Raw genomic sequence first — 518481 nt, 5'->3', positions numbered from 1 at the left:
TCATATCGATCTTTAGAACACGATGATTCTTCGATCCAATGTTAGAGTCTATGAAATCATGCTTAACATTTATTTTGTTCTCATCATGAGTTCCCTTTCCTACCCTTTCACCATTAGTAAGCATTTCTTGTAGAAACTTTGTCAAATCTGTCTTCAAATTTGTCTGCAAATCTTCCATGGCTTTCTTTAAATCATCCATCTTAGCTTCCACGCCATCCATCTCAGCTTCCACACCATCCATCGAAGCTTCCATGCCATCCATCTTAGCTTCCACGTTATTCATCTTAGCTTCTACGCCTTTCTTTAAACCATCCATCTTAGCTTCTATGTCTTTCTTTGAACCATCCATCCTATTTTCTGTTACTTTTTGTGCGAGTGAAATTTGTTGCACTTGGTCTCGTAATTTTGATATATCATGTTGCATTTCTTCCTCTTCTTCATGAGTCATGTTAGAGCTTTCATGTTGCTTACTAGGTGTTTCCATTTTCTTTCTTTGGGGCATCAATTACTAATAATAATGCTTCACTATGCCCTTTGAATTCCTTAAAACTAATTTTTCAAACCAAGCTTATGCAAAAATTAAAAAAAAAAAAAACTACACACCTTTTTTCACTTTGTAGGAGCTCGATATTGAATTTGATGTATCTCTGTAATTTTGGATCTACTAGGTCTGAAATTGCTTCCTGTGGTAACCATCTGAGTAATCTTTCTAACCCCGCAAGTCTGATGAATATTGAATTCTCTAATGAAGAGTTATGCCAAATCTCCCACGATGACCTGAGTATATACTAGTTCAGTAGAGCGAAATTTTATGACGTGCCGTGGGTCACTGTTTCAACCTTAGGTTCTAAAAATGAGACCCAGAAAAACTACAGTCTATCCTCTTTCTATAACTTCTTACGAAAATTCAATCTGATGTTCAGAGCGAAATTTATGACGATTTTCCCAAGGTGACCTGTTTGGAATGTAATTTGGGGGTCTACAAAAACCCTAACTTCCTCAGATTATATCTTCGAACATATAGCAAGACAGGATCTGAAATTCAGACCAGAGGTTCAGCACGATTGCGTCTCAAATGGTTTTTTTTTAGCTTATGAAACATCGCAGAAAAAAGTTATAGCAAAAATTCCACGATGACCTATTTGGAGTAGCGAAACCCTAGAATCCAAAGCTCTAATACCAAATGTTATGAAACTAGCTCACAAAAAGATAGAAAAGATAGATGAATGCCTTAGAAATAAGCCTCTTCGAGGGGGCAACCTCCTTTACATTACACAAATGAACAATTCTTGGATGATACAAATGACAAAACCTCCTTTCTATATATAGGAGTTTAAGGGGTCACAATATAACCAAGCCGACCTAAAAATAATAATATAAAGGAACAAAAATAACAATAGAGGGATGCTCCCCGGATGCGGGTGGCACCATTACTCTTAATGCACATCATGCAGCAAATTAAAGCCTGGTACTGCCAGCTGCAGAGCAGCGTGGCTTCCCAAGACTTCACCTTGTGCGAGCGGGAGGAAGGTTTTAAGGCTGGATCGGGTAGAAGATTTGCATTAATGGCTCGCGCTGTTCGACGCAACATTCCCTCTGTTATAATCATGTCGATCCTCAGTGTTTTCATCACGCCTTATGCTCAGTCTCACGGCAACGGAACCTGGTTAGCGGAGGTAGATGGTGACGGGCTGATTCTTGCTCACCGCCGCGAGCTCCAGGCCAACATTTCCAAGGGTAAGCTCTCCCCTGTTCTGGACTTACGCATTGGTTGTATTGTGCCTTCGTCTGGGGTGTGTTCTGTGCATTCTGTTTGGCATCTCTATCGTTTCAACCAACCCTGTTCTGTAGTCTCTGGTGTCTATAATCTCTCTGCGCCCTACCACCTGTCTGTCATTATGGTTCGTTCGGGCAAAAGACATCGTTCTGGGGGGCGTCGTGACAGTGGCTTGCATTCCTCGGCCGGTCATTCTGTGGAACCTGAGCCGGCGCCCATCAATCCTCCCCCCATCCACGAGGTTGTGCCACCTTTGAGCTCTGGGCGCAAGCCAATTCCGAACAGTGCCTTCCAAACCACGCACTTTAAATTTCAAAGTAATTTGAACATGCCTCTTATTACTGCTCACATCACCATTATTCTTTCGGAAGAGGAAAATCAGGTCTCCCCTCTGGCTTGCATTGCTCCTGATCCTTCCCAAAGCAGTGAGCACTCCATGGACAAAGATAGCCCGGAGAATTGGAAAAGTGAGAAGTCTGGTCAGGAGGAATTTCTTAAAAATATTCCTCCCCTTGAAGATACAGGACCTGTTGTTGAGGAAGGGACTCATGGTGAAGCAAGCCATTCCATGGCAATCCCTGTCAGCGATTTGGACGGCAATGAGAGTCTGAGGACCGGCGGTGCATGTCTGGCTGAGGAGAAGAATCATGGCAAGGCTAAGGAAGGGTAGCGCCACCTGGGACTGCCTCTTTCTTTTTTGTTTCGGCTACTGTTCAGATAATCACCTACAGGCATTCTAGCTCACAGTCAGGTTTCAGCACTCATGACCTGTTGTTTTTGGCTTCCCGCTGGGGAATTGGTGATACACTTAATGCTGGTTTGCACTGATTTTGTGTTTCTGTGGCTCAAGTCTCCTTCTCAGCTAAACATGTCACTCTCTGTGTTTTTCATCTGGTTTCTTGCTCTATGTAACTGGTCTCCCCAGCTTCTGTTTGTAAGGGGGCAGTTCTGTTGTGTTGAGTGCCCTCAAACTATGTTTTCTGAGGCCTCGACTCTATGTAAAAATATTTTTCCTTACAGTTAATAGAATTTAGTATTTGCAGAGAAAAAAAACAATAGAGGGCTTCTACGAGGCACAATAATAACAATATGGGGACAATAGGGGAACAACAATAACAATAAGGGATACAACGACAATAGTAATGTGGGAATCACCAGTATTATAGGGACGTAACACACAATGTGGGTCACCTATCATCATAATGTGCAAGAAGGATAGAAGCTAGAGGATGTCCATTAATGACAAAGATTTGAACAAGGTGACCATCAACAACAAACATTCTTTATCGTGGATTAAAGACTTGGTGGATCATTGACAACAAGCTAAGTTCTTCACAGAGTTGGACCTTAAATTAGGTTACCTCCAAGCTAGAGTAAAGGATGAGGACACTTGGAAGACAACATTTTAAGGCAATATTTGTATGAGTGGTTAGTAATACCTTTTGGTTAGTGTAATGCACTTGTAATTTTTTGGTATTTTATGAATGATGTGCTACATCCATTTACATATTCTTTTGTAATTATATATTTATATGACATATTGATCTTCAGTGCTTCTTGGCAAGAGCATGTCTTTTGAAACAAGTATAGAACATGATTAAGAAAGAGTCATCAATTGTTAATATCAAGAATTTTGAAATTGGAAAATATTCCTTGGTGTACCTTGGACATGTAATTGGTTGAGGAGAACTAAAGGTTGATCTAGCCAATATTGTAGCAAATGTCCTATCCCTACCAAGGTGTATAGATAAGAAGTTTCATCGGAGCAACTCAATATCTGAGGAAGTCCATTTCAATTTTTAGTAGTCGTTGCACCACTACTTTCCATAACAAGAAAATGGAAGGGTTTTCTTTATGGAAAATAATAACAAAAGTATTTTGAAGTGCTAAATAGAAAAATCAATCGAGCCCAATGTTAGCCACACCTAATTTACAAAGCCCTTATGAGATTAGAACAAATGAAAGTGGGTATGTCACGGGGTAGGCCTTACACAAAGAGGAAGAAAATTTTACTATCATTTAGATTTGTTCCATGTAGTAATGTTCAACAACCCTACATATGACAAGGAGCTCTTTGCCTCAATGCAAATAGTGAAGAAATGGAAACACTGTCTTTAAAAAAAAAACATAATCCACACTTACCACCAACCATTGCAGTGCTTGAAGAGGTAAATAAATATGCATTAGGAAAGGAATTATATATGGATGGGACCTTTGCAACAATTCCACATTCTTATCAAATATAATAAATGTTTGACACACAAATTGGTCGATATGATGCTAGGGCCATCCATGCCAATTAATGTAGCTATGGGAGTTATTATGTAGCTTGATCCCTTCATACATGAATTAGTGATTGAATATTGTAGAGAGGATTTTGATTTTGGGGATATATTTTTAGCAACTAAAGGAGAAAACAATTAATGATTTAGAAGGAAATAAACATCATCTTCATGATAATATTCATAAGCAAGTTTTGCATACCACAAAGGAGGGGAATTCAGATGGAAACTCATACTCCTTGAGTCATCAAACATTTGGGTGATGGGAATACCATTGCAAATCTACAAAGTATGCTTACTAGCCTAAGATTCAAGAACAAGTTTCAAAAAATTTCAAAGGTTGTGTTTTTATAGCACCAATAAATTAGCTAAATTATTGGAAACTTGTTTTGTACATGCCATTACCATTACTAACAAGACCTTGGAAAAGTATCCATATTGGAGGTTTTCCCATGTAAATAAGAGTCCATGAATACCTATTTTTGGTTGTGGACTAGTTCAACAAGATATATGCTCTTATTCCTCGTAAGGAAACAGTTATAGGGCGTGAAGCGACTGAATTGTTCTTTGCAAATGTATGGGTACGTTTTTGGTTTTTCAAGTTCAATAGTGGTCGATTAGGACTATATATTTTTGGGTAAGTTTTGGAAAAAATTGTATGGAATAATGAATACAAAGCTAAAGTGTTCTACCACTTTTCATCATTTGACTAAAGGGTAGACTAAAATTGTGAATATAAAACTGGTCGAATCATTGAGAGGATATAATGGCAAGCACCTGAATACATGGGGTGAATAAATAGTTTATATTCAACACTCTTACAATAGATGAATTCCTTCTTATACCCAAAAATATATCTTTAATACGTGTATTGGTTATTTTCCACCCTCAAATTTCGATGCCATTTATGGATTGAGGAAGGAAGACATACTAGAAATGTAATAGGAGACAAAGGAAGAAAACAATTTCATAGAGAAGATCATGGCGATTCATTTTAAAGAGTAGGAGCAATATTAAAAAAATCAATAGAAGTACAAGTTAAACATGGCTAGCATAAGATAGATTACAAATTCTATGTTGGGGACAAAGTGTGGTTTTATCTCAATAAATAAAGCCCCCAAGGGGAAACTAAGTGATTGAAATCTCTAGGATATGGACCTTTTGAGATCACTAATCAAGTCAACAAAAATACTTTTAACCTAAACCTTCCCCATTATATATGTTTTTAACAATCAATGTGGAGAACTTGATATTTTTCAACCCTACATGTTAGATGGGGAAGTGTGATTACAAACTTTGCATACAATGGAAAATTTTGCACCAAATACGCTTGAGGAATTGGAGGAGGATATAATTTTATATAAGGTCTATATGACCTAATAGAGAACAATGAGAAATTTGGCAAATTGGCCTCAAGGAATAAAGTTTGAGGAAAACTAAGGGTGTAAGAGAATCGAGGTTGCAAATTGGTGTGTTCATATTTCCTTGGAAGCTTTTGGAGCCAAAAGCCTCCCATTCAGGGGGTGTGATTTGAATGGTTTTATAAAGGATGGAAATGACTAAGTAATTCGTTTTATAGTTTATTTTTTGCTTAAGAATCCTTCCATTATTTTTTCCTATACCTTATTTTATAAGCCTTAGTTCTTTTGAAAAGACCCTAGAATTCATAAAAAAATGGCTAAGAAAAAAACTATGTGGAGGCATGGAAAAAATGAGGGGAGCTTGATGCTTCGTGCACTGCACACTTCACAAATAAAAGTCTAAGGAAAAAGGCATTCGACACAAAGGCTATGTGGAAATGGGCATGGAAAACTTTTGCACGTAGAGGATGTAATGAAGTTGGAGGAGAGCTTGTTTCTCTACCCTTCACACTATGTACAATTCCAAGCATGGCAAACCTATTCCATGCAACAAAAGGATCTTTGATGTTTTCTCACTGTGCTCCACATTCTACAACAAGAGAAAGAGCTTAGAGAAAAGGCATGTGGAATACACATGTAGAGTGAGGCATGCTTACTTCAATGTACACATTCTCACATAACAAAAGAAGCAAATGAGTAGGACAATGCCTAGACGACAAGTGACTTAGCATACCATAGTGTCAACACATGGAATCATTAACCAATTAGGATATGCCACTTGGTAGTGTGAAAAAGGCATAATATTGCCTGAATTGTCGAAAATATGAAGTATCGTGAAAGACTAGAGGGCTATTATAATTGATTTTTTGTCACGGTTTTGGAAATGGTTGTGAAGTCTATTGGCCATCCACATACACATAAATGCGAGATTATAAAGATAAGTTTGGAATGGAAGGGGGGGTGTTTAATAAATTATAGGCTTAAGAGGTTATATTGGTTCAACTAGAAGACTAAAAGCAAGAGAGGACTAGTCAACTTGTGGAGGTTGGCATTGAATTATAGAGTTTGAAGAGATTAGAAAATGAGACTGAGTTAAGGTTGATGGACACTTCTATGGAATAAATCTACATAGAATGAATATGATATTGGCACTCAAAATTTTGTATTTCCGTATTTCTTCATCCGAAGAACCTCATAACTATAAAATCACATATTAATAGAATAACGACTGCAAGACAGTCATTTCAAAGATAGATTTTTTCCTATATTGGTTTCTACAAGTTACCTATATGTATTATATGTATGAGTGATCGAGTATTTATTTTTGTTAAACATTAGACCTATTAAAATAATGACAAATATATTTAATACACATTAAATAGTTAGAGGTAGCAATTTACAATCCTCATACATTTTACATTAAATATTTATTTTGGTGAATTATTGATTCATAAGCCTTTGATTATAAATAACCTTTTGTATAATGTTGCATATTCACAAGTTTCTCAAAGGTGTCAAAATATAGTAAATTGTTTTAATTGCATGACAAAGTGATTGAAGGATTTCACAATGGTCACGCAAATTCACATTGCCTTCCTTGTCCATTCATACTATAAAGGAATTAGGACTCTATTGAGGCCCCATCAATTCCCCGTAATTTTTATAAAACTTTTTTTTAAATGGGAGGGGCTAGTTCCCAGAAGAAGCGTAATTGGCCCTCTTTTTCTTTTTACAAATTTACATATCAGTCAGCTGAAACAGCTGACAACCGTCAAATCGGTCACATCCATCAACATTTAACCAATATACAAACACTGCACTATCCGCGCAGCGCCACAGGATTCGATTGCGACCGGGGTGTGTGCAAACCAACTACCCCGACCACTACATCATGCACTCATGTGCAAGTAATTTTTATAAAAGTTATGGGGCCCTCTATATGAATTTTGTTAATGTCACTTCTTGCATGCTTTGATTTGTTTTGTTTTGCAAGATTTTCACTTTGTTTAGTTTTCATTTTGGATGTCTTCATTGCTTTCATTTTGTTGCCAAATTTCTAACTGTTCAAATTTCACTTCATTCCGACTTACGATTAAAAATATATCCTTAGCCAAAGTTTGGTCAATTCCATCACCTAAACATTACAAATGTGTAAATATTTATTTTACTTTTATTATATAAATTTAATAAATTTAAAATATGTAAATTATATTTATCTAATTTATTTAATTTTACTTAATTAAATTAAGTATAATTTAGTTAATTAAAATTAATTAATTTATTTAATATAGCTAATTAAACTAATTTTTAATTTATTTAATTTTTAATTATTTAATTAATTATTACTTTATTTTTTACTAATTTAATTTTTTTTTGCAAAACGCCAAGATTCAACCAATCAAAATATATATATATATATATATAATTCCCTGGTTCCCTAGCTCCTTGACTCCACATTTTGTGTGGTGCTCCCCTTGGTTTCTTCAAGATAAAATAAAACGTAAGCATATCTAAGGAGCCTTCATATAATATATTATAAAGTGGAGGCTTTCATAGGAAGGGCTGAGCATATAACATATTAAGATAGGTGCAAAGAGCTTTATTCAAAGTTTTAACTAATGGAGAGGGGGGCCACTCTCCACCCATGTGGGGTCGCCCCTCTCCTTACCTCATATAGGCACACTATTAACCTTCAACTACGCCTCCATTAAATTAAACCAACATTGACTTTAAATGCCAACTTTTTCTTTAATATTTTATTTAATTGTTTTTATTATTGTATTAAAAAATTTTATTTTATTTTTAATAATTATTTTTAGATATTTTTAAATTTATTTAAACATAACATTAATAAAAGTGGCCCAACTATGTAATTACTGGAACTTAACCAATTTTAATTCCTAGATTTTGAAAGGCATTATATTAAGTTTTACTTCACGAAATGAGGCAAATGAGAGTCTGTTGGAAAATTATTTCCATGGAAAACAATCTAGTAGCATTAATTCAAGTATATCTAATCATTTAATACTCTAAAAAATCAGCAAAAGTCACAACTATAAATTTGCAATCAAAATTAGTTTTCTGAGTTTGTTTTGGGGGAAATTCATTGGCCATGAAGATTTGTTGTCACTAATTCATTCACAAATTATTCAATTGATAATATTTTCTCCATAGGAAGCCAAGGGAAAAAATGAGTTTGATTCTATTCATTTTTCAAGTTATATTTGAATTCATTAATTTGTCTTTCTTAGTTTCAAAAATATGAGTTTTTTCTCATTTTTAATTGGGTTTTAATTTTAATTTTTATTTGTTTTGGCAAAGTTTTCTTCAAGAGATTAGGCCCAATGGATTTGGAAAGATGGGATTGGAGTAGTAGAGAAGGAAAATATATTTTTACAGCTCCAAAGTCAGAGATCTAAATTGCATAGGAACATACTTCCTTTTGGGGATTCCATTTGTAATTTTACAAATAGAAGCTCTGTAAGAGTGTAGAGGGTTCCTCATTTTTGGAAATAGTGTAATTATTGCACCATTGCAAGAGGATTTTTTGTTGTAGGATTAGTGGGAATGCTCAGATTTCAACTTGGCGGTTTTCCTTTTAAGATTAGATCTATGTCACAGAGGCAGATCATGCACTATTGCAACTCTATTCTTTACTGGCATATTTGAATGTCTTGGGAGGACTGTTGGAGTAACTCATTGTAAAAATCTAGGTTTAAGATTGTACTTCAAATAATTTTATTTGTTAATAAAATCTTATTCTTTTATGGTAGATTTGTGCCAATGGTTCCATGTTTTAACACTATTGTTTAATACGTGAATTTATGTTTGTTAGATCAACTATCTAATCTAGTAATCACATAGATCAACCATAAATATTTCCATTTCCCTTACATTTAAATGAACTTTTGAGTAACTATGTTCTCATAAATTTGTCATTTTAAAACGATTTAACAATCATTAAAATTATGTGAATTAATTCCCTATTTTAGTGGCTCATCTTTTAATATTTTTATCTTTAAAAAAAGCATGTCATGCATTAAATATATCAACTATTAGAACTATTTCAACAACATGATATTTATCATAGAATACATGTTAAATCTCAATTATATTTAATCTTTTCACTTGGTATTTAGGAGTTATCTCCTAGGTATTGAGATAGAGTAGTGTTCTTTGTATTTTTCGCATTGCATTTTTAAAAGTATCCATTTGTAGGAGCACCCCATTGGTGGCTTGGTTGAGCTCGCAAGTCAACTTAAGGATTGCTTTCTTGCAAGTGCACTGCAAGAGAGTAAGTATGATTGCCTCTTCTTGTTGATAAGTATTTAGAGACATCACAAGTCAACAGGGAGAGTGAGGGGTAACCAGGCCCATTTTAACCAGTTAGAATCACCATCCCAAATGGATAAGGGCTTAGTTAGGGCCGTGATCGAGTGAACTCCCAATTGTTTCTTACGATCATTTTGGGTCATCAACAGACTCATAATCATAATAGTTCCCTATGCATTCTTATTTAGCAATCATGTTGATATGAGATGTGGTAACAATATTTGAATCTTTACTTTAATTATTAGATAACAATACGCCTAGAAAGAAGAGAAATTGTATTGGGATGAAGGAGATATATGAGAAATTGGAAACATTTAATTGCTAGAGGTTAAGACTTAGAGAGAAAAACGAATATGAGCTAAGGTGGGGTGCAAGATGAGATGATCCTATAACTAAGTCTCCTTGTTATATATATATATATATATATATATATATATATATATATATATAGGAGACAAATGTTACAATTATAATGAAAGGTTTTGGTTGACCTTATAATATAACATTAGAAACGTAATAACACAATATCTAGGGCTTAATAAGAGTTTTCATGTGCTTGAAATTCCCCTCCACTTTAAAAAAAATGTTATTCTCAACAGTTAACTAATCACAATTGTTCCCACATGAATAACTTATGTTCTATGTCACCTCTTCCACTAGTAGTTTCTTTTATTTAATGAAGTACTTAATAGTTACTCAATTTCATGGTTGCTTAATCCTTGTTTTAAGAATTGTTTTTGGTTCTAATATTATCTTCTCTTCTTCATTAATTTCAAATAAAATAGTTTGGATTGAGATATTGTCATAAAATACCTTCTTTAAGGAAGAAACATGGAAGATTGGATGTACACATGATGATGGAGGAAAATCCATTTTGTAAGCTAAACTTCCAATCCTCTACAACACCTTATAGGGGAGATAATACCCAAGTGATAATTTATTATCCTTCTGTTGACAGTGCTAGATTTTGTCAACATTGAAAGGGATCTCCCCGATGCAAAGTCCCAATTAGACCTCACACTGTTTGGTGTAGGAGTCCCATTCGGTCAAACGGTTCATCCATTGTTAGAAAAGTTTAAAGGTATGCATTGTTTACAATCTAACACAAGAGAACACAACGCTACTTTTGGGTAGCAATAATGTGAGCTTTGTAAGACACCCGATGTAAGGTGTACGATGGAGACTTTCGCGAATGGTGAGGGAAACGAGCCACCGTTAGAAAATTAATGGTACTATCCTAAAGGTGGACTTAGGAAGAAACATAAATGCTTGTTGAATACCTATAGATTAGTCCACATAATAAACAATAATCGTTAAAGCATGCCCAATCATTCAATATTAACCATATTTAAGCAATGAATTAGTTCATTAAATTAGTATGTAATTAAAACAAAATATACCATAAACATAACCATAATAGTCCAACTACATCTACGATACATGTATGAAGAAGTGTCAACTCATTGAGCTTTTGATTAAAAGTGCAATATGCCAAGTACAATGTTACATAGCTGAAACATTGTATCCAATAGTGGAACACGAAGCCACAACTTGATTCTCAAAAGAATGATCTATATCCTATGTATTGCAAGAGAAGCCAAGGCAAGACTTATAGAATATAAAAAGTCCCCCTTGCTTAAGTTATAAGGAGCTTTTATAACAAGTAACAACGACCTTTAAGCTTCCTCGTGACTCTTTGACTTTTATGACTATTCATATTCTATACATGACTCATTACATTCCAATGTGGCTATTCACATTCCACATGTGTCCCTTGGACTTCATTACATATCATTTATTACATAAGACAAATTACAAATGAGATAATGGCTATATAAGACAAAATAATAATAGGACAAAGACTCATCAAATTGATAAGTCATTTGCTTCTACATGGAGCTCATTTGTGATGTAAGTGTGCCATGCCCTGAACTCCATTGAGATGTCTTTAACTTGGACTGGAAAGTCTCCATTGTAGCGCATTTGTTCCTCTAGTGCCCCAGTCAATATGTTCTTGGAGGCTAACTGTACATTATTCCAAAGCCATGATAGTTTCATGTGTGCTTTGACTGGTGCAAAAACGTATTGTTGAATAATGTCTTTGGTTACCTCCAAGCCTTCCTATTCCATTGCCTGTTTGATCTACTCGATTTATTGATTGATCTCCAGGAAGATGATCTCCATGCCTCTAATTTCTTCAAGTGTACCTATCAAAGGAATCCCATGCTTCTGTGTAAGAGACTCAAAACCATTATGCAGTCAATTATATGCAGCAATGGTACTAATTAATTGTTTTCCAAGACACATGTATTTTTAGTGGTGGAGTCTCAACTGAACTCTATCCATCTCCGCGAAAATCTTGTCTTTCTTATCTAAATGTTACAGAGCATTCAGATACTTGACAACCCACTCCTGAAGATGATTGAATGCCCTATTTTCTACCTTCGGGAGTTTCACCACTTCTTGTGCATTCTTCTGTATGCCAACAAGAGGAGACAACACTTGTTGTAGAAGAATCATCTCATCGTATAATTGCACCATGGTGTCCTCCATTGGACCCAATCCTTCCTGCATGGTTGACTTCCATTCGGTAGTGCTAAAGCTTTTTGATGACAATCGTTGATTCTCTGCCACAAGTTGTTCTTCCTGTTGCTTCACCACAATAAGTTCTATTCTTAGCCTAACATTCGCATTCAACAAGTAATCTGAATTATCCTATGCCGTTGTAGCGAATGCAACATTTTCCACCATAATAGCTATGGTATTCCTTCTATTGTTGGAGGTTATCACCTTCTTTGTAGTAATTGAGACTGGATTTTGAGGATCATTGTGAAAGTATCTATGCCTCTACTGCATGATTCTCTTCTTAAGCTGATCAAACGTTACACTACATACATCCATGACTTAGTATGCCAGTGGAGGTGTGATCCCCATCTCTCCAAAAGGAAGACAACCACCCGTGAGAGGATTTTCTTATGGAGTCTTTGGTTCTTCCTCCATTGGCTGGATGGTATCTTCTTCCTCCAATTGTTCTTCTTCAAGCTCCTGAGTCAATTTCTCTTCTTCAAGTCTTTGCGCTTCTTCCTCCTCCTGGGGCAACCTTTATTGTTCTTCTTCCATCATTCTCCTTTCTTCTTCTTCTTCTTGTTGATTATGGAGCAACTCATCATGCTTCCTCTTCTTCTTCTTGATTATGGAGCAACTCATCCTGCTTCCTCTTCTTCTTCTTCTTCTCCCCTCTTGTTATGCTTGGATAAATCCTTTGTTTAGAGGATCAAATTTCCAATTTCTGTTTCTCTTGCTTGCCAAATCATATCTGATCCTTTTCTTAGGAGCTAGTTTCCTTACTTGAGGAGGTATTTGTTCCTCCTCCTATACCTTCAAGTCTTGAGCTGGTGGATCATGGGGTGAACTGGTCTACATCCATAGATGTAACTTAATTTTCACATTGTAACGATTCTTTATATTGTCATCTTCTGTTGTGGACATTGATGAGTACCTCGTATTGTGACCAATCCTTTCATAGTGTTGCCTGACCACTCACCTGGGATCATATCCGTGAAAATATTTAATGGTGAAGTGAAAGCGGTCCAACTCTTGTATATCTTTTGTTTTCACTTTGTGGCTCTTTAACTCATATAATATGATCCTTAATGGAAATATGGGCCAAGGGGCATTCTTCCTCCTTTGCAGAATTCCTCATAATCATTTTCCAACTGATTTTCTACTCCTTTCATGACCACCTTTTTGGTCACATATTGTGGCACAATATGAGGGGATATCTGACAACCAAAACATCTGATGTATGTACCCTTGGGAGCTGCAAACTAGTCTGCGATATCTCAGAGTGGCTCCTTCACCTAATCAGTCATGCAAGGAGGATCGATCTTGAATATCATCTGAAAAATAACTGCAAAAAAGTCCTCAACCAATTTGTCATACACGCCTCTAAAGCTTAGTTCTGATAACACTTTGCAATGGAAGTAAACAAATAACTTCTACTTAGGGGCCAATTTCCATTTCATTCCCAGGAACATATACTGTGCATAGGTTTCATCTAAGAGAAATGCAGACATGCAGAATTATGGTTCCCGGTTCGCCCTCAAAGAAGCTTTTGCCTACCCCATGTGATGCTGCAAATCATATGATAATATATCTGCCCAATTGAAAACTCAGTCGCGTCTCACCACTATATTGAGTGCATATATCCAATTCTCCTTGAATTGCGCCCAAACAACCGACAGTACATGGCTATCGTATACTGATATACATCTCTGAGAATATTTGTTAGATAGACTGCATATGGGCGATGGCGAATTGACAGGCTCTCGACACTATGATTTGATAAGGTCACTTGTGTCGTGGTTAACCCATCTTGTGTAAAAACTATCATTTGCATATCTTTAGGATTGAGCATATTATAATATGTCTAGATATCTTCACCATAATAGGTGGCAAACTGACCACCACTCTCACTGCGAAGCACAAAGTGAGATCCATCCATATGTGTAATGATCCATTCAATCACCTCTCCACATGGAATTACCGGGAATCTACATGTGATCCTATTCATCCCGAACTTCTTGACGTTGATGTACGCATACACATATTCTAGGTTATCAACAAACTTTTCCTGCATGAATGTGTTGTATATATTTCCCCATGTGACCGTTGTAGTCTTATCAATAAATCATTAAGTGTTTGCATATATGGGAATGTTTGGCTTTGTAACCTAAACAATTTCATCAATTCTTGATTTTCAAAGTTCTTTGGAGTTTACTTTTCGAGGCGACCTGTTTCCAACAGATGATGACATGGTGATGGTACTTGTAGCACGAACACTTGTTTGTGGCAACACACTCATAATGACAATATTAGCTTAAAGCAACCTACTTATGCAACAATACTTTTAAATCATGTACAAAGAGCCATCACATGTAATTGGACATGAAAATCTATTAAATCCAACACAAAATAACTTGCATGCACGAGAAAATGGGTATGTAGACTAGTGTCTAGGTTCATTCAGGGCTTTGGAGTGTGCTCATGCATTCAAGCAAGTGAAATGAAACCTCAAGGGTGCACTGTCACACTCTTAAGGGTCAAAAGGGTGAGTTGTTAGGTCTTCAGGCCTTCACAATGCACTTAAGGAGAGAGAGGGTGTGCATTATCGCACTCCGAAGGGACAAAGGATGATGCAATAAGGTCTTCAGGCCTTCTAGGTGCACTCATGTGCTTAAGAGAAAGGAGGGTGCACTACCGCATGTTAAAGGGTCAAAGGAAGATGCTTCATGTCTTCGTGATGTGCTCATGCGCTCAAGGGAGGGTGCAATTCTTCGTGCTAAAGAAGTGCACTCAAGAGGAAAAATCGAATATTTAGGGCACATTTTTTAGACTGATTAGGCTTCGAGCTCAAGAAGTGCACTCTACCTATTGGAAGCTCATAAACAAGTTTAAACAACAATATTTGATGATTAAGATTAGTAGAAGAAGGATCCACAAGGTTATATAGTTGTTGTTGCATTCACGATGGAATATGAAAGGGTCAAAGAATGTGAAGAGTTTTTGCATGCAACAATGGATTAACACTTGCAGTATGAATATTGAGCAAAACGCTAGAATTGAACTGAAAAACCAAGAAACTACAACAAGAAAAGCAAGAAAGACAGTGAAATCATGAAAGGAAATGAGAATATTTGGCATGCAAAACTTACTTGCAGTTTTGGTTGATGAAGAGTCTCTGGATTCCCAATTGTGCACCCAACTCAGATGAAATGATTGTGAAAAAGAATGATTAATTGATTTGATTTAAAGAAGTTAAAATGAAAAATTGATTCATGCATGAGTGTCATTTTTCAATGAGTGAAGGAATAGTTAAGAGAATTTAAGTGGGCTTATATTTTCTAGGAGTGTGGCCACATTCAACAAGTTGGTCATGCATGAAACCTAGGAAGAGCACATGTCTTTGACACAAAGGTGTGCGCTTAAGCAAGGCTCACTTGCTTAGTATAAAGGAGTGCACTCAAGGAGAGCACACTTCTTCAGCATGAAGGAGTGCACTCAAGTTGGGAACACGTATTCACCAACTTGGAGTGCGCTTTTTTTCTTTTTTGAGTGATTTTCTCACTTTTATCTTCTTTCTCTATGCTTTTGAGTGTTTTTCAAGTGTGTGCATGGTGAGAAGGCAAGTTTCCAAGTCAAGATAAGTGATGAGTTCACCCAACCATGGACTAACTAACTTAAGTGCTTCTAATGGTTAAGTGATGACGCTTAGGAAACATTGACTTAGGAGGGTGTGACAGTTGGAAAAAACAAAAGAATAGCAAATCAAACAACATGACAACACAAAATAGCTTGTAACGACAATTTATGTAAGCTCCAAAATTGACATACGAAAAATTTTTAGAGGGTCCTTGTCACATGAACAACACTTTCTTTTATTGCTTGAGGGACATCTATTTATATGTTGTTTTCTTCAAACGTACACAATGCCCCACTTCAAATTCCCTTCCAGTATGATTTTGTTGCTTGTTGCTTCATCCTATTTTGTGATATAACAAAGTTTCCCTTCAATAGTTTGAGAAACTCTTGTTGGTTCCATGTGGGGTCCTCTATTGCTTGAACCTTTGTAGTCCCTTTCAAGGTTGATATGATGGATGGAAGATGATATCCATACATGCCATAAATGGGGACATTTTTTTATGTTGTAGGGAAGGATGTGATATACGATCATTTTACCAAGGGAAGCCACTTAACCCATTGTGTTTATTTATCAAGCAAAATTATAAAAATATCCTTCAAAACATTTATTCACAATCTCATTTTACCCATCAAATTGAGGATGATGAGATGATTTGTGACTCAATAAAGTACCCAAACGAGAAATAATTAAGTTCGGAAATTTCTAGTGAAAATTATATCTCTGTGACATACAATAATCTTTGGGATTCCATGTATATTTTGGATTATTTCCATGAATTTTATTGCCAATATACTTGCTTTAAAAGGATGAGAAAGAGAGAAAAAACATATATACTTTGTCAATGGATATACCACTACCACAATGACATTCTTTACTTTAGATTTGATTAAATCTACAATAAAATCCATTTTCTTCCTAACATTGAATTTATATAGCTAATGGTTGTAGGAGACTTGGGGTCTTGATTGTTAATCCCTATATAAGTGTTATGTTAATCCTAAAAAACCTTCTTAAGCCATAAATATTGGGTGATTACATTTCTATTGCTATATTTTTCATGTAGGCTAGAACCCCTCATGGTCCCATTTTATTATAATTTTACCCCTTATCTTTTATATATGTTGAAAAATAACTAGGTTCTATCTTCATAAGTATGAAATGTACTCTTGCAAATAATAAAATGAAAATAAATTATTATTATTGGAGCATGGGTTTCATGCTCAAGTTCTTTTATTTTATAGGTCAAGCAGTCGTTGAGTGCTTCTAGGGTTTGTCTTAGGTTTGAAAGTCATTGTCATATATTGAAGACCCTTATGTGCACATTGTATCCTGTAAAGAAAAAAAAGTTGTCTTTAAGTGTCGAAATACCTCCAAGATCAGGTCAGCCTAAAAGTCATCAAGTTGGCCTACATGAAGAGCCACGTCTACTCTTGAAAGGAGCCTATATTAATAGAGAGGAACTCGTCCTCCATTAGAAAAACTCACTCATCTCATTATATACGAAGAAGAGGAAGAAGAAAGGGTCTAAGAAGAAGGAGTGAAGAGGAAGTCGAAGTGCTTGGGTTAGTTCTCTCTCTCTTGTGAAAGTTGAAGTTAGGGTTTCTGCGTTGGGACTATCTCTGGTTCGATCTTGGAAGAAAGAGAGAAGGGAATGCAAATGAAAGTCACTTAAGGTGTTTCATGATACCTAGGTCTCAAGAAAATGCAACTGAAGGGAAGATAAGGCTATAAGAATGAGATCAAAGTCTCTAAGAGGAGTAGCAACAGTTGCAACAGTTTCTAGGAGACAATTTCAAATCTACAATAGGAGGTCAAAGTCTTTGCACTGGGAGGTCGAGTTTATCTTTATCTTGGAGGGTGTTTGTTTGAGTCACTAGGTCATGGTATTCTTCAATTGAAATATCTATAAGAAGAGAAGAGATTTAAGGGTTTTCCCCTCAAGAGGAGGGGTTTTGGCCTTAGCTTGTAGCCTATGTATTGTTTCATTGTTCTTATTGTTTTGGTATTTGTTTGATGTATCTCACACTGTAATAATAAGGAACAAATCTAATAAGGAAAAAGGTAACACAAACAATTATCAAGTTAAAGAGAATTAACATACTTACTGCCTCATTGAATTCTCAACATGGTATCAGATCTAAGGTTATCTAAAGGCATCATGAAGATATCCTCTACAGTGAAGAAGCTCATCAAGAAGATCACGAGTTATCTCAAGAAAGATATCAAGGAAGCAAAGTTTCTTATTTACTTCAAAGAAGGTATTAGTTAAATAAACAAATGAAGGTCTCTTCTCGCCTCTCTCTAGCACATTCCAAGATGAATACATTTGGGTAATTAACAGTGGTGCATCAAGGCACATGACTGGTCATTCCAATCGATTCAAGACCTTATCAAAAGGAAAATTTTCTTATTCAGTGGAACTTGGAGATAACAAGAGCTATCTCGTGAAAGGAATTGGATCAACCTCTATAAATCTGGAAGACAGAAGCAACATCCATCTCAACAACATTCTATTTGTTCCAGGTTTGCACAAGAACTTACCTTCTATTTCAAGTATAGAAAATAAGGGTGATAGAATAGCCTTCATTGATGGAAAGGTCATTGTTTGGGGAAAATACTCAAGTATAGATCAAGCCAAAGATATTGTCATTCAATAAGGAATACTCTACTGAATAATATCTCTTGTGGCCCAAGCCCTAGTTCACATTTTAATTTACCCATGTGAACTTTGGCATCAAAGATTTGGTCATCTACATTTCAAAATCATTTCAACTCTAAGTTCCATAGTAGATGGAATTCCTAATCTAAAGGAAGATCATGTAGGTGTTTGTAAGGGATGTGCATTGGGTAAGAATACCAAGAAATCATTTGGAAGAAGTGCTTCACAGTCAAAATAAACCTTGGATCTCATTCACTCCAATGTATGTGGCCTTACGAATCCTAAATCACTTGGAGGTCAACTATATTATGTCACATTTATAGATGGTCATTCAAGAAAGACTAGGGTTTACTTAATGAAAACCAAGGACGACGTATTTACAAAACTTCAAGAATTCAAAGCTGAAGTGAAGAACATTACAGAAAGAAGAATCAAGATACTAAGATCTGGTAATGGAGGAGAATACATATCCAAATAAATTATAATTTTTTTTAAGGAGTCTCGGATTAAGAGGGAGTTGATAGTCCCATATAATCTTGAAAAAAATGGAGTTGCAGAAAGAAAGAATAGATCCATTGAAGAAAGTGTAAAATAAATGTTACAAGATCAAGATCTACGTAAGTTTCTATGGGAAGAAGCCATGAAGACAACGGTCTACATTCAGAATCGACGTCCCCCCAGATCTCTAGACAACAAAACTCTGGAAGAAGTCATTAGGGGACTTTTGAGGTCTAAAATGGCCCCCCAAGAAAAATGTACAACCAAAATAAACTTTATATGAACCAATAGGATTCAAAATGATGATGTCAACCATGGGGGTTGATTCACCATTTTTGGAGTAAAAAAGTAAAAAGATTAAAAAATAATAAAATAATAAAACTACTTTTTTCAACTCATATTTTCAACTTATCTCCCTAAGGTTTTACCCAAATTTTGAGTGGAAGTACTCATTGGATGAAAAATTTAATCCCTCATCCAAAGAGTACACATGTTGCATACCTTCAATGGACCCTACTACATGAAAAATGAGAAATACATTGAAAAACGTGATTGCAATCGTGTTTTTCATGTATTTCTCAGTTTTGATGTAGCAGGGTTGATTGAAAGTATGCAAAATGGGTACTCCTTGGATGAGGAATCAAATTATGCATCCAACAAGTCTTTTCACTCAAAATTTAAGTAAACCCATACGAAGATAAGTTGAAAATACAAGTTGAAAAAATAGATTTTTCTTTTTTACCTCTAAAATTTGATGATGTCATCTAATCTTATTTTATTATTTCCACTATTATTTTATAATTTCCTTAGGAGGCCTATTTTAGACCTCAAAAGTCCCCTAATGGTTCACTAGAAAGAATTCATTTGTAGAACATCTCCAGATCTTTGGGTGTCCTGTATATATCCATATACCAAAGGACAAAAGAAAGAATTTGGATCCTTCCGGCATGAAGGGAACATTTGTTGGGTATAGAAACTCATCAAAAGATTATAGGATCTACATGAAAGATGGACATCACATATAAGTTAGTCTTGATGTCATATTTGATAAGAGCATAGCATTCAAGAAATCAAAGGAAATTTCCATAGACTCTGATGATGAAGAACTTCCGATATTTGAGGAGGAACTTGACCAATGGAAAGAAGAATCACACCATGAAGAAGAAGGTCCCTATGAACCTGTTGAACATGTGGTCTTCCCTGAAACAACGAAAATACCTAATTGGTTGAAATATGCACTAGTTGATGCAGAAGGTCATGGAGCAGTGACAGACTCATTTAGAGAAATCAAGAAACCCAAGAGATATTTTGGATATGCTGCATACATGACAAAAATGATAGAAGTAGAACCATCCACCTTTGAAGAGGTTGTAAATAATCAAGAATGGAAGGATGCCATGAATTAAGAATATCAATCTATAATGAAGAATGTAGTCTAGGCGATCGTACCTAGGCCTGAAGACAAATATGCAGTTACTTCCAAGTGGATCTATAAGATTAAACATGAAGTTGATGGAAGTATAGATAAGTATAAAGCAATATTTGTGGCTAGAGGCTTCTCTCAACTTGAAGGCATCAACTATGAAGAGACATTTTCTCCAACAACAAGATATACAATGATTTGATCATTAGTCTCTCGGCAACATTAACGGGATGGAACATCCACGAAATGGATGTCAAGGCTATGTTTCTAAATGACACAATAGATGAAGAAGTCTATATAGAGAAACCCTTGGGATTCAAAGTTAAAGATAAGAAGGCATATGTTTCAGATTGAAGAAAGCATTATATGGCCTCAAGCAAGCACCAAGGTCATGATCTGCTAGAATGTATGCATACCTAAAAAGAATAGGCTTCACAAAAAGCTTTGTTGATTCAAACCTTTATATTAAGGTTGTAGATGGTGAACCTATAATGGTTCTTTTGTATGTAGATTATCCCCTCTTGGCAAGTGTAGAAGGTCGAATTGAAGACTGTAAGAAGCAACTAGCAACAGAATTTGACATGGGGGATCTTGGGGGCTGATGAAATACTATTTGGGACTAGAAGTCTAGCAAGGACCTGATGAAATCTATTTGGGTCAAGGAAAGTACGTGATCGAGATACCTGAAAAGGTTTGACATGATGGATTGCAAACCTATGACCACTCTGATGATCACAAACTTGAAGAGACTAAGGAGTTATGAATCTAGCCTTGTGGATCCCTCCAAGTATAGGCAACTTATTGGCTCATTGATGTACTTGGTGTATACTCAACTAGGCATATTCTTTGTAATAAACATTCGTACTCAATTCCAAGTGGAGTCGAAGCATGATCATTGGGTAGCATGAAAACATATTCTAAGATATCTGCGAGGAACCATCCACTATTGTCTGAAGTATGATAGAAGGAATGATGTATAATTGATTGGATATACAAATTTTGATTGGGGAGGTTGTCAGCAAGATGGAAGGAGCACTATAGGAGGATGTTTTAGTTTTGGATCCTCAATGGTCTCATGGATGAGCATAAAGAAAGACATAGTTTCTTTGAGTAGTTCTGAGGATGAATATGTTGCATCCTTTGAAGTAATCAGAGAAGAAGTATGGTTGAGGAAGCTACTATCCGACCTGTTTGAAGGATGGATGAACCCTAAAGTGATACTTTGTGATAACGCCAGTTGTATACATTTGTCTAAAGATCCAGTGTTTCATGGAAAGAAAAATCATATAAACAACAAGTATCACTATATTCGAGAGATAGTACAAAATAGTGTGTTGCAACTACAATATATCTCCACTGATGAGAAGCTAGCTGACATATTGACAAAGTCACTTCCAAACAAGAAGCTTGTATATTTTAGAGACAAGCTTGGTTGGTTGATGTATCCTCCCTAATTGAGAGGGAGAGATAGACACTACATTCTTGTCTTCATTTGGGAAGAAAGAATGGAGGATTGGGTAGCCTTCTGGCACCTGATACTCTTTGAGAATGCGGTAGGGCATTCAAGACAAGAGTAGTCGTAACCTGATATTATTTGAGGACTAGCTGTCCAAGATAAGAATAGTCCAAAGGAAGGCCATACTCGGTGAACACCCGAGTGGAGTATGTAACTTGAGAGACAATGATTATGGTGTCTATGAATAATTGGTCTCACCATCATTGTGCTCTGATCATGTGGATAGATTTGTTAGTCAAGGCCTTTCTATCTAATAATGTTGGTTGATATGATGCTAGACAGATGGGTTACCAATCTGACTCTTTTTATGAGATCTCTTCAGATTGAGAATGACCATGTACCTCTTATGAATACCTCCCTAGTTAAGAGGAGTGTTGAAAAATGTGTAAATAGGTTTGGTCTTCATGAGTATGAAATGTACTCTTGTACAAAATAAAATGAAAAGAAATTATTATTATTGGAGCATGGGTTCCATGCTCAAGTTATTTTATTTTATAGGTTAAGCACCCATTGAGTGCTTCTAGGGTTTGTCCTAGGTTTGAGAGTCGTTGTTATATATTGAATACCCTATGGGCACATTGTATCTTGTAAAGAAAAAATTATTTTGTATTTAAAGTGTCTAAATACCTCTAAGATCAAGCTGGCCTAGAAGTTGCCATTTCGACCTACATGAAGAACCACGCCTAACCTTGAAAGGAGCCTATGTATAGAGAGGAACTCGTCCTCCATTAGACACGCTCACTCATCTCATTCTATACGAAGAAGAGGAAGAAAAAGGGTCGAAGAGGAAGTCAAAGAAATCAATGTGCTTGCGTTAGTCCTCTCTCTCTTATGAAAGTCGAAGTTAGGGTTTCTGCGCTAGGACTATCTCTAGTTCGATCTTGGAAGAAAGAAAGAAGGGAAGGCAAGCGAAGGTCACTTAGGGTGTCTCATTAGCCCTAAGTCTTAAGACAAGGCAAGCGAAGGGAAGAGAAGTGCTATATGAAGGATATCGAAGTTTCTAAGAGGAGAAACAATAGTTGTCGAGAGATAGAGTTCGAAGTATTTGCAGTGGTAGGCCGATTTGATATTGATCTTGGAGGGTATTTGTCTATGTCACTAGGTCATGGTATTCGTCAATTGAAAGATCTATAAGAAGAGAAGAAATTTAAGGGTTTTCCCCTCAAGAGGAGGGGTTTTGGCCCTGGCTTTCACCCTATATATTGTGTCATTGTTCTTATTGTTTTGGTAGTTGCTTGATGAGATTTCTTTTACTGGCAGGCATTGTTAAGTTCGTCTCACACTGTAATAATAAGGAACAATGCTAATAAGGAAAAAGGTAACACAAATACCTATCAAGTTAAAGATAATTAACATACTTACTGCCCTATTGCATTCTCAACAATATATATACTAAGGATGTTGAAAATGCAACAAGAAAGTCCTAATTTAATTTTGTCCTTGAATTAAATGGGGAATAAAATTGTAATTCTACATCTCATGACAACTTGTATTAGTTCAATAAGTTAATTTGACTTAGTTGGCTCAGTTTATTCGAGTTGAGGGTCTAACAAGAGTCATGTAGAGTGTCTCCTACAATTAGGAGGACTAATTGAGTTTATTTTGAGTTGTAATTAATTAATTCAATCTAACTGAGTTAAAGTTAGTTAAACTAGTTCCAAATGATGGAGGAACTCGTGGGAGGTCTAGTAGTGTGGTGTTTCTTGTAGTCTAGTGGGGTGTTGCCTGTAGTCGAGTGTGGTTCCTCCTAAAATACAGTGGGTGTTGCCTAAAGTACAGTGTGGTGCTTCCTGAAGTGTAGTGTGGTGCTGCCTAAAGTGCAGTGTGGTGTTGCCTGCAGTGATCAACCAATAAACTAAATATTCACTCATAATTAACTCATGCATGTCAGACCAAAGAAAGACCCAGTTGAGATTAGTGCTCAGGGACATTATACTATCATTCATTTAATCATCTGAATTGTACGGATGGTGCATGCAGTCAAAGGAATGCATATGAGTATTGTGCAATTCATAATTGAGGAATTTCCCAATTCAATAGGGGCTAATTCGTTGAGGAACTGTGCAAGAAAATAGGGACTTGGGCAAGCACAAAATTGGCTAAGTATTGGCCTAGGATTTTCTAGGAACTAGTGAGACATATAGAGATAGTGCAGAGGTTGCTCGGGCTTGAGAAAAGCATTGTAATCTTCTCATGGTTTCAGACTAACGCAATATATAGATAACATGGGTTTTTAGCTGTGGATTTCCCCAGGAAATGATTATGTTATGTGTTTATTGAATTCTTTCTCTTGTAGGCTTCGTGGTTTTGCGATCGTTTAATTATTTCTGCTGATGAGTAGAGTGGATTCAAGTCTATTGTTTTAGCATATTACAATTAGCAGTTTGAATCTACAAGGAATTTCTACAAAGGAGACCCAATTTTAGAATAATAAAATATTGTATTGTATATTGTATTCATTTTAAAAAGAAGTTCCCCCCTCGAAGAGGATTATAATTATTGGTTTCTAATCATTGTTAAGGCACAAGGTTCATAACATTTGGTATAAGAGCTCATGATCCTAAGGTTTTGCTACTTCAAACAAGTCATCGTCGAATTCGGGCTATAATTTTTCTCTAGAAGGTTTTAGATGGTGAAACTTGAAGAATATTTAGAATACATCTTGGGAAACATCTAGTTCAAATTTCATATCTCAAAATTTAGAATATAGGGTTTTTGAATGCTCTTGAAATCAATCTCAAACAATTTAGTTCTTAATTTTCGCTATAACATTTTTTTATTTTTTTTTTATTTTTTTTTTTTATTTTTTTTTTTCTGAGGTTTCAGATCATGAAACTTGGACCACATTGAGTCCAGATCATGATGAAAATCTGGTTCAAATTTTAGACCTTAGTTCACTATAATTTTGGATATATGATTAAAGGAATTTAGGGTTCCTGAATACTCTTAAAATTAGTTCAAATGGGAATTTTTTTCTATAATTTTTTTTTTGTGAGGTTTTAAATTGTGAAACATGGACCACAGTGAGGTGAAATCCTATTTAACATATTATTCAAGTTTATATCTTTGTTTGCTATTAATTATGACATATGCTCTGAGGAATTCCAGCTCCTGAAATCTCCTGAAATCAGTTTCAAACAGGTCAGTTTGGCATTTTCACAATTAATTTTGTTCTAGAAGGTTTCAAATAGTGAAACTTGGATCATATTAAGAATAAGTATTGGGAGACATTTGGTTCAAATTTTATAATTTGATTCACTATAATTTCATCTTTATACTTTTTGGAAATTAGGGTTTGTGAACAATCCTAAAATAAATTTTAAACATGTCATCTTGGTATTTTTGCTATATTTTCTTTTATGGGACTTTTCACATTGTAAATATTTAGGAATTTCAGGGGACATAAGTAAGTATCTCAAGTAAAAATTTTATAATTATATTTGAAGAATTGGAAATATGGCATGGTATGTAAGTTTTTCTCATGGGAAGAAGCCAAAAATCGACGAGTTTTTGGAAAGTTACCATAAGTTTCACTTGGCACATCAAATTCAATTCACATGTGGAATTGCAAAAAATGCATATCAAAGTATTTTAGAACAAATTTTTAGATCTAAAAGGGCTCAAATATCAGCGGTACATTAATAAAACTTCAACCATCCTAATAGTATCCAAATTAAAGTATCTAACTTACTAGTTATCTAATTGTTGATTAGAAGATCCTTTTTTCTGGTGACTGAAAGTTGTGATAAAGAGGAGTACTATTATTATTTTTCAACATGCCTCCAATGAAAGCTACTACACAATTGAATTACACTGAAGGCTCGTCCTTGATTCATTAAGAAAGTAAAGACTTATAATTTAGGTTACCTCAATTAGAGAAGAAAGTTAATGAAATAGATAGTATGTTGAAAAAGGTGGATTTATCAGGTTCTCAAGAAAGGCTTAAAAAAGAAATGGAAAAGAAGATGAATGAAAATAAGAAATGAATATAAAATAATATGTATGAAAATAAGGAATAAATTTAAAATAAGACGCGTGAAAATAAGGAAGAAATGCAAAATGTTAATAAAGATATACACAAACCCACTAGAGCAGAAATAAAAGAATTACAAAACATTTTATTAAAATATCTCCCTAAAAGGGATGTGGAGATATAAGGAAATCATGAACATAAGGAGAAACATGATGTTGAGACCCAATCTCATATGGGGATTATGTTATCACAATTAGAGAGAACAAATAGCGAATAATAGAACCATAATCATGAATGTTCAATCCAAGATCCACATCATTAGGGCTTCAAGTCAACAACAAGGAACTACTATATTCTAAAATTTTATAAGAGGAAGTTTGATGGTAATGATCATGTAACATGGATATTTCAAATGGAGCAATAATTTGATCTACACCAAGTGTCATTCCTACAAAAGGTAATTATGGGATCCCTTTTTCAGAACAAGACCAACATGTATGGTATCAATGGATTTGTGAAAGGAAAATGTATTTTATTATATCTTGATCCATTTTACCAAAGGAATTGATAACACATTATGGGGATATTAAGAGAAACACATTCTTTAGTCCATTGGTAAATCTTCAACCAAAAGGTCTAGTTAAAGATCACATTCAACAATTCCAAAAGTTGAGTCTCAAAGTAAAGAATATTTCAGAGAATAATTTGTTAGACCTTTTCATGGGAATTTTAAAGGAAAGCATCCAACATGAGGTGCCTTCTTTGGACCTAAATTTCTAGAGCATGCTTTCTCTGGCAAGAAAAGTTGAAAGTTAAAATATGACCACTAGAAAATCTATTAGTAATAACTATAGTGAATATCATGCTCCTCTCCTAAACTAACAAGCATGAATCCTTAGCAAATGGATGAAAGAAGAGAAAAGGGACTATGTTTCAATTGTGATAGAAAGTACAATCAGGGGCATAAATGTAGTGAGAATAAATTATTCTACATAGTCTCTAAAGAGGAAGAAGATAAAGAATCAGAATAGTCACAAGATATAGAGCTAGAAGAGACTACTCCAACAATACCCTTTCATGCATTGGAAAACATCAACACTCCATAAACCGTCAAGATAGAAGGATATGTCAAAAAGAAAAAGGTAACAATGTTGATTTATTTTGGTAGTACCCATAACTTATTCAATTACAAATTATCAAAACTTTTCATTTGTTTCATATATCTAGCACTGAAATTTCAAGTAATGATTGCAAATGGAGGCACCATAAATTTTTCAGGAAAGTGCCATAGTATTAAGCTCAATATGGGTGAGTATTTGTTGGATAGTCCCATGATCTCAATACAAATAGGTGGTGTTGATGTTGTATTAGGGGTCCAAAATCTCTGGGAACAATGACCTTTAATTTCAAGATATCTTCATAAGATTTACCTCTGAAGGAAAGGAAATTGAGCTTAGAGGTATCGAAAAGAAATAATATAAAGTGATAAGTTCTAATGGAATGACAAAAAAAATGAAAAATGGGCACCAAGTTGTAATGGCACAATTATGTTCACTAAATGTTCAAATTTTGTTATCATATTTGTTAGGGGATATCCATAAAGCTGTCAACAATCATCCCAAGCTATTTGGATTGCCTAAGGGTATTAGACCTAATTGAGATAATGACCATGCTCTTCATTTGCATTAAGAAGTCTACTAGAGAAAACTGAGGAAGGGAAAATCATATTATAAGTAGAAACAATCCTTAAAAAAGGATTAAATAGTCAAGTAACCCAAAAATTGTGGAGTACATCATCAAATAGAAGAACTTACTAGTGGAAGAGATGACATGGGAAATGACTTATTCTTGCAGAATCACTTGCAATTAGTCAAGTGTTGGAGGAAACACTTGTTTTAAGTATATGGGCATGTTAATCCCTAAATAACCCCCATGTTAACCCTAAAACGCCCTATAAATTGAGTGATTAGATTTCTTTTGTTATATTTCTATGTAGGCTAGAACCCCTTATGGTCCCATTTTATTATAATTGTACCACTTGTCTCCTACACACACACACACACACACTAAGGAGACTTAGCCTTAGAATCGTCAAATATTGTCTTTTATATTGTATTTATTGTAAAAGGCGGTTTCCCCCTCGAAGAGAATTGTAATTATTGGTTTCTTATCATTTTTAAGGCGCAAGGTTCATTTCATTGATTTCCTCTCCCTAACTCTATTACCAGGCTACACATTCTACCACAAAATTTTGAACATCAGTTTTAAGATCTTCCCAGAAAAATCCTTCTTGATCCTATGGTAAGTTTTCAAAAACCTTGACTTTCATCCTATAGGAGAAGTGTACAACCCCAAAAGGACCATTAATTTGAGTTGGAAATTCTTACATAATTATAGGCAATCTCGATACCACAATAGATCATTCTTCCACACAAAATTTATCTAATGCTCTTGGGTCATCTTCTTTTTGTTGAATGATATTGCATACCTTTTGATCTTCCTTCCATTATGCCCTTGCTTCTTCCACCCATTCAAATTGTGAAATCGAAATAGAACATAGTAAATCCTCTATTTCTTGTTTTTTCCTTGAAAGCATATTTGCATATGTTTTCCTTTTTTTGTAGATAATTTAAAAATATAAACTTAGCATCTTGTAACCCATTTTTTTTTATATTTTAAATATAATCAATTCTCCAAGAAGTAATTTAAACTATTATAATATTTTTTTACATAGATGTGTTTTCCTTTTAAGCAAGGGCACCATTTTTTAATTACATGTAGTATGGTCAACATTTCTTTTTGATAAATGGGTTTAAGCAAGTTATATCCTTAAATTTGGCTTCTTTCAAAGGAAATGAACTTTCATTCTTGCATTAAAATTGCACCAATGTCATGGCTTAAGAAATCACGCTCCACAACAAAGGTTTTTGTGAAGTCATGTGTGGCCAAGATAAGAGTTTTACACATAGCCTCCTTAAGTATTTAAAAGGATTTGGTTGCTTTTTGAGTTTAAGAAAATGCTTCATTATTTAATAATGTTGTTAGAGGTGCTACTATGTGGCCACAATTCTTGACAAACTTGCGGTAATAGCTTGTTAATCCTACGAGTCTTCTCAGTTTCTTAATGAACTTGGGGATCGATCATTTCATCATAGCTTTAATTTTGTTAAAGTCCACTTTAACACCCTCATGAGATAAAATATGACCCAATTATTCAAACTTATTTAATCCCAAAGACACACTTGGAAGGTTTTATATATAGATGTTGCTCTTATAATAGTTTTAATACTTTGTCAACATGATTATTTTTGCTTGCTAGTTTGTCCATGATTTGCGAGACTATCCTTTGGCTAAGAAATCGTGACCTAAGCGAATATAAGCCATCAAAATCACTTGGGGTTCATGCTCAACCTATGCCACACTAACCCTTAACATGGTTGACTTTTTTGTACTTGTGGGGTTTGGATTCAATGACCTTCACGCAAGGAGTCCTTAACATAATATATTATCATTTTCTATTCTACATCGCATGGGTAAGATGTTATCAACTTGATATAGATCTTCCCAAGATTTTATATAGATCAGTATGCCATCAAAAAAAGTAAGATAAATTTTCTAAGGGTGGGTTTGAAAATGTAATTAATCAAGCTTTGAAATGTTGAAGGTGCATTAGTAAGTTCAAATGGCATAACCAAAAACTCATCATGATCTCCGTGTGTTCTAAAGGATATTTTGGGAATGTATTATTTCTTCATTATGATTTGATGATTTCCCAAATGGCGAGCCAAACTAGCAAAGAAAACATCTCCATGTGATTCATCTATTAATTCATCCACGAAGGGAATAAAAAAATTAATGTTTATGCTCATTTTGTTGGGTTGTCTATAATATATACACATATACCATGAACCATATTTTTTTGTGACCATCGCCACTGGTGAAGAGAAAGAACTTTGGCTAGGTTGAATGATGACAAATTCTAACATTTCTTCACTTAGATACTTAATCTCACACTTCTATGCATATAAATACTTGTAAGTACAAATGTTAGGTGATGGACTTCTAGGTTGCAAATGAATAACATGGTCAAGATCTCAAGCAGGTTGAAGAACCTTATGCATCTCTCTAAATACCTTGGAATGATTTTTGATAACTTTTTTGAGATCCAATGGAGTAGAGGATATAGATGTTTAAACATCTAATGAGCAAAATAGTGCAATTACACCATTGCATTCCTTTCTTGAGAAATTTTTCCAGGCTATTAGAGCTCATCATTTTAAAGGGTTCCCCCTGGATACCTCTAAGATCAATTTCCTTGCATTCTAAGGAAATATTATGGAAATATCATGAAAATAAAGGGCCATTATTCTGAATGATTATAACCATTGGATCCCTAATACAACATTCACACCATCCATTTAGATTTCAATCATTGGGATACCCAATAAATACTCCCCCATATTCAACTTAATATTATGGAACTTCTTGAATAATGAATGGTACCTCCATATAGAATCATTACTTGAAATTCTTTTGTTGGAAATACAAATCAATTGAGAAGTTTTTCCAATTTGTAATTGATGATTTAAGGGTACTACCTAAATCAATCAACACTATTACCTTTTTGCCTTTTGATGTATCCTTCTATATTGAGGCTTTATGGAGTATTGATGCTGGCAAATTCAATACAAGACAATGTTGGAGTAGTATCTTCTAGATCTATATCTTGTGATGATACCAATTCTTGATCTTCTTCCTCTTTCAAGTCTACGTAGAATAATTTCTGCATTTATGGCCCTTATTTTACTTGTTGTAACAATTGAAACACAGTCGCTTAGCTCTTCTTTCATCCATGCGTTAAGGTGTCAATCTTGTCAGTGGAGTGAGGATAGGAGAGGGGGCATTATGTTATCTATAGTTATTAGTGGCCATCTTCTACTAATATTTTTACTTTAAACTTTCCTTTCCATATTGAAAGAATGCTTTAGGGATTTCGGTTCAAAGAGACACGCCTCATGTTAGATGCTTTCTGTAAAAGTTATCATAAAGAGGTATAATGTAAAATATAATGATCCAAGTTCCTTAAAAATGATAAAAAGTTAATTAATACAATCTAGTTCGAGGGGGAACCTCCCTTTACAATGAATTCAATACAAAAGAAAATGTTGGCATTATGATACAAGTGTTGTCCTTGATGGCAACTCACTCACATGTCATTTCAGTTTTGATAAAAGGAAACTCTCAGGGTAACAGGTCTATTCAGAGGTAACAAGGCATTGGTACAAAAGAATGGGAAGATGGAACTGAGGGCTACTGATCAGAATAAAGAATTTGAAGGAAAAGGACAGTGTAAAGCAATTTAAGATGTATACGTAGGTCCACTTAGTCAAAACAACGTATACACGCTGGTTCACAGAACAAAAAGAGCGTATACATATACACACACTTTCACGAGAAGAAAAGCGTGTATATGTTGGAAAATCAAGGAAATTCAAGAGTAAACAATACTAGGGGTCAATACCATGGTATTAGCCCACAATATTAAGCAGAGTAATGACTATTTGATCTCGTCCAAGAATACCATGGGTCCTAAGTGGTTTTGGTCCAAGGTATTGAGAAAGGCTAAAAATTATATAAGGAGGAGAAGATCAAAAGGCCACGGTGTGCAAGTGGAAGGGTTTCTCAGGAATACTTCTATTTGAAGTATATTTTATGTTGTAGGGGCTATGTTTGTGATTTGATCTAAAATATTTTGTGCACCTTGAATTCAATGTTGGATCAAGATCATGAGACCTTAAATGACTTATCATTGAATGATCTGATATTGGTTGGGCTAGATCTAATTGTGTACACCTATTTTATTATTTAAATGTCATGATCTAGGTTTGCCTAAAGTATGAAATAGCAGCAAAGTTGTGAGTTAATATTTTCCAATCTATACGCTGGTTTGCCTCGGTAAAAGTTCATATACACACAAGTTCTACTCTTCCAAGTAGCGTATACAAAGGCATATTCTTCATAAATGACTGATCTATCTGATTAGTTCTACTATTTTACGGTTGTCTATCAATGAAGTATTATTAGATATGAATGTAAAATTGAATGCATAAGGAGTTTGGTATCTGATTGATTGATTGTCTAATTGAGAAGGGTTATCCCTACTACTTCCTGTGTAAAGCTCTGTAAATTGACAATAGATGTTTAGTATATTGCTGGTTGGTTCGGACTTGATTAAGAAGTTTTATGTTTCAGTAGTTTTGAAGGTATACACAGGTTTGGTTAAAGGAAGTAGCGTATATACGCAGGTTGGGTTCAGTAAAGTAGCGTATACATTCTGATGCATGATTTTTTAGGTTATAGCTTGTTCTACATGATGATGCAGGTTTCTGGGTTCAGCACAGTGTTCTGGTAATAGTGATCTGACTGTTCAGATTAACCAATTACTGGTTGATGCAGTTTGAAAGTTCTGATGGGTCTAGTAAGAAAATTTGATGAAGCAAGGCCTTCATTTGTATTGTTGTGTACCAGGAGCATCCAGTCTGAAAATTTATGAAACGTGGTCCCTGGTGGAAGAGAGAAGGTCATAGCCTTCTATAGGTTGGCACCTATGTACTAGTAAACACATTGGCTAGTACAAGAGCTAGGGGGTTGTAGCTCCCTTCCAGTAGAAGCTAGAAAATGAGAGAAGGTTGTAGCCTTCTGTGGGTGGGTGCCTACATATTGGTATGATTCTACACTAGTACAAGATTGTAAACAGAGACAACAGCAGCAGGTGGTTTTTCTCCCACATTGGGTTTCCACCTTAAATCTTGGTGTTCATGTGTGTTGCTTATGTGCGATGGTTTATTATGTTTTTACTGCATCGTTTAACAAGTTATTGATGCACTGATTAAGGTTCAACACGTGATAAATTGAATAAATCATAAGTTCTTTGGGTATACGCTGGTTTCTCTAATCATAGTAGCATGTACACGCAAGTTCACTTCATAGAAGTAGTGTATATAAATCTGTTTGGGAAATGAAAAAATATTGAACTGTAAATACCGATTCACCCCCCCCTCAGTATTATTTCTAACATAAAATATGAGATGATCCTAAGACTAAGTCTCCTTGGTATGCATATAGGAGACAAAGGGTGCGATCATAATGAAAGGATAAACCTAATAATATAAAAAAAAATATAAATGTAATAACTCAATATTTGGGCCTCAATAAGGGGTTTTATGTGCTTAACAATCAATCCAATAGTGGAGGTTTACATTGAATTGTAGAGTTTGTATAGATTAGAAAGTGAAACCAATGTCAGGTTATGCTGATGGGAAAATTTGACCACAATCAACATTTGAGAAATTACCTGGTCAGAGGCCCAATCAGACTCTTTTTTGTTTTCAATGGTAATTTTAGATGGCTCAGTGGGTCTAGTTACCCTTTGTGATTTTCTCCTACATCTGGAATCTTATAATATAACTAAGCTAATAATAATGAATGAGAGATTCAAAAAGATAAATCTATAATTTGATGGCAATAAATAAAGTAACTAATTATATATAAAGTATATATATTACTAATGTAACCTAGATAGCATTTGATATGTGAAAAAAATAATAACCAAATGACAAGGAATGTATATTTCTTGCTATTTTTTTAAATAAAATCAAACTGGAAATGAAATGATTAATTCATTTAAATAGTTAAAAGAATTAATTCATTTGTAGCATTCACATACAATTCTCGTATTTTTATGCTTTACGATGAATAAGATAACAAATCAATAATAATCTACCAAATTACTTAATCTTTAAAACATAAAAATATACTATCAATTTCAATGAAAGAAAGAGAAGAAAAAATTACAAAAATAGTACCGAAATTGTTTTGCTTTGTTGAAACATGAAATAGCGAATGGTTCAGTTTTATATTAAGGAAACAAAGGTATAGTAGTGTATCCAGTGCTTTCTTTTCAAAAATTCAAAATATCGATCACAGGGCCAAGTCTTGGTCTAATTAGGTTGTAGATTTGAAACTGCTCGTGAAGTTTTAATCAAAATCACAAGACACAAACCTACTCTACTTCTTTGCGGACATTAATTCACAACTTAGGACAAAAATATCAAGCATGCAAGAAGAAATAACACACATGCAACATGTATTTTTATATGGGGAAATAAATCTGATAAAAACCCCAATGCATGCTTGCATTAATCCAATGAATAGAGATGTATTACGATTTTTTTCTCAAGTGAGCATACCCTGCAAGTGCAGAACCTATCTCTCTGCTCATTGAGGGACTCTAACCCAGACTTAGTCAAATTTTGCCTCAGCTTGAGCTCCTATTTCCTTGCATTGTTCCTTGAGGAATTAGCCCCTATTATTTAGGAATTTCCTCTAATTTAATTGTCCAATTCCTTAGGTTGGTCATCTGACTGCATGCAACACCTATACACTCAAGACTAGTCTACAACTGATGTTACACTACCTTGGAATCTCCACCTCAATTAGGTAACTCAAATTCTATACATGCACTAGATATTTAGGGTTGATTTATTAGTTAGCTAGATGAGCACTAAGTTTGACTAAAGTCCCACTGCTTAATTGACGTCCATTAGTTCCTCCAACAGTTGGAACTACTTTAATTGAAAACCACCTAAGATAATTGACCTTGATTGCTACAAATTAGTAATCGCACATGCAGAACTAAAATCTAACTCCTCCAACTCAAATTTACTGAATAAACTAGGTGACACAAGCTATGTTACACAACTTAACATCATCCAAGTTTTATGTTGATGTGGAATTCAAATTTTCTCAATTTAATCAAGGTAAAATCAAATTGAGAATTTCTTGCTGCATATTTCAACACTCCCTCTTTGAAATAAAGGGATTATAAACCACCCCTATCTTGCACATGTGGAACTCACACTTACCTCTTGATAAGGCCTTTATGAAAATGTCAGCATCTTGTTCCTCTGTCGGAATGTATTATAACAACATTATCTGCCTCTACACAGTCCCATAAATGGTGATACTAGATATCTATATGCTAGGATCGATCGCGAAAAACAAGATTTTTAGAGAGCTTCATGCAACTCTAATTATCACAGTAAATCAAAGTTGTATCCATTATCTAACCAAATAATCCAACAAGTATCTTTCTCATCCAGATTGCCTCACACTTTGCTTGATTGGCAGCTATGTATTATTCTTCTTCCGAAATGAGTGCCACAGATCTTTGCTTCCAGATACACCAAGAAACCGTTACGGGCCCAACATTGAAAATTCTACTTGATTCTTTCTTTCTGTCTGATGGAATCCCTACCCAATATGCATCTTTGAAGCCACATAGCTTCGCTCCTTATGTCCATTTTTACCATAGTCCAAACTAGGTAGTGCCTCTTAGGTACCATAGAACATGCCTAGTTGCCCTCCAAAATAATTTGGTTGGCCTAACCATAGCTTGGCTTAGCTGGTTGACTTCATATCACATATTTGGTCATGTGTTCACAAGATACATTAGTGAACCCCCCAACTACCAGTAAACAATAGAATCCACTTCCTCACCTGAAGTGGCATCCTCTTTCCGCTAGTTGGTCACTAGAGGTGTCTCCATGGGTTTGCAATTGTCCATGCAAAACCTATGAAGTATCTCATTGGCATACTTGCGCTGAGAGACAAACAATTCCACATCACCTTTGCCATACTTCCAATTCGAGTAAGTAGACGCATGTCCTTCACTTCAAACTCTCTTGCAAGGTTCTGCTTGCAATATTTGATCAAATTCTTATCACCAGTTAAAATCAAATCATCAACATATAAGAAAATAATAAAAAAATTACCTTCTACCAAGATATGATAGAGGTTTGCATCCACTTCACTTTTGGTGAAGCCCAAACCGATGAGAAAACTATAGATCCTGGTGTGCCATGCACGAGATGCTTGCTTGAGACCATACAACGCTTAATTGAGTCTACACACATGAGATTGTCGATCAAAAGTATCGAAGCCTTCTGGTTGCTCGATGTACACCTCCTCCTAAATAAATCCACCCCATTTGTGCAAGCAAAGCAAGAATTGATCCAATGGATGAGTACCTTGCTACAGGAGTTAAGGTCTCCTCATAGTCAATCCCATCAACTTGAGAGTACCCCTTGGCTAAAAATATGACCTTCTACTTTTCTATGCTTCTGTATGTTGCAAGCTTTACCTTGAAGATCCATCTCGAACCCACAATTGAAATGTTTACTGGTATTGGGACCACTTCCCAAACATTGTTCTTTATAATGGATTCATATTCCTCCACCATCACATCAACCCATATAGGTTTCTCTAGTACTTGCTCGAAAGAGGATGGTTGAATCTCTGCAATCTCAATCATTAGATCCATGTAGCTTGTGTACCGATCTAGTGACCTTCTCTGCCTACATTGATTTGAAGGAGCACCTGCATTCTCCCTCTCATCCTAAACAAAATTCTCAGCTTCCCCAGTCCTTTTCCTTCCTTTTATGGATGGTTCTGCTTGAGTGGTTGTCTCCACTCTATACTCCTAAATTTGTGGTTACTCCACAACTTCCTGAGGCTCCTCCTTTGGAGCTAAAATCTCCTTTTCTAGTGGGATCTGAATCTCCCTCTCAAGAGAGCACCACATCACTTTTTTTTCATCAAATTGTACATCCCTTCACACAACAGTCATTCTGAGGGACGGAAAGTAACACATGGTAGTTGTGGGGAGTTTTTGTGTAACCCATAAATACCCCCAATTTTGTTGTTGGATCTAGCTTCTTCCTTGACTCTTTGGAAACATAGTAGTAAACAGAGGCTCCAAAAATCCTAAATTGCAACACAATCATATTTCTCCCTGAGAAATCCTCCTTCGGTGTAATCATGCCAAAAATCCGATGAGGACTCCGGTTCTACAAATAAAATGTTGTGTTTCATGCTTCATCCCACAAATTCAGAGGTAGGCCTTGATCATGTAACATCACCCTCATTTCTCCCACAATGCTTCAGTTCTTTCTCTTAGCCACTCCATTCTATTGTGGGTTGTGGGGTGTTGTCAACTTTCATCGAGTGCCTTCTTTTTTCAGAGAAATTTTTAAATTCATTCAACATGTACTCACCTCCATTATCGCTCCTGAGAGCCTTCACCTTCTTTCTCATTTCTTTCTCAATTAGTGCATTGAATTCTACAAACTTGGAGAATGTCTCATATTTCTTCCGCGTTAAGAAGATCCAACACTTCCGTGGGAAGTCATCAATAAAAATGACAAAATATTTGTGTCTAGCAGTGGAGGTTGTCGTGAAAGGTCCACAAACATCAAAGTGGATCCTTTCAAGGATTGTATGTGCTTTTTTGTCCCAATCATGGAATGTGGATTTTATGTACTTCCCTAAGGTACATCCTTTGCATACATCCTGTTTCTCAAGTGCTCCTTTAGGGAGGCTTGTGGTTATCCGTTGCGTGATCTTCAGAGTGCCATGATGTAAATGACCAAGTATTCTATGTCAAAGTTCACTAACACAGTGCCTTTCATTTTCTCTACCTTTGTGCTCAATGCAACACAATCATCCACATCTAGCTTGTATAAGCTATCCACACAAACCTAATTCTACTTCACCTGTCCCATGACTATGTGTCTCAGGAATGTCTTTCCTTTGCTAAAGATCGCATCATAACCATGATCTTCCAAAAATGCAATAGAGATGAGATTTTTCTTTAGGCCCCAAACAAACATGACATCCTTGAGCCTGACGGGGGATCCTGATTCCTTATGAAAGGTAACTGTACCAATCTCGGTCCCGCTATACCTTCTCTCATCCCCCATCTAGATATGCATCTCCAAATATTTTTCCTTTAGGTCATTGAAAAAGTCTCTACACCCTGTCATGTGGAACGATGCACCTGAGTCCAAGTGCCACACACTCCACATCACTATGATGGCTATGCATGCAATGAGGGTAAAGTCAAGCTCCAACTGTGAAGCCAAACCTTTACTTGTTGCTCCTCTTGAGTTCTTCTTGCTTGTCTTCTTATGTGGACACTTCGTGGCCTATTTCCTAAATTCATGATAATGGAAGCATTTAATTTTTGACAAATATTTATTCTTGCCCACTTGACTGGATTCTAGTTTGGATTGGGATTTATACCCTTTTCCCTTCTTTTCCTTTCTAGCTAATGTAATTTTTTCTTCATCCTCACCCTTGGATGAAGAGTTGTCTATGGTATTTCGCCTTATTTCCTCCTATACCAAATCAGACCATAAGCGCTCCCAATTTGGTAGTTTCTCCCTCACATTCATTGAACCCTGATAGCTATGCCAACTCTTGGGAAGGCTTAGAAGGGCTAGGATTACCAAGTCATCTTCAAGGACGATAACATCGACCCCACCCAGTTCATCACAATATTATGTTAACCTACTCAAATATTGTAGTATAATGCCATTCTTCTGCATCTTGATACTTCGAAGTTTATCCTTGAGCACCAGCTTCTTGTGGTCACTACTATTCTCAAACAATTCTATCAGTTCTTTCCACATCATGAGCGAAGTTTATTTTCCATGGAGATTTGAGATAATACGATCTTGTACTCCCTCCAAGATTATTCTCCTCACCTTGGCTACATATTTCTTCCACTGTCAAGGTCCTGGACATTAGCAGTTGGTGGTCTTGGAATATTTGTCTTGACATATTCAAACAATCCATTTTCATCCAATACTTCCTCCATGTGGTCCTTCCATGCAACAAAATTTGAGGTTCCTTCCAAGGCATACTCTAGCCTTAGCCCATTGAAGGTCATCTTCTCAGATCTGAAGAAATCCTACTACGCTGATCTTCAAATTTGAGCCTCTGAGAAACAACTTCAAATTTCTTGCTTTAACGTGAATCCAGCTCTGATACCATGTAGAAATTAGGTTGTAGATATGCATCTTCTCATGAAGTTTTAATCAAAATCACAAGACACAAACCTACTTTACTGCTCTGCAGACATTAATTCAGAATTTAGGACAAAAATATCAGACATGCAAGAAGAAATAACACACATGCAACATGTACTTTTATCTAGGGAAAACAATCTACTAAAAACTCCAATGCATGCTTGCATTAATCAAATGAATAGTTATGTATTACAACTACTTTGCTCAACTAAGCACACCCTGCAAGTGCATAACCTATCTCTCTGCTCAATGAAGGCCTCTGACCCAGACTTAGACAAACTTTGTCTTGGCTTGAGATCCTATTTCCTTGCATTGTTCCTTGAGGAATTAGCCCCTATTATTTAGGAAATTCCTCTAATTGAATTGCAAAATTCCTTAGGTTGGTCATCTAACTATATGCAACACTTGTGCACTCAAGACTATTCTACAACTGATGTTACACTACCTTGGAATCTCCACCTCAATTGGGTAACTCGATTTCTCTGCATGCATTATTTATTTAGGTATGATTGATCAGTTAACTGGATCATCACTGAGTTTCACTGAAGTCCCACTGCTTAACTGACCTTCCACTAGTTCCTCCAACAGTTGGAACTAGTTTAATTGAAAGCAACCTGAGATAACTAACCTCAATTTCTACAAATTAGAAATAACACGTGCAAAACTAAACTATAACTCCTCCAACTTGAATTTACTGACTAAATTGGGTGACACAAGCCATGTAACACAAGTTAACATCATACAATTTCTATGTTGATGTGGAAATTCAATTTTTCTCAATTTAATCAAGGCAAAATCAAATTGAAAATTTATTGCTTCATTTTGCAACACTCCCTCTCAATCAGGCTTGGGATTATCAACCACCCCTATCCTGCACATGTGGAATTGTAACTTCCCTCTTGACAAGTCCTTTGTCAAAATGTTAGCATTTTGTTCCTCTGTCAAAATGTACTACAACAACATTATCTGCTTTTGCACACAGTCCCGTAAATGGTGATACCATATATCTATATGCTTGGATCGATCGTGAAAAACATGATTTTTAGAGATATTGATACAAATATGATTATCATAGTAGATCACAGTTGGATCCATCATATGAACAAACATTCCAACAAGTATCTTTCTCATCCATATCACCTCACATGTTGCTTCACTGGCAGCCATGTATTTTGCTTCTGTCGAGCTAAGTGCCACAAATATTTGCTTCATGGTGTACCAAGAAATAGTTATGGACCCAACACTGATGTACTATTTTGGTCTGATGGAATCCATGCCCAATCTTCATCTATGAAGCCACATATATTAAGTCCCTTTGTCTGTCTGTACCATAGTCCAAATTAGGTAGTACCTCTGAGGTATGGTAGAACATGCTTAGTTTCCCTCCAAAATAATTTAGTTGGCATAACCATAGCTTGGCTTAGTTGGTTGACTGCATAGCACATATATGGGCGTGTGTTCACAAGATATGTTAGTGAATCCACCAACTATCGGTAAACAATAACATCCACTTTTTCACCTGAAGTGGCATCCTCTTTCCTCTAGTTGGTCACTAGAGGTGTCTACATGGGTTTACAATTGTCCATGCGGAACTTCTGACGTATCTCGTTCGCATACTTTCCCTGAGGGGCAAACAAATCCCCATCACCTTTCCATAATTCCAATATGAGGAAGTAGTGCATGAGACCCATGTCCTTGATTTAAAATTCTCTTGCAAGGTCCTCCTTGCAAGATCTGATAAGATGTTGATCACTAGTTAAAATAAAATAATCAACATATAAGACAATAATAAAAAATTACCTTCTACCAAGATATGGTATAGGTTTGCATCCGCTTCACTTTTGGTGAAACCAAACCGGAGAGATAGCTATCGATCCCTGTGTACCATGCACGGGGTGCTTGCTTGAGACCGTACAATGCTCGCTTGAGTTTGCACACATGAGACTCTCGATCAAAAGTACCAAAGCCTTTTGGTTTCTCAATGTACACCTCCTCCTCAATAACTCCATTGAGGAATGTTGTTTTTACATCCATTTGGTGGATCTTCCACCCCATCTGTGTAGCCAGAGCAAGAATTGATCTAATGGATGAGTACCTTTCTATAGGAGCAAAAGTATCCTCATATTCAATCCCCTCAACTTGAGAGTACCCCTTGGTCACAAATTTGGCCTTGTAATTTTCTATGCTTTTTTTAATTGCATGCTTTACCTTGAAGATCCATCTCAAACCCCCAACTGATTTGTCTGTTGGTCTTGGGACCACTTCCCAAACACTGTTCTTTATAATGGATTCGTATTCCTCCGCCATCGCATCAACCCATACAGGTTTCTCTACTGCTTCCTCGAAATAGGATGGATTGGTCTCTACAAGCTCAGCGATCAGAGCCATGTAGAAAGTGTATTGATCTAGTGACCTTCTTTGCCTATGCTAGTTTGAAGGAGAACCCGCATTCTCCCTCGCATCCTGCACAAGTCCCTCAGCTTCCCTAGTCTGTTTCCTACCTTCTCTAGATGGTTTTTCTTGAGTGGTTGTGTCCACTCTCTTCTCCTCAATTTTTGGTTGCTCCACAACTTCCTGAGGTTCCTCCTTTGGAGCTAAAAGCTCCTCTTCCGATGGGATCTTAAGCTCCCTCTCAAGAGAGCACCACATATCTTTATCTTCATCAAATTTTACATACCTTCGCACAACTGTCATTCTGAGGGGTGACAAGTCCACACAGTAGTTGTGGGGAGTTTCTGTGTAACCCATAAATATCCCCAATTTTTTTGTCGACTCTATTACACAGTAATTTGTCACTGTCCTTGTTACCCCTTCTCCCGCACCTTGGAGGACTTATTCTGGGACCTGTGGGAAGTGACATAACCTGAAAACATTTTCTTTGTATCCCCTTGAGTATGTACTTCATATGCCCTGAAGACACCTTCTGCAAAATACCCATAAAAATAGCCCTTTTTCCATTGGCGCGGGTTCACTGTGTATTACTCGCGCCAATGGGGGAAATCCTCCAAAGAGGGCGCGCCAGCTGGCGCTCTTTCTCAGAGTCGCACTCGCGCCAGCCCAGTTGGGTAGATTTTTTAACAAACAAACTTACGAAGGTTCTTCCTAACCTATTCATGAACTGATTCCATCTTGAGTTAGTTCAGTTGGGCTTCGAATCTCCATAGAAGGGAAGTAGTTCTCCACCTCTCATGGAAGCTTCTTAGTGATAAAGCCAATCCCATGAATCTTGTGGATGGCCCTAACTCCTTCTCCTCTATCTATAAAAGCTTGTCCTTTTGCCTTTGACAAGTTAGTCTCCAAGTTCCAAATTCTAAGTCTCAAAGTCTAAGAATTGCCAAGTTCATGCTACAAGGAGCCTTATTCATTCCCATGAGGCTAAATCTTAAGTGAGGAGATTCTTATCCAAGTTACCAAGGAGAGAGAGGCTTGTTCCCCATTCCCAACAAGCTTTGCAAGGCATGTGTTGCTGATCACCCAGCCAAAGAAGGATTTGACGTCAGAACTATGGTTGTATTCTTCTTTGTTTATCAATAATAGACGAATATCATTATGGTTCCACTCTTATTGTCTTTTGCAATGATGATTGAGTTATATCCTTTCTGACTGATATATAGTTGCATCTATTGGATTTTATGCTTGTATTTGTGTCGTTCTTTGCATGTGCAGGTGTCCATTCACGAGGGTCATGGGGATTGTGACCGGCCGGAGCAAAGGAACGGGAGCGACGACTCTGCTACAAATATTAGCGTTGGAATCCAGGTAGGCCCTCATCATCGGTCTTTGATTTGCAATTAGGAACCTGCGTGTTAACGTTGTTTGATTGTTGCTAGACCCCATTTGGGCTAGTAGGGATCGCATCCGTCCGTAGAGGGGATTTACCTTCACAAATATCCCCAATTTTTTTGTCGACTCTAACATTGATTCTTTGGAAACAAGGCAGTAAATAAAGCTCCAAAAATCCTGAAGTCTAACATATCCGGCTTTCTCCCTTAGAAAGCCTCCTCTGGTGTAATCATGCTCAAATCTAATGAGGACTTTGTTTCTGCAAATATATTGTTGTGTTGCATACCTCGGCCCATAATTGCAGTGGTAGGCCTTGATCATGGAACATTGCCCTTGATGCTCCCACGATGCTTCGGTTCTTTCTCTAAGCCACCCCATTTTTCTATGGGTTGTGGGGTGTTTTCAACTCTCGTTGAATGCCTTCTTTTGAAAAAAAAAAACATTCAACATGTACTCACCTCCATTATCGCTCCTAAGAACCTTCACCTTCTTTCTCGTTTCTTTCTCAACCAATGCCTTGAATTCTACAAACTTGAAGAATGTCTCATATTTATTTTGCATGAAGAATATCCAACACTTTTGTGAGAAGTCATCAATAAAAATGACAAAATATTTGTGTCTGGCAGTGGAGGTTGCCGAGAAAGGTCCACAGACATCAGAGTGGATCCTTTCATGGAATGTGGATTTTCTGTACTTTAACCAAGGTACATCCTTTGCATCTTGCTTCTCAAGTGCTCCTTGGGGAGGCTTGTGGTTATCTATTACATGATCTTCAGAGTTCCATGATTCAAGTTGCCAATTCTTCTAAGCCAAAGTTCACTGACATCGCAACTTTTCATCTTCTCCGCCTTTGTGATCAATGTAGCATAATCCTCTACATCCAAATTGTACATGTTAGTCACATGAACCTCGATCTGCTTCACCTCTCCCATGGCTATGTGTCTTAGGAATTCATTTCTTATTCTGAAAATCACATCATAACCACCGTCTTCCAAAACTGCAACAGAGACGAGATATTTCTTTAGTCCCGGAATGAACATGACATCCTTGAGCCTAAGGGGGGTTCTCGACTCCATCTAAAAGGTGATTGTACCAATCCTAGTCACGTTATACCTTTCATCATCCCCCATATCGATGTGAATCTGCAAATATTTTTCTTCCAGGTCACTAAAATGTTTCTATACCCTGTCATGTGGAACGATGCACCTGAGTCCAAGTACCACACACTCCCCATCACTGTGTTATCCATGCATTCAATGATGGTAAAGTCAATCTCGAACTATGAATCCAAAGCTTCACCTACTGCTCCTCCTAAGGTATTCTTGCTTGTTTTCTTTTGTGGACACTTCGTGGCATAGTGCCCTAATTCATGATAATGGAAGCGTTTAATTTTTGACAAATATTTCTTCTTGCCCCCTTGACTAGAATCTAGTTTGGATTAGGATTTATTCCCTTTTCCCTTATTTTCCTTTCCAACAAATGCAAATTTTTCTTCATCCTTGCCCTTGGATGAAGTCACATCTTTGGTATTCTGCCTTATTTCCTCCTATACCAAATCATACCATAAGCACTACCAATTTGGCAGTTTCTCCCTCTCGTTCACCAAATCTTGATAGTTATGCCAGCTATTGGGAAGGACCAGAAGGGCTAGGCTTACCAATTCATCTTCAGGGATAGTAACACTGACCCCACATAGTTCATCATGACATTGTGCAAACCTACTCAGATATTGTGGTATAGTGTCATTCTTATGAATCTTGATACTTCGAAGTTTATCCTTGAGTGCCAGCTTCCTATGGTCACTACTATTCTCAAACAATTATGTCAGTGCTTTCCACATCATGGATGAAGTTTCTTTTCTGTGGATATTCAAGACAATATGATCCTGTACTCCCTCCAAGATTATTCTCCTCGCCTTCGCTACATCTTTATTCCACTGTCCAAGGTCCTAAACATCAGCTGCTAGTGGTCTTGGAATATTTGTCTTGACATATTCAAGCAATCCATTATCATCTAATACTTCCTTCATGAGGTCCTTCCATGCAACACAATTTGATGTGCCTTCCATGGCATACTCTAGCCTTAGTCCATTGAAGGCCATCTTCTCAGCTCTGGAGAAATACTACTACACTGATATTCAAATTCAAACCTCTGAGAAACAACTTTGAATTTCCTACTCTAATGTGAATCCAACTCTGATACCATATAGAAATTTGGTTGTATATTTGCAACTTCTCGTGGAGTTTTAATCAATAGCACAAGACACAAACCTACACTATTGCTTTGTGGACATTAATTCAAAATTTAGGACAAAAATATTAGATATTCAAGAAGAAATAGCACACATGCAACATGTATTTTTATCTGAGGAAAGAAATCTGCTAAAAACCCTAATGCCTTCTTGCATTAATCAAATGAATAGAGATGTATTACAATTGATTTTCTCAATTGAGCACACCCTGCAAGTGCATAACCTATCTCTCTACTCACTGAAGGTCTCTGACCCAGAATTAGTCAAATTTTGCCTCGGCTTGAGCTCATATTTCCTTGTGTTATCACTGAAAATTCTGTTTCCAAAAATTGCTCAGACTAGCTTAAGGACAAAGTGTTTTCGCAGCGCATAAATCCTTTAGCAGTTTCGCAGCGCTACATGTTTAGGTGGTTTCGTAGCGTGCTACGAAATTGGGGATTTGTTCGAGTTTTCAGTGGAGGCCAAAATCCTAGCATGCCTATTGTACAGAGTTCTGCAGATGAGAGCAGCGACAGTGATTTCAAGGAAGCGGTGGTTTCTGCAATGTCTAAACTTTTGCACTCAAATCTTTTGCAGGCATTAAGCTCGTTTGTAGATAAAGACAGGAGTAGTGCTGTCTGGTGACAGAATTGATGCATAAGGATCTTCATAGCTTCATCAACGAATGGATGCAAAGTTAAACATTGCGGGATGGGATGGTTAGAAATTATATACTGCTGAAACAACTGCTGAGGTGTATCTCATCTATAGGCGCTCGACACTATGTATGGAGGTGATGAAGTCACAGCTATAGTTCTTGATCTGGGGTCTCATACGTGTAAAGCTGGTTATGCAGGCGAAGATGCCCCAAAGGCAGTTTTTCCTTCTGTTGTGGGATCTATTGAGCAAACAGGGATGGCTGATGCAGTCAAAGTTGAAGGAGATTTAGAATCTTCAGATGCCAAAATGAATGTCAAGCTAGACTCTGAGAAGTCCAAATCCAAGCGGAAATTGTATGTTGGTTCTCAAGCTGTGGGCTACCGACGTGATTTTATGGAGGTGATTCCAGCTTTGAAGGATGGTGTTGTTGCTGATTGGGATGTTGTGGATAGCATATGGGACCATGCTTTTCGGGAGCGCTTGCTTATTGACCCAAAGGAGCATCCTATATTGTTATTTGAACCATCCTCTAATTCACAACAACAAAGGGAGAGAGCAGCAGAGCTTATGTTTGAAAGTCACAAGGTGCCAGCCCTATTTTTAGCAAAGAATGCGGTATTAACTTCCTTTGCTTCAGGACGTCCCACTTCTTTAGTTGTTGACTGTGGTGGTGGATCGACAACTGTTGCTGCAGTCCATGATGGTTATGTTCTTCAAAAGGCTGTGGTGTCTTCTCCCATTGGCGGGGAGGTTTTAACTGACTGCCTTATGAGGTTTTTGGAGAGTAAAGGGATTTTGGTCAAGCCTCGATATTCATTCAAGAGAAAGGAGGCTCGACCGGGAGAATTTCAAATTGTAGATCTTGATTTTCCTAATACAACTGCAAGTTATAAAAGATACTCACAGATATTAGAATTTGGAGCTGATAGATTCAAATTTCCTGATCTTATATTCAACCCGCCCCTACTTCAAACACTGCCTCATATGGAAAAGCTTGATAATTTAGGGCATTCACTTCGCGGGCTTCCCCAGATGGTTATTGAGAGTATAAATAAGTGTGACGTGGATATACGTCGAGAATTGTTTAGCAGTATTCTGTTTGTTGGTGGCACGGCATCAATGTAAATCGCAGATGAAGAGAACCGACTTCGATTTTAAAAAAGGAAAAGGATAAGAATGAGGTTGAGGGTAAGGATAGATTTAGTTTTCGAAATTCCTTTAGTTATGGGACATTGGCGGCAGCTAATCGTGTTGAAGAAGAGCAAGCGAAGAAGGAAAGCTGGGAAAAATGTTTTGGAGGATGACTGGTTTCTCGCCCCCTTCAGCGGTGGATTCAATTTTGGACAAAGAAACATGTACAGTTGAAGACATCTTGGCCGAGGAGGAAATTATTCAAGAGAGCAAGACTATCAACAATCGCTTTATTAATTTTCTTCGAGGCAAGGAACAAATGCAACGAGAACACTACCTAATTTGAATCTACCGGAAAAGAATATAGACATGGATTCTGGTACTACTACAAATTTCCATTATTCACCTACAAAAGAACCACGGTGCACAATACTGCATCAGAGTAATTTGGGTATATCAGCCATCTCAGATAATAGCTTGGTGACTGGGCATGCTGTTCCACCAAATCAAGGTGATGATAAGATTTTGCATCTCTCGAAATTTCCTTACAATGAGAAAGACAGAAATTTGTGTCCAGAAGATTCTTATTTACGAGCTATTAGTACTTCTGGTCCTTCCGACTGTGGTATTGGTGCTAATTGCAATGCCCCTCAAGGTGTTCAATTTGAGAGCACGAAAGAATTATCTGGGTCACTCATCATAATTGTCGACTCTGAAGATGAATTCTTTGAAGAGAGTTCTCTTCATGGCTTGCATGGAAAAAATAATCTATCTGGAAGCAGTGTTAATATCACAGTGCAAGAGGAGATATCTCATGATAAAGGCAATAAATTACAAAATTGTGTTACTTCAAGAGGACCTAACTATATAACTTTATCTGAGGAGGAATCCTTTAGCCATAAGGACAATGAGAAGAGTCAAGTAGTTGATATTGATAACGCTGATAAAGGATCTCTAAGAGATGTAAGAAAACACAAAAAGATAAATTTGTGCCCTGTGAATGCGAGTGGAAATGTTGAAGCAGCTTGTAGTAGTGAAGGAATTTCAAGCACTCTAGATTGCAAGCATTTTGACCGATCACGTTTTGAAGCTTTAATTGAGCTAGCAAATTCCAAACCTCGGCTGTGGGATTCTGGTATAGTGTGTGATCTATGTGGACAAGGTCGATCCTTGATATATGGGGACTGGTATGCTTGGTGCTGTGGTTATCGCTTGTTCTACTGCAAATGCACAGAGGACCATAACAGAAAACTGAAGCTGTCAATGAATTAAAAGAACAAAAAAAAAAGTATCAAAAAGGTGGGATGGGCATCAGTGGAGTGGCAAAGTCCACAGAATGTGTGGTCTTTGGTCCTCTGAGGTTTTTGAAAAGGATGATGGAAGAGATCAACTTGAAAGTTTAGTAAATGTTGTAAGAAGAGGGAGAAATGTGTTCTGCAAGGATCCAGTTTGTCGAAGATTTGGGGCTACTTTGGGTTGCCGAGTTAAGAAATGTCAGTGTAGTTTTCACTATCCATGTGCAGTTAAATTTGCTAGCCAGCTTAGTTGCCGGATGTGGGAAAGATGCAGAAGGCCCATTGCTTGTCGTTCACACAGGCATGTTGATCATGATTGCATTGATGCTAAAGATTTCCAGTCCCATATCAAGGGGAACTATGGAAACAAAGTTGTCAGTCAGGCAAAGGTGAAACTGAAGAATGGCAACAACAGCTATTCAATTTTGTGAGGAGTTTAGAGGAAGACTGTGTTTTTTTTTAAATCACACAGCAGTTTCGTAGCGCGCTACGAAACTGCTGTAGGTGGTGATTTTAAATGCAGAGCAGCTATTTTGATAATATGAACGGAGATTTTGGTTTATACACCTGTTCAATCAACAAGGCTTCCAGCACATTGGGGAATATGGTGATGCTCGTAGTTTTTGAGGAATTAGAGGGCTGGGAACATGTTACTTAATTTGTGAAGAATGATGGGAGACAAGGACCGACAAACAGGGGCCTATGTTTCAGGGTAACCGAGAAGATGTGTCATTAAAGTCAAACATGGAGCATTAAAGGTTCATCACAGCTATCTCAGCCAGATTCCAGATGTCAGAGAATGAAGGGGATTGAAGATCAAGGCTGTTATGGAGTTTAAGTCCTATTTAATTTAGAAGTCTAGAAGATTTAGTGGAATTAGAATTTTAATTGTTTTATGATTCCAACGCTGTCAATTATTAATCAGCTGTAATTATTAGTTAGTTAAAAGTTAGTAGGTGTCATCATAGGCAGTCATCGAGCTCCCCTCATGCTGGAGGAGGAAGCTCGAATGAGAGAGAATAAGCACTTTATAAATAGCTGAAACAAAGATAGACAAATGGTTGGATGTTTTTTGGAGAAGACTGTTTGGTTTATGTATAGCAGATTTCAGTAATGCAAATGATGGTTGTTTCTTTTCAGGATTCACAATAGATCTTATTGTTCAAATGTATGATGGTTTATTCTCTTTAATGTTCTTTTACAGTTTGGTTTATGCATAATCACTCAGAACTCATGAATCATGCTCTGACTTCCTGTATGCCTAGGCAAACTGTGTTTCATGTGAGTTATGTTTGAACATTAGATGTAAAGTGCCCTGATTTCTATGAAAGGATTATGTTATTGTTTAACTGAGATATTAGTGACTCCATAAACCCAATGGGAAGCAATTCTGTCCAGCCAGTATATTTTTATGTGTCTTATAAGAGTTAGTCACCTTTTCTTGTCAATAGTCAATATTTATAATCTGTGAGAGAGCCCTCTCAGACTAGGGAGGCTAAGCCTTAGTCTAAAGCCTGGTTTGAAACAGTTACACAGAGTCTTGCTGATTGGCAGCCTTCAGTATCTGATTTTGTGATAACACCTTGCATTGTTCCTTGAGGAATTAGCCCCTATTATTTAGGAAATTTATCTAATTTACTTGCGCAATTCCTTAGGATGATCATTTGAGTGCATGCAACACTTGTACGCTCAAGACTAGTCTACAACTGATGTTACACTACCTTGGAATATCCACCTCAACTGGGTAACTCAAATTCTCTGCATGCACTAGCTATTTAGGGCTTATTTATCAGTTAACAGAATGATCACTGAGTTTCACTTAAGTCTCACTTCTTAACTAACCTTCCACTAGTTCCTCCAACAATTGGAACTAGTTTAGCTTAAAACAACCTGGGATAAATGGCCTTGATTGCTACAAATTAGCAATCACACACATGCATAACTAAACTCTAACTCCTCTAACTCGAATTTACTGAGTAAACGGGGTGACACAAGTCATGTCACACAAGTTAACATCATCCAAGTTGTCTGTTGATGTGGAAATTCATTTTTTCTCAATTTAATCAAGGAAAAAACAAATTGAGATTTTCCTGCTACATTTTTCAACAGGAAACAAAGGTACAATAGTGTATCTAGTGCTTTTTTTCCAAAAATTCAAAATCCCGATCATAGCGCCAAGTCTTGGTTTAAATAATACTACAAAGAGTAGAAAGATAAGCTCTTTCTCCAAAATTTTCTCAACTGTAAAAGTTAAAATAACAAAAACAAAGGGTTTTTTTAGATGTGTTGATAAAAATAACAGTAAGGTAGATGAGGATGTTTCTATTGGAGATTCATTGGCAGTATTCCAATGGGAATGTACTTCTATAAGATCATAGGGTTATGAATGAGAGGTAAGTCGAATGTTGACTCTGTAGTTGTAGACCCATGCTTCTATAACTGAAAATTATCCTTGCAACCTATCGTTTAGTATAGTCATGTTAACATGACTTTGAAGTTTGACCCTATATTCAAAATTTAAGTCTAAATGGAGCATGACTATATGTTCGACTTTTTTTTGAAATCCCTTCATGTTTTCATGAACTTTTTTCTTTAAGGCATTTGGCTTTAACGATATCCCCTCTCAAATTTTTGTGTTCAAACTTGTCTCTTTTAGTAATTGATGAACAAACTACATAATGGGAGTGCACATCTGTTGTGCTAACTGGATTGATTCTTTTGAAATAAATAAATTTGACTTTGAGGCTTTTAGTATTGTATTCTTCTGCATAATATTGATTCTAGGTAGGCCATGGTAATTTATCTTCACATCTTCCTATCATGATAAGAATTCAACTAACTTATCCTTGGATTCAACATATTTAGTCTTTACACATGCTAAATCATCAAGAAAGGAGTTAATCAAATTTTCATGAACCTGCATATGACTTAACATGATTCGAATTCTATGAAAAATCGTTGATTAATTTCAATGAATTTCTATTTGAATTGAGATAAATCAACAATTGTCCTTTCCATCTCTTGCACTTTATTTTGCAGATGATTTATCTTAATAATTTGTTGTTCATTTTATACCTGAATTTCAGATTTCACTTTACTCAGTTTCTCCTCTTGCTCCTTCCATTGTATTAGCAATTGATCCCTGTGTTGTGATAAATGGTGTTCAGTTTTTTTAATTTTATCATCCTTTTGTCTAATTAAATCCTTCAATTTGTTAGAAAAGTCTACATTTTCACTTACATATGTAATAATAGATGCAATTAAATTTCCAATAGATTCTCTCTAGACAATTGAGATCCATCCCAAACATTTTGTAAAGGAACGAGTCAGTTGTTAAACTTGGATCACTTCTTCTTTTTGTAGTGCCTCGTATAATAAATAATAATAATAATAATAACAACAATAATTATAAATAATAATAATAAACCAATAAATGATAATAATAATAAATGAAATAATACTAATATATAAATAAATAAAATAAAAAATAATGAATAAAAGATAATAATAAATTAAAATTCTGAAAAAATATATATAAATACACAATAAATAGTAAGAATAAGTAAAGTTATGTGTGTGTGTGTGTGTGTCCATTTCAAATCCCCTTTCCATATTTGGAATACTTAGTTCTATTTAATGGTTGAAAAGGAAATGTTGAGAGACAAAGGAGTCACATGTAGTAGTAGTTGATTAAGGGTCAAGGGTGGCCAACTATAGAAAGATTCTATGCAGTTGAGCTTATGGTTGGGTGGTGAGTCATCCCTAAAAGAACATTGCATACAACAAGAGAAGAATAACACAACCACTCTGAATTATCTATTAATAAATATCATCGCTTACAGGTATGTCTTTCATCTCATGATCTCGTAAATTATGTGCTAGCTAGATGCATATTTTTGTGTTTATGTTTTTTTATAGCTTGGATTGACGTAGAATTGTATTTTATGATTTCGACTCATTGTGACTTTTCCCTTTTCTAGTTTTCTTAACCATAGCTTTTTTGTTGAATTGAGGCTTCTGTGATCCATATCAAGTTTATGAGAGATGTTTCGGCGTAAATCACAAGATATTACATTTGTCGATGCGTTCGAACCAACCAGTGTGGTTCATCGTCAGGACAAGTTAAAGAATCAGATCAATCTTTGCATGTTAAATAGTCAGAACATAACCTCCAACGGCTATAACTCTTGACCATGCAATGGCTATATTGACTAACGGCTAAATATGACTAGGGAACAGTGAGTTGGACTAGACCAGGGGCATAAAAATAAGTTAATTGATTATTAAATTGATAGTTAGTTATATTATTATTAAATTAAAATGTCAAAGGGACGTATGAATTTACTTAGGGGTTTTAACTATTTTATAAATATATATATATATATATATATATATATATATATATATCTTAAAATAAATTAATTTTAAATGATTATTAAGTTAATAGTTAGTTATAAAAGGTATTAACTATTTAATAAAAATATAAATAAAAGTATTGAATAAGTCAAGTGTTAGAAAGAATAAGATATTCAGATTTAATTAATTGTTTATATGAATTTACCTAAAGGTATTAACTACTTTATAAAATTTTATTTATATATATATATAATAAAATAAATTAATTGTATTAAGATAATAGTTAGCTATAAAAGGTATTAATTGTTAATAAAAATATATTATTAGAATAAGTCAAGTGTTGGAAAGAATAAAAATATTTTAAATATTCAAATATAATTAATCGTTTATCTAATTGTTAAATTAACATATTATTCTATAACAATCAAAGTGATTAGCATGCAAAAAAAAAATCCACATATACCAATTAATAAGGAACACAGGCCAAAGGATACGGGATAACAAGAACAAGCCAAAAAACGAGGGAGGGGAGGAAGGGAAGAAAATGACTAGGAAGAGAGTGTTGGGACCCAACAACTACTAATCTTCCAGCGATCCTCTCTATTGAGATTGCTTGGCCTTTTTTCAATCTCAAGGGCTTCCCTAAATTTCCGATGATGGAACTACGAAACTCTAGCAATAACACTAGCCTCCTCAATACAAACATGATGCTTGGTTTTTTCCGCATGTTCTGCTAAAGCGGAAGACTTGGTTCTCCTATGTTTAAGGTCAGCTGCGTGATCACTAATCCTTTGATTAATGGAATGACCAGTCTCACCAATATAGGGGGTCCCACAAGAACAAGGGATAATATATACCCCTTTCATATCCTTAGGGTCGATAGGATCCTTCACTGATCCGAGGGACTTATGAATGGTGTTAGGGGCCTAAAGGTCACGGGGACATTATGTTTTTTAAGAATCCTTGCAATCTTATCAGTGGTCCCCTGAACATACGGAAGATGGACACCTGGAATCTGCTCCTTCAGTTCTCTTTTCGTTAGTGAGTTCTTGGCAGCTTTGAGGAAAGCTTTCTAACCCATGTATCTACTATAACCATTCTCAACAAAGACATCAAGGAGATGGGATTTCTCCCTCTCGAAGCTCTTTTCATCATAGATCCTTAGGGCACGAGATGAAAAGAGCTTCGAGAGGGAGAAATCCCATCTCCTTGATGTCTTTTTTGAGAATGGTTATAGTAGATACATGGGTCAGAAAGTTTTCCTCAAAGCTGCCAAGAACTCACTAACTAAAAGAGAACCAAAGGAGTGAATTCTAAGTGTCCATCTTCCATATGTTCAAGGGACCACTGATAAGATTGCAAGGATTCTTAAAAAACATAATGTCCCTGCGACCTTTAGGCCCCTTAACACCATTCGTAAGTCCCTCAGATCAGTGAAGGATCCTATCGACCCTAAGGATATGAAAGGGGTATATATTATCCCTTGTTCCTGTGGGACCCCCTATATTGGTGAGACTGGTCGCTCGATTAATCAAAGGATTAGCGAGCACGCAGTTGACCTTAAACATGGGAGAACCAAGTCTTCCACTTTATCAGAACATGCGGAAAAAACCAAGCATCATGTGTGTATTGAGGGGGCTAGTGTTATTGCTAGAGTTTCGCAGTTCCATCATCGGAAATTTAGGGAAGCCCTTGAGATTGAAAAAAGGCCGAGCAATCTCAATAGAGAGGATGGCTGGAAGATTAGTAGTTGCTGGGTCCCAACACTCTCTCCCTAGTCGTTTTCTTCCCTTCCTCCCCTCCCTCGTTTTTTGGCTTGTTCTTGTTATCCTGTACCCTTTGGCCTGTGTTCTTTATTGATTGATATATGTGGTATTTTTTTCTTTTTTTCTTTTTTTATGCTAATCACTTTAATCGTTATAGAATAATATGTTAATTTAACAATTAGATAAACAATTAATTATATTTGAATATTTAAAATATTTTTATTCTTTCCAACACTTGACTTATTCTAATAATATATTTTTATTAACAATTAATACCTTTTATAACTAACTATTATCTTAATAAAGTATATATATATATATATATATATATATATAGTAGTTAATACCTTTAGGTAAATTCATATAAACAATTAATTAAATCTGAATATCTTATTCTTTCTAACACTTCACTTATTCTAATATTTTTATTTTTATTTTTATTAAATAGTTAATACCTTTTATAACTAACTATTAACTTAATAATCATTTAAAATTAATTTATTTTATATATATATATATATATATATATATATATTAAAACCCCTAAGTAAATTCATATGTCCCTTTGACTTTTAATTCAATAATAATATAACTAACTATTTAATAATCAATTAACTTATTTTTATGCCCCTAGTCCAGTCCAACTAACTGTTCCCCAGTGATATTTAGTCGTTAGTCAATATAGCCGTTGTTTGGTCAAGAATTATAGCCGTTGGAGGTTCTGCTCTGACTATTTAACATGCAAAGCTTGATCTGATTCTTCAACTTGTCCTGACAATGAACCACACTAGTTGGTTCAAAACGTGTCCACAAATGTAATATCATGTGATTTATGCCAAAAAATCTCTCATAGCTTTTTAATCTGGATAGTAAAAAATATCCATAGATGGAATGTATTCCATATGAACTGGGGGAAGTGAACTTGCTAATACTTTAGGATGAGAACCACTTGGCCTAGAACTAAGTGGAGTATTCTTTAAAGTATCAATAAGAACCAAAGTTGTCTCATTGTTACCAAAGGTTAGTTGACCAATTGATCCTAAACTTTGTTCTTTATCCTGTTTATAATTATTTTGGATATGAATTATTGTGCCTGGAGTAACTTCAGGATTTTTTCAGGAATATTATGAATAACAGTGGAAATAGTATCTAAAACAAGAGTAGAAAAAAATATAACTATTGCAGTAGGAATATTGTCATGATTATCCTCAAGGCTTGCATCAAGAAATGTGTTTGAAATGGAAATAGATGTATCAACAAGAATAATTTTATGGGAATATTCTGCAATAATCTTTTCAAATTGTTTCTATTGTTTTTGCATAGTGGGATCTTTGAACAGTTCATCTATAACTTCATCAACAACCTTTTCTTTCAGCAAGGTTTCTTTCTTCATTGGAACCTCTGCCACATTTGATGTGGAAGCTTTGGTTGAAATTGCTTTCCTTGAAGTCTTTTGCAATATTAAGGGTAGGGAAGACCTTTTTAACCAAAAGTTGTTGATATTTATCTAGAGGGAGTGTTTATGCTCTACGTTGGATAATATGATATGAATTTTCTCTATATAATAAACAATCAAGAAAATACTTTTGATGGGAATACTTCTTTTCAATTGCAAAGGTACAATTTCTAGAGACAACACCAACACGATCATGCAGTTTAAGAGGAATTGTAGCTAAATTTAGTGCAAAGAAATTGAGAAATTATTTCTTAGCTGAAAATTTTAGAGCATATTTGTGCCAATCTGTACTGGAAAAATAGACCAGAGATTTTCAGAATTCATTTGAAGTTCAACTACAATTCCAGTTTCAACAGTATGATAGGCAAGTTCCTTACAAGCTAACTAGCCAGGGACGAATAAAGGCAAAGCATGTGGAGGAGCATAGCAACCATAAATCATAATATAAGATACTTATGCCTCTGAGTACTAGTTGCCAATATTATCAGTGCAACTTTTGGTTTCTTTTGACAATGTTGGGGGTTTGTATTAAACAAAGCTTCATAGATAAGGATGATGACATAATGACATACCTAGTAAAAATGATCATAATATGGTACAAATGGATAGGGAGGGTTTCAATAGTTGTCCATTTCCATCCCATAACTGGAAATGGGGTTATGGAACAGACAACATCCATAATGTAAGCCAACATATACAAAGGAGGAGTAAAAGAGGGAGTCTTTTCTTGAAGAAAGGAATTAATTTGTTGGGTCAAACTATCTAGGAGTATATTTTCCAAATTAAAATCATATCCATGAGAAGCTCTTTGTATAAAAGGAACCCACTCAAGATAAAAATGGAAACATATTTTCTACCAAAAATCCTACATAACATGGCAATATGATAAATAAAAGGTGGTTTGAGTGAGGAAGTAGAATACCCTTTAGAATTTTCTACTTTAAACTTATGTTCCTTGTTCTTCCATTGCTTAATAAGGTCACACATTTTCCTATCAAACTTAACACATTCTTGATGGGTGAAATTCTCTAATAATGCAACATTATAAGTTAATTCAATATCAGGAAGTTTGTACATAACCTGAATGTCCTCAAGGTGGAAAGAATCGATAACAGTACCTTGGGAAGTGTATATTACACTCTTGTTGGTATTTTCATGTTCCAATGCCCATCTTATCACATGTAACTCTAACGTTGTGCAAAGAAAAATTCTTGATAAGCGACAATCAGGAAAGAAAAGAAACAAAGAAAATTATTTTAACGTCCACGACACTAAAGATAGCCTATGGGACAAATTGCTTCTTCAATTGGTTGATGTATTTGGCATGTTTCCTATGAAGCCTCACAATAAACGCTCCCAGCTTCTCGACAAACCCCTCGCTAAATAGATTATCCAAAGAGCTAGCTGCCAGAATATCTGCATAACTTTCCTTGTTGTCTTCGAGGGCCTCGCATTCAAAAATGAAATGATTTTTTGTTTCCACTTTTTCGAAGAAAAAAAAATACAAAAAAACATTCTCTTTCCTCCCACACTTCTTTTGTCCTTTTCCAGCGCCATGTTTCACAACGGAGTTGATGAGAATTAGTCCTTAACTAAGCAATAATAATTTTGTCTCTCCAAGAAATATTGACCTCTATGTATGCTTTTTGTTGATGATTATGAGTGGGATTAAACACTTCAATATAGTACTTTTTCTTTCTCCCTAGCTCCTTATCCCAAGTACGATTGTGGAACTTATCTATAACAAAATATTTTATCTCGTTACTATTTATGGGACACGTGTTCAAGAAAATACCCCATTTACTAAACCATTTGTTATTTTGTTTCATCCAAGTCTTCTTTATTTTGCACAATATGTCATTAAAGACAACCTTAGGCCATCTTCCCTCTTCCATTTTCTCAATTTATTTTAAAGACCTTATGACTCGCACCATAGAAATTGCTTCAATAGGAGCAACCCTTGTTTCAAATAGAAAAATAACACAAGGAAAAACACTTTTAATTTTGAATTTGTTTGTAATCAAACGCTTCTGAAATTTCTCAATTTGTTTCCACTACATGTCTAATGTATTGTTGGCCCATAGTTCACAACCATAGAGAATCATCGGAATTACTAGACGCGCAAAAAGAGTTTGAGTGGTTTTCCAGTCCCATAGCTCTACCTCTCTACACCTATTTTGAAAAGCATAAAATGATTTCCAAACCCCCAAAGTTATTTTCTTTCTGCATACATCTAGCTTAGATTTTTGTGGAAGTCAATTCTGAGATATTTGTAATCTGTAACTTCTTCCAAAATCTTGCCTTCAAAGTAGAACTTATGTTGGTTATGTTTTAGTTTTTTAGAGAAAACCACTAATTTCATTTTTCTAACATTGACTTGCATCCCCACCCTTCCACAAAAATTCTCAAGGGATAGTAAGTTCTCTTACAAACCAAGAGCAGATTTAGTAATCAAAATAAGGTCATTTGCATACAAAAGAAGCCTTATAACAAACTTGCCCAAATGGATACCATCTCCCCCTTGCGAATTTAACCACTCCTCAAGCTTATAGATATATAAAAGAAAAAGGGTAGGAGACAATGGGAAACCTTGATTGACCTTGTTATCGCTTCTAAAACTTTCAGAAATGCCTATTGACATCTAATTTTGACTTTCACCTCTTCATACAGCCTATGCACAACTGCTCTTAAATGTTTAGGAACCCTAAGTTCCTCCATTTTGTGTCAAAGCATATCCCTAGGAACTATGTCAAACGCTTTTCTGAAATCAACGAAGCAACAAAAGACTTCTTCCTTTTTCTCCCAAACTATTTCGATGATGTGCCTTAAAGTTATACAATGATCAGTTGTGGAATGTTTAGGTCTAAAACCTGCATTCCCTTTAGCACGCTTATCTCTTTCCTCTGCCCACTTGGTGATTTTATTTTCTAGCATGCTTCCAAATAACTTTGAAAACAAGGGGTTTATCATTATGGTCCTATAATTGGAGGGATTATAGACGTCACCACTCTTGAAAAGAGGTATTTCCATACTAGTTGTCCAATCTGTGGGAGATCAGGTGCTCAAAAAATAGCTCAAATTTCAAAGTTTACAGATCAATGTTGAAATTGAATGACCACGTAGTGCTCATCATCCTAAGTCCAACACAACTTGTTTCACGCAAAACAGGCACTGTACGCTCCTAGAATCATGTTATGTTCGCTTTCCCAAATAGACGATTTTTTACAAAATGTGATAGCCTGGTCAGCAGTCTGTATTGCTGATGTGGCACTTATTGTGTATGATGACGTGGCATGGTTGACTGGTCAAGAGCTCCTTAGGAAAATCATGTGATTCCAAGTGGAAGTTTGTCATTGGGTGCATTTGGTAGAATTTAATTGATTGGAAGGTGGCCAACCACAGGCTGACACGTGGCCCAGCTAGAGGTCATCACGTGGCAATCTGGGGGCCACCAAAAATTCGGTTAAGGTCCAGGCAGTAGTGGCGGGGGTCAAACTCACGACCTTCAAGAAACAAGTCCAAGCCTCCTACCGATATGCCATCCGAATAGTGCTTAACAATTATGGTTGCAGCATTTATTTAAAGTTTAACTATGCGTCATTCCCGGGAAAGGGCCATCCATGGGGGCCAGCCCTTGGGAGCGTGCCACCCCATGGGACCACCAGCGAAGCGTGGTGAGGGTTCGGCTGGTAGGGGCGGGTCGTTGGCCTTAGCCCTGGGCACGTGGCCCCCATATGGCCCAAAAATTGTGGATTTAAGGCCTTTGGGGCCGAATTAAGGCGGTAAACCCCCACCCTCTCTACCATCATCTTCGTCTTCAACTTCACGGGCATCTTCACCCTCTTCCACTAATACAACACTTACTCATACCTCAAAAGGAATTGGTAAAACACCCTTTTTAAAACTTGATGTTAAATTTGAACTCCCCATGTATAATGGTGAAGTGAGTGCAGAGAAGCTTGACAATTGGGTTTGTCAGGTGGAGGTATATTGCAGAATCCAAAACATTTAATATGATGACAAAGATTCACCTAGATTCCTTGAGGTTGGAGGCTGCAACACTAGTATGGTGGGAATCCAAGACACAAGAAGAGATAAAAAAAACATGGTAAGATCTCAATTTCTTGGTTTGATTTCATTGCTACAATTAAAAGGTAGTTTTACCCTCTAGCATAAATTCATAAATCCATCATGAATTAGCAGAACTTTAGACAACTTAAAGGTCAAAATGTGCAAGAATACACCCAAGAATTTAGAATAAGGTCTCTAATATTAGGTGTAGATTTAAAATCACAAGACACATTGTTGAAGTATATAAGGGGTTTACACAACTCCCTTAGGCATACTATCCTTATGTTTAATCCCAATAATCTAGATGAGGTGTGCGTTCAAGCCACTCATCTTGAGGCAAGAGGGAAAAATACTCTAGAATAGGGCAGTAAAAATCCATTTAAAGGTAAAGGAAAAGAAAAGGGTTTCAAAGGGAAAGCAAAGAAAAATGCATCCATTAAGAAGGAAGCAAAGAAAATAACATGCAAACAGTGTTCCAAAGAGGGTCACCATGAAGCTCATTGTTGGAAGCTTCATCCTAAGATGAAACTAAATAAATTCAACAACGAGGGAAAACAAAAGACAACTGCAACCACTCAACAGGATTTGGGATCTGATTCGGGTGATGAAACTAAATTACAGCCATGGGTATGAAAGGAAAAGAATCCATTGCTAGCACTAGTACTTCAAATTTACACAATGAAACTCCAAATGAAAAGAAGAGGATAGAACTTTTCACATAAGGGTAATCTCAAAACATAGCAAAATTGATACTCTTTTTGATAGTGGCTCTCAAGCCAATCTCATCTCTGAAAACATTGTCAAAAGTTTAAACTTGGAAACCATTCCATATCATAAACCATATCCATTAGGATGGGTGTGTGACAATGCACAATTGCAAGTAACTAGAAAGTGTAGACTGAAATTCGCCATTACTGCAAATTTCATAAATGAAGTGGAACTTGATGTTGTGTCATTAGACATATGTGGTATATTTTTGGGATGAAGTGGAACGTGATGTTGTTCCATTAGACATATGTGGTATATTTTTGGGAAGCACGTATCTCTATGGCCTATCTCCCATAGACATGAAAACAAATACCATTTGTTCAAAGATGGAGTAGAATATATTGTAAGAGCCCATAGCAAGAAACTAAATCTTTCAGTTGTAAATGCGGGGCAGATGAAAAGGCTGGTAAATTCTAGCAAGAATTTTGTGCTTCTAATGATCAAACCCAAAAATTATATTGATAATGAAGCTTTTCAAGGTTGTGACTCAAGATTGAAATCCGAATTGGTTGATGTTGTTAACCAATATGATGAGATGTTTCAGGAACCAAAAGGATTGCCTCCCAAGAGAGGAATCCAACATGAGATATAGTTGCAGCAAGATAGTCCTCTTCCTAACATTGGCATGTATAGGATGTCAGTGATGGAAAGTGCAGAAATTAAAAAGAAAATTCAAGAGTTGTTAGATAAAGAGATCATCAGGCTAAGTTCTTCACCACGTGGGTCACCTATTCTTTTCTATCTTTTGTGAGCTAGTTTCATAACATTTGGTATCAGAGGTTTGGATTCTAGGGTTTCGCTGCTCCAAATAGGTCATCGTGGAATTTTTGCTATAACTTTTTTTTTGCGATGTTTCAAAAGCAAACAAAAAAACCCATTTGAGACGAAATCGCGTTGAACCTCGAGTCTGAATTTCAGAGCTTTTCGTGCTATATTTGCAGAGATATGATTTGAGGAAGTTGGTCTTTTTGCAAATTGTGCATAACTCTTTCTTGGAGAATCTAAATTCGATCAGACTGGTGGCATTGAAAAGAGGACACAGAGGGCTACTGCAAGTCGCAATTTCAAAACTGGAAGATCCGAAATTACAGAGATACATCAGATTCAATATCGAGTGCCTACAAAGTAAAAAAAAAAGTGTGTATTTTTTAAATATTTGCATAAGCTTGGTTTGAAAATTAGTTTGAAGAAATTCAAAGGGAATAGTGAAGCATTATTATAGGTAATTGATGCCCCAAAGAAAGAAAATTGAAACACCTAGTAAACAACCTGAAAGCTCTAGCATGACTCATGAAGAAGAGGAAGAAATGTTACATGATATATCAAAATTATGAGACCAAGTGTAACAAATGTCACTCTCACAAAAGCTAACATAAGGTAAGATAAATGGCATGGAAGCTAAGATGAATGGCGTGGAAACTAAGATCAATGGCATGGAAACTAAGATGAATGGCATGGATGCTAAGATGGATGGCATGGATGATAAGATGGAAGAATTGAAGATAAATTTGAATAAGTTGCTACAAGAAATGGTCACTAATGGTGAAAGGGTAGTAAAGGAAACTCATGATGAGAACAAAAGAAATGTTAATCATGATCTCATAGACTCTAATGTTGGATTGAAGACCCACCATATTCCAAAAATCGATATGAGGAATTTTGATGGCAAGGATCCCGCAACATGGATACTACAGATGGAGCAATTTTTCGATCTAAATAATGTGCAAAACACACAAAAGGTACTTATTGCAACTTTATATTTGGAACCAAATCAGTTTGTATGGTATTAATGGCTTTTCTCTCGTAAACAAATTGTCACTCGGGAAATTTTTACGGAAGAAATGACAGCACATTATGAGGATACAAAAAGCAACACCTCTTTTAGCCAATTGATAAGTCTCAAACAAAAGGGTTCAATCATGGAGCACATTGAGGAGTTCCAAAAATTGAAAATAAGGGTAAAAAATATTCCAAAGGAGCATATGATTGATGTGTTCATAGGGACTTTAAAGGAGAATATCCAACATGATGTTCACCTTTGGGAACCTAATTCATTGGAGGAGGCATTTAGGTTATCAAGAAAAATGGAAAGCAAAATTATGGCAACCAAGAAGCCTACCACTCACAACTATAAAGATGGAAGTGTTGTTGGCCCTAGCCTTCCACATCCTATAAGGTTGACACCATAACAATTGGAACAAAAAAGAGCAAAAGGGCTTTGTTATAGTTGTGATAGCAAATACACTAAAGGTCATAAGTGTGCTGAGAAGAAATTATTCTACATAGATTGTGAAGAGGAAGAAGAAAAGGAACAAAAAATGCCAAAAGAAGAGGATATACTCCAGGAACAAAGCCTAGATAAAGAAGAAATGAATCTGACCATATCTTGTAATGCATTGGCTGGAATTACCACTCCTCAAACCATCAAGATAGAAGGACATATCAAGAAGAAAAAGGTAACAGTGTTGATTGATTTAGGAAGTACCCACAATTTTATTCATTGTAAGATAGCAAAAGAATTGAATTGCTTCCTATATCCAGCACCAGAGTGTCAAGTGATGGTTGCAAGTGAGAAACGATAAATTGCTCTGGAAAGTGCCATAATATCAAGCTATCCATGGGAGAATATGTATTGAATAGCCCAATGCTTTCCATTCCAATGGGAGGTGTTGATGTTGTACTAGGAGTTCAATGGCTACAATCCTTGGGTACAATAGCTTTTAACTTTCAAGAACTTTTCATGAAATTTTATGCGAAAGGAAAGGAAGTTGAATTAGGGGGTATTGCAGGGAAACCGGGAAAGATAATCAACTCTAACAGTATGACAAAGCTTCTAAAAAAGGAACAACGAGGTGTAATTGCACAATTATGTTTGCTATATGTTTCCACATCGAAATCATCTATTCCTCTAGATCTCCAAAAAGTCTTGGACAATCATTCCAAGGTATTTAAGAATCTCAAAGGTCCCCCACCTATTCATGATCATGATCATGCTATTCATTTGATTCCAGGAAGTGTTCCTCCAAACATCAAGTCGTACAGATATCCCTATTCCCAAAAGAGTGAAATTGAACGTATGGTTGCAGAAATGCTAGAGGCTGGTATAATTCAACCTAGCCAAAGTTCTTTCTCTGCTCCAGTAGTATTGGTGCACAAGAAGGATGGATCATGGCGCATGTGTCTGGATTATAGGGAGATCAACAAGCTCACTATTAAAGATAAGTTTCCCATTCCTGTCATTGACGAATTATTGGATGAATTGCATGGATCAATTTACTTCACCAAGTTGGATCTTCGTTCAGGATATCATCAAATCAAAATGAAGACTGAAGACATTCTGAAAACAACATTTAGAACTCATGAGGGTCACTATGAATTTTTGGTCATGCCTTTTGGCCTTACCAATGCACCTTCTATATTTCAAGGTTTGATGAATTCCATTTCAAACCCTTCCTTAGAAAATTTGTGTTAGTATTTTTTGATGATATACTAATCTACAGCAAGTCTTGGAAGGATCATGTTGAACATGTTGACAGGGTGCTACAACTATTGGAGGAGAAACAATTATATGCAAAAGATCCAGATGTTTCTTTGGAGTATAAGAGGTGGAATATCTGGGTCATATTGTATCTCATGAAGGAGTTAAGGTAGACCCTAGCAAAATTAAAGCCATTAAGGAATGGAAAATCCCTACATCCATAAAGCATTTGCGAGGATTTCTCGAGTTGACAGGGTATTATCGCAAGTTCGTTAAGAATTATGGGAAAATAGTAGCACCTCTAACAACATTATTGAAGAAAGATGCATTTTCATAGACTCCAGAAGCAACAAAGGCCTTTGAACATCTTAAAGAGGCAATGTACCAAGCACAGTCTTAGCTACACCAGACTTCACAAAAACCTTTATTGTGGAATGTGATGCTTCAGGAAATGGAATTGGTGTTGTTTTAATGCAAGATGAAAGACCCATTGCTTTCGAAAGTCGTCCAATCAAGGGAAAGTATTTACACAAAGCTATTTATGAGAAGGAAATGTTGGCAATACTACATGCACTTAAGAAATGGCGACCCTACCTAATGGGAAGACACTTCAAGGTAAAAACGGATCATGATAGCCTTAAATACTTTTTAGAACAAAGATTATCCTATGAAGAACAACAAAAATGGGTCACAAAGATATTGGGTTATGACTTTGAAATCATCTACAAAAAAGGGAAGCAAAATGTTGTGGCTGATGCACTCTCAAGAAAGGATAAGGATGTGGAAGCATTGTTGTGTGCCATTTCTATTATCCAACCAGATTGGATAAATGAAGCAAGGGGGAATGGAAGAATGACGAAGAAGTGTGGGAACTCATTCGAAAGTTACAACAAGATCCCAGTACATCTGATACATTTATCTGGAAAAATGATTCGTTATGGTACAAAGATCACTTATACCTGTGTAAGAATTCCCAACTCAAACAAAAGATTCTTCTGGAATTGCACGCTTCTCCCTTAGGAGGGCACTCAGGATTTTTAAAAACTTACCACATGGTTAAGAAGGAATTTTTTGGGATGGCCTTAAATCAGATATTCAAAAGTTTGTGGCAGAATGTTTGGTTTGCCAACAAAATAAAGTTGAAACAATTAAGACACCAGGTCTATTACAACCTTTATCCATTCCAAGCCAACATTGGGAGGAGGTTTCAATGGATTTTATCACAGGTTTACCCAAGTATGAGGGAAAGAGTGTCATCATGGTGGTAGTTGACAAACTTACCAAGTATGCACACTTTTGTGCGTTATCACATCCATTTAAAGCCAATACAGTTTCTACTACATTTATGGAAACAATTCAAAAGCTACATGGAAACCCAAAGAATATTGTAAGTGACAGAGATCCCATTTTTACTGGAAATTTTTGGACATAATTATTTTCTTGTCTTGGTACTCAATTAACTCATATCTCATCTTATCATCCTCAATCTGATGGACAAACTGAGATAGTAAACAAATGTTTGGAAGGATATATTTGTTGCTTTGTATCTGATAAACAGACACAATGGGTCAAATGGTTGCCTCTGGCTGAATGGTGGTATAACACTTCCTTCCATATTGCAACAAAAATGACCCCATTTATGGCACTTTATGGATATCAGCCACCATCCATCACATCATATTTAAGAGAAAATTCTAAGGTTCAAGCAGTGGAACATCACATCGAGCATCAACAACAAGTTCTCCAACTCTTAAAGGATAACCTCATGTTGGCACAGAATATAATGAAACAACAAGCAGATCAACATCGCAGTGAAAGAAGTTTTGATGTAGGTGACTGGGTATTCCTACAGCTACAACCATATAAACAAATGTCCCTCAACCAAGGTAAGAAGGATAATAAATTATCACCAAAGTATTATGGTCCGTACAAGGTGTTGCAAAAGATTGGTACTATGGCATACAAATTGGAGCTTCCTATAGCTTCTCGAGTGCACCTAGTTTTCCATGTTTCATGTTTAAAGAAGGTTATAGGCGACAAGCTCCCAGTTCAAACAATATTGCCAGAACTTGACGAGGAAGGAAAAATTATATTGGAACCGGAAGCAGTCATAGAAACAAGAACTCGACAACTACGAAATCAATCCATTTCGAAGTATCTCATCGAGTGGAAGAACTTATCCGCTGAAGATTCCACATGGGAGGATGAGAATTTTATACATAAGCATCCAGAACTACTCAAGCATTGAGGACAACACTTTTTTGAAGGAGAGGGGCATGTTAGGTCCCTATAATACTAATGATGCCCCCATTACTATTGTATTTGTATCCCTTATTAATATTGTTGTGCCCCTATTGTCCCCATGTTGTTATTACTATGCCCCATAGAATCCCTCTATTGTTATTTTTGTGCCTTTATATTATTATTGTTAGGTCAGCTTGGTTATATTGTGACCCCTTAGACTCTTATATAGAAAGGAGTTTTTGTCATTTGAATCATCCAAGAATTGTTCATTTATGTAATGTAAAGGAGGTTGCCCCCTCTAAGAGGCTGAATTCTAAGGCGTTGATCTATCTTTTCTATCTTTTGTGAACTGGTTTCATAACAGCATGTGTGTGGACTTCCGTGCATTGAACAAGATTATGATAAAGAACCATTACCCACTTCCTAGAATAGATGATTTACTTGATCAATTGAAAGATGCAAAGTATTTTACTGAGTTGGACTTAAGGAGTGGCTACCATCAAATTAGAAATGTTGAAGGAGACATTTGGAAGACAACATTCAAGGCAAAACAAGGTTTGTTTGAATGGTTAGTTATGCCTTTTGGTTTATGTAATGCACCTGTTGTCTTCATGTGTGTGATGAATGATGTGTTGAGGCCATTTCTTGATGAATTTGTTATAGTCTAATTAGATGACATCTTAATTTTCGGTAAATCTTGTGATGAACATGTCATGCATGTGAGAAAAGTACTTGATGTCTTAAAGAAAGAACAATTGTATTTAAAGATGTCAAAGTGTGAGTTTGGAAAAACTTCTTTAGTTTACTTGGGTCATATTGTTGGAGTAGGTGAGTTGAAAATAGATCCCTCCAAGGTTAATGTCATTTTTAATTGGCCAAGGCCCAAGATAGTTACTGAGGTAAGAAGATTTTTGAGAGCATCCCAATATTGGATTAAATTCATTGCTAACTTTTCTTCTATAGTAGCTCCTTTGCATGCATTGACTAGTGTGAAAAGGGTTTTCAGTGGGGAGGCAAACAACAAAAGGCCTTTGATGCATTGAAGTAAAAGATCATTTCAGCCCCAATACTTACACTTCCAGACTTGAGACAGTCACTTGAGATCCATATTGATGCTAGTGACTACGCCATGGGTGCATTCCACATGCAACATGGTAAGCTTATATGTTTTCATTTGGAAACTTTCAATGGTGCAGTGATTAATTATCCTAGATATGACAAGGAATTTTATGCATTGGTGAAAAGTGTGAAAAAGTGGAAACACTACTTGATGGGTAAAAAAACAATCGTTCAGATTTATCATCAGCCAGTGCAATACTTGCAATCTTAATCTAATATGCAACAATCAAGGCACTTCTGATGGATGGTTTTTCTTCAACAATTCCACTTGGAAATAGGTATAAGAAAGGCATGTACAATAAAGTTGTTGATATGCTTTCTAGGCCTATTATTAGTGCAGCTATTTTACTCAAGCATAATTTTGTTTTTCATTAAAGTTATATTGAGCAGTATGCATTACACAATGACTTTCAGGATGTTTATGCAAGCTTGAGTCAAGGTAACCAAGTAGATGAATTAGATTATCATTTGCATGATAACTTGTTGTACCATCTTGGTAATCTTTGCATTCCACGGGGAGAAAGAGTCAACATCATAAGAGAAGCACATACTTCTCTTATTGTTGGTCATTTTGGTAAGTAAGATGGTGGCACATCTATAGAGGTATTGTTATTTGTTGCGTATGATTGAAGGTCTGTCACGTTTTATTAAAGGATGTTAATTATGTGCAGTTAGTAATCCTAGCAATAGGAAGTTAGGATTGTACACACCGCTTTTGGTACCTTCACGACTATGGGAGAGTGTTTCTATTGATTTTGTAGGAGGTATTCCATTGTCAAAAAGAGGTCATGATTATTTGTATGTAGTTGTGGATAGGTTAAGCAAAATGTGTATTTTGATGCCATGTAAAAATAAAATTACAGCTGAACAAACTACTCAGTTATTCTTTCAGAATGTATGGGTGCATTTTGGATTGCCCACATCCATTATTAGTGATCGAGATTCTCGCTTTGTTGGGAATTTTTTGTCAAGCTTGTGGGGATTCATGGACACCAAATTGAAAAAGAGTACAACATTTCATCCGCAAACAGATGGTCAAACCGAGGTGGTGAACAAGACAGTGATACATATTCTTCATGGGTATTATAGCAAGCATCATAAGTTGTGGGATGAACATTTGCACTACATTTAGCATGCTTACAACCGGGCCACGCACTCTTCAACTCAAACATCGTCATTTGAAGCATGTTTGGGATACTTGCCTAAGTCTCCTTTGGATTTCATTTTTGGAAAGGATGTTTCTATTGATAGTCATCGTGACATAGACAAAGAAAGAAGGTTCATTGAAAAATTCCAATTTGTACACCAAAGAGTTCAAGAACGGTTCGAAAAGAGCCAAGGCAAGTACAAAGCAAGGCATGACAAGCATCGAGTAGATCACAAGTTCCAAGTCGGTGATGAATTTTGGCTTCACATTAGCAAAGAGAGGCTCCAAGGAGAAGGTAAAAATTTGAAACCAATTAGATATGGTCCATTTAGAATTCTAGAAAAGATTGGTGACAATGCCTTCAGGTTGGATTTGCCTTCATATATGCAAATTTATATTGTTGTTAATGTTGATAACTTAAGGTTGTATGAGCCTCCTTTGATTGAATATCAAGGAGGAAATGTCTATATTCATTCCATTGAGGATTTTTCTCCTGAATACCTTGATGAACTACAACAAGAAACCATTCTTGATAGAAGAACAAGGTCTTCAAAAAGAAGGAGTGTGGGCTACCTTCGAGTGGGGCTCAAAGGAAAAAATCTTTCAAAATCCAAATGGGTCGAGATTGGAAAGGTGAGGGAAATGTACCCTCACCTGATGAACAATTGAAAGTGATATTTTGGGGTTCAAAAGGCTTCCAGTGGGGAGGAATGATTAGGTGCTAAAAAATAGCTTAAAATTAAAAGTTGTCAGATTGGTGTGGAACCTAAACGACCACATAGTGGTCGTCATCTTGAATCTGGTGCAACATGTTTCGCGCCAAACAGATACCGTATACTCCCATAATCATGTTCTGTTCACATTCCCAAATAAGCAATTTTTTGCAAAATGTGACAGCCCAGTCAGTTGTTCGTACTGCTGACATGGCATGGTTGACTGGTCAACAGTCTCCTTAGGTAAATCATGTGATGCCAAGTGGAATTTTTTCATTGGGTTCATTTGGTGCAATTTAATTGGTTGGAAGGTAGCCAACCATAGGCTAACACGTGGCCCAACCAAAGGCCACCATGTGGCAGCCCAAGTGCCACCAAAATTTTGGTTAAGGTTTGGGCAGCAACGATGGGAGTCGAACCCCGACCTCCAAGCAACAAGTCCAAGCCTCCTACCAACACACCATCCAAATAGTTCTTAACATATTATGGTTTCGGCATGTATTTAAAGTTTAACTATGCACATTTCAGGGAAAGGGTGAGCCCTTGGGCATGTGCCAACCCATAGGACCACCAGCGGAGCAAATTGGGGGCCCAGTTAGTAGGGGCGAGCTGTTGGCCTTAGCCTCGGGCATGTGGCCCCCATGTGGCCCAAAAATTGGAACAAGTTTCAGAGCTACATGAGCATTGTAAACTGATGTATTCACACTTTTGAGCATAATAAAGATGGTCAAGCCATTGGAAGCTGGACCAAGGAGACGTAGCCCAGGCGAGGTGAACTCGTTCATCATGTGTTGTTGTGATACTGTTTTGGTGATGTTCATGTCTGTTATGTGTTGTTGTTCATTCATTTGTTTATGTTAATTTGTACATGAAATTTACATAAAAACACTCAAAAACTCATGTTTAAACTTGAAATTAACCTCATGAATCCTTAGGCACTTTTACATATTCTAAAAAGGAATTTAGCATAGCAAAACTAATTTTCCCATTCATATCAGTGGGGAACCCTTGTTGTATGATGTTGCTGAAAATTTTTGTAATGTGAGGTGCAAGAATCTTTGAGCCCCACTTTAGATACTCTGCTTGGATTTCAGCTAAGTCTTTTTCTTTTACAACACCCAACATCTCAATACCCATATCTACCTCTTGCACCGTGAAGATGTCACACCCTCCTCTCACATCCACTCAAGAAACCATGTCAACTGGGGTAAACATGAGACGAGAGGCTACTATGATCAGATTCGACCTCCTATGTGACATCAAGGAAGTGGAATTGATGGAACATCACACAGAGTCATCCAACATCATCAACATAACCCTCAGGAGACAAGTCAGCCACTTAGACAGCTTGCCCCTGGGCCCCACTGTTGTTTTGGACCTCTTAAGCCATAGTCGCTCTCATTTTATGGGAAAGGGAGTGACCAGAACCCAAATTCTCTCTCATAGGCCTGCATGCCAGCAGCTGTGGACCATAATTTCCAGTTCTATGTTGGCGCTCCGGGATTTAAGCCACTTTTTCAGGCCCAGATCCCATGCCACTGCCTAGAATGGAATGATAGCTTAGAATCAGGAGATCTATAGGGAAAGAATGATGCAAAAGAAATAATTTGATCAAGACCTTAACCAGACCCCTACTATCCATAACAGGCATTTCATCAAACATATCGCGAGCATGTAACCTACAGGTGTAAACAACATAATTAAGTGTAGGGATCTCATACTTATCTGAGAATCATTATGAACCATTGTTCCCTCATTCCATTTGATGCATTATCATCTATCAGGTCATAGACACATTATCCATTCATATAAAAGTAAAAACATGTTGAGATCCATACATAGTTGTTGTCACAAAATGTACGTATAACCAACATAATAGGAACAAAAATACCATAAACATATCATCCATCAAAATCCATATATACATCGGTACTTTTTCACATGAAAATCAAGGGAATAAATTTCTCATTAATGAATGCAATAAACCAACTAGTGATGGGACTACCACATTCCACTTGACCATAGAATGGCTTAGCGAAATCTCTCTTCAGCCATTCACCCATGTGCCATATTCCAAGCATGAATGCGGGATCTCATAGAACACATAAATCAAAACTCATACGGGGCTTCCAGAGGCCATCCACATCAACACATCAAATAGTGATTCCACCTCATAGTCGGACATCACAAAACCATCATCAGATTGGTCTCCTTCCAAGCCTTCTAGGGCTTCCAGAGCTTTTGTCCAACCAAGGCTTCTAGAACTCGTAACTCAACCCACAACTTATATAGGCCTTCTAGATCATTTGTCTAACCAAGGCTTCTAGGACTAGTAACTCAACCGACCAAGGGCTTCTAGAGCGTTTTTCCAACAAAGGTTTCTAGGACTAGTAACTCAACCCAAGTTGTACAGGGCTTTCAGAGCGTTTGTTCAACCAGGACTTCCAGGACTAAAAACTCAACCCAAGCTAAGGAAACATGAGAACCAATCAAGAAAAAATAATGAAAGTAAACCCACAATCACCATGGTTATCTAGGAAATGGAAAGGCTAGGCAATCTTCTATGCCAATGACATATCATAACCAATAAACCACATGCATATGTCATGCATGCCAAAACTAGTGAAGAAATCATACATGCAACTCGATACCTGCAAGAAAATATGATGTAGTTGTTGATGTTTATGCCTTCTTGCACTTTCCTGCTCTTCCTTTGCCTTCTTTCTCCAAGAATCCAAGTATTCCAGACCCTCCAAGAGTGCTCCAAGAGAACTCTAAGTATCCAAGAGTATGAGAGAGAGAGAGAGAGAGAAAATAATGGGAGAGCTCCAACACTGAACTGACAAAAGGTTACCAATTGATCCTCAAAAGCCTTTTTATGGATGAGGCCTCTATTTTCTTCATTTTCCATTATTTTCCTTCATTTTTTTCCTCACATGCAACTTGTGACCTTTCACCTCCTTTTTCTCCTAATTTCCATTATTTTCATATATAAATGTGCCAAAAATTCATTTTTTCCTTTTAATGCCTTAGCCATTGCCTTTGCTATAAACAACCAAACGAACACCCCCCTAGGATGTATTTCCCAACATTCAACTTGGAATAAGTGTCCCATCGACCGTGGTTATTTTTTGTAACTTTTATTACATGGAATTTTCACCAGGGCTGTTACAGAAGAGTTCAATATCAATGTTGACTAGGGGGGAGGGTCAACCTTGGGATCCTACTCATAGAGTTTTCTTGCATTTAGAAGCTGTAATATTATTTTCTTTTTGCATCTTTCTTGGTTGGAGCTCCTTCCAAAATAATTTGGGATTATTTTTCCCAAAGAAGAATAGTTCTTCCCTCCTTGATGTTGAGAAATGGAAACAAGAAATTCCAGTTTAATTTGTCCTTAAATTAAACTGTGAATTAAAATCGAATTCTATTCTCATAGAAACTTGTAAATAGTTAATTAAGTTTAATTAACTTAATTATATTAGGAAGTTCGAGTTAGAAGTCTTTCTGTAGTCATGTATATGTTCTCCCTAAATTTTAGGTGTCTAGGATGAGTTTATTTGAGTTGTAATTATATAACTCAGTTTGACTGAGTTATAGACAATTAAACTAGTTCTAATTGTTTGTGGAACTAGTAGAGGTCTAGTAGTGAGTTGGTGCACTTCCTTAGTGCTACTCTCGCTAACTAAATATTCCCTCATGAGAAACTCATGCATGTCAGTTCAAAGAAAGACCTAGTTGAGACTAGAGTGCAGGGACAATGTATTATCATTTCTAGAATGATTCGAGTTGTACAGATCATGCATGCAATTAGAAGAGGACCTAGATTTGGATTGTGTAGTTATGGAAGAAGTAATTCCCAATTAAATATGGGTTATTCCTCACAGGAATTACACAAGGAAATAGGGGCTCAACAAGAAGGAAAAATTGGCTAAGTGTTGGTTAGTGCGGGCTTGTGAGGCAAAGAGTTTATCATACTTGTGTGGAATTGTTCTTGTGAGAACAAGCTTTGTATTATCACTCAAATTTCTGATTAATGCAATAGATAGTCAGGGTTTTCAGAAGTTGCTTTCCTTAGAGAAACAATTGTGTTATGTGTCTTTGATTATCTTCCTCTTGTCGATTATTGTTTTCATCAATTCTTGGTTTATGTTGTTTAAAGAGTAGAGTAGATTCTTGTCTTGTGTTTTAGTACATTGCATGAGCTATGAATCTACAAGAAAATCTACATGGTATCAGAGCTTAAGGCAATATACTAGAGGATATTTTGAAGTTTTAAGTTTTGGGTTATTGGTGAAATTCTAATTTGCAATACATACTTCAGGATTGGTAGATGGCATTCTACAATTTTCGGCTCGAGTATGCCTTGGAAGGTAGCTCGAATTATATAGCCTAGAAGGACATAATGGAGGTTGTTCTATAGGATAATGGCTTGAAGGAATTCATTGATTAAGACATTCCTAAGCTAGCAACATCAGATGCACAGAATCTGGCCAAATGGAAGAAGTGTGTGGCGAAGGCGAGGCATATAATCCTTGAGGGAGTTCGAGACCACATTGTCTTGAGTTTCCATGGGAATGAAACTCCGTATGATATGTGGAAAGCATTGATGGACCTATTCTAGAACAACAGTGACCATAGGAAGTTGGAATTGAAAGAAAAACTTCAAAAAATAAAGATGGAGAAAGGTGAGACCATTCCAAAAGACATGAAAAAGTTCACTCACTGTCATGATGAGCTTGGAAGTGTTGGAATAATCGTTTTCGAGGATGATGTGGTGAGCCTAGCTCTCCTAGGCCTTCCCAAGAGTTGGAATAGCTATCAGGTCTCTATCAATGGGAGGGAGAATCTACCATATTGGGAATGACTGTGGTTGGATTTGATGCAGCACAAGATCAGAAGGAACACTAGAGATGGTTCCTCATCAAAGACTGAAGATGAGGAAAATTGTGCCTTAAAGAGTAAGGCAAGGAAAGGGAAAGGGAAGGCATCCCATTCCAAATCGAATTCTTACCATGGAGGAAAGAAGAAAGACATGATGAAAGTTGAGTCCTTTCTTTGTCATGAGCTGGGCCATTTTGCTACAAATTTTCTGCTCAAGAAGTCCAAGAAGAATTTCTCAGGAGGAGTGGCGGGTGAGGCTTTGGCCTCTCAATTCGAATTGGACTTTACTCTTATTGCATGCATGTTGTCATCAATGATGGGTAGTGTATGGCACCTTGATAGTGGAGCTTCATTCCACATCATTGGTGAGAAGGAGTTGTTCAGTGATCTTGAGGAGAAAGATCTCCATATGCATATCGAGATGGGTGATGACGAGAGGTATAGTGCTACTGGATTAGGCACAGTTACTTTTCAAAGGGAGCAGGGTGCTCCTCTCACCTTGAGGGATGTTATGTATGTGCCCGGGTTGAAGAATAACTTAGTATCGATCACCATGCTTGAGGATAGAGGCTATGATGTGATCTTCTCGAAAGGAAAGGCGTTCCTTCAACACATAGCCATGGGTAAAGTAAAGAAGATAGGGATTCGAGTTAAGAATATCTATAAGTTGGAGGTAGAATATTGTGCTGCTTTGAGCACGAAATCATAGAAGGTGCAGAGCTGAGACGTTGGTGAGTTGTGGCACAGGCGATTGGGCCACTTGCATCATGGGGCTTTGAAAATCATGCAGCAGATCTCTACTGGTCTTCCCAAAGGTACACTAGAGAAAGTTGATACATGCAAGGGGTGTACTTTGGGAAAATACACCAAGGCTTCCTTTCACGACAAAGATAGTCGATCAGAGCGATTCTAGAGCGAGTCCATTCAGATGTGTGTGGACCATTCTCGACAGCATCCACAGCCAAACACAAGTATTATGTTATATTTCTTGACAACTTTTCTCGTAAATGCTAGATATTTTTCATGCAGAAGAAGTATCAAACTTTCAAAAAAAAAATTGTGAATTTAAAGCATTGCTCGAGAAAGAGTCTGGCAAGAATTTTAAATCTCTAAGGAGTGATAACGGTGGTGAGTATGTCTCAAATGAGTTTAAGAACTTCTATGCAGCATAAGGGATTAAAAGGGAGTTGACAACACCCCATAACCCATAGCAGAATGGGGTTTGCCAAGAGGAATAGCATAGGCATTGTAGGGACAACATAGGTGATGTTGCATGATTAGGGCCTACCACTACATTTGTGGCCTGAGACATGCAATGCAACAGTTTATTTGCAGAATTGTAGCCCACATCAGATACTTGGGATGAAGAAACCAGAGGAGGCTTATTCCGGTAAAAGACCAGATGTTGGTCACTTCAGGATTTTTGCGTCATCAGTATATTTCCATGTGACCAAAGATGCATGGAAGAAGCTTGAGCCAACAACATAGTTGGGGATATTTTTGGGGTACACTGATACACCTCACAATTATCAAGTGTACTTGCCTACCAGCAAGATGATAATTGTTTGCAAGGATGTCAGATTCGAAGAGGAGAAGGCCAGGCGGGTTTACCTTGAGAGGGAACTTGAGCTACATGCGATTGAGGAGATTCTAGATCCTAAGGTTGAGGAACCTCATATTGATGTGGAGCAGCCACATGTAGAGGATCACAGAGTGGAGGCAACCACTTAGGCACAGTCGTCCAGAGATGGGATAAAGTGCACCAGAGAAGCTGACAGGCTATTGCATGATTCACGAGAGAATGTGGGAACACCCACATCTCAGCGCAGGCAGAGGAGGTCACCTGAGAGGTACACTGGATGCATGGCTCTTATGAGCGGATGTGTTGAGACAGAGGCATATTCCTTTGAGGAGGCAGTGCAGCAACTGGTTTGGGTTGATGCCATGGTGGAGGAGTATGACTCCATAGTTTGTAACAGTGTTTGGGATGTGGTCTCGAGACCAAAGGACAAGTCATTGGTGAGCTCCCAATGGGTTTACAAGGTGAATCAAGTTGCATATGGTAGTGTGGAGAAGCATAAGGCCAAGTTTGTGGCCCATAGCTTTTCACAAGTAGAGGGGATTGACTGTGATGATACCTTTGCTCATGTTGCAAGGTACTCATCAGTCGGATCTATATTGGAACTATCAATGCAAATGAGTTGGAAGATACATAAGATGGATGTAAAGACAACCTTACTTAATGGCAAGATTGAGGAAGAGGTGTACATAGAGCAACCTGAAGGTTTTGACACCTTCGATAGTGAGTTGCATGTGTGCCAGCTCAAGAAGGCATTGTATGGGATGAAGCAAGCACCCTATGCTTGGTACATCAGGATAGATAGCTACTTCATTGGGTTGGATTCACCAAGAGTGAAGCGGATGAGAACCTATTCCACATACTGATGGAAGTTAAATTGTTGATCATTGTGTTATATGTCGACGATTTGATTTTGACAGGGGATGATCAGTTGATCAAGTCTTGCAAGGAGGACCTTTTAATAGAGTTTGAGATGAAGGACATGGGGCTCATGCATTACTTTCTGGGCATGGAAGTACGACAGGGTGATGGGGAATTTTTTATGTCTCAAGGAAAGTATGCCAACGAGATACTCAGGAGGTTTTGCATGGAGAGAATCAAACACATGGAGACTCCTCTAACATGTAACTGAGGAAAGAGGGTTCTACTTCAAGGGATGTAGTGAAGCTATTGTTTACAGGTAGCTTATGGGTTCGCTCATGTATTTAGTGAACAAACAACCGGATATGTGCTATGCAGTTAACCAGCTTAGTCAAGTGATGGTTAAGCCTACCAAGTTGTATTGGAAGGCGGCAAAGCATGTGTTGAGATGCCTCAAGGGCACTACTCAGTATGGATTGTGCTACAGACGAACATAGGAAGTGAAGCTTCAAGGCTTCACTGATGCAAATTGGGCAGGGATTCCATCCGATAGGAAGAGCACATCAGGAGGGGTCTTCAGTATTGGGTCAGTGGTAGTTTCTTGGTACAACAGGAAACAAAGATCGGTTGCACTCAGTTCGGCAAAGGCAGAGTACATGGCTACAAGTCAGGCAACATGTGAGGCCATTTGGATGAGGAATATCCTGGTTGGTTTGTTTGGTCAGCAGATGGATCCAACTATTATTTACTGCGATAATTATAGTTGTATCAAACTCTCTGAAAGTCTAGTTTTTCATGATCAGTCCAAGCATATTGATATCTGATATCATCATCTCATAGATTGTGTATTGAGGCGGATTATGTTGTTGGAGTACGTTCCCATGGAGGAGAAAGATGCTGACATTTTAACGAAGGCATTGTCAAGATGTAAATTCGAGTTTGATAGAGACAGGATCGAGGTAGCTAATAATCCATTTCTTGTTGAGAGGGAGTGTTTACAAATGGCAACAATAAATTCTAGTTTAATTTGTCCTTGAATTAAAATCGAATTATATTCTTATAGCAATTTGTAAATAGTTAATGAAGCTTAATTAGATTAGGAATTTCGAGTTGGAAGTCTTTATCTAGTCATGTATATGTTCTCCCTAAATTTTAGGGGTCCAGGATGAGTTTATTTGAGTTGTAATTAGATAACTCAGTTTGACCAAGTTATAGATAGTTAAACTAGTTCTAACTATTTGTGGAACTAGTAGAGTTCCAATAGTGAGTTGGTACACTGGTGCATCCTCAGTGCTACTCCAGCTAATTGAAGATTCCCTCATGAGAAACTCATGCATGTCAATTCAGAGAAAGACCCAGTTGAGACTAGAGTGCAGGGACAATGCACTATCAGTTGTAGAATGATCTAAGTTGTACATATCATGCATGCAATTAGAAGTGGACCTAGATTTTGATTGCACAGTTATGGAAGAAGGAATTCCCAGTTAAATATGGGCTATTCCTCACAAGAATTTCTCAAGGAAATAGGGGCTTAGCAGGGAACAAAAATTAGCTAAGTGTTGGTCAGTGCGGGCTTGTGAGGCAAAGACTTGATCATACTTGTGCGGAATTGTTCTTGGGAGAACAAGCTTTGTATTATCACTCAAATTTCTGATTAATGCAATAGATAGACAGAGTTTTGAGCAGTGGCTTTCCCCAGAGAAACAATTGTGTTATGTGTCTTTGATTATCTTCCTCTTGTCGATTATTGTTTTCATCAATTCTCGATTTCTGTTGTTTAAAGAGTATAGTACATTCTTGTCTTGCGTTTTAGTACATTACATGAGTTGTGAATCTACAGGAAAATCTACACTTGAATCCATGAAATCATCCTTTTTCTTTCTTAATATCTACTCGTAAGTTTTGATCTTTATGTTATCCTTGTTTGACTCTTTCCACATTCTCCTTTCCTTTTTTCATTCCTCGTCAAACCAAGCATTAATTGGAAAGAAATTTGTTTCAAACTTCTTAATTTTTTCTCTTTTGCACTCTGCAAGTGCGCTTTGAATTAAATGTGTTAATTCATGACTATGAAGGCCATGAATTGGGATTTTCTCCTTCTCGAAAAGCCTCTCTAGCATCATTTTGATGGTATTACAATTTTTTGGAGTCAAAATAATTCTACCATTTGGGAGATTTTGTTGAAAACATTGAGTTTTTTACTCTAATTGCTTCTTTCCAGTCCAAGAGAAACTTAAATAAATTGGCTTGTGATCTGAGTTTAAGTCCCATAATTGATCTCCAATCAAAACTTCCTCCATTTTCTCACATGAACCATGCGAGAAAATTACATAATCTACTACACTTGCTCCATTGTAAGTATTGCAAGTGAAATTACCAGACTTTTCCCATCTAGTCCAGCTATTACAAACGACTAAATTGAATGCCCCACATAGAGTAATCAATTGTTCACCAAAGATATTGCGACCCTTGTCCTCTGAAATTCTTTCCCGCTTATGATTACTCTCTTTTGTAAGCCAAATAGGGTCGCAATATTCTTTACAACAAAGAATCCTAGATTTCTCACTTGTGGTCATAGCATTGAAATCACCCACTATAAGCACTTCACCTAGTTGAGAATAATAACAAAAAATTTAACCATTGAGTAACGTAAAAGAAGTTTGTATTGTTGCCGAGAGTTGAGGTGTAACACGTTTTAATACTCTAATGAAAATGTTGATAGAAAGGAGGCGTGACGTGAACATAAATCCATTACAAAAAACGTTAAAGGTTTTGTTTTATGTCCAGACTTGGGCGCATATCATAGTTAATACTGGTATATTTCATTAGGAAATGGAAGAAATGGATATGCGCCCGATGTATGAAATAATAATTTTATGTCTTTTTATAGGACTGAGACATATGCAAGACTTGGAATTATTTACCTAAGTAAATAATGAATATATAATAGAAAATAAAAAGGCACCTCATTTATTATTTATAAGTACAATTGGGTGTTTTTGTTTATGCCACAATAGGTTGGTTGAAAAATATATAGAAGAAATCTACATGCAATAATTATGATATTGGCACTCAAAATTATGTACTAAAATCACTTTTAATAGAATAACCAATGCAAGATACTCATTTCGAAGTTAGATTTTTTCCTGTATGGGTTTCTCTGAGTTACTTTTATGTCTTTTATGTATTATTGATTGAGTGTTTATTTTGATTAAGCATTATAGTTTTAAAGTAATGACAAATATATATAATACACATTAACTTTTTCTAGGTAGCAATTTACAGGCCTCATACATTTCACATTAAATACTTATTTTGGTGATCCATTTGCTCATTAGCCCTCGATTATGAATTATCTTTTGTATGATGTCGCATATTCACAAAGTTTCTCAAAGGTGTCAAAGTATGGTAAATATTTTTATTTGTATGACAAAGGTAATTAAAGGGTTTTACAATGGTCCAACAAATTCATAATGTTTTCGTTTGTTATTCATGCTATAAAGGACTCAAGATCATAAACTTCTCTATATGAATTCTCTATTTAGCAACGTCAATATGAGATGTGGGTAGAAATATAATAAACTTCACTTCAATTATTGCATAACAAGACTTTCCTAAAAGAATAGAAATGATATTGGGACGAGGGAGGTAGATGAGCAATTGGAAACATTTAATCACTAGAGATTAACTTAGAGAGAGAAAAACTAATATGAGTTGAGGTGGGGTGCAATAGGAGAATAAGAATGGATTCTTTTAGATACAAAATGGGAGAATGCAAAACTTCCTTAATAAACATAGAATTGTAATAACTTTGAGAAACTCAATTTACAAGTATGAAAATCTCATTTTTACATAAGGAGTGGTGGCCTTTAAATAGAGGGAAAGGCCCTTACATGCAATTCCCACCTTACATAATTCAATATTTTCTAAATATAATAAGTGGGACTTGGATTACAATTACTTGGGTAATAATGTCACTAGGACATAATATTAATTAACAACGTGTGCTACAATAGGAAACCATCCATTAAATCTTATTATTTACAACATATGATGATCATACTATTCCAAGTCGAGGTGTTGAAGTTGACAGAGAGAACCACATAAAATGTGTATTTGAAAGGCCAGTAATGCCATTGTATTTCATCTTCCAAAATATGACTCGTGTAGTTTGAGAGTTCAAGTTTACAAATTTTGTGTAGTATTCTAAACATTATAATTTCCTCGGAAAGAGAAAGCATGATGGTTGTATTCACATATTGTATGAATATAATGTCGATTGAGGAAATTCACATGTTATCTTAGCTTTGAGTGAATATTTTTCATTTAGTGGCAATATCGAATCTTAAATTATAAATACAAGGATTGTAAATGTTAGTGATTTGTATCTTGGATAGTTCTCTTTCTAGGAAGAGGGTATCTCCATTGTTGAAGTTCTTTATTTTTTCTTGAAGAGAACATTATTTGATGGCCTCCCCACTTTAGAGTGACTAAAATTTTAAACTTAAATCAATCACTCTAATTTGTAAGAGATTGTTATATATAAAGGATGAATATGTGTGTTGAACATAAAGAACCTATTTTTGGAATAAGAAGAGTTGGTGATCCATAAGAACTTGCATTGTGTCATTAGATATTGCCTAGATTTCTAGATTTTACAAAATTTAAATGCAAATCCCCACTTTAGATAGCTTGATTGGACTGAGATGCCATGTAAGATGGTTCTAAATAAGTCTATGCCCTTCATTACTTACATAGGTTTACTTGTGGGAAGGACCCAAATGGTCCTTTCTTTGTTTGAAATGGAAAAGCCTTTGGAGCTTGGATTTGATATTGGTACTATTTAAATGTATTTAAACTAAAATTATGACAACTATATATTTTAAATATTCCTATTATATCTTATTTTAAAGATTTTAAGCTAAGAATTAATAAGAATTAACAAATATAGAACCAAATGAAATGAGCACGAGAGATAAATAAAAAATAGTTTATTTTATTATTAATTGTAGAAATTCTAAATATAAAACTATAACATTAACTAAGCCTACTATTGAACAAAAATCTATAGTTTCACATATATTGGTTAGCACCATTCAAAAGTGAAATATGAAAAGATAAAGTAAACATATGAATTAGTCTATAGCTATAATAGCTAATCTACAATGATTAGAAAATATATGAACAACAAACAATAATCTCGGTTAAGAAGATACTAAAGGATAAAATTGTCACTTGGCCCAAAACATGAAAGCTTACATTTATTTTGTATTTTCACTACTCACCGTAGTTTCTCACAATTCTCAAGCTCTTATTGAATTCCCTTCCATGCTTTCTAACAAGATCCTTATAGCATATATCATTGTTTAGGATTTTATTTTCATTCATTCTATGCATTTCAAGAGGATTCTTTCCCAAATTGGATTGCCACTTCTTTAAATAATCAAATTGAAATAAGAGTATCCCTTGTTGTTTCTATCACTCTTATATTAGGGTTTCAATTTCATTTAGATAGCTAAGGAGTTTAATTCCCTTTCTAACTAAAATTACTACAGTAAAGGCAAAAAAATGTTCGAAGGAAAGATGGTTTGTTTACCATATATTAGGAAGTATGGAGAGGTTCCTAATGCAACATTAGAGGTGACTCTATCTACCCACAAGTGATTATGAAATTCATTATGCTAGTTTTGTTGGTGATAAATCTTTGTTTTTGTAAGGATCTAGATGAGATCATTATTGGTTCATTCAGTTACCCCATTTCCATGAGGATAATAGTTTGCTACATAACACAAAATAAAACCTTTCACCGAAAAAAATTTAGCCAATTTTAATGAAGAGAAATATGAAGCATTATGAAAAAACTAACACAGTTGGGACACTAAACCTAGTGATTAAAATTTGTTCTAAAAATTGAACTATGATATTTTTGGTGACATGGGTCAAAGGAACATATTGTGTTCGCCTTCGGAAGTAATCTATGTTAGTCATAATGTACTTGTATGCAAACTTCACTACTTGAAAGGTTTATTAATTGTGATTAGTGAATAGTTGTAGGGGTATGGCTAGTTTATTTTCTTTCCCAGCACACACTTGAAATATTTTGTATTTTATACCATATGCATATGCATCCTTGAAGAGTTCATGATAATAATAATAACCAATGCTCAAACTCTTATGAGTAGTAGTCTCCCCAAATAAATGTCCACCTACTAGTTCATCATCCATATCCTTTAAACATTTTCAACCATCTTTTTTTCCAAATGTTTGAGTAGTACATCATCATAAATATATTTGATGAGGACACCCTTAATGTGTTGATATTGATTTGATTTGAGGCTCAATTTTCATCTTTCTAGTATCCAAGTAACTAGGAGTGGACCCATGATGCAAACAATATTTCAAATCATAGTACCATGTGTCAATATCAACTAGGATATATAAACATTATTGAAGTGTATAGAAATTTACTTCTCCTAACTTGTTTCATCATTCCAATCTTGGTCTTTAACCTCAGCTACTAGCTTACAAAGTCCTGGCCTTAGATAATAGTAGTAGTTTTAATGTGAAGGTCATACTCATGAATAAAAATCATCAGTTTCCTCTCTAAGTTCATTATGAATGAACGATCTAATAATTGAATGTGGAACTAAGCCATTTGTGTGTCTTTTGAGGATATAAGACATTAACTATTTAACAAGCTTCACCGTAACATATGCTTGCTTTTCAATTTTTGGTATATAGTGTGAAAAATCCAAAATGGAGTCTAATTGTAGCAAATCGTATTATTTCTACTAATTGTTAATTAATTTAACAGTTTACCTCCTACGACAAATATCTAAATAAACACACTAAAACCTTCACAAATAAAATATTGCGAAAAATAAAACAATAGAAGCTGAGAAATGCTAGCACACATACACATAAAATTAACACAATTGTTTTTGGAAAAAAGTCCGCAGAAAAAACCCAACTTGGGAAAACCAGTGCAGTAGCTGAGGGTTTTATTATTATGTAGCAGTGATAAATTCTGAGTACAAATGGATGTTGGAATCTGGAAATCCTACATAAGAAAATACTACCAAAAATCTAGCGAGGAATTTCCTCACCCCACAGGCAAACCCTGACACAACTTGCCTTCATAAACTCAACCCTCTAACCCTCTACGTCAACCTCTGCATTTCTCTACACGGTCTTCTTGATGTCAAGCCTCTGAATAGTCTCTAGTGAAGTCATTCTAACCTATGTTGGGTGGAAAAATGCTTCTTTGGCACTTCTGGACTCCTTCTTGGCCTCTGGAACTGAAGATGTATTTCCCTCGCAGCAAATCGAACTTACCTCTAGATGCTACTGCGTAGCCGCATCATCTTCTTTGTGGCTCTTTTGCCTCGCTACAAATGCACTCACTAGATCTTGAATACTTCCTCCAGCCTCACTGTGTATGCCCCTCACGCACTACTTCGATCTCTAGCTCTCTTCGTCAACTGATTGTTTCTACTCTGAAAATCGATCTGCCAAGAAATCAAACTACTCAAGTGTCTTCTCCATCACTATATCGACCTCCTCTTATAATCCTCTTTTGGAGCACCAATGGCCAAGATTAAAACTTAATCAATGGCTAAGATCATCCTTGGATCGATCTATGTGAGTTTCTAGACGATTCTCGCCTTGACTTAGTTAATATTGATTAATTAACCATATTCCCTATGTGTAGACTTAGGAAATATTTAAAAAATGGTTAATAATCTAATTAAGACATTTCTAGGTGGAATTTCCATAAACAAATTATGGGTTTTGGAAATCTCATGTATTCTAGCCTCTCCACCAAATTTCGTGGCTATAACACATCTGATGCTACAAAACCTAACTCTCCCTCTTAGCAAGGAACATGTTTAATGCTACACTCCCTCCCACAATACCTTGTCCTTGCATCATATCTTGTTACGTTGTTGATGTCTGGCCATACTTCCCACCAACCATTGTGCAACTCTGATATACATTGCATCTGTGTTGTTGTTAACACTGCCATACTACTGCCAACACTGCATTTGTGTTGCTCTGACACTGCCATACTGCTACCAACACTGCAACTCCCTCTCATCTGTTGTTGCTACAACTGCAACATATGCAATTGAAAAGCATCCAAAATACTGAATCAACTATTATCAGTATGATTCATATGTCTCCCTAGTATCTGACTCCTACTAGCATCTACATTGCCACTGAAGAATGTTCACTGTTGCTGACTCGGCACTGCATTCCCCAACATCTAAATGCTACTAGTCTCTATAACCGTCACTCGGGCATATGGTTGCATCAACTGTCACTTATCCATCCTACTATTGAATATTGTGGGACATGTAGCCAGGTAATGATCCATGAGGTGGACTCCTCAATAATCATGCCAATTGTAGAACTATGGGTCTACAACACCAAGTCACCCCACCTCACTCTTGGAGGTATATCAGCAAACATAACGAAGTCCTCCTCTAGCCTAGAGGAAATCCTATTGATCTCTGCTGAAGTTGCATGTTGGTCCTGCTTCTCCTCCTTGTCCTTCTTCCTGAGAGGACATTGGGTATTGTAGTGACTAAGCTCACCACACCTAAAGCACTTGACCTTTGATGGTTCCTCCTTCTTCTTTCTATGCCCCCCCTGTCCCTAACTGAGACCCTTTGATGTGAGGGCCACATTCTCCTCCTCCTTCACCGTCTTTGATCTACTACTCTACTTGTTAATTTTTGCAACTAGGTTAAAATTCCACCTTGGGCAGCTCATATGACCGAGATTATTCTTGCATTAAATTTCTCTTTTTGAGAGGAACAAATAGACCTAAATATCACCCTAGTTGGTCAAGCGAAAGTTGATTTTTGAATTATTTTATTCATACATGTATTATGGAATGGGTTGGCCCTAGGCATATGTGAAATTGGTTAGGTCGGTCTCAACCCCAAGTGGACACTCAGGAAATCCTATAAATAGAAGCAACCGCAAGCTCATTTCATCATATTGATCGAGTCATCTTCTATTCTTCTCTTTTGCCTTGGTTCACACAGGTTTGACTAAAGGAGTTCACGCAAGTGTCTGAAATCACAAGGGGTGAAGCTCGCACTAATCTAGGGTTTTCTGATTCCTGGACGCTAGCACAAAACTGGGAATTTTAGTCCTTGTGCGCTAGCACACAGTGGTCAAGACAACTTCCAAATGCCCCTAGACACTGGCACGGAAGCTTAAGGGAGCGCCCATGGTTTCAGAAGCAGATTTGAAGGTGTTGGTCCTAGGACGCTCGCACAGAGTGGGCCCTAGAGCGTCCAGGAAGTCCTGGATGCACACACAGTAACTAGAAGAGAGTGTCTGAAGTTTTGGATAATATTTGGGTGATTTTGACCCCGGACGCACACACAGAGTCTTCCTAAGAGCGTCGAAGCAGTCACTGACGCCCTCTCATAGTGTCTGAGAGAGCGTCCAGAGAGTTTCAAACGCATCCAGTCAGTTTTGTTGAGAGCATCCAAGGTTTTGATCTATAGATTTGGGTTTCTCTCTGCTGGTATATAGATATGTATATATGTTTTTTTTAATCTCAATTGCAAATATATGTATTGGGCTCATTGTACTCTCTGTTGAAAAAATAAATAGATAAAATTTAAATTTAAAAAAATAAAAATTAAAAATTAAAAATAAAAAATAAATAATAATAATAATAAATAAATAAATAATTAAATATATATATATATGACAATCTATTAAAGAATAATATTTGAAAGAGTTTCCCCTTGTGTGGTTTTTCCCTGGTCTTGGACCAATATGTTGTCTCTTATGGTTGTGTTGTTGTCTTCTTTGTCATTGCATATATTGTTCTATCTTCAGTTACAGTTTATGATCGGTTACATTGTTATTAATTGGATGCATTGGTAATGAATAAGTAAATTGGGCTAAAGTAACTGATACAACATAGAGCAATCAAAAAAATTAACATGGTATCAAAGCTGAGGTGAAGGACAAACCCAAAATAAGACAAGAATTGAAGCCCTCATTGTCAGATAGAATATTGCTTAGTCAAGGTCAATATGTCTTCCTCTACCTTTAATGAGCATGAAAAGTTTGGTGATGCATCAAACTTTGTTGCACGGAAAGCCAGATTGGAGATCATAGTTGACAATAATGATGTGTTGGAATACATCCAGGGAAGGATGCCCAGGCCTCTAGAAAATGCTTTTTCTTCCCTCAAGAATAGGTACAAGAAAGGTGAGTCCAAAGAAAAAAAAATTATAGTTGATGGTTTACAAGATCATTTACTTTCATATATTGGGAATTTAATAAAGTCTAAAGATATGTATGACAAGATAGCTACCATGTATGAAATCAACAACTTGAATGAGATCATCTCCTTGAAATATAAACTAAAGGAAACTAAGATGAAAAAAAGGAGAAGTTGTTCAATCCTACATTATGAGGATCTCTCACCTTAGAGATCAATTGCAGAGAGTTGGAGAAAATGTGCCTGACAGGGAACTAGTAGTTGTGACTCTTAGAGGTCTCCCTCCTATTTGGGAAACCTTCATTACTACAATAAACAACAACAATGTCCTTCCGTCATTTGATGAAATTTTTGGGAAGCTTACTTAAGAAGAATCAAGGATGATAGCAAGAGGAAGGATTCAAGAGCTTGTTGCATATATCACTCATGACAAAAGGAAGAAGGCAAAAGGAGGTCCATCAAGGAAGCCTCCTTCTCAAAATACAAAAGGAAGGAATGACATATTGTTATCTCATATTGAATGCTTCAATTGCCACAAGAAAGGTCATTATGCTCGAGACTATCCCAAGAAGAGAAAGAGGCCACGTTACAACACCAGAAGCAACAACAATAACAAAATAAGAAAAGACAATCAAAGGAATAATTGTGATAGAAGATATGAAAGAAGAAGAAGAGACTCCTAAAGCAACCGCGAAGAAGATCATCCTCCTCAAAAGAAGTCAAGGTCTCCCAGATATGAAAGTAGTGATGTAAATAAATCTAAATACATTCTTATTTCTGCCCTTACTAGTTCTTCTCCACCGGATTCATGGGATAGTTGGTTGGTTGATAGTGGGCCACTTATCATTTCTCTAGATACAAGGAAGTCCTCCCTAATATGGTAGAGAGGAAGACTAAGTTGAAGATCATTCTTCGACACAACTCCACTCATCCCGTGAAAGGATTTGGGTCTGTCAAATTTCAGTTGAATTCCTGGGAATCAGTTCTACTGCATGATGTTATGTATGTACTGGGATTAATGAAGAATCTGGTATCTATATATGCATTGGAAGATAAAGGGATGAGGGTTGCCTTCATCAAAGGAAACATTTTGACTTAGCCTGTTGATTCACCTATGAGATGTGCATTTACAATAGGATCGAGATTTGAAGGACTCTATAAAGTCATTGGAAGGCCACTTCTAACATTGGTTCATAATACCAATCATCTGAGCAAGTTATGGCACCGCAGGATGTCTCATTTACACTATGATGCTCTTCCGAAATTGAAAAAATCGGTCTCAAGTATTCCTCATGTTCAAGCTCATCATGATGAAGTTTTTCCATGTTGTGCAAGTGTAAAGAAAACAAGGGGAACATTTCCTTCTAGTAAGAACAAGACAAATGACATCCTCCATCTCATTCATTTCGATATATGTGGTCGGATGCCTGTACATTCTATTGGTGGTAATCTATACTACATCACCTTTATTGGCAACTTCTCAAGAACGACATGGATATAATACCTTAAGCACAAGGATGAAGCCTTTGAAATGTTCAAGGAATTCAAAGCCTTGATCGAAAATCAAACAAGAAAGAGAATAAAATTCTTCAAGTCTGACAATGGAGGGGAATACATGTCAAATGAATTCATAGCATTTTTCAAGAAAGAAGGGATCAAAAAGGAAACAGTTGTGCCATATACTCCTAAACATAATGGTTTATCTGAAAGGAATAACATGTATATATTAGAAGTTTCTCATGCCATGCTACATGATCAAAAGGTGCCAAAATTGCTTTGGGGAGAAGCCACATCTACTATTGTGTATGTTCAAGACAGGGTGCCTCATCAAGCATTAGAAAACAAGACTCCCGAAGAAATATTCATATGAGTCAAGTCTGATATTAGCCATCTTTGTGTATTTGGATGCCTCGTATATTTTCATGTGCCGAAGGATAAAAGGAACAAATTGGAAGCTATAGGAAGAAAAGGTATGTTTTTGGGTTATTGTGAAAATTCTAAAGCATATAGAATATATATTCCTGGTCAGAGGAAGGTCGAAATTAGCATGGACATAACTTTTGATGAAGATGAAACTCTTGGAAAAACAAGAGATCTTCCTCCGCCTCCTCCTCCCAAGGAAGAGAATGATGACTGGGATATTCTAGATGGTCTTTTCATTCCCAAGTCCGATATGGCCGATGATCCCATGGAGCCTATGCATCTGTTAGATCATCCTCCAAGTGATCCTCCTACTAGGAAGAGACCACTTTGGCTCTACGATACTCTATAGAATACTAAAATAAATGTTCCCATTCGTAGATCATTCAAAGTAAGGAAGCAACCATGCAGGTATCAGGGATATGTTGCAGCCGTGAGCACTATGATTCAAGTCGAACCATCCCCATTCGAAGAAGCAGTAAAAGAAAAAGTTTGGAAGAATTTTATGGCTGAGGAATATGAATCGATTGTGAAAAATGATGTATGGGATGTTGTGCCAAGACTGAATGGGAAATTTGTTGTGACTTCAAAGTGGTTATTCAAGATCAAACATGGAATTGATGGCATCATTGAGAAATACAAAGCAAGGTTCATAGCTCGAGGATTATCTCGGAAAGAGGGAGAAGATTATGATGACATATTTTCTATCGTGACTCGATATAAAACCATGCATTCGATAGTTTCCCTTGCTTCCATTCAAGGATGGACTCTTCATAATATGGATGTAAAGACCTCTTTCCTACATTGCATGTTATAAGAATAATTATATGTTGAACAACCACAGGGATTTGAAGTGGAAGATCGAAGAACACATGTTTTTAGGTTGAAGAAGGCAATATATGGCTTGAAACAAGCTCCCTGAGCTTGGTATGCATGCATTGATAGTTACTTAATGAAGTTGGGATTCACAAGAAGCAATGTCGATCCCAACCTCCACTTCAAGTTAGTCCAAGGTATGCCATTGATTTTGGTTTTATATGTTGACGATCTATTCTTGATGGGTAATGAGCCATTGATGATTAAGTGTAAGAGGGAGCTAGCCTCTGAATTCGAAATGAAGGATCTTGGTCTCATGAACTACTTTCTAGGCCTTGAGGTGTGGCAAAGGCCTAGTGAGATTTTCCTTTCATAAGGAAAATACGTTGTGAAGTTGTTGGAAAGATTTGGGATGACTGAATGCAAATCCATGGCTACACCGATGGAAATGAACTTCAAGAAATTATGTGGAGAGGTTGCAAGACCCAATTTGGAAAATCCATCTGAGTATAGACAACTGATTGGGGCTTTGATGTTCCTTGTGAACACCCATCCAGATATATGCTATGCAGTAAACACATTGATTCAATTCATGACCGAGCCCCTCCATGCACATTGGATAGCTACCAAACACGTATTGAGATATTTGCATGGGTCGATCACACTTGGCCTAAGATATTCTGCTAGAGATGTTCAACTTCATGGATACACTGATGTTGACTGGGTCAGAAATGTTATTGATAGAAAGAGTACATTTGGATGTTGTTTTAGCCTTGGATCTGCCATGATATCCTAGATGAGAAGGAAACAAAATTCTGTAGCATTGAGCACCGCCGAAGCAGAATACATTGCCGCTAGCATGGCTAGCTACGAAGTAGTTTGGTTGAGGAAGCTCTTTAGAGAGCTATTTGAGTAGGTCCTTGACACTACAAGGATATACTACAACAACAATAGTGGGATCCATTTGGCAGAAAATATTGTGTTTCATGACAATTTCAAGCACATTGATATTCGATATCACTTTATTCAAGATATGGTGCAAAGAGGAGTTGTTAGACTCCATCACATATCGATAGATGAACAAATTGCAGATATTCTCACCAAGGCATTACCGAAAGGAAAGTTCTTGGTCTTCAGAGAGTAGCTTGGATTTATGGATGTGTCCCCACCAGATAAGGAATGACGCTGATCGAGGACACCGAGCCAACTCTTCCTACCCTGTCTAAGCTCCCAGGGTGAGGAATTGAGATAGAGGGCTCCTGGGTTTGAGGGATCTCTAGAAAACATGGTAATCCCCTATATTATACCCATAGGGTTGAATATGTTGGTCCCCTATCTTCATAGGGTCAGATAATGTTTCTCCCTTGTTTGGTATTTGCAGAGTATACCCCAATTGGCATTATACCCACAAGTAGGGCTTGTCGGGAATACTGCTCCTCGTTTGGCCAATGAGTTGTGAGTGTACTTGGGGTGTACAACCCAATTCAATTATGATGTAGGTGTTCTACCACATGACTACTGAGAGTCATTGATGGAACATTGGTATGCAATAGGATTGGGTTGAGAGTTACCCCCATTTTGATGTTTCAGGTTGAGAATGAGCTCCCCGATGGGATTTCAGGGTCGAAGATGTGCTCCCCTGTATGATTATTTATCTTATTTCTTAATGCGGGCAGAATTTATTGCTCCCCAATTATTCTTCTTTTAGATCTGAGAATTTTTCAGCAGATACAGTCAAAGCATGACAACAACATGAAGGATGATGTGAAGATCAACTGACAGATATTGGTAGGTGGAATTCTTCCTAGTTGAGAGGGAGTGTTAATTTTTGCAACTAGGGTCAAATTTCACCTTGGATAGCTCATATGACCAATATTATGCTTGCATTAAATTTTTCTTTTCGAGAGGACCAAAATCGACCTAAAGATCACCCTATTTGGTCAAGTGAAAGTTGATATTTGAATTATTTTATTCATACATGTATTATGGAATGGGTCGGCCCTAAGCACATGTGAAATTTGTTAGGTTGACCTCAACCCCAAGTGGACCCTAACAAAAGACTATAAATAGAAGCGAACTCAATCTCATTTCATCAAATTTATCAAGCCATCTTCTATTCTTCTCTTTTGTCTTGGTTCACACAGGTTTGGCGGAAGGAGTTCGCACAAGGGTCCAAAATCACAGGGGATGAAGCTCGCACTGATCTAGAATTTTCTGATTCCTGGACATTGGAACAGAACTAGGAATTTTAGTCCCTATACATTGGCACACATTGTTCAAGACAACGCGTATAGACCCCTAGATGTTGGCACAAAAGCTTAAGGGAGTGTCCAGGATTTTAGAAGTAGATCTAAAGACGTCGGTCCCCGAATGTTCGAAAAAAGTGGTCATGAGATCATCCAAGAGGTCCTAGACGCACGCACAGTAATTGCAAGAGAGTGTCCAAGGGTTTGGAGAATATCTTGGTGATTTTGACCCTGAACGCATGCACAAAGTCTTCTTGCGAGCGTCTCAGCAGTCACAGGCACCCTCACACAGTGTCCGAGAGAGCATCCAGAGAGTTTCATATGCACGTAGTCATTTTTGTTGAGAGTGTCCAGGGTTTTGACTTTGGGTTTGACAGTTGGATTCAATTAGCTTCAGTGATCTGGTAGATCTGGGTTTCTCTCTGCTGGTATATAGATCTGTAGATCTGTTTTGTAAATCTCCACTGCAAATATATGTATTAGGCTCATTGTACTCTCTACTGAAAACTTTTTATGACGATCGATTAAAGAAGAATATTTGAAAGGGTTTCCCTCTTGTGGGGTCTTTCCCTAGTCTTGCACCAATCTATTGTCTCTTATGGTTATGTTTTTGTCTTCGTTGTCATTCCATATATTGTTCTATCTTTAGTTACAATTTATGAATGGTTATATTGTTATTAATTGGATGCATTGCTAATGAATTAGTAAATTGGGATAAAGTAACTGATACAACATAGAACAATTAGAAAAATCAACACTACCACTGATGGATCTCTTTAACAAAGCTTCTCTCAACTCCTCCTACTGAAAATCAACCCACATTTTATCTTAGTCTGGTAGCCTATCTCTGCCTAATATGCTTTGGACAAAAACATGCCAATCCTCTGAGATGCTATTGAGTTTCAATCGCACTAGCCCCGTGAATTGAGGCACTTCCCAACAAATGACAACTGGTCTCAGGCCTCCCAAATCCTTGTAAGGAATGGATATATGCCTCCCCCCCTGCATCCGAATGCATCTCAACTTCTCCTCAAGAAACATCTTCCGCTGCTCAGAACTTCTCTGGTATAACGTGGAGAGAGAATCCCACATCTGTTTGGGAGTATCTTTGCCAACTATATGTGATACAATATGATCCCAGACTCCATCCAAGATCAAGTGCTTCGCCCACGCCATCTCTTTTTTGTATTATTTATGTTGATTTGCATCCAGAGGAACCACCACTACAACATCAATGTAGGCTTTCATGCCATATTTGTCTAGAAGGAAGGATATCCTTGCCTTCAGATGACGTAGTTGGAAGCCCCATCCAACCTGTCCTGATCACGAATCCCAACAGTGTCCATATCAACGAACTGTCAAAAACTTCCTCTTTCCTTTTGCTGAATTGCTACTCGCACTCCCTTCTGGAGTGAGAAGATCTGCTTAAAGCCACTATTGATCTGCAAGGAAAATCGAATTGCTTGAGACTAGAAGTTCCCTGAGGAAAATTTTCCCTCTGTGTGCTCTTCTCTCTTCCACCCTAATGCTAGTCCTACTTTAGTGTACTACTACAAAACCACTACATCCAACTAGATATCTGCCCAACAAAAGTACTAAGTTGCTCCCTTTGCCTTTGGAATCACTTGATCTGGAAGGATCAAATTTTTCTGCCCCTCACTCAGAAAAAATGAACCTCCTCAACCAAATCGGCCTCCTACCAAAAAATATTGTGCTGCCCTTGGGAGTTCCAAACTGGAATCATATTGCAACAACTGGTATTATTTCTCCTAATTGTTAATTAATTTAACAATTTATTTGCTACGACAAATATTGAAATAAAGACACTGCAACCTTTACAAATAAAATATTGCGGAAAAATGAAACGTTGGAAGAAAAGAAATTTTAGCACACGCACACATAAAATTAACACAATTGTTTTTAGACAAAAGTTCCCGGAAAAACCCAACTTGGGAAAACCAGTGCAGCAGCTGAGGGTTTTATTATTATGCAGCAATGAGAAATTGTGAGTACAACTAGATGCCGAAGTATAGCAATCCTACAAAGAAAAATATTGGCAAAAATCTAGTGAGGAATTTCCTCACCCCATGGGAAAACCCCGACACAACTTGCCTTTAGAAACTTGGCCATATGACCATTTGCATCAGCCTCCGCGTTGCTATGCGCAGTTTGTTTTACATCAAGCATCTAAATAGTCTCTTATGAAGTCGTTTCTCCCTCTTCTGGCTAGAAAAATGCTTCTCTAACACTTTGGGACTCGTTCCCGACCTCTGGAATTGAAGATGTCTTTCCCTCACAACAAATCAAACTTGTCTCTAAAAGCTACTGCATAGTCCCTATGTTAGCTTCTTTGTGGATCTTTTGCCTCTTTGCAAATGCATTCACTCAATCTGGAATACTTCCTCCAGCCTCACTGTCTCTTCCCCTCACACATTGATTTGATCTCTAGCTTTCTCCAGCAACTGACTGTTACCATTCTAAAAATCGATCTGCCAAGAAATTAAACTTCTCAAGTGTCTTCTCCATCACCACATCGACCTCCTCTTATAATCCTCTGTTGGAGCACGAATGACCAATATTAAAACTTAATCGATGTGTAGGATCATCTTTGTATCGATCTGTGTAAGTTTCTAGATGATTCTCACCTTGACTTAATTAATACTGATGAACTAACCATATTCCCCAAGTCTAGACTTAAGAAATATTTAAAAATTGGTTAATAATCTAATTAAGTCATTTCTAGGAAGCATTTCTAGAAACGATTTTTGGGTTTTGGACATCTCATGTATTCTAGCCTCTCCACAAAATTTCGTGGCTAGAACACATCTGATGCTACAAAAACTAACATATAGTTCAATGTTTGCAAACATGTGCTCATAAATGATAATGGAAACTCACTCTCCTTATTTATCCTTTTGGCTGAGTACGTCAACAAGGGAGTGATTAAATACAAATGTATAAAGGAATGAATCCTTATTAAAATGGGGGCTACTTAGTGCTAATGCAATAACAATAACGAACTTAATATTTTCAAATACATCAATTTTGGTTTTAGTCATTTAAAAACTACATTTTTAATCATTTTTTTGGTATAGGTTTAATAATTTATATAAAATTTGAAATAGTCATTACAAATTTTATTTTTTCAAAGAAATATTGTATGGGTTTTTTGTTGGGAGGTAAGGGAATTTGATTGATATCCTTAGTTTTTTTTTAATATTCTAGGATGCCATCCTTAGAAATTATGTGTCTAAGCAACTTATATTTAGTAAAACAAAAATGCTTTTCTTGGAAATTAGCAATATCCTATATTTTTGGCATCTTTCAAGGATTTATTTCAAATGCTAAACATGATTGAAGTGTTTCTATGAGTACATGGTGACATCATATATAAAAACAACTACACTTTGATTAGTAAGCTCTCTCAAAGTAATATCCATTGCTCACTTAAAAATGGCACCAACATTTATTAGACCAAAAGGCATCCTTTTATATGCACAACTTCCCAGTTAGTTCAAAAATCAGTTTTTAATTTGTCCTGGTTAGTGACCATCACTTGATTATAACCAAAAAATCCATATGTTTATGAAAACATTTCAAAGCATGTTAGTAGTTGTAGTATCTACTCCATCAAAGCAACAAGATAGTTGTCTATCTCAAAAACTTGCTTTAACTTTATGAAATTGACACAAAATTTGATTTCTCCATTTTTCTTACTAATTGGTACTAACTTAGCCACCCAATCATATATCTTTTTAAATTATTTATGTACCAATGGATTCAATGTTGGATTAATTTTCTATATCTTTTGTTTGAATGGTCTAGAATCTTTTTTTAGTGGTATTATGTGATATATTATCTTTGAGTTATCATCCTCAAATCATCACATGTCTAAGAAAATACATATATGTATTGTTTGAACAATTTTATATATGATTATCTATCTAATTCTATGCAATAAAAACCAAGGTTTATGGTTTTTGAATCTTTTCAATTCAAAGGATTATAGACTCATACTTCTTTAGAGTTGTTTGTTTTAATAATCATGGATTCTTGAATCTATCTTGCAAATTAAGCAAATTTTCAAAAGTGACAACATTCTTGGGGATTTCATTTGATTTTAGGTTTCTCCCCCTTCTTGAAAATTCTTTAAATCATTTAACTACTTTTCATCGTTGATTACATCCTAAAATATACCCTCACTAGTCAGGAACTCAATTATATTGATCATCATTGCAAACTCCCCATTTGGTGACATTGTTTAATACATAGGGCATGAAAATCAGTTCAAAAGAAAATCAATAAATTGCAAAATCTTCTAATGGGGTTAAATGGGAAGTAGCATTGGCTAACAAATTAACATATGCATTCTCACTTCAAGGAATGGATTCAATATTTAATGCTTTAAATTTATTAATCAAATTCCATACCTCATGTTAGTAGTTCTTGTCAGACCAGGAGTAACTCCTCAAAATGAAATCTGTTTATTTACTTAGATTGGTCATAGTTATATACATGAGGGACTGACTCTTGGGTTTCCTCTCTTGCTGACTCTTCATTTTCCATTATTTATTATTTACACTATTTAAAACTGTTCACCCAATCCCCATGATTAGGTATCAACATTCCCCCCGTTAATCTGAAGGGATGTTGGTGAGTCCAAGCATCGTTGTGAATCTTTCAAGCTTTTCTCTTTCAAGTGCTTTGGTGAAGATGTTTGTAATCTGCTCATTAGTGGAACAATGGCATAGATGGATTGTCTTGGCCTCAACATGATTCGAATCAGATGGTATTTTGTATTGATGTGCTTCGTTTGATCATGGAAATTTGGGTTCTTAGCAAAATTTATTGCAGAGGTGTTTTCAATCATGAGTGGAGTCGAATGTACTTGTTTTACCTGCAAATCTTCAAAGATTTTCCTAAGCTACACAATTTCTTTTGTTGCCTCAGCTTTTGCCACATATTATGCCTCTGTTGTGGAATCTGTTGGAACTTATTGTTTGTGTGATCTTCAGGAGACAACTCCTGATCCAAGACTCATAGCATAACCAGAAGTAGATACCCCAGTTTCTTTGTCTCCATCGAAGTCTAAATCAAAGTATCCAATGAAGTTGAAGTAGCCCACTTATGTATACTTGAGTCCAAAGTCTTGATTTCCCTTCAAGTACTTTAGAACTCTTTTTGCAGCATACTAATGTCCCTCACAAGGCTTTTGCATAAACCTAGTGAGGATTCCAACAGCAAACGAAATGTCTGGTCTGGTAGTAGTCAGGTAGATGAGACTTCCTACAAGCTGTCTATACTTTGTTGCATCCTCAAATATTTTTCTGTCAATGGATGTGAGCTTTAAGTTTTGTTACATTGGAGTAGTTAGGATTGCATCCAGTCATGCTAAACCTGTTCAACAGATCTCCAATTTGCTTATTTTGAGAAAGTAATATAGACTTCAGATGTTGAGTTACTTCAATACCAAGATAGTAATGAACATAGCCCAAATCATTCATTTCAAAATATTTCCTCAATTCCTTCTTTATGGATGCAATGTAGCTCTCATTTTCCCTATCATCAAAAGATCATCTACATATACCACAAGATATACAATTGTTTTGCCAACTTTCTTGACAAACAAAGTTGGATCATCAAGATAATAATGTTTGAAATTTAGTTTCAGAAGATGCTCAGTTAATTTTTCATACCAGGCTCGCGGTGCTTGCTTGAGGCCATACAAAGATTTCACAAGTTTGCATACTTTATGTTCATGTCCTTTCACAGCAAATCCTTCAGGCTGGGACATAAAAACATTATCTTTTAGATCTCCATTCAAGAAAGCGGTGTTTTCATCCATTTGATGGAATTTCCAACCGTTTTGAGCTATTAGCGCAAAGAGTTTTCGGATGGTAGCCCATTTTGTTGTGGGGACAAAAGTCTCCTCATAATCAACCCCTTCCTTCTGTGAAAAACATTTTTCCACAAGCCTGTGTTAGGTCCCTATACTACTAGTGTAACGCCTTATTGTTATTAGTACAACCCCCTTATTATATTTTTGTGCCCATATAGTCCCCATATTGTTATTATTTTACCCCATAAAAGCCCACTATTGTTAATATTGTGCCCTTACATTATTATTGTTATGTCGGCTCTAATCATATTATGATCCCTTAGACTCCTATATATAGAAAGGAGGTCTTGTCATTTGTATCATCTAAGAATTATTCATTTGTGTAATGTAAAGGAGGTTTCCCCCTTGAAGATGCTTATTTCTAAGGCGTTGATCTATCTTTTCTATCTTTTTGTAAGCTGGTTTCATAACATTTGGTATCAGAGCTTTGGATTATAGGGTTTCGTTGCTCCAAACAGGTCATCGTGGAATTTTTTCTATAACTTTTTGTTTGCGATGTTTCAGAAGTGAAAAACAAAAATGACGCTGAACCTCGTGTCTAAATTTCAGATCTTGTCTCGCTATATTTTAGGAGATATGATATGAGGAAGTTAAGGTTTTTGCAAGCTCTAGAATTTCATCTAAAATAGGTCATCGTGGCATTTTCACTATAACATTTTCTCTACAAAGTTTCAGAAGCTAAAAAACAAACCCATTTGAGAAGAAATCGATCTAAAACTCGAATCCAAATTTCAGACCTTGGCTCGCTATATTTTCGGACATAGTATCTGAGGAAGTTAGGGTTTGTGTAGACCCCCGAATTACATCCTAAACAGGTGACCTTGGGAAAATTTTCATAACTTTCTCTCTGAGCATCAGATTGAAATTTCGTAAGAAGTTACAGAAAGAGGACAGCCTGTAGTTTTCAATCTATTAGTTTCAGGTACTAAGGTTGAAACAGTGACACATGGAACGTCGTACAAGTTCTCTCTATTAAATTAGTCTATAATTAGGTCATCGCGGAAGATTGGGAATAAATATTTCTTCGGGAATCCGATTGCAACCAAAATTGAGGAGTTAGAAAGAGGACTCACAGGCATATTACAGGCAGAAATTTTAGAACTTAAAGATCCAAAATTACATAGTTACAATCGTTTCAATATCGAGCTCCTAAAATCAAGAAAAAACGAGATGAGGAAGTTTGATGGCAAGGATCCGGTAAATTGGATACTACAAATGGAGAAATATTTTGATCTACATGGTGTACCACTATTACAAAAGGTATGTATTGCATCTAATTATTTAGAACCGAGTCAATTTTTATGGTATAAAGGGCTTTGTTCTCGTAAACCACTTGTTACGTGGTCAATTTTCACGGAGGAAATGATAGCACATTATGAGGATACGAAGAGAAACACCTTCTTTAGCCAATTGATAAATCTCAAACAAAAGTGTTCAATGGTAGAGCACATTGAGGACTTTCAGAAATTGAATATAAGGGAAAATGATATTCCAGAGAAGCAGCAGGTTGATGTCTCCATAAGGACTTTAAAGGATAACATTCAACATGAGGTTCGTCTTTGGGAACCTGATTCATTAGAGAGGGCATTCAAGTTGGAAAGAAAAGTGGAAAGCAAAATTATGGAAACAAGGAAGTCTACCCCTCACAACTATAAATATGGAAGTGTGGTTTCTCCTAGCCTTCCACAACCTACAAGGTTGACACCACAACATTTGGAAGAAAAAAGAGCAAAAGGGCTTTGTTACAATTGTGATAACAAATACATTAAATGTAATAAGTTTGCTGAGAAGAAATTATTTTACATTGATTGTGAAGAGGAGGAAGAAATGAATCAAGAAACATCAAAAGAAGAGGATATACACCAGGAAACGACCCCAGAGAAAGAAGAAATGAATCTGACCATATCTTGTAAAGCATTGGCAAGAATTACTACTCCTCAAACTCTCAAGATAGAAGGACATATTAAGAAGAAAAAGGTTCAAGAAGTGAAAGATCACATCGAGAAAGAAGAAATGAATCTGAAAATATCTTGTAATGCATTGGTCGGAATTACCACTCAACAAAATATCAAGACAGAAGGACATATGAAGAAGAAAAATGTTCCAGAAATGAAATATCACATCGAGCCTCAAGAAATGAATCTGACCATATCTTGTAATGCATTGGAAGAAATTACCACTCCTCAAACTCTGAAGATAGAAGGACATATAAAGAAGAAAAAGATTCAATCAGTGAAAAATCACATTGAGCGTCAACAACAAGTTCTCCAACTTTTAAAGGATAACACCACTTTGGTGCAGAATCGAATGAAACAACAGGCAGATCAACATCGCAGTGAAAGAAGTTTTGATGTAGGTGATTGGGTATTTTTACGGCTACATCTCAAGCAAGCTATTTATGAGAAGGAAATGTTGTAAATACTACATGCACTTAAGAAATGGCGACCTTACCTAATGGCAAGACACTTCAAGGTAAAAATGGATCATGATAGTCCTAAAAGCTTTTTAGAACAAAGATTATCTTTAGAAGAACAAAAAAAATGGGTCACAAATATGTTGGGTTATGACTTTGAAATCATCTACAAAAAAGAGAAGCAAAATGTTGTTGCAGATGCACTCTCAGGAAAGGATGAGGACGTGGAAGCATTGTTTTGTGTTATTTCTATTATCCAACCAAATTTGATAAACAAATCAAGGGATGAATGGAAGAATGGAGAAGTAGGGAGGGAACTCATTCAAAAGTTGTCGAAGGTCCCAGTTCCAACAATATTGCCAGAACTTGACAAGGAAGGAAAAATCATATTGGAACCTGAAGCATTCACAAAACTAAAAAGTCGACAGCTACGAAATCGAACAATTTCAGAGTATTTCATCAAGTGGAAGAACTTACTCACTGAAGAACTACTCAAGCGTTCAGGACAACACTTTTTGAAGGAGAGGGGCATGTTAGGTCCCTAAACTACTAGTGTAACCCCTTATTATTATTAGTACAACCCCCTTATTATATTGTTGTGCCCATGTAGTCCCCATATTGTTATTATTGTGCCCCATAGAAGCCCACTATTATTATTATTGTGCCTTTACATTGTTATTGTTATGTCGACTCTGTATATTATGATCCCTTAGACTCCTATATATAGAAAGGAGGTCTTGCCATTTGTATCATCTAAGAATTGTTCATTTGTGTAATGTAAAGGAGGTTGCCCCCTCAAAGAGGCTTATTTCTAAGGTATTGATCTATCTTTTCTATCTTTTTGTGAGCTGGTTTCATAACAGCTTGGCTTTGTGCTTGTCAAGTGAGCCATCAGCTTTACACTTTTTCTTGTAGACCCACTTGCAGCCAATTGGTTTGGTTCCCAATGGAAGATCAACTAGCTTCCAAATGCCATTCTTTATCAAGGCATCATAATTCTTTTGCATTGCTTCTTCCCATTCATCATGAGAAGCGACTTCTTTGAAGGAAGTTGGTTCAAAATCTATAGACAAATTCAATTCACAATCATAAGAAACATCCATATCAACAGGTGAACCAGAGTCATCTACATCACCTCCATTTTGTCGGGTTGAATTTCTTGTTCTTGTCTTTCTAACCTCATCAGGATGAACACTTTCAAGCATCTTTGTCAACCACTTTGGGGGACCTTTCCGAGATGGTCCAAGCTGCTCAGTTGATTGAGTTGGGACTGAATCAAGATTTAGTCTCCCAATTCTGTCAATCTCATCACTCAAATTATCATCAGTGGTTGGAGTTTCATGCGGGGGAGAGAGTGCTTCAGAAGAAGATTCCACAGGCTGATCCAGTATAGGAATCCACCCTTCAAGATGTGGAATCTGATTATCAAATTCTTGAAATGATTTTTCATTTGTGAATCTATCCAAGCGATCAAGTTGCCGCTCAACAACACTGTCAGCTTTGGAAGATTCAAGAAATATTACATATCTAGATACAACAAACTTGTTATTAACTTCATCATAGAGGCAGTATGCTTTGGAGGTGTTTGAATACCCCAAGAAGATACACTTACAACTCCTTGCACCAAGTTTGTTTCTATGTACCTTTGGTATCAAGGCATAACAGGTGGAACCAAAGACCCTGAGTTGCTTTACCGAAGGAATGTGTCCATGCGACATTTCATAAGGAGTCTTGTTTCTAATACCATTAGATGGACATCTATTCTTTACATATACAACACATAGAACTGCATCAGCCCAAAACATCAATTTTACATTATTGAAAAACATCATGGAGCGCACCATATTTAAGATTGTCCTATTCATTATTTCAGTTACCACGTTCTGTTGGGGATTATAAGGCACAGTGGTTTGATGTTTGATCCCATGTTGGCAAAGATAGTTTTCAAATTCATTTGAAGTGTATTCTTTTCCATTATTAGTACGAATAGAGCCAATATGAGATTTTGCATCATTTTCAATCCATGTATGAAAGTTCTTGAATGTTTGAAAAGCATTAGATTTGTTCTTCAATAAATAAACCCAACAGATTCTAGTGTAGTCATCAATAAATGTCATCATATATTTATTTCCATTTGCAGAAGGAACATGCATTGGACCACATAAATCTAAATGAATGAGTTCAAGTTTTCTATGTGCTCTAGAATGTGAATCATGAAAAGACTGTTTGCTATGCTTTCCTAGAATGCAAGCATCACATTGCTTAAGTTTCCTAGGAATTGTAGGAAAACCAGTAACGCCATTTTTCTTCAACAAGCGGAGGTTGTCATAGTTCAAGTGTCCAAATCTATCATGCCATAATAAACTTGATGGAAATGTACCTTCATCATAATGAGAATTGTATGAGAAATTTTGTGCACGAGCAGAGGTACCTTGCAGCTTGAGAAGCCTTTATTCTTCTATCCCCGTCATGAAAAGTGAGTGATTTGATGCTTTTCTCACCTCAACCATGCCATCAAAAATATGAATGGAGTGTCCTTGTTGGTGGATGTGGACCAAGGACAGCAAGTTTCTCCTCAGTTGTGGGAGATATAAAACATCATGCAGAAGAAAGTCTAGAAGACCAAGAAATTTAAGTCTGATTATGCCAAGCCCTAATGGCTTGATTTTTGATCTGTCTACAAATTATACTGCTCCATCAACATTGTCAGTAAATTCTTCAAAAAATAACTCTTCTAAAAGTCATGTGGAAAGTTTCTCCTGAATCAAGCAACCAATCATTTTTCAAAGAAGCAAGTGAAGCATTAAATAAGTCTTCATTTACTCCAATATTACAATGTGCCACAACATAGTGAGCAGATTCAGATGCTTTACCTTTCTCTTTGTCATTAGTTTTACCTTTGGGTTGATTTCTTTCCTGCTCAATTTTGTCCCAAGGCAACTTGCATGTGGATGCATCATGTGATCCATCTCTATTGCAAAGTATGCAATGCAGGTCTGACTTTGCTCCTTGAGAGTGTATGCCCCCCCTGCCTCTGAAATTTCTTCTTCCTCTTCCTCTTCAACCACCTCTTCCTCTAGAATAATCTTGAGCAAGATTCTTCTCTCTATGTGCAACACATGCAGCCTCTTCAGAAGACTAAGGAGTTGTCTTCTTCCCAAAGCTTTCTCTCTTTCAGCAAATGTATTCACAAGGGAGTCAAAGGTAATTAATTTGAGTAAGTGGGATAAAGTGCTTTGACAAAATCTATTAGAGGATTGTCCAATTCAACATTAGTGACTTTGATATCATGCATAATAGATTTTAATTCTGATGCAAGAGCAAGAGGATCATCATTTTGTAATTCAAGGCTAAACAATTTAATCATGAGTTGAACAACTTCAAGTGCAGAGTGTGAGTCAAAGAGTTCCTTCAGTTTTTGTAAGGCTTCGAAAGCATTTGAAAATGGCGAAATATGGCGACTCACCTCTTCATTTACTGATGCTGCAATCAAGGCATAAGCATCACTGTTCTTATTTTCCCAAATGGAAAATTCCTTGTCTAAGCTAGGCTTTTCTGGTTCTTTGGCTCCTTCTCCAACACACACTCCTTTCCACAGCTCATTAAAATGAGAGTGCGTTTGATTTTCCGCGACCATTCTGGATAGTTCTCCTTGCTAGTGAGAACCACTCCCACAATAGATATCAATGAATGCATTTTAAAATCTGTGTACAGTGTAAAATATACTCTGCTGCCAATATATAAAAAAAAATCACTTCTGGTGTTAGAAAATACAATTTTGATATATATCGCAGAGGTATATTTGGGGGAGGGTATATTTGGGGGAAGGGTTATATAGGGGGAGGTATTAGCTAGAATGGCGCAGTGAATGCATTCAATGTAATAGCGAGGAGGGAGAGGAGTTGTGTGAGGTGAATATGTTATAAAGTGGAGGTAATGAATGTAAACCAAATAGCGGTGATTATAATACCAAACAGTGGTGGTATTAAATGTTATATATTTAAAAAAATGGTGGTATATAGTGGCGGTGTTATATATGGAGGCCAGTGGAGGGCGGAGTATTAAAAAAACACAGTATTGAACAAATGCATATGTCAATCGGGCCACGATTCCGCTGCACTGAAACTAGAATACCAAACAGTGTCTAATGTAAAAATCAGATTTAGCGTTATATATGTATATATATAAATCGTGGTATGAGTGCTAGGCTACGGAAACCATTGTGCAAGGGGCCGTGTGAGCTGATTGTGCATGAGTTAATGCAAAGAAAATGTATTCTTCAAAAATATTTAACACAACATATTGTCACCTTTCCCATGCCACTCCAATGCTCTATCCGTTGCGCCACTCCAGTGCTCTATCCGATGTGCCACTCCACGCACAGTGCTCTATCAGTTGTGCCACTCCACGCACAGTGTTGTATTCGCTGCGCCACTCCACGCATAGTGTTCAGCCTTTTGGATGTCGTAGGACACCCTTCGGGACTATTTCAAGCATTACGGCGAGGTCGTGGACAATGCGATAATGCGAGATCAAAAAAACTGGGCATAGACTGTGAGGAGGGACCAAGGTTGAACGCAGTCGAAGGTTGAACATCTGATACCAAGTGGAGTGTTGTGGATTGCGTAACACGGAGGACTATGTCCAAGCACTACCACAGCGCGTAGGAGGAAGGAAGTTGAGACTCGAGCGAACTTGGTGTGGCTCTTGCCACAAGCAGTAACAGTAACTGCAAGGCGGTGCTGGCCTGGGAAGCAGCGTTGAGAATGAAATAGGGATGGAGAGTATTGCAAACATAACATGTTAGGAAAACGGAGTGGAATAATACTAATGCAGGATAAAGAATATGACAGACTGTAGAAATGGCAGAAGGGAGTTACAAGAGCAGGAAGAAACTAAAAAAGGGTTGGCTCTAATACCATGTAAGGCTAGGAGTAACTCCTCAAAAGGAAATATGTTTATTCACTTAGATTTCTCATAGTTATATACATGAGGGAGCGAATCTTGGGTTTCATCTCTCGATGACTCTTCCTTTTGCATATTTATTATTTACACTATTTACAATTGTTCACCCAATCCCCATGATTAGGTGTCAATAGTTCTTTAAGTAAGGAAAGTGTGAATGTGCTTATTACCTACCTCATGATAATTTCATAATCAATAAAAAAATTAATACATCTAACATTCAAATCAATGGCTTTCTTGAGATTTTGGACCAAATCCTCATATTCCACTATGTTATTGGTGCATTCAAATTCAATTCTACATGTAATGAGTGTGTGCTTTCCATTTGGATCAATCACCATGCATCCAACTCCAACAACTTCCTAAGACCTAAAGCTATCAAAATGCAATTACCAAATGCCATTTCCCAAATCTAGGTTATCATTTCCCAAATATATTATAGAATAGTGACAAGCATCAATCTAAGTGAAGTGAAGGAATTCATATAGTTTATCAGATTCATATGGTGAAATTCCAGCACTATAATTTCCAAAATTAGCTTCCAAAAAATAATTTCCATGAAAAGAGTGTGAACATTGTATGGATTTGATCTTACCCTCAAGTTCTCTAAATGTATATTTCATGTTTTTTTCTTGATTAATCTTAATCTTATTTGGATTATGTTGTCATTGATGTGTGTTGCAGTGTTGCAGATTTGTGGTTGATTGTCATTGATGTCAACCTGGTTGCTCGAGCTATAGGTTTGTTGGAAATGCATGTGTATAAGTAGTTACAGGTGGCTTGTGTATGGTTGAGGTGTAGATAGTCCCTGACATGTCTACTAGCTTGGACTAGCTTGGATATGGTCCTTGGTTGGATCTCGGTATGTTGCACTAGCTTGGAGGCCTTCTCATGATGGTGATGGTATGTTAGTATGTTGCACTAGCTTGGAGGAATTCCCATGGCGATGATCTTCATGATCATGTTGTTGGATACAGTTGATGATGGGAGTTCAGGAGCGTTGTTGGTTAGGCCTCCATGGTATCCATGTCCCATATTAGGTTTCCCATGTTGACATGTTATACATTAGGCTTGGAGAGGATCTACATGTGAATGTGGATCCTTCAGATGGTTGTGCAAGTCTTGGAGGATGTTTGACAGGTATTGGAGTTGCATATTGATGGCAGGGATGTTGCAAAGAAGTTTGATGGCTCAGTTGCTTACTATGGTTGATGGTTGGCATCCTAGTTAACCTAGTTTGACTTGGGATGATGATGGAGTTGTTGCAGTGACTTGATGAAGTGTTCCAAAGGTGTGAGAGACTTCCAGAGGTCTTATAGAGGTTGGTCTAGCTTTGAAAGACATTTGGGAAAGTTCTAAGCTGAGGAAACATGTTTTGAGCCTCCTATGCCATAGTCGCATGCATGATGGGTCGAGGGAGTGATTTTAGGCTCCATTCGCTACCAGGACAGGCTCAAGGGAGTGGTTATAGCCCTAATCGCATGGATTACATTGATAAGGGAGCGACTGAGGGATTTGACGAGAATTTCTCAGCATTCCTCGCACTTATCAGCTAATTTTGGTGTTGTGTTGATGTTATTGATAGTAAAAAAATGCGGCATATGGTCAAAAAAGTTCGTGGGGCCTCTAGAAGATGATCAAGGTTGAACATATCAAAGGGATAGTGGAGTTAGTGATTGATTTGGTCAAGAAGACTATCTCAACCAAATATGAAGAGTGTGAAAAGGATTATTGAGTGATCCATAACCTGTAGCATGTACTCAGTATCTCAACACATAAAATGATAAATAGAAGAAGACATTGAGTCTATTTGATTGGTTCTTGTGAGAGTGTGAGAGTATGCCATTGTGGGGGCTTTGTGAGTGAGTAGAGATTGTTGCAACTACTCACATTGTATTGCAGATATATTTCAGAGGTGTGTATGCAGAATTCAGAGGTGAATTGGGCTGCAAAATGGAGGAGAATTGAGAGTATTGTGTTGAGATTGTGGTGAGTAGTAGAGAAGAAAAATCCTTCACTAGGTAGAGTTTTTGATTCAGAATTGATGAGCATAATGCTAGAGCTGTTGGGTTGCTCATGTTGAGCGAATTGGGAACCCAGTCTAAAAATATATGAAACATGGTTCGCATGGAGGAAGTGAAGTCATGGAGGCTTTAGTATAGACAGTCATTTAGTCAATTCATAGTAGGAAGAGTTTTCTCCATCCAACAGGAGTTGGACAGTCCAATGGTGGTTGGGCGAGGATCGTTGGTTGTGGGAGCTTCTAGCGGATGGTAGTTCATAGATCCACGAGAGAAACATAGTTTTGAATTAATAGATGCCATCATACTGTAGAGGAAGCCAAGTCTTTTGGCTTATGGTTATAAGATAATCCATTTAAATGTGTTCAACAACTTAATAGAAGATTTGAGAAGCACAACGGTAGCAGGGTGGTTTTCTCTCGAAAGGGTTTCCACCATAAATACATGTGTTCTTGTGTGTGCATGCTTGTGTTTTTCATGGTGATTTCTCATGTTGTTATGATTTCAGTTTATTGTTGCTTACATGTTTTGATGAACTAATGTTGTGCATGTGCATGGATAATGAACATTGAGGCAAAAGTTTAAATTGGTGAAAATTGATACAAAGGTCATCACTATTGATTCACACCCCCCCCCCTTTCTTAGTAGTGAATATATTTCCAACAGATTACTCTTTAGTGGGAGTCATAAGTGAGATCAATCTATTGTAAAATAACCTTGCAACTACTATGACTGATCTTTACTCAACAATGAACCACAATCCTTTGGAATATGAATGACAATGACAACAATAATTGAATAAAATTTTGGATTAAAATAAACTCAAATTAACACATCTTTGAGTTTACCAATTACTTTAACTTATATCTTAACAAGTTGAATTATATGTGTGGTGCATTTAGTTGGTTTAACATTCATTTTGTGACACACAAAGTATGGCACAACATTAGATAATTCACCTAAATCAACAAGATTGTTATGTACATTGTAATTCAAAATTTCAAAGGTTAACAAGAAAGGAGTTTGAGAATTTGATTTTTTCTAATAATAATTGCATTAAGTATTGATTTGTCAACATTTGTTGATGATTTCTAATTTGTGTCAACATTTTTTTATGATTTCTACTTTGATCTGGCAAAGTAATTGTTGGTCCTTAGTTTGGTCACCAAAAATCCACCTAAATAAACGTCATTTCGGCCACATTTACCCTATTTTTCTTCACCTTTGCTTCACTTTACTTACGTTTGGTCCAATAAAACCTAATAAAACCATAAAAAGGCATTTAAATTATTTTATTTTAATTATGTCGATAGGTGTTTCTATTTTGGAATAAGGCTTTAAGAATTTTAAATCAACTATCAATAATTAATAAATGGATGGTAGGGATTTAACCTTCATCAAATATCCATGGAATACTTTTAATAGTAGTCAGGATAGAGGTTTGATTTTTATATCAATGGTAGTTATGTCCTTTTTGCTTTCAATTTAATATATATATAACGAGTTATGGTTTTTTCGACATGTAGTATTGATAAGCCATGATATTGGCTTGTGGTATTGTAAAAAAACCTATTTACAAGTTAAGTATCTCCATGGCAAAGTGGGGGTGAATCTCCATGGTTAAGAATCTTGTTACATATTCTTTTAAATGTATATATGTTTAGCTTGTATATTAATTATTTTTATAATTGACAATAATAATAATAATAATCTAAAAAGTTAAACTTTAGTTAATTTTAATGAATTTTTTTAATCTTGGCAATTTGAGATGTATCATGAGTAAGCCTTTTGAAGTCTATCAATGTTTACTAGCCATTTAATTTATATGGTTGTGCTAATTTTTATTATTTGACAATTTTGAAGTGTTCAAAATTTGTTTTAACTAGTTTTTATAAGAAGTAATTTGATCTAGTAATTGCTCATTTTTTAAGATATTTGTAGGAAGTTTGAAGAAAATTAGGAAAATGGGTTTTGTTTCCAAATTCACAAGATGGACAAATTCCTCTTAGATCCATGAAAACCCACATGCATATGCTTAGTCAATGCATGATCAACAATAGCACACAGAGGAAAATCATGTCGTTTTCGCAAGCAAATCTACCCTTATTTCAACAATCCATGATCTGAAACAATTTTGACTACCATAGAGGTTTAATTTGATGGAGATGAATGCTAAATCAATCATTTAGCTAGCTTCATGGAGGATTATTATCATTTTAGTTTCATTTTTTCTTTTATAAATACTCATACAAGTGAGGGCATGGGGATTAAGTTCTATCATGCAATCAATCTTTCAATTAATTGTTATACCTATCTTTTTCATTGTATACAATAGCTTTGAGGTTCTATAATCCATATTTTTTTTAGTATGTGCAAGTCAAAGTTTAGAAGCCCCCAATCTCTTGGCATGTGCACCTTATGTGCACCTTTATTTCTTATGTACGTAGTCTAATTTCCTATTTAATGGTGTTGCTAATAAATATCTATTTATTTTTTCTACAACTTACTAATACATATATGTAAATCAACTTCTATTTATGTGATGTAAACAATTTCCTTTGATTTAGTGTATAATATGCATTTAAAACAAATCTAAAAAATTACTATTTAGGTATTGATTGGAATGGTCTACAGAGTATTATTGGAAGCTTTTGTCACCTATGGGAGTAGAATAGAAACACTACAACTTGATCTTCCACCAATTGAGACCCCAATGTACTTGAGTTTGTTGTTTTTTTATTTGATGTAGATTATACTTTCAATTCAATTCATGAGTGATTATAATTTCTTTCCCAATCAATAATCCCCACAAGTGAAGAGAGTATTATTGTGTGAGCCTTTTGAGATGTGATATCGCACAACCTTGATTTCTACCTATGCAAGCTTTAGTATCCTAGATTGGAAAATTTTAGTTCCATTTTTATTGAAAGTTACACTCGCAGGTGATTGGGCTCTTCCATTTTGTTCCAGATTCAAAAATTTTAAAGGCAAGTTCACTACCCTTTGGTTAGTATCTTATGAGATCACATATTTTTTTGACCATGGGTTAACTAGAAACAAAACTATTGATGAAAGAAACACTTTTTAGGTAAATGGTCATAGGCTAAAGTTATATCATAAGCCTTTAACCAAAGAGCAATAATTTGTTAAGAGTATTTGAATTGCAAATATTCAATAAGGAGAATTTTTCTCCTACCTTTATTTCAAACTGATTTGCTTTCCAAAATAAAGAATTTCTTAAAATAAAATAATAAAGTTAAATTATGAAAACCAGATTTCTGGCACAATTGAACAAGAACTTTATTTGAAAACTAGAAATACTAGCAAGTAAAGACCAAAAGTAGCCACATATAGTTCCAACTACAGAGTTATTTTAGCATTTTTGCAGATTTATTAGTATCTTGTTTTTTATTATGAGATCAAAATATTTGAACTTGCCTATTATTTCATGAAAACCTCTGTTTATAAAGTCTATTTTAGTATTCAAGGTTCAAAATATTGAATATTCAATATTATTGAGTGATACATCAAATGTGCAATTTTTCAAATAAACAATTTTGCAGCTACCAAAATCTCATCCTAAGAAGAAAAAAAGAAAGAAAAAACTAAAAACAAAACAAACCAAAAACAAAAACAAACAAACAAAACAAAAAACTATTTCCAAAACTTTGATGCCATTCTTTTCATGAAATTTTCCCATACTAAATTCACATTCTAATCATATCTTCTTCAGCAATTCAACAACAAATGGCATTCAAAGGCAACATTAATATTAATACATGCTCCAACAAAAATTTTTAGGTCAAACATGCTATAGTTTCAAGGAAACATTTGAAGTAATAGATTTTTAATTTTATTGCTATTTTAAAGCATAAAACTTATATAAAATGAAAAAGAAATCCTTTTAATTGTCTTTGAATGCATATCCTAAATAGCCTTCGAAAAGCACTAAAATGAAATCCTTCGTTTAATTGTACTTTGAATGCATATCCTAAATAGCCTTCGAAAAGCACTAAATCGTTTTCCTATGATTCTAATCATATATTTCACTTCGTTTCATTATTTCGTTTGAACTCCATAATTACTTAATATGATCCTAAGATTCACCTTAAATATTGGTAATTAAAGTGATGGAAATTTAAATCACGTGGAAGAGCTGGAGATGATATACCACTGTCTCATGATTTAATGCATAGTTTTGTTATTTTGGTACCCAATTCAAAATGTAAATGTCATCTCTACATTTTGTTATTTTTGTCGACTAAAGGAATACAAAGCAAGGGTTAAATATATCAAAGCTTCTCTTTTTACGATGGGAAGCAAGAATGAACCTGATGGGTTTGAAATTTTGGAAGCCTATCTAAAAAGTAGGCACAAGTTTCAAAAGGTGGGATGGCTACCATTTTTGTAGAAGATCAATGGAGCTAGGATGGCTACCATTTTTATAGAAGTTTAATGCAGGAAATGAGATGATGATAAGGCAGTTGGTTGAAATATTTAATGGAGTTCAAGTTTAAATAGGATATTTATATTTATGAGTTTCAAACGTTTTAGTAGTGAAGGTTATCAAATTATTTTTGATAGAGAAAATTAGTTTAAAAACTACACATTAAAAGACAATGGTTGGAAATGATTACTAAAAGACTCCAAGAAAGTTGTACATTTTACAAAGGAATTCCATGGAAGTTGTTGAAGAAAAAATGGCAAGAAACTATATACATCATTCCAAATTTTATGACCTGTGAAGGGTGATATGGGTCAGGCTTTTTCTATCACTTTTTTTTTTCTCGTTAAGACTATGCTATTCTATTATATACATTAACAGGAAAACATTTACAGTCATTGAGTCATACTGCCAAAGGCCATGGATGGCACTTTGGACTGAAAGTTAACAGAAAAAGCAGCCCACGCAGGGGCACCGCAGCTGAGACAAACCACCCGCGCAGGGGCGTTAAACCACCAAGGTACTATCAGTGCAAAAATTGACAGCCCGCGCAGAGGCTCAAAAAAGAAAAAGAGACTTTCAGTAGAATCCCTCGCAGGGGCATCGGAAGCATTGAACAGGATTTCTTTCGAATCATACATAAACATCAAAAACATACAGTAAGCCATTGTAACAGACATAGTAAATCATGGGTGGACCTGAGCAGCGTTTGAGCAGGTGATGCTGAGCGAACGAACTACTAATCATCCGGCTCCTCCTCGATGATCCTACGCCAGCCGCATCCTTCCGGGAACTGGTCCCATTCTGTCTTGTCCCTCGCTGGAGAAGGCTCTGCCTGAGTCGGAGGTGGGTTGACAGCATGCTCTGGACCAGCCTCTGGCGATCCCTCGACACCCCTTGAGCTTCCTGCCTGGTGCATCTTCGAGCTGGGTTGTTCCTCGCCCTCATCCTGCGGTTCTTCAAGGAAAAGGACCGAGACATGGGCGTTGATGCGGGATGTTCCCTGGGAGCTGCTGAAAGAGAAGACGGCAGTGCCAAACGCAGGAAGAGGTGCCGAGTCCGAATCTGGACTGCTAGAGTCCAAGAATTGGCTCGATTGGATGGGATGGGCTTCTGCAACTTGATGGCAGAGGCATCGACAGCAGCGGGATTGGGGAGTTGCAACTGAGGGCCGAGAAGACCCACCTCTGCTAGAGCCTCGACGGCTGAGAAGGCGCTGTCGAGGCCTGACCATTTTGCCACAGATAGCAGGGGGAAAAACAGAGCAGAATAGGAGGAATTGGGGAAATTGAGACGCCCTTCACCCACTCTTTCAGACCTGATGCAACAGACAATTGGCAGAGGAGTGGCGTGAGCAGAAGCTCTGTGAACCATCGACCAAGCAGATGCACACCCCCAGACACATAGACCCAATTCCAGATTCTGAGCTCGACCCAGCATATTGCAATCCACCCCCTCACCATACTTAAGCTCCTCCTCTGTTCCTCGAACTCTGCATGCCATAACTGCAGATTGAAATCGCACCTGAACCCCGGACAGTGCAATGAATTGCCGTCCATGATCGCACTTGAACCCACGCTTAAATTCTTTGACGACGGATCGAATTGAATGCTTGTCTTAGTCTTGGGGCCGCACATGGCTTCCATGTGGCACCTCGCACTCAACCGTAGTGTCACCCGCATCCAGGGAGGCTTTTTCTATCACTTAAGGTTACTCATGCATTTCTAATATAAGAAGAAATTAGCCTTCCTTTTTATTTAATCAACAACCTTAAAAAGATGGAAAAGGTGATTCAGAAGAATCCCCACAATCCAAGCATAGCTTTTACCATTTAAGACTAGTTAAAATATTAGTATTGGATGAATTGCAAAGCTCAAATGAGACTTGGGGTGAATTGTTGGTTTGAAATAAATTTATGAAGGCATCAAAAGAGACAATGGAATAAAAAAACCTTGATGTTGCTGAGGCCAAGAGTTTAGGAAGTTGTACATTTTAGAAAGGGGATTCCATGGAAGTTGTTGAAGAAAATATGGCAAGGTAATACATACATCATTCAAAAGTTTGTGACATATGAAGGGTGATATGGATTGGTCTTCTTCTATCATCTGAGGTTACCGATGCATTTCCAAGATAGGAAGAAAATTAACCTTCCTTTTATTTGATCAATAGTTATAAAAAGATGGGAAAGGTGATTTAGAAAAATCCGTGAAATCTAAAGCATAGCTTTTCCCATTTTGGACTAGTTAAAATATTAGTACTCTATGAAGTGCAAAGCCGAAAGGAGACTTGGGGTGAAATGTTGGTTTGAATTAGATTTATACAGGCCTCAAAAGAGACATGGAAACTAAAAAATTCCTAACGTTAAGCCCTATATAAGGCCTGTATTAACCATAAAACCCTTATTAGTCCTTAGATATGAATTAATTACATTTCTATTGTTATATTGTTATGTAGGCTAGAACTTTTTAGGGTCCCATTTTATTAGAATTACACCTTTTACCTCCTATATATATACTAAGGAGATATGTATTAATATCATCAAATATTGTCTTGTACATTGTATTCATTGTAAAAATAGGTTCCCCCTCCAAAAGGACTATAATTATTGGTTTCTTATCATCTTTAAGGTGCAAGTTTCATAACATTTGGTATCATAGCACATGATCCTATGGTTTTGCTGCTTCAAACACGTCAATGTGGAATTTTCACTATAATTTTTCTTGGAGATTTCAGATGGTGAAATTTCGAGAATATTGAGGCAAAATATCGAGTAACATCTATGTCAAATTTTAGATATTGCTCCACTATATTTTCGAAGATATGCTCCAAGGAAGTTAGAGTTCCTAAATGATCCTGAAACCAATCTCAAACAGGTTAGTTTGGAATTTTTGCAATAACTTTTTTCTGTGAGGTTTCAAACCGTGAAAATTGAACACACTAAGTTGAAATATCAATGAACATCTCATTTAAATTTAAGCTATTGGTTCACTATATTTTTGGAGATATTCTCCAAGGAAGTTAGGGTTCTTGAATGCTCCTAAAATCAATATCGAACATGTCAATTTGACATTTTTTCTATAATAAATAAATAAATTGTGAGGTTTCAAATTGTGAAAATTAGATTAATTGAGTCAAAATCTTGGTGAAAATTTGGTTCAAATTTTAGATCTCAATTCACTATAATTTTGGATATATGATCTAAGGAATTTTGAGTTCCTAAATGCACCTAAAATCAATTTCAAATGCATTTTGGCATTTTCCAATAAATTTTTCTTTCTAGGTGGTTTCAAACATTGAAACTTGGACCATTTTAAGTAGAAACCTTGGGGAACATTTGGTTCAATTTTCAAAATTTGGTTTGTTATACTTTCAGATTTATAATTTGTGGAAGTTGGGGTTTTAGAATAATCTTGAAATAAATTTTAAACAAGTCATCTTGGTATTTTTGTTATATCTTATTTTCTAGGATTTTTCAGGATATGAAATATTCAGGAATTTCAAGAGACATACATAAGGACCTCAAGTACAAATTTCAAAATTATATTTGAATATTTAGACACATGGCACACTATACAAGTTTTGCTCATGGGAAGAGGTAAAAAATCAACAAGTTTTGGGAAAGTTACCATAACTTTCACTTGGCACATCAAATTATGCTCACGAATATTGAATTTAAAAAATAAAGACATATTAGAGTATTACAAACCAAACATTCAGATCCAAAAGGACTCAAATCTCATAGATGCATCTAGAAAAACTTCATCCATTCAGATATTTTCCAAATTAAGGTACATAACTTACAAAGGACCTAATTGTTTATTAGAGGACCCATTTTTTTGTGATTGAAGTGCTATTATTATTTTCAAACATGCCTCCAAATAAAGATACTACACCAATTAAACCTATTGAAGTCTCATCCTTGACTCATGAAGAGACTCGGGACTTATAATTTAGGTTATCTAGAGAAGAAAGATAATGGAATGCATGGTAGTATCTTAGAAAAGGTGGATTTCTCGAGTTCTCAAGAAAAACTTAAAAAGAGAAATGGAGAAGAAGATGAATGAAAATAATGAAGGAATAAAAAAAAATATGAATTAAAATAAGGAAGAAATGCAAAAACTCATTAGGGAATAAATAAAATAATTACAAAACATTCTATTAAAATATCTCCCTAAAATGGATGTGGAGATACAAAGAAATCATGAACATGAGAAGAATCATGGTGTTGAGAATTAATCTCATATAGGGAGTATGCTATCATAATTGGAGAGAACATATATTGAATCTCATAACGATAATCATGATTTTTTCAATCCAAGATCCACATCAGCAAGGCTTCAAGTCAGCACCAAATAACTACTATATTCTGAAGATCGATATGAGGATGCGTGATGGTAATCATATTGTAACATTGATATTTTAGAAAGAGCAATGGTTTGATCTACACCAAGTGGCATCCTCAGAAAAGGTAAATATTGCATCCATGTTTTTAGAACAATACCAACATCTACGATATCAATGAATTTGTGAAAGGAAGAAGTATTTTGTTATATCTTGGTCCATTTTTATAGAGGAATTGACAGCACATTATGGGGATATTGAGAGCAATACACTCTCTAGTTAATTGGAAAATATTCAATAAAAAGGTCTAGTTATAGAGCACATTCAACAATTCCAAAAGTTGAGTCTTCGAGTAAAGAATATTTTATAGGATAATTTGTTAGACCTATTTATGGGAACTTTAAAGGAAAGCATCCAACATGAGGTGTGTCTCTTTGAACCTAAGTTTCTAGAGCATGATTTTAGTCTAGCAAGGACAATTGAAAGTAAAATTAGGGCCATTAGAAAATAAATCATTGATAACCATAGTGAAGATCATGCTCCCTCTCCTAAACCAATAAGGTTGACTCCTCAGCAAATGGAAGAAAGAAGAGCAAAGGGACTATGTTTCAACTATGACAGTAAGTACACCAAGGGGAATGAATACCGTGAGAAGAAATTATTCTACATACGCTCTGAAGAGGAAGAATACCAATAATTGAAATTGTCACAAGATATAGAGCTATAAGAGACTAATCCAACAATATCCTATCATGCATTGGCCGAAATCAATACTCCACAAAACCTCAATATATAAAGATATATCAAAAAGAAAAAGGTAACAATGTTTATTGATTTTTGCAATACCCATAACTCTATCCATTACAAATTAGCAAAACTTTTCAATCGTTTCATACATCTATCACCAACGTTTCCAGAGCATAGCTTTTACCATTTTTTTACTAGTTAAAATATTAGTATTGGATGAATTTCGAAGCTGAAATGACACTTTGGATGAACTTTTTGTTTGAAATAGATTTATACAAGCATCAAAACAGCCAAGGGAACCCAAAAAAAAAACTATTGTTGCTCAGGTTGAGAGGGTGTGTAGTAAAAAGAAAACTAGAGGAATGAAAAGGAAGCATATAGAAATTGAAACTAATCTTCAGGAGAAAGAAGCCAAGCCTACAAAGGAGTAGGGGGTTCCAAAGGCCCCATGGACCAAGTACTCATAGAAGAAAAACAAACAAGAAGAGAAGACTAATGGTTTAAAACCCCAAGGTAAGGACAATCAACCAACTATAATGTGAGGAGAATCTTCTCAAATAAGCATTTTAATAGGGAGAAATACTACACAGAGTATGAGTAGGGGACAAGAGAAATAGAAATTTTTTGAAAAACCCCATGGAAAATAGGTTATATATTTTCAAGAAGAATCAGTTGAGGAACATAGCACCAAGGCTAGGGATATTTTCCTAAAAAGCTTAGTCAAACCTTTCAAGAAGCCTCCTCTTCAAAATCTCCATCAAAATCGGAGCTTTGCAAAATAGTAAGTGAAGGGAAACATTGCAAAATCATTAAATTTTGTAGCATCAAAACATAAGGATGATTACATGTTTAAAGAATTTATGGAAGATATGCCAATAAAAGAACTTTCGAAAGATTTTGAAAAATTGCAAATAAAAATCCAACAATTAAAGTATCAGACAAACATCTCAAGGAAGAAATGTGAAATTAAAGGCTACAGTAGAAATAATAGAAGGATAAAAGAGCATCTTGAGGGGGGGAGAGAGAGAGAAGTTGTTGGAAAAATAAGGAAGAAAATGGTATGGAAAAAGCCTTCAGACTAAAATGGGGAATACGAGGCTCAAAATGAAACTCATATAGAAAAAAGAACAAGGAGCTAACACTTCTGGTTTAGATGTTTTACTTGATGCGAATGAACATGTTGAAGGAGAATCATCATAGTAGGACAGTCTTTAATTTTTGGAAAGGAACATCAATTTTAAAAGGTATATTTGTTGCATGATGGCATGCAACACTTTCAGTGTGGGGGAAATGTTGAGCTCTGGAATTCCATTATTTTGATTACCAATATTCCCAAATTTTGCTTCATAAAGTCTTATTTTACATATTTTTGACCTCATTTCCATTCAATATTTTGCCAATAAAACCACCATCCCAAGAAAATAAGACAAAGTGAATTTTAAGATAATTTTCTTGTTTTTAAATATTTTTGTCTTTATGAATAAGTGATAGAGTTAAAGCATGAGTTAAAGAAGGTAGTAGGTTTCCTGGAGAAGTATATGTTTAGTGATGTGGATATTCAAGTAGGACTCTTGGCACAATTGGTCACAATGAGGAAAATCCACGTGTATCAATCCCAATTCAATAAACATATACAAATTAGGGTATGTGTTATGAATAAAATCTAAAGCCAAATCAATTGAGAAATTGATAAATACCGGATCCCTACCCGAAGATCTTGATTCCTCTATTTTGAATGTGGATACTCTACGTTGATCTCCATATTTGTAGTCATAGTAGTTAATATTTATCAATGTTAAATTTTCCTTATAAAATCAAACTAAAACATGCATTTAAAAAAAAAAACAATTCTAAAGCTTTGATATTATAATTTTGAATTCGTTGTAATTCCCAATATGTTCGTTTGGTTAATATAATATTAGTTTAAAGTAGTTCTATAATTCCTTAAGAGAAATGGAGTCCTGAGAAACAAGGGCCCAGTGCACATGATACTTATTGCCATTCTTTTAGATTTATATTTTATTTCATATATGAAATTTATAGTTTGAATGTAGTTTCATATTTCTAGTTTTATTTTCTAGAGGCTGATTATTGAATTTTGTATTTGATTTAATTGGTAGAGTATTGGTTTCTTTTTATTTTTTATGCTACATTTTAAATGATTGTTGAATTTTGTATTTGATTTAATAGGTAATATTGATTTCTTTTTATTGTTTATGCCACATTTTAAATTTACAGAAATTAAGATTTTGTTCATGCTTTAAAATATTACTTCACAGGAATTGCAGAAACTAGCATTTCAATGTTTAGGATAAACTGTAATTGGTAAAAATGAAAGTAAATTCCAAATCGTAGAATTAGACAGGTTTTTTAGCAAGTTTGGAATAATTTTGAGTTATTTCGTTATAATAATTTTTACACAAATGTGTCTATGCTTCACAATATTACAAACTCTGATTGACAATTTAAAGCAAGGAATTTAAGTACATTTAAATTACTTTTCATGCTTCAGACAACTATCAAAATTCAATACACAAACTAAGTTCTTATCCTTTTTTTTCACAAAGAGAATTGGTGCTTCCTAAGATGAGACACTTGAGCATATGTACCCCTTCTTTAGTAATTCTTCTAGATACATTTGTAACTCTTTTAACTCTAGTGTACTCATTATGTATTGAATAATTGATATAGGGGTAGCTTTGGGCTTTAGATTAATTGAGAAATGTATATCTCTCTATGGTGCCAAACCTCATATCTCCCCACATATATCCTCAAACTCTTGAAATATTGAAAATTCCACAAGAGTTGCAAATAGCTAACCTCCTTAATTGAGACACCTTTTCAACTATAAAGCTGACATTCCCCTTATGGAAATAAATCTTGGATCCTTTTCACCATGCTTTGCTCCCCTTCTTCATTAAGATAAGTGGAATTATTTCTATGCAATCTAGCATAGCATGATGCATGTCTAGCTGATTCATTCCAATTAGGACACCATGATAGTATCATGTTTAGATTTGTAATGGTGTTCTATGTTGGACAACCTTTAACAATATCATTAATCTCCTTTTCAATCCCAATCTCCAGATGAACCAATCGCAACCTCTCATGGTTAATTTTCTTCAAATCAAATCTATCCACTAAATTAGGGGTTATGTAACTATGACTTTCTCTTGAATCGTTAAAATGGCAATAGGAATATTTGCTATCTTACCCTCTACCTCAATCATGTTGGACTAATAATCTACCTATTGATTCTATAGAATTTCCTATATCCTCGAAATATTTTTTACCACATATTCCACTATAGTATCTTCTTGTGTATTGTGTGCAGTCCTCATCCTATCTCCTTTGTGGGGGGAATCTACATATCTAATGACTCTCGTACATCCCTAACATTTAATTGGTTGTCTTTCTCTTTTCTTGGGGACTTTGACATCTTCGGTTCACTCTAAGCTAGCTACCCTTGATGATAAGTGAGGATTGTTCATGAATAAATGTGGTTCAAATCCTTTCTTCCATTGATCCATCTAGTCATTATTCTTATCTCTCCATGAATTCTAAAAAATTGATTTGCCTTTGTTCCACTTAAATAAATATTTGTCCTTCTTAATGGTCTATTATAGAGTCTTAGTTTCATTGAATTGGATTTTTCTCTATAAAATTATGGTATTCCACTCAAAAAAAAAACACCTTCCCCTCTTTGATAAAACCCACATACCTCAACGATTCCAAGAGCTTCTTCTCATACTTCTCCATGGCTATATTTCTGAACTTGAGCTCAAATCATTCTTGCATCTTTTTGTCATAGTAGTACTTATAAGATATTAGTACTAGAAACACTTCTTAAATTACTTCTAAGTGGTCCTCTTTTCATTGATGTGCTTCACTTGCTTCAGATGGTCCCACCACATAGAAGCATTTCCTTTTAGATTGTATATAGCAATCTTGGATTCTAGATTACATGAGTAGTTATGCAATTGAAAGTATTTCCTAATTCCAAGCAACCAAGTTTCAATATCTTCTCTCTTTTTATTTTCTTCATCAAAGTTGGTGGCTTAAGCTTCCTAAGCTAACCTTGCAAACTATCCAATTCATGTCTTCTTATGGGATGCTCTGTGATTCTTTAGATGAAGGTGAATTATTGGCTAAATAATTAGGTCATTAATGTTGTCAATGAGTTCTAATATCAATTCTTAAGTGCCTAGATATTTTGTAGTTATCACTCCTTACTTGAAGTATACCTTCCTCCTTGTATCTTGAACCTAATCCATTCTTGATTTTCGTTGTAGTCGGCTTGGATTCTATCACAATTAGAAGTTGATTTCGTTAATCCTGACATCCTATTAACCTCCCATTTTCATCCCTATAACTCTAAACTTCCATCCTCAAACTTTTGTCATAATGTCTATCAACTCTATTGGCTCCACCCTACTTCCATGTTTGTTGGACTTTATCTCTTTATTTCCTAAGCTAATATTGAAGCCTTTCACTCCTTCATGGTTATAGATTCTCTATGCATATCCCACGTCAACTCTTCAATCCTAAGTTTGATTTGCTTTTAAAGTAACACTAACTCTGCAAGTAATGTGCATCCAAGTAATTCTATTAGAAAACATCATATTTTGCAAATTTGTAGTACCTTTTGAATTCTTGGAATTTTATTGTAAAGGTTCCATTAATTAGGCTACAATTCCTTATTCATCTTAATTTATGAAGAACACTAATGTATTCATAAAAATTATAAGCCTAAAGACATAATCACCTCTAAGTGAGCTTTCCAATGATTGTTCTAATACTTCATTATGAGTTCTAAGCCGAAAATTATGGCTCTCTAAATTTTTCATTCCTAACAAATTGGTGCACTTTTCCTAGTGGTGCATGTGAAATTTCCTAATTGCAACAACTAGATATTATTCTTCTATATAGTGCAGATTATTTGTCTTTAGAAATTAATTATGGAAATAACGAATAAATAATTACTGCAATTTTCACCAATAATAATAGGAATTGAGAAAATAAAGCGCACACACAAATATAAACACCAATATTTTGGAAAATGGTCCCTGGAAAAGCCCCAGCGTGGGGAAAACCAGTTTTGCATATGAGGGTTTATATTATTAACAAACCTTCAACAAATTGAGAATTACAACAACTATTACCTTTCACTTAAAAAGATCGGGCAAATATTTTTCTCCACTTCTATTGGAAAAATTGAACTAGAAACACAAGTTTCCTTCTACAATCAATTCAACCTCTCCTAAGTAATTTGCACTTCCTCCTGCAATTCGCACTAGCTACTGGAAATTCAAATTCTCCTACCCGACAATTCGTACTGCCTCTAGGAAATCAATATTGTGAGTGAAACAGCCTCCAATAACTCAATTGACTAACTTGCATTACCTTCGAGTAGTAGTTTTGACAACTAGAAATTGAAACGAGTCTCCGATAAATTGCACTAGATACTGATTACACACACTAGCTAAATCAACCTCCCTCTTGCAAAATAATTTGGCCTCCTTCCTTCTCTTGGAATGTTGGAATCTTTGTGGAGAATTTCTCTAGAAATCATTTCCTCAATTTCCCTGCTAAAACCCCATTCTTGTTTTCCTCCACTACAGCCTTGCTATCACTACAATTCATTGTTTATGAGTGATCTCCAAAGCCCCATCGACTTGCTCTTTTTAATCTCTTGTTGACTAATCAAAGGCCACAATATAACTCCAATCGATGGATAATATCATCTTGACCCCTTCTCATGACTTTTCTAGAAATCATTAGAGAAAATCGATTTTGTCTCAATTAATATAACTTAATTAACTACTTTTCCTAAGTTATAATTAAGAAATTATTTTCAAAATTGACTAATTAATATAATTAAGACATTTCCCTTAGAAATTTTGTTTGGTTCTTGGAGATAATTATCCTCTTGTGTTCCTTAGCCTCATAGACACCAATAGATACTAAAACATCAGTCTTATCTATCAAAAAATAATACTCCCTCTTTACGTGGAAGGTGTTCTCCACTACGTCCAACTTATCCCTAAAGAAGACAAACTTTTCATTTCCCAAGGCCTTCGTCTGAATATTTGCAACTAACTAATCTGTGGAAACATATTGTAGTCGAATTGATCCATGTTGTACACAACCTCTGATGAAGTGGTATCTGATGTCAATATGTTTCGACCTATCATGGAACACTAGATTCTCATAGAGCTTAATGCAACTCTGATTATCACAGTAGATACTAGTCAAATCCATCATCTGACCAAATAGTGACACTAGTAGCTTCTGAAGCCAAATAGCTTCACATGTGGCCATGCTTGATGCCATGTACTTTGCCTCTGCAAAACTCAGTTCCACAGACTTCTGCTTCTGGCTACACCAAGAGACAACCCCTGATCCAATACTGAAGCAACACCTGAGGTGTTTTTCCGATCCACTGTACTACCTACCTAGTATGCATTTGTATATCCAATTAATTTGATACCAATACCTCATGTATATCTTAAACCATACCAGATTTCACCTCATAGATATATTAACACATGTCTCGTTGTTATACAATGTTCTCTCTTTGGTTCCATCGTGAACTGACTGAGAGTGTTCACCACAAAAAAATGTCTAGTTGTATATTGGCTAAACACATAAGAGAGCCAATAAGGTTCATATACAAGATTGGCTCCATTGTTGCATCCTTTGATGCAACTCTTCCTCTAATTGATAATCATAGGTGTACATATAGCTCTATAGTCCTGCATCATGAATCTCTTCAAGATCTCCATAATGTATCCCCCTTGCCTAAGGAACATCTGCCCATCTTTCTACCATGCCTCCAATCCTAGGAAATAATGCATCAACCTGAAATCCTTCATCTCAAACTCGGTTGCTAAGTCCCTCTTGCAGTCCTCTATGAGCCCTTATGACCCTGTTAGAAATATATCATCCACATATAATATGAGAATGAGTGGCTCACCTCCTACCATCAAATAGTAGAGGTTAGAATCTCCCTGGCTCTTCACAAAGCCTATCTGCTACAAGTAACTGACGATCTGGTCATACCATGCTCTAGGAGATTTTTTGAGTTTGTATAGTACCCTCTTTAACCCGCAAACATGGGTATTCCTCACATGTGTCTCAAATCCTTTTTTTTTCTCGATGTACACATCATATTCTATCACCCTATTCACAAAAGTTGTATTGACGTGCATTTGGTGAATCTGCCATCCCATCTCCACTACTAGAGATATCATAGCACTGATGGAAGTGTATCTAGCCACCGAAGCAAATGTCTCCTCGTAGTATTTTCCTTCTTTTTGAGCAACACCCTTGTCCATGAACCTAACCTTATACTTGTCCACACTACCATCTGCAGCATATTTGATCTTATAGATCCAGCGAGAGCCAACTACTGCCTTATCCATTGGTCTAGGCATAACCTCCCACACATCATTCAGCATGATTGGGTTGTACTCCTCGACCATTTCATTCTACCACACCTGATGCTGCATGGCCTCTTGATAACTAAAAGGCTCTTTGTCAATGACCTATGTCACCAATACCTTATACCTATTTGGCTATCTATGCTCTCTAGTGCTCGCCCTAGGAGATCCTATGAACTCCTATGCACCCTTAAATGTTTGAAGCACCCCTCTGTTTCTTCTTCCATTGGTGATGGGAGGAGCTTCATGTTCCTCATCCTACCCTTGCTACTCCATCTGCTGCGAATTCTACTTTGCACTTGTACCTGTTTTTGTACTCATCATTTTACTTATTAATTCCCTAAGACTAAGAGCCTTGTTCAACTCTTGGAGATTTTATCATCCCACTCTGATCATCTGCTAGCAACTCACTAGATATTTTAAATGCTTTCCCCTCTTGGAATTTCACATCCCATCTCACGATAATCTTCCTGGTACTAGGAATGTAGATCATGTATGCCTTGGATGTTTCATTGTATCCAACAGAATTTTCCTTCTCTATAGTCTGATCCAACTTGGTGCATTTTTCATTTAGCACATGACAAAAAGTTATAATGCTAAATATTTTGAAGTGTCCAACATCTGCCTTATTTCATGTAAAAACCTTCTTGGGTGTCATCTTCCCAACATATTATGAGGAAATCTATTTTGAATATACATTGTTGTACTACATGCCTTTTCCCAGAGAAATATAGGCATGGCCTGGTCATATAGCATTTCCCTGGTTGCTCCAACTATCGACATGTTCTTCTACTCTACGCTCCCATTCTATTGTGGGTTATACTGAGTTGTCCATTCTCTCTTGATTCTCTCCTTCACACAAAACCCCGTGACAACTTTATCTATGTACTCGCCCCCATTATATATACGAAGAACTTGATTTTTCTACCTTTCATTTTCTCCACAAGAGCCTTATACTCTTGGAAGTTACTAAAGGACTTGTCCTTTTTCTTCAAGGAATAGATCCAGGTTTTCCTAGAGAAGTCATCAATGAAAGTGTTCTAGCGGCTACAACTACCCTCCAAGTTTTTCCCATGCTTTGTTTTGGAGCCTCCCTTCTAAATTACAGCACGTCATCTTGCAGTGACCCAGGTACTTGTGCTTCGATTGAACCTCATCTTTGCATCGTGGAATTTTTTTGCTTACTTAATCTTCGGTCTAACCCACAAGTCGATCCCTTGACTTGGTTTGCACCCAAATTTGGGCTTGCCTTATAGAACTGCAGAGTCCTTGAGGGAAACCATCTTTGCTCTCCGGAATTTCACAGTCCAAGCTGACAGTGAGCCTTCAACTTCAAAATTGCACAGAGCTAGTTGATAACCAGCCTTCAGTTGGGAAATTATGTAGACCCTGAGAGGCAGCCCAGGGCCACTCAGCCCAGAAATCACGCAGAAGCCTCTTTCTCATAAGTTGCTCAATGCATGAGCCAGTAAGTTGCTCAGTCCTTCCCAGAAATGCGCAATCTCTCTAGGAAATGCATGGTAGCTTTTCCCGAAAAAGAAAAAAGTGAAAAAACATCCGTAGAAAATAGGGATCTATTTTTAGCATCCTAGACGAGTCACTTGAGTTATTTTGAAAATTATCTCAAAGTGTCACATTTTCCTTGATTTTTTGCATTTGCATCATAAATGCTAAATTGACCAAATCTATTTAATCGCCGCAGCTAGAGCTCATTTTCACATTCAATATTGGAGCTCTGGAATTCCTGAGGAGATCCAAAAACTTTCGACGCGATCAACGTCACTTTTCTAGGTAAATCTTGCTTTTATAGTCTTTTATTGCTTTTTCTGTCACTTTTGCTTGTTTAGCTTGTGCGTGTGTTGTTTCACTTGTTTTATTGAACAATTGTTGGTGTTTTAACTTGTTTTAGCTTGTAGAAGTGTTGTTTTAAGTGTTTTTCATTGCCTTTTCCGAGTGTTGCATGCATTACCTAGTTTTTGCACTAACAGTCGTCGTTACGGCGAATCTCTCCACATGTGTTATGGAACTAGCTCACAAAAAGATAGAAAAGAATGATCAACGCCTTAGAATTCAGCCTCTTCGAGGGGGAAACCTCCTTTACATTACACAAATGAACAATTCTTGAATGATACAAATGACAAAACCTCATTTCTATATATAGGAGTCTAAGGGGTCACAATATAACCAAAGCCGACCTAACAATAGTAATATAAGGACACAAAAATAACAATAGTGGGCTTCTATGGGGCACAATAATAAAAATATGGGGACAATAGGGGCACAACAATAACAATAAGGATACAATAATAATAGTAATGGGGGAATCACTAGTATTATAGGGACCTAACATGCCCCTCTCCTTCAAAAAAGTGTTGTCCTCAATGCTTGAGTAGTTTTGGATGCTTCTGTATCAAATTCTCATCCTTCCATGTGGAATCTTCAACGAGTAAGTTCTTCCATCCTAACATGCCCCTCTCCTTCAAAAAAGTGTTGTCCTCAATGCTTGAGTAGTTCTGGATGCTTCTGTATCAAATTGTCATCCTTCCATAATACTTTGGTGATAATTTATTATCCTTCTTAGCTTGCTTGAGGGACATTTGTTTATATGGTTGTAGCTGTAGGAATACCCAATCACCTACATCAAAACTTCTTTTGTTGTGATGTTGCTGTGCCTATTGTTTCATTCTATTCTGCACCAAGGTGAGGTGTTGGGCGCGGATCCCCCAAGGGAAGTTTTGGGGCTTAAAGCCCAGATTTTGACTAAATCTGATGTAAAGACTCTGCGTCTTGTGGGAACAGAGAGTGAGCTTGTAAATAAGTCATAGGGTTGTCCGCCCTCATTTTTGTAATGTAATGTCGGCTTTAGAGATCTAAACATGGTCCACAAACCATGGGATTGTGACAATAGAGCGAGGCTCTAAGTTGTAAGAAAATAGGATAGGATGATGAAATAGAAGAAGAAGAATTGAGTCTTATCTAAGTGTAGAGTTGAGTCGTTGGGTCGTCGATTAGGAGAAGGCTCTGGAGCTGAGTGCTTAGAGGCCTAGTAGTCTGCAGCTAAGTGCGTAGACCCCTGCAGCTGAGTGAGCAAAGCAAGTTGAGTCTGTAACCGATTGAAGCATTAATAAAGAGAAGTTTTATACCATTCATGTGTAATTATTTATTGTTTTCTGCATTGAATGTATTAGGTATAGATTACATTTTTGTTGTTTATATGATGTACGAACATATATGATTGTGTTGATTAAGTGAACATAAGATAAAGTATCTATTTACACGAAGTTAACTAACAGTTATAAGGAGATAAGTAAGATCCACGGGTAACTTGGGGAAATAGTGCAGATCGGTGCCTTAGCAGCGAGAAAGCACCTCAGCCCCTAGTTAGGGTTGCGCGAAGGTGATTATAACAAATCGCAAAGGCCTCGCAAGTCAGGGCAGTGCACGAAGTAACCTACGCCAAGGTATTCACAGTTGGACTAAATCAACCCCTCAAACATCTCAAGGGTGCAGAAACTTGGTTTCAACATCCCCCCATACTGCTTATGGTGAGACCTTAGTCCCCGCTCCACGAGTTGTTGCTGAAAGGGCCAGTAGTGTCGGGATTTGTTTGGCTAATTAACTCTGAACCTAGGTTAGGCCCCGTCAAGCCATCATGAGGTTATCCTTTAAGAGTTGGATCACTTGTTGTTGATGCTTGATGTGATCTTCCACTGCTTGAACCTTAGAATTTTGTCTTAAATATGATGTGATGGATGGTGGATGATATCCATAAAGTGCCATAAATGGGGTCATTTTTGTTGTTGTATGGAAGGAAGTGTTATACCACCATTCAGCCAGAGGCAACCATTTGACCCATTATGTGTATTTATCATATACAAAGCAATGAAGATATCCTTCCAAACATTTTTTTAATATCTTAGTTTGCCCATCAGATTGAGGATGATACGATAATAAGATTGAGGATGATAAGATAAGGGTTTTAATTTTGCTAGGGTATACCTTAACCCTTATGAGATACAATATGACCCAGATATTCCACCTCTTGTACTCCAAAGAAACATTTGGAGCTTTTTGCATATAATTGTTTCTCCTCCAATAGTTTGAGCGCCTCGGATACCTCTTTGCAATGCCACTAGTCTAATCGAAATTGGATTCTCCAAGAAAGAGTTATGCCCCACCTCCCAAGATGACATGCTTATATACTTTTTCAGTAGAGAAAACTTGTACAAAGTGCCATGTGTTACTGTTTCGACCTTCAGACCTAAAAATAATAAACAGAAAAGTACAGTTCGTCCTCTTTCTGTATTTTCTTACGAAATTTCAATCTGATGCTCAAAGAGAAGGTTATGACGATTTTCCCAAGGTCACATGTTGAGAATGTAATTCGGTATTGTGCAAAAACCCTAACTTCCTCATATTATATCTCCGAACATATAGCTAGACAAGATCTGAAATTCGGAACCTAGCTTCAACAAGATTTCGGCTCAAATGGGTTTTAATTTCCGATCCTAAACCTTCGAAGAAAAAAAATTATAGCGAAACTTCCATGATGACCTATTTGAGATGAAAATATGGAGGTTTAAAAAATCCTAACTTCATCAAATCATAGCTCCAAAAAATATAGCGAGACAAGACCTAAAACTTGGACCAGAGGTTCAGACCGATTTCTTCTCAAATGGGTTTTGTTTTTAGTGTCTGAAACTTTGTAGCGGAAAAGTTATAGTGAAAATTTCACGATGACCTGTTTGGAGCAGCGAAACCCTAGAATCCAAAGCTCTCATACCAAATGTTATGGAACCAGCTCACAAAAAGATAGAAAAGAAAGATCAATGCCTTATAATTCAGCCTCTTCGAGGGGGAGACCTCCTTTACATTACACAAATGAATAATTCTCGGATGATACAAATGACAAAACCTCCTTTCTATATATAGGAGTCTAAGGGGTCACAATATAACCAAAGCCAACCTAACAATAGTAATATAAGGGCACAAAAATAACAATAGTGAGCTTCTATGGGGCACAATAATAACAATATGGGGACAATAGGGGCACAACAATAACAATAATGGATACAATGAAAATAGTAATGGGGGAATCACTAGTATTATATGGACCTAACATGCCCCTCTCCTTAAAAAACGTGTTGTCTTCAACGCTTGAGTAGTTTTGGATGCTTCTGTATAAAATTCTCATCTCTCCATGTGGAATCTTCAACGAGTACGGTAAGTTCTTCCACTTGATGAGATACTCTGAAATTGATCGATTTCGTAGCTGTCGAATTCTTGTTTCTTTGACTGCTTCAGGTTCCAATATGATTTTTCCTTCCTCATCAAGTTCTGGCAATATTGTTTGAACTGGTAGCTTGTCACCTATAAGCTTCTTTAAGCATGACACATGGAAAACTGGGTGCACTCGGGAAGTTGCAGGAAGCTCCAATTTGTATGCCATAGTACTTATCTTTTGCAACACCTTGTATGAACCATAATACTTTGGTGATAATTTATTATCCTTCTTAGCTCGCTTGAGGGACATTTGTTTATATGGTTGTAGCCGTAGGAATACCCAATCACCTACATCAAAACTTCTTCCGTTGTGATGTTGATCTACCTGTTGTTTCATTCTATTCTGCGCCAAGGTGATGTGTTGGGTGTGGGATCTCCCAAGGGAAGTTTTGGGGCTTAAAGCCCAGATTTTGACTAAATCCGATGTAAAGACTCTGCATTTTGTGGGCGTGGAGCGCGAGATTGTAAATAAGTCAGAGGATTGTCCGTCCTCATTTTTGTAATGTAATGTCGGCTTTGGAGATCTACCCATGGTCCACGAACAACGAGATTGTATAAATAGAGCAAGGCTCTAAGTTGTAAGAAAATAGGATAGGATGATGGAATAGAAGAAGTAGAATTGAGTCTTATTTAAGTGTAGAGTCGAGTCGTTGGGTCGTCGAGTAGGAGAAGGTTCTGCAGCTGAGTGTGCAAAGGCCTAGTAGTCTGTAACTGAGTGTGCAGACCCTTGCATCTGAGTGCGCAGGGCAGGTTGAGTCTATAACCGATTGAAGCATTAATAAAGAGAAGTTTTATACCATTCATGTATATTTATTTATTGTTTTCTGCATTGAATGTATTGGGTATAAATTACATTTTTGTTGTTTATATGATGTGTGAACATATATGATTGTGTTGATTAAGTGAACATAAGATAAAGTAACTGTTTACGCAAAGTTAACTAACAGTTATAAGGAGATAAGTAAGATCCGTGGGGTAACTTGGGGAAATAGCACAGATCGGTGCAGTAGCGGCGCGAAAGCACCTCAGCCCCTGGTTAGGGCTGCGTGAAGGCGATTATAACAGATCGTGAAGGCCTCACAGGTCAGGGCAGTGTGCGAAGTAACCTACGCGAAGGTATTCACAGTTGGACTAAATCGACCCCTCAGACATCTCAAGGGTGCGGAAACTTGGTTCCAACATCCCCCCATAATGCTTCCCGTGAGACCTCAGTCCGCACTCCGTGGGCTGTTGCCGAAAGGGCCAGTAGTGTAGGGATTTGTTTGGTTAATTAACTTTGAACGTGGGTCAGGCCCCGTCAAGCCAACATGAGGTTATTTTTTAAGAATTGGAGAACTTGTTGTTGATGCTTGATGTGATCTTCCACTGCTTGAACCATAGAATTTTCTCTTAAATATGATGTGATGGATGGTGGATGATATCCATCAAGTGCCATAAATGGTATCATTTTTGTTTCCGTATGGAAGGAAGTGTTATACCACCATTCAGCTAGAGGAAACCATTTGACCCATTGTGTTTGTTTATCAGATACAAAGCAACGAAGATATCCTTCCAGACATTTGTTTACTATTTCAGTTTGCCCATCAGATTGAGGATGATAAGATGAGCTATGAGCTAACTGAGTACCAAGACATGAAAATAATTTTGTCCAAAAATTTTGCAATGAAAATGGGATCCCTATCGCATACAATAATCTTTGGGTTTCCATGTAGCTTTTGAATTGTTTCCATAAATGCAGTAGAAACTATACTCGCTTTAAATGGATGAGATAATGCACAAAAGAGTGCATACTTGGTAAGTTTGTCAACTAGCACCATGATAACACTCTTTCCTTCGGACTTGGGTAAACCTGTGATAAAATCCATTGAAAATTCCTCCCAATGATGGCTTGGAATGGATAAAGGTTGTAATAGACCTAGGGTCTTAATTGTTTCAACTTTATTTAGTTGGAAAACCAAACATTCCACCACAAACTTTTGAATATCTGATTTAAGGCCATCCCAAAAAAAATCCTTCTTAAGCTTGTAGTAAGTTTTTAGAAATCTTGAGTTCCCTCCTAAGGGAGAGGTGTGCAATTCCCTAAGAATCTTTTGTTTGAGTTGGGAATTCTTACATAGGTATAACCAATCTTTGTACCATAACGAATCATTTTTCCAGCTAAATGTATCATATGTATTGGGATCTTGTTGTAATTTTTGAATGAGTGCCCACACTTCTTCGTCATTCTTCCATTCATCCCTTGCTTTGTTTATCCAATCTGGTTGGATAATTGAAATGGCACAAAGAAATGCTTCCACATCCTCTTCCTTTCTTGAGAGTGCATCTGCCACAACATTTTGCTTCCCTTTTTTGTAGATGATTTCAAAGTCATAACCCAACATCTTTGTGACCCATTTTTGCTGCTCTTTTGAAGATAATCTTTGTTCTAAAAAGTATTTAAGATTATCATGATCTGCTTTTACCTTGAAGTGTCTTCCCATTAGGTAGGGTTGCCATTTCTTAAGTGCATGTAGTATTGCCAACATTTCCTTCTCATAAATAGCTTTGTGTAAATACTTTCCTTTGATTGGATGACTTTCGAAAGCAATGGGCCTTTCTTCTTGCATTAAAACAGCACCATTTCCATTTCCTGAGGCATCACATTCCACAATAAAGGTTTTTGTGAAGTCTGGTGTAGCTAAGACCGGTGCTTGGCACATTACCTTTTTAAGATGTTCAAAGGCCTTCGTTGCTTCTGGAGTCCATGAAAATGCATCTTTCTTCAATAATGTTGTTAAAGGTGTTGTTGTTCTCCCATCATTCTTAACAAACTTGCGATAATACCCTGTCAACAAAAGAAATCCTCGTAGATGCTTTATGGACGTGGGGATTTTCCATTCCTTAATGGTTCTAATTTTGCTAGGGTCTACCTTAACACCTTCATGAGATATAATATGACCCAGATATTCCACCTCTTGTACTCCAAAGAAACATTTGGAGCTTTTTGCAATAATTGTTTCTCCTCCAATAGTTTGAGCATCTCTGATACCTCTTTGCAATGCCACCAGTCTGATCGAAATTGGATTCTCTAAGAAAGAGCTATGCCCCACCTCCCAAGATGACCTTCTTATATACTTTTTTAGTAGAGTGAACTTGTACGAAGTGCCATGTGTTACTGTTTTGACCTTCATACCTAAAAATAATACACAAAAAAGTACAGTCTGTCCTCTTTCTGTATTTTCTTATGAAATTTCAATATGATGCTTAGAGAGAAGGTTATGATGATTTTCCCAACGTCACATGTTTAGAATGTAATTCAATATTCTGCAAAAACCCTAACTTCCTCAGATTATATCTCTGAACATGTAGTGAGACAAGATCTGAAATTCGGACCCTAGCTTCACCAAGATTTCGGCTCCAATGGGTTTTAATTTCCGATCCTGAACCTTCGTAGAAAAAAAATTATAGCGAAACTTCCACGATGACCTGTTTGAGATGAAATTCTGGAGCTTTCAAAAACACTAACTTCATCAAATCATAGCTCCGAAAATATAGCAAGACAAGATCTGAAATTCAGACCAGAGGTTCAGACCGATTTCTTCTCAAATGGATTTTTTTAGCTTCTGAAACTTCGTAGCGAAAAAAGTTATAACGAAAATTCCACGATGACCTATTTGGAGTAGCGAAACCCTAGAATCCAAAGCTCTCATATGAAATGTTATGGAACCAGCTCACAAAAAGATAGAAAAGAAAGATCAACGCCTTAGAATTCAGCCTCTTCGAGGGGGAAACCTCCTTTACATTACACAAATGAACAATTCTTGGATGATACAAATGTCAAAACCTCCTTTCTATATATAGGAGTCTAAGGGGTCACAATATAACCAAATCCGACCTAACAATAGTAATATAAGGGCACAAAAATAACAACAGTGGGCTTCTATGGGGCACAATAATAACAATATGGGGACAATAGGGGCACAACAATAACAATAAGGGATACAATGACAATACTAATGGGTGAATCACTAGTATTATAGGTACCTAACATGCCCCTCTCCTTCAAAAAAGTGTTGTCCTCAATGCTTGAGTAGTTTTGGATGCTTCTATATAAAATTCTCATCCTTCCATGTGGAATCTTCAACGGGTAAGTTCTTCCACTTCATGAGATACTCTGGAATTGATCGATTTCATAGCTGTCGAGTTCTTGTTTCTTTGACTGCTTCAGGTTCCAATATGATTTTTCCTTCCTCATCAAGTTCTAGCAATATTGTTTGAATTGGGAGCTTGTCACCTATAACCTTGTTTAAGCACAACACATGGAAAACTGGGTGCACTCAGGAAGTTGCAGGAAGCTCCAATTTGTATGCCATAGTACTTATCTTTTGCAACACCTTGTACGGACCATAATACTTTGGTGATAATTTATTATCCTTCTTAGCTTGCTTGAGGGACATTTGTTTATATGGTTGTAGCCGTAGGAATACCCAATCACCTACATCAAAACTTCTTTTGTTGTGATGTTGATCTGCCTGTTGTTTCATTCTATTATGCGCCAAGGTGAGGTGTTGGGCGCAGGATCCCCCAAGGGAATTTTTGGGGCTTAAAGCCAAGATTTTGACTAAATTCGATGTAAAGACTCCGTGTTTTGTGGGTGCGGAGCGCGATCTTGTAAATAATTCCTAGGGTTGTCCGCCCTCACTTTTGTAATCTAATGTCGGATTTAGAGATCTACCCATGGTCCACAGACCATGGGATTGTATAAATAGAGCGAGGCTCTAAGTTGTATGAAAATAGGATAGGATGATGGAATAGAAGAAGAAGAATTAAGTCTTATCTAAGTGTAGAGTCGAGTCGTTGGGTCGTCGAGTAGGAGAAGGCTCTGTAGCTGAGTGCATAGAGGCCTAGTAGTTCGCAGCTGAATGCAGCTGAGTGCACAGGGCAGGTTGAGTCTATAACCGATTGAAGCATTAATAAAGAGAAGTTTTATGCCATTCATGTGTATTTATTTACTGTTTTCTGCATTGAATGTATTGGGTATAAATTACATTTTTGTTGTTTATATGATGCACGAACATGTATGATTGTGTTGATTAAGTGAACATAAGATAAAGTATCTGTTTACACAAATTTAACTAACAGTTATAAGGAGATAAGTAAGATCCGTGGGGTAACTTGGGAAAAAAGCACAGATCGCGGCCTTAGTAGTGCAAAAGCACCTTAGCCCCTAGTTAGGGCTGCGTGAAGGTGATTATAACAAATCGCGAAGGCCTCGCAGGTCAAGGCAGTGCGTGAGGTAACCTGCGCCAAGGTATTCACAGTTGGACTAAATCGATCCCTCAGACATCTCAAAGGTGCGCAAACTTGGTTCCAGCATCCCCCCATACTGCTTCGAGTGAGATCTCAGTCTACGCTCCACAGGCTGTTGCTGAAAGGGCTAGTAGTGTAGGGATTTGTTTGGCTAATTAACTCTGAACCTGGGTTAGGCCCCGTCAAGCCAACATGAGGTTATCCTTTAAGAGTTGGAGAACTTGTTGTTGATGCTTGATGTGATCTTCCACTGCTTAAACCTTATAATTTTCTCTTAAATATGATGTGATGGATGGTGGATGATATCCATAAAGTGCCATAAATGGGGTCATTTTTGTTGTCGTATGGAAGGAAGTGTTATACCACCATTCAGCCAAAGGCAACCATTTGACCCATTGTGTCTGTTTATCAGATACAAAGCAACGAAGATATCCTTCCAAACATTTGTTTACTATCTTAGTTTGCCCATCAGATTGAGGATGATAAGATGATCTATGAGGTAACTGAGTACCAAGACAAGAAAATAATTTGGTCCAAAAATTTCCATTGAAAATTGGATCTCTGTCGCTTACAATAATCTTTGGGTTTCCATGTAGCTTTTGAATTGTTTCCATAAATGCAGTTGAAACTGTACTCCCTTTAAATGGATGAGATAAAGCACAAAAGTGCGCAGACTTGGTAAGTTTTTCAACTACCACCATGATAACACTCTTTCGGTCGGACTTGGGTAAACCTGTGATAAAATCCATTGAAAATTCCTCCCAATGTTGGCTTGGAAAGGATAAAGGTTGTAATAGACCTGGGGCCTTAATTGTTTCAACTTTATTTTGTTGGCAAACCAAACATTCCGCCACAAACTTTTGAATATCCGATTTAAGGCCATCCCAAAAAAATTCCTTCTTATGCCTGTAGTAAGTTTTTAGAAATCCTGAGTGCCCTCCTAAGGGAGAGGTGTGCAATTCCCTAAGAATCTTTTGTTTGAGTTGGGAATTCTTACATAGGTATAACCGATTTTTGTACCATAAAAAATCATTTTTCCAACTAAATGTATCAGATGTACTGGGATCTTGTTGTAAATTTTGAATGAGTGCCCACACTTCTTCATCATTCTTCCATTCATCCCTTGCTTCGTTTATCCAATTTGGTTGGGTAATTGAAATGGCGCAAAGAAATGCTTCCACATCCTCATCCTTTCTTGAGAGTGCATCTGCCATAACATTTTGCTTCCCTTTTTTGTAGATGATTTCAAAGTATAACCCAACATCTTTGTGGCCCATTTTTGTTGCTCTTCTGAAGATAATATTTGTTCTAAAAAGTATTTAAGACTATCATGATCTGTTTTTACCTTGAAGTGTCTTCCCATTAGGTAGAGTCGTCATTTCTTAAGTGCATGTAGTATTGCCAACATTTCCTTCTCATAAATAGCTTTGTGTAAATACTTTCCTTTGATTGGATGACTTTCGAAAGCAATGGGTCTTTCTTCTTGCATTAAAACAACACCAATTCCATTTCCTGAGGTATCACATTCCACAATAAAGGTTTTTGTGAAGTCTGGTGTATCTAAGATCGGTGCTTGGCACATTGCCTCTTTAAGATGTTCAAAGGCCTTTGTTGCTTCTGGAGTCCATGAAAATGCATCTTTCTTCAATAATGTTGTTAGAGGTGCTTCTATTCTCCCATAATTCTTAACAAACTTGCGATAATACCCTGTCAACCAAATAAATCCTTGTAGATGCTTTATGGATGTGGGGATTTTCCATTCCTTAATGGTTTTAATTTTTCTAGGGTCTACCTTAACACCTTCATGAGATACAATATGACCCAGATATTCCACCTCTTGTACTCCAAAGAAACATTTGGATCTTTTTGCATATAATTGTTTCTCCTCCAATAGTTTGAGCACCTCTGATACCTCTTTGCAATGCCACCAGTCTGAGCGAAATTGGATTCTCCAAGAAAGAGGTATGCCCCACCTCCCAAGATGACCTGCTTATATACTTTTTCAGTAGAGCAAACTTGTATGAAGTGCCATGTGTTATTGTTTCGACCTTCGGACCTAAAAATAATGCACAGAAAAGTACAACCCGTCCTCTTTTTGTAGTTTCTTACGAAATTCCAGTCTGATGCTGAGAGAGAAGATTATGATGATTTTCCCAAGGTCACATGTTTAGAATGTAATTCGGTATTCTCCAAAAACCCTAACTTCCTCAGATTATATCTCCTAACATATAGTGAGATAAGATATGAAATTTAGACCCTAGCTTCACTAAGATTTCAACTCAAATGGGTTTTAATTTCCGATCCTGAACCTTCGTAGAAAAAAATTTATAGCAAAACTTCCACAATGACCTGTTTGAGATGAAATTCTAGAGCTTTCAAAAACCCTAACTTCATTAGATCATAGCTTCGAAAACATAGCGAGACAAGATCTGAAATTCGGACCAGAGGTTCAGACCGATTTCTTATCAAATTGGTTTTTTTTTTAGATTCTAAAACTTTGTAGCGAAAAAGTTATAGCGAAAATGCCACGATGACATGTTTGGAGCAGCGAAACCCTAGAATCCAAAGCTCTCATACCAAATGTTATGGAACCAACTCACAAAAAGATAGAAAAGAAAGATCAACGCCTTAGAATTCAGCCTCTTCTAGGGGGAAACCTCCTTTACATTACACAAATGAACAATTCTTGTATGATACAAATGACAAAACGTCATTTCTATATATAGGAGTCTAAGGGGTGACAATATAACCAAAGCCGACCTAACGATAGTAATATAAGGTCACAAAAATAACAATAGTGGGCTTCTATGGGGCACAATAATAACAATATGGGCACAACAATAACAATAAGGGATACAATGACAATAATAATGGGGGAATCAATAGTATTATAGGGACCTAACATGCCCCTCTCCTTCAAAAAAGTGTTGTCCTCAACGCTTGAGTAGTTCTAGATGCTTCTGTATAAAATTCTCATCCTTCCATGTGGAATCTTCAACGGGTAAGTTCTTCCACCTGATGAGATGCTCTGAAATTGATCGATTTCGTAGCTAACGAGTTCTTGTTTCTTTGACTGCTTCAAGTTCCAATATGATTTTTCCTTCCTCGTCAAGTTCTAGCAATATTGTTTGAACTGGGAGCTTGTCACCTATAACCTTCTTTAAGGACGACACATGGAAAACTAGGTGCACTTAGGAAGCTGCAGGAAGCTCCAATTTGTATGCCATAGTACTTATCTTTTGCAACACATTGTATGGACCATAATACTTTGGTGATAATTTATTATCCTTCTTAGCTTGCTTGAGGGAGAATTGTTTATATGGTTGTAGCCGTAGGAATACCCAATCAGCTACATCAAAACTTCTTTTGTTGTGATATTGATCTGCCTGCTGTTTCATTCTATTTTGTGTCGGGGTGAGGTTATCCTTTAAGAGTTGGAGAACTTGTTGTTCATGCTTGATGTGATCTTCCACTACTTGAACCTTAGAATTTTCTCTTAAATATGATGTGATGGATGGCGGATGATACCCATAAAGTGCCATAAATGGGGTCATTTTTGTTTTCTGTATGGAAGGAAGTGTTATACCACCATTCAGCTAGAGGCAACCATTTGACCCATTGTGTCTGTCTATTAGATACAAAGCAACGAAGATATCCTTCCAGACATTTGTTTACTATTTCAGTTTTCCCATCAGATTGAGGATGATAAAATGAGCTATGAGCTAACTGAGTACGAAGGCATGAAAATAATTTTGTCCAAAAATTTCCAATGAAAATGGGATCTTTGTCGCTTACAATAATATTTGGGTTTCCATGTAGCTTTTGAATTGTTTCCATAAATGTAGTAGAAACTGTACTCACTTTAAATGGATGAGATAATACACAAAAGTGTGCATACTTGGTAAGTTTGTCAACTACCACCATGATAACACTCTTTCCTTCGGACTTGGGTAAACCTGTGATAAAATCCATTGAAACTTCCTCCCAACGTTGGCTTGGAATGGATAAAAGTTGTGATAGACCTGGGGTCTTAATTGTTTCAACTTTATTTTGTTGGCAAACCAAACATTTCACCACAAACTTTTGAATATCCTATTTAAGGCCATCCCAAAAAAATTCCTTTTGAAGCCTGTAGTAAGTTTATAGAAATTCTGAGTGCCCTCCTAAGGGAGAGGTGTGCAATTCCCTAAGAATCTTTTGTTTGAGTTGGGATTTCTTACATAGGTATAACTGATTTTTGTGCCATAACAAATAATTTTTCCAGCTAAATGTATCAGATGTACTGGGATCTTGTTGTAACTTTTGAATGAGTGCCCACAATTCTTCATCATTCTTCCATTCATCCCTTGCTTCATTTATCCAATCTGGTTGGATAGTTGAAATGGCACAAAGAAATGCTTCCACATCCTCATCCTTTATTGAGAGTGCATCTGCCACAACATTTTGCTTCCCTTTTTTGTAGATGATTTCAAAGTCATAACCCAACATCTTTGCGACCCATTTTTGCTGCTCTTTTGAAGATAATATTTTTTCTAAAAAGTATTTAAGACTATCATGATCTGTTTTTACCTTGATTTTAGGTAGGGTCATCATTTCTTAAGTGCATGTAGTATTGCCAACATTTCCTTCTCATAAATAGCTTTGTGTAAATACTTTCCTTTGATTTGAGGACTTTCGAAAGGAATGGGTCTTTCTTCTTGCATTAAAACAGCACCAATTCCATTTCCTGAGGCATCACATTCCACAATACAAGTTTTTGTGAAGTCTAGTGTAGCGAAGACCGGTGCTTGGCACATTGTCGCTTTAAGATGTTCAAAGGCATTTGTTGCTTCTGGAATCCATGAAAATGCATCTTTCTTCAATAATGTTGTTAGAGGTGCTGCTATTCTCCCATAATTCTTAACAAACTTGTGATAATACCCTGTCACCCCGAGAAATCCTCGTATATGCTTTATGGATGTGGGGTCTTTCCATTCCTTAATGGTTTTAATTTTACTAGGGTCTACCTTAACACCTTCATGAGATACAATATGACCTAGATATTCCACCTCTTGTACTCCAAAGAAACATTTGGAGCTTTTTGCATATAATTGTTTCTCCTCCAATAGTTTGAGCACCTTTGATACCACTTTGCAATGCCACCAATCTGATTGAAATTGGATTCTCCAAGAAAGAGTTATGCCCCACCTCCCAAGATGACCTGCTTATATACTTTTTCAATAGAGTGAACTTGTACGAAGTGCCACGGGTTATTGTTTCGACCTTCGTACCTAAAAATAATACACTTAAAAGTAGAGTCTGTCCTCTTTCTGTAGTTTCTTATGAAATTTCAATCTAATGCTCAGAGAGAAGGTTATGACAATTTTCCCAAGGTCACATGTTTAGAATGTAATTCGGTATTCTGCAAAAACCCTAACTTCCTCAAATTATATCTCAGAACATATAACGAGACAAGATCTGAAATTCGGACCCTAGCTTCACCAAGATTTTGTCTCAAATGGGTTTTAATTTCCTATCCTAAACCTTCGTAGAAAAAAATTATAGCGAAACTTCCACGATGACCTCTTTGAGATGAAATTCTGGAGCTTTCAAAAACCTTAACTTCATCAAATCATAGATCCGAAAATATACGACAAGATCTGAAATTCAGACCGATTTCTTCGCAAATGGGTTTTTTTTTTAGCTTCTGAAACTTTGTAGCGAAAAAGTTATAGCGAAAATTACAAGATGACCTATTTGGAGCAGCGAAACCCTAGAATCCAAAGCTCTGATACGAAATGTTATGGAACTAGCTCACAAAAATATAGAAAAGAAAAATCAACGCCTTAGAATTCAACCTCTTCAAGGGGGAAACATCCTTTACATTACACGAATGAACAATTCTTGGATGATACAAATGAAAAAACCTCCTTTCTATATATAGGAGTCTAAGGGGTCACAATATAACCAAATCCGACCTAATAATAGTAATATAAGGGCACAAAAATAACAATAGTGGGCTTCTATGGGGCACAATAATAACAATATGGGGACAATAGGGGCACAACAATAACAATAAGGGATATAATGACAATAGTAATGGGGAATCACTAGTATTATAGGGACATAACAATATGCATCATTTTCCTTCAGTTTGATTGATTCCTACACTTGGTTTACTTGCACGCATCATCACTCAGTCAGATCTGCACTCAACATCACACCATTCTTCATATCTTCTCATTTTTCCACTCCTCTTGGGTAGATTTGGGCTTCCCTTGCTCGGATCTCTCCTTCCCTTGCATGCATTGTGTATTCTGGGACATCAAAGCATGACCTTGGCTTCTGGTATTATATAGAGGTTTCCTTGGTTTGGCTCCATCTGCACACTATGTAATTCTAGGAGCCAGTCTCCTAGCCCTGGCCACTAAGACTGTGCAATGTGCAGTCTCTCCTAGCCTGTGCCCAGAATGAATTGTGCATTACGCAGTTTAGTCAGCAAGCCTCCCTCACTAACTGTTGGGATTGTGCAATGCGTAGTTCCAACAGGCATCCAATCACCTTTGTGAACCAGGATTGCGCAATCCCTCCTAGTGTGTGCCCAGTTTTTCGCTTTGGTCTAATCTTGAAGTGCTTTTGGTTTTAAGCTAACATTTTCATGCCATGAGTGTCCTCTCTGTCTCCAGGTACATCAGTTGTTGAGCATCTCTCTAGCAGTTACAGTTAACATGGCTTCCAAGAGAGTTGCATCAAAGGAAATTGTCGAGAGTAGTACTAGGGAAGCAGTTGAGCAGGTGTCAGTTAACTTGCCAGTTTATGTAGACACTGAGTTGTTCATTGAGAAGGGCATGAAGTTGACATGGCAACAGATCAAGGATACTTTTGCAGAGGACTTCAAGGGAGACTTCGAGGACTGCCAAGTTTATATCAGTATCCAATGGTCAGACTTTTACAAGGTTGCATGAAGGTACCCTGCCTTCCCATGTGTGTACATTATCAGTTGGATTGTCTCACGTACAAATCAAAAAACTATCACACTGAGCAGTGCTAACGGGATAGAGCTTGCCACTTTCAGGGTAGAGAACTATCATCAGATGTATCATTTACCTCAACGGCAAGGCACATGGACACACTTTTCTATGTCACCCATAGCCAAGTGAACACGAGAAATATAGTCAAGTGTTGGGTGAAAGAGACATAAAAGTTCAGGAAGACACCCAATCATGTTTATAAGACAAAGTCTCTTGGGAAGGCCTACCAGTTTTTGATCATCTTTGCATGCCAAATATACGGTCAAGAGAGCACTGAGACCTTTCCTGAAGGCTGCGTAGTTGTATTGGACTAGTTGTTGAATGATATAAGGTTATTCAACTGGTCGGACTTGTTGGATTATCAGTTGAAAGTCCATGTCACCAATGCCCAGAATCTTCCCAAGGATGAGCAAGCGAGATTCTACATGTTCACATACTTACTGGATGCAATTTGTGCCCAACAACAATTTCCTGGCATGAGCTGGACGTGGACACTGAAAGAGACTAACGTCAATATTTATTGCAAGTTTCTTTCCTACTGCAACTATTGAGGGGTAATGGTAAGGTTGACTGATAATTTCATCATCTTGTTGTACAAGTTGATCTTTGAGAAGGATCCACCTTACATGTCCTAAGAAGAAATGGAGGTAATACTTAACATTGCAAATTGGTATGCCTCACCCGGTGACACCTTCATCAGAGTGTTTGGCAGAGAGAAGCCTTTGCATGTTCTGTCAAGGTATGCCACGGACAATCTGGTCATGCAAGAGGTCTCATATCACCTCTCAATAGGGTTATCATCAAGATTGCACAGGAAGAAGAAGGCGCCATGGCCTGCCCTTCCTTTGCGGATCCGATTGTATGAGATTAAGAGCTTGAAAGATTTGATGTCGAAGCTAAGGAGATATTGAAGTTCAAACTCAACACCAAAGGCTTCAATCTGTATGATGCCCATGGTATTTTTAAGCACCACTATGTGAAGGTGTATTGTCCATGGATCCACGGGACATTCCATTAGCACGAGGAGGATCCTTAGAGATATTGTTACAATGACTCCAAGCTCCATGAGCCAGTCAATATAGCCACAGCTTGGAAGGTTGCTCTACAAGCAGCAGTAGTGTAAGAAGCAACAACAACAACAACAATAAGAAGCAATCTAGCGCAGGAAAAAGGTAAGAGGAAGATTGTCGAGAACCCAGAGGCTAAGCAAAGATACAAGATGAGAGCAGATCCTATCACTGAGAAAGTGGGTTTGACAGCGAAGGCAAAGAGGCAACAACAGATAAAGAGGGTAGAGCAAAGGAAGAAAGAAAAGAAAAGGTTGGAGGAAGTAGAACTAAATTTGTAGGAAACAAAGAAGAAGTTGAAGGAAGAGCAGGAGCGTAGAAGGAGAGAAAGGGAAGAGAATCATAAACATGAGGAGGAAGAAAGGCAAGGTGCAATGACAGAGAAAACAATGCTCATACAGGTTGAGGAGTTAGAATAACCGACAGTTGATGAAGAGGGTGAACAAATGAAATATCAGGAGCTTGCTCAATAGATTGATCAATTTATTGAAGTGGCAGACATGGAGTTGGGGGATGATCCATAGAATGAAGACAACAACCTCATGCCAAGAGCAACTTAGGTAACCTCTCAGTCTCCCCCACCTATAGTGTCATAACTAGTCTTGAGCGAGCAAGGAGAGGTTGTTCTCTTGATGACGATCCAGTGATGGATGTCCAGAATTTTTCATTCGATGAGTTACAGAAGAAGATTGTATAGGCACGGAGGAAACACTTTCTGGATGATCACGCATCACATGCATTCAGGAAGGAAAGGGTGATAGTGTCAGATGTCAAATAACATCCAGCTGCCATTGTTGATGCCATCTTGGCTTATGCAGGAGCCACGAACTCAAATGTTAAGTTCCTATTGGTCGAGAATGAACAAATAGAAAAGAACTTGCAAGTGACCAGGCAAAAGGCAGAACAACTCAGAGACCAGAGCACAGTTTCCACAATGGCAAAAATGAGGAAAGTGATACTTGATGAAGTATCAACACTTGATACTACCATGTGGAAGCTCTATGACATATTCTTCACCATGCATAAAGCAGTTGTCCATGTGCATGGCTTACAACAATGGAGCAAGAAGTTTGTTCAAACTCTCAGGGACATACATGCTGCCATCGCCCATGTGCAAGAGTGGACAATGCGGTACAAACATGCCCTGCTTCACTCGCAAAAGATGATGAGGCCTTAGGTAGAGTTGGAGAAAGCAAAGGTCAGGATGTTGATCCAAAACTATGAGCAGCTTGCCCCATTCATCACTGGCATATAGGCCTCATATGCACGGTTGTACAAGAATTTTGATTTCATGGTGAGAACGCACACAATCCCTTCAATCGGTTCCCTCACCGAGGCTAAACACAAGAACCCAGTCATGGTAGAGATCAACAGGTACATGGAGCAACTAAGGCGAGAGTCCACCAAGGATGACTTGGATCTCAGCATACATAACATCAAGAAGTACATTGGTGGTCCCGTCATGGTCAACACTGTGTTGCACATGCTTTAGGATGATTTGGAAACAGGTTCCAAGACCATATATCCATATGTTATGGAGGTAAGAGTCCGCTATCAAAAATACATCATCAAGTATTTTGGGGACATCATCTCACAATACCAAGCTTGGCATGAGTACGTCACCGAGAAGCATCAAGTGGAGGTTGACAAGTTGGTCTTTCCCCAAACTTCGGAGTCATAGTGTTTTTTCTTATTAGGTTGTCTCTAACCTATTTTGTCTCACATGGGTACATGTGGAAATTGTAATATTACTTGTAAATGTGTTATAAGTGAAATTCCAAGTGTCATTAGTGGAATATGAAAGGTCATCATATTATGTAATGAGTTATTTGTAAAGAATTTGAAGAGTCATGAGGGTAGTCAAAGAGTCACAAAGGGGAACGTCAAGGGTCACCCCACCTTTTGTTATAAATAGAACCTCATAACTCCTAGAACAGACTTTTCAGAGCCAATGTTTTGGTTAGGCTTGGGCTTATAGAAGGCTTGGGATTATTGTGACGAGCCTTGGCTTCTCCACAACATAGAGTGAGTATACTTCTTTGGAGGAGCAGGTGTTATTGACTGTAAGGTTCCACTATTGGGGCTAGTGGTTGTCAACGGTGAATGCATGGATGGAACTTTCACTTATAATAATAATAACAAAGCCAACATGCTTCCATGAATATGTTGTTATTGTAGTTGGACTATTATAGTTGCTTTAGCAATGTATGTTTTTTAACTTACGCATTTGATTATGAACTACTTTGTATGCAATTGTATGAGTCTTGTTGGATACGTCACTTTAATTTGTGGACTATTCCGCATTTTAGCTTATGATGTTATTCCACTCGTGTGTTCCTTTCAGGCTACGTACTATTACATGCTTCTAAGGGGCACACTTCCTTCTCCCTTATGTGTGTTAGAACACCAATGCATCTCACTTGATTCGCTACAAGTTCATACACTTGCTTCATCCCAAAGTTATCATACTTACCTCTGCGCGCTATCATGGTCAAGGCATTACATTACCACCCATTGCTGGGACTCCTACTCCAAACGGTCTGAGGTCTAGCTGGGACTTCTTACTGGGGAGATCCCCTGAATGTTGGTAGGTCTAGCACCGTCAACAAATGGTTACAAAATATTGATAACCCCTGAGATATTTTGTATACAACAAGCCACATATATCAAAATGTATCTGCTCAAGTACTCCCTTTGATCTATTGTCACTTCTTGGGTATGTTGCTTTCATAAATTCCCAAGCACGCACCCTCTACACACATCATCATGTTCCGTGCTGATTTTTGGAACTCTTGTTACGATCTCCCTAAACAACCCAAGTGTTCCATGGTGTATGTGTCCCATCCTCCTATGCCATAATTCTTCCACGTCCTCATTATTGTTATTGTTAATCGTTGCCTTTAGAGTGTCAAACCATAACTTGTATATCTTTTTTATCCTTACCCCAATTTTTTTCACCTTTTTCCAACTCTAGTGTTTAATATACACCTTCTTCCCAACAAAATAGACATCATATCACTTGTCTCGGAGTGTAGAAATTAAAATTAGGTTCATTCCAAAACCTAGCACATGTAGCACATCTATAACGCTAGTGTTCTTGCCTCACTCCCTATAAATGTTGACAATCCCTCTCCTAATTGGAGTACTCTTGGACTTATTTCCCATCTGAATTTGGAAGCCCATACCCTCTACTTGATAACTAGAAAAGAATGCGCTAACTCCCGTCACATGTGTTGATGCTCCATTGTTTATATGCTAGACATTGTAGATGTAGAGCTAGAGAGGCAAGCTATGAGAGGGAAACAGTCCACTAGTCTTGAAGACGAGTTCTCAATGTACACTAAAGTTGTTGTTTATTGCTTCCCCTTCTTCTTTTCTCCCCTATTCCAATTAGGACATTAGCTGACGTAGTAAACTTGCTAAATGCAACCAAAGCACTTGATTTTACTTAAGTCCTTTTTATTTTCTCTCCCTTGGACCCTTTATTCGATCCCTTCTTGGCCTTGTCCTTTCCTACCATGGCCATTTTATCGTCATCTTCATGCTTCTAATTTTTACCATTATGACTGCCACTGATGAGGCTTAATCTAAGATCCTCCTGAGTGAAATCCCTCTATAGGTGATCTCAACTAGGTAATTAGTCTCGTCCATTGATCACTTGGATGAATACATCCCACTTCTTTGAGAATCCATTCAATGTGATCCTCACGAGATCATCATCAAATGGTTTATCACTGACAACTACTAACTCGTCTCTCGTTGCTCTAACTTTGGTGAGATAAATCACAACACTTTCCCATTTGTTCATATTTGTGTTTCTCCGCTTTTCCCTAAGGATCAACTTCTTGTTTGTGGTAACATTATGGTACAGGTTCATAACTTTGTCCCAGCTCTTATTCGTTGTGTCTAACGTTGCAATATGAGAAACTATGTGGTCCTTGACTCTGTCAAGGATAATCCTCTTAGATTTGGCATCCTCCTTCTTGTACGTTGAAATCTATTTTGGATATGTATGACTATCACACTAGTTGCATATTCCCTAATTCCATTCTCCTCTAACAATGCTTGGTTATATGTCTATTACCTCTCTTTACGTGAATCTTGCATTTCTTTTAATCGATGATATTTTTTTGATGGAAAATACGTTCCTGTCGAAGAGAGTCAAAGTGAAATCACGATGCTTGCACTTTTAACTAGAATCGCCTACTCTAATTAGTTTCTATTTTCGGTTAACCCTTGTCAACTAAGTCAAGTAGAGTAAGGAGGGGAGGAAACCCTTAACAAGTATGTCAGAGGTGTATATAAACATCCTTCTCTAAAGGGACCACCTTTTCTCCTCTCAATAAGTTGGGATCCCTCTTCTGCCCCATGAAATAAATAAGTGCCTATGTAGAGCTCTTTCAACAAATAAAAAATGAAAATGAAAATAAAATAAAGGGTGAAAGAAGAGAAAGGCTTTCGATGCAGAGAGGTGAAGCAAGCAACTCTGTCGGGGTACTGTCCAGGCTCGCTAGCAACGAAGCAATGATTGTATTCCTGAAGTGACTCTGTCGGGGTACTGTTCAGGCCTGCTGGTAGTAGAGCAACACCATAGATGAAAACTAAGGCTCTGACAATCTCTTTTAATTGTGCAATTATATAATATTCATCCCCAATCGAAACAACTCAGTCTGACTTGGCTTGTTATGTGTGTTGTTGATGAAGAGAATGGTAGGGACTATATATTTAACTCAAGCTAAGTGAAGAAGTTGTGATAACCAATAAACTGAACAATACCTCCAGAAGAGTTACACCTATTTTGCATGAGACAAGATCCATATATCTAAAATGAATCTTGTCACAATAAAATGATAATTTTAACGTCCACGAGACTAAAAATAGTCTATGGGACTATTAGTTCCCCGTTTTTCATCTTTTGTAATTCAATCCTTTTCTTGTTCAAATTGACGATGAGCTGACCCAAATTTCCAACAATTCCCTCACTGAAAAGGCAATGCCAAGAAACTGATGCTGGCATATTCCCATAACTTTCTCTGATGTGTTTGAATGCATCACATTCCAAAATGAAATGTTTTTCTGATTCCACTGCCCCAGACTTGCAAAATGATCACACCCGTTCTTCCCAAGCTTCTTTAGGCCTTTTCCACTGTCCTATTTCACATCGAAGTTGATGCGAGTTGGTTCTTAATTGAGTAATAAGAACCTTTTACCTCCATGGGATGTTAGCTCCAATGAACTCTTTTTGTTGTAGATCATATGTAGGGTTGAATTCCTCAATGTAGTACATGTTCTTTCTACCCAACTCTTTTCCCCATACCCATTTACGAAACTTCTCCATAACAAAATCCTTTAGCTCCTTGCTATTTGTGGGACATGCATTGAGGTGGATATTCCATTTTTGCATCCATATGTAGTTTTGTTTCATCCATGTTTTCTTTCTTTCATTCATGCCTTCGTTGAAGATAACATTAGGCCATCTACCTACTCCCACTTACTCAATTCTTTTTAGATATCTTATGAGTCACACCATAACAATTGCTTCGATGGGAGTTACTCTTGTTTTACTCAACATTATCTCATAAGATGCCGAATTTTTTATTTTGAACTTGCTCATGATCAAGAGTTTTTGGATTTTCTCAATTTGTTTCCATTTTGAGACAAAGGCGCTGCTAGCCCACAATTCACACCCATATAGCATCGCTGGACAAACTAGGAGTCCAAAAAGTGTTTTAGTTGTTTTCCAATCCCATAACTCTGCCTCTCTACATCTGTTTTGAAGAGCATATAATGCTTTCCAACCTCCTAAAATTCTCTTATTTATGTTGTCCTCCCAATTAAGTTTGTTGTTGAAATCAACCTCGAGGTACTTGTACTCATTTACTTCTTCAAGAATGTTGCCTTCAAAGAAGAACGTATGTTGGCTCTGCTTCCTTTTATTAGAGAAAATCATTATTTTGGTCTTGCTAGTATTGACTTGCATCCCCACTTCTCTATAAAAATGCTCAAGGGCATATAGGTGCATTTGCCTACCTCCATCCACTTTTTACCGGATTATATTGGGTAAAATATAATATTATAATATTACATTTACCAAATATTTCCCTCAACTAGTCCACTTCTTATTGTAATTTTTTTTTTTATTTGAAGTTTGAAAGTAAACAAAATCAACTATAAAATTAGTAGGGGTGAGGGGAAATATTGAGTAAAATGTAAAAAGTTAGCATGAGGTGTGATGATAAAAATTAGGTAAAATGTAATAATATTACATTTTAATTAGTATTTCCCTCCAAACATTGTTACTTTTTATTGGGTGGGGGCCGTAATAAATATTGGGTAACATATAACATTGTAATATAATATTTTAACCATGATTTCCCTTCACCCAATTCATATTTTACTAAAAAAATTGTTTATATTTGAAGTTCATAAGTAAACTTAACTCCTATGTAAACATTTGATCCCATATGGTAGAGATGTTGTAACCTTTAACATTTTGACGTGGTAAAAACAAAAAAAACATAAAATTAATAATTATATTTAAAAAAAAAAAATTGTAAGTCGAAGATTTTTCATTACTCCAAAAACATATACAAAGATGTCAAAACGCATGTGGTCTCACCTCGACAAGGTTTGTTGACCAATGCTATTGCCATGCTACATACAAAAATCAAAATGCCTAAAGGAGAGATCCACAACCTTATAGGCCTTACATACCAGAAAATAAAAAGAACTAGAAATACACCGATTACCATAATCAATCGTCATAAGTGATTGAAGTAGGATTATTTGGCCCCGTTCCTGGAGGATGAGGAGGACGGTACAAGTAGTTGACATGTTGCTCAAAGTAAGCAAGTCAAGCTTCCAACTTTTTTACTTTCTTAGTCAATAGATTTTGCCCACGCCAGACAACCATAACTCTTTCTCAAACATGGCATTGACAATAATGGATTTGCTCCAGCTTTGCCATAATTACCTATTGCTCCTCCTTCTGGACCCTATTGCGATATTCCATCATGTTGACGACATATCAAAACATCACCTGCAACTCTCACCACGCCTAGCAAATGCATGTCCGGCTGACCCCGCACCACTCGGATTGCTGCTTCACCCCCGTGAGCTCAAGACTCGGCCACGTCTCGTCCCCTACGCCCACTGCATGCTCCATGACCGCTGTGAACTACAACCCTTCTGCCCTTGCCAAATGTAGAATTGACCGAAGACCTTCGCCCATCACATGCTCCATGACCCCCACACCTTACACCGCGTACAATTCCAACATCTCGGCTACTGCTAACAACACATGCGTTCACACCGCCACCCCGAATCCATCCTGCACAATTGACTCTTCCCCAAGGCGAGACGCTTCCGCCTTCGCCTGAATAGGGGCATGCGAGGAACACGAACTTGGATTCATGTTGATGGCCGAGATGAAGCTTAGACCCTCGAGGTTATCCGCAATACACACCAAAGGCCACTAAAACAAGCCCAACACCGCACACCTGGAAACGACACGCACTACCAATCAACCACCCTCCATCAAGAAACCAACATTCCACACAACAGACAGAGAAGGAAAGGTAACCCAACACTGCAGGTCACCTCGTACTAAATTCGCTACTAAAAAAATCAATCCAGGCTAGTACATGCAAACAATCCCACGCCTGGAAAGGCCAGAAGGAGACCTCCCAACTACGCATAAGAATAATCAGAAATCCAGGCTTCTAGAAGCCTTACTGATGCCAGAGCCACTAGGATTCGCCGAAGGGAATTCTTTATCAATGATTCTTGGAATGAAAATCCAGCCAATGCTTACTCTAGAAAGCCAACACAACATCAGTGCCAAAACTGCCACCCGAACAAAATCGCCACCACTAGAAGTTTGGGCACCACTTATAAAAGCAACAAACCCCTTGCACATACAAACAAAGAGCCACCACCTGGAATGAAAAGGCAAGAAACCACGCAGGCCCAAAACATTAACACCTAGAATTAACCAAATCCTCAAAAAACACACCCTCTGGTTAGGGAGTATGTTAGGCCCCTATACTACTAGCGTAACCCCTTATTATTATTAGTACAACCCCCTTATTATATTGATGTACCCATGTAGTGCCCATATTGTTACTATTGTGCCCCATAGAAGCCCACTATTGTTATTATTGTGCCCTTACATTATTATTTTTATGTCGGCTATGATTATATTATGACCCCTTAGACTCCTATATATAGAAAGGAGGTCTTTTCATTTGTATCATCCAAGAATTGTTCATTTGTGTAATGTAAAGGAGGTTGCCCCCTCAAAGAGGCTGAATTCTAAGGCATTGATCTATCTTTTCTATTTTTTTGTGAGCTGGTTTCATAACATTTGGAATCAGAGCTTTGGATTCTAAGGTTTCGCTGCTCCAAATAGGTCATCATGGCATTTTCGCTATAACTTTTGTTCTGCGACGTTTCAGAAGTGAAAATAAAAACCCATTTGAGATGAAATCACGCTGAAGCTCGAGTTCGAATTTCAAATATTTTCGCACTATATTTACGAAGATATGATCTAAGGAAGTTGGCCTTTTTACAGATTCCCGAATTTCATTCCAAACAGGCGACCTGGGGAAAATCATCATAACTTTTGTTTTGAGCATCAGATTGGAATTTCGTAAGAAGTTACAGAAAGAGGACAGACTGTAGTTTCCTGTGTATATTTTTCAGATCCTAAGGTTAACACAGTGACACATGGCACTTCATACAAGTTCGATCTTCTGAAAAGGTATATAATCAGGTCATCTTGGGAGATTGTTCATAACTCTTTCTTGGAGAATCTAAATTTGATCAGACTAGTGGCATTGGAAAGAGGACACAGAGGGCTACTGCAGGTCGCAATTTCAAAACTGGAAGAACCGAAATTACAGAGTTATAGTCATTTCAAGATCGAGCTCCTAAAATCAAGAAAAGGCGATATGAGGAAGTTTGATGGCAAGGATCCGATAAATTAGATACTTCAGATGGAGCAATATTTTGATCTACATGGTGTACCATTGGTACAAAAGGTATTTATTGCAACTTCATATTTAGAACCGAATCAATTTTTATGGTATAAAGGGCTTTGTTATCGTAAACAACTTGTTACATGGTCAATTTTCACGGAGGAAATGATAGCACATTATGAGGATACAAAGAGCAACACCTTCTTTAGAGCAACACCACAACAATTAGAAAGAGTAAAAGGGCTTTGTTACATAGTGGAAAGTAAAATTATGGCAACAAGGAAGTCTACCCCTCACAACTATAAAGATGAAAGTGTTGTTTCTCCTAGCCTTCCACAACCTACAAGGGTTACACCACAACTATTGGAAGAAAAAATAGAAAAAGGGCTTTGTTACAATTGTGATAACAAATGCACTAAAGGTCATAAGTGTGCTAGGAAGAAATTGTTTTACATAGAGTATGAAGAGGAGGAAGAAAAGGATCAAGAAACATCAAAAAAAGAGGATATATGCCAGGACCCAACCCCAGAGAAAGAAGAAATGAATCAGACCATATCTTGTAAGAATTGGCAAGAATTACCACTCCTCAAACTCTCAATATAGGAGGACATATCAAGAAGAAAAAGGTGCAAGAAGTGAAAGATCACATCGAGAAAGAAGAAATGAATCTGCCCATATCTTGTAATTCATTGGTCGGAATTACCACTCCTCAAACTATCAAGATAGAAGGACATATCAAGAAGAAAAATGTTCAAGAAGTGAAAGATCACATTGAGCATCAAGAAATGAATCCGACCATATCTTGTAAGGGATTGGAAGAAATTACCACTCCTCAACCTCTAAAAATAGAAGGACATATCAAGAAGAAAAAGGTTCAAGCAGTGAAAGATCACATCGAGCATCAACAACAAGTTCTCCAACTTTTAAAGGATAACGCCACTTTGGTGCAAAATCAAATGAAACAACAGGTAGATCAACATCGTAGTGAAAAATGTTTTGATGTAGGTGATTGGGTATTTTTACTGCTACATCTCAAGCAAGCTATTTATGAGAAGGAAATGTTGGCAATACTACATGCACTTAAGAAATGGCGACCTTACCGAATGGGAAGACACTTCAAGGTAAAAATAGATCATTATAGTCTTAAATACTTTTTAGAATAACTATTATCTTTAGAAGAACAGAAAAAATATGTCACAAATATGTTGGGTTATGACTTTGACATCATCTATAGAAAATGGAAGCAAAATTTTGTTGCAGATGCACTCTCAAGAAAGGATGAGGATGTGGAAGCATTGTTTTGTGCTATTTCTATTATCCAACCATATTGGATAAACAAAGCAAGGGATGAATGGAAGAAGGATGAAGAAGTATGGCCACTTATTCAAAAGTTGCAAAAGATCCCAATTCAAACAATATTGCCAAAAATTGAAGAGGAAGGAAAAATCATATTGGAACTTGGAGCAGTCACAGAAACAAGAACCCGACAGCTACGAAATCAATCAATTTTAGAGTATCTCATCAAGCGGAAGAACTTACACACTGAAGATTCCACATGGGAGGACAAGAATTTTATACAGAAGCATCAAGAACTACTCAAGCATTGAGGACAACACTTTTGAAGGAGAGGGGCATGTTAGGCCCCTATACTACTAGTGTAACCCCTTATTGTTATTAGTACAACCCCTTATTATATTGATGTACCCATGTAGTGCCCATATTGTTACTATTGTGCCCCATAGAAGCCCACTATTGTTATTATTGTGCCCTTACATTATTATTGTTATGCCGGCTCTGATTATATTATGACCCCTTAGACTCCTATATATAGAAAGGAGGTCTTTTCATTTGTATCATCCAAGAATTGTTCATTTGTGTAATGTAAAGGAGGTTGCCCCCTCGAAGAGGCTGAATTATAAGGTGTTGATCCATCTTTTCTATCTTTTTGTGAGCCGGTTTCATAGCAGAGTGAGAGGGAAAGTTTCACCCATAACAATAGGGAAAGAGTTGTTACCTTATTGAGCCCGCAGGAGGAGTGATAAATGGACGACCACCACCATACCCATACGACCCTTAGAGATGAGAGCACAGGTAAATTTACAACCCTCGATGAGCCAAAAAACAACTAGACAACTCTGTGCACCAAACTACTTAACCAGTGTAGCATCGACGTCATTGATCCTCGAGACAATACAAACCTGTTGCACACAAATGAAGGAGGATGTTTCACACATTCAAATGCAGAGCAAGTAACTGCAGCATGATGGACATGCTATATTCCTGCCCTCCGCTTAAACCTTACGCCAAGTGTCATTCATCATGTGACACATGGTTCCCATTGTTTGACACCCCCATTGGGGAATAATTATAATTGATAATTAAACCAGTCCAGATCCATCTTAACTCCAGATCTACCAAGCGCCGCGAGGGATCAAATTTCTTGAGATGCAAACCCCTTCTAAAGGGAAAAGATATTTGATCCCTCTCGGCGCTTGGTAGATTCAGAGTCAAGATGGATCTAGATTGGTATAAGCAATTGCTTTTATATTGTAGATATTTCTTATGCACGAGGGACTTATTTTTTTTTTTTTATCTCACAAATTATTTTTTCTGTAACCTTAAGCATAGTACCATAGTCAACTACTCGTTTCGATTTTTCTTCAAGGAAACTAGTTATTTCAATTACTACTTTTATTTTCTTAAGTAACTTTCTTTTTTCCATGTAACTAAGCACCTCACCCTCTAGCCTGAAGGCAAATGTAAAATATTATTTAGAGCTCAAGGTTGTTCAAAAATAACATTTAAGGCCATTACAATAATATACTCAATATGACCTCAACATGTCACTTGCAAGAATTGAACGTGGGCGGCAAGGATAACAATTATTCCTCCCAATAACCCAAGGTAAACACTATTGACTTCTTAAGTAACTTTAACTAGAGGTTGGAAGTATTAATGTATTTGGTGCGATGTTTACCTCATCAGTTTTGTTAGTTTAGCTTAGAAATGTCACCATGGACTTTATGTATTAGATTAGATGCATCTCATTTATTATGCCTATATGACAGATTGGGTTGCAACTGATTAAACCAAATGAAAACATCTAAATGTTTTAGAGCCATAAATTAAACAAATTTCCTATTCCAAATAGTGTAAAGTCTATGTTGAATTTTAAACTTTTGTGGTTATTTCTTGGAAAATTATGACTCGGATTGTCCACAGTACTTTGTTCATTAGATCGACGTTTGGATCCCCTTTGGGGTTCGAAACATCGATCTAATGAACAAAGTACTGTGGATAATCCAGGTCATAATTTTCCAAGAAATAACCACAGAAGTTTAAAATTCAACATAACTTCCCTGTACGGAGGGGATACATGGAATGAGATCTGTTCTCTCGAAATTTCAAGGATAAAGATTGAAAGAAGAGCAGCTGACCTACAGTTTCTGAAACAATGTAGAGACAATAAGATCATACCACCATTTGCTCAGGTAAAACATAGACTTCTTAATCAATTTAACAACAATTCATTTTTAAAATTAAGTTTGGCTCTCATTCGTAATGAAATTAAAAAGACTCGGGTTGCATTGGATAGACTCAATTGTTCTACCCTTTCCTCTCACCTGAGGCTAGCCAGGATGATCAGCTTTGATCTATGGAGGACAATTGATGCAAAAGCTGCCATCAAAGCCCAGAAAGAAGGTAAAATTGCCCATGAGAGGCATTCCAGAAAATTATCCAGATTAAAAAGAAATCCAGCGGTTACGACTTATGAAGAAACTAAGAATCTTGTTAAACAGAAGGCAGCTAGGGTTGAGGACGCAGCTAGATCTAATAGCGCGATAGTAATTAATGTGGAAGATAATATGATGGATGGCGCAGTAAGGATTAATGAAAGCATAATGGATGCAGAAGTTGAGAAAGAAGCTGACAACTCCCACACGGCTTCCAACATCACGGTTTATGAAGACAGGATGAATGACGCAGTAAAGCCAAGTGTAGTTGAAGCAGAAGTTAATAACGCAGAGGTTGAACACGCAGATAAATGTGCAAACTCCCACTCGGCCTCCAGGAACGCGATTTATGTAATTAGCCAGAAAGAAAAGGGCCAGCGTGAGTTTCCAGAACATGGAAATCTGGAAGGTGAACGAATTATTGGAGAAGGTGAACGGATTATTGGAGACGGGAGTGACCAACATATTACAGCAAACATAGACTATGAACCTGCAATCAGTGATAACGGCTGCCGAAACAATAAAGGGAGCACAATAAGGGAACGCAGTTTTACCCCTAATAACACTAATAACACAGATAAAGACAATGCAGAAGGGATTCCTAAAGATGTAGGGGTTTCAAAACTAGTGTCTAGTAGAAAGGTTATTAATCTTTCCTCCTCAACTCTCACTCCTGAAGAAATTAATATTCTTAGCAAGGGCTTGGGATTCACAATTTCCCCCAGAAACATTCCATTTGAAAGCATCATCTGCAATATTGAGAATGGGACTCAAGGCCTTTCATTAGAGGACAAAGAAGTACTAAAACAAGAGTGTGCCCTTATAATGATGAAAGCGAAGCCACCAAAGGGTAATTTAAATAAAGAAGGTAAGATTGCTCTTAGGTCTCTTCATAATAATGAGAAGATAGTGGTGCTTAAGGCAGATAAAGGAGGAGCGACTGTTATTTTAGATAAGGAGGATTACATTCATAAAATGAATGAACATCTGAACTACGGTAGTTACAGAAAACTAGACTCTAACCCCACTTCCAAGGTTATAAAGCAAGTTAAGAAGGCCGTCATGGGATCAAACCTTGATGATAAAACAAAAAAGAGGTTAATTCCATCAAGTGAGGTCATTCCCAGAATTTATGGATTACCAAAAATTCATAAGGAGGGGGTACCTCTTAGACCAATAGTCAACACCATTGGTTCACCCACCTATGAACTAGCTAAATATGTTGCCAAGATCCTGAAACCTCTGGTTGGAAACACATATTCCTTTATTAAAGACTCCAATGATTTTGAGGAACTCATCAAGAACGAAAAGGTTGATAAGGATGATATTTTGGTTAGTTTTGATGTTGTTTCTTTATTTACAAAGATTCCCCTTGATGAAGCTGTTCATGTTATAAAAGAAGTCACTGATCTAGAAACGGCTAAACTTGCGGAAATCTGTTTGCGTTCCACTTTCTTCAGTTTTCAAGACAATTATTATGAGTAAATATCAGGAGTCACCATGGGATCCCCGCTGTCACCCATTGTCGCCAACTTATACATAGAACACTTTGAAAGAAGAGCCCTTGACGCATACCCTCTGAAACCAGCATGGTGGAAAAGATTTGTTGACGACACAAACCTAAAATGGACTCATGGCAGGGCTGAACTCGAAAAGTTTTTTAATCATCTTAACTTGATATCATCCGACATCAAGTTTGCTATGGAGCTTGAAGAAAATGGTCAACTTCCTTTTCTAGATGTCTTAGTCAGTAGAAAGGACGATGGTACTCTGGGACACCAAATTTTTAGAAAGAAAACCCATACATAAAGCTATCTCCATGCTGATTCATACCATCATCCAGCCCAAAAATTTGGCGTGTTAAACACTCTTCCCATTAGGGCTCTTAGAATTTCCGACTCTGAACATCTTAATGAAGAAATTAAGCACTTAACCTCTGTTTTTAAAAATATAGGATATAAAGAGTTTAATATCAAGAAAGCCATAAAAAGAGCTCAATAGAAGGTTCTCTCCAAAGTTCCTCGAGATAATAATGGAAAAGATAGTTGCAAAAAGGTGTACCTTCCATTCATTAAAGGGATCAGAGATAAAATCTCTAAGATTTTAAGAAAGAAGGACATTCTCACTCAGTTTACAACATGTGAAATAATTAGGCAGAAAATGAAGTCTATTAAAGATAACATTGATCATCATCAGTTCAAGGGTGTGTATAAGATTGATTGTTCATGCGGGAAGAGCTATATTGGCGAGATAGGGCGGTCTTTGAAAACAAGACTTAAAGACCACATAGCAGATATTAGGAATGGGAGATCTCGTACATCAGCTCTTGCAGAGCACTCCTCCAAAACCAAGCATCATGTATGTTTGGAGAATGCCAGGATTATTGCAAGGGAAGATCATTATCAAATGAGAAAAATCAGAGAGGCTATTGAAATTATGAAGGTTCCACATAACCTCAATAGGGACAATGGAAATGAGATTAGTGGAAACTGGCTTCCCCTGATTAGACATATCAATCCCTCCAGACCAAGGAGTAGTACATCAGGTTGTCCCTTTCCCCCTCAATTTCTAAAACTCTCCCTCCATTAGTTAATTAGTTGATTAATTAATCAAAATTAATTAATTAACTAATTAATCAAAATTAATTAATTAACTAATTAAAATTGGTTATAAATTAAAACTTCCGAGTTTATTAACATTAAAATATTAAACAAATAAACTACATAATTTATTAACATTAAGATATTAAACAATTAATTTCTAAAACTCTCTCTCCATTAGCTAATTAGTTAATTAATTAATTAACTAATTAAAATAAAAACTACCTAATTTATTAACATTAAAATATTAAACAATTAAAAAACTACATAATTGATTAAACATTAGGATATTAAACAATTAATTAATGAGTTTAAATTTAATTCAAATTAGTTAATTAATTAAAATTAAAATTAATAAATAAGTAGTAATACAATTCACATTAGATTATACTATAAACTAAATAAGTAAAATAAATTTATTAATGAGGCAATTAAATGATTATTTGTAAATAATATGAATTATTAACATAAACCATTTATTTAATTAAGTGACTAATTATTTAACATAATACAATAGGATCTCATATTAAAATGATATGATATTATAACAAAATAAAAAGGGAAGAAATAAAATTTATGAATAATTCATATTAAATAGTAATAAATTAAATAGGTTATATATTTTAAAATTAGTCGGCTTCTACTTTAACCTATCAAACCATTAGGTTTCTATTTATCTGTCTTGGTCGGCAAAATCTTCTCTTAGTCTATTACTCATTTTCTATCCTGATGATGGATCCCGTTTGGGGTTCGAAACGTCAATCTAATGAACAAAGTACTGTGGATAATCCGGGTCATAATTTTCCAAGTGTAAAGTCTAATTAGGACCTTTCATTAGGGAGAATGCTTATTGATTGCGCATGGCCATTCAACCCTATAAACACAACGTTGAATATCAAAGTAGTTATTTACATGTGTGATAAAATTCAACTCCATAAAAATGCTTACATCTGTATGCTCTAACATGTGATGTTGTGAAATATCAATATGTTTCATTGTTATCATTTATCATACTCCAAATACAATCACAAACCAAACACTTCCCAACCAAGTACCTATATTACTGCTCGAGCAAAGGATGCAAGAAGCATCTACTTGCTCCTTTACTTGCCCCTCTCTATTTTCCAAATATAGTGAACCAAATGTAACACTCAATAATTATGGGCATCCAAGTGGTAATCTATCAATAAACCCACAAATCCATGCTTCCTCTTGAATGTTCTATGGTAGAGCCACATTCTTCAAGCTCACTCTCCATGCTAGGTCTTATTATGATTTCCATGTTTGTATAATAGTGTTTCCATCTATGTAAGATCCCACTCGAACCAAGAATAGATTAAAAAACCTTGTCCCTAACATCTTGGAATCGAAGTTACTAGGATTTGATACGAAATGAGAGGAAGTAGAGGTGTAAAATACATTCCTACACCAATCCACAAGAGAAGAATATGCAAAACATAGAACATAATAATTGAAATCAATGACATAGACAACATGATTTATGGGGGGGGGGACACTGAATGTATTATTCAACACGCTCAATGTATTATTCAACAATTAAACGGTTACAATACGTTATAGAGTCTCAATGCTCTCAACAAGAGTGTTGAACAATGAGCTTTAGGCCTGCGCTATGCCCTTTAGGACTACATAGGCCACATAAAGCTACAAAGGCCGATAGAAAAACACTTGAGGCTTGTACTTTGAGGCATCTTACAATGGAGTATCAAAAGCCATGAAACATGCTTCATCATATGAAATAACATTAGCAAATACCATGGGTCAATAGACCATGAATTGTAAAGCCACCATTAATTATATCCATGTTATCATAACTACTTTCTAGTTGAGTCAAGAATAACCCAACATGTGTAATTTTGCAAAAGTAACTTTTTGCTCATCCAAATAATATTGCAATTCATAACATGAATCAATCACCCCTTCTCAATGATCAAGCTTCAAGGCATCCATTTGACCTTCTTCTAGAGAAGTCACCATGTTAGTATCCATCGTCAACACATATCCTGGAGCTAATAATGATGAATTGCTATAATAATAATCAACTTAATTTCCATTGTTTATTGAAGAAGAATTTAGACTCTAGTTAGCAAGTAGATCTACAATTTTCTTTTGAAATAATCGAGTGACTTGATTCATGTAACCATCTAAGTTTGAAAATTGTCCATTAAGATGAGTAAATCCTTACCCAAGTGCCTCAAGTATGTTTTGAGTCTTGTCTTCCATCTCCTTTGTTCTAAATGAAGTTCTCTCCATAAACTATGCACCATATTTGAGCAATAACATGCTATTTTGATGTTTTTACATCAATTTGACTCATGAAGCCATTATTAGAATTATGCCACATAAATCACATTTAATACCAACAATTGCAAACTTTAGTTAATGATGTACAACTAAGCTATAATATATGACACAAGTTCTATTGCTTATGTGTCTTTAAAATTTTACTACAAGAGCTCAAGTATGAAGATCATTTCATGTTTAGATGCCCTTTTTCTCATGAGATTCACAAATGATACAATTCCATGGTTAAATATTCATATAATTCCCATATTTTTTTATACAATACAAGGATGATAAGTGTTTTGATTATCTTTTATCACAAAGACATCCAATTTTGATAGAAATTTCCTTATATTTAAACCATCTCACATGGCTAGTTTCACATTAATCACTCCATGATTTTAGATTTCATAACACCATGTCACAAATATGTGGAAATAAAATTGCATTTCAAATAAATATTTTATACTTTAAAATTGTTTATAGGAGAATTCAAACCTTGTCTCCAATTTCTTCTAACCCCCCATTGTGAGAAAAATAATCAATGAACTAACATTAACAAATTAGATTGGAAAAAAATTGAAAGATGGTGCACATTTCCAATTCACCACTGATAGATAGGAAGTTAAAAATCCAGTGCAGTGACACTCTATGTCTGACCACATTGAGGATGGGGAAGGTCGATTCAAATTTAGAATTCCTCCTAAGTAAGGTAATTATGCCAATCTTTCCACTTGGTGAAGTTTGCGTGGTCAAGAGTCTATAAATTGTCATTGTTTAAAGCCTGTCCTCCCAAAGTTTTTTGTTTTCCTCGTGCCAACATGGATTGGGCTCAGGGGTAATTTGTATGTCCTTTCTTCATGTTGGGAAGTTTTCCACCCTGATTGGGAAGTCGAGTGGAAGGACATGATTGCAAAATGATTTGGACTTGGTGCTTTAAATGGCCATTCTGAAAATGTACAAATCATGCGTCTTTTGGAAAAAGTAAAACATCTATCGGAGGAAATTCACACTTTGCAATCAAATCATAACTAATATGTTTCAAACATAATAACAATCATAGATATCTTAGTTGAACATTGGAGTATCATGCAAAGAAACGAGAATGAGATGATATATATATATATATATCAACAAATTGAAAACCTCCAACTAGTATTAGATCGAAGACCAACAAAACCAACCCTATCTTGTAGCATAGAACCAACAATAACACAACTAATCCTAGATTTAAATACCATAAAATCATCTAACTAAAAAAAATAATCTCTTTCATTAGATTTCTTATCTATTTGTAAATACTCTTTAATTATACAAGATTTTTAACTTATATGTGTACAGTAAAATATCTATGAAAAATTTCAAAATTCCGAAGGGAAGGATCTAGTAAAAAATCAATGTTTCAAAAGTTATATTTAATTAAGATCCCAAATTTTGGCCATCCTCACGATGCAGCAACTACCTTTTCTATAAATAGTGAGATAATAGAAATATTATTTAAAAAAATAACAAAAATTAATTTTAACAAAAATAAAAAATAATATAAAAAAACAGCCCACTAGTTGAGCCTACATTAATATATAAACCAAAATAAATTAATGGTACACGAATAATTAAATAAGGAATAAAGAGGACTCAATGTCGGTCATTGTGAAAATACTTAAATTTCGTTTTTGATCAAACAACCTAATACCTGGGACTCCAAAAAAAGGAAAAGGAAGTTAGAGGCTATTAAACTTGGCCAAGGAATTCGAAGTGAAGATCCGTGCAACCTCTTTCGGCTTCATTAGTTGTTCATTTACAGGCGGGAAGTCCAAGTTTCGATTCGTCACTCCTCGAACCTTTATTATATCTGTTTCTCTTCTGTCCATGGCAGCGTTGATGAGGCGGACGGAACCAATTGCCTAGGGTTGGAAGAAAGCAAATAACTAAATAAGGGTTTCTCCGCGAGATTTGAGAAAAGCAGGGTGGTTCAAAATGCCGCTCTTCGTCTCAGACGCGGAGCTGCAAGAGGCGGCCAATAGCTGCAATATCTCTGTTATTGTTCAGAAAGCGGACGCGTACATCCGCGAGTTACAGGAACAGCTGGAAACATCAAAGGCCCAAGGTGACGCTACCGCCATTACCGCAGAACAGAACTGTGCTCTTCTCGAGCAGAAATATTTTTCACTTTCTGGTCAATTTTCGCAGATAGAGAATGAGAAGTCGCAGCTCACCGCGGCTCTGGACAAGCAGGCCACTGAACTTGCTCAAGTTCAGGCGCAGACACACAAGCTTGAGCTTGGAGCGGTGAGTTATTTGAAACCCTACAATATGCGGTTATATGACATTTTGAAGCGGTTGGACCTTTGCAATTTTTAAAATAAAAATTAAATAATGTATGCGGTGCTGTAATTCCTCAAAATAAATTGAAGTAATGCACACGGAGCTGTAATTTTTTAAAAGGGATTGAAATAATGCATACGATGCTTTTAAAATATCCATGTTCCAATCAGGAATGCGACGAATTCAGGGGCGGTTGTGTTTTTCTGCAGTTGTGATCGTTCTTGCTAAAGCACGTTTTTAGATTACTTTATGAGAATTTAACCTTCAAACGGTGACTTCATTTACTGTCATTTGAAACCTTCCATACTTCGATGCACTGGAGCAGGAACCCGGTAGTAAGTATGCATTGCTGTGCAGATTTCCGATAGAGATTCTCGCTTATGATATATAACAATATACGCAGAAACATATTCTGTCAAAAGTCACCTAAAACCTGAACAAAGTGACTTAGGTAGAGGTAGTAAGTATACAGTTCGTAGATATTTGTGACAGAGGTTCACGATTATGATATTTAGCAACATAAGCATAAACATATTCTGCCAAATGTCACCTAGAACTTGAACAGAGTGACTTACGTGGAGGTAGTGAGTGTACATCCTTGTGGAGATTTGGGATAGAGATTCACTTTTATGATATACAACAACGTTAGCATGAACCTATTCCGTCAAAAGTCACCCATAACTTGCACCTCGCCTCAGCCCCCACAACCCCTTACAAGGGGAGTGTGTTTGACAGGCTTTGGATCTAATCTGGTACCCACCATGGCCCGATGGACATTTCTTCAAAGTTCAAACAATTCGGTGCAAAAAGAAACTATGACTTAGGTCTCCAGCTACTGGTTGCATCTATCGAATCAAGCTTCATTTGTTTAGAAAGTGATTCATTTAAATTCCATTTACAATTGGCCTGATTACATCAGGTACCACCAGTTAACCATCTTACTCGGTGAGACAGCCATTGAAGAACAAACCAGTGTTGTAAAAATCTCCAGTTTCTCCTGATTTATCTGAGATTTTCAGGTTGCTGAGTTGTCAAAGTTTTTCAGGTCCAAATTTATGTTGTAAAAATCTCCAGTTTCTCCTGATTTATCTGAAATTTTCAGGTTGCTGAGTTGTCAGAGTTTTTCAGGTCCAAATTTATGTTTGTTGTAGAGGGGCTACTCTTTCCTTTAATTCACCTCACCCTTGCACCTGGCTGTCCTGACCACTTATACGTGTATCCAGAGGAATTGAAGCTTCGTGGGTAGCTAAACACCCCATTGTCTCCTCAACCACTAAATTACTACCCCATGGAAATCGAATCAAGCTTCATTTGTTTAAAAAGTGATTCATTTAAATTCCATTTACAATTGGCCTGATTACATCAGGTACCACCAGTTAACCATCTTACTCGGTGAGACAGCCATTGAAGAACAAACCAGTGTTGTAAAAATCTCCAGTTTCTCCTGATTTATCTGAGATTTTCAGGTTGCTGAGTTGTCAAAGTTTTTCAGGTCCAAATTTATGTTTGTTGCAGAGGGGCTACTCCTTCCTTGAATTCACCTCACCCTTGCACTTGGCTGTCCTTACCACGTATACGTGTATCCAGAGGAATTGAACCTTTGTGGGTGGCTTAACACCCCACTGTCTCCTCAACCACTAAATTACTACCCCATGGAAAGGCTTCAAACTTTATATACCCTGAGCAGATTTTCTGAATGAATTAAGCTTTTCGCACATAAAGTAAAATTTATTTACAGAACCCCATATCATGATTATAGTATATATATCTGTAGATTTTAGAAAATGAAACATTCTAGAGGAAGTTCTTGAAAGAATATACTTTTCTTTTGCAATTCATCTTTGTAGATCTTACCCACAAAGGTGTTTGAACCTCTAAGTTCAACACCATACCATTGTTTTCTTGTGCATGCTATTATTGAAAATCTGAAATGAATCCTTTGGGCCAAATTATACTCGTTGATGATAGATGTGACTTTGACAAGGTATGTGTTGTTTGAATCGATTGCAAATTTTACATATCAGTTTGATACTCTTGTAGGTTAAAAAAGATAGTGAAGTTGAGCCTTATATCTCGAACAACAAATTATAAATCCATAACATTATTTTCTTGTGCAGTTTACTATTGAAAACCTGAATTGAATCCTTTGAGCAAAATTATAATGGTTGATAATAGATGTGTCTTTTAGCTTTTGATTTTAACTTTGGACATTTATTTTAATGAGTATGTATTGCTTGAATCATTTGCAATTTTTACACATCTGTTTGGTATTCTTGTAGATTAAAAAGGATGGTGAAGTTGAGCGCTTATCTCTTGAAGTCAACGAGCTACACAAATCAAAGAGGGAGTTATTGGAAGTTCTGGAGCATAAAAGCACTGAGCTTAATGAGAAAAATAACTTGATCAAAAACTATTTGGACAAGATTGTAAGTTCAACTTCTCACCTTGGCATAGGATTTCCAATTTTGAAAAGTTTTTTGTTTCTGATTTTATGCTTTTGATCTAGCCATGTACTTTGGTATCACATTGGTTTCTTTTGTCCTTAAGCCTATTGTTTTCATTGTTATGGAATTTTTGTGAAGATACATGTTTATAGTGATGTCCTTGTTTGCTCCACATGTGAATTTCATTTGTCTTCATATAAGATTGAATGTTGATTTCTAGTTAAAAGATATGGATGACATACCAAAAAGATGATAATTGAAGAATCTGATGACAATAGGTGGAAGAAAATGTGAAAAACCCAAAATGTTCATTTATTGGAACATTAATGTGCATTTTGAATGAATGCTCAAGGCCATTGTGTGGTCTTTTAGGTCCAATGTTTAAAGACTCAATATTAAAGTGTATTTGTGCATGGAGTTAGGGGAGGTGTTTGGGAAGAATATTAGCAAGCCTTAAATATAGAAATCATTGGTGAGTTTTTAAGAACTGCCAACTTGTATTATCAATGTAATGAGTTTAGTGTAGCAAGTCTCGTATATTGAAATACCCTATTTATGTTATGTTCACGTGTCTATGGTTTTAAAAGTTTCAAAACCTATGAGGCGTATGCTTTTTCATCCCTTCTCATCCTTGTGAGCAACACACACCTTGTCCTCTAGTTGTTAGAATTTCTTGAACCTAGGTTCACAAGAATTATTAACTAAACTAATACACGACCAGATTCCTAACACAAAAATATAGCAGAAGTAAAAAAACTCGCTTTGAATCACATGCACATATACATATTTCTTCCCAATCAATAATTCATTAATAAATTAATCACAAAACTTAGTTGGGCTCCTGAGAAAATACGAATTACAAAATTGATCGCCAGCCTCTCAGACCCAACACACACTCATTGAGAAGCCTCTTTCAATCTTGTGTTGTTGTGTCTTCTCCTCACCTTAGCCATACCTCTATAACTTTACATTGAGCCAAAACCCTAATCTTAACCTTAACCCTAATCTCAAAGTGATGGATAGAGGAGATTGTAATATTTTTGGGTAATTTCTACCCTAGGGTTTTTTGTATTTGTTAATTTTCTTTCTCTAATATAGTTACAAATTCCATGAATGATCTATTGAATCAATACCATGCCACTTAATAACTCAATAACTCAATTCTTTTACCAACAATAGTGCCATAACTTGATAAAACAAAATCTCATAATTTAATTCCAATAATATCCCAATGATATATATTATACCAAATAATGATTCCGCACAAAATAGTTCATGCCAAGTAATATCATGGTCCCATGCACTAATGTGACGCTATGTCCAAATATAATTTGAACTCAATTAGGAATGTTAAATTATTCTAACCCGATTTATGTTCTATGCACTAGCTGGTGATAAAAACCCGCACGTAATTGTGGATCTGTCACTTCAAAAATTCTTAAACCCTCTACTCGCCACCCATGAAGCTTCGACTTGGCATGGTTTGAGCGCGGCACCGCAATTGCTTACAGCGACACGTACTTCACTTTCTCAGTTTCAAAAGAATGTGATAACTTCAAATTTTGTTAAATACTTTTGCTTAACCATAGTTTATGATTTGCTTCGGGTGATAATTGTGTGTATTTGTTATGCGTTGAACGGATCCTGTTCCGAAATCCACAGTTTGCTCAAGTAACATTATGGCTTATCACTGGAATTCTCTTTGCACTAGAGTATTTTGATAATTCACCCGTTCACCTCACACGTCTCAGTGTTCTTGCATCAATTAGTTACATGTGCCACATACTTGGAGTCGGTTGGCCACAATAGAGCTTCCACCATCATAGAAGTATAAAGCGACTTGCTACAAATGGAACTCACATGAACGTGGCCCTCCTTCAAGAATTTTCGCTAAATTAAGAGCCAATCACAGTTTTCGCTGCCTTCCCAATAATCGTTCTGTGAATGGTTAGATAAGTTTGCTGCCCTTCCAATATGAGATTCTTGTACAAGAACACAACACTAAGCTAACGGAATTGTACCATCCCCAACTGTATTTTATGTGCCAGAACAATATCATAAAATAGAGCCTTTGATGCCTTCCAAAGGGCATTCCTGTGCCCAAAACCAAAATTGATTTCCACAGAAAATTCGCTTACCTTCATTGATTTCCTTGTGCCTAGAACAAAACAAACAATAGAAACTTGCTTCCTCAATAGAATTCCTATGCCAAGATAGAGAGAAAATGGAAGAAGTGTCAACTAGGGTGGAACCTTTCACCACTGAAATTGACAAGAGAAGTGGGGTCTTAAAACCCTTAGAGCTAATGCTCAAATAACCAATAAGATGATCCACAATGATGCTCAAAATGAATTCAATCCTCCTCTATTTATAGATTTTCTTGAGGGGTTTCATCTTCTTGAATTATTGAGTAAATCTTACTCAAAACCCCAATTTAGGGTTTTTTGCCCCAATTCCCCCAAAACTTGCCCATCAATGGGAATTTTGGGGTTCTACCCCTTTTTGGAAGACTATAGCCTATAGGAACGGATAGGCTACTTCTTCTCCTAGATAATTAATTTACCGGGGACATTACAAAGATTAGATCCCGCCTCACTTGAGATTGATGGCTAAAATTAAAGCTTAATTGCTAAAGTAAATACTTTACTTTATCTAAGTTTTATTTTAGCTCAATAACCTAACATATAATTATGTGCTTTTTCCTAAGATAAACTTAGGCTTAGTCACATTAGCAAATATTTTAAGTTGATATGTGGGTGACTTCTACACCACTAGACACAAGGCCTATGCAAAAGTACTTGCTCAAGCTACAAATTTCAACACTCCTTCCTAGCGAAGGTACTTCTGGAAGGACCTCCTCCACCTAGTTTTGTTTCCAACACTACCATGTTATTTGCTACTGTAACTGCTCCCTTTGAACTAGAAGACTTCCTTGCTACCTACTGCAAAATCTTATCTGAAGACATGTTCCTTCCAACCATGCTTCTAGGATCCTGTTCCTGAGCATTTAACAATGTCATGTGATATTAGCTGAGGCTCTTGGTAGTACTTGAAGAATCACTCTTCCTCGCCACCTTCCTCTCAACAACGAACATTGATCCTATATCCAAGATCCCTTTGGATATACCCACAGATTGTCCCAACGACCTGTATGATTGCCCTTGTTTGATGCCAAGCTCTACAGTTGCATCCAAGGTCGCTCCCTTTGAATCAATACTATGCCACTTAATAGCTCAATAACTCAATTCTTTTACAAACAATAGTGCCATAAATTGATAAAACAAAATCTCATAATTTAATTCCAATAATATCCCAATGATATAAATTATACCAAATAATAATTCCACACAAAATAGTTCATGCCAAGTAATATCATGGTCCCATGCACTAATGTGACACTATGTCCAAATATAATCTGAACTCAATTAGGAATGTTAAATTATTCTAACTTGATTTATGTTCTATGCACTAGCTGGTGATAAAAACCCGCATGTAATTGTGGATCTGTCACTTCAAAAATTCTTAAACCCTCTACTCGTCACCCCTGAAGCTTTGACTTGGCATGGTTTGAGCGCGGCACCGCAATTGCTTACAAGGACACATACTTCACTTTCTCAGATTCAAAAGAATGTGATAACTTCAAATTTTGTTAAATACTTTTGCTTAACCATAGTTTATGATTTGCTTTGGGTGATAATTGTGTGTAGTTGTTATGCGCTGAACGGATCCTGTTCCGAAATCCACAGTTTGCTCAAGTAATGTTATGGCTTATCACTGGAATTCTCTTTGCACTAGAGTATTCTGACAATTCACACGTTCGCCTCACACGTCTCAGTGTTCTTGCGTCAATTAGTTACATGTGCCACATACTTGGAGTCGGTTGGCCACAATAGAGCTTCCACCATCATAGAAGTATAAAGCGACTTGCTACAAATGGAACTCACACGAACGTGGCCCTCCTTCAAGAATTTTCACTAAATTAAGAGCCAATCACAAAATTTTCGTTGCCTTCCCAATAATCGTTCTGTGAATGGTCAGATAAGTTTGTTGCCCTTCCAATATGAGATTCTTGTACAAGAACACAACACCAAGCTAACGGAATTGTACTATCCCTCAACTGTATTTTATGTGCCAGAACAATATCATAAAATAGAGCCTTTTATGCCTTCCAAAGGGCATTCCTGTGCCCAAAACCAAAATTGTTTTCCACAAAAAATTCGCTTACCTTCATTGATTTCCTTGTGCCTAGAACAAAACAAACAATAGAAACTTGCTTCCTCAATAGAATTCCTATGCCAAGATAGAGAGAAAATGGAAGAAGTGTCAACTAGGGTGGAACCTTTCACCACCGAAATTGACAAGAAAAGTGGGGTCTTAAAACCCTTAGAGCTAATGCTCAAATAACCAATAAGATGATCCACAATGATGCTCAAAATGAATTCAATCCTCCTCTATTTATAGATTTTCTTGAGGGGTTTCATCTTCTTGAATTATTGAGTAAATCTTACTCAAAACCCCAATTTAGGGTTTTTTGCCCCAATTCCCCCAAAACTTGCCCATCAATGGGAATTTTGGGGTTCTACCCCCTTTTTGGAAGACTATAGCCTACAGGAACGGATAGGCTACTTCTTCTCCTAGATAATTAATTTGCTGGGGACATTACAAAGATTAGATCCTGCCTCACTTGAGATTGATGGCTAAAATTAAAACTTAATTACTAAAGTAAATACTTTACTTTATCTAAGTTTTATTTTAGCTCAATAACCCAACATATAATTATGTGCTTTTTCCTAAGATAAACTTAGGCTTAGTCACGTTAGCAAATATTTTAAGTTGATATGTGGGTGACTTCTACACCACTAGACACAAGGCCTATGCAGAAGTACTTGCTCAAGCTACAAATTTCAACACTCCTTCCTAGCGAGGGAGGTAGTTCTGGAAGGACCTCCTCCACCTGGTTTTGTTTCCAACACTACCATGTTATTTGCTGCTGTAACTGCTCCCTTTGAACTAGAAGACTTCCTTGCTACCTACTGCAAAATCTTATCTGAAGACATGTTCCTTCCAACCATGCTTCTAGGATCCTGTTCCTGAGCATTTAACAATGTCATGTGATACTAGCTGAGGCTCTTGGTAGTACTTGAAGAATCACTCTTCCTCGCCACCTTCCTCTTAACAATGAACATTGATCCTATATCCAAGATCCCTTCGGATATACCCACAGACTGTCCCAACGACTTGTATGATTGCCCTTGTTTGATGCCAAGCTCTACAGTTGCATCCAAGGTCGCTCCCTTTGAATATAGAAGCACCTGTCCATTTGGGAACAAAACTCTATATCTGTTAATTTTAGATAACAATGGTATATTCTATGCTTTAACACAATTTACTTCAAGGTTTCTTCTCAACCTAATGTCAATTTCCAATTATCTTCAGTAGCAATCACACTAACTTATACACATTGATAGTAAATGCAGATAGCACATAAAAGCATATGCAAAAGACAAGCCAAGACAAGAGGACACAAGATGTGGTGGATGCCAGGGACAAACTCCAATGTGGGGAGACCCTTTGATGAAATCTTCTTATTATTCTTCAATAGTTCAATAGAGAGAGAGTACAAATATCAGAAATACATGTGCAAAACAAATATGCCAAATCAACAGTGAATGCAACTCTAACAAAAAAGTCAACGATGGTCAAAGCTGCCCTAAAACATCGTTCAATCAGCTCGATCAACAACAGAAGAATGCGACCTCCAAAGAGGGTCAAAGTCAACCTAAAACAAGCTTGGTCAACCCAATAAAAGTCTTGTAATTCTGTGGTCAAATCAGAAAGTCAACGTTGCAGTCAACTCGGTCAAGCAATTCTCAATAACCTCGAATTTCGTGCCAAAGAATGTGGCTTGCAAAGATTGAAATTTTGCCCCCAAAATAGAAGTCAACACTGGGTCAAACTGCCCAGTCAACATTGGTCTACGCATGCCTTAATCTTGAAATTTTTGGCCTCTAGAAATTTGCGTTCCTTCCACACGTGTGAAGAATAGAGCTTCCAAGTTATACGAACCAATCAAGAAAAGAGAGAGAAGATGATGTGATGAGATGAGTGATGTCCGAATGAGAGAAGGGTTACTCCTATTTATACAATTCGTTGAGGGTGAGGAGACACATCCATTAGGCTTCACGAGCCTACATTTGACTAAGGCCGACCTTGATAATTTGACGATGAGAGAATAAATTCAAAATTCCATTGTTGTTTGTCAAAATGAGATGATCTTTATATCAAAATTGTACCTCTCGAAAAGAGGAATCCAATGCAATAATCATCTCCATCATATGAGCTATCTTAAGGTGGAATTTGGCTCTAGTTGCCAATTTTAACACTCCCTCTCAACTAGGCAGAATTGCACTTGCCAATCCATCATCATGCCAACTTGTCATCTTGTACCATCCCTACCACAACTATCATGTACTTCTGCTGAACCATGAAGAGATAATGAAGAAGAAGTGATCGAGAGTGAGACATAAGTTCATATCACTCTCCATTTACAAAATTAAGTCCTTGATCCTAGATCAAGTTGTTGGACACCATGCATCCTAGTCATAGGGAGTATGACAATACACGATGTGTCCATCAGTAGTACTATGGTCCGTAACCATCTTTTCCTAACTCATTGGCCAAATGAGAGGTACTTCCCATGAGTCCTAGATTCTATGGGTAGGATGTGTGCCGGGGCATCAGCGGGAGAAGGTGAACCACTCATCCTGCGCATATGTCATAGGAGAAGGTGAACCACTTATCCTATGCATATGTAAATCGTAGGGGAAGGTGAACCACTCACTGTACATGCATGTGTCCGAGTAGGGGAAGGTGAACCACTCACCCTACACACATGTCAACCATAATGAGGTATCACAGGGGAAGGTGAACCACTCACCTTGTATCAAACGCACCATTAGGGGAAGTTGAACCACTCACCCTATGGTCGATCAGCTCCAAGAAGTACCCCAAGCCCCTAGGAGCTCCCAGAGCTTTATGTCCAACTCATATGGGACCCTCATAGGAGGGTCGTTCCATGACTCCAAGTCTCTCTTGGAAGGTTAAGAACTTGACCTTCCCCAAAGGCTTTGTGAGAATGTTTGCAACCTGCTCATCTGTCTTGATGTGTTGGAGTCTAACTACTCCCCGTTGTACCATATATTGAATTAAGTGGTACCTGATATCAATGTGCTTGGAGCGGTCGTGGAACACGAGATTCTCTGATAGATGAATCCCACTCTGGTTGTCACAGAAGATCACTGTGGTATCTAGCACATGCTCAAATAGGTCACTGAAGAGCTTCCTCAACCAAATTGCTTCACAACAGGCCATACTCACAGCAATGCACTCGACCTCAACGGTGCTTAGTGCAACCGATTTTTGCTTCCTGCTCATCCAAGAAATAGAAACAGGTCCCAAAGAGAAGCAACACCCAGACGTGCTCTTACGTTCCGCCACACTGCCAACCCAGTCAACATCTGTATATCCATGTAGCCTCAAATTCCTGACAGTGTATCTTAGTGCATGGTGGATTATGCCCCAGAGGTATCTCAAGAGATTCTTGGCAGCAATCCAATGAATGTGATGAGGCTTGACCATATATTGACTCAATGTGTTCACAATGAAGCATATGTCAGGATGGGAGTTGACCAAAAACATCAAGGCCACCACAAGTTGACGATACTTGGTAGGGTTCACCAATCTGGGCCCAACAACACTTCCACATAGCTTCCTAAAGTTGAGTTCCATCGGAGTAGTCACAGACTTGAAGTCCAACATCCCACATCTCTCAAGTAGCTTCACAATATATTTTCCTTGAGAAAGGAAATTCTCACCTGGCTTTTGCCAAACCTCCAACCCTAGGAAGTAATGCATCAGTCTTAGGTCCTTCATCACGAACTTGGAAGCCAACTCCCTCTTGCATTGATGAATGAGATGGTCATCACCTGTCAGAAAGAGATCATCCACATAAAGGACCAAAATGAGAGGTCTGTCCTTTTCAACCTTGAAGTATAGGTTTGGGTTAACATAGCTTCGTGTAAATCCCAATTACATAAGATAGCTATCGATCCTCTATTACCAAGCTCTAGGGGCTTGCTTCAACCCATAAAGGAATTTCTTCAACCTACATACATGTGTCTTACAATCTTGAACCTCGAACCCCTCGAGTTGTTCCACATATACTTCCTCCTTTAGTGAACCATGCAAGAAGGCAGTTTTGACGTCCATCTGATGAAGGTTCCATCCTTGCGAGGCAACAAGGGCTATAATCGAACAGATGGTGGTATATCGGGCAACCAATGCAAATATCGCATCATAGTTTACTCCTTCCTTTTGAGAGAAGCCTCGAGCTACAAATTTGGCCTTGAATTTCTTAGCACTTCCATCAACTCCATGTTTGATCTTGTAGAGCCATTTCGAAGTGACCACTAACTTGTCCTTGGGTCTAGGAACCACATCCTAGACATCATTCTTCATGATCGACTCATATTCCTCGTTCGTCACATCCTTCCAAATCTGTTGCTTCACGACTTCTTCAAATGTACAAGGCTCAAATTGCACAATGGTACTCATGGCAGCTAAGTACCCTTGGTACTTATTCGGCTTCTTGCTTTCACGAAATGCCCCCCTTGGTGCAATATGTTTCTTAGCATCTTCAGGGGTATCTTTGAGCCACAAAGGCCTTTTTCTTGAAGTAGAGGGCTCATTAGGAGGTGGATCAATGGGATCCATCAAACCTTCAACATCGGGCGTCGATTCATCAGATGGAGGTTCATCTTGCTTTTCTGCATCAACATCATTATTGTCCTTCCTTGGAATAGGAAGATATCAGATCTTTCTAAGAGCAAAATCTTCATCGAAAGTGACATCATGACTTAATTCCACTTTCCTTTGACTAGGCACATAGATTCTATATACTTTTGAGGTTTCACTGTAGCCCACAAACGTTCATTTCTTCCCAAATGCATCTAGTTTGTTTCTTTTCTCTTTCGGTACATGAAAATATACGAGACAACCAAAAATTCTAAAATGGAAAACAACAGGTTTCTTACTGGTGAAAACTTCCTTGGGTGTCTTGAAGTCCAAAGCTTGATGTGGACATTGATTTTGGACATGCACAACGGTGTTGGCAGCTTCTCCCCATAAGAACTTAGGGAAGACCTTGATAATGAAGCATAGCAAGGGTAGTGCGATTCTTCCTTTCAGCGACACCATTTTGTTCAGGAGTATATGCGGTAGTGGTCTCCCTCTTAATGCCAACTTTTCTACAATAGTCTTTGAATTCATTTGACTCATATTCGGTCCCATTATCGGTCCTTAATATGTTGATCTTCTTCCCTGTTGATTCTCGATCAAGGCTTTGAAAGAGAGGAACCACTTGAATACTTGATCCTTCTTCTTTAAGAAATAGTTTCATATTTTGCGAGAGAAGTCATCCACAAAAATAGCATAATACAAATATCCACCCAAAGATGTCACGGGCAACATACCTGATAGATCAGAATGGACCAATTGAAGGATATCAATGGTTTAAGTCTCATTTGAGGGGAATGGTCCCCCCCTTGTATGTTTTCTAGCATCACATCCTTGACAAATACTTTCATGATTTAAGTTGAATTCAGGCATCCCTGTGACCATCTTCCTTACATCAGGTAAGGCTTTGAAATGAAGGTGAGCAAATTTTCGATGCCATAATTTAGATTGAAGAGAAGTATCACAAGTCATTGCTCCCAACGGACTTCCTCCAACCTGATAGAGATCTTCAACCTTGAATCCAAGAGTGAATGCATCTTTTGGGTTCCTTTGCCAAACACGAACCTTCCCATCAATGAATGTCACCTTAAAACCTTTGTCTTGCATCTCAGAAATAGAAACTAAGTTCTTTTTCAGATCAGGTACATATATCACTTCTTTCAAATGAAGAGTTTGACCTTGACTTAAGTGAAGAGTAACAATCCCAATTCTTTTCATGGGATAAGTGGCATTATCTGCAAGTATAATCTCCATATTTGTCTTCTTTTCATCCAAGTTGGAGAGAGCTTCTTTGTACCCAGTGAAGTGCCTTAAGGCACCACTATCAATCAACCAATTGTCTAATGTATCCGAAGGAGAGGCGATGGAGAGGGCAGAAATAAGATAAAATTATTTTTGCTTTACAACGTTAACTTCTTCATACCTAGAGTTGCTCGACTTCTTGGGAGGAGGACCATTTCCATGTCGAGGAGCGGGAGCATTCCTCTTTCCTTTGTTATTGAACTTGTTGTTCCTTTGATTGCCATTGCCCTTGAAGTTGTTGTTATTATTGCCATCATCTCTTTGAGTATCTTTCTTGTGAGGACACTTTCTAGTGAAGTGGCCAAACCTGTTACAATTGAAGCACCTTCCTTTTCTTCCTTTTTTGAATCTTAGCTTGAACCCTTGTCCTTGATTCCTTGGACCAACATTGTTCCTTCTCTTACAATTAGCGGAGAAGGCAGTAGGATTGTTTCCATTTGAGGGCTTGTCTCTTTCCATCATCCTTATTTCTTCTTATGTGCATCTGGCCAATAGTTCACCAAATCCTGGAATCTTGTCATTGTTGAGAATGGTAGTGTTGAACACATCCCAATCTCTTGTAAAGCCCCCAAGAGCAAGAAGAGAGAGCTCTCTGTCACTAGTGACTTCACCAATAGATAGGAGATCATTCTTGATTTTGGTAATCCTCATGAAGTAGGATTGGATGGATTCTCCTCTATCCATCTTGATATCTTTCAACTTGTTCTCGAGAAAAAGAATTTGATTTGCATTGTTTACTTTGAAAATCTCTAATAGCTTTTCATACATCTCCTTAAATGTTTCCAAATCAGAAATATAGGCAACCAAAGGCTTATGAATGGAATCAACAATACTTCTTAGCTTTAACTTCACCTTTCTTGTACTTGGTTTGTGCAGTAGCAGATGCATTTGAAGGAGGCTTTGCTATTCTTTCTTTGACATAGTCTATGGCATCATTTTCTTCTAATGTCAAATCCAAAGTCATCTTCCATGCATGATAGTCGGATTTGTCCTTAACCTTGTCTTCGGATTTGAAGAAAGATGTAGTCGACATTGGGACTAGTTCCAAGTCCTTGTTCAACAACTTCCCTTAGTGATTGCTTTGCTTCACTCTTGCTTGGGCTTGGTCTTCATTTGAGCTCTGGTTCCATATTAATTTTAGATAACAATGGTATGTTCTATGCTTTAGCACAATTTACTTCAATGTTTCTTATTAACCCAGTGACAATTTCCAATCATTTTTAGTAGCAACCACATTAACCTATACACATTGACTGTAAATGCAGATAGAACATAAAAAAATATGCAGAAGACAAGCCAAGACAAACAAGGTGTGGCGAATGCCAATGACAAACTCCAATGTGGGGAAACCCTTTGATCAAATCTTCTTATTATTGTTCAATAGTTCAACAAAGGGAGAGAGTAGAAATATCAGAAATACATGCCCAAAACAAATCAGCAGTCAATTCAGCCCTAACCAAAAAGTCAATGGTCGTTAAAGCTGCCCTAAAACATCCTCCAATCAGCTCGGTCAACAATAGAGGAATGCGGCCTCCAAAGAGGGTCAAAGTCAAACCAAAACAAGCTTGGTCAACCCAATAAAAGTTTGCTGTAGTTTTGCGGTCAAATCAGAAAGTCAACGCTGTAGTCAACACGGTAAAACAATCCTCAATCACCTCGAATATCGTGCCAAAGAATGCGGTATGTAAAGATCGAAATTCTGCCCCAAAACAGAAGTAACACTAGGTCAATCTGCCCAAGTCAACGTTGGTCAAAGCATGCCATAATCCTAAAATTTTCGGCCTCCAGAAATATGCCTTCCTTCCACACGTGTGAAGAAGAGAGCTTCCAAGTTGTACTAACCAATCAAGAGAGGAGAGAGAAGATGATGTGATGAGATGAGTGATGTCCAAATGAGAGAAGGGTCACTCCTATTTATACAATTTGTTGAGGGTGAGAGACACATCCATTGGGCTTCATGAGCCTACATTTGATTAAGGCCGACCTTGATAATTTGACCATGAGAGAATAAATTCAAAATTCCATTTTTGCTTGTCATAATAAGATGATCTTTGTATCAAAATTGTACCTCTCGAAAAGAGGAATCCAATGTAATAATCATCTCCATCATATGAGCTGTCTTAAGGTGGAAAGTGGTTGTAGTTGTCGATTTTAATAATATTCAACATCATCCAAGGCTAACACTGAGAGCATGTGTACCATCAACCTTGGAACAAATAACATCTCTGTCACCTCCAGAAATCTTGCTAACTCTAGTTGGAATCTGACACATCCAACTCCCTTCACCGCATGCTTGGTACTAGTCGCACTAAACACACTGCAATCTCAACCTATCTCTGAAATACTGTGTAACATTGGCCTCATCCCTGGCATGTGACTAGATGCTCTACAATCCACTAGCCATGATCTTGTGCTAAGTCCTTCTAGGACTGCTGTGGGTTTGTCTCGATCCTTTGGGATACCCATGAATTTTGTTGCCAATCCCCTGACTAGTACAGTCTCCCTCTCTCCCTCTGAGAGTTGACCTCGGCCAATCCTACTAGTTGCTGGTACTGTCCTTTTACTTGTTGTTGGCTACTACTAGCTTTGCTAGCAACTGTTGGCCCATGTTTGTATCAGTAGATCCCTTTCCCAACGACTCTTGTTGGCCACTAAATCCCACAGTTTCTTTGAGCATGTCCAAGGGGGCACCCTGCTCGACGCATGATCCGTTGCAACCATCTGTCGCTGTTGTTTGAAAACAATCCTGTCGCCTCTTATCAACCTATGACATGCCTTGTTGAAAATATTTGCGAGAAAGGTTCCATGATTTGTGCCTTAATTCAAGGAGCCAGAATGAGTTTCTCCTTGGCATGCTCAAGTTTCCTATAAGTTAGGCAAATTCCTATACTTTAGGATTCATTCCTAAAATTTAGGAGTTATGAAGCAGTTAACTGATGTGTTAAAGTGGAAGGTCGAGTTATTAGTCTTCTAGTGCAAGTTAATTGAGGAAAAGAATGCGTGTTTAGAGTCTCATGTCTTTGATTTGAGATAGGACGAGCTGCATGAGTAGTTAACTCATGCTAACTCAATCAATCACAAAAGCAAACTCCTTCGTTAGAAACTCATTGAACGTAGCCATTCGAATTGCTTTAAAAGGAGGAATAGAGGCACGTTTTGATCATTGTCTTGTGAGCACAAGTTGGTGAGACAAGACAATAGAGCTAACGGGTTTGTGAAAAGGTTGCACAGGTTGATGTGTGGAGCTTGTGAGAGAAAGGTGTGCCAAGAGTAGCTTGTGGGCATTATTGGAGAGGAATTTCCTTGGAATTGCGCAAGAATTTAGGAGCAACATATGTGCAAGGAATTAGGAGGAAATCAAGGAGCAATTCAGAGGTCTTGCAAGGAGTGTTTCAGCTTAGTACAAGAAGAGGGAATTAGATCAGATTCTCTATTGAAACAAGTTGTATTTGTAACAGATCTATTGCCTAAATTTATTCAATAAAGTTCTCAAACAAATAGAGGGTTTTACCAACTGGGTTCCCTAGAAAATTTTGTGCCTTGATTATTGTGATGGTGCGTTTGTTTCTGTTCCTATTCCGCTGCAAAATTTAGTAGAGAAATTCTATGTCTATATGAAAAGGAACTAGTGTTCAGATTGTTCATATTAGTAGTTGCAAAATTTTGTGGATCTTCTAAAAGTCATAAGTACCATGTGTCCTGTGTACCTCTGTGGTTGGTTCTTGATGTTGGGAGACTCAACTCTCCTCTAGTCTCCTATGCGCGCTTGGCTCGAACTCTCCCTATATTGGAAGTCCATGACTGAGTGGCTGCCTCCACTCGTCCTAGGCTATGCTCCTGAGCATCCTGTTGGTTAGCCCAACTACCAACTAGCTTAGACTGAAATTGAGATACTAGTTGAGGCTCCATCTTGAGAGCTCTATCTTGCTCTCGCTCAACCATTCCTTCTATACTCTGTGCACTACCTACCTTGCTGCTCAAGGCTGCACCTGTCTCAACCTACAACTTGTAGAGATTCTTCACCCTCAAACCTATCTGCTTCTTACATCCATAAGCTAGGTATTGGAGGTACGCCTTACCTCTCCTGAAGATGATATTATATCTTTTGTCCTTAAGGGTAGCTATCGAAACAAGATTTTGCCTCAATCCTGGAACATAAAGAACATCTATGAGATGAAGAGGATTCCCTGACTCCCTCTGAAAACTGACAGTACTGACTACTCTCGCTGCATATTGACCATCATCTCCACTACATCTCACAGTTTCTTTGAGCATGCCCAGTGGGTCACCTTGCTCGCCGCATGATCCCCTGCAACCATCTCTAACTGTCGTTTGAAAACAATCTTGTCACCTCTTATCAGCCTACGACACGCCTCACGTTGTCTACACAACTACTTAAACCCCATAGCGTTTCCTCTTGTAGTGTCAACTTCTTGGCTCTTGGCACTTGCAATTCCAAGATCGATTTAAATGTTGGCGCTCTGATACCATATTAAAATTTCTCGAACTCAACACCCAGTATTCGAATGACAACAATTATTCACTGAATGAATACACAGCCAGATTTCTAACACCAGAAATATAGTGGAAGAAAAAAAACTCAATCTGAATCACATATAAATATATAGGTTTTTTCCCAATCAACAATTCTTCATTAATGGATTAATTACATAACTTACTTAGGCTCTCGCCATTCTTTTTTTGTCGTTCAAAAGTTCATTCATTAGATTTTCAAAATAACATAGCTTACACAAAAGATGTCAACAGTCTTCGCTTTCTTGGGACATACAAACATTGTGAGATTGGGGACTAGAGCATACTAGTGAGGACAAATTAAATACATTATTTACGATAAGTGCTAAGGCCTTAAGCTACAAACATAGACACAAAAAGAAGCCTGAGTTGACAGTAGCATGTTAGGGAGGGGGGTGGGGAGGCATTACAGGGAATACCCAACACGACCATGAATGTGGAAGTCGATGTGCTCCACTCGAGCTTCCAAGCTGCAAAGATGGTCATTGGTACGTCGCTGATTACGCCGGAGGTTGTCTAGTTGCTCCAGGATTTCACTCTGATTGTATTGAATATCTGTCAGATACGCCACAATCTCATTGTGGTCCTCATACCTGTGGTCCTTGAGGATATCGATATCAAGTTGAAGGTGGCGTAGCTGCTCTACTATAGTGTCCAATGAGGTTGGGGCTACAAGGTTGCCTAGAGAATTGGCTGGAGAAATAGCCTCAGCATCCTCGGTTTCTCAACTGGCCGAATTGGCGAAAGATGAAGAGTGCCCAGGCTCGGGACGACCAGCCTAAGCTGGTTGACCCCTCCCTCGGCGAGGACGGCCCCGTTGGCGGGGCATGTTAAAATCAACAGTAGATGACCAAAAAAACAGGGGGAAGCCGCGGAGGATGCTATATCCCACCTGCAAAAGACGCAGCCAAACCCAAAACCACAGGGCCACTGCCCTACTACAATATAAACTTCCAAATTGCCACCAGAACCCAAAGAGGCAAATGAATCTAAGACCTCCCAGACTGGAGCACAAGGTGGAGAAGCCTTCGCAAGCAAATTCAAGGCATACCATTGGCCGCGAGTGCGAACTCGATTGAGGGAGAGCAGAGTGCAAATTCCTGCATGCAAAGGAGTAATGCCAAAACCATGAAGCCAAATTCCCGAAATTAAAACACCATTTGCACACCTGAGAGGAGCTTGCGCGGACGAGGGAGGAGCCAACAATGACCACTGATGCAGTAGAAACCTTTGAAGGCGAACCACGACTGTCCAGATTCCAGGGTCCCAAGGGCAGACCAAGAGGCAATATACAACTCGCGCTCGGAGGCAAACCACAGCTTCCTTGCTCCTTAGCCGAGAACAATGCCCCAACGGGATGCCATGACCCTATACCCAAGCACCTTCACAAACCTTCACTCCCATATTCATCTCCCGAATTGCCGAATTGAGATGCATAGGATGCTTACTGGCGAATTTAAAGACTGGTTGCGGGGAGGGACTCATCGTGCTGCGACAATGAATGTCGGTGTAGAGTGTCCAAGCTCTATCAATGACCGCGTGGAGGAGCTGGCCCGGGAGGCCTCACACGAGACAAATGGGCGTTGGGAAGAGCACCCCATCGAGGGACTTCGGCTATCGCCTTAGGATAATGGCTGAACTGAGAAAATACAAATTACAAAATTGATCAATAGCCTCTTTGCATTCTCGTAACTAAGAAACCTCTCTCAATCTTGTCGAGATTCAAATCATACTCGACCTTGCCCAGTGGCCTCCTTCAACCTTATTTTGTCAAAATTAGAATACCATTAATCCATTGAAAGAAGTCCAAACACATTGATAGCTAGATGCATTGTATTCATCATCTCCATGCTCAAAGGAAACTAGTGCCAATATTTTGCTTTCAACATATTAGCGTGCCGATACCTTCACCAAATCTCTTCCATATCCCACCTTTAACAAATAGATGTGTATCAATATAAGAAAGTTACTAGTAAGGGAGGAAACATATTGTATTGCAATGTCTTCACTCCACAACTCCCCATTCAATTTCAAATCAAGGGGGGATGTTGACATCATATGATTGCTCATTACTTGAGATCATCTATTGAACCATTTTATTGATTATAGCTATTTGGAGCCAACATATGTGTACCTAATTAACCCATTTATTGTACTCTGTTTGACTAAGTCAACCTAATCACCCTGCTGGAAGTTGGGGCTATCACCCCAAACCTAACAGACAAGTATCAATACAAAATTACACCCCTTAGAATTCATCCATTCTTTACTTAAGGGCACCACCTCTAAAGAATTCACTCTACTTATGGTAATTGCTAAATTTCTATTGAACCTAGCATGTGACACTATTAACCTAGAAAATTACAGATCTACTAAATAAATGCGCTAAGTTCTTAACACAATTAGCAAAAGCAAAATTACACCACTCTCAATCACAAGTGACACAGATACTTCCCAATCATCAATTCTTCATTAATAAGTCAGAATCTTATGCCATCGTTTTGGGATAAATTTGCTGGAAGGATATTGTTTGATCCATAATTTTCCCAACAGAAAAAATATTACTTTTGCACTCCTTAATGCCACCCTCCATGTCAAAGACTGGTGGGAAACTTACTGTGAGAAAAGGGCCGCGAAGGAATCCCCACTATTTTCAGTCGCACCCTATTGCGATTCTTTTTGAGACACTGTTAAGGAACAATATTACCATGTTTGAAGCTATGAATACAAATATATAAAACGGACCACACTACGACAGGAAAGGGACCAATAAGTGCCAGTGTTCACGAATATATTTCATACCCTACACACGAAGCTGGGTATCAAGGACTCTGAGTGACATCTGGTGCCCAAGTATCGTGGCTACTTGCACAAATACATCTACGCAAAAATGGAGTTCCTATACTTCTCCTTGCTTGGTGCAACGTATTGATATGCTGTCAAAATTGAGCAAAATTTAAACAGATGAAACGAGATGTTGCATCTACGAATCCAAAGCAAGGCAAGGTTGCCCCCAAACTGCAGAACAAAGGACAAAGCCAAGTTGGAACAACCCAGGATAACCAATTGAAGCCGCAAGTGAATAATAGCAATGGGAAGACAAAAAAAGACACGAGAAAATGGTGTGAGTTGGATCCATAAGGGCCCCACTCATAACACAAACAAATGTTGTACAAGGCAGTCACTGATAGTGAAGAAGAATGCTTTAGAGTCAGATGCAGGCTCCGACTTTGAACCAGACCCTGACAAGGGTAAACAGATCATCGACGTAGAACCTAGTGCCGTCATTGCTACCACCAAGGTCCAACACAGTGAGCCTGAAGATCCAAAGGAAGGTGAGTGTCTCTTCCACTCACAAATGTGGGTGAAGGGGACTTTGTTGTGTTTCATTATCGATAGTAGTAGTCAGAAGAACGTCATCTTAGCAGAGGTTGCTAAGCAATTGGGTCTGCCAACAACACTACACCCGCAACCAATACACCATTGGGTGGCTCCACGAAGGGCGAGAGCTCCGCTTCATCCAATAGTGGTGCTTGCCCTACAACATCAAGCCCTTCAGGGAGGAGGTATTGTACGATGTCGCTCCCTTTGAAGTTTGTGATGCTTTGTTGGACTAGCTGTACTTGTGGAAGCGTCCTGCTGTGTTTGAGTCTAGACCCCGTATTGTTATTATTACTTTGGGAAAAAACTTGTATAGGATACCAGAGGTAGCCTTGCCTACGACTATTTCTCTGTAATTTGCTAAGCAATATAGTAAGATCATCTCCCACACTGGGAAATTTGTCCTTCTCTTGAATCGCTCTTAAATTAAGGGGAAGATTCCAGTCACATCCATGGCTGCAACATAGGGCTTCTCTGCGTGGCAAAGGCTAATGGATAAGGTCGTGGAAGTGTACAGAGACATCTACTCCTCACCCACATGGATATCTTTGCACTGTCAAGTCAAGCATTCAATCAACATGACCCTCAGGGCACCTTTACCCAATGAGCCAATTTATCACCGCTCTCTTCTGGAAAACGAGGAAATCAAGTGGCAGATTCAGGCCCTACTACAAAAGGGGCACATCTGACCAAGTTCCTCACCTTGTGGGAGACCAATTGTACTCGTGTAGAAGAAGGATGGGACCTGGAGACTTTGCATTGATTATCAAGCCTTAAAAAGAATCACAGTCAGGAATATGTACTCTATCCCATGAATTGATGACCTTCTTGACCAGCTCAAGAGGGCAAATACTTTAGCAAGATTGATTTGATGTTCTGCTACCACTAAGCTCCAGTAGAAGAACCCGTGGATGTGTGGAAGACTTCTTTCAAGTCCAAGTAGGGTCTTTTCGAGTGGTTGGTCATGCCCCCACAACTTTCATGAGGCTAATGGATGACACCTTGCGTCCTTCAACCAACTTGTTTGTGGTTGTATATGTCGATGATATCCTCATATCCAGTGAGAGTTGCGAAGAGCACTTGCAACATATTTGGCAGGTCCTGGATACACTGCGACAACACAAACTATGTGCGAGTTTGTTAAAAAGCTCCTTTGGCATGGACAAGGTCCAGTATTTGGGTTACATTATTGATGAGCATGGTGTGCATGTGGATCCAGCTAAGATCCAAGTAATTCGAGATTGGCCGGCCTCGACGAGTCTCACAGAGCTTCGCAACTTCTTGGGCCTTGCTAATTTCTACCTAACATTTGTGTTGGGATTCTCTCATATCACTTGGTCCTTAGGTCAAGTTACCAAGGGCGGAGCAAAAACAACGTTTTTTTGGTTGGAGTCACAAGAAAAGGCATTCATTGAACTGAAACACCCCCTTTGCTCTGCACCAGTCCTCTTATTGCTAGACTTGCAACAACCTTTTGAGATTGAGACAAATGCCTCCGACTATGCTAATGGTGCAGTCCTTATTCAACAAGGGCATCCAATGGCCTATCACAGTGAGACTCTGTATGATACTATTCAGAGATACCCCGCCTATGATAAGGAGATGTACTTTATTGTGTAGGCCTGTTGGTAATAGAAACATTACATTCTGGACAAGGAGATGATCATCTACACGTATCACTGACCTCTTCAATTTATGTAGACACAAGGGAAATTACAGAATGATTGCCATAAAAAATGGTACACATATTTGCAACAATTCCATTTGAACATTAAATACAAGAAGGTTAGCATCAATCATGTTGTAGATTGCCTCAATCGACCCCTATTGTGGCACTGACCACTGTTCTCAACTCTTGTGGGCAGGAGACCTCCGAGTGGCTACAGTTATACAAAAATGATCCAAAATTCACCACCACATACCAGATGATGATGGAAGGCAAGCAAATTGAAGACTTCCACCTCTAGGATGCACTATTGTGCTACTTGGGACACCTTTGTGTTCTTTCAAGCAAGCATGTCAAATTGCTCTGGAAGGTGCATTATAGTCGTGTAGCGGAGCACATTGGCGTGGAGAAGACAATGATAATACTGCAAAAGTGTTTTTAATGGCTAAAACTCCGACAGGATGTTTGCAAATATATCAAATCCTGCACTGCTCATGCCATTGCCAAGCCAACCATTAAGAAGCAAGGCCTCTACAACCCTTAGGAGACTCCTAGTCGGCCTTAGGAATCATCTCCATGGACTATCTATCTTGCCTTCCTTCTACCAATAATGGTAATGATTGTGTTTGTGGTCGTCAATAGATTTTCTAAGATGGCCATATTCACTGCCTACAAGAAGCGTATCCTAGTAGAAGCCACTGCCAAGCTCTTCTTCGAATGAGTGTGGGTACATTTTGGGTTCTTGTAGACCATCATATCAGATCGGTATAACAGGTTTTTAACGGCACAAAGCTCACCATGTCGATTGCCTTCCACCACGAGATCGATGGCCAACCAGAGGTTGTCAACAAGATGATCGTGCACATATTATGCATGTACAACTCTAAGCATCCACGAACATGGGATGAGAGTCTCCCCTATCTTCAACACAACCACAACAAAGTTCTCCATAGCTCAACTCGCCACAAAACCTTTCAGGTGGGCTTGGTATTTCAACCATTGTGTCACATTGATGTTGGAATGCCCCTTGCAACTACACATGAAGAATCTGCATATGTTCAATCTTAAGCTGATAAAGCAACAATTTATTGAATGCATTTAACACATGTGCCATCAGGTTCATGATATCTCGCATAAAGCCAATACTAAGTACAAACAACGTCATGATCAATATCAGGCGCCGCACAAGATTCAAGTGGGAGACGAGCTTTGGTTGCATTTTCAAAAAGAACGCCTTGCAGGAGCCCAATGGAAGCTTCAACCAGTTTGATATAGGCATTACACCATCACCAAGGTTGTGAGTGACAACGCTTTTGAGCTTAATATTGCCCTGTTCCTTGGCTTGCACCCAATATTCAATGTGGACTACCTTCGGCCATACTTTCCACCATTGTCGGACACATCAGACATTGCTGAATGGTTGACACCAATAGATCTCAACCCATATTGCATTGAACAAGCCACAACTAATCGGATCATGGACACACAAATTAGGAACACTCACCAACAGAGGATCCAACTGTATCGAGCTGTTAAAAGAGGCCAGCTCTTGCACTAAGGTAAGGGGCTCACTAGGGACGAAGTTCAACACAAGTTGGCACTCAATACAATGGGGAACATTGCTTCCTAAGGGGGGAGGATTGATCCAGGTGGATTTTGGTGGCCACCCACCTATTCCACTTGGTTCCTAGCACAGTTTGCTATGAGTTTCTTATTTTTCAGCACAATTTCCTATTTTGGTAGTTTTTAGGTCATGAAATTTTGCAACTATTTTGAGGTCCTTAATTGCATTTTTTGGGGAATCGAGGAAACATTCATCGAAGATTGACATTTGCAGACAAAAGTAGTTGTCCTCGGATAACCCTTTCTAACTAGCTATCGTGCACGCCAAACGAAGATCATATGCCAAAGTTACGACCTTGGGAAGTTGACATTCTAACTTACATCATCGACGCCCATAAGCCTTTATTGTTTCATCTCCTAGGGTTTTAGATGATTAGGGTTTGGGTTTTGGATTTTAGGGTTTTTCATTTTTCTTCATGATAAAAGGCCTTAGAGCCTCATTGTAACATAATTTAGAAGGTGCGTAGTTGTCACATCTCTTCTCAGAGATAAGCTACCACTGCTTGAGCTAGTTTGCTTTCATTCTGCGTATAAACAATTTTCAGCATTTGTTATTTATTAGTTGAAGTTCATTTTCGCTGTATCTCTATGTTTTTGTTTAAATTTGTATTTCATTTCATTCCTTCATAAATCCGGATCAAGCGTCAAGAGCCTTGGCTCTCCAAGTGACAATAGTACATCATATATGACCTTGGACACCACTTGCTTCTAGGTTGTGTTGCCACTTTGCACTACATTTGATGATTCTTTAGGATGATACACGTAGACCCAACATGTCCCTAAGCTGGTCTTAGCACCATATGAGGGATGGTAGTTGATCCAGGGCCCAAATGAGGATGGTCTCACCTATTCCACTTGGTTCCTAGCACAGTTTGCTATCAGTTACTTGTTTTTCAGCACAATTTCCTATTTTGGTAGTTTTCAGGTCCTGAACTTTTGCCGCTGTTCTGAGGCCCTTAATTGCATTTTTTGGGGAATCGGGCAAACATTCGTCGAAGATGGACATTTGCAGATAAAAGTAGTTGTCCTCAGATAACCCTCTCTAATGAGCTATTGTTTACGCAAACGTAGATCGTATGCCAAAGTAATGACCCTGGGAAGTTGACATTCTAACTTACACCATCGAGGCCCATAAGCCTTTATTGTTTCATCTCCTAGGGTTTTGGATGATTAGGGTTTGGGTTTTGGATGTTTAGGGTTTTTCATTTTTTCTTCATGATAAAAGGCCCTAGAGCCTCATTGTAACATAATTTAGAAGGTGCATAGCCGTCACATCTCTTCTTAGAGATAAGCTACCACTGCTTGAGCTAGTTTGCTTTCATTCTTCATGTAAACAATTTTCGGCATTTTCTATTTATTAATTGAAGTTTATTTTCGCTATATCTCTATGTTTTTGTTTAAATTTGTATTTCATTTCATTCCTTCATAAATTTGGATCAAGCGTCGAGAGCCTTGGATCTCCAAGCAACAATAGTACATCATATATGACCTTGGACACCACCTGCATCTAGATTCTGTTGCCACTTTGCACTACATTTGATGATTCTTCAGGATGATACACCTAAACCCAACATGCCCCTAAGCTGATCTTAGCACCATATGAGGGATGGTAGCTAATCCAGGGTCCAAATGAGGATGGTCTCACCTTTAGAGACTTGGGATGGCTAGTACCACCTGGAAATCCCTCAATGTTGGAGTAGAGTCTAGCAATTTTAAATAATAATTAGTTAAACAAAGAGACATGTCTCTACAGACATGCCTATTCGTGAAAGGGTACTTACCTGGCTATCTATACAGGGCCCTCATTCTCATTGTATCATTCTTCATACATTTTATATAATAATATTTGTATCCTCAATGAATATTTTCATATTCCAAGTCTTCTGGAGTATTTGACGGGAAACACGAACTTTGTTCGTTCCATTGGTATCAGAGCTACGTCTGATCTGACATTTGGCCATCAAACTTCGTCAACTTTATTGCCATCAAGATTCAAGCGTTTCAATACGTAGTGGAGGTTCTCCATCCTTCCATTTTCGCTACTAGGCTTTGGCCATTAATTAAAAAATAAATAATTTTGAAACCAAAAAAAAAGAAAAAAAGGTAAAAGTTATATATATATATATATGTATATATATATAAATAAAAACAGAAAAAAATAAAATAAACGGCAGCTGTGGCCACCTGACAATAGCTGGTTCCACCCCTGAGAACTGTTTGGTCTATTCATGCTGTTTGCATAAATTTGTCGGTCTTGGATATTAAGAGCATTCGAGGTTGCATACAATTTGTTTCTCACTAACCCCCACATGACAATCGCCGCCGCTCCTCATTAATCCTGTCAACAACAATTGCCATCCACCATGCCACAACCACGACAGAACCGCCGCCGATGAGGTTGTTGATCCTGTCAGCCGCCACTATTGCCACTGCTGAAATCTCAGCCATCTTGACCGTTTTTCACCAGACCGCTCATTAACGTCAAGCAATGCCCGTCCACATTGTCGCCCTCTATTTCTGCGTATAATACATCTGCCTATGTCCTCTAACCATTGACACCTCACAGCAGAAAAAAATTGACGTTTCTAGAAGCTGCATCCCATTGCTATCACCATCGTTCCAGTGTACAACTCTCATTGTTGTTCTAGCCGTTGTTAAGATTTGCCCAACAAGCCCTGCCATCGTCGTTCACTCTTCCCTGACCATGTTGCCGCCACGCTGAGTTCACTGTCATCACCATTGTTGCTTGCGCCTTCCACCCTTGTCACTGCACTGTTACTTCGTGTCCATTAAAATCAACCCTATAGTAGTCAACCATTGTAACTTTGACTTTGTTCTGATTCGACATCTACATCACAACTGTCCACTTCAATTTTATTTTGAAAGAAAAAGTTGTGTAATTTTGGAAGTTTAAGTGCATAAGGTGGAATACATTAAAGGCATCAAGCGACATACATTAAAAATTGTGACGTTTGACCATTCACGTTAGTTATCCTTGACTTGGTAACACTTAATGAAGAGAGGATTAATTTAAGATAAGAAATTTTGGTAATAAAAGGAAGGTTTAATAATTAAAACAAAATATACAATTAAAATCATAAAAAATTACACTGCATAAAGTGTGAGAGACCAAGGAAAGTATCAAGGGATTAAAAATAATATATATATATATATATATTTTAGAAGTACAAATTAAAAATATAAAAAAACAGAAAAAAGAAAAAAAAGAAAATGTATTATAAAATAATACCTATATAATTAAATATTGCAGTATTTGAACCCATCTTTGAAGAGAGGAAATTGAGTCAAGTTCAAAAACGAAGAAATGGAAATTTTCCTACAATGGTCTTTTAGTTATCGATCACAATTTGATTTCATTAAAATGAAGCATCCAAGGAAGAAAAATTAATATCGCTATCAACACAAGCAACCAGGAAAATTATATCAACATTAATTTGGCCAATCAGTTATTAATTCTAGAGCCAAACATTGGTGAAAGGAAAAATATTTTTGGCCAAAAATAGTATAAAATTAGTTATTTACAAATGACAATAGATCATTATGAGTACATATCTCAATTTCGTGTTGTAACTATGGATAATAGAGAGTTTGACATAATTCTTGGTCAACCTTGGTTTAAGGAATTGGGTGTGTTCATGTTAAACATAGAGAAAAAAGTTTTGATGTTTTCTTATAAGGGGAAGATGATCACATTGCGAGACATGGCAATGAAGTCAAAATCGGTAATGTCATCATTAGAAGATTTTAGAGATGTTATGAAATTAATACCTCAAAGGAATCAAAGCTTAATATTGGAGAAGCAAGAAGAGCTTGAGGAGGCTATATCTAATAAAAACGACGAAAATTCTCGTTTAAAAGATCATATTCAAAAACTACTGGCACAAATAAAGTTTTGATGAGAAGTTCAATGAAAGTTTATCAGAGAAGGAAGAAGAAAATTTACTGTTCAAGAACCTTAATAAAAAATTATTAGAACAAATCAAGTGTTTAAAAGACGAGAAGCTTGAATACCAAAATAAAATTGACTCAAAAAATAAGGAACTCTTACGTCTCAAAAATCATAATCAGAGTCTACTCACTCAAATTAAGAAACTTTAAAATGATAAGAAATCATTAAACAACAAATTAGAAGAATTTCTCACAAAGGAAGTAGTATCGACGTCTTTAGTCTTGTCAGTCCAAGTAGAAGAAAATGGAATGAATATCGATCCAGTGAATACCACAACTCAAGAAGAAGACACATCGGTTAAAGAAAAACACACTCAGATGTTGAGACGAAGGAAATTCCAAGTGAAGTTATTGTAACCAACTCGACGACATCAGAACCTGAAGTTTACCAGAATCTAGCCACACACATGATAAGGGAAATCAATAGAGATCTTTATCTACATCCAAATTACAAGAACAAACATCTCAATCAATTGACGAGTCCGTATCACTCAGAACATAAACAACACGCATATGTTCTGAAGAATACTGAAATGCGCACAACTCAGTCCAGTGGTAACAATTCATCACAAATTTCCAGTAATCAACTTGTATTGACAAGGATGACTGTCCTGAGACAAAAAGGCATTTGTAGCAGAAAAAGAGATCAAGTCCATTCATCAACGAGCTTTGAGGTCAAAGCTTTTTGAAGGGGAAGGCAATGCTATGAACATAATTTATGTAAAAATAATAAAAATAGATAATAAATAATAATCATAATAACATGTAATTAAATAATAATTAGTTAAACAAAGAGGCATGTCTGTAGAGATATGCCTGTTCGTGAAAGGGTACTTACCTGGCTATATATATAGGACCTTCATTCTCATTGTATCATTTTTCATACTCATATTCCAAGTCTTCTGGAGTATTTAACGGGAAATACAAACTTTGTTCGTTCCACGTTCCCTCTTCCATGCCATTGCTCAAACCCTAGGTCTAGCGTGCCTTATTTTTGGCTTGTCTAAGAGAAGCACATTGCTTCTTCTTCATCGCTTGAGCCTTGTCCTTAAGTTGAGTCCTCCCTTAGAAGCCTTGTAGTCACCTTATACCTTTAAGCATAGAACACTTGTTAGATGACCTATCTACCGGGATTCCTCCCATCGGTGAAAATCCATAAAAAGCAGGGGTTAGTAGCTGTTGTGATGACAGTTGACTGCTACCTTATTGCTGTCACTTGGTCTAGTTTTTTCCTTTAGGGTGCCCCTCCACAAGGCCTGCTAGATATTTTGGCAATAATCCCCATTGACACATTGGACAGGAACCTATTTTTAATAGATTTCTGGCATTATTCTTTATCACTCTGTCTTGAAGTTTCAATAATGATTTCCACTCTCTTCTCCTTCATTTTATAATAAAGGTTTTCATTTACTTGAATCACCTAAAATACAAACTTTATCCCTTGAAAAAAAGATAGATCCTTCTCAAGAAAACTATTTCATTTGAATTAACTTTAGTTTAGGCAAAATACAATTTAAACTATTTAACTCCTACACAAACAAAACCCAATTGTCAAACTTGGCTGCTACTACATTGATGAATTGCAACATAGTAGATCATCATTTCAAAGATGAAATCAAGTGCACTTCTCACTAAATCATTGCTGTAGATGTCTCATGATTAGTTTTTTCACTGTTGGAGTAATAAACAATGAGGAAATGGCATGGATTATGACAATTGACAAACAACATGAATCTCACATAGATCATGACAACCAATAAACAACTTGTATTTCACAAACCTTAAAATGAACTCACCTTCATGAATGAGGTAGATGGAATAGAACTGGTAGACAAAGTGCCCCCAGAATTGCCCAAAATGTTTCCAGCCTGTTTTTATATGCAAAAATGTGTTTGGGTCGTTTCTTGGAGAAAAATGCCAAAAATGACTACTTTCCTATGGTTAAAATAAAAACAATAGACTTTTTCCCAAAACCTTAATAATGTTGTCCTCCAAAACAAGTATTCATTTTCAAAAGTAAAATTGTTTCCCAATTTCACATGATTTTGCTAGCAACACATATAGTCCATCATGAATCCACAGTATGGACCTATAAGGAGGCTGTCATCACACGCTAGTGGAAATGTAACATCATAGCTCAGTCAGTTTTTATGAGAACTGTACATTTTAGGTGGAACAAAACTGAAGTGACATACTATCTCATGGACCAAAAAGTGTTGAACATGGCCCTTTCACAATTGAACTAGTGACAATATTGCCTTCACAACTCATTCCCTAACACCATGGTTCTGAAATCCTCATGTCGTCAAATCTAATGAAGGCATTCATCTTCTTTAGATCTGTCTCAAGAAAGTGGAAGACCAAATCCAAAAATTGAGAGAACTCAAATGGAAAGAAATGTCATAGATAGTCTTTCCAGACAGTATTTTTAATGGTATCCAGATAGTGTCCTTCTTTATTCACAAATGGTTTAGCCAAGACGTAGTATCTCAATGCCAACCCCTGCTAAGCTTTAGGTGGTTTTTGACTGGAGTTGGAAGCAATTTTAAGTAGCCTCTTGTCTTTCATGTTTGTTTTTATTGTGCTTGTACTTTGTGTAACTAGTCATAGCCATATCCCCAATGGGGGACATACATGCTTGGATGACGATAGATAGGGTGTATTGCTTTTATTTTTAGAATATTAAATTATAAAATGTTCTTGGATTTTTTTGATTTTCTTCCATGATTATCTAGAGATGTTGTAGCCCCAAACTTGACATCCATATAAGATAATAGGACTGAATAGAGTCTCTGAAAGAGGAGTTTCTTGTTTTTCACAACCAGAAGCCCATGGATTTACAGTTGTTTTTAGGGCCAAAATAGGTTTTCCACTGTCCATTAATCCTTTTCTCAATACATTAGCCTTCTTATGACTGTTGAGTTCGAGATATCTGTATGAAGTAATTTACTAGTTCGTATTGTCTTACAGAAAATTAACACGAGTGATCATTTTGGATTTTATTATCATGATTCATAACCCTTTGTTTTGTCAGAGTTCATTGAGATACTGGTGCTAGTGCAGACATCCTTGAGAATTCTTAGTTTCTTGTTGAGATTAGAGAGGCACCTTGCTATCAGAACTATATCATCAGCATAAAGAAGGATGTTGATTATTCCAGCTAAAGTAGTGCCAGCGCAACCAGCTTCTTCAAGTCAGAACTTGTCAATGTAAATGCAAAAATGGATAGGGAACAGGGGACATCCTTGTTTAACTCCTATATGACAACTGTTTTTTTCAAATGAAGCGTCTATGCCCTTCAACATAGCAATAACATTCTCATACAACCTTAATGCAGTGGCTTTCAGGTTTTTAACTGAAAGGAACCTTAAACTCTTTTAACATACTCCAAAGGCTCTTTCCAGTTACTGTGTCAAAACTTAAAAGCTTTCCTTAGGTCAACAAATCAACACAGAAGACTAGTTTTATTATTACGACACCCCTCTTCAATGATCCTAAGCGTAATTAGGTGGTCCATGGTTGAGGATAGCTTCTAAAACTAGCCTGGCCTTCAACCCTTTTATCATGACTTTCTAAGTACATGCTATTCTTCCTTTTTAGATTATGATATCATTTTATATGCCTAATGATATCAATTCTTGTTGTCAACCATGGATGGTGGCATGAGGAAAAATCGTAGCAGTATATTGACTCAGGTCTCTTGAATGAAGAGTCAGGAGTGATTACTCAAAATCTTAAGATACTGCTGGACTGCTGCTACAACTGTGTATGTCAAAAACTTGTCATTTGGATACCAGAGTGTTTTTTGGCTGTAAACCGTAGATGTGTATGTTGAGAACACTTTGTTTTCTCGTTGGACTCTGGAGCACGGCTTGGTTGAAAATTCTGAAAATATATGTTCCTATTTGGTAAATGTAATGTGTAGATTGAGCTCTTCATTGGGCTTGTGAGTCAAACTCACTGAGCTGTGAAACCTAGGCAACTACTTACTGGTCAGAGTTGTACTGGTAAGGAATCATGAATCAAACTCACTGTGGGCAAGCCAGAGTCAAGGCCAGCAAATTTGCCTTGCTGACATTTTAAAAATGGATTGTTTTGGGGGCCTATCTGAGTTTTAATTGAACTTAGCAAAAATAGCTATTTAGCCATGTTGTCAGAGCCAGGCAAGAAACATAAGTTGAAAGCTGCAAGCATGTATGAATATGGCAGACAAAAAGGTTTGTGTACATGAAAGCTCAAATTTTCCTGAGGAGTGCAACATTATATAGAGGCCTCAAATGACTTTTGACCTTTCTTATTCCTTCGGTTCTAGTGATATACATAACACGTCTCACATGCACACACATACATCAATCTGATAACTATATTACAGTTTATTTTTATAGAATATTCTTTCCCAACATTTGACCATTATTCAATATTGTATAGCAAGATCACATATTGCATTTTGGAGGCAAGTGACTTGGCCTTTTGATTCAAAGATTGAGAAACTAGTTACGGGCAATTATGTGTTTGGTCATTTGATTCTGTAATATTCTTAATTTCCAATTGCAGCAATTTCCACTAAATATTTGTAGGACATGTTAGTTTCTTTCATAAAATGTGTGAGATATGACATATATATGACACTTTCATCTAGCATTTTTGATATGGCATCTTTTGGAAGTAGAGAATATTTTGGTTTGATGCAGACTTAATACATTCCAAATGTTGTACTTAAGTATTTTAGTTGCCAGGTTGCCCTAACAGATGAGCGTAGTGCTCTTCAAGCCAAATTGCATGAAAATGAAGCAGAACTTGCCCGCTCACGCACAACGCAGGCTCGCCTTTTACAGGTGCCAATTATATTGGCTCTTATGTCTGTTATGGTTGCAATTCAAGTGAGTTCTGATCTTACTTGTACATCTTTCATTGTGTGATTTTAATGCATATTTTGAACAGGAGAAGGAGCTCACTGAGAAGCACAACACCTGGTTAAATGAGGAGTTAACATCTAAAGTGGATGCAATTCTACAGCAGCGCCAAACCAGTGCGGAAATAGAGGCAGATCTTTCTGCTAAACTTGCAGATGTAAGTTTCTAATCATAGATGTGTCTAAAACTAGAGAGATTTTGAAAGTGTCTAATGTATGTATGATGTTTACAGGCTGAAAGTAAAGGAACTGAATCTCTGGCAGCACTACAGAGGAGTAAAGAGAAAGTGAAGGATCTGGAAGAAAAGCTGGCATCCACAAGAGAGGTAACATAGTTAATGTGATTTTTCTAGTTGATTGTGCTATTTTTTCAGAGCTGTTATTGCGTTTATTTTATTTTTGTTGGGGTTGCTATTTTTCACATTTGCTGTGTTAATATTAAAGGAGCTACAATTCACTAAAGAAGATGCTGCTATCAAGGAGGACCATCTTTCAGCTGAAGTTGCAACAGTAAGTCTGAGGTTGAAGATTTTTGGAACTCGGTCTTGTCCCTTATGTACTCTTTTTGATTGTATTTGCAAATGATAAATATTTTGACAGGTTATGAGTAAATCTAGTTTAAGAAAGAAAAATGTTAGAAGTTGACCTTTTTATAATTTTATGAAGATATACAATACCTTTCAACATCATTTTATTTAGAAAGAATGATTAAAGGGCTTATATCTGTCGCAGTTGATGCAGGATATGTGAAATCACCAACTCCCTGTCTGGCCATTAATACATTGTCAGGACTAGAGTCAATACTGGCTGGAAATTTCAGCCCATCCACTATAGATGTAGAAACTGATTTTACTCCAACTAGTGAATAGTTTCCATATCTAGGTAGCAAAGTATATTTGTTTCCAGGGGCTAGGCCTTTCAGGCTTGATTTAACTTGTAAAGAACTCTTTCCAAAAGATTATGCTCTCCTGCAAACTGTTGCCATCCTCATGTGCATCAGATTCGGAGCTTGGAGTTAGAGGAGGATATTTCCTGCTTTCGATGAACGATCTTGCCTTAGGTGAACATATCTACTTATTTTGATGCTTGAGGCATATCACATATCTTGAGGTGTTAGTTGCATATTTGGAGGTGAACTCATTACCAAAGGGCTACCTCACATTTTGCAAGGCATGTTCTACATATTCAGAGGCATGACATTGTTCATGTATACAACAAAATCTCACACTTCTTGAGATAAAGTCTGAAAGCTTTTGGCCAACTATCCTCCAACTCAAGGGTGGGTTCTCTATGGATAGAATTCCTAGGGCTTGATGGTTCCAAGATTTGGGCTCAAAAGTTGCTATGGTTCAATTCAAAGGCTAATATCAATTGATAGAGTCTCGAATAGGTCCTCGAGCACACAAAATTAATGAATTAGCAGATGGTCTTGAGAAAACCCTATCAAAACAATTTTAAATATTATAAAGAAAAAAATAGGTAATGGAGGATAGATGATCAATGCCGTAGTTTGTCTGTGTATTTTTTTGTATGTGGTTCATGGTCCTCGGAGATTGGTGACCACTACATCCACAGAATATTGTACTAGGCATATCCACTCGAAGTGATCACTTCTCGCTGGCTCAATCATGGAGCCTGTACCCGAGAGTGTTGAGAGAATTGAACCTGTGACCTCTCAATAGCATAGGTGCTTTAAAGACGGGAACTCGACCCACTGAGCTAACTCTTAAGGCTTAGTTTGTCTATATGTATGTATGTATGTAAGGTAAAGAAAAAACCCATCTTTATTCCTCAAATAATGGAAAGAAGGGTTGAACTCAACAAGGGACAATGAAGTAAATACCAAATAAACTAACTTGGTGCATGAACACTCATCCCATGGAACATAATACCAAAAGAAAGCAAATAAGTCGACCTAGAAGAATTATGAAGAATTAAAATAAAAATTTGATTTTTGAGTGACAAGGAAGCCCATAAAAGTCAAGTCGGCCATGAGGGTGAAGGGATGTGCCCCTTGGGTTATTGTACTCCCATTTGACAAGTATATATAGATGATGTGACATTTGATTTTCTCCACCAATAAGAGCAAGCATGAAGAAGTATGTTTTGGAGACCATCTTTCTATCTTTCTATCTCTCTCTTGGTCTCGCGTGTGAAGGAGTCTTTGACCGAGTTTTTCGATGAGTTTGACCAACATTCTTGAACAGTCACACACGTGAACAAAAGGATGAATTTGACCACAATAGTTGATCGAGTTTTACTGTTTGATCAAGTTGACTTGATGTAAATCCATATTGTAGTTGACCATAGGGCTGAAATTTGATTGCAAGAAGGTTGACTAGTTTGAGTTGATTGGTGTCAACTTTTGATATTTTGGCTAGATTGACTAGTGTTGACTTGTTGAAGATTGACTAGGTTTGATTGGTGTTTTGATTTGGATTATTAGCACATATTTCTAGACAAAATTGCTAATTTTGTAAACCTTGCTGAAGAATAATTTCTCCTGTGATCCGCAACCACGCTCTGATACCATGTTGGTATTTCTAAGTTTGACACATTGGAAACCCTTCATGTACTTTACTGATTTATTCCTACCTACTTGTTTTGTTAATTAACAAGTTATTTACCATGTAAATATTGGAAATAAATACAAGTACATGCTCAACACATTACAGATCATCAATGGAAGGAAACAAAAACAAGCACACAAGTGACACCGTTGTTTTTTGGACTAATGTCCCTGGAAAAACCCAATGCGGGAAAACTGGTGCAACTATCTGAGGGTTTGATTTATTAAGTAGTTTTAGAATACAATTTGGGTGCTAAATGCGACTCACCCAACAGAGAAAAATCTCTGCAGTAGTACCTCTCTACTCAGAAGCAGATATTCCAGCTGAAACCTCGGATAAACACTCCGGCAGCTCCACAGCTCCAATCAGCCCCATGAAACCCCATCGTCAGCCTCTAGGGACTGCATCAGCTCTCCCAGCAATTCCTGCTGTTCTCGACAGTTCCAACCGTTCTCGACAATTCTTGCTTATGCCCTCTGCGGCAACTTTCCTCGCTGTTCTGGCAGTTCCTGACAGTTCCGGCTTCTTCGATTTGCGTCAGCTTTCCCGACTGTTTCGGCAGTTCTGGCTTTTCTGCCCTCTGCGTCAGCTTTCCTGGCTGTTCCGGCAGTTCCCGACAGTTCTAGCTGTTCTTGACAGTCCTGACATTTGCCCTTTGCGTCAGCTTTCCCGGCTGTTCCGGTAGTTCCTGGTGCTATCTCTGCCTCTCTGCTTTTGTATTCACTGTCCCTCAACTGCAACTCTGATCACTCTCTCAACTTTCTCAGCAAACCCAACCCCAAAAAGTCGAAATCTTGATCTCTTGGTGTGTTCTCCAAGTGACCCTCAAGCCTCCTCTTATACTTTTCTCATTGGCAAATCAACGGCCGAGATTAAGTCCCTAATCAACGGCTAAGATTAGATTTAGTTTGATCCATGACTTTTGGACCATTCTAAACACAGTTTTATATTAATTCACATTAATATTTTAATTTTCCCTAAGTTTAGACTTAGGGACTCCATTAAAAACATTAATTATTTTAATATCTTCCAAACTATTTAGAATCTTCCCAAACCCTTTCTCATGTGGCTTAGCCTCTCCACCAATTTTCATGGCTAGAGCACATCCGATGCTAATTTGGAATTCATTACACTCATTATCGGTCCCATTATCCAGTGTTGTCAACTTCAAATCTTGGAAGACTAGGATACTCCTTATCTCGGAAGAGAATGAGCTTTAGAATCATGTGGATAAAGTTATTCTGGAGCCACAGGGAGCTAGGGAGAAAGCCAAGTATAAGAAGAATGAAGCCAAGGTGATGAGGATCTTGGTAGATTACATAGGGACCATTTGATTCTTCATGTTGTTGCTTTGAAGACTGCCAAGGAAGTATATGATGCCCTTGTAGGATTGTATAAGAGCAACAACACTAGTAGGAAGTTAACATGAGAAAATGTCCAAATGTCCGTGTAATGTCATGATGACTAGATTAGATTTTGTTATCTTATGTGAGTTTCCCCGATCTGAGATGAGCTTGTAGCCATTAGAGATACCATTGATGATGTAGAGCTTGTTATAGTGATTCTCAATGGATTTCCCACATGGGAGCCATTTATTCAAGAAATTTGTGCATGAGAAAAATTGCCTAAGTAGGAAGGTTGACTTAGTCTTGGAGGGGTCTTTGTCAATGGTTTTAGGTCTTGGAATTTGTCATTTGAAGATTCTATAAGAAGAGAAGAATTCTTGTGGGTTTTCCTCTCACGAGGAGAGGTTTTGGCCTTGGCCAACAACCTACATTTTGTGTCCTCTTGTCTCATTTTTTTTTCATTGTCTGGTTGTTGTTTAATGATGAAAATATAATAATAAACAATGAAAGAAGCAACTAATCAAGTTAAGTAAAAATACACTACAAGCAGTTATCAAAGTAAGAGAAATCACCTAATGTAGCTGCCCCTATATTTCTCAACATGGTATCAAAGCTATGGTGACTACAACAAGAAGAAGAGGCAGCTTGAAGATCACATTATTGAAAAAGGACACATAAGGTCCAACAAGAAGGAGAGGCAACTTGAAGATCACATTGTTGAAAAAGGACACATAAGGGCCGAGGACAAGGAAATCATTAAGGAGGACTAAGAAGCACCAAGGAGAAGTATTCATCTCAAAGATCACATCATCGCAAGGAGCAAAAGACCTCAAGGACCCTACCTCCACTTAAAGAAAGGAATACACATTTGAAGCATCTCGAAGTCTCAATATTCAACATTTCTACGTCCAAAGGAAGCAAGAAAAACCATTGCCGTCATCATCAAATAAATCAAGGCGATCTTCCTCACATTGAAGCAAAGAGCACATGTCGAACATCCTTGAAGAAGATCATCAAGGAAGCAACATCATCAAGAAAGAATCAAGTTGAAGATATCATCATATAGGAGCATCTTCGCTTGACAAGTATCTTAATATTTATGTTTGAATCTACTATCAACATGACTTCATTCTGCAAGGAAAGAAACAAACTGGTTAGGTCATCAAATTTCCTTGCATGGGAGAAGAGGATAGATTTGATCCTCATAGAGAATGAAGTTATTGAATATGCAAAGGGCTCTATCACCAAACCATCTCAAGAGCATGCTCAAACATTAATAAAGTATATGAAAGGGGAATAAGGACTCAAAGAATCCTCATAGAATCAATCAAGGATTCCCTCATTTGTTATGTAGCAAAGTTGGAGAAATCGAGTGATATCTATGAGAAGTTGGTAGTATTGTTTTTTGTAAGCATTGCAAGAGAAGTTATATCACTGAGAACCGAATTATAGAAGATGAAGGTATCAAAGGGAGAAGGGGCAACCTCAAACCTTATGAGGGTATCTTAAATAAGAGATCAACTACAAGAGCTAGGGGAAATAATGTTCGATTAAGAAATGACCACCGTTCTCAATGCACTACTTGATGAATGGGGCAACTTTGTACGAAGTTACCGAAGAAGTGGAAGAATCAGAAAAGAAGAAATCAAAGGAGGAAGTGAAGGATCTCTACTATGACTGAGATAATATTCTTCACTTAGTTCTTTTCAGTTATAGAAAATGATAAGAAGCATCACAAGTATGATAGGATGCATTATAACAAGATAGAGATGACATCATCATAAAAGCATGGAGGGATAATTGAAGTAGAGAGTCTACATGGTTATAGAAATTATCGTGATAGAAATGATATCTCTATTGGAAGCATATAAAGACAACCAAAGTAGCAGTATATATGGTTGGAGGAATCTCATCTAGCAAGATAGAAGATAAAGAAGAGTCCTCAAACATCATCATTATTAGAAAGGAGCATTTGTAAAATGAGTATCATCAAGATGCTCCACTAGAATCTTTATGAGAAGGTTCACTTCTACTTGGAAGAAGCAAGTCTCTCGCAAATAGTCCACATTCCACCTTGTGTGGGATCCACTGTTTAGAAGAATGATGGTATGGTGACAAAGGAGTGCAACATGTCAAGTTTGTTGAAATACATTCATCTTCAAGCAAGGAAAGGAAGTGCTAGAAGAAAGTCTAGATGACCAAAAGGAGGACGAGGTATGTAAATATTTGATAAATAAAAGTCGTGTCGTCATATAGTTCTAGATAGCATGGTTGAATGCTCTAGCTCATGAGGATGATAGAACAAGGCATGATGCATGAAGACATGTAGACAATTTTCCTTGAACTCTTATGAAATCAACATAATATGAACTCATATGGAAGATGAGGTGGTTGACAATTATGGTTCCTATGATGAAGTAACTATGAATAGAAGTTCCTGGGGAAGCAATATGTGAAGAAAGGACGAAGTGTTCGTGAAAGATGCAACTATAGTCGCGTTAGATAAGTGATCAACATCAGATAACTAGAAGAATTGGCTATGACATCTCCATGGAAGAAGAAGGTATGAAGACCCTGATATGTATATTACAAAAGAATAATCTCGACAATGAATGTCTTGGTGATGGATTCATAGACGTGCAGGATGTTGTTGTTACATGAAGTAGGTGTCATGACGAAAAGCTATCATTGAAAATGTAACTTTGATTTAATGTTTATCTTGATTTTTAAAAACATCTAGTTGGGTTGAAACAGGGCTATCGAAAGGGAGTTGTAGATATCACCTACAACTAATACTCGTGAAATTGGATGGAAGATCGCGAAAGAAACATTACTTGGAAGAGGTAGCTGTATGAAGAAAACCCATATGTGGACTAGAAGATCACTTTTTGATGAAGACAAGGATGACATGACTATTGATTCAACACTATGGTTCATTGAAGGAAAAGTGATGGAGAAGATGGATGATGCCCTACGAAGAAGCTCTAGAAGATGAAGGCTCCTTGATGAAGAAGTTGAAGTTCAGGACATTGAAAAGAGGAGCCCTACAACCAAAGAGTAGATAGTTGCTATTGGAAACAAGTCCCTAGTGGAGAGAGAGCTTGGGCAAGTCCCTTGTTAGAAGGGAGCTTGGCAATATTCCTTTTATAGGAATGTGTAGATCCTCCTTAGTTGATAGGGAGAGATAGACACATCATTCTTGTTTTCATGTTATGAAGAAAGAATGGAGGATTGGGTAAGCATATGGTGTAGTAGATTTGACCTGAAAATATATTAAAATAGAAAATATGTCCAAAAATAACAAGATCAAAATATAGAAATGATTCTCTTTATGAATCAAACCCTTGAGGTAGGGCAACACCATACAACTACTCCTTAAGGAAGGAGAACACTCCACAAGCCATATGCTTGCCAATATAATGATCCTTGACATCCCATTACGAGGAGTCTCTATCCTCTATGTAGGCTTCATACATACAATTACCATGGGTCTCTCAATACCATACATCAAATACAATGGGCTTATCACATTATTCCTAACTACTTGTGGTCCATTATGTGGGTTAACCACTTTAATTATTAACTATGGCTCATCACATTATCCCTTCGGTACCTCCCTCTGTACCCCATAATATCCCCCCTAGGTATACTACATATGGTTTCTAATACTCTTTGAAGGTGTGGTAGGGCATCCAATAGGTAAGAGTAGTTGAAGAGGAAATTCCTTAAGGATGTGTTATTCCAAGACAAGAATTGTCTTAAAAGGACATACCTCATGAACATCCAGATGGGGTATGTGCCTTGAGAGACAATGATGAAGGTGTCTATAAATCATTGGTCTCCCAAGCATTGTGCTCTAATCTTGTGGAGAGATAGCGCTGTTAGTCAAGGCCTTGCTATGTGGAAATGCCGGTTGATATGATGAGATGCACATATATAAACTGATAAAATAGGTTATGAGATGGCTTACCAATCCGACTCTTCTTATTAGAATTCTTCAGTGTGAGAATGTCCAAGTACCATGTATGGATTATGAATACCTCCCTATTTAAGAGGGAGTGTTGAAATATGTAACTAGGTTCAGTCTTCATAATGTCTATTGTAATCATGATCTTATGTATTTGATGAAAAGAGAGAAATTTATTATTGTCATGCTTGATGCATGGGATTCATGCTCAAGATAAATTTATTTATAGGTCAAGCACCCATTGAGTGCTTTTAGGTTTGTCATAGAATTATGAGTTCAAAATAGTCATTGTCATATATGTAAGACCCATTTGGGCATCTTGTATTGTGTAAAAGAAATTTATTTGAGTCATAAAAGACCCACCAAGACCTTGTCAACGAGCTACAACAAGACAGCCTAAATGAAAGATCACGACAGTTTCATGGAGGTAATTCGTACCCCTGGAAAGCCTATATATAAGAAGGAACTCACCTCATTTGGGCATAAGAGAAACAAGTTTGATCTCCTCAAGAAAGAAAATGGAAAAAGGACGAAAATCAAGGATAAGAAGAAGAAGAAGAAGATCGAAGTTTTGCACCTCTCTCTCTTGTGTTAGGGTTTCTAAAGTTGCTGAGCAAGTCGAAATTGTAGGGGTTGTTGGGAAAGTCGAAATTGTAGAAGTTGCATGGCAAGTCGAAATTGAAGAAATTGTTGGGAAAGTCGAAATTGCAAACGCTGTTGGGATCGATGTTGCTGGGGTCGAAGTTGTTGTTGGAAGGTAAAAGGCAGTTGTTGTACACTGTGTAAGGAAAGCTCATCAAGAAGGATGGTTGACTTGGTCTTGAAGGGGTCTTTGTTAAGGGTCTTAGGTCTTGGAATTCGTCATTTGAAAATTCTATAAGAAGAGAAGAATTCTTGTGGGTTTTCCTCTCAAGAGGAGAGGTTTTGGCCCTAGCTGGCAACCTACATTTTGTGTCCTCTTGTCTTGTTGTTCTTTCATTGTTTGGTAGCTATTTGATGATAAGAACATAATAATAATCAAGTGAAAGAAGAAACTAATCAAGCTAAGTAAAAATACATCACAAGTAGTTATCAAAGTAAGAGAAATCAACTAATCTAACTGCCCCTAGATTTCTCAATAGGATTTACTCTTACCTTGTCAAATACCTCAACCCTAGATCTTGTATAATATTTCTTTCAAGGGGTTTTTCGAGGAAATCCGTTTAAGCTTCTCCTAATGGTCACACCTCAATTGAGCGCTTTGCATTGAAGGAGCCATCCTTGCCTCACTTCAAACCCTAGTGTAGACATACTAATCACAAGTGAGGGATACTGGGACTCTTTTTGTCGGCAAAAATTTGTGAACAGAAGGGGACATAGGTTGTGGTGACAGTGGGCCTTTGTCCTAAATTGTTGTTGTGCCCTCTATCTATAGCTTATATATTAGGCCTTCTAGTTTGTGCAACAACAAGGCTATTCACAATGTGTATTTTGTGGCCTTGGAAGGTCTTCTACATTGGTTTGGTGCCTTCGCATGTAGAAGATATTTGATTGCCTCTTTAGGTGCTTGCTTGGTGGAGTAAGTGATTTTATGATTTCTTTCCTAGGGTTAATTTAGGAAAAGTGCAATAATTAATTTAATTAATTATTGTGGACTATTAGGCTAAATTCTAAGGATAATAATAAAATTATTTAAGTGACTTGGATACAATCTCAACTATTGGTCTCAAGTGAGGCTTAGGATCTAATCCTAGCCATCAATCATTTCAAATATCAGGGTTAATGATTTTGGCTTAATGAAATTATAAAAAAGCCCAAGGGAGAGGTGTAGACACACAATTGTGGAAGAAGCATTATTCTCTAGAGTGAGAGGCTTGACTAGAATGAAGAGAAGTGAGGAGAATTGCAATAGGGAATTTTGGGTGAAATTCACAGAGGTAGAGTTCAAGAAACAGGGAGGTCAAAATATTGAGGCCAATTTTCTCGTGCATAGGAGCCAAACGAGGTGAGAAGAAAGGGGATCGATTTTCTATTGAGATATGTCTCAATCTCTAGGGCCGAGTTCCTTCAGGAGGGTTGATTTCCTTGAGCCTGATTTTCCCAATGGGGTTGAGTATCTAGGTTCCAAATGAATGTGCCAATCAAAACATGGGAAGCTCAAATATGTAGTGTAAAACAAAGCCAAAAGCGCATTCTTGGTGGTGCCCAAGGATTAAAGCCACTAAGTCAACCAAGTAGACTTAATCCTATGAAATGGTAAATTACCAACGAGTCTCAGTTTTATTTGGACACCCTATATGACTCCTTGCAAGGTGAACCCATATTTTAGCTTCAAACAAATTTAAACGTATCCTTATCAGTCTTTGTTTGCACATTATGGTGGGCTTTTCCATTTTAAAGTTATAATCATCATCATCATAGTTATTTGATTTTAAGGTCACAACCAAGCCAAACACCAAATTGGGACAAGGGACAAGGGACCCCCTTCCAAGCAGTGATTTCACTGCTAATCTCTATGGAGATGTGCATGCTCTACCTTCGTCTGGATTTGAACTTGTGACTTCTTAGAAGGAAACACATTTTGGGATTAACAATCTCCCAGGTCCAACTGAAAGAGCCACCAAGATTGTTGAATTCTCCCAATAAAATGATATCCCTATATGCAGTTCAATGCGAAATATCAGAATATGCCTCCTGAAAGGGGATTGTATCCATGTTGTCAATAAAATAAATGTAACACCATTGTTATGAATTGTTCCAATCTACTGCAATTTAGGGGTGCATTAATTTTCCTATGATAGAATGCCTTCGAAAGAGAGAGGAGAACAAAGTCACTAAGTCAACCAGGTAGACTTAATAGCCACAACTGCGAAGTCAACCAAGTAGTCTTAATCCTATGGAATGGTCAATTAATAGTAAGTCTGAGTTTTAAAGTTAGAAAGTTATAATGATCATCATCATAGTTATTTGATTTTAAGGTCGCAACCAAGCCAAACACCAAATTGGAACAAGAGACAAGGGACCCCTCTCCATGCAGCGATTTGACTGCTAAATCTATGAATATGGGCATACACTACTCCAATGATGCGAACATCGACATCGGGATAAAATCGACAAGGGTTTGAAAAACCAAAAAAATCGTAAAAATCAGGATAATATTAGTAATAAGCGGCAAACATTTGCAAAATTAAGATACCTTTTACCACTTAAACTAGCAGGGGGCCTAAAAGGAACTCCTAAAGGAACAACTGCTAGATCAAGGGCAATAATGGAGACTTCGCCCACTGTCACCTCAGCTAAGACTCTCTAATCTTTACGGACTTTCACGATGGGAGGGAACTCAGTATATAGAAAGTCACTTGTGAAGGATGAATCATCAAATGGATGTGAAGTGACCTCAAAGATTCTTTCCCTAGAAGAAGATTAGGAATGGAGCTTGCTTACTCTTTAAGCAAGGCACAAAGCTTGGAGAAGGAGGTGAGCATTTAAGGGCTAGGTTAAGGCAACATGACTTGTAAAGGAGTTTCCCAATCCCTAAAATCTTTGCAAAACTTGGATTCTCGAGTTGTCTTGGAAGAATTGTCTTTGATGAGAAATGGGACCACATGCGGCCAAGTGGACCTACCCTAGGTTAAGGGGATGGAGTTCAATAACCAATGATGATCTCAACCTAAGCAAGGAAAGGGAAAGGATCAAAACAAGAGTTTCCACTTAAAGGTGCCATGTTGATCCTATGAGGTACTAGCCTAGGGAACACCAGGGCAAAGTTTAGTTTCAGTACTAGGGCTTGGGATATCTTGCAATCCCATCGTCAGAATTTCTTCAAAATTGGAGGAGACCTTGAGGACACACCAACGCATTAGAGGACAAGAGATCGAACTTTGTCTATGACTACTTTGTCGGGAAAAAGATGCCCTAGGTGACCCAGTATGGTTAGACCGAGAAAAAAGTGGGAAAAGGTGAGGAAAGAGGTTTTAAGGTGATCACCTTATGGTGGATCAATGCCTAATTCCTTTGGGGATATCGAGTCAAGAGGAATTATGAGAATGGATCTTGTTTCTAGCTTAAGGAGGCTTTAAGGGCAACTTCGTTTAGCATTACGACGAAGAAGAGAGCGACTTTAAAGCGTTTATCCAAGGGTAACATACAAAAGAGGCCAAGGGGACAAAGTCACAAACTATGCCCACTCTTTTCGCCGAATCCCCCCATTTGTCCACGCCCAGAAGTGTCCATGATAAGTAAACCCGATACTCAATTACCAAATGATAAGACATACCTTTGGGTTCAGGAGGCCCACCTTCAAACATATGATTGATACAGAGGGGTGAGGGGTCAAATGGCTGGCTTAGGCTGCGGAGAAATGGCACAACGAGCTAGTTGATGGTTGCAAAGGGTTGTCAACTGAGGATCATTATGGAGAAAAAAATTCTCGTAGGGATATCACCCACAAAGTGGTGGGTAACATCTGGGTCCAACTAGGACGTGATCTCTCTTGAAGTGGCAAAGCTACTCAGATGGGAGATCACGAGAACTCTAGGAATCTCTTGGTCAACGCAGACCTATTAACTGCACATATCAACGAGTAAACCAACGGGGCAACATGTTTTTCACGGTGTCTTATCATCACTCATGCTTAGTGTCAGGCCATAAAATCAACAAGTAAATAAAAATATGTAAACTTTAATCTAAATGAAGCTAATCTACCATGAGAAAAATCACATGAAATTATTTTTATTTTAGGAAATCAACATGCATTTCATCCTACTCTAGCATGCATATAGTACAATGTCACTTCTCAAGAAAGGGAGTGATGTGACTTAACTTGACTGGTCGAGGCAATTCGTGGTTGAGTTTAGCAATGTAATAATAGTTCTTCCCAACTTTTCCATGAATCTTGACGGGCATTAAGTTTTTGTCCACTAAGACCAAGTCCCCTACTTTATATTCTTTTTTAGGCTCCCACTTTTTGCTTGGCTTGTGATTTGCCCTTTTAGGATAGAAACCACTTGTGAAGGGAGAATGGGAGAAGGCTTGTCAATGTTGTGTGCCTCATAATGTGGTCCAAGCTTAATCACATGAGAGAGGTAGGTCGGTTCCCTATGAAGGATAAAAGGGGCATCCGATTGTGGGATGGTAGCATATGATAGATCCATTTGAACATGACCTCCAATGGCAGCCCCCCACTTCCTAGATAACAACATTCCCCATACGTCAGCAATATCAATGACAACAACATCCTTGAGAAGGGATATGTTGGGGTTCCTAGCCAAAGAAACCTTAAGGTCTTTTATGAGACCTTCCACCTCCACATGCTTGGAGTTAAAACAACATACCTTCTTATATGGCCGTGTGATGCTGAGACCCAATTGCTTCATAACTTTTAAGGGCATGATATTTGCAGAAGGCCCTGAGTCAAGCATACAATTATGCAGATAAAGGTCATTGACAACCAAAGTGAGCATAAAAGGTTCGTGTCCAGGGTTACGATCGGGAATATGAATGTTTTGCATGTCTTCATGTAATTTTCCTCTTCAAAACCCAGGGACTTCTGAATTTGTTGTTGTTGTTCAGGAAGTTTTTGCAATTTCCTTTAGAGGAACAGATACGATCATCTTCCCAATAGCGGCATCCATGTCAATGTTGAGCCCTGCCTGCTTACCCCTTTCTTTCTTCTTGGTATTCCCTCCCTTTTGGGAAACCTTTTAAGGTTCAACTTTAGCTTTAACTTGAAGATCCTTATTAGGAGGGTCCATGTTGAGAAATTAAGGGCAATATAGCTATTCTATTTCTCTTTACTATGATAACTGTTTGAGATATTATTTTCTTTAGATTTGATTGATATTATTAACATGTAGTTATCATCAACCAACGATCAAAACTAGAAGATCAATCATGCATGAGTACACAAGATATTGGCACCAAGCTAGCGCAAAACCTCCCCAAAACTTGAGAGGAAAAACCCTTGAACTCCTTCTTATAGAATCTTTATTGAGAAGTTACATGACCCAAACATTGACCCAGAAATGCCTTCAAATCAAATGACAATACCTCAAAATGTGTACCCAATCACACTGTTCAATTCTGTAGTGGATGAGCATGACAGTCTACACCAAACAATTCGGATAGGCTCTCTTAGCCTCGATCTATCCTCACATTACAAGTAGATGCCTCATACGTTGCCAACGTGATGCTTAGAGCTTGTCTACAAGACTTCACAAGGTAACAACGTTGATTGTCAACACAACGAAGGTAGAAGCCTTAGATTTCAGAATGTATGCATATGCATAAATGGAGTTAGGGCTCTCCTAGCCCTACGATACCCTTGCACCTTTCAACAACAGTCTCCTCCTTGTGTTTGCGGCTAGAACAACCCTTCGAACCATCCACATAGTTACGTGATCCAAGACCCTAAACCAGATCCGAATGTTGTGATGGGGAGCAAGCTCGATGGTTACTTCGTATGAGGGGACAAACTTTCTCATGTGCTGCGGCTACCTTCTCTTTCCTCGACCTTAATGCTGCTGCTCTTCATCGTGAGAGAGATGAAATTGAATTGCCTTTTGGAGGAGCCAAACATGGCCTATATATAGGCTTTCCCTCTCATCCATTGAGTCGACATGAGCTTGGATTAGGCCGACATATCTCTTTGATTAGTTAGCTGAGCCGACGTGAATCCACAATCTTCCTTTGAGCGGTTTTTCTTGAGTAAATCTGTGGGTACACATTTGAGTATTTTTTTGATGATCTAGAAGGACTTGCATTCATTTTATTTACATAAATAATACATGATTGTCTTCATTTCTACGTGACTTGTCTTGAGCTCTTAATTAGAGCAAAAATAATTCCTTTTAATACAAAAATACATTGATGCAAAAATTTGACATAATGAAGACCGAACCTATTTACACTATTTTCAACAGTCCATTGAAAGAGTTTTCTCTTTAGGAGGATCATTAGGAGGGATTCCTTGGGAGGAGGATCATGTTCGTTAGGATCCTTGGAGGTTGCAGGGTCCTTATTATTATATTTTCGCAAATATTGTACCCCTTTGAATCTTCCATTACTAGCATCAACATTGATAATTGGCTCATCCTTCTCATCTTTGGTCGTGACCTCACTAATGAGAGGATGAGTATATGAACCTCCAAGCAAAATGTTTAATACATCAGACTCAACAAGATTGGCCTGCTCGTTTGTTTCATCATTGTCACTCTCGTCACTCTCACTTTGCTCATCCTCAGAAGGTGAGTCTTGCTCCACTGCATTGGTTGGGGCCAAAGAGTTTGGGACTTGTGATGAGCTTGGCTTAACTTCTTCATTTTGCTTTTAAGGAAAAGGTTTTCCCTTTGGAATGTAGCTAAGCTTTTGGGCCTTCTCCAATGCGGTGATTTTGTTCATAGCTATCCTATATCGCGAGTGGACCTCTTCACTAAGATTTTCCATTTTCTTGAGGATAGCCAGAAGGGTTTCTTCATGTTGATCTTTAGATTTCTCCTTCTTGGCCTCAGTTTTGGCTTTAGGGAGGTCATTGGCATCCATTCTTGAGATACGTAGGTTTTCCTCAACTTGCATTGCTATTTCCTTAGCTTCGGCCAATGTGGAGGGTTTCTTGTCTCTTAAGGCATATGTTAGGTGACCTCCTACGACTTTGACAAATTTGTTGAGGATGTTGGCATCAGAGGGTTTTAGGTGATCAGGGATATCCCAGACTACCCTATCAAACTTTTGAATGAATTCCCGGATGTCTTCCCTTCCCCTCGCTATTTGATAAAACTTCTCAATGTTGAAGGTCCCTTGGGCATTGCACGACCATCTTTTCATGAATAGATCCTCAAATTCATCAGAATCTTCAATGCATCCTAGGGGAAGACTAAGGTACCATTCTCTAGCTTGTCCCTCAAGTGATAAAGCAAAGAGCATCATGAGCCTATCTTAATTAAAAATCATTCTACGGGGCGTGTGCCAATAGAATTCCTCAACAAAGTCATGGGCACTTGTGGTAGCACTTCCTTTGAACTTGGGTAACCATTGGTTGTATTTCTCAAGTAATGGTTTGGGGTCATTACTCAATTTCAAAGGAGCAAATACACTGACCAAATATCTTTCACTTTTGGTCATCTTGGGTTGGTCTTGTTTGGGGTCAGTGTTAGAACTAGATCACATCTCTGGGGATGGATCACTGACTTTCTCAAATTCATGGAGGAGGGTGGTTCCAATAGGTGAAGGAGTTCGTTCTTCCCTTTTTGCAGCAACCTTAGTTAAAGGAGGAATGTTGTCGCCTTAAAGTAAACTAGGGATTTGGACAATGAGTGGAGTCACCAGAGGAATGCTTATAGATGTTGTTAATGAATCAATTCCTCAATGATTCACTAGGGAGGTAAAACTTCTTCCTCCTCAGCAATGACACACTCAAACTCGCAGGGGGACCTAAAAGGGATGCCTAAAGAAACAACAACTAGATCAAGGGGAACAATGGAGACTTAACCCACTGTCACCTCAGCTAAGACTCCCTACTCATTATGGACTTTCACTGATGGGAGGAGACCTGGTATATAGAAAGTCACTTGTGAAGGATGAATCAACAAATGGATGTGAAGTGACCTCAATAATCCTTTCCCTAGACGAAGATTAGGAAAGGAGCTTGCTTGCTCTATAAGAAAGGTACAAAGCTTTCTAGGAGGAGGTGAGGATTTAAGAGGTAGGTTAAGGGAATATGACTTGTAAAGGAGTTTCCCATCCCTCAAATCCTTGCAAAACTTGCATACCCAAGTTGTCTTGGAAGAATTGTCTTTGATAAGAAATGGGACCACACAGGGCCAAGTGGAACGAGCCTAGGATAAGGGGAGGGAGTTCAACAACCAATGATGATCTCAACCTAAACAAGAAAAGTTGAAGGATCAAAACAAGAGTTTCCACTTAAAGGTGACAAATTGATCCTATGAGGTACTAGCCTAGGGAACACGAGGGCAAAGTCCGGTCTCAGGGCTAGGCCTTGGGATATCTTGCAATCCCACCGTCAGAATTTCTTCAAATTTGCACGAGACCTTGAGGACACACCAACATCTTAGAGGCCAGGAGATCGAACTTTTTCTATGGCTACTTTGTCGGGAAAATGATGCCCTAGGTGGCCCAACGTGGCTAGACCTAGAAAAGAGGGGGAAAAGACAAAGAAAAAGAGGTTTTGAGGTGATCACCTTATGGTGGATTAGTGCACACTAACGCGGTAGATGCCAGGAGGTCAAACTTTTTCTATGGCTACTTTGTCGGGAAAATGATGCCCTAGGTGGCTAGACCTAGAAAAGAGGGAGAAAAGATGAAGAAAAAGAGGTTTTAAGGTGATCACCTTATGGTGGATCAATGCCTAATTCCTTTGAGGATATGGAGTCAAGAAGAATTATGAGAATGGATCTTGTTTCTAGCTCAAGGAGGCTTTAAGGGCAACTTCGTTTAACATTAGGGCAAAGAAGAGAGTACCCTTAAAGCGTTTATACTTTATTTGCAAATAAAGATGTCTTATCAAGATAAGTTTGATCTCTAGGAAAATTCGTTCAACAAACATGGCCCATACATAGAGATATGTTATAAAGAAACATAATTCCACAATGAAGTAGTAAATGCATGCAACATTTAGCCCTAAATTAGCGAAAATCCCATGACCAATGTATGTGACAAAGTAAAAGAGAATATCACCAAAATTGTGCTTACATGTAAGAGAATATATCCAACCATCAATACATTTGCCACTTAAGAAGCTCAAAGATAAGAAAATGCAATCCAAACATCAAAATTCATCCATGCTCCAAGTTCGTCCACTAAGAAGGAAATGTGAAATTCTCAAGAGAGAGAATGATCCAATCCAAGTGATGATAAAAAATAAATTCATGTCACTCCTATTTATACACTCTTTAAGATTTCGAACTACCTAATTGGGCCTACATTAGCCCCTAAAATAAAATATTGTGCAAAGTAACTAACTTTTGGTGACAATCCCACCAAACTAGTTCATAAATAAAATAATAAGCCTCTCAAGAGGTCAAATGATAAACAATGCAAGTCATAGGGCCCTCCAAGAGGCTTGATGAGGTACATAAGTGCAATAATGATGAATAGGACCCTCAAAAGTGGTGGACAAAGGGGTGGCCCCTCATTCTCCAAACAACAAACCTAGGGTGCTCTCAGTGGGTGTGGGGGCATTCAAATAACCTCATGGGTCTGCAAGTAGATTGAAGATGCCTGTAGACCATTTGTAAGGGCTCAAATGATAACATAAGAGATGCCACATCAACATACAAGTCCTAGGTCATCTGCCAAGTGCATGGTACAACTTTGGAGCCGACTGGGCATGATGAACCAGATGCATCTTCCTCGTCCAATAGGTGAATCTCGACCAATCTCTAGGGTTCCATGGAGTGCTGTCTACTACTGTTGAGGCCCATGGCTCTCAACGCACACCTTACATGTGCCAATGTAGCCCTCTGGAGAGTCAGGACCTTGTATAGGGAGACTAAACTCAGAATGGAAATCATCTGCAATCTTGCATAAGATCCAATGTGTCCCCTAGCCTTCCAACACAACAAGTAATTAAAGTAATCGGGTAAAAGAGCTTACAAACCATGGCTAACACGTGGACACTTCATAATGACATGCCCAAGGGGTTAACCAGGTACCTTATTAGATGGTTCTACCTTTAGAGTGGATAGTATGTCCAAGGTACACTCTTCAAATGGTGGTGGCATGTGACAAGAGGTGGATGGAATAGGGAATGAAGAGGGGCAATCTTGGGTCACAGATTGGGGTACAAGGATAGCTAGAGAAAGGGAAGCGCACACCTGGGTATATAATCTATAGGAGGGTGCAATCGTGGTACATGAGGTGCCCCTGCCTTGATTTTCCACCCTTCTTTTTATGCCTTTTGCCTTTTATGATTTTTATTCGATTAACTGCTCGAGGCTCAAAGGATAAGAGCATGATGTGTAAGATATAACAACAAATACCCCATTTAAGGTTAGGGCAATTCATTGCCTACTAGGGGTTGGGACAATTATGGGTTCTTAAATGACAAAGGAGGCTCATCTAGGGCCCTATGGAACTAGGGTGATGGCCATAGATATGGGATAGAGCTCATGTATTGTCTTTCGCTCATGTGCTAAATGGATTTGTCACGACCATCTTTTGCATCTTGTGGTACCATTTCTTTTCAGCTGGTTCAACCTTCCGGGCTGGCACAGATAAACCAACAATTGACATTAAAATATGTATTTATTAATAATGAATATGAATGGATGATTTACAGGATGAGAGGCTTGGGCTTAAATACAACCCTACGTGCCTCTTGGTGAATGGGCATGATCTCTGATCATGCCCTGTGCCCTAATTAACTAATTCGTTTACAAATACTAAATTTTTATATAACATTGCATTCCTCCCAAAAAGAAGCTTTGTTCTCAAAACATACATAATGACGGATGTTGTTGATGAAATGCTTCAGTTTCCTAAGAAGCTTCTTCTACTGGTAAGTCCTTCCACTTGATCAATTACTCTTTAATTACTCGTGATCTGAGCTTCTTTTCCCTAGTGGATATTGTTGATTTTTGGTAGCATCGAATGTGATCTAGCCATGAAAATTGGTGGAGAGGCTAAGGCACATGAGATCTCCAAGACCCAGAAATCATTTGGAGAAATTCCACCCAGATGAAGATATATTAAAATAATTAATATTTTTAATGGGGTTCCCAAGTCTAAACATAGGAAAATTAAGATATTAATGTGTATTAATATAATATGGGTGAGAAAGTTCTAAATAACGAGGATCAAGCTAGATCTAATCTTAGCCGTTGATTAGGAACTTAATCTCGACTGTTGAATCGTCGACATGAAAACTATAAGAGGAGGCTTGAAGGTCAGTTGGAGACACACTAAGAGAGATCAAGAATTCACTTTTCTGGGGTAGGGTTTGCTAAGGAAATCGAGTGAGTGATCAATTGCAGCGAGGGGCAGTTCAGTAAGAGGTTGAAGAATACATATCAAAGAAGCAACAGAGTGCCGGAAGATGTAGCGTAGAGCCCAGGAGGGCTGACACAGTGGCAACAAGGGTTGATGCAGAGGCTAAGTAGGCCAGGCCAGCGTAGAGGACGTAGAGGGCCAAAGAAGCTGACGTAGAGGCCATAGAGCTTGACGCAGAGGACGCAGAGTGCTTCAGGGACTGCCCTGGGGTGATTCAGTGGGTCAGATTGAGAGCTGATTTCGCTGACGCAGAGCCAGAGAGGGTGACACAGTTCCAGAGGAGTGCGTGGTGTAGCTTTCGCTGTCCAGCACAAGGAATAACTGGAGTCGCTGTGGGATTCTTCATTTGGTTGCTAATCAATCAGAATATTTGTCTCCGGATAGAGGTATTGCTGCCAAGGATATTCTCTTAAGGGTGAGCCATTTCTGGTACCCTAGTTGTATTCAGAAATCTGCTTAATAATAAAACCCTCATATATGTTGCACATGTTTTCCTGCATAGGGTTTTTTTGGGGATGATTTCCAAAAATAACGGTGTCCCTTGTGTTGTCTCTGTACATTCAGTTGCTGATTTGTATATTTGTGAAGGTTGCAATTTTGTTTATTTTGATGTTTATATTTTAAAAACTTGTTAATGTAAGGAACAAGTAGGAGATAATAAACCAGATATTGCAGTAGGGTTTCTGATGTATTAGATTTAGAAATTTTCACATGGTATCAGAGCGATTGCATATCACAAGAGGACTGAAGACACCAACAAAAGAAATCTGAAAAATTTGCAGCAGAAGCAGTTGTCCCAAGAGACAACATTGTTCCAGATTTGAAGCAACAAGAGAAGTGACACAGTGCTTAGAGAGAGATGCAGAGCCTGTGTCAGCATTTTGACCCAAAGGAAGGGCCAACGCAGAGGCAGAACAGGCTCATGCAGAGCCACGTGATCCTTCTCAGCGATGAAGGAGTGACAGAGTTGGCTGGGAGGAGCAATTTCAGCCTACGTCGGGATTGTGCAGAACCTGAAGGACTTAGATTCTTCAGTTGCCGGGACTAAGGGAGCTATGCAGATTGTGATTTGAGGCGTTGGTTGGTCGTTGTTTCTGTCGGTGCTGAACAATGTCTAAGGAGATAAAACCAACGTAGAGGGAAGCACTACCTTGACGGATTTCTGGTCAAGAAATCCAGATCCGAGTTGCAGCGGCGAAGGAGGATTGGAGAGGAGTGGTTCGATAGTTGGCAGGAGGATTTCCAGGAGGGTAATTAGGACTCAGAGGGATTCTAGCAGAGAAGAGCAGAGATTACAGTGAACGGACTAAGGGATCAGGACAGGTTGGACGAGGATTCCAATTTTGTCATCTGGAAGGCCGGGATCCTGGTAGTGCTGGACATACATTGCATGAAGGACTATGCCTTCAAAGTAGTGGCTATCCCAGTTGACCCAGCTGAGAATGAGAATTATGAGGAGGCCCAGGTGAGGGTGAAGTGCATGATCATGTCATACCACAGAACACAACAAAGGAGATGTGGGACATCTTGACCACCTTATACCAGGGCTCTTCCATGAAACAAAAGATGCTATTGGAGAATCGACTGAGGTCATATCAGATGCAGAAGGGAGAGGAGATAGATCACTTCCTCCTTAGGTTGCAAAGAATTTGCGACCAATTTATTTCCATGGGGTCTACACTGGATCCAAAGTTTATGGTCATGACTGATTTGAATGCAGTCTCCGAGGACTGGGAGACGTTTGTCCAAAGCATTTTGGGCAGAGCAACTCTCCCCAGTAGGGAAGAGATGTGGGCAACTCTTCGACAGGAAGAGATCAAGAGGTTGACCAAGGCGGGAGTAGTGGTAAGGGAGTTCGAGTCAAGAAAGAGGAGGAGGAGGATGTGGCTCTGGCATCTGCGGGACAACAAGGGAAGAGGAAGAAGAAGGACATCTCCAAGGTCAAGTGCTTCAATTGTGGGGAGTTGGGACATTATTCATGTCAGTGCCCTAGGAAGAAAGGTAAGGGAGAAGCTTCTGACTCTAAGGTAGCTCCAACAAATGCGGAGAAGGATGTCGAGATTGATGACGATTATGCCATGAGTGCTCATGCACCTCTAGAGAAGAGGTGGGGAGACATCGAGTTGTAGTCAAGAGGACTACATGTAAGGGTAGGATCCTTGAGGTGCCCAAACTCTTGGATCACATACAACTACAAGAGCCCTTAATGACAGTAGCATGATGACAAGTGTCGAGTGGAGCAAGGTGTGATGGAGCTACAGGGCAGTTCTAGAGTGCAGAAATCAGAGGCAGCGCAGTGGAGGTTGTAGCAGTGCAAGAGGCACAAAGGTGTTTGCAGCAGCGTAGTGGCAACAAAGGGTGCACAGGATGGCAATAGAGGTTGCTTCAACATCATGAGGCTTCGAGATTGACTAGGTTGTCAGCAATTGGGTGAAGTCAGTTACTTCTCGGTAACTGAGTTGCAGTGCAACAGTTAGTAGTGGCAGTGCTATGGGCAACATGATGCATGAGAAGGAGCTGCAGTACAGATGTAGCAGTATAGGAGACAACAGTGCAGGGGGTGTGAGGCAGCAAGCCAAGCATCAACACAGGTGCCGATGCGGAAGATCAGTGTTATGCTTCTATGGTGAAGCATTACTAGAGCACATTCCTCACTAAGAGGGAGTGTTGATTTGTGGTAGCATCGAATGTGTGCTCTAGCCATGGAAATTAGTGGAGAGGCTAGGGCACATGAGATCTCCAAGACCTATAAATCGTTTGGAGAAATTCCACCCGGATGAAGAGATATTAAAATAATTAATATTTTTAATGGGGTTCCTAAGTCTAAACATAGGAAAATTAAAATATTAATGTGTATTAATGTAATATGGGTGAGAAAGTTCTAAATAACAAGGATCAAGCAAGATCTAATCTTAGCTGTTGATTAGGGACTTAACCTCGGCCGTTGAATCGCCAACAAGAAAAGTATAAGAGGAGGCTTGAAGGTCAGTTGGAGACACACCAAGAGAGATCAAGAATTTGATTTTCGAGGGCATGGTTTGATGAGAAAGTTGAGTGAGTGATTAGTTGCAGTGAGGGGCAATTCAGCAAGAGGCTGAAGAATACATATTAGAGAGGCAACAAAGTGTCGTAAGAGGTAGCGTAAAGTCTAGGAGGGTTGACACTAAGGCAGCAAGGGTTGACGCAGAGGCCAAGGAGGCTAGTGCAGAGGGCCAAAGAAGCTGACGTAGAAGCCGCAGAGGCTGACGCTGAGGATGCAGAGAGCTTCAGGGACTGCGCTGAGGTGATTCAGTGGGACAGACTAAGAGCTGCTTGGCTGACGCAGTTCCAGAGAGGGTGACGTAGTTCCAGAGGAGTGTGTGGTGCATCTTTCGCTGTCCAACACAAGGAACATCCAAAATATCGTTCTTCCATTCAAATTTCGAGTTGTCTGGAAGGTTATTGATTATTGCCGTTATTTCTGGATTCTTGCCATACTCACTTTGAATCTCATTAAGCCATTCAGGAACAACAACAGAGAATGCAAGTAATGTTGGTTCTTCGTCCTTCCTAGATAGGGCATTTTCTACTACATTGTCTTTTCCCTTTTTATGTAGTATCTCCATGTCAAAGGCGACAATTTTTTCAATCCATTTTTGTTGTTCTTCGAAAAGTGTTTTTTGTTGAAGGAGGTGTTGGACATTGTTATGGTCCTTTCGAATGGAGAACTTACTCCCGAAAATATATTATCTCCACTTGGGCAGTGCGTGCATAATAGCGAGCATTCCCTTGTTGTATGTGGACGTAAGACGTTCTCGTTTATTGAGCTTTCTGGTTTCAAAAGCTATTGGATGCCTTTCTTGCATTAACACTGCACCTATACCGAACCCGGAAGCGTCACACTCGATGATAAATGGTTTAGAGAAATCTGGAGTTGCCAATACTGGGGCATTAGACATAACTTCCTTCAGTTCTTCAAACACCTTTCTGCTTCATCATTCCATTGAAATTGCTTCTTCTTTAAAAGGTTTGTTAGAGGTGCAGTCGTATGTGCATAGTTTTTAATAAATCTTCGAGAATATCTAGTCAATCCTAAGAACCCTCTGAGCTTGGATATAGTAATAGGTTTGGTCCATTCCTTTATAGCCTTGATTTTATTAGGGTCCACTTTCACTCCTTCTTGGGATATTATGTGTCCAAGAAATTCTACTTCTTCCTCCCCAAAGGTGCATTTGGATCTCTTGGCATAGAACTAATGCTCTTTCAGTAGTGTGAGAACTTTATCTAAATGTTGTAGGTGCTCCTTCCAAGTTTTACTGTAAACTAAAATATAATTAAAGAATACTAATACAAACTTCCTAATATATGGATGAAATAACTCGTTCATAGTGGTTTGGAATGTTGCTGGAGCATTGGTTAACCCAAAGATCATTACTTTAAATTCGTAGTGACCTTTGTGTGTTTAGAACACAATTTTTGGTATGTCTTCCAACTTGTTCCTCATTTGATAATAGCCTGACCTTAAGTTCAATTTTGAGAAGTATTTTGCTCCATGTAGTTCATCCAACATTTCGTTGATAAAGGGAATTCAGAATTTATTTTTAATCGTTATTTTGTTTAATCCTCTATATTCAATGCATATTATGAATGATCCATCCTACTTCCTTACCAATACCACTGGAGCAGCATACAGACTCCTACTTTTTGAGATGATCCCACATTTTAAAAGATCTTGGATTAATCTCTCATCTTCAGTCTTTTGGTGATGTGGATATCGATACGGTTTGATGTTAACGGGGTTTGATCCTGCTTTGACTTCTATTGTATGCTTGATTTCCCTTCTAGGAGGCATTTTAATGGGCAGGTCTTGGAATACATTTTCATGCTTCTGAATTAGCTCTCGTACTTCCAGTGACTCTTCGCCGATCACTTTTGCAGATAGCATTTCTAATTGGTGACATTGTACTACATAAGCTGGTGCTCCTTTTTGAATCATTTTCATCATTTGGGATGATGACACGATTTGATTTTTTGGTGCTTGGAATTCATATAACTTGTACCTCTGCCCTTCCCAATTAAAGCTTATAAATTGCTCTTGATGGTTGGCAGAGTAAGTGCCTAGGGTTCGTAGCCATTGGATACCTAAGACCGCATCTACTCCTAATGGTATAATGTAGAACCAAGATCCTATATTAAAGCCTTGAATCTGCAATTTGATGTTATGGAATTTCCCTACCTTTTCAATCTTCTTATCGTCGGCTACCATCACCTTCATGTTGGGCATGGGAAATGTGAAAATGTTGAGTTTCTTTGCCATAGTTGAGTCTAAAAAATTGTGGGTGCTACCAGAGTGTATGAGAACCACTACATTGTTCTTCTTTATATGTCCTTTTAATTTTAAAGTCTGGGGGTTGCGATATCCCTGTCATCGCTGATAATGACACTTGCGGAATGCTTTCGTCATTTAATTCTGTGGCATATTTTATTCCTTCTATTCTGATTCATCATTGTTTGAATCATTTGTTGCTTCACAGTTATATAGGTTCCTTGTCTCTTTTCCTTTAGCACACCTATGTTTAGGGTCCCACTTTTCGCCACAACGTTTGCACTTGCTTTCTTTCATGCTTTGCATTTCCATGTTAGATTTTTCACCTTCACGAAGATGTGGTGGAACATATATTGTATTATCCGTATTCACAGATTGGGGAATGCTTTGTCTCGAATATACTTTTTCCGGTTTTGACCACAATTTTTTTTGTTTTGTTTTAATTATTATTTTATTTATTTATTTATTTATTTTGTTCTTTGGTGTATTTTTCAGCAGCTTTTGCTTTTTGTCTTGCTACTTCTATCGACGTAATGTCATGAAGCTCAAGTTCTACTCGTAGATGAGTTTTAAGCTCGAAGATGCATGATTGGATTAGATGAGATTCGGATAACCCAGGTATTCATGTTGCTAAGGTCTCCCATTCTCAAGTGTATTCATCCACATCTCCTCTATGTCGCAATCTGATGAGTGTTGAAAAGAACTCTTCTTCTTTGAAACCTTGGAATCTTTTAAAGAATACATCCTTAAATTTTCTCCAACTGATAGCGAGTGTCGTCTTTTTCCACCACATATACCAATTATATGCTTCGCCTTCCATTTTCATGGAAGTGTGCCTAATTTTTTCATCATCATTGCCAATATCGTAAATCTCGAAATATTCTTCTACTTTATTCAGCCACGCAACGCTGCATTTTTCGTTACCGTCGAACTTGGGTAGCTTGATTTTTGCTCTTCGTTGATATGTCACTAACGGTGGAGCAAAAAGAGGGTATTGATTGGTGAATGAATTCCAGAGCTGCTCATTTGAAAAAGTGGCATTACTATTTTCTTGACTGTGCATGGATGATTTTTTTTGGAGACTCGGTTTTTTCAAGAGAATTTGTTGAATTTGATGAATTGTGTTGTTGATTATTCCCATCATCCTAGAGTAGTTGTTCGGGTGTAATCTTCATCCTGTCACACATAACCGTCAGCACTGTCATTGCCTGATTATGATTCGTTCCGGATTTATATGGTTCTACCCGAGCTGCTGTTCTATCCGATTTGTCGTATCCTGAAGCTTTCTTATATCTGCAGAATGTCTGGTAACGTTACTCTCAAGATCGATTAATTTTTGGTTAAAATCAGTGGAATGGCTAGTAATCCTATTCTCAAGATCAATCAATTTTTTGCTGAAACCAATCGTTGTCATCGACGACATTGAACGGATTTGTGGGGGTGTATATTTGTCCACTAGCTTAAAGTTTCTTTCTTAATTTGGACTAATTTTTTATTTATTTTTTTAATATAATAAAGTAAAATCAATTAATTTTATTATATATTGAAATTATTTTATAACATAAAGTTTTTTTTTGGTGTTTGGTTTTCATTTTTTATTTTTTAAATAATTAAATTAATTAATTAATTTAATTATATAACATATAGTCTTTTTTTAAATATATGAACTATATTAAAAGTATATATATCTCTTTCTATATATTATAATTATATACTATATAGTTACATATATTAATGCGACGTTCAGTTGAGATGCGGGCGTGTGGGTGAGGTACGGGGAATCGTGGCGGGTGAGGTGGTTGTAACTGGCGGACGACGGGGAATAAGATAGAATGTGGGAGTTGTGGGGCTGCGGACAGGGCTGTGGTCTAAGTCACCTGACACGGGGATTCAGGATTCGTAGGATACGGGGACTCGAGTGTCGGATTCGAACACGTTGACCCCCCGGAACAAGACACGTAGGATTCGTTATATATTATTTTATTATATATATATATATATATATATATATATATATATATATTCAAAATTAGATATTTCTTACACAAATTCTCATTAATGATACAGATTCATTGATTTCAAACATAGATCTTCATCTGGATGTTAGTTTTACTGTTTACAAAGTAAGTTAGTAACATTATAGCATGCATAGTACATACAAAATTCAAATATTTGCATAAACCCTCACAAACCTCATAAACCCTCACAAACCTTCACAAACCTCATAAGCCCTCATAAACCTCATAAACCCTCCCTCATAAACCTCATAAACCCTCACTTTTTTGGGATTTGAATCCCAAAATCAGGACACGACCAGGATTCGATTGTGTCCTATTAGGACATGTGGTGTCCCATTTTAGGAATCAAATTCTCATCGAATTGTGTTGAATTCGTGGGATTTGGACACGTGGTCTATTTTGGATGAATCCGATATCATAGGCTGTGGGGCTATGGATAAGGTTGCGGCTACGGATAGGGCGGCGGGGCTATGGACAGGATTGCAGGGCTGCGGACAGGGCGCTGCACGCTGAGAGTGCAGTGGTCGTGGACGCGGGGGTAGTGGAAGGGACGACGAATGATGGCGGCCTGGATAACGCACGTGGAAGGGATAACGGTGTTGGAAAAAACTGTGATCCTTTCCAGTAATGAAGAACAACTCGCTCAGATACCAAGTGGCACAGAAAAACCAACAATTGACATAAAAATATGTATTTATTAATAATGAATATGAATGGATGATTTACAGGATGAGAGGCCTGGGGTTAAATACAGCCCTACGTGCCTCTTGGTGAATAGGCATGATCTCTGATCATGCCCTGTGCCCTAATTAACTAATTCGTTTACAAATACTAAATTTTTATATAACAGGGGCATCGTTCCAAGCCTAACCCAAGGTGGGGGCAAGGGAATGGGGAGGCCCCTATGTGGACCCATGTGGGAGAGATGATGAATGGGGTTATAACAAGTGGAAGGGGAATGATATATGTGGATAAGGGAGAGGGACCACGCAACCAAAGTTGGGGTTTGCCTAATTGTACCACCCTAAAACCCAATGGTTAGTAAAGGAGTTACCATTGGACTAAGAGCCAAGGGTAACATCCAAAAGAGGCCAAGGGGACATAATCACAAACTATGCCCACTCTTTCTGCCGAATTCCCCCATTAGTCCATGCGCAGAAGTGTCCATGATAAGTAAACTTGATACTCAATTACCAAATGACATGACATACCTTTGGGTTCGGGAGGCCCACCTTCAAATATACAATCAATACAGATTTAGGTGGTATTGAAATGGCACAACGAGCTAGTTGATGGCTGCAAGGGGCTGCCGGTTGAGGACCATCGTGGAGAAAAAAATTCTCCTAGGGATATCACCCTCAAAGTGGTAGGTAACAATACCATCAAAATATCGGTCAAAATCGGCAAACATCAGCTAGGCCAAAAAAATCGTGATTTCACGATAAAATTGGGATGTTATCGAGATGTTCGCAACACCTACTAACCTCTAGATTTGCACCTGTGACCTCTTAGGAGGAAATACATTTGAGTATTAACATTCTCCTAGGTCCAATTGAAAGGGCCACCAAGATTGTTGAATTTTCCCAATAAAATGATATGCCCATGTCCAGTTCAATAGGAAATATTAGAATATTGCTCCCAACTGGGGTTCTTATGCACGTTGACAACAAAATAACTGCAACACCACTGTAATGAATTGTTGTAATCTACTGCAATTTTAGGGGGTTCATTAATTTTCCCATGATAGACTACCTTGGAAAGAAAGAGGAGAAATAGAGTTGATTTATTATTCAGTATTAAAATAAGGAGTAGCAGTAAGACATAAAGCATAACTAACACTAGCAGTAAGACATAAAGCATGGCTAACACTAAAAGAAGGAGCTGACCATTTATTAATTACCGGAATGTGCCCAAAAAAAGCTAGCATAGATCCATTTTATCCTTGAATCTTTTAAGCATCGAAAGGTTTGTGGTTGGAGGTTTTTAATCCCTGCTTAATAGACCTAGGGTTAAGCTGGATTGTGACATGTGACTCTATTACATTATGTCCTTGGTCCTTTAGCATCTAGGAGTTTTCTAGTCAATCCTATAGTTTGATGACTACTGATTGTACTTAGTCTTTTTGACCTTCTGTTTGTCATTTGTGGATATGAATAATATTCTCTGATCTTATCTATAATAATTATTGCTATTGTCTACATTGTGATTAGTTTCCTGTTTCCCGTCTGTTTGTTGAATATTGTTTGCTTATTTGATATTAAATTGTCTTCTTGCATTTAAGGAAGATGTACATACGTTAACATTAAGTTGCAGGTAAATTATATGTTAATGGAACATTCTATATATCCCCTGAAGTGTTCTAAATATTAAGGATTTTTGACATAATTTTGTGTGAAAGGAGATTCTGTATATATTGAATATTATTGCTTGTTTGTGAAGGCTTCCAAGCTTGCAGATTTATACAAGCAGAGCTCTGAGGAGTGGCGTCAGAAGGCAAATGAGCTCGACGGTGTCATCAAAGCTTTAGAAGTAAGTGCAGTGAATGATAGTGAAATTCAAATGTTGGCGAATGACCTATTTCCAGTTTTCTGCATACAGATACATCTATCATATCTGTGTTGAAAATTTTTCATTAATGGATATTTTGGTATGTTACACTGTGTTTGTTCTGCAGACTCATTTAAGTCAGGTTGAAGCTGATTATAAAGATAAGCTTCAGAAAGAATACTCAACACGAGAGGAGTTAGCAAAGGTAATGTTTTGGACTGTTGCTTCACTATGAAACTCTAATATGGAATAGTAGCAATTTTTTTCTAGACTTACTAGGCAGAAAATCTTAGTTCATTAGGAATCTTATTAATTATTTAGTTCATTAGAATTTTATAAATTATTTTGACAGTTAATTATTTATTAATCTTAATGAATTATTAGAATATGAATCCACTAGGTCATTTTCAGGGTTAACCCTCACTTCCTGATTAAAATAAATGTTTCTGAAATGCTTCCTGCAGTGTTCTGTGGATTTAATAAAATGATTGAAGTGTTTGCAATATGATACAATTATTGATGGTGTAATTTTCCTTCTTTCTTTTAATCATATGACTCCAGGAGAGTGCAGAATTAAAGGAGAAGCTGGATAAAATGCGAGCGGAGATTGAGGCCCTCAAAGCTCAAAAGGATTGTGATTCACTTGCATTGGTCACTTACTCGAGTGATAGAAATATGGACCAATTGTATGCCTTCTGCACATCACTCGCTCTTACCTTCTTATACTTATGTTTGGTCAGAACTATTTGATTTTACTTGCAAGAGACTCTGTTACAGCAGCAGGAATAGTTAGCACTGTTACATTCCTCCTTGGGAGTACATTGAAGTATTGTTATAAGCTGTTATATAGATAATTTTGATTTTCATTACCGCCATGTGTCTTTACACATTGACACTCCTGCTTTAGGCAGTTCCTTGTTATTTTTGGGTAGAACATTTTGGACTCATCTTTCAATTACTTGGTTATGCATGGATCAGTATGAATCAAGAGGCCTAAGGGTCCAATGCATGTTTGTTCTCCACATGGGTGTTACTGTAATGATCATTGTTCATTTTTTTAGTGTCACAGTTACAGTGAAGCCCTAGGCCACTGTAACAGCCCTTTTTGCTGCACCTCATGTAAATATCACAATGTAAATTTGTTTATGTAATTTATGTAAAAATGCAAATGACAACTGAGCTGAAGGAGAGGACACGGATTCAGATATCTGAGGAGGAGAGGTTGTTTGTGATGTGCTAAAACCCAGGCCACACCCACCTCATTTACTTCGCGTTACCTATCTCAACAAATTAAATGGGCTTCACAATAGGCAGTAAAGTCTTGGCGTTGGAAGCTTGAGAGGAGGACGGTGCCCACACTGTCTCCTTCCTCTTGAGATGTGATGGAGAGAGGAAGACCACCATACGGGAGGAATGTTACGAACAAAGTTCATATGCTCAGAGGAATGTTGTGATACCAATGTAACGAACACGGTTCATATATGCAGTAGAAATCTACAAGATTTGATATATGTAAATAGCCATTATAGGACAAATATGTATTATATAAGAGATGTATAAAAGACATGAGATGATTACAAATAAGGGTGAAGGCTTGCTTATATACCTAGGCAGGTACCTCTTCACAAATGGTCATGTCTTTAGAGCCATGCCTCTTCTATACTAATCACTAATTAATCAAAATTATTACAATTATCATTATAATTTATTTTTATTTAATTTTTATATATATTTTATTCATAACATTGCCTTCCTCTTCAAAAAGCTTTGTCCTCAAAGCTTATTTCTTGACAAGTTGTGTCATCTGTTTCTTTGTTTTTTAATTTTTTTGTATCTTTCGGAGTTCTTTGAATCGTCATATTAGTTGATACATGATGCTAGGATTCTTTGAGTGATAGATAAAATTGTCGAAGAGAGAAGGGATCCAACCATCCTAAATCAATCTTCTGTGGAATCTTTCGGTTACTAAAAACATGTGATGAATTGTTATCATTGAACTGAATTGTGCACACTTCAATGTTCTTTGGAACATAAGTTAGTTGTTTCTGTTCTGAGTGGCACAGATATATAGACTGATTGAGTTGTTTGTTCTTGTGTTTTGGATGTCGATAAGGAGTTCTTGTGGTTTGATTCTCCCCTATCATGCGTGTGCCATCTTTATGATTTACTTCAAGTATTGTTGTTGTTAAGTTGGTTACAAAATCTTCATTTGGATTTTCCATTGTTTGAACTACGACATTTGAATGTATTTTTTCTTCAATTTGCTTGTCTTCCTCTTGAGTTGTGATATTCACTGGATTGGTATTCATTCTTTTCTCTTCAACTTGAACTTCTACATTTGAGGATTTCGATGTTTCCGTCTCGATAAGATGTTGTACCTTGTTTTCCAACGACTTCTTGTCCTTCTTAAGCTTCCTAATTTTCGTTAGGAGTTTTTCACTATGGTATTTAAGTCGAGAAAACTCTTCATTCTTGTTAGTGGTAATTTTGTCAACTTCTTTTTGCATATTTTGTAGTACTTTTTTATACTCTTGAAAAATGATTTTGAGATATCTTGTATGTCTTCTGGAGATGATCTTCAGGGAAATTGGTAGGAAGAGGAGTAAGAACAACAAATAATATATATATATTCTCAATGAAATTCAAGAAGAAAAATGTTACATGAGTGAAGTAGATGAAAGCTAGTTATGGCATTTAATAAACTAGAGCATCCGTTCATGCCAACCAAAACTCCAGCGCTACAAGCAGAAAGGTACTTTATGTTATTTATTGATGATTATACTAAAATGATGTGGGTATTTTTCATAAGAGTTAAGTCAAAACCACTATAATGTTTTAAAACCTTCAAAGTAGTAGTTGAAAAAAGTGAGTCAAATATCAAATGTTTAAGGACAGAAATAGGTGAAGAATTTACCTAGGGAATTCAATGAATTTTGTGAAAAACATGGAATCAAGAGGGAAATATCTGTTTCTAGGAATTCACAACAAAATGGAGTGGTTGAAAGAAAGAATAAATTTGTACGAGAGACTGCAAGAACAATGCTATTAGTAGCTAATTTACAACCTAAATTTGGTGGGGAAGCAGTTGGGGTAGCTATATGTACTATAAACAAAGCATAACTTTGGGTAAATATTGACAACTCCATATGAGATATCATTTTTGGGATTCCACTGCATTAAGTAAGTCATTCACGTATGACCATTTCCATGAGAGGTAGTCGTAACTGACTAATTTCTCATGATTTTTGAATAGTTCACTTAGCACTCATTGCATCGGGTGATGCTCACAGGGGTGAAGAAGTGGGATTGAAACTAGTGAAATGAATCACATAGCATCAATCATCACTTCCGGGGCTTGCACCCGGTAACCAGGACTTCCCTAGAGGTCACCCATCCCAGAACTCCTCTGGCTCAAGAGCCAGAAAATGATATCTAATATAATGCACTGCGTAAACCCCCATACTTAACTCCATATGAATTAAGGAAGACTTGCTTTAGTGAAATATTTTAGAATATTTGGAAGTGTTTTATGAAGATCATTGATGATTCACAAGGCAAATTTGATTCTTGGGTTGATGAAGGAATTTTTTTTGGATACTCTATAAGAAGCAAGGCCTACAAATGCTACAACAATTGGTTGTAAAATATAGTTGAAAGTATCGATGTAAAGTTTGATGAAGCTTTTCTTGAAAAAAGAAGTTGAAATCAATGGAGAAGATCCTATCATTGGAGATCTAGAAGAAGATGTTGCAAAAGAAGAAAGGACTTGGAAAATAAAAAAGAACCATCTCAAACTCCAGCAAGGGAAAAGTTCATTCAAAAACACCATCTAGAAGATCAAATTATTTGTGATGCAAATGATGGAATATAAACTTGAAGAAAGAGTACAAATACAACAAAAAGAAATGATATTGCCTTACTATCCACAATAGAAGCAAACAATTTCACTCAAGCAAGGACCCTCATTGGATAAAAGGAATGGAAGAAGAGATGTATCAAATTAAAAAGAATGGAAAATGGGAGCTAGTACCTTGTCCAAAGGACAAGAATGTCATAAGAACCAAATGGGTGTTCGAGAACAAGATGAATGAAGAAGGACAAATCATCATAAACAAGGCAAGGTTGGTGTGCAAGGGGTACTCTCAAATTGAAGGAATTGATTTTGAAGAAACATTCACTCTTGTTGCTCGATTAGAAGTCGTAAGGATGTTTTTGGCATTTGCTTGCTCCAAAGGCTTCAATGTTTATCAAAGGGATATTAAATCAACATTTCTAAAGTATACATGGAACAACTAGAAGGGTTTGACTTATCAGAAGGGAAAGATTTTGTTTCCAAATTGAAGAAGGCCCCGTATGGATTAAAACAAGATGCAAGAGCCTGTTACGCTAGACTTGATCACTATATTCAACGTCAAGACTTCAAGAAAGGAGTTGCAAGAAGCAATCGTTAGATCAAGATGGACAAAGGCAATTTGCTAATCACACTAGTATGCGTGGATGATTTGATTTTTGGGAGAAATAATGATGAAATGAGTCATAAATTTGCGCAAAAAACTTGTCAAAAGAATTTGAAATGTTGATGATTGGTGAGTTGCCTTACTTTCTTGGACTTAAGTAACTCAAGCCAAAGCGGATATGTTCATATCAGAAGCAAAATATCTCAGGGATATGCTTAAGCGATTTGGGATGGAAGATTGTGCTATTGTGTGCACACCTATGATTATAGGTTTGGGATGGAAAATTGTGCTATTGTGTGCACACCTATGATTACAACCTATCTCCAAAGGAATCTCATATGCTAGCTATAGAGAGAACACTCAGATAGCTAGAAATCACTCTTGATTTTGGACAATGGTACCCGAAGAGCACAACCCTTACCTTGACAACATGATTGGGTAGGAAGCGTTGATGACTGAAAGAGTACTAGTGGGAATGCATTCTTCTTGGGAAATTCCCTTGTGTCTTGGCTTAGCAAGAAACAATCATCTATATCTCTTTCTACAACCAAAGCTGAGTACATAACAACAAAAGATTGTTTACACAAATCTTATGGATGAAGGAAGCCTTGAAGGTTGTTAGCATAGAAGCAAATCAAACTATCATCATTTATTGTGACACTACTAGTGCAATTAGCCTCTCAAAGAACCCAATCATGCATTCAAAGAAAAAACATATCCCAATCAAGTATCACTTGCTTCGAGAACAAGTTGCAGAGTAGAACATAAAAATGGAGTATGTCAACACTAAGGAGCAAATTGCAGATATTTTCACAAAACCCCTATCACAAGAAGCATTTGAACATCGTCGTCAAAATATAGGGGTCAACTTTCTTGCACCCCGTTAGAGCATCCCTTTGCTATTGATGTCAAAGGGGAGTATATGATAAGGGGGTAGCGTAATGATGGGGGGAGCAACATATGAGGGGGAGTAGCACGATGATAGGGGGGGAACACGATGATAGGAGCAACATATGAGCAGATTGTTGCCATCAATAACAAAGAGGGAGATTGTTGAAAGAATTATTGTTATTGATGTAAAAGGAGGCACCAACTCAAGGAATTAATCCCATAAGAGTGTAGAGGACTTTATGCTCTATCCAACAAGCACTTACTCACCTTCTAACTCCTACTCGTTGATGAGGTATGAATTTTTCAAGTCGGCCTACATGAGGCTACATGAACTCAAGTTGGTCCATTTCCAAGAGACATGTCGCTTCATGTAAGGTTCAATTCGTATAAATACAAGTTGTAGCTCTTTGAAGCATACAAATAAGACATTCGATCTGAAGCAAGAAAGTGTATTAGTTCACAACTCGCGAACTAAGGCGCTGTTCAAGGAGGCAAGAAGAGGGATCAAGGAGCTTTTGTTTTGGTTATTTTTTTTGTGATTCGTTTTGGAGCTGTGATTATACTTTTTTGTGGGGTTATACTCTTCTGTGGTTCAACCCGTACCTCAGATTTCGACCTTTTGTGCTCAACCCTGAGGTTACGACAAACTTTAGATTTCAGTCCCTTATCACTTGTACAAACCTCGGTTCTGTGGAGAAATTTCAGCTTGTCCCGACCTCGACTTTGTGAAGAATCTTCGGCTTGTACAAACCTCGACCTTGTGATAGAACTCATCCTAAGGTTGGGACAAAAACTCGGCCCAATGGAGCACATAATTCCGACTTTGGAAACCTGTGACAAGACACCTGTGGAAAGCTCATAGTTTTGGTCTTCGAGCAATCTCTGTTGAGTAGTACTTTCATCCTATCTTGTGCAGACATCTCGGTCTTGTGGAGCAAAAGAATTGCGACCTTGTTGGAAGTTGGTCTTTTAGACCCTCTTGGATAGATCTTGGACTTCATTTAGAGAAAATATCTTTAAAAGCCTCATGGAGCATTTTTGATGATCAATTGAAGCATTTTGGAGATTTGTAGAAGCATTCTTGATTATTAAGGCAACTTTAGAAGTTATGTTTGAAAATGTCCTTGAAGCATTGTTGAAGACATTTTGGAGCCCTTTTTGAAATAAGTATTTTTTGTAAAATTTTGATTTGACCAAGTTGGAGCTATTGAAAGGATTGGAGTCCTTATTTTTGACCAAGTTGGAGGTTGGAAGTTGTTGAGAGTATTGGAGTTGTCATTTTGACCAAGTAGCAACTTGGATCTGTTCAAGGTTGGAGCCTTGAAAATGTCAAAGGTTTTGTTGTATAGGTGGGAGCTTGTTTTGTTGTAAAATAGGATTGGAGTCCTCACTATTTTTTTTTAAACGAAACATATAGATATTTGTATTAAAAAATTTGGATTAGAAGGCCATAACCTTTACATATTCCAATCTTCCTTGCAGGTTCGAGATTGAGCATATAGAGGCTCAACCCAAATCTGCCCAAGAAGTTTCCGTTTCAATGAGATTCCTTGTGGTTTCCAAAGGTAATCAGTTTTCCATGAGCATTTGCTGCTTTTCTACTAAGATCGCATTTAGTGAATCCTTACTGGCAACCGAAGTATCCACATTTGCAAGCAAATTTTTCTTAGATTTTGTTGCTGCGATTGTGGTTTCTTTGACTAAATTTGCTTCCTACTTGTCTTTTGGGTCTTTCATTTCCTTAAGTTCTTCTTCTTTGAATACCATATAGTGGTTGCCTTGTGCACCTTCGCACCATTTGGGCCTTTGAGGTTTTTTTTTGATATTTTCTATTTTGAGGACGCTTGGGGCAATTATTAATCACATGATCCGTTTCATAACATGCTCTACACCGAAATGAAATATTTTCTTATTCGAGCTTTTGGACCCAAACATAGTTAGATCCATCAAATTAATCTTTGCGGGAAAACCCTAGCTGAAATTCATCTCCACACAAATGCAGGTATAAGTATTCTTGAATTTTTCTTCTTGTTTCAGGACAGTTACGATAGAATTTTCCCAGCATGTTACTAATGGAGGAAAGCGATGTGTGATTCCAGAAATGGAATGGAAGGTTCGACAATCTTACACAAATTGGGGTTGTAGAAATTGATACTGTTACTGGATCAAAAGTGGGAGACCAGGACTGCATGTAAAGGCCAATGCTCCCCCAAAACCATGACTCAGATTCACATATAGCCTTCTTGCCTTCAATCCTTTCAAAAACCATAGTTAAGAAACCCCGTGCCATAGGGGAAAATTTCAGCTTGTGAGTCAAAAGGGGCTTCCATGTCTCAGAGATCCATTTATGCAAATTGGCCAGTTGCGGCCATAACCAATTAAACTTGCTGTTATGAATATAATTCATAACAAGTAAATATATAAAATAAATGTAAATATTAAATAATCAAATATTGATTATGTTAAATAGTCATCAAGTTAAGTGAAAAGGCATGTCTAAAAGACATACCCAATCATGAAAGGACACTTGCTTAGGTGTATATATGCGGGTCCTCATTGTAACAATCATCACTTATACATTTTATATATATAATAAATTATTATTACAAATACTCTTGTGTAATTTTACATTAAGTCAACAAGCTATCAATTTTTATGCTTCAGTGGTATCAGAGCCATGGCACACAATATAATCATGCGGGCCTTTGAACGTTGTTCGCTGCACAATGTGCCATTACATTCACGTCTTGATTGCGTCGAGCAGTTTAGTAAAGTTCAAGAAGCATTTCAATGTTTAGAAAAATCATATGCAGAAGTTGAAGCATGTCGAAAGGAAATCGATAATAAGGAAAATGATCTAGATGATGATTCCAATGAAGCTTATACAGATCAAGATGAGGATTCAGATAAAGATGATCTTGATGTGAATGAGGATGATTTGGATCAAGATAATGATTCTGATGAAGCTAATCTTGATATGGATGAGAGTGTTGCAGAAGATTCTCGAGCAGAAATTTCAGAAGGTAAGGTCGAAGATGCTGCTGCTATGGCAAAAGTCCAGATGGAAGAACAAGGCACTGAAGATGATACTTCCATTGAGGACACAGTCTCAGAAAGCGATGGTCTACCCTGCGAGGGAGAGAATGACTTCTTAGATATATTTAGAAGTGAAATTGCGGAAGATAATTCAGAAGAAGAAGATGATGCTGGTAATGCTTTGCAAGGCCAAAATAAGAAACTGCAGTGAAAGATTGATGAGCACAAGAAATAGTTAGAGATACTTAAACAAAAGGATCCTAAATTTTTGAAATTTTTAAAAGAACATGCAAAGGAACTTCTTCAATTCAATCATGAATATAACACTGACTCTGAAGAAGACAAAGAGAATCTCGAGGGAGGTGTTCTGAATCTTGGTCAACCTCTTTCAAACTTAACTTCTTCCAAAGTGCCTTTGGGGGAGGCCTTTAATGATTGTATTCCTCCTGGAAGAAGTTATTCTTTCAAGCAAGTGTTGCATCAACAACGGGTTTTGATGAGAGAACTCGGTTTGATAATTGATCTGACAAATACTTCACACTACTATCATTCTTCCGTTGGTAAGACACTGCAGTTAAAGATTGATGAGCACAAGAAACAGTGAGAGATACTTCAACAAAAGATCGTAAAATTTTGAAATTTTTAAAAGAACATGAAAAGGAACTTCTTCAATTCCATCATGAATATAACACTGACTCTGAAGAAGACAAAGAGAATCCCAAGGGAGGTGTTCTGAAGCTTGGTCAACCTCTTGCAAACTTAACTCCTTCCAAAGTGCCTCTGGGGGAGGCCTTTAATGATTGTATTCCTCTTGGAAGAAGTTATTCTTTCAAGCAAGTGTTGCACCAACAACGGGTTTTGATGAGAGAACTCGGTTTGATATTTGATCTGACAAATACTTCACGCTACTATCATTCTTTAGATTGGTCAAACAGGGGCATCAAACATTTCAAGATTGCATGCAAAAGATGAGATGCGGTTCCAGACAATGAATCTGTAAATAATTTTGTGTACGGGGCATTGTGTTTCTTCCATAATCATAAACAAAGTGGGCAGGACAAGTATATTTTGGTTCATTTACCCATGGCCATAATCGCACTGGGTTTATGATTGTTAATTGTCTTGTTCGCATACAAAGCATGACTGTTAAAGAGGCTTTGCGGCACTTTGCTGCTGCAAGACTAAAGGAATTTATAAACAGGATGATATTAATGCATTGTTTAGGCTTTATCATGAAAGAAAACCAGAAACAATGCTTTGCCCTTCCACACCAAAATGGAAAAGATCAGTTAGTGTTGATCTTAATGGCAATGCAATGGAGGATGAAGATGATGATGGTGACATTGTCGCTGCTTTGTAGGAAGTTGAGGAAGAAAATGAATTGATGACAAATGATGATATCCTAGGTGATGCAATTCCTTTAGCTCAACAAACAGATATGCAGAAGATTTGTTGTATGGCGCTTGGAGTAGAGTCCCATGGAAATTCTCATTTTCCAGGATCTCAGCCAGTTTCATTGGACAGAGCACACCTACAACTCTTGAGGCAACAGTATTATTATGCCACATGGAAAGCTGATGGAACTCGATATATGATGCTTATCACACGTGATGGATGTTACTTGATTGATAGGAAGTTCAACATTCGTAGGGTTCAACTCTGTTTCCCTAAAAGGGGTGTGCCACAGGGTTCTTTTGAATCTCATCACCTTACCTTACTGGATGGCGAAATGATAATTGACACTGTACCTGAAACGCACGAGCAAAATAGACGATATTTGGTGTATGATTTGATGATGCTTAATCAACAATCTCAGATAAAGCTACCTTTTCACGAGAGGTGGAAACTAATAGAGAAGGAAATAATTGAACCTCAGACTCATGACATTAAAACGAATGCACTATATTGTTATGACATGGAAGCATTTTGGGTCAGAAGAAAAGATTTTTGGATGCTTTCAGCAGTTGGTAAAGTACTAAAGGATTTCATCCCAAGGCTCTCACATCAAGCAGATGGCCTTATATTTCAGGGTTGGGACGATCCATATGTTCCTCGCACACATGATGGGCTTCTTAAATGGAAATGTGCTCACATGAACTCAATTGATTTCCTTTTTGAGATGGGAGAAATAGGTGATTGTGCTACAAAAATTGTGGTTTTGCTAATTGAGAACGACATCAACACAAGAGAATTTTTTGAACAGGTTCTAGCTTGCCTGCCACCCTTTCCCTGGACATTACAACTAGAAGATTTGAGTGATCCTCACTGAGAGGATCTACGCCACTTGAGAGTATTCAGTGTGGATCCACCTGGTTGCAAGGATATTGATATTGCACTATGCTGCCAAGGATTCCCAAATGGAAATTTTGAAGTTGGAGTCCACATTGCTGATGTTACAAATTATGTTCTTAACTTCCTCCTCATCTCTGCTGCGTCCACCATTGCGTCTATGGGTTCTGGCATGGAACAACTGTCAACATTTGTCTGACGTCAATTGTGTGCCGGTCTCATAGGAGCGTTGAACTGGTCGATATTGCCACTGATTTGCTCTGTTGTGACTAGTTCCGAGCGTGTGCTCTGTGACATGGAATACCACACCCCAACGTGTCGTTTGTGGGTTTCTCGGTCTGCATTACTGTGTACTGTGGCGTATGCTCTGTGGTGTGGGAACAGTCGATACACCACCGTCCCTTTTCACAATCAGTTAAGCCGGTCAACAGTTGTGACCCTGCTATTCGATCAGACACGGTGATTGGCGGGTTATAGCATAGTTAGAACATATAATTTTTTTATATAATTATAATTATATAATATATGATTATATAATAAATATATAATTTATAATTACATAATCATATAAAAAAAATAAAAACATAAAAAAATTAGAGTTATTAAAATAAAAATAAAAATTAGAGCTATTAAAAAAAATAAAATTAGGGTTATAAAAAAAAATCGATAACCTTGTATTCAAGATAGTGTTACCAAGCGAATTATACAGGCAGAGGTGCCAATGGCATCGAGTTACATATGCTGAGATGACAAATGCAAACTAAAGGAAACTGCCGACAATAAGCTTTGAGGACAAAGCTTTTGAAGGAAGGGGCTATGTTATGAATATAATCCATAACAAAAAAATAAATAAAATAAATGTAAATATTAAATAATCAAATATTGATTATGTTAAATAGTCATTAAGTTAAGTGAAAAGGCATGTCTAAAAGACATGCCCAGTCACAAAATGACACATGCTTAGGTATATATATGTGGGTCCTCATTGTAACAATAATCACTTATACATTTTATATTTATAATAAATTATTGTTACAAATACTTGTGTATTTTTACATTAAGTCAACAAGCTATCAACGTTTATGTTTCACCTGCAAACCAAACCATTCTCTGAAAAATAATTTTCATAGTCTAGAGATACCTCATCCACAAGAACATGAAGGGAAGAAATTTCTTGCACCACTGAAAGACCAGAACCAAACGTCAACATAGAGATGTACGAAACCAAGAAGAGCTGGTTGACCTATAACCATACCTGCAAAAGAAAAAGATTTATTCGCCAAATCATAAGGATTTATCATTGAATGATTTGCAGAAAATCCATGCAAATAGAGCAAAAATTGAGTGGCTAGGGTGACAAGGGTTTCCAGAGCTCCCTCCCTTGGAGTCCTCACTATTTTGATCAATAAAATTATTTTGTTTTCTCTTTTGTGTTTTGGTTTATTCCGTGATAAAAGTCTTAACTGGCATAAAACAACAATTGAAACAAAGCACTCTCCTCCATTTCAATGAAAGAGAGTAGATTTGAAGAGAGCTTTGCTAGCATTTGTAATTGTTCTTGTCATTTGGAATAAAAGGCTTTCGAGGCAAATAATGGTGTACAAGCTTTGTGTGGATGCTTGATGTTTAACATATGAGGCAATCTTGCTTTGTGCTTATATTGCTTTAAGCTTTGTTATAGGGTTTTGAAGGGGTATTTTATCCAGTAGGAATAGATTTTTCAAAGTAGGTTATTTGTTATCTATTTGTTGTCTTACATCTTAGAATCCGAGATTATATATGCTTCTAGTTTGATTGGCGTATTTTCTAGATTTCATATGTAGGAAACACCTATATCTTAACAAGGTTCTTGGCAAGAATTTTTGTAAGCTTTCCATGCACCGCAATTTGGAGAATTGCATCACTAATGGTGATGGTCTAAATCACCATTAGTAGCTTGCTGTTTTTGCAGGTTTGTGAAGATATAAGGGGAAATGTTGCTCAAATTTTGGTGATTTAGACCATCTTGGATACCAAAAGGCATCCATATCCTCCCCCCTACTTACATAGGGGTCAACAATCCATTTTCCTTTGTTTCAAAGGGCACCAAACCTTCTAAAATGTCATTGTAACCTTGAGGGAGCTAGTGGGAGTGCCATAGGCATTCCATCCCCCTTATGCTGGGGGGAGTTTGTGTTTCATTTCATTTTCGTGGTTTACCCAATTTGGATAAAATTAACTTAAAGGAATAAGCCCAAGCACTGCAAAACATTCATTTCATAGCTTAGATTTCATTTTACTCATAAATTAGATTTTCTCCTCCGCAAATAAAGTAACGAATCTTTCTCTTCCAAGTCCTGTTATGTTCTTGGCCATTGCAAGCAAAGCTTGATCTTTGCCAAGATTTTGAGAGGAATTGTGTTGTGTTGGATGGTCTAGTTTAAGAAAAACCTTTTAGTTTTTATTGTAAATCTGGAAGCATTTTGTTGACTTGTGAAATTAGGGGAATGCCATGGAACTACTTTTCTTCCTGTTGGATCTCCAAGCAACTCTCTTGTTTTCATTCGAAGGATAAAAGCCATAAAGGAACCAAACCATATATTAATTCATTTTCGTACAATCACATACAAATCACATATTTGTTTTTCCATTTTGCACTCAATTTAAATAATTCCAAGTGAAATTAACCATAATTTTCCAAGAACACTTGTCCAAAACATTCAATAGCATCTTCCTTGGGCCAAGATTACATTTGTCTAGATTCCTACTTCAATACACAAGCATATAGTTTTGGCACTAGTCTATCTTGTTATTTCAATCTTGTTGTTTAATTATTTGCTTGTAGGCTAAGTCACCTGACACGAGGATTCAGGATTTGACAGATACGGGGATTCAAGTGTCAGATACAGACACGTTGACCCCCTCGGAACAGTTCACATTCATATATATATATATATATTACACAAATTCTCATTCATGATACAAATTCATCGATTCAAACATTGATCTTCATCTAGATGTAAGTTTTATGAAGAAACATTATGCATATAAATACAATTGTGAGATAAATCATAAATCATAAATCATAATACATATTCAATTCATCAATGATCCAATAGGAGAAAGACAAGATAGTAAGGTGAAGATACTGCAGTTTTCTCATTAAATCATTAAAATCAAAATGTGTTACTGTTTACATAGGTAGTGCAATGCCAATGGCAAATAGAAATAACAAATACAAAACAACTGCAACTACAAGTATACAAGCCTCAGGGCAGTAGGCAGCGCATGACTCATGAGTCATCAATCCTCATAGTCATCATCAAAATCAACATCACTGTCCTCATCATCATGGTCACCACTGCTCTCCTCTGTTGCATCCTCCTACCCTGTATCCAAAGTCATCTCTGCATTTGCTGGTGTGGTGGATGACCTCTTCGCAGTATCACCCTCATCAAATGTGACAGGCTCTAGCACTGGATCATTGAGATCCAAGTTGGCCAATGCCAACTCAACATTGCTGTCCAAACCCATATCATCAAGAAAGACATCCCGCATCTTTGTCTTTCCCTTCAACCACTCATCCCTCTGCTTGTAAATAAGACGAAGGTTGGTGTGCACATACACCATTGTCTCTGCCTTGGATTGCTCAACCTTGCGCTTCTTGACACTATACAAATTACTATATGTGCTCCATTTCCTCTCACAACAAGAGGATGAAGTCACCTGAGAGAGGAGCCTCATGGCTAATTGCTGTAGAGGAGGGCTTGTTGCCCCATGATTTGCCCACCAAGAATAGGGCTTCTTAGCCCCCTGTCTCTAATCAGATCATATACTGCAAATCGACCAGTGCCAGTGGAAAACTCTACAAAGGTCCACCATTCAGCCACTCATGGCTATAATATTTTGGTTCAATGAGTGAGCCAAACAATGTAAAGGTGTGCAATTCTTGTCCCATTTGCTGACAAGAATATCGTGTATAGTGGTGAAGAAGGCCTTTGATGATGTCTCATAGTTGGGGCACTCACTCTGTAAAATAATGCTCTTCACAGACTCATTCGTGGAATCCCATCCCTCATAAACCTTTGCTAGGATGGGTTGGTCTGTATATGCAAATCGAAGCAAAGAAATGTTAGGGTCCATGATCTGAATAAGTAGATCTACTCGCTCCCACCAAGCATCATCTAACACTGTGCTCTTCACTCTTTTAGAGGCTACTTGATCTATCTTTCTCCAAAAAGAGCAAAACTTTGAAATAACCATGGCCCCAAGAGCGGTCTTGACCTCCCTCAACCTCTTCAACATGATGAATGAAGATGCAAACCATGTATCCACAATCTTCAACAGTGATAGATTGTTGTACTCCTTGTAGATAGTGAGGGAATTTGTTTGATTTTGTACGAAGTTACGGATATGTCGTGCATCCTCAATAATGTTACCAATCCAAAGCACATCAAAAGCAATAGATTTTAGTGCTAAGTTCAATGAATGGACAATGCAAGGTGTCCAAAACACTTGTGGATATTTAGCTTCCACAATCATGGCAGTGGCCTTGCAAACATGTGCATTATTTGTAATGATTTGCACACAAGAATCAACACATACATCTTCAATAACTTTAATAAACAACTCACCCATATATTGTGCATCCTTGTATTGTCCAAGTGCATCCACTGCTTTCAAGAAAATTGGATGATTCAAGGAAGACACCATGAAGTTGATGAGTGGGTGTCGTGTTGGATCTGTCCATCCATAAGAAACAATGTAACACCAAATGTTGGCCATGATGCTTTAATAGGCTCAACCATTTTGTCCACCTCTTTTTTTTCCTTTGTCAATAATGTGTTTCTAAGCTTCTCTGACCCAGGAGGCACATACCCTGATCGAGCCCCTTGAGTTAGAGCTCGGCACATCTCAATAAATAGAGGTGAGTGTGCAACATTAAAGTATATAAAGTTTTGATAGAGAAAAAGGGCAAATGGTGAGATCAAGCTCTTCTCGTTTCCCCCAAAATATCTTGTCCATTGGACCAAGTGAAATTGCCTTTCTTTTTGCTGCTTGTCCTCCACCAGAACTTTCAAATGGGAATTTGTTGTTGTTTTTCCGCAAGAATGGAAGGGGGTCATCATTCTCTGTTTTTTTTTTTAAATTTTGTAGCAACATTTGCCATACTGACATTGGACCTAAGTTACCAGAAAACGGATATGGGTACGGGGTTTGAAACGGATACGACAAATTTTCAAAAAATCTGGATACGATACGGCAGGAATCGACACATATATATATATATATATATATATATATATATATATATATATATATATATATATCTATATTAAAAATAAAAAATTCATATTTCAGAATCTAGATTATCTGTATCATCTATGATCTATCATGATTCATGATTCATCATCATCAATTCAAGTTTCAACATATGCCATATTGAAGCAACGTTTTAGTGTTCACTCTCCAAAGAGGCAGAGATTACCTTCTCATATCAAGTCAAGGGTTCCTTTTTTGCTGGCTAAATATATCTTGTTATCTGGGCCGAGTTTACCTCTTATTACTTGCTAGTCGAGTTTGCTGCTTTGTGGGCTGAGTTCTGCCATTTTAAATGGGCTGAGTTTTGTCCTTTTGAGGACCCAGTTCCAGTCTATTTCTGGAGTTCAAGATGCTACTAAAAAGGGGGTTTAGTCCCCTCTTGTTGTGCCATTCAAGCTGCCCAAGACCTTTGTCATTGGTGGCTGAGTATTTGTTTGGAAGAACTGTGGGTAATATTTGATATCAATCTTGCGTTTTTTGAATCTATCTTGTGCTAGACCAAAACAGTTCCAGTAAAAAATTAAAAGCCAAGGGAGGCAGTCTTGCTTGTGTTTGCCTGTATCATGTCAACTATGTTCCAACTTCCAAGATGAAGATAATGTTCCAACTTGCCGAAAATGCTTTTTTTCCACCAAAAATGTTTCACGATTTTTGAAAACCCTTTTAAATTTTCTAAATACTTTTCAAAATTTCCTGAAAACGTTTTCATTTTTTTAAAACTGCAAGTTTTTTCGACAAAAACGCCTAAAAAACGGCTGTGAAAAAAAACTTCCCGTTTCCAGAAAAAAAAAAACGGCAAAAAAACGTTTTTCCGGCGTTTCGTACGTGGATACGGATCCGAAACGGGAAACGCTGTTTTGGGGTTGGAGATAGCCGTTTCCGGCAACTTAGCATTGGACTCTCTTTCTATTTCTTTCCTCTTTGGTAAAGGCACCTTTGTACAAGCTCCAATTCTAGAACTTGGTAAAGCCAACAAATGACCTTTCACACGAAAATGTGTGCTCGTGAAAGTATTGTGGCAATAGTTGCATTTCCAATTCACATTGTCTCCTCCCTTCACCTTGCTGGGTGGCCCTTGCTCCCTTGTGACATATTTCCACAAGGGATATTTGTTACCTTGAGGAGGAAGTCTTCCCTCTACATTATTTGCAATAGAGGGAACACTTGCAGTAGACTCTGATGAAATTGGGAGAGGAGGGGCATCTCCAATGGGGACATTCTTCCCCTTCCTTTGACGCTTCCTTGCTGCCCTTGATTGAGCTATGAATGCTGTAAAAAAATAAACCAAAAATGCACAAAGAAATGCATATGCAAACTATTGTAATAAAAATGCAAAAAAAATAGAGAGAAAATGCACTTACCATGTGCTTGAATCTCCTTGAAAACGCTTCCACACCATTTGCTACTTGCTTCCAAACACCCACACCAAACACAACAAATTAAACAGCTAAATGTGAAAAAGGAATGGAGAAAAGTCAGTTTATAATGTTGTCCTGGTTCTTGATTTTAGGATTTGAATCCGAAAATTGGGACACGTCATGTCCCGATCGGACACAACGTGTCCTGATTTTTGGACAAGGAATCGCCAGCATCGTGTCTAATCTGCCGGAGTCTGGACACGTCGGGCCTAGGGGACGAATCTGGTTTCTTAGCTTGCAAGTCATATAAGTTATATGATGCTGGTTTTGTCCTTTTGGTAATAAAATAAATTCCTAGATTAGGAGTTAGCCTAAATGGAAGAGTTGAGATACAGTGACAATGAACTCGACTTGAAACTTTCCCCCAAGGCCACACCTATTGGATTGAAGATTTATTCGACGTGACCTAAGGTGTGGATTATGTGGCGACAACAAAACTCAACTAGCATTTAGCACATCATATCATCCTTAGATGTTATGAATTAAATATTCATAACTATATATACAAGGTTAAATTAAATAATAAATTAATACTTAGACATAAATTAACACTAAGCTACTTAATTAAGTCTTAGAGGCATTAGTCAAAAGACATGCCCCCCTACGTTGGCATGGCCAGTGAACTCCTATATAAGGAGAACTGCCATGGCCATGTAAGGCATTCATTCATTATTCATTTTAATAAAAAAAGTATTTATACATATAAACTATGTCTATTGCCAGTTATCTAAAATTTAATTAAACAAGCGTACAGAAACCCCTGTAGCAGCGTGCAGAACCACACATACCAGTGGTATCAGAGCCACCTTCCTGTGGGCTGTTGGCCTTGCGGGCACTTCACACTCATTGCACTATCAGTCTGCTGTAGTCCTCCGTCTTCTGCCCACGTCCTCGCCTCCATGCTGCTATCCCCTTCTGTCACTCATTCTCGTGCATCCATCGCCTTCCTGTGCTGCTCTCTTCTGTCTCTCGGTTCGTTCTCGACGTCCACCCTTCCTGTCCTTGTCCAGTCCACCGTTCCTATCCTTGTCCAGTCGCTGTCCCTGTTTGTTCGCTGCCTTCCTCCGCATTCCCATTGCGTCCATCACCGTGCGACCATCACACCCAACCGTTTCCGTCTGCGAGTTCCCTGTGCTCCGTGGCGTGGAACAATCATGCTGTCATCATTATGCCGCTGTTCACATTTGTCTGGGTTGTTCAGGTCCCAGGTCGACTGTCCCTTTTCACAAGTCCGATCAAAGTGCTGTCAATGGTCAACTGATACGTCATGACCTTTTTAATCGATCATACACAGTGGTTGGTGGGTCAGTTGGTGACTGGGATGCCTGAATTCAAAAAGAGCATGAAGGTACATGTCTGAAATGTATCGAAGGGAAATCTTTCAAGGGGACCATTCCCCTCATGTAGTATGTCCACAGGCTTGGAACAAATAAGGGGTTTGAGATTCATCGGGAATCTCATGTATGCAGGTGGAAGAAAGCCCTCTATGGCTTGAAGCAAAACATCCCGCGCTTAGTATGAGAGGATTGATCACTGTCTGATGAAGCTGAGATTCACTAGGAGTGAAGCCGATCCAAGCCATTGCTCAAAGGTTGTGGATGATAGACCTCTTGTACTGACACCTTCTGAGGACAACCAATTTCTAACAGGTGCAGACCCTCTCATTTGTAGAAGTAAGAGGGAGTTGGATTCCGGATGTGGAACGGTACACTGCAAGCCCGTGACCACCTCGAGGATTTTAACTTTCAGAAGTTATGTGGTAGTGATGCCAGACCAGCTTTGGGAAAATACCTCTGAGTTTCATAAACTCATTCGCGTTGATGTTCTTAGTGAGCGTCCGCTTGGACATATGATTTGCAGTTAGCATGGTGAGCTCATATATGGTTGAGCCACACTGGATTGGTGCCTAGAATCATTTGAGATATCTTTGGGGCACAATCTCTCATGGATTGAGATACACTGGCTGAAATATGAAGCTACATGATTACTCGAATGCTGACTGGGCAGGCAATGTGGAGGATCACTAGAGCCCTTCTCAGTGCTGGTTCTCTTTGGGTTCTACTTCGATATCATGGATGAGCAGGAAGCAGAAGTCGGTTGCTATAAGCACCGCTAGGACCGAATACATAGCTACAAGTATGATCTCGTATGAAGTTGCTTGGTTGTGGAAGCTCTTCAGTGCGCTGTTTGTACACATGATGAATACCACTGTGATCCTCTGTGACAACCAGAGGGGATTCGATTGTTCAGGAATCTCGTATTTGATGGTTGCTCCAACAGATAGACAACAAATACTACCTTATCTGGGATATGGTACGTTGATGAGCAAGGAGGTTCCATCACAATGAGACCGATGTACAAGTCGTAGACATTTTGTAAAAGTTTCGGGGAAAGGTCAAATCTGTGACCTTCTCGAACGTCTTGGAGTCGGTGAGAGACCTTCTTATAAGGGTCTTGCATGTTGCATGCATTGAGATTTGGGAGCTCTGGGTGGGCTTGGGGTACTTACTAGAGCAATACACGAGCATAGGGCGACTCACCCTTCCCTAATGGTGCGTTGTGTACAGGGTGAATGGCTCAGCCTTTGTGTTACCCCGAGGCGACTTAGGGACAAGATGATTAGTTCTCCTGTCGAGGCATCCTACCCATGCAGTCTAGGACTCATTGGAAGTACTTCTCATCTGATCAATGAGTAAGGAAATGGGGTTAGGGACCATAGTAGTACTATCGATGGACGCATTGTTGTATCTACGTACTCCCTATGTTAGGATGACCTCCATTGATCTGGGATCAGAATGAGTGGTTTGAGATACTCTCTTGTGATATTGATCTGGGATCAATGAAATTGACTTCGGGTCAGTAAGAGTGGTATGCCACACTCTTCATATGGCACTGACTTCGGGTCAGTAGAGAATGGTATGAGACATTCTCGATCAATTCTTCTTCATGGTTCAACAGAGCAGAGCAGAGTAGAGTAGTGTAGGGCACTGATGGCAGAGATAGTACTGTCGGACATATGGATCAGTGGATGGAGTTTTCCCTAGTTGAGAGAGAGTGTTAAAATTGGCAACTAGGGCCAAACTCCACGTGGGTCATCTTATTAATGGCAACTGTTTTTTTTCTTGGATCCCTCATCGAGAGGTGTAGGATTGATCTATAGATCATCCGGTTCTGATAAGTATTCATGGAAATATGAATTTATTTGTGTTATGGGACAATTCATCAAGGTTGGCCAACAACCAGATAAACCCCACATCTGCTCAACGCTCTAGTATAAATAGAGGTTCCTTGAAAGTCATTTGGACACACTCACTTGTGATCTCTTCCTCTCTACCTGTCTTTGGGTTTTGGTAGGAGGAGAGATCCTAAGGGAAAACGTTGCCCTAATGGAGAAAGGCTCTACGCTTCCCTAATGAAGAAGCCCTAACGCAGTTACTCAAAGAAGGTTCTACGCAATCCTAGGAGGAGAACACCTCTACGCAGTCAAGAAGGGTTCTATACACTGTCTCAATGGAGATAAGATGCCCTAGCTGTAGTCCAATCTAGGAGCTCAAGTTGTTGTTCAAGTGTGCCCTAATCAACTATCAAGGAAGGGCTATTGCTGCCCTATACACAGGCCTAATTTATGTTTCGGGTTTTTGATTAAGTCTCAAGAGTTTCTATAGCAAGAATAAGGTGGAGATAGAAATTATAAAATAAAGTAGGTTTTCCTTGTAGTTTAATCTGTTTGTTCTATTATGAAACAGAAGGAAACAAGAAAAAGATGAAGTGTTGAACGGAAAAATATAACTTGGGACAAACAAGTCCTGCAAACACCACTGAAAGAACCAACAAGAGTTGAACTTCATGAAATGCTCCGAATTTCAAAGCTTATAAAATTGTAAGGCAATATATATACAAGAATATGGATCTACCATGCACATAATAGGAAGATTGTGTGTTTGCTTAGCTGTGAGGTTCTGAACTTTTAGTTGGTGTGTTGGTAGCTCTTCTTGGGATAAGATTGAAGAGGATTTGGGAAAACCTTAGGAAAAATCATATATTCAAACCCACTTGTTTCACCAAAGGAACCAATCCAAGTGATAGATTAACCTTGTTGGGTGAGGTCTCTGTGGTAATGGAGTTAATGGAGGCTATTAGTCTAGACAACCCAAGTTATCAAGAAGGAAGTTTGGGGGCTTTTGATCACAAATATGAAAGTTTCATTGCTTTTTGATGATGAGAGGTGAGATTTTGGAACCTACGTAAAGACTAAAGGAAGACTAAGCAGGAATCTGACATGCCTAAATTGGGTACATGTGGAAAATACAATCTATATATATATATATATATATATATATATATATATATATATATATATATATATATATAGAGAGAGAGAGAGAGAGAGTTTTTAACTAACAAATTTTGTTGGAAGAAAATAAGAATCACATATATAAATGAAAATTTTAAAGGAGACCCACCTTTATATTAACGCTAATAGGTGATTACATGATGCAAAATCCCATAGATTGGCGATCTTTGACTAATACCAATCCCACACCCTCATACATGATAGAATCTTTATTGGAAATGGTCAAATTTGCTTGGGAAACCATTTTGACATTTCCAAGCATTTGGGATATTGGGATGTGCCCAAACTGCGTATTTTCTTTAACTTAGAAGAAATGCATTTTCTAACACATGGGCATTAAGGAAGCAATAAATAATTGCTGCGTAGTAACTGTGAGAATTTCTAACCCGAAATTCTACTGCAACCACTGATTTATTTCACCTACTTATTCTTCACAATAAGTTATTTATGAAATCCCTTCAGCAAATAATTACAGAGAGCAAATAAATTCTACTACAGTTATCACATAATTACACAGAGAAAATACATACACAAGAACCAATCACATCAACACAGTTGTTTTTGGACAATTGTCCCCCGAAAAACCCAATGTGGGAAAACCGGTGCAAGAGGTGAGGGTTTTATTAATCTTCAACAACAATCACTATTACAAGGAATGATTTTGCAGAGAAACTGAGAGGAAACACCAGAGACTTTTCCCTGGAATTTTTTTGACACCTAGGAGACCCTTCTCGCACTTCTGCGTGGCTCTGCGTCCCTCTGTGTCAGCCTGCGTCTCCCATTGCTCTGTCTCTCAATGTTCGTGTGTCAGCTCCTCCTTAGTCATTGACTGTTGCTGATGCCCTCCTCTTCCCCCACCCTACAACTCTCCCTCTGAAATAGATATCGTTCTCTTTGAGAATTGATTTTCCTTGAGATACTGAGTATCTGCCAGTGTGTCTCCAAATGATCCTCAAGTCTTCTCTTATACTTTTCCTATTGATGAATCAACAATCGAGATTAAGTCTCTAATCAATGGCTAAGATTAAAACAGAGTTGATCCTCATCTCTTAGAGGCTTCTCACACTTATCTTTATTAATACCCATTAATATCTTAATTATCCTAAGTTTAGACGTAGGAACCCAATAAAAGTATTAATTATTTTAATAACTCCTTATCTAGGTGGAATTTTCAGGGTCTTGGAGATCTCATGTGCCTTAGCCTCTCCACCAAATTTCAAGGCTAGAGAACATCTGATGCTAACCAAAATCAACACTCCCTCTTAACGAGGAATGTGCTCTAGCAATGCTTCATCGTAGAAGCATCACACTGATCTTCCGCATCTGTCCTTTGTGTTGATGCTAGACCTGCTGCCTCACATCCACTGTACTGCTGCTTCTTGTACTTGTTGATTTGGGGTAGCATCAGATGTGCTCTAGCCACGAAATTTGGTGGAGAGGTTGGGGCACATGGAGATCTCCAATACCCAGAAAGGGTTTGGGTAGATTGTAAACAGTTTGGGAGATATCAAAATAATTAATATTTTTATTGGAGTCCCTAAGCCTAAAATTAGGGAAATTAAAATATTAATGTGAATTAATATAAAACTGTGTTAGAATGGTCGAAAAGTCATGGATCAAGCTAGATCTAATCTTAGCCATTGATTAGGGACTTAATCTCGGCCGTAGATATGTCAACGAGAGATTACACCATATGAACATTCATTCTATTCTCTAGAGCGGGGTTTGCTAAGAGAGATAGAATCATTGATCAGAGTTGTAGTTGAGCGGCAGTGAGTATAGAGAGACAGAGAGGCAAAGATGGTGTCGGGAGATTAGCGCAGGAGCCAAAGATATTGACACAGTAGCAGCCAGGGCTCAAGCAGGGCCACGCAGAGGTAGCCAGGAGCTGTGCAGTGCTTCAGAGAGGCCAATGTAGACGCGTGGCCTCCTGAGGCTGACGCAGGCCTATTCAGTGTGACGCAGGGCCTCTTGAGGTTGATGCAGGCCTATTCAGGGTGATGCAGGGCCAACGCTAGGCGGAGAGAGCCTGACGCAGTCCAGAGAGGCAAACACTGGGGTTTCTGGGGCAGATTGGAGCTGAGGAGCTACCGAAGGGGTTATCAGAGTTTCAGCCGAGACATCTGTCTCAAACTGAGAGGTAGCCAAGGGCATTCTATGTTGGGTAAGCCGGATTTGGCATCCAGATTGTATTATGAAACTGCTTGATAAGAAAACCCTCAGATAACTGCACCGATTTTGTAGCATATCTCCCTTGTCCAAGGAAGATCTCACCCTCCTGCTGCCAAACTTCCAACCCTAGGAAATAATGCATCTGTCCCAACTCCTTCATGTTGAATTCTGTGGCTAGGTTTTGCTTGCAGTGTTTGATGAGCCTGGATGATCCTGTCAGGAAAAAGATCATCCACATATAATACCAGGATTAGAGGTTCATTCTCTACGACAAGATAGTAGAGATTAGGATCTGCGTCACTCTTGATGACCCCAATCTTCTACAAGTAGCCATCAGTTCAACCATACCATGCTCTGGGTGCCTGTTTAAGCCCATACAAGGCTTTCTTTAATTTGCATACATGATATTTCTTCTCATGTGTCTCAAAACCCTCTCGCTGTTCAATGTATACTTCCTCTTCTATCACTCCATTCAAGAATGCCATCTTGACATCCATCTGGTGGATCTCCCACCCCATTTGTGCTGCAAGGGATATCATGGTTCTAATAGAAGTATACCTGGATACTGGGGCGAAGGTTTCTTCATAGTTTATCCCTTTCTTTTGAGCATACCCCTTAGCCACAAACATGGTTTTGTATTTCTCCACACTACTGTTTGTTGCATATTTGACTTTGTAGATCCATATCTAACCTACCACTGACCTGTCCTGAGGCCTAGGTACCACTTGCCAAACACCATTGACCATTATAGAACTATATTCCTCCACCATAGCATCTACCCATACTTGATGCGGAACGACCTCCTAAAAACTAGAAGGTTCCCCAACCTGAGCTACTAGGGTCTGGTATCTATTTGACTGTCTTCGCTCCGTTTTATCATTCCTGGGCGCACCAATGATGTCCTCCGCATCCTGTAGAATCTATCGGAGTTTCTGGCTCGTTCTTCCGCTGGTAGTGGGTACATCTATCAACTCTTCCTCTTCTTGAGATTCCTCCTATTCTGAATTTTTGCCTTTAGGAGAGTTGCTGGTACTAGTCTCTGTTTATCGAAGTGGTTGACCAACGGATCGTCTTTTGACTGCTCCTTGGAAGGCATTTCTCGAGATTTCCTGAAAGCATTGTTCTCCATGAACTTTACATCCCGCCGAACTACTACCTTCCTACTCCCTGGAAGATAGACTCTATATGCCTTAGCATTCTGGCTATATCTCACAGATATCCTTTCTCAGCAGTTTGATCTAATTTATTTCTCTTTTCTTTGGGTATACGAAAATACGCCAAACTCCCAAATATCCTGAAATGACTGACCTAAGGGGTCTTCCTGGTGAAGACCCTTTCCAGAGTGATTTTGCCGAATGACCTGTGTGGAGTCTTGTTCTGGACATAAACTACTGTGCTGCATGCTTCTGCCCACAGGAATTTGGGCATATCCCGATCATACAACATTTTCCTAGCTGCTTCCACAATAGTCCTGTTTTTCCTTTTTGCTTCTCCATTCTGCTCCAGATTGTATGGAGTTGTCCACTCTCTTCTGATGCCTTCCCTAGCGCAAAAATCAGTGAAATCCTCGTCAACATACTCTCCACCATTGTCTGAGCGCAACACTTTTATCTTCTTTCCTGTGAGATTCTCCACTAGAGCCTTGAACTCTTTGAATCGACCAAAAACCCCATCCTTGGTTTTCAGAAAGTAGATCCAAGTCTTTCTGGAATGGTCGTCAATGAAGGTGACGAAGTATTCAGCACCACTAAAAGCTTTTGTGGACATTGGTCTGCAGATGTATGAGTGTATCAATCCTAGAACACTCTAAGCTCTATTGTTACTTCTGGAAAATGCTGCTTTGGCATACTTGCCTAGGGCGCTCCCTCTGCATACACCATCTCGTTCGGTACTTAGTTCTGGAACTCCTGATACTGTTTTCCTGAGAATTCTCAGAGCCCCATGGTGTAAGTGTCCCATCCTCTTGTGCCATAGTTCATTCAAATCTTTATCTCCATTGCTGCCTGTCAGTGCCATTGGAGATTTTAGTTGTAATCTATATAGGCTGTTACTTCTGATTCCTATTTGGGCCTTCCTTTTCCAACTTGGGTGTTTGACATATACTTTCTCCTTAATGAAGAAAACGTCATAGCCCTTGTTTTGAAGTTGAGATACGAAGAGTAAGTTCATCCCCAATCCCGTTTTCGGTTTGAAAGACTACAGTACCTCTTCCTACGGGGATACTCTTTGCCTTATTTCCCATGGTGATCTGAAAATTCTTCCTTTGTTCTTGATAATCTGAAACATTCTCGAATTCCTCTCATATGCCAGGAAGCTCCACTATCTATATACCAAACCTCAGAGGAGGCAGAGCTCGCTAGGCAAGCGACTTCTTCTTTCAATCTGGAAGCTAACATAGAACAATTGTGATCCATTTCCCTTGTGATTTCTTATGGAAATCTGTGTGAGTCCCTTTGAGTTGATGCCTCTACATCATGCTCTTGACCCATAGCCGATTCTTCTCTCTTGTTGTCGGATCTCTGCGCTGATACCATGCGAGGATTTCTAACCCGAAATTCTACTGCAACAACTGATTTATTTCACCTACTTATTCTTCACAATAAGTTATTGACGAAATCCCTTCAACAAATATTCAAATAAATTCTATTGTAGTTATCACATAATTACACAGGGAAAATACATACGCAGGAACCAATCACATCAACACAATTGTTTTTGGACAATTGTCCTTGGAAAAACCCAATGTGGGAAAACAGTGCTGCAGACGAGGGTTTTATTAATCTTTAGCAACAATCGCTTTTACAAGGAATGATTTTACAGAGAAACTGAGAGAAAACACTTGAGACTTTCCCTAGGAAACTTTCTAACACCTAGGAGATCCTTCTCCCACTTCTACGTCACTTCTGCGTGGCTCAACATGGCTCTGAGTTCCTCTGCATTAGCCTGCGTGAGGGTTGCGTTTCGCTCTGCGCTATCTCTCAATGTCACTTCTCCACCACCTCCTTACTCACTGGCTGTTGGTGATGCCCTCCTCTTCCTCCAGCCTGCAACTCTCCCTCTGAAATTGATCTCGTTCTCCTTGAGAATCGATTTTCCTTGAGATATAGTATCTACCAATGTGTCTCCAAATGATCCTCAAGTCTTCTCTTATACTTTTCTTGTTGATGATTCAACTATTGAGATTAAGTCTCTAATCGAAGACTAAGATTAAAATAGATTTAATCCTCGTCTCTTAGAAGCTTCTCACCCTTATCTTTATTAATACCCATCGATATTTAAGTTTCCAAAGTTTAGACTTAGGAAACCATTAAAAATATTAATTATTTTAATAACTCCTTATTTGGGTGGAATTTCTCCAAACGATTTCTAGGTCTTGGAGATCTCATGTGCCTTAGCCTCTCCACCAAATTTCAAGGCTAGAGCACATCCGTTGCTACCCAAAATTAACAGTAACCACACAGCGTAATTGCTCATTTGTGTGTTTCATCGAGGAAACAATGATTTCCAAGGACATCCCTAGGTTTTCCATTGAGAAAAAGGCACATCGTAATTGCTCATTTGTGTGTTTCATCGAGGAAACAATGATTTCCAAGGACATCCCATTGAAAAAAGGTCTCTCGTATACACCTCTACAATTGATAGGTGTGAATGTTCTCACGAAACCCATGGATTGTGTGCCATATCAAAAGCATGAGAAGAGGATATTTTTTGACCTTATCAACCCTTATATGCGCCCAAAAAAAAATATTGAAACTTTGGAGATCTTATAAAGAGTGCCTAATTATGAAACCCAAAAAAGATTAGATAAGATGAAATAATAATTTAGGAAAATAGGCTAGGTGATCTTACCTAGGCAATGGGCATCTAAAAGGGCATACCACATTCATACATCCAGGTCTATTGAAGGGGCAACATGAGGAAACACTATTGCCACATTTAAATTTGTCATGGGTGGTGGGAGGCCTCATGTCATTGTTAAGTGTTTGGTGTCTTATCACTCAAAGTTGTCCTTGAGGAATGCATTCCCAAGGGGATTGAATGAAAACATAGTGAAAATCCTAATGTCACCTTTTTGAATCTCTATCATTTTGGGCTTGTGCTTCTTAGCACCAATGGGGAATACCTAGTGAAACATAAGATTGAGATCAAATTTAAAGAAGTGGTTGTTGCTTAAAGTTAGTAGGCGTGGAAAGAAAGAATTCGAGAACCTAAGGGATGCCTTCCCATGTTAGTCAATGGCATCCCTAATAATCTTGTTTATGCATGCTAATGCAACTTGTTACACCTCATTTTGAGTGAGGTTCCACATTTTGTTTTTCATCACATTGATGGAAATTTGTTCCTGGTTCCTTGAAGATATTGCATTGAGTTTAGGGGATTCATATTCGTGGAGCCCATTTTCTTCATGGCCTTGGATCATTTGATGTAGATCTTTGGTTTGCAGGAGTGTCAATTCTCCTTGGCTGGATGATTGTGCTTGCTGGTTGGTGGTCTTCTCACATGTGCTTGCCTAATTGATCATCCCTTGGGGTGCACTTTTGATGGACGTGGAGCATCTCATTATGGTGGTTTGGTATATATGCTTATCTTGGATTTGAATGATGGGTCTAGCCCCCCAAAGGGTTGGTTGATAATGTTAGAACTTTATATGTTTCATGATGTTGTTAGCATTTCCTAATGTTTTAGTGTGTTGATTCATAGTTTTGCTGTCAGTGGGATGGGGTGTTCTACATGGCCTGCTTGTGTAGTATGTGTGATGGAGTGTTCTTGATGATTAAATGGGGTTTACATTTCTTTATGCCCCCTCTCATGATTCATGTTGTCTTTGGTAGAACTTTCGTAGGTGATTTAACTTTATGATGTAACATTTGCTAGACATAACTAGGGTGGAATGCGTTTCATGATGTGAGCTCCCTCATTGATATGATAATTCCTTAGTTTGAGTTAGAAAGAGGGGCACTACATATAATTTGATGGTGATCTAAACTTTCTTAATGCTTGATGATGAATTTTAATGTAATAATCCCTTTGTGGTGGTGTATGTTAGGTTGGGATTTATCTCTTTTTGTTATCATGATGGGGTTTTGCTAGGAATAATATGTTTTTATTTCCATGGTACAACACTTTATTATAGTGCACCCTTAATTGATTCAGTTGTTCATGGTGATTTAATTTGTTGGTGACTGACTGGAGAGGGACTATGGTTATATTTTGAGCATTTACCTTTGTGCAAACATGTTGAGGTTGTTTTAACCGTTCAGTGGTTAAATTAATCTGATTTAACCAGATTAAGGTTAATAGGTTGGGTACTGGATTTCATTGGCATATATTTATTTATTAATTGAGTTTTGGCATGGTCAAAACCCTAATTTGCTCTTATCTCCTTAGATTTTTTAGCTCAGGTTGCACATTTACAAGTTTGGGGTTTGACTACATCTTGCACATCCATCCATGGAGTTGGTTGGCTTGGGATTTGCACAAGTGGATTGGTTGCATGCATCTTGTCGGCCACTTTTTACATTTGGAGGTTGCTCATGGGGCATCTCCCTAGGAGGAATATTTTATTGTTCTCTCTCTCATGATCCTTGGAGGGTGCTTTTTGTGAGCCCTTCTAGGTGGATTCATGAGCACACCCTCCTATATTGAAGGGTATATTATTATATTTTGTGGAGTTTCCTGTCACCTTCTTACAAGTGTAGGAGAGATTTTGGTTATTTGCTTTGTGGACTTATTTTCGTTGTACATTATCCTTTGTTTGTTGATTTTAGCTTGTGGATATCAGTTTTTATTTTGGTTCTGCTTTTGTATCTTGTGTTATTAGGAGTCATTTTTGTGCTCCCGCATTGTATCGACTCTAGCGTGCTCAGCAGTCCCATTGACCTACTTTTGCGGTCATTAATCAGACATTAATAAAATTATTAAAATTTTTTATTTTCAAGGAAATCCTGGCAGGAAAACTCAAGGGATGCTTCGACACATTAGTGCATGGCATCCCCGGTAAAGCTATCAGCGTAGATTAGTCCACCCAACCTGCTGGTATTTGGACCAGGCACTCGTGGACATGAAATTAGCTAACTGCTGAACAACAACAGTAAAATTATCTTATCTTTCTGCATGCATGCATCTGATTGAATGCTTAATCCTTGCAGGTCAAACATGGACACAGACACTATGTTGGAACTCCATAGAGATGGGATTGTTGTTCCAAGGATTCCACCAGGAATATCTGGAACAGCTTTAGCGGCTTCTCTAATAAGAGATGGCTGGAGTGTAAGTATTGTCTTTCTTTGGATTTGAAATAGATAATATATATTAAAAGGAGCTAAATGTTTTTTCTTTCCGTAATAGCTGGCAAAGATTTATACCAAGTATCAAGAAGCTGTTGATGCATGGCGGCATGAGAGGCAAGCGTGCAAACATTCACAAGCTATTTTGGAACGGGTAATTGGTCTCTTTGTAATTATTGCTTAGTCATGATGCTCAGAATATTTTTCCTGGATTCAAATCCATGAATGATTGGTTATTAATCATTTCCCTGCTATGTTACAACACTTCTTCTAAGACTTATCTTTCAACAGAATGATTGCTGGAACATGTTTGTTACTGTTTGTTGATAATGGAAATTGAGTTTTTGGAGGACAGGCTATTCTGTCTTCTGAATATGTGTTGTCAAGTACATTATATTGGCCAGTTTTGTTTGGAATGTGAGGTTTTTTGAAGGTTTGTAAATGATACAATGTGCACTGAACAAGATATTCAATACAGTCAGTTCCTATTGATGCAGTGCAATGGGTTAACACACATATTTTGGGTTACAACTCATGATATATATTATTATATTTATATGGTGATCATAGATTACGAGTGATAATAATGACCTGAAGCCAAGATTATGACCCAAGATCACTTCAATTTCCAATTTATCTTGAAATAATAGAACTATTGGAAATATCCAATTTCTCAGAATGCTAGAAGCTATCTTGAATATCTAATTTGATCCAACTTTTAGTTATTCCTTGATTCAAGATCACTTCAATTTCCAGTTTACACCACTTTTGATATTGAATACATTCTTTTCGAGCTTAATATTTTTTATGGTTGCATTGAACGTATCACTAGCGTAATAATTTGAAGGGCATTGAAAAAGTCACTTTGAATCTGTAAATTGCTGTGCAGGTTTTACATGAGATAGAAGAAAAGGCAGAAGTAATTTTAGATGAAAGAGGTAGCACATTTTACTTTTTCACCGTTTTAGTTGCAATAATTTACAATAATGCATTAGTATTGGAGATTGCCTTTCTACCAGTGTTGCAAACATCTCGATTTCATCATGATTTTGCGATTTTTTTGGCCTAGCTGATGTTTACCTATTTTACCGATATTTTGGGGGTATCTTAATTTTGCCTATTTTTAAAAATATTTCGTGATGTTTACAAATTTATGGTTTTCCGGACCCTTGCCGATTTTATCTCGATGCTAATGTTTGCAGCATTGCTTTCTACCACTGTTAACATTTCATTAGATACAGTTGAATGTCGGTATTTGTTTTGTGGATTCGGCTGATGGCTAACTGAATTTGCATGATGCAAGTGAACAGAGATTTCAAATAGCTTTTTAGTTGTATTTATCCATATATATGGATCATAGATTAATTGCTGCGTCTGTTCCTGTATGACTGGCAACAATATTAATAATATCTGACATATGTAAAGGGAAATGGAAGTTGTTATCTCCAAACCCAAGATTGGTGTGAGTTAGAACTAGAAGATATGGGTGTACTATAGCCAACAAATGAACAGATCTAGCAAAAAGGGTAGATTTGCATGTACATTTTCTCAACAATCATGTGCGTACCCTCATTGGGTCCTGTGGTTCTCCAATTGTCGATGGATAATTTCTGTTGTACTGTACTGTGTCATTTGAGAGGTTGTTTTTATGGTGTCATATTTCTTGACCTTATTGGGTCGTTTTCCTCTTAAAATAACAGGGTTCCTCCCGGAGTTTGAACTGATAGGAGGTGGCAACACCAGTAATAGTTACTGTAATTTGTTAGGGGCCCATTGATGCATTTTTTGGTCGACAAAATATTGCAAATCTATTAACAGAAAATGGTTTACAATTACAATGTATATGTAGGTGATGTGGAAAGTACAAGTGAAGATCAGTCAATAAGATTGCCAGAATATTTGAACAATGCTGAAGTATTTTCTGCTGACTTCAGCATCTGTTGCTAAGATTAGGAAACCTGATATCCTCTTCTGAACTCTGGGAACTAAAGGTGCATGGCCCCTCTTTTGCATGTCTTACTGAAATTGGTTGGCCTGCTGAAAGGGCATTCTAGGATCGTTGCCTCAAGGTCTGGCAGGCTTTGTGATAGGTCTCACAAGGCAAAGGCTGGACCTTGTTGCAACAATGAGGGAGATTGCCACTGTCACCTCAGCAATCTTCCTCCTGCTCTTTAGTAAAATTGTGCTACAAGGGAGGCTTTCCACCGATCACCTAAAAGATATTCTTTTTTAGATGGTTCAAGGTGATATAGATGTATGCTAGGTCAGGACACTTTTAGTTGTACAGACTACAAGGGCACAATTCTTCTTAGAAAGAAGTAGCGCATCATGCACCAAGCCTGGATATGAGATGTATGACCTAGGGTTTCAAGATTTATAGCAACAAAGGTACATCTAAGAATATATGCATCAAGAAAAGGTTTACAAAAGATGTAATCAACAAAGGATTACGGTAAACCCTTAATTTGAGCTTGGGCTAGGGTTTCTCTGGGGCACATTTTGCATAGATAAGCTGACATCAGCTCTTCCAGGGTAATTTCAACCATGTAAAAGGCTATATTTTGAGTTAAATGGAACAAGAAGGTTAAAATAAAAGCTTGCTACCTCCAACATTCACTCATAAGTGCCCTAATTGAATTTGGCCCTATCAATTTGCCCTAGCAGCTTGCCTTGAAAGGCTTAGAAAATAAACTGGAGGGAAAAATATTTATGTTTTAAGGGTTTTTGACCAACACCAGGGATGCTAGTGCCTATTCACACTTTGGTGATGGGAGTCCTTGGGGCTAAATTCAGGAGATAATGGATAAATTGTTGGAGTAAGGGGAAAAACCTCTTGTTTTCACTTGTACAAACCTAGCTATCTTTTTTGTGAGGGGGAAATTAAATAGGGGAATTCTCTCTAGGAGGTTCACTACGAGATTCAAGGAAGAGATATTTAACATGCAATAATCAACCAAGATTTTCCACAAGCAATATGCATTTAGACATGGAACAAAGAGAAAAATAGCATTAATCAATTACATGAAAAACAATGTAGATATGCAATAAACTTACAATTCTTCCATGAAATAGCCTTGTTTCAATTCCAAAAAGACGTCTCCAAGAGGAAAACCAATCTCCAATAGCAATAGCACTGTAAAGATGTTGATTTGTATAGCTTGGGAGGTACAACACAACCCTAAGTGTTTGGTTTGTGAGAAGTTGTCCCACAAAAAGGGCTTTGTGGGTGAAGTACCCAAGCAGTGGGTTTTGCACCCAAAGTTGTGGGCATGAAACAAAGTGTGATTTTTGATGGTTTGGTCATTGGAGGCAAATGGGGCACCCTTAAGGAGCTAAGGGGCACCTAAGGCATCGATGATGTGGCGTTGTTTGAATGAAAAGAATTTGTCCTATGATTTTATGGAGTTTAAACATTTTGTTTAGGTCGGCTTGGCACATGTTGGGTGACCCTTGGTGGCAAATGAAACCCATCAAGAACTCTATAAAAACAACACAAGGAATAGTTGATTCACTCACATCACAAGTGCATTTCATCAAGTGAAATACAGTCTGAGGTAGCCACAGACTTAAGGAGCTGATCTGGAGTGAAGAGAAGGGCTGTTGCTTTGTTTTGTCTCTTGTGATCTGGTTAGGCTGGGGTAGGAGCTGCTGACTGAAATTTTCTGTGCTTCTGGGCACGTGTTTATGACACATTCTTGTGACAGGCCAAGGTGAATTTCTGAGCATCTAGTGAGGGCTGAGACCCTTAGATTTGCTGCACAGGGAGGCCGTAAGGCCTGTGGTACAGCTGGGAACAAGGGCCGAGTCCCTAAGTCTGTGCGCAGAGAAAAGAGGGCTGATCTGTGAGGATTTGCGCAGGTATAAAGGACAGTTTGAAGGCCGAAGTTGGGGCTGACGTGGTGCTGGTTCAGAAGCCCTAAATGAAGGCCGAATACCTCAGATTTAGTGCACAGGACAGCGAGGACCTCAGGGCTGGTGTTGACATCCTAGAGAGGTATGGTGGTTAGGTTTGTGTGGATGATTGCTTGGTGATGTAGGTTTGTTTTGCACAGTCTGTAGCAGCCTATGTACAGCTCCTTTGTGGACTGTTAGTGTCTGTGCAACCAGGCCTAAGTACAGTGTTAGATAGGGCAGTTCTATCACTATTTGTGGGTTGATTAAGTGCCCTAAGTTATGGTCTCATTGGAGCTGCAAGGAGTCAGATAGTGGGAAGGATTTTATGCCCTAGTTCAGTCATCTAAGTCGAGTTAAAGGAATGATAAGAGGGCAGATTTGGCAAGTCCTAGATCAGTCAGTATATGGTCTGTGGGAGGGAAGATATGTTGTGCCCTAGGAGCAGCATTCTAGAGTAGCTAGGATTTTGACAAATGGGCAACTTTAAGACCTCATGTACTGTGATTCTTGGTGCAGCGAAGGGACTGTTAGGAGGCAGAGTTGTGGAGCTCTAGTTCAGGGATTTCATGGTTGGGAAATCACTGATAAGAGGGCAGACTTGAAGCCCCTAAGAGCAGATACAATGGATCAGCCATGTCTTTCCTAGTGGGCAGTTTGGTGAAGACACTTAGAGCTTATGATGTTGGTGGAGTATGAGAGCAGCTAGTGGGTAGTTTGATGTGCCTATGTTCAGTCATGTTGGAGCAGGTAGGAGGGTTGATAGTGGCAGATTGAAAGCTGGAGATGCAAGCATTCTGAAGTGGCAGAAGTTGTAGTGATCAACAGATGGGGAGGCAAAGTACCTGCCATATGTGTTCAAGGTACGTGGACTGAAAGGGCTGTGGAGTGCTACATGAGAAAATAGGTCAAGTGTATCTTGTTTATAGCAGATTGGTAGTCATATTTATTGACACCAATCCCTAGTTGTGTCCTTGTATCAGGTCTGTATGAAAGCGCCATGATCCCTGGTGCGGGAGTCCTAAGACTGTTGTATTAAAGTTTGTAATATAACTGGTAGGTTAAGAGCTTATAATTGTCATGTGCACGAGATTGATTCACTGCTATATGTTTTCCATTGTGCAAAGTAGTAGTGTTGTGTGTTTCAGTGTGTTTGTGATTGTGATCTTAGACTCAAACCTGATTTTGAAGCACTGCGGAAAAATCAACAAAAGATTACATTTCCTCATGTAGAAAGTTTATACAAGTCTAAGTCAAGCATTCAAGAAGAGGCGAAATCCATGAATGATGATGATAATGACATGAGAGTGATCCTCTAATTATATGAGGTCAATCACTCTTAATTATTAGCCTAAAAGCCCTATGACAAGTCAAATTCTATGTGTACATGAAGAATTGGGTTACAAGCCTACCCAATAGCTCAACATAACAAAATAAGACAAAAAAAAGCCAACATGTGTGGGTCAAAATTCTCCTCTAGAATGATTATATTCCCTTTTTTGGGCAATAAATGTTCTAAAAATGCATGAAATGGGCAAAATGGGTGTAAGCCCTCAATCATGCTCCATGTGTCAAAATCTTGCTTTGGGTGCCTTGCGTCATCTCCAAAGTGGTTAGAAGGATGACGTGGCACACTCTCTCTCAAGCATTGGGGCTCCAAATGCATGTACAAGCCCTCTTGAAATCATCATCCAAACTCCAAATAGTTTTGCCCATCAAATTATGTCAAGGCTAACCTGGGGGTATGTTGGGTCCACTGAATCTCCAACACTATGCAAAGTGAGCTCAATGTTTTAGCACCTTGGGGTGCTCTAAGCTGTCAATCAATTGCTGGGATCATCAAAGTGCCCAATGCTTTGCCATAGAGGGGTAACGATGAATTTGCAAGGTCATCACTGCTCTGTGGAAGTGTAGAATGACTTGGGAATCATGTGGAGTGAAGGCGTGGAATATGTGCTGTGAAGGTCTCTATTGATATGTGAACCACCTAACAAAACCATCTCAAACTCAAGTGAAAGTTACATTTGTTAGAGACAATGACAATAGATGCATCCTATGGGACCATAGTTAATTGCTAAGGGCACAATAAGACATCCAACTGGGATCATCGTCAAATATCTAACTAGACCAAGTGTCGTAAAAGTGGGCTCTACGTTGTCAGGGATGACTAGATGGTCAGCACGGTTAGGTGCTTCCATCCTCTAGGGGAGGTGACATGTCCAAGGACAACCCTTCAATTTATAGGTATTTGTGATTGTGGTGGTAATGGAGGGGAAAAGCTTCATGGAAAGGAGTGATAGTCATGTTAGCAGTTGGTGGGGGTCCATCATCTTGAGTATATAGGTGTGTGGAGGGAGTAATCATGGAGGCATGAGTTACCCCTTTCCTCAACTTTCTTGTTCCACCTCTATGGTGCACATTTTTTTTTGATAATGCTTTGATAAGATGTAGTTGAAGCTTGCTTTTAATGATTCAACATTGATTTACCCCTTGATGATGAATCAACTTCTCGTTCATCAGGGTTGGACCACATGGAAGGGTTCCTTTATTATGTGATGAAACATCTAGTGCTTATGGATAAGGTGATTGCTAACGAGGGGGTTAGAGCTCATGCTAGGCTTTTTCCCATGTGCTAATTATTGTCCCGGCAATCTTTTGCATTTAAACTTTTCTTTTCTTTTTATTGTGGCCATCTTATGCTTTTACGTTTCTTTTAGCTGCATCAACCTCTACGACTTAGCTTTATGGTCCTGAGTCTTAACTCAAGGATGTGGATATGAGGGTGCTGAATTCTTAGTGAACCAATGACAACAAACCCGAAGGGTGGATGTGAAATCAAGGGAATGGTGTTATAGACATGCTATTTTAATCCAAGTCTCCCAAATGGTGCCCCTCTTACAAGCCTAAGGCCTCAGAGGAGGCCCCACTAGACTAAGTGCAAAGACTAACCTTCTGCTAAGGTGAGAGAACAAGTTTATAGTCAAGTTTGTTCAATTTTTCAGATCGCCCCTTTATCCATGTTAAAATGCCCAAAACATTAAGCAAAAGCACTTGATTGCAAAATTGTTAAAGTACTTGCCGAATAGTGACTCACTTACCTTTATGAGTAATGTTGGATTGTAAGGTGTCTGACTGGCGCAAATGGTCGAGAATTGCAGTGTATCGTCATATACTGAGCAATGCATGGGGCTGTTAGCTGGCTGACTGCCCAGAGTAGGAGAAATTTTTCTCCTATGGGGTTGGTGGGTAACTTGATCTTTCCTGATGTTTTGTATGAGTTATCCTCAATTGCTTTTTCAGAATGCTGTCCTGCACAAAAATCTCATATGAGTGAGAACTGCCTTCTGAATTCCATGGATTTACTCAAATTGATTTTTTCTTCTTTCCACCTTGTCTGGTTAACAGAGAGGGGGGCATTACTGTCATTGCTAGGTTGAGGTTGTCATACTGGAGTGAAATGTCCTGTTTTCTGCACCTGAGATTGGTGTTTTCATAGTGAGTTTGCATGCAATGAAAGTTGTCCAGATCCATAGTAATCTTGTCTGGTAGGCCCTTTCTAAGATCTAGTTTTGTATTGCAGGTCAACATCCCACCTGCTCAATTTCTGCTGTCTGATTTCATGAACCAGTCCAATGCATTACTCTTTTGTATGACAATGTTGGGGAGCATCACTCATATAAGAGTGGTGTAGACAAATTTAGTAGGCTGGTAACTTCTTGGAACTACAGCTACATGAAAAGGTTAGCGCCCATTATGTTGTTAGGCCTTTGGCTATGATTCCATCTGTCTTCAAAAGTCAGGTTGTTTTAAATAAACCAGAATGAAATATCTAGCATAGAACTTCATAAAACTTTCTTTGATCCAGTTTAGTGATACCCGTTTGTCTACTGCCGTGCTGTTTCGCCACAATGCCTATTGAGTAGGCAAATGATGGCATTATTGTTGTATGTCTAGGTACCAGTCGTTGTCCAGTGAGAGGAACCATAAAACATTGAAGTTGACACTTTGAGCTTGGGGGTAGGTTGTTCTGCAACCAAACCAAGGGAGAAACTTGGCTGGAATGTACTCTCTGCACGTGTGATCCATAGTAATTGGGGATCTGGCTGATTATATTGTACGGTGCCACCAGTGGGGACAGTGGCAGTCGCTTCTGTTTAGATGTCCTCTAAAGATGGTCCATCCGGTTGATGTTCTGAAAAAGTAAGCTGCAGAATTTTGAAAATTGATCACTGGTTTTGGACCAATCTTGACCATAATAATCAGGATCTGCTGGTCTAGAGAAAGCCCCCTAAGCTCAGGCATGGGAGGGTTTCCACCATTTCCCTATTGAAGTCCACTGATGTTAATCCCGTTTATGAATAGACATTTCAAGTGTGTTTTTACCTATTAGATGATTCTTTAAATTGTGATCATTTTAAATGCTTATGTCATTTATAAATATATTTACTTTAATGATATTGATTGCCTTTCAAGATTGAACAGGTTAAACTTTTTACCATGAGCACTTCATTTCTAGTTATAAATCACTAATATCTTTGTATTTTTACAGCTGAACATGCCAGGATGATTGAGTCCTATATTGTAATGGAACAGAAGCTGCACCAATCTATGACTGATCAAGGAAATCTAGAAAACTCTATAATGCATCTGAAGGTGAATAGATAGAAGTACGAATGTGTATCATGGATTGAATTTTCAAAACGCTTGCAATTGTTTCTTATACAAGTTGAATTTGGCAGTCTGATTTGCGGAAGAGGGAGCGGGAATACAGTATCGCCCTAAAAGAAATCCAGGACCTTCAAGCCCAGGTTCTATTTAACTGATGTTACAATAAATAAATCAAATCTATTCTGTTCATATAAAATTTAATGATAGATATCTAAGTTAATTATTACTAGGGGTGCAGGTTGCAGTGCTTTTAAAAGAATGCGGAGACATTCAACTTCGATTTGGTATTAGTGAAGGCGTTTCTAAAGATGATGCTATTATTAATGCTGTTCCTCAGGACCACAATGAAACTGCAGTTGACAAAGTGATTTCTGATAGGCTTGTAAGCAGAATTACTGTATTATGCTCTGTGGTCTCTAACCTAGTTTATTAAAATGCATTTGTTAAAACATTCATAACTTTTTTAATGCTCTGTTTTTCCTGTCTAAGCAGTTAACATTCAAGGATATTCATGGAATGGTGGAACAAAATTGTCAGCTTCGTAGCTTAGTGCGTACTCTTGCCCATCAGAATGAACAAAGAGAAGAAGAGATCAAGGTAATTATTGCTTATTTTCATAATTGTTTTTATATGGTAACTATTTCATAGATTGGAGTGTCGTTATTACTCTAAAGTTTTGAATTAACATTTCTCCCGTTATTATATTTACAAGATGGATGTGGAATTGAACTGAAGAGTTTCTTTCTGTATGTGAAGATTCCATTATGTTTTGCACATTATTAACTTTTTAACTTCTAGAAGTTGAAGCATTGAATTTCTTATGATTTTTATCTGCTTTTAATTGGACAATCTATAGGAATTAACCATTCAGATATGTAAGAAAATGTATAAAAATGGTTAAACATAAAAGTCATAGAACATATAGTATTATCCTCAGGACAAGGTGAATAATCAATCGATCTGAGAGAATAAATAATTTTATTTCACTAACGGCTAATTCTGAACGGCTAACACTGAACAGTGACGAATCCCTGCTCTTTATTCTCTCAGATCGATTGATTTCTCACCTTGTCCTGAGGATGAACCACATTAGTTGGTTCGAAACGTCGACCCAATCCGTACGATGTGATTAATCCAGAAGACTGTTCTCTAAATTATGGATCACAAAAGTCTTAGATCTAACATATAGTATTATGTTTAATATTGTTAAATGGATGTCGAGTCTACTGCTTCAAAAAAACATGTAACTATTGAATGTTTTAAATGTGTTATCTAAATTTGTTTTCATAAAAATAGTGTGCATCATTTCCAGGAGATGTGGACATGAGTACTATATCTGTATGGGTTTTGGTATGCCATTTCTGAAATCTAGTTTTTCTAGTTTCTAGTTGCTAGGGAGATAGGAGTGTTTTTCGGCCATACACGTTTCCTATAGTGGAGACAATTTCCCAGCAGCGCCCAATTTCCTTGAGTGAATAGGGTTTTCATTCCTCGGTTTTTATTGAGACTGTAGGAGATCTATAGTGAGGTAAACTATTAAATGTTAGATTTGCTTTTTTAGCAAATTTTTCATTGGAATCTTCATTCCAATTTTTAAAAATGTTAGTTTTTTTTTGAATACTGTATCTCAATTTTATTTTGTCCCCTGGGTTCAAACTCCAAGAATTACATAGAAGACAAAATGCTGAGTTATTTGGACCCTATGTTGGAATATGGTAAAATTGAGGGGGGTTCAATAGACATATATTGAATTGCTTTTTGTATGGGCAGATTATGTTAGGGGGCATCAACTGATTGAAATACAATATGAGGCAAATTCTGGAAAAAATATAGAACTTTGCCCAAAGTCGAGGCTAGAAACCATTCACAAGGCCATCAAATCAATGCAAGATAAAGATGAAGCCAAAGATAAAAGGGGTTTGTGAGAAGTCAAACTGCAAGGGGAGGGGTGGAGCCAAGTGAGAGTGCTTCTTCAATATCACCTTCCACATTCACAGCGGCCAACACTTTAGCTACGTAATTATTTTTGTTCATAGAATCACATTTGGTGCACAACCTTCTATTGGGTCGACACTCAAAATGAGAAGAAAGAAGCTGACAAGCTGCTGGGTACATGTTTTTTGTGGAGTGACATTCCTTTCAACGTTGCCAAGGACAATCCATTCTACCAGCCTATGTTTGATGTTGTTGCTATTTTTGGCACGAGATACAAAGCCCCTTCTTGTGATGAATTGAGAGGGCCTATTCTTCAAAATGGAAAGGTAGATTGCACTACTATATTGGAGGAGTTTAAGGCATCATGGGAACACACTAGATTATGATGTTAGATGTTAGATGATTGGATTGATTAGAAGGGTATGATCATTCTTAACTTTTTGGTTAGTTGTCCCAAAATGATAAAAGATGCACAATTATTATGTTGTTGGACATCTTCATGCAGGAGGTGGTTCCACAAAATATTGTCCAAGTCATAACGAATAACATTGCAAGTTATGTTGTTGGTAAGTTGCTTATGAAGAGGTAATCTAACTCTTTTTCGGGACACCTTGTGATGCACATTGTATTGACTTCTTGTTGGAGGATATAGGGAAGATTCCTTTTGTGAGGGATATGTTGGAAAATGTAACTAACTTCAGACTTCATAATTGTCATTGTACTCGTGTCATTATGTATATCTTATGTAACAAGCAAAAGAAGAAAGAAAAATATTATTTTCAAGAATGGGTTTCATGTTCATTGATTTGTCATTAGGTCAGGCATGTTCTTCATACTTCTAAGGTTTTTCAAGTCAAAGAGAATATTTGTCAGAAGTCTTGAAGTCAAGTCCCATTTGGACTGTAAAAGAAAAATGAAAGAAGTTTTTTATTTCAAGTCAAGATGTCATTTTTGTCCCTACAAGACCAAGTTGGCCTTGCCTCATGAAGTCAGCCCAGTTTGGGGTAATTTGTTAAAATTGGCAACTAGGGCCAAACTCCATGTGGGTCATCTTACTTATGGCAGTTGATATTTTTCTTGGATCCCTCTAATGATAATCGATAGGCGTAGGATTGATCTAAAGATCATACGATTCCGATAAGTATTCATGGAGTTATGAATTTATTTGTGTTATAAGCCAATTCATCAAGGTTGGCCAACAACCAAATAAACCCCACATGTGCTCAACGTTTTAGTATAAAAGGAGATGACTTGAGAGTCATTTCTCACACACTTGTATCTTGATTTCTCTCCACTTGTCTTGGGTTTTAGTGGAAGAGAAATTTAGGAGTGGAATCCCTAGATGTTGGAGGAAAAGGGGCTGCCCTGGACGCAGATAGAAGGCAACCCTAGACGCAGATGGAAAGAAGCCCTAATGTTGCCCTAAAGAAGCCCTAACACTATCCTAAATAAGCCCTAGATGCTGTCCTAAGGAAGCCCTAGCCACAGTCCTAAGGAAGCCCTAGCTGCAGTCCTAGAATACTCTAGATGCAGTCATCTAAATGAGGTCTGTTCACACTAGGTAAGCCGCATTTCATAAGGGAAATTCTGGGCAGATTTGAGGATGGTTAGGGATTGTTGTGTGCCCTAAACAGCGATAGAAATTACAGTAGTAATGAAGTGACAAACAACAACGTTTGTATGGTGGGTTGGCAGCAAAAGAAGATGGGACAACAATGTCACACAGTGCAGCAAAGGAAGATGGGACAGCAAGGTCACATGGTGCTGCAAAGGAAGATGGGACAGCAAGGTCACATGGTGCTGCAAAGGAAGATGGGATAGCAAGGTCACATGGTGCTGCAAACACAAATGGGACAGCAAGGAATCATAGGAGCAACAATAGCACAAGTGGGACAACTGTTAACTAGTGCAACAAAGCATAGGACAACAAGGTACATGGTGCTGTATAAATGCATGGGACAACAAGGTACATAGTGTTGCATAAATGCATGGGACAGCAAGGCACATAGCGTTGTATAAATGCATGGGACAACAAGGTACTTAGTGCTGTATAGATGCATGGGACAACAAGGTACATAGAGTTGTATAAATGCATGGGACAACAAGGTACATCGTGCTGTATAGATGCATGGGACAACAAGGTACATAGTACTGTATAAATGCATGGGACAGCAAGGTACATAGCACTGTATAGATGCCTGGGACAACAAGTTACATAGCGCTGTATAAATGCATGGGACAACAAGGTACATATCGTTGTATAGATGCATGGGACATCAAGGTACATAGTACTGTATAGATACATGGGACAATTGTGACATGGCAACAAAGGTAAATGGGACAGTTGCAAGCATGGACAACATGACAAGCATGGTGCTACAAGCACATGAGACATGTTGTATGACAACATGTTTGTGACACATGGGACAATAGTGCAACAACATGATGTGTACAACATGATGTGTACAACATGGCACAAGTGGGATAGCTGCTAACTAGTGCAACAAAGCATAGGACAACAAGGTACATAGTGTTGTATAAATGCATGGGACAGCAAGGTACATAATGTTGTATAAATTCATGGGACAACAAGGTACATAGTGCTGTATAGATGCATGGGATATCAAGGTACATAGTGATGTATAAATACATGGGACAATGGTGACATGGTAGTAAAGGTACATGGGACAGTGGCAAACATGGACAACATGACAAGCATGGTGCTGCAAGCACATGAAGCATGCTGTATGAAAACATGGTTATGACACATGGGACAACAGTGCAGCATTATGATGTGTACATCATGGTCATGAGGTCCAGCATTGTGATGATGGGTGCAACATGGTGTAGGACGGTGAGGTGCAACATGATGACAATATGCAACAAAATGATAGGGGAAAGATTCACCTTGGAGAATCAGTTGAAGTAGCATGTCTTCAACTGATCTCATGTATCATCTTCTTAGAGATGATCTATGCTCTTATCTAGATAAGTCAAAGTGTTGACTTCTGTTGTAAATGTACTATCTCTCTCTCTCTCTCTCTTCGCTGAACTATTGAAGAACATATAAGAATAATTGATCAAGGGTTTCCACACATTGAGGTTTGTCCCTGGCTAGCGCCACATCTTGTGTCCTCTTGTCTTGGCTTGACTTTTGCGATTTATGTGCATGTTCTATTTGCAATTTACTTTAATACTGATGTGATTGCTAATTTGGAAAAGATATTGAGCTAACTGTGAAAATTGAAATAAATTCCTCTAAGCATAGAACGTACCTAAAATTAACATGGTATCAAGAGCTGAGGTGAAGACAAAGCCCAAGCAAGAGTGAAAGAGCAATCATCGAAGACAGTTGGGAAAGGACAAAAGGCTCAATGGTTTCCTCATCCCTCTTCAAATTCACCAACGGTGAAGTCGAAGTATAGAATATTATTAGAATGGCACAGTGGAAGCTTCTGATGGCCTACCTAAAGATCACTTCAATGGGAAGTCGGGATCTAAGGGAGGAAGGAAAGGCAAATGCCTTGTTCGTAATAAGTTCAGCCATTATGCGAAGGGGTGCCCGAATGGTAGGGACACATCACTTGATGATGATAACAATCATTTCAGGGACATCTTCAATGATCAAAGGAATGACAGGTAATGCAGGTCACCAAGGAAATCGCTGACTCTTCAAAGAAAGCAAGGAACCCTAGGTATGAAGAATCAAATGCTGTTTCTAATGAGATAAAAGAAGAGTTATCTTATATTGGCCCTCTCCTTCAGATTCTGTGGGAATCTGGCTTATTGATTGTAGTGCTTCAAGGCACTTCATCGGATAGAAGGGTGATCTCTCTAATTTAGTAGAGATGGAAACAATCATGGGATTATACTTGGAGTCAATGCCACCTATCCCGGAAAGGGTGTAGGGAATGTTACCCCTCAATTGAATGAGGGTAACTCGATTCATTTACAGAATCTCTTTTATGCAGTGTTCCACGGGGACGCGTCCCCCAGGGTGGGGTGCGCGCACCCCTCGCACCCCACGCACCCGGGACGGGGAGACTCTCGGGGGTGCGTTTCCCCACGTCCCCCTTTTGGGGAGACTCGGGGAGACGCAAGGGGGTGCGTTTCCCCAATGTGGGAGACTCGACTCCTCGAAAGGGGCACTTCTGGGCGTCCCCCCGAAAATGGGGTTCTTCTGGGCGTCCCCCCTTCATTTTTGTCTAATTACCCTTTATAAACCAAAAAAAAAATTAAAAAAAATGAAAATTTATTTATTAAAAAAACATAAAAAATAAAAATAAACTAAATTAACAATTACAAATAAAAACTTACATGAACAAGTTAGGGTTAACTCCACTTTTCAAGTTTTCATTCTGCCGCCATTCATTATGCTCTTACCTCAACGCATTTTTTTCTTCCATCTGCTTTCACTGCGCCCACGAGAGCTTCAGCGCATTCTCACTCTTCTCCACGCAGCGACTTGCTGTTAGCACTTAGCAGTCGTTCCAAACTTGCAGTGGCATCCTCCCTCTTGCTCCACGTAGGCGGCAGGCGGCAGCATATCAACGATTCAGCGTAATCTTGAATATATTGAAGTTGGGCCTCTTCATTTGACTACCGAATAAGTTAGCAGTCGTTGCAAACTTGCAGTGGCATCCTTCCTCTTGCTCCACGCAGGCGGCAGCATATCAACGATTTAGCGTAATCTTGAATATATTGAAGCTGGGCCTCTTCATTTGAATACCGAATTCAAACAAGAAAAACTTGTTTCTGAGGTGATTTTGTGAAGTAATTTCGTGGATTTTTTGCTATCTCTGAGGTGTTTTCGTTGGGCTTCTCTGGTCACAAGTCTTGCGCTTTTCTGGTCATAATTTCTGGTTTGTTTTTTGGAGCAGTATATTCACTTTGGAACTCTGTCATACTCTTATCGGACCTCAGCCTCAGCGCTGGGAAAAGGTCTGCTATAGCCTACAGACCTCAGTTCATCCCTGAGGCAAGGAACAAATCTCTGCAACTTCGGTCCTGAGGCAAGGAGTAGACCATTGTTATCCTCAGCCATGTGAAGACTTAGTGTTCAATTTAGAATCTAGAAGACTAGAATGATGAATGATGAATTCAGAATTTTCAATTTTCAATTTAATTTTTAAATTAATGATTCAATGTAAATTATAGAATGATGTAAATTGTAGAATGATGAATGATGAATGATATGGGTCAATGTACATTGTATTTGAATATTTGAGTTTCATATTGAATTTTATTATTGAATCTTATGGTATTGAATCTTGATGAATTAGCATTATTGAACAATGAATATGAACATTAAAATTTCAAAATTATATACACATATATATAAATTTATAATATATATAATTAAAAATTATATTATATATACCTCAACGTCTCCCCGTCTCCCCGTCTCCCCTAAATTTCCCTAAAATTTCAGGGTTCTCCCACACGTCCCCTTTGTGCGTCTCCCCGTCCCGGAGACTTTGTGGAACATTGCTTTTATGTACCTGATCACAAGAAGTACCTGGTGTCCTTTTCGGCAATGGAAGTCAACGGTTTCGGGGTGGCATTCATCAATGGAAAGGTACGTGTTCGAAAATAGAATTTTCAAAGATGCTTTTTATCATGGGTTTAGGGTTGGCAATTTGTATCAAGTTGCAGGATGGTCCACTGGTGATCATGTCAATTGACGTATCTTATCTATAACACCAGAGGTCTATTTATGGGGCCTTATGCAATGTGATTCTAATGGTGACAGGGATGCCTGAATTCAGGAAGAGCATGAAGGTCCATGTCTGAGATATATCGAAGGAAAATCTTACAAGGGGACCATCCCCTCATGTAGCTGGTCTAGAGGTTTGGAACAACCTGAGGAGTTTGAGATTCATGATCGGGAATCTCATGTATATAAGTGGAAGAAAGCCCTCTATGGCTTGAAGTTGAGATTCACTAAGAGTGAAGTCGATAAAACCATTGTTTAAAGGTTGTGGATGATAAATCTCTCATACCGACGCCTTCTGAGGACGACCTATTTCTAACAGGTGCAGACCCTCTCACTTGCAAAAGTAAGAGGAAGTTGGATTCCGGATGTGGAATGGTACACTGCTAGCCAGTGACTACCCCAAGGATCTTAACTTTCAGAAGTTATATGGTGGTGATGACGGACCAGATTTGGGAAATGCCTCTGAGTTTCATAAACTCATTTGCATTGATGTTCCTAGTGAACTTCTGTCCGGATATATGTTTTGTAGTTAGCATGGTGAGCTCATATTTGGTTGAGCCTCACTGGATTGGTGCCAAGAATCTTCTGAGATATCTTCGAGGCACAATCTCTCATGGATTGAGATACATTTTCGGAAATATGAAGTTGCATGATTATTCGAATGCTGACTGGGCAGGTAGTGTCAAGGATCACTAGAGCACTTCTCAAGGCTGGCTCTCTTTGGATTCTGCTTCGATATGATGGATGAGCAGGAAGTAGAAGCCGGTTGCTATAAGCACCGCCGAGGCCGAATATATAACTATGAGTATTATCTCGTGTGAAGCTGCCTGGTCGTGGAAGCTCTTCAGTGAGCTGTTTGTACACATGATGATTACCACTGTGATTCTTTGTGACAACTAGGGGGGATTCGATTGTTGAGGAATCCTGTATTCGATGATTGCTCCAGCAGATAGACATCAAATACTACCTTATCTAGGATATGGTAAGTCGATGAGCGAGGAGGCTCCATCGCATTGAGTCTGATGTACAGGTCGCGGCCATTTTGTCAAAGCCCGGGGAAAGGTCAAATTTGCGACTTTCCCGAACGACTTGGAGTCGTTGAGAGACCTTCATATAAGGGTCCTGCATGTTGCATGCGTTGAGCTCTGGGAGCTCTGGGGCTTGGGGTACTTATTGGAGCAGCACACAACCATAGGGTGACTCACCCTCCCTTAATGGTGCGTTGTGTACAGGGTGAATAACTCAGCCTTCCCCTGTGATACCCTGAGGCGACTTCGGGACAGGATGATTTGTTCTCCTATGAGCCAGGATGATTAGTTCTCCTGTGGGACAGGATGATTAGTTCTCCTGTGGGACAGGATGATTAGTTCTCCTGTGGGACAGGATGATTAGTTCTCCTATCGAGGCATCCTACCCATGTAGTCTGGGACTCATGGGAAGTACCTCTCATTTGATTAATGAGCATGGAAATGGGGTTAGGGACCATAGTAGTACTATCAATGGACGCATCGTTGTATCTACCGTACTCCCTATGCTAGGATGACCTCCATTGATCTGGGATCAATGAAACTGATCTAGGATCAGTATGCGTGGTTTGAGAGACTCTTGTGATATTGATCTGGGATCAATAAAACTGACTTCAGGTCAGTAAAGAGTGATATGACACACTCTCTTCATATGGAATTGACTTCGGGTCAGTAGAGAATGTGGTATGAGACATTCTCGATCAATTCTTCTTCTTCATGGTTCAACAAAGTAGAGTAGAGCTTAGCAAAGCAGAGCTCAACAGAGTAGAGTAGTGCAAGGCACTGATGGCAGAGATAGTACAATCGGACATATGGATCAGCGGATGGAGTTCTCCCTAGTTGAGAAGGAGTGTTAAAATTGGCAACTAGGGCCAAACTCCATGTGGGTCATCTTACTTGTGGTAGCTGATATTTTTCTTGGATCCCTCTCATCGAAAGGTGTAGGATTGATCTAAAGATCATCCTATTCCGATAAGTATTCATGGAGTTATGAATTTATTTGTGTTACAAGCCAATTCGTCAAGGTCGGCCAACAAGCAAATAAACACCACTTGTGCTCAACGTTTTAGTATAAATAGAGGTGCCTTGAGAGTCATTTCACACACACACACGTCTATCTTGATTTCTCTCCACTTGTCTTGGGTTTTAGTGGAAGAGAAATCTAGGAGTGGAAGCCCTAGACGTTGGAGGAAAAGAGGCTGCCCTAGACACAGATAGAAGACAACCCTAGTGGAAGACACCCCTAGACGCAGATGGAAAGAAGCCCTAACGTTGTCTTAAAGAAGCCCTAACGCTGTCCTAAATAAGCCCTAGATGTTGTCCTAAGGAAGCCCTAGCTGCAGTCCTAGAGTACTCTAGATGCAGTCATCTAAATGAGGTTGGTTCACACTAGGGTAGGCCGCATTTCATAAGGGAAATTTTGGGCCAAATTTGAGGATGGTTAGGGACTGTTGTGTGCGCTAACCAATCCCAGAAATAACAGCAATAATGAAGTGACAAACATTAGCGTTTGTATGGTGGGTTGGTGGCAAAGGAAGATGGGACATCAAGGTCACACGGTGAAGCAAAGGAAGATGGGACAACAAGGTCACATGGTTCTGCAAAGAAAGATGGGACAACAAGGTCACATGGTGCAGCAAAGGAATGTGGGACAACAAGGTCACATGGTGCTGCAAACACAAATGAGACAGCGAGCAATCATAGGAGCAACAATGGCACAAGTGGGACAACTGCTAACTAGTGCAGAAAATCATAGGACAACAAGGTACATAATGCTGTATAAATGCATGGGACAACAAGGTACATAATGCTGTATAAATGCATGGAACAACAAGGTACATTGTGTTGTATAAATGCATGGGACAGTAACGTACATAGTGCTGTATAAATGCATGGGACAACAAGGTACATAGTGCTGTATAGATGCATGGGACAACAAGGTACATAGTGCTGTATAAATGCATGGGACAACAAGGTACATAGTGCTGTATAGATGCATGGGACAACAAGGTACATAGTGCTGTATAGATGCATGGGACAACAAGGCACGTAGTGCTGTATAAATGCATGGGACAACAAGGTACATAAAACTGTATAGATGCATGGGACATCAAGGTACATAGTGCTGTATAGATACATGGGACAATGGTGACATGGCAACAAAGGTACATGGGACAATGGCTAGCATGGACAACATGACAGACATGGTGCTGCAAGCACATGAGACATGTTGTATGACAGCATGTGCAGTGGTATGATGTGTACAACATGGTCAGGAGGTCCAACATTGTGATGATGGATGCAGCATGGTGCAACACAGTGAGGTGTAGCATGATGACGGTATGCAACAAAATGATGGGTGAAATAGTCACCTTGGAGAATCAGTTGAAGTAGCATGTCTTCAACTGATCTCATGGATCATCTTCTTAGAGCTGATAATCTTATCTAGATAAGTCAAAGTGTTGACTTTTGTTTTAAATGTACTATCTCTCTCTCTCTGTGCTGAACTATTGAAGAACATATAAGAAGAATTGATCAAGGGTTTCCCCACATTGAGGTTTGTCCCTGGCTAGCGCCACATCTTGTGTCCTCTTGTCTTGGCTTGTCTTCTATGATTTATGTTTATGTTCTATTTGCAGTTTACTTTAATTCTGATGTGATTGCTAATCTGGAAAAGATATTGAGCTAACTGTGAAAATTGAAATAAATTGCTCTATGCATAGAACATACCTAAATTTAACATAATTCGACCTCCACAAATGGGTGTATATAAGAGCAGTTCGACTTCATTTGAGTGACACACAAGCAAGTTCGATCTCTTGAAGGAGCAAAAATTAGTAAGAAGGACAAGAAAGAAGTCAAATTTAAAGGAGGATGAAAGTGAAGTCTAAAGAGAGAAATTTGCCCTAGAAAAGTTCACACGTGAAATTTTAGAATTGTCGAAGGGTCGAAGTTGCAGGTCTATTGTAGGGGGCCTAAAATCTGTTGCCCGAGGTCGAGATCTGAAGTTTGACCAGATTTGGAAGGGTTTGACAATTGTTGACTTTTGAAGACTTTGACTTCTTGGAAATGTGTTAATTTTTCTTAGGGCTATATTGTTCTTTTATTTAGATAATTGCATTAAATTATGTACACATTGAATTCACCCCACAACATCATGACATTATTCAACAACATATGCAATTATATAGAAAGAACAATATCATCATCGATGGAGTGGAACATAAAGGAACAAAAGGATTTACACATTGTCACATAATGTTTAGCAAAGAGAGAGTACTATGATCCATATCTTCAACTACAAAATGTATCCAACAAAATTAACTAGACAACATCCAAGAGACGAATCCAACAACACTGATAATCAAAACCCTGATTTAGAAGCCTATGGTCAACTGTCAATATCTGCGATCAATTTTTGAACTCTGCGGTCAACTAATAAAATGAAACCCTAGTTTCCAACTACACAGAGAGAGTGCACACGTGTGCGGTTGAAACCTCCAATTGCAGGCATACGCTTGCGTGTGTTCGACTGCAACCGAAAATTCCCTGTGGCAAACTTGTGGTTGAGAACCACAAAACCTAATCACACGTGTAGGCTTCAAACCCTGCAATTTCAAACTTGTGCGAACCAACTTCTACGAACGAACCTCAGACTTGTGTAAGCCATGACAAAGAAAGAAGAATGATTGATAATCTCCAAATGAGGGTCACTTGACTTGTATTTATAGCCATTCAAGAGTGTCCAATTTCTCTTTTGGGCCGACTTGTCCTTTTGTGCACATGTGGCTTTTCAATTTAAAAATATATTTTTCCCTATTCAAATTGAAATCTTCCAAGGGCTAGTAGGGGTCTTCCTTGATGAGGAAGATTGTCGAGAGGAGGGAATTTGTCCCTAAGCTGCCAAAATTAACAAAAGGCTTGGAAAGAGGGCTAACTTGGGGCTTGTGAGTGGGCTTGGTCTTGGCATTTGGGTCTTGGATTTCTCATTGTGAAAATTCCTAAACACAGGGAACCCCTACTATAGGAAATCTGAATCTACTTCACCTACTTGATTTTTTAAATTCATCAAGTTATTCTTCTTAATACTGAAGCAAATTACTTCTGCAACCTACACTAATTAAATATTGATGTCATGAAACAGAAAAAGAGCAAAGAACAAGAAACATAGGACACATATTTTTGGAGAAAATAGTCCCTGGGAAAACCTAATGTGGGAAAACCAGTGCAGTAGTTCTGAGGGTTTATTATTATGCAAGAGAAATATCTGAATACAAATATAGGATGCTCATCTAGCAATCCTTTACAGAGAAAAATATTGGCGGAAAATCTGAGTGAGTTTTACCTCACTTCACCCGACAGAATTCCGGCTGATCCGACACAAGATTGGCTAACCTCGACTATTTCTGCTCTGGCCCTGCGTAGGCTCTACGTCAGCCTTTCAGGCTCTGCGTCAGCTATCCTGGTTGTTCCGACAGTTCCCGATAGTTTCGATAGTTCCCGACAGTTCTGACGGTTCTGGATTTTGTGTGATAGGGAGCGTTTTTGCTCTGCGCAGGCCCTTCTGGCTTTGTGTCAAAACTGCGTCTGTCTAGACTGGCTCAACGTCAACTTTTCCGGCTACTACGCTGCCTCTCTGCAAGCTCTCTTTGCCTCTTTGTCAGTATTCTTCGGAAAGTCATCCTCCCAGATTCTCACTGCACCTTTGCTGCAAGATTTCCCCAATCAATTTTCCTCCCGAGAACTTCTCACCTCAGAAAATCGTTTTCCTCAATCTCTCTGTGTGTGTTTCCAAATGAACCCCAAGCCTCCATTATACTTTTCCTGTTGAGTTTTCCATGACCGAGATTAAGTCTCTAATCAACGACTAAGATTAAAACATGACTTGATCTGCCTTCTAGATCATTCTCACCCATATTTTGATTATTACCCATTAATATGTTCATTTCCCTAGGTTTAGACTTAGGAACTCCATTAAAAATATTAATTATTTTAATAAAATACAATCCAGGTGGAATTTCACTAAACGGTTTCTGGGTTTTATAGAACTCATGTGCCTTGGCCTCTCCACCAATTTTCAAGGCTAGAGCTCTTTTGATGCTACCAAAAACTAACACTCCCTCTTAGCGAGGAAAGTGCTCTAGCAACAATGTCCAACTACAAGCAACTTTGTTTTTGAAGCACCTCCTTTTTGTACTGTTGCTGCCACCAACATTGTGCTGTTGTTGCCGACTTGTCCTTTTGTGCACATGTGGCTTTTCAATTTAAAAATATATTTTTCCCTATTCAAATTGAAATCTTCCAAGGGCTAGTAGGGGTCTTCCTTGATGAGGAAGATTGTCGAAAGGAGGGAATTTGTCCCTAAGCTGCCAAAATTAACAAAAGGCTTGGAAAGAGGGCTAACTTGGGGCTTGTGAGTGGGCTTGGTCTTGGCATTTGGGTCTTGGATTTCTCATTGTGAAAATTCCTAAACACAGGGAACCCCTACTATAGGAAATCTGAATCTACTTCACCTACTTGATTTTTTAAATTCATCAAGTTATTCTTCTTAATACTGAAGCAAATTACTTCTGCAACCTACACTAATTAAATATTGATGTCATGAAACAGAAAAAGAGCAAAGAACAAGAAACATAGGACACATATTTTTGGAGAAAATAGTCCCTGGGAAAACCTAATGTGGGAAAACCAGTGCAGTAATTCTGAGGGTTTATTATTATGCAAGAGAAATATCTGAATACAAATATAGGATGCTCATCTAGCAATCCTTTACAGAGAAAAATATTGGCGGAAAATCTGAGTGAGTTTTACCTCACTTCACCCGACAGAATTCCGGCTGATCCGACACAAGATTGGTTAACCTCGACGATTTCTGCTCTGGCCCTGCGTAGGCTCTACGTCAGCCTTTCAGGCTCTGCGTCAGCTATCCTGGTTGTTCCGACAGTTCCCGATAGTTTCGATAGTTCCCGACAGTTCTGACGGTTCTGGATTTTGTGTGATAGGGAGCGTTTTTGCTCTGCGCAGGCCCTTCTGGCTTTGTGTCAAAACTGCGTCTGTCTAGACTGGCTCAACGTCAACTTTTCCGGCTACTACGCTGCCTCTCTGCAAGCTCTCTTTGCCTCTTTGTCAGTATTCTTCGGAAAGTCATCCTCCCAGATTCTCACTGCACCTTTGCTGCAAGATTTCCCCAATCAATTTTCCTCCCGAGAACTTCTCACCTCAGAAAATCGTTTTCCTCAATCTCTCTGTGTGTGTTTCCAAATGAACCCCAAGCCTCCATTATACTTTTCCTGTTGAGTTTTCCATGACCGAGATTAAGTCTCTAATCAACGACTAAGATTAAAACATGACTTGATCTGCCTTCTAGATCATTCTCACCCATATTTTGATTATTACCCATTAATATGTTCATTTCCCTAGGTTTAGACTTAGGAACTCCATTAAAAATATTAATTATTTTAATAAAATACAATCCAGGTGGAATTTCACTAAACGGTTTCTGGGTTTTATAGAACTCATGTGCCTTGGCCTCTCCACCAATTTTCAAGGCTAGAGCTCTTTTGATGCTACCAAAAACTAACACTCCCTCTTAGCGAGGAAAGTGCTCTAGCAACAATGTCCAACTACAAGCAACTTTGTTTTTGAAGCACCTCCTTTTTGTACTGTTGCTGCCACCAACATTGTGCTGTTGTTGCCAACTTGTCCTTTTGTGCACATGTGGCTTTTCAATTTAAAAATATATTTTTCCCTATTCAAATTGAAATCTTCCAAGGGCTAGTAGGGGTCTTCCTTGACGAGGAAGATTGTCGAAAGGAGGGAATTTGTCCCTAAGCTGCCAAAATTAACAAAAGGCTTGGAAAGAGGGCTAACTTGGGGCTTGTGAGTGGGCTTGGTCTTGGCATTTGGGTCTTGGATTTCTCATTGTGAAAATTCCTAAACACAGGGAACCCCTACTATAGGAAATCTGAATCTACTTCACCTACTTGATTTTTTAAATTCATCAAGTTATTCTTCTTAATACTGAAGCAAATTACTTCTGCAACCTACACTAATTAAATATTGATGTCATGAAACAGAAAAAGAGCAAAGAACAAGAAACATAGGACACATATTTTTGGAGAAAATAGTCCCTGGGAAAACCTAATGTGGGAAAACCAGTGCAGTAGTTCTGAGGGTTTATTATTATGCAAGAGAAATATCTGAATACAAATATAGGATGCTCATCTAGCAATCCTTTACAGAGAAAAATATTGGCGGAAAATCTGAGTGAGTTTTACCTCACTTCACCCGACAGAATTCCGGCTGATCCGACACAAGATTGGCTAACCTCGACTATTTCTGCTCTGGCCCTGCGTAGGCTCTACGTCAGCCTTTCAGGCTCTGCGTCAGCTATCCTGGTTGTTCCGACAGTTCCCGATAGTTTCGATAGTTCTCGACAGTTCTGACGGTTCTGGATTTTGTGTGATAGGGAGCGTTTTTGCTCTGCGCAGGCCCTTCTGGCTTTGTGTCAAAACTGCGTCTGTCTAGATTGGCTCAACGTCAACTTTTCCGGCTACTACGCTGCCTCTCTGCAAGCTCTCTTTGCCTCTTTGTCAGTATTCTTCGGAAAGTCATCCTCCCAGATTCTCACTGCACCTTTGCTGCAAGATTTCCCCAATCAATTTTCCTCCCGAGAACTTCTCACCTCAGAAAATCGTTTTCCTCAATCTCTCTGTGTGTGTTTCCAAATGAACCCCAAGCCTCCATTATACTTTTCCTGTTGAGTTTTCCATGACCGAGATTAAGTCTCTAATCAACGACTAAGATTAAAACATGACTTGATCTGCCTTCTAGATCATTCTCACCCATATTTTGATTATTACCCATTAATATGTTCATTTCCCTAGGTTTAGACTTAGGAACTCCATTAAAAATATTAATTATTTTAATAAAATACAATCCAGGTGGAATTTCACTAAACGGTTTCTGGGTTTTATAGAACTCATGTGCCTTGGCCTCTCCACCAATTTTCAAGGCTAGAGCTCTTTTGATGCTACCAAAAACTAACACTCCCTCTTAGCGAGGAAAGTGCTCTAGCAACAATGTCCAACTACAAGCAACTTTGTTTTTGAAGCACCTCCTTTTTGTACTGTTGCTGCCACCAACATTGTGCTGTTGTTGCTACTGTATTGCTGCCCATGACACTGCGACCGCCACTTCTGCATCTGTACTACATCTCCCTCTCAAACGCTGCATCTACTATGCTGCTAGCATTGCCACCACAAACACTGCATCCGTACTGCAACTCAGTTGCTGAGAGAAGCAATTGAAAAACATCCAAAATTAGTTGAACTTATCTGTGTTCAACCTAATACAATGAACGTTGGAATCTGTCTGTTGCTGACTCTGACCCTCTGAATCCTCTGCGCTGCTGCTGACTCCTGCACTATGCCAACTGCACTACTGCCGACCTTGCTCTACGTTGATCAGTCTCTGGTCCCTAGCTACTGCATTTTTCCTCCAAACACTCCAGTGCATCATTCTGACACTAAGTTCATCTCATTACTGCTGAATCTTGGGCTCCTGTAGCAAGGAATTGATCCAAGAGGTGGTCTCCTTAAAGATCCTGCCCACATGTTCTCCCGACTACAACTCAATATCGCCACATCTCCTGCTTGTAGATGCGTGGGCACTCGTGGCAAACTCATTATCGTCAATCTTTGCTAAAGCAGTGTTAGTATCATGTTTCTCATCCTTGTCCCTTTTCTTGAAAGGACACTAAGATGAATAGTGGCCCAACTCGCCACAACTGAAACATTCACCTTCGAAATGTCCTTTTGCTTTGGCTTATGCTGTCCCTTCAACGCTAAAGCTGTGTTCTCCTCCTCCTCCTTCGTCTTTGTGCCACTCCCACTGCTGCCATTGAAGTTGACCTTCACTATGTCCCTCCCTAACTCCTCTTGTTGAAGAGCCACCCACATCTCCTCCCATGAAGGTAGTCTCTCTCCACAATATGCTTTGGACGTAAAGTTATGATTCATCCGAGACTCCATTCAAGGCTATCCTCCCCATCGCGGTTGGCTGAGGAGTGGACCCCACTGCAACAAGTTGGTCTCTAGTGTCCCGAAGACGCTGAAGATAAAGGTTCACCCCTTCTCCTTTCTGCATCAAAGTCCACAATAAATTTTGCGCTAAATACATTTTCCGCTGTTCGGAAGAGCCTTCTTATAGTGATGACAAGGCTTCCCACTTCTCTCGGGTTGTATCCTTGCCCTGGGAGTGTGAGACCACATGATCTTGAACCCCATTGAGAATGACCCTGTTTGCCTTCCCTTGCTCGGCCTTGTACTTCTTCTTTTGATTGTTGTCAGCAAGAACAAATACAACACTTTTGACCGTAGGCCTCAAGATCATTTTCCTCCAGAGCAACTAAGATTTTGGTCTTCCATATGACATAGTTGGAGGCACCGTCTAACCTATCTTGATCTCTGAGCCCATGGGATGCCATCTCACCCAACTATCAAACTGACTCCTTTTGTCATTGCTTAGCACTGCTCAATTGCTCAGCAAGTGAGAAATTCGAACTTTTTGGTGGAAAGTTCTTTGAGGAGAAAATTCCCCTTCTATGTGTCTTCGTTCTTTTCCAGCAGATTTTTGCCCCGGCAGAAATTGCGCCCTTCAAGCACTGCACTGAGGCTCTACGTCACTCCCTCTGCCTCTGCAAACTCATAAATTGGAAATCGTACTCCATCGAGAATGACCCTGTTTGCCTTCCCTTGCTCGGCCTTGTACTTCTTCTTTTGATTGTTGTCAGCAAGAACAAATACAACACTTTTGACCGTAGGCCTCAAGATCATTTTCCTCCAGAACAACTAAGATTTTGGTCTTCCATATGACATAGTTGGAGGCACCGTCCAACCTATCTTGATCTCTGAGCCCATGGGTTTCCATCTCACCCAACTATCAAATTGACTCCTTTTGTCATTGCTTAGCACTGCCCAATTACTCAGCGAGTGAGAAATTCGAACTTTCTGGCGGAAATTTCTTTGAGGAGAAAATTCCCCTTCTACGTGTCTTCTTTCTTTTCCAGCAGATTTTTGCCCCGACAGAAACTGCGCCCTTCAAGCACTGCGCTGAGGCTCTACCTTACTCCCTCTGCCTCGGCAAACTCACAAATTGGAAATCATACCTCTCTGTTGTCTCACTTTGAGAGAGATTTCCTCGGATTTGCTTCCCGGCAAGGACTATGCATTCCCTTCAAGGGGATTCGAATTGCTTCTAACTGCAGCTTTCGGCCTCATTGCTCAGCACTTGATCTACTCTTCTTGTTTCAAAATCAATGCTCTGATATCATGTGAAAATTCCTAGAATTAAGGAACCCCTACTAGAATAAATCTGAATTTATTTCACCTACTTGATTTTTTAAATTCATCAAATTATTCTTCTGAATAATGAAGCAAATTACTACTGCAGCCTACACTAATTAAATATTTGATCTGATGAAACAGAAAACGGAGCAAAGAACAAGATACATAGGACACACTTATTTTTGGACAAAATAGTCCCCGAAAAAACCCAATGCGGTAAAATCGGTGTAGCAGTTCTGAGGGTTTAGTCTTATGCAGGAGAAATATTTGAATACAAATCTAGGATGCGCATCTAGCAATCCTTTACAGAGAAAAATATTGCCGGAAAATCTTAGTGAGTTTTACCTCACTTTACACGGCAGAATTTCGGCTGATCTGGCACAAGACTGGCTAACCCCGACTATTTCTGCGCTGGCCCTACATAGGCTCTACGTCAGCCTTTCATGCTCTGCGTTAGCTTCTCTGCCCTCTGCGTCAGCTATCCAGACAGTTCCCGACAGTTCTGGATTTTGCGTGATAGGCAACTTTTCTGCTCTGCGCAGGCCCTTCTGGCTCTGCGTCAGGATTGCGTGGGCCCAGACTGGCCTAGCGTCAACTCTTCCGGCTACTGCATTGCCTCTTTGCAAGCTCTCTCTGCCTCTTTGTCAATATTCTTCGAAAAGTCCTCCCAGATTCTCATTGCCCCTCTACTGCAAGATCTCCCCAATTGATTTTCCTCCTGCGAACTTCTCACCTCAGAAAATCAATTTCCTCAATCTCTGTGTGTGTTTCCAAATGAACTCTAAGCCTCCATTTTATACTTTTCCTGTTGTGTCTTCAATGACCGAGATTAAGTCTCTAAATAACGACTAAGATTCAAACATGACTTGATCCGCTTTCTAGATCATTCTCACTAATATTTTAATTTCCATAAGTTTAGACTTAGGAACTCCATTAAAAATATTAATTATTTTAATAAAATACAATCCGGGTGGAATTTTACCAAACGGTTTCTGAGTTCTTTAGAACTCATGTTCCTTAGCCTCTCCACCAATTTTCAAGGTTAGAACAGTGGCAATGCTACCAAAAAATAACACTCATTTGGTCTGATTCTATAAGAAAAGAATAGATTCTTTTTGGGTTTTCCCCTTTGGAGGGGTTTTGTGTTGGCTTGGAGCCTATATTTTGTGTCCATTGTCTTTTATGATCTTCATGGTTTATGCTCTTGATAAATGTTTGATGAAAATAATCTAATAAAGAACGATAAGGAGGTAACTAAAGTTCACATGTAATTATCAAGGAAAGGATTATTGTTTAATTAGTGGCCCTACTAGATTCTCCAACATGGTATCAAAGCTTAAGGTGAAGAGAAGGCAGCTTGAAGATCATCTTGTTGACATAAGAAGACATCTACACGAACCATACCACCATAACGAATATACAACGAGTTTTGTTATATACGTTGATTCACAATTTGAGGATCATACGCAAAATACAGTGGCTACACAAACCATTCACCATAAGCCTAGAACACCAAGCCCACCTGGGACTACTCGAGCCACCACACCAAGTTCTTGGGACGTTCACCGAAAGCCCAAACCTACCCGCCTTCTCTCTTTGATCTTTATGCTCGCCTGCTGATACCTTTTACCTTTGACTCTCTTACTTGTCGGAAGAGGAATCAAAAGGAGTATCTTGAAGGATGGTTGGTACTCCTCCATTGAAGGCTTTTTCTCTTGAACAAGCATATTGATTTCTCTTGGAAGGCTATCATTTTGAAGGCTCATTGGAAGACATCATTGTAGGAAGTGTCATACAAGGACAAGGAAGACAAGGAAGCGTTAAGCTTCCTGGGAACACCCTCCACTCTTTGGAGCAGATTGAAGACACTATTGTTGAGGGCATCATCAAGAAGGACACTTGGTTGACAAGTAAGTACCATATTGTTCTCCATGTCTCAATCCATAGATCAAATGGCCACATTTTGCAAGTAAAGCAACAAGCTCATTGGATCAACAAACTTCCTAGCATGGAAGAAGAGGATTGATTTGGTGCTCACGGAAAATGAAGTCATTGAATAGGTTCTTGGTGAAGTTACTGTACTAGACAAAGTGAAGACTCAAGAATTAGGAAAATACAAGAAGGGAGAAGTTAGGGCACAAAGGATTCTTATTGAATCTATAAAGGATCATCTCATTTCGTTTGTTGCTGATTTGAGTACATCTAAAGCTATGTATGATAAGTTGGTGAAATTGCATTGTTTAAGTACACCAGGTTAGAAAATATCCTTGAGGAATCAAATATATAGAACAAGGATATCAAAGAACGAAGTTATGGCCACCGAATCAAATAAGAAGTCTCAAGCCTTTGTTGTAAAATCCAAGGAGAACACGAAGTTTAGAAAGTCCAAAGGAAAACAAGATATGTCTAAGATACAATGCTTTGGATGCAATGGGTGTGAAAATTTCAAATCTGAAATCCCATTGTAGCGACTGGAAATTATTTTCTAATTGTTAATTTAATTTAACAATTTATCTGCTACAACAAATACCAAATAATTCACACTGCAACCTTCACAAATAAACTGCGAAAGAAAATAGCACTGGAAATTGAGAAATGCTAGCACACATAAAAATCGACACAATTATTTTTGGACAAATGTCCCTGGAAAAACATAACTTGAGAAAACCAGTGCAACAGCTGAGGGTTTTTATTATTATGCAACAGTGAGAAATTTTGAGTAAAAATGGCTGCTGAATTTGGCTATCCTACAGAGGAAAATGTTAGCAAAAATCAAGTGAGGAATTTTAGTCACCTGACAGTCAAATCCGAGTGTCACTGCAGCTCCAAGTGAGCCGTCCAAACTGGTTCTGTGCAGTCCCGTCAATGCACAATGTGAATCAACTACTCCTGTAGTTGTCTTGTTTGCCACTGACTGAGAAACTATCTCTCTGACCTTCTAGAATTGAAACTCGACTTCTCTCCAGCTAAATCAAACTGCCTCTAGAGACTTTTGTGTAGCCCCTACGTGTTAATCTTCATGTTCAAAACAAACTGAAATTGGAGGGGCTACATGGATCTAGAATTTTCTACAACAATGGAGTTAGTCAATAACCCCAGATATAGCGAGTGTGAGGTAAATATTCCATTAATGCATCAGGAAAGAGTGTGTAGTGAGTCGTCCAAATAACATATGTTGCTGCTCAATTGGTGCATGTATAGATGCCCAAGGTGAGACAATTTCTATAAAAGAATGTGCAAGATTGTATAAAACATCCAATAGATGGCACATGTGACATCATGAATAGGACATCCAATAAAAAACGATATAGTAGAGGCTTTATATAGCACATGTCAAGTAAATACCCTTCATAAGTGGACATCCTCACCAAAATAGCATGTGAATCTATGCAAAGTAACCTTTTCAGGTGTTCATCTTGGCAATGATGCATGATAAGGCATGCAAAGTGGCCTTCAAGAGTGGGATGACCTCTCTATAATTCTACAAACTCAAAGTCCAAAGTTTCATGTGTCAGGGGAATAATAAACTAGGATAGGCACTCCTTTAATCTCCTCCAATATCAATGGATCCATAAAATATGTGCAAGATACATCACACTTGTGGACCAGGTAGTTATTGCGTCCCTCATGAAATACCATTTTAGGGTGGTTTCAAAGGTGTAACAACCATCAAATCATGTGCACGCAGTTAGATCCTTTAATGTAAGGGGCCAAACCACCAACTATCTCCTTAATCCATGTGCAATATTATAACAATTACCTTGGAAAAGGGAATAACCCTGCCCTAGCAATAAACAATGATATATATGATGAGGTGTCATACTTGTGTGCCAAGCAAGTGAGTACTTCATCATCAGACTCTTCAAAGGTGGATGTCGACATGCTAGCCACATCGTGCATCTCCTAATGCAGTGTCAAAACTCTCAATGCAGTGTTGCAGCACCCATTGCAATGCTACAACACCCAAGGAGATGTCACAATGCACATGGTAGAAGATTCCTCTAAATCTGCAATTTGTAACCCCATCTCAAGTCTATCCAAATGCCAAGTGACCAAACAAGGGTGCCCAAGTAGAAGATCTTCATTAAGATGAATCATGCCAAACCATCCTCAAAACACTTGGACACTCCATCAAAATCTCAAATAGGTCAAAATGAGTCAACCAGCCATTGTGAGGGCTGGGATTGCATTAGAACATGTGTACAATAGTAGTTCTTTATTGGTTGTGATAGTTTGTAAAGCACTGCCAATGTCAAAATCCTCCAGAGAAGATAAGTTGCTCAAGAGATAAGCTTTCATTTAGTCAAACATAGGCCAAAACCACTATTAAATGCTACAATCATCCTCCAACTGTATGCACTCGGTGAGTGGTCTATCAAAATGAAGTGTATATCTATCATAAGGTACAATCTTAATGTCAAAACTTATCAAAATGGACAAGTTCTCTAGCAATCATATATGGCACATGACATATCACCATGAAAAACTATGCATTCTATGAAAATCCTTGTTTAGTGTAAGTATCCAAGTAGGATCATCATATGCATGTCTTGCACTAGGGTTCTCTCACTACCATCCATCACTCACATGTCCAAACAACCAAAGAAATGTGCAAAATAACCACCGATACAATAATTTTTAGGCACATCTACCATGCAAATGGGTGACCAGGAGAATGGTATTAAAGTCTTCTCATAATCATCAACCAAGACATGGGCAACTATGAAAAGGTAGTCAAGCCATGACATTCAACCATGGAGAAACTGAATCTCCACTACCAAGACAACATCCACTAGAAACAACTTGTACCAAAATTTGAACCTTTGGAAGGCTTTAACCGGCATGCCTCCCTGCAGATCTCCAAGTCATGAGATGAAAATCACGTGCATTCCTCATACAAAATGGGGGTAACAGGCTGCAAACATTTTGCTTGTCTAAAGTTTTTGTATTTGTTTTGGAGTAAACAATTTTATACAATATGTCCATTATGGGAGGGTGTTGGATGTAATGGTCATAATTAAGACTAGGCATATATTGGATGTATAACAAATTCACGGTAAATATCTTTATAATAATTTGATGTAATCACGAGTTAATTAATGTAATGGTTGATGTACTGCAATTTCTTTTACTATGTAAAGAGCCATTTCATCACTTAATAATGAATCAGTCCATTGAACATTCCCTCATAATTCTTGTGTATTCTTGTCTACACACTTCTGCTAAAATCTGAGAAAGGGAAGTTCAGTGAACAAGCTATGTTATAGAATGATTGTGGAAAGGCTGATCATTCAGTCTTTATTGCCCCTCATCTAGTGAGCCAATGGCGAAATAGAAGGTTCGTGGCCTAACTTGTTTTTTATCCAGTAATAACTTATGAGCCTCTTGGTCCATAGCTTGATCTATGGAATTATTACTTGAAGTGATTGTTCTATCCCATTTTTAATGGTGTGTATCTGTCCTTGTTTTCTCCATGTGAAAATGTAATACTACCATCCCTTATAATGTCTGCTTATCGTTCTTTACCAAGCCTCTACAGCTTATATTGTGCACAAGAATAACAATCTAGTTAGATTGACTATGATAAGTTCTGCGTGAGGTATCTTTTTGCATATGTGCTTAGTACGCAAGTATACCTTTATTTTTTCCATGGAACAAAGCATCCCGTCCTTCAACCAGTAGGAAATAATAAGATATTCTTTGGGGCTCAAGGCGATTTAACAAGAAGTCTCAAAGTTCATCATGTGACTTGCGTGAATTGAACAATCATTCCTCCCAACAACCCAAGATAATCCCAATTGACATTACACAAGTATTCTTGTTTTGCATTCCTCTACATTTTAGCTTCAAAAATCCCTTTAAACTATGCTGTTACAATCACTTTAGCCCAATTCTTAACTTCAACTAGCAATCAATTAGCCCAATTCAATCTTCCAGTAAACAATATCAATTGTAGATACAATGAACAATGAACAATAAGTGACAATCAGAAGAAATGACAAGAGACACCAACATTGGTCAAAGACCAAGGAAAAACCCCACAAGGGGGAAAACCCTTTCAAATTCCTGCTCTTATCAGATTGCCATAAAGTATTCAGCAAAGGGAGTACATCAATGTTCCAATCAACAAGAGTCAAAGTCAAGCTTTGACTTATCCAATAAAATAACCAACCAATTTCAACTAATGATGAGCCTCAAAAGTCAATTATGGTCAACTGTCAAAGTCTGCAATTCTGTCCAAGTTAACAGTAGCCAAAGTGTGCCATAACCAGTTCAAGTCAATGGCCAAAACAGCCTTTCAATTGCTCGGTCAACAGTCAATGTACTTGGCCTGCAATGCTGGTCAAAGTCAGCCCAAAACATTCAACAAAAATTAGTCAAAGTTTTGGCTTTTCTGCGGTCAAAGCTTCAGCTGTTCTGCAGTCAATGCAGGTCAAAATCTGCGGTCAATGAAAGTCACCATGTGAAAAAATTCTCGGTTTGTGTGCCAGTCAACTTGGCCTTCAAAGACAGTTCCAAAACAAGTCAACACAAGTCAAATTTATCTCGGTCAGCTCAGGTCAGATCAGCCCAATCAGAAAGTCAAACTTTGGTCAACAGAAAGACACTTCTCCTTCGTACGTGTGAAAGGAACCCTTCAATTTTCAGACTATACAAATCAATGAGAGAGGAGAGAGATGCTTGATGTAAGGTGTGTCCAAATGAGAGCAATTTGACTTGTATTTATAGGTGTTGGAGGAGGGCTAATTTTGCTTTTAGGCTGACCTTGACTTTTGTGCCATTGTGGGTTTTCTCATCAGAAATATATTTTTCCTTAACCAAATTGAGTGCTTCCAGGGACAAGTTTAGGTCTTTGTGAATGAAGAATATGATCTAATGAAGCGAATTTATTCCTGAGCTGCCAAATTAACATGTGGATGATGCATTATGCTTCATAAATCATTGGCGTTTTATTTTTTCTTTCTTGGCTTGTTATTTCCATTGGCACGCCATTCTAAGGAATCATTTATCTTTAGCCAGTGAATTTAGAGGATGGATCTCTTGTATTGCAATACTGGGTAGTTACTTGGGGTGTGTATGGTGAATTACTCAGGAGGCATTTGACTTTGAGCTTAAGAAGCGTACCAATGAGGCAGCCTCCAAAGTTGCTGTCATTTTGAAAAAGTCTGAAGAGCAATCGAGTATGATCGAGTCACTCCAGGGCACTGTAAGTTATTTAGCATAATGTGCTCTTTCGGTCTGTGGGTTCTAAGAATGAATGTGATTTTTAGCATCTATGTCTAGGAGAAGAAACTTCAGTATGTTTCTTTTTCTTTGATGCGAATTTAGCTAACTTTCATCCTAAACAGGTGGGAATGTATAAGAGGCTTTATGAGGAAGAGATCAGAAATCGATCTTTCTTTCAGTATCCTACGGAAGGTTCTCCAGGTTTGTAGCGATGAAGCTTATTAAGTTTGTCAACAAATTTTTGACTAACATCATGTGTAGTCCATTGTAAGACTGGTAGTTATGTAAATCAGTAGGATTCATTCATCTTAATACATCAGAGGTTGGACTAGAATACATGCTGTTCTTGCAGGTGAGGGCAGGAATGATCTTCGGAAGCTTGTGGAAATTTCTCAGGTATATTTTATATCTATTATTTACAAACGCGTATAGAATTCTGTTGGGTGAATTTGGGATTGAGTATTAACAAGTTGTTTCTTCTTTCCCTAACAAAATCTTATGCAGGAAACTACTCAGAAGATGCAGGATCAGTCTGCTGAAGAGATTAGGCGTCTAAAAGAAGATATAAAAGCAGCCAAGTATATATATATATACCCTTTTTCACAAAATTACATGCCATGTCAGTTTTACATTACATTGCACATCTCTCCCTCACTGGGCTGGAGGAAGAGCCTCTCAGTGCGAAAACATTACGATCACCAATTATTTCATATTAATCTTAGTATTTTTCAATATTAATTGTTAAAAATAATTTATTGTATTGACAGGAGTTGTTCCAAAATCCTATTTAGGTTATATTATTTGTTTGTGAACCCAACCAGAACATCTTGTTGAGGACGAGATTGCATAACTTGTTTAAAAGCCTGTCTATCAGTAATCATATCTAATGCCCCCAAACCTTTGTGGGTCCTCAGATCTTCCTTCAAATTCTGTAGGTCGCATCATAGACTGATAACCCAATGGGAACCCTGAAGTTATTTGCATTGACCGAATCATCATACATTGGTTTTTCACTTGGATGGCTTCTCATAAAAAAGTAAAACAATGCTCATTGGTCTTTAACTCTCTCTTCTTCTGATTGGTCTTGTGAATTGTTCCACATTGACCGAGTCTGCCTTTGTTTACTGCTGCAAATCATGCAAAATTATCTGAGTTCAGCTTGGCATTGCTGATATGTACTTATCCCCGTGTGTATTGAATGCCCTTGCTAAATGAAATTAAATTGAAGATATTAGTGTATACTGATGACCAAAACAATTGAAAAAATGACTGGAAGCTGAACAATTATGATACAGCCAACTTGGAACTAATAGGTGCATCTCACAAGATAAATAAATATCCAATCTAATCATGCCTAATAACCCTTTGTCCCTTTTGTCCTTCTCAATACTGGCTCCCAATGAATTTTACATTGTTCGATTTTGTGCTCCCCTACTGTATCAAGATCATATAACCTGCTTTCATTCTCACTATAGATGATCCCATCTTAGTCTTGATCATGATATGTGTGATGAGGTTTCTGCTATGTTTTGAAAGTATTCTTCTAGATTGGCATAGTAGAAGCTCACCATTGAGTTTTCGAAGAATCCTTTGTATCCAGGTTGCCGCATTAGTCATGGACGTGCTCTTGAGTTTTTATCTCCTTGCTTCAGGCTCTAATGGAGCATTTAACTCTAGATTGGCCACTTTTGAATTCATATAATTAATTAGTATGTTAAAACCACTTTCCATTTTCACTATAGATACTTCCAACATAATGGCCACTTTCATATCTATCTACGGTGAGGAGTGTGCCACTGCTAAGTTTTGTGCCATCTTCATATCTGTAATGAGCAGCCCAGCACCTAACACTACAAGGTGACTAGATTCTAGAATGATTGCCGAGATTGACCCATTAGATGTTTACACCTCTTGACTTTTCGAGAAGCTTTTACATCCATTGCTTTTTAGGTTATTCTTGGATGTTCTTTCGATTTATCTTTTTGTGGCTTGCTGTGGGAGATCCGTTTTACATTTCCATTGTTTGAAATCCAGTAAATTTGATGGATGCCTGAGTCATCATTTGAATGTTCGTTCAATTTCCTTGACAAAATAATGTCCTTTATGGCAATAGTATTCACAGCTACTGCTGACATTCTTTGGATTCATATTTTATAAATTTCTTGTTTCTTCTAGATAAATGCTGAAGCATTCACAACCTTTCAGGACATTCACTCAATAACTCCATACCATGTTTTATTGCCCTGAAGAAGCTATTCTGTAGATGCTTTGGAAAGAAGCTTGTTGTAAACATAGCATGACAGTTTCCCTTATTTTGCTAAAGCTAGAAATGCCTATGGATTCCTTGAAGTCTTCTTCCTTTCCTCGTGTTATGAATAATGACCCACTAATCCAAATATTTCTGTTCCCTATCTTTAATGGTTTCTAAGAAACTCTACCTCTTTCTTTTTCTCAAGAAAGATCTTTTGGGTGGTAGGTGGGGTAGGGATTTTCATCCCTTCATTAGTGTCTCTTCGTTTGCACTGATGCTTTTCTAGTCTCCGGGTTGTGTCCCTAAATTTATTGTATGCTAATCTAATAGACAAATATTTTTAGTGACGCAATTGGATTAACATGCCAAAACTTGCCAATGAGATGCCCGAAGCATTCAAGAACATAGGTAAACTCTTAGTTAAGGTTATGATGGCTGAGAACAATAAATGGAACCAAACCTAAGAAATTGAAAGTAGGTGCATGGAAAGCAAACCAAACCTATTGCAATACAATTGAACAACTATTCAACCATGATATTCAAAGAGACAAACATAGCATGGTCTAACTGTTTCAGAATATTGTTCAAAAGATTGAATCAAACCATAATGACAAACAATTGAAAGGCAGCTTGTTGGATCCCAGAAGATGGGACGATGATGGAAGACTTTTGTTGTAATTGTTTAAAAAATTATGTTGTAACCCTTCGAAGTCCTCTCAACTCTGGTCATATAGAAAACCAACAAAGTCGATGAGCAATAATATGTCCTATTACCGCTCAAATATATGATACAATGATGAAAGCTCCAACTGATATCGTACAATCCGAGTGGAAACTCAATAGGTCACCCACTGTGACGTCGACGACCTACCTTGTCTCTTTAGGCCTACTCTCCTCCAGCTTCAATGGGGCTCCCCTAAAGATCACTAGGGCATAAATAGTAAGGAGCAAGGTGACATCACAAGTAACCCTGATGATTGAATTGGTTTTCTAAAAGATAGTAGGAAATAACGGTGATGGAGGGATATGATGATCAGTGCCAATATTTAAGGGAAATGGAGTCAATCGAATGTTAGGATGAGAGGATATCAAGAAGAATGACTCTCCCTAGTTTAGTTGCCTGGAATAATGTATTGGGGAGGGGAAACTAGTATCTAAGGATTGGTAGTTTCCTGGCCAATAGGGTAAACAACTGGGTCAATAGCCCAACAGAGAGGATTCCTCAGTAGGATTGCCCCCAGTCCAAGGATCAATCGTGGCATAAAACAAGCTAGGTGTTTACTAAAGGAACCCCCTCAAGGGTCTACCTAACAAAAAGGCTCAATAATAAGTTCACACCAACAAAGGGGACATGAAGACCTGTGTCGTTAACACCCCCTTCCAGGTGACTGTTATCCCTCAATGGATCAATCTCACTACACCTTGTGGTGGTTCTAAGTCATTTACAAATCAAACACTTAAAAATGCTACGGACGAAACCAAGAAAGAAAAACCTACTATATTGAAACTTGCATCACATAATAAACCTGAAACCCCAATGGCACCAAGAAAAATTTCAATCAGCCCTTGGCAGAGGAACACTCTCACTATCTAACCATGAGTTACAAATGGGGAAGTCCTTCCTTTATAGAGAGGAATGCTCCCACTATCCAACTATGAGTTACAAATGGGGATGTCATTCCTTTATATAGAGGAGGCAAGGAACTTCGTTTACATTAAAATGATAATTTTTATGAATTTTCTTAGACATAGTCTAAGATCTAAAACTAAAAATTTATTGCATGAAATAAAATAAAATAGAATAAGGAAAAGAAAAGTCGCATTGCCATATGTATAATAAAGTAATAATGAGGCCCCACAAAAGTGGGTTGATTACCCAAGAAGAATTCATGCTGGAACAGGAAAAGTACTTGGCCGCTTGGAATTGTGTGTCCAACAGCCGCTTCAAGAGGTCCTACTCCTTGAATTAATAAATGCCACGGTTTGGAGAAATGGGTCAAAATTCCATGTGATTCTACTTCCTTCTGCTTCTGTGGTGGAGTGAACAAACATTGCTGAAATAATTTCTCACGACCAAGAAATCTTTGGCACCGGAGCACTGCAAGCGGCAGTGCTGTAACTGATTGAGATGTTTGTTATCCTTGTTTTCATTGCTGTACACACCAAGCCTCGAATGAAACCCTCGCTAACAGAGAAATTCATCGATTGATTCCTGTTGCCTGCAGGGTCGAAATAAAAAATTATGGCAAGAAGGACAAGCAGTCAGTGCAATGTGAGTTCAAGCATGGAAGGGCAGAATCCGTCACTGCCACCATAATCATGGACGCCAAGACCACATGAACTTCTCCTGCTGCTTCCACTCACTTCGTGCACATTTCAGCTCCGATGCCATACCCAAAATTTTCTTTCACATTCACCCACTAAATATCTGTTGGATATAATGGCATGCGACACTCTAATTTGCTTTTTTTACTAGAGGTCAAGTTGTGCTACTCTAATTGCAGACATCATGCTTAAATAGTCTATCTTTAATTGATTCTGCACTGTCTGAGGTTCATCAAGCACCCTGTGCATGACAAATTTAATGTCTACACCTGGGATATCTGGCAGAACTGACTCCTGAATGAAATGTCCCGAGCGGTAAACAAAAGCAGGAATAGTAAGTTGGCACCTATTGGTTTTAGCATGACCCTTACGAAATTGTTTCTTTCACTAGCATTTGTTTTAGGAACAAAGTCCAGTTCATCTTCAAGATTAGCCAAGTGAGTATACTGATATACAACATTCTTGTTTGGCTCATTAGCACTTGAAACAAGTTTGACATGGTTGATCATATCTACCAATGCACCCTCCTCTTGCCATATGTTTACAATATTGCTTCTCGACCACTCATTTGCTTCAGGATAAGAGCTTGAATCGTTCTGGACTTTGCTGCACATAGTGAAGACATTCCAGAGAAAAAACACAAGGTGCATAATCAAGACATTCCAGAGACATAACACAAGTTCAAGAACTGAAGCATGTGCGCACTAGGAGCTTCTAAGCAGATTTGCCCCCATCCTTTTTGTCAATCTGCAAAAATATTGGCCCTTCATCTGGCTGCATGCTGTAAGAAGCTACTGAATGCGCTGTCATAATTTTCTCTCCAAAAAATCAGACGAAGGTGTTGTTTTTCCATGATCTTGGTATCTAGGATAGAATCTTAAATAACTGATGCTACGAAACCAAGAATCGCAACGATGCTACTTTTCACAACTGAATATAAACAAGAGTAAATCTACTAGTGCACAAAATATAGACAACTTTCTACACATTTTTGGACAATAACCCAACTTTGTTATATTAATCACATTGAATAATACAACTGTCTAGGGCACCTGTACCAGGGATAATGGACCTCATACAGACGCTGATACAAGATACAAAATTGGGGCTTGGTGGCAGTCCATCGACAACCAATCCACCCTCAACATGATACTCTAACCATCTGGTTGATGTAGCATGCACTCATAGTGCCTCTCGGTCATACCATGTACTGTCCAGGTCCTTTGGCTCCTGATCTGCAACATTGACTCTATCAATGATGCAAGTCAATCTGGACATTAAACCATGGCTATCCAATCTGCTCACTAGTTGTGCCTTAGTCCATCAAGGGCACAACACATCGAGACTCCTGTCAAGTTGTTGACAACTTCATTTGTGAACAACTCTCAACTTTCCACTATTGATCCTCAGCGACTCAGGGACTTCAACACACTATTGTCTACCTGTGTTGCACCAATGAAGACTAACATAGGGCGCGAAGGGTTACCACCTATCAATGCAAGATTTCCTTCTCCCACAATGAGCACGGGATCGAAGGATTGCTCCTATCGCTGAACAGATCGAAGCTCCACAATTGCCACTCTAGCAGCTACTTTAGTTCATTAAAGTGCTGCCCACTAGGCTCTAACTTGGGCACTATCACATTGCTCTCCTACAGACAGTAAGATGCCCAATACAAATTTGAAGATATTGCCCTTGGTTCTGCAATAAATAAGCTATTACACAGATCTAGGCTCCAATAACCATTGTAGCATCTGCAAACTGGTTAAGGCTTCTAACATGCCATGTCAGCCCTACCTCTTGGCTGCTATAGTCAGCAACAGGCAACACATCCAATTTGGTAAAGGAACCAAATTAAACCATACCTCTAGGTTCATGTGGCATTGTTGTAGGGTTCTGTTGTCGGTTAGGGCTACTGATAGTCCACGTTAGCCCTTCCTCCAAGCTCCAAGAACCTCCTTTCAACTGTGGCCTACCTTCTTTAGAACTTTGTTGCTATAAGCTGCCATTCTAGGAGGAGATTAGCCTTGGTTTAGGCCTTGCTTTCGCAATCGACCCTTCTCCAAGGCAACCTAATAGATGATGATTTGATATAACCTTTTCCATAGAGAAATTTGTCAACTTGAGAACTGAAGCGAACAAAGTTCCTTCTACAAATTAATTACTCCAAAAGGCTTGGAATATCAAGATATCCATTGAGGATACAAATATTATATATTAAATGTGTGAATAAGAATGATAAGAATTATTTACAATGAGAATGAGAGGCTTGCTTATATATCAGGCAAGTATCTCTTCATGAAGAGTCATGTCTCAATGAGACATGCCTCCTCAAAAAGCTTTGTCCTCAAAGCTTGTCGATGAAAAAGGTTTGATCTCTTTTTCTGCTTCAATAGTCTTTCTGTCTCGGAATAGTCATCTTCGTCGATACAAGCTGATATGATCTTCTTAGTGACAAACAAAATTGTCGCACTGAGAAGGGATCAGACCATCCCAGATTAATGTTCTGTATAGTATTTTGATCACTGGAATTTTGTAACGACTTGTCAGCATAAGATGGAATTGATGTTACGTCATTATTCTCTGAAACATTAATTTGTTGTCTTGGTTCTAACTGGTTCAAATATGTAGCATGGTTGATTCGTCTGTTCTCATAATTCGGATGCCGATATGCAACTCTTTTGGTTTGATTTCTCCTTTAATGTGGATTGTTAAAAACTTGAATATCCTTTTATCAAAAAAATACTCCTTTATATTGTTGCTTTCTATATATGTATGTATTTCTTTATATTAAGACCCCTTTTCAAAATAACTTTATTATCTTATAATAATAATAGTTTCACTTCCTTTTTTTTTAATAATAAATTGGTTCCTTTTTTTTAAATACTTAATTACTTCCTTGATAAATTTTTAATGTCACCCCACTTAATAAATATAAAGGTTAGGTCTTTTCATATGACACGGTCATGATGTTAAAATACCATGGGCTATTACCATGGGTTGTTTTTAAAACCTTCGTTAAAATGTTCTCCACGTAAAAAGTAAAACGTATTCATTTTTTTTTTGTTTTTTTTTGACTTTTTAAAATACCATGGGCAATTACCATGGGTTGTTTTTAAAACCACGAGCTTCTCCACGTAAAAAGTTTAAATATACTTGGAAAGATTCCCTCTTATCTTTATTATGCACTTATTTTATTTTTTGTGAATTTGATTTTTTTTTTTTTTGTATCTTTTTTAATCTCTTTTTTATGAATTTTTTTTAAAAATTAATAATCTTTATTATTATTTTTGTTATATATATATATAGCCAAAGGCCTGCTAGCGAGATGGAGAATCCCCAAATATTTAGCGAAACGCTTGAATTGCAACATCAATAAATTTGACGAAGAGTCGATAGCCAAAGACTTGGATTGAAGAACGAGCTTTGTGCACCAGTGAAACAACTTAAAGGACCGAACTGCTCTGATACCAAATTAAGCGAACAAAGTTCTTTCTACAGATTAATTACTCCAAAAGGCTTGGAATATCAAGATATACATTGAGGATACAAATATTATATATTAAATGTGTGAATAAAAATGATAAGAATTATTTACAATGAGAACGAAAGGCTTGCTTATATATCAGGGAAGTGTCTCTTCATGAAGAGTCATGTATCAATTAGACATGCCTCTTCAACCTAATTACTACTTAACTAATAATTATTTATGCTTATTATCATTTACATTATTTATATATATTTTATTCGTTACAAGAACATCTATGACAATCATTATGAATAGCTCCCTAGTTAAGAGGGAGTGTTGGATTTTGTAACTATGGTTGGTCTTAGTAATGTGTATTTGGCCACTTGATGTATCTATATTGAATATTGTAAAACATTTTTAAATGCTAGAGTCAAAAGAAAATTATATTTAGAGTCAAGACCCATTTGGACTTTTGAAAGAAGAAAATTTGAATTTTTGAATTTGAAATTTTTGGCTCCAAGTTTGTCAAGTTGACCTCCCTCCAAGTCAAGTCAGCCCAAGCAAAGGACACACCCATTTAACCCAACAGATTGCTATATAAGGTAGCCTAGCCTCATTATCTCACCACCATTTCACACTCTTTCAAGAAGATACTTTTTGGGCATCTTAGCGAAGATCAAGAACATCAAGAAGGAAAAATGGGATCTCTTTCTCTCTCTCAAGCTCTCACGTGTGGATAGACTCTCTTTCTCTGTAATTCATATATTTTTGGGCTGTATTTGATGTAGGGGCCGAAATTTCTGGGCAATTACTTGGGGCCTCTTACCGCTTAGACTAGTAGGGGACCTAAAGGGTCAAATGCTAAACCAAGGGCAACAAGTGGAGACTTAGCCCACTGTCACCTCAACTAAGGCTCCTTACTATTTACAGACTTTCACTGATGGGAGGAGACCCGGTATATATTGAGTCACAAAGGAAGGGTAAATCAACAAGTGGATGTAAAGTGACCCAAATAAGCTCTTTCCAGAAGAGGTTGAAGAATGCAGCTTGCTTGCTTCCTAACAAGGTACAATGTCTTCTAGGAGAAGGATGTGGGGATTTGAGGGCTAGGTTTATGGGATATGACTTAAGAAAGATTTTCCGAATCCCTAAAATCCTTAGTGAAATTGGTATCGTAGATGGTTCTTGAAGAATTGTCTTTTCAAGGGAATGAGATCACACGGGACCAAGTTGACTCAGACTAGGTTAGGAGGTAAGAATTTAGCAACCAATGATATTCTTAACCCAAACAGGAGGGGGGAAATGATCAAAGAAAGAATTTTCACTTAACGCTATTGAATTGATACTATGAGGCACTAGCCTTGGGGATACTAGGGCAAAGTTTCAGAGTTAGGGCTTGGATTTTCTCACAACTGCATTGTTGGAATGACATCAAAATTGGAGGTCTTGAGGACACACTAGCGCAAGAGGGGCTAGGAGATTGAACTTTTTGGAGGGCTATTTTGTTGGGAAAATGATGCCCTAGGTGACCCAACTTGGCTAGACCTAGGAAACGGTGAAAAAAATTTGATTTTGGGTCACCACCTCTTGGTCGACTAGTGCCTTAGTCTTGGGAGAATGGAGCCTATGATGAATATGAATGAGGACCTTGTTTTTTAGTCAAGGAGGCCTTAAGGCTACCTTGCTAGCCTTAAGGCAAAGGGAAGGAACCTTACAATTTTTATACTTCAACTTGCAAAAGGCGATGGCTTATCAAGATGAATTGTTGATAGAATTATCCCTAGGAAATTTCATTCAAATTACAGGAGCCATACATTGAGAGATGCTATATAGAGACAAAATTCCATAATTTATGTCGTAAATGCATGCAGTAATTAGCCCTAAAAAATAACGAAACTCCCAATACAATGTATATGACAAAGTAAAACAAGAATAACATTAAAAGCTTGTACTTACATGTAATAGAACATATGTAACCATCCACACTTTGACAATAGAGAAGCTCCAAGATAAGATAAACCAAATCCAAACATCAAAATTCATCCATAAAACTTCAATTCATCTTGCAAGAAAAAGTGCAAAATTCTCAAGAGAGAGAAGAGATCCAATCCAAAGTAATGATGAACAAATGAACTCAACTCACTTGTATTTATACGGTAATGAGGAGTTCGAATTAGTCTCCTTGGCCTACATAAGCCCCAAAAATAAAATAATGTGTTAATAATCTAACTTTTGGTGACAAGCCCACCAAACTAACTCACAAATGAAATTATAAGCGCCTTAAGAGGTCAGATGATGAATAATACATGTCATAGGGCCCTCCAAGAGGCCTAATGAGGTACATAGGTCCCATAATGAAGAATAGGACCCTCAAGAGTGATGGACAAGGGGTTGGCCCCTTGTTTTCCAAACAATAAACCTGTGGTGCTCCTAATGCATGTGGGGGCAGAATAATAACCTCATGGGTCTCGAAATGAGTCGAAGATGCCTGTAGATCATTTGCAAGGGCTTTGATGATGGTGTAGGGGATGCCACATCATCTTACAAGGGCTGGGTTAGCTGGCAAGTGCATGGTACATCTGTGGGGCTGACTGGGCAAAGGTGAACCAGGTGTATCTGGCTTGTCAAATAGGTGAATCTCTAGCATCTCTGAACATCCTCTGGGATCCATGGAGTGCTGCCTACTGTTGTGGAGGCCCATGGCTCTCAAAACACACCCTACATGTGCCAATGTAACTCTCTGGAGGATTAAGACCTCGTATAGGGAGACCAAATCCAAGATGGAGACCATTTGCAATCCTGCATAAGATCCAATGCATCCCCTAACCTTCCAATACAACAAGTCATTAGAAAAATCGAGTAAATGAGCTTACAAACCATGGACCACAAGTGGGGACTTCATAATGGTCTGCCCTTCCATAACGGGCTTCGAGATGTGACAATGTCTCCTAAACTCCAAATGGGGTTAAACAAGTATCCTATTAGGTGGTTTCTGCTTTTAAAGGGGATACTATATTCAAGGTATATCCTTTAAAAGGTGGCAGCATGTGATAGATAGGTGAATGAAGCCATGAGAAGGGGCAACCTTGGGACACATGCTGGGATGCAAGGGTAGCTAATAAAAGGGAAGCCTACACTTGGGTTTATAATGTATAGGAGGGAGTAAATCGTGGTACATGAGGTGCCCCAACCTTGATTTTTTCACCCTTCTTTATATGCCTTTAGCCTTTTTGTGATTTTCTTTGATTAACTATTGAGGGCTTAAGGGGTAAGAGCATATGGGATATAGTAGTGTTTCTAAACAGGAATTTAAGTGATAAACCAATTAAACAAACAGTGCAATATTGGAAAATTAAAAACATTTAGCAAACACCCATGAAACACTGTAATACTGGAACTGCTGAGCCATATATAAGGAAATATGAGAGCATGAGTACAATATATAAATGGAGTAGTGCACTTGGCTTGTCTCAAGGATAAGCTGGACCAAATCCAGGTGGTAGAATAGCTGGAAAGATGGCTGTGCTGCTCTACTATGCTCTGTGCTGTCCTAGTAAACTGCTGATCTGTTGACTTCGGCCTGTTGGAAATTGCCCAAAGGCTGCCCAGAAAATCCTGCCCTTTTAGCCTTAGAATCTTTGGACAAAACCAAAAACCCAGAAGGGAATTTCTCTGATTTTGACTTTGGATTTTCAACCTCTTAGGAGCTGCTTTCCGGCTACATCTGCTGAATTTTGGCCTGCTGGAAAATGCCCAAAAATTGCACATAAAATTCTGCCCTTTTAGCCTTTTAGACTCCTTGGACAAAACCCAGAAAAACCTAGAAGAGAATTTCTCTGATTTTGACTTTGGAGTTTCAGCCTTTTGGGCTTGCTAGAAAGTGCCCAAAAACTGCTCAGAAATTTTTTCCCTTTTAGCCTTAGACTTCTTGGACAAAACCCAAAAAACTCCAGAAGAGAATTTCTCTGATTTTGAATTTGGATTTTCGGCCTCTTGGGTGGCTAAATCAACCTCTCTTTATTTTTGGCTGTGCAGAAAACACACAGTCCCTTCCTCTACATGGCTGGATGAGCTATGAATCGCTGCTGAAAACTCCTGCAATCTCTGTGGAACAACCTCCCTAGGGCAGGTACGGATGGATCCTCGAAGTAGAGGTTGAATCATCCCTGTGGAAGACTCGTGGCTAAATAGCCAATTGACTCGCTAAGCAACATAGCGTACAAGAGTGAGTTTGTTTGTCAAATATTCCGAATGAAAACAAAATGAGAGCTGATCTCTCTTTATAACTCCTTGGGCCCCCTTAGCCTCATGTGGGCCCCTCCATCCACCCATTCGATTTTCCCTCCAAGCATATTGAATGGCTGATTCGAACTCCTATGTGGGTGGCCCCCACATTCCACTAGCGGCTAAATAAAGTCTATTTGGCTCCTAAGTCCCTAAGTTGAAAGTGTGGGGCCCTCTTCCTTAGTAAAAAATGTGCAAAATTGTGTGGCAACACCCTGTTACTAATGTGTTTGAGAAGGGACATGACAGGGCGGTTCGTTGTCTACCAGGGGTTGGGACAATCATGGGTTCCTATATGATGAAGGAGGCTCATAGAACTTGTAGGAACCAGGGTGATGGCCATGATGATGGGGTAGAGTTCATGTATTGGCTTTTGCCCATGTGCTAAATGTGTTTTTCCTGACCATCTTTTGCATTTTGTGGTACATTTTCCTGTTGAATGTGGCCAAATATGCTTTTATCTTTCTTTTTAGCTGCATCAACCTCCAAGACATCATTCTTGTCCTGACCCAACGTGTGGGCAATTGGGAAGGGGTGAGCTAACCCTTTGTGGACCCAGTGGAGGAATGTGGACCCAGGTGGGAGAAATGATGAATAAGGTAATAATGAGTAGAAAGGGGGTAATATATGTGAATAAGGGAGCGGGAACCAAAAGCAGGGTTTCTCGTGAAACTAAAGCCAAATGGTCAGTAAAAGAGATTCCACGAGACTAGAATCCAAGGTTAATATCCCAAAGGGGTCTAAGGGACAAGAGCATAGACCTAGCCAATTCTTTCCATTGAATTCTCCCACTAATTCATGGCCAAAAGTGCTCATGATAAGCAAACTACAATACTCAATTACCAAATGATAAGGCATACCTTTAGGTTCGGGAGGTCCACCTTCAAACGTACGGTCATGGTAGATGGGTGAGGGACCACATAGCTGACTTAGGTGGCGGAGAAATGGCACAATGAGCTAGCTGGTGGCTGCAAGGGGCTGCCGACTAAGGACCATCTTGGAGAAAACAAATTCTCCTAGGGTTATCACCCACAAAATGGTAGGTAACAAGGCCGAAACTCTTGGATTATGGCAAAGGAGGGCCGAAAATTTGGTTAGATTAGGCAGAACAAAGTGCTGGATTAGGTTGGGAGACTTGACTTGGAGGGGTTGACCAGGTTTGACCATAGGTCTAGGTGTGCCTCTTGTTGAGCAAAATAATTTCTCTATTGAAAAGGTTGCTGGGTTTTTTTTTTCCCTTAGTGGGTTTTCCTAGGGTAAATCTTGTCTTCTCTTTGTGCATTGCGATCTCTACTGTTCTACTGTTCTTGTATGGTTGAGTTGCTGAAGTATAATCGCTGAATGATATATTGGAATAATTTAAAGGAATATCAACATCAAAAGTAATTATCGGTTTTTTAGAAATATTGTGCTAGTCTCTTTTGAACTTAGAAAATCAACATTGCAAACATTGTGCGTTAATTTCCTCCAATTTTTTTTATGGTCTAACACTATTCAATTTTGTTATTTTTTTTACCAATTTTTGTTATCATTTTTATATGTGAGACTTCTGAAAAGCTTTATGTTCTCTCATACCCTGCTGCTTTTTTTTGGTGAATACTCTTCTGAAATTCATTGACCTACTTTTGTGGGCATTTGTTGGACATTAAAAAATTACCTCATCTTGCCCAATGTCTGATTTACAGGACAAATGTACAATGATATTAACTTATATTTAAAACAATATGTATAATGAATATAAAATATAATAATCATCATAAATAATAATAAATCTAAAAGTTATAATGTAACTACAGGACATGACCATTCATCTTTGTCACTAGTCAATGCATATAAGCATACCATCACAAGGCATTATATCAATCACTATCTCATATCTGATTCATATAATTATCAATTAATAATTATATATTATTTCTTCTACATGGATTTCAACTTTTTACCCTTATGTTTGATATTCTGTTAATGAACCATTGTTCATTATATTGGTATCAGAACGTTAATGAACTATTTGTTCACTGCATTAACATTGAATTGACATCATTAAACAGAAGTTCAGTTGATGTTCGAGTACTCACACAAAACTAATTTGGTGAAATATTTGAGATATTCATTGTCTAAAGCACACTCTGGTTCAAATAACCATCTCACAATTTTCTTTAATGAGTCCGTTCATAATAATATTTATAGGTATTTGGGGTAACATTTTCTTTGTTTTTCTTAATGTAGAGCATATTGTTCTGAATAGCTGGTCTGACAAGTGATTGTGGAATTCTATTCATGGACAGCATACTATTCTATTTATAGACCACCCTGTACAAATTTTTGTCTTTGTTTAATTGGTTCTTTGGATCAGGCATGAAGCCAATGCCCTACACTCTGAACGTGATCGACTTCATTTGGAAGCAACCTATGCTCGTGAAAGATTAAATTCATTTATGAAGGATTCAGAAAACCAGGTAAATAATTCATTACATATCCTGATGCCCCAGTTGGTAATTCGGTTATTACATTGTCCTTGATTTAAATGTAGCTTGTTCATTAGTGAAGCTTGTTTAAATTTTTATATCATTTGATTCTGCTGTGAGAGTGGGTGGCCCTAATGCACACACTCTTTTTTTTTTTCTCAAATATACCAGCGGAATGAGATGAATGCTATTCTAGCAAGGAATGTAGAGTTTTCCCAAATGATAACAGAGTATCAACGGAGATTGCGTGAAAGCTCTCAGAGTACTCAGGCAGCTGAGGAGCGTGCTCGGAGGTTTCAAATGGAGGTATTTACAATGTTGAACAGGGACAATGGTTTATAATGAATTTGGTGAGTAAAGGTTTAATATGATCCTCTTGGACAGGTCTCTGTACTAGAACATGAAAAGGAAATTCTATCGAATGCAGAGAAAAGGGCATCAGAGGAAGTGATTCTATTGTCAGATAGAGTACACCGATTACAGGTACAGCTGTTCTACAGTTTTTTGGAATTGCTTGTTTAGTCTCTTTCTCTTTCAGGGATGTGTTTTTTGCAGATAGTTTGATCTGAGTGAGGAGATGCCATGGGGATTCCTTATTTTGATTGTATTATTTCTTGTATTTTTAAGTCCCTTAGAACTAATTTGGTAATTAGTGTGCATTCATAGAATTTCTTTCACTGTATTGCAGTTGCACTTATCTTATTTTTAATTTGATAATTTTACAGGCTACTGTGGATACAATTCAGAATGTAGATGAAATTCGTGAGGTATTTATCACTCTGTAATTGGAAGGCTATAATCTCAAATATTCTGTTTAGAATGACTGAATCTCTATTTATTTATTTATTTTCACTTTAAATTTATCTTTTTTTTTGTTTTTTGTTTTTTTTGGCTTTCTCCAATTATGATTATTCATAGAATGCATGGGGATTTTCATTGAAAATGCAGAGTTCAAGGCAAGCGGAAAGAAAGAGATTGGAAGATGACCTGAACCGTTTGCAAGTATGTAGTTCCTGGCTTGTCTTTATTTGTTTATTGTTTGAGTTCATTTTGTTTGAATTGTTTTGTATTTTAAGCACTCCCGTCTATTGGATATGAAATTTGGAATTGCTGTCCAAAGCTGCTTGTAATCTGTAACAGTTCTCTTTAGAATCAATTTGAGAGATATTTGATGCTAATGCTATTTTCCTTTGGAAATTATCATACAAATTCATTTTAAATGCTTGATCATATGCTTTTGTTGGAGTAATAGTATTTTTTTTTTTTTTGAGTATAATGCTTCCTATGTGCTTTATCAAGCAGCCACCAGAGCCAATACCATGCAACTAGCTATGCCCGTAGGGATATTGGAACGAACAAGGCCCATTATAGCAGGTTAAACATTCCAGAAGACTTGGAATATGTAGATCTCCATTGAAGATACGCGAATATATATTAAAATGTATGACTGAGAATGATGTTACAAATGAGAGTGAGGGTCTGCTTATATACCCTAGGCAGGTGTCCCTTTATGAACAGTCATGTCCTTTAGGGACATACCTCTTCATTAACTAATTACTAATTAATCATTATTTATGATGTTTTATGATTATTTATATGTACATTATGTAAACTATATTTCTAAGTTACCAGAAAACGGATACGGGAACGGATATACGGGGTTTGAACGGATACGACAAATTTTCAAAAAATCTGGATACGATACGGCAGGAAACGGCACATAATATATATATATATATATATATATATATATATATATCTATATCTATATTAAAAATAAAAAATTCATATTTCAGAATCTAGATTATCTGTATCATCTATGATCTATCATGATTCATGATTCATCATCATCAATTCAAGTTTCAACATATGCCATATTGAAGCAACGTTTTAGTGTTCACTCTCCAAAGAGGCAGAGATTACCTTCTCATATCAAGTCAAGGGTTCCTTTTTTGCTGGCTAAATATATCTTGTTATCTGGGCCGAGTTTACCTCTTATTACTTGCTAGTCGAGTTTGCTGCTTTGTGGGCTGAGTTCTGCCATTTTAAATGGGCTGAGTTTTGTCCTTTTGAGGACCCAGTTCCAGTCTATTTCTGGAGTTCAAGATGCTACTAAAAAGGGGGTTTAGTCCCCTCTTGTTGTGCCATTCAAGCTGCCCAAGACCTTTGTCATTGGTGGCTGAGTATTTGTTTGGAAGAACTGTGGGTAATATTTGATATCAATCTTGCGTTTTTTGAATCTATCTTGTGCTAGACCAAAACAGTTCCAGTAAAAAATTAAAAGCCAAGGGAGGCAGTCTTGCTTGTGTCTGCCTGTATCATGTCAACTATGTTCCAACTTCCAAGATGAAGATAATGTTCCAACTTGCCGAAAATGCTTTTTTTCCACCAAAAATGTTTCACGATTTTTGAAAACCCTTTTAAATTTTCTAAATACTTTTCAAAATTTCCTGAAAACGTTTTCATTTTTTTAAAACTGCAAGTTTTTTCGACAAAAACGCCTAAAAAACGGCTGTGAAAAAAAACTTCCCGTTTCCAGAAAAAAAAACGGCAAAAAAACGTTTTTCCGGCGTTTCATACGTGGATACGGATCCGAAACGGGAAAACGCTGTTTTGGGGTTGGAGGTAGCCGTTTCCGGCAACTTAGCTATATTTTATTCATAACATTGCCTTCCTCATCAGCAAGCTTTGTCCTCAAAAATTGCTGATGAAAATACTTTATCTCTTTTTTCTGTTTCGAATGTCTTCTCCTCTAGGAATTGTCATCTTCGTTGATACTAGTCGATATGATCTTTGGAGTGATAAATAAAATTGTCGAACTGAGAAAGGATTTGACCGTCATATGTCAATCTTTTGAGTAACTTTGCAATTACTTGATCGCTGATATAAATTGTTATTGTCAGACTAGATTGCGCTGAAATCATTATCCTTTGGAACATAAGTCAATTGTTTTTGTTTTGAGTCATACAAATACAAAGATTGGTTGAATTGTCTTCTCTTGTGATTTAGATGTTGATAAGGAATTCTTCTGGTTTGACTTTCCCTTATCATGAGTGGTAGTTTCTTGATTTTCTTCAGTTACTAATGTTGTTGAGTTGGCTATTGAATCATCACTTGGAATTTCCATCTTTTGAATTGCAACCTCTGAGTACATCCTCACTTCAGTCGGATTTGGATTTGTCTGAGCTGTGAGATTAATGGGATTTGTGTTTGTTCCCTTTTCTTCGACTTGGACTATTACGTCTAAAGACTTTGATACTTCTTTTGTGAGTAGTACTACTAACATGTTTTTTAATGATTTCTTATCATCTTTAAATTTCTTAATTTGAGTGAGTAGACTTTGATTATGGTTTCTTAGACGTAAGAGTTCTTTGGTTTTTGATTCATCAACCTTATTTTCAATGTTTTGACTTTTAAGCTTTTCATCTTTTAGATCTCTGATTTGTTATAATAACCTTTGATTTAGGTCTTTTAAGCGCAAATTTTCTTCTTCCTTCTTTGATAGGATCTTTTTTTTTGCACTTGCCCCAATCTAATTCACGACCTCTCAAGCTTTGTGTACATTGACAACCGAGAGAGTAAGGGAAAGCAACATTGTTGTCAATTGTCAACAACTCATTACTAATCCATGGTCAAATTTGTGGGTGCTAAAAGAAAATTCCATTAGATCCTTTCTTAAAATCAAATTCCGGTGCGACTCACTGGGATATTCATCTCCTCTCATAACAATTTACTTAATTAAAGGATTCATATTAAATAGAGAATCATTTTTATATTGAATTTATTAAGTTACTTTTTCTTAATTTAATAAAAAAGAGGTGCCGCATATTTTTATGAAGGTAAAAGAGGTTTAAAGGATTAATACAAGTTAAAAGGTTACCTTTAAAACCCTAAGGTCACTCGGAAAAAGAAAAAGTAAATTGAAGTTCTTTTAAAGGAGAAAAAATTAGGTTTATTACTAAAGTTTTGAAGGTTTATTACTGGAATTTTAAAAAGAAGAAGAGGAAGGAGGGAATTTCCAAGGTTTTGGTTCATATTTTTTGAAGGAGCGTTATTATCAAATGAGTGTTGAAGGGTATTTAACAAAAAAAATTAAAGAAGGTTGCCTACAAAGTTAAAAGTATTGAAGAAAAAGGAAAAATATATGGGTTTCTTTTCAATATGTCATTTTTGTTCAGAAGGATACCTTAATTTTCAAGAGTCATTCAGAAATCAAAATGTCTTTCGAAAGAAATCACATTGAAGATTTTGGTCGATGCGTTTCGATCCAACCAGTGTGGTCCTGAAGATGAACCAGACTGGTTGGTTTGAAACGCGTCGACCAAAATCTTCAATGTGATTTCTTCCGAAAAATATTTTTATATAAAGATATGGATCACAAAAGCTTGAATTTGAGAATCAAAATGTCATTTGCAAAAAATGTTACAAACTTTTACTTTAGTTGAATATCTAAGTGATACAGAAAAATAATCATTAGCGAGAGATATAAAACAATTAATGGCAACATTGGGCACAACATACAAATTTTAATAATGAAATGAAGAAAACATAATCCAAAGTACAAGGTAAATGTCCATCATCACCTCTACAAAATGATGTAATCCACTGTACCGAAAAACGTTGTTGAAAGATCTAAAGAAAGACAAAATAGCCAAACTTTGGCAAAACAAGAAAGCATTACAACAAGAATATGAAGATCTTGTAGATATGCATTACAAAGAAGTAATGGAAAAGGACGAAGAAATTTCTCACCTCAAGGACCATGTTGAAAAATTAATTTCACAAGTCAAGAAAACTAAGGTCATAAAGAAGGAACTCAAGAAGCACTTATTGTCGATTTTGGGTAGCATCGGATGTGCTCTAGCTCCGAGTAGAATTTGGTGAAATTCTACTCGGGTTTTGTTTTCTTAAAATAATTAATATTTTTAATGGAGTTCCTAAGTAACTTAGGAAAATAAAAATATTAATGGGTATTAATGAAAATATGGGTGAGCAGCTTCTAAGAGACGAGGATCAAGTCTAATTTAATCTTAGCCGTTGATTAGAGACTTAATTTTGGCTGTTGATTCATCAACAGGAAAAGTATAAGAGGAGGCTTGAGGGTCAATTGTAGGCACGCACCAAGTTGATTAGTCATTTCGATTTTTCTGGGGCGTGGTTTGCTGAGAAAATCGAACTAGTGATTTGAGTTCCAGTGAGAGGGGCAAAAACAGGGATTTGGTTAAGAGAGGAAGTTCCGAGCCAAAGAGTACGTAACAGAGACACAGCTTGAGCATTAGAGAGACAACGCAGAGGCCTATACAGCCCAGGAGGGGCTCTCGCAGAGCTGACGCAATCCAGAGGGGCTCTTGCAGTGGCAGTGTATAGTATTCGTCAGTAGTCTGAGATTTTGCTAGAGAAGCGAGGTTCTGAGTCGGGAGGGCTGAACAACAGTCTTTATCCAACAAATCGATCTAGCAGAAGGGGTGATGTAGTTCTCTAGAGGTAAGATGTTGGCCCACACAGTGATTGCATAGGAACTTCGTAGTGTTTTCCAAGAGGGTGTTAGATCACTCATTGGATCAGCATCAGTTGTGACTTGGGGAGTGAGGTAAACCCTCAAATGTATTTCTTGTTGCCGTGATTTCTCTGTAAGGTTAGCTTGTGTGAGAGGCAACGTATTGTACTCAGGTTCTGCTTGCTTAATAATACAAACCCTCTATTTGTTGCACCGGTTTTCATGCATTGGGTTTTTCTGCGGACGTGTTGCCCAAAAATAACGGTGTCCCTTGTGTGTTTGTCGCGTCTATTGTTTCAGTTTATGATCTGTATGTCAGTACAAACCCTCTATTTGTTGCACCAGTTTTCGTGCATCGGGTTTTTCTGCGGACGTGTTGCCCAAAAATAACGGTGTCCCTTGTGTGTTTTTCACGTCTATTGTTTCAGTTTATGATCTGTATGTCAGTGTAGTTTGCAATATTGTTTACATGACTATTTATCTAATTAAATAACTTGTTGAATGAAATAACGAGTAGGAGATGTTAAACCAATAATTGCAATAGGATTTTTATTTGTAAAGATTCAAAAATTTTCACATGGTATCAGAGCGATTGCAGATCATAGGACACCGAAGCCATCAACCGAGAAGATCTAGCAAATCTGCTGCAGAGAGGTAGCTGTCCCGAGTGACAACATTGTTTCAGAGCGAGAGGAGTAGCTGAAGGGGTGACATAGTGCAAGAGGAGTGACGCAAAAGCTCATGCAGTGCCTGCGTCAACTTTCTGAGCTAGGAGGAGGTGATGCAGTAGCCGAGAGGAGCCCATGCAGCGACTGCATCAGCTCTTTGGGCCACAACAGAGCTTGAGGGGCTCATATCAGTGAGTTGCCGAGGCAGTAGGAGCAGTGCGGATTAGATCTGTCGTGCTGGTGGGACGCTGTTGCTGTTGTTGCATAACAGTGTTTGAGGAGACGACACTGAGGTAGATGGAGTCACCGCCTTGATAGATTTCTTGCCAAAGAAATCTAGGTCTGGGTTGCTGAGAAGTAGCAAAGGAGGATTGGAGAGGAGTGATTCCACATTGTTTGGTAGAAGGATTTCCATGAAGCAAAGCAGGACTCAGAGGGAGTCTAGAGGGAACTTGTTCCTAAGAGCAAAGAAATCCAGGTCCGAGTTTTGCGGGGAAGCAGCGAAAGAGGGAGAAGAGAACTTGTTCGACACTGATTTGAGCAGAGATGGCATTTAATGGACCGAGGCATCAAGACAGATTGGATGGAGCATCCAACTTTGTCATCTAGAAGGCCAGGATCCTGGCAGTCCTGGACAAAAATTGCATCAAGGATTATGCCTTGAAGACGGTTGCTATTCCGGTCGATGCTGATCCTCTCAAGAAATACAAGGAGGCTCAAGCAAAGGCGAAGTGCATGATCTTGGACGGGGTCAAGGATCATGTGGTCCCACATATTGCTGAAAATGACACAACAAGGGAAATGTGGGAGGCCTTGACCACTTTGTACGAGGGATCTTCCGTTCAACAGAAGATGTTGCTTAAGAATCAACTAAGACAATACCAGATGCAGAAGGGAGAAGAAATCGATCCTTTCTCAAATTACAAGAGATTGGAGACTAAATGAGTTCTGTGGGCTCTACTCCAGATCCTGAGTTCATGGTCAGGATTGCCTAAATGCAGTCACTGAAGACTGGGAGACCTTTGTTCAAAGCATCTTGGGCAGCTTCTCTCCCCAGTTGGGAGTTCTGGAAGGAAGCTTGGAGCAAATTTTGATGTCCAGGTGAGGAATAGTTGTGGTCAATGTGGGGTTCAGCATGTGGTTGTTGATTTGCCAGAATATCTGTCTCTAAGGAGAGGTACTTCTGCCAAGGAAAATCTCGGAAGGGTGAGCCATTTCTGGCACCGTAGTTGTATTTAGAAAACTGCATAATAATAAAACCCTCATATCTGCTGCACTGGTTTTCCCGCATTGGGTTTTTCCAAGAACAATTGTCCAAAAATAACGGTGTCCCTTGTGTTGTCTCAATTTTTTTTAGTTGCTGATCTGTATGTATGTGAAGGCTGCAATTGTGTTTATTTCAATATTTATGGATATAAATAATTTGTTAATGTAAAGAACACGTAGGAGATAATAAATCAGATATTGCAGTAGGGGTTTCTGATGTGTTAGATTCAGGAATTTCCACATGGTATCAAAGCGACTGTAGATCACAGGAGGATTGAAGACACCAACAGAAATCTGAAAATTTGCAGCAGAAACAACTGTCCCAAGGGACAACACTGTTCTAGAGTAGAAGAAGCTAGAGAAGAAGTGACGCAAACCTTGCGTCAGCATTTTGAGCCATGAGGAGGATCAACGCAGAGGTAAAGAGGGGCAGATTAGACCTATGCAGTGCCCAAGTATCTTTCTCAGCCATGAACGATCGATACTGTGGCCAAGAGGAGCAAATTCAGCCTTTGTCGGGATTGCGAAGAGCCTGAAAGGCTCAGTTTCTTCAGTTGTCGGGGCTTGGGAAGCTGTGTGCCGATTGTGATTTGAGGAGCTGGTGGGATGTTGTTTGTGTCGGTATAGAACAATGTCTAAGGAGACGGAACCAAGGTAGAGGAAGTCCCTACCTCAACGAATTTCTAGCCAAGGAATCCAGATCTGAGTTGCAGTTGCAAGGAGGATTGGAGAGGAGCAGCTCGACAGTTGGCCAAAGAATTTCCAGAAGGGAAATCAGGACTTAGAGGGAGATTTCCAAGGGGGAGTTGAGACTCAGAGGGAGTCCAGAAGAGGAGTTGAAATGGAAGTGAACAGACCAAGGGATCGGGACAGGTCGGATGGGGCTTCCAACTTTGTCATCTAGAAGGCCAGGATTTTGGCAGTCCCGGATCAACATCACATTAAGGACTATGCCTTGAAAACCGTTGCTATTCCAGTTGACCCAGTTGAGAATGAGAAGTATGAGGATGAAATGGCAAGGGTGAAGTGCATGATCCTAGATGGGGTCAAAGATCATGTCATACCACATATTGCTGAGAAGAACACAACAAAAGAGATGTGGGACACCATGACCACCTTATACCAGGGCTCTTCCGTGCAGCGGAAGATGCTATTGGAGAATCAATTGAGGTCATATCAGATGCATAAGGGAGAGCAGGTAGATCCATTTCTTCTCAGGTTGCAATAAATGCGGGAACATAGTTGCAGGAAGCGTCCCCCTCGGTTTTGTTAGACTCCGTCTCATGTCAGAGATTGATTCTTCTTCAAAACCCTGTTTTGAAGAAGAAATCATTTAAATGTTGCTTTTTAGATTATGTAATTTGTTCTTCAGCTCTTCAACTGGCAGCGACTTCAAGCTCTTACCTCTGTAAAAGCACAAAGAAAACAAAGCATACATCAGACTCTACTGTTGATGAATTTGGTCGAGTTTTATCTTCATATGGTTTCAATTATCATGGCACAGAGGTTCTCTACAGCGGCACCCTTGAATGCTGCCGATGCATTTTATGAGCTGCAAAATCCTCAAGAACAAAATCAAGCTTATGTGTTTGATGTGGTTCGAGCAAATGTTCCAAAGATGAATTTGGATGAATTATTTGAGCAAAAGGGCGATGTTGCCAAAGTTGTGTTAGAAGAGCTTGAAAAAGCAATGGGGTCATATGGGTATAACATACAATAGATACTTGTGGTTGATATAGTTCCGGATCCTTTAATACAGAAGGCAATAAAACACTCATAGAGTCTAATGCCAATCTGGATGCAGTTGTGGCTCTTGCAAAGCAGCTTCAGGAGGAAACTGGCATTCATACTTTGTGGGGAACTGCACAGTTGTTCATGCATCCTCGTTACATGCATGGAGCTGCTACGAATCCAGATGTACGTGTTTATGCATATGCTGCAGCTCAAGTAAAGAAAGCCATGGAGGTAACACATGAATTAGGAGGAGAAAACTTTGTCTTCTGGGGTGGAAGAGAAGGTTACCAAACTCTCTTGAATACTGATCTAAAGAAGGAGCTTGACCATATGGCCAAATTTCTTCAAGCAGCGGTGAACTGGAAGAAAACCATTGGCTTCAATGGGACCCTTCTAATTGAGCCTAAGCCACAGGAACCTACAAAACACCAGTATGATTGGGATGCTGCAACAACTATGGGCTTCCTACAAAGATATGGGCTTGCAGGAGAATTTAAATTAAATGTTGAGTGCAATCATGCAACCCTCTCTGGGCACAGCTGTCATCACGAGCTGGAAATAGCACGGATTTATGGGATGCTTGGAAACATTGATGCAAACACTGGAGATGCCCAAACAGGCTGGGATACTGATCAATTTCCTACGGATATTGGAGAAGCAACTTTAATCATGTTGACTGTTATAAAGAATGGTGGGCTTGCACCTGGTGGGTTCAACTTTGATGCAAAATTGCGGAGAGAGAGTGTAGATGTGGAAGATCTATTCATTGCTCATATATCGGGCATGGACACTCTTGCACGGGGCTTGAGAAATGCGGCTAAGCTGTTGCAGGATGGAAGAATGTCAGAGCTTGTTGCAAAACGTTATGAAACCTTCAATTCAAAACTAGGAGCTCTGATTGAGGATGGAGAGGTAGGTTTTGAGGAACTTGAAAAGAAAGCTCATGAATGGGGTGAACCTCCACTGTCACAGGAAAGCTTCAGGAATCTGGCTTCAGATTTACCTTTCTCAAAGCATATCCATTCTAAGCTTGTGTGCTACATTTCAAAAGAACTAATGGATGAAGATAAGCCACCTTTGGTTTTACCAAATGGTTATGTCTACAGCACTAAGTGCATACTATAAATCTTCCAGCCTTTCAAGAAATGAGTAGCAGAACTGCATACAGCACATAGCTTCAATGCAAAGAAAGGAGATGATGTTGGTCGTTTCTTGAATCGCATTTTGGGATATGACTTTCTTGCAATAAAGACATTGGCAAACCGCGGCATGATTGTAGGTGTTGGTCGTCGAATAGGTGTTGGGAAAGAATCAGATTTTTTCGAGGTTGCCACAGAAGATGGTAGAACATTGGCAATGAAATTGCACAGATTGGGTCGGACATCGTTTAGAGCTGTTAAATCTAAGCGTGACTATTTGAGACATCGAAACAGCTATAATTGGCTCTACCTATCAAGACTTGCCGCTCTTAAAGAATTTGCCTTTATGAAGGCCCTTGAAAAACACGGTTTTCCAGTTCCTAATGCAGTAGACTGTAATCGACATTGTGTTCTGATGTTTCTTGTTCCAGGGTCCAAGTTAAGCAGCTGCAACATCCAAAACAAACATTTAATATTATAATTGGCCTAATTGTTCGACTGGCAGAACACGGTCTCATCCGCTGTGATTTCAATGAGTTCAATATTATGATTGATGACGAGGAAAATATCATGGTGCTTCTGGATGTTATTGGTGTTAAGGAACAAGATGACATCAGATTATTCTTTATAGCTGCAATTCGGGCAATTTGTATCACCCCAGAAATGGCGCAAGTTCCTCCTGAATTCGTTCACGAAGATCTGACCTTCGACCTGTTACTCTCAGCCCATGCTTTCGGAGAGCTGATGTTTGCACATCTGGATCTTCCAATACACCATCGCTTGTTTCTCCGCTTTCATCATCGTCGGATATTTGACCTTGGGGCAATTCAAATGATGGATCCTCGCACTGGTCGTCCTCATCCTCGGAATCGGAATGAACATCTGCATTGGAAGAGATAAATCGTAAAAGCCTGTGCGCAGGGGATCTAACTACACCAAATGTCGAGTACGCGCTGCAGCAAGGTTAACTATTTCCGCATAAAGACTCTGCTAGCTGGAGTGATAGCAATTGGAATATGGCATTTCCGATTTCGGCCCAGATACTCTGCTTATTTTTCGCCAACAACTGGCAGTAAAATCATAACTGCCCGCCAAGCTAACCGGATACGTGTATAGGATTCTATCTTTGGTGATTTGCGCTGTACAAGCCATGAGATCATCGATAGCCATGATTTTAATGGTCACTTGGCTTGCTTTCGTGCCGAATGGGATCCAAAGGCTCCGTCCGAGTGCCTTGCAGTTATTGGTTGGCATCGCTCTGCATACAAGCAATGGACAACTTGTCACTGAAGTGATGGGTCCAAATATAGCAACCGACCCTTTATTGATGTCTTCAGTTCTGATCCTGTGGAGATCTGCGCTCCAGCATTCATCTTTTTATTAGTCAATCAGAGGATTTTTAGAGGGACATTGTATTATTTTAGAATAGAAAGCTGTTCTCTTTTCTAATTTTATTGTAAATTGTTCAAACAGCGCCCCTGTTTTTGGGGGTCGATCTGTTGTTTTTGTTTTAGGATAGTTTATAAAATTTGATTTGTAAAAAGAGGGAGGAGAGTTTCTAAGTGCTGAGGGCTGGAACAGAGCTTTCAATGTACAGTTTTCTGCAGAGATTTTTAATGAAGATTTTGCAGCTCTAATTTCTGAGATTCATGTGGTTTGTTAATTTAGCATAAGTTTTCCCTTTGTCTCATATGTAAACTGTTATGTTTCATTCACCTCATGATCATATCTAATTGAGCAAATGAAGTGTTTAGGTAGAATTCATAGTATTATATGCTCTGCCTATAAGTTTGTTCAATTCAATGTTTTCTTCTGTTTAAGGAGGATTCAAAGTATTATTTGCCCTCCTTAGCTCCTCACCAGTCTTGCCATCCCATTTAAAATCTAGATTTGATGCTAAATTCCTTGCCTACCTTGCCTTAGTCGTCAGCCTGTGTTGTCCATTATATTTCTCTGTTCAAGCTGTGATTTTGCCCATGCAGCCCAGAAAAACCCCGTTATTTAATTAAAAACCCCAAATCAATCATTTTAATCAGTTTACTAGCCTAATATCCGTGTCACTGTATTGGTCATCTTTGTCCATTGAATATTTTTTACTGAGTCTGACTGGAGAGAGCCTTCTCATACCCCGTAGGGCTAGCTACGAGGTGAAATGGTTTGATTTTGCCTTGAAGGTTTACCTTCCTCAGCCTAGGGTGAAATCTCAAGCGCTAACAGGTTCCAAGCCCGAAGCGTGTCCCATGCAGATGCATCTAGGAAGTGCCCCCCCACAGTTCCAAGGCCCGAAGCGTGTCCCATGCGGATGTGTCTAGGGAGCGTTCCCGGAAGCGCGCTTCTGCCTGTTTTGGACGCTTCCGCCTATTTGGGATGTTTGTTTTGAGTATAAATGCATAATATATATATATATATATATATATATATATATATATATATATATATATAGCAGACGCTTAGCAGACGCTTTTCTTATATATATATATATATATATATATATATAGCAGACGCTTCGCTTCCTAGATTTTTGGAAAATGACGCTTCTGTGTCCCCGTTTTCAGAAAACATCCTCGCTTCGTGCAATATTGTGCGGGACCAACTTACTTATGTGGGGTCTACACCAGATCCAAAGTTTATGGTCAGGACTACCTTGAATGCAGTCTTTGAAGAGTGGGAGACATTTGTCCAAAGTATTTTGTTTAGGGCTACTCTTCCCAGTTGGGAGGAGATGTGGGTAGCTCTTTGACAGGAAGAGATCAGGAGGATGACCAAGGTGGGGGTGGTTAGGGAGTTCGAGTCAAGAAAGAGGAGGAGGATTATGCGGCTCTGGAATCTGTCGGACAACAAGGGAAGAGGAAGAAGAAGGACATCTCCGAGGTCAAGTGCTTCAATTGTGGGGAGCTGGGACATTATTCATCTCAGTGCCCCAGGAAGAAAAGCAAGGGAGAAGCTTTCGAGTCTCGACTCAAAGGCAGCTCCAACAAAGGCAGAGAAGGATGTTGAGATTGATGACAATTGTGCCATGAGTGCTCATGCACCTCTAGAGAAGAGGTGGGGAGACATCGAGTTGTAGTCAAGAGGACTACATGCAATGGCGGGATCCTTGAGGTGCTCAAACTCTTGGATCACATACGACTACGGGAGCCCTTAATGACAGTAGCATGATGATAGGTGTCGGGTGGAGTAAGGAGTGATGGAGCTACAAGGCAGTGCTAGAGTGCAGGAATTTGAGGCAGCGCAGTGGAGGTTGCAGCAGTGCAAGAGGCACAGAGGAGTTTGTAGCAGCGCAGTGGCAGTAAAGGGAGCACAAGATAGCAGCAAAGGTAACTTCAACATCACGAGGCCTCCAGACTGACCAGAATGTCAGTATTTGGGAGAATTTAGTTACTTACTTCTCTGTAACAGAGTTGCAGTGCAACAATTCGCTGGGTAGTGCTAGGGGCAACATGGGCAACATTTTGTGAGGGAGTTGCAGTACAGATGTGGTAGTGGCAGTGGTAGTGTTATGGGTAGCAGTATAGGGAGAAAAAGTGCAAGGGATGTGAGGCAGTAGGCCAAGCATTGATACAGGTATCAGTGCGAAGGATTAGTGTGATGTTTCCATGGTGAAGCATTACTAGAGCACATTCCTCACTAAGAGGGAGTGTTGATTTTTGGTAGCATCGGATGTGCTTTAGCCATGATATTTGGTGGAGAGGCTAAGGCACATGAGATCTCCAAGGACCAGAAATTGTTTAGGGAAATTCAACTTGGATGGAGAGATATTAAAATAATTAATATTTTTAATGGGGTTCCTAGTATAAACTTAGGAAAATTAAAATATTAATGTATATTAATATAATATGGGTGGGAAAGTTCAAAATATCGAAGATCAAGCCAGATCTAATCTTATTACTTGTTGATTAGGGACTTAATCTCGACTGTTGAATCGTCAAAAGGAAAAGTATAAGAGGAGGCTTGAGGGTTAGTTGGAGATACACCAAGTTGATCAATCAATTCGATTTTCTGGGGTAGGGTTTGCTAAGAAATGGAGTTAGTGATCTGTTGCAACGTGGGGCAGTTCAACAGAAGGTTGAGAATACATAATAGAGAGAGAGAGAAAGTGTCGTAGAGACATCGCAAAGGCTTGGAAGGCTGACGCAGAGGCAACCAAGACTAACACAGAGGCTGAGGAGGCCTGCACAAAAGACACAGAGGGCCAAGAGATTGACGCAGAGCTAATAGAGGTTGACGTAGGCAACGCAAAGGGCTGCAGAGCTGACGCTGGGCTGAAGAGGCAGCGTTGAGGAATTTTTGTGATGCAGACTAGGAGCTGAGAGGCAAACATAGAGCCGTAGAGGGTGACACAGTCCTTGGAGGGTGACGCAGTTCCAAAAGGAAGCCTGGAGCAGCTTTTGCTGTCCAGCTGAGGAACAGTCGTGGTCACCACGGGGTTCATCACCCAGTTGCTCATCAACTGAAATATCTGTCTCCGAGGAGAGATACTTCTACTAATTAAAATCTCTGAAGGGTGAGCCCTTTCTGGTACCCTAGTTGTATTCATAAAACTGCATAATAATAAAACCCTCATATCCGTTGCATCGATTTTCTTGCATTGGGTTTTTCTGGGGACAATTGTCCAAAAGTAACGATGTCCCTTGAGTTGTCTCAATTTGTTTTAGTTGCTGATTTGTATGTATATGAAGGCTACAATTGTGTTTATTTCGATATTTATGCATATAAATAACTTGTTAATGTAAAGAACAAGTAGGAGATAATAAACCAGATATTGCAGTAGGGGTTTTTGATGTTAGATTCTGGAATTTTCACACTACACATCCTCAAAGAGTATCAGATGCCAGATGATTACCTAATGCTCCCATTCTTTCTTCCCAAGTGAAAACAAGAATGTTGTGTCTGTCTTGTGTCTACATTTCCATTCATGGCCTTCATCTAGACTTATGGCTGTTAGTCCTGGTCTAGTGCATGACCCATGAGATGGAAAAACATAAATGTCACTCCTTTGTAATTAGGGGTGATCCAAAACTCCCTCTGGATCAGGGACCTGCCAGAGCTTCCTCTTAACTGGGGACTCTTTGATTCATCAACAACTTCTTTCTCGTGGGCCCTTCATTTGCTTGATCTCCTTCCTTTCTTTGATTTCATGAAGCCTATTCGAACTTCTTTTAGGTAGGGCACCATCCATCGATCACTATCCTTACTGGTTTGTCATTTGATTGTTTCCTTCGTGGAAAGTGGCTTTCTTGTCATTCATCAGGTTTTCTTGTCATCTTGGCTACTCCTTTGTCATCTTGTCCACGCTTCAAAATATTCTTCTCATGGATGCTTCGTTGTACTTACTTGTTTTCATGCTTTCGACCTAGTAGCCCATCATGACTTCTTGCTGATATTGCTTCAATATTGCTTTTTCTTTTGTTGTATGATTTCTTTATCACGACATCTTCGTAGAGTAGAATCAATTATCTGCATCTTTTATATCTCGAGGCCTTCATAAGTGTCAAGGGTCCTTCCTTCCTTTTGTCAAAGTTGTCTTGCCTTCTTTCGGGAGATATATTCAAAGTAACTTGTCAGACAGTGATTCTCGGTGATCATGGTGTTCTTCACATGCTTTATCTCTTTCTTCATTTGCTCGTACTTAGATAGAGAGGTCAACCATCTTATGCTTCCTGTGAAATCATTTCTTCATTGCTTGTTTCCTGGACTTGCCAACGTTTTTTCGTGCTTCTTAGTCAACAATATTATACTCCTTATTTGAGCATATTCTTTTGTTGACCTTCATTGCAATGTAGTACATGCCTTCAAGCATGTCCTTGGTGAAAGAGATTCGTTCATACTTGATCATGTTATAGAACTATTGCCATGACCAAATGATAACATGACTTAAACTTTATGCATACCTCATCTTGATTCTCGTTTTATCATCTTGGATTCATTTGGTTGTCTTTTGTGTCGCCCTTCTTGCTTCATCTTAGTTTGCCTGAATATCATCCTTTTGTTGAATCCCATGAATGGGTTTCCCACTGAGACATCTGCTTTGGTTCATGAACCTTCTTTTGAAGATTTTATCATAGGGTCTTAGAGACCCTTGCCTTGCAAATGTTTCTTTTCTTTTGATGATGGAGGTCTTCTAAGGTTCTTAATCACGATCAATCTTCCTTTCATCATGGATGAGGTCCTATACTAGGTATGCTTCTTCTATATGAATATTTTAAGCTATATCTGCCATGCTCGTATATTTTAGAAAATATTTCTACGCATGCGTTTTTGATCTTATTATAAATGCTACATCTTCATGAGTATCTAGAATTCTATGTACATCATGCTTTTAGATGTTTGTAGCCATGTAATTTTATTATATTCCTGCATGCTCATATCCTACTGAAAACCATGAAAGAAGAAAAGAGTTTGACCTAGTCATAGTAGAGATCCAAAGATCTTCTTTCTTTTGCTTCTTTTTTCCTCCTCGAGTCATGTGGGCTTCTTCCCTCTTTCTTTTGTTGTTGTTGTCCTTCTTAGCTTAGGACAATTCCTTTTGTAGTGTCCATATTCTTGACATCCAAAACATTGGATTTTGGACATTTGTTTGTTGTTTGTTCTTCGTGGACCAAATTTGCCAACTTTATCCTTTCTCTTGGCCATGGTAGTAAATGCTTGCTCCTTTGATCCCACATATTTCTTTGCATTAAGTCTGGTTTCCTCTATCCTGCATAGAGACCACATTTCACTGAGAGTGGTTGCTTCCTTCTTGGCATATATGCTTGATGTGAAGTTGCCCCAATTCTCGGGTAGAGCATTGAGTACTATCGTTGTCATCTCTCTGTCAGACATGACTTCCCCATGCTCTTGAAGTTGATCTCTCATTTAAGAGATTTTCATGAAGTAGGGAGCTATTCCTTCGTTTGTTATCTTCATCTTGTACAATTCATTCCTCGGAGATATTACTTCTCCGGTTGTGGATACCAAGAATAGCTCTACTAGCTTATCATAAATTTCTTTCGATGTCTCAAATTTGGAGACATAGGGAATGAGAGACTCTTTGATTGATTCAATCAGAATCCTTTGAGCTCTTATCTCATCCTTATTGTACTTAGCTAAGGCTTGAGTTTGTTCCTTAGCAGGGATAGTGATATTCATTTTGACATGTTCTAGGAGTTCATTCTCCTCGAGTAGTAGACCAGTTCTCTTCTTCCATGCAAGAAAGTTATTGGTACCTACCAATTTATTGCTTTCCTCGCAAAAAGACATTGATGTATATTCAGAAGGGGACATGTACTTACTTGATAGATTTTGAGATGTAGTGGATTTGCTTCCTCCTTGAAGACTTGATGGCTTGCCTTCCTTGGATTTTGATGTTCTTCAATTTGCCTTCTCTAAGTGGACTTGCTAGATGATGAGATTTGTTTGATGACTGGTACCTTGGTGTGGGTCCTGCTTCAATCTGCTCTTCTTTGTAGGTGCCTTTGTGTAAGGTTCTTTCTTCTAACTTTGTAGACCTCCTTGATGAATGATGGATTGTATACCTTCTTGTCCTTGAAGTGATTGAGACTTCTAGGCCTAATGCTTCAACTTTGTAAATGCTTCTCCCTTGACGAGTGTTCTTGAGATGCCCTTTCCTTGATGTGTCACCTTCGCTCCGATACCATGTTGAAGAATCTAGGGCAAAGTAGTGTTGTGCGATTCTAAGTTACTTGATAACAATTTGTGAAGTATTTTTACTTTTCCTTATCAGCTTATTCTTCTTCTTCTTCTTATTAGTGCTTATGTGTCTCTGCTAGGGCCAAAACCTCTCTTCTCTTGAGAGCAAAACCCTTTTGTGAATTTCTCTTATTGAAGCTTCTATTGATTAATGCCAAACCATAGACCCCTGACAAGAGTATCCTCCAAGCACAAGTCAAGTCCTTCCCTCTTTCTACACTTTGTTCCCCAACACTTCTTCTGGCACTTCGTTCCCCAACACTTCTTATGGCCCTTTGTTTGTTGAAACTTCTTCTGGCACTTCATTTGTTGATACTTCTTCCAACACTTTGTTCTTCTTTCAATTGATGGTAAGTCTTGTTATGCTTGCTCTAGAAGACATGCCTTTGATGAGGCCCTTCCTTTATGATGATCCCTTCACTCTCTTAGCCAACCAATGAACTTTTATGACTGTGATGGGAGGGCTGGTATGACAGCAGTGGCAGCCTCCTTTTCTCACACATGTGACTGTAATGGGCCTTAGGACAACCCTCTAATCCTCGCTTTTCTTCCTTGGTCCTTCGCTGATTGGGAGGCCTTTTAGGCTTATATTTCTAGACCAAACAAGGTAAGTGGTGGTGCTGATACGGTGTTGCTGTTATGATCATAGGCAACCTTACTTATCCTCGTACGTGTGGTTGTTGATGCCCTAGAAATTATTTTGTTATCTTCAGTTGTATACCCTTTCTTCCTCGTTGTCCTTGGAGACCCTTTTTTTTTGCTTTTCCTAGCCTTTCACATTCGCAGATTTCAGAGATGAGTGCGTTATACTTTGAGGGAGTGGACAAGCTCTCTATATAGAGGTCTGCCCCTCCTTTAGGCCGACTTACTGTTTGTAGGTCGACTTGCCTTTTATAATTCAAATTGCTTCTTTTTGATAGTGTAGCATGCTTGAAGGAGCTTCTTGATGGTGCCTTAGCATAGGAGGAGACTTGACTTTGCTTGGAGGTTTTTCTCTTAGACTTTATTACATATTTGTACAAGGTGTAACATGCCCTTAAGGTCTTCAACCTTTCCTTTTAACTATTTGACTCACCTATAGCAGTTTAACTAATGCTAGACCTATTTCAATGAGTAAGAAACTCATTGACATATATTATAAAAATAATATTCCTTTTTCTTGAATAAGTACAAATAAAAAAGTACATTTATGATGACCGAACCTAGTTACATTTCCTTCAACTGTCTTGAAGATTAACATTAGTATTGTAGACCTCAGCCCACAAAAACAAAGGCAATCCCTGATCATGAATCATCGCTCTAGTAGCCCCAACAATAGCTTTGCTCTTCCTTTTAGACACCCCATTCCGCTAGGGGTTGTAAGGAACCGTGAACTCCCTCCTAATGCCTTCTCATGCACAGAAGTCGGAAAACCCACCTTCGATATACTCACCACTATTGTCTGACCTCAAGACTCGACTCTTCCTACCGGTCTGCTTTTCCACAAGAGTTTTGAACTCTTTAAAGCGACTGAAGACCTCACCCTTGGTCTTCAGGAAATTTATCCATGTCCTCCTAGTGTAGTCATTAATGAACATAACATAATACTCGTAACCACCCAAAGACACATGAGACATACGACCACTAACAACAGTATGAATCAAGTCTAGTGTACCTGTAGATCTACTGTCGGTCACTGGGAATGGTAACTTGTTGTACTTGTCCAAAGCACACCCTTTACAGACCTCATAATGTTGGACACTAAAATCAGGGAGTCCCGTAGTGATCTCCCTCAGTACTCAAAGCTCCAAGATGCATATGTGGCATCCTCTGTTGCCATAACTCGCACAATTCTCTATTGCTGGTGGTACTAGTGTGAGTGCTACCAGATGTGCTACTCACCAATGCTCCTGCTGACTGAAAAATGAATCTGCATAGTTTCCCAAGGCGGACTCCAATCAATTTGGCCGAAGTGATGGAAGCTCTCCTGGGATGCATCAATACCTTCGCTCCTGAGAAGGTGACGTCAAACCCGTTCTCCTCCATAGCAAACACTGAAATCAAGTTCTTCTTCATCCCCGGAACATGCAAAACATCCATGACCTTCAAAGGAGGGAAAGACTCCCTCTCAATGGTCACAGTACTCGAACCAACTACTCTCAAAGTGCGGTCATCTCCTAGTACAATCTGAATATCAAGTGCCCCCTCTGCAAGTTCTAAAAAGAACTCTTGTGCACATGTCATATGGCGGGAAACCCCGTTGTCTATCTACCACGCATTGGATGATGTACTCCTACTAGTTGTAGAAGTAATAAATGCAAAGTCCTTGTCAAACTGTGAAGCAAACTACTCCACCTCTGCTGAAGCTGTAGTACCCTTCTTCCTCTTATTCTTCCTCTAAGGACACGTAGCAGCATAGTGTCCCATCTTCTAACATGCCCAACATTTGACTTTGGACATATCTGTATGTTTCTTCTTCTTCTTCTCCTTTCCCTTAGCCCCATCTGATGAGGCCCCTTTCTTCGCCTTCCCTTTGTTCTTCCTCTTGGCTATAAAGGCTACATCCTCCTCATCTGCTATCTTGACCCCACCACTGCTAGGCTTCTGTATCTCATGCTGCACACAATCATCTTAGAATTTGTCCCAATTGGGAAGATTCTCCCTAGAGGTAATAGCATCTCCAAAGACCTCCCAAGACTTATGAAGTCCCTCTATGACTATCTTGACTAACTCTGTGGGTGCCAATGCCTCACCAATAGCAGTGAAATCATCATGTACTTGTTTGACATTGATTTATTTTCAAAAACTTCTCTCGAACGGCATGCAACTCACATCATTAAATGTTGTTCACACTGTACTTTTTGCTGTTTTCTATGCCTTGATCGTACCCAGAAATCACTCCATCAGCTTGCTGCAACAAATTTCTCCTTCAGAAGTTTTCCCAGCTCTTAGTTTCCTTTCTCCAATCTGCTCTCAGTACAAATGAATGCAGTGTCACTTTTCTTTTCCCCTTTTGTTTCCCTAAATGACTTTTGGGCAACCCTAAGATCTAATGGCTCAGATTCATTTTGATCAAGGTATGAAAATAAATGTGCATCAAATTCTCACTTTCTATTTTTTAACTCACCTATTAAATAGAGTACCCACACTGTACTTTATGTCTAAAGTTACTTTTCACTTTATAATTTAACATTGACGTTTCCAGTTATAAAGTCACTTCCACCTTATAAAGTCACACTTAGGGAAATAATTATTTTGGACAGTTTTCCTTAGGTAGGGATTAACCCATTGGAAACCACTTGTCCAAGGTACATTAAAAATCAACATATATCAAAACTAGATTGGTGATCGCACAGGTCGACCCCAAAACTGGAAATTGGAAAAAAAATTGGAGCAACAAACTGGTCGACCAAAAAATACTTTAATATGCAAATTTTGAAAGAGGAATATGTAAATATTCATGTCCATCCATATGAATCCAAACCATTATACACAAATATACAAAGTTTCTCATATATAGCAAGGGCGCATTAAATCAAAATAACATCGAGTGCAATCTATATTTGAACCAAAAATACTTCAACAAAGAGACTCTAGATGACCTCTATAGTGTTGAATGGTCTTGTCATTGATGCCAACGGCAATATTTCAATGATCTGAATATTCGTCTATGGATTGCATTGTTTTGATGCTCCAATGGTCAAGAAGCCATGAAAGGATGATGCTTTGTTTTTGATGAAGAATTGGAATAAGAAGATTAATGAAATTGCAAGCGAGATCATCAGATAATGGTAAGTCTCACTATGCCATTTCTAATAGTAGGTGGCATGCCTCATAACTCCTCACGGTTGAGGAGATATGCTTTGTCAAAATTGATGTCCCCAAATTGTGGTCATGGTTCCCTAATGGATGATTAAAGGCATCTATATGATTGATCAAACTTGACATTAATATTTAAAGAATTCGTGAATAATGTGATAATGTGTATGGGTCTTGAGCTGCCTTATTCGGTCCTACATTTAGTAAAGAAATTCATTATAAATTGGCCTCAAAAGAAAAATAAGGTTGGCCTAATAAAAGGGCTTTTATTTCATTGAAAATCAAGTCAGCTCCTCAAAAGTATTGAATTTATAACATGTTGGATTATATTCCTTTGTTGATTATATATATAGGGCATTCGTTGCCTCCTTAAGTCACAATACTCAAGCTTATCTTTTGTTTATTCTCTCTGAAATTTGGAGGCATGTATAGTCATGAATATCTGAGGTTTTAGGTTGTGTTTTCTAAGGGCATTCAGGGCCTAACATTTTATCTTTTGGTTGATGTTTTTTTGCTGGTCTGAGAGCTACATTCTGGGGCTAATTCGGTGTTGGCCGAGGATGGATTAATGGCCCATTTTGTAGCCTAATTAATACCCTTTATATGGCTGGTCCAAGGCACTATTGTGGCCTCCTGATGAAAGAAAATTTCAGACTTTATGAAGTTTCTTTTAAGGCTGCCTTTGAGGCCTAATTTTGGCCCTCTAAGACAGGGCTCCTGAGGTCCATCTCAGCTCTCTTGCAACAGATTTCGGATTACTTTTGACCCCTGTTGAAGACTAAATCTAGCTATGTTGAACTCTGAGTCAGCTGTGATATTTCACTGGACTAAGATCAATGTTTGATGTTATCTGCTGAGGCAAGTGTTTGGATTTTCTGAAGCCCAGATTAGGGCTTTTTCACTTGACAAAACTCAAGTCTGTTGTGGCAGCTGATAGTGCTCAGTTAGGGCTGCTAAAAAGGGGTTGATTAAGCCATTGCCCTGAGGGCATCCGAGCTTAGAATGAGGCATATCTTTGTTGGTGCAGGGTTGAATCGTTCACTAAGAAAGGAGTAAGTTTTATCTAGCTCAAAGGTTGTTCTTTGTTGCAAAGCGACAGATTAAAGACATAATTTGTGCACTCTACATTGCTCACAAAATGAAATTATTTTGTGAGTTGTTGTGATTAGCACTTTGATTGGATACACTTGTGCGTTGAACATTAGTAGAGCTCCTTTATTTGACTGTAAACTTGCATTAGTATAGGAATGGCGAGTTGTGTTACAGAGATATGTAATGATTGTACACCTGGAATTGACTATCAGAACTGTACTAAAAACTAGCTTGTATAGGCTTGCTGATTGTGCAAAGAGATTTGTATTGCTGACAGAAATGTATTGATCTGCCTTAAGAGTTCTAATGTCTGTATGAAGTTGTTGGCACTATGCTACCAATCTTGCTGTGATTCCATGGAGGGTTTGTAAATGATGTGTTTGCATTGCAAGACTGAAGTAGGGATTGATAATATTACTACCCGGATTGAATTCTTATGATCAAAGTCATGCTGCCGCTTTTACTGGACAGTGATATGTATGACTGGAGAATGAGCTTGATGTGCTGACCTACGGTTTTTACTAAAGTCTGCACCCATCAGGGTTTGATGCACATGCTAAGACAGAGGATAGAGATTGGTGCTGCTGCTAGTTGTCTTGATGAAGAGTTTCAAGGATGTCGTTACTAAGCATATTGATCATATTGTTGATAAGCATAGTACTGCTAGGACATTGCTTCTAGGGTTTGGTTTGATATACTGCTAGTTGATTGATTCTGAGGATGTAGAGAAATGTTTGTAGGTTGCTAGTTTAGTATTGATGCATGTTTGATATGCTACTAGTGCTAGGGTTTGGACAGAGGTTACTCTACAGGTAGAGATCAGAGCTTGATGACTAGGAGTTTATTGTTGAAGCTGCTATGGTAAACGAGTTGGTTCTGTGACCAGATTGTCTTGCTTACTAGATGCTATTAGTACAGTATCTTAGAGACTTGTACCAGACCAATGTTACTTGGGAGCGGGAGCGAAAGCGGGGAGCGGGAGCAAAAACGGGAGCGGGAGCGACATTTTCAGAAGCTCCCGGTTTGGGAGCAAATACTGGAGCGATTTTTTAAAAATATATATATTTTTTATATTTTTTAATTTTTGATACATATATGTCAACAAAAACATGTAGAATGATGAATTAGATATAAAAAACATAAATTGATCATTGAACCATATCACATCAATCATCTAGAAGTTATAATCTTCATTAACCATGTCTACAAGTTAGTGAAATACATATTACAACTGCAACATGTTGAGTCTCGTGAATCATGATTCATCAAATTCAATCTTAAAGTTTCAACTTCAAGCTTTCAAAATTGAAAATTCAATATATAACATTTATCATCATTGATCACCGAAGTTGTACTTGTAAGCTAAGTTTAACCATTACAAGAAATAATATCTTAGATATTTCTAAGTCCTAACTTCTAATTGTTAACATGAAACGAAATGTTATAAAATGAAACATGAATAATGAACTGAAATGAAACAACTTTAGTCTTTCATGAAGCATCATATTCATAATTCACAATCATTACCAATGAGTTATAATTGCCAACTTCAAACTTCAAATTTTCATTGTCACAGTGATATATTGTTTACAAAAAATATCATTATGATATGAAAGAGTCAAGAGTCAAGGACTCATGACTCAACACTTATGAAAACTAATAGAAACTAGAAAAGACAAGTAAACTGTAAATCTACATGTGGCCCTTGCCACGAGAGTCTCCAGGAGTATAAGCAGGTCGTGGTGGTCTTCTAGGAGTCTCCCGCACAGACCGATGACCAGAACTAGAAGGCACATGCCGTCCACGTGAGGGTGTAGATGGAGGTGGCGACAACAAAGGAACAAGACTCAGACCTCGAGCACTGCTACTGGATGGTGGAGGTGGAGGTGGCATGGCAGCTGCAACTGCTTCATCTTCATCCCTTATAAGTTCCTCTTCCAGTTCTTCATGATGCACTATACCATCCTCCAAATTGTCATCCTCTGGGCGATTGTCCCAAATTTTATATGTGGGATCCTCATAAGCCCGATCACAGTAATGACTCAACAACCTCAAGTTGTAGTGCACATAAACCAAGCTTTCTGCTCGGTTTTCATTGAGTCTGTTTCTTTTCACATTCTGTATGAAGCTGTAGGTGCTCCAACACCTCTCTGCAGAAGAAGTATTCACAACCTGTGATAGAACTTTTTTTGCCAATTTTGGCAAAAGTCCATGCCCGCCATATGTTTCCCACCATGTGAGAGCATCAAATCTGTCTCTGTCTTCCATTGCATGGAAGGTACCAAACAAACCAGTGCCACTGAAGTATTTGCCTATTTCAAGGCGCACAACTGCACATTCGTCCCTGTCAGGTATCAACTTTTCTAATGCTTGCAAATATCCACTAGTTACCTTTGCATCTAAATGGGGTTTGGTCCTAATCCCACCCCCTGGTGCAGGTTGGCCCAACCAAGATGTAGAGTAGTATTTTGGCGTAAGGATATCCGCCAAGCAATGTAGTGGAGGATTAAGTTTATTCCACCGTTCACACACACAATCGTGAATCAGTTTGTACAAGTCGAGATATCTGTTATGAACAATATCTTTTATTTGCCCCAACATGGTATCCATTTGCTCATACACCTCGCCAATCACTGGTTTGTCTGTATCTGCAAACCTAATCATGTGATAAATGGGCTTGGTGAAATCCAATACTTGCCTCACACTTGTCCAAAACTGACCATCAAGAGCGGCCTCCTCCACCAGTTCAAAACCTTGCCTGTCAGCTGCATTTGTAGCCCTTTCCTTTAATACCTGCCAATGTGGACTTGATACCATGCTAGCCAATGACTCTCTTACCTTCAAAAGGCGCCTGAAGGTGAGGTAATAGCTACCAAATCTGGTCTTCGCAATCTTCAACAACTCCAATCTCGAGTGACTGCGGAAAACGCCATGGGTATTGCTATGATTTGTAATAAATTTTATCATTTGTTTGCCTTTCTTGTACAAATCACCAATCCATAGAAGGTTGAATGTGTGAACCAAACATCCAGACCAAAATATGTTGGGGTATTTATCCTCAATAATTGCTCCCACTGCCTTACAATTAGGAGCATTATCAATGATGACTTGGATGACATTGTATGGCCCAATATGGTCAATTGTTTCAAGTAATGCTTGTGCAATGTTGATGGCGGTCCTGAACTTGTCTGAGTAATCATGTGCAGTTAGAAAGATGGCACCACTAACAGACACATCAAGAACACTTATCAATGGCTTGCCTTTTTACATTTGTCCATCCATCAGATACAATGGACACCCCATGGTCAGTCCAAGAATTTGTCAAAGAATGTGATATTTTTGCTTTTTCATGATCAAGTCCAACGGTTCTTGTCTTGTCATACCCGGGGCTCTTGTATCCTTTATGGGCATCATTTATGGAAGAAACCATTTCGTGCCAATAAGGTGAGTGAAGAACATTGAATGGTATCCCACATGCGTAGAGAAACCTATAAACCTTTGAATCCACATCATTCCTACACCCTCATCAAGGAAATCTGATATGGTTCTACGCCTTAAAGCTGATGACCCCGTGCCTCCATATCCACTGCCTTGGGAGGACGCTGAAGGAGTTCTTTGTGCTTGTGATTGTGAGCTTGGTTCAAAGAAACCCCTTGATTTTTTTGATTTTTATTGGGCTTCCTCCTCTTCGCTTATCTATTTGGCTTTATCCGCTGCTGACACCGCTGGACAAGTTTTGGTTCCTATTTGTTTGTTTCCATCCCATGGCCTTTTCCCGTAGAGATGTTTTCTGGCATGGGTGTATGAACCTGTGTAATCATTGTTGCAATGGGGGAAATGAAATTTAGTGTTTCCACCCCCTCTCCCTGCTTCAAGCCTGTTAATATATTTCCACAATGGGGTTTGGTCTTGTTTAGTTTTTTGAGAGTCATGTTCACCCTCCTCTAGCTCCTTCTCACCGGGGTTTTCATCAAATCCACTTTCTCCAGCTTCTTCACCCCCCTCTTCATTTTGGCCCCTCCGTTTCCTACTCTCCAACACCATAATAACCATAAAAGGGACCAAGAAGAGGAAAATGCCAAGAAATATGGTAGGTCCATGATGTTTGATATTTGTAGGCTTTTGAATCTGCAAATTAATTTAATTTATTTAGATTAATTAATTTAATTTAGATTTATGTTTTTTTTACTAAATATAGTTAATAAACCAAATAAACTAAATTAAACTAACTAAACTAACTAAATTACTAAGTTACTTACCTCTTTGCAGGCTTGCTCCTTGCTCCTCGCTTTTCCTCGCTCCTTTGATCTTGCTCTCTTTCAAGCGATAATGAATTTTTTTTAACCCATTGTGTTTTTAAAACATAATTTTTTTTTAATTTGATTTTTTTTTGGTGTCCGCGAATTTTATTTATTTATTTTTTATTATTATTATTATTATTATTATTATTATTTTTGTTTGTTAGTTTGTTTAATTTTATTGTTTATTTTTTATTTAAATTGTTCTTTCGTTTTTTTTTGTAAATTTATTTTAATTGTTTTCTGTCGGATCGCTCCCGTCGTCGTCCAAATTGCTCCCTGAGTGAAAATTTAAAGCTCGGGAGTGCTCGAGAGCGATCGCTCCTTGATCGCTCCCGAGATGTAATTTTCGCTCCTGGAGCGACAGGAGCGATGCTTCCCGATATCGCTCCCGATCTTGGGAGGAAGTGGAAATTTTTTTATCCAGAGCGCGCTCAGGACCCGCTCCCGCTTGGAGTGCAGATTGGGAGCAGGAGCGGGGGGGGGGGGGAAGTGCTTCCCCACAACTCTGTACCAGACTATCCATTGGTCACTGACCCTATGCTGATAGGGTTTACATGTTGAGCAAAAGTAGAGCAGAGTTGTTAGGGTTTTCAAGTATATGCTAATAATAAAGAGTGCTTACTAGATGCTATTAGTACAGTATGCTAGAGACTTGTACCAGACTATTCATTGGTCGCTGGCCTATGCTGATAGGGTTTACATGTTGAACAAAAGTAGAGGAGAGTTGTTAGGGTTTTCAAGTATATGCTAATAATAAAGAGTGTTATTGGTGCTTGTTGCTGCTAGGGTTTGACAGAGGCATATGTATGTCTTGAGTACAGCTTTTGAGACAAGGTTTGTTTTGGCAAGAGTTCTTTAACTAGAGCTATGTAAGCAAAGAGAGTTGATATTGCCGCTGATGACCTTGTGCTACTACTACGGATTGAAAAAGTCAATAGATTGATTTGATGATTATTTTGATCAGAGGTGGATCCAATTTGAAAATAGATGAAACACGGTCCATTGTGGTTAATTGAAGGTCAAAGCCTTTAGGGTAAGTTGTGGCTTGTTAAGCAGGGTGGTAGGCTAGAGGAAGACAAAGGTTGGTGTCTCCTTCAGGTTGGAGCTTGTTGTAGCACAGATTGTCACGACAATGCTCAGACCAGGGGCTGTCACTCTGATCCCCGATCTCTCTGTTTAAGCCTATCTCCCGCGGCTAAGGGGGGTAGACCCTATGGGAAAATGATTGACCAATTGTGAAACAGTTGGGTTGGGAGACACGAGGAAACAAGCACTCAATTGATTTGTTAAATAAATAGACCAGTGCCTTATGAAGTTAATGTTTAAATGGTTACTTACTAAATGTTGCAGAAATGTAAACCATGTAGAGCAATCATTTAAATTCAAATAACTCGAGCGAAGATTAAATTTTATAAAATGCAAGAAAATGCTTAACTGCTTAATGATACTCCAGCAATTTAAAATTTCGAAAGATAAAGTTTGATACACAACTATGTAATTTTAAATGCTAACCAGATATCACATTCATGTAGCTAATCTTCAAAATGATCATTCAAGCATGCTAAAAAAAATGATAAACATTAATTCCACGTCAAAATTTTAGCCTCAGCAGGAGAGATAAAAAGTAACAAATTCCTGAGCTAAGACTCAAACTGGCAAAGAAATTTCCAAAATATTTTTATGATTTTCAGATAAAACAAAAATTAAAACTAAATGAAACCTAAAAATCTAAATAATATCAAAATCTACACTTTAAAAGAAAAGAAACTCCCTTTTTTATAATTTTATAATTTTTTATTTTTTTATTTTAAAAAAAAAATTTGAGACTTAAATCTAATCTAAAACTAAAGTTTTAGTTCTAAAAAAAAATTAAACAAAAATAGAACCAAAACCCTAACTAAAGGGACTTTTTTATATTTTTTAAAACAAAACCTTATATTAAAATTTAATCATAAGCTAAATCTAACAGAACATAAATCTAATCAAAACTGAACAACTTAAATCTAAAAAAAATCAACCTACGTTAATTCCTAACCATGAAATAAAATGACTATCAAAACCTAAACTAATATTACCATTCAACGCATGAAATAAGGCTGTCCTGTTACACAAAGAGAACGCGTTCTTACTGTCAGATGGCAGAATGCTTTTCGACGGCGGACGGAGAGGTTTGCAGGTGCTTATGGTTGAGGCTGGACGGACGCAGGGAGAAGAGCTTCGAATGTTTGTAGTGTAGGTTCGATAATGAAGAATGGAGCTTCCTGTGCAGGTGATGGAGAAGACGCAGGTCATACTGCGTGGATGGGACTTCAGTTATGGTTGCTGTCCCGACAAGTGACTACGTTTTTCAGTGCTGCTGCGTAAATGAGAAAGATAGTGTGTGGTATGGACGACAACCTGAGGACGCAGCAGAGAAGGATGAGTTGTAGAGGCAACGTACAGGAAGAAGGGAATGACGTGCATGAAGGGTTGGTAAACTGCGTTGGAAGCAAGGAAACGCCAGCTGAGGATTATAAAAAGGTTTGCAGATCCGTGGAGCACCGAGAAACGACGACAGGGATGAGAACATTGAGGTTGTGGGACAAAATATACTGCGTGAGGATGGTAGAGATGACTGCGTGAGAGATGTGTTGAGATAGCAATGGATTGTGCGGGTGATGGAATGGGTGGTGGCTGAGAATGCTAGAAGGAAATGCGGGTTGAGAAGAAGCAACAATGGAGAGAGATGGATTCAATGTGGTAGCAGAAGTGAATGGCAGTGACTGTAATCCAGTGACTTGATCAAAATTTTAATCTTTCTTGCTCCAGATTGCTTGGCGGAAATCCTGAAAAATTTCTCAAACCCTGTACCTGCAATTTGCAAAAGAAAATGAAGCCCAAAAATGATATCTGCATAAAACAAAATTAAAACCCTAGATCAGCTAAACAACATTTACAACTTTTGACTCTTAAACAACGAGATTTATCAATAGTCAGTAGTAATATTATCAAAATTTCAGATTTACTATGAAAAACTTCAGAAACCTATCATGCAATTCAGAAAAACAAACTTCGCTGGGCTCTGCAAGAGAATGCTTGCAGGAGTTGGCTGGTTCAGCTGAGAACTTCCCCAAATGCCCACTGATCTTCTTCAATAAGGGTTTCTTTCACAACTCACTTCAACTATCAATAAAGAGAGAAAAACAGTACCAGATCTCGGATGCGATGGAGATACTTGCCATTACTTCAGAAATTCTAATACCATTCAAACCCTAGCAAGTGAACAAGATACCTGTGTTCAACAATACTCTACAGTACGCTGTTATTAATGGCTGAAAATTAAAATATGCAGAAAATAAAATAGCTCGCAACACTTCAAGAGAGTAACACCAGCAAGATTTCAACCCCAAAGTCTTTCTTATTTAGCACCAGAAAAAGTTTACAGGAGAGCTTTCTTCAACACAAGACTCACAAATCGAATGATCTCAAATGACCCCTAGCACCCTATTTAAAGCAAAAATTCCCAATGGCTAGTTCGAGCGATCCATGTTAAAATGATCTCGACCGTCGATGAGGATCAAGATATCTCTTAATCTCATCCGTCGAATTTTTAATGCATTAAAAAATCGAAATTCTGCATTTATTTACTCAAAATATTATTATTTTATAATTTTTAAAGTATTTTATTTTATTTTATTTTATTTATTTCATTTTTTTAAATTTTTATTTATTTTTTAATTTATTTAATAAATTTTAATTTATTTTTTATTTTATAATTTTTTTTTTTAGTTATTTTATAATTTTTTTTTTTTTTTAAAATGGATCCTCGAACTTAGCCTTTGGAAAAAATGACCTAGGACTTAGGACTTAGGACTTTATGAGGGGATTATAACATTTTCTAACCCTCAAGGCACTTTACATCATGACTTTTACAACTTTACATCTCAAGGGGGAAAACCCATTTGACATAGACCCTCATAAACCACCCAGTTCTGCGACACAACTATAATCTAGCAGATTAACACACTAGGATTCTCCTAAGATTCTAATGACAAAATCCATTCTGGCTTTGGGGTTAGGCTGAAGGAAAACTCTGCTGATCATGGATCGGTGAGACAAAAAACCTTCTGGAACATAGATTATCACTAGAAAGTTAGGTCCACTTAGGCAATTTACATACATGACTCATATCTGCTAAGATTATTGACAATTCACACATGCAAACTGGGTTTACAACATAATATGATCAGGTCGACGATGACTGTCGAATGACACGGACATGTCGATCAAGCGCTATCCTTTTTGTGAAGAAAAGGGGGTGTACTGCTATGGGTAGTTACATGTAGTGGTCAACATCTGGCTCTACTTGGGGACACGTCGTTGCACTGTAGGAATGTGAGAATCCAGAATCTGCATCCACGCAACACACAATAGAAATAAGTAGCGTCCATTCAAAAATCATCATATAATATCTAAGCACATAAAAGATAGAAGCTCTTCATTTATTAACAAGGAAAGTGAATCTAATCCTAAATCAGAAATAAAATGCTGAAATAACGAGGAGTAGGGATAGAAATACAATACAAAGGATGCCCCATGGCATCAGATATCATCTTTGAAGAATAGCTTGAGCATTTTGCCATTCGCTGGTAGATCAAGTGGTTCGCCATCCAATCTGCTCAAGTGGAATGAGTTTGGTCCAACTATATCTCGAATGATGTAAGGTCCTAGCCACAAACTGTCAAACTTCTTATGTTTTCTTGGTTTCTCATTCTTGCGGTCCCAAAGCAGTACCATATCTCCCACCTGCAAAGATCTAGATCGAGAGAATTTATCAAAGCTTTTCTTAATGTTAGATTGATTTTTGCATATAGCATCAAAAGCTATCCTACGAGCTTCATCTAACTCCACAATCTGATCTATTCTATTCTGAGCATCGTCTTTATTAGTAGAAAAATTCTGAAGTAGTTGATAAGCTGGCAATTTCAGGTGCACATGTAAGGTTACATCCAAGCCATAAACTAATTCAAAGGGAGATTTACCATTAACTTTCTTCTTAGTGATTCTATCTGCCCATAAAGCATACTTGATTTTGCTATCCCATGATCTCTTATTATCTCCTACGATCTTCTTGATAATGGTTATGAGATTCTTGTTACTTGATTCAGCGAGACCATTACCCTGAGGATAGTAATTTGACGAATGAGATAAAACAATGCCATACTTGAAACAAAAAGATGAAAACTCTGAGGAACTAAAAGCTTTGGCATTGTTAGTAGTGATCTTAGCAGGGACACCAAATCTAGTAATGATATTATTTTCAATGAAATCCATAATAACCTTTTCAGTGGCATTCTTAGCAGGAATGGCTTCAACCAATTTAGTGAAATAATCCGTAGCAGTCAAAATCCATGAGTAGCCATTGCTAGAATTTTCATGGAACTTCCCTATGAAGTCCAGACCCCAATGCTGAAAAGGTGCCTCTATGATGACAGGTTGTAGAGGCAGGGCAACAAGCTTCTGTTTCCCAGTGAATAGTTGACAGGCTTGACAATTTCTAACAAACTTATGCACATCAGAAAAAATTAAAGGTCAATAATAACCAGCGCTTAGGATTTTGTGGGCGGTAGTTCTAGCATTTCTCCACCCAAGGCCATCCTTCATAAGGCAATACTTAGTGGCTTTTAGTCTAAGAGCCCTTCTCTTATGAGCAACTAAATGGTTAGGACATGCAAGATTCATCAAGTAATAAACTATGCCCCTGTACCACTCATGCTCTCCTAATCTTTGCAACTCAGATAGATTGCTAAGACAAAATAAACCAAGAGTCTTTTCATTACCTTCAGTCAACATTTGAGCCAAACCTTGGCCTTTGACTAGCTTGGTGGGTTTGATCTCTAAATCATATTCTTGTATTTTAGTAACCCACCTAGCACGAGTCCTTAAGCAATCGGTTTGAGTTAATATATCTTTAACAGCAGAATGTGGGACGAAAGCAATGATTTTAGAATAACCCACATAGGTTTTGAAGTGCTTAAGAGACTTGACCAAGGCATAAGCCTGCTTTTCCATGGTATTGTACTTCATTTCAGAATTTTGAAGCGCTCTACTCATGAAAGCGATAGGCTGCTCATGACCATCTTTATTCTTTTGTAGCAGGACACCAGCAATGGTATCTTCGGAAGCGAAAGAAAAAACCATGAAATCCTTGGAATAATCGAGACTAACTAAGACGGGAGCTCTTGCAACAACGCATTTGATTTCTTGAAAAGCCTTTTTGCTGTCTTCTTGCCAAACAAATTTTGCATCTTTCTTTAGAAGACTTTGAATAGGCTTAGCTATTTCTGCGTAATTTGGAATAAACCTTCTAATAAAATTTGTCTTTCCAAGGAAAGACTGAAGGGATTTAAGATTATGAGGGAGAGGAATCTTTTGGATTGCTTCAATTCTTTCAGGATCAATCTTGATTCCATCCTTAGAAATGATATGGCCAAGTGATTTCCCTTCTGTTACTTCAAAAACAGACTTAGCTGGATTCAGAGAAATCCCGTACTCTCTACATCTATTGAAAACCTTGTTGAAATTTGGTAACGGAGGACTGGTGGTTCCCTAAGGCTTCGATCTTTGGCCTAGGGAAAAGTGTTCAAAAGAATTTAATTTTTCTCCTAAAGTGACTTTATAATTTTTATAAAGTTAAATCTAATTTAAAAGTGACTTTAAGTGATAAAGCTACTGAAGTCTAATTTTAAAGTGACTTTTATAAAGTCAATGAAAAATTAGAAAGGAAAAGTGACTGGAAATAAATGACTAAGTGGGTCTTTATTAAAGTGGGGTGAATTAAAAAATAGAAAGTGAGATTTAAATGTGCATTTAATCTCAGCCCTAGATCTCAATCTATTTCAGCCATTGGATTTAGGGATCACCCAAAAGTCACTTAGGGTTGGATTAAGGGAGGAAAATGAGGAAAATATCATCTATTCTTTCATGAGCAGATTGGGAGAAGGAGAGCAAGAGAGCAAGAGAGATTTCTGAGCAAGGAGGAGAAGGAGACAACAGCTTGGCACACATTCCAAGGCAGCAGTTGAGTAGATTTGTACAATTGATTCAGCACACAGTGAAAGGAAGATTTTGGCACAATTTTCGAGGAGTGGTTTGCACAAAAATCGAGGAGCAGTTTGCTGGTTTTTTTGCACGCAAAACAAGAATCATACAATGCATTTATTGCAGGAAGTACAACGCATTTATTGCAGTCCGTACAACGCATTTAATCATGGTCGTACAACAACATTTAATGCTGAAGGTGGGCATGAAAGTCGAGGAGGCCGTACAACATTTATTGCTGTCCTGTTTGCTGTAATTTCCAGATTGCTGTGAGGCACGGGAAAGAGATAAGTTGTAAATTTTCTTGCTGATCTTTTGCTGAGTATTTCTCACTGTAAAAAGGCAATTTTCAGAAATAAAGAAGAGCTCTGGAACTGGTTTTCCCCAAGAGTTGTAGGGGGTTTTTCCAGGGTCACATTGACCAAAAATATCTGTGTTTAAATGTGTTTTAATGGCTGTTTGTAACCGCTGAATTTTATTTATGTATTTTCCAGCATTCTGTAAAATTTCCAGAATTTGTGTTATAACAAAATTTTTTTTTTTTTCAGTGTTAAATGTATGGATATGGGAATGGGCATTTAACTATATGGGAGAAATAAGGTGAAACTGAAAACCGGGGTGGGAAAACAGAGGTTTCTACATGGTATCAGAGCTTGAGTGCTAAAGCGCAGTTTGGGACAACAAGGAGAAAAAATTACAGCTGCTGATTTTTCACCTAGAAAATTCCAGGAAGCTGATTTTTCACAAACAACAGTTTTATCTTTACTACAACAGTGCTATTTTTCAGTTTTAGGACAGCAGGATGTCATTGGGATTGAGGGTGGAGGATAGGTTGGATGGGCATACAAATTACAGCGTTTGGAAGGAGAGGCAGAGTATTTTTGAGGAGGCAGAAGTCTGGGATATCATGGTGCATACCACACAGAACCCTGTTGTTGTGCCTACTGATGCCACTCAGTTGGCTGAGTATGATAAAAAGAACAAGGGTAAAAGACTGATTCTAGACGGAGTCAAAGACCAATTCCTCATGTGAGAGGAAAGAGAAATGCCCATGAGATGTGGACAACATTGTCCAATCTCTACCAGAGTACCAATGAGAACCGGAAAATGGTCCTGAAGGAGAAACTGAATACTATTAAGATGGGTAATGATAGTGCATCTGGATATCTCACAAAGATTACTAATGTGAGGACATTCCACCCACTGAGTTGGTGCGGATTGTAGTGAATGGCCTCCGCCATTCATGGATGAACTTTGCTGATGGGGTTTGTGCACGTGAGACCCTTCCCACATGGGAGAGGTTTTGGGATGATTGCATTCAGACAGAGATCAAGAAAGGTCAGCTTGGGGCAGCCAAGCCAGTTGAGCAGGATGAGGATGGAGCACTGTTGGCAGGAGGCAAGAAACGCAAAGGGAAGAAGCAGGCTTCCACAAGCAATGGTGGGGGCAAAGGCAAAGGCAAAGGTAAACAGGGTGACACACAGAAGGACTATTCCAAGGTGAAGTGTTGGAATTGTCAAAAGATGGGACACTATGCAGTTGTGTGTCCGGAGAAGAAGAAGAAGAAGAAGGGGAAGAACCAGAACGTGGCAGCGTCAGCAGAGGTTGAGGACTTTGCAGTTCGTTTTGACTGAGAGTTTGGGTTCACTGCGTATGAGTCCCCTAGTGACGGATCACCTGCCACACAGGTTCAGAGGGAGCATGCTTTTCCCTTGATTAGTGGAGCATCTTCAGGTATCTGGTATGTGGACAGTGGGGCTTCACGTCACATACAAGAGTCCGGGAGTACTTCTCAGAGCTTTCAGATAGTGGCACCGATATTGAGGTAGTACTCGGTGATGACAGATTTGTCAGAGCAGTCGGGGTGGGGACACTGACATTTCAGAGGGAGTCCAAACCTCAGACGTTCTTTATGTGAGAAAGAACCTCATATCCGTCTCAGCTTTGGAGGACAGAGGATATGAGGTACTGTTCAGGGGCAGACAGGTGTTGATGTATCCCAAGGGCACTCCAGCTGATTCAGCTAGAGTGATAGGTGTACGCCATGCAAAGGTGTACAAGTTTTCATTCCAGTCCCTTGTGGCATTGAGCAGTAGTACCGACAATAGAGCTAGCAGTTCTGAGCTGTGTGAGATTTGGCACCGCAGGATGGGACATATGTATCATGGAGCCTTGAGGACCTTGCGGGAGATCACTACAAGTGTGCCAGATTTCAGCACTGATCACTTTGATACTGGCAGAGGATGTGCGATGGGCAAGTTTGCCAAATCCCCTTTTCCAGCAGTGAAAACAGAGCGACTGGGATACTTGATTTGATTCATTCTGATGTGAGCGGTCGGATGTCTCATGTTTCCTTGAGTGGATATGAGTACTATGTTTTATTCATTGATGATCACTCCAGGAGGACCTGGATTCTTGAAGACCAAGAGTGAGGTCTTCAAGCGGTTTCAGGAGTTTAGAGCTCTTGTGGAGACACAGACAGGTCGGAAGATCAAGTCCCTGAGGTCGGACAATGGGGGAGAGTACACCGTTGGAGAGTTTGTTGACTATTGTGCGGAGGCAGGCATTAGGAGGGAGTTCACTGTTCCTTACAACCCCCAGCAGAACTGGGTTGCGGAGAGGAAGAACAGATCCATTGTAGGGGCTGCCAAAGCCATGTTACATTATCAGGGGTTGCCATTGTTCTTGTGGGCAGAGGCCTGCAACACAGCTGTTTACTTGCAGAATAGGAGTCCGCATCGTGCCTTGGGGCACATGACTCCGGAGGAGGCTTTCTCTGGGAAGAAGCGTGATATTGGTCATCTTCGTATCTTTGGATGCATTACATACTCCTACATACCGAAGGAGAAGAGGACCAAACTAGAGCCCACCACAGAGAAGGGTATCTTTGTGGGCTACAGTGAGACCTCAAAGGCCTTTCGGATTTACATTCCTGCACAGAGGAGAGTTGTTGTTAGGAGGGATGTGAAGTTCGAGGAGGACAGGGCCTTTAGGAGATCACGGGAGTTAGAGTATCTGGATCAGCTAGACCCTCAGCAGCAGTTGAGTCAGTCGCAAGGATCCAGTGGGCAGGGATAAGGAGGATCTGGAGGTACATCTATGAGGATGTCAGGTCCGTCAGTGAGCAGTGGCTCGCCGAGCTAGAGGGGTGGTGCTCTGGGCAGCATACAGAGCAGTTCACTAGGGAGTCCACTGATGGACAGTTCACACGGTACCTCAGCTGCTACAGGTTCAGGTGTAGGCAGGAGGACAGCAGACAGACAGTCAGGAGTTCAGGGTCCTGATGATGATGGGGAGGAGGAGTTTCATTCTCCTATGGAGAAGTGCACTCAGGGAAGAGGAAGCCCAAGTGGCTTCAGGACACCTTGAGAGATGCCACATCTTGTTGCTGAGCTGAAGAGGCCGGTCAAAGAGAGTAGACCACCTGAGAGGTTTTGTAGCTATATGGCAATGGTTACCAGCATCCTTGACTCTGAGCCTTCTAGCTATGAGGAGGCAGCTAGCTAGCAGGTCTGGAGAGAGGCCATGCAGAAGGAGTATTCTTCTATCATGAAGAATGATGTTTGGGAGGTGGTGCTGAGGCCTGAGGGCAAATCCGTGGTTACTTCCAGATGGCTTTACAAGGTAAAGCATGCTGCAGATGGCAGCATTGAGAAATTCAAAGCGAGGTTTGTGGCTAGAGGGTTCTCCTAGGTAGAGGGAGTTGATTATGAGGAGACCTTCGCTCTCGTGGCTCGATATACTTTGATTCGCTCCATTATATCGATAGCAGCAGAGATGGGTTGGAAGATCCACCAGATGGATGTGAAGACTACATTTCTCAATGGCTTCATACAGGAGGAGGTGTACATTGAGTAGCCATAGGGCTTTGAGGTGCATGTGAAGAAGTCACATGTGTGCAGATTGAAGAAGGCCCTCTATGGCCTGAAGCAAGCTCCCAGAGCTTGGTACTCCAGGATAGATACATACTTGCAGGGGATGGGTTTCACAAAGAGTGAGGTAGATCTGAACCTTTACTATATTGTGATAGGTGAGGAGCCTCTCATTCTGGTGCTGTATGTGGATGACTTAGTCATCACAGGTGCAGAGAGACTCATAGAGCACTGCAAGAGAGATCTTGTGACGGAGTTTGAGATGAAGGACATCGGCTTGATGCATTACTTTTTGGATTTGGAGGTGTGGCAGGAGGAGGGGCATTTCTTCCTGGGGCAGGGGAAGTATATTGTGGACATCCTTGGTGGATTCCACATGGAGGATTGTAGACCCATGTCGACACCGATGATCACCAACTGGAAGAAGCTTCATGCTTCAGAATCTGAGTTGGTGGATCCCACATTGTACAAGCAGCTGATTGGTTCCTTGATGTATTTGGTTAACACTAGACCAGATATTTGTTTTGCAGTCAACACGATGAGTCAGTTTATGTGTGAGCCTAGGAAGGTTCACTGGGTGGCTGCAAAACACATTTTGCAGTACTTGCAAAGGATAGTGGATTATGGTCTGGACTACAGGCAGGGGGATGGAGTGAGACTGACAGGTTATACTGATTCTGATTGGGCAGGTTGTGTTTCTGATAGGAAGAGCACTTCAGGGTGTTGTTTTGGGTTGGGTTCAGCAGTAGTGTCATGGTTCAGCCGGAAACAACAGTCAGTAGCATTGAGTTCAGCGGAAGCAGAGTATATGGCAGCCAGTCTAGCTAGTTGTGAGGCCATCTGGCTTCGCAAGATGTTGTTTGGCTTATTTGGTCAGCCGTTGAGACCTTCAGTGATTTACTGTGATAATTAGAGTTTCATTAAACTCACTGAGAATCCAGTATTTCATGACAGGTCAAAGCATATCGGGATCAAATATTAGTTCATCAGAGACTGTGTTCAGAAGGGCGCTGTGAAGCTTGAGTATATTCCCACTGATGAGCAGGTTGCAGATATTCTTACCAAAGCCTTACCACGGGGCAAGCATGACTACTTCAAAGACATGATGGGTGTGGTGAGGAACACCTTCCTCGGTAAGAGGGAGTGTTGAAATTTGGTACCAGAGGACATGTGGTTCCCTAAGGCTTTGATCTTTGGCCTAGGGAAAAGTGTCCAAAAGAATTTAATTTTTCTCCTAAAGCGCCTTTATAATTTTTATAAAGTTAAATCTAATTTAAAAGTGACTTTAGGTGATAAAGTTACTAAAGTCTAATTTTAAAGTGACTTTTATAAAGTCAATGAAAAATTAGAAAGGAAAAGTGACTTTGGAAATAAATGACTAAGTGGGTCTTTATTAAAGTGGAGTGAATTAAAAAATAGAAAGTGAGATTTAAATGTGCATTTAATCTCAGCCCTAGATCTCAATCTATTTCAGCCATTGGATTTAGGGATCACCCAAAAGTCACTTAGGGTTGGATTAAGGGAGGAAAAGGAGGAAAATATCATCTATTCTTTCATGAGAAAAGTGGGAGAAGGAGAGCAAGAGAGCAAGAGAGATTTCTGAGCAGGGAGGAGAAGGAGACAACAGCTTGGCACACATTCCAAGGCAACAGTTGAGCAGATTTGTACAGCTGATTTAGCACATAGTGAAAGGCAAATTTTGGCACGATTTTCTAGTGGTTTGCACAAAAATCGAGGAGCAGTTTGCTAGTTTTTCTGCACGCAAAACAAGGACCATACAACGCATTTATTGCAGGTCGTACAACACATTTATTGCAGTCCTTACAACACATTTAATGCTGGCCGTACAACAACATTTAATGCTGAAAGTGGGCACGAAAGTCGAGGAGGCCGTACAACATTTATTGCTGTCCTGTTTGCTGTAATTTCCAGATTGCTGTGAGTCACAGGAAAAGAGATAAGTTGTAAATTTGCTTGCTGATTTTTTGCTGAATATTTTTCATTGTAAAAGGCCAATTTTCAGAAATAAAGAAGAGTTCTTGAACTGGTTTTCCCCAAGAGTTGTAGGGGGTTTTTCCAGGGTCACCTTGACCCAAAATCTCTGTGTTTAAATGTGTTTTAATGGCTGTTTGTAACCGTTGAATTTTATTTATGCATTTTCCAGCATTCTGTAAAATTTCCAGAATTTGTGTTTTCAACAATTTATTTAAATTTTTTTTTTTTTTTTCAGTGTTAAATGTATGGATATGGGAATGGGCATTTAACTATATGGGAGAAATAAGGTGAAACTGAAAACCGCGCTGGGAAAACAGAAATTTCTACAAACCTGCCTAAGATTATTTACATGACTGATACCATCTTTAGAAAAAGCAATAAGATCATCTTGGTAAATTTCAATAAATTTCCTGATTAACCCTTTGAAGGCATAATCCATAGCCCTTTGGAATGTAGCCCCAGCGTTGGTTAATCCAAATGGCATTCTGATGTATTCAAAGGTACCCCATGGTGTGGTGAATGTGGTTTTATGACGATCTTCCTTTTTAAGCCATACCTGATTGTATCTAGAAAAACCATCTAGCAACGACATCATTCCAGAACCGGTTACTCTTTGCAACAAAGTCTCCATGTTTGGCAAAGGGTAATTATCTTTCTTGCATGCTAGATTAAGGTTTCGAAAATCGACACAAAGCCTTATCGTATCGTTCTTTTTCCTAACAATCACCAGATTTGAACACCATGTTGAATGCCTTGTTTGAGCGATAATTCCTGCTGCAAGCATTTTCGCAAGTTCTTTCTGAACTAAAGGGGCTAATTTAGGATTAATTTGCCTAAGTTTCTGGCGAAAGGGTTTAGCATTTTCATCTTTTAAGGGGATAGTATGTTCCATGACATCTTCCCTATAGCCCTTTAATTCATCATAAGAAAAAGCTAAAACATCTCGATATTCTCGAAGTAAATTAGTTAACTTTTTTCTTTCCTCCACACTAGTACCTCTACCAATTTTAACAATCTTTGGATTTTCAGAAGTACCAATGTTTATCTCGAGATATTCGCCGGGGTCCATCTTATTTTCTTCTCTCAACTTCGTGGCATCATGCCGATCAAAATGTTTCTCTAAGGCAACCACATTCCTAGGAGTAGGATTTATGTTATGCTCATGATTTAAAGATCCATCCTCCTCAGAATCTATCCGGAAATCCTCAAACTCATCCAAACTATTAAGAAAACGAATGACTTGCTTTTCATCATTGAAGACCTGCCAATGCTCTGAGTTATCTGGAACAAATGGTCTAAATATTACTTCCATTTTGATCTTATCATTAATTAGCTCATTAGATAACTAGAAAGTAGTAGCAGCTACGGCAAGTTCAGCTGCCAAACTATTTCTTTCTCTTGGGATAGCTTTGAGGTCAAGAGCATCAAAGTGCTCCATAGTATCCCACACAACATTTCGATAATTCCTTAGTCTTTGATTTTTTCATGTGAATTTATTTTTAAGCTGCATGATAACTAAATCAGAATCCCCCTTAATGCTAAGCAACTTAATCTTCAAAGATTTTGCAATTCAGGCCCCAACAATATAGCCTCATATTCAGCGACATTGTTGGTTGCTTCAAATTCTAATCGATAGGCAAACTTGAAAATGTGATCAAGGGGAGATTTAAGCACTATTCCAGCACCTTTACCATGCCTAGACGATGCACCACCGAAGTACATATACCAAACTTTATCCTTGAGATCCTTAATCTTATCATCAGGAGGAATTATGAAATTAGACATGATGGCATAGTTCCCAATATCAGATTGCTTTTTGATTATCTTGTTGTGAGGTCTCTTAGGATCTTCGACATGAAATTTTCTTTTGGGCTCTTTATTTAGTCTTACAAAACCATCACCCCTAGGAGAAGGAATCATAACATATGACCAATTCATTTGAATACTTCCTCCTAGATCAGAGGCCCACTTTCTGGATAACAGCATAGCCCAGGCATCAGGCACATCCACAACAACAATATCCATGAAAATCATGATGTCTGGGTAAAATGATAGGGTAAATTGCAAATCTTTGATCAAACCATGCACTTCAATTTTCTTAGAATCCATGGCACATATGTTATAGTAGGGTCTAGAAACTCTTAAGTTAAGCTGTTCCATGACCCTTTTAATCATTACACAAGCTGATGCACTAGGATCCAACATGCAATTATTCAATTTATATCCATTAACTAACAAGGTGATAAAGAAAGGTTGGTGATCTTTGTTATCTGCATCTAAGCTTTGCATCGTGATAGTCAACTTCTCGAGTCTTCTGTTGAGAAGTGTTTATGTGAGAACCTTGAATAGCTTTTAGTAACTTGTCTCTTTGGGAAGGGATTTTAGCAATCTCGAAGATAGGAACCCAGATTTTTGCATTGTTAAACCAACTTCCCAAATCGACATCTAATCCAAAGTTTATACCAGGGTTAGAAGTTTGAGGGGGAATTTGATTCCCGCTTTGATCTTTATCCCTCTAGTATGTCAAACCTTTATCTCTAGCAATCTCCAAGATTTGCTCGGAAGAGGGTTTTTCACCATATAATCTAGCCAAAATGTCATCTTCATTTTCAAGGTTATTTATATTAAAAGCTGATGAAGGATTCATAACATCACGACTATTTTCCTTGACCTCTATCCAATCATCCATAGACAAAGGAAACTTGTTACCTACGACATTTATTTGATCACCTGCCCCAAACATCCCATTATCTAAAATTCTTCTAACGATGGGACAAGTGGCCTCTTCATGAAGAGCATCGCAAACCCGACAGTAAGGAGGAGCATTATCAACCAAATTAGTTAGCGGATTAGGAGGTCTTTGCTCACTAGATTGACCCTTCTTTTGCCAATTGTTATTTCTATTATTATTATTTCGAGGTTGAAAATTTTGCGTTTGCGCTCTTTCCATTTGGATCAACCTATTCTGCAAAGTAGCTATCTCCTTATTATGATTAATTTCCATGGTTTCAATCTTTTGAAGCAATTTGAGAACAAGTTCGCTTTCAGGTTCTTGAACTGCTTTTCCTTTAGGTTCCTTTAGTTTCGTAGCAGCCCTATCAAAACCTGGGATTTCAGACTTTTCAGACACTGCCTTGTCCTTTTCAAGCTCTATAGCCAAGGCTTGGCAATCTCTATAATCATTAAGCCTAGCACACCTTAATTCATAAGATGGCTCAGGACTAAAGGCATCAATGTAAAAATCTTGGAGAGATTTGTCAGTAGGTTTATAGTCTTGAGGTAATTCTCTAACAATACCATTAAACCTTTTAATAAATTCTTCAACAATTTTATTCTCTCTTTTTTATTATGCTAATAGCTTTTACGAGGTGTGTTCCTTCTCTCTTATCTCCATATTTTTCTTTAAAGGCATTAATGATCGATTCTAAGGAATCAAATGAATTCTGAGGCTTTTCAGTAAACCATTCATGAGCATCACCCCCCAAGGTTAAAATAAAAAGAGTCATTCTAACATCTTCATGATCGAAATTAGGAGACCTTGCGTACTTAGCCATCCATATACTAAAATCTCTCAGATGCGAATTTGCACTAATCGCATTATCTCCCTGAAAGCTAGGCAACTTATCTATCCCAACTGATGGAAGAGCATTGGGATACCCTGGAATGTTAGAAAAATTGCAAGGGGCATACATATCCATGATGTCGTGCCGAACTGGACTAGTAAAGAGCAAATGGATATCAGAGAGGGCTTCTTGTCCGAGGTTAACAAGAAGTGTACGAGAAGAGAGTTTGTGTAATCGTATCTTGAGGGCCCTTTCCGGTTCAGGAGCAGGATTGCACAGACTGCTTGGATGTCTTCTAGTATACACTCTTGAAGATAATATATGAAGTGGAGTCGCCACCTGGACAAGAAGTGAAACACGGAAAAGCTCGAAATGAAAGAACCAAGGACAGAAAAAACTCTATCCCCGGCAACGGTGCCAAAAAATGTTGTCGCACAGATTGTCACGACAACGCTCAGACCAGGGGCTGTCACTCTGATCCCCGATCTCTTTGTTTAAGCCTGCCTCCCGTGGCTAAGGGGGGTAGACCCTATGGGAAAATGATTGACCAATTGTGAAACAGTTGGGTTGGGAGACACGAGGAAACAAGCACTCAATTGATTTGTTAAATAAATAGACCAGTGCTTTATGAAGTTAATGTTTAAATGATTACTTACTAAATGTTGCAGAAATGTAAACCATGTAGAGCAATCATTTAAATTCAAATAACTCGAGCGAAGATTAACTTTTATCAAATGCACGAAAATGCTTAATGGCTTAATGATACTCCAACAATTTAAAATTTCGAAAGATAAAGTTCGATACACTACTATGTAATTTTAAATGCTAACCAGATATCACATTCATGTAGCTAATCTTGAAAATGATCATTCAAGCATGTTAAAAAAGTGATAAACATTAATTCCACGTCAAAATTTTAGCCTCAGCAGGAGAGATAAAAAGTAACAAATTCCTGAGCTATGACTCAAACTGGCAAAGAAATTTCCAAAATATTTTTATGATTTTCAGAGAAAACAAAAATTAAAACTAAATGAAACCTAAAAATCTAAATAATATCAAAATCTACACTTTAAAAGAAAAGAAACTCCCTTTTTTATAATTTTATAATTTTTTATTGTTATATTTAAAAGAAAAACTTAAGACTTAAATCTAAACTAAAACTAAAGTTTTAGTTCTAAAAAAAAATTAAACAAAAATAGAACCAAAACCCTAACTAAAGGGACTTTTTTATATTTTTTAAAACAAAACCTTATATTAAAATTTAATCATAAGCTAAATCTAACAGAAACCTAAATCTAATCAAAACTGAACAACTTAAATCTAAAAAAAATCAACCTACGTTAATTCCTAACCATGAAATAAAATGACTATCGAAACCTAAACTAATATTACCATTCAACGCATGAAATAAGGCTGGCCCGTATACACAAAGAGAATGCGTTCTTACTGTCAGACGACGGGATGCTTTTCGATTGCGGACGGAGAAGTTTGCAGGTGCTTATGGTTGAGGTTGGACGGAGGCAGGAAGAAGAGCTTCGAATGTTTGTAGTGCAGGTCCAATAATGAAGAATGGAGCTTCCTGTGCAGGTGATGGAGAATACGCAGGTGATATTGCATGGATGGGACTTCAGCTTCTGGTTGCTGGCCCGACAAGTGACTGTGTTTTTGGGTGTTGCTGCGTAAATGAGAAAGATAGCGTGTGGTATGGACGGCAACCTGAGGACGCAGCAGAGAAGGATGAGTTGCAGAGGCAGCGTACAAGAAGAAGGCAATGACGTGCGTGAAGGGTTGATAAACTGCGTTGGAAGCAAGGAAACGCCAGCTGAGGATTATAAAAAGGTTTGCAGATCCATGGAGCACTGATAAACGACGATAGGGATGAGAACGTTGAGGTTGTGGGACAAAATATACTGCGTGAGGATGGCAGAGATGACTGCGCGAGAGATGTGTTGAAATAGCTATGGACTGTGCGGGTGATGGAATGGATGGTGGCTGAGAATGCCAGAAGGAAATGCGGGTTGAGAAGAAGCAGCAACAGAGAGAGATGGATTCACGGTGGTAGCAGAAGTGAATGGCAGTGACTGTAATCCAGTGACTTGATCAAAATTTTTAATCTTTCCTGCTCCAGATTGCTTGGCGGAAATCCTGAAAAATTTCTCAAACCCTGTACCTGCAATCTGCAAAAGAAAATGAAGCCCAAAAATGATATGTGCATAAAACAAAATTAAAACCCTAGATCAACAAAACAACATTTACAACTTTTGACTCTTAAACAGCCAGATTTATCAATAGTCAACAGTAATATTATCAAAATTTTAGATTTACTATGAAAAACTTCAGAAACCTCTCATGCAATTCAGAAAAACAAACTTAAATGATAAACCCAAGATCAAAACTGGTTGGGCTCTGCAAGAGAATGCTCGTGGGAGTTGGCTGGTTCAGCTGAGAACTTCCCCAAACGCCCATTGATCTTCTTCAATAAGGGTTTCCTTCACAGCTCAGTTCAACTATCAATAAAGAGAGAAAAACAGTACTAGATCTTAGATGCAATGGAGATACTTGCCATTACTTCAGAAATTCTAATACCATTCAAACCCTAGCAAGTGAACAAGATACCTGTATTCAACAATACTCTACAATAAGCTGTTATTAATGGCTGAAAATTAAAATATGTAGAATAAAATAGTTCACAACGCTACAAGAGAGTAACACCAGCATGATTTCAACCCCAAAGTCTTTCTTATTTAGCACCAGAAAAAGTTTACAGGAGAGCTTTCTTCAGCACAAGACTCATAGATCGAATGATCTTAAATGACCCCTAGCACCCTATTTAAAGCAAAAATTCCCAACGGCTAGTTCGAGTGATCCATGTTAAAATGATCTCGACCGTCGATGAGGATCAAGATATATCTTAATCTCATCCGTCGAATTTTTAATGCATTAAAAAACTGAAATTCTGCATTTATTTACTTAAAATATTATTATTTTATTGTTTTTTAAGTTTTTTATTTTATTTTATTATTTTATTTCATTTTATTTCATTTTTTATTTATTTTTTAAATTTATTTTTTAAATTATATTTTATTTTTATTTTTTAGTTATTTTTTATATTATTTTATTTATTTATTTATTTATTTTTTTAAATGGATCCTCGAACTTAGCCTTTGGAAAAATGACCTAGAACCTAGGACTTAGGACTTTATGAGGGGATTAGAACATTTTATAACCCTCAAGGCACTTCACATCATGACTTTTACAACTTTACATCTCAAGGGGGAAAACCCATTTGACATAGACCCTCATAAACCACCCAATTTTGCGACACAACTATAATCTAGCAGATTAACACACTAGGATTCTCCTAAGATTCTAATGACAAAATCCATTCCGGCTTTGGGGTTAGGCTGAGGTAAAACTCTGCCGATCATGGATCGGTGAGACAAAAAACCTTCTGGAACGTAGATTATCACTAGAAAGTTAGGTCCACCTAGGCAATTTACATACATGACTCATATCTGCTAAGATTATTTACAATTCACACATGTAGACTGGGTTTACAACATAATATGATCAAGTCGACGATGACTGTCGAGTGGCACGGACATGTCGATCAAGCGCTATCCGTTTTTGCGAAGAAAAGGGGGTGTACATGTGGAAAATTATTTAATGTGGAAGGATGTCAAGATGATGTACTGATGCAAATGAAAGAATGAGAGGAAAACTTGCAAAATTGGAACAAAAATTAAGAGAAAAAGACGAGGAAATTTTGTGTTTGAGGGACCATAACCAAAAATTACTTGTGAAGCTCAAGAAGTTTAAGGAACGAAAGAAAAAAACTAGAAGAAGAAAACGGATGTGTCGAGAAGAAATTCAACAAGATTTTATCAAAGAAGGAAGAAGAAAATTTGCGCTTAAAAGATCGGAACCGAAGGTTATTGGAACAAATCAGAGATCTAAGAGATGAGAAGCTTAAAAGTCAAGACATTGAAAATAAGGTTGATAAATCAGAAACCAAAGAAATCTTACATCTGAGAAACCATAATCAAATGCTGCTCACTCAAATTAAAAAACTTAGGGATTACAAGCAATCATTAAAAAACAAGTTAGAAGAATTACTCACGAAAGAAGTATCAAAATCTTTAGACGTAGCAGTCCAAGTCGAAGAAAAGAAAACAAACACACATCCCATTAATATCATAATTCATGCAAATCCAAACCCAATTGAAGTAAGGATGTACTTAGAAGTTGCAGTTCAAACGATGAAAAACCCAAGTGAAGATTTTGTAACTAACTTGATGACATTCGAACTTGAAGTAAGTCTCAATCTTTCCACACACATGATAAGGGAAAGATAAACTCCTCATCTACATCTGAATCACAAAATCAGACATTCCAATCAGTCTGCATATCTGTATCTCTCAAAACAAAAACAACAAACTTATGTTCAGAAGGACATTGAAGTGCCACAATTCAGCACAGTGATAATGATACATCACAAGTTTCTAGTAATTGAAAGATTCCGCAAAAGATTAAATTAGGATGGTTAGAGCCTTTCTTCGTGCGACAATTTTATATGTCACTCTAAGGATCATATCAACTTGTATCAATGAAGATGATAGGTCTGAGACGAGAAGACATTCGAAACATAAAAATAGATCAAGCCTTTTCATCAGCAAACTTTGAGGACAAAGCTTTCTGAAGAGGAAGGCATTGTTATGAATAAATTTATAAAATATATTAAATATAAATAATGATGATAATTGTAATAATGATTAGTTAATTAGTAATTAGTGTTGAAGAGGCATGTCTAAATGGGACATGACTTTCCATGAAGAGGCACCTGCTTAGTATATAAGCAAGCCCCTCACTCTCATTTGTAACATCATTCTTATTCACACATTTTAATATATATTCTTATATCCTGAATGGAGATCTACATATTCCAAGTCTTTTGGAGTATTTAACTTGAAGAACGAACTTTGTTCGTTCCAGTTTGACCCCCTCTAAAAAGTAATATTTACTAGTCATTGACATGTTGGAGACTTAGTAGTTTAATAAAATATTACCTTAAATTCGTTTGACTTGTGACCTTGGGCTGACAATGGTGTTTAAGAATGTTGCAATGAATATATAGGTACCCCTGCTGAAAGTGCTGTAACAGGATCCATAATTATGTTGAAGTGTAGAAACATTGGTGAATCTTCCCAATTCCTAAAATGATGACTATAAAATTATTGGAAATATTTTTGTAGAACTATTCAAATTTTTATATAGCTTTTAAAAAAATTTGTTGATTTATGTTGATAAATATTCTGGTCTTATTTTCGTTCTTGTGCAATATCTTTTTAAAGTAATCTTTTATAGATGTGAGCATTCATTTCTGTAGGTTAAAATAATCTCTTAATTGTCCGTATTTATAAAATTGTCTCTTACCAAGATGGTTTTATCGGCATGACTCATTTTTTGTCCATTGAGAAGCTTTTACTGCACTTTTATTTTTATTTTTATTTTTTTTTTTAATAGCGTTTTTTATCACTTAGTTTCACAGTTTTCTTTCCAATTGCTTGTATGGTCTTTTTATTAATGTGATTTTCTCGATTTTTTAGACTTCTCTGGTTGATAGCATCTGGCAATATTTTTAAATTATGAGATTTTTTTCCTTTGGATATAAATTGTTAATGTACGTTTCTTTGTGTAGAGAGAATGGGTAGAAGCAAAAAGAGAGCTACAGGTGGAGCGGGAACATGTTCGGAATCTTACACTGGAGAGAGAGCAAACTGTAAAACAGGCAATGTCACAGGTTGAGTCCATGAGTAAGGATTTGGCTGATGCATTGCGAGCAGTGTCAGCAGCAGAAACAAGGGCAGGTGTTGCGGAGGTCTGTGTAATATGTTTGCTACTTAAGTATGTAACCTCTTTTGTTTATATGAAGTTATACATACAATTGATTGCCTTCTTTGTGGTAATTATACTACAGGCACGAAATTCAGATTTGGTGGCAGATCTTAGGAAAGCTGAAGACAAAGTAAGTTTGGATTCTTTCAATTTTTTTGGTTAATGGTAGTTTCTCTCAGTTATTTTCTTGCATTGATTTGGAGATGTTCCCCACTCCCAGTTGGATGTCTTCATAGCAACTTTTGTAGTAACTAAGTTTTCTAAGACAATTTGAACTGTAATTCCTAGTAGAGCTTTATTGGGGCATTGATTTGTATGTTGTTTGTTTGGTATTTCTATTTGTAATTAAATAAGGTCAGAGAAAATTGATAACTGAAAAAGTAAATCAAGATTAATATATTGATCAGACCAAATTAGGTTGGGAATCAAAATGGATAAAACATGCATAGAGCAAGGACTTAGACATTGGTTCGAATCTCTAGAAGGCCATTTATAAGCCTGGGATGGAGCTCAAATCTCAATTTTAAGGGCAGAGAAATTAATGGCTACAAGTTCTGGCTGCTTCAAGATTAAATGAAATCTGCACCAGTTTTGAGGTAGCTGGATACCTTCCCACTGTCGGGCATAATCATTCCCTTTTGGGCCTGTTCAGCGTAATATTCGGGCCTGCTGTGTGTGATTTTCGGGGTGCTCTTACTGAGCTTCATGGACTAGTTTTTACACAGTAGTTCAGCCCGTGATTCAAGGGAGAAGAGGTCTATTTCAGGAGTGAGTATTAGCTGCTGAAACTTCCAAGATCCAGTCAAGTATGAGCCTGAGTTTTATGGCCTTGTGTAACAGTCAAGGTGCTTCGATTTCCTGTGCATGAGGAGCTGCCAAGAGACCAAAATTTTTGCTGGAAGGAGAGTGTCTGTGTGAGGAAGTTATCAGTCCAAAATTTCAGTGTAAAAGAGGACCTCTGGAGTCTGAACAGCTTTCGCAAGGGAAGAGATAAGTGAAATTTCTTGTTTATTTTTGTTGCAAGAAATTCTAAGAAGCAAAATAAAAAATCCTCCATCAGCACTGGTTTTCCCCACAGTGGGGTTTTTCCAGGGTCAAGTTGACCAAAATAAGTGTGTCAAACTTGTGTGTGCACTTGCAATTTTCTCTTGTATCAGTTGTGCAAAGTAAATGGTAGAGTAACTCTTTGTTTTCATGTAAATGCTAATCTGATATAAAATATCTGTCATATGTTATATGATGGGTTTGAACATTAAACTCTGCAAAACATGAAAACTGGGTTGGGTTATATACTCCTATAATTTTCTACAATAATGGAGCCAAAACTGTGTTCATAATTTCATTCAATACTTTACTTTGAAAATCACATATGAAACCTTAAACTATAAATTAGTATTTCTGTTTTTTGTTTTATCTTTCGAATTAGAAAAAAATTAAACTCTGATGTTAACAAAGCTAACTGATATTGCAGTGTGCACTAACCGATGCAGTGCACTAGAACTAAAATGTGAAGGAATAGAAGCATTTGAATTTTGATCAAAATACGAGGGTTATACAGTTAAAAATGTAGTGAACTCAGAAAAAAACTGAGTCTGGAAACCTGCTTTCTATGATTTTTGAAAGACAGTTTCTTGCCATTTTTCTGTTTGTGGATGCTTTCGCCGTCCATTGCAGTTTATTACATGTGCCTTGTGTCTAGAGAAGGGGTGATATCTATTAAAAGATGTTACTTTAATGCCAATGGGGTGACGCCCTCCCCAGAATATTTATCAACTGCTTCATGGGAATATTGTTGTTTGCTTTTACATAAGAAATATGGTTTTCTTTTGTCAAGGAAATGTAAGCTTCTCATGGCCCTCTAGACATTCTTAATTGGTTTTGGTACACTCTTCTTGCGAAAATAGGCATCCCTCCATCTTATATTAACTACAAGTTCCATCAATGAGTCTTTACACGGTCTCGATGTTAGTTTTCCTGCACACCAAATACCTGACACTTAATTCCCAGCTGATTACAGATCTACTGATTAATTGCATAACTAGGTTACTAACTCAATAAATTCAATAGAACCAAAATATACTAATCTCAATCACAAAATAAGTGAGACGACAATTTATAGCAATCACAGTTCTTCATTAAATTCTTTAGAACTTACTTGGGCTCTTGTCTTGGCATAATGGCCCAATTGAGGAAATACATATGAAAAGTAGATCTTATTTATTTGATCAAGCCCTCCTTGGCTGATCTGGGTCCCCTTGCTACTCCCTTCCTTATAGTCAACACACTAACAATGTTCTCTCAAACTTGTGCTCTTGTATGGTGTGTCTTCTCCGTCTCCTTAGTCTTGCTTTTATAACTTTATATTGAGCTAAATACCTAACGCTAACCTTGAAAGGATTGACAGCCAAGATTAGATCTTGCATCACTTGAGATCAAGGGTTGAGATTAAAACATAATCACTAAAGGAAGTATTTACTATTCCTAAGTTTACTTAGCTCAATTAGCCAACATAATATGTATGTGCTTTTCCTAAGTCTATCTTAGGTTAAGTTAGAATAGCAACTTTCTCATGCTTTAACAAGTGTTCTGAGGAGACTGTGTGCGACTTTTGCATGCATAGACACCCAGGCCTATGCAAAAGTAACTGCCCAAGCTACAAACATCAACACTCCCTCTTAATGAGGGAGGTACTTTTGTCATTTAGAACTATCTTTGATCATGGAACTTCATCCGCTGCCATGGATGCTCCCTTTGAACGCAAAACCTTCACTGCCACCTGGTTTGGAAATATCCTCAAAGTCTTGCTCTCTTTGGCCTAGTTCCTAGAAGCCTCTTGCTCCTAAACATTATGTAAGGTCATCTCATACCAAGAGACCTTGATAGATTTGGAGGAATTTGTTGACTGCTCCTCTCCTCAACCTGGAGGCTAGCTTCCTTTGACTTTCTCAACCTTCGAAGCTACTTGCTCCTTGTTCTCAATCACTGCTTTGCTTGTGTCCCCTATGCCTATTCCTTCTAACGCCCACAAGAACCTTGTTAGTGTATAGATTTGTAGAGATATTTCCTTGTGGATCTATCTCGGCCCTGAGACATCTACTAAAATCTACTGCCAATCCCATGAATGGTATATTCTCCCTTTGTCCCTCTGAGGGTTGACCTATGCCAATCCTGCTGGAAAGCCCTGCTGGTACTGTCCTTCGAACCATGATTTGCAGGCCACTACTGAGTCACACTTGTTGCCGTAGATCCCTTGCCCAACAATTTTGCTTGGCACTGCATCCTGCAGCTACTCGATCATGCCGAACACAACACCTCACTTGCGACACAATCCTCCGTGCTGTCTCTACTGTGCTGGACCACCTGTATCGGACGCTGCCTCTCCATCTGTGATGGGTCTGTCTATAGCCTGACTAGTTTATGGTTGCTGCCTGACAGGGTCTTGGATTGGTTGTGTCCTAGTTGCTGTAGCTCCTACAACTGCCCATACTCCTAAAGCTTCTTGTTCAGGACTCTTGGTTGCTGTTCCTATTGCCACAAATCCATCATAGCCATTGCCCAACTATTGCAACTCCTGTCGAGCTCTGCACATGCTCTGGAAACCTCTGCCCAACCTGCTTCTGGTCTGCCCACGCCTTACAGCCCATTGCCGATGTTGTAATTTTTTCTTGTCCAAGAAATGTTACAATTTTTTTTTAAATATGTCAACCGATTTCCTGGCCAGATTATCGGTTTTATTTTAATTTTTAAACAAATTAAATTTTATAAAAGATATAATTTTATATTTTTTATAAAATCATTAATTTAAAATATTACTTTTATGCAAAAATATTGGGCTTATTACCCGATCTCTATGTTCACCATCTACCAAGTTCATCGAGCATCACAAGCTAGCACTCTACGTAAATCACGATGTCAAAGTCAATATACGAGCACCACACCAAGGGAGGAGCCAAAAGGGTGCACTACGCATCAACAAGGGTAAGATGCACCCAGCCTTATAAACGAAGGCATATAATTTCACTTTCTTGTTGTGGGAAATATAATTGAATACCAAAAAAGAAGGTGAAGCCGAAACAGAGCCAAACTCCAAATCAAACCAATGCATGAAGTGCTGAGACCAAGAATTTACATGAGGAACAAAGTTTGTGCACAACGCTTTGACAAGTGTCAAGATCACATTGGAAGGGTAAGATCAATGGTTCATATTCAATTGAGGCCCCCCCCAGGTCATCCAAGATTTAACAGCTAGGAGGGGGGGGTCTGCGATTTCTTGTTTTCCCAAAACCACCTTGTCAAGGTGGCATTCTGCAGAGAATTGCGGGATGCCCCTTCTACAAAACTGATTACCAGCAGCAACCCCCTGCAATTCTTCTCCAATTTTCAAGTGACAGCGCAGGAGAACTTTTATTGGGGCTTTACTGTGACTGCAAGGATTGTGAGTGTTGAAAATGGTGATAGATACCTTTTCCTGCTGGGAAGTTTTGTCAGAGGAGTCTGTTAGACGAATTTGTGGTGAAGAAATGCAGAAGATACCTGAAATTGAAGAAACTGGTCAGGAAAAGCAAGGATCATCAAGGCCGTCGTCTTGCTGCAGTCAAACAAGAAAGAGAAGACTTGCAATGCTGTGCTACACCAGAGGCCAATACAAGTACATACATCTATGGGTTACAACAATAACCTGAAGGGACAATTTCTCCTCCCAATTGTAATTTTTCTAAATGTCCTGAAAAGAATCATGTGCCTGTGCCTGATAATAATACTGGTGAAGATTTAAATGAATCTATGAAATAAATATCTACTTGTGAAAAGCTGTTGCGTGATCAACCAGAGTTTTGGCTGCAATTTAGATTGGATCTTTTTCTGTGCTAGTCCAGGTTTATGGCCCAAGCGTGAACACTTCTATTCGACACAAGTCTATTGCCATCATTAGCAAGTTGGTATATGTTAGCACTGTTGAAATGCTCATATCTTTTCTTCAAGTGAAAAACATATCAAGCTTTTTGGCTGGTGCTTTAGCATAGAAAAACCCTCATGTTTTGGTCCCTGATTTACAGAGCAGAAGTTCTTTTAAAAACCTTCCTGATACTTTTCCCAAGTTATTTTTGAAGAAGGGGTTCATGCAAAAGATACATTGATATCAGCAGATCTGTCAAGTTCATTTCAGTACAGGAGTCATGCCTCAAATGGAAACATTCCGAGCTGGATTTAATCAGGTTTTCTCCCTTTCATTTTTGCAAAATATTTCTGAAAGTGAACAAGAATCACTACTTTGTGGTGGACGTGAGTTATGGGCTTTCTCGTTTGTTCCCAATACATCGCCTAGATAGATTAGTCTCTGGGCTTCTCATCTTTGCCAAGAACTCTTCTATAGCTGACCGGTTTCAGGAAGAGATTGAGGCTGGAAAAGTGCAAAAGGAGCACAACACAGGTCAGCAATGGTGATAAAGATCAATCCATTAATGGGAAGTTCATCATTCCCGAGATTAGCAATCTTGCAAGTTTATGGTTCATTTCATTATTTTTATCCATTTTTGGCTTTTGCTACTGGCATACTAAAAATGCGATGGAGTGGGGTTGGCATTGATGAATGATGGACAAATGAGCAGTTCTGGGTGATTGGATGTGTGTCTGCTCATCTATTTGCAGTCATTCAAGGATTACTGAAGGTCCTTGCTGGTGTTGACACAAAATTTACTGTAACCTCAAAAGCTTCTGATGGAGGCAGTGATTTTGCAGAGTTGTATGTATTCCAGTTGGTCATTTCTTCTGGCATCTATTTTCTCTTTGTTATGGGTTCGTATAGACCCCTTCACAACCAGGATCAGAGGACTTGACAACAACAGTGTGGTATCAATTGCTAAGTGGCTCATAAACATCCCATTTGCTGGCCAACCACTTCTATTCCAAAATCAATTTGCGATTCAGAAAGGCTTCTCTGACATTGAAGATCTATACTGTTCAATGGACTTAAGCATTCTGTTGTAGCTTTTCAGGATTTGATAATTCTATTAACCATATGGTGATAGGATGCTGTTGGTATCTAGAAGCAGTGTTCTCAATATTTCTCTCGAGATTTGTTCTCCAGGGCATTTTTCATGGCACTTGTGACCCTTCATTTTGAAGATAGTGTAGTCACCAAGTAAGATTTGCTGAAGAGACACTGGTAACTATTGGCATTGTGATATTGAAAACAGCTGGAGAACAGGTAGTAAAGCTGACCAAGACTGAAGGGAAGATAACATATTTTGAGGAGCCAGCTTTAACAACTCCACATTTTCAGAGACAACTTAACAACCCCAGATTCTAAGGCAGAAGATAAACAAAATAAGGATCAAATTACAAAATGTTAGACAGAGATTAAACAGGTGGCAGAGCTTGTCTTGTTTCGTGGTCAGTTAACACATTTTCAGAAAACTGATTCAGATCTCTAGAAGACTAGATTATGGTGATATTGATATTCTTTGGTAATAAAAGTGACTTTTTTTTTGGTTTGAGTGATATGGATTTGCAGAGTGTTTGAGATGTCTGCTTTTGTGATTTGGGTGCCGATAAGGAGTTCTTGTGATTTGATTTCCTCTTATCTTGTTTGTGGCGATTTCTTGATTTACTTGAAGTATCTGATTTCCTTCATGTACTGAAGTTGTTTGGTTAAACGCTAGATCCTCGTTGAATTCGTCATCATTTGAACTGCAATATCTGAATAAGTTTTTACTTCAACTGATTTATCATCTTCTTGTGTTGTGATATTGATTGGATGGGTATTTGTTCGTTTTTCTTCAACTTTGACTGTTATGTCTGAAGACTTCATCATTTCTTTCATGCCAAGTTTTTTTTTTCAATGGGTTTTTTTATCGTTTTTAAGTTTTTAAATTTGAGTAAGTAGACTTTGATTATGATTCTAACATGTAAGAGTTCTTCAGTTTCTGATTGATTGACCTTATTTTCAGGGTTATGAGTCATGACATCCAAGCTTTTCATCTTTTAAATCTCTGATTTATTCTAGTAGACTTGATTAAGGTCTTTTACATGCAAATTTTCTTTTTCTTTTTCAGATATATTCTCGTTGAATCTCTTCTTGGGACCTTCATTTGCTTGTTGTAATTGTTGCTTCATAGCCTTGGGTTTTTTTACCTTCGCAAGTAATTTTTGACTATGGTTTCTTAAGCGAAAAATTTCTTTGTTTTTATTGGAGATGACATGTTCAAGCTATTTCTGCTTCTTTGATATTGTTTTTTGATTCTCTTGAAGCATCAGTTTGGTTCATTACACCTTTAAAATGCGCTTTTAGCAGTGCAATTGAGTCATTGTAGACATTTTTGACATATTTGGTTCAGACAAGTTTGTATTCTTGGACAAACATGCATTCTTCATATGGCCATTAAGGGAAACTGTTTTAGAGTTATCATATTATAATTTTCATATGATAAAGTAAGTTGTAATTTGGGTAGAAATAAAATGACTTAATTGACATTTTACAATTAATGTTAAGTTATAGATTAGGTTATGATTAGTTACTAAATGGGTTGTACAGGAAATAATTTCCCTTGTGTGTATCCACAATCATCATATTGATGTATTTGTCATGCTTATCTTTCATTTAATATCTTCTGGTTTGCACTCATTGTCCACTATCTTGTGTGGTTTTCCTCACATGTTTTTCTGTTGGAATTTCTAAGTCTAATCCGTCAGAAATTCTTGCTGTACTATCTGATTTATTTCTCCCTAATTGTTCAATTACTTAACAAGTTATTTACCATGTAAATACTGAAAATAAATACAAGTACAGTATCAACACATACATATCATCAACTGAAGTCTGAAAGTAAACAAGCACACAAGTGACACTGTTGTTTATGGACTAATGTCCTTGGAAAAAACTAATGTGGGAAAACTGGTGCATCTATTCAGAGGGTTGTATTAATATGCAGTTTCAGAATACAACCTGGGTGCCAGAAATGGCTCATCCAACAGAGAATGCCCTCAGCAGTAATACCTCTCAATCATAGACAGATATTCAGGCTAAAACACTAGATGAACAATCCCACAACAACAATGCAACGTCTGCTGCTCTGCGTCACTCTAATAGGGATTGTGTCACCCTATCTAGCTCTTCAGCTCTCAGTGTGTTCAATGAAATGCTCTGAGCGTTGCCTCTTTGGCCCAACGTCAGCCTCTTTGGGCTCTGCGTCTGTTCCCGAACCCTCTGTGTCTCACGCACTGGCCCTCTCTGGCTCTGCGCAGCTCCTAGCTGCCTCTTCGTGGCCTCTAATTGGCTCTGCGTCCCTCTCCCGGCTCTGCGCCGATCCTCCTGGTACTAAATCTGCCTCTCTGCTATGTATTCACTGCCCCTCAGCTGCAATTCAGATCACTCACTCGATTTCCTCAGCAAACCTTGCGCTAGGAAATCGAATTCTTGATCTCTCTTGGTGTGTTCTCCAACTGACCCTCAAGCCTCTTCTTATACTTTTCTCGTTGGTCCATCAGCGACCGAGATTAAATCTCTAATCAACGGCTAAGATTAGATTTGGCTTGATCCATGACTTTTGGACCATTCTAACTTAGTTTTATATTAATACCCATTAATATTTTATTTTTCCTAAGTTTAGACTTAGGAACTCCATTAAAAATATTAATTATTTTAATATCTCCCAAACCGGTTAGATTCTGCCCAAACCATTTCTGGGTCTTGGAGATCTCATGTGCTTTAGCCTCTCCACCAATTTTTGTGGCTAGAGCACATCCGATCCTATCCTAAATCAACATTTTCCCATAATCTAAGTTGCATGAAATGTGGAAACATGTACAAGTTTCGAAAGGGGGAAACACTGGAAATGTGACCGCCCAAAATGAGTACTTGGGAGAGAAAACATGATATATAAAAACTACAGATATATGGTTTTTATATATTATAAATAATAAGTTATCTTGCAATAAAATGAGCAAAAAAATAAGAATGATACGCAAATGATAGTTTAGAAGGAGACCCATGTTTAGAGTCTAGATAATTCCCATAGATGTTAGATGATGCAAAATCCTGTAGCTTGGTGATCTTGCCTAAAGCTAAATCCTATACCCTTATACAAGATAGATGATGCAAAATCCTGTAGCTTGGTATTGTTTCCTAATGCTAATCCTATACCGTCATAAAAGATAGGATCTAGTGGAAACACTACAATCCTGCCAATTCTAAAATCTAGAAAACTGTTAAGTTTGGTGAATTCTGAATGGGATATGAAATTTGTTAAGTTTAGGTATGTTCTATGCTTAGAGCAATTTATTTCAATTTTCACAGTTAGCTCAATATCTTTTCCAGATTAGCAATCACATTAGCATTAAAGTAAACTACAGATAGAACATAAACATAAATCGTAGAAGACAAGCCAAGACAAGAGGACACAAGATGTGGCGCTAGCCAAGGACAAACCCCAATGTGGGGATACCCTTGATCAATTCTTTTTATATGTTATTCAATAGTTCAGCAGAGAGAGAGAGATAGTACATTTACAACAAAAGTCAACACTTTGACTTATCTAGATAAGAGCATAGATCATCTCTAAGAAGATGATACATGAGATCAGTTGAAGACAAACTGCTTCAATTGATTCTCCAAGGTGACTCCTTCACCTATCATCGTGCTACATCTCATCATCATGTTGCACCTCACCGTGCTGCACCATGTTGCACCCATCATCACAGTGCTGGACCTAATGACCATGCTGTACACTTCATACTGTTTCACTTGTCACTGTGCTGCTCCCAATCACTGAGCTGCTCTCATCACTGATCTGCACCCAATGCTGCACTCATCATGCTGCATCCATTACTGCATCCAATATGCTGCAATCATTTACACTGACCAGTTTTAGCTGCTTGCTATGGCTTACAGCCTCTAGCAGAGCAGCTAGACTCCTTCAACAAACCTAAAGTGCAGTCAATTAACAATCACAATGTCTGCCCAGATTTGTCTGCAATTGTCCTCTAAGGGAAGGCTGTCTCTGCCTTCCACAAGACTGTCCTGACTCCTCCATTTACTACACCGTGTATATATATCTGAAATGCCATACATCAGGCTGAAGATGTCACTGTCATGTGTTCACTAGATAACATACAACACAGTGATACTGAAGATAGTTTCCCACATAAACTATCCATCCAGAACTCAGAGTAAGGTTCTGATCTTGCAGTCCTAAACTAGGCCTACTGCCCAGCAAACTCGGCCTAGAGAGCAGACTTCTACAATGCCCTGCTTCTTCTTTATGACAGTGAATTCCCAATCCTTAACTCATGCCTTGTAACCGTTTTATTTAACATGCTGTCACCTACAGTACATATATTTCCATGCTGTCACCTACAGCACATAGGCCTTGTGCTGTTGATTAGGGCTGCATATTGTAGATAAAACAGCGGCTAGGTATCCTTGATTGGACTGCAGATTAGGGCCTTTACTTGCTGTTTGTTAGGCCTCATTAGACTGTGTCTAGGGCACCTTTAAGACTTTGGATATATCTCCTCCTTAGCGCTGCTAGAGATCTCCTTTAACTGCGGTCAATTCTCTCCCTTGTCTGTGGCTAAGATTCTTCCTTACTGCGGCTAAGGTAAGGCACAATCTACCTCCCATTAGGACTGTGTATAGGGTAGCATTAGCCCTTCCTTGACAGCTGATTAGGGCACACTTGAACAACAACTTGATCTCCTAGGTTGGACTGCGGATAAGGCATCTTATCTCCATTAAGACAGCGTATAGAACCTTTCTTGACTGTGTAGAGGTGTCTCCTCCTATGACTGTGTAGAGCCTTCTTTGATTAACTGCGTTAGGGCTTCTTCATTAGGGCAGCGTTATTCCTTAGGATCTCTCCTCCTACCAAAAGCCAAAGACAAGTAGAGAGGAAGAGATCCCAAGTGAGCGTGTCCAAATGACATTCAAGGCACCTCTATTTATACTAAAATGTTGAGCACATGTGGGGTTTATTTGGTTGCTGGCCGACCTTCACGAATTGTCTCATAACACAAATAAATTCATATGTCCATGAATACTTGTCGGAATTGGACGGCATTTAGATCAATCCTACACCTCTCGATGAGAGGGATCCATGAAAAATATCAGCTGTCATTAATAAGATGACCCACATAGAGTTTGGCCCTAGTTGCCAATTTCAACATATCTCCAAGTGAAATTTCATTCTCTTTAAAGTAGAGAATGACAACTTTTACTTCAAGAATTTAATATTACCATCAATTGCAAGTTGACAAACTTCTTGAATCTTAGTTCTCTATCTTTGTTTTGTCTTAAAGGATTGTTGGCACAGACAGGCGATGTATTCGTATGTGTCCCAAACCCATTTTGGGCATTTAGGTCAACCTGGAAACTTCCAAGAAAGTGCCCCAAATGTCACTGGAAATGGCCAAAACACCTTAGAAATTCCACCTGCCGTATGCCATACTGTATGGCGTTCTAGATTTGGCAAAGTCATACCATACAGCTGATAGCACTTTCAAGGTGTGCCCTACCTCTTTTGGCATTTCAAGGAATTTTGGGTGCAGGTACATGGTCAAACTAGACATTTCCTGCAACATAGATTATAACTTATAGTTAATGATGATATAGTTGATAATTGTGTTGGGACTTGGGAGGTCGTATGTTGGTACATTATTTTTGTTTCTTAACATAATGGTTGGAGAAATCATAAACCAGGTTATATTTTACATTAATGTTCTTTTAGAAGGCTATGGAACTAAATCATGAATTAATGATGTAGGCATCTTGGAAAGTTATGGATACCAGTTCACCAGTGGCTGAAGAGGAGGTATTATTATTCTATATCCTTGATCTGATATTGTTTTCCTCAGTTACAATTTCCTTTTTTGCTCTAATGTGGACAAGCATATAACAAAATTTAATGTTATTTCTTGGTGAAAAATATTTTTTCTTGAATTTATAATGTACCATTTTTGGCTGCAGTTGGTTGAGCTGTTCCCATTGGGACATTGTTAAAGAGAAACACATACTGAATAGAGCTGTATCTCATGTGTTATGCTACTTATGCTAAAAATTAATATCCTTAAACAGTTAATATACTGTAGATGTCTTCAGGCCAATAGTGAACATTAACATAATTCCTTAGTTTTTCTGTTTAATCATTTTAATGATTGAAAGATCACCAAAGAATTTTGAGTGAATGCATATTTTTCCAGTAAAAACACATTATATGCAAGATATATATGCATTGTTTATTATTGCTTTATGATAGTTATTTGTCTTTTCTTTCAAACTAAAAAACAAATGTTCTAGGTTATCATGGAATTACAAAAGGCAAGAGAAGTAATAGAACACCTCAAGGAAGACCTACAAGCTTCCATCCAGCACACAGAACAAGTGAGTTACTATTTATGGAAGAGCCAAAAACATCTACTGTACTTTAATATATTTGTATCTCCTTGACTTATGATTCATGCATATGTAACTTTTCAGTTATGGTATAGCTATCAATTGTCTACTTTTATTGTATTTTAAATTTTAATATATTCGTATCTCATTGACTAATGATTCATGCACATGTAACTTGTCAGTAATGGTATAATTATCAATTGTCTACTTGCATTATTAAGCAGACATCCTAATTGATGCTTTTTTTTACCAGTATAAGTGCATAGCACAGGCGAATGAGGATGCATTGCGGCAAATAGAAAGTGCTCATGAGCACTTCAAGACTGAGGTAGACTTCTAGATTAAAAGCTACCATTGTGGACATGGCTAGGTAGTTATACTATTTCAATCTTTTTTTAGTTTTTTGAGCAATGCAAATGTTAAGGAATTATCTTTTACACAGGCGGGCAAACTTAAGCAATCATTGGAGAGTGAAGTCTCTGCCTTAAAGAAAAGGACATCAGACTTAGAAGTTGAAGTAACTGAGAAGGAAGTGGCAGCTGCATCAGCAATGGAAGAGAAAGAAAGAGTGCTTATCAATCTTTCTAAAGAAATGACAGCTATATCAGATGACAACCACTTGAAAACGTATGTAATATTAAAGCTCTGCTTTCTCTGAGATTTCTATGTTGCTTTGATTTTTATCAATAAGTTATTTGATATTTTACGTATGTTATGTAGAGGACAATTAGAGGAGGCCCAAATTTGCATTACTGCCTTGAAAGCAGATTTGGAAAAGGAACACCAGAACTGGCGCACTGCTCAAAGCAACTATGAGAGGCAGGTATATAAAATTTAAATATAAGCTTCTATTGTGTAATATTTTAATGTGTCATGCATATTTATTGTTTAAAAAAGAACATGCATGGTTATTTAAATTGTGATAAAGCTTAGGCTATCTGAGACGCTGATTATTTGCCAATCAATGGAGATTTCAAGGAGTTTGTAGTTACTTGTACAAACTATTATCTTTAATGGTTTAGAAGTAGAACAGCTTTCAAGAAATCTGATACTTCAGCACCATGATAAACCATCTTTGTGATATTGTTGAAATTCTTGTACTTAGTGTTAAATGTTGGATAATCTTGCATAGAGATTTTGTAGGAGCATTGCAGAGATCGACGTCTACTGTTTCTTTATTACTGGTTGCTTTCCTTGCCTGAAGGAGAAGAAGACAAGGAACATGACATCAGAGGATTGTTGTGGATCGTAGATACAGAATTTATCTCTGTTCTCCCACGGTCCTGTCCTTGAGGATTTAAGAAACATAGAATACAGTTGCGTTCATAATAGATACCTGGGTATTCTTCTGCCTGCTACAATTATCACAAAATATCATGCTTCATGTATGAAACAGATGCAAACGTAGGTGTCAATGTTGAGTCAAATTCAGTGCCCTCAAAGGGACTGAAGATTTCTCGAATATTTGTAGTTACTTCTTCCCACTATTGCTTCTTTGATTTTTTTTTTTTTTTTTTCCTTTCCATAATCTAGTTCGACTCTTTTCTTTCAAGCCAGATTTTGTATGTCCTCTCGTGCCAGTTTTTTTTTTCAGATATAGAGCTGCCTATTCTTTTGGTGTTCTTGAGATTCCGAGTGCATAATGGGAGGCGGGATTGTGGATTGATCACTTGGTCAGAACAGGTAGAGCCGAAGTTGTTAAGTCTCAGAAACAGATGAGAGGTGTAGGGTCCATACTGTTTTAGTACCATTTATGTGAGATACACTTTACCTGGTTGTATCCATAAATGAGGGACCTATAACCAACAGGTTTCACCAACATGGATCTTGTGTAGAAACAAAATTCAGTTGTCTCTGCAGCTACAAATAGGCAGAGATAATACCTCTTCAACCACTGCTTTTTAGCCAGATTGAATACTCTGTTTTCAGACTTCTTGGTTTACCTGCTTGTGGTGCTCAGACCAATGCCCACAAGGAGCAAACCAGTCTATCTCAAAACCAATTGATTATTACACCACGTGTGGATAAGTATGGCTATATCTTATGGTTTCAGATCGACCAAACAATTCCAGCACCCAAACTGCTATAAATTTTTCCTTTCAGAAAACAAGCAACTAATGAGATGCATAATGCCTTAGAAGTTAGAACTAAAAGAAACCTCCTCATTCAGCCTTAAACCACTGGTATGTATCTATATATAATATCTCTGTACTGGATAACAAGCGCCAGTCTTCTAAATGCTGAAACTAACCACTTGGTAACACATACAATGGCTCTGGGTGCCAGTGCCATTTAAACAGTCATCCAATGAAGGGGAAATTTGCTGTTACAGGCAATGAAATCAACCAGTGATCAGATGACTAATACATTGGGCTGTGGCTAGTTTTAACATTCAGCTTGAGGGAGTTTATATCTATTTGCATGTTGGCTATGAATGTCTCACATGGCACAACAAAACAAACCAGTTAACAGGAAAGAAGGTAGAAAGTTGTTCAGAGCTATAGACTGGAATCTGCTAAATTTGGGGAGGCTAAAGTATGAAGCGTTTAAGTTGGATTGGGAATAAACTGGGAGAAACTCGGGGGAAACTTGGAAAATATTATAAAATAAAGATATACAGAGAGATTCATGTAGCTCTGTTTGCCACTTGCAGTCAAGTGACAAAGAAATATTGCTGAAATAGGCTGAAAATATGACTGAAATCACACTAAAAAGGGATTTCGAAGGCATCCTTGGGATTTAATGATTAATCTTATTATACTCTTATTAATATTGTTATTACTACATGTTTATGATTGTTACATTTAAATAGATGTTCATCGTTGGTTGATTTCATAATCATGTATGAAGATTCATATTCATAATAATTAAAATAAATTCTATCATTGATGAATTAATTTTCTGTTTTTTTGATGCCAGGATTTGCATACCCTAAATTTTTGTTATATTTGTATGTGGTTTCACCAGCATCTTATATTTGTACACCCAAAATTTTGTTATATTTTTATGTGGTTTCACAACAAAACACACCAGAAAATAGTGGAGAAGGTAGAAAGTTGATCAGAGTTAGAATTGGAATCTGTTAAATTTGTTGAGGTTAAAGAGCGAAGAGTTTGAGTTGGATTGGGAGTAAATATGGAGAAACTCAGGAAAAACTTTGCAAGTACTAAAAAAACAAAGATATAAAGATAGATTCCTGTAGCACTGTTTTCCATTTGCAGTCAACTGGCAGAGAGAAATATTGCTGAAACAGGCTGAAAATATGACTGAAATCACACTAAAAAGGGGTTTCAAAGGCATCCTGTGTATTTAATAATTTTATCAATATTATACTCTTATTAATATTGTTATTACTACATATTTATGTTTGTTACATTTAAATAGGTGCTCACCATTGGTTGATAACTTGATTCCATAATCGTATATGAGGATTTCTAATATTGAATCAAAATAAATTCTTGCATTGATGAATTTACCCTAATTGCAAGATCTTGTTCTTATTTTCCAAAGATCAAGATAAACGAGATTTTTCCTTTAGCTTTCCCTCAATTTGCTTGACTATGTTCACTTACGCTAAAGATTATGTGCTAATTTTCTCTTGCTTATAGTAGAATCTTTATTGCTATTTTTGTGTGTGTGTATAGATTTTTTTTTTTTTTCTAAATTTTTCCACGGTGTGCCTATATATATAATTTTTATTTTAACATGGAAAATATCTTTATATTCCCTATGAGGATTATACAAGTTCTGGTCCTTGAGGGACTATTCATTCTCAACAACAAGGCTTGAAGCCATTATATCAAAGCTCATCATGTCACTTGCTGGAATTGAGCGTGACTGGGCAGGATCTCAATCATTCCTTCTAACCACCCAAGATAAACCTAATTGAAATTGTGTGTGCCTATGTTGAGTGTAGGCATGTGTGCTTTTCTTTCTCCTATTTATCCGGAGTTGTTCATATTTTGTTATTTAAATTGCTAAAATTGTTATCAGCACTATCAATAGTCATAGTTTTGAAAGCAACATAAGCATGTGAGGACTTTGAAATTGTTACTCAGGAACAATATAATCAACCGAGAATTTTGATTTAGACTACATATGCCATATTTTGAAGTTCTGTTGTGATGTAATTTATTTAAAGTGATTTACTGTTTCTTTGCTAATATTTGTTTATGCATGTTAAATGTTCCCTTCTGTATATAGGTCATTCTGCAGGGAGAAACAATTCAAGAATTGGGTAAAACCTCTAAATCATTGGCAACATTACAAGAGGAGGTATTGAGTTTGCGTAAAGTTGCGGAGACAGTGAAAGATGAATATGTAAGTTTAAATGCCTAATTTCTTAAATGCAGCCACCTTTGGCAAATGAGTGTCTAATTATTGTCTTTTAATAATTTACCTTTGTAGTGCTCTAGTGAGTTGTATCTTGTCTTCAGCACTGAACTTGCCAAGACTCCCCAGACTCAACTAAATCTCGCCCTTGCTGTTTGCTGAGTTTTTATTTTTATTTTTGTTTTTATTTTATATCTGTCTTTCCCAAGTCTTCCAAGTCATTGAGTTTTGTAGAGTCCCAGTCTAATTGAGTCTTGGTGATTCTAAGTGCGATAACATTTGCATGTAGTGATTTGATGTTGTATTTGGTAGAAGGATTGAAGATTGCGTAACTGTAATATTTTTACTTTATTTGTAAATTTGACCATTAATTTACTGGTATGCAGTTTGTCCCTTTGTAGATTCATTTATTTCTAATTTAATTTTTGTGGTTAATATTCATTATTTGGTTATTTATTTACAGTATGTATACAGTTTTGATTCCTTTTGTAGATTCATTTATTACTTAGATAATTTTTGTTGCTTATATTCACTGTTTGGTTAATTTTTACATTCCAAAAGTGTTTCTTTTGCTAGCAACAACAGAAGTGTTGTATGCCGGGGTTCATATTTGCCATTTCTAGCATAATATCTTTGTTGTCAAATTTTATCTCAGACTATGTTCTGGTAGACATCAAAATCATAGGATATAATGATCATTGTTAAAGTTGTAAAATTTTAACATTTAGTCCTAGGCAGAAGTTGAAGTAAAGTAGGCCAGTTAAGTGCACAAGTTTATACGGTAATTAGACCATTAAAGGTTAAGACATACTCGTGTAGTTGTGGAAGTTATGTTGGCTATCATTGAATGGTGTATATATTATCCTTTTCAGTAATGAACACCATCTCATATATTGCATTACTCTCTCCATTGTTGTTTTGTTAATTATCATGGTATTATAACAAACCTAAATCGTTGTCCTTGTGAAGTTGGAGACCAAGGATGGATTCATTTTTTGGTGTCCTCCGTACTATGAGATTAGAGGATGCTATCATTGCCTCTATAGGGACTTTGAAGGTTCCCTCTCTACTTTCTTGTTCCAGGATTAGAGATGCTTATCCCTCTTCATTAGGGATATTTTTAGCTACCGCTCTTAGCCCCTGCATGCCATGCATTATCTTGGGATGATTAGACTAATTATCTCAAACTCCCTTGTTGATCCATTAGATTGAAGCAACAAATGACAAAAAAAGTTCTAGAGTGCATCAGATATCACGATAGTGAGACCTCGAGTTTCTCTGTAGCTTCTCCCTGTGTGAGACCACTCAGTATTATAGCGACTGATTTGCTGATGTGGGAATGTGCATCAAGCCACATGTTCCAACTCTAGATGGATTCAAAATAGAGCATGCTGCGCCTATCATACTATCTCCCATATCTAAAGGAGCAACCAAAGATCTATTTGGGGTTTCCTTATTTTAACCTTAGATGTTAGGAGTAGGCAATTGTGCTCCGCGATGGCTCTAGAAGACTTTGCAGTGAGTTGGTGCCCAGTTTGTGCCCCTTGTCCTTGATCGTCAGATGAAGGAGGCCTTGACATCATTGGCCCCATCGTCTGATCTCCCTCTCTCACCCTCTCTTTCTTAACGTGTTCTTGTGTTGGGTTGTCCACCTTTCTAGTCTTGGAGAAATTCACTTAGTGTTTTATATCAGCATACCTTCGTCATGGTTTTGTACATATTTGTAGGATTCTTTCTTTGTATTATTTTTCGGCATTTTCTAGGAGTTGAGCCGACATTGTACTCAGACTAGTTGTACTCTTCACTAATTCTATGGTCATTTGTTGAACATTAATAAAATTAATCTATCTTATCTTGTTGATAATTTTTGCAGATATGGCTAGGGTGTCATCTCTTTTGGAAGAGACACCCCTTTTACTTGTGAAACTTCTGAGGTACCTAAAAAGTCAAACACTGTCCTACAGAGGAACATTTGGGGCATCATGGTGAAAATTAAGAATATTCCATAAGTTTGTTTTCCAATTTATGACATAGGTTTCACCTTTGTATTTTTCAGTCTCTCCTATACCTCTACTCAAAACCACCACAATCGATTGCCGCATTGGATCAAGATCCACTTGTTGCTTCTGCTAGATATAACAATGTCACACTAATTGTTTTTAAAGCTTAGATTTCGTGGACACAATTGGCCACCGCTAACGAGTGAATTTTGTTCATCAGAGAAATTGGAATTTTTGCAAATTGTCTTTCCTTGTTTTAACAAGAAAGTATTGGCCTAGGCTTAGCATCTATTGTTCTTGTGCTTGCACTTGGCAACACCCAATAATCAATCGTTGAGCTCCCCCAATTATCACAATGACTTACTATTATTATTGCTTGCTCCATTACTCTGATCACACGTCTCATCCCATCATATATCCACACAAAACATACACCAACTCTCCCTTTCACCAAAATAGTAAAGAATGCAAAATTCTAAAGTATTTATTTGTGCGTGCATCCATCATTTGCCCTTGGCCATTTATTGTTCAAAAATTTCATATATATATATATATATATTAAAAATAAATAAATAATCAAAATAAAAGAATAAAAGTTGAAAAGCTGCAGTCACAACTTCCAAACGTACAATTGACGACACACATACATTTGGTTGCGTTGTACACAATCAATTGCAGCTGGTTCGCATCATGTCACCATACCCACTGTCTACATTATAGTTATCGTCGACTACAACCATCACCCATACCTTTCCAACCACTGTACAATTGTTGTACACAATCACTTGCTACACATTGAAATTAAATTTTCATCCATAGAATCACAATAACATTCATGCATCATTGGCTTCTTGTAATTTGTGTTCCAGGCTTTGGGAAAAAAAGGGGGTGTGAAACATCTTGATTGACCATGCTTCTACAAGTCCGTTGTTTCTTGTGGAATAGCTGCAACCAACCATCTCTTGATTCAATCTGTATGGTCGTGTGTATGATTGTATACATGCCGCTACAATCTTTGTCAAGTTGTCGATGTTTGAGAGAATTTACATGAACTCTGCTCCTGGTTTTTAACTCCCAACAATTAATTACTGAACAAATACAGGACTAAGTTCCTAACTCATAAAAATTCAATGGAAGCAAATTACATGATTTGAACCACATAATCACAAACAAATTTCTACCCAACATATCAATTCGTCATTAATAAATTAATTGTAGAACCTACTTGGGTTTTTGTCTTGGGATAATGGCCCAACTGAGGAATTGCATATATAACAATCAACCTGGAGTTATCCTCCTAATCAGGTCATCTTCCTTGGCTAATTTGGATTTTTCTCCCTCGTTGCTCCTTACACCTTTCTTGGACTTGCACATTAGAGTATCACACTCCTCCTCTTGAAGCTAGTGCCATTGTTGTGTGTCTTCTCCTCACCTTAACCTTGCCTTCATAACTTTGCATTGAGCCAAAACCCTAATCCTAACCCTAACCGTAACCTAAAAGTGATTGACGATCAATATTAGATGTCGCCTCACTTGAGATCAACAACTAGGATTAAATCTTATTCGCTAAAGTAAATAATTTACTTTATCTAAGTTTGATTTTAGCTTATTAAGCCAACATATTAATATGCATGTTTTCCTAAGTGAAACGTAGGCCAAGTTACATCAACTACTTGCTCAACCTTATATCAAGTGTTTTAAGGTGACATGTAGATGACTTCTTCATGCTTAGACACAAGGCTTGTGTAGAAGTACTTGCCCAATCTACAAACTTCAACACTCCCTCTTAGCGAGGGAGGTACTTCTCGAAGAACCTCCTTCACTTGGATCTTGTTTTCTGTAGCTTCTTCCTTCGACCCTAAAGCATGTCCTGCTACTTGACCTGAAAGTTGAGTTGAGAACTTGTCACAAGCAGTCCATGCTCCAAGGAGTAATTTCATACTCCTGAGCATTTGTTAATGGTTTATGAATAAAATATATAGAAAATAGTGTAAATGATAATAATCATGAATAATGATAATTATTTAGTAATTAGTACTAAAGAGGCATGTCTAATGGGACATGAGCTTCTGTGAAGAGGCACTTGCTTAGGTATATAAGCAAGCCTCATTTGTAAAATTGATCATCATTCTCATTCATACTTTTTAATATATATTCTTGTATCTCAATGGAGATCTACATATTCCAAGTCTGCTTGAGTATTAGACTTAAGGTACAAACTTTGTTCGCTCCATTTGGTATTAGAGGAGTTCGGTCCTCTGGTTGCTCAACCGCTGCATAGAGCCAGTTTGGTCTAGGCCTTTGGCTGTCAAATTCGTCAACCTTGTTGGTGTTGGAGTGTTTTGCTACAAACTTTTGGAGGGTCTTCATTTTCGCTATCAGGCCCTTGGCTATTTAAGAAAAAAATAAAAAATAAAAAAGAAAATATATATTTAAAAAAAATATTAAAAAATAGATACACTGAAAAATAAAGTCAAAAAAATTATAGAAAATTATAAAATAAAAAAAGTAAGTTATGAAAAATAAATAAATTAATAATTAAAAAAATAAAAATATTATAAAAAAATAAGAAAATTAAAAAAGAAAAGGGAAAATTATATATTAAAAACGAGAACGACAAGAAAAAGAAAAAAGAAAAAAGAAAAAAGAAAAAAGAAAAAAGAAAAAAGAAAAAAGAAAAAAGAAAAAAGAGTCGGATGACAACACAACCGCAACCGTTGTTTACTGCAGTCGCAACACTCTCGCGATGGCATGGTCATCGCAACCTGCAACCTGTTGCCATGGACGACCCTCACAATAGTTTGCATCACCTCGATTCTACAGTCATCGATCCATTTCTTCACGACCCTTGAGTTTGCCTATCACAACCTTCCGCCCTCGCTGGACCCCGAAACATGCACCCTGTTACTCATGCTGTCGCCGAAATATCTCGCAACATTCTACCAGGCACCACAACTCCATTCGAACAATCCAAATTCTTCCACCACTCAATTCCTCCTGCAGTCGTGCCATTCAATCCCTGGATCGTCGTCGCTTTCTCCTTCAGTTGGACGACCACACGAATAGTCGCACACCATTTCTACCATCATTGTGCATTCCTGTAGCCATCCTCATTTCATCTACCCAGTGGTTGTCCTAGTGCGTGTTGTTTTCATACGAGCTGCCATACAGTAGAGTCGTTTGGAACGAAATTGTCATCATGTTACAATCGTCTAACATAGCCGAGCACTTGCTTCAATATGTCAAGCAAGGTCGTGCCTCTTCAGTGGTGACTATTGGAACGTTAAATACCAACATTAATTAAATTTGGGTTAATTTAATAAAAGTTTGGTAAGTTTCAAACTTGTGGAGTGATATCAATCCTTTATAAAGTCAAGGAAGGAACATTAAAAAAAAAGTTCTATAACAAACAATTGGTTGTTTGAAATTATTAAAAATTAATTTAAATTACCAAGAGAGATTATGAAGTTGTAAACGGGTATTATACTCCTAAGATCATAAAGGATTACTTTAGAAAGTATTAAGGAGGAACATATTGTTTTTGTTTTCAACTCAATCATTTATCTAAAAAGAATTTGGAAGGAAAGACAGAAAAAGGGAGTTCAAGTCATTAAAAGTAAAGTTCAAGTTTTGAATTACAGAAGCGGCTAGTCAAAATTATCCAATAGTTGAAGAGTATTAATATTAAAGGAAGGGTGAATTTGAAGAAGGTTGACTCTATAAGCAAAATGGAGTCTAACTCGAAAATAAAGGAAGATTTTTAGAAACCTTACCCAATTATGCTAAAGTGTTATTTAAAATTAAGGGAACACTCGCAGGAAAATATGTTAATATTTCTATCTCTCCCGCTGAAAGTGAAAATTATATAAACCCTAAAATTGCAAATCAATTGGTGGTTCTTGAGTTAAATATAATTGAAAAATTAGACTTATTAGACAAAAAACAATACGAAATAACTGATTTATAGTTAAACATTGGAGCTTATACATTTATATCGCAATTCTCTGTTCAATCCCTATGGAATGATCAAGGAGACATTATTTTAGGTTCACCCTGGATGGGAACCCTTGGTTCCCTCGTCTTAAATACGAAAAGGAAGTTTTTAACATTTTCCTACAAGAAGAAGAAAATAAAAGTCCGACATGTTATACTGAAGCCAAATTCAGTAACACCAGAAGACATACAAGATATTTCGAAAATGATTTTTCAAGAAGGTAAAAAAGTACTGCAAAATATGCAAAGGGAAATTGACAAGATCACCACTGACAAAAATGAAGTTTCTCGACATAAAGACCATAGTGAAAAATTATTGATGTAAATTAAGAAGCTTAAGAAGGACAAGAAATCATTAGAAAACAAGGTACAACAACTTATCGAGAGGGAAGCATCAAATGTAGAAATTCTGGTTGACGAAAAAACAACAAATACCGATCCCGTCAATATCACAACTCTAGAAAAGGAAAAGCTAGCTGAAGTAAAGATGTGTTCAGAAATTGCAGTTCTAGCAACAAAAGATTCAAGTGAAGATCCATAAATTAACCATTCAACTTCCACAGCTCAAGGAAATTAGGTACTTCAAATAAATCAAGAAAACCACACAAACAAGATAAGGGAAAATCAAATCACTAGAATTCCTTGTCGACATCCAAATCACAAGAGTAGACAACTTAATCAAGCTACCTATTTAGAACAGAAACAACAAACTAATGTTTCGAAGAATACTAATTTCAGTGCAATCCACTCATGTGATAACAATTCATCACAAGTTTCCAGTCACTACAAGATTCCACAGAAGATTGATCTAGGATTTTCAACGCGACAATTTTGTTTGTCACTTAGAGGATCATATCAACTTGTATCGACGAAGATGACAGTTTCGAGACAAGAAGACATTCAAAACCGAAATGAGATTAAACCTTTTTCATCAACAAGCTTTGAGGAGAAAGGTTTTAGAGGAGGAAGGCAATGTTATGAATAAAATATATAGAAAATAATGTAAATGATAATAATCATAAATAATGATAATTAATTAGTAATTAGTACTAAAGAGGCATGTCTAATGGGACATGACCTTCCGTGAAGAGGCACTTGCTTAGGTATATAAGCATGCCTCATTTGTAACATTAATCATCATTCTAATTCATACTTTTTAATATATATTCATGTATCTCAATGGAGATCTACACATTCCAAGTCTTCTGGAGTATTTGAATGAAGGTACGAACCTTGTTCGCTCCATAATGTCATGTCATACCAGTTGATTCTCCTGACAATATGGAAGAATCACTTTTCCCTACCACCAGTTCCCTATTAGCAACCGCCATTGATTTTGAATCTAAGATGCCCTTGGATCCACCTAGAGGTTACCCCAACAACCTATATAGCTTCCCTCATCTGATGTCAACCACTACGACTACAACCAAGGTCGCTCCCTATAAATATAGAAGTACCTGTCCATCGTGGAATAAAAGTTTATATCCATCATCCTCCAAGGATGATACTTAGATCACATGTACCATCAACTGTGGAACAAATAACATCCCTGTCGCCTCTAAAAATCCTCTTGACTCTAGTTGGAATCTAATAGGAATCTCCCTCCCACTACATGCATGGTGCTAACTCCACAACTCACATGTCAGTCTGACTTCTCTCTAAAATACTATGGAACAATGAGCTCGTCCCTGTCATGTGATTGGATGGTCAACTGTCGGCTAGTCTCCATCCTGTGCTAAGTCCTTTTAGCATGACAATGGGTTTGTCTTGGTCCTTTGAGACACCAACAAATTCTGCTGCCAATCCTTGCATTGGTACAGTCTCCCTCGCTTTGTCCGAGGGTTAACCTCTGCCAATCCTGCTCGCAATTGGTACTGTCCTTTGTACCTTTTGCTGGTTTCTACTAGCTCTGCTAACAACTGTTGTCCCATGCTTGTTGCAACAAATTCCTTGCCCAACAACTCTTGTTGTCCACTGCATCTCGTAGTTTATCGATCATGTCCATTGTGGCATTCTGTTGGTGGAATACTCCTTAACACAATTTCTTCAAATTGGACAACTTATTCTTCCTAAGACAAACCCTAAATGTTGTGTCTTGTGTAAATCCATTTATCGCTCTGCAACTAATGGAGTGCCAGTCTTTTTGTTTTATCAGGTGACAGGCTTTGCGACTCACCTCATGCCTGCAACATGCCTTTCTTATATAGTTGTGGCTTTGACTCACCTAGTTACACGTCTCTTCTGACCAACGACCCACGATCTCTGTCCAATGCCACGATTAGTCTACCGTGATTCAAATCATCTCCGCATGTGGATATAGATACTCCTCGCAGTTGATCTGTCAAATGTTTGCACTCCTTGTGCTCGACCCTAACATCTTTTGCGTCATGCGACTATTTAGCAAAATCGACGTTTCTTTGTTGTTGTGCGGTCGATCAACTTTGTTGGATATCAAAATTGTGCACCCAGTTGGGTGTTGCTTGTGGCAATTGTGCTGCTGGCTAGTTGGCTGCCCTGACAATTATTTCCTTGGCGGTTGGTGGGCTTAGGCTATGACCTTGTTACCCTTTTTCTATTTATTTTGATTTGATTTGATTTTAATTTTTTAAAAGAATTCTGTGCTAGGTAAACACAATTTCGAGTCGGATTAAGAAAAGAAAAGGGGAAAAAAGGAACTTTCGCCGACGTTAATTTTATATCGGTTTCAACATTCCCAACCAAGTCAGGGTCTGACGATTTGATACGAACTTGATGCTTGCAATTATGAGATTGTTTCAGAGTTGGTGCTCTAATACCATGATAGAATTTACACGGGCTGATCAACAAATATTTACTTCCCAATAGTTAATTACTGAACAAATACACAACCAAGTTCCTAACACAAAATTTCAGTGGCAACAAATAACACGATTTGAATCACATACTCACAAACATATTGTTTCCAGCAAATGAGTGCTTCATTGTTAAATTAATCTCAGAACTTACATGGGCTCTCATCCTAGGTTAATGGCGCAACTAAGGAATTACATATACAACAATAAACCTAGAGTTATCCAATTGATCAAGCCCTAGATTTGCCCTTTGATCTTCCTCGGCTAATCTGGATTTGTCTCCTTCGTTGCTCCTTTCACCTTCGTCATATCCGACACACTGGAGTATCACACTCATCCTGAAGCTAGTCCCTTTGTTGTGCCTTCTCCTCACCTTAGCCTTGCCTTTATAACTTTACATTGAGCCAAAACCATAATCATAACCCTAACCCTAATATCAAAGTGATTGATGCCAAAGATTAGATCTCGTTTCACTTGAGATCAACAACTAAGATTAAAATTTATTCTCTAAAGTAAATAGTTTACTTTATCTAAGTTTTATTTTAGCTCTATAATCCCACATATTAATATGTGCTTTTTCCCAAATTAAATTTAGGGTGAGTTAAGTCAACAACTTGCTCAACCTAGAGTAAGTGTTCGATGGTGATGTGTGGGTGACTTCTTCACGCCTAGAGACAAGGCTTGTGCAAAAGTACTTGCCCAAGTTACAAACTTCAACAATGGCATCTATACAATTCGTGCATTGCCAATCTCAATACACCAAGTGTCGCAACTTGTAAAATGAAAGGGTTCGATCTAGGAGTTACGTGGTAAAGTTTTTATGTACCTATTAAAATTAATAAGTAAAATTGTGATGGTTCATTATAAATAATGTTGCACGACTCGTACTCGTACAAGACTCATTTGACTATTTACTCGGTAACCCGTATAAGACTCGAAAAAATTTTCCCGCCATTTTCCCTTTCCCTCCACATGATCTCCAAATAAAAATTAAAAAAATTAAAAAAAGTTCGAATTTTGAGGGTCACCATGAGTCTTATGCAGGTCCTATGCGGGTCATATGTAATTCTTCCTGGGTAGCCAAGTTTTATGTGGGTTTTGGTGGGTATGGGTAGAAACCACAAGTTCTATGCGAGTGACCCGTCTCGCTATAAAACTTGTCAAGACCCACGAGTCTTATAAGAGTCGTGCTACATTGATTATAAACTATTCCATTAAATAGGCATAAAGGCTTTAGAAAGGTATTTATATAACATATATAAACTATATATGAAAATTAACGTTTATTAAAAAGGGTGAATACTTAAAAGAACGAAAGAAAGAAGGAAGTAGTTACAAATATTTTTATGAAGTTTGATTTTATATATTCTAGGCAATTACATATTTAATAAAAAGGATATATAGGGCTACTTATGAGAAAAAAAAGGTATTATTATGGAAGGGAAAAGGTATTATTATAAGATTAACAAGGGTTATTTTTTAAACCCTAAGCTTATCGCGAAAAATCAAATCGAATAATTTGAAAATAAAGGAGGATTCCCCTGTAAGAGTTGTTCAATTATAAATCACAAATTATTTACATTAAAAGGGATTATCCAAAGAAAAGAGATTATTATCATTATCAAAGTAAGTGACAAGGAAAATTACATTAATATTCATATGGCAAATCAATTATCAATTCTAGAACCAAATATAGGTGAAATAGAAGATATTTTTGGAAAAAGACATTATGAAATTAACATGTAAATGACAACTGATGATTATGAATGTACATCACAATTCAGTTTCATACTTATGTTTGATGAAAACATTGATGTATTTTTCAGTTTAACTTGGTTAAAAAATCTAGTTACCGTGATATTAAGCACAAAGAAAACGTTTTTGGCTTTTCTTGATAAGGAGAAGGAGGTGACACTTCAGGACATCACATTGAAGTCAAATTCAATAGTACCTTCATCCAAAGACCTAAATGATATATCAAAGGTAATCACATAGAAAGCCAAAAGGCAATATCAAAATATGCAGAAAGAATTTGATGAGGTTATCTACGATAAATATGAAGAAGTTTTTTGTTTAGAAGATTACAGTGATAAATTACTTGTACAATTCAAGAAGACCAAGGCCGTGAAGCAGAAATTAGAATAAGAAAAAGGAGATCTCAAGAAAAAACTCAATGAAGGCCTATCAGAACATGATGAAGATACTTCTCACCTAAAGAATCTTAATCACAAGTTGCTGGAAAAAATTAAAACATTAAAATTGAGAAACATGAATGTCAAAACATAAAAAATAAGGCTAATGAATCAAAAATTGAAAAACTTTCACATCTCCGACATTATAATCAAAATGTACTTACACAAATAAAAAAACTTAAAAATGATAAGAAATCATTAGAGAAGAAGTTTAAACTTATTACAAAAGAAGCATCAAAGTTTTCAGAAGTAACCATCGAAGTTGAAGAAAAGGGAACAAATACTTATCTTGATAATATCATATTTCAGAAGGATATCATCAGTCACACAGACTCCTTATTTGTTGAAATTTGGGGGAACTATGGGATGAATTTCTAATGATTTTTGGTAGCATCGGATGTGCTCTAGCCATGAAAATTGGTGGAGAGGCTAAGGCACATGGGATCTCCAAAACCCATAAATCGTTTTGAGAAATTCCATCTGGATGAGGAATTTTTAAAATAATTAATATTTTTAATGGGTTCCTAAGTCTAAACTTAGGAAAATAAAAATATTAATGGGTATTAATAACGATAAGGATGAGAAGCTTCTAAGAGACGAGGATCAAGTCTGTTTTAATCTTACGTCGATTATAGATTTAATTTCGATCGTTGATTCGTTGACAGGAAAAGTATAAGAGAAGACTTGAGGATCATTTGGAGACACACCAACAAATACTCAATATCTCAAGGAAAATCGATTTTCAAAGAGAAGGAGATCGATTTCAGATGGAGAGTTGTAGGGTGGAGAAAGAGGGGGGATTAGCAGTAGTCAGGGAGCTCAGAAGAATTGACGTGGGGGCTCTGAGAGATAGTGCAGAGGGAGACGTAGGTATGACGCATAAAGGGACCAGAGCTACGTAGAGCCACGTAGAATGACGCAGGGCTGACGCAGTAGAGAAAGGAAGCTCTCCAGGGTGTCAAAAGTCTCAAAGAAAAAGTCTCAAGTGTTTTCTCCCAGTGTCTATGTAAATTTCTCTGTAAAAACGATTGTTGCTGAAGATTAATAAAACCCTCCTCTGCTGCACCGGTTTTCGCGCATTGGGTTTTTCTGGGGAAAATTGTCCAAAAATCACTGTGTTGATGTGAGTGATTCTTGTGCATATATTTATTTCTGTATAATGATGTGATACCTGCAGTAGAATTTATTTTAATGTTTACTAAAGGGATTTCATAAATAATTTATTGAGAATAATGAGTAGGTGAAATAAATGAGTTACTATAGTAATAGAATTTCTGTTTAGAAATTTTCACGATTTCCCCAAGCCCCAAGGAAAATCCATCTTGCCCCAAAAGAGAATTTAATTTGGATAAAATAAAATTATTATCTAACACTCCTTTACATTATTTAATGTGGCACAAATTTATTTGGGCAAGCAACATCATTGCATTTGTTAATATATTTAATGCAAATTTAATTTGTGTTTTCCCTCCAAGTTACAAGGTCGGCCTTATATAACTCATGTCAGCTCCCATATGTGAAAAGCACTATCCCAAAATAACTATAAATAGCTAATTGTTGTAGCTCATTTTGGATCACAAGCAACTCTCATCTTTGGAGACATGATCTGATCTAGCCACAGGTCTTATGAGGCTTAGTCAAAGTTGAGAAGAGAACGAATCTTGGATATTTTTGTGTGCTTTGGTTTGGACAACTAGTTGAATTTATGAAGAGGATTTTGGGCTTGGTACTGGTACAAATCCCTTTGTCATCTTGACCGCAAGGGTATGGTTCTGTTGAAAAAGGTTGAGCCCTAGAAGGAGGCCTTAATGTGCCTCAGATTATCTGTTAGGAGAGGCTGCAAAATATCTAGTTTTGCAGAAGGATGGCCGAGACCTAAAGAGGCCTATTCTAACCTCTAGTTTAGACGTGTTTAAGAGGAGGTCTAGCCGAATCTAAAAGTAGCATTCTGGGCATGAGTTCATAGCTAAGTTATGTGTAAGATTTGTGATAAGGCTACTGATATTTCCAAGTCATTTCAGATAAGTCTGAACCTTGATTTGGTAGCTGGACAAAGGTTTTGTAACCAAGGTTTGGGCACCAAATCCAGTCTAATATGCTTGAGTACATTGTGGAGATAGACATCTTGTTAAAGGAAGTATAACACTGGATTTGAAGGATAAAGAGAGCTTTCCTACAGGTGCCTCATGGTGCCCTAACCAGGGTCATAACTTCAGAGATAATCTATGTGCTGGATGAGTTATATCAACATATATTGACTTCCTATGATAAGGTATGTATGGTGTCCTTCATAATGATGTTTTGATTGGTTATTGAGGATCAGGTTGCATGGATTTGGGAGCAACTTGTATTCAGTTAGGAGGAATGGTTATAAGAGTGCTTGAATAGAATCCTTTGTAAAGGACAAGATGTATGGCAAAGTTCTCATGACAAGTGTTCTCAGGACTATGATATATATGTGTGTCCTTATGATAATAACATATGATATGAGATAATGAAATATGATAGTCACCTGATGACAGGAATATGTGGTAAGTGATATAGTGACAATGATGTTAGAGTAGAGATCCTCATACTTGTGATAAGGATACATGTGCTTATGACAATATTGGTTGGCAGTGACTCTTACAATGATGTCATTGATATGCGATAGGGATAACAACGATATATTAGACATTGCTCTTGTGTCAATAATGTATGCAGTGCTTTTATGTATGGTAGTGTCGTTTGATAATTGACAATGATCTCTATGACAATATGACAATGATCTATATCCTTGATATGGCAGTGACATTTGGTGTATGGCAGTGACACTCTGATGTATGGCAATGTATCTTCGATGTATGGTTGTGGCTCTATGAGATAGTGATGTATGATAGTTATATGACAATGATGTATGGCTTGTCTCTATGATGATGATATGCCAATGATTGTCCATACATGACAACGATACTGAAGTATGCAATGATTGTCCTTACTTGTCTGTTGTTAGGTTGGCCCTAGGTGGCCTAATGTGATTGATTATGATAGACATATGTATCATTCTTATTGTACTTTGTATCTCAGCTGAACATTGATGGGGTTTTGCCTTAGCCTCTGACCAAAATCTTGGTGTCTCTATTGTGTATACTTCTATTTTGTTGTTCCTTACTGTTCCATTGCATTATTGATGTTATTATTCTCTCTACATAATTTCTAATAATGATATGATGTTATGAATGTAATGTGAAAATGTGGAAACAGTTTAAAAATATAATTATCTACAATAGAGAACAATCTAGCCCTAAAAACCAACATTATCGACACCCAAATCATAAGAGCAAACATCACAACTAGTGAAGCATCTAAACTGATAGCTTGTTGACTTAAATGTAAAAATACACAAAGGTATTTGAATCAATAATTTATTAACATATAAAAATTGTGCAAGTGATGATTGTTACAATGAGAACCCGCATATATATACCTAATCAGGTGTCCTTTCATGACTGGGCATGTCTTTTAGACATGCCTTTTCACTTATCTTAATGACTATTTAACATAACCAATATTTGATTATGTAATATTTACATTTATTTTATTTATTTACTTGTTATGAGTTATATTCATAGCAATTAGTCAACCTATTTAGATCACTCAAGATGAAAACAACTAACCTATATTCCAAATAATATTGATGTCAACACAATTAAAACTTATGATAACATTTCATTTTTGATTTTGAGTAAGATCATGGTTCCATAGTAAAGATCGAATTGGGATGTTTAGATCAATTTTCAATTCAACAATTTTGCTCTACACTCAGAAGTTCGTATCGTCTTGTATCTTCAAAGATGATATCTCCAAGAATTCGGAAATATGCGAATATGTTACAAGTCAAAGAAGAAGATAACATGCCTTTTCACCAATATACTTTGATGACAAAGCATTTCTAAAGGGGAAGGAAATGTTATGAACACAAATATATATATATATATATATATATATATATATATATATATAATAATCATAACCATAATTTATAAGTAATTAGGAAATGACATGTTCTAAAGGACATAACTATTCATGAAAGGGAATCTCGCCTAATATTTATATGGGCATCATCATTATATTCGACCATATAAATTCTTGATGCATTATTGAATTGATACATTATTTAATATATATTTATTCATCCTAAATGGATACCTTAATTATCCAAGTATTTTGGATAACTAACTCGTGAGCTAAGTTCAGTGGTCACAATTAGTTATGAAAGGGCATGTCCTAAAAGACACGTCTCCTTACAAAAGGGCACTCTTGCTTAGCTATATATATGGGGCCCTAATTATTTTTGTTGCTGCACAAACTAGCAAAAGCTAGAGGGCACAACAACACTCTGGGATAGAGGCCCACTGTCACCACAACCTAAGTCCCCTTCTCTCCTTAGATTTTCACTGATGAGAGCAGTCCCAATATTCCTTTCTCGTGATAGATTCGTATCTATGAAGGGTTTGAACTTTGAAGTGAGGGAAGGTGGCTCATTCAATGGATAGGTTCAGTAAATGTGCAAGCTTTGGAAGAAGCTAGTAAGACTTTCTACAAAAAAACCCCTTAAAGAGAAAGGTTATGCGAAACCTAGGGTTGAGATGTTTAGCGATATATGAGCTAGTCCAAGGTTAAGGGGTAGGCAAGAGAAAAGGCGCTCAGTGATACACTTCAACAAGGACTAAAGCACAAGCCTTGAAGAAATCCCCAAGTTGAAGGATTAACTTCTAGGGTTCCCACTTGGTGCGAAGGCTAGGGCATCAAATTTCTGGAGATTCCACTCTAGGAAATCCACTGGAACTTGAGGATCACTGGAGGAGACACTAAGGAAGAAGTCTATTCAAATGAAATTCAAAACACCCTCTAATGGATTTTGTACCAAGCCCTAGAGAGACCTCCTTATCCTTGAAGGGACGAGGAAAATAGGTGAAATAAAAATTATTTGTCAATTAAGAGTGATCACTAAGGATTTAAGACCAATGCCTAGCAATTGGGAGAATTGGAGTCAAATATTATCTTGATTAGGCAATTCGCTCTTCAAGGAGACCTACAAGCAGCACCGTTAGCCCTAATGAAGCAAGTACAAACGTTTTCTAGATATTTACGCTTCAATGAAAGTTTTGATGGAGTTTCAAGGGTGAAAAAATGCAATAGAATCTCTACGAACATTCATTCATTCATTATCCATGAGTAACATATGCAAATTTTTCAATAGTTCCAATGTTTAAATAAAATTTCATTAATTAGGGCACATTCAAAACCATGAGATACATTCCATGCATTAGACATTAATGAAATATCAGAAATATAGCATCAAACATCACTTACAAGACAATGAAGAATATATCCATCCATCCACATGCCGAAAAGAAGCTCCACGAGAGATAGCGAAGTTTTCCAAACATCACAATGCATCTAAATCATACAAATCCATCCACTAATTGTAGGTCCGGAATTCTCAATAAGAGTGATCGACAATCCAAATTGTGATGATTAGAATGAGGCTAGGCTTTATTTATTTATACATGATCTATGAATTCAAAAATGAAAGGACAAAGCCCCTCGTATGCCTAAAACGTCTAGTAACCCACCCATGGTTACAAGCTAACCATGGTAGCTCAAAAAAATAATTCGAATAAGCCGTCTTAGGTGTACACTAAGCTAATGTGGAGGCTTAGAAGGGAAGCGTTGAGGCCTCATGTGTTGATGATGAGAGTGAGTGTCTCAAAATGGTGAATAAGAGGGGATGTCCTCAAAATGTTGCAAAACATCTCCAAACCCTAATTTGGGCTATGTGGGCTCCAAATGGATCTCAAAGGTCTCCAAATGGTTCAAGATTAAGTCTATGCTCCATAAATGAGGGCTAGAAGATGATACATGCCCTCCCATGTCTGCCTATGATAGACAACCTCCTCCGGGCCTTGGATCAACTACCAAGTGTTAGGTGTAGTGTATGGCCTGTTGAGTAATGTGGTCCAAGTGCATCATCATATCTGTATAACTGGGGCATGAGCAAGCAAGTAGTGGTGCTGAATAAATGACACTATTAGGTGGCTTCAACCTCTAAGGGGATGATAGGTCCGTGGTACATCCATCAAATGGCAAGTGTCATTTGAAATAGTGATGGAAGAGAGTCGGGGCAACGAGCGAGGCTCCAAGCCACATGCCATGGTACAACGATGGCTATGATGGAGGAGGCCCACACCTTGGTGGATGAATGTAAGGAGGGAGCAATCATGCTACATGAGTTACCTCGACCTTTGTTTTTCCAACCTTCTTCATATGGCTTTTGCCTTTTATCAATTTTTCTTCATTTTATTGCTAGGGGATATAACAATGATTACCCCCTTAAGGTGGGGCAGTTCATCGTCCGCAGTGGTTGGGACAATCATGGGTTCCTTAATGATGAGTGGGGTTCTCATAAGGGCCCCAGAAACCAACGTGATGACCATACTGATAATGGGTAGAGCTCACGTTTGGCTTTTGCCCATATGCTAAATTTTATTGTCCCTACCATCTTTTACATTTTGTGGTACATTTCCTGTTGTATGTGGCCATATTATGCTTTTATCTTTCTTTTTAGCTGCATTAACCTCTAGGGCATCATTCCAGGCCGAAGCCAAGGTGTGGACAAGGGGACGGGGAGTTTAACACTTTGTGGATCTAATGGACAAATTGTTGAAGAATCTTAGGGCAAAGTAGTGTAGTGTGACTCTTCGTTACTTGATAACAATTTGTGGAGTATTTTTACTTTTCCTTATTAGCTTCTTCTTCTTCTTCTTATTAGTGCTTATGTGTGTACTTCATCAAACTGCTACCAAAACATAAGAACAAGAACACAAGATATTGGCTCTTTGCCAGGGCCAAAACCTCTCTTCTCTTGAGAGGAAAACCCTTTCGTGAATTTCTCTTATTGAAGCTTCTATTGATTAATGCCAAACCCGAGACCCCTAACAAGAGTATCGTCCAAGCACAAGTCAAGTTCTTTCCTCTTTTTGCACCTTGTTTCCAGACACTTCTTTCGGCAGTTCGTTCCCGACACTTCTTACAACACTTTGTTTCTCAACACTTCTTCCTACACTTTGTTCTTCTTTTCAATTGATAGTAAGTCTTGTAATGCTTGCTCTAGAAGACATGCCTTTGATGAGGCCCTTCCCTTATGATGTTCCCTTCACTCTCTTAGCTAACCAATGAACTTTTATGACTGTGATGGGAGGGTTGTTATGACAGTAGTCGCAACCTCCTTTTCTCACATGTGACTGTAATGGGCCTTAGAACAACCCTCTTGTCCTCGCTTTTCTTCCTTGGTCCTTCGCTTGAGTGGGAGGCCTTTTAGGCCTATATTTCTAGACCAAACAAGGTAAGTGGTGGTGTTGATATGGTGCTGTTGTTATGACCACAGGCAACCTTCCTTATCCTCGCACATGTGGCTGTTGATGCCTTAGAAACTGTCTCGTTATCTTTGGTTGTATACCCTTTCTTCCTCGTTGTCCTTGGAGACCCTTTTTCTTTGCTTTTCCTAGCCTTTAACCTTCGCGGATTTTAGAGAGGAGTGCGTTATCCTTTGAGGGAGTGGACATCATCTATATATAGAGGTCTATCCCTCCTTTAGGCCGACCTGAAGGCCGACTTGCCTTTTATAATTCAGATTGCTTCTTTTTGATGGTGTAGCATGCTTGAAGGAGCTTCTTGATGGTGGCTTAGCATAGGAGGAGACTTGACTTTTCTTGGAGGCTTTCTGTTTGACTTTAATACATATTTATAAAAGGTGTAACATGCCTTTAAGGTCTTCAACCTTTCCTTTTGATTATTTCACTCATCTATAGCACTTTAACTAGTGCTAGGCCTATTTCAATGAGCAAGAAACTCATTGACATATATTATAAAAATAATATTTCTCTTTTTTGAATAAGTACAAATAACAAAAGTACATTTATGAAGACGGAACCTAGTTACATTTCCTTCAACACAAATGTGGACCTAGATGGGGAGAATGTGAAAGGGCTTGTAATGGGCAAAGGGAAGTGAGATATATGGTAACAGAAAGCTGGACTGCACAACCAAAATCAAGGTTCCCCACGCAATGCCACTCCTAAAGCTAATGGCCAGTAAAGGAGATCTTGTGGGACTAGGATACATGATTAACCTGCAAAGTTGAGATAAGGAAACAAGAGTACCGTCAGATTCCTTTCTTTCCACCAATGCCCACCGCCACTAATCCATGCCCAAGTGTGCCCAAGAAAAGCAAGCATAAACACCCAATTACGTAATGAAAACTCATACCTTCAGGGTTGGATGGCCCACCTTCAAACACACAATCATGACAAATGAGCGAGGGCTCACAATGGCTAGCTTAGGTAGCAAAGAATAGTAGCACATCGAGCTATCAGGTGGCTGCAAAGGGGCTGATGGCTGAAGACCAATCAAGGAGAAAAATCCTCATGTAGGGGTCACCTATATAGTGGTGGGTAACAATATTCAATCATATCAATTGCACATTTAAACTTTTATATATAAATATTATTTATCTTATGATGGGTATTCTCATGTTCTAGATATTTTGAAGATTTTGTGTTATAAAGGACTATGTTCTTAACTAATTGTAATTCAGACTTTACTCAAGATTCATGAATCGATGTGTTAATGAAAGTATGGAATTTCAATTTATGTTGTTCATAAATGTAGAATTTTATTCTAGAGTAATGAATTGTGGATGAAATATTTTATTTTAAGAAGGGATCTTAATTTTTGGATTGTTACATTTGTTGCCCTATATACTTCAAATTTAGTGTCAATTTAACGATTTGGTATTCAATTAGTTATGTTGAATGTGTCTTCTAGGGGATGGATAACCGTCATATTTCTGTTCCCTGAGACCAATCGACATTTACCATGAGAATTTGGAAAGACCTTGCGAATTGTACTTGTTGACCTATCCTCTTTTCAATATCCATGAGTGTCTAAGTCAACACTTCCTTGCCTTTGTTCTTTTACTTGACTTGTTGTATTGTGGATTGAACTCTATTCTTTAGGGATTATAAAACATTAATATAATATGCAGTGTTAAGCATAACCAAGGTTAAATTATTGACCATTAATCAAACTTCTCATACATGTGCCACTACCCACAAAATTACCATTTAAAGTGTATATGTAACATAATAACATTGTAAAAGTCACTGCAACTGTTTATAGACTCAGATTTTTTTCTTATTCTTATAAAGGATTGACACTGACAACTATGGGCCCCACGAGAATTAGATTAAATAAAATATCTGGCAACTTGCATTTGCCTCTTGTTTTGCTAAGTTAGTTGTCTCTGTTCACATTCTAACATTGAGCAACTAACTGAATGACATGTGACTGATTAGTTTTTCAACAATGTCGATGAAAACGTCTATTTACGACATTAAATGTTGATTTTGCACCCATTATTATATCAATGATTGACACAAACCCTTTGAGACTTTCCCTTTGCTTTTTTTTTCTTTGTTAATATTAAACATAACACCAAAATTTGCAAATCATTTTTAACCAATTCATCTCAAGTGTGTGGAGGCTTTTCAACAATACTACATGGAAATATCTCTTAGGTGCTTTCCACAAACACAACCCTGTTAAAATAGAATGAGATTGAACCAATGTTGCGCACATCTCGATAACATACCAATTTTATCTCGAAATCATGATTTTTTTGGCCTAGACGATGTTTGCCGATTTTTAAAGATATTTTCATGGTATCTTAATTTTGTCGATGTTTGCTGACTTTTACCGATATTTTCCCGTTTTTTTACGATTTTTTGGTTTTCTGGACCCTTGCCGATTTTATCCCGATGTCGATGTTCGCAACATTGGCTTGAACCATGAGGAGATGTCTTAACAAAATGAACCTAAATAGTAATGTAACTTGTCCATTTGTTAAATGATAATATTTTCTGATAATTAGATCAGAGATGCATGGATGTAGGTAGAACAGGTTTTATATTTTCCATACAAATCATGTTATGAAGATTCTACATCTTGGAAGATGGTTTCTTTAAAATGTTATTGGTTACTTGTTTTGTGGCATAAGGATTAGTTGAAGTTGCTTGGATTCTATTTTCCACTGAATGGGTATTAAATCAGGTTTAATTAGAGGAGAATTTTGTAACAATCACATGGGTATTACACTAATTTTAGTTGGAGGGGAATTTAATTTCAATTTGGAGGGGAATGTTTACAAGTAATATGAATGTATTAAAATCTTGTGCAGAGGTTACTACATCATTTGAGATGGGGTAATTCAAATGACCATCAATTAGCACATGCAAGCAACATCTTCTTTGATTTTTGTGCACTTTAGCTTATTGATCCCAAATCGCCCAATTTTTTTCACACTCTGATTGAGTTATACCAATTACCCACGAAAATGTCCCAATACGTAACAATCACCATCAATTCCCTCTTAATTGAATATTTATCCCACCATACGTCCATTTATTATTAACTTGTTGAAATCTTATTTCTTGGAGAGTATACAACTAACATTTGCGTACTAATGAACAAGACACAAATGGAGTTATTGAATGGATCCTCTATTGATTATTAGTCTGTCATCCAAAAGACATACATGTCCTATCTATGATTATTGTAATCATCAAAACAATACGGTGTGGTATTTATGCATCTATGGTGTTACCCACAAAAATGGGTAACCCCATATGAGAAATTTTTTCTTCTACATTTAACAGTTAGCAGGACAACCATACAACTAACAAGACATGCCAACCACCATTAGATGATGATATGCTATGTGCCTCTGCCACTTGCATCAACCATGTGTCTCTCACCCATCTGGCATTAACGCTTGGATGAAGGTGGGCTACCACGCAAAAGGTACTTCGTCATTTTGAAATCGAGTGCTTAAACTTTGTTTTTCTTTGTTTTTGGGCGTTTAGTATGGAATCTGGATGATAGCGTGCTCTGGAAGACTGACAAACCTTGACGTATTCTTGTTCTCTCACCTTACTGGGGGGGGTTAATCTTTGACCCTAGTCTCGTGGGACCTCCTTTAATGTCCTTTGGATTATAGGTGGGACACTACCTGAGAAGCCATGATTGAGATAATGTGTTCCATTTTTACTATATCATACTTAACATCTTCTATCCCACATTACAAGCCATATATCTCATGTCCATTCTTCAGGTACAACTTGTGATGGATCTTGAGGATTTGGCACTCACATGTTCATATACCTTGAGTATGGTCTCGAAACTTTGTCCTGGGAGGATGATGCGGCTAAAAGAAAAGGAAAAAACATATCATGGCGACAACTGAACAAAGAAGAAAAATCAAAATGCAAAAGATGGTTAGGACATAAGAATTAGAACGTGGGAAAAAGCCTAGCATGAGCTCTTCGTACCTCATATGGCCATCACCCAATCCTAAGAACATGATGCTCCATTACATCAAATAAGGAACCCTTGCATGTCCCACCTCGATGAGCGATAAATCGACTCATCTTAAAGGGGTAGTAAAAATGCTACGTCATATAATGCAAGCTCTGACCCTTCAGGTAAAAGGCACACAAGAGGGGTGAAGAAACCAAGGTCGATCTAGTAACTCATGCATCCACGAATGCTCCCTCGTCACATCCATACACTCAAGATGTGGACACCCCTATCAGTTGGTCCATTTGACTATGGAGTCTTCTCCCTTCCATTACCACATTATTATTCACTAACACCTATCTATTGAAGGGTGGACTAGGGAATTGTCAATTCCCCTTAGGGATTGGAAGCACCTAATAGGGTTGACCTTTAGCCCCCTACTTAGGGAGAGAATATCTTTGTGAGATCTCGGTCCTGATTTTGGTCCTTTTTTGAATTATTAAATTGCCCTTAACATTCAAGTTTGGTTCACTTAGGTGCATTATTGACCTTGTTCCCTAAAGAGTAGTTGCTTTCACTAGCATCCATGTTGTTCTTGTTAGGTGGTTTAGTAGTCCAAGCCTTGGACACCCACTACATAGGTACTTAGGCCCTTCAAAGGAGTAGATTGGCCAAATAAATGCAACATTGAGAGTCTGGAGCCTCCTAGCAGTTGTAGCGGATGACACATGCCACAAAAAAACCTCGACACCTAGGTAGGTTGTTGGTTGTCTTTGACCCAGATTTGAGGATTCTTCAGGATGACACCATTGGATTTGGCATGCCCCTAGGCTATGCTTGACACAACATGATGAGCAAGAGTTGGTTTAGAGCCTAGATGAAGATAGTCTCACATTGATAGGCTAGGGAGGAATTGTTGCACCACTAGAAGCCCTAACGCTGGAGAGGAGGTTTCATTTAGTAGTTGGAGACCTATGGAGAACACTTTGCGGCACCCTAGACCCCACAAGAGATATTGATTTGATTTTGAGGGCCAACCGTCAAAATTTGGATTCTGCAACCATCTATATATTGTTAGACACCTCATTACCCTTGGGCATGACATTTAGAGCATTAATTTTGGATAACGCCAACGATACATGAATTTATGACTCACATGTGTGGGAAAATATGGCTTATTTCATTGTGAACTAATGGATTGGCTTGTAACCCATTGTCATTAAGTTATTTAACTTGTTTTTGGGGAGACATAATTACTAGTCCTAATCTTCATATAAATAGAGGTAGGCATATCTTGCTTGTTCATCATCACTTGTGACTATTTCGACCATTGTTGATAATATCGGCGATATTCGTAAATATCGCGATATTTTCAGCAAAACGATATATCGCTGAGAAAATATCGCGATATTTTCTGTTTTGAAAATATCGCGATATTTTCTGTTTTGAAAATATCGCGATATTTTCAAAATATCGGCAAAATATCGCGATATTTTGAAAATATCGGCAAAATATCGGCTGTATTTAAAAATTTGAAAAAAATGTTTTTTATGCTTGCCGATATTTGCCGATATTTTTGCCGATATTGCCGATAAGATATTTTCTGGACCCTTGCCGATATTTTGCCGATACCGATATTTTCAACACTGATTTCGACCCTCTTAGAGAATTCGACCTAGTTGAATTGTGACTTGTATCTAGTGGAGATGTGATCGATGGTGGATTTTTGCTATTGAAACTATTTCTTTGGCTTTGGAAATGTCATTTTGGAGCAATAAAGGCTTTGTTCATGCATTCTTTCCTGTAACTGTACCTTGGATTTGATAAATATTTGCCTTTTATGGCTCATGTATGGAATGCTTAGTTATCTAGGGTTTCTATTCTGTTAGTTATTGTTGAAAATCATTCTATGTATTGTAGATGATAGTATTGCATTCCTTACTCACTTATAGAATGTGAATGACAATCCCATGGGTGAATCTTTCAACTAGCTCTCCCCATTGACAATGCTCCCTCATAAAAGTGATAGCTAGGGTTTTGAAATGTAGGGTTTCATTATTCGCCTACTCCTTGCCAAGCTCTAGCAAACTTTACATTCCTGTAGACTCCATCACTCAAGGACAAGGCATTGCCTTTGGTCATTTTGTTGGTCATCCATAAGACTTGTACCAAAATTTCATTTTCTCCTCTAAAATTTGATTTTGGCCCCTCAAGGTAAGTCACTAGCTAGGGGTAGGGCATGAATCTCAACTACGGTTGAAGTCATTGGCCTTTGGGAGGATTCAACACTTGTCCAAAAGGTTGTTGCCTCGAAATCAACTCCTTTAAGTGGCTAATCTATCTACATTAGGGCTAAAGTCTTATTCCCTATGTAATGACCAAAAGTTGTATATGCCAATGTTGCACGAAGCGGGGATGAAACCTGGATGTTTCTGGAAGCGGGGACGCGGAAGTGTCATTTTCCAAAAATCTAGGAAGTGAAGCGTCTGCTATATATATATTTATATTTTTTTGCATTTATACTCAAAACAAACATCCCAAATACCAAATTAGTTGTAGAAGACATGAAAACATGCATATTTTTGCATAAATCAAGATAGATATAACATCCATTGTACATTAATGATTAATTATTCGAGCATCAACCATTTAGATGCATCAACCATCTAGAATCTAGATTCTTCTCCTCGTGTCTAGCCTTTGCTTCTACCTTGATTGTCTAGGGATATTAGTCAACGTTGCCCAATTTTGAACAAACTACCTAATTCAAGACTTAAAATATGGTAGAAAAAGCTTAACATGCTTCATCGATGATTTTGACTTGATTGAAAGGTAATTTTTTGCTAAGGGCGTGATAAAGGAGTTCAACAATTAACACCACCAACACTAGGGTACATATAGGGCTTGGTGCTCTTGATTAAATGCTAATCGCATACCTTCATACTTGATATAATCTAATGAAATGCGGCAATCCCATTGATCCTGAATTCTGAAAACTGTTAAGTCTGCTGAATTTTGAATAGGATATGAAATTCTTTTTTCTCCATATGAAGTCCAATAAGGCTGGAACCACTCTCAAACATCCTGAGTCATTTCATTGTAATGTTAAAAATTTAAGTAAAATGATGAAAATGAAAAATAAAGGAGAATGACACTTTTACTTTAAGAATTTAACATTACCATGAGGGAGCATCTACTATATATATATATTTTTATATATTTTTTGCCTTCATTTCTCACCCTAACCCAAGGTGGACCCACCCCCAATATGCAAACTCACCTAAAATTAAAAAAAAATCAATTTTCTAAACAGCACAACACTTTTTCCGGAAGTGTGTACGGAACTGTACGATTCGCCCTCCGAAGCGCCGCGCTTTGGAGGGCGCTTCCGGAATTTCCATGAAGCATCCAAAACAGGCGGAACCACGCTTTCGGATTTTGGAGTTGTGCTTCCGGGGACGCTTCTTGTACGAATCCGTACGAGATGCGCTTCAGGCATTAGATCTGCGGCGGCCGGGGGGGGGGGGGGTGACGTTTCCTACAACATTGGTATACGCAGTGGAAATCTTTAAAATACTTCAAAGATGTAAATGTCCATTGTAAGACATGTAAATGTATATTGAATATTATATAAGAAATGATATGAGATGATTACAAATAAGAATGAGGGTCTGCTTATATACCCTAGGCAGGTGCCCTCATGAATGGTCAGGTCTCTAAGACATTCCTTTTCACTACTAAGTAACTAACCATTAGCGAATTAATTATTATCTATTATTATTATTTTTATTTTTATATTTACTATTTTTATATGAATTATATTCATAACACTGCCTCTCTCTTCAAGAAGCTTTTTCCTCAAAGCTTACTGCGAATATCTTCTCGTCTTTGAATTTTCATCTTAGTTGATACAAGATGATATGATGCTTTGAGTGATAGATTGGGAATCTTCTGATCTCTGGAAATTTATGATGAATAGTTATTGTAGCACTGGATTATGCAAACTTCAATATTCTTGGGAACGCACATTTGTTGTTTATGTTCTAAGTGATACTGGTACGTATGGTTTTAAAGATAATCTTATCTACTCTTTTGACTTTATCTTGCACTTTTTATCAATAATGTAGAACCTTTTTATATATATGAATGTTCTCCTTCAAACTTTACATTCAAATATTTTTTTTACTAGAATCATTGAAATGTCAATGGCCAAAGGCCTTATTATTATTATTGTTTATATATATATATATATATTTTAAACTCTTTTCTTTTATAATATATATATATATATATATATATATATATATATTTTATTTTTATTTTTTTTTTTTAACTTTTTATTATTATTGTTATTTAATGTGGCCAAGGGCTTGTTCGAAAATGGGGAAACTGCAACTTGTGTAGCGAAACGCTTTAGTTGGGACGACAAGTTGATGGCCAAGGGCCGGGATCTGCCAATGTGGCTCTGATACCAATGTAATGACCAAAAGTTGTATATGCAGCATATATCTTTAAAATACTTCAAAGACGTAAATGTCCATTGTAGACATGTAATTGTATATTGAATATTGTATAAGAATTGATGAGATGATTACAAATGAGAATGTGGGCCTGCTTATATAACCTGGGCAGGTGCCCTTTCATGAATGGTCATGTGTCTAAGACATGCCTCTTCATTACTAACTAATTGACCATTAGTTAATTAATTATTAATTATTATTTATATATTTATATTTATATTTATTATTTTTATGTGAATTATATTCATCACACCCTATGTAGATTTTGCCCTAGAAAAGCTGTAGTTTTCCCTAGGCTTCAACTTGGGCCTTATTGAAGGCATCCTTCTCCATGCATTGAAGGTATACATTGATGGGAAGCCTTTTCTTGGCCTTGTGATCCTAGGTTGGTCTATTCAACTTATTTCTCAAGCCCTAGGTCATGCTGTGCCCTAATTAGGCCTATTGGTGGATGTGAGTTGCGCTATTTTCCTATCTGAGCCCTGTTCTTAGGTGGAGATGTCCTCTTTAAGCCTATTTTGTCATCTTGTCCCTTGTACTTGATAGATCCTTTAGGTGACCTTACATAGGGAAGCCTTCCTAGTGGTGAAAGTCCATAAAAGAGTAGGAGGTAGTGGCTGTGGTGACAGTGGGCCACACCTCATATTGTTGTCCCTTGGTCTAGCTCATCTTGTGAGCTACCCCCACAAGGCTTGCTAGAGTTTGAGGCAATAGGTGGTATGCTAGTATTTGCATGTGAAAGCTCAGCAGTCGAAAACACTTCACATTTTCAACCACGGAAACCGTGATTTCTTTTAAAAGTAGCTCTATGCTACCCTCACCTCTGAAGAAGAGTTAAATACACTGGGATGATTGCCTCTTTTATTGGCAGGATTCTATGCTGTAATAACATTTTCTGGCAGGCTGTAGAGGATCGTATTAAGAATAATAATCATGCAGTGTTGTGAGAAGGGATACACAGGTTGACTATTGTTGAAAATGTTAGGTAGTCAGTAGCAGTTATGCTAAGTTGCATGAAACATGGAAAGATGTTCTAATTTTGGGAACAAGAACCCCTGGATGTGTCACCCCCTCCACAGTGGCTAATAACGAATCCTAACCTTAAATTATAGGTAGGTTTAAAAACAAATTAGATGTTTATTTGTCTTCATTCCTATAGGTCTTATGCCGTTCATTGGCACTTGGGCATTTCTATGTTTCTGCTAGTTTCTGGTACTGATATGTGGGTAGCTTAGGATTTTCATGCAATAGAGTTGTTATGTCAAGTTCTCTAGTTGTTGAGTTATACATATAAAAAATAACTGACAGGATTGACATCTCCTCATGTGTGAGACAATCTCACCCCGTTTGCATTTTTCTGCAGCTTGTTTTGTGTAGGTTGTTTGTATCATTAGCTTGAGTGATCCATTGATCTTGACCATATTTTGTTTTGTTGTGTTGAATATTCACAGACAACTTTACAGGAAATGAAGTTCTTGTCTTACACGCTTGTCATTTTTTTTGTGGCTTCTCCTGTTTGTATGGGATGCAAGTCACAAATGAATTATGATGGGAATATGGGAAGGGGAGTGTTTTCCTGGGATGACCTTCCCTACAGAAGTTGAGTAAAGTTGTAGCATTGTTGTATCTGTGGTTTGCCTCTTTACCTAGGGAATAGACTTTTGAGCTGTTTGAGCTTTTCAAACTCTGCTGATGTTTTTTGTATATTCTCAGAAAAGAAGACGAGAGTAGCTTACTGAAAATGAATATTATGCAGATCTTATATATGGAGTGTTGCTACTACATGAATTCCGGAGACTGATTTTATATTAGATTTATGCTTTATCATTGGTTTCTGCAATATTCTGTTCAGTGCATGATTGGTTTAAGCTTAAATGTTAGGAATGTTTTTCACAGTAAACCATATTATGACTTTCCCTGCATCTAGGACTCATTGGAGATGGAATTTTAGTACTAGATAAGGAGGAGTGTGGTAAATTTATGCAAGAAAAGCAATGCTAAAAGAATTAAAAAAACTTATGATTGACAATGCTTCACAAAGTACCCAAAGACCATCTCCCTGAGGTGGTTAGTCCGTAAAATGAAAGAAAATAAACACTTTGTGTAGTCTAATATGTGTTCATTAAAGAATATGGTGTACTTGTTTTATTATTGTTATCTAGCTACAGTTGGTTATTATCTATTTCTGCTTATATTAGTGATTGATCTTAGGATCTTTTTGGGCCTCTAGTTAGAATGGTATTGTATTGAATTAGGCAGGCTAAAAAGTGCCACTAAATGGGAAAAATTCAATAAATTCACTAATGATAGTGTGAAAGTTTTCATTTGAGCTGTTGTTTTCTTATGTTTCCTAGTAGGAGATATCGTTTCCCTTTACAATGAGATCAATGTTCTTCTTATGAACTGAAGAATTAACAGCATGGATGAAATAAATTGACAAATACTTTTTTGTTAGAAAATGCCCAATGGTTACTTCGCATTATAAGGCATATCAGGAATATGTTTTGCTATTCTTTTGTAAAGGAATTGTCTGAATGAGTCTGCAAGCATTTACATGTCTATTTGTTGTTGCGTTGCCTGTTTTGCCAGGAATCTTCTAAAGTTTCATGGGAGATGGAGAAAGCATCCTTGCAGTCTTCAAGGATTGATGCTGAGAAGAAATACAAAGAAGTTGATGAGCAGGTAATCAACCTTAATGATAAATCTATACATTTAAGAACTTATGACCAAATTATTTTTATATTTAAACAAGTTGTGTGGATAGTCTTGTCCACATCCTGTTTGGGTTTGTTTTTGACATTTATCAGCATTCATCTTAGATTTATTTGTGAATTGCTTGCTGTGGTGGGGCTGCCTGTAGGTTGAACTAACAGTCAGGTTTTTAGCAGATGTTGCCCATGCCTCTGGACTTCTGCCAAAACCAATAGAATCAGAACAAATGAATAAAACAAGAGTTTACAATGTTTTTGGTTAGTAGAGGATGTATATGTTGAGCCGAGGCAAATCTGAATGTAATAAATATTATTTTACTAATGGAAAGTAGCTTGTGAGAATATTCTAGTTATATGTACTTAAAGATTGGTTGAACTTCCATTTAGACATATTTACAAAGTTGCACAAAACTTCTAGGAACCTGGCGTTTAGGGCCGTACCCATACCCAAAACCCCGAGACTCAGTGGAAACTCGTTCGAAACTTGACCATCATGTGATCATCTATGAGAGTTAATAGAGACTTGGTTTTCCTTTTAGATTTCATCTATCAGTCTTATTCTATATATATATATATATATATATATATAGAGCATTTAGGTCGACCTTTCGACCAATGTTAACATTTCTAAGAGGTGACATTTCTAAATGTACCCATTTCGGAAACTCCGAAACATTTCGGCGTTTCGTGCAACTTGGCATAATTATGTTTAATGTTCAATTTGAATCGAAAATAGCACATAAGGGCCAATTAATGCAGTCAATAAATTGGTACTCAAGCTACTGCTATTTAAGCTTCCCTATTCTTGGTCTAGGGACTGCAACAAGAGATCATCAAATTGTAGGTTCTACAAGTTTATAATGAATAGTTTGACACTAGGAATGGTGTCAATCATGGGAATTGATCATCACTTGCACATGCTTATATGCTAGCATGCAAATGGAGATGCTTGTGAGAGTTTATCGAACTGGTACCTGTATGCAAATGGAAAGGAAGATGCTAAAACTTATGCAAGTGGAGGCCTCTTGGCTAGTCATACTGTATATTTGTCATTTTAACTACATTATTGTAACAAAATATTATGAATTTTTCAGATGTAGTCAGGTGGTGAAAGACTCTTACTTAGATAACATGGTATGCACTTTGAAATATGGATCCTTAGATAAGTCATGATGGCAACTAAATCAGAAAATGACTAATGCAGTTAAATGTTCTGAGTATAACTTCGAAATAAGTCTTTTTGTCATCCACAAGAATGTACGTCTTGTTTTAGATGTGCAATTGACTTTTCCTTTTCCTAAAAGTACAGAATAAGCTCTTACTTGACCGTCTGGAGGCCATGCATATCAAGATAGCGGAGAAAGAAAGAAATGAAATGGGAACCACTGTACGTGGGCAGAGTGTCGATGACCAAGGTGAAAGTGATTTGCAAAATGTTATTCGTTATTTACGACGATCGAAGGAAACAGTAAGTTGCCAGTCTTGCCCTCTTTCTAGTTTATGCTAACTTATCTATCAATTAGTTAGATTCTGATGTGTGGTTACTTCACAGGCTGACACAGAAATTTCATTATTAAAGCAAGAGCGTATGCGGCTTCAGAAACAGGTACTGTTATTTTGTGGTGTGGTGGCTTAGCTAAAAAATTGAACACTTCTTGAAATAAATCCCCCAAAATTTGTTGTTTATGATGTACCAGTGCAGAATCTTCATTTATTCAGCACTGCCTAATAATGAGCATTAATCATGACCTCTCAACTAGGTGATCTTGTCAATCCACAAAACTGCACTAAGAAGAAAGAACCGACCAGGTAGATAACTTTAGGTAATATAACTGGTAGAGACCTCTCGAATTTGACATGTGCTTTTCGAGCCACAGGGGGGTGTCCCTAAGCTGTTTTTGTTTTGTTAGTTAGTATATAAATCTGCATTTAAATTATAATTAAACCAGTGCACTACACTTCCCACAAAGGCCGTAAATGCACTCAAGCACAGTGATCAAACCGCGAATTAAATTATGCAGTCTTGACTCTTGAGGTTATTTTCTTAGTTGAAATTTCAGTAGCAATTAAATGACACTCTTTTGTCTGGGCATGCGAATGAGATCTTGAAGTGGCATTGTGCTTTTAATCTTTTTGTTTAATGTGAAACCTTGATGTACCAGTACAGCATGCTTTAGTTGTTTTCATTGTTGTATATTCATTTGTGTTTCTTGGTCCTTTTTTAATAATGTTGTCCATGCTAGTGAAATTACATGAACTGTTCTTCAAAGTTGGTGGTAGAAGTGCCCAGCTGCATCAATAGTCTAGCACCCAACACCATATCCATCTCATTAAGTGGTAGAGTATAAAATTCTATTTGAAATTCCAATTCTTGTATTTGAATTGAGATTTTATGACGTCTTCCTACTAGCTTGCCATTTTGTCCATCCACGATCATAATTGTGAAGTCCTTATTGGTGTACGTAAAAAGGTTTAGTTGCTTTGCAAAATTGATATCTATACATATATGAGCACTGTTGAAATCTACAAGTATTGTTACATTTTATCTTATATGATTCCTCTAAGCTTTAGGGTCTTTGGTTGTAGTTTCTGATTTCTGCAACATGCTTGTAGGTGGAATTGTAGGTTTGTATTTCTCTTTGCTAGTTTTGCTGCAAACCTAGCACTTGACACTTCACTGGTTGCAGATTACAGATCTACTGATTAATTGCGTAGTTAGGTTCATTAACACAATAAAATTCAGCTGAAGCAAAATATAGCAATCTCAATCACAATGACAATTGATTCTACTCTATCACAATGCTTCATTAAAATTCTAAACTTAGTTGGGATATTGTCTTGGGATAATGGCCCAACTGAGGAAACACATACAACAACTGGATCTGAACCAACTGATCAAGCCCTGCTTGGCTAATCTGGATCTACTTGCTGGCCCCTTCCTCAAACCCAACACAATCACTAAGATGCCTCTCTCAATCTTGTGCTGCTGTATGGTTTGTTTTCTCCCTCTTGCTAGCCTTGCTTTTATAACTTTACATTGAGCTAAATCTCTAACCCTAATTTTCAAATTGATTGATGGTGGACATTAGATCTCACCTCACATGAGATCAAAGGCTGAGATTAAGACATAATCACTGAAGTAATTAATTGGCTTTTCCTAAGTTTACTTTAGCTCAATAAACCAACATAATAATTATGTGTTTTTCCTAAATTGACATTAGGCTATCTTACAAAAGCAATGTGCTCACACCGGAGCAAGTGTTGTATGGAGACTTTGGGTGAATTCTGCATTCTAGACACTTAGTACCTACTTGAGCTACAAACAACAATCCTCCCTCTTAGTGGGTAAGGTACTTCTGCCTCCTAGAATTGACTTCGATCCTGGAACTGTATTCGCTGTCATGGCTGCTGCTCCTGAATTTCAAGACTTCCTTGCCATCTGATCTAGAAACATCCTCAAAATCTTGTTCTGCCTAGTTCGTAGAAGCTTGTTGCTTCTGAACATCTTGTAAGGGCATCTGATACCAGTGGACCTTTTTGACAGACTTGGAGGAATCTGTTGACTGATCCTCCCCTCTTGGAACTGAAGGTTGGCTCCCTTTGAGCTGCTCAACCTTCGGAGCTTCCCACTCCTTGTCCTCCTTGTGCCTTGTCATCTCATCAACTTTCCTTTGATGAGGTGGAATATATTTTTGTAGTTGGTTTTAGTGTTTGTCCTTTTTAAGTAGTGTGACAACCATACAACTTGCCGATTAAATATCTGAAATACTTGGAATATAATGAAATCCATTAAGGATAACATAATATATGTTGAATAAATGTATGAGAAAATGATATGATTGGATTACAAATGAGTGCTCTGTATATATATCTAAGTAGAAGTGCTCTTTCATTAAGAGTCATGTCCTTTAGTTGACACATATTGACTCATTGAGATGTGTCTCTTCATTAGTTATTAATTATAGCGTTGTCCACCGAGGCTAGAAACTTGCTTGGAAGTTGGAAGGTTATTTTTCATTGGAAACAGATGATTTTTTTTCAAAAAATTTGATCATACAAGTGTTTGAATAGTTTTTTTGATGGTGGAAATGGATTCAACACCATCAAAAACCCTCTGGGCACCCAAAATCCTGAAGTTTGACAACTGTAACCTAGATTTACCAAAATTTCTGCTGGATTTAGTCCAAAATCATGTCGGAACTTCCACTAATTTCTGGGCGAATTTGTGGCCTCGTTAGAATACTCTATTAATTATTTTTTATAGATATTGATATATATGTTGATGTTTTTAGCTCAAACAAGTACTCCGACGTAGGTCTAAGTGTCACGACGTGCAGAAGTCGCCCAAAGTCCTCACCTTAGTAATTCACTTTAATTAAAAGAATTGTTAATGCGAAGTTTTTTTTTATAAAAGTGGGTTTAACCTTTAATGAAACATAAAAGTTTTACATTAGCGAATTAGATAAATCTAGACGATTAATCGAGTCTTAATCTCAAGTGTTAATCTCCTTGAGAGATTAGGGTCACAAAGACTTAGTCATCAATGGTTAACTAATTTTGTCAATAAGTCAAGATTATAAATTCATGGCTAAGTGAAGGAGACATAAGAGAGAGACATTGAGTAATCTCATAAAGGGTGATAAAGGGATTTCAGCTAGTGATGAGGTTCAAACAAGATAGCATGAGGAATATTGCGACAATGGTATCCATGACATGTTGACCATATAGGGTAGCACAACAACATTCGTACAACAGGCCGTACGACATAAGAAAGTTTGTAGGTCGCATGGGATATACACCAATTGTATGTGCAGATGTATAGCCATACATGAGCCGTGTGGGTTCATACAATTGGCCAAATCTAATGTTGTTTTGGGTTTGATTTAGGGAAATTTTGGAGGGTTGTTTAGGCTTTACAAGTGGCTAGTAAATTGTGAATTTTTTGTTGTAGCTTCTGTTTATTTTCATTTGGCCATTTTCCCAGTAAGGGAGCCATTTTAAGATTTGATGTTATTTTAATTTTTAATGAGAAGCTGATTGAAGGGAAAAAAACATTTTACTGTGCGTTGTAGAAATAAATTTCATTTGATTCCGCTATAATTTTTATTTTGCTATTCTATGAGTTGTATTAAACTTAATATTCAGTAAGGAAATCACAAGTAAATAATTTGTCAAGTTTCGAGCTTAGAAAAACAATTTATATATATTTATATTCATTACTAGTAGTTTCTTTTTGGACATCCAATCCTCATTCTTATTTTGTGGTGTGCATGAGACTGATACTGATGAGACTTTTGATAGTTTTTCGTTTGTCAGATTCTATTATATTATATAGTGATTGGTTTTCTTTGACCACCATGTAAACCAATTGTAAGTATAACCTTCTATGTATAAGGAGAGCATTGATATCTTTTGTAATTTGTTAGCAGGTGGGTTCATGGAAAAAATCCCCTTTGATTTTATCAATGCATATGGTTGCCTTTCTATCATCTTCTTTGCCATATTTTGGTTTCCTAATTTTGATTTTGTTCAGATAACCTTGTTATCTCTAAGAACTTGTGTGGTAGTGATCGTCTTTGTTGAATTTTCTACAGGATGCACAGTTGAATTTCACACATTTCTATGACACTGATATCATTGAGCAATTACATGTCAGAAAATATCAACAGTTAATGTAGAGGAAACAACAGAGATCATAGAAAGACAACCACACACAATAGAGAAAGCAAATTTTACCTTGGGAGAAAAGCCAACAACTTTTCTTTAGGAGAAATTATTCATGAACAAGGTCTAGAAAATCAACAATTTTGTCTAGAAATCTGTGTGAATAATCCAAGTTAAAATACTAATTAAACTTGGTCGATCTTTAGCAAGTCAATGCTGGTAAAACTAGCTAGAATATTATAAATTTAAGACTGGTCAACTTCGCCTCGTCAACCTTCCCGCAATCCAATTTCGACCCTGCGGTCAACCACGGTAAACCTTGTCGTCGATTGTAGTACAAATTTCAGTCAAATCAAAGTCGAATTAGCTTGGTCAAATAATCAAACTCAGTCAATTGCTGTGGTCGAATTAAACCTTTTGTTCACATGTGTGACTGTCCAAGAATATTGCTCAAACTCGTCCAAGAGTTCAGTCAAAGACTCCTTCACACATGCAGCCAAGAGAGAGATATAAAGATAGAATGATGATCTCCAAAACTGACTTCTTAATTCTCAGGCATGCTTTTTGTTAGTTGAGAAAATGAAATGTCACATCATCTATATATACTTGTCGAATAGGGGTAAAATGACCCAAGGGACACACCCTTTCATTTGGTCGGGCTGACTTGATGCTCCAAACATAAGTAAATTTTATTTTAACTCTTCAAAATTCTTCAAGGTTGACATATGGATGTGGGAATACTTCCTGCTGCTACAAAAGTTCAACACCCTCTTAGTGAGGGAGGTATTCTTCATGGCCATAACAAATTTCTCCTCCACAGGCAAAGTTCATGAGCTTTCTATGTTGATGTAGTGTCTTTTCATGTGCAGGTCTATAGATCACTCCATCCGGGAGTAGGCAACACGACTCCTCACTTGCATGTCTATAGATCACTCGATCTTGGAGTAGGCAATATGAGTATCCCAGGTCATTTATCGCTGGCCAAATCAACATGGCCCAACCAAATCAATATGGTTGCTCAGGTAAATGTATCAATCTCCTTTAGTCAAATCAGCATGACCCAACCAAAGATCTTCATGGCCTCTTAGGCGTGGATATGCCCCTAGACCCTTCACCCCTGGCCAAATCAGCATGGCCGAACCAAAGTCCTTCATGGCTTCTTAGGTGAATTACGTCTATCTCCTTTCGTCAAATTAGCATGACCCAACCAAAGTCCTTCATGGCTTCTTAGGTGAATTACATCAATCTCCTCTAATCAAATTAGTGTGACTTAGTCAAAGTGTTTCATGGCTTCTCAAAACAAGATCCATCCATTGCTGTAGTTACCTTAGGCTATTCACCCCTAGTCAAATCAGCATGACCTAGCCAAATCAGCATGCATTCTCAGTATATGGTCTTCTTGATACTGCAAAGATATCAACAGTCCCTCTGAAAGAGGGAGACATTCTGCATCATGCCAGGCTTGTTTCCGAAGTATACAAATTTTGCTCTAGATATAGGCGTGGTCAAAATGTCAACAATCTGCTTGTTTGTGGATATGTATTGGAGCTTCATTGTTCCTCTTGTGCTTTGACCTAATCAAATAGCCATGCAAATAGCTTTCGAAGCCATATTACATCTTGATTTGCGGCATTGGCTGCAATGTACCCTGACTTTGCTATATTGAGTGCGACAAAATTATGCTTCTTGCTAAACTAGGGTATCATAGCTGATCCCACGCTGAAGCAATGCCCTAAGGTGCTCTTGTCCTTTGCACTCTTGACCCTATCTGAGTTAGTATATCCCTGCAACCTCACTTCACCACCTGAGACTTATCTCAAACCATATCCAAGTATACAATGCTTGTACCTCAACACATGTTTTTCTGCATGCCTCGACTCAACCGTGTGTTGACTAGCTTCATTCACTGGATCCATCATCATAGCTGCTATGATGATAATGAATTAGGATCCAGTGAAGGGAGCTGCTATGGTGATGGATCTAATGAAGGAAGCTTCTATGGTGAGCACCCAGTCAAGGTGCCTACTAGAGCTATTGATTCCATCACCTTACTTGTGTGAGCTATTAGAGCTAGAGTTTCTTCATCCTGTGGATTCTACAAGCTATTCCTGGACAATAATTTGGTCTCTCCTTGGTGATCCAGATTGGATCATTATATTGTGTGTTATCCATCTTGATGCTACCAGAGTGGAAAAGGTGGAGGAATTAACTCTCAGGATTGTTACCCACAATTTTGTGGTTGATATCCCTAAGAGATTTTTTCTCTCGATGATGGTCCTCAACGGCAGCCAACAACCCCTCACAGTAACCAACTAGCTTGATGTTCCATTTCTCCACCACTTGAGTCAGCCATGTGGTCCCTCACCCATCTATCATGAGCATATGTTTGAAGGTTGGCCTCCCAAACCTAAAGGTATGCCTTGTTATTTAGTAATGGAGTATTCTAGTTTATTTATCATGGAAACTTTGGGCACAGATTAAGCGAGATTCAATGAAAAGAGTGGTCTAGGTCTGTGCTCTTGTCCCCTAGGTCTCTTTTGGGATGTTAACCTCACTTCCTAGTCCTGTGGGATCTCTTTTACTGACCTACTGGTTTTAGGGATGGTACTACATGGGAAACTATAATTTTGGTTGCGTTGTCCTACTCGATTTGCATATATTACTTTTCGCTCATTACACCTCGAATCATCTCTCCTCCCACCTGGGTCCACATTCCTCCACTAGGTCCACATCTGGTCAACCACCCCCTCCCCTTGCCCCACATTTTGGGTCGGGCTTGGAATGATACCTGGAGGGTGATGCAGCGATAAGAAAAAGAAAAAGCATAATTGGCCACATTCAACAGGAAATTGTACCATAAAATGGAAAAGATGGCCAGAACAAAAACATCTAGCACATGGACAAAAGCCATAACATGAGCTCTACCCCATTCCATGGCCATCACCCTGGTTCTTACATGGCCCTTGATGAGCCTCCTTTATCATTCAGGAACCCATGATTGTCCCAACCCCTGGTGAGCAATGAACTGCCCCACCTTATAAGGGGGTATCCACTGCTATACTTTAGGCATCATGCTCTCATTATCTAGAGCCTCGAGCAATTAACCAAAGAAAATTATAAAAAGTCAAAAGGTATATGGAGAAGGGTGGAAAAATCAAGGTTGGGTTAACTCATGCACCACAATTGCTCGCTCCTACGCATTATTTACCCAAGTGCGGGTCTCCTTTTTATTAGCTACCCTTGTATTATGGCATGTGATCCAGGTTGCCCCCTTCCATTCCCTACTCCATTCCATCATTATGCCACATGCCACCAACATTTTAAGGATGTACCACAAACATGTCACCCCTTTAGAGGTAGAAACCACTTAATAGGATGCTTGGAGACATTAGCACATGCCCAAGCCCTGTATGGAAGGGCATGCAATTATGAAGTGCTCACTTGTTATCCATGGTTTATAAACTCTTTTACTTGATTTCTTTAATGACTCGGTGTGTTGGAAAGCACAGGGACGCATTGGATCTTATGGAGGATTGTAGGGGGTTTCCATTTGGGTTTGGTCTCCCTATACGGGGCCCTGATCCCAGACTGCTACATTGGCACATGTAGGGCGTGTGTAGAGAGTCACGACCCTCCACAATTGCAGAAGGCACTCCATGGATCCACACAGCCATTTAGAGATTGCTTGTGGTTCACTTATTGGATGAGTAAGATGCACCTAAGCCATCATGCCTAGTTGGCCCCAGAGTTGCACCATACACTTGGAAGATGATCTGAGACTTGCACGATGATGTGGCATCACCTTCACCATCATCCTAGCCCTTGCAAGCGATCTACGTGCATCTTTGATATCTTTGGAGACCCATGAGGATACTTGTGTGTCTCCACATGTCATTTGAAGCACCACAGGTTATTACAAGGGGCCAACTCCTTGCCCACTGCTTTTCGTAGTTCAACTACACATTATGGCACATATGGATTCCATTAGGCCTCATCTAAGGCTCAACGACCTGCACTATTAATTATTCAACATTTTGAGAGGCTTATTCTTTTGTTTATGAGCTAGTTTGGTGGGCTTGTCACCAAAGGTTAGTTATTCTGCACATTATTTTATTATAGGGGCTAATGTAGGCCTAATTAGCTAAATCAAACTCAATAGAATTGTATAAATACAAGTGATGTGAATTCATTTTAGCATCATCACTTGGTTGGACTTGTATCTCTTTAGAAAACTTTGCTATCCTTTTTGGTGGACGAAATTTTGGAGCATGGAATGAATTTTGATATTTGGATCGTTTTCTCTTGTCTTGGAGCTTCTTGTTTGGCAAATTTTTGATGGTTGGATATACTCTAATACATGTGAGTGCAATTTTAATGCTATTCTTTACTCTATTTTTGTCACATACATTGTTGCTGGGATTTTGCTATTCTAGGGCTAATTTGGTGCATCTATTATTGTGAAGTTGTTCTAAATTTTGTTTCTAGATAGTGATGCTTCATGTATGGGCCATGTATGATGAGTGAAATTTCCTAGGGATATTTCATGGTTGAAATTTATCTTGATAAGCCATTTATTTTGCAAAACGAAGTTTAAAGTCTTTGAGGTTGCTCTCCTTTGCCCTAGTGCTAAGTGAAGTTGCCTTTAACGCCTCCTTGATTAAGAAAATCAAATCTGAATTCATAATCATTCTTGATTGCAATCTCTCCAAAGGATTAGGCACTGGTCCAATGTTGCACGAAGCAGGGGCGAAGCGGAAGCGTCTTTTGGAAGCGGGGACGCAGAAGCGTCATTTTCCAAAAATCTAGGAAGCAAAGCGTCCGCGGAAGCGTCTGCGATATATATATATATATATATATATATATATATATATATATATATATTGTTTTGCATTTATACTCAAAACAAACATCCCAAATAGCAAATTAATTGTAGAAGACATGAAAACATGCATATTTTTGCATAAATCAAGATAGATATAACATCCATTGTACATTAATGTTAATTATTCGAGCATCAACCATTTAGATGCATCAACCATCTAGAATCTAGATTCTCCTCTTGTCTAGCCTTTGCCTCTACCTCGATTGTCTAGGGATATTAGTCAACATTGCCTAATTTTGATCAAACTACCTAATTCAAGACTTAATATATGGTAGAAAAAGATTAACATGCTTGATCGATGATTTTGACTTGATTGAAAGGTAATTTTTTGCTAAGGGCGTGCCGCGTGACAAAGAAGTTCAATAATTAACACCACCAACACTAGGGTACATATAGGGCTTGGTGCTCTTGATTAAATGCTAATTGCATACCTTCATACTTGATATAATCTAATGAAATGCCACAATCCCATTGATCCTGAATTCCTGAAAACTGTTAAGTCTGCTGAATTTTGAATAGGATATGAAATTCTATTTTTTCCATATGAAGTCCAATGAGGCTGGAACCACTCTCAAACATCCTGAGTCATTTCATCGTAATGTTAAAAATTTAAGTAAAAGGATGAAAATGAAAAATAAAGGAGAATGTCACTTTTACTTTAAGAATTTAACATTACCATGAGGGAGCATCTGCTATATTTATATTTTTTTTTGCCTTCATTCTTCACCCTAACCCAAGGTGGACCCACCCCCAACAAGCAAACTCACCTCAAATTAAAAAAATTGAAAAAAAAAACGATTTTCTAAACGCTTTTTCGGAAGCATACGGAAGCGTACGCTTCCACCTCCGAAGCGCTACACTTCTGATGTCCAAAGCGCCGTACAAAGTGCGCTTTGGCGCTTCGGAAGCGACACTTCCGTACCACGCTTCCGAATTTCCTGGAAGCGACAAAAAATTCGGAAGCGCGCTTCCGGCCAAGCTTCCTAGGCACTTCCGTAAGGGACGTGCTTTGGGGCTTGGAACCGTGGGGGGGGGGAAGGCGCTTCGTGCAACATTGCACTGGTCTACCATAGGTGATCACCCTATAACTTATTTTTCTTCACCTTCTCCTCTTCTTTCTAGTTCTAGCCCCATATGTCACCTAGGGGATCGAATATCTCACAATCTAGCCATCCAAATACTTCGATTATTGGTCCACAACTGCGCTGGTGTGGCCTCAAGCAGCTCTCCAAATTTTATGAGATTTCAATGATGGGATCTTGAGATATCACAAGCCCTAGCTCAAAGACCAATTCTTGCCTTTGGTTTTCCTCTGTGTTACTTGGGAGCGGGAGCGGGAGTGACATTTTCAGAAGATCCCGGTTTGGGAGCGAATCCCGGAGCGTTTTTTATATAATATATATATTTTTTATATTTTGATACATATATGTCAACAAAAACATGTAGAATAATGAATTAGATATAAAAAAACGTAGATTGAACCATATAACAACAATCATCTAGAAGTTATAATCTTCATCAACCACACAACATATTTAGTCTCATGATTCTTCAATCTTAAAATTTCAAGCTTTCAAAATTCAATATATAACATTTATCATCATTGATCACCAAAGTTGTACTTGTAAGCTAAGTGTAACCATTACAACAAATAATATCTAACATGAAATGAAATGTTATAAAATGAAATGAAATGAAACAGCTTTCAACATTCATGAAGCATCATATTCATAATTCATTACTAATGAGTTATAATTGCCAACTTCAAACTTAAATTGTCATATATTGTTTAAAAAAATATCATAATAAATATGAAAGAGTCAATAGTTATAAAAGCAACTAGAAAAGAGAAGTAAATCTATTATCTATTTCTTATGCTTGGGCCTCTTGCCACCACGAGAAATGTCTAATTTTTTAGTCTTGTTGGAAATCAGGATCTTAGTCATTAATATCACCCTCTAAGCATTAATATCCAGAGGTATCTTTGTCATTACCTCTGTATCTGTATAGGGATCTTTGTCATTAATATCACCCTCTAAGCATTAACATAAGATAGAAAAAGCATAGCATGTCAAGTCAAGATTTTGTTTGAGTGATGCGTACATTTTTAGGAGGGTCATGATAGAGGAGTTCGACAACCAATGTCATTAACATCAAGGTACATAGAGGGATTGGTGCTCTTGATTAAATACGAGTTCCATACTCTAATACATGACAAAATTCAATGGAAATATTGCAATCCCCCAATCTTGAAATCTTGAAAAATTGATAAGTCTGCTTGATTTTGAATGAAATCTAAAATTCTACTTTCTCCATATGAAATCCAATGAGGCCGGAACCAATGTTGTGAAAATAATGATATTATCGTTTTATCGCGATTTTTTCAACAAAACGAAAATATCGCGATTTTTATTCGAAATTATCGTGGGTATTTATTTTTGCTCGATTTTTTTGAAATTATCGTGAGTTTTTGAAATTATTGCGATTTTTTTTAAATTTATCGCGATAAAATTGGAAAAAATCGTGGGCAGTCGGGGAAGCGAGGTTTTATAACGAGTTTTTGGTTTTTTTCTGAATGAATTTGGGCAGTCATGTGCGCGGAGGGCAGATCGTTGGAGAGAGCTGGGAGACGTTGCTGGAGAGGGTTTGAAGCTTTTTCAAGTGCTTAGAGGAGAAAATCAAGAGGAGGAGATCGATTTTTCCATAGAAACGGTATGGGGAACAATTTTTTTTTTTAATATTTATTTATTTATTTATTTTTTATTTTTTTAAATTTATCTTGTGTTTTCATTGTTTTTAAACATTGTTTTTGCATTTTTTCATTGTTTTTTGTTGGATAACTTGGTATGGGCACCAATTTTTTTGTTTTCATTGTTTTTGTATTTCTTCATTGCTTTTGGTTAGGTAACTTGGTATGACTACGGGCACCAATTTTTTTTTTTTTTTGTTTTCATTGTTTTTAAACATTGTTTATGTTTTTTTCATTGTTTTTGTTTGGTTGGGTAACCTGGGTTTGGAATGGTTGTTTTTGGTTGGGTAACTTGGGTTTTCATTGTACAATGTAAAAATAAAAAATAAAAATACTAAATTGTAAATTTGTAACTTGTAAAACTAAATACTAAATTGTAATCCTTATTTTCCCATAGGTTCACAACTTCACCGAAGCACCATTCAAGTTTGCAACTTCAAAGTTAAAAACAAACATGCCAAGGAAATTGGATGCTTTCTGGGAATATGGTGAACCTAAAGCTCCGAATGATAGAATAAACTTGACTTGCAAGTTGTGTGGCCACCCTATGTCCGGGGGGGTGTACAGGTTGAAGTTTTACCTTGCACAAATACCTGGAAATGACGTGGGGCCTTGTTCAAATACAAATCCTGAACTCATCCAAAGAGCCATGAAAACATTGGAAGTTTTAGACCAGATTAGAGAGGCTAAAGAAGAAATCAAAAGGCAACTAAAAAGGTCAGCTGAAGCAAGTGGCACTGGTTCTACTGCAACATCAACCAATCTGGTAGCTGCCACATCATTTTTGTTCCTTGAACTACACTTGGTCCACAACCATCTATCAGTTCAATGCTAAAAAGAACTGAGAAAGAATAAGTTGACAAGTTGCTGGCAAAATTTCTCCTTTGGAGTGATATTCCTTTCAACATTGTAAGGAATAATCCATTTTTCCAACCTGCTGTTGATGCTATTGCAAGTGTTGGCCCAGGGTACAAAATCCCTTCTTATCATGATTTCAGAGGCTGGATTCTTCAAAATGAAAAGCTTGACTGCACCCAAAGATTGGAGGATTTTAGGGCATCATGGGCACAAACAGGATGCACTATTATGTCAGATGGTTGGACTGACCAAAAGGGGAGAACCTTTATAAAATTCTTGGTTAGTTGTCCCAAGGGGACTATGTTTATCAAATCTGTTGATGCATCTGCACAAATCAAAGATGCCAGAACTTTATGTGATTTGATAGATGTGTTTATTTTGGAGGTGGGTGCAGCAAATGTTGTCCAAGTCATAATGGACAATGCTGCAAATTATGTTGCTGCTGGCAGGATGCTTATGGACAGGCATCCTACTTTATTTTGGACACCTTGTGCTATACACTGTATTGATTTGATGTTGGAGGACATAGGGAAAATTCCCTTTGTCAAAGATATTGTTGATTCATCCAAAACCATTACAAAATTTATATATAACCATACATCTGTGCTTAGCTTGATGAGAAGATTCACCAACAAAAAAGAGTTGGTGCGCCCCGCCATTATACGGTTTGCCACCAGTTTCATATCTCTTCAATCCCTCTTGAATTCTATGTGGGATATGAAGAGAATGTTTTTTTCAAAGGAGTGGCGTGCTTTGCCAATGAGTCGCAAACCAGAGGAAGAGGCTGTATGTAGACTAGTTTCATACTAGGAAGACCTCTGGGCGGGAGTGCAGGAGGTATGCGCCGTTACTGAACCTTTGGTAAAGGTTCTTCGGTTGGTTGATGGTGAGAAGCCCGTAATGGGCTATTTGTATGAGGCCATGGACAGGGCCAAAGAAGCCATTCGGGCCTACTATGATGATAAGGGAGATGATGGGTTTCAGAGACAACTCTTCCTATGGGGAGTGATTGATGAGCGATGGAACAACACACTCCATCGTCCCATTCATGCTGCTGGGCTTTTCCTGAACCCCACATTTTCTTACGCATGTTGGTTTACATTTGATGCTGAGATCATGGATGGATTCTTAGATTGTGTCTAGAAGATGGTGCGATCTCCAGAAGAACATATAGAGATTTCTAAAGAAATTGAGACATATAAGATGGCAGGTGGCACATTTGGCTTTTTGAGATGGTTGTCATTGATAGGACGATTAAAATGCCAGGTATTTTTTAGTTTGTAACTTTGTTTCAAATTTCATTATCTCTTCAAATTCAATTTTTTTCTTATGTCTATTTAAAATTTTATTTGTAATTTTGTTGTAGATGCATGGTGGAGAATGTATGGTGGCACGGTACCCCTTCTGCAAAAGCTTGCCATTCGCATCCTCAATCAAACATGTAGCTCCTCAATGGAGCAGTATGTGGAGATTGCAACAAGATGTGGTTGATGATCATGGATTGAGGAGACTTTCCGATGTATGACATACTGGTGGGTTATATGCCTTGGTATGGGTATTTTGGTGACAGATAATTGCTGGGATGAGAGATTGTCAAGGACGACAATGATTTCAAATGGGGGAGAATGTAATGCCCACGAGCTGCAGAGGAGAAACACATGAAGCCGCACATGAAAATGGCTAAGTGTGGATGAGGGCGGAGGTTTATAGAGTTAGGCGGTCCTAAGTGGGGGCACCAAACGTATGGGCTGACGTGCAAGAAAATAACTTGGAGGACTGAACGGGTGGTCGGCTGCGCAGGCCGGCGTGCCAACCATGGCGGCAAACAAGTGTATAAGTGAGTGGCGTGGAGGAGCCATTCGATCATCAATGAACAAGCCTTCTAAGTATCCAAGTGTGAAGAAAAGGAGAAGTGCGAAGTTGGTTCTGAAATCTAGGCGAAGGTGCAGGTGGACGAAGGCCGAAGCACTCGAGCCGAAACAAAAATCGGTCGTTTGAGGGCACGGCAGGGCATCCGGGCGAACGGTCGTTCGAGGGCGCAACAGGGCGTATGGGTGAACGGTTGTTCGGGAAATAGTTCGAAGTCGTTCGAGGGCGTGGCAGGGCGTTCGGGTGAATGGTTGTTCGAGAAATTGTTTGAGGTCGTTCGAGGGTGTGGCAGGGTGTCCGGGCAAACGGTCATTCGGGAAATCGTTCGAGGGCGTTCGTGCGAAGAGTCGTTCGAGGGCACGACAGGGCGTCCGGGCGAATGGTCGTTCGAGGGTGCGGCAGGGTGTCCGGGTGAACGGTCGTTCAAGAAATCATTCGAGGGCATTCGTGCGAAGAGTTGTTCCAGGGCACGGGAGGGTGTTCGTTCGAGAAGTCGAGCGAGGGTGTGGTAGGGTGTCCGACCGAACGATGGGTCAAACAGAACGTGCGACGGGTGTTCGGGTGAACGGTGAACGGTGAACGACGAGCCAAGGGAGAGTTGGGTTGAACACTAGGTGAGGGTGCACGAAGGCGCTGGGAAAACGCTGAGTGACAACCAGCCAACAAGTTGAACGAGGTGCAAGAGTAGCTATAATAAGGGAAGCCCACACCTGGGTATATGAGTGTAGGATGGAGCAAATTGTGGTACATGAGTTACCCCGACCTTTGTTTTGCCACCCTTCTTTATATGCCTTTTACCTTTGAAATATTTTTCTTCATAACTGCTCGGGGCTCCACGGGATGGAGAGCATGATGTGTAATATATAGCAGTGGATACCCCCTTAAGGTGAGGCAATTCATCACCCACGAGGGGTTGGGACAATCATGGGTTCCTTAATGACTAAGGGGGCTCATTAGGGCCCATAGGAATTGGGGTGATGGCCATAGATAATGGGTAGAGCTGTTTGGCTTTTGCTTAGTTGCATCAACCTCCCGGGCATCGTTCTAGGCTTGACCCAAGTTGTGGGCAAGGGGAGGGGGGGGCTAACCGTGTTCAAGCACATGTGGACTTGATTGTGAAAAGAGATGAATGGGGCTCAAATGAGTAGAAAGGGAGTAATGTAGGTGGTGTCGGGAAGCGTGACCACACAACCAAAATCGAGATTTCCCATGTAGTACCAACCCTAGAGCTAATGGCCAGTGAAGGAGATCCCACGACACTAGGATACAAGGTTAACAACGAAATCAGGGAATGGAGACAAGAATACAAAACTAACCCACTCTTTCTGCCGAATCCTCCCACCAATTCATGCCCAAAAGTGCCCATGATAAGTAAGGAAAACTACTTAATTATACCAATGAAAGGCCATACCTTTGGGGTCAGGCGGCCCACCTTCAAACATACATTAATAACAAATGGGCAAGGATCCATATGGCTGGCTTAGGTCGCAGAGAAAATGACACATCGAGCTATCTGGGGGCTGCAAGGGGCTATTGGTTGCCAATTGAAGACCATCTATGAGAAATTTTCTCGCATATACACTACCCACAGGTGGTGGGTAACATGGCCAAAACTTGTGCTTTTATGCTTTTTTCTTTTAGAGGAAGACTTCCTATTAGGTAGGTATACAATTAGTAAGTTTATATATTTGGCCACTGTAAGTGTAGGTCGTGGTTCCTAACTAGCAATTGAGGGGTGGTATAAGCTTCCATTGCGTAGAAAAGTGAGTTGAGTAGCTGTTAGGCAGAAAACAATGTGCAAGAGAATTTGTGTGTAGATTCTGTAAGTGTAATAAGTAATTGTATTATTGTATATAATTTGAATGGTCTACAATACCTTCATGGCTGTTTCCCTATAGAGGCCGTGAATGGCCATGAAAGATGAATAGTCATGTCTGTTGACTATTTACCTCTTCATAAGTAATGTTTTAATAATTACCAGTGTTGCGAAAATCGCGATAATATTGAAAAATTGTGGTTTTTTGAAAATGGTGATATTATCACCCGATTATTACGTGATTTTTTCGCAAAAAATCGCGAAATAATCACAATAACTTGAAATTATTGCTATTATTACGAAAAACGAAAAAATCACGATTTTTTGGGAAAAAAATTTGATTTATTTTTCTGCCGATTTTTTGATGATGAGGAGGAGCAATAGGAGGAGGAGGTGACACAACCTACCTAGGCTACCCCTGTCACCAATAGAGGATGTGGTCTACCTCCTGTAGCTCCTAGTTCTTAAACTTCTAGAGCACAACAGAGTCCATTGCCAACTCCACCGACATCTACATCTATAGGGAAGGCTATTGCATTTTCTCACAAGAGGCGCAGAGGAAATCAGTGGTATTAGTTATTTGGTTCATTTCATTGTATATGACATTATGGCTCATGATATGAGATACATTGTTATATTTTTTGTTGATATTTTGAGGCTGAGTTGGGACTCAGGAGTCAGGATTGACTATTCAAGACATGATTCACTGTTATGTGTGATGTAGCACTAGAAATGATATTGCACATCTTATATATTATTTCTTTTATCATATTTATGTGTCAATGTATTTATTTTATGTTGTAGATGCTTTAGATATTAAAAAAATTGAAAAAAAATGAATATTTTTGTATTTTACGATTTTTTTCCCGATTTTTATGATTTTTTCCTATTTTTTCCCTCGCTGATATTATCCCCATAACGATTACTGCAACATTCATAATTAGTTTATTTATTTATTGAATTATTTATTATTTTAATATTATTAATATTTTATGAAAATTTTATTCATAACATTACCACCCCCTTTAGAGATGCTTTGTCCTCAAAGCATAACCAGAAAGGGTTTCCTCTAATTGAACATTTTACTATGGAGTGGCATCTTTATGGTGACTGGTGAAGGCGTCATGAGTATTTGTACTTTCCTTGACGCTGGGAGTGTTAAGACCATATAATTTATAATGTCGTCCTTGCTTGTTAAGCTCCTTGAATTGTTCTCCAGGGTTTGTAGTATAGCTTCCTAGTTGTATCAACTATTTTGCACCTAGAACTACATCCATTTATTTGAGTGGTAGGGAAAATAAATCTGTTTGTAGCTATAGTTCTTGTATCTGGATTGTAACCTTATGGAATTCTCCAATTTCTTTGAACTTTCCCCAGTAGCGACAAACATGGTCAGGTCCTTGGTTGGGCATATACAAATATCAAGTTGTTTAGCAAGATCAATGTATATACAATTGTGAATACTGCCAGAATCTACAAGTATATTGACATTTCTGCCTCTTATGAGCCCTTTAAGCTTTAGGGTTTTAGGGCGTAATCTCCTTGCCATGTTTGTTGGTAGAGTAGTAAGCTTAATGTTCTTTCGTCTTGGAGAATGGTTTCTCTGCTTCCGTGCCATGTTTGTTGGTAGAGTAGTAAGCTTAATGTTCTTACGTCTTGGAGAATGGTTTCTCTGCTTCCGAAGGCGTGGTGGAACGTATTTTGCAGTGACTAGTTGTTTTTGACTTTTTCAAGAATTGCGTTCTTCACCCTGATTTTGTTGGACACATGAGATTGCGGCTAAAGATGGTTCCCTGGATTTTAAATCTTCACCGTGTAACGATGATTTTTCATCATGCTTTTGTACTTCAACTCTCTTCCCATCTGCTATAGTCTATTTTATAGTAACGTAAGGACGTGTCTTCAGATTTATGTCCTGCCCAATTTTCTCCAAACTTGCGACAATTATTTTTCCTTTTTATCCTTTTCTCTTACTTGTTACTTGAAGAGTCTAATTCTTTCTCAACTTATAAGTATACAATTTCTTGTTAAGGCATCCGTGTCGTGATGTCCATTTGTCTCCACAACACCTACATTTGTTTGTTTCTTTTTTTCCTGAGTATTGTTGTTGGTCTTCATCTTCCTTGAATGATGTAATTTTGAACTTATGCTTTTGCTAAATAATCTTTGCAACATGTCTAGCTTCTTCGATAATTTTAGGTTTGTATAATTTCAATTCTGCAGGGATATACTCCTTAAGTCCACACCTATAAATTTTAGTAGTTCTTCATTAGAAAATCCTTATTGTCTTACATCTAATACTTTCCATTCGTGGGTGTATTCGCTTACTAACCCTTTTTCCGTGAGATGAATGAATTTTTCATAGATATCATCTTCTTCTTCGTCATGAAACCTTTTAAGTAAGGCATCCACGAAATTCTTCCAAATAAATGAACGAGCTTCACATTTGTTGGATCACCATAGGAACCAATCATATGCCTCAACTTCCAAGTTGTTAGATGCGTTCATGATTTTTTCTCATTCACCGATTGGTGGGTTTGATTCAAAAATGGCCTTCATTTTATTGACCTACACAATAACGCCTCTATGATCTTTACCATTGTATTTTGCGTGTTCCCTCTTAATTCGTAGATAGTATTTTTTTGGGAATTTTGTAAAGTATTAACTTCTCTAGAAGTGTATTTGTGGCATTTGGAATTTCATGCATTTGCGGAATTTCATGATTTGGAAAATCTTCGCCTTTTCGAATCTTGGGACTTTGTGTTGGTTCTTGAGTAATTAAAGGATTACAAATTGGATTAAATCCTCCCATTAACTGGGTCTATATGCCTAGCAACATTCTATCAATGTTATTTACTTTTTCAATAACTTTTGCCATTTCTTTTTGAGTCGCTAGTAGCCTATTTTGACCCTCTCATAGTTCTTTCTGCTTCTTCTCAACATTATTAAGGCGTTGTTGTACTTTCTCTAATTCTTTGTGAATTTTTTTTGAATAGACTTTGTCATTATTACTCGCCATTTTCAATTTATTTTACTTCTTGGCGGTTTTTTTTCTTTTGTTCAATTTCTTATTTATATAGTTATTATAATTCAAACTATATAATTATTAATTATATAACTCTAAAATTATTTTAAAGTTATATAATTATTATATAGAAACTTTAATTTCATATCTATATTTATATGACTATAAGGATAATGGGGGATAACGTGATGTTTGACCAAGAATTTTAACATGGAACGAGACTTTGACTAGGCGTGTTGGTCGAAAATCATTGTGGATGGACCAATGATGACGTAGACAGAGGTTCATGTTGATTTCTGGTAGCATCGAATGTGCTCTAGCTATGAAAATTGGTGGAGAGGCTAAGGCACATAAGATCTCCAAAACCCAGAAATGGTTTGGGGAAATTCTACCCAGTTGGAGAGATTAAAATAATTAATATTTTTAATGGGGTATGAACTTAGGAAAATTAAAATATTAATGGGTATTAATATAAAATTGGGTGAGAATGTTCTAAATGACATGGATCAAGCCAAATCTAATTTTAGCCGTTGATTAGGGACTTAATTTCGACCGTTGAAGACTGAATAGGAAAAGTATAAGAGGAGGCTTGAGGGTCAGCTGGAGACACACCAAATTGATCAGTCAGTTCGATTTTCTGGAGCAGGGTTTTGCGGAGAGAATCAAATTAGTGATCTATTGCAGCGAGGGGTAGTTCGGCACGAGGCCAAGGATACATAGCAGGGAGGCAGAGATAGTGCCAGAGAGACAATGCAGAGCCTGGAGAGGCTGACGTAGAGGCAACTGAGTGCCACGTAGAGGCAGCTGGGAGCTACACAGAGGCTGCAAAGGCCAGCGTGGGTGACACAAAGGCTCTGAGAGCTGACGCAGAGGCTTCAGTAGTCGCGCAGAGGCTAGCGGTGCTAACACAGGGCCAAGAGGTAGCGCCTGAAGAATTTTCGTGGGACAGACTGAGTGCTAGTGAGCTAGGAAGGGTGATGCAGTCCCTGCAAAGTGACACAGAGTAGTGGAAGATGCCATAGTTGCTGTGGGATTGTTCATTCAGTGGTTGATCAACCAGAATATCTGTCTTCGAGGAGAGGTACTACTATCGAGGGCATTTTTTGTTGGGTGAGCCATTTCTAGCACCCTAGTTGTATTCAGAAACTGCATAATAATAAAACCCTCATATTTGCTGTACCGGTTTTCCCACATTGGGTTTTTCCGGGGACAATTGTCCAAAAATAACAGTGTCCCTTGTGTGTTTGTCTCGGTTATTTCAGTTGCTCATCTGTATATGAGTTAAGGCTGCATTTGTGTTTATTTCAGTATTTATATTTATAAATAGCTTGTTAATGGAATAAGCAGGTAGGAGAAATTAAACCAGATAATGCAGTAGGGATTTCTAACGTGTTAAGCTTAGAAATTTCAATAGTTCAGGGGACATCATGCAACACAGAGTGTTTGACTGTGGTTGGGTGATAGACATTGGAAAGCAGGGACCGGATGGAACAGTGCACAAGCAGAGGTTTGGGGGACAACATGCAACACAGAGTGTTTGACTGTGGTCGGACGACAGACAATGGAAAGGAGGGAGTGGAAGTAGTGGGGCGACAACAGTGGGAGGTGAGGACGATCGAGAGATAACGCGACAACAACAATGGAAGACTCGAAAGCGAACAATGCTATGAAAGTGGTGGAGTTAGAAAACAAGGGTGCAGGGGCCCGCGGGAACCAGAGTGAACGACGGTGATACGCACAGGTGAGAAAGTTGCGAGGGCGCAGGAGGTGGGTGATGGGGGAGAAATACAGGCAGTGGCCAATAGGCAGTGTAATAGTGGCTCTGATACCACTGTTAGGCAGAAAACAATGTGCAAGATAATTTGTATGTAGATTTTGTAAGTGTAGTAAGTAATTGTATTGTTGTATAAAATTTGAATGGTGTACAATACCTTCGTGGCGATTTGCCTATATAGGCAGTGGTCAGTGACGAAGGATGAATAGTCATGTCTTTTGACTATTTACCTCTTCATAAATGATGTTTTAATTATCACGTTTTATTTTAATATTATTAATATTTTATGAATATTTTATTCATAATAGTAGCATCTTTGTCATTGGATTTTGTATTAAACTGACAATTGGCATGGATCTGAGTGATATCTTCAGATAAATTTTCAAGGATTATGACTTCAAAGTCATAAGTTGTTAAATGATTAAATAATAAATTTTTTATTTAATTATTTAATCACATGGAAAAAGAGTCAAATAGCTTTAATGAGAGAATGGGAACTTTTACTAAATGACTTGATGAGTAAAGCTAGAGGAAAAGCGAGGTTTATGCAATCCAATGAGGAGATTTGAAAAGTAAAATTTGTTGGTGTTTCCACTCAAGAAGTGAAGCAAAGAAAGCAGATTTTGTTGATGTTTCTACTCAAGAAGTGGAGGAAAGAAAGCATATTTTGTGTTTTTTCTAAAATATCCGAGAGTGGGAAATGAAGAAACACTAGTTGTGTTTACAAAGCTTTTGGTCCTTCCATGTTTTCCTTGGTTTGAGCGATTGGATCAACTATTTTGAGGAAGTATTTCTCCCATATATGCATATTGTTGCATCAATAATAGGGTTGAGCAATTTTTCCTAGATGCTTTGGTAGTAGCAAAGATTTCACTTTTCTGTGTTCTAGTCTCTCAGACCTTACCTCCATCAAAAGAGAAGGAAATCATGACAACGTATCACTCAGTATTCATTATGGTGCAACCAATTTCCTAGTTAATTTGTGATTTTATTCAATTATGTTCGATTCTAACTCTTTGAATATATTGGAGGCCATTGAGTGAATTTTTATCGAGTGTGATGGTATATTGAAGTGCACCTGTTTTGAATTATTTCACATGTGGTACACATTTGTTTCTTGCATTTCTTTCAATTTCGTTGCTACTATTACTTTTAGAGATATAATTTCAACCTTTACAAATTTCATTTTAAAAAATTACTTCACTTTTGGTTGTTTATCGGTAAGTCAAAAATGAAGCTTGTTGTATGCTAATCAAATTGAAGATTTACATGGGAATATTAAGTGGATAATGTTGAATTTTCTGAGTCTACCCATTAGAAAATTAATTCGTATTCTGTTGGTTTATTTCTTCTACTTGTTTAAATTCGAACAAGTTATTTAATACATTTAAATACAGAAATAAACACAATATAGTCACAACATCTACTAATCATCAACTGAAAGAAAACAAGCACAGAAGTGGCATCATTATTTTTGGACAAATGTCCCCGAAAAAACCTAATGCGGGAAAACCGGTGCAGCTATTTCGAGGGTTATATTTTTATGCAGTCTATCTCAGTACAATTGGGTGCCTAACCAGCTCACTCGACAGAGAAAAATACACAGCAACAATACCTCTATATCTGGAGACAGGTATTTAGAAAACCTGTCCCATGAAACCCTCTCCGACACAACTAAAGCTCAGCCTGGCCCTTTTGGTATTTGCGTCAGACTCCTTCTGACTCGCGTCAACCCTCTGACCCTCTGCAGCAGCCCTCCGAGGCACTGCGCAACCTTTGGGACCCTCTGTGTCACTCCAGCAGCCTCTGCGTGGATGATGCAGTCCCTCTGGCCTCTGCATAGCCTGGACTAGCTGCTGCTCTCGTTCTCTCTGCTTCTGCGCTGGTCTCTCAGTATTGTCTCTACCTCGTACTCACTGCCTCTCGCTGCTGATCACTGATTCAACTTTGCTTAGCAACCCCACTCTAGCAAAATGAATAACTGATCACTCTGGTGTTTTCTCCAACTGACCCTCAAGCTTCCTCTTATACTTTTCTCATTGGTCCATCAATGACCAAGATTAAATCTCTAATCATCGACTAAGATTATATTTGGCTTGATCCATGACTTTTGGAACCTTCTAATCCAATTTTATATTAATACCCATTAAAATTTTATTTTTCCTAAGTTTAGACTTAGCAACTATATTAAAAATATTAATTATTTTAATATCTCCCAAACCGGTTAGAATTTGCCCAAACCATTTTTGGGTCTTGAAGATCTCATGTTCTTTAGCCTCTCCACCAATTTTCATGGCTAGAGCACATTTGATGCTACCCCAAATCAACAGATAATAGCATACATTATCCACTGGAAAACACTAGTCCAAATGGAGATACTTTCATTTGTGGCAGGTTTGACTGCCTAAAAGTATCATGCAGGCTTGTCAATACATATTTGTGTGATAACTTGTAGTTTGATTTATGATTTCTCATTCATGGACATTGATAAGATCCTTCCATTTAGTAGCATCTTGGGATGTCATAGCCTTTAATGATGAGGTTTTAAATGAGGAAAGGGCATATGGTGAATACCTAGGCATCCAAAGACGAGGAAGGGCATGGTAAGTGACGAAATGCTTGGGGGAATTGAAAATGAGCATAGATACGGAGATTGCGGAATAGGTTAATGTTTTTAATCACTCTGTCGGATAATGTTGTTTTCTTTAAATGGGTATGGTTCTACTTTGGATGATGGCATTGGCCTCCCTCGCAATCTCTTGTGGTGGTATTGCAATAGAAGTTTTTGTTGGCAACTTTCATGAAGTCCTGAATTGTGTTACAGTGTTTTGATGGTTAGTGATTGGTTAGGTTGCATGTCTAAATGTTGTATGCTTAGTTGGTGAAACTAAAGGTTGACTAGTTGCAGACTTTATTGCTGGCCAATCCCTTCTTGTTTTGTTTTCATGCAATTACAAATATTGTAATTTGTTTGCCCCAACTCCAATTTCCAAAGGAGTCTGATTAGTAGGTTTATGAAAATGTCATCATCTTCATTTGATTAATGTAGTTGTCTCTGGGTTATTACAGATATGCGCTCCTATTGCTAATGATTAATTGAAATCATATTTTGTTTCCTTGGCATATGAATGCCTGCAGTCAGTGTCTTAACCGATGTTTAGTTATTTTAGTTTAGGGTCTTTGGATTGAGCTCTTTTAATGCAAGTAAGATTTTGGTTCTGAACTCTCTTCAGGTAAGTTATTGGTCTTTAAGACTAGTTGAGTGAGGCCCTGGTCTTTCTGGACCTTTATCTTACTGAACATTTAGTGGTTAATTTTGTTGTAAACTAATAGGTTTTATACGCATGGATTCCCAACTAATGACGAATATATTAAAAAGTTGCAACTTCGTAATTCTTAATTTGTTTTGTTTTGAGTTATCACATTTATGTATTGAGTAACAGTCAGGGAAGTGGGTGGGTTTTGCCTGGATATTGATTTCTTATTTGATGGACAACATCTTTCGATAGGAGGGATGGTCCACCATATGAACAACAGCCAACAGATATGATTTTTGTATACACTCAGTTGAATAAGAACTTACAATATATATTCTGCATATTGTGAACAATATTATGGTCGTCTCTTTCCTTTCTCTTATTTCTAGGTCGTGTGCAGATTCTATATTATTTTTTGATTAAGTTTGTCTGATTTCCAGTCCACACTTGCACCATTGCCTGGATCATACTTTGAATATCAGTTGCCTGCAACTTGATGGTCATTGTTGTTGAATTTATTAGCTTCCTTGTCTAGATCACAATTACATTTTCTTTTCATTGTGACTTTTGTCATTATGATTGTATCTCATCATACTTTCCTTCCAGTAGGTATTTGATTTAGACACTCTCTTGTGTATCAGTGAAATGCGTGGTTAGATACCTGAAAGTTGTCAATTGGTACTTGTCATTTAGAAATATTAGGTATTTAGGATTTTAAGGAAAAACCATACCAATCACCATGTGTGCATGTGCATATATAGCTTGAAAGTGCTCTTCGGGCGTCTGAGATAGCACAAGCTGCATTACGCAAGGAACGGGAAAATATGCGGTCTGCTATTTATACAGATGAAGAATTCAGTTCTCTGCAGTGCCAGGTATGTAAAATGAGTCCAAAGTTCTCATTCCCATTTTCAGTTGGATAATGTTGCTGTCTTGGTAGCACAGTATCTTGAACACGAGTGCTTGTTATATTTTACAGGTAGCAGAAATAAACTTGTTAAGAGAAAGTAATGCACAGCTTAGAGATGAAAATAAGAGAAACTTTGAGGAATGCCAGGTACATCATGAATATTGTGTATATGCTATATGTGTTTTGCTTATAATGTATTGCGAATTGTTCCATAAACGATGTTTTTTTGTTATAGGAATTGCGTGATAGACTTCAAAATGTACAGTTAGAGACTGAAGAGCTACGTAAGTCTGTGAGAGAGAAGGACATTGAGTTGGATGCAGCTCAAAAAGAGTTGGAAATGCAGAAAATGGAGACCAGGCGTTGGGAAAACAGAGTCTCTAAGGTGTGCAGTATTCTAGGTTGTTTTGCTATTTTTTGCACTTGGTCATAAAGTTGTCGATCTCAGATTTACTATCCTAAGCTATTTTTTTATTTTATTTTTATTTTTATTTTAATTTTTAAATTCTTGTAATTAAATTTTTAATGTTTTATAATTTTTCTTCTTCTCTAGTTGCACATCTTACATTTTTGCTTCTTTGATTGCTAGTTGTTGGAGAAGCACAAGACAATTGATGTGGAGCACTACGAACATATCAAGGTCGAGCTGCAACAACTTCAGGTATCATATAGTTGCTTCTACATGATATTTACTCAATTCTTTTTGTTTTGTTGTTACTCTTAGCTTTACGTTTTCTGTTGTACTTTCGGAAAATTATTTAATATATCGAACTTAAGGAAAATAATATAGTTTGTGCAAATATGCTATTTTTCAATTACACCTGATAATGTTCGTTATGAAATCTAACAAGTGCATGCTTGTTCCAATTATTGTCTATATGTTTTATCCTATTATGTATTATATTTTAATGAATTAACTTTTATTAATGTCGATTCCATCTACTATGGGTACCGTACTATAGATGCATCAGCTAAAACTATGTACAACAGTTTGGATCTGTGTTAGTATCTATGTGGGTGGCTTGCTGTCTAGTATATGTAGGAATGGCTTTCTTTTTTGCTTTGCATTTATTAGGAATGCGTTTCTTTTTTGCTTTGCGTTTGTTAATCATGTGAAAAAAATCGCAACTAAAAAGTTGCTTGTAGCAAACAATTAGGAGTGCAATGTTAAGAGTACGTGACTTTACTGTTGTGGATTTGCTGAAATGTAGATTGAATCTGAAATCTGCCACAACTCACCAGAAAGGGATCCACTAATATTAGAAATCTATGTTACAAGGTTCACCGAACATCAACCTTGAGGTTCAAATTCCTGTGGGCCTCGCCAAACCTCATGGTCGTTGACCAAGTCCACAGCTCAAGCTCATAAATTTGTGCCCCATCTCAAGCTCCTATTGTATTCTTGCAGTTTCCAAGTCCAGATGACGAATATACATATTTTGGTCCTGTAGGGATTTATTAGACAACAAGGCTCGAACCCATTAGAAGAAATACACATTACGAGATCAACATCTCACATGTAGCAAGTGAACCTGACTGTGGAGGAAAGTACCATTTCTCCCAACCGCCCTAGGTAAAACCAATTTACATTGATTTCTTACTGGCCTAATCATTGCCTTTATATAGATGAACCTAATGGCGTACCTCATCCAGCCTCATAAATTTGTTTGAGTTGGAACTGAACCTAATTATTTCTGAACCCGAACTTGAACCCAAACCATGTAACTTAGCCGGAAAGGGATCCAATCCAAAAAACAGAAAAAAATTGAAGAATCTCATATGGATCTGAGATTTCCCGATTCTGAAAAGATCGCATTGTGGGTGCTTCTTCAGTTCAACATAAGACACGTATCACTCCAAATATAATCTGAAATACATCATTTTGAGTTGAAAATTCGGACTGAATCCATCTGGTTTAGATATGGATACAGGTCCAGTGGTGTTGATCTGAGGTCGGGTGTGAGTTGATATGAGACATAAATTGTTTTGCAATTAATCCCATATCTAGAGTGCTACAATTTGGATTGATCTAGTTAAGGGAATTACCCAAAAATTCAACGCTACAGATTGGTGAGAGCTCACTTCAAAAACCCATGTCTACCTCAATGGATTTGGCAACGGTTCACACTACACAATGGTTCAAGAGGTTGTGGTGGCATCTTAATAATTTGTGGCAGTGGCACAATGTTCTAGTAATCAACACATAGGGCACCTCTTGACTTATGAATGCCAAGATGCTGGCTCCCTTCACTCTACGTGGCAGCTCCCTTTGATTTAAATGATGAATAGCACGGTGACTTGATTCTCTGAGTATTTGCTTGTGTTAAGTTTAGGTATGTTCTATGCTTAGAACAATTTATTTCAATTTTCACAGTTAGCTCAATATCTTTTCCAGATTAGCAATCACATCAGCATTAAAGTAAACTGCAGTAAACATAAATTGCAGAAGACAAGCCAAGACAAGAGGACACAAGATGTGGCGCTAGCCAGGAACAAACCCCAATGTGGGGAAACCTTTGATCAAATCTTCTTCTATGTTCTTCAATAGTTTAGCAGAGAGAGAGAGAGAGAGAGGAGTACATTTACAACAGAAGTCAACACTTTGACTTTCTAGATAAGAGAATAGATCATCTCTACATGAGATCAGTTGAAGACATGCTGCTTCAACTGATTCTCCAAGGTGAGTCCTTCACCTATCATTGTGCTGCATCTCGTCCATGTGCTGCACCTCACTGTGCTGCACCATGTTGCACTCATCATCACAATGTTGGACCTAATGACCATGCTATGCACTACATGTTGCTGCTCTTGTCACTGTGCTTCTCCAATCATTGTGCTGCTCTCATCACGGATCTGCACTCTATGTTGCACTCATTATCACTGCATCCAATCATGTAGCTGCATCGTACATAGTGCTGTGCTATGCATCACGTCATGCTGCACCCTTTTTACATTATGTTGCATTGCTACCCATCAATATATGCTGATAGCACTATTATCGCGATAATTTCCCGCTGCCAATATTATTGCGAGTAATATCCGAAATTATCGCCAGTTTTTTTTATACCCGAATTTTTGGAAAAAATCGCAGGCAATCGGGGCAACGAGGTTTTATAAGGGATGCTAAATGTTCGAAATGAATTTTTTTTTGAAAGAAACAAATAATTTTTGAGTGGGGCAGCTTAATAATCAAGTCTAGGCCCTAGTATTGATATGTTATTCATGATAATGTTAAATTCTTAAAGTAAATGTCACTTTTACTTAAATTATTAACATGACCATGAAGTGAATCATGATGTTTGAGAGTGGTTCCGGCCTAATTGGATTTCATATGGAAAAAGTAGAATTTTAGCTTTCATTCAAAATCCAGTAGACTAGGAAACCGGATTCGTCCTAAACCCCCTGCGAATCCCGAATCCGACACGATTCGGTCCGGATTCGTGTCCAAATCATAGGACACGTCGTGTCCGAGGGCGTGTCGCGATTTTCAGGGGCGTGTCGCGATTTTAGGACACGTGTCCCGTTTCCAGGACTCGCTTAGCCCAACGCGGTTATGAAAAGGGCGTGTTTGCTCATTAATATTTTCATTTGGTAAGTGATTTGTGCTGTTGCAGCAAGGAGTAGAGCATTTTGGCAGCTTCATAATCAAGTCTATTATTGATATGCTATTCATGGTAATGTTAAATTCTTAAAGTAAAAGTGACATTCTCCTTAATCTTCATTTTCATCCTTTTACTTAAATTTTTAACATTACCATGAAATGACTCAGGATGTTTGAGAGTGGTTCTGGCCTCATTGGATTTCATATGGAGAAAGTAGAATTTTAGATTTCATTCAAAATCCCGCAGACTTATCAGTTTTTCAGGATTTTAGGGTTGGGGGATTGCAATGTTTCCATTGAATTTTGTCATGTATTAGGGTATGGAACTCGTATTTAATCAAGAGCACCAAACCAAGAGCTTCTGAATATGTCGCTCCCGCTCCCGTTTTCGCTCCCGCTCCCCGCTTTTGCTCCCGCTCCCAAGTAACACTGTTCCTGATGATATGGGTCTGGACACCATTGTTGAGTTGGCATTGCACCAACACTACCTATGAAACACATTTTGATTTGATGACTTAATGAGAAAACTACAGTTGTCAGTGTGTTTATCTTACTATCTTGTAGTTGTAACTTGTCTTTCAGTTATGAATTATGAATCATGATTTAAATTTTTAATAGATTTATCATTTATGTGACCAGTACCACTGACATTTATTTGAATTTTGTATGTACTATGCATGCTAATAGCTATAGATGAAGATCTATGTTTGAAATCAATAAATTTGTATCATTAATTAAAATTTGTGTAAGAAATATGAAATATGATAATATATATATATATATATATATATATATATATATATTTAAATATATATTATATATATATATTTTAATAAAATAATATATAACGTGTCCTGTTCGGGGGTCAGCGTGTCCCGAATCCGACACCACGAATCCCGAATCCTACGTGTCCCGAATCCCCGTGTCAGGTGACTTAGCCAGCAGACTTATCAGTTTTTTAGGATTTTAAGATTGGGAGATTGTAATGTCTCCAGGTGACACCACCTGCCCAGGCTACCTCTGCGACCAATAGAGGATGTGGTTTACCTCCTATAGCTCCTACTTCTAGTTCTTCAGCTTCTAGAGCATAGCAGACTCCACTACCAACTCCACCAGCACCAACATCTACATTTAGAGGGAAAGGGAAAGCTGTGGCATTTTCTCGCAAAAGGGGCAGAGGAAATCAATAGGATTAGACTTTAGTTATTTTCTTCATTTTATTGTATATGACATTATGACATGATGAGTTACATTATTATTTTTTTTGTTGATATTTTGAGGCTGAGTTGGGACTCAGGAGTTAGGACTTACTATTCAAGACATGATTCAATGTTATGTGTGATTTTAGCACTAGAAATGATATTAAACATCTTATATATTAGTTCTTTTATCATATTTATGTGTCAATGTATTTATTTTATGTTGTAGATGGTTTAGATATTAAAAAATTGAAAATAATTGAATATTTTTGTACCAAAAGATTTTTTCCCGTTTATTTCCAATTATTTCCCGATAATTACGATTCTTTCCGATTTTTTCCTTGTGCCGATATTATCCCAATAACGATTAATGCAACATTGATCTCACCATCTAAAAACCCTAAAAATTGATTTTTTTTCAAGTTGGGTGAATTTACTATTTTTGGGTATATTGGGCATTGGTTTTGACATCACTAGCTTGTTGATCTATGGGTCAATTTACTGCTGTAGTAACTTATTACAGATCTGAATATTATTGAATACATCATCATAAAGTAAGCTAGGCACATAAATTTACTTCTGCTGGTCATTGGAAAGTTTTGTATTTCATGTGTTGGACAAATTTTATAATTTAGAGTGATTTTTCTATTGCTGTCATAACATTAATAAGCGCTGAAATTTTCTGAAGTACTACTACTGATTTAACTGTTGAGTCTAACATTTGGGTGGTTTACTCTATGTTTGTAAAATTCCCGGAATTTGGCACCTAAAGCGCTCCTATATTTAAGTTCTATATCTAATCTTGTGATAGTTGGAATCTAATTGGCATCTTTGTAGTTGATAATCACTCTAAATCTTGGCATCTAAGTTTTCATTTGGCTATCTTGAATGGTGATTAGTTTATCTTAAAGTGGTATCGAACATTGTTGAAAAATTGGCATTCTACATCTTGTGAGAATTTGTTGAAGTTTTGCACTTGTGTCTCTAAAGCAATTTATCTTGTTCAAGATTGCCATCTCATCATTGTGAAGTACTCTTGCTAGAGGCTAATTCACGCTAAGTACTTAAGTAACATAAACAATCCTAATTCAAGATAATCTCACTGATAATCTCTTACATAAACATTCTAGATCTAACTTGCATTAAAACTTACCTCCTAGCATAAGCTAGGTTGATAGAAATCTATGGCAACCCTTCTCACCTAGCTTGATGGGCTTGACAAATTTTCAGTGGTTAACACTCTGACCTTGCAGTTGTCAGAGCCACAGTCTCTGCAGTGCCAGAGACGTCGGGTGATAGGAGCAAAATAGAAGGTATCATTAATCAGGCCCTGGCCTGCTTCGTGTTGGTCTTCTTCCCACAACCTAGCTTGGAGCCTAGCTTCAAAATAGTTAAGGAAAGACCATACTTAGACTAGGCATATAATTAAAATAAACCAAGATCATTGCATCTCAGGTAGATCCTAAGACTTGCACATCATATAGGATAATAATCATTCAAGCAGCGGGTGTCCATTTGGTTACTTGGCATTAATTTATCATAAACAAGAATTGTGAATCCACTAAGACACTGGTCTCATACTAATTTATCATAAGCAAGAATTGTGAATCCATTGAGACACTGGTCTCATACTTAAAGTTTAATCTAATCATTAATCTTTCTAAGTTTAACTAAGTAACTAGGCCACTCATCTGTGTCTCCCAAACAAGTTGGTTTCCAAATTGTTTTCCTTCATCTCATTCCATAGGGACTACTCCCCATAGGCTGTTGTTGGGAGACAACTAGAATGGAGTGGTCGGGGATTAGAGTGACAGTCTCTGCTCTGAGCGGTTGTCGCGGTCCTTGTACAATTTGGGCGACAACACCTAGTATTACCAACTTTAAGATCTGGCCTGCATCCTTCATGCCCAATGATCTGATTTAAGATCTGATCTGAATCCTTCATGTCCAATTATCTAATTTAGGATCTGATCTATGTCTTGTGATATATTACATCAGTATTATGATGAAGTTATTTTAATAGTGATTCTTTAGCAAGGAGTTGTTAGTGGTGGCCCACAGTAGATATTTAAGACCAGAGCTCCCTATTTTACAGCTTCGATCTTCAGATGTCAGCTTTCTTAGTGTTCACTTTCAGTTTCAGATTTTAAAGTTTTTATATTTTCACTTTTATTCTTCTTCATACCAATTTTCATATCTTCGTTGTATGAATGAAGATTTTTTATTTTTTATTTGATTTCAGTTATTGTTTTGTTAACCAAGAAAAGCCATATTTTTATTTGCAATAAACAAAATACATTACTCAGGTGTTTAGGCACAGTCCAAAAAATATCATCCAGTGATAGATCGTCTTAGAATCTTTCACTAAAGATCCATAAAGATCTGAAGTTTTCATAATATCACTTTACTGTCGTTCAAGTAATTGGTTCGAAAGGAGTTCATAAATCATTAAAAGAAACTGTTGTAAAATCATTGTGTGGCCAGTTTGTACTTCTTCCAAGGAACCATAAAGCTCATGTACATGACATCCTTCCTTTTGAGAGCTGATCTGCAATCATCCTGGCATATTCCCATTTTTGATGACCTAATAGATGAATTACTCCCTTTCATACTGTTCATATTTGTTAGGGTAGCCTAATTCTTGGTATATGCTTAAGTTAGTACATCTATTTTGTTATTAATCAAAAGGAGTTTTTATTAGTTGGAGCTTTCGTTTGATTTGGCATTCTCTGCAGCCCTTGAAATGATTTCAATAATGGGAGATATGTAAGTAACATAGAATTCTAGACATATTGTTGTTACTTATTTAATTCTAATTAGAATATCCTGATCAATAGTGCAACTAATTTTATGATGGGCATCAATGCAGGAGAAATCGGAAGCTATGACCACAGAAGTGGATATGGGCAGAAAATTGATAGCAGAAAAGCAAAAAAGAATATCAAATTTGGAGGAAGAGGTTGTCTCCACAGAGGTCAAGTTGTCTGAAATGGAAAAGAAGCTTCAAGAAATTTCCCAGGTTGAGGTAAAGCTCTTGTTTGTTGTTGCAATGTCAAAGTTTCAAGGAATGCAGTTTTGGGCCTTGCTTTGGAGACTTAACTCTTCTTCTCTTCTGGCAGGGAACTCTTAAATCTGAAGCTGACAAGCATAAGAAGCATTCAATTTTACAGAAGGTGCCAAACATTCTACAACTCCACTGCTTTTGTCCGTCTAAACATAGAGGGCCTGGATGGAATCTGATTGTAGTATACATTGATCTTATTTTCTTGCTTGAAAATAATACATCTCAAGTGCTAGACAATGTTTAGTCAGTCTTATAATATAAATTAATAAGCGGAATGTCAGTGGTCCAATAATATTTATCAGGATGGATTTTATGTTAGTTATTTTTAAGACAGAATTTGTACAAGAGTTTTAGCTAACATGAAATGAATTTGAAAAGGATGAAGACAACTCATGGGATTGATTAATGGTGCGTAACCTGTTTGAATTTGGTTTTCATTACAGAGAAGAGCTGACTCTTTGACTAAAGAGAAAGATGAGTTAAACAAGGAGAAACAGGCTTTGGCCAAACAGATTGAAGAAATGAGATCAAGTTCCGGTTTGGCAAAAATGATCCTAATATTACAATTCTGTTCTCTAAAGTGTGGCTATCTCCTTATTATTGCTCCAATAAACTTAACAGTGGAATATTATTTACAGGCAAAAAGGTAGTGGTGGAGCTCTCAAAGCAACAGGAGTCTATTATTCGTCAGGAGATGACAGCCCAGCATGAACAGGCTCTGAAGGATTCTGAAAACATGTTAAAGGAAAGAGATACAAGGATACAGGTCAGCCTCAATGGAGATATTGTTTCTTTTCTTTAATTGTGTTTCTAATATATAAATCTTTAGTTCTAACTATTATAAACCATAGATTTTAGAGAAGACACTCGAGAGAGAAAGGGAGGAATTGCGAAAGGAAAGAGTGAAGCGGCAAAAAGATCAAAAGAGTTTTGTGGATGTTGCTAAAAGGGCTGTCCAGGTTAGTTTGCTGTATTCAAGTGTCATGCTGTTTGCATCTGTTCATTGTTTTCTCACACGTAAAACTTAATGGAATGTTGCAGGCTATTATAATTTGTTATGTATTAGATCTTTAACAATATATAGTATTAATGTAGTTATATGTTGCAAGAAGGTTATACAAATTTGTACTTTAAATAAACATGATGTCAGAGTTGAAATAGTCTCCACATATCTTTATTGCAAAATTGCAATAGCAAATATTGTAGTAAAGGAGGTGCCACATTACATTCTTGGTGGAAACAAATATTTCACGACTGTTGGCAATTAGTACTTTCTTGCATAAAGGTTATATGATTGCCATGCTTTAAGAAGTGTACAATTACTATGTCCACTCCAGCATTCAACAATGGTTAGAATGCTTCCATTATTGTGTAGAAATTGCCATCTGTAGATCCCCTGGTAATGCGATGTACTAAAGCAAAACACTTGATTTACTTCTACAAACAATTTAGCGGAAGCTTAATTGAACATGAGCAACATCAATAAGAACACATATAACTGATAAGAAGGAATCAATCACGCATAACATAGAAGAATTTATGCGGGGAAAGCCTCAGCCTAAAACCCCAACTCTGTATTATGATACAAGTGGAAATGTAGCTAGTATTACAAAAAGAATCATCGCAAAAGCTATCCCGCTCTCTCTGCAATACCTCTGCTGCTCATAGACAGTGGAAGGCCTCTCTCAAACCTCTGGTCTGCCCTCCAAGCCTCCTATTTCTTGGCGCAATTTTGATTGGGGTCCAGTGCAACCACTTGTGTGAATTTGCCTCTTCACACAATCACTAACCTCTGATCCAACTACGCAGACTTGAAGGAGATAAATCCTCATCCTGTATAGGAAAAATATTCATCCAACTAATAGTAAATTGTCCTTTCTCTGATCTCAACTAGGTCTCTGTTTGAACTGACATGCATGAGTTATCCATGAGTGAATACTCAGTTATCTGAAATACAGTAGTTACTTGCATGCAAACATTAACTAACTAAACTCATTAATTTAACAAACTGTTAAATTAATCTCACTGGACTTAATTCAGTTAATTGAGCCAACTAATTACAACTCATCCTTGTGTCTTTAACTGATGGATAAATTCCTCAATTAATAGATAAACTGTTGCATGTCCTCACATAGACTTCATGTTTGATTTTCCTTAACTAATTAACTCAAGATGAATTAATTAATTAATTTACAAACTGCTGTTAATATCAAATTCGAATTTTACTTCCTATTTTTAGTTTAGGGACTGACTAAAATAGGAATCCATCCGACACTGTTAAAAATAGAATGCTATTTTTAGCACTTCCATTTTTCATTCCCTGTTGCTCAATCCAGCACTGATACCCAAACTGTTATTTATAGCAGTGCTATTTTTAGCACTTCTATTTTTAGCAATTTCTTGTTTCCATTTTCAACACTCCCTCTCAGCAAGAAAGGCTTCCTCTCGAACTCGATCCTGTACCTTCAGAATGTTTTGCATGCAACACTTCTACCAAGTGTGGTTGTTCCAGCAACTCTCGGAACAAAAAACTCCCAACTGACCTCTCTGTTGGGCTAGAAACATACTCTGATGCTGATGCTCTACCTGTTGCTGACAAGTGCTCCTTCCCTGACCTCTGCGTTACTGCAACATCTCCATGCATCTTGTATCGTGGCACACCTCTTTGTGCCATCCTGCACTGGTGCAACACACTTGTGCCTCTCGCATTGCTGCAATCTGTTGGCTCTGCGCTGTCTTGGGATTCCTGCACTGTAGCTCTCTCTGCCGCTCCATCTGCATCTGTCTCTATCCAATCAGTCAATCCTGCTATTCCTCATCGGGGCTCTAGTAGCAAAGTCGAATCAAAGAGGTTGGGTACCTCGAGGATCCTACACCTCCTCCTTGGAACGATCACTCCACATCGCCCCACCTCCTAACTTGAGGTATGGCTGCATGTGATCCCTCTACCCAGTTGGCTTGAAGTTCCCCCCTACTGGAGGTCTTTGCATGAGTAGATGTCTCTACTCGATCTCCTCTCAGCTTCCCTTGTTGTGGCTGCTCCACAACCTCCTGAAGCTGCTGCACCAATCGTGGCTCTTCCATAATTGTCTAAGACTTCTTGTGGCGCTGCATGTTGAGAGGTAATATACTCTCCCTCTCAACCACCAAGTTTCCATCAGTTGCTTTGCTGCTCAAGGCTTTGCATGCATCTTGAACCTCAAGAGCATACAGGTTCTTGACTCGTGAACCGATCTGCTTCACCTGTCTAGCGATGATATGTCTAAGGAAAACCTTTCCCTTACTGAAGACTACATCATAGCCTCTGTCTTCCAGCGTCGCGATCGACATCGGGTTTCTCTTCAGTCCTGGTACATACTTGACATTAGTCAAGGTAAGGCGAGCCCCATGCTCCCTCTGAAAAATAACTGTGGCTACACCTGAGACACTATATTTTTCATCATTACCCATTGCTATGAGTATTTGGAGATCTTTTTACTCCAAAGTACTAAACAAACTCTTGTCATCGGTCATGTGGAAAGAAGCTCCACTGTCAAGAAACCAACCACTTCCCACCATAGATGAAACCATGCATGCGAACAATGTGAAATCCGACTTGAACTGTGAAGCAAGTGCCTCACCTTCTGATCCTTCCTCGGATCCCTTCTTGGATTTTCTCTGCGGACAATTTGTAGCAAAATGGCCCACCTCATGACAACGAAAGCATTGCACTTTCGATTTGTCACTGTTCTACTTCTTCCCACCGTTTTATGTTTTTTGTTTTGTCTCAAGCCCACAAGTCAAGAATAAGTTAGTCTATGTGATTTCTCGTTAATATCTCCAAAATTGACAACAATTGTTTGCCTTTGCTTAAAATCATATTATAATCCTTTAAGGTTTATCAAAGAACTTTTTTTTAAATGACTGAATAGTTGCCCCGTTATTGATTTGGTGTTAGTTTCACTTAAAACTCAGTAACTGACTTGTAATTCTCTAAGCATGCAATCAGAAATATATTTTACACTGCTGTTTTGAAACTTAAATTACAAATAAACTGAGTTTTTTAGCTATAGCATGCATAAATAAGGCTGAAGACAATCACATTCAACACATGTGACACCAGATATACCCAGGAAACCCCAACTCTAGGGAAAACTTGCAAACTGTGAGTGTTTTTAACTTTTTTCTATTAGCTCAGCAAAAATCTTCAGAAATTAATGCAGCAAGGGAACACTTCCTTTCTACAGCAAAACTCAATGAACTGCTGAAGCAAGCAAAATCGGTACAGCCCCTACGCTCTTCTGCTACTGTACAGCCTGTTTGCACACTAGCACGCGCTGTATGACCACGCGATAAAACATCTCTCTATTCACACTAGTCTGCTGTATGGCCACGCTAATTCTGGTTTTAGAAAAGGCTGTTTGCCTCTGTCCTTCTTTCCCCCTTGGTTGCTGATCTTCCTTGCTGACTGCTGAAACTCTAACTTCGTCTTGCTAAGCTAACACACACACACTCTATGCCCTTCAAACTGGCCACTTCTGCGCCGTATTTTCTTTTTTAATTTGACCTAGGCCACACCATGACTCTCAATGGCTGAGAATAAATCTTGATGAAGGGCTGAGATCTATTTATATGTTGACTTTGGCTTTCCAAAATTTTCCCGAGTCGAATATTAGGAAAAAGTTAATTAATTTAATAATTTGGTAAGTGGCTTTCTTGTAGGTCCCTCTACTAGCCTTGGCACTTAGGAAAGCAGAACCTTTTTTTATCTACTCCAATCAACACTCCCTCTTAGAGAAGAAGGTGTTCTAGAATCTACACTACAACCAACTTGTCTCTGAGGTAAACAAATTTGGCCTTTGGAAACACAGATTCTAGAAGAGCTTGATGCAACTTTGATTGTCAGAGTGGATCACAGTGGGTGGTAGCTCCTATGCAAACAAGCCTGCTAGCAACGTCTTCAACCAGATGGCTTCACATGCTGCCAAACAAGCAACCATGTAATTGACATTTGCTGAGCTCAATGCCACTGATTTCTCCTTGCGGTTGAACCAAGAAACAACCATTGATCTAACATTGAATATGCAGGGAAATGTGCTATTCCTATCTATGTGTTAATTTTAGGTATGTTCTATGCTTAAGAGCAATTTACTTCAATTTTCTTGTTAGCCCAATATCAGTGTCCAGTTTAGCAATCACATTCAATGTTTTAAAACTCTGACACTGACACCGACTCGACCGAGGGTCGACTCCGACTCCGACTCGCCATCGACTCGGCCGGCTCAATTTCAATGACTCGGTCGTTGTAAAAAATACATTAAATATTTATTTATTGTTTATAAAAAAATAATTTTAGAGATTTTCATTCATGTTTCCAAGCACACATCATTAGAATATAGATAGAAGACAACATATGATCAAAGTAGGCTCATGAATATATCCATTATATCAAAATGGCACCCAGTGCACTGTCCAATACATACATGATCATGATATAGAGATCAAAACAAAAGCACATAACCAAGGAGGCTAGAAATGGCCTCTACAACAAAAGTAAACTGTGACCAATGGTCCAGTACTATTGGCTACTGCTGGAGGAGTCGAGATCACGTGGATCAATCTCTAGATCATCATTAGAGTCAGACAGGGGGCCCCATGGCTCCTCCTCATCATCATCTCCAACTGCAACTGTAGAAGTGGTAGCACTAGCAGGCTGTGCAGCAGCTGCAAGTTGAGATAGACGAGATATGCACTTCTGTCGTGGCTCAATAGAAGAAGCGCCTGCAACTGGAGGACTTGGGGCTGGCCTTGAGGCTGGTACAAGTGGATCAGGATCTGCATTCAACTGTACATTATGTTCGAGTGTTGCCTCCACTTGTAAATCCAAATCAATATGCTCATCAGAATCAAACTCTGCTGGATGACTCTCCACTACCCAATCTGATGTTGGATCATTGTCGTCCAACACAATGGGATCTGAATCAGGTCTTTTGCTCAGCAATTGGTTGCGTCTGAGCCGGAGGTTGTATTGGACATAGAGTTGATCATTTAACTATTTTTGATCCAAACGGTTTCTCTTATTTGTGTGAATCCTGTCAAAGACAGACCAATTGCGCTCACACCCAGTAGCACTACAAGTTTGACTCAAAATACGAATTGCAAACGTCTGCAATTCAGGACATGGCTACCAAAAGCCTCCCACCATTATGCTGCAAAAGACATAGGAGTGTAATGAGTTAGCTCAACAAAATTGCAAATTATTTTCAACTTTCAAATTATAAACGATTTAATGCAAGGTTGCACGAAATGGGGAAACGGGTACGAGTTTCCGAAACGGGAAGCGATACGAAACGCGACCTCCCCAAATTTTGGAAACGGGGAAACGCGAATATATATATATATATTAGGAATTTAAGAAATATGTGCAATTATAAAGCATATATGATACATTCTAATTTATTACATTATGATAAAATTGTCAATTGTCAATGGATAGACTATAAGTATCTAAATTTACATCACATATACTCATGAATAATCACATAATGAAAATAGAAATATCCAAAATCAGCCACGAGAAATTTCTAATTTTTTGTCTCGTGGTTGATTGGGAGTCTCCTCCTACATAGTCGAATGACCTTAGTGCTCTTGATTAAATACAAGTTTCATACCCTAGTACCCTACATTCTCTTGATTATTGGGAGTCTCCCCTGCATAGAGGGCTTTGTTCTCTCGATTAAATACAAGTTCCATACCCTAGTACATGATAAAATCCAATGGAAACATTGAAATCCCCCCAATCCTGAAATCCTGAAAAACAGATAAGTTTGCTGGATTTTGAGTAAGATCTAAAATTCTACTTTCTCCATATGAAATCCAATGACGGCGAAACCACTCTCAAACATCCTGAGTCATTTCATGGTAATGTTAAAAATTTAAGTAAAAGGATGAAAATGAAAAATAAAGGAGAATATCACTTTTACTTTAAGAATTTAACATTACCATGAACTGCATATCAACACTAGGGCAAACAAATGTAAGAGATCTACATTAGAAAAAAAAAATTAAAAAACAAATGTTTTTTTGGGGGAAACGTGGCCCATACGGCCTGGAAACGCGTTTCCGGCCGTACGGCCACGTTTCCGTTTTGGGAAACATGGCCGTACCACTGGAAACGCGTTTCCAGGCCGTACGGTACGTGGAAACGCGTTTCGTTTCGTTTCCCCTGGCGAAACGCCCCCTAGGGCCACGTTTCCTGCAACTTAGATTTAATGAAATAAGTATTAAGAATTTGAAAATTGAAATCTTTGTTTACCTATTTCATCTACTTCCCTTGTAATCTTTGCTAGGTTCTTCCCAAAGGTACCTGAGGCACTGTTGAAGGTTGTGGCCTGTCGGTGTATCTCCAGCTGATCACACTCCAATGGGATCATGCGATCAATGTAGTCAATTAATCCATCTCTAACCCACCCCTTCAAAGCTCTTGTTTCTTTAGCTTTATAATGATACCGTGGTTTCAAAAAATACCCAACTGCATGTATAGGGCGATGGAGTTGATTGTTCCATCTTTCATCAATGATTGCCCAAATGCGCCCATACTTAGCCACTTGATCCTTGTATGCCCTCTTTATTTGCTCCTTTTCTTGATCCATAGCCTCATAAATGAAGCCCATAGCCAATCTTTCCCCATCCCAGTGGCTCAGCAAGCTTCACAATCTCTGCTGCCTTTCTCCAAAATATTTCTTCATTAACTTTCTTTTTCAATTCTTTGCCTTCTAGTTTGTGAGACCACTAGCTTTGATTCCATTCTTCACTGGAAAAAATCTTTTGCAAGTTTCTATGTTGTGAAAGCATAGTTTGCAATGTCAAATAATGAGTAGCAAATCTAGTGATGGCAGGCCTAATAATGTCCCTGCCCCCTGTGTGTTTCCTCATCAGGCTCAAAATCTATGAATGATTGTAGATAAATTTTGTTATGCTTTTGGCATGATCTACAGTGTTTTTGACCCTATCTAATATGCCAATATCCTCAAGCATGAGGTATATGCAGTGTGCAACACATGAGGTCCAAAAGATGGTTCTGTGCTTTTCCTCTAACAATTTACCAGCAAGAACATTGTTAGAGGCATCATCTGTGATGACTTGAACAACATTAGCCACCCCCACCTCCTCAACAACCTCATCCAATAGCTGAAACAACAATTGTCCATCTTTTACCTCATTAGATGCATCAATTGATTTTAGAAACATGGTTCCGTGTGGGCAGAAGATAAGAAAGTTTATGATGGTACGTTTCTTTGACCAGTTCGTCCATCTGACATGATGGTACATCCTGTTCTTGCCCATGAGTCCTTGAAATCTTTCAAATACTCATTAATGGAGACAATTTCTTTCTGCAAACAATATCCCCTTAGCTCATGCATAGTAGGGCCTTTGAAGCCTTTTCCAGCAGCATGTATGGCATCAAACATAGGCTCATATTATGGTGAACGAGAAGCATTGAAGGGGATATCAGCGTCATTCTACCATCTAGCTATGTAATCACAAGTTGTCTCCCTCAATTCTTTCTGCCAATGGTCATCTAAAGTAGGCTGCCAATGACTTATGCTAGGTTGAGGACCATGTGCATGTAATGGAGAGGAGGGAGTGAAATAACTTTTGATATTCATATCACCCGTTTTCATTTTACCCTTTCCCTTTTCTTGAATAGACTCAAAAGAGGGAGGGACATATCGGAAGGGGTTGGATGCATCAATACAAGGGATAGAGGAAGAACCCTCAAAATCAAAATGGGGGTTGGTAGGGAACATTTTTTTTATATTCCTCTTCCCCCAATTTCAGCCTTGAACTCTTTTTGCCTAGCCTTATCTTCTTGAAACTTCTCAAAGTTGGCTAACAAATGCTTTCTAATCTCCCCAATTTCTTGTGAGGTACACGGAGTAATTTGGCCTCTAATCCCCGTGAAGTGTTGTTTCAGCGTATTAATGCCCCCAGGACCTTCCTTAATTTTCCTATGTCAAAATTTGCAATGCATTTGACTATCAACCGTTTCAACATATGCCCAAGCAACATCTTTCACTTGATTTGGAAATGAAAGCAAACAATCTGAAAAAAAAAATTGCCTCCTCAAGCTTGCTCCAAGAAACCAACTCCTCAATGCTGCTCCAAATGGCTACCCAAGAAGCTCCTCACTCTAGCTACACTGCTTGCCCAAGACTCCTCACTATTGTTCCAAAAACAAACTCAAAAACTCCTCACAAACTCTCACTGAAATTCTCACTCCAATGTATGAGATGGCTGTGAGAGAATGAGAGGGGTTGAGTGGGATAAATAGGGTTTAGGAGATGGAAATGGGCCCCAAAGACCAAATGGGCAAATTTAAAACCTGTTTGGAGTCCCCAAAAAAGTTTTTTTTTGTTGTTTTTTTTATTATAAAATTGCTAATTCGGGTTTCATATGGGCCATTGTCACTAACTCGACCGAGTTAGAGCAGGCTCGGCCGAGCCGACCGAGTTAATACCGAGGCGGTCGAGTTGTTAGACAACTCAGTCGGCTCGGTATTAACCCGGCCAACCGAACCAAATCCTTGGCCGAGTCGAATATTTTAGGCCTGGCTCGGACCAACTCGGCCGAGTCGGTTCCGAGATGGCCATTTTTAAAAACAGAGATCACATTAGCATGATAGTAAAATGCAGATACAATTTAAACATAAATAGTAGAAGACAAGCCGAGACAAGAGGACACAAGATGTGGCACCAGCCAGGGACAAACCCCAATGTGGGGAAACCCTTGATTAATTCTTTTTATATTCTTCAATAGTTCAGTAGAGAGAGAGATAGTACAAATATACAAAACTAGTATTTATGACAACAGTGGAAAGTCCATCATTCTGCGAATGATGACTGTTAAAAAATGCAGCCCTGAATTCTCATGAGACACCTCAATCAATCACTGAGAGTGCTGAAGCACACCCTTTGAGGAGATCATCAAACTAATGGCCCTCCACATAACACTGTTGCAACATTCCTCTGATTGCTTGCTGCTCCTGCAATTCTGGTTAGGTCACAATATGCAACGCTTAATTAGCAAACTAAGTTCTTCTAGGGCTGTGGTCCACCTAGGAGGGACTCCCCTTTATCCATGCTGCTTCTTGCAAGCAATGTACACCTCAATGCTACCTTGGAACAACCTTTTTGCTGCTTGCTATGGCTTGCGGCCTAGCAAAGAGGCTAGCTATAGCTTTTGGCTTACCCAAATGACACTCAAATGGCAGCGTTTCCTTCCTGAAGATCTCGACCTAGCTGTCTACCCTTGGCAGCACCCAAACGCATAACCAATTCTGCCCTACGCTGTCTTGGAGACATACTTCTTCATCGCAATGCCTCTCCTTACCATTGTGACTTTCATCCTTTCTAACAACCCTTTAATTCAAGCCTTGAGGCTGCCTTATTTGCCACGCTGTCACCTACAACACACAAATATTTCCACACTGTCCATCTAGACTTCTTTACGCTTATGATGAGGTCTCCTCTTGCTGAGGCTAGGTCTTCGTCTTGCTATGGCTAGGTCGCTCTTCGTCTTGCTGCAGCTAGGGCTTGATTGACTGCGGCTAGCGCTTTATTATGACAACGGCTAGGTCTCCTTTCTGAGCTACGTATTAGGCCTCTTCTTGAATTGCGGATAGGGCCTCCCTCTAGCTATAGATTAGGGCCTTCTTTGCTGTGGATAGGCCTCTTCTTGACAACCTCTAAATCTCCCTTGACTGCGACTAGATGGCCTTATTTGACTGCGGATTAGGAGCCTCTCTTGACTGCTTATAGGAGCCTTCCCTTTGACTACGGCTAGGGCTAGATCTCCTTCTTTTAGGACTACAACTACGTCTCTCACTTGACCTCGCTTGCCACTAAACCTAAACAAGTGGAGAGAGATCATGAGAGATGTGTGTAACAAATGACTTGAGGCCTTATATATTTAGATGGAACGTTGAGGTTGAGTTGGGGGTTATTTGGTTGGTGGTCGACCTTGAAAAATTGTCAAATAATATAAATAAATCCATATCTCCATAAATGCATGTTGGAATCAGATGATCTTTAGATTAATCCTACACCTCTTGGAGAGAGGAAGCCAAGCAAAATATTAGCTTCCATAAAAAAGATGACCCACATGGAGTTTGACCCTAGTTGCTAATTTTAACACTCCCTCTCAACTAGGGGGAACTCCATTTGCTAATCCGTCTGCCAGTCTCCATTTGCACTGCTTTGCTTTGCTGAACTATGAAGAAGAATAAGTGATCGAGAATGTGTCATACCATTCTCTACTAACCCAAAGTCAGTCCCATATAAAAAGAGTGTGTCATATCACTGTTACTGATCTGAAATTAGTTCCAAATAGAGAGTGTCTCATACCACCCTTATTGATCTGAAATTAGTTCTAAATAGAGAATGTCTCATATTACTCTTACTGATCCAAAACCAGTTCCAAATAGAGAGTGTCTCATACCACTCTTACTGACCCGAAGTCAGTTCCATTCATCCCAGATCAATATCATCCTAGCATAGGGAGTACGGTAGTACACGATGCCTCCATCGGTAGTACTATGGTCCCTATCCTCATTTCCCTATTCATTGGCTAGATGAGAGGTACTTCCCATGAGTCCTAGACTGCATGGGTCCGATGTCTCAACAGGAGAAGGATGAACCACTCTTCCTGCCTACATGTCGCCATGGGGTATCCTAGGGGAAGGCTGAACCACTCACCCTATGGTTGCTCATTGCTCCAAGAAGTACCCCAAGCCCCCCGGAGTTCCCAGATCTCAAATTCCACTCATATAGGACCCTTAGGAGAGGGTCTCTCCACGACTCCTAGGCGTTCTCAGAGAGTCAAGAATTTGACCTTTCCCAAGAGCTTCATCAGAATATTGACGACTTGCTCATCAATCCCAATGTGTTGGAGCCTTATTGCTCCTCGTTGTACCATATCTCGGATAAAGTGGTACCTAATGTCTATGTGCTTGGAGTGATCATAACATACTTCACAAGAGGCCATACTTGCAGCCATGTATTCGGACAATAGTTCGCCAAGAACATCAGTGTTCTTATGTTTGTCAATGAGAGGGTCTGCACCTGTCAGAAAGAGGTCATCCATATAAAGCACCAGTATGAGAGATCTATCATCTTCAACCTTAAAGTAAAGTTTCAGATCAACTTCACTCTTAGTGAATCCCAACTTCATCAGATAGCTATCGATCCTCTCATACCAAGTTTGGGGTGCTTGCTTCAAACTATAGAGAGCTTTCTTTATTTTGCTTATATGAGATTCGTGATCATGAACCTCAAGCCCCTTGGGTTGTTCCACATTTATGGTCTTGCTATTACTTGTAAGATTTCCCTCGGTACATCCCAAACATATACCTTCATGCTCTTCTTTGAACTCGGGCATCCCTGTCACCATCTGTCTCACATCGGTTAGGGCCTTACAATGAAGATGGGCAAACCTCTGGTGCCTTAGTTCAGATTGAAGAGATGTAGCACAAGACATGGTCCCCAATGGACTTACTGCAACTTGATACAAAGTGCCAACCCTGAGCCCAAAAATAAAATCATATTTAAAATTCCTTTTCCAAACACGTACCTTTCCATCGATGAATGCCAACTTGTAACCTTTGTCTTCCATTACCGAAATGGACACCAGGTTCTTCTTGAGATCAGGTTTATATAGAACTTTTTGTAAATGAATCGAGTTACCCTAATTCAGGTCAAGGGTAACATTCCTTACACCCTTTATGGGATAGGTGGCATCGTTTCCCAGAATAATCTTCAAGTTTGTTTCCTTCTCTATCAAATTAGAGAGTGCGTCCTTGTATCGGTGAAGTGCCTTGAAGCACCACTCTCAATAAGCCAATTTCCCAAACAGTCCGGAGGAGAGGTAGTGGAGAGGTCCGTTATAAGATAATAGTCCTTTTGCTTATTAGAAACAACATTCGATTCTTCATATCTGGAGTTCGTTGCTATCTTGGAGGATCAACCATTTCCTTTATGTCCTGCATTCCTTTTTCCTTTGCCATTGTACCTGTCATTCCTTTGATCATTGTTGTTGAAGTTGCCCCTGGAGTGATTGTGATCATCATTATGTGACGTGTCCCTTATATTTGGACACTCCCTTGCATAATGGCTAAATTTATTGCAAACAAAGCACTTGCCCTTCCTTCCACCCGTAGATTCGAGCTTTCCATGGAAATGACCTTTAGACCCTGCACCAGGTATCATCTGCAAACATATGGCTAGATAGAGATTGCGAATAAATGGATTGAGGGATACTTACGTAACTATGTAACTGGCCAACAAAAAGCATGGATCAAATGGCTATACCTCAGGGAGCATTGTTACAACACTACTTATCGTTTGTCTATTGGGGTGACACCTTTCAGAGCACTGTATAGTTATGATGCTCCATCCTTTCTTGATGTTGCCTTCGGAGATAGCAAGGCCCCATTAGCTAAATATTGGATACAAGAAAGCCCGAATATTCTCAGGATACTCAAAGAAAACATACATACTACCCAAAATTGGCAAAAGGTGTATGCAAATCAACACTGAACAATATGCCGTTTTGAGGTAGGAGATCTTGTATTTTTGAGATAGCAACTATATAGAAAAACACTCGAGAAGAACAGTGTAGAAAAACTAAAACCAAGATTCTATGGACCTTAAAAAGTTCTCCAGAAAATAGGAGAGATGGCATATTAGTTAGAATTGCCAAAAGAAAGCAGAATTCATAATGTCTTCCATGTTTCTCGTCTCAAAAAGGCTCTTGGGAAGCAGGTTAGTAGTTATAGCAAATTGCCCCCTTTGGATGAATGATTATTTTGGGAAGGGGTGACAATAATGTCCTCTCCAAATTGATGGCTAATGGAGGAAATAATAACCTGTTCGATCCTGTAGGCTATAATGTTGATAAAGGGGTAAGAACCCAATTTTTCCTATGTTTGGGCAACATTGGGCGAAAGTTGGGTCGACTAGTGCTAAAAAACCCAAAATTAGGGGTTGCATCCTATGTCACAAGGTTCATCGAACTTTAACCAAATGTTGGCGAACCTTAAAAAATTTTGAGGTTCAGCGAACCTGCTAATTTTAGGTATGTTCTATGCTAGAGCAATTTATTTCAATTTTCACAGTTAGCTCAATATATTTTCCAGATTAGCAATCACATCAACATTAAAGTAAACTGCAGATAGAACATAAATATAAATCACAGAAGACAAACCAAGACAAGAGGACACAAGATGTGGTGCTAGCCAAGGACTAACCCCAATGTGGGGAAACCCTTTGTCAATTCTTCTTATATGTTTTTCAATAGTTCAACAGAGAGAGAGAGAGAGAGATAGAGATAGTACACTTACAACAGAAGTCAACACTTTGACTTATCTAGATAAGAGCATAAATCATCTCCTAGGATGATGATACATGAGATCAATTGAAGACATGCTACTTCAACTGATTCTCCAAGGTGAATCCTTCACCTATCATAGTGTTGCATCTTGTCATCATGCTGCACGTCACCGTGCTGCACCATGCTGCACCCATCATCATAATGCTGGACCTCATGCTATTATTGTCCCAGTGTTTAGCATTGTTGTACATAGTGCCACTGTTGCACCATGCTTACTACTGTCCCAATGTACTTGCAGCACTGTACTTGCTGCTGTCCATGCTTTACCATGTCGTTGCTGTTCATGATTCTTCATGCTTGCAGCTGTCCCATGTTGCATCATGCTTTACCATCACTATTATTATGTGCACTATGCTGCACTATACATTGTGCTATGTATTGCTGCTCCTATGTGCCATTGCTGCACCAATGTACAACTGCTACACCAATTACCATTGCTGTTATGACTGTGTTCAGGTTAGGGTATGACTTGTAGTCTACCACATAGTGAGGAGATAAGTCCTTTTAGGACAATGGTTTACCTTGGAGAGCCTTCTCTCATGCCAAGATGCCTTCCAAACGTCTTGTCCATCCTTGACTGCTTTTATCACAACCTCTGGCTCTGTGCTATGGATTGCGTCCTAGCACAGCTACTAGCTGTAGATTTTGGTCTGCCCAAATGACACTCAAATAACACAGTTTCCTCCCTGAAGATCTTGGCTTAGGTGATTGCTCTTGGCAGCACCTAAACGCATACCAAATTCAACCCTACGTTGATCTGTTGCTAGACTTGAGTGCAGACTTCTTTAACGCACAACCTCACCTCTTGACTGTGGCTCCCTATCTTGAAAACAATCCTCAAAACATGCCTAGAAGAACTGCTATTATTGCGCTGTCACCTACAACAACCCAAATTCTTTCACGCCATCAACATGCTTCTACTTGTTGCGTTAGGGCTCCTTTGATCTGTGGCTAGGTCTTCTTTTGCTGCGGTTTAGGGTGTCTTCTTAGCTGCGTATAGGGCTCCCTCTTTGCTGCGGATTAGGGTCTTTTCTTGCTGCGCATTAGAACTCTTGTTGACTGCGGCTAGGGCTTCTTAGATCTGCGGCCAGATCTCCTTCAAGACTACGGCTAGGGCTCTTTTGATCAGCGTATAGGTCTCTCTCCTTAGGGCTGCGTATAGGTGCCTTTTAGGACAACAGATAGGGTCTCTTCTAGACCAACAATTAGATCTTTCCTTGCTGCGTTATGTAGGCTTCCTTCACCATTCTAGATCTCCCTTCCTTTCTGCGTCTAGGGCTTCTTCATTAGGGCAGCATAGATCTCTATTAGGGCAGCGTAGATCCTTTCTCCATCAGGGTAACATTATCCCTTAGGATCTCTCCTCCTACTAAAACCCAAAGACAAGTAGAGAGGAAGAGATACCAAGTGAGTGTGTAGAAATGACTTGAAGGCCACCTCTATTTATACTAAAACGTTGAGCGCAAGTGGGGTTTGATTGGTTGCTGGCCGACCTTGACGAATTGTCCCATAACACAAATAAATTCATATCTCCATGAATACTTATCAGAATCGGATGATCTTTAGATTAATCCTACACCTCGCGATGAGAGGGATCCAAGAAAAATATTAGCTACCATTAATAAGATGACCCACATGGAGTTTGGCCCTAGTTTCCAATTTTAACACTCCCTCTCAACTAGGGAGAACTCCATCTCCTGATCCATATGTTCGACTGTACTATCTCTGCCATCATTGCCCTACATTGCGCTACTTTGTTATGCTCTGCTCTGTTGAAGCATGAAGAAGAAGAATTGGTCAAGAATGTCTCATACCATTCTCTACTCACCCGAAGTCGGTTTTATTGATCCTAGTTCAATATCACAAGGGAGTGTCTCAAATCACTCATACTGATCCCAGATCAGTTTCATTGAACCCAAATCAATCAAGGTCATCGTAGCATAGGGAGTACAATAGATACAATGATGCGTCCATTGATAGTACTACTATGGTCCCTAACCCCATTTCCCTGCTCATTGATGAGATGAGAGGTTCTTCCCATGAGTCCCAGACTGCATGGGTAGGATGCCTCGACAGGAGAACTAATCATCTTGACCCACAGGAGAACTAATCATCCTGTTCGGAAGTCGACACGGGGTATCATAGGGGAAAGCTAAGCCATTCACCCTGTACACAGTGCACCATTAGGGGAGGGTGAGTTGCCCTATGGTCATGTGTTGCTCTAGTAAGTACCCCAAGCCCCCTAGAGCTCCCAGAGCTCAATGCATGCAACATGCAATAACCTTTTCTCAACGACTCCAAGTCGTTCGGGAAAGTCACAGGTTTGACCTTTCCCTGGGGCTTTGACAAAATGTCTGCGACTTGTACATCAATTTCAATGTGATGGAGCCTCCTTGCTCATCGACTTACCATATCCCAAATAAGGTAGTATTTGATGTGTATCTGTTGGAGCAATCATCGAATACAAGATTCTTCAACAATCGAATCCCCCCTGGTTGTCACAAAGAATCATAGTGGTATTCATCATGTGTACAAACAACTCACTGAAGAGCTTCTGCAACCAGGTTGCTTCACAAGAGATCATACTTGTAGCTATGTATTTGGTCTTGGAGGTGCTTATAGCAACCGACTTCTGCTTCTTTCTCATCCATGATATCGAAGTAGAATCCAAAGAGAACCAACACTGAGAAGTGCTCTAGTGATCCTCCACATTGCCTGCCCAGTCAGCATTCGAATAATCATGCAGCTTCATATTTCCGACAGTGTATCTCAATCCATGAGAGATTGTGCTTGAAGATATCTCAGAGGATTCTTGGCACCAATCTATTGACGCTCAACCAAATATGAGCTCACCATGCTAACTGCAAAACATATATCCAGACGGAAGTTCACCAAGAACATCAATGCAAATGAGTTTATGAAACTCAGAGGCATTTCTCAAGTTCTGAAAGTTAAGATCCTCGAGGTAGTCACGAGCTTGCAGTTTACCATTCCATATCCCGCATCCAACTCCCTCTTACTTCTATAAGTGAGAGGGTCTGCACCTATCAGGAATAGGTCATTCTTAGAAGGTGCCTGTATGAGAGGTCTATCGTCCGCAACCTTCAAACAATGGTTTGGATCGAGTTCACTCTTAGCGAATCTCAGCTTCATTTGACAGCTATCAATCCTCTCATATCAAACCTGGGGTGATTTGCTTCTAGCCATAGAGGGCTTTCTTCCACCTGCATACAAGAGATTCCTGATGGATCTCAAACCCCTCGAGTTGTTCCAAGCCTGTGAACCTGCTACATGAGGGGAATGGTCCCCTTGTAAGATTTTCCTTCGGTACATCTCAGACATGTACCTTCGTGTTCCTTTTGAATTCAGGCATCCAGTCACCATCTGACTTGCATTGGGTAGGGCCCCATAATAAACCTCCAGTGCTATAGATGAGATGTGTCAATTGACATGGTCCCCAATGGACCATCCTGCAACTTGATACAAATTACCAACCCTGAACCCATGAGAAAAACATCTTAGAAAATTTCATTTTCATACACGTACCTTTCCATCGATGAATACCCCCCTGAAACCTTTGACTTCCATTGCCAAAATGGACACCAGGTTCTTCTTGCAATCAGGTACATAAAAGAGATTGTGTAAATGAATCGAGTTACCCTTATTCAATTGAGGGTAACACCCTTTCCAGGATATGTGGCATCGGATCCAAGTATAATGCCACGAATGTTTCCATCTCTACCAAGTTAGAGAGAGAGAGCACCCTTCTATTCGATGAAGTGCCTTGAAGCACTACAATCAATAAGCCAGATTCCCAAAGAATCTGAAGGAGAGGACCGATACAAGATAACACTTCTTTATCTTATCAGAAACAACATTCGATTCTTCATACCTGGGGTTCCTAGTTTTCTCTGAAGATTCAGCCGTTTACTTGTCATTCCTTTGGTCATTGAAGATGTCTCTGGAATGATTGTTATCATCATCAAGTGATGTGTTCCAGCAAGTCAGACACTCCTTCGCATAGTGGCCGAACTTATTTCAACCAAGGCATCTGCCTTTCCTTCCACCCGTAGATCCGGACTTCCCATAGAAGTGATCTTCAGGTAGGCCATCAGAAACTTTCGCTGTGCCATTTTGATAATATTCTCTTCTTCAACTTCACCCTTGGTGAATTAGAAGAGGGATGAGGAATCCATTGATCCTTTTGTCCTTTCCCAACTGGCTTTGGTGATTGCTCTTTCACTCTTGCTTGGGCTTTGTCTTCACCTCCGCTTTGATACCATGTTAATTTTAGTTATGTTCTATGCAAGAGCAATTTATTTAAATTTTCACAGTTAGCTCAATATCTTTTTTAGATCAGCAATCACATCCGCATTAAAATAAACTCCAGATAGAACATAAATATAAATAGTAGAAGATGAGCCAAGACAAGAGGACACAAGAGGTGGCGCTAGCCAGGGACAAACACCAATGTGGGGAAACCCTTTGTCAATTCTTCTTATATGTTCTTCAATAGTTCAGCAAAGAGAGAGAGAGAGAGAGAGAGAGAGAGAGAGATAGAGATAGTACATTTACAACAGAAGTCAACACTTTGACTTATCTAGATAAGAGCATAGATCATCTCCTAGGATGATGATACATGAGATCAATTGAAGACATGCTGCTTTGACTGATTCTCCAAGGTGACTCCTTCACCTGTCATAGTGTTGCATCTTGTCATCATGCTGCACTTCACCGTGCTGCAACCATCATCACAATGCTGGTTCTCATGCTGTTGTTGTCCCAATGTTTAGCACTATTGTACATAGTGCCACTGCTGCACCATCCTTACTGCTGTCCCAATGTACTTGCAGCACTATACTTGCTGCTGTCCATGCTTTACCATGCTGCTGTTGTTCATGATTCTTCATGCTTGCAGCTGTCCCATGTTGCATCATGCTTTACCATCACTATTATTATGTGCACTATGCTGCACTGTACATTGTGCTATGTATTGTTGCTCCTATGTGCCATTGCTGCACCAATGTACAACTGCTACACCAATTACCATTGCTGTTATGACTGTGTTCAGGTTAGGGCATGACTTGTAGTCTACCACACAGTCAGGAGATAAGTCCTTTTAGGACAACGGTTTACCTTGGAGACCCTTCTCTCATGCCAAGATGCCTTCCAAAGGTCTTGTCCACCCTAGACTGCTTTTATCACAACCTCTAGCTGTGTGCTATGGCCTGCGGCCTAGCACAACAACTAGCTGTAGATTTTGGTCTGCCCAAATGACACTCAAACAACACAGTTTCCTCCCTGAAGATCTCGGCTTAGCTGACTGCTCTTGGCAGCACCCAAACACATACACAATTCAGCCCTACGTTGATCTGTTCTTAGACTTGAGTGCAGACTTCTTTAACGCACAACCTCACCTCTTGATTGTGGCTCCCTGTCTTGCAAACAGTCCTCAAAACATGCCTAGAACAACTTCTATTACTGCGCTGTCACCTACAACAACCCGAATTCTTTCACGTTGTCAACATGCTTCTACTTGCTGCGTTAGGGCTCCTTTGATCTGCGGCTAGGTCTTCTTTTGCTGCGGTTTAGGGTCTCTTCTTAGCTGCGTATAGGGCTCCCTCTTTGCTGCGGATTAGGGTCTTTTCTTGCTGTGCATTAGAACTCCTGTTGACTACGGCTAGGGCTTCTTAGATCTGTGGCTAGGGCTCTTATGATTAGCATATAGGTCTCTCTCCTTAGGGCTGCGTGTAGGTGCCTTTTAGGACAGCGGATAGGGTCTCTTCTAGACCAACAATTAGATCTTTCCTTGCTGTGTTATGTAGGCTTCCTTCACCATTCTAGATCTCCCTTCCTTTCTGTGTTTAGGGCTTCTTCATTAGGGCAACATAGATCTCCATTAGGGCAGCATTGTCCCTTAGGATCTCTCCTCCTACTAAAACCCAAAGACATGTAGGGAGGAAGAGATACCAAGTGAGTGTGTAGAAATGACTTGAAGGCCACCTCTATTTATACTAAAATGTTGAGCACAAGTGGGGTTTGATTGGTTGCTGGCCGACCTTAACGAATTGTCCCTTAACACAAATAAATTCATATCTCCATGAATACTTATCGGAATCGGATGATTTTTAGATCAATCTTACACTTCTCGATGAGAGGGATCCAAGAAAAATATCAGCTGTCATTAATAAGATGACCCATATGGAGTTTGGCCCTAGTTGCCGATTTTAACAAAACCTCATCGAACGTCATAGCCATTGACCAAGTCCATAGATCAAAACTCATAACTTCATGTCACAACTCAAACTTGCAATTTATCCTTGTTGTTTCCATGTCTGTGATAGCATTTTTGATGTTTACCGATGTTGATAATTTATCCTATAATTCATTATATATATATATATATATATATACATGAACATATATATATATATATATATATATATATATATATTAGGTTCATGTATATATATATATATATATATATATGAACCTAATGGCGAACCTCATCAAAAAATTTGAACTCAAACCGAACCTAATCATTGCCGAACCTGAACTCGAACCCGAACCATGTGACATTGGTTGCATCGACAACCCCTCACATTTTGGAGCCCATGGGAAATATGTAAACAAAGGAGAGTTGAAATCAAGTGAATCATCATCTATTGTGGATCAAATCATCTATTTTACTACTTTGGTGGTGAAAATTTCCAGCCTAGATGGTCCTATTTTTCCTTTTATTACTTTGTTTTGGCACATGGATTTCTCTACAAAGAGCAACAACGAATATTCGTGGAAGAGCCTAGGATAAAGAAGAACTAGACAAATTAAAGCTGGGTGGATTGTCTCCGAGGCTAATTCTCTAGTCCATGCTTTAGGCTTGAAACTGCCCTAAAGGAGGAGCATGGAGGGCAGCATCCTGGGTTAGTTTGAGGGTTGTTAGGGACTGTGGCTGGGTGCCCTAACCAGTCAAGAATTGCAGCAGCCTAATTACCCACGCTAGTGCACACATTTTGGAGTGTATCTTGTATGTGTTGAGACAGTTTGATGGACAACTTGCAGGAGTCCTTAGGAAAGCTAGTTTGCTGACAGCGTGGAAGGTTAAGGGCTGTGTATTGTGCCGTAACTTGAAATTGCAGGAGCAGCTAGCAATCAAAGGAATGTTGCATCTGTATTATGTTGAAGGCTTCTAGATTGATGATCTCCTAAAAGGGTATGCTTCAGCATCCTAAGTGATTGTTTACAGACTGTCATGAGAATTCAGGGCTGCATCTTTGAACAGTCATCATTAGGATAATGATGGACTTTCTACTGCTGTCATAAATATCAGTTTTGTATGTTTGTACTATCTCTCTCTCTGCTGAACTATTGAAGAATATAAGAAGAATTGATAAAGGGTTTCCCCACATTCGGGTTTGTCCCTAGCTGGTGCCACATCTTGTGTCCTCTTGTCTTGGGTTGTCTTCTACTGTTTATGTTTATGTTCTATCTGCATTTTACTATCATGCTAATGTGATTGCTAATATGAACATTGATATTGGGCTAGCGAAGAAATTGAAGTAAATTGCTCTTAAGCATAGAACGTACCAAAAATTAACAATTCTTTCTTAGGACAACATATTGTTTGAGAAAGTGTAATGAATCATCTTTTTAGTTTGATCATTATATAGGATGTTATTGAGGAGGTTGTGCCGTCCAATATGTGTCAGGAAGAGGCACATTCTGCGCATGTTAAAAGTTAGGTGATTTATTTGTTCAAAGTAGGTACATACATATCAATTGGATCCCATGTGTGCATGCATTGGATAATTGAAAATGCAGAAATGTACATTGGAAAGCTACCATAGATATCATATGCTTTGAAGGTACTAAAGCTGTGCATAGTTTTATTTGCAATGACCATTTAGCTGTGTATAGGGTTCATGCAAGAAAATAATTTGTTAAGGCGATAAACATTAACATTGGACATGCTAGTTACTTCGTTCTTTGGAGATGAAAAAGCTGCCTTAAATGGTTTTCTATTGTATTTGCTTGATAAGCCTTCATTTAAACATGTTCCTGATGCTCAAAAGATACGTTTGACTTGACTGAAAAATTATGTTGTTGGTTTATGGTTATTCTAGGAGCTTTTGTTAAATACATGCTCATGTTTAATATATTGACATTGGCAACAATTATCTATGTGATATTTATTTTTATGGTTATAAAATCTTAGATCTTTAGATTCATTAGTGGAGGTACTTGTTGGCTTACCAAATGAAGGTACACCAAATGATTCTTAAGCAGTTTCTTTGTATCAAGAATTCATGTATGACTAACAGTTTGACTTTTACTTCTCTTGCAGGAAAAAAAGAGGTACTATGATGAATATGGAAGAATTAAATCTCTGCAAGGACATAGCATAGAGGTATTTTCTCCTTGTATATACAATATTTGTTAAAAAATATGGTATCAGACTTCATTCATAATAACTCCAGGAATCAATAATAAATTTTTAATAAAACTCGGTCGATGGATTCGAGGTAACAAATGGAACTTGAAAGTTTATGATGAAGATGGGATGAAACCACAAGATAACAAGTATTATCAGTCATAGATAGATTTGACATATGTAATCGCTGCATGAAATGTCCAAGCAAGACACACCACATTCATTGACTTTTGCAGCCTCATAATTGATAAAAAATGAGATTAGAATAATAGGGACAGCCTTCTATTGAATGAACAACCCCTTGATACATTGTAATTCAAATCTGATATCAAAGTAGTGAAGAGGGTTTAGAGACTTAACTTGAGCCTATTCCTTTATCAAACTATAACCTATTATGATAAGTGAAAACAGCCCTTTACAGAAAAGTATGGCAGCAATACTCTGTTTAGATATTAGCAAAGACAACACTTCTTCCCTTCACGTGTAGTTGCAAAGTTATTGGCCTTACATGTTTTCATCCGATAGAAATTCTACCTTTCAAATGAGAGGAAGTCCTTTTATATAGAACACTCTCTAAGTGTATATTTTGTCTTTTCCTCCAAGAAATAATAAAAAGTTTTCGATAAAAAGTCTGGATGAAAATTTATGCAGGCACACATCCTCATTGTGGACGATAAATTCTAGAATGGCTGAAAGAGGTCCACTAGTACACATCCTCTCCTTCAAGGTGCTCCTCATCTTGGGTTTCTTTAGATTTGGTGAAAATGTTCCTTGCTGCCATGTGTCGACATTGTGAGTGAAGCAATTCATGAAGGGATGAAATAAGTCCACAAGTACTCATCCTCTCCTAGAAGGCACTCATCTTTTTGGGGCTTTTTTAGATTTGTGGGAGTGTTCCTTGCTACCATGTGTCAATCCATAGGTGAAACACTTCCTTAAAGGTTTCACAATGAAGTATATCATACGATGCTTAGAAGGTGGGACTCCTTTATTCTTGTGTTGATTCCATCCATTAGACTTTCTAGGATACTCAGTAAGTCAATATATACACTTCCAATAAAGGGTGTTCCTATTAAATGTGCATTTGACCTTTGATAGCTGCTTAGATGCCATGTGCCATCCTACTTTGGTGGGGTGCCCCCTTGTAGATGCTTTGACCATCAAATATGCCATAACACTCTCCAGTACCTCCTTATAAACTAGGTGTTCCTCTTTATGTGTCTAGTCTTGCTAAATGTGCCACTAAATCTGTAATGCTGCTCTAGATAAGTGAATGATTCCCTAAATAAAGGGTTTTACCAGTGTTCCACGGAGACACGTCCTATAGCGTGTGGCAATGTTGCATTAATTGTTATCGGGATAATATCGGCACAAGGAAAAAATCGGAAAAAAATCGTAATTATTGGGAAATAATCGGGAAAAAATCGTTTGGTACAAAAATATTCATTTTTTTTCAAAATTTTAATATCTAAACCATCTACAACACAAAATAAATACATTGACACATAAATATGATAAAAGAACTAATATATAAGATGTTTAATATCATTTCTAGTGCTAAAATCACACATAACATTGAATCATGTCTTTGAATAGTAAGCCCTGACTCCTGAGTCCCAACTCAGCCTCAAAATATCAACAAAAAATATAATAATGTATCTCATCATGTCATAATGTCATATACAATAAAATGAAGAAAATAACTAAAGTCTAATCCTATTGATTTCCTTTGCCCCTCTTGCGAGAAAATGCCACAACTTTCCCTTTCCCTCTAGATGTAAATGTTGGTGTTGGTGGAATTGGCAGTGGAGTCTGCTATGCTCTAGAAGCTGAAGAACTAGAAGTAAGAACTATAGGAGGTAGACCACATCCTCTATTGGTCACAGGGTAGCCCGGGCAGGTGGTGTCACTTGGAAATATTACAATCTCCCAATCCTGAAATCCTAAAAAACTGACAAGTCTGCTGGATTTTGAATGAAATCTAAAATTCTACTTTCTCCATATGAAATCCAATTAGGCCGGAACCACTCTCAAACATCCTGAGACATTTCATGGTAATGTTAAAAATTTAAGTAAAAGGATGAAAATGAAGATTAAGGAGAATGTCACTTTTACTTTAAGAATTTAACATTACCATGAATAACATATCAATACTAGGGCCTAGACTTGATCATTAAGCTGCCCCACTCAAAAATTATTTGTTTCTTTCAAAAAACATTGCATTTCGAACATTTAGCATCCCTTATAAAATCGGGTATAAAAAAAACTGGTGATAATTTCGGATATTCTCGCGATAATATCGGTAGCAATAAATTATCACGATAAAGTGATAATATCGCGACATTATCGTGATTTTAACAACACTGGAACACAATGATGGACAACCATCGGTGACACGTCTTTATCCAACAGTTATTCTGGAGGCGCCACCCCATTCAAGGTACAAGTAAACTTCGATATCCCTATATTCAAAGGTCAAATAGATGCAGATGTTGTAGATAAATGGTTGAATTTGTTGGAAGGTTACTTTTCAGTCCATAGTTCTTCCCATAGGGAAAAGATTACTTTTGCGCTGCTTACGGTTGTTCCCATGTTAAGGACTTGTGGGAAACTTACTATGAAAAGAAGGTCGAGTAACCCTCTTTATTTAAAGTTGCCCCCTCTTGGGACTCTTTCCAAGACGTTTCCAAAGAACAGTACTAACTTGAGGGGAACTATGAAGACAAGTACATACATTGTGTTGATTTGGGGTAGCATCAGATGTGCATAGCCATGAAAATCGGTGGAGGCTAAAGCACATGAGATCTCCAAGACCCAGAAATGGTTTGGGCAAAATCTTCTCAGTTCAGGAGATATTAAAATAATTTATATTTTTAATGGAGTTCCTAAGTCTAAACTTACGAAAAAATAAAATATTAATGGGTATTAATATAAAACTGGGTTAAAAGGTTCAAAAAGACATGGATCAAGCCAAATCTAATCTTAGTCGTTGATTAGAGATGTAATCTCGACCGTTGAAGGATCAACATTAGAAGTATAAGAGGAGGCTTGAGGGTCAGTTGGACAACACACCAGAGTGATTAGTCATTCGATTTTCTAGAGCGAGGTTTGCTAAGAAAAGTCGAATCAATGATCAGTTTGCAACCAGGGGCAGTCAATACTGGACAGAGAGGCAGAGATAGTGCTGAGAGACCAGCTAGAAGGCAGAGAGGCAGATGCAGAAGCTAGAGTAGGCCGCACAGAGGCTAGCTGAGACAACATAGAGGCCAAAGGGCTTGCGTCATCCACATAGAGGGCAGCAAGAGTGACACAGAAAGGCTTAGAGGCTGCGGAGTGCCTCAAAGGGCTGGCGCATAGGGTTCTGAGGCTAACGCAGAGGCTAGGAGGGCTGACGCAGTGCTTCAGTTGTGCTGGGGAGGGTTTCGTGGGGGCAGATTTTTTGAATATCTGCTTCCGAATAGAGAGGTATTACCGCCAATTATTTTTCTTTGTTGGGTGAGCCAGTTTGGTACCCAGTTGTACTCAAGGATATACCGCATAATAAATAACCCTCAGAATTGTTGCACCGGTTTTCCTGCATTAGGTTTTTCTGGGGACGAGTTGTCCAAAAATAAGGGTGTCACTTGTGTGTTTGCTATTTCTTTTTGTTGATCTGTAGATGGTTGAAACTGTATTGTGTTTATTTCGATGTTTATATGTTTAAATAACTTGTTTGTAATTAACAAGGAATACAGGTAAAATTTCTAATGGATAGACTTGGAAATTTCAACACATTGGACCACAATATGACAACTAAGGGACCAAGACGTGCATGAGCTCAGAAATATTTTTCATACTCTATGCACAAAGTTTGGTATCAAAGACTCTGAGCAATATTTGGGGCTCAAGTACTGCGACTATCTGGTGCTCAATTACCGTGACTTTCTGCATAAATACATTCAGGAAGAAACAGAGTTGCTCGACATCTCCTTGTTTGGTGCAACATAATGATATGTTGCCAAGATTGAACAAAAAATTAAGCAAAAGAAGTGCAACTTTGGATTTGCGAATGAAAAGTGGTGCAAGAGCGCCCCAAAACTGCAGAACAAAGGACAACCTGCTGAATCCGCAAGAAAAGAACAACACAAAGACAAAGAAGGACACGAGAAAGTGGTGCGAGTTCCATAAGAGCCCCACTCACAACACAAGTGAGTGTCGAGCCAAGCAGTCTCTGGTGGTCGAGATGAAGGCGACAGAGTCAGATGCATTCCTAGCTAAAGGCTTCAAAGTCAAAACTCGACAAGGGGAATGACCAAGGGAAGTATAAAATTGATGTAGAGCCCAACACCAAAATCCAAAAGATTGAGCCTGAAGATCCAAAGGAAGGGGAGCATCTCTTCCACTCACAGATGTGGGTGAAGGCATCTCCGCCGCAGTTCATTGTCGATAACGAGAGCCAAAAGAACCTCATTTCAGCAGAGGTCGTGAAGCGGTTAGGCCTATCGACCACACCACACCCGCAATTGTATAATATTGGGTGGCTTCACCAAGGATGAGACCTCTGTGTTAGCCAACAATGCCGCCTTCCCTACAGTTTCAAGACCTTCACGGATGAGGTATTTTGTGATGTTGCCCCTCTTGAAGTTTGTGATGTATTAAAGGCCAACTATACTTGTGGAAGTGCCATGTTGTGTATGAGTTGATGCCTCGCATTGTTATTATTACTTTGGGCAGTAAGTTGTACAAAATACCAGAGGTAGCCGCGCCTATTCCATCCCTTTAATCTCTATTAAGCAATGCAGTAAGATCATCTCACAGACTAGGAAATTTGTTTTCTTTTTTATTCATTCTCAAAGTAAGGGGAAGATTGTGGCCATATCCATGGTACCTGCGAAAGGTTCCACCACGCAACAAAAGCAGGTGGATAAGGTCATGGAAGGATATAGGGACATTTTCTCCTCATCTAGAGAGGTGCCCTTGCATTGTCAGGTCAAGCATTCGATCGATCTGACTCTTAGAGCACCTTTACCCAATGGGCCGATATACTGTCGCTCTGTTCTCGAAAATGAAGAATTCAAGCAACAAATCTAGGAGTTGTTGCAAAAAGGGCACATCCGACCATGTTCCTCACCTTGTGGGAGATCGTTTGTACTTGGACAAAAGAAGGATGAGACTTGGAGGCTTTGTATTGAATATCGGGCACTAAACAAAATTACTGTCGAGAACAGATAACTAATCCCATGGATTGATGACCTTCTGGACCAGCTCAAGGGGGCCAAGTATTTCAGCAAGATCGATTTTATGTCTGGCTATCACCAGGTTCCAATAGAGTCCATATCTGTATGGAAGACAACATTCAAATCCAAGGAAGGCCTTTTTTGAATGGTTGGTCATGCCTTTTGGGCTAACAAATGCCCCTGCTACTCTTATGAGGATGATGGATGACATCTTGCAGTCTTTGACCAACTCGTTTGTGGTTGTTTATCTGGGCGGCATCCTCATGTTTAGCAAAAGTTGGGAAGAGCACTTGCAACACATTCATCATGTCCTTCAAACCTTGCGGCAACACAAACTGCGTGCGAACTTGAAGAAATGCACCTTTGGCATGAGCTACGTCCAATATCTGGGTTACATCATAGATGAATAGGGTGTGCATGTGGATTTGGCTAAGATCCGAGTCATTAAAGATTGGCCAGCCCCAACCACTCTAACAGAGCTTCGCAGCTTCTTGGGCCTTGCCAATTTTTATCGGAGGTTCGTGTTAGGATTCTCCTATATCACTTGGCCTTTGAGTCTGATTACCAAGGCCGGAGTGAAAACAAAGTTTTCTTAGTTTAAGTCCCAACAAAAGGCGTTCATTGAGCTGAAGCACCACCTTTGCTCTTTACCTGTACTCACATTGCCAAACCTGCAACAACCCTTTGAAATTGAGACAGATGCCTTCGACTATTCTATTGGTGTAGTCCTAACCCAACACGGGCATTTGGTGGCCTATCATAGTGAGACACTTTTTGATATAGTTCATAAGTACCCCACCTATGATAAAGAGATGTATTCTATCATGCAAGCTTGCCCACAATGGAAGAACTGCATTATGGGGAAGGAGATAGTTATCCACACAAATCACCGACCTTACTTTCCGATAAAGTTCAGAAGTACCCCACCTATGATAAAGAGATGTATTCTATCGCGCAAGCTTGGCCGCAATGGAAGCATTACATTATGGGGAAGGAGACAGTCATCCACACAGATCACCAACCTCTGCAATTTATACAAACACAAGGGAAGTTGCAGAACGATCATCGTCGAAAGTGGTGTACATATCTGTAACAATTCCACTTGAAAATTAAATACGAAAAGGGCAACACCAATCTTGTTGCAAATTGCTTGAGTGGGCCCCCAGTTGCAGCACTGACTATTGTTCACAACTTTGTGGCCACGAGACCTCTGGATGGCTGCAATTATACAAAAATGATCCAGAGTTCGCCACCACATACCCGTTGCTAGTGGCTGGCAAGGAAGTTCCAGATTTCCACCTCCAAGACACATTATTATGCTACCTAGGTCACCATTGTGTTCTTTCAAGCAAGCGTGCCAAGCTGATTTAAGAGCCTCACTACAGTCGAGTCGCAAGAAACTTTGGTGTGGAGAAAACTCTGGCTGTACTAAAGAAGTATCTTTATTGGCCAAAACCCCTCTGCCTAGTCCTAACCAACCCTGGGAATCCATCTCCATTGACTGTTTGTCTAGCCTCCCTTCTACCAAGCATGGTAATGACTATGTATTTGTGGTCGCGGGAAGATTTTTTAAGATGGCTATATTGGTGGCTTGCAAGAAAAGTATCATAACAGAGGGCACTGCCAGACTCTTCTTTGAACGGGTATGGGTACATTTTGGGATCCCGCAAACCATTATATCAGACCAGGATAGTAGGTTCCTTAGCACATTTTGGTCGAGCCTCTAGACACTGTTGGACACAAAACTCACCTGGTTGAATGCATTCCATCCCCAGACTGATGGCCAGATAGAGGTCATCAACAAGATGATAGTGCACATACTCCACATGTACAACTCCAAGCATCCATGAACCTGGGATGAGAGCCTTCCCTATGTGTAGCACATCTATAACAAAGCTCTCCGTAACTCGACTGGTTGTAGTTCATTTCAAGTGGGTCTGGGATTTCAACCATTGTGTCCAATTGATGTTGCCATGCCTCATGGGGCTACACAGAAACCAGGTCTATTGAATGCATCCATCACATCCGCCAACATGTTCATGGCATCTTGGAGAAGTCCAATGCCAAGTACAAGCAACGTTAGATCAAGATCGGGTGCCACTTAAGTTTTAGGTGGGCGACAAAGTTTGGTTGCATTTGCAGAAAAACGCCTTGTCGGAGCCCATTGAAAGGTCCGACCACCCTGATACGGGCCTTACACCATCACTAAGATTGTGGGTGACAACACTATCGAGCTCAACATTCCATCCATTCCTTGGCCTGCACCCTGTGTTCAATGTGGACCGCCTTTGGCCATACTTTCCACTATTGTTGAACACATCAAACCAATGTTGTGAACATCGTGATTGAGATTCAATTGTTGAGGGCCTGGAATTGGAAAAAATCGAGATAAAATCCGCAAAATTAAAAATTACAAAAAAAATTTAAAGAGGAAAAAAAAAAAAAAAAAGATTGCAATTTTTTTCGAAAAATCCAGATTAAATCGCGACTTTTTCAAAATGAAAAAATCGTTGATTTAATCGTTTTAGGCAAAAATTGCGATTTTTGGAACACTACATCAAACATTGCAAAACAACTAACACCAACAGAGCTAACAAGTCACAATTGATCACATTATGGACACATAGATCAAGACCAGTCGCAAACAAAGGATCCAACTGTATTGGGTTATCAATGGTTGCCAACTCTTGCACCAAGACAAGTGGCTCACTAGGGACCAAGTTCAACAAAAGTTACCCCATCTCATGGTGGCACTCAATGTAATGGTGACTGTTGCTTCCTAAGTGGGGATGAGTGATCCAGGGGGGTATTTGTGGCCACTTGTCTATTCCACATGGACCCTCACTTTTTTTTCTTTTAGTATCATTAATTGTAGCACAACTTACTATTTTTTGCAGTTTTTTGGGTCCTAAACTTTTGGAGCTATTTTGAGGGCCTAAAAGACGATTCTTGGGAAAACATAGAGATCGGAAAAGTGTTACATAGGTTTGGTTGTTTTTTTTTTGGTCTCCTCTTGGAGATCTTTGAAACGAGGTATTATGCTAGCCAAACGGAGATCGTATGCCAAAGTTACGACCTCGGGAAGTTGATGTTCCAACTAACCCCAACGGGGCCCACAAGCTTTTGGTGCTCCAACTGCTAGGGTGAGGTTTTTTTTATGTTTAGGGTTTCTTGTTGTTTCTTAATGATGAAAATGGCTCTGAGCCTTATTCTAACATAGTTGAAAATGCATGTAGCCGCCACATTTGTTTTTAGAGATAAGCTACCATTACCTGAGCTACTAGACGAGGGAGCAAAAGATCCTTTTCCCAGATCCTTTAGCAGATGCCCATCGACGACGCATCTTCATCCAACTGTCACTTTAGAGGCACTACCCCCCTCAAGGTGCAAGTAAACTTCGATATCCCTATATTCTAAGGTGAATTAGATGCAGAGGTTGTAGATAAATGGTCGAATCTGTTTGAAGGTTAGTTTTTCATCCATAGTTTCTCTGATAGGGAGAATATAAATTTTGCGTTGATTAAGGTTGCTCCCCATGTCAAAGATTGGTGGGAAACTTATTATGAGAAAAGGGCCGAGGAACCCTCTTTATTTACAGCCGCCTACTCTTGGAACTCTTTTTGAGACACTGTCAAGGAACAATATTATCATGTGGAGAGCTATGAGGACAAGTACATACAATGGACCACACTACAACATCAAAGGGACTAAGATGTGCATGAGCTCGCAAATATTTTTCATACTCTACGCGCAAAGTTGGGTATTAAAGACTCTTAGCGACATCTGGTGCTCAAGTACTGCGATTGTTTGCACAAATACATTCAAGAACAAATGGAGTTCCTGGATATGACCACTCTTGGTGCAACATATTGATATGCTGCCAAGATTGAACAAAAATTTAAACAAAAGAAGCGTGACTTTGGATCTGCGAATCAGAAGTAGGGCAAGAGCTCCCCAAAATCACAGAACAAAGGACAACTTGCCGAAGCCGCAAGCAAAGAACAACTCCACGAAGACAAAGAAGGATAGGGGAAAGTAGTGCGAGTTCCATAAGAGCACCACTCACAACACAAGCGAGTGTTGAGCCAAGCAGTCATTGTTGGCCGAACTGAAGGCTCCATAGTTAGATGCATTTTCTGATTTTGAGTTAGAACCCGACAAGGAGAATGACAAAGGGAAGTAGATTATTGATGTGGAGCCTATCGCCACTGTTGCCACCACCAAGATCCAAAAGATTGAGGCTGAAGATCCAAAGGAAGGGGAGCATCATTTCCACTAGTAGATGTCGGTAAAGGGGTCTCCGTTGCAGTTCATTGTCGACAGCGAGAGCTAAAACAACCTCATTTTAATAGAGGTCATGAAGTGGTTGGGCCTTGTTACCCACCACCTGTGGGTAGTATGCATAGGAGAATTTTCCCCTAAACGGTTCTCAACCAACCAACAGCCCCTTGCAATCCCCAGATAGCTCGATGTGCCATTTCCTCCACCCCCTGGACCAACCATGTGGTTGCTCACCCATTTGTTATGAATGTATGTTTGAAGGTGGGCCTCCCGACCCCAAAGGTATGACTTTTCATTGGTTTGGTTGAGTAATTTTGTTTACCTTTCATGGGCACTTTTGGGCATGGATTGCTGGGGGGATTCAATAGAAAGAATGGGTTTTGTCTGTTTTCTTGTCTCCATTGCTCGATTTTGTGGTTACCTTTGTATCCTAGTCCTATGGGATCTCCTTTATTGCCCATTAGTTGTAAGGATAGCACTACTACATGGGAAATCCAGATTTTGGTTGCGTAGTCCCACTTCTTGATACCACCTATATTACTCCCCTTCCACTCATTTTAGCCCCATTCATTTCTTTTTCGATTCGAGTCCACATGGGTCCATTGGGTCCACATTGGGTTAGCTTCACCCTCCCCTTGTCCATAGCTTGGGTTGGGCTTGGAACAATGCCCTTGAGGTTGATGCAGCTAAAACGAAAATAAAAAGCATAATTGTACCACTCTCAACAAGAAATGTACCATAAAATGAAAAATATGCCTGGGGCATATAGATTTGGCATGTAGGCAAAAGCTAAACATGAGGTCTACCCCTTATCCATGGCCATCACCTTGGTTACTATGGGTCGTAGATGAGCCCCCTCCATCATTAAGGAGCCCATGATTGTCCCAACCCCTTGTGGGAGATGAATTGCCCCACCTTAAAGGGGTATCCACTACCACATATTACACATCACGCTCTCATCCTTGGAGCCTCGAGCAGTTATAAAGAAAAATCAATCAAAGGCAAAAGGCATATGAAGAAGGGCTGAAAAACAAAGGTTGGGGTAACTCATGTACCACGATTTGATCCCTCCTACACTCATATACCCAGGTGTGGGCTTCCCTCATTTTAGTTTCCCTTGCACCATGACATGTGATCTCGCTGTTTCCCTTAGTCCCCGATCTTCTGTTCCATTACTATATCATTTTCCAACTACCACTTGAGGGTTATATTATTGACATGTCACCACCTTTAGAGGTTGAAGCCACCTAATAGGGTCCTTGGTTAACCCCCTATTGAGCTTGGAGACACTTGTATAAGCCAAACCCCACTGTGGAAGGGCATGCCACCATGAAATGCCCCATTGATCCCATGACTAGTAAGCTCTTTTACTTGATTACGCTAATAATATACTATATTGGAGAGCAAGGGGACACATTGGATCTTATACAGGATTATAGGTGGGTCTTCATTTGGGGCTCGGTCTCCCTATATGGGGTCCTAGCCCTCCGGAAGGCCACATTCACACTTGTAGGCTAAGCTTTGAGAGCCATGGGCCATGCCATAGCAGAGAGTACTTCATGGATACCCAACATTGCTTGTTGATTGCTTTTGTTCCACCTTTTGGATGAAGATGATGTACTTGGTCCACCATGCCCAAATTGGCTCCACACATGCATCACACATTTGGCGGATGTTCTAGTGTAAAAGGATGTCTCCCACTGTAGAGGAAGGGCATATGTCATCATCCTAGCCCTTACCTATGGCCTACAGCGATTTTCGATCCACTTGGAAATCCATGAGAATGTCTTTGTGCCACCACACCCAGTTGGGAGCAACACAGGTTCTTGCTTGGAAAACAAGGGGCCAACCTGCTGTCCAACGACTCACTTTGTTCATCATTCAATCCTCTTGAGAGGCTTCTTATTATGTTATTGAGCTATTTGGTGGGCTCATCACCAAAAGTAGTATTATTATGCACATTATTTTATTTTAGGGGCCCAATTAAGCAAATTTAGCTAATTTGAATTCATTCGAGAGTGTATAAATAGAAGTGAGATGATTCATTTTCATCATCATCACTTGGATGGGATTCTTATCTCTTGTGAGGAGGATTTTGGATGTAATGGATGAATTTTGATGTTTGGATATCTCTCTCTTTAATTGGAGCTTTATTATTGGCATAATTTGGTGATTGGATGTACTCTTTACACATGTAAGTAATCTTTGCATGTCTATTCTTGTTATTTACTTCAATACATTGATGTTGTTGGGATTTTCGCTATACTATATCTGAAATTTACTGCTTTTCTTATGCGAAATGTGAAAATTTAGTCTTTTGTAGTGTTGCATCATCTCATGTATCATGCTGCATCATTTTAGCCGTCAAAAGAATTCGATCTCTTGCCCATAACTGCGCTAGTGTGTCCTCAAGGAGCCCTCCAAATTTAAGGAAATTCTGATGGTGGGATTTTGAGATATTTCTAGGCCTAGCTTGAAGATCAATTCTTGCCCTTGGTTTCCCATTGGCTAGTGACCTCATTGGGATCATTTCATCAAATCATTAAAAGAAAATTATTTCTTTGATCCCCTTCCTGTCCCTAATTAGGTCAAGTATATCTTTGGTTGAAGAATTCCATATCCTTGACTTAATTTCGGGTCCACTTGGCCCTTTGTGGTCCTGCAACTTGTTGACTCGAATTCCACAAAGATCACTTAAAAGCCAAGATTTCATAAGGCCTTTGAGACTAGGGGCTTCCTTAACAAAGCATACTCCCAAAACCCTATCTTGAAATATTCCAAGTAGCCCTTCCTAGAGAGCCCATCACCTTGGTTCTAAAGTAAGCGACCCATTTAATTGAGTCTCTCTTTCGAATAGGCTTGGGAATCACTCCCTTATCCTACCTTTGACTATATATATTCTAGTGATTCCTCACATATCGAGACTCATCCCATCGATGAAAATTTGTAATGAGCAAGGAGCCTTACCTAAGGTGACAGTGGACTATCGCTCCATTGTTGCCTTCGACTTAGTAGTTGCTCTATAAGATCCCCTGCTAGGACCCCTGCTAATCTGATTAGTAACATTTTTGGCACCGTTGCTGGGGAGGAAGCGGGTCTACCTCCCTAATGAATCATTGAGGAATTGATTCATTGACAATATTTCTATTCCTTTGGCGACTACAGTTACTATCCACACCACTAGTTTGCTTGAAGGTGACAACATTCCTCCTCTAACTAGGGTCGCTGCAAGAAGGGGAGAATCGAGAATGAAAAGGTCAGTGATCTGATCCCAAAGATGGCAATTGATTCTAGCATCAATGCAAACCAAGACGTACCCGAAATGACTAAAAGTGAATGGAATTTAGTTAGTGATTTTGCTCCTTTGAAATTGAGTAATGACCCCAGAACTTTACCTGAGAAATACAATAACTGGCTGTGCAAGTTCAAAGGTGATGCTACTATAAGTGCCCGTGACCTTGTCGAAGAGTTCTATTGGAACATGTCTTCTAGGTTGATATTTGATGAAGATAGGCCCATGATGCTTTTTGCTTTGTCTCTTGAAGGACAAGCAAGAGAATGGTACCTTAGTCTTCCCCCCGGATGCCTAGATGACTCTGACCAATTTGAAGACATTTTCATGAGAAGATGGTCATATAATGCGCAAGGAACCTTCAACATTGAGAAGTTTTATCAAATAAGTAGGCAAAGGGAAGACATCCGAGAACTCATTCAAAAATTTGATAGGATAGTCAGGGATATCCTCGACCATTTGAAGGCCCATGATGCCAACATACTTGTAAATTCATCAAAGCTGTTGGTGGCCACCTAGCCTATGCCTTAAGGGATAAGAAACCCCAAACCTTGGCTAAGGCTAAAGAAATAGAAATGAATGTCTAGGAAAACTTACGAATTTTCAAAATGAATGCTAGTGACCACTTGAAGGCTAAGGTAGAAGTCAAGAAGGAAAAATCCAAATACCAACATGAAGAAAGTTGAAACCCTTCTAGTACTTCTCAAGGAAATGGAAAATCTCGGCGAAGAAATGAATTCACGAGATAGGCTCTACATGAACAAACTCACCGCTTTAGTTATATCCCAGAAGGGAACCCTTTACTTAAGAAACAAACTGAGGAACACAAGCCAAGCTCATCGGAATTCCCCAACACTTTGGCTCCAACTAATGCAGTTGAGGAAGATTCATCTTTTGAAGATGAGCAAAGAGATGAGGATGAGAGTGATGAGGAAGAAGTAGATGAACAAGCTAACCTTGTAGATACTGAGGCCTTCAATATTTTGCTAGGGGGTTCATTGATTCATCATCCCATTAGTGAGGTCACTATCTAAGAAGAAAAAGAAGAGCCAATCCTTAATGTTGATGATAGTGGAAGATTTAATGGGGTCCTATATTCACGGAAAGGAAATAACAAAAACATTGCAACCTCCAAGGAACCCAACAAAGATGACTCTATCCCCAAGCAAGTCTCTCCCAAAGAATCTCTTGCTAACGATCCCCCTAAGAAGGATCCTTCAAAGAAAGCCAATCCCAAAAAGAAAGAAGCCATCAAGAGGGATAAAGGTAAGGAGGTCGGTCTTGACATTGATCTAGAGACTATTATAGGGAAAATGACTGTATAAGTTCCATTGAAGGAGACTGCGAAGTTTCCCCGAGAACAATGGCAAATCAAGAAATCCCTGGGCCTTGAAGAGGAGGAATTACCTGAAGGATTGTAGAATATCCCCCTTCCTGATCTCAACCTAGGACATCAGCCATTCATGCTTACCTTAACCGTAAATGACATTTTATTACATAATTTCATGTTAGATTCAGGAGCTTCCGCAAATATCATGAAGCAATTGGGTGTTAACATCACTCGACAGTATAAATAGGTGTGTGGCTTTATTTCCAAACCCATAGAAGTAGAGGGCGTCATAAAAGATCTTAAGGTTTCTTGGCTATGAACCCCAATATATGATTACTATCAAGGAAGTGGGAGCCACTATTGGAGGCCATCTCCAAATGGACTTATTATATGGCAACATTCTGCAATTTGATGGAATCCCCTTCATTCTTTATAGAGAGCCTACATATCCTACTCATGTGGTCAAGCCAGGAGCTTCCCATATTACAAGACACATGAAATTGAGAAGCCTTCTCCCATTCTCCCTTCACAAGAAGTCTGTATTCTCAAGTGATCAAATCACAAAGCAAACAAAAGGTGGAAGCCCAAAAGGGAATTCATGGTTGGCGATGTGGTCTTGGTAGATAAAAATCCAATACCTATCAGGATTCACAAAAAATTTGGGGAAGATTATTACTACATTGCCAAACTTAACAACAAATTTTTGCCGTAACCAGTCAAGTTAAGTTGTATCACCCCTTCCCTTGATTCTTAACATTGTACTATATACATGTTAGAGTAGGATGCATTGCATGCTGATTTTCTCATTAGAACTAGCATCACATGACATTTCTCATGGTAGATTAGCTGCATTTAGGTTAGATTTGCATATTTTTACTTTCCAGTTGATTTTTACGGCCTAATACTAAGCATGGGTGATCATAAGACATCAGAAAAACATGTTGCCCCGTGTGCTTGGTCTTTGATATGTGCAGGTAAAATGTTTGCGGCGCCAAGAGATTGTTGGTGTTCTCATGACCTCCCATCCAAGTAGCTTTGCACATTGTTCCAAGAGCTCATGTCCCAGTTGGATCCAAATGTTACCTACCCCCTGTGGGTAGTATGCATAGGAGAATTTTTTTCTCCTTGATGGTCCTCAACGAGCAGCCAACAACCCCTTTTAGTGCCCAAATAGCTCGATGTGCCATTTTCTCCACAACTTGAGCCAACCATGTGGTCCCTCACCCATCTTTTATGAATGTATGTTTGAAGGTGGGCCTCTTGACCCCAATGGTATGACTTTTCAATGGTTTGGTTGAGTAATTTTGTTTACTTTTCATGGGCACTTTTGGGCATGGATTGGTGGGGGATTCGACAGAAATAATGGGTTGGGTCTGTACTCTTGTCTCCACTGCCTGATTTCATGGTTACCCTTCTATCCTAGTCCCGTGGGATCTCCTTTATTGGCCATTAGCTTTAGGGATGGCACTACATAGGAAATCTCAATTTTGGTTGTGTGGTCCCGCTTCCCGATAGCACCTACATTACTCCCCTTCATCTATTTTCCCAGCCTGGCCCATTGTGTCTACATAGGGTTAGCCTCCCCCTCATGTTGTCCACACCTTGGGTCAGGCTTGGAACAATGCCTTGGAGGTTGATGCAGCTATAATGAAAATAAAAAGCATAATTTGGCCACTCTCAAGAGGAAATGTACCACAAAAAGTTGCCGAGACATATAGATTTAGCACGTGGAAAAAGCCAAACATGAGCTCTACCCCTTATCCATGGGCATCACCCTGGTTCCTATGGTCCCTAGATGAGCCCCCTCCATCATTAATGAACCCATGATTGTCCGAACCCCTAGCGGGTGATGAGCTGCCCCACCTTAAGGAGGTATCCACTGCTACATATTACACATCATTCTCTCATCCCTTCGAGCCCAGAGCAGTTATAAAGAAAAACCAATCAAAGGAAAAAGGCATATGAAGAAGGGCAAGCTTGGGTTAACTCATGTAACATGATATGCTCCCTCCTCCACTCATATATCCAGGTGTGGGCTTCCCTCATTTTAGTTACCCTTGCACCATGACATGTGATTTGACTGTTTCCCTTAGTCCCCGATCTTCCGTTCCATTACTATATCATTTTCCAACTACCACTTGAGGGTTATATTATTGACATGTCACCACCTTTAGAGGTTGAAGCCACCGGGTCCTTGGTTAACCCCCTATTGAGCTTGGAGACACTTGTATATGCCAAAGCTCACTATGGAAGGGCATGCCACCATGAAATGCCCCATTGATCCCATAACTAGTAGGTTCTTTTACTTCATTACTCTAATGGTTTATTGTATTGGAGAGTAAAGGGCCATATTGGATCTTATGCAGGGTTGCAGGTGGGTCTCCATTTCGGGCTTGGTCTCCCTATACAGGGTCCTAGCCTTCGAGAGGGTCACATTGGCACTTGTAGGGTGAGCGTTGATAGCCATGGGCTTCTGCCATAACGGAGAGTACTTCATGCATTCCCGACACCACTCCTTGATTGCTCTTGTTCCACCTATTGGATGAGGATGTTGTACTTGGTCCACCATGCCCAACCAGCTCCATGCATGCATCACACATTTGGCAGATGTTCCAGGGTACAAAGGATGTCTCTCGTCACAGAGGGAGGGCTTATGTCATCATCCTAGCCCTTACGGATGGCTTACAGGAATTTTGTATCCACTTGGAGACACATGAGGATGTCCTTGCGCCCCCACACCCACTTGGGATGACCACGAGTTCTTGCTTGGAAAACAAGGGGCCAACCCCTTGTCCACTATGTTTGGAGTCCTTTTCTACATCATGCCGCCCCTTTGACTTCATTAGGTCTCTTTAAAGGCCCAACAATTCACTTTGTTCATCATTCGACCCTCTTGAGAGGCTTTTTATTATGTGATTGAGCTATTTGGTGGGCTTATCACCAAAAGTATTGTTATTATGCACATTATTTTATTTTAGGAGCCCAATTAGGCAAATTTAGCTAAATCGAATTCATTAGAGTGTATAAATAGAAGTGAGATGATTCATTTTAATCATCATCAGTTGGATTGGGTTCTTATCTCTTTTGAGATTTTTTCTATCCCTTTTGGAGGAGGATTTTGGATGTAATGGATGAATTTTTATGTTTGGATATCTCTCTCTTTTTTGGAGGTTCATTATTGCCATAATTTGGTGATTAGATATACTCTTTACATATGTAAGTAATCTTTTCATGTCTATTCTTGTTATTTACATCAATTCATTGAGGTTGTTGGGATTTTCACTAAACTAGATCTGAAATTTACTGCTTTTCTTACGCGAAATTGTCGAAATTTAGTCTTTTGTAGCGTTGCATCATCTCATGTATCATGTGTGAAAGGGTGAATATTCATAGAGATTGTTTCTATTGAACACATCTTGATAAGTCATAAATTATTGCAAATTGAAGTATAAATTCTTCTAGCCACTACCCCCATGCCCTAATTGCCATGAAAAGTTGTCTAAAAGGCTCCTTAATTGGGTATAATTCCTCTAAATCACAATTTTCATCTTGACTCCATCTTCCCCAAAGGATAAGGCACTTATATTTCCATGGGTGATTATTTTTAAAGAGAACATCTCTTACCTTCGCCTCTTTTTCTAGGTCTAGCCTCCATATGTCACCTAGGGCATCACTTTTCTCATGATTTAGTCATCGAAAGAATTCAATCTCTTGACAACAACTGTGATGGTGTGTCCTCAAGGAGCCTTCCAAATTCCACGAATTTTCGACGGTGGGATCTTGAGATATTTCAAGCCCTAGCTCAAAGATCAATTCTTTCCCTTGGTTTCCCATTGGCTAGTGACTTCATTGGGATGATAGAATTCGGTTGACCAACTCCATATCCTTGACCTAATTTTGGGTCCACTTGGCCCTTTGTGTTCTCGCAACTTGTTGAGTCCAATTCCACAAAGATTACATAGAAGCCAAGCATTCATAAGGCCTTTGAGACTAGGGGTTTCCTTAAGAAAGCATACTCCCAAATCCCTATCGTCAAAAGCCCTTGTAGCCCTTCCTAGAGAGCCCATCACCTTGCTTCTAAAGCAAGCAACCCACTTAATTGAGTCTTTCTTGCGAATAGGGTTAGGAATCACTCCCTTATCCTAACATTGATTATATATATTCTAGTGATTCCTCACATACCAGGACTCCCCCCATCGGTGAAAGTCCGTAAACAACAGGGAGCCTTAGCTGAGGTGGCAGTGGACTATCGCTCCATTTTTGGCCTCGACCTAGTAGTTGCTCTATAGGATCCCCTCTTAAGACCCCTGCTAGTTTGAGCATAACAAGCCTACCAACCACGCCACACTCATAGTTGTACATCATTGAGTGGTTTCACCAAGGACGAGATCTCCGTGTCAGCCAACAATGTCGCTTTCCTTACAACATCAAGCCCTTCACAAATGAGGTACTGTGTGTTGTTGCTCCTCTTGAACTTTGTGATGTATTATTAGGCCAACCATACTTGTGGAAGCGTCATGTTGTGCATGAGTCGAAGCCTCGCACTGTTATTATTACTTTGGGCAGTGAGTTATACAGAATACTGATGGTAGCCCCACCCACTGCCATCTCTTTGATCTCTCTACTAAGTAATGCAGTAAGATCATCTCCCAGACCAAGAAATTTGTTTTCTTCTTGGCCATATCCATAACTATTAGAATATTCCTATTTAGTATTTAATACTCAGTCTTTTAGATGTTGCTATTTTTTCTTTTAAGCAGTTTCTTAGACGAAACTGAGTGTTCCATATTCTACATAGAAACTTGATGTTTCTATTATTGTAAATATCTCTGTATTATCATTGAGCTGTTTGCTCATTCTGTATTGATTCAAACATTCTTTTATGGTATCAGAGCGAGGTTAAGAGATTTCTTGAACAGTTATTCTCTCTGCATCTTAATCTCTTGAGTCCTTTCTAAGGTCGAGCCCTCTGTAAGCCAGGTAGCCTTCACTGAGTCTTAGCCTCGGCTTTGCTCGCTGTGATAAAAGCTTACAGTCGTCCATCTCGATACAGAAATGGATTCTTCTCCTGCATGATCATTTTTCTGAGGAATTAACTTTGTGGCGGTGACCGTTTCGTGGGAGCGGGATTTGTTTTTTGGCTGGCCAGTTTGCTCGGAATCGTGAAAGTCATTTTGGCTTTCCGGCTTGGAATCGTGAAATCGTGAATTAAAACTGGACGGCTTTCCGGCTCAGAATTGTGAAATCGCCTTGAAATTAAAGTCCGACATTTCGAATCCGGCTATTTCTTCGGCAAAGGTGACCCAGGTGTTTCTTCTCATTCAAATCTCATTTGTTTTGAAAATCGGAGTCGTGTAATTATTTTGGATTGGTGATCGAGCTATCGCTATTCCCGGGTTGCATGGTTCGTCTGGTTTGAAAATACGCTCTGCGTGTTATGGGCAGCAGTCTTTTTGTTTTTTGAACCCCTGTCATCTCATCGTGGCTCTCGTATTTTCTATTGGTCTCATCGTGATACGTCATTTTGCCGTAAATTTGAAGATATTTCCACAGCTTGCATCAGTTATATCACAAACGCATATAAACGTAGACAATTGATACGTCATTTTGCCATTGAAGACCGATAATTAATTACTGTGAAGCAGCAGCGTTTTGTATCAGAGATCCAGCAAGAAGACCGATAAATAATTACTGTGAAGCAGCAGCGTTTTTTTTTTCAGAGATCCAGCAAGAAGAGACCGGGAAAAATCGTAGCAGAGACGTGAAGCCTTGACGGCATTCGACGGCTCACGTGGGTTCACTTTGTTCAATCTACGTATTTGTTTTAACATCAACGGTCTTGTCTGCCGGCAGTTTTCCCAATTTGGGATATTTCAGATGATCGCTCCAATCTATTGAATACAACCATGTCCAAGGATAAGCAGGCAGCTACATTTTTTTTGTGTCAGCCTTCTGTATTTTCTTTGGGAAAATGGCCACGCTCACCAATCTGATGTTAGAAGGAAATCAACGCTTTAATGGTGGCAACTATAACATTTGGAAACAAAGAATGTTGACCATTTTTGAATACAGGCGTCTTGATCAGCTCATTTTGGGCAAAGAGCTTCGTCCCGGTACAACTGGTACCGATCAAGATAAATTTGATGATCGAAATCGAGAGTCTGTTATGCTTCTCAAGCTCTCTGTTGTTGATGATCAGTTACCACAGATTCCTTCTGGCAAGACAGTTGCCGAAATCTGGCAACAGTTGAAAGAACTGCACGAGACATCTGACAAAAGCAAAGCTTTTTTTCTCAAAAATCAGTTGTTCTCCATCATGATGGACGAACATATGTCTTTACAGGAACATCTCAACAAAATTAAAGACATTCGAGATCAGCTCGAAGCCATTGGTCGGACCATGGAGGAAGAAGATATGGTAGTCATTACTTTGAAAAGTCTACCGAAATCTTATGAACACTTCATCGAAACACTCAACATTACCACCACAAATGTTGATCTGAAGTTTCCAGAATTATGTACCAAACTTCTGCAGCAGGATCAGTGGAAACAACAGTTTGGTAGTAGTGCTTCATCAGTGTCCTCGGAAAATGCATTTGCTGCAAAATATCAGTCCTCTCAGTCCTTTCAGCAGAAGGGCTCTTCTCAGCCTTTTGATCCTGCTAGGAAGAAAAGTGTGCAGTGTAATTACTGTCATAGGTTCGGTCACATGAAGAAAGATTGCCGACAGAGGATTGCTTCTGAATAGAAGAAACAGGGAGGGCCACATCAGACAGCAAATGTTGCAGAGCATTCCGAGCAGACAGAGTCTGCCTTTTACGCTTTTATGGATAAAAGGTCTTCAGATCATGTTCCTTCCTCTGCATGTTACATTGATTCTGGTGCATCACGCCATTTCTCTCACAGGGGTGACTGGTTTATTGACTTCTATCCTTTCAGTGATTCTGTGGTATTTGGCGGAGGTGAGAAGTACACAGTAGCTGGCAGAGGTACAGTTCAAATTCAGTCTGGTGGACGCACACTCATATTTCTGAATGTATACTATGTTCCTGGTATGGAAATTAATCTGCTATCTGTCAGCCAGATTATGAGGAATTCTCCTCAGCTTGATGTTGTGTTCAGTGCACACAAGTGCTCCATCATTGACAGGGAGGCCAGTCTAACAGTTGCTGTTGGCCTAGAGGACCATGGTCTATACAAGCTACTTGATACCGGTGACTCTCCAGAAGTGGCTCTAGCAGCACGTGTCTCTCCCATCAGCACTCTATGGCATCAGCGATATGGGCATCTAAATATGCAGTATCTCTCTCAGCTCTCTCGGGAGGGACTTGTGTCAGGATTACCTGATATTCAGACTCAGCAGTTGGGGGTATGCAGCGCCTGTCAAGCGGGAAAGCAACATCGCTCTTCATTCAAAGATGGAGAATCTTGGCGCGCATCTAAGGTACTTCAGTTACTTCATGCTGATATTTGTGGTCCTATGAATACAGCTTCTATCACTGCTTGCAAATATTTTTTACTTATTGTAGATGATTTCAGTAGAAAGATGTGGGTGTATTTTCTAAAAAATAAATCTGATGCTCTTAGTAACTTTCAGAAATTTAAAACCTTAGTTGAAAAAGAATCTGGTTGTAATATCATGACCCTTAGGATCGACAATGGGGGGGAATTTTGTTCCTCAGCTTTTGCCAACTTCTGTGATATTCATGGCATCAAACGTCAATTAACCACACCTTACACTCCCCAGCAGAATAGTGTTGTCGAGCGTCGCAACCGCACGGTTGTTGAAATGGCTCGTTCCATGTTACAACACAGGAGTGTTCCAAACAGATTCTGGGCTGAAGCAGTATTTACTGCTGTTTACCTTCTTAACCGATCACCCACTCAGGCTGTTACAGGGAAGACTCCTGAAGTGGTTTGGTCTGGCCGTAAGCCTAAGATCAGTGATCTCAAAGTATTTGGCTCAGTTGCATATGTTTGGATTCCAGCTGCTAAGCGCTCTAAATTGGATTCCAAAAGCCAGAAACTCATGATGACAGGGTACAGTGATCATCATAAGGCCTATAGGCTGATAGATATAGCCGCTGGTCGTCTTAGCTTCAGTCGGGATGTAGTATTTGATGAAGACAGAGGATTCTTTCAGTCTTCTTCTTCTGAGCAGTGTTCTGAGGATCAGCCTCACAGTATTCGTCTTCCGGTTGGTCCACCTGATGGGAGGGATGATGTAGCATCAGTATTTGATACTACTCTATCTGAGCTTCCTCCAGAAAATAACCCTCCTCTTACAGCCCCTATTGCTCTTGAGTCTTCTCCACCTCCCCCTGATATTGGTTCCTCTACTCCTGATATTGGTTCTTCTACTCTTCGGCCTAAATGGTGGGCTAAAACCATTGGTGATCTCCGGGATGATGAGCTCCTTGAAGGTAGAACTTCTAGACATAAGAACAGACAACAGTCTACAGTCAATTTTGCTCTTATGGCTAACCTACACAGTATTTTTTAGCCTCAAACCTATTCAGAGGCTAAGGGTACATCTGAGTGGGAACAGGCTATGGAAGCCGAATTCCAGAGTCTTAAGAAGAATCACACATGGACACTTTCTGATCTTCCTGCAGGAAAAAAGCCCATAGGTTGCAAATGGGTGTATAAAGTGAAATACAAAGCTGATGGAACCATAGACAAGTATAAAGCTCGGCTTGTGGCTCTAGGGTTCTCACAGAAGGAAGGCATCGACTATGAGGAGACTTTTGCTCCTACAGCCAAGATGAGTACCATAAGGCTTGTCCTTGCCCTAGCAGCTCAATTCAATTGGAAAGTTCATCAGATGGATGTAAAAAGTGCTTTCCTAAATGGTGATCTCCAAGAAGAAGTCTACATGACGCAGCCTCCAGGATTCAAGGTTGCTGGTCAAGAACATAAAGTGTGTCGGTTAGCTAAAGCAATCTATGGATTGAAACAAGCTCCTCGGGCTTGGTACATGAAAATTGATCAGTACCTGACAGATCAGGGTTTTCAGCGGAATCCATCTGATGCAAACCTGTACATCAAGCATACTGGTGATGATATCTTGTTTGTGGTTGTCTATGTGGATGACCTTATCATTACTGGCAGCTCTGCACATTTGATCCATGGGATCAAACAAGATTTATGCAGAACTTTTGAGATGAGAGACTTGGGACTTCTTCATTACTGTCTGGGGGTTGAAGTTTGGCAGACTGAAAATCAGATCTTTCTCTCTCAGTCCAAGTATGCCAAAAATCTTGTGGACAGGTTCAGAATGCAGGATTGCAAACCGGCCATGACTCCTATGGAGCCAGGGCTCAAACTTTCAGCTCAGTCATCCTCTCCCCTTGTGGATGAAACTTTATTCAGGCAATTAGTGGGCAGTCTCATCTATCTTACTGCTACCAGACCTGACATCAGTTTTGCAGTAAGCTACATTTCTCGCTTCATGTCCGCTCCTAAAGCTGATCATTGGCAAGCAGCAAAGCGTGTGCTACGATATGTGCGTGGCACTTCTGATTATGGCCTCCTATACACTGGAAGTTCCAATCCTATACTCAGTGGTTACACTGATTCTGACTGGGCCGGTTCGGTTGATGACCGTAATTCTACAGCTGGGTATGTGTTTAATCTAGGATCCGTTGCTGTTACTTGGACTAGTAAGAAGCAACAGGCAGTGGCTCTCTCCTCAACAGAAGCAGAGTATCGGGGAGCAGTTAAGGCATCCTGTGAGGCAGTTTGGCTTCGACGTATGCTGGCAGATATGCATGTTTCCCAGACAGGGCCTACTTCTTTGTTTTGTGATAATCAGGGAGTGCTCAAACTTGCCAAGAATCCAGTCTTTCATGAACGAACAAAGCATGTGGAAACTCATTGCCACTACATTCGCCAGCTTGTTGAAGACGGCTCAGTTCAGTTGCAATATGTTCCCACAACATAGCAGCCCGCCGACATCTTCACCAAGCCTCTTGGTCCTGATAAATTTTTAAAAGTCAGAGGGTGTTGTAAATAGATTGAGTATTAAGGGAGGGTATTAGAATATTCCTATTTAGTATTTAATACTCAGTCTTTTAGATGTTGCTATTTTTTCTTTTAAGCAGTTTCTTAGATGAAACTAAGTGTCTCCATATTCTACATAGAAACCTGATGTTTCTATTATTGTAAATATCTCTGTATTATCATTGAGTTGTTTGCTCATTCTGTATTGATTCGACGCAATAGAAGCAGGTGGATAAGGTTGTGGAAGAATACAAGGACAAATTCTCGTCACCCACAGGGGTACCCTTGCATTATCAGGTCAAGCATTCAATCGATTTGAGTCCTGGAGCACCTCTACCCAATGGGCTGATATACCTACACTCTATTCTTGAAAATGAAGAGATCAAGTGGCAGATCTAGGAGTTGCTACAAAAATACTACATCTGACCAAGTTCCTCACCTTGTGGGAGCTCGATTGTACTTGTACAGAAGAAGGATGGGACCTGGAGGCTCTGCATTGATTATCGGGCATGAAACTGTCAGGAACATTTATCCAATCCCACGGATTGATGACCTTTTGGGGCAACTCAAGGGGGGCAAGTGTTTCAACAAGATCGATTTGAAGTTTGGTTATCACCAAGTTCTAATAGAGCCCACAAATATAAGGAAGACCGCTTTCAATTCTAAGGAAGACCCTTTTTGAATGGTTGGTCACACCTTTTGGGTTGACAAATGCCCTTGTTACTTTTATGAGGTTGATCGATGACATATTGCCACTGTTCACGAACTCCTTCATGGTTGTTTATCTGGACGACATTCTCATCTTCAACAAGATTTGAGAAGAGCACTTGCAACACATTCGACAGGCCTTTCAAACCCTATGACAACACAAACTATGTGTCGCCTTGGAGAAATGCACCATTGGCATGAGCCAAGTCCAATATTTAGGTTATTTCATAGATGAGCAATGCGTGCATGTGGATCTGACTAAGATCCAAGTTTTTTGGGATTCTCTAGTCCCAACCACTCTACCAGAGCCTCACAAATTTTTGGGTCTTGCCAAGTTTTATCGGAGGTTTGTGTTGGGATTCTCCCATATCACTTGGCCTTTGAGTCAAATTTCCAAGGGCAGTGCCAAAGCAAAGTTTTCCTAAGCCGAGTCCCATCACAAGGCGTTCGTTGAGTTGAAGCATTGCCTTTGCTCTATACTCATACTCACATTGCCAAACCTCCAACAACCCTTTGAAATTGGGACAGACGCCTCCGACTATGCTGTTGGTGTAGTCCTCACCCAACATAGGCATCCAATGGCCTATCATAGTGAGACACGTTCCGATACAATTAAGAAGTACCCCACCTATGATAAATATATGTATTTTATCGTGCAGGCTTTCCGATAATGAAAACATTACATTTTGGGGAAGGAGGCGTTCATACACACAGATCACCAACCTCTTTAGTTTATACAAGGGAAGTTGCAGAACAATCGCCATTAGAAGTGGTCTACATATCTGCAACAATTCTACTAAACATTAAATACCAAAAGGGAAACACCAATCATGTTGTAGATTGCCTCAGTCGACGCCCAACTGCAGCACTGACCACTGTTCTCAACTATTGTGGCGGCCATGAGACCTCTGGATGGTTGCAACTATATAAAAATGATCCAGAGTTCACCACCACATACCAGTTGCCAGTGGATGGCAAGCAAGTTCCAGATTTCCACCTCCAGGATGCATTATTATGCTACCTGGGCCACCTTTGTGTTCCTTCAAGTTAGTGTGTCAAGTTGCTTTTGGAGGCACACTACAGTCGAGTAGCAGGACACTTTGGTATGGAGAAAACTGTGGTCGTACTACAAAAGTATTTTTATTGGCCAGAACTCCGACACGATGTTGGAAAACATATCAGATCCTGCACTGCTTGCGCCATCGCCAAGCCAACCGTCAAGAAGCAATGCCTGTACGATCGTCTGCCTACTCCCAACTAGCCCTGGGAATCCATCTTCATGGACCATCTTTCTGGCCTCCCTTCTACCAAGCATCATAATAACTCTGTATTTGTGGTCATGGACATATTTTCTAAGATGGCTATATTGGTGGCCTGCAAGAAGAGTATCACAACAGAGGACAATGCCAAACCCTTCTTTGAATGAGTATGGGTTCATTTTGGGATCTTGCAGAACATTATATCAGATTGGGATAGCAGGTCCCTGAGCACATTTTGGTTGAGCCTCTAGACACCATTGGGCACGAAGGTCACCAAGTCGACTGCATTCCATCTCTAGATTGATGGCCAGATAAAGACAATGTTATCAGAACAGAAACGATGATCGAACTGAAAACTTTGTAGACCGGGAACTAGACGGAACCTGATCAAAACCGGTAACAAACTGGTTTATCAAAAACAAATAAAAAAATCATATTTTAAAGAAAAACATATATATTCATGTGCATCCATATGAATCTAAACCATTTATACACAAATATGCAAAAGTTTTCATTTATAGCAAGTAATAGTGCATATAACCAAAATAACACCTAGTGCAAAGCATCGTTGAACCAAAAAACATAAAGAAGCAAGCTCTAAAAGGCCTTTATAGCCAAAATAACATGATAGTATGATACTACAGTATATAATACTACAACTACAACGTACAAGTGTTAATTGTCAATGTTATCATCAGAATCTTGATATGATCGGCCTGCTCATCCTCATTTGAAGAATGAGTAGCATCCAAGTTTGCAATCATTGCCTATATTGGGATATTTGTCATCAATATAACCCTCTAAGCATTAAAATATGATAGAAAAATCATTGCATGCCATGTCATGATTTTGTTTGAATGATGGGTACATTATTAATAGAGTCATGATAGAGGAGTTCGACAACCATTGCCACTAACATCAAAGTACATAGAGGGATTGGTGCTCTTTATTAAATACTAGTTTCTTATCTTCATACATGACAAAATCCAATGGAATTGTTGCAATCCCCACAATCCTGATATCCTAAAAGATTGTTAAGTCTACTGGATTTCGAGTGAAATCTAAAATTCTACTTTCTTTGAATGAAATCCAATGAGGTTGGAACCACTTTCAAACATCCTGTGTCGCTTTTACTTTAAGAATTTAATATTACCATGAAATGCATAGCAATAATGGGACCATAGGCTTGAATATTACATTGGCTTAGGGGAGAATTAAAAGTGGGCCAACCAAATCAAAAAATAGAAAAAGGGAAATATTTTATGCTGACTTGGGAAGGTACGAACTGCACAAAATCGGTATTGAATCGACCAGTTTGGAACTGAACCAGTTGGTTCCGTTTTGTGGTCATTCAGTAACAAATTGGCCTATTCCGGTTTAGAGGCCCGGTTCAAACCGGTTTTGGGCCAAAAGTGGTCAGACTCCCCGGTTCCATCGGTTCCAGCCCGGTTTTGATAACATTGGATAGAGGTCGTCAACAGGATGATAGTGCACATACTCCGCATGTACAACTCCAAGCATCCATGAACTTGGGATGAGAGCCTTCCCTATGTGGATCACAACCATAACAAAGCTCGACTGGTCGCAGTCCTTTTCAAGTGGGTCAGGGATTTCAACGAGTGTGTCTGGTTGATGTTGCCATGCTTCATGCGACCACACAGACAAAATCCACACATGTACGATCTAAGGCTAATAAAGCAACCAAGCTTATTGAACACATTGAGCACATCCGCTAGTAGGTCCACGACATCTTGGAGAAGTCCAATGCCAAGTACAAGCAACGACATGATCAACGTCGGGTGCCAGATAAGTTTTTGGTGGGCGACAAAGTTTGGTTGCATTTGCAAAAAGAGCGCCTTGCCGGAGGCCATCGGAAGATCTGACCACTCTGATATGGGCCTTACATCATCACAAAGGCTGTGGGGGACAAGGCTTTCGAGCTCAACATTCCCCAATTCCTTGGCCTACACCTAGTGTTCAAAGTGGACCGTCTTCAACCATACTTTCCACTATTGTTGGATACATCAGACATTGTAGAACAGCTAACACCAATTGAGCTCAACCTAGACTACATGGAATAGGCCACAACTAATCGGATTATGGACACACAGATCAAGACCACTTGCCAACAGAAGATCCAAGTGTATCGGGTTGTCAAAGCTGGCCAACTCCCACACCAAGCCAAGTGGCTCACCAGGTTCCAGGTTCAGCGAAAGTTTCCCCATCTCATGGAGGCACTCAACACAATGGGGACCATTTTTTCCTAAGGGTAGAGGAGTGATCCAGGTGGATATTGGTGGCCACTCGCTAATTCCACTTGGACCCCCACTGTTGTTTCTTTCAGTTTTGTTAATTGTAGCACAACTTACTATTTTTGGTACTTTTTCAGGGCCTATTGAGGGCCTAAATGACTTTTGTTTTGGGAAAATAGAGAGACCAAAAAACTGCAAGACTGTGTTCCTTGTTTTATATTAGTCTCCTTTATGACATTTTCAAAACGAGGTATTATGATAGCCAAATGGTGATAATATGTGAAAGTTACGACCTCGGGAAGTTGACATTCCAACTAACCCCAACAGGGCGCACAAGCTTTTGGTGCTTCATGTCCTAGGGTTAGGTTTTTGGATGTTTTGGGTTTCCCAATGTTTCTTAATGCTAAAAAGACTTCCAAGCCTCATTGTAACATAGTTTAGAAGGCATGTAGCTGCCACATCTCTTCTCAGAGATATGCTACCATCGCCTGAGCTAGTTTATTTCCATTTTGCATGTAACAGTTTTCAGTGCTTTGTTATTAATGAATTGAAGTTTTATTTTTGTTGTATCTCCGTATTTCTCTTCATATGTTTATTTCATTTCGTTCCTTCATAAATCTGGATCAAACTCACTCATTTGACTTACCAAGCTTACCTCTACTTAGCTTACATGCATCAAAATATGTAGACAAGTGCCCGCAATGGTGAAATATTGCTACATATGCATTATTGGCTCTCAATTTGAGAGTTAAACAACAAAGCATACCACCAAACATGTAAACATCCTCCAACATGTGAAGGAAAGGTATCACATGGATCACCATGATTATCTCTCTTATGATAAAAAACATGATGCTTGAACCTAATGTCCAGTACAATACTCTATTACTTGTGTGAAACTCCTAAGGTTCACATCTCCTGGTTTAGTGCTGCTGAGAATAATACCTTTGAAAATGCAAAATGAACCATGTATTTTCCGGAAGTAACACAATTTTCAAATATGTTTGATTTACTGAACTCTTCTAGTTTGAAGGCAGTTTTTGAACTGGGAAAAATTCCTTATCTGTACACACTGTGACTTTGCTATTCCCTGGCATCTGCTGCTGAAATTTTGACAAGGTATAATACAGTTCACCTCCTTTCCAATCTGTCAAGTATCACAGAATTTTGATTGCTCTAGCTAAAGTTATTGCTCAAAGCATGTAAGTTGCTGTTTGAATGTGCCCAATCCAGGAATTGTTCTTTCTGATTACATGTTAGAAAATATGGCATGGTACTTCATTCTCGATAAACCCATTCTTGAACAATGATACTGATGTATAGTGGAGAACCTTCTACTGAATAATTTTCACTTTCAACAATCTGTTTAATATGGTTGCATAGTCAAGGATAATGTTTGCCTAACCCACCCTTGTTACCTGATCTATGTATCAGAACGAGTGGTTACATTATGTATAGAACCAACAAGGTGAGTACTATCCTAGGGAGGAAGGTTGTTCCCACTCCCTAGTTTGGGTTGGTCTGATAATGGGCGGGGATAGACTGATAAAGAGTGACCAAGTGTAACAAAAAAATGGGGTACATCTTCAAGCCTCCCAACATGTGAAGGATAGGTATCACATGGATCTCCAAACCCATTACCACAAAGCCCATGTAATAACCATCAATATGGTTATAACTGCTGGGACCAAGTCAAGGTTACATTAAATATGCCAACATGTCAACGGTGTTGTCATTTATAAAATTATTATACGTTTTCACAATAAAATCTAATATTCCTTTCCTGAACAAGGATATGTGTGGTCTTCACTAGCAAATGTTTATGATGCTTATAGATTTTGTTATTCATTTCAATTTCAGTGACTACCTGTTTCACCTTTTGATTGTGGTTATATATTGAAGTCACTGAACAGGCAGTGATACTGTTTTGTGGAAAAATCATTTTTATTAATGTAAAAAATCTGCTCTGTGATGAGTTGCTTTTGCTGCTTGGATCTTTATCATTACTTTAGATACTCTTTTCGTGCCCTTTGTTCCTGATAGTTCTCTCTTGCATATTAGGGTTGTGGATTAGAATTGCTTTTGGGTGTTAAATTCAATTGTATCTAACAATAGGTATTTTATTCAATTCTGCTTTATCAGAAAAGTGGTTTAAGCTCTTGCGAGATTACGGCTTTAGATGAAAAGGCTGTGAGTTATTTCTCTGCAGTGGATCATCTTGAAGAGATATCAAACTTAGTGGCCACAGATACTACAGTTCGTTCTAGCACTATGGATGTTCCACCTTCATTTGAGTTATCTACCGGGGCAGGGGACGTTTTGCCTTGCATTCCTTCTACTTCAGGGAGTACACTGAATGCAGTTTCTATACCTTCTGGGAAAGTGAACCAAACTACTGGTAGTACATCTGCAATTAGTTCAGTAGCTGTCTCTAGTGCTGCACCAGTCACCACAACTACTATAACTGCTGCTCGACAGATACATCGGCAAGCACTAAGTACAAATCCCACATCTCAACATTTTACTCATGGATCAGGTGGAAGTACTATTATCCCATCCTCGGTAAAAGGTACCGATGAGAAAGAGCAAAAGCTTCAACAGTTAAAAACCATGTTAGAGGAAAAAGAGGTAAGATCAGTGGTTAGTTATTTGTGTTTGTATGTGTTCTAGTTTTTGTTTTTAAACACAGTTTAGATGCACATATGTTAGTGTGATCCTCAATTTGTTAACTATCTCTTCAATCTCTTATACAGAAATCTCGGAAAACTAGCAGGAAGATAATTCGACCTCGAATTGAACCCACTAATCAACAAGATTCCACAGTGGAAGCTGACGTATCTGAAATGGATGCTGACATTGCTGAGGATGTGAAAGGTGGAACGTCTTTGGAAGCAGAAATTCAAGGAGGTGTCTCTTTAACCATTTCCTCTGCTTCATTAGGAGAATCCATTGCAAGTTTGCCTTCCAGTTCTGGAACAGTTCCAGTAGCACCTGGTATCCGAAAACGTGTTGCCTCTATCTCACTTCCTGATGTACATGAAGAATCTACTGAACAAGGACTTAAATCAGAATTAGCACCACTTCAAAAGAAGGCAAGAGGTATGGATTTGCAGGAAGAGTTAACTGAAGAGAGTAATCCTTCATTTGAAAACATAGAAAATGCTTCTCATATGGATATCACACAGGAACCAGAAGAAAGAGATGATGTGAATGAACCAGAGATGAAAGACGGTTCAAAGGAATCGCCTGAGAGAGTTAATGGTGGCATGACGAATCTAGAAGCAGAAGATTCTATTTCAAAATGGCCTCGTATAGCTAGGGTAGATGATTCTAAATGTGAGAAGCAACCACTTACTGATTTGAAAGGATCGTCAGATGCTAAACCTGCAGTGCAGCAATCCAGTGAGTCAGAAATCCCATTAGTTTCTACAGAAAAGGTAAGGGAAGTGGAAGAAACCATTGAGACAAGTGGATATCAGGCTCCTGTGGACGACTCTAGTGAAGCCATAGAGAAACTTGAATCTCCTGCACAGCTGGAAGATGTGGCAGAAGACAGTGACATGCACCAATCAAACAAGCTGGAATCTTCTGCCATGACTTTCTCATTTGTTGAGCTTCCTTCTGGAGGTGATGACATTGGTAAGCAACAAGATACGGGTATGCTAATTGTGGATTCATTTGATAATGTTGATCCAAATGCTTCTGTCCTTAAGGAACCTGAGGCTGAAGCAGTCCAGTCAGTTGGCCTGGATACCGAAAATGACAAAAATACTCTAAAGAATAGCTCTCTAGAGGCTGTTGAAAGTGGTCAAATGTCAGATGTACCACCAGATACTGAAGAGGGAGAAATCACCGTTGAAGAGGGAGATATTGAGGATGAGGATAAGCATGAAATGCATGAAGGCTTGACACAGGAATTGGGCTTGCCATCTGAAGAGCTTGCAGAATTTCCAGATCAACATGATGCCGACTTGGATCGAACATCTCAGCAGAACTACTATGCAGGAGGGTCAGGTCAAAGTTCTCAAACAGTTCCAACAGTTAATAACTCTGACACAGCATTGGATCAACATGTTCTGCAGGTCCCTGTTGTCAATGCTTCTGAAGTTTTAACTGTTGAGGATAAGGGGAAGGTTGATGTGATAGTCTCATCTAGTGAATCAGTAGAGGAAACAGCACGACCTGCTACAAGGAATACCACCATTAACTTGGCTGATAGGGCAAGAGAGAGGGGACGCATCAGAGAGAGAGATAGGCGTGTTGATATGCCATCACCTTCAGTCTCTAGAGGTCGTGGTAGAATTGGAAGGGGCACAAAGGTGAGTGCATGATAAATTTATGCTGTTTTATTTGAAGAAAAAATTACCTTGGTCATGGCTGTAAGGTAGAGAATTTATCTCTGTATATTAAATTTTTCTGTGAAGATTCTTGAGTTCCGTTTCTGTAATTATTTCTTGTCTGCTTAATACATGGTGTCTTTCTCTAAGCATCACTGTGAGTTTAATCCTTTCTCATACTGCGGTTTTGTTTTTAATGTCCTTGTTGTTTTTCCACTATCCTGGTGTCTAGGATAGAATCTTAAATCACTGATGCTACCAAAACCAAGGATCACAACGAAGCTACTTTGCACAACAGAATATAAACAACAGTAAATCTACTAGTGCACAAAATATACACATCTTTTTACACAATATTGTACAATAACCCAATATTCGTTATATTAATCCAACTAAATAATACAACAGTCTAGGGCTCCCGTATCAGGGATAATGGTCCTCAAATATCCACAAGTACAAGAATACAAAATACAAGATAATTTGATGGTCTAGCTGATGTAGTGCACGATCACAGCTTCTTTGTCATATCTTGTATACCTGTGGGTCCTTCGCTCCCAAGCTGCATGTTATGAATAAAATATATAGGAAATAATGTAAATGATAATAATTATAAATAATGATTAGTTAGTAATTAGGTTGAAGAGATATGTCTAAAGGGGACATGACTCTCCATGAAGAGGCACTTGTCTAGTATATAAGCAGACCTCTCACTCTCATTTGTATCATCATTCTTATTCATACTTTCTAATATATATTCTTGTCACTCAATGGAGATCTTTATATTCCAAGTCTTCGGGAGTATTTAAACTAGATCGAACTTGGTTTGCCTCACTGCAATACGTGCCTCTATCAATGCACCAACTCCTTTAGGCCACTGAACTTGGTCTCCGCAATATGCCCTTTAGCTGATCATAAGTCCATCTATCATCCACACATAGGGACTTCTACCCACTGTAGCTCCTCAACGTGTTTGGGACTTGTCTTCCCACTATAGTCTTCCTATGGTGCTCCAATGAAGACTAACATAGGGTAGGAGGGTGTTGATTTGGGGTAGCATCAGATGTGCTCTAGCCATCAAAATTGGTGGAGAGGCTAAAGCACATGACATCTTCAAGACCCAAAAATGGTTTGGGGAAATTCTGTGCGGTAAAGGAGATATTACAATAATTAATATTTTTAATGAGTTCCTAAGTCTAAACTTCGGAAAATAAAAATATTAACGGGTATTAATATAAAACTGGGTTAGAAGGTTCTAAATGACATGGATCAAGCCAAATCTAATATTAGCCGTTGATTAGAGATGTAATCTCAGCCGTTGAAGACTTGACATAAAAAAGTATTAAGAGGAGGCTTTAGAGCTAGTTCGAGATACACGAGAGCGATTAGTCAATTCGATTTTCTAGACCGGGGTTTGCTAAGAGAAATCGAACCAGTGATCAGAGTTGCAGCGAGGGGCAGTGAGTGCAAGGGAGAGAGGCAGAGATAGTGCTGGAAGACCAGCACATAGGCAGAGTGGCAGACACAGAGCCAGAGGAAGCCACGCAGAGGCTAGCAGTGATTGCATAGAGGCCATAAGGGCCTGCGTGCAGCGTGACTTAACACAGAGGGCGAGAGAGGCTGTGCAGAGCCTTAGAGGGTTGATGCAGAGGGTTTCAAGATTATGCAGAGGCCAGGAGGGCTGACACAGTGCTTCAGAGTGGGTTGGAGAGGGTTTCGTGGAGTAGACTTTTAGAATATCTGCTTCCGAAGAGAGGTATTATTGCCAGATTATTTTTCTCTGTCGGGTGAGCTAGTGTGGCACCCAATGTACTCAAGAAAAGCTACTTAATAATAAAACCCTTAGAACTGCTGCACCGGTTTTCCCAAGTTGGGTTTTTCCAGGGACGATTGTCCAAAAATAACGGTGTCCCTTGTGTGTTTGCCTATTTCTTTTCGCTGTTGATCTGTAGATGGTTGAGACTGTATTGTGTTTATTTCAGAGTTTATATGGTTAAATAACTTGTTAGTAATTAAACAAGTAGGCAAAATAAACCAGAGAATACAGATAAAATTTCTAGTGGGTAATACTTAGAAATTTCAACACAGGGCTGCCACCTATCACCATCAAATGTTGCTTCTCCAATGATGAACACACGTCGTCAAATCTTCTCCTTTGGCTGGCCAAACCTTGAGCTTCGAACTGCCTTCTTCTAGTAGCCTCCTTTGTCCATTAACAAGATACTTTGGCTACCAATACTTCACCCAACTCACAGTTGTCCAAAGTCCTTGTCCACTGCTCTAGGTCTACTCTTGGGCACTCTCACGCTGCCCTCCAACAGTCCACAAATGCCCAATATAAATTGTCCACACTAGGATTCCATCCCTAGCATCAAAATGACCACACAACATCAAATACATAACACTTTGGACTGCTATATACTGTTGTCACTTTGCCTGCCTCGTTAGGGCTTCTTAACAACCCTTGTTAAGCCCTTCCAATCAGCTCCTAGTTGTGGCCTTCCTTCTTAGGCTTGCTACTCCAACTCGCTGTCCCTAGGGCTTATTCCTAGCCCCAAAACACACCAACCAGCCCTCTGTTTGCACCCGAGTATGCCTCAGTCACCTTGCTGTAGCAGCTGCTACCCTTAATCACAAGAAGGAAGCCCTAAAACTTGTCACAAACAACCCATAAATGCTCTCCACCACTGCGGCTTCCTCCAGAAATGCCCAAAACAATCCTCCTCCTCATGCCTTGTCCTCCTTTTCCTGCGGCCAATTTCAGAGATATATTGATGTGTTTTTGATGCACTTCGATGGTGAGGAATGACCTCCAACGTCACTCCTTTTTATACTAACTCATGTGGTGTCAACAACATAACCTGTGGCACTCTAAAACATCAAGCTGACCTCCTTTAGGTGCCACATTAACTCACAACTACAATAAAAAAATTCATATCTCAAGTTCTAAACCTGGGATTTGAGTGATTTTCGCTGCTCTTGATTCCTCTTGGCATCCTCTATCACCTAAAAATCATATGTCCAAAACTCCTCATGGATTCACTCCCACATGCTTGGGTGCAAACCCCACATCTTGGGTTGCAAGCCCACAAAGTACTTTTGTGGCGCTCCAACCTCTAAACCCTAAACCCTAGGGCTTTGAGTACCTCCCAAGCTACGAAAATCTAACACTCCCTCTTAGCAAGGGAGGTACTTCTACGACTAAGAAGTAGCTCATCATCATCATCATTGCTCGCATGTTATGAATATAATTTATATAAAATTAAATAAATGCAAATAAATATAAATAATAAAATAATCATAGTTATATTCTAAATAGTTGTTAGTTAAATAGAAAGGCATGTCTAAAAGACAAGTCCAGTCATGAAGGGGCACTTGCTTAGGTATATAAGTAGACCCTCATTGTAACACTCATAAATACTTGTACATTCATCTTATTAATAAAATATTACTTACAAAACATTTGTGTATTTTACATTTAAACCACAAACAAATTAAAAGTTTTGTCACTTAGGACATGCAATGAAGGAAAAACATGCCCAAAACAGTCCTCCTCCTCCATGCCTTGTCCTCCCTTTCCTGCGACCAATTTCAAAGATGTATTGATGTGTTTTTGATGCACTTGGATGGTGAGGAATGACCTCCAACATCACTCATTTTTATACTAACTCATGTGGTGTCAACAACATAACTTGTGGAAACTCTAAAACATCAAGCTGGCCTCCTTTTGGTGCCACATTAACCCGCAACTAGAATAAAAAATTCATATCTCAAGTTCAAAACCTTAGATTTGAGCATTTTAGATGCTTCTGGTTCCTCTGTCACCTAAAATTATCATATGTCCAAAAATCGTCATGGATTCACACCCACATGCTTGGGTGCAAAGCCCACATCTTGGGTTCCAAGCCCACAAAGTACTTTTTTGGCACCCCAACCTCCAAACCCCAAACCCTAGCGCTTGTAGTACCTCCCAAGCTACCCAAAATCAACACTCCCTCTTATCGAGGGAAGTACTTCGAAGACTAGGAAGTAGCTCATCATCATCACTGCTCACAACACTCGCCCAACTTCTGGTGCCCAGAACTACAACAATCCCTATAGCATGGACTACGCCTCTCACGAAAGTGTCAATGTCAATGGAAGCCTCCTGCTTCTTTTTCTCTCGAAATGTCTTCCACTCTCTGAAATCTGTACCTACCCCTATGAAGGTGCACCTGTACCTGCTTCTCCTGAATCTGCGCTTGGTCCTCCTCCTTCCTCTTCTCATGATACATAGGCTTACCTGTCAGCCTGTATAGCCTGTGCTCTCTAACTCCAATCACCACACCTACGGAGCTAAAGCCTCTTGGTCTAAGTCTCACCTTCCCACTCTGGAGCAAGACCCCAAACCCCTTTTGCTCGATCGCTGAGACAGATATCATACTATATCTAAGTCCTGGTACAAACAATACATCCTAGAATCGCATCACATGCCCTGACTCCATCATGAATGGCACAAATCTCGATCCTCGAATCTTCTTCCGACTCTTGTCGCCCAACACCATGTGCAAATTCGAGTCCCACTGAGCTAGAGTCTCGAATACCTCCTATGACCATGTCATATGTTTGGATGCTCCACTACCCATGTACAATGCAGCCTCAACGATGGTACCCTTCGAGAAATGAGAGATCAAGGCAAAGTCCTCCTTCTCTAACCTCTTGGTGAGATCGTCTATCTCAGTAGAAGTGGAAACATCGATAACCTGCTTCCCTTTATTCTTCGCGTCATCTCCCTGCTTCTTCTTCGAACATCTTGTCGAAAAATGACCCATCTCACCATAGCCGAAGCACTTGATCTTATTGAAGTCCTTCTGCTTGCACTTCATTTGTGCTGCAAGTTCCATGTCATCATGTGAAGCCATTTTCTTTGGATGAAGATCCTCCTCTCGCAAATCCTCCTGAATGAAGTCATCCCATAGCCTATTCTAATCTTGTAACTTCTCTTTGTCAACAAGCCCCTTGTTGAAGGGTGTCCATTCCTTGGTGAACCCTTTCAAAGCAATCGTCACCATATTAGAATATGAAATATTCACATTGACAACAACAAGCTCATCTTTGACTTAAGATAACCTTGTCAGATACAAACTCACTCCTTCACCCTTCATCATCTTGGTGGACTTCAACTTGTCCTCCAATACTAGCAGCGAGTTCTCCTTCTTAATCTGGAACAAATTTTGAAGAGCCATCCACATCTCACCTTTGTATCCAATTCCTCGTACACTTCCAACTCTTTAAGGTTAATTTGCTTCTTGAGGGCTTTCTTGGCTAACTCCTAGATCTTGTTGACCTGTAAGACGAACTTGATCCTTTCCTTCCATGGACTATAGTTGAACAACCCTTCCAAATTGTCCTCGTAATGGTGACCAACTTGCAACTTCGACATTGTAGTGAGTCCTTCACTTACAATGTGACCAACTCCCTTTTAAGATGTACGTTGTTGTGCACACTCTGATTCAATGTCTCTCAAAGTAGCTCAGTCACGCTTTGATACAACGTTGTTTTTCCACAATCTTGGTGTATAGGATAAAATCTTAAATCGTTGATGCTACCAAACCAAGAATCACAACGTAGTTGCTTTGTACAACGGAATATAAACAACAGTAAATCTATTAGTGCACAAAATATGCACAACCTTTTACACAATATTGTACAATAACCCAATCTGTTATATTAGTCCAACTGAATAATACAACAGTCTAGGGCCCCATACAAGGGATAATGGCCCTCAAATATCCACACGTACAAGAATACAAAATACAAGATAATATGATGGTCTAGCTCATGTAGTGCATGACCACAACTTTGTCATATCCTGTAAATCTGTGGGTCTTTCGTTCCCAATCTGTAACGCCTGCCTTTTTCATTGCACCAACTCCTTTAGGCCACCGAACTCGGTCTCCACAATCTACCCTCTAGGTGATCATAACTCCATCTATCATCAACACATAGGGGCTTCTGCCCACTATTTCTCCTCATCTGTTTTGGGACTTGTCTTCCCACTATAGTCTTCATATGGTGCTCCAATGAAGACTAACATACAGTAGGAGGGATGCCACCTATCACCATCAAATGTCGCTTCTCCAATGATGAACACAAGGTGTCAAATCTGTGTCTCTGGCTGGCCAAACCTTAAGCTCCAATCTGCCTCCTTCTAGTAGCCTCCTTTGTCCATCAAGGAGCTACTTCCACTGCCAATACTTCACCCAACTCACAGTTGACCAAAGTCCTTCTTGTCCACTGCTCTAGGGCTACTCTTGGGCACGCTGCCCTCCAATAGTCGACAAATGCCCAATAGAAATTGTGCATACTAGGACTCCATTCCTTGCATCAAAACAACCTCACAAAATCAAATACATAGTAATACCTCTTTGGACTGTTGTATACTGCGTGAAAATTCCGAAGTCTAGAATCCTACTGCAGTAACTAATATTATCTCTTCTATTTGTTAAATAAATTAAACAAATTATTTGCTGTTTCTTATGGCAAATATCGAAATAAATACATTGTAGCCTTCACAAATTAAATTTGTGGAAAAATAAATGCAAGGAAAATTAAAGAAATGCTATCACACATATAAGCACATTAGCACAATTATTTTTGGACAATCGGCCCCGGAAAAACCCAGTGTGGGAAAACCGGTGCAGCATATGAGGGTTTCTTTATTATTCTTCAGCATTAATTCATGTACAAGATATCAGACAACAAAAACAAAGAAAGAAACAATGAGAAAAATTTAGCACTAAATTTCTCACTATCCACAACGATTCTCTCACCTCGAAACGAACCCTCTTCCTTTACGCTGGCCTCACTGCAGCATCCTCTGTGCAGTGTCCTGATGAACTGTGTCCTCTCTCACGTTGGGCCTTCCAAAATTTATCATGCACTCTCAAACTATTGCTAATGCCCTCTCTCTCTCTCCCCTGCAACTCACCCTTTGGTACTATCTTCTCATGCTGAACATCAACCACTATGAAAATTGATCTACCTAGGTATCTGAGTATTGCACTGGTGTGTTCTCCATCTACCCATCGACTTTTTTTTATAGTTTTATGTTGGAGAACCAATAGCCAAGATTAAAACATAATCGATGGCCAGATTAATTTCATGTTGGTCTGTGTGAGTTTTTAAATGATTCTCACTGTTGATTTGGGGTAGCATCGAATGTGCTCTAGGCCTCAAATTTTGCAGGGAGGCTTGGGCACAAGTATTCCAAAGAGAACCTAGAAAGTGTTTTGGGAAATTCCACCCATAAGTGATTTTATTAAAATAATTATTTTTTTCAATGGGGTTCCTAAGTCTAAACTTAGGAAAATTAAAATATTAATGGGTATTAATCTAATCAGGGGTGAAACTTCTAGAAAAACCACGGATCAAGCCAAAATGATCTGAGCCTTTGATTGTGTTTTAATCTAGGCTGTTGGTTGTCCAACAAGAAGACATAAGAAGGGGCTTAATGGTCATTTAGAAAACACAGAGAGATAGAGGAAATCAATTTTTTGAAGTGAGAAGTTCTCAAGAGGAAAAATCGATTGATGAGATCTCTTGCAGTTGAGGGGCAAGGATAGCAGCTTCCAGAGAGAGAGATTCTCAGTCAGAGATACATCACCAGAGAGAGGTGTTGAGTGATTTAGAAGCCTTGACACAGAGGCTGATGCAGGGCCAAAAGGGCCACGCAGAACCAATGCAGAGGGAGAGAGAGGAGTCTGAATTCTTCAGAGGAATTTGATTTTCAGAAGCCAGGAGCCGGTGTGTGAGATTAGGAGGCAGAAATTGAATTTCGTAGGCAGCCGATCGACGAGCGAGAGAAGTGACACAACACCTAGAGAGCTTGACGTTGGGCTAACGCAGACATTGTGCAGAAGCAGCCAAAAAAGCCAGGGGGCAGTGAGTTTGGGGCTGGATCAACGAGGATTTCTCAGTGATTGTGTGAGGTAAAAATCACAAAGCTTTTGCTAGTATTTCTCTCTATAACTGAATAACCCTGTGAGGTATTCAGTGATGTCTTCCGATTTTGCTACTGCTTAATAATAATAAATCCTCAAAGTTGCTGCACTGGTTTTCCTGCATTGGGTTTTTCTGGGGACTTTTGTCCAAAAATAACTGTCCTATGTGTTTTTATTTTCCTTGGTTAGTTTCTATGTTTCAAAATCATATTTAATTTGGGGTAGGCTACTTCAGTGATCTGCTTTGATATTTCATGAAGAAATTTGAAATAAGTTTGTAACATAATTTACAATCTAGGAGAAGTAGATTCAGCTAGTTGTAGTAGGATTCCTGAGATTGTTAGAAATTTGAAATAAGTTTGTAACATAATTTACAATCTAGGAGAAGTAGATTCAGCTAGTTGTAGTAGGATTCGTGAGATTGTTAGATCTAGGATTTTTCACATGGTATCGGAGTTCTTGATGTGAAACAAGGAAGAGCAGATCTAGCACTGAAGCAAGGGCCAACTTGCTGCAGCAAGCAACAGTTTGAATCCCTTGAGGGATTGCACAGTTCTAGCCAGGAGGGCTATATTTTTGAGGTTGTCTCTCTCTAAGTGAGTCGACAGAGAGGCAACGTTGCCAGATCGAAAACTTGCCTAGGCAAAGGGAGCTACTCTGCAAACTGAGTGTTGGGCAAAAAAGTCATCAGAAGGAAGAAGCAAATCACATAGTGAGGGAATACTTTCTCAGTGATTTCTTTACGAGGAAATCAATATTTCTCATTTGTTGAGCAGTAGAGGAGCAACAACTTACTAGCTCCATCAGGGAGTGCAGGAGCTACACAGTAGGGAGAAAGAGGAAGTTGTTCGACATTTTTCGGAGGATATGGCAACTAGTGGAATGAGCAATCATGACAGGTTGGATGGGGCTTCCAACTATGCCATCTAGAAGGCTAGAATGACCTTCCTTCTAGATGAGCATGCCCTCAAGATGTATGTTGATAATGTGGTAGTTGTCAAGGCGGATTCAGATTCGCTGAAGAAGTACAGAGCTGAGATGGCTAAGGCAAGGAGGATGATCCTGGATGGAGTCAAGGATCACGTGGTGTGCCGCGTTGCTAGCAAAGGGACTGCTAGGGAAATGTGGGATTCCTTGGCTACATTCTATCAGGGATCTTCCGAGCAGCGAAACATGTACTTAGAGTAGAAGTTGAGATCTGCGCAGATGCAGAAGGGAGAACGTGTGGATCTATTCCTCACGAAATTGAAGGAGACCCATGATGAGTTTTCAGCTGCGGGGTACACCTTAGGATTCAGAGTTACTGAGTCTAGCTCTAAATTCCATCTCGAATGAGTAGCAAATCTTTGTCCAGAGTATCTTGGGCAGAGCAACATTGCCAAATTGGGATGAGATGTGGGCAGCTCTGAAACAAGAAGAGTTGAGGAGAGTTCTGCTCAAGGTCAAACTTGATAGGAGCAGCAACAACACTGGGTTGAAGCCCAAAGTAGAAGAGGAGGATAACGCAACCCTTGCATCGAATGGACAGCAGGGGCAACCGAGACAAAGGTAGTACGTCTTCAAAGTGAAGTGCTTCAGATGTGGCAAGATGGGCCACTATGAATTCCAATTTTCTTTGAAGAAAAAGGACAAAGGATGAGAAGCATGATCCCAAGGTTATAGCCGCAAAGATGGAATAGGAGGAATTCGCCATCACAGCCAAAATACCTCGAGGAGGGAGGTGGGCTGATATAGAATTGTAGTTCGATAGAGCTACAAATGGGCGGGATCCTTGAGCAGCCCACCCGTTGGATCATCACCTTGCTACGGGAGCCCATGATCAGTAGTAGGAAGATGGTGGAGTTTCAATTGGTGCCATGGAGTGTTGATTTGATAGATGCAGTGATTAGTAGCGCCAGAATGTGAGCATCGCAGAGCAAAGAGGCAGCAGTGCAGAGCTTCAACAACGCAGTGGCTTCAGAAGAGAGTGTGGGACTAGCAATAGTCAGGATTTTAGCACCGAGGTGTATCCACTGGATACTTATCCAGTTTTGGGTGTTTTCAGTTGCTTCTCTCAACAACTGAGTTGTAGTACGGATGTAGTGTTAGCAGTGGCAGTGTTAGCAACATAGCAGATGCAACATTTGAGAGGGAGCTGCAGTACAGATGTAGCATTGGCAGTGGCAGTGTCAAAGGCAGCAGTACAGTTGCAGCGACAATGCAGTGGTTGGTGGACAACATGTTAGACATCAGTGACACAAGGGACGATGCTTTTAGAGTCAGAGCAGTATGCATCAACGTATATTGTTAGAGCACATTCCTCGCTTAGAGGGAGTGTTAATTTGGGGTAGCATCGGATGTGCTCTAGGCCTCAAATTTTGCAGGGAGGCTTGGGCACAGATATTCCAAAGAACCCAGAATGTGTTTTGGGAAATTCCACTCAGAAGTGATTTTATTAAAATAATTAATATTTTAAATGGGTTCCTAAGTCTAAACTTAGGAAATTAAAATATTAATCGGTATTAATCTAATCAAGAGTGAAACTTCTAGAAAAAGCCACGGATCAAGCGAAAACTATCTGAGCCTTTGATTATGTTTTAATCTAGGCCGTTGGTTGTCCAACAGGAAGGGGCTTGAGGGTCATTTAGAAAACACACAAAGAGATAGAGGAAATTAATTTTCTGAAGTGAAAAGTTCTCAAGAGGAAAAATCCATTGAGGAGATCTCTTGTAGTTGAGGGGCAACGATAGCAACTTCCAGAGAGAGAGATTCTCAGTCAGAGATACATCAGCAAAGAGAGGCAGTGAGCTAAAACAGGCCTGTAACAGTTACATGTTAAGTAAAACCCAGCTGCTTTTGATGCCCTAGTGATGCCCTAGTGTCGAGCAACGTTGGTGGATGGCGTTGGTTTACTTTATCCTCCTATAGCGATGTTTGTCACTGTTGGTCACTTGGCAGAGGATATAGTAGCTTAGACGGATAATAAAATGAATGACAACCCACAAAAATTGCTTTTAAATACAAACTTGCCTGATTTGATTGACTTGCGATTCAAAATTGCCAATCAGCTTCAATGTGAATTTGACGTGTGACAGATTGGATTAGCTTGTGGAGGGCTGATCCAATTGAAAGTCACAATCCCCCTATCTAAACTGTGATTTTCTTTGCTTATTGTTCTAAGAATACTGGCTCTGTTAATAGGTCAGGTGATTATGTTGGTGAGCTGATATGTTGTATTATTTTCGTTCTTGTCTATTTGTATTGCTTTACAGCCACTACTTTATCCAATGACAGTTTTCTCATAAATTATGCCCTTTATTTGAGTTGGTTCCGCGTCTTTCTTCTGAGGTATCTGTTCAATTGTTTGAATGCTTTATGTTCTTAATCATTGTATTACGTAACTAAGAGGCAAGGTGCTTTCATTAATGCACGAAGGCCTAATTGAGAATGGAATTTAATTTTTGTGGAGAAAAAAATTATGATATTAAGGTGCATAAATTTGGGGTGTTATATTGCAGAGAGGAGTAGGTTCAGCCCGTGGACGTGGCTCTACTGCAGATGATTCACAAGGGAAGTAGGGTCTTTATCAATGTGGGTTCAGTTGTTATGCACAATCTTTTCCAAATAGCTGAATTACATTTTAAGCTACTTCGTGCCAGCTATGCTTTTTTTTGGTGCAATGACTGGGTAATGGCCTATTTTTGGAGGGTTTTTCAAGATGGCTGAGGAATTAAACTTACATTTTGTAAGGCCATTTTCTTAGTTGGATTCGAACTGAGATGTCCGCTTTGAAATTGAGCGTTGTAAAAAAAAGACTTTCTAGGGAGATAAACTGGTTACATGTAGCACATCCTGTTCTTTGGAAAAGTGAGAAATTTAATCTTTTATGGGCGTAGGCAATGAGTCTTTTCTGATAGAAATGGATCCATTTTTCTACTGTGTGCGAAACAATAATTTTTCTGAAGAATACATTTTTTTAGATAATGTTCTGGCTAGGCACTTTTTTCAATTACATGCAAGTCAACTTTTTTGGGAAGAATAAGGGCATGCTGTTGGTAAATGAAGTGCTGACAACAATCTACAGATCTATGGTATCAAATAGCAGGATCAGATATTGGCAGAACTTATCTTTTTCTATGGTCAAACATGTCTTGTTGGTAGGACTATTTGTAGATATCAATCAAGTTGTTTGGAACAAATCGAAGCGTTGTTCCTTGTTAAAAAGGTGTTTCTTGAATTTGAAGGAAAATGTATAAAACATATTTCAACCTCCACAGATATACGTGGTACTAGATTCAGGTTACAAGATTGTATAAATGTACGAAATATTCAATTTTAAGTGAAGACGAGCCTTTAGGATTTAATAAAGACAGAAGCTGCACGTAGGCAAAGATACGCAAATTTTTGTTTCCACTAAATCATTGTTGCATGGCTTCGTATGTGTTTTTGGACTACATGTAATATTTAGGTGCCTTTATTTGATATTCAGTCAAATATTGCTGGCTGTCTTCTACGCGATATTCAAACTAAAGACGGCGTGATGATATCTTTCACCATCACAGTGTTATTGCAGCCGTGTAATGAAACCAGAAACGATGCCTTAGCGTGTCTTTCTTCATTTACAAAAAGGCAACTTACTAATAAAACGTCTTGATTACAAAGTAGAAAAATTGGTGTCATGGGTACTGAAAATGGATGGACGGAATTGCCCGACTGCTGTCATCAAGTTTAGCATGACAAACGATTATAATTCCTTGGAACTTACGATGACAAGGACTCGCATGTCATGATCAAATATTCTACTAAAGGATTTCAGCATTCAAGGAAAAGTTAGATGTTTGTACAGGAGAACTGAATTTGATACATAACGAATCTTGTTGGCTGTATCGAATGCAGTATATTCTGTAAATATAATTGGATTCGAATATAAATGTTTAACAAGTAATGGATCTTACAGGAAGATTTAGAAGAAACGACTTTTCTAATGTTTTTCCCTTGTGCACAAATTATGTAGATTTTAGTGGGTATATGAGAATTATATTTTGAACCACGGAAGTCAATTCTCCCGGTCAAATTCAACTCGCTATACTTGCTTACATTTAGTTTGGCTCCATCTATGTATATAGTGGATGTGATTTTCAAGGTTTTCATATGGTCATGGATGCATGCTCTTGGCAAAGTATAGGCATGGATGTAGATGTGGTCTTTCTGTGCAAATTCTAGAAAATTATGGTTTTAGAGAGCCACAGCCATAGTCTTATTATGTCGTCTATTTTTTTTTTATTTCTGAGCAAAACGATGATTTTATAAGAAATGATCATTGATAATTAACATATGGAATCTTATTGGTCTCCAGATTTATTTATTTATTTTCTTGAATTTTCATAGGTTAAGTCGATTTGAAACATAAAATAATTATACTGGTTTGTCACACAATTGGTCTAATCATGCCATGAGATTAACTAGAGTTGATTATAATTTGGTTTGATTTATAGAAAAGAGTCTCTTTGTAGTTTGGGTTAAGAAAAATGGCTGAGGGTTTCCAAAATGTTTAAAGTATGGAAGGATTGTCATTATTCGCAATCATGGCACTCTGTTAATTTTAGTTAACAATGGTATGTTCTATACTCAAGAGCAATTTACTTCAATCTTTTTATTAGCTCAATATCAATATCCAGATTAGCAATCACATTAACATGATAGTAAATGCAGATACAATATAAATAAAAACAGTGGAAGACAAGCCAAGACAAGAGGACACAATATTTGGTGGATACTAGGGAAAGAACCCCAATGTGGGGAAACCGACTTATTTAGTTCTTCCCCGCTCCGATGCACCATATTCCCCTGGGGCTGGGTCTACTTGACTCATTTGTTCCTCGATGAATTGGTACTGGAACTGGGCAGCTACTACCTGTTGAACACACACACTGAACTCTTAGAAACATCATATCAAACTGCATGCACTCAAAGCCCTTGTTCGGGTTAATCCCTCTGTATTAAGACTCCGTTCCAATGCCAATATTGGGGTGAAATGGCTTAATTGTCTTCTCCAGTTGCTTGGATCTGGGATTGGATTTTCTTCCATGCCCCCCCTCCGGGGGTAATTGGTATCATAAGAATGAATGGAGAGGTTCCAAAGGGACTAGTCCTTCACTCGACAGCTCCGGGTGGTTTATCTCCGTACCCGCCTACCCCCTGGTAGGGTTTGGGCAAAGGGCAAGGAGAAGGGCGGAAGGAACACCATGGGTTAAGATCCTTGTCTACGTAATAAGATGACCTCCAAAGTGTGAAAAGGCTCGAATGGTATGATCCCTCCGTCACCCTACCTAGAATGAAAAGGGTGATCCCATACTATAGGCCTGATACCCCACTATAGTGGCACTATCCCCATTGGATGATTTGGTGGATGAAGGAGTGGACCTGGTCTCTATCCTCGCTGTAGTGGTACCATATTAGTTGGGTGGTAGTATGACCTCTCTCCATACAGATCTTACATGTTGTCCATATCTCTCGCCTGCTTTTCTAGTGCACTACCTATAGTGCCATAGGTCACATCTTGGTGAGTGCCTTCGTCAACAACCTCGACAACCACTGGTGCTTCCTCTGTCTTGCCTTCAACGTCCTGCTTCATTAGCCCGTGGGGGGAGATCCATTGACACTCTCATGGGGGATATGCATATTTCAAACTTGCAGCATGGGCCCGTGGGATATCAAGTAACCTTACAGCATGTAGGAGTACGTGCATTAGGAGTACGTGGCAAATAAGCCGGGTGGGCGCGTTACATCGGTCAAGTCTTCTTATTATTTTTCAAAAGTTCAGTAGAGAGTACAATATGCAAAATTCACGTGCACAATCAAAGTCAAATCTATCCCAGCAAATAGCAGCCATAGCAAGCCTAATTAGAAAGTCAATGCTTGTTAACGGGGCAGAATTTATCTTCCAAAACAACTCGGTCAAACCCAGTGATCCAAATCAACTAAAAATAGTCTCGAAAAACTGGGTAAAACTTGGTCAATTCAAAGTCAAACCCTCCTGCGGTCAACGCTGGTCAAACAGTTCGGATTGCCTCGATTTTTATGCCCAAAAATGCATCTTACCCAAACAAAAATATCCTCGACAATAATGCAATCAAATCAAGGCAACAGTTGCCTGGTCAACACTGATCAAACCCTCCTGCAATTTGGTCAACACCCAAACAAAAAATTATAGTCTTCTTCGCACGTGGAGAGGCTGCCTAGAAATCCGTACCTAATTAGTTGAGGGGAGAGAGACGTGTGAGAAGATGAGTGAACAAATGAGGAAGAGGCTCCTATTTATATGTAATGTTGAGGATGAAAAGACATGTCTTGTGGGCTTGTGAGCCTACATTAGTTTGCTGGCCGACCTTGACAATTTGTCCATAATAGAAATAAATTCATAATTCCGTTTGTATATGTCAAAATGAGATGATCTTTAGATCAATCCTACAGCTTTCAGAAAGAGGAATCCACTAAAAAAATATCAACTGCATCATATGAGTTGTCCAAGCTAGAGAGAGACGTGTCAGAAGATGAGTGAGCAAATGAGGAAGAGGCTCCTATTTATATGCAATGTTGAGGATGAAAAGACATGTCTTGTGGGCTTGTGAGCCTACATTAGTTTGCTGGCCGACCTTGACAATTTGTCCATAATAGAAATAAATTCATAATTCCATTTGTACATGTCAAAATGAGATGATCTTTAGATCAATCCTACACCTCTCAGAAAGAGGAATCCAATAACAAATATCAACTGCATCATATGAGTTGTCCAAGCTAGAGTTTGGCCTTAGTTGTGAAATTTAACACTCCCTCTCAACTAGGAAGAACTCCACGTGCCAAACCATTTGACAATCTGTACCATTTGTCATCCCTGCTTTGCTCTGTGCTGCTTTATTGAACCATGAATAAATAATGAAAAAGAAATGACTGAGAATGTATCATACTATTCTGCACTGACTCGAGGTCTGTCTCCAATAATAGAGTGTATCATACTACTCTCTATTGACCCGAAGTCAGTCTCCATTGATTTCATATCAATATCAAACATTTTAGCATAGGGAGTATTGTAGTACATGATGTGTCCACGTCAGTGCTATGGTCTCTATCTTCATTTCCCTACTCATTGGCCAGATAAGAGGTACCTCCCATGAGTCCTAGACTGCATGGGTAGGATCCACTCATCTTGCTCATATGCCATAGGAGAAGGTGAACCACTCATCCTATGCATATATCAACATGGGGTATCACAGGGGAAGGTGAACCATTCGCCCTATACATCAAACACCACTAGGGGAAGGTGAACCACTCACCCTATGGTCTCTCATTGCTCCAAGAAATACTCCAAGCCCCATGGAGCTCTCAAAGTTTAATATCCAGCTCAAACGGTACCCTCATAAGAGGGTCTCTCCAGGACTACAAGTTGTTCATGAAAGGTTAAGAATTTGACCTTCCCTAGGGGCTTCGGAAGAATATCTGTGACTTGATCATCAGTCCCAATATGACGGAGCTTTATTGCTCCTCGTTGTACCATATTCCTGATAGAGTGGACTTGATATCAATATGCTTGGAGCGGTCATGAAACACAGGATTCTTAGAAAGACGAATCCTACTTTGGTTGTCGCAAAAGATCATGGTGGTATCCAACACATGTCCAAACAACTCACTAAAGAGCTTGCTCAACCAAACAACTTCACAGGAGGCCATACTAGCAACGATATATTCGACGTCGGCGATGCTCAAAGCAACCAATTTTTGCTTCCTGTTCATCCATGATATCGAAGCAGAACCTAGTGAGAAGCAACATCTTGATGTGCTCTTACAATCCAACACACTGCCAACCTAGTCAGCGTTAGAATAACCATGGAGCCTGACATTCCCAGCAGTGTATCTCAGTCTGTAAGTGATTGTGCCCAAAGATATCTCAGAAGATGCTTGGTAGCAATCCAGTGTCTGTGATGAGGCTCGACCATAAATTGACTCGATGTATTTGGTGCAAAGCATATGTTCAGACAAGAGTTCTCCAAGAACATTAGGCCCCTCACGAGTTGATGATACTTAGAAGGATTTCCCAAATCGAGCCCAACAACACTTCTGCATAACTTCTTGAAGTTAAGTTCCATCGGAGTAGTCACGGACTTTCAGTCCAACATCCCAAATCTTTAAGTAGCTTCACACTGTATTTTCCTTGAGAAAGGAATATCTCTCTTGGCTTTTGCTAGACCTCCAACCCTAGGAAATAATGCATTAATCTTGGGTTCTTCATCTCGAATTCAGAACCCAACTCTCTTTTACATTGATGAATAAGAGGGTTTGCACCTGTCAGAAAGAGATCGTCCATATAAATTATCAAGAAGAGAGGTCTATCATTCTCAACCTTAAAGTAAAGGTTTGGATCAACTTCACTTGTAAATCTCAACTTCATCAGATAGTTTTCGATCCTCTCATACCAAGCTCGGGGAGCTTGCTTCAACCCATAGAGGGCTTTCTTCAACTTGCATACAAGTGTTTGTTGTTCTTGAACTTTGAACTCTCAGGTTGTTCGACATAGACTTCCTCCTTAATTGAACCATGTAAGAAGACATCTTGACATCCATCTAGTGTAGATTTCATCCTTGCAAGGCAGCAAGGGCTATAATCAAACGAATGGTGGTATATTGGGCAATAGGTGCAAATATCTCAGCGTAGTCCACACCGTCCTTTTGAGAGAAGCCTCGAGCAATAAATCTAGCCTTGAACTTTTTAGCACTTCCATCAACTCCATGCTTGATCTTGTACAACCATTTCGAGGTGACAATAGATTTTTCCTTGGGTATAGGGACCACATCCTAGATGTCATTCTTCATAATCGACTCGTACTCTTCATTCATAGCATCTTTTCAAACTTGGTGCTTACCAACTTCGACTGTGCAAGGCTTAGATTGAACAATGGTGCTCATAGCAGTGAATTACCCTTGGTACCTATTCGACTTCTTGCTTTAACGAAATGCCCCCCTTGGTGCAACATGCCTCTTGGCATCTTCGAGAGTTTCCCTAAGCCATGAGGGTCTCCTTTTCTAGGAGGACGACTCATGAGGATGTGGATCAATGGGATACATTGGTTCTTCAACATCAAGCATCGACTCATCCTCCAGTTCTCCCTGTTTTCCTAAATCTGCTTCTTTGTCCTTCCTTGGAATATGAAGGTTACTAATCTTTCTCAGGGCAACATTTTCATCGAAGGTGACATCATGACTTATCTCCACTTCTCTTTGACTAGGCACATAGATTCTATATTCTTTAGAAGTTTCATTGTAGTCCACAAATGTTCCTTTCTTCCCCGATGCATCCAATTTGCTTTTCTTTTCTTTCGGCACATGAAAATATACGAGACTACCTAAAATTCTAAAGTGAGAAACATGAAGTTTCTTACTAGTGAAAACTTCTTCGGGAGTTTTGGAGTCCAGGGCTTAATGAGGGCATCTATTTTGATCATACACAACAATGTTGGCAGCTTCATCCCATAAGAACTTCGGAAGGCTTTGATCATGAAGCATGATGGCTTATATAATAGAACGATTATTCCTTTTAGCGACACCATTTTCTCAGGAGTATATGCGGTAGTAGTTTCCCTCTTAATGCTATCTTCTTTACAATAGTCATTGAACTCATTTGATTCATATTGTTATGAAACCAGCTCAAGAAAAGATAGATCAACGCCTTTGAATTTAGCCTCTTCGAGGGGGCAACCTCCTTTACATTACATAAATGAACAATTCTTGGATGATTCAAATGACAAAACCTCATTTCTATATATAGGAGTCTAAGAAGTCACAATATAATCCAACCAACCTAACAATAATAATATAAATCCACAAAAATAACAATAGAGGGATTCTATGAGGCACAGTAATAACAATATGGGGATAATAGGGGCACAACAATATTAATAAGGGATGCAACTACAATAGTAATGGGGTAATTACTAGTAGTATAGGGACCCAACATGCCCCTCTCCTTCAAAAAAATTGTTATCCTCAACAAGTTTTGGATGCTTTTGTATAAAATTTTCATCCTCCCATGTGGAATCTTCAGCAGATAAGTTCTTCCACTTGATAAGATACTTTGAAATTGATCGATTTCGTAGCTGTTGAGTTCTTGTTTCTGTGACTGCTTCTAGTTCCAATATAATTTTTCCTTCGTCGTCAAGTTCTGGCAATATTGTTTGAACTGGGAGCTTGTCGCCTATAACCTTCTTTAAACATGAAACATGGAAAACTGGGTGCAATTGAGACACTGCAAGAAGCTCCAATTTGTATGCCATAGTACCAATCTTTTGCAGACCTTGTACGGACCATAATACTTGGGTGATAATTTATTATCTTTCTTAGCTTGCTTGAGGGACATTTGCTTATATGGTTGTAGCCGCAGGAATACCCAATCATCTACATCAAAACTTATTTCGCTGCGATGTTGATCTGCGTGTTGTTTCATTCTCTTATGTGCCAACACGAGGTTATCCTTTAAGAGTTGGAGGACTTGTTGTTGATGTTCGATGTGATGTTCCACTACTTGAACCTTAGAATTTTCTCTTAAATATGATGTGATGGATGGTGGCTGATATCCATAAAGTGCCATAAATGGGGTCATTTTTGTTGCTGTATGGAAGGAAGTGTTATACCATCATTCAGCGAGAGGCAACCATTTGACCCATTGTGTCTGTTTATCAGATACACAGCAACAAAGATATCCTTCCAAACATTTGTTTACTATCTCAGTTTGCCCATCAAATTGAGGATGATAAGATGAGTTATGAGCTAACTGAGTACCAAGACAAGAAAATAATTCTGTCTAAAAATTTCTAGTGAAAATGGGATCTCTGTCACTTATAATAATCTTTGGGTTTCCATGGAGACTTTGAATTGTTTCCATAAATGCAGTAGAAACCGTACTGGCTTTAAATGGATGTGATAATGCACAAAAGTGTGCATACTTGGTAAGTCTGTCAACTACCACCATGATGACACTCTTTCCCTCAGACATGGGTAAACCTGTGATAAAATCCATTGAAACCTCCTCCCAACGTTGGCTTGGAATGGATAAAGGTTGTAATAGACACGATGTCTTAATTGTTTCAACTTTATTTTGTTGGCAAACCAAACATTCCGACACAAATTTTTGAATATCCGATTTAAGGCCATCCCAAAAAAATTCCTTCTTAACCCTGTGGTAAGTTTTTTAAAATCCTGAGTGTCCTCCTAAGGAAGAAGTGTGCAATTCCATAAGAATCTTTTGTTTTAGTTGGGAATTCTTACAGAGGTATAAGCGATCTTTGTACCATAAAGAATCATTTTGCCAACTAAATGTATCAGACATACTGGAATCTTGTTGTAACTTTCGAATAAGTGCCCATTATTTTCGTCATTCTTCCATTCCTCCCTTGCTTCGTTTATCCAATCTGGTTGGATAATAGAAATGGCGCACAACAATGCTTCCACATCCTCATCCTTTCTTGAGAGTGCATCTGCCACCACATTTTGCTTCCCTTTTTTATAGATGATTTCAAAGTCATAACCCAACATCTTTGTGACCCACTTTTGTTGCTCTTCAGAGGATCATCTTTGTTCTAAAAAGTATTTAAGGCTATCATGATCCGCTTTTACCTTGAAGTGTCTTCCCATTAGGTAGGGTCGCCATTTCTTAAGTGCATGGAGTATTGCCAACATTTCCTTCTCATAAATAGCTTTGTGTAAAAAAATTCCCTTGATTGGACGACTTTCAAAAGCAATGGGTCTTTCATCTTGCATTAAAACAACACCAATTCCATTTCCTGAAGCATCGAATTCCACAATAAAGGTTTTTGTGAAGTCCAGTGTAGCTAAGACCGGTGCTTGGCACATTGCCTCTTTAAGATGTTCGAAGGCCTTTGTTGCTTCTGGAGTCTATGAAAATGCCTCTTTCTTCAATAATGTTGTTAGAGGTGCTGTTATTCTCCCATAATTCTTAACAAACTTGCAATAATACCCTGTGAACCCGAGAAATCCTCGCAGATGCTTTATGGATGTGGGGATTTTCCATTCCTTAATTGTTAAAATTGGCAACCAGGGCAAAACTTCATGTGGGTCATCTTATTCATGGTTGATAATATTTTTATTAGATTCCTCTCGTCGAGAGGTGTAGGACTGATATAAAGATCATCCGATTCCGATAAGTATTCATGGAGATATGAATTTATTTTGATTATGGAATTATTATCAAGCCGACCTACAACTCTTGTAGGCTCAGAAGCCCAACAGTCGCATCTACTGCGCAGATATGAGTCTCTTCTCTACTGCGCTGAAATGGGTCTCTCTCTCTCTCACATGTGAAGCTGGAAGCTGTTGAATTTGAGGCTGCAACTGCAGAAGTAAATATTGACTTGTGTGGCCTAGAAGATCTCCTCTTTGGAACTGTGCTGTAGGTTCATCTGAACCTCCTTTGAAAGCCGCAACTTTTGGTGGTGGAATGAAGTCAATCCGACGAACGGTTTGCAAGATATCGACTGCCCTAGTTTGAAGCGGGAAACTGCTGAAACTGAAGCTGCAACTGCAAAAGTAAAGATTGACTTGTGTGGCCTAGAAGATCTCCTCTTTAGAACTGCGCTGTAGGTTCATCTGAACCTCCTTTGAAAGCCGAAACTTTTGGTGGTGGAATAAAGTCAATCCGACGGTCAGTTTGTGAGATGTCGTCTGCCCTAGTTTGATAATGAAGCCGCTAATGTTGATGCTACTGATCTAGGGTTTGCTACTGCTAATATGAATCAGATTTATTGTACTATTTCTCTCTGCTGAATTATTGAAGATAAAAGAAGATTTGATCAAAGGGTTTCCCCACACATTGTGGGGTTTGTCCCTGGCTAACCGCCACATCTTATGTCTCTTGTCTTGGCTTGTTTTTTGTCGATCGTTTAATGTTCTATCTGCACTTTACTTTATGTATATGTGATTGCTAATCTGTGGAATATAATAAGAAAAATAAGTGAACTGTTATAAGCATAGAACATACCATAACTTAACATGGTATCGGAGCTGAGGTGAAGACAAAGCCCGAGCAAGAGCAAGAGTAATCATTGAAGAGAGGATTGGCAAGGCTATCCTAAAAGAACTATGGGGTCCTCAACACTCTTTCCTGCTGAAGACAAGCTCCGTGAGAAAGCTGACTATCACGGATGGAAGATGTCTATCGATCTAACCCTTGAGAATCAAGGAGTGTTGGATCATGTGAGAGGCAATATTGTTGAGCCTCCATCAAATGCATCCGCTGCTACCGAGAACAAATGAGAAAATGGAGAAGTCAAAACAAATAAAATCATCCGGGACTCTATCGACAAGCACTTGGTGGCCTACATCTCTGATCTAGACACCTCCAAGGAAATCTACGATAGACTGGTGAGTTTATTTAAAGTTAATGATGCAAATCAAGTTTTGTTTTTTAGAAATAAGCTGAGGGAAATCAAGAAGGGTAAAGATGAAAGTATGCAAGCATACTTCTTAAGAATCACGAGATCAAGAACGATCTCCTATCTATTGGCGAAACTATTACTGACAGAGAAATGACACTCACAACTCTTGAAGGATTACCATCTGAATGGTATGTGTTCAGGACTACTCTTCTGAACTATAATGTAATTCCTAGTTTCGAGGAATTAATGGCTAGATGCATTCAAGAAGAAACAAGGGAAGAAGTGCAAGAAATGCCCATGCCTAAAGGTCCTCCTGCTGCCTTTTCTTCTCATGCAAAGAAAAGAAATAATTCCGAGACTAAATCAAAAGGAAAGGCTGGACCTAAGGCTAGAAGAAAATGACGATGTTACATTTGCAGGTCACTATGCAAGGGAATGCCCTGATAGAAAGGACTTTCACCATGACGATGATCAAAATCCCTCTCATGGTAATCGAAGGAATGGAAAATTCAACAGGAAAGGCAAAAGGAATGCGGGAAATCAAGAAAGAGGGCAACCATTCAAGAAGGCTAGAAATTCTAGGATGTGTTAAATGCACCTGACCTCAAAAGGAACCTAGTGTCCATCTTGGCAATGGAAGACAGAGGCTACAAGGTAACCTTCAGCAATGGCAAGGTATGTATATGGAAAAATAGTGTTAAAGATGCCTTTACTCTTGGGTTTAGTGTTGATTCATTATATCAGGTTGATGGAAGTCCGCTAGGTGTCATGTCTTGTGACACAACTCTTTAGTCGGAACTTTGGCATCGGAGGTTTTCCCACCTTCATTATAAAGCTCTACCCGATGTAAGACAGATGGTAACAGGGATGCCCGAATTCCAAGTAGAGAAAGAAGGTGTATGTCCGGGATGTGCCAAAGGAAAGCTCAAAAGGGGACCATTCCCCTCAAGCCAAAGCAAGACCTCCGATATATTACAATTGGTTTACTCAGGCATACTTGAGATTGGCATTAAGAGGGAGACTACTACACCACATACTCTTGAGCAGAATGGTGTGGTGGGAAGGAAGAACCACACAATTATGGAAGCTGTCCGGGCCATGCTACATGATCAAAGTCTTCCTAAGTTTCTATGGGCTAAAGCTGCAAACACTGCCGTATATGTACAAAATTGATGCCCTCATCAAGCATTGGGTTCCAAGACTCCTGAAGAAAAAATCACCGGTAAGAAACCTGATGTTTCTCATTTTAAATTTTTGGAAGCCCTGTATACTTTCATGTGCCGAAAGAGAAAATAAATAAATTGGGAGCATCTGGAAAGAAGGGAATTTTCGTGGGCTATGGTGAAAATACTAAAGCTTATAGAATCTATGTAGCCGGTCAAAGGGAAGTCATAATTAGTCATGATGTCACCTTTGTCGAAGATATAGCTCTCAGCAAGGTGATCAATCTTCCAACTTTGAGGAGCTCTCAAGAAGCCGACACCAGGGAACCGAAAGAAAAGGGTGATGAATCAATGCCTGATGTAGAAGAACCCATGGATCCGACTGATCCTCCTCCATATGAGCCTTCCTCTTCTAGGAAGAGGCCTTCATGGCTTAAGGGGTTACTTGATGATGCTGAAGGACATGCTGCACCCCGAGGAACCTTTCGTGAAAGTAAGAAACTTAACAGGTATCAGGGATCCCTGACCATCATGAGCACAATCATACAAAATGAACCTTCATCAGTCTCAGATGTCATCAAGCATTAACTATGGAAGGATGCTATGACCATAGAATATGAGTCTATTATGGAGAATGATGTCTGGGAAGTAGTTCCCAGACCCTGGACAAGACACTTGTTACTTCAAAATGGATTTACAAGATAAAGCATGCAACAAATGGAAGTATGGAAAAGTATAAGGTTCATTTTGTTACTCGTGGTTTATCTCAGAAGGGAGGTATAGACTATGATATTTGCACCTGTTGCCAGATATTTGACCTTGTGGCTTCACAAGGATGGAACCTACATCAGATGGATGTTAAGACCACATTCTTGCATGGTTCTATCAAAGAAGAGGTCTATGTGGAGCAACCTGAAGGATAGGTTGAAGAAAGCTCTCTATGGGCTGAAGCAAGCACCCCGAGCATGGTATGAGAGGATCGATAGCTACTTGATGAAGCTGGGATTCACTAGGAGTGAAGCTGATCCTAACCTTTACTTTAAGGTTGAAGATGACACGCTTCTCATACTGGTGTTGTATGTGGATGACCTCTTTCTAACAGGTGCAAACCCTGTCATTCACAAATGTAAGAGGGAGATGGCTTCTAAATTTGAAATGAAGGACGAAGGACTTGAAGTGTGGCAGAAGCCAAGAGAAATTTTCCTATCTCAAGGAAAATATGTGGTAATTATATTGGAAAGATTCGGTATAATGGACTGCAAGCCCGTGACTATCTCGAGGATCTTAACTTTTAGAAGTTATATGGTAGTGATGTCGGACCAGACTTGGGAAATGCCTCTGAGTTTCAAAAACTCATTCGCATTGATGTTCTTGGTGAACCTCCGTCCGAACATATGTTTTGAAATTAGCATTGTGAGCTCATATTTGGTTGAGCCTCACTGGATTGATGCTAGGAATCTTCTGAGATGTCTTCAGGACACAATCTCTCATTGATTAAGATACACTGTCGGAGATGTGAGACTACCTGGATATACTGATGTTGATTGGGCAGGCAGTGTGGTGGACCGTAAGAGCACTTACAAGTACTGTTTCACCTTGGGATCTGCTTCGATATCCTGGATGAGTAGGAAGCAGAAGTCGGTGGCTTTGAGCACCGCCGAAGTAGGATAGATTGTTGTTAGCATAACCTCGTGTGAGGCAGTCTGGTTGCGAAAGCTCTTCAGTGAGCTATTTGGATTTACATTGGATACCACTGTGATTCTCTGTAACAACCAGAGGTGGGATTCGATTATTGAGGAATTCCGTATTCGTCAATTGCTCCAGCAGATAGACATCATCTGGGATATGGTAAGTCGATGAGCAAGGAAGCTCCATCACATTAAGATGATGTACAGGTTGATACACCTTGTCAAAGCCCCGAGGAAAGATCTAATCTGTGATTTTCCAAACGACTTGGAGTCGGCAAGAAACCTTTGTACAAGGGTCCTGCATGTTGCATACATTGAGCTCTGGGAGCTCTGAGGGCTTACAGTTCCTACTAGAGCAACATATGACCACAAGGTGACTCACCCTCCCCTGTTGGTGCACACTGGAACAAGATGATTCGCTTTCTTGTGGGACAAGATGATTTGCTCTCTTGTGGAACAGGATGATTCGCTCTCCTGTGTAGCAGGATGATTAGTTCTCCTGTGAGGCCTGGATTGATGTGTTCTCCATGGCAGCCTGGATTGATGTGTTCTCCATGGCAATTGTAGCAGGATTGATGTGTTCTCCTGTGAGGCCTGGATTGATGTGTTCTCCATGGCAATTGTAGCAGGATTGATGTGTTCTCCTATGAGACCTGGATTGATGTGTTCTCCATGGCAATTGTAGCAGGATTGATGTGTTCTTCTGTGAGGACATGATTGATTAGTTCTCCTGTCAAGGCATCCTACCCATGCAGTTTGGGACTCATGGGAAGTACCTCTCATCTGATCAATGAGCAGGGAAATGAAGTTAGGGACCATAGTAGTACCGATGGACGCATTGTTGTAACTACCGTACTCCCTACGCTAGGATGACCTCCATTGATCTAGGACCAGTGGTAGGAGTTGTACCATACTATGACGCTGACTTCGGGTCGGTTGAGACTAGTCTGAGATCAGTGGTACATACTCTGAGACTGACTTTGAGTCAGTGGAGAATGATATTGGTCTAGGACCAGTGGAGTTGTACTCACTATGACGCTGACTTCGGGTTGGTTGAGACTGGTTTGGGACCAGTGGTACATACTCTGAGACTGACTTTGAGTCAGTATGACACATCCTCGATCATTTCTTCTTCTTCATAATTCAGACAAAAGCAGAGCAGAACAGAACAATGCAAGAGCAGAGCAGAACAGAGAAAAACAGTACAAATCAGTGCAGGGCAGAACAAGACAAAGCAGAACAGGCAGAATAGAGTAGAGCAGGGCAAGGGTTAGGCTGTACAGGGCAGTGGATTTGATGGATGAATAGTAACGACCGATAGACAGATTTCAGATGAAGTTCTCCATGGTTGAGAGGGAGTGTTAAAATTGGAAATCAGGGCAAAACTTCATGTGGGTCATCTTATTCATGGTTGATAATATTTTTATTAGATTCCTCTCGTTGAGAGGTGTAGGATTGATATAAAGATCTTCCGATTCCGATAAATATTCATGGAGATGAATTTATTTTGATTATGGAATTACTATCAAGCTGACCTACAACTCATGTAGGCTCAGAAGCCCAACAGTCGCATCTATTCACCCACCAACGTTGTGTATAAATATAAGAGGACTTTTCCTCATTTAGACTCACTCATCTCATCACATCTCTCTCTCTCTCTCTCTCTCTCTCTCTCTCTTTCTACTGCACAGATATGAGTCTCTTCTCTATTGCACTGAAATGGGTCTCTCTCTCTCACACATATGAAGCCGGAAGTTGTTGAATTTGAAGCTGCAACTGCAGAAGTAAAGATTGACTTGCGTGGCCTAGAAGATCTCCTCTTTGGAACTGCGTTGTAGGTTCATCTGAACCTCTTTTGAAAGCCGCAATTTTTGGTGGTGGAATGAAGTCAATCCAACAAACGGTTTGCAAGATATCGATTGCCCTAGTTTGAAGCCGGAAACTGCTGAAATTGAAGCTGCAACTGCAGAAGTAAAGATTGACTTGCGTGGCCTAGAAGATCTCCTCTTTAGAACTGTGTTGTAGGTTCATCTAAACCTCCTTTGGAAGCCGAAACTTTTGGTGGTGGAATGAAGTCAATCTGACGGTCGGTTTGTGAGATATCGTCTGCCCTAGTTTGATAATGAAGCCGCTAATGCTGATGCTACTGATCTAGGGTTTGTTACTGCTGATATGAATCAGATTTATTGTACTATTTCTCTCTGCTGAATTATTGAAGATAAAAGAAGATTTGATCAAAGGGTTTCCTCACACATTGTGGGGTTTGTCCTTGGCTAGCCGCCACATCTTGTGTCTCTTGTCTTGACTTGTTTTCTGTCGATC

At 38.4% G+C, this 518481-nt stretch overlaps 1 protein-coding gene and 3 pseudogenes across 3 annotated transcripts; all 4 read left to right on the top strand.

Annotated features, from left to right (window-relative positions):
* Nucleotides 1-45748: 45748 nt before the first annotated feature.
* On the top strand, nt 45749-46750 carry LOC149234764 (actin-related protein 4 pseudogene; annotated as a pseudogene).
* Nucleotides 46751-161937: 115187 nt separating this feature from the next.
* NUA (nuclear pore anchor) lies at nt 161938-502753 on the top strand. Of its 3 annotated transcripts, none has more exons than XM_089371934.1 (49): nt 161938-162553; nt 164869-165015; nt 195037-195135; nt 195242-195370; nt 195446-195538; nt 195657-195722; nt 224840-224929; nt 225075-225152; nt 225509-225633; nt 255015-255135; nt 255214-255306; nt 256042-256090; nt 263593-263696; nt 263783-263851; nt 263950-264093; nt 264204-264308; nt 289827-289940; nt 290083-290161; nt 290313-290356; nt 290477-290538; nt 304646-304748; nt 304929-305063; nt 305142-305240; nt 305483-305524; nt 305706-305759; nt 354150-354329; nt 354429-354476; nt 366103-366150; nt 366636-366719; nt 366985-367059; nt 367174-367358; nt 367452-367554; nt 370935-371051; nt 400586-400678; nt 402017-402175; nt 402260-402313; nt 427363-427476; nt 427581-427658; nt 427747-427896; nt 428101-428172; nt 435181-435336; nt 435431-435484; nt 435819-435912; nt 436014-436141; nt 436227-436334; nt 458147-458209; nt 488716-489201; nt 489327-490892; nt 502387-502753. In XM_089371934.1, the coding sequence occupies exons 1-49, from the start codon at nt 162242-162244 to the stop codon at nt 502444-502446; spliced, it is 6831 nt and encodes a 2276-aa protein (XP_089228060.1). In that variant the 5' UTR covers nt 161938-162241; the 3' UTR covers nt 502447-502753. The 3 variants fall into 3 exon arrangements, with proteins under 3 accessions (XP_089228060.1, XP_089228059.1, XP_089228058.1); XM_089371933.1 differs by having other exon boundaries at nt 290465-290538; nt 435819-435906; XM_089371932.1 differs by having other exon boundaries at nt 290465-290538.
* LOC149234763 (uncharacterized) lies at nt 229231-235615 on the top strand (annotated as a pseudogene).
* Nucleotides 313684-315047, top strand: LOC149234762 (xylose isomerase pseudogene; annotated as a pseudogene).
* Nucleotides 502754-518481: the final 15728 nt, after the last annotated feature.

Source organism: Pinus tabuliformis, chromosome 8 (genome assembly GCF_031772625.1).
Source record: "Pinus tabuliformis cultivar Carrire ecotype Pingquan chromosome 8, CPIR1, whole genome shotgun sequence".
Taxonomy (NCBI): domain Eukaryota; kingdom Viridiplantae; phylum Streptophyta; class Pinopsida; order Pinales; family Pinaceae; genus Pinus; species Pinus tabuliformis.
Note: the sequence above shows the minus strand (reverse complement) of the source record. Positions and strands in the feature narration are given on the sequence as shown.

Bases quoted from the DNA above. Each gene is read 5' to 3' on its own strand.
- NUA (XM_089371932.1), top strand. From the start codon at position 162,242: ATGCCGCTCTTCGTCTCAGACGCGGAGCTGCAAGAGGCGGCCAATAGC. The intron at 305,760-354,149 runs GTATGTAGTTCC...TTCTTTGTGTAG, and splicing joins ATGACCTGAACCGTTTGCAA to AGAGAATGGGTAGAAGCAAA. The intron at 435,485-435,818 runs GTGCCAAACATT...TTTTCATTACAG, and splicing joins AGCATTCAATTTTACAGAAG to AGAAGAGCTGACTCTTTGAC.